General features: G+C 44.9%; 1 protein-coding gene, 1 long non-coding RNA gene and 8 pseudogenes across 2 annotated transcripts; 5 read left to right on the forward strand and 5 right to left on the reverse strand.

Annotated features, from left to right (window-relative positions):
* Window positions 1–5,920: 5,920 nt before the first annotated feature.
* Window positions 5,921–402,075, reverse strand: TAFA1 (TAFA chemokine like family member 1). Its single transcript, XM_066616413.1, has 5 exons — window positions 401,511–402,075; window positions 398,928–399,048; window positions 72,046–72,186; window positions 13,611–13,735; window positions 5,921–6,493 (listed from the first exon to the last, which is right to left on the reverse strand). Exons 2-5 carry the CDS (start codon window positions 399,043–399,045, stop codon window positions 6,476–6,478), a joined length of 402 nt encoding a protein of 133 aa, XP_066472510.1. The 5' UTR covers window positions 399,046–399,048; window positions 401,511–402,075; the 3' UTR covers window positions 5,921–6,475.
* Window positions 99,670–99,786, reverse strand: LOC136642998 (5S ribosomal RNA; annotated as a pseudogene).
* Window positions 152,557–152,673, reverse strand: LOC136642501 (5S ribosomal RNA; annotated as a pseudogene).
* Window positions 165,263–165,382, forward strand: LOC136643246 (5S ribosomal RNA; annotated as a pseudogene).
* On the forward strand, window positions 166,529–166,648 carry LOC136643219 (5S ribosomal RNA; annotated as a pseudogene).
* Window positions 177,155–177,274, reverse strand: LOC136643294 (5S ribosomal RNA; annotated as a pseudogene).
* On the forward strand, window positions 189,726–189,845 carry LOC136643056 (5S ribosomal RNA; annotated as a pseudogene).
* Window positions 235,514–235,629, reverse strand: LOC136642266 (5S ribosomal RNA; annotated as a pseudogene).
* LOC136642121 (uncharacterized) lies at window positions 276,497–345,393 on the forward strand. Its single transcript, XR_010793964.1, has 4 exons — window positions 276,497–276,555; window positions 309,351–309,493; window positions 318,265–318,402; window positions 345,042–345,393. It is a non-coding gene; the product is annotated as an uncharacterized lncRNA (long non-coding RNA).
* LOC136643516 (5S ribosomal RNA) lies at window positions 329,844–329,963 on the forward strand (annotated as a pseudogene).
* Window positions 402,076–576,716: the final 174,641 nt, after the last annotated feature.

Raw genomic sequence — 576,716 nt, forward strand, 5'->3', positions numbered from 1 at the left:
ACCTATAATGACTTGTAACCTGTGATTGACTTTCCTCCAGAAATTTGTCCAATTCCCTCTTTAAGGCATCTAAGCAAGTTGTCATCGCCACTTCCTGTGGCAAGGAGTTCCACAGACTAATTACACACTGGCTAAAGAAATATTTTCTTTTGTCCGTCCTAACTCTCCCAACACTCAATTTTAGTGGATGTCCCCTGGTTCTGGTGTTATGTGAGAGGGAAAAGAACATCTCTCTAGCCATCCTTTGCATAATTTTATATGTCTCAATCATGTCCCCCCCCCCAGGCCTCTGTCTAGTTGCCAGAAGCACCGAGCCGTCTTCCTTCCTGTGCACAAAAAATGTTGCAAAGAGGGCTTCAAATCACCCCCAACTGATGCCAGATTAGATAAAGAGGACAGGTTTGGAAAAAATGCTAGGGGGGGCAAACTGCAGGCTCGGGGGGGGCTTCGCCCCCTGGCCCCCCCTAGCTACGGCCCTGGCCCCATTGCAAGCTGCGCTGCCTGACATGGGCACCTCTGTTCTGCACCTGCTAAATAGAGGAGACCCATTGACACCAGCGGAGTTCTATCTGGAGTAAGGGAATCGGTAAGGGAACCAATATTCCCTTATCCTGAGGAAACTGTTGGCTTCTCTGGTCCTGCAGGATACAGCAGTGGCCATTTCAGCACCACTGTACCTTAGGGCGACAGGGCAGCTTAGGAGTTGGCTGCCCATCTGGTTAAAAAAAGGCATAGCTCAGTATTTGGTAGATGAATGGTGTGATAGATGGGCCAGGGTCTTCTCAGTGCTGTTGCCAAGATTATTGAAAACCTTCCCTAGGAAAAGAAGGTTTGGCCTGCTTCTGGGACATTTTTAGATGCCTTTTAATGATTTTTCTTGTTCCAGTGAACATTTAATATGTGTTGCTGTTCTGAGGTTGCAGTCTGCTGCTGTATTAATGGGTGATTTACTGCTTGATTTTATTGCAGCTGGTCATATTGTGGTGGGGGTGTCGTGATTTTCTTTGTTTTGTAAAATGCACACTGTGTCTTCTTTTACACATAAGCAGGATACAAATAATAAATGAAATAATCTGGTCAGTTCTCTGATCACAGATTATATTTGTGCCATTGGGAAAGCAAAGGGTTTTGTTGGAGCCAGTGCACCATGATGGCAAACTCATCCCACATTCACCCTTGCATGCAGAAATGTCGAATATATCTCAAGCTATTTCCAGTCTTACCTGTTAAGTCTGTCTTCTGGGTGCTCAAAGCAGACCAAAGGTTTGGGAAGGAATTGCTTCCCTACTGAAGTTGAAGGTAGTGGTTAGATTTTCAGTCCACAGCCTGTCCTAACTATGCACATAGACACTCTCACTTAGGTAAACATCAAGGGTGCAGTTCCACCAAATTCTGAGTCCAGAATCAATGGTCATTCTGATTCACAGAAGCAAAGACCATCTATTTTGTCATTCTTCCTTTCACACACGCTGCAAAATTATTTTTAAAAAGACAATACAGACATAGGGACATTTGTATGTTATGAATTATAAAAAGCGTATAGCTGCTGTCTCATTAACATTTTTAAAGTAAGTGTGGAAAATGATTTTGGTTTTAATACAGAGCCTTCCCAAAACCTACACCATCATTTTGAATATTCAATTTCATTTCCCTTCTATCAACAGTCGTCGTCCCCCAAATTTAGATCAATAACCCTTGATTGCTCACAATTTCCTATGGCCTCCTATCTTTGAAGTCATTCCTTACAGATCCATTAAAATGATAAAGTCACTGGGCATCTTCAATGGAAGTGGAAAGTCAGGATATAAACGATTTTAAATATGTGAAATAATAGACAGTAGGTACCTCTTAGACTTTTTAACATACAAAAACCCCTTTTTTTGTAGAAATCATGGATTTTTCAGACTGAAAAGAGCCCCAAAGGTGTACTCAGTGCACAAAGAGAGAACCACCTATACAGATCAGCCTGATTACAGTGTATTAATACACTGTGTACAGTGAGGTACACTACAAAAGGGTAACAAATAATTCCAAAGATGGATCCTGGCGTAGGAAGTTGAATGCTTATAGAAGCCTTACTGTATTATGAGATGTTCTGCAGCTGATCACTAATCCTTCAGTTCAGTTTGGTCACTATAGCAGTACTGGTTTCATTTCACACAATCATCCTGAGAAGACAAAATCACTGCCACGGGTCTAACCCCGACTGAAAGTAATTGCGGTGATATCATCACATCACCACAATTCTGGTGTTATTGCGCCAATCCGAGGGTCTCTAGATGCAAGGGAGGGCACCAGGATGCAGGTCTCTTGCTATCTTGTGTGCTTCCTGAGGCATCTGGTGGGCCACTGTGAGATACAGGAAGCTGGACTAGATGGGCCTTTGACTTTATCCAGCGGGCTCTTCTGATATTCTTATGCCCCTTCTCACCCCCTTTTTTAAAATGGGAAGAAGCGGGCGACCCTAAGATTGGCACAGTCTGGAACTGCACCAGTGTCCGCAAGCTCACTATGCCTCTTTTCTTGAAGGGAAAGAAGGGGTTGGCCCTCAGATTGATGCAAATATGCTTCTTCTTTTTTAAATGAAAGAAGCCATTAGCACCTCCAGCTTCGTTCAGTTTGAAAAAAAAAGCAAAACAAAGGTGGCTGCAGGGGCAGTGGATGCCACCAGTGCTGCCCCCACAAGTGTGCCACCCGGGGCACTTACCCCCCCTTACCCTGTTAGGTACGCCATTAATTGTAAACACATGTGGACTCTTCTTTTACATGTCCTGTTGGGAGAGGGGCTGGTAATTGCATGGATGATGGCAGGAGCCAGCAGCAGAAATGGCCTACATTGCCATCCATACCTTGAATATACCTCATGTGAATGTCAACAAGACATAAAAGTAAATACAACTATAAGTACATAAAACAAGTGTGTATTGATGCCATGCAGATATTGAAGTAAATGAGTGTAGACTGGGATGGGGTCAGATGCCATGTTCTTGCTCCCTTTTCTACATGAATTCATCTATTCTTGATATGTCATGAGAACAGAGTAAAGGTGACGTCTTCCCTTGGTTTTTATGAAATAAATGTACTTATTAGCCCCATTATGAAGCCATGATAGTGGCCTAATTTACTATGTCCTTAAAATTAGTATTTAAAAAAAGCTCAGAAATCACTGGAAATATATAATATTGTTATATTATATACATAAGGCCTGGGGCCGTATGCGGCCCGTGGAAGCTTTTTATCCAGCCCTCAGGCTCTCAGTTGCTGAGCCATGCTGAGGTGTTACTGCTGAAAGTGCAGCCCACTTGAAAATTGAGCCCTCCCATATCTTGAATATGATCCAGACATGTATATTTTCTCTTGTTATTTGCAACTAATGAGTTCCCAAGTGAGAAAAAGTGCTTATTTGTGGTCATGAGCCGTTTAATGACACCACTTCCTGCTTAATGACATCACTTTCGGCCCTCAGCAGGCATCATGAATGCTGTTCGGCCCTCTGTATGAAATGAGTTTGACACCCCTGGGCTAGGGGATAGACTAGATGACCTTGTAGGAACCTTCCAACTCTATGATTCTATGTTTATCTATTATGCAGCAGGCCAGGAGCTTTAGAAAGTTTATTATTATGCAACTCAGCTGTGTGTGAAATAACACATCCTTCTTTAAAGTTTAGCCCTTAAGGTGTTTGCAGTGGACGTTTCTGGGGAATGTGATGCAACACCTGGTGCTGTTGGCTTAATAATATATAGTGTAATGAAAGTGATACAAAAAAAAAAAAAAGTATCTCAAACTATCACAGTGTTGAAGCTGTTACCTTGGAGATGGACAGCAGTCCTCTTTGGCTCCACTTGGGTCAGCCAGTTCAGCCCTAACCCTGCACAATAAAAGCTTAATGAGCATAGCTGACACAGGAGTGGGGGAAGATCCTGAGACGTGATAAGAAAGATGGTTAAGAATATAAAGAATACACACATCTCTTATCCTTTTTAGTTCTGCTGGGTTGGAAGCAGGATCAGGTTGGGGGAGAAGGTAAGGAGGTATAATCTTTCCTGGGTATCAAGTGAACCTCCATGTCCAATTTTAATCAAATGCAAATCACTTTTTGACATTTCAGAGGCGTGGAAGCCACGGCGCAGTGGTTTCCATGCCATGAAAGTAATAAAGAACCCATAATCACTGTTGTCATTGGGGGGGAATCACTTTGGACATGGGACTGACCACCTGCAGTTGAAGGTCCACAAACGGGGGAGCCACCAGAGGTCTCTGCATCATCACTGCTTTTCCCCCTGCTCTTCCCATTGGCTTGGGAGCCCCTGGCCAATGAGCATTGGCTTGGGAACTTCTTTCCTTGCCCTCCCCACTGGCCAATGTGCTTTCTCCCAGACCTCTGTGATAATGTAACTGATAACAAGATTTTTAGAGCAGTGATTCTTCTCCCTTCTGGCCAACAGGCTTTCTTCCTCAAGCCCCTTGTGGAAGAAATCCTGTTGGCCAGAACGGTGACGTCGCTTATCTAAGGTCTTGATAGCAGCAGCAGCCTCCAAGGGCAGGACCCAGGACTCAATGCCACATGTCACTCACACTGCCTATAGTTTATGGGTAAGTATCGTGTGTTCAATACCTTCCTGAATTGCTGCAGCTTTCATTTCTGACCTGGCCCTACAGGATTCTTTAAATGCCTGCTCCCCTGTCAAAAGAAGAGTATAAATATTTGGCATAAGAATTGTTAAAGGGGGGGGGGGGAATTGTACAGGAACATCAGTTGCATTTTCTTTTTAAAATGCTCTCACGTCCAGTGCTCAAACAGCCCCATTGGGGAACTTTATGCACAAAAACCTCCGTACAAAATTCTAAGCTGCCACAACCGTCCTTGTCATCTCCAGGGCTGATAACAACAGAAATTGCAGGGATACGGAGTCCAGCAAAAGTCACATGTTTCAGTGCTCTCCGACCTGCTTTCTCCTCATACCTCCAAACATAAGGTCTCAAGTCAAGATGATTGCATTGTATTCATACGAGCGCAACTGCTCAAATGGATGGAAACAGTCTACAATCCCCAGTAGACAGTGGTGACAGCAGCATCATCAGCTACCTTGGGATGAAAGGCAGGAAATAAATAGTGGAAGGCAGGAAATAAATAAATAAATAGATCAAAATAAAACATAGGAAGAGCAGGGAGACATTTCTCTGATATTTTAGACTGCACAATTACACCGCAAGCCTGCACCTGAACTTGAGTACCACAAAATATCCTTATAATGCATTACTTTTTGGCAATTTAATCTTGAGAAGATCCAAGAGAAGACCTTCCTTCCCCTTCCCCAAAACTCTTTGCTTCATCTATAAATCAGCCATCATGTGGCTGGGTTGCATAGCCTAAATTAGAATTTTTATGACAACTGCAATCATTGTGGCTAGGAAACAACAGGAAAATCCCAATCCAAAGCAAATTTCAATCAGGACTAATCAAACATGATAAAATGGATTTCAGGAGTGTCCAAGCAAACACCACAAACCATTGGAGCTAGCAATCAGTTTTTGTTTTACTAGGGTTGTCTATACCAGCTATACAAAGTCTGTAGACAATTATCTGTACAACATGTCTTTAATCAGGAGGGTGCCTGCAGTCTACTAAAAGTCTGTCAAACAAGTTTCTGAACGTCGCCTGGGTCTTTTAAATGCCGAGAGCCATCTTTCTCATTCTTCTTTGTGGACAGCCAGTTGCCCTAAAAATATGTCCTTGGAAGAGGATAGAACTGGTATTACATATCAATTAAGTATAAAGTATGGTTAATGTAAGCAAAGCCGGCATGCTAGAGTTGCACGAGGAGAGAGAGAGAGAGAGCAAAGAAAAAAAGAAAAAGAAGATTCCAGAACACAAGAAAATGGAATAATGTAATTGATTCCCTTGAATGTCTAATAATCATAAAACGAAGCAACATTCCAGTTCTCTTATCAGTAGTCACCCTCATTTATATTCTCTTTTCACTGTCTCCTTGATCTCCAAAACTTGTAAGGATCTTCCTTGCTATTTATTTGTTTTTAAACGTTACAACACCATTGCATCAAACTGTGGTTCTGCTCAGTTTCTCAGAGTCAGGGTTTATTTCAAAATACCTAATATATTTATATACTTTTAAAGAGTACAAAGACAACTGTAGATCCACACTTTGGGACACCTGTTCACATTGCAGAATCACGAGACTTGAGGATCGGCTGCTTTTCCCCCTCCCTCCTCGTTTTTTTTTGTCTGTTGCTGCATCTTCTCTGTTGTCAAATCTGGTGCATTGTTTTCCTAGGGTGTTTGACTCCACACAAGTAAAGCCGCTGTAGTTTCCTCTGGTACAGAGTTAAAGTGCTAATGAAAAAAAAAATCCCATTTGGCTTGTAAAAGCTGGAGATGGTTTAAACTTTGCAGGTGTTTTGTCCTCTGTCTGTCAGGGGATCCACCACTGGCCTGCTGTCAGAAGACTCTCTGTTAGGTTCTCGGGTGAATCTGTAATGACGAGATTTGGGAGAAGAAATTATGCTTGGTACATGAAGGGGCAAAACAGATGACATTAAACCTGACATTAGCTGAATAGATTTAACACGAGAAGTAAACTGGTAATGTCTCCTTGATTTTCAAAGAGAATTTGGGAATCATCCACTTCAGTTCAACGTGCATTGAGTGGGCATTAGACAACTTTTCCTGAACTTTACAATGTCTGTCGGGAGGCTCTTCCCAAAGGAATGGGGCACAATCGAAACCTGGCCTCTGTTCAACATCATCCCCTGCCCCAGTAAACAGGAGGGCTTGTGATAAAGGTGAACAGGATAACAGCTGCAGAGATTTTTTGTGGGCTGGTGAATGGTGAGACAGCATGTCAATGGGAAACAGAGAAATAGGCCTTTCATTTCAGCTTCCCACTTCTAAGCATAAAAGCCTGAACTGTGACACTGGCCTCTTGCAGTACACCTTGTTCACATGAAAGACTTAAAGTAGGTGAGCTGATGCTTTTTATTGATTCAGCCTTTCCGGTGAGAGTGAGCTCCAAATAGCTCTCCTTTTGTTTAAAAAAAATCATATATATAATAACAATAAAATAGGTCAAGAAATTATTCAGACCTGGAGTCCAGGATGGGGCCTTAGCTTCGTGGTCTCCTTCGTGGTCTCTTTGCTAAATAGGGAGCCTCTGCCTTGCACACTTACCTGGACAGATGCACAAAATGTGTAGCAAAGGTAATGTGTTGTGTTACTAATGTTTCTAACAAAACATTTGTTACCTCCCCCAAAATCCGAGGGCACGGTGGGGTGCCTGATGTGCCGCGATCCAATAATACACTGAATGGAAGTGCAGAAACAGCTGTTTACTGCAGGTTAACCAAGCAAGGCATAAGAAGAATGTTCTCAGATCAGGTGCAAAGTTCAGCTGAATGCAGACTGCCTTTTATACTCGGTTCAAAGCAATGCAATTCAATCAGGCAAAAGTTCAGTAAATTTCCACTCTTGCCCCACCCAAGCACCCCCTTCACCCCTTCTTCTGGTAGTGGTGTCCTCTGGACACATTTTGCTGCTTTTGCAAGATACGTAACAGGGTGTTTACGCAGACCCGCTCCATCTGATCTTCAAGGACCAAGGCACTGGAGAACTGGGACTAAAAGCACTGGGTGAGGGCATGAAGCCATCTCAGGCAAAAGGTTTGTAAGCATTTAGTTTTGCCTCTAAGCAAGGAATTACTGTTGTTAAAGCATACAGCCGCCCACCAACTGATAGGGGAGCCTACGGCATCACATTAGAAACAATAATGTTATCAATAACTGGAATATTTAAGCCTGTCTTTGAGGGGGCAAGTAACAAATTAAGAGTTCAGTTTGTTCAGAGGCTTAGTGAGGGCACCAAAATGGCACCACCAAAGCTTCTCATAACCTCCATGTAGCTCATTTTGCCTTTGAATGAATTCTCCTTGTTCAGGAGAAGAAAATCAGAAAATATGTCCAGGGCTGGTCCAAGCCCCCCACCACACACTTTTAGAGTTTAAAGGTGAGTTACTACTGTTTCTCTTGCATGCATGTAAAGTATGCAACTGTAGCATCTCTCCTCCACTGTCACCTCCCCATCTCCCACAATTTAGGGTGCTCTAGACCAGTGATTCAAAAACCAGAAGTTGTGAACCAAACTAGGGTTTCTTGGAAGTTCCTGAGGGTCACAGGAACTTGCAGCATTCCGTATAAGCTACCTAGCTGTGTGCTCCACAGAATTTCATTCAGAGTTTCATTTGGGATTCCAGAGATCGACAACGACAATGATATCATTGCACGCTCAGGAGAATGTTTACTGTTATTATTATTCACATGAAACAACTCTGTGGGTCACAGGACTGAGAAAAAAACTTATTTAGGAGTCACAGTAAAAAAAAAAAAAGTTTGAGAAGCACCAGTGGCGTCACTAGGGTTCGCGTCACCTGGTGCGGGAGGCCAGCGCGTCACCCCCCCTGCAGTGGGCGAGGTAACACTCTAGATGGTGGGCATGGTGATCTACTGTCGCCCCGCCCCCACCGGTTTTTTGGCTGTACCTTTTGATAGAATAAAGATATTTCAACGTAGTTTGTTTCATTGCATTCTGCATGAAATTACACATTGATTGATATATAACATGATGGTATTATTCCTCCAAACTCTGATTTTAGTGATTTTGGTCACTCCCCCCAGGGTGTCAACTTACTAACACCTGATTGGAGCAGTTCTCAAACTTTTAGCACTGGGACCGACTTCTTCGAATGATAATCTGTCCAGGACCCATCATAAAGCAAATTAAAATAAATAATTATAAATAAATTAAAGTAAAATCAATAAATAAGGGAAAGCCAGCCCTGTTCCACCAAGTGAATTTTCTCTGTAGCCTGCCTGCAATAACACGCCCCCCCCCCAAAAAAGAATCAGTAAGATTTTCACCCCTACCCAGTACCCAGCTCAATCTAAGTTCTTATATTTCAAGAATATCACTATCTGGACCCACCTGGCTTTGCAAGTCTGAGAGCCCAATCCTATGCCTGTCTACTCAAAAGTAAGTCCCATTATAGTCAGTAGGGCTTACTCCCAGGAAAGTGTGGATAGGACTGCAGCCTAAAATAGAAAAAAAATTCACCTTACCCTGTCAAGCCTGTTTCATTCTTTTTATGGAGGGGCTGCCTTCTGGAGCATTTGTTGAGCTCCAGTTGCATCAAATCAGGACCATTCTGGTGGCCTCACATTTTCCTTTGCCTGACCTGCCCAGGAGCCAAGGCACGTTTGCTTACTCGCAAATAAACGTGACCATGTGGCTTAGTTTTGCTTTCCATAGGGCTCAATACATTCGCCAGCTCGGAGGGAGGTACCTCCTTCTCAGGCGTTTTGGGGGGGCTACATTCATTGGATCAGGACCATTCTGGTGTTGTTGGATTCCTCTCAGCCTGCCCTTTCAGATGGACTAAGGCATGTTCACCTACTCATGAGTAAACATGCGATACCCCTTGGTTTCTCTTTCCATTGGGCTCCATGCATTTTTTGTTTTCTGGTTTTTTGCCAATCACTTTTGGTAAAAAGGAGATATTTCACTCCCATTTTTTGCATTGCATTCTGCTCAAAATTCCACATCCAACAGTATATAACATGATGGTATTACTCCTAACCACCACGATTTTAGCGCGTCACCCTGCCAGTGCGCGTCACCCCCCTCTTGCGTGTCACCTGGTGCGGCCTGCACCCCCCGCACTGCCCTAGTGATGCCACTGAGAAGCACTGTTCTAGGCCAGCCACTCTCGACAGGAGCCATATGGCCCACTGGGCAGCCCTGACACATTTGAAGGGGGACACTGTCTTAAAACTATGAGAAAAGGAGTCCTAAGGATTTATGGTACTTGTTTGACAGGGTGGCCTTGGAACCTGAGAAGAGCTCCTAAGGGGCCTCTTTTTTTGTAGCCCCCCCCCCCCAAAGTTTAAGAATGGCTGCTCTAGGCAATCACTCTGCTCTCTCCTCTGCACACTTCCTCTTCTGCTCCCTTCAGCCTTTTTCCAATGTTGGTTACATAAGAGGAGGAAGGAAGGGAAACAGTGGTGTTATCTGTGGCTGGCATGTAGCCCGATTGGTCCAAATCAAGGGGGACAGGTGAGTTGAAGGTGATGGAGGTGGTATGCACAGAACCTTCCCATTGTAGTCCAGGGAAAAGCACTGCAGCGGCTCCACCTGCTTAAACTCGAGGAGGCTTTCCTTACACCTGAGAACCTCCTTGGGTGTAAGCATGCCATTTAAGGCAGTGTTTCTCAGACTGTGGGTCAGGACCCACCAAGTGGGTTGCGAGCCAGTTTCAGGTAGTGTGTCCCCATTTATTTATTGTGTATTTTATTTGTAATAGGTTTGATGCTACCATGGTATGTGACTGCACTTGGGGAAATGTAACAGATCTGTTCTTGTAACATGCTTTAAACAATGATAGTCAATGGGGTTTACTCCCAGGTAAGAGTGGATAGGCTTGCAGCCTTCGGGATGTTTGGAGAATTTTTTTTAAACAGATCAGCAACTGCTTGGGAGGGTTAGGAGGGTTCTTCTATATTTTAAGTAAATTTTTAAACTGATACTTATTGTAAACTTTTAATTAATTTGATTTGATTTTGACATATGGGGATGTTAAAAATTTTCATGCTTGATGATGTCACTTTTGGCCATCATTTCCAGGTTAATGACATCACTTCTGGTGGGCCCTGACAGATTGTCATTCTAAAAAGTGGGTCCCAGTGCTAAAATTTCAAGAACCACTGGTTTAAGGGCAGAGGTTTCAAGGGTCAGCTAGGTAAGCCCCTAATACAGTTTTGGGCCATGTATGACCTGGCTGATCCCTCACACCTTTCCTGGTAGCTGAGACGCTCAGAGAAAGTGCAACACTCTTTGGGATTCTGTTTCATTTCTCTGAACAAAACACAAAATAAATGAAAATCTCTGTTTTGTCGTTTGACAACACCTCCCCAATCCCCTCCAGGTTCTCCAACAGCTGCTTGCACATTTTTGACAAAAACCAAACTCAGCACATAAATTCTGCATAGATGATTGAAGGGACGGCCATTAAGCTCATCTGAGCAGTGTATCTTCACAAGTTGTGTACTGTAATCTTTGCAAGTAACAAAGCAAAACGTTACAGAAAACAGTACCACCAAGGTGCCCCACACAAGCTAATTAAAATTATTCCTGTAGGGCAATGTTAGAAAAATAAGGTGGAGGGAAGGCGGAGCTGTTTCATTTTCTGAAACATTTGCATCCATGGGTATTTAATTGAAATTAATTACAATAATCCATACAGAATAGATTGAGTCATATATCTGAATATTAATGAAGATTCTAAATGCCTCACAACCCTTTCTAGACACTGAATATTAACTCACAGCTGGTACTTAAGATGCTGTGTGGAGCAGAGAAGATGCAAAACTAATGGAAAGTGCCCTACATATTTATTTTTGCGTGCAAAATGCAGTACAGTGCCATGCACAGAGCGTGTGCGTGTGACATGATATGGTCTCATGTTGCAGTCCTGCACAGAGTTACAGGACATGCAGAGTCTTACAAGGAGAAGCAAGGCTGACTTTCTTGCTGCTATCTGCAAAGCTCACTGAACAGGTAATTGCTCTGGGGGTGTTGGGAATGGGCGATGCTGACAGGACATGCTGAGACTCTTGGCAGAAGTGAAAGGACTCAAGACTAGACACACACTTTGTATGCAGAAGGTCCCGGATTTAGCCCCTAGTACCTCCACCTAGAAGTATATTAGGGTACAATGCATCCGATCATTTAGAGCTGCTGTCAGTCGAAAAAGATAATGCCCTGTGATATGGTCAGTATTTTATTTAATTCAAGGCATGCATATGCATCTAAATATATGTACTTGGTACTGGGTGCCTGCCTGGAGAGCAAAGGACCAGACCAGTAACCTGCTCATTTTGCAGGATGTTGACAAAAAGCCACAGATGCTCTGGGCAGGAAGTCTGCACTTTTCATTTTAACCATAATGGAACTCCTTAATCAATCCATGAAGCCTAACACCTCAAAGTTGAATGGAGTCCTGCTTACTCCTTAAATGTCAATAGAGTGTTCACAATGTCAGAATGTAGTTTTCCAGCTCCAAATTGTGCTCAAACAGCACATTTGGTCTCAGCCATCTCCCTGAGTTTGGCAAAACTCAGTATTGGCTTGAATTTCAGGAAGCATGCGGGTTCCATGGGGTGAATAGAACTCTTGGGGCAGAATTGGCCTATGTCTTTCTCATTGGTCCTATGGTTTACTTTGTAGGGGCAACTGCATTTCTGTGGCCCTCCCATAGCCTTGGAGCTTTTTTTTTTTAAAAGAGAAAATACTGCTGGGAATAAGGACACTGTTTTAGACCCTTTGGCCCTGTGTTGCCCATAAATCACCCTAACATCCCTCCTTCAAAGCAAATGGTGCTCTGAAAGTGAAGAGGGGGAATTTTGGCCTAGTACTTGGATCCTCCAGAAATCTTCACTAAGCCAGTGTTTCCCAAACTGTGGGTCTGAACTCACCAGCAGGTCATGAGCTGATTTCTGGTGTGTTGCAAAACGTTTTTGAAACATTAAAACACACACACACACATGTTGCAACCACCCTTGCCAGGTTTATAGAAGAAAATTGTTAGCTGGAATGCTAACCTATGGTATGATATCATCTTCATACCCCCAAATTAAATGTCATTTTTACCAATGTTCTCTAGTCATAATTGGTGTGCCACAGATCATGTGTGAGCCCGGTTTCAGCCTTTTGTCCGGCCTGGAAGTTCCTAACTACATGTCTTGTTTTTCAGTTCAACCTTCTGGGTACCCCGAAATGACTGTAAAGGCATGGGGGCTGGGGGAAACAGTCCTTGAATTCAATTTCTAGGGAGAGTCTAGCAAATGTCTACACAGACACTATATGAAAGGTGCCTTGTAGCCTTAGGAGCAAAGGACCCCGATAATTATTAATAATTTTATTATTATTAACTGTAATCAAAATATGATTTCTTTCTAGATCTCTTTTTTGTCTACTGGATCACGATAGATTGTTGTTTTTAAAAGTGGGTCCCAGTGCACAAAAGTTTAAGAAGTGCTGCTCTAAGCCACATACCTTAATTTGCATGGAATCTCTGGAGAAGTAAAAGTAGGGAAAATCTTCATATAATGAGTGGGGAACACATGGCAGGAGTTTCCTGTTTTTCCATCAAATATTACCCCAGCCAACGGAACACCCTGCACTGTCTGCACCACCAATGGCTTAAATTACTGCTTTAAAATCCAATGATAAGAAATACAGTAGGTGCAATCTTTAACAATCTGAAGTGGTCCTGCTGACAGGTTGTTATTTTATTCCTTGGGGGGAAATTACTTAAAGAAAGTGACATGGTGATTCAGTGCAACTTGGCTGCCTCTTCAGAGTTCAGCTGAGGACTCACCTCTGACACATCCCGGCAGTAGGTAAGGACACTAGTTACTGAGCAAGCAAGGAGCTTGTTAGCCATTCCTAGGGGCTCAAGTTTGGAAAAGGTCACAAGGGAGAAAATAAAAGTACGCATCCCCGTTCCTGCAGACTGAAGAGGCAACACTGCGGAAGAACTTACTCTGGTGGTCTTGACTTTATTGCCAGTCGCACACATCCAGCCTGAATTGTCAGGTAATGTCTTGCATTCCTCACCCTCTAGGCAGGGCTCCATCTCACACCACCATTTCCCGATGACTATTGATGCTGAAAGACAACAGACAAATAATCAATGAAGTTATCTTGCAGAAGCATTATTCATGCCTCCCGAGGGCTTATTTTTTTGGGTGGGTGGGGGCAACATGGCTGTTTCAGCAGATGTTATGTCACAGGGATGGCTTCATTTAGAAGAGCTATAGAGTGGGATCAAACTATTATTATCTAGTACGACTGGAAAGACAGGCCTATCATCCCCAATTATCCACCTCAAACAATATATTTACTTAAGCTCACAGGGTGCTATAAAAGCAGGCCACTGTTAGGGTTACCATCCTGCTAAGATTGGCCTGGAGTCTCCTCTTATCAGCATCGATCAGCAGGTAATTCCAGTGGGCCCTTGGTATCTGTGGGAGATCCATTTCAGGACCCTCTGCGGATAACAATTTCCGCAGATAATTAAACCTTTGAGAAGCCCTGCCAGCAAACTGGAAGTGCCTCTCACAAATCTCCAGGAGGCCTTCAGAGGTGCAGGGACACACAACCTCACCATGCCTCAGAAAGCCTTCCAGTGGCTTCTGAAAGGCACTTTTAGTTTGTCAAAAAATCAGAAGTGCTTCTCAGAAGACCTCCAGGATATGATTGGAAGGCACTTTCGGTTACCGCCTGGAAGTCCTGTGAGGCCCTCCAGCTGTGAGGTTGAATTTGTGTTGAGTCAAATCTTTGAAGCCCACAGATATAGAGGGCCCACTGTACTAAAGACAATTCCAGAGATTTTAACAGCATCCTTGGCTTAATGCCATTGTATCATGCTCAAAAATCAACTGCTCAAAAACTTGGGAGGAAACAATTTTCATGCTTCTAGGTTTGCAAGGGAGGCTCCTGAGAATGCACAGGCATGTCTAGGCTTTCAGAATGACATTCACAAGGCCTTGATAAAGGTTCCTTCTCCTTTGCTGGGGAATAGCAAATTGTAGGGAGAGCTGGGGCCAAGTTACCAGACTTGCTCTTTCTGAACAGATAACACTGGATAGAAAACACTTGGATGTCTTCCAGTTTCTGACAGCTCACTGACAATGCTAAGAAACAAAAAAGAGCGAACTAGGGATGAGCCTGGGAGGGGACAGTTGGCTTCTTACTAATTAAAATGAAGGACAGGAGGTCTGGCTCAGTTGGTAGAGCTGCCCCCTTGTATGGCTGAAGATCTGAGGTTGCCAGTTCGAAACAATCAGAAGTACCCAAGAACTGACGACACGCTGATATACTGATGAGCTGACCCTCAGTGGCAGAGAGGAGTTGCCGTCAAGTGGAGCGTGGGAGGGAAAGGACCAGAGAGAGGCCAGACCAGGAAGGAATCCAGCTGGAACGAGGACTTCTATGAAAGACTAGAACTATTCCATTGTAAAAATCCCTACGGGGGTTTAGAACAGCCTGCCTGTGTAAACCACCTTGGATTAAAGTCTGAGGAAAAATCTGATGACCAAAGAAAGGTGGTATATAAATACCTGTATAAATAAATAAATAAGACCAGAGTATGTGTCCTCTGGCCCAAAGTCCATTCCTATGCACTTGCAACAGCTGTGAACTGCTACACTTTAGAGATTGTCTCTCCCATTATGATCCTCTTTGCCATCCAGGGCCTGTGGTAGGGCTTTGTTCTACAGTATGTGCCTTCCATAGGCAGGTCTACCACCATAGCCCCAAGAATTGAATGACCTTCCAAAGTCATGAAGGGGATATTTGCCCCTTCTCTTCTATGAGAAAGCATTTGTTCTTGAAAAGACCTGACTTCCAATTTCCAAGAATGACTTATTGTTGTCACTGTTTCTCCAGGTTGATTTTAACTATTTCTTTTAATTGCTTTACTGGTTTTAATGAAGACTGTAATCCCCATTAAGCTGAAGAGAAGTGAGATACAATATTTGAAGTACAAAGAAAAAGAGTTTTAAAAATCATCTGATGTTAGCCCGGTGCTTTGTCTCTGTACAAGGGTTCTTGAATTCAAATGTATGGAAAATCCGTCCGCAAGTACAACACAGAAGTACCCATCACATTCATTTATTTGTTTTGATGGCGCATTCTGCCTCTTAGGCAATATAATATTCCTTGTTTTGCTGTGCACATTCTAAATCACTGGGAATGGAAACTCTCTAAGACTGGCTTCAAGGGAGAGACTGCCTTTCCCCCAATGTCATTCCAGTTTGACTGCTTTTTTTGTCAGTGGTGTTCCAGTGAGATATATTAAAAATGGATGACTGCCAAGAGGTTTCGCTTGCAGTAACTCAGCATTCTTTTGAGATCCCCCAACAAAACTCCATCTTCTTATGAATGCTCTTTTTATCACCGTCTCCACTATCCAGCTCTCTGTTATACATACATGCCTCCACAAGCCTCCTATGCTAAACAGGACATAAGATTGAAGGATGAGTATCTTTTTGTTACATTTTGTTATTTGGGTTTTTCTATACCAAACAAAACCTGGCACTCAAGCAGGAGCACCTTGTATCATTAGAGCACACTGGAGCAACTGCGGTATATCCAAAACCAAACCACGGAGTTCTGCCCTCAAAATGAAAGCTTTGATCAGAAAAAGCCATACAGTTAGTTTTGAACAGCACATACAGCATGGTGCAAAGCAGGGCTTTTTTTGTAATGGAACGCACCGGAACGCCTTTTTCCCCCCCTCCTCTCTGCCCCCACCTTTTTTCCCCCCTGCCTGCACTGCCCCGCCCCCTTTTTCCCTCCTCCTTGCCCCCACCTTTTTTCCCCTGCCTGCACCACCCCGCTCCGCACTGCTGGCTAGGGAGGGATTCGAACCTCCAACCTTGTGCTCCACAGCCCAGCACTCTCTCCATTGGGCTATAGGAAAGCCTATTGTTAAATTGTTCAGAACTAATATATAAGGTCTTCAGCCCAGCTGGTGGCTATCAGTGCCTCAAGTATTAGTTCCAAACACTTTGAGCCTAAGAGCTCTGGTGGCTCAATGGCTAAACTGCAGGTCTGTGGAGCCAGAGGCTAGGGGTTCAAATCCCAGTGAGGAATAATATTTTTTTTAAGGTGGGAAGGTGCTCCATGGCTGCAAAATATAAAGGTTGGTTGCTAGTTGCCAAAAGGGGGGGCCAGTTGAGGCTGCAAAACTCCTCAAAGTTCAGTCCCAGGCAGGCTCTTTTTTGAACTTTTTTTTTTTTTAAGTCTCAGGTAGGACTTAACCCACAGCCTCCAGCAGGGGGCTCACTCCAGGAGCTTAACTGTGGGTTAAGTCCTAACTGGAACTTTAAAAAAAAAAAAAGTTCAAAAAAGAGCCTGCCTGGGACTGAACTTTGAGGAGTTTTGCAGCCTCAACTGGCCCCCCTTTTGGCAACTAGCAACCAACCTTTATATTTTGCAGCCATGGAGCACCTTCCCACCTAAAAAAAATTATTCCGCATAGGGATTTGAACCACCTGCATTTTAGCCATTGAGCCACCAGAGCTCTTAGGCTCAAAGTGTTTGGAACTAACACTTGAGGCACTGATGGCCACCAGCTGGGTTCAAGACCTTATATATTTGTTCTGAACACTTTAACTACTGTATAGGCTTTCCTATAGCCCAATGGAGAGAGTTTCCTATAGCCCAATGGAGCACATCAGGGAGCTCACACGGGATGGACGTGTGTGTGTGTGTGTGTGTGTGTGTGTGTGTGTAAAATGGTTTATAAATAAATAAATAAAAAGTTGCAAGTTCCTGCACCTATTTTTTTTTACAAAAAAAGCACTGGTGCAAAGTAAACACAAATCACATAAGAACATAATAACAGCCCCACTGGATCAGGCCATAGGCCCATCTAGTCCAGCTTCCTGTATTTCACAGCGGCCCACCAAATGCCCCAGGGAGCATACCAGATAACAAGACACCTGCATCCTGGTGCCCTCCCTTGCATCTGGCATTCTGACATAACCCATTTCTAAAATCAGGCAGTTGTACATACACATCATGGCTTGTAACCCATAATGGATTTTTCCTCCAGAAACTTGTCCAATCCCCTTTTAAAGGCGTCAAGGCCAGATGCCATCACCACATCCTGTGACAAGGAGTTCCACAGACCAACCACACGCTGAGTAAAGAAATATTTTCTTTTGTCTGTTCTAACTCTCCCAACACTCAATTTTAGTGGATGTCCCCTGGTTCTGGTGTTATGTGAGAGTGTAAAGAGCATCTCTCTATCAACTCTGTCCATCCCCTGCATAATTTTGTATGTCTCAATCATGTCCCCCCTCAGGTGCCTCTTTTCTAGGCTGAAGAGGCCCAAATTCCGTAGCCTTTCCTCGTAAGGAAGGTGCCCCAGCCCCGTAATCATCTTAGTCGCTCTCTTTTGCACCTTTTCCATTTCCACTATGTCCTTTTTGAGATGTGGCAACGAGAACTGGACACAATACTCCAGGTATGGCCTTACCATAGATTTGTACAACGGCATCATAATATTAGCCGTTTTGTTCTCAATACCTTTTCTAAGGATCCCAAGCATAGAATTGGCCTTCTTCACTGCTGCCGCACATTGGGTCGATACTTTCATCGACCTGTCCACCACCACCCCAAGATCTCTCTCCTGATCTGTCACAGACAGCTCAGAACCCATCAGCCTATATCTAAAGTTTTGATTTTTTGCCCCAATGTGCATGACTTTACACTTACTGACATTGAAGCGCATCTGCCATTTTGCTGTCCATTCTGCCAGTCTGGAGAGATCCTTCTGGAGCTCCTCACAATCACTTCTGGTCTTCACCACTCAGAAAAGTTTGGTGTCGTCTGCAAACTTAGCAATTTCACTGCTCAACCCTGTGTCCAGGTCATTTATGAAGAGGTTGAAAAGCACCGGTCCCAGGACAAGATCCTTGGGGCACACTGCTTTTCACTTTTCTCCATTGTGAGAATTGCCCATTGACACCCACTCTCTGTTTCCTGGTCTTCAACCAGTTCTCAATCCAGGAGAGGACCTGTCCTCTAATTCCCTGATTGTGGAGTTTTTTTAGTAGCCTTTGGTGAGGGACCATGTCGAATGCCTTCTGAAAGTCCAGATATATAATGTCTACGGGTTCTCCTGCATCCACATGCCTGTTGACCTTTTCAAAGAATTCTATAAGGTTTGTGAGGTAAGACTTACCCTTACAGAAGCTATGCTGATTCTCCCTCAGCAAGGCCTGTTCGTCTATGTGTTTTGAGATCCTATCTTTGATGAGGTATTCCACCATCTTACCTGGTATGGATGTTAGGCTGACCAGCCTATAGTTTCCCGGGTCCCCCCTCTTTCCCTTTTTAAAAATAGGTGTGACATTTGCTATCCTCCAATCTTCTGGCACTGAAGCCGTTTTGAGGGACAAGTTGCATATTTTAGTCAAGAGATCAGCAACTTCATTCTTCAATTCCTTAGTAACTCTTGGGTGGATGCCATCGGGGCCCGGTGACTTATTGATATTTAATTTATCAATGAGGTCTGAAACATCTTTTAACCTCTATCTGACTTAACTCCTCAGTCAGGAGGGGCCGTTCGGGCAGCGGTATCTGCCCGAGGTCTTCTGCCGTGAAGACAGATGCAAAGAACTCATTTAATTTCTCTGCCATCTCTAGGTCTCCTTCTATCTCCCCTTTCCCTCCCTCCCAACTGCTTCTCTGGCAGGTTTCCTGCTTCTAACATATTTGAAGAAGCTTTTATTATTCCCCTTAATGTTGCTGGCCATGTGTTCCTCATAGTCTCGCTTGGCCTCCCATAGCACCTTCTTACATTTCTTTTGCCACAGTTTATGTTCCTTTTTATTCTCCTCATTAGGGCAAGACTTCCATTTACGGAAGGAAGCTTCCTTGCCCTTTACAGCCTCTCTAACTTGGCTCGTTAGCCATGCGGGCACCCTCCTGAATTTAGTGGAGCCCTTCTTTCTTTGCAGTATACACCTCTGCTGGGCCTCTATTACTGTTGTTTTAAGCAGTCTCCATGCACTCTGGAGAGATTGGACTCTTTTTACCTTCCCTTTCAACCTCCTTCTAACCAGCCTCCTCATTTGAGGTAAGTCCGCTTGTCAGAAGTCAAGGATTTTTGTGAGAGATTTGCCCAGTATTCTTCCCCTGATGTGCATGTCAAAATGGATTGCAGCATGATCACTGTTCCCCAATGGCTCAGTGACATTGACATCTCTAACCAGGTCCTGCGTACCGCACAATATTAAATCCAGAGTCATCTCTGGTGGGCTCCATGACTAGCTGCTCTAAGGCACAGTCATTTAGCATGTCAAGGAATCTGGTCTCCTTTTCGTGACCAGAACACAAATTGATCCAGTCAATATGAGGATCATTGAAGTCCCCCATGATTACAACCCTGTCCCTCCTTGTCACCTCCTTGATCTGTTTCCTCATTTCAAGGTCCTCTTCCGATTTCTGGTCTGGAGGACGATAGTACACCCCCAGTATTACATCGGTCCTCAGGCCTGGTAATTTAACCCACAGAGATTCTACGGTGGAGTTGGACCCACCTTCAATCTCTACTTTGCTGGATTCTATCCCTTCCTTAACATAAACAGCCACCCCACCTCCAACACGCCCCTCCCTGTCCCTCCTATAGAGTTTATAGCCCGGGATTGTGGTATCCCACTGATTCTCTGCATTTCACCAGGTTTCCGTTATGCCTACTATGTCATTGTTTTCCTAGTTCTCTCATTCCAGTTCTCTCATCTTTGCTCAGAAACTTTGGGCATTTGCATAAAAGCATTTGTACATGGAATGCCCCAGGATGGGCTGCTTATTTGCTCCTTTGTCTCTGCATCCTCTCATTGTGCCAAACCGTCTATCACATCCCATCACGCTACCATTCCCAATTTCTTCTCCTACTCTGCCTTTGTCTTGTTGTTCTCTAATCTCCCCATCCACGTCCCATAGGGATGAGGAGTCCCGAACCACTGAATCACCGTATTATGCATGCTAATCCTATGAATGTAAACAGGGGATGGATGGAACCCCATCCGTTTTGATCTAGCATCCTTTCTCCTTGCAAGGGCATACTGTATTCTTCTAGGGTACTAACTATGCTAGACTAAAACTTCAATTCAGTAACTAAGCTTAATTATGTATAAATACAGCAGTCCTGTTTTGACAAAAACTGGAAGTGCCTTTACGGAACCTCTGGAAACCTTTCTGAGGCCCAGAGAGGCTGTGTGTGACCTCTCTGGGTCTCAGAACACCTCTGGACACAAGAGAAGAACCACTCCAGTTGCATTCAGAAGTCCTATGGACTGGACCCATGGATTTTTTTATCTTTGGGTTTCGGTATCCATTGCAGGGTGGGATAACAGAACAGATCCCCTGTGGATACTAAGGTCCAACTGTAGATACAATCATACCTAAGTGGCTTTTATTTCTCCTCCTTGGACATGTTATTCTTTGATACTAGGACTACAATCCTATGCCCACTTTCCTGGCAGTTATTCTCACTGTACACAATAGGACGTACTACTGAGTAAACCTGCATGGTGATCCTGCACTCTAGGTGAATAAAGTGTCACTGGCAAATGTCCTTGTATATTCACCTAAAATCACTTTTGGACATTTTTGTAAAGCATTGCCTCCTGATTCATGGGTTTCTGGTATGCTCGTTAAACTTTGCTCAACAACAGCTGAGTCCATGGGCTTGGGTGTTCCAATGCACAGAGTTTTGGAGCACCCAATGAAAATGGAAAAGACCCAATCCTAATGCAGAGCTTAAGAGGAAATGGAGCTCCTATACTGGAGTGGAATATTATTAACAGTAAAGAAAAGTTAAAGATATTTTTATATACTGCTGACTTTTCTGACACATGGGAAGTAACACTGCTTATAACAACAACAACAACAACAACAACAGTATTTATATACAGCTTTTTAGCTAAAAGTTCACAAAGCGATTTACAGAGAAAAATCAAATAACTAATGGCTCCCTGTCCCAAAAGGGCTCACAATCTAAAAAGATGCAAAACACCAGCAGACAGCCACTAGAAAAGACACTGCTGGGAAATATAGATTTTATTTTATTTATTTTTTGAAATATAGATTTTTATTTAAAAAGTTTCATACTACAATAAAAGACACTGCTGGGGTGAGGTGGGCCAGTTACTCTCCCCCTGCTAAAAAGAGGAGCACCCACTTGAAAAAGTGCCTCTTGCCCAATTAGCAGGGGTTGATGAAAATATCCTCTGGGGGAGAGAGAGAGAATTAGAAATCTAAAGAGTGTGAACATTTGCTTTTTTAATTTTTCTTTTTACAAATATACAAGCAGAAGCAGAGTAGAGGCAAACAAGCACTCTTACAACACAGAAAATCCCTCAAAGTTCAACTCTGTTAGCCCCTCAGACTGCACCCCCAATTTCAGCTATAAACTCCCATCTTTCTTTCTGCCTGTGTCTCTTGTGAACTACCAACTAGACTACCATCTCTCTGTATTTCACACACACACACCCCTCACCAGCACTACCACCATCAGCTGATCATCCTAGACCAGTGTTTCTCAACCAGTGGTATGGGTACCACCAGTGGTACCTGAGATGGTGCCTGGTGGTACTCATGGGACCACTGGACACCTGCCACCTGGCAATGAGACCAGGAACATGACAAAACAAGCAGCAGTAGAAGGTTTGGTGGGTGGAGCTCCAAAGCTCCCTCTCATCCATCCTGAGCCACTTATTGGTGTTTGTCACATCGCCTCTGGCCTCCCAACCCAGAAGTAACTGGTAACTATTTCCAGTGGACCATGTGAAGTGGAACGGTGGAGAGCAAATGTTGAGAAACACTGTCCTAGACCATTAACCAGCAAACTTGCTAACATAGAGATACCTTTGGAACACATCACCAAAGGTTGGATTTTTCATCCTAAGAAAATATGACAAACAATTCTCCTTAATGTATTTTACTTTCTAGGAATAAGAATCACTACTTAATTACTCCTAAGTGCATAAAAATGGAGAAATAGAAGATCTATTCAGGATAAGAGGTACATCATGAAACAATCCAAGTGGTATATATCAACCTTCACTGCTTCAAGTGGAAGGAAGATAACTCTTCCTCCACACAGTGCTTTCTTCTTGTTTATGGGAGCTGTCCCTGGGTGTAACCAAATCCTGTTATCGCTGACCTTGATTGAAAGAACCATTAACTCCCCGACACCACATCAAACCCCCAACCTTTTCTGAAACCTTGCAACATCAATATTAACTTGTGGTAGACAAAGGATGTCACAAGCGTAACAGCACAGCAGATGTGTTTAATGGAAGGCTTAGCAAGGCTTCTGGGAACTGGCGTATGACAATATTAGCAGTAGGGATAAAAACAAAATTAGCCCCTGGAATACAACACAGTCAGGATCTGCCTACATCCTAACAGCCCAATTCGATGCCTGCTGGTGGTCGCTTATTGTCATTACTGGGTTAAAACATAGACAAAGATATAAAGGCAATAGGAACCTCAGCCACCACTGACCAAACACAAAATCCACCATCACGCCTTGTTTTTCTACAACTCAATATAGAAAACAAAATGTCTGGGGTTAGATTGGCCTTTTTATATTTGACTTCTGAAATAACTCTTCTGTACACCAGTCCCTAAAAGTGCTGGCACCTACAGGACAACCCAGGAGCCAAGCAAACAACGATCACCTTTTCTAGATTGTTCAGATTGCCTGAACATTCAGATATAGCATCTAGGATTCTGTTTCTTTAAATATGTTGGAACCATGCATTGACTTTAAGAAGCTCATGTGATCTGCTCTTGGATTAGTGGATTAGTGTAGAAGTCTATCTCAGTAATTGTTATAACCCAGCTTATTTCCATGTCAGTTGGGCGCCACAATTACGGAATTTCCTTCTGGGAGAAGTAAGAACTACTCCCTCCCCCATGGTTTTTTGGCGAGGGTTCAAAAGATTCCTGTTTCATTTAGCATTCGGTTGATGGGTGGGAATTTGCCCCCTGTGCCCCTGCAAGGGTGCTGTGGCTTGACTGTTCCTTCAACCCCCTCCTAACTGGCTTTCCAGGAAATGTGTGTTTTGGGGTTTTCTGTTTTGTTCTGATTTAATGATTTTAGTTATTCTAAAATAACTTTGAATGCCCTTCAGGGAGATAGTGGGGTAGAAATTCAGTAAGTGTTCTGCTGAAAACAGTTTCCCTCCAAAGAATCTTGGGAATCGTAGTTTCATCTGGATTACTGTTTGTCTAACCCAGGGGTGTCAAACATAAGGCCCAGGCCAGATGCAGCCCACAGAAGCTTTTTATGCGGCCCTCAGTCTCAGCGGCTGAGCAGTGCTGAGATGTTACTGCTGTAACAGCAGCCCACATGAAAATTGGCTCTCTCATATCTTGAATAATGACATCACTTTCTGCCTAATGACATCACTTCCGGCCCTCAGCAGGCATCATGAATGCTGTTCAGCCCTTGGTATGAAATGAGTTTGACACCCCTGGTCTAACCCATGAAAACCCAATTTCCAGTACTCTTTCTGTGGGTGGAAAACATGAGACAGTCACTCCTTGTCCTATGCAAGTGTTAGGCTCCAGAGTCAGCATATAAAGCTAAGATCACATATATTCAAAATTACCTTGAAAACTCCTCACATTCAGAATGCACCGCAGACACCCACCTATAAGTCGTTCTTACAGATAAGTTGATGGCAAAATCATGGAATTTTCTACAACCCTAGGATAAGTCGGGGGTTAGGGGGGTGTCTGACTATACTTTTGTCTGTTTTTATCCGAGACCAGATCCTGAAAAATAACCTACCAGTAATTGTTACCTAAGAACTGTACAGTCTCTAATTAATTAAAAATATAGTAAAAGATCCTAAGATACATTTTTATTCTTTAACTTTTTAATTTCTGATATCTACAAACTTTTTGTAAAACTATCCGAGTAAGTGCACTGTAAACAACATATCAGTAGAACAGTGATTCCCAACCTGGGGTACGTGTAACCCCAGGGGCACTCGACAGGACCTTTAGGAGTGCTTGAAAAAGAATTGAGTAATGGCAGAGAAAGGAAAGTAGTACTCCAGAATGCCTTGCAGGACCAGCAAGGCAGGAAGGGAGGTAGCTAGTTGGCTGTGAAAGCCCCACCAATAGCTAATTTTTGTTGATCAATTCATATATGAATCGGTGATTGAAAACCAGCACAGTAAAAAAGCTGAAACATAATATGGAAAGTGATCAATCACCCAGAATTGCTTAGGACACTTCTGGTGCAAAACTGTGCATAGTCTTCTTCAAACAGATAAAAAGAGAAAATACTGTGATGAAGTCTAGGTTTTCATTTGGAGGAGATGAGGGTTTGTACTGATATCAGTTACAAACATTAAGCTAATATGAGAGGTAAAATTTTACGGGCTGCCAAGGGGTATGCAAATGAAAAAGGTTGGAATCCATTACAGGAGAACCATTAATCAAATCTTTCTTTGAAGTGCCTGGTGTGTTAAGCCAGAGACTCAACATATAACTTACAACACATAACTGGGAGTATGCAATCCAATTCACAACAGAGAGACAAGCAATAAGGAATTACTGTAAGTGCAGCTGCACATAGTTGCAACCCTATTTACTCCTAAGCAGACCCACTGCTTTCCATGGGTGTTATTCTTAAGCACCATGATAACTGCGTGTGATCTTGATGCTGGGAAGGCTGGAGCGTCTGGTGAGGATCAGGTCGAGCTGGTGCCAGTGCTTTGATCTTGGATGTCTGCCTGCGACACTGACCACTCCCTGGTGTGCAGCAGAGTGAAACTGCAAACAAAGCGACTGTATCACATGAAAAAGGAAGGAAGACCTCGCATTGATACCAGCAAGACCCGGGATCAGAGAAAAGTGGAGGAATTTGCACAAGCGCTTGAGGAATCTCTTCCAGGCCCGGCCGACGCAAACGCATCCAACAGATGGGAACATTTCAAGAATACCGTTTACAACACCGCCTTGTCCATATTCGGCAAGAAGACCAACAAGGCGGCAGACTGGTTTGAAGCCCACTCTGAGGAGTTGACACCAGTCATTGAGGAAAAGAGGAGAGCTCAAGCAGCATACAAGGCCTGTCCCAGTGAGCGCAACCTGCAGGTCCTCCGAACTGCTCGCAGCAAAGTCCAACAGACTGCCAGGAGATGTGCTAACGACTACTGGCTCCAGCTCTGTTCCGAGATACAGATAGCAGCTGACACGGGCAACATCAAGGGGATGTATGATGGTATCAAGCAGGCCCTAGGTCCAACACAGAAGAAAATTGCCCCTCTGAAGTCTGCCACAGGCGAGGTCATCCAGGATCGGGCGCAGCAGATGGAACGCTGGGTGCAGCACTACTCTGAGCTATATTCCAGAGAAAATGTAGTCACCGAAGAAGCACTGAACAACATTGAGTGCCTGCCTGTGCTGGAAGAGCTTGACAGTGAACCAACCCTAGAAGAACTTCACGTGGCCCTGGACTCCCTTGCCTTTGGCAAGGCACCTGGAAAAGACAGCATCCCTGCTGAAGTCCTAAAATGCTGCAAAGAGATCATCGTCACTGAGCTGCATGAAATCCTCTGTCTCTGCTGGAGAGAAGGTGGAGTACCTCAAGACATGAGGGATGCAAACATCATCACGCTGTACAAGAACAAAGGTGACAGGGGTGACTGCAACAACTACCGCGGCATCTCTCTCCTTAGCGTTGTAGGAAAGCTGTTTGCCCGAGTTGTACTAAAGAGGCTCCAGGTACTTGCAGAGAGCGTCTATCCAGAATCGCAGTGTGGATTCCGAGCCAACAGGTCCACCACTGATATGGTATTCTCCCTTAGACAACTGCAGGAGAAATGCAGGGAACAACGACAGCCACTCTTTATAGCCTTCATAGATCTCACAAAGGCTTTCGACCTGGTCAGCAGAGACGGCCTCTTCAAGATTCTCCCCAAGATTGGATGTCCACCCAGGCTCCTCAGCATCATCAGATCTTTCCACAAGGACATGAAGGGCACTGTTGTCTTCGATGGCTCCACATCAGACCCTTTTGACATCCGAAGCGGAGTGAAGCAGGGCTGTGTTCTTGCACCAACCTTGTTTGGGATTTTCTTCGCTGTCCTGCTGAAGCAGGCCTTTGGAACTGCAACAGAAGGCATCTATCTCCGGACCAGATCAGACGGAAAGCTCTTCAACCTCTCCAGACTGAGAGCAAAATCCAAAGTCCAGCTGAAATGTCTGCGTGACTTCCTCTTTGCCGACGATGCAGCTGTCACTACCCACTCTGCCAAAGATCTCCAGCAGCTCATGGATCATTTTAGCAAGGCCTGCCAAGATTTTGGACTGACAATCAGCCTGAAGAAAACACAGGTCATGGTTCAGGATGTGGACTCACCTCCCTGCATTACAATCTCTGAGCATGAACTGGAGGTTGTCCATGACTTTGTGTACCTTGGCTCAACGATCTCCGACACTCATTCTCTTGATACCGAGCTAAACAAGCGCATCGGTAAAGCAGCTACCACGTTTTCCAGACTCACAAAGAGAGTCTGGTCCAACAAGAAGCTGACGGAACATACCAAGATCCAGGTCTACAGAGCTTGCGTCCTGAGTACACTTCTGTACTGCAGCGAGTCATGGACTCTTCGCTCACAACAGGAGAGGAAACTGAGCGCGTTCCACATGCGCTGCCTCCGACGCATCCTCGGCATCACCTGGCAGGACAAAGCTCCAAACAACACAGTCCTGGAACGTGCTGGAATCCCTAGCATGTATTCACTGCTGAAACAGAGACGCCTGCGTTGGCTTGGTCATGTCGTGAGAATGGATGATGGCCGGATCCCAAAGGATCTCCTCTATGGAGAACTCGTGCAAGGAAAGCGCCCTACAGGTAGACCACAGCTGCGATACAAGGACATCTGCAAGAGGGATCTGAAGGCCTTAGGGATGGACCTCAACAAGTGGGAAACCCTGGCCTCTGAGCGGCCCGCTTGGAGGCAGGCTGTGCAGCATGGCCTTTCCCAGTTTGAAGAGACACTTTGCCAACAGTCTGAGGCTAAGTGGCAAAGAAGGAAGGCCCATAGCCAGGGAGACAGACCAGGGACAGACTGCACTTGCTCCCGGTGTGGAAGGGATTGTCACTCCCGGATTGGCCTTTTCAGCCACACTAGACGCTGTGCCAGAACCACCTTTCAGAGCGCGATACCATAGTCTTTCGAGACTGAAGGTTGCCAATACAAAATATTCTTAAGTAATGATGCACTGAACTGTAGCCTGGGACTTTGTTTCAAATGGAAATGGGGATTACATCCCAGTGTTTAAACAACAGACCTCTGGAAAATGAAAGCATTTGCAAAATGGAAGAAGGCTGCAGCAGGCTCTGCTAAACTTAGAGAAGAAGGCTTGCTTCAATTCAATGGAATTCAATGGAAATCTCAGGAGCCGTGAAAAGGTTAACTTTGGCTGCAGCTCTCCAGGGGTTGCCTTGGAGATTAATGACCTTCTAATTATCTCTGCATTACTTCTCTACTTGAAAAGCAGCTTCTCCAGAGTTGAAAAGCTCTGCCCCCCCCCACCTTAGAGATAAGGTGAAGTGATGATCTAAGCTTGATTTATTGGCAGAAATTTCTCACCTCATAGGTGAGTATATATGTCTCAAATTATGAGAGGTGGGCTGGAATGGACAAAACAGCAGCTGTGTTCTCTGAACACCTGCCACTCTGGGGCATGTATTCAGTATAGGGTATAGGCAGACACCATTTAAACTTTTTTTTGCTTTTTTGCTTACTCTGTGTAGCTGAATTTGTGCAAGCCAACTGCACTGTATGTCAACCTTTTTTTAATGGCTTGCTTTTGTAATCCATTGTAGTCTTATCTTGAGACTTTGCAAGGCTTTCTAAACCTGTTTTTGAATTTTTGGTCACAAAAAAATGGGTGTCATTTTGTTCTGACCATAGATGGTCTGCACTCTTGCCCTGTGTAAGACACACAATATTAAAACCTGACCCATTCTGATGTCTTTTTTTGTGACTATTAAGAAGCAGTAGTGAATGTCACAGGAGAGCTATCTGGGAAAGCCAGTATGGCAATCTCCACAGTAATGAAAAAAGTTGTAGCATTTAGTGTGAGGCATTCTGTTTTAATCTCGTTCCCACTTGAGAAGATTGAAATAAATAAAATTTAAATAGAGAACACATTTTTGATGCCAAAAGTGAAAAAGACTTTGTCAGCCTAATGAAAAGCTATCAATTTTCTTCTCTTCATTCAATAAATTGTGACTCATTTTCTAAATGGATTAGATTAAAGGGAAAGCCAAACTCCCAGTGAGAGAAGCTCAGAACTGATGGATACTTTTTACAAGGAAAACCACACCGCTGTGGAGAAAGCCTTTTGGGTGGCAGTTTCAGATTTACAAAAATTAATACAAACTAGCATAGGTATGTCTGCAACCCAAAGCTCACCTATTTCTTAAAAAACAAGCTTTGAGAGAATTGAATGAGACATACGGTTTCTCTTATTTTTATTACAGTGCCATGGGGGAGTGCAGTGAATTGCAGGACTGGGAATGTGGAAATGTGAGAAGGAAGGACTAGAATGAAAGAATCCAGCAGCCCAAGATACCATTTGCTCTGGGAGCTGTAAAGCCTGATAATGAAAAAGAATAAAAAAGGCGGAAAACAAAAGGATTGGTGGCAAAGGATATCTGCTTTACGGAAACAGGAGCTGTTACCAAGTGGAGACAGTGGGTCTAATTTAATCTGATTCTGTTTGAGGAGCATCAGTTCCCAAATTCACACAGCAGAACACTTTGCAAATTGTGATCATGGAAAATGGCAAGAAAATGGTTTTTCCTTTCCTTGTATCAAACAGAAGCAGGCTGCCACAGACAAGAACCATTTTCAAATTATTAGGCCAGGATTTGCTTGAGAAGAGACTATATTCAATGTGTCTCTTTTTAACTCTTGGTATACTGGTTGTCATAATGCCCCTAACCTAGTAAACCACCCATACAAGCATAGCTCAGACCCCTGTTGACATCAATGTTTTTCTGTAGGGTTAAAGGTATTAAGGTGCAATCCTAACCAACTTTCCAGCACCAAGTTAAGGGCAATGCAGCTCCAAAGTAAGGGAACAAACATTTACCTTGAGGAGGCCTCCATACTACCACCCAACTGCAGGATGCATCACATCCCCATTGGTACAGCTGTGTCAGGGCTGGAAAGCTGGTTAGGATTTGGGCCTTAGGGTGCAATCCTAACCAACGGTCCAGCATTGACCCAGCTGTGCAAATGTGGTGTGCACCGCATCCTGCAGTGGGGAGGCAATCAAGGCGGTCTTCTCAAGGTAAGGGTATGTTTGTTACCTTACCTTGGGCCTGCATTGCGGTTAGGTCAGTGCTGGAATATTGGTTAGGATTATGCCCTTAGTGGAACAATGATTGCAGAGTCAGAGCAGCTAGCAACAAAGAAATAAAAACATCATCAGTTTTAAAAATACAAACACAAAACACACTCAACAAAATCAGAAACCCAAACATTCACCAGCCCAAACCTCAGGCAGAAGTTACCAGTAATGTTAATATCGGTTCCCCAAAGGCACAGTAATAAGATCCATGTTTTACTTGCTAGCTGAAGGAATACAAAGTGGCAACCACATGAGCTTCCAATGGGAAGGTGTTTTATAAAGTTGGCCCCACCACTAAAGAAGCCCTACTCCTGATTGATGCTCAGTGCATCTTAAAGCACAATTCTATGCACTCAGAGGTAAACCCCATTGTATTTAATAGGGCTTATTCTCAGAAATGTGTATATAGGATTGCAGCCTTAGGAGGCAAAGGCAACAGGAGCAGGGTTCAAGATGATGAACAGAGCATATACACAGGCATGTACTTGGTATGGGTTCTGATGGAGGTGTCGCTGAAGTTGGAATACCCACAAATTGGTGCAATCCTACCCTGCACTGGAACAGGCAAGGCAAGAGGTTTGCGCTGTATCCAGCATGGGATAGGGGCCCAAAGCGGCTCAAGGTGCCCTTGCCCTATGGGTCTTCTCTGACTTGTGCCATCTCCTGAGGTGTCACAAGTCCAAGGAGAGTGGAGTGGCATGAAGCCACTCTGAACTCGCTGAGAAAGGGGGTTGAGATCCAGCATAACTGCTGGATCCCAGCCCCGCCTCCTGTTCCCCGCCTGTCTGCCCACCCGCCCCTGGGGCCACCCATCATCCACCCTCCCCCCCACCCAGGAACACCTCCCTTCCACCTCCTCCCTGCCTCCTCCCCACCCACCTTGTGTCAACCCAGCCAGGCTAATGCAGGCTCGCCGCATAGGCCGCCATGGAGGCTGGATTCAGCTTCTGTGTGCTGGCGCACCTCTGTGCGCTGGCACGGCTTACTCCTGAGGAGGTGCAAATGTGCTTTATGGCACGTTTGGGACCCTCCTGGGCCAGCACAAGGGACTTGTGCCAGCCCCTCCTCTGGATTGTGTCCAATGAGGCATAAACCCTTGTCTGCATAGAGAGCAATTACAAGAGGGTGACTGATGCCGTAATCCATAAACTAGTTAAGTCACCATGTTACCATTAAAACAGGCTAGCTTGTTTTCAGTATAAATACCCTGGTGCTAGTGATTTAGTGGACCATGCTGTCAGTCTTTTTTTTTTCCCAAAGACTTGTTACATCTTATTCAGTCCAGAAATAACAGTTGCCACTTTAATGGGAGAAGAAGAATTTGCCATTATTTTCCTGCCACTTCTTGTGTCCCATATGTTGATCAGTGTGAAATGATAGGCTAAAAAGGAATGCTTGAGCTGTGCCAAACAGATTTTCTGTTGTTGGCTATCAACCTTAAAGTGAATGTTTCTGAGATGTGCTTTAGGACAACGATGAAAACTGCATGTTGGTTCATAGAAAAAAAAAATTGATAGGACAAGTAAAAGAGGAAAGGAAGGAAAAGGAACAATTTTTTTAAAAAGCCATTGTAATTTAAGACATGTTTTTCCATGGTCTGGGAGAACCCTACTATAGATTGTGCTATATTAAATAGAACGAGGTAGCTGACATGTAGACCTTCCTGATTGGTGTGCTTACCATTGGGGGGGAGAACAACCAATATCGAAACAAAAGACCCCTTTTAAATTGTAACATGAAGCAAGCTTTAAAATTGGATCAAGTCCAAGCTCCAATCTCAAAAACAATTTCCTCTTTGGTTTTTGAAATTGCTACTTTAAAAATTGCATCCTTGAGTCTTCTTGCAGAATGGGCTGCAGATCACTCAGTGCTTATGGGTTCTACTGTCTCTGGAAAGTCAGCTATCATTTTATACCCCCCAAGCAATAAAACTCAAGCTGAATCAAAACCAAGACAAATAAAACTGAATTTTAAAGTACACCAGCTCTTTGCCTATAATTGAAATGGCATTGCCTTTCAAAAACCAGGATTAAGAATTGGATTTCTGGAAAGGGGAAAACTTGAAGTAATTCTACTGGGAATGATTTAGGTGCATGCTAGGTTTTGAGTTTTAGACAAAATGTTCCAGTTTCTAATATTGAAAGCTGGTTTGGAATTGGTTTCCAAAGTTGGGGCCAAATGCTGAAAATGCTATTTCAGTTTCTGAAACATTAAAAATGGGATGGATTTTAAAGAAGTAGGCTAGAAAGTCTTTCTCAATGACACCGTAGGTAATTTTGAGCCCTATCCTTTCCAACTTTCCAGCATCAATGCAGCTGCAATGTAGCCCCAATGTAAAGGAACAAACATTCCCTTACCTTGAGGAGGCCTCTATGACTGCCTCACAACCACAGAACGCAGTGCGCAACCCATTGGCATGGCTGCGTAAGCGTTGGAAAGTTGGATAGGATTTGGCCCTGAGACTATAGGGGTTTCTTTGGACCAGGGGTATCTAGTGCTGTTATATTTTGCATAGGTGTACACTGTACTCACCTTTAAAACAAGTGGCTAAAACAGGGGGTGCGTACTATTTAGACACCTTATTTATATAAACAACTACCTGTCAACTGTCTCCAGTTCCAGTTTTTCCTTCTTTCACACTACCTTTTAAACTACAAGTTGAGGTGTAGTTCAGACAAATTACCCTCCCACAGAGAAGGTGGGTGCACCCCTTCCCCACATTTTTAGAAGAGCTAGTCAGAGCCCAATCTTGTCCTTCCCCCCATAAATGATTACAGCCACATGTTGTATCCAGCGAGGGGGTGCATGAATTGGGAGGCTTTGGAGGGGAAAGGGGAATTATTTTCCCTTACTCCTCTGTAAGCCTCATGCCCGCCAATGGGTCTCCTCAGACCTGTGCTGACTCTTTAGTTGGTGTTAGCTCAAGGAGGAGAAAGGTGTGGGGAAGTTTTAAAAAGTGGGCACAGAAAGTGTGTGTGGGCTGTTAGAGTATCATCTAAAGTGGTCTAAAGCAGGGGTGTCCAAAGTTTTTGGCAGGAGGGCCACATCATCTCTCTGACACTGTGTCGGGGGCCGGGGGGGGAAGAATTAATTTACATTTAAAATTTGAATAAATTTACATCAGTTTACATAAATGAATATATTAAAGATGAACTTATATGAATGAATGAAGGTCTTGCAATAGCTCAAGGCCTATAAAAGGCCTTGTGCAAAGCAAGGCTGGCCTTTCCTTTTGCTGCCTCTGCTGCATCACAGACGTGAAACTGCAAGCAGTGGCAGGAGACCTCATCCCACAGCTCACGCAAGAGGTCAAACAGTTGCCCTCACAATAAGAGCAGCTGCGTTGGGCCAGTGGGGCCTCCAACAAATCTCTGGAGGGCCAGAGGCTCATTGGAGACTGGGGGCTCCCTGAGGGCCGCATTGAGAGTCCTCGAGGGCCGCAAGTGGCCCCAGGGCCAGGGTTTGGGCACCCCTGGTCTAAAGAGTTGAGTAAAATAGTAATATTCTTCACAACTCAGCACTCATTGGACAGTGGTGAAGGAAAAAAAAATATGGGATGGGAGTTGGGAAACCAATGTGTATTGGAATTTGGTGAACATTGTTCTCCAACATTAGATTTCTGAAAGAGAAATAATGAAACATTTCACATTAATGCTGCTACTTGGAGTGTATTTTCTCTCAAGTTGACTTTCAGAAAAGAATGCTTAATATTGCATGCCTATTTTATGTTCTAGTTCATGGTTCACAATAGGGCAGGGGTGAGCTACCGGTCTAGGGGGGGCGCTTCCTCTCCTCTGGCACAGCCTATATACCATGGCAAGCATGGACTGTTAATGACAAGCAGGAATGTTAATGTAGCACCCAACAGAGAAAATGATTACTATCATTTGCATATTTCCAACCATGGTGCAACTTTGCGGCATGCTTTCTTATGAAAGTTTAAGGCCATTTTAAATTCAGCTCCGCTAATAGTGGCTTTTCATTTGAATTACAAATATTGGGGAGGGGGGAGGTGAAAGCATTTTAAGTGTCATTTATGAAAGTGGCCTCCATGAGGGCAACCTGAACACGGACTTGTACCATGGTTTGCTGCATCCCTCATGCCCTCTGAATCACATCATGGCTAGGTAGCACATGCTCTTTAACATTTAATGAAACTGCAGAGAAATACAGCGTGATTGTGTATTGCAGACAATGGAAACCCCTTATAAATATTCACAGATATATTGTAAAGGAAAGTCGATACACAGGGAGTGAAACCAAAGGAGGAAAAAGCCTATAATGCTAATTTCTCACTAATGAGAATCGTTTATGAACGAAAGGAAAGGCTGGTTTAGGGACAAGCAGGAGAAAAACTGTGTAGGGAAGGGAACATGAGTGTGTGGAGATTTGTGGCTCCCATTGCCTAGAGCTGTTGTTAATTTGGTGTTGTTAATTCCAGTGGCATCACCCGGTAAAGGGTGTGGTAGTAAAGGATAAAGGATAAAGCTAGTAAAGGGTAAAGCTAGTGTGTCACCCCATAATGGACCTCTCTCCATACAGTGGACAGGGAAATGACCTGGGCAGTGGGTGTGGCAATGGTACATTACCCATTGGGTTTTGGCTATAACTTTTATAGAATAGAGATATTTCAATGTGGTTTGTTTCACTGCATGTTTCACTGCATGAAATTTCACATCAAATGATATATAACAGGATGGTATTATTTGAAAGTACCAAGATTTAAAAATTTTTGGCTAGCGATGGTGTCACCACCCTGTGAGTGTCACCTGGTACAGACCGCATCCCCTAGCACTGCCCTGCCACATCCCCTGTCACTGTTCTGATCCAAGCAACAAACCACTCTAGTGAATGGTCTTGGCACTGTTTTGTGTAATTGTTTTATTTGGGCATGCCCAGGGTTGACCACGGGGGCAATCAAACACCATCTCCTTTTGACATGAGCCAAGGATACAAGTCAAGTGAAATAGTAATCTATATTGACCTTACAGCAATGCAAGCAAAAAAAAGTTAAACAATGTATCATTGCATTGTAGGATATATTACTCAAGCCTATTCTACAGGCATACTTCTTCTGGTTTGTTACCATAAAAATACAAAAGCCCTTCTGTATCAAAGGCCCACCTAGTCCAACATCTCCACTTCCCAAAGTGACCAATCAGATGCCTCTGGAGAGTCCACAAGCAGGAGAGAAAAGCAATGGATGTTCTACCCTTCCTTTACTGAAACTGGTATTCAGAAGCAACCAAGACAACAAGTTACTTGCAATGTAAGGTGGAGTGACCTTTGGTGCACTGCCTTAGGTCAGTGACATTGCTAGGGGGCGCGGGAGTGTATGGGCCACACTCAAAGACATGCATGGGGGTGTGTGTGTGTGAGTGACACCACTACTGGCCTAAATTTTTAAGATTTTGTTTTTTTTGAATAATACTATTGGATTATATATATCATTCAATGCAAAATTACATGCAGAATGCAATGAAACAAACCACATTACAATATCTCTATTCTAAAATATCTCTATTCTATAAAAAGTAAAAAAACCAGTGGGGGTGTGTAGTGGAATAGCGGAAGATCTGGCGAGGAGGTAGAATGTGGTGTCTGCAGTGGCCCCCTTAAGAATTAAGGCCTGGGCATTCAGCAAAGGGTGTGCTGCACACTGAAAGCCACTGAAAGCAATAAGGCTCTCAGGTATAAAAGCACCTGCTGAAGGGAGAGTTTGGTGTGGGTAACAGAAGGAGGAAAGCTTGAGGAAGGACAGACTGGATTAGTGGGCTAAGGAATTGATGGTGAATGGACTTTGGAGACTACTGGAGTTTGGTGTGTGGCTGCTGTGCCCAAGACCTGCTGAGGACCCAGAGTCTGCTGTAGTGGCGGGAGGCTGCTGGCAGGAGAGAGGACCTCTGCAGGTTGAACAGGTGAGCTAACCTGGAGGTGGGGTCCAGCAGGACTGCAGGGCAGAACCAGGGTCATTTGTTGGGGGAAAGAAGGAGAGCTAATTTGCTTAAAGTGGGTATAATTCTCCAGGCAGAGCTTGGACTAGGAATCTGGCAGAACAGGGTGGGGCAATGATACTGCACCCTCCCCCCAAGCATTGCCACACCCACTTCATGGAAGGAGGTCCATCAGGGGGGTGATGTGCCACTGCCTCAGGTGATTGTGGGCAGGCCCTAGAGCAGCCATTTTCAAACTTTTTCAGCTCAAGGCACACTGACAAGGCACTAAAGTCATCAAGGCACATTGCTACTTTTTAATTACATTATTATGTTACAATTAATTTAATTAATATAGCTAAGGGCACAAGCCTAACCAGATCTACTCAGAAGTAAGTCCTATTTTGTTCAGTGGGGCTTACACTCAGGAAAATGTGGTTAGGATGGCAGCCTTGGATCATTACATGATAATGAAAGAAATTCCCCAGAAGCTTGGAGAGGGAGGTGTATGTGGTTTCTGGAAAGGTTTTGAAGCAGGTCTGTTCAAACTGTTATCAATTGATGTGTTCTGATATGCCAGGAAGTGGCGAAGAGATGAGACTGAGCACACTGGAGAAACAGAAATGTGCTGTGAGGGACAGTGAGGAGATGTGGCTGAAACAAGTGCAGGATTCACTGGGGTGGGGGGAGAGAGAGAGAAAGGGAATGGGAGGCACCTTCTGAACTTTGGAAGGTGGTGAAGAGGGAGGGGGGCAGAAAGAGAGGGGTTAACTGCAATTATGATGGGGGATGTGTGTGCAGGAGGGGAGGAGGTGGGGTGGGGGCAAGAAAAGCATCACTTGCCTGCTCATTTATTCAAGAAAGAATGCAACCAAGCCTCTGCCAGAACAGGGTGGGGCAATGATACTGCACTCTCCCCCCAAAGCATTGCCATGCCCACTTCATGGGAGGAGCTAAACCTATGCCTGTCTACTCAGAAGTAAGCCCCATTATAGTCAATGAGGCTTACTCCTAGGTAAGTGTGGAGAGGACTGTGGCCCAGTGCCCTTCCTGCCAAAGCCTTGCCAGGGGAGGCAACGAAGGCAGGGTCACTCTGGGGCATTGCAGACAACGAAAAGGGTCTCTCCAGGATCCTTGCCAGCCAGCTGCTTCTGGCTCCTACCTGCTTCCACCTTCAGGCTCGCTCTCGCTCTCACTCCCTCCTTTCTCTCGCTGCTCGCCCTCACTCCCTCCACGTTCTGCCCACTGGAAGCTCTTCGGGGCTTCTCTAGCTGCCTGGCTGGCTGCCCAATCAGCTTGCGGGGCAGGCACCAGCAACAACAGGAGCATTCAAGCCCCTGCATTCAAGCCCCTGCTGCCCCTTTCTCTCTTGCTGCCATGCGAGGCTCCAAGCCGCCGCTTCCCCCCACGCAGCTGCCGCTGCCTGACTCCTTGGACCCGCAGCACACCTGAGGCAGCCTCACGGCACACCAGTGTGCTGCATCACAGCAGTTGAAAACCGCTGCCCTAGAGGGACAATTCAATGTGGGGAAAAAGCTTCAGAAAGCTGAGCCTCCCCTCCTCCCACATTTACTTCATCCTGCTGGCTCTTTGGAAGCTGATCATTACTGTTTCATGGAAGCTGAAGTTATTTGGTTCTTGAACTCATCCCTCACCCTCATAAAAAAGTTCCAGTTCCACTGTTCTTTCTCAGAAAGATACTACTGGTTGCATGTATTAGGAGCACAGGAGAACATTAATGTTTAGAAGCAGCCTTTTTACAAGGTTTGGTCTTTTGTATTCTCCCTCTTTGAGTTAAAGTTGCCCTTGCAATAATCCCATTAAAGTCCCACAGGAGCGAATGCAGGAACCTATATGGTGTGGTTCTCTTATTCACAGACAGCATTTTCCCTAGAAAGGCATTTTTGAACAAGCTGGTTTATAGTTGGCTAACTGTTACACTTAGGTGAACAGGACTCTCACTGGCTGGACAGCTCTGTCAGATTCTTCTGTCCATGGGGGGGGGGGGGGAGGCCTCCAGCCTACCTCCACAGCAGTTAGCCACCCATCTCACAAATGGCTGGGGAAGAAAGCCTTACTGGCCCCCAATGAGGAGAAAGGAAGATGCAAATGAGCAAGTTGCTAAGCAACATTCAGCATACTTCCTTGGTTCAGCATAGGGAAGTGCATGGGAGGTTGGGAGGCCATTGCCCACAGATTTTTGCCAGTTTCACATCATTCATTTATAGTGAGACCTCTCTGAGATCAAACTAGGAGAGACCCTAGCCCAGTGACCCTAGCAGAGCCAGCTAGGCAGGTGGAGATCAGGGATCTCAATGTGTGGGTAAGATGGTGGTGTAGGGGACAAGCGGGGCCTGTACAAGAGGGACGGGCTTCACCTGAACCAGAATGGAACTAGACTGCTGGCGCATAACATTAAAAAGGTGGCAGAGCAGCTTTCAAACTGATCCCTGGGGGAAGGCCGACAGGAGCTGAGGGGCATCCTGCTCGGGACTCCTCCTCCCTATGGGACGAGGATGAGGAGGTTGGAGAACAACAAGGTAAAGACAGAGTAGGAGAAGAAATTGGGAGTGGAAACATGATGGGAAGTGATAGCCTATCCAGCAAAATGAGAGACTGCAAAGATAAAGGAGAGAATAAGCAGCCCATCTTGGGGGACTTCATATACAAATGCTTTTATCCGAATGCCCAAAGTCTCTGAGCAAAGATGGGAGAACTGGAATGTCTGGTGATTAGGGTAAACAGCGATATAGTGGGCATAATGGAAACATGGTGGAATGCGGAGAACCAGTGGGATACTGCAATCCCGGGCTATAAGCTCTATCGGAGGGACAGAGAGGGGTGTGTTAGTGGTGGGGTGGCAATTTATGTTAAAGAAGGGGTGGTATTCAGCAAAGTAGAGTGTGAAGGCAAGTCCAACTCCACCATAGAATCGCTGTGGGTTAAATTACCAGGTTCGAGGAGTGATGTAATACTGGGGGCATGCTATCATCCTCCAGACCAGAAACCTTGAAATGGTTTGAAACAGATCAGGGAGGTGACAAGGAGGGACAGGGTTGTAATCATGGGGGACTTCAATTATCCTCACCTCTACTGGGTCAATTTGTGTTCAGGTCATGAAAAAGATACCAGATTTCTTGACATGCTAAATGACTGTGCCTTAGAGCAGCTAGTCATGGAGCCCACCAGAGAACAGGTGACTCTGGATTTGATATTGTGTGGTAATCAGGACTTAGTTAGAGATGTCAGTGTTACTGAGCCATTGGGGAACAGTGATCATGCTGCGATCCGTTTCGACATGCATGTCGGGGGAAGAATACTGGGCAAATCTCTCACAAAAACCCTTGACTTCCGACGAGTGAACTTCCCTCAAATGAGGAGGCTGGTTAGAAGGAGGTTGAAAGGGAAGGCAAAAAGAGTCCAATCTCTCCAGAGCACAGGGAGACTGCTTAAAACAACAGTAATAGAGGACCAGCAGAAGTGTATACCACAAAGGAAGAAGGGCTTGACTAAGTCCAGAAGGGTGCCTGCATGGCAAACAAGCAAAGTTAGAAAGGCTGTAAAGGGCAAGGAAGCTTCCTTCTGTAAATGGAAATCTTGCCCTAATGAGGAGAATAAAAAGGAACATAAACTGTGGCAAAAGAAATGTAAGAAGGTGATACTTGAGGCCAAGAGAGACTATGAGGAACAGATGGCCAGCAGCATTAAGGGGAATAATAAAAGCTTCTTCAAATATGTTAGAAGCAGGAAACCCACCAGAGAAGTGGTTGGCCCTCTGGATGTTGAGGAAGAGAAAGGGATGGAGATGGACTTAGAGATGGCAGAGAAATTAAATGAGTTCTTTGCATCTGTCTTCACGGCAGAAGACCTCGAGCAGATACCGCTGTCCGAATGGCCCCTCCTGACCAAGGAATTAAGTCAGAGGTTAGAAGAGAAGATGTTTCAGACCTAATTGATAAATTAAAGATCAATGTCACCAGGCCCTGATGGCATCCACCCAAGAGTTAAATTGACCGAATAACCAGACTTCCTTTGAAATTCATTTCCCCTTTAACTCTGCATAATCTTTGTATTTGTTTTTCTCTGAAATATGCTGAGACTGTTCTTAACCAGCGCTCATTCCACCATTGCTCCATGATTCTGGGTCCAACTGAAGTCTAACAAGCTGTCTGCAGAGGTGTAACTCGAAACCCAGGTGCCAGGGCAATGGGGTCACGATGTCACAGTGACATCAGTGGTGTAGCTAACGATCCTGCTGCCTGGTGCAGAGCTCAAGATGATGCCCCGGAAGTGACGTCACTCCTGGGTTTTTATTTCATACCCATTTTTTTAAAACTGCAAAATAAATCTGCCACATCCCCCAAGCTGCTTGCTGCCCCCTCCCAGCACCAGCCCCCTCCTACTCACCCCCGAACCTCAGACACTTCTCCAAATGAAGCAATCCATCACCTTTGGCGCCTGCCCCACCAGCCAGGCATGTTGGATACGTGCAATGGATATGTTGAGGCCAGCCCTGCACCCATGGGAGGGGAGGTTGGGGCATGCCCCCTGCCAGGAGCCGTTTTGTTTGGCGGGCAGAGTTCGGTCCTGCAGCTGCCTCAAGGGGCGGGGAGAGGAGGCTGTGGAGAAGCCCTCCTGCTCATTGGAGAAGCCCATTGGACACAATGGGACTTACTTCTGAGTAGACATGCCTAGTCTTGGGCTCTGAGGCAGCAATGCTCTCCACACTTTCCTGGGAGTAAGCCTCATTGACTATAATGGGTTTACTTCTGTGTAGATGTGCCTAGGATTGGCAGTGAGTGAAAGGCTCGCAGCGGCTGGAAGGAGGAGGACTTGGGGCAGGCAGGCAGGAGGGATCTGTGCCTGACTGAGGCTCCCATCCTCCCCACACTTTCCTGGGAGTAAGCCCCATTGACTATCATGGGGCTTACTTCTGAGTAGATAGGCATAGGTTTAGCTCTGAGTGAGTGAAAGAAAGACTTGCTTGCTTACAGCAGGCTGGGGGAAGGAGGACTTGGGGCAGGCAGCAGGAGGAAACTGTGCCTGATTGAGGCTACCATCCTCTCTACACTTTCCTGGGCGTAAACCCCATTGGACACAATGGGACTTACTTCTGAGCAGACATCCATACAAATGTGGCGGTGGTGACACAGTCCTCCTCCTCCTCCCCTCCAGCTGCTGCCCCTGATGGGGAGTGGAGGTGCTTGGTAATCCCACTGGGGAAGCTCCCTTGCCCCAGTGCCTACAGGCGGCCGTTAGTTCTCAACGGGGGGGCTGCAAAGCTGCCCCGCACCAAGGCACCCCCCATGAAAGTCTCCCACAGTCTCCCCCCCCCCCCAGGTTTCAGGGTCAACGGAGCAGAGCTGCGTCTGCTATCTCAGCCTCAACCCCCTTCTGGGCTTCACCAAGGACAGGCTGCAATCCTCCTCCTCTCATTTTCATGCGCACACAAGGCAACGGGTTGCACTGCAGGCAGGAGGGAGAGGGGAAGCTTCGCCTGAGCTGCCTTTGCTCATGAGCATGTGACTTGTATTCGGCTGCTGGCCAATGTGCCTGGCAGGGCTGCAGCAGCCCAAGGTAACTCGTGTGCGCCCCGATGTTGCCCCTCAGCCCCGATGTTGCACCTCCAGCAGCCATAGCCCAGTGCATTTGCAACCCCCTGCACCCCCTAGCTATGCTACTGACTGACATCATGACATCACATCCAGGTTCTCCCTGGAGCAGGAGGTGTGGCAGCTTTGCACCCGTTCCTTCTCCTTGGAGGCTCCCCTTTTGCTATTATTGGCCACCAAGTATAGTGCAAAAGGGGCAGGTGGACACTCCTATTCCTCAGAACTGCTGAGGGAATAGAGCGCTCATGTGCTTTGCTACTCTTCTTGGCTTCCAAGAATGGGGTGCTAGATGGATGCCCCTTTTCCTTAGCAGCAGTGAGGGAAGAGAGCATCCATCCACCACCCCAGAGATTATGACAGGGCAACTCATTCCTTTCTAGAGAAAGCCCAATAGCCCATGGGAAGGGTAGGATGGAATGACATGCTTATGAAGCTCATTGATCTGTCACTGCCTCACATAAGTTCTGGGAAGCTTCCTGGGCTGGCTAAATGAGCCCTCAAGAGCTCACTGGCCCTCACCCAGTGTCCAATCTGGTCAACTTCTGACACTGCCCATGATGCCATTACATTGCCTAATCATGTCCCAGGCTGCTTAGTGCCCAGATGGGTGACATTGCTTCCTGGAAGCCCCATGAAAGTTGCTCCAGGCTTAAGTTGGACCATAATAAATACATGTGGCTTAATATTATGTCAGTAGAATACCTTTTTTACCAAAATGGGCTAGTGATTCAGGGTGGTGTGGAAGCATGCTTACTCATGAACTACACATTCATGCTCTCTCTACTGGTCTCTCTAGCCCCTGCACATTTTCACTTTTGCCACTGCTGCTATGTAGACAGAGCGAAAGACAGACAACATTCCTATAGTTCCCCATGTTCTTGCCTCTTGTTAGATTGCTATAAGAGTGTAAAGAGGGTAAAAGGGTAAAAATCCCCTTGGTCAATGCTGACCACACCACTGTTACCTGCTGACATTTCAGTGGAGATATTTCTGCACATCTTCTCAGATGTGCCTGCAGATCGATGGATGCGATTACCCAGCCTGGCAAATTACTCAGCTAATGAAGATTTCAACACCAAATGCAACTACAATTACTAATGGCATGGAAGTAATAATTGATTAGGTTTTTTTTTAAAGGCATAGATCAATACTAGCTGTGTTTTCATTTCAAAGCAGTACACATTTAATACAGACAAGCCCTCAGTTGCAAGGGTTTCTTGAAATCACAGAATAACAGGATGGACAGGGCTAGAAAGTCATCTAGTCCAAGCGTTCTCAAGTTCCATCATAGTGAGATTCCTTTAGTTTAAAAACCGAACTTCTAAATATAACTAACAATGAATAACCAATCCAATGCTGCTTTACCAGCGCTGGTGGGGAGGCCTGAGCCACCCCGTTGATGATGCAGTGGGAGCCCCAGTCACTGCTGGAGAGCAGGTAAGTGCCCAGTGGTGAGGGTGGCAGGAGGGCATGGGGGGGAGGCATTCTTGGGTGGAAGGAGGGGAGAGAGATGGCAAAATGGGGGAGGGATAGGCCCAGAATGGGGTGAGACTGGTAGAGGCCTCCTCTGCTTAATCCTATCCCCCAATATAGGGCTTCTCAAGTTTTCACCAGCAAAGTACCTGGCGAAGACTCGAGAAGCTGCATTGAGCAGGCTGTGGCTTTACTCAAGGTAAGGGGACAAATGTCCCTTTTGGCAACAGGGAGTGGCAACAGGGTAAAGGTATCATGTTGTCTTGAGTGCTCCCTGAAACTGAGATGGGCCACTGTGAGATAGAGGAAGCTGGACTAGATGGGTCTTTGGCCTGATCCAGCAAGGCTCTTCTTAAGTTCTTAACTCCAATCAAGCATATGAAAGAGATACACATGGATTTGCATATGTTCATCTGGGGGTCCCTTAACTTGATGGAGCTGCTTGGTGGAAATGGGGGAGGGCATTGTAAATATTCTAAATAATAGTAACACTGAGCTAAAAGGATGAGCAAGCGTGTGTTGTCTGTATTATTGTAAACTGGCTTGAATTGGAGAATATAAATACTTGAAAACAAAAATTAAAAAAAATTAATCTTTCCATAACCGTAAAAGTATTCTTCAGCAGCAGGGGAGGCGAGCACCTTAAACATACGCCTGTGTGGCTCTGTTTAAAAAGAGCTGAATTAGCACTCGAAGTGCAGAAGACTCTGAACCTGTGTGAAATCAATTTTATTTCTGGATTATTCCGTTCACAATATAAACTATGCTCAGCCTCATTACAGATCAAAGGAGAGCCTGTAAATGTCTGCAAAGAGACATTCTGTTCGTATTTAGCAGCGGCGCACCACTAAGATTTGCTCCTGGAGGAGACTGGAAGCAGGCAGACTGTCTAACGCACTGTCTTTCATTTCAGTGACTTTGTGAACCTTTCTGCCCACTTCTCACGCCCATAAGAACAGACATGTCCGCCTGCCATTAAAATTGTAGGACTGGTGCTCCACTTATTCTCATACGCTGTGTTACTCTCTCTTCATTCTGTCAGGAGAGCTCCAACAGGCACTTGTAGTATTTTCTCATCATCTACAACTTCATTCTGAAAAGGCTTTCTTTAGTCGATTCTCACAAGAACAAGGAACTCCAGATGCTCAGATAATCCTTGTCATTCTAAATAAGGTCCAACTACAGTGGTTAGGGGCATAAGGGGCTGACGAATCATTGTGGAACAGCCACAACATAAACAGGGGAAACCTCATAGGTTTAAGACTGCGACCCTACTCATGCTTTCCTGGGGGTAGGCCTTATTGAGCACAATACGATGTATTTCTGATTAAACATGCATAGGACTGTGCTGTAAAAGCACCTAATTGCCGGGCATCTTAATGAGCAATTACTGCCTGCTCCCTTTTCTGAAGGGTTTCAGGGAAGAGTTTTCCCTATTGGGAACTAAAGCGGGGATGTTCTTCAGGCAAAGCACATGCTCCGAATCACTGAGATTCCATCCTGAGAGGCCCAACCTCTCCCACGCTCTAGTCCTCTTCTGAACTCAATTTGAACCAGCTGCTGAAAAGCCGCTCATCAGGGCAGGCTCACAAGTACCAGGTATGGTCAGTGGAATTGCTAGGGGGGTACAGAAGGGGCAGGTCACACTGGGTGATGCACACGGGGGGGGGTGACACCACTATTGGCCACAATTTTCAAAATCTTGGTATTTTCAAATAATACCATCACATAATAGCTCAATCAGTGCATAATTTCATGCAGAATGCAATGGAACAAACCATGTTGAAATATCTCTATCAAAAGTTATAGCCAAAAAACCAGCTGGGGCAGGGCAATGGTACATCACCAAGTCCACCACCTGGGGCATTCCCCCCCCACTACATGGGAGGAGGTCCATCATAGGGCTTACACACCGGCCTCCCTCACTGGGTGACACAAGCCCTAGTGAAGCCACTGGGTATGGTGCAAAACCATATTTCTTGCTAAAAATAATGCCCTTATTTCTGGACCTATTATTATTACTGTGAACATAGTACCATTAATGTCTATGGTACTTTACAGTTTAAAAAGAGACAGATCCCTCCAATCACAAATATACTTGGGAGGGAGGGAGGGAAGTGCTGCCTGGATAAAGCGGAAAAGGTGAGCAATTATTTCCCTTACACATATTTAGGCTTAGTTGCAGGAGGTGAAGTGTTGAAAGGTACCCAATTTGCTATGCTTTGCCTATGACAGAACCACTAGAAACCTGGGCAAGATACAACTGAATTTAATTTGACAGATGCTGAAATCTCTGGGTGCCTTAAGGCCAGAGATGGGAGAGGGAAGAAGGTGCAAGTCAAATTCAAAGTTTTGAATTTGAAATTTTGACAGTGTTCAGGCTCAATTTAGTTCTAACATATAGGCAAGCACATGTGTACATACCAAAGCTTCAAGCATTTTTCCTTTCTATTTTTGGCATTCCAGGAAGATAGGCTTAGGGTACAATCCTATGCCCATTTACATGTAAGTGCACATATACCAGGGAGTAAGTGGGCCACTATGAGATACAGGAAGTTGGACTAGATGGGCCTTTGGCCTGATCCAGTGGGGCTCTTTTTATGTTCTTATGTTCACTGAACTGAATGGGACTTCTGAGTAGACCTGTTTAGGCGCACACTGTTAGTTCTCTTCATGGCCTTGATGGTTGCGAGTCATGATTCTCCACCCTTCCTCCTCCCAGAACAAGGTCTTCATTAGAAAACCCATCTTTAAAATTTGTAATTTCACTTTCAAATGAAATAAAAAGGTAGGGAGTATTAATTTATGGTGACTGCCTCTTGCCTGGACTTCTCAATTATTGATACTGTAATTTAAATGATTAATGCAGCAGTTTTAATAAACAGTTTATATTCACAGAAAGAATATGATCTGCAAGGGAGCTTAAAGAGGGGCTTGATGCTGCTGACAGAGTACATGAATAAAAATCACTGTCACTGTGGCCAAAGTTGAGATGACCTTCTTCCAAGATGTCTGCAATCATCTTCGGGGGGGGGGGAGCAGCTGAACAGCCTGGGTTTGTTGGCATGACTTGTGCAGGCTGTGTCAGGATGAAACATTCTAGTACAAAGAAGGTGACCTCTTAGGTGGCCTCATGACCTGGGTTGGCTCCATCTCAGGGCCCAATCCTATCCAATTTTCTAGTGCCGGTGCATCTGTGCCAATGGGGCATGCACTGCATCTTGTGGTGGGGCAGTGATCACAGAGGCTTCCTTGAGATATGGGAACATTTGTTCCCTTACCTTGGGGCTTCATTGCAGCTGCACCGGTGCTGCAAAATTGGATAGGATTGGGCCATTAGCCATCTTAGGCATGGGAAGGTATTACTACCCATGGTCTGGTCGCCGCATCTCAAAAAAGACATAGTGGAAATGGAAAAGGTGCAAAAGAGAGCGACTAAGATGATTACGGGGCTGGGGCACCTTCCTTATGAGGAAAGGCTACGGCGTTTGGGCCTCTTCAGCCTAGAAAAGAGACGCTTGAGGGGGGACATGATTGAGACATACAAAATTATGCAGGGGATGGACAGAGTGGATAGGGAGATGCTCTTTACACTCTCACATAATACCAGAACCAGGGGACATCCACTAAAATTGAGTGTTGGGCGGGTTAGGACAGACAAAAGAAAATATTTCTTTACTCAGCGCGTGGTCGGTCTGTGGAACTCCTTGCCACAGGATGTGGTGCTGGCGTCTAGCCTAGACGCCTTTAAAAGGGGATTGGACGGGTTTCTGGAGGAAAAATCCATTATGGGGTACAAGCGATGATGTGTATGCGCAACCTCCTGATTTTAGGAATGGGTTAAGTCAGAATGCCAGATGTAGGGGAGAGCACCAGGATGAGGTCTCTTGTTATCTGGTGTGCTCCCTGGGGCATTTGGTGGGCCGCTGTGAGATACAGGAAGCTGGACTAGATGGGCCTATGGCCTGATCCAGTGGGGCTGTTCTTATGTTCTTATGTTCTTATGTACCCTTATGCCTCTTTGATGATAGTGACATATAAGTACAGTGATGCCTCGCAAGACGAAATTAATTCGTTCCGCAAGTCGTTTCATATTGCGAAAATTTTGTCTTGCAAAGTGCGATTTAAAACAAAAAAAAATGCAAAAAAATTCGTCTTGCGAAGCACGGCCATAGAAAAATTCGTCTTGCGAGTCACCAAAAAATCTCAAAACGCTTTCGTCTTGCGCGAGACATTCGTCTTGCGAGGCATCACTGCACATGACTGTAATGCTCAACAAGTAGACATATTATACCATGAAACATGAACATTAATGAAGAGGAATAAAAGATTTCTTGGTACTTCCCATCAAAAACCACAATAACTGGGGGCCCAATCCTATCCAATTTTCTGGTGCTGATGCAGCTGCAATGCAGCCCTGAGGCATGGGAACAAATGCCCCCTTACCTTGAGGAGGCCTCTGTGACTGCCACCCACTGCAGGATGCAGTGCATGCCCCATTGGCACTGGAAAGTTGGATAGGATTGGGCCCTAGGACTGTAGCATGGCTGTTCCACATTATCAGCTGTGTTTGACAGTAGCTTTGGTTTTCTAGGAAACATATGGACTTATAGTGCAAGTCTATGCCTGCCTACTCAGAAGGAAACCTCACCGTGTTCAACTGAACTTACTCTCAGGTAAGCAAATATAGGACTGCAGGCTTGGTAGCCCAAGTTCACATTGAAACATGAGGTTTGGACCTGAACTTGTATAGGTCTTAAGACAGCTTTGTGTATGAATATAAATGACCCAAGACACTTTTTAGAGACATGTCTGTAGGTGTCTTTGTGTGTCACTGTCACAACATGGCAAAGAATAAGTGCCAGGCTGCAATCCTATACACATGTACCTGAGAGTAAGTCCCACTGAACTCAGAGGAACTTACTTCTGAGTAGACATGCATAGGATGGTGCTAACAGTGCACTTTGGTAGCTTTTGCCCATATGTTAATACATTGGCACATGCTAGCTAGATATATCAGCTGTATAACACACCTACTCACAAATGGTCCAAGCACAGGCCCACTCTTACACGGTCTTAGCCAAAGGAACTGGAGCTAATACCAGTGCTCCTCTCCCTGTTAATTGGATGTATTCACAGGCACTGAACAACATTGAGTGCCTGCCTGTGCTGGAAGAGCTTGACAGTGAACCAACCCTAGAAGAACTTCATGTGGCCCTGGACTCCCTTGCCTTTGGCAAGGCACCTGGAAAAGACAGCATCCCTGCTGAAGTCCTAAAATGCTGCAAAGAAATCATCGTCACTGAGCTGCATGAAATCCTCTGTCTCTGCTGGAGAGAAGGTGGAGTACCTCAAGACATGAGGGATGCAAACATCATCACGCTGTACAAGAACAAAGGTGACAGGGGTGACTGCAACAACTACCGCGGCATCTCTCTCCTTAGCGTTGTAGGAAAGCTGTTTGCCCGAGTTGTACTAAAGAGGCTCCAGGTACTTGCAGAGAGCGTCTATCCAGAATCGCAGTGTGGATTCCGAGCCAACAGGTCCACCACTGATATGGTATTCTCCCTTAGACAACTGCAGGAGAAATGCAGGGAACAACGACAGCCACTCTTTATAGCCTTCATAGATCTCACAAAGGCTTTCGACCTGGTCAGCAGAGACGGCCTCTTCAAGATTCTCCCCAAGATTGGATGTCCACCCAGGCTCCTCAGCATCATCAGATCTTTCCACAAGGACATGAAGGGCACTGTTGTCTTCGATGGCTCCACATCAGACCCTTTTGACATCCGAAGCGGAGTGAAGCAGGGCTGTGTTCTTGCACCAACCTTGTTTGGGATTTTCTTCGCTGTCCTGCTGAAGCAGGCCTTTGGAACTGCAACAGAAGGCATCTATCTCCGGACCAGATCAGACGGAAAGCTCTTCAACCTCTCCAGACTGAGAGCAAAATCCAAAGTCCAGCTGAAATGTCTGCGTGACTTCCTCTTTGCCGACGATGCAGCTGTCACTACCCACTCTGCCAAAGATCTCCAGCAGCTCATGGATCGTTTTAGCAAGGCCTGCCAAGATTTTGGACTGACAATCAGCCTGAAGAAAACACAGGTCATGGTTCAGGATGTGGACTCACCTCCCTGCATTACAATCTCTGAGCATGAACTGGAGGTTGTCCATGACTTTGTGTACCTTGGCTCAACGATCTCTGACACTCATTCTCTCGATACCGAGCTAAACAAGCGCATCGGTAAAGCAGCTACCACGTTTTCCAGACTCACAAAGAGAGTCTGGTCCAACAAGAAGCTGACGGAACATACCAAGATCCAGGTCTACAGAGCTTGCGTCCTGAGTACACTTCTGTACTGCAGCGAGTCATGGACTCTTCGCTCACAACAGGAGAGGAAACTGAGCGTTTTCCACATGCGCTGCCTCCGACGCATCCTCGGCATCACCTGGCAGGACAAAGTTCCAAACAACACAGTCCTGGAACGTGCTGGAATCCCTAGCATGTATTCACTGCTGAAACAGAGACGCCTGCGTTGGCTTGGTCATGTCGTGAGAATGGATGATGGCCGGATCCCAAAGGATCTCCTCTATGGAGAACTCGTGCAAGGAAAGCGCCCTACTGGTAGACCACAGCTGCGATACAAGGACATCTGCAAGAGGGATCTGAAGGCCTTAGGGATGGACCTCAACAAGTGGGAGACCCTGGCCTCTGAGCGGCCCGCTTGGAGGCAGGCTGTGCAGCATGGCCTTTCCCAGTTTGAAGAGACACTTTGCCAACAGTCTGAGGCTAAGAGGCAAAGAAGGAAGGCCCATAGCTAGGGAGACAGACCAGGGACAGACTGCACTTGCTCCCGGTGTGGAAGGGATTGTCACTCCCGGATTGGCCTTTTCAGCCACACTAGACGCTGTGCCAGAACCACCTTTCAGAGCGCGATACCATAGTCTTTCGAGACTGAAGGTTGCCAATATATCATTTATGTCTCACTTCAAGAAATCTATACATTTGAAAGTAGAAAGTAAAATACATGCAGTAGTCTGATGCTGTCATGTAATTTCCCACCCCTTTTACCTTTTTTAAAAAATTGTGCCAGTTCTTTTTCCCTGCTAAGATTTTATATCAGTCTCCTTATATTCTGATTTCTCTTTAAATTGAAAGTGCTATAGGGTTACACGCAAAGAGAAATCAATTTCCAAAGGGGGGGGGGAGAGAGAAAAGGAACCAAATATAGATTAAAAAGCTGCCTCTCTAAAGATTTTGAAATATGAGGAGCCTGCCTCTGCATGTGCGATTCATGGCAGGGATGCGCATGCCACGTTTCAGGTTAAATCAGAAGGTGGGCTTTTTGCTTGTATGCTTGCACTGTCCCAAATGTTGAGCTACTAATCAGATAGCAGATACATATTGCTTTCTTCTATTCAAAGGAAAAAAAAATAAAGGGAGAAAGGGAATCCCTCAGAATGCCAGATGCAGGGGAGGGCACCAGGACACAGGTTGTGTCTTGCTGTCTTGTGTGCTCCCTGAAGCATTTGGTGCGCCACTGTGAGATACAGGAAGCTGGACTAGATGGGCCTTTGGCCTTATCCAGTGGGGTTGTTCTTATGTATAAATGGTAGCGACAATCCAGGCCTTTTTTTTTTTCTTAAATAACAAAATGTTGCCTCCTGCAATCTTTGGATATTACATTATGGTGAGCAGCAGAATGCAGATCTGAGAAGTACAGCAGAACAAGCATATGGAACCGTGGAATCTGTCAGTATGTGATGGCATCAAGCATCTGTTTGCAGTTTAAAATGTGGTGTTATCGATGTTGCAATTCTATTTTTACAATATTAGGGCTTTTATGCAGCTGTATTGGAATATTCTCGTTTGAAATGGAAATGGCTTCAGGGGCCTTCTGATAGGCCAAGTGGTGCATTATAAATAGACAAATAAATTAAAAGAAATAAACTATTCCCAATGCAGCTGTCATCACAGGGACCGAGTCGCATGTAACGGATGATGGCCCTGAATGCAGATGTGCACCCCAACCTGCATTTAACCAGTTCAAAGGAGCTCATGTAAGCATCATAATGCAAACTGGAGTGTGCATGTAGATCTCCACTCAGTGCCACATTGTCAGTGCTTCAGGGTGGCTGAAGGCCTAAGGAGTTATCAATACAGATTTCTGTTGCTGAACTGAGAGAACAATCCTAACCAAATTTCCAGCAGTGGCATAGTTGTGCCAGTGGGGCATGTGCTGCATCCTGCAGTTGGGGGACAGTATTGGAGGCCTCCTCAAGGTTAGGCAATGTTTGTTCCCTTACCTTGGAGTTGCATTGCCCTTATGTTGGTGCTGGAAAGTGGGTTAGGATTGCGCCATGAGACACATCTGCCTAAACTGAAACACTGGGCTTCACACCTTACATGTCCAACATACAGATAAGCTCTGTGTAGGAAAGCCTATGCCTTAATTTTGTCTCATGTATGCAATTCCCAAGGCAGCAATATTAAACACAATTAAGCTTAAGTAGCAGGGATGAACAGAGCCACCATGAGATCCCATGAACTGCACTCTAGGGAGTCAGATGACTGCTCCATCTAGCTCAGTGTTTCACAACCAGTGGCACTTGTACCACTGGTGGTACTTGAGGTGGTGTCTGATGGTACACGTGGGACCACCAAACTCCCACCACCTGGCAGCGAGACCAGCAATGCAACACAACAAACAAACAATAGGAGGCTTGGCTTGGCTTAGTGGGCCAAGCATGTGCATTTTGCATGTTCAAAAAAGTCCATCTGCCCTGAGCCTCTTACTGGTGTTTGTCACATTGTGTCGGGCCTCGCAATCCAGAAGTACCTGGTGATGACATCATCACCAGGTACTTCTGGTGGTACTTCCAAACAGGTGGATGATACAAAGCAGTACGGCAAGAGACAAATGTTGAAAAATGCTTATCTCGCTCAGAATTGTCTCCATGGACTTGTAGCAACTCTCTAGTATCTCCGGCTGAGATCTTTTCCGGACCTGCCTGGAGATGTCAGAAATTGAATCTGGGACTCTTTGCAAGAAGAGAATGGGGCTAGTCCCTCCCCAGATGTTACTACAGTAGTCATACCAAAACTCAGTTTGCTCTCCTTACTATTCTTTTGGAAAATTCTTTGCCAAACACACTTGAAATGTTTATCTTAAGGCGAGGCCTGGTGGTAGCTTTAACTCTGCAGCTGCTGCTGATTTCAGATGTTTATGTAGCTTGACCTGGCAAAGAGTTTTGACCTGCCAGCTTGACCTGGCAAAGAGGCAGTTGATGGACCCATAGTTTTCTTTCTTTTCCCCTCCTAAGACTGTGCAGAAAAATGCTAAAGCCAAAGGCTTCCCTCTCCTAGTCACTCAATGTCCTTAAATCGCATTGCACTTGACTTGCTTGCAGCCCAAGTAAAGAATGGTCATAGGGCATAATTTACCTGGAACATCTCATTTGTATGACAACTGTGCTCACAGGCAACTCCCATTCCGGTTTAATGCGATTCCCATGCCCATTATGGTGCCTATTTTGTCCTCTTTGTTAAGCAAAGTGTCATCATGATTCCTGCAAGGCACTACAAATTGATGTGGATTGGGAATTGTCTCTCATTAGAAACTATAAATACTTCTGATTTAACTAACATGATGCAAAGATTTAAAAAAATGTACATTTCAAATCCCCTGAAAAGCAACATTGTTTTAACTAATCTCAGATGTACCTAAATTTTGCAAATTAATAGTAACAATGGAGTTTGTCTAGTTGTGTAATTTATTTAAAAAAACATGGAACTCCAGTTAAGGGCTCACGGGCTATCTAATGCACGCACAGAAATCTATGAGTGTACACATCTATGCTCAGCTATGTGGAAAGTTGCTGGACACGCTGCATCTTGTTTGTTTGGGCAGTGTAAGTTCGTTTTTTCTGAAAATGAAAAGCGGCACAGTGCTACTAATGTCGGCCACTGCCGGAACTAGCATTCCAATGGTGAAACATGCTGTCTGGCACCACAAAAGGAGCTTTGGAACCGCACAGACCCGTGCACTTCCAGACCAGTGCTGGAGAGGCCACAGAGGCCCAGTATGCACCAGTGGACGAAGGAATGCCTTTGGGAATGGGGGAGTGGGGAAGGACTATGGAGGAGTGTTGGGAGGAAGGAGAGGGTGGCACACTGTGTGGGTGACTTGCGCTGGATACTATCCCCTCCTAACTCACAACATGCCCCCCTTTTTTCCTTGGACTTGAACCAGCTAAGGGGCTGATACAGGTTCAAGGAGATACTTTGGTGAGCAAATGGCTTACAGATAATGTTTTCCCTCTCCTTTCCCAAGTCTTCCCCCCTTGGTATCTGCTCCCCACCCCGCTGGCACAAATGCAGCCTGTTTGGAAAATTAAATCAGCCAAAGCAACAGAAGCATATTTAGCTTCCAGGTAGCTTTGACACATGGGGCCTGGCCTGGTTGATACCAGTATGTGGATAAAAAAAAACAACAAATAACAGCAGGATCCTAACTAACATTTATGACAACAAACATCTGTTGCAAACGGCCAATTACAAATGGCCATACAGCAGTGAGCGCAGCAAGCCTTTGTTAGCCATTTTGGAGCCACTGCTGCACACTGTGATGGCATTGGTGGCTGGTTGCCACAGCTGGCTACCTGTGGGAGCACAAGCAAGTCAATGTGGGGTGGGCGGGCAGTGGGAGGATGAGGAGTGGGATGAATGGGTGAATTTCTGGGTGGGAACAGGGGAGGGCAGTAGGCGGATCAGGGAATGGAGGGGGCAGTAGCAAATTGTGCAGGGATCCAATACTATCCTTGTTCTCTTTCCTTCTCCCTTATACTCCTCGGACTTATGCCACCAAAATAGCTGATGTCAAGGAGACCCACTGGAGAAGTGGAGTCTTACCTTGAGGTAAGGGAACAAATTTCAAATGCCCCCCCCCCCCACTACACGTTGCAGTGCTCACACTGTTGGCATGGCTGAATTGGCACTGGAAAGTTAGTTAGGATTGGGCTGTATGAGATCTAAATTGGCAGTTTCTGCTAGCAAGCAACACAATGGCTCTGAAGGTGAGAGTTAAAGACACACTGATAGCTCTTAACCCCATTGAAAATCTGCCCTTTCACAAATCCTGCAACATTCCTTACAAGAAGCTTGGCGGAACAGCTGCAAGCTGTAGCCTTGATGGTATTTTCCTATAAGCAGTACAACAATTAACAACTTCATAAGCATCGGTATACATCTCTGACAGGCCTTTACCAGTGGATATGGTCTAAGAGTCACTCCGACATTCTTAACGCCTTTAGCTGTCCCATATGGCATATATGAGCTGTTATTGGGGGCAGAAGAGTGGCAAACAGATAGGATTGACTAACAGATATATAACATGCTACCCTGCTCTTGGAGAACTACCATTCATTTCAGTGGGGCTTGCACAAGAGAGCATCCTGATAATTTCATTGCATGAATCAGAGAGGGGAAGGGGGAGGGTCATTTGGATTTTAGCCTGTTTTGGCTGGTATTCAGTAAATATTAAAAAAGAAAAAAAGTATAAAAGCACTGCTTTTGATCAAGGGTCATTGGTTTCACTGGATTTTTTATTGGTGTTTTGTGCTAGGAGGAAAGGCACATAAATAGAAATAAAGAAGACCCCAAAGAGATTTCACAAGTATGCCTAACTTTATCTCAGCATCACAAAATAAGAAATGAGGAATCAAAGAAGAAAAAGAGGAATCAAAGTGAGCCTTATGACAAAATGCTTAAGTGGACACACTTGACTGAAAATTATTTCGATGAACAGGATGATAAAACAGTAGATTTCCATTATGCTGCAGGAAACAGATGCTTGCTAAATAACTCCTTTAACTTTCCTCAGGCACCTATTGATTATCGCCAACAGCAATTAAAATTAGAAGACAATTAAGTTTAAACTTTAATGGTGCTCTGCTCCTGTTAATTTACTGTGGTGTCCTAATCAATTCATCGCCCAGGATAACCATCTATTCCCGAAAATTTTCAGTTCCACCAAAGCTCCTTCTGCTGAAAATATAATAATTATTATAGACAGTGAACAAAGTAAGAAAGAGGGATACACCATAATTAAAAATTGGATTGCCCGCTGTGGTGACAAACTCAGTGGCACAGCGCAAAGCATTTCTATTTCACAGGTCACCACAGTAAATTTTGCTTTGATGGGACTTAGCCTGGGATAACTAAGAATGCATAAAAGGAGAAATCAAGAGTGGTGCATGGGAGCGATGAGTGGGATCATGGTGTCAGGGCCTACCTTAAATCTACTTGTGTTCACTTGTACAGTCTCTATGCCCAGGGTTCCCAGTTCCACATATGAGTCCATGCATATGCAGTCTACATATGCCTATAGACTACAATGTGATTACGAATGTGCATAGGTGGAGGGCAGAGGCCGCCATGATCCCACACTCCTCCCCATGCATGGTCATGTACACTGAATGTTGGTGTAATATTGAGAGATCCATTTTATAACTAGCTCTAATGTGACAGAATCTGGAGAAAGTTCAACCCAGGTAACCCAATTCTACCTAAATCTCGTCTCCCGTGGGACATAGCTGTGCCACCAGAACGTGCACTGCTTTCTGCAGAAAGGCTGTCCCAAAAGTCTCTTCTGGATAAGGGGATATTTGTTCCCTTACCTGGAGGTAAGCACTCGCTGCTTAGAACTGGCACATGTCTGAGTGGACCCAGGAAGGCAGATTGAGGTAGGGAAGGGAGAAAGGATATTGATGGTGCTGCTTCTGCTGATACTGCCCCTTTCCCAGCCTTGCTCCATCTTCCATCCCACACTGGTCTCCCCCCAGTTCTGCCCCCTCTCCACCCCAGTCAGCCTACCTTTGCCTCCCTCCTAACCCCACACTGACTGACTACTGACACTGGTATTGTTGTGAGGCTGCTGGTGCACACCCCTGGTTGCAGCAGTGGCCTGGCTGTGCAAAACAGCTTGTTGCCATTTGAGACAGCCATGAAGGACCTTGCACTGCTGGAACACTTGTTCTAGCATCACAAGGTCCCAACTGGGGCACTAGACTCACTAGACACAAGTTTGTAGTGTGATAACCTCTACATAGCCTCACGTCAAGTAACACTTTGCTACCCACATTCTTGCAATATTTCCCTGGTTCTCCCTGGATCACTGCAAAAATCTACAGTTTTCAATCTCTGATTTACGTATTATTCTTTTTTTTTCCCCCCAAGGGAGGAGCCAGATATGGAAGTGAAATGGAGAAAAAAAAAATACAGACACCAGAACCTTGGGCAAAGTCAGGATCTCTAAGTGAGCATCTTTTAAGTGATGGAACTGTGTATTCTTTTCAGAATGAATGAAAATTTGAAACAAATTGGCCCTGTGTGGTTCAATTTTAATTTGTTACTAAATGAATGACAGGAATGTCAAATGAGGCCTGAATGAAACACAGATGGGTTTGTTTTTTGTAATCCAGTGTTAGCACATTTGCTATTTCTTTAGAGGGATCAGCCTCTGTATGCTTATGGCAGCATCTCTCCTAGGTGCATGTAGCCTTTGACAGCTGGAGAATTGGGTGGCTTGTGAGGTGCTCAGTTCCCTGGCTGTCAACAGTCAGTCTTTGCCTCTGGGGAGAGAAGTCTTCTGGGATGCAAAGTGTGCCTTTGCATGCACCCGCACAAAGCCTTTCATGAGCTGGCTTTTACAACCAGGAAACTGACTTTGAGCCAAATTTGACAAGATGTTAAATGAGCCATTGTCCAGTTAGGAGGTTATATTTAAAAGGCTAAAAGATCAACCGTTGGTTGTCTCAGTGTAGGGCAAGATCGCAGCGAAAAGGTGGGGGTGTTGAATTCTTTACCAGTGCACCATTTTCCTGTGGAAAATCCCCCTACCTCCAGCTGCTCTACGCCCCCAAAAGACAAAAGACAGTGACAAAAGACAGTGTGGCATTTTTGAACTGCTCAAAGCTTACAGGAGGCTTAACAAGCACTGTGACTGAATGGGATACAGAGCACGCTTTCTCTGCTTCCATTCTTCTGTCTGGGTTCAGGTGCAGTTTAAATCCATACAAGACAGGTCCTATCAGTGGTTCTCAAACTTTTTAATACCACTCGTTTAGAACAGGGGTGCCCAAACCCCGGCCCGGGGGCCACTTGCGGCCCTCGAGGCCTCTCAATGCGGCCCTCAGGGAGCCCCCAGTCTCCAATGAGCCTCTGGCCCTCTGGAGATTTGTTGAAGTCCGCACTGGCCCAACACAACTTCTCTCAGCGTGAGGGCGACTGTTTGACCTCTCGTGTGAGCTGTGGGATGAGAGCTCCCTCCACTGCTTGCTCTTTCACATCTGTGATGCAACAGCGGCAGCAAAGGAAAGGCCAGCCTTGCTTTGTGCAAGGCCTTTTATAGGCATTGAGCTATTGCAAGACCTTCAATCATTCATATAAGTTCATCTTTAATATATTCATTTATGTAAACTTATGTAAATTTATTCAAATTTTAAATGTAAATTAATTCTTCCCTCCCCCCGGCCCCTGACACAGTGTCAGAGAGCTGATGTGGCCCTCCTGTCAAAAACTTTGGACACCCCTGGTTTAGAATGATAATCTGTTGGGACCCATTGGAAGTGATGTCATTAACCTGGAAGTGATGTCATGGCTGGAAGTGACATCATTAATTTAGGCTTCAAACTTAAGCCGCAGTAAGCCAATAGTCACATTACACAGTGCACTTGTGCTATTACTTTACATAGCTTGGAATTCAAACATTCCAGCTTGGAGGACAAAGCAGAATGCAGGTTTAATCCTTCTCCAACCACACAGCTCTCCCCCCTTTCTAGAGTCCCAGCTTTCCACCTGATTCAGGGCAAAGCACCATACTTCTCTCCACTGGGAGCCTGCCCTGCCCAGCAGCTCTGGGCACTGTATTTTCAGCTCTGTATCTTCTTTTTTTTTAATCTTTTTAAAAATTATATTACAAATACAAACAAAAAAAAATTAAAAATAAAGATATTACAGGTTGTAATATCTGTAATATTACAGATATTTCGTTTGTTCTTTGGGTTGCTATATAGTATTGGCTCTTCGTTCCAGTTTTCACTAGCAGATGTCACTTCTAATTCAAACAATTCAAGAACTCTATGGTTGCACACTCTATGGTTTTGAAATAAAGTTCTTCCGTTCAATAGTTCATATACTCAAATTTCGTAAGCTATGACGTATCACATAAAAATAAAATATAAACACCCTAGGTATCGTAATTATTAAAGTCAATTAAAAGTCGTTTATCAGTAGAAAAACACCCTAATAAAGCACTTGGAGACCATTCGGCCGTTAAAAACTTTCGAAACTCACCCCCTCGTCACCATGCCTGCTGCACACATTCTCAACATTCCATTCCTTCCAACTGATAAGTAAGAGTTTCATCTCATTAAAATTGTTTCAAGATCCTTTAATTAGCAGTCTTATCTTGAATGCCCAAACAACTTCTATCAATCTTGACAATATGTCTCCCCAACTTGACAAAACGAAAGTAATAAATTTTGGGGTAACGGTCAGGCTTTATCTCACCACTGAAGACCTGAGCTAGATGTCTTTCCTCCTCTTCCATTGCTCAAACTAAAGAGGGGTTCCCCAGCCTTCGCCAGAGATACCCCCCCAAAAGGAGCAATCTCTGAAGAGTTGTAGGTAATCACTTGTTATCCCTTTGATCCAGGTATGTCTTCAGCTGCAAGCTGTCAACAGTAGCCGGGTTTAAGTCACCTGGTGCTTTCCCAAGCACGAAAGTTCAGCCCGCCATGTTAACTCCCCCACGTGGACCAAAGGGCAATTCAGGGCAAAGCACCATACTCCTCTCCACTGGGAGCCTGCCCTACCCAGCAGCTCTGGGCACTGTATTTTCAGCTTTGTATTTTCAATGGTGGCTGAGCTAGGTACTATGCAACCCACCTGAAATTGGCTCATGACCCACTGAGGGGGTCCTGACCCACAGTTTGAGAAACACTGAACTAGACTGTTAGTGGCACTTATTGAGGTTCTTCCAATCAGAAATCATATCTAAGGGGTACTCATGCATGAAGCACTGGCAACGGCTCACCTCATTTCCGGCAATGTGGAGAGGGACCTTATATACACTTATTTGGAAGGAAATCCCACTGCATTCTCTCTACAGGTAAGCATCTATAAGAGTTCAGATTTAGGTTTTTAAAAAAATCTAAAAATAAAAATGAATTTCATATTTCAACAGAGAATGTTCCTTCCAAACAAAAATAATAGGTGTTGTCAGATCAAACTGAAATCAACCCTTTTGACTCTGAGACATAAACATTTGATGATATGTGCAGAACTTGCAGTTTTCAGATTGGGCCCTAAAATTATAGGCACCATTAACTGAACACCAAAGGTATTTGTTATGATGAATAATTACTTCACTGAGCAACCATATCCTAGATGAGTAAGTAGAAACTGATATATCGGAGAATAGGACGCTGTAGACCAGGGATGTCAAACTTGTTTCATACAGAGGGCCAAATAGCATTCATCATGCCTACTGAGGGCCGGGAGTGATGTCATTAGGCAGGAAGTGATGTCATTAAACAGGTCATAAACAGGTGATGTCATTAAACAGGTCAAAAATAAGTACTTTTTGTCACTTAGGAACTCATTAACTGCAAATGACAGAAGAGAAAATACACAAATCTTGATCATATTTCAAGATATGGGAGAGCCCAATTTTCATGTGGGCTGCCCTTTAAGCAGTAACACCTCAGCATTGCTCAGCAGCTGAGGGCCAGATAAAAAGCTTCCACGGGCCACATCTGGCCCACGGGCCATATGTTTGACACCCCTGTTGTAGAATTTAAAGGCTATATTTAGCATAGAGAAAAGATAATGGTATGTTGGAAATGTGACAATAAAGAAGGTGTCTCTGAGCCATTGTCCCATTACTGAGTGTCTGTATCCTTACACCATATACATAGGAGTAAAGGAATGTCTTCCTGAGTGGAGACTACAACTTCTAGCAGGCCTGACTATTATTAACTTTTCAGAAGTCAGCTACTCCATATCTATAATTAGAACTAGGAGTTCTAAATTCTACCAAAGCTATGAGAATTCTCAAGTTAGTGTGCTTTCCCCAGCTAATTTATATGCACAACCACTGTAGTGGTTTTCTTTTTCTTTTTTCTTTTAACATTTGGGAATCAAATCAATCTCAAGGGATTTGGTTTAAGCCATAGACTTAGTGAAAACATGAATCCAGTACATAATCAGAACATATTCCACAGATTTTAAGCAGGTAGAGATATGTGCAATTTCAAGTTCGTAAATTAGGAAAGATGGAGAGTCTTTTTCACTGTAGGGTATCTTCAAATTCTTTTGGTCCAATTCTTGAAGTTGCTGGAAGTTTAAGACAAAACAAACCATAATGGAGTTTGATTTTTTTTTTAGGTTGGTTGTTTTTGAAAGAATATCTTGTACTTTGGAACAATCATGTTAAATATGTTAAAAGTCATAAGAAGAGCCCTGCTGGCTCAGGCCCAGGGCTCACCTAGTCCAGTTTCCTGTACCTTACAGTGGCCCACCAGATGCCTCAGGAGGAGGAGGCTCCTCGAGAGAAGGGGACATTGGCTACTCGATTCTGTGGCAGCTCTTTAGCTGGTGCAGAATCAAAGAGTCCCATGCTAGGCTGCGTGGCCTGACACGGGGCTCCAGATCTGGCAGAGCTGAGCTCCACCAGACCCAACCCCCTCCTGTCCCGCTCCCTCACCTGCCATGCCTTTCCCCCACCCTCCACCCACCCTGGAACACCTCCTCCACATCTCCCCCCTCTGTCTTACTACATAATTGCCTGGTGCTTCGATGAAGCACTGGGCAGGCTTATGCTGGGCCAGCTCTGGTGCTGGGCCCATGGTAAGGCTCGTGTGGCAAGTTTGCAATAATATGCACCAGCGGTGAGCCGGTGCGCAAAGATCTGTATCGGGCCTGAAGCCAGTTGTGTAGAAGTGAGTCAGTGGATGCAGCCAATGTTGCTGCTTCCAACTGGGGTTGCTGCTAGACTTTCTCACAAGGTGAACCCCCACATGTCATGGAGGCTTCAGTCATAGAGCAGTGAGTTTCAACCAGTGTGCAGATGTGCCGCAGAAGTTTGGAGCATTGAAAATAGCTGAAAAAACTCTTCCATGTTCTGCAGCTCTATTTCTAAGGCAACTCAGTGGCATATTCGAGGAGGACAAGGAGTGCAAACGTCCTGGGTGCCAGGCTTGGCGGGCGGCACCTTGCCGCCACCCACTCCCCCTAGCAGCACCCCCACGTGGCAATCAGTTGGCATGCGATATCAGTGCGCCAATTTGAGGGCCACCCCCCAGAGGTATTCTTAGGGCTAGGGCCAGTCTCCCTGGCCATCACAAGGTCATGTAAGGCCTTCTGGAGGCTGAAAACCATAACTTTTGGTTTTATGAGGCCTTTTGAGGGCTGGAGAGGCTGTGCGTGGCTTCCCCATCCCTCAGAACACCTCTGGGGGAGAAGGCAGCAGGCATGGGGGCAGCACCTCCAGGTGGTAGGTGTCAACCCTGGGGTGTGCCCCTGGCTGGGGCAGTGGCCAGGAACACCACTGGGGCAACTGAACATAGTATCAAATTGTAGTAATGAATTGGCTCTGTTGGGGGAGGAAGAAGGACAGATACTTCACTATTACAGACAGTTCCCCTAGATACAGAGCCACAGTATCTGGACAAGTCTCCTAGAAGCTGGAAGTGACATCACAAGATGTGAAGACCATAGAAGTCAGTGTGCTGTGAGAAGGAAAACGTTGAAAATGACTGCAATAGAGACTTGAAACATTTTCTTGGAAACTAAGGAAACACCTAAACAATTCTCCCCTAGCCAAGGGTCTGCCTATTTTCCTATATGAATTGCCAGATGCATACAGAACTGAATAAGAATGGTTCTTTTTGATTGCAGAAAGTTTTACCTATATAATGAACTCCTTCCTTAAATTAAAAAAAACAAAAAAAAAACACTTCCCATAAAAGGGTTAGATTTCAAATGAGTTCTTAGAGACTATGTGACAGGCCGAATATTAATTACAAACACTTGGTACTAAACGACCAATATATTCTTTGGTGTCATGAGAATTAAGGATGTTATTAGTAGGCAATGAAGAAGGTAAAAGAAAGAAAATACTTTACGCTATAACTAGAAAGTGGGGGAGGGGGAGTAGCTAATCGCTGCAATTTATTTTCTCCAAAATCGAGTTTTTATCTTATGTTTCTTGCTTATGTTGTGTGCTGATGCATAAGAAAAGTTTCAAGGAGCAGAAGATGAGGACAGCCCAAGCAAAGTTAAGCACTTTCAGGTCTCATTGTTTTCAAAGATAAGCACATGCTTAACTTTTTAAAAAAGAAAGAAAAAACAGCGTTTTTTCCTGATTGCCCAGCAGATTTTTCTACTCAGCAAGGCAACCCAGATAAAAAGTCCCCATGCATGCATGTTGTGGAAGCTAATGGAGGATAATGAATGAAGTGAAGTGGCAAAGTGCCCTCATTAATGCCAGGGAAAGCAGTGGCTTCTTAAGGTGGCTTAAGAGTCACCCTGTTTCTCTACTTTGACTTCTTCTCTCTTCTCTCCCTTCTGCTGAAAAAGGATTTGTTTTAAAGCTATCTACCTTCTGGATTATCCACATGTAAAGTAGTGATGACAGAACCGGTAAGGGCACCTTTGTTGAATCATACATCTTTTGAAAGCCTACTCAAATGGAAGTCCCATTGTGTTCATGAATCTTGCTGTCACTGGCAAAAGAAAAAACATTTAGCAACTGTTACCCTGCACATGCCCAATCTTGTCTGATCTTGGAAGCTAAGCAGGGTCAGGCCTGGTTAGTACTTGGATGGGAGACTGCCTGGGAATACTGGGTGCTGTAGGCTTATACCAGAGTCTTTCGAGACTGAAGGTTGCCAACCATTTTTTTTTATTGACCTCAAAGGAGTAGTAATGATCCTGGCCCTGGTGTTCACCCAGAGCCATGATTGCAAACTGCCAGACCCCACCAACCAAGCTGCCACCCCCCCCCATCAAACCCTCCTGATGCCTCCCTTCCCTTTGTGTGCATCCTCCCTGACCCACTGAAGGCCATGTAATATAAATACTGGTATTATTATTGTGAGACCCTTAGAGGGCCAAAATACATCATTTCCAGTTTCTCGTGGAAACAAAAAGTGACGTTTTTATGCCTTTAGAAGGCCGCCTGATGGCTGGAGAGGCCCTCAAAAAACCTCTGTAAGGGAGGCAGCAGGTGGGACAGGTGGGGGAGTGGCATGGCTAGGGGTGCCATTGCACCCCCAGATGTGCCCTCCAGGGTCAAGGAGAGCCCATGGATCCCTTCATCTATGCCATCTACGCAAACACTAAGGAGGAAGATCTGCCCCTTTTGGCTTGCAAGTGCTTCTGGGATCAGGGCCTCTGAGAGGAATTTTATCAGGGGGTACAAAGTTTCTTTTGGGCCGCTTCCCAAAGGGGGAGGGGCAATGGGGAAGGCAGAATGAGGGGCAAAAATAGGGCAGGGGGAGTGTGATGGCAGCCAGAATAGTTTTTGGAGCCCAGGTCTACCAGGCTTCTGGTTGTGGAGCCCAGGTCTACCCAACCATGTGGGACTGGCAGCCGGATAAAGTAATATGGAAAACCAAACACACTCCTAAGTCTCTTTAAAATCTTTGAAATTTAGAAAATCGTTGCTGAAAATTAGCATCAATGTATTTAGGCGCACACTGTAATCTTTCAGCTGTGCCCCTGAGCCCCTGTGCGCTCCTCCATGGTTATCAGATCCACAAGCCAAAGAGCTACTGTAGCAGGCCAGTTTCCACCCAGATTTGACACTGTGTTAAGGAGGGTCACGGATGCATTTCTGGGCCTGATCGATGCGTATGGCTTGTAGCAGCAGTTGCCATTGCATGCCCTTGGTTGTGCCCCCAGCGTCATGCATAGGCAGTGAGTTTAGGTGAGATCGAAAATGTCAGATCCCAGGAACTTTCTGGGCCCCCTCCTTTGACTCCTGGACCCCCTTTCTGATCCTGGGCCCGGGTACAAATTACCCCCTTTACCCCCCTCTCCTAGGCCCTGTCTGGGATACATATAATTAGTAGCACTGGAGGAGAGTCTAGCAAAGCTACTCCCTTGAAGAAAGCCCTGGACTGCAGTACATGTTAAATCCCATGTTAGTTGAAACCTGCATATGTAGCTCATGGATGTATTTTCCCAATGAATAACTGCAGTTTTGACCTGGGCCTGAGATAATATCTGCCAGCTTTTTTGGACACCTTAAGATGCAGCTCCTCTGGTTCCACAGATGTAAATTCATTTAGAGCAGCTAACTTATCTCAACCCACGTTCTTACCTAGCTTATGCTATAGTTTCTTCACTTCCTCCTATGTTCTCAATAGGTTGGGCACAGTCTCATTTGCAGAAGGCAAAATAGGAGCTGAGCCATTCAGCCTTTTCTCTATCACCCATTCTTGTTGCACTACCTTCTTCACGCAGTGGACTCATGAGTCTGCTACGAGTCTGTGACGTAGATTTATAGGAGACCCGTCACTGTTAGTTCAAAAGAACAGCCATGTCTCTCTTCCTTGGTACTATGCTGCAGTATGAGATATGTTGTGACACCCTCATTTCAGACTTCCTTTAGTTTTTTTTTGTTTTTTTTTGCAGAGGTCAAAGGGGGTTGGCCTGTTGCCTTCTCTGATGGCTTTCTAAGGGCAAAATTTGGCAAAAATAAATGGGAGTTAGAAAGCAGGACTGGTGGGTTTTGTTAAGGGTTCCTGTATTGTTTCCTCTTAATTTGAATCCTGAAACTTGGAAGAACACAATGTCATCATCCCATATATCTTGTTTTATTTTATGTTACACTGAAGTAAGGAGAAGAGGCAGGGCTGATCTTTCTGGAAGCAATTCCATTTTTTTTTCCATAACACCATGTTTCTAGCCTGGGATTTAGGCAGTTTAGAAATTAAACACAGCAAAAAACAAATTCATTAATCTTGGTGGCTTCTACTAAAAGTCAAGTGGGAAATGAAATGAGAGACAGAGAGGGCAACAGCAATGGCTCACTGGTTCCTCATCTGCATTTGTTCTGGGACAAAAGATCTTTGCAAGAGGGCTGCTTTACTGCATGCTAATTAACATAATTAGCATAAGTCACATTAATTAAGGTATGCACAATACATTTTGTAAGTTTAAAGAGCAGAGTCAAAACAATTCCAATTTACGTTTCAGCTCTAAACTAGCATAACGGAATATCTGGGTGGATGGATATTTGTAACACAGATTTAGGAATGATTGAATCCAAACATCTGAAAACTTCATGCAGTCTTTAGAAGCCTGCCTTTTAATATAGCTATGGGGTATAGCTAAGATATGGGGCTCTCTTACACTCAGAGAACAGCCTAAATCAGTGGTCTCCAAACTGCAGACCACTGTGCAGAAAAAGTCATCCAGTTACAGCACTTTTTATTCAATGCCACAGTTGCCTTTCTTATGCCCAATTGTTCCACAGCCTTGTGCCAGGCAGCGACAGCCCCCAGGAAATTGGGACACTGAGGCATGTGAGGTGTTAGGCATTGGAAATGGCTGCCTAGCACAAGGCTGTGAAACGACTGGGCGGTAAGAAAGGCAACTGCAGCAAGGAATGAAAGTGTTGCATTCAGACGTCTTTTCCGCCATTCCAGATCAGGCCCACAGGCTGTGGTTTGGCACCTGTTGGCCTAAACGTTAACAGGTGTGTGTTAGCCACTATGTAAAACCACAGTTTCTCAACAAATACAAAGTTTTGAATCATATCTCTAGATGGAGGCATTTTTTTTTCTGTAGTTCTGAACATTGTGAATTGCACCTCTCCATCTGAGTGCGCTAAATGAGTCTCAGTGTGAATGCTGTTCTTGTCTTCCCCTTCCCGCCCCTCCTCTTTACAAATGAAGTCATCTGAATTTGCCAAATCGAAAAAAAATACAGATCTCCCGCTCAGTTTCCAGTGGTGCTGCAGAAGGACAGAGCTATAGATTTTCCCAAGAGTGAAAAATAATTCACCCCGTCTGCTCGTTATTCATACAGACAGCGCATTAATAATATGGGACCCTGAGATCTCTCCTTATCTAGGCCGGAGCACAGCTAGAGGGATGAGAAGCTGACTCCTTGGATTTAAAATAACATTTTTCCCTCTTTCTGCAGAAATAAGAATTGATTGAAAGTACTTTTAAGGAGTTTAGAGGGAGGGAGAGAGAGAAAACTGTTCTTTGATACCATCTAAAGTACATATTAGATAAATAGAAAACTATTGGCTTTTTGACTGTGAACAATTTTCACTTGATTCAAGTGCTGATAGAGGGGAGCACTGTACGTAATACAAAGTATTTACTACGGAACTATTCAAGGCCCGCTAGAGCCAGCCCGCACTTTCCCATTAACTTCAATGGGCCTCAAATCAGGCGGCTATAACTGCACCAGCATTCCAACACTTGTCAGGAGAAATTAGGCACAGCTATTTAACACTGGGTGAAAAAAAATTCTCTCTCGTAAGTGGATTGTAGAACAAACAGCAAATCAGCGGCTCCTTAGGGACCAACGGCTGGCATATGTCATCAGCAATAGTGTTGTTAGCACCTGAGAACTCCTTACTGCAGGATGTGGAGATGGTGTCTGGTCTAGATACCTTTAAAGGGGATTGTACCGATTTCTGGAGGAAAACTCCATCATAGGTTACAAGCCATGATGGGTATGTAGTCTGAGATTAGCTTGTCACTCATCATGAGGGCCAGGTAAGAATTTTTTTCTGTCATTCAAATTGGCAGTAAAGGACCTGCCCCACTTTGCACCCCGGGGAAAAGTCCACAATGCTGCCCCCCCCTGCACCACGCCGCCCCGCCCCCCCCACGCTGACCCATTTCCACAGAGCTTCGCGCGACATTGACCCTGACTGGGGAAGGATTCTAAGGCTTCCCCGCAGTCTTAAACAGTACTTCCAGGAAACCTGAAGTACTGCTTAAGATTGTGTTGAAAGCCTCAGAGGGCTTCTCGTGGAGTCTGGAGCACCATGCGGACACAGCACTTGGGGCATTTGTCCCCTGCCTCCCCCTCCAGGCCCTCCACTGTGAATTGGCCAGGGATGGCAGTTTTTTGCTTACCCCAGACTGCTTACCCCACACTGGTGAGGGATGATGTGTTTTGCAGGTTTCATGTTTTAGAAACTGGTCTTGTGTTTAATAAAGTGACCCAAGTTAAATCCAAGCTGCAGACTGGTGTCTTCACTGGGGTGTGTGAGGGTAAATAGAATGTCAGGTGCAGGGGTGTGGCAGCAAGATGCAAGTGTCTTGTGTGCTCCCTGAGGCATTTGTGAGATACAGGAAGCCGGACCAGATGGGCCTTGGGCCTGATCCAGCAGGGCTCTTCTTATGTTCTTATGAGAACAAAGGGCTATATATCTCAGTCTCCTCTGCACCCCTTCTAGTCAGCCTCTTCCACCCATCCATCCTCTTCAAGCAACAGGGTAGAATGCCTCAGAAATGGTAGCAGGCAAGTACACTGCGTCTTATACTTCATAGAATAATTGCATTACAGGAGACATCATCTGAGACAAGATGACACCATTCTAGGGCAGTCTTCTGTAGGAAAACCCGTATGTAATATAATCAGTGCTGCACCTTTGGAAATTCTCCCCTCCCTCCTTCCTGCCAAGTCTGGAGTTGTAACAGAGGCACAATAAAGATCAAGGAAATTAATAACTAACACAACTTTCAATACAGCTATGGGGAGTACAGCTAAGAATTTTATATAAAAGACTTACAAAACACCTGTAGAAACAGATGCAAAAAGCTGGAATAGTTATTAATTTCCTTGATCTTTATTGTGCCTCTGTTACAACTCCAAAATTTGGATATATTTGTACATGTTTGTGTGTGTAACTGGACATTTCATAAATCACAAGAACACAACAGACAGAAAAATAAAAGCAGCTTTAAAGGGCATTCACTCAGATCTCCAGGTATATACTTTCAGATAATAAAACTGATATAGAAAATTATTACCAGGACTGGAATTATAGACACCATAACACCCTAATTGAACCATGTTCTGAGGTCTCCAGATGCCTCAGTCATACACGACACATGGTTTCTTTGTCCAGTTGCTTCTGGGCCTCATAGCGGCCAGTCTGTTACTCAAGTTAAAACTCAATAATGGTATTTCGCAAAAAAGTGTTTGTGCATTCAGTACTTACCCTCTGGCAGCTGTACCAAAATCAGCTGTACATTCACCTCTGAATAGCACCAGTTTTCTCTGTTCTTATTATATCAACACCTAATCCAGCAGTTAATCCAGCCTGCTTGTTATCCCATTGGCAACTTTGAAAATAGTGTACCATGTGACCCAAGACACTACCCAGCAATGTAGATTTTCTAAATAATTACCAGGGATGGGAAAACCCAGCGAGGCTTCACTTGAGCTGAATACAGAGTCACCACCCCCTGCGACTCGAAAAAGAGTCATAACAGGGGCACTTTCCAAGTCACCGAGTCACTCGTTAGTGACTCTAACAGACTTGAGTTGAGTCATTCCCCCCTTTAAAAAACCCGCTGCGGCTCTGTGGAGGGAAAAGGGGACTGCTGCTGGGGTGTGTGTGTCAGAGTTTTCTTTAATCACTCCCCTGCTGTCCCTGCCCATCTGTAAACAGGGCAGGAGAGGTGGGAGGGACAGCCAGAGAGCGGGAACAGAAGCAGCAAGAGGGAGGAGGGTGACGCGCAGCAGCTGCAAGGTTTACCAGGACGACCTGATTCTTTGCAGCCCTACTCAGAAGTAGTCCCACTGCAGCTGGTCATTCAGTTAGGCTCTCTCCTCCCAACCTGCTATGCCATGCAAAGCGTGATCGCTATGAACTCTCCCCCCCATTCCCTGCCTCCTCTCTCTCTCCCGGAACTTTTCAAGCCAATTGTAAGGCAAGAACCCCCTTGGCTCCTCCTCCTGCCCTCCCTTAACCAGTGAAAATATAAGAATGCCTATCCGTTGTCCAATGATCATCTGTTCCTTCCTTCTTATCAGAGACAGGAAAAAAGAGCCCATTCCCACTCCCTCCATTACAACATTAACCCTTTCCTGCCTCCTGACTGGAACTTCTCTGCCACTTGTCCCATCGGAATGCTGACACCATGAGATTTTTCATGCTGTGAAAACAGTAAGGAAGCACACCTAGACAAAGGCAGACTCGAGTCAGCACACGTAGGGACGAGTGACGAGTCAGGGGCATCCTGACGCGAGTCTTTTTCAGAATCTTCCATGCTCACGAGTCGTTGAGTCACCCAAAATCATGCATTTTCACAACTCGAGTCTGACTCACTGACTCAAGTCTCTGATAATTACACCTCACTATTTGAAAGTCTTTAAAATGCTTTTCTAACTGTACACAGAGCCTCATTGTAGAATAGTTTACATTTGTTCAAGCTTGGTTGAGGTACTTTGTAGGAGGCTTTCTCCCCATGATGTGTAAAATGTTCAGTTAAGAGTTGTATCAACTGTACAGGAAGCAGGGAGTCTGTTCAATGAATGTGTGTTGACCTCTCCGTTGTCTCAGAGAGGTCTCAAGAGTAGTCATAATAAAATCATGTTCATGCTCCTCTATGAATGATTATACAAAAAAGTTAAAATTCAAAAAGAGACAGTTGGAAAGACTGTATAAAGTCTTTTGTATAAAGACCAGCAAAATCAAATATCAGAATGCTAACCGAGAAAATGATGGCCTGCATGAGCTCCAAAACAGACTGCACTTCTTTCAACCCCTTACTCAAGTATTTACACTACACTCATTGTGCAGTCAGATTTCAGAACTGGTTCCCTGCTGAGTTTCCAAAAAAAATAATTAAATCTCAACCACTGTAACCACCTGAATTATTAATGTAGCAAAACAAATAAGGTAAGTGGAGGCACAAAGGGGCAATTTTGAATTTTTTTTAAACAAATGACCCCTGCATTGCTTGCACACAGATCACTTGACCCTCTGACTCGCTATGTCAAAATTTCAACGCTGTGCTTACCTCTGAATAGTTAAAATGCTATTGCTAAACAGGGACCAGAAAGACAACTCAAAATAACCAGCAAAAATTGACCTGCAACAAACTGATGGCCTGTAGAGGACACATGACATTTACTCTACCTTAGGATTAATTTACCCAAAGATAAATACCCAAGAAGGAGATGATCCAAAATTCTAGTGAGCGGTTGGAGCTCCATGCATGCATCAAAGAACACCCTGTGCACATTAAGAGGAAACTCTGTTGCATGTGTAGGTAATTCATTAACTCACATATCCTCCACATGTACAAAGATTTACATACATATGAAGGCCTTGTGCGTACATCAGTCATCTAGGTTATTGGTTCATTGCACACTCATTCAAAGGGGGGAAAAAACTTAATAATAATAGAACCACTGAGGGAATAAATGGTATCATTTAAAGCAGGGCTTTCCAAAACTTGGCCTGGAGGCCAGATCCGAGGTTTGAGAAAAGCCTTCTGCTCCGTGAGCAGAGCTTACCGTTCCACCTCTGCACTGTGTTTATACTCAGTAGATCTGGGCACCAGGATCCTCTGAGCAGTCATGTATGCCCAGAAATCCTGTGGCACCGCATTCTGGGATGCTGGGCAACAGATGCGACTGCCCAGAGCATCCTGGGCTTGAATGTAGCATGGAGGCAGAATGGTAAGCAGCAGTCTGAACAGGGACTGCGTTTTTGGTGTGCAGCGGTTGCAAGTCTGGTGATGACTGATTTAGAGGTAAAATTGGCAGACTCTAGACTAGAATGAAAAGTAATAGAGATAACTGAACAAGGATTTTTTCTTCTTCTTTTGTGCTCATAGGTCAGACAAACAACAAGGATGCAGACTAAATTTCTTAGTCTAATTAACCTTGGTAATTAACTAACAGCCCAATCCTATGCATATCTACTCAGGAGGGCAGGAGGTCTGGTCTAGAGGGTAGAGCCTCTATTTGCCTGAAGATAACATCCACGAGGTCGCCAGTTCAAGGCCACCGGCACTGTGCGACCTTGAAGCAGTTGACAAGCTGAGCCGACACGTAGACTCCTGGCCTTTGCACTGGGGCAGCTCTGTGGGCACCTACACCCCAGCAGCCTGCAGGATAAATGGCAGTTTGTGAGATCTGCAAATAGGATTGGGCCATAACAATGTTTAGCACTTTTTAAATTATTGTTCTGTATTTTATTCTGCAAGTTTGTTGTTTTCTGCTGAAAACAGGCTATAAATAATTAAAATAGTTAAATAAACTGCTTCTCTCTAGAACAAATGAATGGTCTGTGTGATATGATCAATAAAAATGTCAGCATTGTTCATTGACACTTTCTTCAGTGTCACCCTTCAGCCACAGGCGCTGATTAAAAAAATGGTTCAAATGATGCACAGTCACACCCTCCCACTTGATCAGTATTTTTTTTTCAGAAGACCCAGAAAAAAAGCAATGGTTTTATACTAAAACACTTGTGATTAAAAAAAAATTAAATTGCAATTAAAAAGTTGGCAAAATCAAATGTGAACTATTGCTATTTGCAGAACTCACCAGTTATTATTAATGATCATAAAGTGCTTATGATCTATTCCACAGCATCCATATTGTTTGATCCTAACCACGAATCCATCCTAAACATCCTTACTCTCACTGAAAACCAAGTAAGTACTCGTAGGATTGCAGCCAGAATGTGCAAAATTCTTCCCTAACCTTTATTTGGTTCAACAAAAAAATACGTTATTTGTCAATATGATGGCCTATTCCCCTTATGAGCCATGCTGGTAGCCACATGGAATGGAAGCTCTATGAAAGTATGCCCACATTTATCCAGACCTGATTTTGCAGAATCATGACATGTTCCTCATGCCACTTGGAGAAAAGACACAGTCCAATTAAAGTTGACACAAATCCACATGACGTGGATGAACTACTTGCCATCAACACAAGATGGTCTGTTTCGCGTTGTCCCAGCCACTTTCCCAGGTAAACAGGAACATTTTACTGTCTGTGATCTCTCCTCAATCCGATTCTTATTACAACACCTGTGTGCTGCTATAACTTCGCACGTTCCTCCTTCTGGAAACAAAGAGAGAATATTGACACTGATTAGGAAGCATTGCTTTGGAGAGCATCAACAAACAACCAAGCATGCTATTCTCTATGCTTTGGGGCAGAGAAGAGACAGAATTTATATTGTCACTTAGAATCACCAAAAACTCTAGATCAGGGGTGTCAAACTTAAGGCCCGGGGGCCAGATGCGGCCCGTGGAAGCTTTTTATCTGGCCCTGCTGAGCAATGCTGAAGTGTTAGTGCTGAAAGGGCAGCCCACATGAAAATTGGTCTCTCCCATATCTTGAAACATGATCAAGATTTGTATATTTTCTCTTCTGTCATTTGCAGCTAATGAGTTCCTAAATGAGAAAAAGTACTTATTTTTGACCTGTTTAATGACATCACTTCCTGCCTAATGACATCACTCCTGGCCCTCAGTAGGCATGATGATTGCTACTTGGCCCTCTGTATGAAACAAGTTTGACACCCCTGCTCTAGATCTAAGAAAGTGATAAACCAAGCGTGGGATTTTCTAATTGCTGAGATTATTCATACAAAATCAGCGTGGGCAGAGCTGACCAGAGTCCTTTCTACTTACTTGGGTCTATTCAGAATATACGTCAGAGAGCTTAATTGAGCAGCAGTAGCACCCAACGAAACTCCATGTGTATATGTTAATGCTCTGTCATTTCAGCCCTTCAATACAGTCCTTCATTTTCACTTTCCAAAGCGTCTGCTGTACCCTGCCTTATCCATAATTTGCTTTATTTATAGTTAAGACACTGATTTTTCCCTCCATCCTCATGGATTTTGTCTCCTGCTTATTTTAAGCAATTATTTTTAAGTGAATTGGTGTATATTTAAAAAAACCTGTATGCACATTTTTAAAACTGTAAATGAAAAGTTAAAAGAGGGGGAGAGAAAAGACCGCAATACAGTTTACAGTGCAATGAAGTATGTTGTGACCTAGACCATTGCAACCGAACTATGAGTAGACCATCTGGCTTCCTGGGAATACCCCCAGTTCCTCCCTCTTAATATCAGCTATGGCCCCCACCAGTCCTGCAGGCAAAAAGCACCAGGCGCTTATTTGAAATCTTTATTTTGCACACGTAACCAGTTTTTATTCCCACACATTAGTACATGAAGAATAGGGAGATTAGGTATGTCATGAGGTTAGTGCACTGCCATAAATTTATTGAGACCTAAGTTCAGATTGTATTAAGTGCATAATTGCTAGGTGATTAGAAATCCAAATACGCTCTTTTGCAAGTATTAACCCACATCATTAATTTGCAGCACTCATTTCATCTACAGTGTGTAAGAGAGCATGACATATATACGAGAGGCCACTTACTTTTGCAATCAAAAGGAATTCATCATGTGAGTTGCCAAAAAGAAAGCCAGGGTCTATTACACATTCTATTACACACCTAGGCTGATGGATGCTACATCATGTCACCCTTATCTTGTCCGAGCTTAGCCAATATATGTATATCAGATATGCCATGGAACCACACAAGGATATATGCAAGTTGGGCTCAGAACTCCATCAATTCCTGGCGTGCTAGGTAAACATATAAGAAGTTGTTTGTGTTGGCTTTTGTGTCTCCATAGTGGTCTTCCAACTGCAATGATGGCACATAGTATGTTCCAAGCCATGGCCTCCTTTTCCTCTCTTTGAGTGTAATCTTTGGGGTCCATTGATCAGCAGCTGATTAGTATTTGTTAGAATATGCCATGGTAATTTGGCTCAGAGAACATCTCTGCAGTCCCCAGTATATGCAGCTGTAAAGAAGGTTAACACAATTTTAGCTTGCACTAGTAGAATGGTAGCTTCCAAGTCATGACAAATAGCGGTTCCCCTTTTTCCACACTGGTCAGAGGTCACCTGGAGTACTGTGTCCAATTCTGGGCACAACACTTCAGAAAACATGCTTCCAAACTGAAGTGGGTTTAGAAAAGAGCAAAGAGGATGATCAGAAATCTGGAGAACAAGCCTACAAGGAAAGGTCGATGAAACGAGGTATGTTGAGCCTGGAGAAGAGAAGGATGAGAGGAGACAATGATAGCACTCTTCAAATATCTGAAGGGCTGTCATATAGATCAGGGGTGTCCAAAATTTTTGGCAGAAGGGCCACATTGTCTCTCTGACACTGTGTCAGGGGCTGGGTAAAAAATTTACATTTAAAATTTGAATAAATTTACATAAGTTTACATAAATGTATTAAAGATGAACTTATATGAATGAATGAAGGTCTTGCAATAGCTCAAGGCCTATAAAAGGCCTGGCACAAAGCAAGGCTGGCAGCACTTTGCTGCCACTACTGCATCACAGGCGTGAAATAGCAAGCAGTGGAGGACGCCCTCATCCCACAGCTCACGCGAGAGGTCAAACAGTTGTCCTCACGTTGAGAGCAGTTGCGTCGGGCCAGTGTGGGCTCCAACAAATCTCTGGAGGGCCAGAGGCTCATTGGAGACTGGGGGCTCCCTGAGGGCCGCATTGAGGGGCCTCGAGAGCCACAAGTGGCCCCAGGGCCGGGGTTTGGGCACCCTTGATATAGATGAAGGAACAAATTTGTTCTCAACTGCCACTAAAAGTACAACTAGATTGAATGGGTTCAAACTGCAAGAGAGGAGATTCTGGTTGGAAATCAGGAAGATTCTTAATGGTGAGGGCAGTTCGCTGTGAAACAGACTGGTGAGGGAGGTGGTGGGTTCTCTTTTACTGGAGATTTTCAAGCAGAGCCTTGACATGCATCTACTGGAGATGCTCTAGGAGGATTTCCAGCTACAGGCAAGGGGTTGGACTAGTTGGCCTTATGGATACCTTCCAACTCTAATTCTATTGTTTCTCCCTAAACCCCACTTATATCACAATGATAAAACTGATTTTTCTTTTGTTCCCTATTTGGATTTAATACCCTACTGACACACCAGCCTTTGTTTTTTTTGTTTTAAAAGAACATCTACAATCAATCCAGCCATTTTAAATGTCACACACTGAGACAACCAGCAATGAGTGACCCTTTGATGTGTGGGGAAGCTTTATGTAATTTTAAATATTCAAACCTTCAGCTTGCAGGAATGAGTCAATCAAAGCTGGTTAATGTCTGTTAAGGTAAAAGACCTGAGGTCATGCACTCATGGGGTTCAGTATTGATGAGCTTGCAAGCTGAAGACAAGATGGACCCCATGGTTAATATTTAATTCCTCTCATCAAGAAGAGCTGTTTCCTGTACAGTGCAGAAAAATATTTACTTGTCCCTGACACAGCTCTTTTCTGAGGAAAAATTCAGAGAGCTAGACAAAAGGCCTTGCCCATTATGCTCTGGTACTCCATTCCCATCTCTCGTAGGAAGGGCACATGAAAGGATTCATCTCTCTTGGGATCTGGTCTGAGAATTTTGCTGAAATTTTTACTCCAGTTACAATCATTCCATCCCCAAACAGGCAACTCTGCAGAGGATAGACTGCAGAGAAACCTCTGCAAGAAGTATTGGCAAGCAACACTGACCTGAACGGAAATTGAAAGCACACACGTTGGTAGCCAAATTCTTTCACTTCTTGGGGTGGCAATCTAGGAAGAGCAATACACTATACTTTCCTTTCATGTTGAACCCTAGAAATTCAAAAAGAAATAGGAAAGGTCCCCTGTACCGAGTCATTGGTTGGTTGGCAACCTTCAGTTTCGAAAGACTATGGTATAAGCCTACAGCACCTAGTATTCCCAGGCTGTCTCCCATCCCAGTACTAACCAGGCCTGGCTCTGCTTAGCTTCCGAGATCAGACAAGATCAGGCAAGTGCAGGGTAACAGTTGCTGCACTGAGTCATTACTGACTCTGTATTGCAGCTTCTGTGATGCTTTCGTGGCAGACTATATGCAGGGTGGTTTGCCTTTACCATCCCCAATCATGTTACCTTACCCCCAACAAGCTGGGTACTCAGTTTACCGACCTCGGAAGGATGGAAGGCTGAGTCAACCTGAAGCCAGAGTTCCCAGCTTCCGTTGGGATCAAACTGAGGTCATAGGGGGAGTTCTCGGTTGCAGTACTGTGACCAACCGCTCTGCGCCACATGAGGCATACATTCAAAAACAACCCTATAAATTTCCTGGGATCTCGGAAAATGTTTGCATACATTGTGCGAAGACTAGCATCCTCATGCATGTCATTGGTCTGTGGAACTCCTTGCCACAGGATGTAGTGATGGCACCTGGCCCGAATGACTTCAAAAGGGGATTGAACAAATATCTGGTGGAAAAGTCCACCATGGGTTACAAGTCATGATGTGCATGTGCAACCTTTTGGTTTTAGAAGTAGGCTACTTCAAAATGCCAGATGCAAGGGAGGGCACCAGGTTGCAGGTACCTTGTTGTCTTGTGTGCTCCCTGAGGCATCTGGTGAGCCACTGTAAGATACAGGAAGTTGGACTAGATGGGCCTTTGGCCTGATCCATCGGGGCTCTTCTTATGTTTTATGTGGCGTAAGCCTGCATAGTTTTATATATTGTAATGTGTAGAAATTATGTTCCAGTGATGGTATGAAATTACAACCTAATGGAGAAGGAAAGAGGCTCAAAATATACTTTGTACCTCCTGATAAAACTCCTCACGGAGGCACTGCTGAAGACAGAATGTCTGCCTTGCCCATATAACCATTGTTGCTTTGTACATTTGCATATTATTTCATTTCCTTTTAAATGCCTTTGGCTGTAATACACACCTAGTAGTTGCTTTAACACTGAAGGCCCCTTGTAAAAACTTGGCGACATTGACACAGATGAAGGGGCAAAATAAATATTTTATTAATGTACATTCAGGTTTACAGACTTTTAAAAAATGGATTATTGACTCTGCTCTGCAACCGTTTCCAAAGAACTATTATTGTCTCTGTCATAAATGCATATTTAGGGACTTGTATAAAAATGTGCATTATTGACCTTATAGGCTGTAACCACGCCAAAAGTTTAAATCATGGTCACAGAAGACAGCGAAGGTAACTCTGAACATTTTATGGTCTGCTGAACCCATACAGCCTCTGGTTGTGTTTGCAAGTAAGTTGGAGTCTTTCCATTGACTTTGGAAGGGGAAAAGAAAGGTGGATTGGTCCTTACTAAAGATGCACTTGAAACCTGTTGAAGAGTGTAGTAACTTTTACAGGAGCACTCATTACATTGTACCTCTTAGTCGCTGTAGCCTGAAGTAACCGCTGCATTTAACAGTGGAACAAGAACATTCATTAGAGGTAAGTGAATATCTGCCAGGAGGTAACTGTAGCTTATATCTAACATAATGTAGGCACAGATGGCAACTATTCTGAGGTAATTATTCAGAATAAAATGGTAAAGAGTATGCGCAAGCCCTAATAAAACATTGTCTGTACAAGACACTCAAGGGCATAAGTCAATATTATTGAGCAGACATCTGCCATTTTTATGTTATGAGTTGTGCTCTGTCTTGAGATAGCACAATCATACATCCAAGTAGGACGAGGTGGGAGGAGCAACAAAATCCAAAACAGCCAGGGATACCTCTGCTTTTCTTTTGGTACGTTGACAACTTCTGTGTGCCTTGCATTGATTTTGTATTTTCATTTGGTCTTGACTGCATCAATCACTTTTGTAGTTTCTACAAGTGTAGGAAAACACCTAGTATAAGTGGGGGTTTCTTTATGGCACTCACAGTGGCGAAGGACACAAGGAATGCCACTTTCTGACCATTTTCTGTAAAGATTCATCTGCAATATGAGAACCCAACAAACCAGCTGTTTATGGAAGGAAAAAGGCCATGATATAGAAGCTGAATGGAACCATCAAGTTATTAGGCAACGGTAGTGGAACTCCTTGCCAAAGGATGTGGTTATGGCATCTGGCCTAGATTTCTTTAAAAGGGGATTGGACAGATTTCTAGAAGAAAAGTTCATCACAGGTTACAAGCTGTGAGGGGTGTGTGCATCCTCCTGGTTTTCAGAAGTAGGTTACCTCAGAATGCCAGGTGCAATGGAGTGGCAACAGGAGTGGCAGGCATCTGGCTGCCTTGTCTGCTCTCTGTGATGAGCCACTGTGAGGCTGGACTAGATGGGCCTTTGGTCTGATCCAGAGGAGCTCTCCTTCTGTTCTTATGTAGTTCCTGCAATCAATGGTTGAAGAAGGGCTTGCTGGGGGATGTATGACAGCACAGGAAACAGGACTTAATGTGCAGAAGTGTCATTAATCAATTTAAAACTGGCAATATTGTCCCTGTGAAATATAAAGGTTATTTGCAAATTATATACCTATATAACCCTATATTAGCCATCTGTCTTTAGTCCTTCTTCAGTTCCCTAGCAAAGACAGGTCCAGCTCTCGCTGTTCCACCCAAGAAAACTGGTTTCTCCTTCCCAGTGGCGTCACTAGGATTCACGTCACCCGGTGCGGGAGACCTGCGCATCATCCCATGCAGTGGGTGGGGCAACACTCCAGGTGGGTGTGGTGCTGTACCATCGCCCCACCCCCACTGGTTTTTTAGCTGTACCTTTTGTTAGAACACATATATTTCAAAGTGAATTGTTTCATTGCATTCTGCATGAAATTACACATTGATTGATATATAACATGATGGTATTATTCCTCCAAATTCTGATTTTAGTGATTTTGAAAACTTGTAGAGTCTCTCTCACACACCACACCCCATGTCAACTTACTAACAATTTATTGCAGCAATTCTCAAACTTTTAGCACTGGGACCCACTTTTTAGAATGACAATCTGTCCAGGACCCATTGGAAGTAATGTCATGGCCAGAAGTGACATCATCAAGCAAATAAAATAAATAATTATAAATAATTAAATTAAAATAAAATAATTAAATAAGGGGGAGACAGTCCTGTTCCAGCAAGTGAATCTACTGTAAAGTAAGTCCTATTGTGGTCAATGGGGCTTACTCTCAGGAAAGTGTGGGTAGGATTCTGTGAGCCCAATCCTATGAATGTCTACTCAGAAGTAAGTCCCCTAGTGGTCAATGGGGCTTACTCTATAGTCTGCCTGCAATAACACCCCCCCCCCCAAAAAAAAGAATCAGTAAGATTTCCAGCCCTCCCAGTGCCCAGTTTAAAGTTCTTCTATTTCAGGCACATCAGAATAAAGACCCACCTGGCTTTGCAAGTGCAAAATAGAAAATTTTTCCCTTACCATTCAAGCCTCTTTTTTGTTCTTTTTTTTGGGGGGGGGGGGAGGCTTCCTTCTGGAGCAGCTCCATCGGATCAGGACCCTTCTGGTGTCCTCACATTCCCCTTTGCCTGGCCTGAATACCAGCCAAGGCACGTCTGCCTACTCGCGAGTAAACGCAACTGTGAGGCTGCTTTGCTTTCCATAGGGCTCCATAGACTGGGAGGGAGGCAGCTGGGAGGGAGGAACCACCTTCTTTTTTGGGGGCTGCACTCATTGGATGAGGACCATTCTTTAGAGCCTCTCAGGCTGCCTGGACTAAGTCAAGTCCGCCTACTCACGAGTAAACGCAGCCATGTGGCTTCATTTCCGGCTCAGACTTGCAGCTGGGAGGGGGGAGCTTCTAGGGTGTTTTTGGGGGGCTCAGGACCATACAGGTGTCGTTGGATTCCTCTTAGCCTGCCCTTTCTGAGGGACTATGGCAAGTACGCCTACCTGCGAGTAAATGTGTGATACGGCTCACTTTCACTTTCTATAGGGCTTCATGCATTTTTTTCTTCCGGTTTTTTGGCTATAACTTTTGAATGAAAGGAGCGATTTCAATTTTGTTTTTTGCACTGCACTCCACTGGCCATTCCGCATCCAACGGCATATGGCATGATGCAGTAGGTCCTAACCCCACGATGTTGGCGCATCCTCCCCCAGGGTGTGTTACCCCCCCAGCGTGTCACCTGGTGCAGCCTGCACCCCCCGCACCCTGCTAGCAATGCCAGTTCTTCCCTCAATTACACATTTATTTTTCTTTCTTGCAGTGATTCCAGTATAAATTCGTCCTCCTTTGTACCATATGAGTTCCAAGTGTTTAAACTGTCCATATCAAGAGGTTTACGCTCCTAGGAGTATAAAACGAAAGGATGGACCATTTCCTGACAAAGAGTTCATTTTAATTGGAGGCAAACACCTGAAAATGAGTACAGTTATGTATTAAAAGAGTGAATTATTTTATCCCTAAATGAGAACCTTCTTTGTTCAGCTGTGATATGAAACAGCTAGTCACCCAAAGGTTTGGAACGCATGCCTAAGAGAAGCCACATTTCTTATTCATCTCCATTTTTAATGTCGCCAGTGGAGAGGTAGTAATGAATGAAAGTATATTTTGTACTTCTGAATTATACACATATGTTTGTATTTGAGAAGTTTTGGCTCTGTCTAGTATCCTGGCAGAACCCAGGCTGAACAGTAAACAAACTTTTTTTTTTAAAAAAAACCCTTATTTGGATGATATGCTGTGGAAGTCATTAACTATAGCTCAGGTAGAGTAATGTCTGAGTCCCGTTTTTGACAGTGATGGCAATTTAATGGTGTTTGACTCTGCTCAGTTAACGTGGCGCTTCCTGCAGCAGTAAGGGAGGCTGTTTATCAAAAAGATAAACAAGTTTGCATTTCTCTTTCTTGGCTGCATGGATATGATCAGAAGTCTAAGGCCATCAAGAATTCACTTATTCCAGCCACCAGGCAGACATTAAGCAGACATCGGGACCATCTGTGCTTGCAAAGAGTGCCACTTAATAGAACTTCCTAGGGCAGGTCGCTCATAATGACTGCAGGTGTGCAAGAGTATTGAAATAAAGCAGAGGCCACTTGAAGCTTCTTCAGGTGTGATGCAGAGGCCACTGGGCTCAATTGATAATATATATCTTTCTTTCAGAGGCTCATTAGTATGATTATGATCTTTCTAGATTGTGAGCCCTTTTGGGACAGGGAGCCATTTAATTATTTGATTTGGTCTCTGAACCACTTTTTGAACTTTGTAGAAAAGCGGTATATAAATATTCTTAATAATAATGATAAGCCTCAGTACAGAACCAGATATATACCACATTTAGACATATGTGTTAAACATCCTAGTGCTATATGTATAGAATAATAGCACCTGTGCATTTTTTTTTAATTGGTTTCAGTTACATTGCTAGATGGGGAAAAAAAATCCACAAATGCAGTTGATGGTTGGGCAGAAAGGGAATTATCAAACCTACAAATGAAACCCTGGTCGGATTTGGACAGAGTTTCTGCTGTTCCTGAGATTCTTGCATTTTATTTTGGATCAGGTAACCATAAATGTACTTGCTATGTTCTGAAGCAATGTGCACTCTCAGAATTGCAGGAAGATGCGCGTTTACTCAAAATTAAGACCCACTGTGTTCAGTGAGACTTACTCACTCATTTACAGACTGATCCTATGCAGGATTGGGCTGTAGTACAGGTCTTTTTGTGACAATGAAAGCAGGGTGACCGGATGTGATGGAGGACAGAGTGCCTATACCCTTAACCATTGTATAGAAGAGGGAATTTTGACAGGTGTAGCTTTTTAAACCCTTCCATGTTGGGCTGCACCTGGCAAAATTCTCTCTTCTATATGATGGTTAAAGGTATAGGCACTATGTCCTCCACTGTATCTAGTCACCCTGAGTAGAAGACACATCTGCTGTTGCAAAATGGCTGCTGATGGGTACACAGTGCTCAGTTGGCAGCAATTTGGAAAGCACTGCTGCAAAACTTAAGCCTCATTGTGCTTGTCAGGTAAGGCAGTGGCAGAGGAAGGCAGGGGGTGGGGAGAAATTTGGACAGGAAGGCTGTGGAAGGGGGTGGATCTGGTGGTGATGGTGCACCAGATCCTAGCCTCTCCATCAGCAGCTTTCTGTCCTTGGACTTGTGCCAGATACAGAGCTGGTGCAGGTCAGAGGAGACCCATTGTGGTGTGGGAGGATTTACATCTCTTTTGTGCCCTGAAGTCTCCTGATCTGACCCCCTCTCCCACCCCAGGATACAATGCGCTCCTTTATGGCATGGCTGCACCAGTGGGGGCAGGGTGGTGGTGGGAAAGGTTAGGATTGGACTCGTAGGTGATGTATTTAGGACTGTAACCTCTTTCCATACATTTCAGAATCCCCTCATGATAGCTACCACCCAAACCTTTGTGCTACAAGAAAACTTAGGCTCTATCTTTTTACTCTTTTATGACTGTCAAAGAAATCAGGCTTCACGTATATCACAGTCATCTGGCTCATTAGCTGGGAAGATGTTATTTTGACTAGTATTTCATGTATTAAGAGTGCCTAAAACATCAACTTACACCTCCACAAAAGATTAGCATGCCTCAGACATCAACGGTGTGTTCAAACAGTATGACAGCGACACAGACAGCACTTTATTCTGTTAAAGACATGTTCAGTGTATGCTCACAGGAGGCAATATGCAATAATGCAATTTTATAGACATCTGTTGATCTCATGCCCTTTTGCGAACAAGACGGGATGAGGCGAGGCGAGGCTGAGACGGACATTTTGACAAGATACAAGGCAATGGTGAATGTCTGCAGTTATTTAACAGTATGAACCTGCTTTCTTCAATTTGTGCGCAGCTGCTCTTATGGATCTGGGTTTGTCTGTCGTGGGCACCTTAAGAAAAATCCAGAGCAAATGACAAATGCTGGCAAACTTTCCTTGTGCATGTGGCATAAACAACAGATGCAGGTCATGCTTCCTTATACACTGGGGTTCTGTTTCGGAACCCCTAGTGGATTAAAAACATCAGTGTATACCAAATTCGTGGAAAAATAGCTCTAAAGATGGACTTCCAGGTTTCTTGCTCCGCCACTGTTGCCCCAGAATGCATTGGCATAGACAATATACCGCATTCAGCCACTAGATGGGGTGAATAATGGAATCTAGCGGAATGAAATTATAATTATTTAACAGCTCAAAGGGAAGAAATTGGGTTTTGGTGCTTTTTTTCTTGTTATAAGGCATTTAAAGGTGGATTCTGGTATCAATGGTGAGTCAAATCAGTGGATACCAAGGTCGCTGCAATAGAAGAGATTTCGATTGGACATTAGGAAAAAAAATTCCTGACAGTAAGGGCAGTTCAGCAGTGGAAAAGATTGTTGAGGAAGTGGTGAATTTTCCCTCACTGGGGATCTTCAGGCAGAGACTCAACAGGCACCTATAAGAGATGCTCTAAGAGGATTTCCTGCTACAGGCAGGGGGTTGGACTAGATCAGGGGTGTCCAAAGTTTTTGGCAGGAGGGCCACATCATCTCTCCGACACTGCTTCGGGGAAAGAAAGAATTAATTTACATTTTAAATTTGATAAATTTACATAAGTTTACATAAATGAATATATTAAAGATGAACTTATATGAATGAATGAAGGTCTTGCAATAGCTCAAGGCCTATAAAAGGCCTTGCACAAAGCAAGGCTAGCTTTTCCTTTGCTGCCACTACTGCATCACAGACATGAAACAGCAAGCAGTGGAGGAAGCCCTCATCCCACAGCTCACACAAAAAGGTCAAACAGTTGCCTTCACACTGAGAGCAGTTGTGTCGGGCCAGTGCGGGCTGCAACAAATCTCTGGAGGGCCAGAGGCTCATTGGAGACTGGGGGCTCCCTGAGGGCCGAATTGAGAGGCCTCGAGGGCCACATGTGGCCCCAGGGCTGGGGTTTGGGTACCCCTGGACTAGATGATCTTGTAGGTACCTTCCAACTCTTATCATTCTATGATTCACTTAATTCCAGGAGATGGTGCATAGGACTGCAGTCATCATGTTTATTTAGCACTAGTGAGACAGAACAGTAGACCAATAGAGTGCTTGACACTGTACAAAATACAGCAACAGATGTCAAAATGTCAGAAATGATATGAGGCTATGTGTTCTGTGGATTAATAATAATAATAATAATAATAATAATAATAATAATAATAATAATAATAACAACAGGTATTTATATACCGCCTTTCTTGGTCTTTATTCAAGACTTTATTCAAGGCGGTTTACATAGGCAGGCTTTATTTAAATCCCTTATTAAAATAGGGGTTTTTACAATTGAAAGAAGGTTCTTTCTTTCAAGAACGACTACATTCAGGTGTTTCATTCCGATCTGGCTTCACATTCTGGCCTCCATCCTCCCACGCACAGAGCAGATGGAATAGCTCGGCTTCAGCTTGTCAGCTGCTTCAAGGTCGCACGATGCCGGTGGCCTCGAACTGGCGACCTTGTGGATGTTATCTTCAGGCAGACGGAGGCTCTACCCTCTAGACCAGACCTCCTGCCCATGATAGGCAGAAAAAGGTGAAAGAAGAGGACAGGACTACACAATGGTCTCACAGTGTTAGGGATGAGGAAGAGATAAGCGACAAGAGGCCACATAAGAATGCTGAGATTGTAGTGGACCAAAAAGAAATCAAGACAGGGCATGGATTCTGAGGTGTTAGTTTGCTCAAAATTCCTACCACTGGTCTTTCTCCCAGAAAGGCAAACGACAAATTGAGTTTCAGCCGAATTTGGGAAGGTGCACAGTTAAATGTAACCTGCCTCTCATAGTAGATGCTCAAATCAGTGATATGGAACAGCTTCAGAAGATGTAGCAAGCAAAAGGAAGTAGATAGAACAAAAGATGTGAGAAGATAAGGGTAAAGAATGGAGGATGAAGACTGAAGAACAGATAGACTATTTAAGAAGTACCAGCATCTAGATACAGAGATAGGAAGGTAAATTATAATCATGATTTGTATGATACTGCTATCTATAGCTCTGCTCCATCCTGCCATTTTTCTCCTTTTTTCTTTTTGGCTAGGAACCCACGTAACCAAGTTCCTAATAAATCTGAGAGTGTAATCCTATCTCACTATTGTGCTGGCACAGCCACTGCTTTGCTGGACTGGAGTGTTGCAAACATGCCGTAAAGCACATTTATGACTACTCTAGTGTAGGCAGCACCAGCAAGAAGGCCTGCTCTGACCTGCCAGCACTGCAAGAGGGTGGAATGGAGGTAGTGAGGGGGTGTTTCTAAGTGGGGGGGAGGGTGGAATGGGGATGGATTGGACCTAGGAGAGGGTGGGATTGGCAGAACAGGTCTCTGTCGTATCCTAATGGTATTCCTAGGCCAACCATAAGAAAAGCTCCACTGGATCAGGCCAAAGTCCCATCTAGTCCAGGATCCTGTAACTCACAGTGGCCTCAGGAAGTACACAAGACAACAAGTGGCAACATCCTGTTGCCACTCTCTTGCACCTGGCATTCAACCAGTGTTACACTAGGCTGCTTGAACTTCCACCAGCTGGCAGAGATCTGATTAGTCCCATCAGGCAGGCTGGAATGTTACTTAGGTTAAGGAGAAAAATATCCCCCAGCCTGCTCCAGAGCTGCACTGGATGCAGCAGAGGCTATTTGGCCCCACTGTTCCAGTGCAATTTAGGATTGGGCTGTGAATGAAACAAATAACATTTATTTCACTTGGAGCTGTTTGAAACCTTTTTGTAACTTAAAAGGAATGAAAAGAATGGGCTCCATTTATTTAATTAGTTTCTTTCTCATTTGTTATGAAACAAGTGCACACGATTTTACAAGGTGCCTATAGGACTACCTGGCCTTACATGAACTTCCATGACGGTCCTTCAGCCCAGTCCTATCCACACTTTCCTGGGAGTAAGCCCCATTGACTGTAATTGGGCTTAATTCTGAGTAGACAAGCATAGGCTTGGAGTGTTAATCAGGAGTCTTGGTCTTGTGCCCCAATCACTGGAGATGACTGGGCTTTCTTTGTGGTGACATCTTATGTATGGAACAGCACCACATTGTTTGTCCAGTTCTGCTTTGATTAACTTTAAAGAAAATGCTGAAAATGTTACTGTTTATCTGGGCTTTTGGTAGGATTTGAAGAGATTGAGGGCCCAATCCTATTCAACTTTCCAGTGCCGGTGCAGCTGTGCCCATGGGGCATGCACTGCATCCTATGGTGGGGAGGCAGTCACAGAGACCTCCTCAATGTATGGGAACTCTTGTTCCCTTACCTCATGGCTGTATTGCGATTGCACCAGAGCTGGAAAGTTGGATAGGATTGGGCCCTGAAGCTACAATGCAATACACACTTACCTGGACTAAGCCCCATTGAACTCAATGGGCTTTACATTTGACTAGGCGTGCATAGGATTGCGCTGTAATTTGCTTTTCTTGATCTGTTTATTTTCTTGTTGAATGTATTATTTTGTAGTGCTTTTAAACATGTTCCAAGCTCCCTCAAGAAGTGTTGCTTCGTAGGTTGGGGGTATCAATATTTGATAAACAAATAATAAATAAATAGATTTGTAAATAAATATGAGCTGCTGCATCCACGCTGCAACCCATAGGATTAGACAATAATACGACATCACATTAAAGGGCTCAGCCTTTGTCATAAAACTTAATCCAGTTTATACACAACGTTGTACTGTAGTGACAATGAAGGAAAAATTACCATCTGTGATAAGCTGGGGATTTGCAATTGATAAAAGACTTTCCTTCTTCATATATGGCACATTCTGTAAGGAAAATGATCCACCTAGCAGACCATGCTGTGTTTTTGTGGTTCTTTGGTAAAACACACATTTACTCTTTTTTTATTAGTTGCACCATTATGTGCAGAGAGAGAGAGTGTGTTTCAGCCATAGAATCATTCTGAGCAATACTGCTGTTTAAATGTCTCTTGCTATGGGCCATTAACTTTAACAATAGAAAATTATTTTCTCAGTCATAAGGTAGAATGATTGGGCTGTCTGGATAGGTGGCCTCTTCTCTAATGATAAACCCACTTGACTGCAATAGAGTGCATTAAAGAAAAATCCAAGGAATTCAATTTCGGGCGAGGGGGGAAAGGATGGGGAGGCATGGTGAGCTCAAGCAAAACCAAACAGATTCAGGGAGTGTCTGCATAAATCTCATATTTACTCACAATATCAACAACAACAAAACCCCAAAAAAGCTCCTTGCTCCTGACAAGATATAGTGGCCCCTATAAAAACAAGCTAATTAACACCTGAATGTGTCCTCTGGGGTTGGATCTGCCACCAGGGTATCCTTGGCAGTCAGCATTCATCCTTGTTTAGCCTGTCTAGGTAAATATGCTGTTTGGCGCTCAGGAATATCGGTTGGCTGCTAACCCCATATAGCAACTGTTACCCTGCACATGCCTGATCTTGTCTGATCTCGGAAGCTAAGCAGAGTCAGGCCTGGTTAGGACTTGGATGGGAGACCGCCTGGGAATACTGGGTGCTGTAGGCTTATACCATAGTCCAGGGGTGCTCCATAGGTAGATCACGATCTACCAGTAGATCACGAGGCAAAATGAGTAGATCGCGGAGCCCTGTCTCTCCAAACTGTTAATATGTCAGTTTCGTCTAGTGACTATTTAGCTGACACTAAACTGACACTGAAACTGTCACTTTAGCTGCTCTTTAGGGGGCGGGAGTTCGAGTTGGAGTCGCTCTGATGGCGGTTGCCGCGGGAGGCCCCGAGTGACCCTCCCCTTCCCTTCCAGTCCCTCGGTTGGGGCTGACAGGTGAGACGACCCCCCTGCCGCCTGCATGCGCAGCCCCTCTCCATGGAAACGGGGAAGCCCCCTGCCCCTTCCGAGGAGGACCTGCGACGCCTCCCTCTCCCTGCTGGTCTCGGGGCGTAGCCACAAAGAGTTTGGGGGGCAGGGAGTGGGGAGCTCCCCCCCCCCGTAGTGCAGCAAGGCTGGGCATGTGTCTCTTGGGGGGACCTGTGGCTGCCCCCAGTATGTGGGGTGGGGAGAGAGGAGAGGCCTCCCGTGTGCTTCCTGAAGCATCTGGTGGGCCACTGTGGGGCACAGGAAGCTGGACTTGGTGGGCCTCCTCTGACCTGATCCAGCAGGGGCTCCATACATCAAAGGGGGTGTCTGTCAGACGCTTCCTTCCCCCCTGGTAGATCTCCGGGCCTTGCTGGGTTTCAAAGTAGCTCTCAAGCCAAAAAAGTGTGAGCACCCCTGCCATAGTCTTTCGAGACTGAAGGTCGCCAACCATTTGTCAGCACAACTATCATCTACCTCCCCACCACCGATCTCCAAAGCCATTTTGGTGCCTTCACATCAACGTCTACATTGCGAATCAGCCCTGTTTTGCTTGATGAACAGCTCACACACGTGGTGTATTCGTAAACAACGCAAAGTTGGAAAAGGAGACTCCCACCAGACCAGCTACTACACCCGCTACACTGTGCTGGGGCGAAGACGGACAGATACTCTCACCTTCAGAGGCGTAACACTAGTGACATCATGACATCATGTGACATTGTGACATCATTTCTGTGTTCTCCCCAGAGGAGGGAGTGCTCGCTGCGGCAGCTTCACACCCCCATTCCTTCTACTGTAGATGCTCCTCTTTGAAGGCAAAGGAATGGGGGTGTGAAGCCCCAGCACCTCCTCCATAACTCGGGCAGAGCTTGAGGAGCAGTCATGTGTGTCCCCCCCTTAGCGCAGCACCCAGAGCAGGTGACCCTCAGGCTCTGCCCTAGTTATGCCTCTGCTCACCTTGCTAAATATAAGAAGAGCGCCACTTGAAAATGGGCCTCTTTGCCCAGTTTGTCCAGAGTCCAGGCCTGAGGAAAGGGGAGGCAGGGGAGCAAAATCCCCAGAAACTGGGCAATGACAAAACAAACTATACAGTACAAAACAAATTTATTATAAACTAAATGTGGGTACCTCAATCTCAGCCTATCCATGGCTGCATTTCCACTACTCATGCAAATTAGAACCGTCAATTAAAAACTTGTTTAAAAATATATAGTAACACTTGGCTTGGAGGAACGTTTAGGAAGGGGAGGCCCAATCAGGCATCTTGCCCTGGGTCCTAAATGCCAGCTCTCAGCAGCCCTGCCTGCGTCTACCCAGTCTAGTATTTTAGACTGTGCATGGGCTTATTGTGTGTGAGTTGGCTGAAATTATTAAAACCAAGACATTTATCATCACATGGACACCTGTGGATGCACCTCAGAGACACAGTGCAAGTTTCATTACCTTTTCGCCACAGGGAATATGGAAAGTGAATCGTAATGGGTTACATTAGCATACCAACCGAGCTCAGCTACAAAAGATACGTACATGTATGTTTCTCAGCTAAGGCAGTCAGAAATCCAGCATACCCTAGGCATGAATCTTCCATTGCCAGCAAATTAATATCCATTTCAGTGACGTGGCTTGAGAAATGCATGCGAGAACACATATTAACACATTCAACTGCCTTCAGCTCTTGGTATATCCAGCTCATTGCACTTTAGCTTGGTTACGGCTCTCCAGGCAATGGTCTTCTTGACCAGCTTGCAAACGCAGATCTTTTGGCCTGATTTGCCAGGAACTGAACCCGGGACCTTGTGCATACATGCAGGTGTTCTGTCATTGAACTATAGATCCTCCTAGTGTGTGTTGAAAGAAATAACATTTCAAAAACCAAAACACCTTGCCACTGTAATATTGCATTTATCAGAAGACTTCTAGTGCATAATAAATACAGCCAGTTTTTCTTCATGCTTTACAGGGGACCTGAGACGATTTCTTCAATGTATTTTTTTCTGTTTGACCTTGTCAGCAATGCCTTGAAGTTCCTTGTGTGTTTAGATGGGCAGATCAATCCTACCTAACTCCCCACACCAATGGCTTCTGCTACATCTCCCAGCGGAGTTTTGGCTGCTGAAGGTCTCCTTGGGGTAAGAGAATATTGTCTCCTTGCCGCATGGTAAGCCCCAGTGGCCTCTATGGGTCAACCCGGACCTGTGCTGGTGATACAGTGATATTGCTGGTGCAAGTCTCAGTTGATCCATGCTAGCAGATCATGTCCAGGAAGAGGGTCATATTTGACCTGCACCACTACCACCAATCTCGCTCCCCTCCTGAGCCCCATCCACCCTCCTCTGCCCCTGTCACCATCCCATTCCACCCACTCCCATTCAATTCCCTCCCAGCCCTCCCCCTGCCTTCCCCTATCCCCTGAGCAGGCTTCCCTCTCCTGGTGGGTCTCTGTCAATCTACCCAGTACATGCAGGAAGACTCTGACCTTCCTGCCAGTGCACCAGCAGTTTGCCCTGCCGCAAAGTGCTTTACGGCTGTTTTCCATGTGTGCACATTTTAGATTGGATTGGGCTGTAAGTCATTTACAAGTGTACTTGCCTCTGCTGAGTGTTGACCTGAAGGCAGATCTACTAGGGCCTGGGACTTTGAATGACTACCCTATTCATGGAACCCGCACGCCAAGAGATTATCCTGGCATCTCTATTCAAGTGTCTCCTTTGATACCATCTGACCAGAATTTAATTTGTTCTACCCTGGCTTTAAACTGGGCTTCCTAGAGCCTGTTTTCATTAATGCCAGGACCCAGTGCTAGATAATGTGAATAAGGTTCTATGACATAGAGTTGGATAGGACCTTGGACGTCATCTAGTCCAGCCCCCTGCACCGTGCAGGCAAATGCTACAGCATCATTGTAGCAGTTGCCATACAGCCTCTGCTTGAAAGGGACAGCTTATGGCCTTCACCACTCAGTACACCATGTAGAGTTTAAGAGATATTTTTCAGCCAGAAGGCTATGATACGCAAGCAGGCTTGAATTGCTGCACCTTCCATCCTAGTAATTAAACTCCTATGTCAAGCAAGCTCAAGGTAGGTTTTTAATGGGTTTTAAAACACTTTTTTTTGCCTCGCCCAGAAATGGATAAAGGGGGATGCAGCTGGGTAGTCTCACAGCCTCAACAGAGATCTTCACTATGAGAGGATTGACCGCAATCAACATTTGGCGCGGGAGGGGGGGGGGATGGCTGTGTGAATTGGTGCTAAATCATTGAGGGATCAAAGATTCACAAGTGTAATTCTCAAAGTATTAAAAACAGCAACAAAAGAATGGCAACTGCAACAGAATGTATTAATATCTAGAGTGAAGAAATAAGGGAGGCGAGGATCTTTTATTTAGGTTCATAATGATAATACTAAAGTGACAAAATCCTAAGGGAAGTGTCTTCTTTTGTGAAGAGGAAGACAAGCACAATATTATTATATGCAGATTATGTTTTGATGAGATTGCCAAGAGATAAACACATTCTGTGATAAGATTATGCTGTAAAGCAATTAGCCTGCAAAATGTCTTTGAGCCGCTTACAAAGGAGACTAACAAGGTTTGGGGGAATTTTTCCTGCCACTGCTTGATACTTGCACTAACATGTTTTATGGTAAAGCACTAAGAGAAGGGCAGTAAAAAAATAGCATAGTCCATAAAGAATGCACTGTGACAGTGAGGCCGTGATTGTACAGATACTGAAGACAGACTGATATACAGACTTACTGCCAGTGCACACGTTGGCATTAATCTTCCAAAGAATGTTAAAGAAATAAAATAACAAAAGAAGATGGGGACTGAAAGTCCTTAGTCAGTGGATCAGAGAGACAAGAATACTGGGGACCCAATCCTATGTTGCCCACCTCTGGTGGTACTCTTGTACTGATGGCGCTGGGTGTAATAAAAATGCTATAAAGCACTTTCCCGCAGGTGGTGCGTACATACAGCTAGCATTGGGCCTCCGTGCCAGGAAGACCCAGTGCTGGAGTGGCCAGGAGTAAGTATCACCACAAGGCAGCGGTGAGGCTTTTCGGGGGGGAGGTGGGGGGCGGAACTGAATAGAGGGAGGGCAGAGGTAGGGAAGGATTGGGGGCAGAGAGGGCGGCAGAGTCTGCCACCAAATCCTATGCTCCCTACCTGGCCAGGAAGCCCCACATGGGTTTTTTCGGTTCTGCGCCTGCTGAATAGCAGGCACAGCTCCGAGGAGATCCATTGGGGTTGCAGTGCCATTATCTGGGGTATGGGAGCAAATGCTCCCTTCTCCCCAGGAGTTTCCGGTGGCTGCCTCGGCCTCATTGGATACAGCTGCAGCCATTTCGGCTCCACTGTTCCTCTGGGCAGGGGGGCAGCTTAGGATTGGGCTGTGAATCAGTGGGCTAGTTCATTAAACAGGGTACCAGATGGTTATTAGACTTGCTTTGTGGTTTAATCCCCTGCTAGGACTGGTGACAGAGATTTCAAATAAAGGCACTTACAACATGTTTCAAACCAAAGAAAAGCCATATATGTCACTAATAAGATATTGACCAAAGATGAGGATCTCCATTTGTCCAAAGCAGAGTGCTCCAAAAGGTTGATTTACGCAGCTAGTATATTTTGTTAGAATATGAACATATTTACAGAGTCAGCTCTTTCTTCTTTAACCACTGCTCTAAAGTTATGGGAGACAAGAACAGCATTTATCAACATGGCAATGAGCTCTCTGAATACCAGTCAGAAGAAAAAATGGCAGGAAATGGTCCTTCTCCCCTGAAGCATCACTTTAGTCATTGCAGAGATTCAGAATGCTAGACTCGATGCGCTTTCGACCTGATCCAGCAGGACTCATTTTACATTCTCAAGTTTTATTTACCATGGAGTCTAGTGCAATGGTTTTCAAACTTAGGGAGAATTTTACTCCCTAAGTAAGTCTTTGCAGGGGAGGGGCTAGGGCAGAAACGTGATCCCAGGATTGTGTCGCTAATGGAGGTAAAAGGGGGCTGTTTTTACTTACGGAGGGCTGCCAGCAGCTGCAGGAACTGCGGGGAGCCCCAAGTAGCCCTCCACAGGGCTCCCCAATTCTTAGAATGTTGACTTAGAATGTTGAGAAAAACTGGTTACCAAGCAACAAGCAAGTGCTTAGCTACCAGTTTTTCTCAACATTCTAAGAATTGGGGAGCCCTGTGGAGGGCTACTTGGGGCTCCCCACAACTCCTGCAGCTCAGTAAGTAAAAACAGTCTCCTTTCACGCCTGTTAGCAATTCGATCCTGAGGATTGCATCACTACCTCCCCCTACCCCCACCCCTTAAAGGAACGGGGGAAGCTTTACACAAGCTGGTGGGTCACAACCACCAGTTTGAGAACCACTGGTCTAGTGGAAAGAACATTTGACTCAGACTCAGGACACCCAGGATCAAAGCCCAGTGTAGCCATGCAGATACTTGGACAAGTTAGCTGGCCTCAATTCTCCATATATAAATTGGACACAATAGTTTCCACACATGTTCTTGTAAGGAAAAACTGACTTTTAGTAACTTTGACAGTAAAAGTGAGGCAGAAGTGATAGTGGTGGTATTGGCTGTGCTGAAAAAAAAAAATAGTGCTGATGAGAGGGAACAAAATCTATTTAAGCCATTTCTTCCTGTTGCATGTACGCAACAGGGATCAAATGTGTACACCTGTGGGCTAGGCACAAATGGGTTAAATGTATAAATCAGGGGTGACAAACATAAGGCCCACGGGCCAGATTTGGCCCACAGAAACCCTTTATCCAGCCCATGTGATAAGTAGGCTGTTCAGTGCTGCCTTTTTAGCAGTGCTGTTTCTGCCAGGGCTCTGTGAGGGAGAAATGCAAGGAGGTCTCAGAGGGCAAGGACCAGTACGGCAGACAAAGAGGAGTGAGAAAGTGATATTGTAGAGGATCTGGGAGAGCCCAATTGCCACACGGGCTGCCCTATCAGCAGCGCCACTTCTGCCAAAGCATCACTTCACAGAGCACCTCTCAGCTGCTGATAAAAGTGGCAAAAGTGGCACTGATAAAAGGGCAGCTTGCATGGTAATTGGGCTCTCCCATATCTTGAAAATATTATCAAGTTTTGCATATTTTCTTTTCTGTTGTTTGTAGTTAGTGAGTGCTACGTGAAAACAAAGTGCTTATTTCTGGCCATCATCTCTTAATGACATCGCTTCCTCCTTAATGATGTCACTTCTGGCCCTCAGCAGGCTCCACGAATGCTATATGGCCCAATGCATGAAACAATTTGAAACCCCAGGTATAAACGATTGGATGCTAGTTATGCATATTAAACTTGCGTTTTCTGGTGTATGTAACCTTTCAGTCAAACAGAAGGTTGAGGGCCCAATCCTATCCAATTTTCCAGGACCGGTGTAGCCATGCCAATGGGGCATGTGCTGCATCCTGTCGTAGGGAGGCAGTCACAGGGGCCTCCTCAAAGTACAGAACATTTGTTCCCTTACCTTGGGGCTGCATTTCAGTTGCACCGGTGCTGGAAAATTGGATAGGATTGGGCCCTTAATTGGCTAAAATGACAACTCCTAAAAGTATATTTTACTGATTTGAATAAAAGTCATGGGATCTCATCAGGGATAATCTCATGGAAATGGCAAGTAATTACCTCCGACACAACCTTGGCATCATCTGGCAGGACAAAGTTCCAAACGTCACAGTCCTGGAACGAGCTGGAATCCCTAGCATGTATGCACTGCTGAAACAGAGACGCCTGCGTTGGCTCGGTCATGTCGTGAGAATGGATGATGGCCGGATCCCAAAGGATCTCCTCTATGGAGAACTCGTGCAAGGAAAGCGCCCTACAGGTAGACCACAGCTGCGATACAAGGACATCTGCAAGAGGGATCTGAAGGCCTTAGGAGTGGACCTCAACAGGTGGGAAACCCTGGCCTCTGAGCGGCCCGCTTGGAGGCAGGCTGTGCAGCATGGCCTTTCCCAGTTTGAAGAGACACTTGGCCAACAGGCTGAGGCAAAGAGGCAAAGAAGGAAGGCCCACAGCCAGGGAGACAGACCAGGGACAGACTGCACTTGCTTCCAGTGTGGAAGGGATTGTCACTCCTGAATCGGCCTTTTCAGCCACACTAGACGCTGTTCCAGAACCACCTTTCAGAGCGCGATACCAGAGTCTTTTGAGACTGAAGGTTGCCAACAATTACCCATCAGCACCTTCTGGGAAGGTGTGAAATTATTTATCCAGCATGTACTGGCCAGGATCTACAGCTTATTCAAGCACATTGCTAACAGCTAAGGATCTATTATATCAAAACTTACATGATTATTAGGGCATAGATTATTAATCTTTAGATGTCCTGGCAAGCAAAGCTGTCCTGAAGCTGAAATGACCAAGAGTGCACCAGCCAACAGCAGCTAGATAACCTGACATTCTGGTGTACTGTATTTATATTTCATTAAACGAGGAGAGATGGAAACGGGACAGAGATTAGTGTCAAGGTTAGCAAATCCAGATGCAAGGAAAAGGTGGTGATTTTTTGAAATCACCCCATAAGGATATATACATAAAAAAGTTACATGAGTATAAACTACCAGCATAATTTGTTAAGAAACAAAGGGCACAATCCAAACCTGCAGTTTATCTGGCCCAAGTCCCTTGGACTGGCCTGGGAGGATCGCAAATGTGCCGTAAACCACGTTTGCACCTCCTCGAGGGGAAGTCAGTCTGGCTCTCTGAGAAGCCTGTGGAGGCGGACAGAAGCCTCTGCGCCGGTTTCCCCTCTGCCGCTTGTGTCGGCCCACCTGCGCCGACTCAAGCAGAAAAGATAGGCATGGAGGGTGGGGAGGAGGAGGGAGGGAGGTGTTCCTGGGTGGGGGGAGGGAGGGCGATGGGCGACACCGGGGGCAGGCAAGTAGGGAGCCGGAGGCAGGGCTGGGATCTGGCAGTTATGCCGGATCCCAACCCCCGTCCCCAGGTGTAATGGGAATGTGCAAGATACCTTGAGGAGATAGCATGTGGTGTCAGCAATGAACCCTTTTAGGGTAAGGCTTGGGCATTCAGCAGAGAGTGTGCTGCCCAGCTGCAGCCACTTAAAGGCAATAGTGCCGTCAGGCATAAAAGCACCTGATGAAGGGACAGTGTGGTGTGGGTAGCGGAAGGAGGAAAACTTGAGGAAGGGAGACTGACTGATGTGTGAATGGACTTTGGAGGCTGCTGGAGCAGAAACAAACTGCTGGAGACACTGAGATTGGTGTTTGGCTGCCATGCCCAAGACCTGTGGAGGACCAATGTGCTGCTGTAGTGGTGGAAGGACCTGCTGGCAGAAGAAGGGAAGAAGGAGGACACCTGTAGGTTAAACAGCCAAGCTACCCTGGTAGTGGGGTCCAGCAGTCCTGCAGGGCAAAGGGGAGCTAATTAGCTAAAAGCGGGCATAATTCTCCAGGCAGAGCTTGGCCTTCGAACCTGGCAAAACATCAGGGAGAACGGAGCGACTTCAAGCTGCTCTGCTCTCCTTGGACTTGCGCCACCTCCAGAGGTGGCGCAAGTCCAAGGAGACCCATTGTGGCCAGAAGCCTTTACCCAGGGGTAAGGGGAAGTGATTCCCCTTGCCTCTGGCTAAGCTGCTGCTGGCCACAATCCTGTGTTGGATACAGCACAAGCCTCCTGGCTTGCCTGTTCCAGCGCAAGTTAGGATTGCGCCCAAACTCTGATACAGTAGCCAAGGATAATAAAAAAACGAAAGTGTTTGTGGATCTTCTGGGAAATTTTTCAGCCTTTTTTTGAGTCATTCTTTTTCAGGCCCAAGAAAGTGTGATGGAAAACTCAACTTTGGCTCAGCCCCATCTCTTGCAGCAAGTACCTCGGAGAAATTACTTTCTATCCCCTAAAACAGAGGCTACATTTTTACCTTAAAGCAATTTCTGCCCAACTTTGCATTTGCGCAACAGGGATCAAATGTGTACACCTGTGGGCTGGGCAGAAATGGGTTTTAATCTATGCATAGGACAGTAATCAAAATGTATGCTGACTTGACAGTTGAGATTTTCCTCTGAAGGGAACACATAATGTAGCAACATGAATACCTTTAAGGAAAACATTGTTTTAAAAAGTGTTCTTACTGGTAGACAATTTTCTTATCAATCTGGTTAATGTCTTGCAAAAGTAAGCCGGATCATTCCTGTGACAAATCCAGCCATCTGTGAACAGCAAATGCAACAAGCAGTCTCCCAAGATTCTCTTGATATTAGCTTTATATAACACTGCTTTTGTTCTCTATGTTTTTAGTGCCATCTTAGCCAAATCAGCGTCGGTTACAATATGTATTAAAAATACTGATTAAAATCATTATTTTGAAAGCATTAAACTGGATTGCACCTAGAAACTGGAGACTGAAAACCATAGCCAGATCACTCCCTGATATAGACCAGGGATATGCCAAATACTTTAAAAAAAAAATGCTACAGTATCAAAATTTGTAATTGGTAATGATTAGAAAGATAACTAAATAATCATGTGTCCCCCCTTCCTCTTCTGTCATCTTCCTTATATTAAAATTGAGATTGTAGGCTCCTCGAGGCAGAGATCTGTTTCCTTATTCTTTGTAAATATGCATGGTGAGTGTTCTATATCATTACACTGACTGGTAGTGGCTCTTCCTACTTGGAAATGTCAGGGATTGAACTTGGGGCTACAAAGGTCTATTGCTGAACTTCAGCTCCTCTTCAATAACTGTGTTGGACGCACACCACAAGGGCTGTAAACATTTTGCAGATCACATAAAAAATAGATTCTAAAACAGTTGCTGCTTGCTTTATTGTAATAAATGTTTCAGTGGCTAAAGATGCCTGTATTTGTGGAATACATATATCCACATGTTGATATCCTTGGCTCAGTGAATAGTAAGTGGCTTTTTCTAGCCTTTACCATATTGCTTAACCATATTTTAATATGATTCCTATTTATCTTCTAAACAAAATAAAAACTGTGAGGTGGAATTTGGCTCAAATATATATTCATTTAATTCCAGGTTATCATGTTGGCAACCTTCAGTCTCGAAAGACTATGGTATCGCGCTCTGAAAGGTGGTTCTGGAACAGCGTCTAGTGTGGCTGAAAAGGCCAATTCAGGAGTGACAATCCCTTCCACACTGGAAGCAAGTGCAGTCTGTCCCTGGTCTGTCTCCCTGGCTATGGGCCTTCCTTCTTTGCCTCTTTGCCTCAGCCTGTTGGCCAAGTGTCTCTTCCAACTGGGAAAGGCCATGCTGCACAGCCTGCCCCCAAGCGGGCCACTCAGAGGCCAGGGTTTCCCACTTGTTGAGGTCCACTCCTAAGGCCTTCAGATCCCTCTTGCAGATGTCCTTGTATTGCAGCTGTGGTCTACTTGTAGGGTGATTTCCTTGCACGAGTTCCTTGTAGAGTTGTGGAATACATGTATCCACATGTTGATATCCTTGGCTCAGTGAATAGTAAGTGGCTTTTTCTAGCCTTTACCATATTGCTAAACCATATTTTAATATGATTCCTATTTATCTTCTAAACAAAATAAAAACTGTGAGGTGGAATTTGGCTCAAATATATATTCATTTAATTCCAGGTTATAGTGATGACAAAACTGTAGATTTCCTGGTTCAACCTGGGTGGACTTTTTCACAAAGAACTCAATGTTGAGTCCAATTCTTTCCAATCAGGCTAGAGAAAGAGGCTGAATGGAATAAAAAATGCACTTGCAAAGGTTGCCTGTGGCAGTCACCAGAGACACCAACTCCTAGGTCTGTTGTACAAGATTCCATGTGCACTGAATACATGAGACAACCGCCTGGCACTTCTGGATGAACATTTGCATACACATTTGTTTGCTTTTCAACATAATTAGCTGTTAAAGTCTTCCCTGGGAACAGAACAAATGTACTGTATAGTCCCCAAAACAATGCAAAAGGAATTGTTTGCATTTGAATTAATTGGCTGCCCAGGACTCAGGCTGTATCTGCCCAGCAAAGGCTTAATGTCAAACATTAATTGTACAAACAAAAGAAGTAGTGTACATCCTGTTGTCTTAGTGAGTTTGTTCTCCCTAGATTAAGCCTTGTTTGCATTGGAGGTTCTCCCCACCTGCCCTAAATAAATTACTGAATGTGACTGCTCAGTGAAGGTGATACTTAAGATGACTTAAAATGTGTTCTGATCAATACGTTGAGCAAACAAGCTCCCAACTGCGGCTGTTTACAGCCCACGTCTCAATAAACAATCCTCTAATTGTGGCTTTGAGTTATTTTGGACGTTACAAGTGTTACCACAATGGAGTGATCATCACAACTCTTGGGTCCCTTCTGCCTAGTTGCTGGCCTGCTAATGCTGTATTTTCTGTCAAGTTACTCCATCACTCACCTCCTTTATTGTAGGGCTGGCTAGCAAATTAATGGGCATCATAGCTCTACTGGGTTCTAGAGTTCCCTTCCGATTGTTACATATTCCTACTGGGACTTTTAAAAATGCACATCATAGAGAAGCTGACAGGGGGTTGCCAAAGATGGTGCACCATTGTAATGTCTTGACAGGTCAGATGTAATTACTGAACTCCAGAGAAAGGCCTGTGAACCTCAGAGATATATACACAACAGTTATACAGTTGATAGATACAGTGGGTTCTATTACATTTCCTTTAAAGTGTCTTCTCTTCATTGTTGAATAAACTACTTAGTGCAGCTCTCCGTGCAGTTTCTAGAACTAGTAGTTCAAAGAAGCAGCTCTTTCTGTTGTCCAAGATTTTTTTCTCTTATTCCGAATTAAGGGAATAAGGGCCCAATCCTATCCAATTTTACAGCTCTTGTATAACTGTGCCAACAGGGCATGTGCCTCATCCTGTGGTGGTGGGGGGCAGTCACAGAGGCCTCCTGAAGGTAAGGGAACAAATGTTCCCTTACCTTGGAGCTGGTTGGCAACCTTCAGTCTCGAAAGACTATGGTATAAGCCTACAGCACCCAGTATTCCCAGGCGGTCTCCCATCCAAGTACTAACCAGGCCTGACCCTGCTTAGCTTCCAAGATCAGACGAGATCGGGCATGTGCAGGGTAACAGTTGCATTGCTGCATTGGTGCTGGGAAGTTGAATAGGATTGGGTCCTAAGGCAGCAGGTTGTCTGAAGGATTAGTAACTGGTTGAAGACCAGGAAACAGAGTGGGTGTCAATGGGTAATTTTCACAGTGGGGAGAGGTGAAAAACATTGATAAATGACCTGGAGTTGGGAATAAGCAGCAAGGTGAAATAAGTGAGAAAGAATAAGCAGCAAAACCAAAAAGGATCTCTTCGAGAGAGGTATTTCAAGAGAGATAGAAACTGCAAAAGAGGAGATTCTGGTTGGATATCAGGAAGAAATTCTTGACTGTTAAAAGCAATTCAGCAGTGGAACAGATTGTTGGGGTGGTGATGGATTCTCCCTCACATAAGATCTTCAACCAGAAGTTTGACAGGCACCCGCTGGAGATGCTCTAGGTCTCGGAGGAGTTCCTGCAGGGGGTTGGACTAGATGACCTTCTGGGTGACTTTCAAATCTATGATTCTGAACCTGGGGAATGGACAGCAACATGGCTGGTGAGTGTCAGTGTGTAAAGTGATGCACATTGGGACAAGAAACCAAAAATCCACATATATGCTGATGGCTTCTGAGCTGCCTGCGACAGATCAGTAGAAAGGTCTTTGGATGGTAGTGGATAGCTTGATGACCCAATGTGTGGCAGATGTGAAGAAGTCAATTCCATGCTCAGGATAATTAAAAACGGGATCTGGTGGGGCACTGTGAGATTCAGGAGGCTGGATTTGGGGGCCTTTGGCCTGATACAGCAGGTTTCCCGAATCGGCCTTTTCAGCCACTCTAGACGCTGTTCCAGAACCACCATTCAGAGCGTGATACCATAGTCTTTCGAGACTGAAGGTCGCCAACTACTACTTCTTATGTTTTGATGATTGGTCATATTTCTATTTCATGAAATGCTCGTCCTAGCCAGAAGGAAGGCAGCTAGATAAAGCCACAAGGAAGCAAAATCCAATTGAAGTAAAATGGTCTTGATTCCAGCTCTACATACTTCAGATCACACGGATAGCTTTGTTTTATCATGAGTTAGTTTGGAATCTGCTAACAGCAGCAAAGAGTTTAGCTGCCGAGAAATGGCAGGACCCTGTAGCTCCTTTGTTGAAAGAACTTTTGGTGATGAGAATGTTTGGCTGAAATGCTCAGAGCGCATCTGTCTTTCAGAAGATCAGTGACAGTTACAGACGGGGGAGAAATTGTCCCCTTTTATTAATTTTATGAAGGTGAGATATAATGTGGCCATCAGCATGTCCAAGGTAAGACATTGTTTGGGCATCAAATACATTTTTAGCCTGATATCATCTATGAATGGATATATGGCTCAAAAATGAATGCCAACTGGATTGCTGAAGCAAGGAGTCTTGATTGCACCTCAAAGAGAAACACTTTGTAAGCTTTTGTGGAATACAGTGCTGTTCAGAGTCCACAAAAGTTTATGTTGCAGTAAACTTGTTTGTCTGTAAGGCACAACCAGCCTTTATTGTGCTTGTTTTGCTGCTACAGTGACTCCCCTGTAGTCATTCATGTGTGGTTTTCTATGATGGTGTTGTACACTATTCTATATTTCCCTTTCAGTCCATTCAACACCCGGCATACAACATATGTAATTGACATGCCACTATGATTGCCCTTATGTTCAGCATACAGTATATCTCAGGTTTTTTAAATATGATTACTGCTACATAGGAAGACATGCACATTTAATCTTCACTGTGGCAATCGTTCAGGAACGCTTGCGATTCAGGGCTATTGTTGGAAGGCCGTGTATTATATCTGAAGTGGCAGAGTGTGAATACTTGGCACGGTGCTTTTTTTGTGGAGGAAGCTTGATTCGCGGCAAGCCTGCTGAATACCATCGATGCCTACAAGGTATTGTATGTCAGTAAGGGATATGTCAATGCCTTTCTACAACACTGCTTGATTCGTGATGCCAATCATCACAGAGAAAATGGAAAAGAGGTAAAATGCTATTACCCTTGCAGATTTTTCCCCCAAGATAGGAGATGTCAATCCTATTTCCATAGACCATTGCAAGGTTAAAAAAAAAGTGTTTTCTTCAATACTTTCACTAACCAGTGCTTGCCCTTTTCCTGTTTTCCTCCTGAACCTGGCTGCTTAAATGAGCAACAGCAAAATAGCAAAGTTCAGGTAGTCAGAATGGTGTTTAATGTAGAATAGAGGAGGTGCTCGTGACAGACCATGATCCTCTGGGCCTTGTCTGACACTCTAACCACTACACCATCCTTCTGGTCTTTCAGCTTTGCCTTGAAAGTAGTGATAGTGACAGAGATTAAAAATATTTGCCTTTATAGTCTGCTTTGCCAGGAGCTAAAAAAAAGCTACATTCCCATTCTGCCCAGTGAAGAGTTTTATGCAATTGGACAGCTTGAATGTTTCTTCCCAACATTTGTGGGTTCAGTAAAGGCAGTATCAAACTAAGAGCTCAATCCTATCCCCCCCCCCCCTTCAACTGGTGCACCTGCACCAAAAACAGGCATGCTGTATCCAGGGTGAGGGGGTGAGGCAGATCGGGTGGTTTCAGAGGGGAAAGGGAATTTAAATTCCCATATGCAACCATAAATCTCCACTCTGCAATGGCTCTTTAGCTGGTGCAAGTCCAAGGCAAGAAAGGCAGCAGGAAGGCTTCGAAAAAGACGGTTAGGATTTGATATGTATCATTGCCACTGGTCCATCCTCTCCGTCTTTGGAGGTGTGGTTACTGGTAGGTTGTCATTCACACAGTCACTTGGCATGATGCGCGCAGGGCGGGGTAGGTAGGGCAACTCGGTGTCCATCCAGGGCAGCAAGGTCAAAGGGGCGAGCCAGAACCACCCACATGATGCCTAGCCGGCTCAAAGAGGTAGGCTGGCAAACCCCCTTGACTGGTCTGGCTACACTTGCATGGTTTGCCCAGCGAGCCAGCTGGCCAGCTCCCAAAGGGGGCAGGGGAGCTGGCCAGCTGGCTCACTGGGCAAACCATGCAAGCATAGCCAGACCCCCCAATTTAGGACCCCGCACACTGGGGGGCTAGCTCCCTGGCCCCATCTAGCCCTGCTGCTGTTCTGTGTGTGTGTTGTTGTTGTTAATAAAGTGGCCCTAGTTCAACCCAAAAACCTCAGCCTGGCATCTTATTTGGGGGGGTCAGGAGTAATGAGGTATCCTATTCCCCTTCCTGGGCCAGATCTGCCTACAAAGATGCACTCAGACTTGCACCACCTATTTAGCAGGCACAGGTGTAAGTGGACCAGTGTTTCTCAACCAGTGGTACGGGTACCACCAGTGGAACTTGAGGTAGTGTCTGGTGGTACCCTAGACACCTGCCACCTGGCAGTGAGACCAGGAATGTGACACAACAGCAGTAGGAGGCTCAGCTTGGCAGGCAAAGAAGTCCTCCTGTCCACCCGGAACCTCTTACTGGTGTTTGTAGCATCAAACCTATTGCCATGGTTGGTGCTTTCCCTGGGCAAGGGGACAAATGTCCCCTGAGCTCAAAGAAACTTCCAGACTGCAAAATTCCCTCACAGGATACAATACTGGCCCTGCTGCATCAGAGTAGTGGGATTTCAATAATATTGGGCTGCCTGTATCCCAGTAAACTGCAAAAGTCCAAAATGATATCTTCGCCTTGAAAACCTCCCATCCACTAGCTCTTCTCCTTCCGTTTTTTTGAACCAGTTTGGAATGCCTCTGCTACGTCTGGTGTTAGCAATGTTGTTCTGAAAAACATCTTGATATTCTGTTTGAGTATTTTCAGAGTGCTTTTTTAAAGTCACTCTAAAGATCAAAGTCTATAAAGATAAATCCCTATAGGCATGAGCTCAGAAGCTTGTTCAGAGTGTATCCTGAACAAGCTTCTGTTGAGATGATCCTCTGTTGAAGATTCTCATCTCATGATTCAACAAGGCAAGGTGTCTGTTTTTCAATATGTGTAAATGCTCTATTACAACGTTCAAGGTAGAGAATGGCCAGGCCCCTGTACTTGTTAAGCCAGCCCCTTAGCTACTGTTTTTAGAAGACTAAAGGGGGGCATGGGATGGTAAAAATGGAGGGGGATAATCAGAGGTTGGGGCTTTTTGATTTATTTAAAGGCCCGTGATCAATTTTCTGCATAATTTTGATTGCTGTTCTATTGTCCACAAAGCAAACACTCTTGAGACATTGGAACTGATCTCGTCTTCATCATAAGGCGCTTAGATATGGCATAGTCTCATCCAACGTCAATCTACTCTTACCCTCAAAATATAAACAGTATAAACAAAGAATACTGATTTTTTTAAGAATTCAGAAGAAAATTATAATTGTTGCTGTTCTCTATAAAACATGCAATGTGGTGTTAGGTGTCTGTTGTAATGTGTTGTGTGCATTTGACAAGACTATAAGTAGATTGCTCTAGTGTGGGGCCCCCTTAGGCGTAGAGCCCAACTGGCTCCAATTGGCTTAAGGCCGGCCCTGGAGAAGCTCTGTAGAGAGTGTGTTAGTTGTAGCTGCTCCCCCAGCATGTTATGTGCATGTCCAAACCCCTGCACATGCTTGATCTTGTCTGATCTCGGAAGCTAAGCAGGGTCTGGCCTGGTTAGTACTTGGATGGGAGACCGCCTGGGAATACTGGGTGCTGTAGGCTTATACCATAGTCTTTCGAGACTGAAGGTTGCCAACCAACCAACCAAACCTTGGAATAAGAGGTCAAGCACTCCTTTTGCTGGTTATGAGACCCTCCTTCCAATTCTCCAAGTCTCTGTGTCAGCATAGCAACTCATGATATCTTGCTGTTACTCAATTGGTAGTTTGACTACATTAGTGTCAATCAGCCAAGCTAAAGTCATTCTAAATGACAGATTTTTATTTCCTTATTGGCAAAATGATAAAATGGATGCTATTATATGCTATGAAACCACCACCACAAAAAAAGATGAATGGTATTATGCTGTTATTTCTCAGAATCTTTGAATCTCTTGATTTGAAAGCATTAGATGAGATTGTTCAGAGCCTTACAAATAGTAACCATGGTTAATAAATTGCTGTTTTCATTAGAAGATAATAAAACTTTCTTTCCCCTCTTGCATTTTTGTTGTCAACATGCTAATGCAGAGTACAATGATTTCCTGTTCAGCATAAAATGCTAGGATTTCCATATAAATCAGGTTCTTTTTAACATCTTTGTGTCTTAGCATGATGCCAAGCTGTGAATTTAAATAGTGGCATGTGTCATATTTATTTGTATAGACTGTATTTCAAGTGACTAACTACAACAATATTAGCAATATAAATTTGACGAATTTCAGCCTACTGAGTGAGCTGTTGTGATAAATATTGTATTAAGTGACAACCCTGCTGAGTAGCTAATGAGACGGTTGTGCCCTTTCCTTTCTATTCAAAGACCCCCTTTTTGACTATCAGTATTTACGGGGTGACAGCTGACGTCGGGATCTCTTATTGACGGAAGCCTTGCATTCGCAGTGACAGTGCGACTACTGCAGGAGACTAATGAGTGAGTCAGGGCACTTTTTTTTACAGCTGGAATAAAATCACAAAGCTGAAGCTAAGTTCTGTAGCTCAGATCAGGGCCAGCCTTAGAAATTGCAGGGTTCAATTGGAAACATTTTTTTTTGCGGGGCCTCAGGTTCACAGTCAAGGTCTTTAGAATCTTAGGGTGCAATCCATAGCTTGTCTTTGGCCGGTCCCTTGCACCAGCCCAGGAGTGTCACAAATGTGCCGTAAAGCACATCTGTGCCTCCTTGTGAGCAGGTCCGGCTGGCCTGAAGATGCATGCCAGTCTCCCTGTGCTGGATCAAGACCAGGAAGGGGCCAGCCCAGAGGTTTGTGCCAGCCCAGGCAGGTCAGCGTGGAGGGTGAGAGAGGATTGTGAGTGGGTTGAACGGAGGAAGGGAGGAGGTATATTTGGGTGGGGATGGGTGTAGCGGGAGACACAGCCTGGGAGAGGGGGCCAGATCAACTGTGGCACATTAGGCTGCTTCCTAATGCCCACACCTGGCCAAATCTGCCTTACATGGGTCACTCAGATTTCCATCAATAAATTCACTGATGCAAAACTGAATAGCTCCATGGGGTGGCTGGTAAGGGATAAAATATCTTCTTAACCCGAGTTGTACTCCAGTCAGCATCTATCTTGAGATGGATTCAGAGCAGGCCATTTCACCTGCCTATCCCAGCATAAGTTAGGACTGGGCTGTTAGAGATATAAATAACATTTATTATAGACTTTATATCCCTATGGTAGAATGGATAGCACTCAAAATGTGCGCTTAAAAAGTGCATGTGAGTTAATAGAACAAATGGATGGAAGCACATTTTAATATAAACCAACAAGCAAACAAACAAAATGTTACCTTTGAAAAGTAAATAAGAAAACCACTTGTTTTAAGTAACTGTGAAATGATTTAGTAAAAACATCAATTTTATTTTTTGTTTAGAAAAAAAAAATTCAAAATGTAAGAGAACAGCACTGTTGGGAACAAATTATCTTTTTTTGATTTCTAGAAGACAAGAGTAGATCACCCTAGCATGGGACCCTCTTTAGGCACAGGGCCCAATTGGGAACAATTTGTCCAATTGGCTTAAGCCAGTTCTGATTCAGATGGCATCTTCTGGCTTCCATAGAGGCATAGTTTTCTTAAGGGCATTTACAAGAGTGAATAATGCATGTTAGCAAGCTATCCTGATGGTGCAAATGAGAGGTACGCATCAAGGTGGACAGCGCCAACCACCTGTTCTGTAGGTATCGACTTGCAGATTCTTCTGGTCAGCCTGCTGGTGTGAGAACTCTGAACTGGAAAATGGGGTGTGCATTCTCTATCTAAGAGATGTGCTTATTCAATGTTCTGTAGTCCCCAAGGGAAAAGGTGAGGGACCACTAGTAAAACAAGAAAGCAGAATGCTGAGTTGGGGGCATGCTTTCTGGAATGTAACAATCCATTATTTAAAACTTCAAATGAATTTTAAAAAGTGGTTCACTTCTACCCTGTTGATGGTCTAATATCTAGGATTTAAAAAATTGTCTAGCTCAGTGGCTAATGGGTCTTGATACACTATGTTTTTAGTGTTACCCTCTGGCACTAATATCTGGTTTACTAATTCTTGAACACTCTACATGAAATTTCCCATGAGAGAAGTGATCTTGTCTTACATACATGCCAACCTGTTTTAAGGATTGTCCCTGGGATGTATTGATCGTCATCGTGAAGCATATTCTGAGTTGGAACTGCAGTCAATGGCATCACTAGGGTTTCTATCAGCTGGTGCAGGAGGTGGGAGTGCATCACCTCTATGATGGACCTCCTCCCATGCAGGGCAATGCCCTGGGGTGTGGGTGTGGTGATATACCTTTGCCCCATCCCACTGGGTTTTGGGCTATAACTTTTGATAGAGATATTTCAGTGTGGTTTGTTTCATTGCATTCCGCATGAAATTACACATCAAATGATATATAACATGATGGTGTTATTCGAAAATACCAAGATTGTAAAAATTTGGGCCAGTAGTGATGTCACCCCCCCCTCCGGTACACATCATCTGGTGTGGCCCACACCCCCCTAGCGATTTCACTGACTGCAGTCTCTTAAATGCAAAAGGGTAGTCTGATAGGATGATTGGAATGTGTGGAATAAATTCCATTTCCCCTTCTGCACATCTTGTAAAAACTGTAGCCTCTATGACAGTGTTCTCAAACTTAGGGAGAGTTTCACTTCCTAAGGAAGCCTTTGTGGGGGAGGGACTAGGGCAGCTAACTGGGGTGAAAGGGGGTTATTTTTACTTACTGAGGGCTGCTGGCAGCTGCAGGAATTGCAGGGAGCTGCGACCAACCCTCCGAAGGGCTTCCCGATGCTTAGAATGTTGACGTAGAATGTTAGAATGTTGAGAAAAAAGTTGGCTAAGCACTTCTCCAGCTTCTTCTCCACCTCTGCTCAGGGAAGTGCATGCAGGGCCCATGAGAAGTGGGTGGAGGGGATGAATTGTACCTGGACCCAGGGTCAAAACAAGGGCCCAGGAACCAATGGAAGGTGCCTGAAAATTTCCTAGGATCTGAACATTTTCTGATCTCAGTAGGATCCATGAGAGGGGGTGCAGGAAGTACATCATGCCTGGGGTTAAAAAAGGGGGCCAAGGAGCCAGAGGAGGGGGACTGGAAATTTCCTGGGATCTCAGAGAATGTATGCATATATTGTCTGAAGGCTAGCATTCAAATTTTGCATAAGCCATTGTTTTATATATATTGTAATTCGTGGAAATTATGATCCAATGATTGCATTAAATTATGATCCAATGGAGAAAGGAAAGGGCCCAAAAGAAACTTTGTACCACCTGATGAAATTCCCATCAGAGGCCCTACAGGGAGGGACACAATTCAATTTATGCATCATAAGAACCTGTTTTCTGCTGAGTCAAACTCAGACTATTGGGCCTATCTAGCCCTGCACTGTGCTGCACATGGGCAGCAATACCTCTGCAGCAGAGGATTCATCTGAGACCTAATTCTTCATGATTAGCACATAACTCATATGTGCTTGAATTACAGGTTGGCTGTGGAGGGCCAGATCCCTCAGCTCTTTTTCTTAGAAGCCTGGTAAGGACTGATTTGGCTAAATCCAAGAGCAGGACTTCTGAATGTCATTGAGCTCCTCTACCTCTTCTCCCACAATCTGAGCACTACTGCACTCTACCCATCTCAGAATTCTCTCACCTCACATGTAGTGCAGGTAGTGGCCTATATCACTCAAAGTGCGTTCAATGTACAGAATAATCACCTTATCACAAACTTGGTGAGTTCCAGCCTCTCCTTTCCATTTCAAGTCCACAACTTGCCCACCTCCTGTTGCTTTTAGAGGTCATCCAATTTTCTTCCTGACTAGTACAAAGCAGTATGCCGTCTTGCTGAATGGTGCTTGCTAAGGACAGGGCTGTTTTCCAGTTTTGCAGTTCCCAGCATCCATCTCGGCAGCCGTTGCGTTCAGTAAATTTCCTCTAAATAAGCCATTGTTTGTCTGAATGAAGACAGTTTCCTGCATGGATGGCTTAACAGGACAGCAAAGCATTGATTTATTGTGTGTACAGGAGACTCTCTTCACAAGGAGAGGACTGGAAAATATTTTTTTGCCTGCTATTGGAGAGGCAGAATTAAAGAAAAGACAGAGGCTAAATCACAGCGATTCATGATTCCTCCATGCCTTTGCATCTTTCCTCTGATTATGTTTGGGAATTATGGAGTGAGGTTTCGCCATCTGGATAAATTAAGGCTGATGGGATAAACTGAGATAAATTAGTCTATGTAACTTCTTCACACCTGATATAACAGGCTTGGCAGCCTGAGACACCTGATTGCATTTGCCCATAGATGCAGTGGTGTGTTTCATGAGCTGCTTTATATCTTCTTGGGGCAGAGCTATGTGTTGTGCATGCTGCTCTTTAAGGAATTAGAAATTAGTTATCCACTTAAGCTCCTTTATTTTTATTTGCATGTAGTTTAGGGGGGGGGGGGAGAGAGGAGGGGAAGATGCATGAACATAGAAATTCTCCCAGAACTGTGAATTGATTGAACAGCAGATCTCAGCATTCACATGTGAAACAACTCTCTGATTTGATACATAACCAAGATCAGATCAGATCAAAAGCTCAACGACTTTCAGATTCCCCTTGGATTTAGCCAAATCAGCCCTTATCAGCCAGACCAAGGTTATGTATCAGATCAGAGAGTTGTTTCACACTCATACCTTTTCTATCTATATAACTACAACAACAACAACAACAGTATTTATATACCGCTTTTCAACAAAAGTTCCTAAAGCGGTTTACAGAAAAAAAAATCAAATAACTAATGGCTCCCTGTCCCAAAAGGGCTCACAATCTAAAAAGATGCAACACCAGCAGACAGCCACTAGAAAAGACACCGCTGGGGGGAGGTGGGCCAGTTACTCTCCCCCTGCTGAATAAAAGAGGAGCACCCACTTGAAAAAGTGCCTCTTACCAGTTAGCTTTAACTGGTTACCTGGTTAGCTGGTAACTATATTTTGCTTTCTGGTGTTTTTTTTTTTATAAAGCAGATTCCTGTGGAGTCTTCAAATCTTTTGGACCCCTTATAGGCCTCCATCAATTAGGCCTGAACACTCTTCGAATGGGGACAGTGTGGAAGGCTTGGAGAAGCCATTTGTCCAAATTAGAGAAAATATCTGCACTTAATCTACACACCCTAATTCAGAAACACTAGTTCTCTAAAAGGCAAGAGAAACCCATTTTTAAACCACTAACCAGGAATGATCATTATAGCTTTTGTTCCACAATAGGTTGCATCACATTTGCTCAGCAACATTTGCTCAGGAAAAAAGAGATTATCTACCTTTACATTTAAGAAAGGACATATATGATTTGTACCACTCTCCTCCTTGAAATTCAAAACAGAAGAAAAGAGGAGGAAGTTGACTCAGAAGCGGATCTAGCAAGGCCTGTCCTGCTCTGCAATAGGAGTTAAAGGTTGGAAAAATCATCTGCGGTAATATCTGAAAAAATCATGAATTAAGAAGGAGTAGAATTCATTCAGTGCATGGTCTGAAGGCAATTGGTGCAGCAGCCCCAAATGTGCAGTGGTCATTGAGAAACTTGTCACGGGCTGGCCCTTGGCATCTGCAGACAGCAGTAGGAAACAGCTGTATTTGCATCCCAGGAGAGATGCTGCCAGACAGTGTAGACAATGCAGACCTAGATGAACCAATCCTTTGATGCAGTATAAAGCAAGTTCACATGCTTATCATCAAAGTAGATAGATGTCAGCTACTTTAAGTGTGTCAGTTTCTCTCTTATCAGCTCTCTTGGTGTTTTTTTAAATCATTCTTGGATTCTTTGAGGCATTTATGGAGAACACATTTTTGCCAAAACTGTACACTCCTTTTGTATGAGCAGTCAGGAAAGGTGAAGTGTAGATTCATTTTAAAAGAAAATACATTTAATGTCTACTGTACTGTATGATACAGCTCTGTATGGGTCCATCTTATTTTTATTGTAAATCAAACACACCTTTCCAAACTACTTCTAATATAGTCACAGTGAAATTTGCAGAAAGAATCCAGGGGTGTACATCTGGCTTCTCTCACACTTAGGGCGCAATCCTAACAGGCCTTGGGCTGGCATAGGTCCCTTGCGCTGGCCCAGAGGTGTTGCAAAAGTCCTGTACTTTCACGCCACTGGAAGAGGAGAGAGACCAGAGTGGGTCCCACAGCGATGGCTCCCAGGTACATCTGCACCAGCCGAGTGAAGCCAGCACAGGGGCTTGGGGAGTGGGGGAGGACTGAATGGGGAGGGGTGTTCCAGGGTGGGGGGAAGGGAGGCAGCAGGCAGAGGGTGGAGCCAAGATCTTAACCCCACTCCCAGGCAACCTGACACAGTGTCAGGCTGTTTGGAACTGCACCACCTCTTTAGGTGGCACAGATCTGACTAGACCTATTGGGGCTGCTGCTGCTGCTGTGTTAAAGGGTAAAGGGAATGAATTTCCCTTGTGCCGGGCTGAGCAGCAGACAGCCCCAACCCCTTGTTGGATATGGGACAGGTCAGCTGGCCTCCCTGTTCCAGCGTGGGTTAGGATTGGGCTGTGGACTTCAACTACAACTTGGGCACCTATATAAGTGTCATTAGGTTCAGTATAAAATAAGGAAGACATCATATACAAAAGCGTTGTAGGAAAGTTGTTTGCCCAAGTTGCACTAAAGAGGCTCCAGGTACTTGCAGAGAGCGTCTATCCAGAATCGCAGTGCGAATTCCGAGCCAACAGGTCCACCACTGATATGGTATTCTCCCTTAGACAACTGCAGGAGAAATGCAGGGAACAACGACAGCTACTCTTTATAGCCTTCATGTAATGTTCCTTGGATATCTCAATTTTCTTGAAGAGATATGTAGTTTTTCCCCTTCTATTGTTTTTCTCTATTTCTCGGCATTGAAAAGATGGAGAAGCTCTCTATGCAGTCAGTAAAAATGAGACCTGGAGCTGACTGTGGATAATTATTTTCTTATTGCAAAATTCAGGCTTAAACTGAAGAAAGTAGGGAAAAACATTCATCCATTCAGGCATGACCTAAATCATGACCTAAATCATTATCTGGTGTGCTCCCTGGGACATTTGGTGGGCCGCTGTGAGATACAGCAAGCTGGACTAGATGAGCCTATGGCCTGATCCAGTGGGGCTGTTCTTATGTTCTTATCATATTCCATATGAATACCCAGTGGAAGTGACAAATAGATTTTGGCTGCAATCCTTTCCTGAGAGTAAGCCCCATTGAACAAAATAGGACTTACTTCTGAGTAGACCTGGTTAGGATTGTGCCCTTAAAGGTTTAGATTTGGTAGACAGAGTACCTGAAGAACTATGGACAGAGGCTCGAAACATTGTTTAAGAGGTAGCAACTAGAACCATCCCTAAGCAAAAGAAATGCAAGAAGGCAAAATGGCTGTCTGAGAAGTTTTACAAATTGCTGAGGAGATAAGGAAAGCAAAAGGCAAGGGAGAAAGGAAAGATATACCCAACTGAATGCAGATTTCCAGAGAATAGCTAGGAATGCCTTCTTAAATGAGCAATGCAGAGAGAGGTATCATTATTGTTTTCTGAAAATCTCAACAGATTACAGAACATCCTCAGCACTCAGCAGAAAGTGCAGATTGGATTTTTGCGATGTTTAAATCGCTGAACACAAGGGAAGTGGGTTTCACCGCTAGAAGGATATTTGCCTACAGCATAATTCCAATAATGGAAGTTAATATCAGATCATATAAAGTCGAAGCTTTCACTCTACAGAACTAAGAAACAATGAGAGACTTACTCTGGGAATTTTGCCTTCAAGATTAAATATTTGAGACACAACTATCTGAGACAATCATAATCCTTTGGAAATTACCTTGCTGTCTCAAGAAGTGAAAGCATAAATGACACTTTTCTGTATTACAATTAAGACATGGAAATCTTATTCTCAACAATATTTTATATTTCTAGAGGAAAGTAAGTTGGGGTTTAAATTTCATCCAGGCATAGTCTCAGTTCAGGCATTGTGAAAATTTATCTCTAAGCCATTGGTTCGGGGATTGGAAATGAGTCTCATCTACCCCTTCTTCTCCTCCAATGTACAGATTCTCCCTCTCCCCCCCCCCCCCAGTGTTCTTTGACATAATTTGCTACACATTCAAATCAAACAAACTGTGGAGATATTGCCTCCAAACCATAGTTTGAAGGCAGTCATAGTTAGCCCCGTCCCTAACCACAGTTTACCTGATTTGGATGACATGCCAATTATGACTAGAGGACAGCTGGAAAAGGAGAACTGCATCAGGGCATGAGAGGTGGAACAGGAAGGGCCTCCCCTTCCGCCTGTGGCACATTCCTGATGGTATGGAGATCAGGTTTCATGATAAAGAACGCCCAATCCTATCCTCAAGATGCATCACTGTATCTCTATGTACGCTGACTCAACGACAATCCCACCAGTGTAGAAGCTTGCCTGAAGATGGATGCAACATGGATGCTGGAGCAATGCTAGAAAAGTGTTTCAACAATGTAGCTCAGATGTCACTTGAATGCTAGCAGAACCCCACTGCTGGAGAGGCCAAAACAGGGAAATTGGAGTTTAAAAAGGAAGGGACATAGGAGGGATGGGATGTGGGAAGGACATGAAGGAGTGGACAAAAACAATATCCTAACCCCCTTCAGACGATGGACACACCATTGACACTAGAAAAATGCTAGCAACAGACAAGGTATAGGTAGGAATAACCCCTTAAAGAAAAAATTGTCACTAAAATTGTTAAGGCACCCCATAAGTTGTTTTGTTTTTTTTTAATTGACAAAGCAGACTGCACTGCTGTCTGGAGGCTCACATCTCCCAATGGCCCTCCCTAGCATGTATGCACTACTGAAACAGAGACGCCTGCGTTGGCTCGGTCATGTCGTGAGAATGGATGATGGCCGGATCCCAAAGGATCTCCTCTATGGAGAACTCGTGCAAGGAAAGCGCCCTACAGGTAGACCACAGCTGCGATACAAGGACATCTGCAAGAGGGATCTGAAGGCCTTAGGAGTGAACCTCAACAAGTGGGAAACCCTGACCTCTGAGCGGCCCACTTGGAGGCAGGCTGTGCAACATGGCCTTTCCCAGTTTGAAGAGACACTTGGCCAACAGTCTGAGGCTAAGAGGCAAAGAAGGAAGGCCCATAGCCAGGGAGACAGACCAGGGACAGACTGCACTTGCTCCCAATGTGGAAGGGATTGTCACTCCCGAATCGGCCTTTTCAGCCACACTAGACGCTGTTCCAGAACCACCTTTCAGAGCGCGATACCATCGTCTTTTGAGACTGAAGGTTGCCAACTACTAACTACTACCCAAACTTCCACAGCACACCTGTGGACCATTCACAGCACACCAATGTGCCTTGGCACACCATTTGAAAATTGGTTGGGTATTGGAGGACCAGGGGCTGGCACATTGCCAGGAAAGGGGAGCTGTACTAGACATGCTGCCTCATGCACCAAGAAGTCTTGGGCTGGCCCTGATCCTAGTGCATGTGGTGCATTGTTACTAGATCAGCCATTTTCAACCACTGTGCTATAACACATTGGTGTACAGCATATAGTCCCTGGATATGCCATGGGAATTTGGGAGAGGACCATTTGAAGACAATTTGGTAGGGCCATTGGGTATGTGAGCCTTCCCCCCCCCCCATTGGCAGCACACTTGCCTTGTCAATTGTCAAAAAACCGATGGTGTGCCTTGACAAATTTTAGTGCCTTGCCAGTGTGCTGTGAGATGAAAAAGGTTGAAAATCATTGTACTAGATTATAATATAAGTAGAAGTGTTTCCTTCTGTGGAGTAAACTAAGATTACAGCCTAAGTCTTACCGAACACAATGTGGTTACTTTTGAGTAAAGAAACTAACAGTTTTCAAATACCTTTAAACATAAGCAGCAGTAGCATAGCTGGGGAAGTTGGGGCTGGGTGATGTGGCGATGCCCCCATGTCATCCTGTCACCCATGTGTCTGCATAGACACGCTCTCCCCTGTGCATTTATGGCCATGGCCCAGGAAATGTTGCCATCTGGAGCTGAACAGGACCTAAGGTGCATGGAAAGAGTCATTTTGTGGCACGTCTGTGTGCCGAAAGGTAAGAGCACCCCCCAGCAGAGACTGTGGAAAACACCACCACTGTGTCACAGAGAGAAAATGGCACCCTGGCCTCTATCCAGCTCTGCTACTGAAAAGCAGTCACCTCCAGCTATGATCTGCAATGACTCCTTTTGTACTCGTTTCTGACTAACTGCTAGATTCCTGCCATCTCTCTGCTTTTTGCAAACCTCCTTGGGACAAAAAAGGTACAGCATAAAACATGAATTTCTTTATGCCTGCAGTGTCCCTAGTTACCACACATATTTTTTTCACTAGTGCTTTAAAAAAAAAAAAAAAGCTCATTACATTTCCTTTGCTGGCAACCTTTGGCCCTTTTATAATTATTTCTATTATATTTGCAAAGCGAACTGCCAGACTTGATTACATATATCCTAATATTTGGAATAGGGAAAAATGGGAAGTGTTAGCGAGAGAAAGCCAAAAATAAATCATTTAGAACTCTACATGTGTTCCACAGCCAGAAAACCAATGAAATGCTTTGCCATTCTTTACTATTAAGGGAGAAATAGCAGAGGGGTGTGGGAAATTGAAGGGGGTGTGGGTGGAAAGGATCCATCTGGGTGCCTAACCAAAAACGGCAAAATGACAACATCATCCAAGATCTCCCAGCACCAATTTAATGGTAATGTCACAGGAATCTCCTGCCTTTTCAGATTTGAAGCTGCCACATAGAGCACATTTTGTAGCTTTTTTCCCCTCATCCTTAGACTTGAAATAAATTCAATTTCTTGCCTTATTGCTATGGAAGGAGACAAGATCCTCCTTATAAGAACTTGGTAAAAGGCTCAAAGAAAACATCATGCTAGCATTAAAGACACCTCTTCCCATAGCAACAAACATCTAGGCAACCATATTCCATTTGCCACAATAATGATATGGCTAAAACAAAATATTGCAAAAACAAGTTTGCCCTCCACACATATTTTCCTGAATTGGATAAGTATTAAATGAATTCAGTTGCATTTTGCAGCAAACCTTTTAATGTAAATAAGTCATTCCCCCCCCCCCCCCCAAAAAAAAAAAATCTGTGTCCCTATAATTACAATGATAAAGCTTGTGGCAGTAGCATTCCCAGAGAGGGAGCACAGCGCTACGTTTTGCAGGTGACTAAAATGCATTGTGTAAGTGGCCCCTTCTCATGTTTGGAGCCACTCTGGGTGATGCAGAGGCGTCTGGGAGACATCTATGGGTATATCCATTATGTGGAAGGAGATTCAGGATAGACAAGGAAAAAGACTTCCCACCATCCCCATAATTTAGGTTGCAGTCCTATGAGTAAGATAAGCTGCATTCAACCCCTTTGCGTGGTCTGTGTGATCAATTAAAAAAATAATTACAATACAGGTAGGATTGAGAAAGAGATTAATGGAACTCAAAACCACTTGTATTCTGTGGTGAAAAAAGGCTTCTGCTTTCTACCAGGCAACCTATTGGTTCAAGGTCTGTTCTCTGACACTCTTCCATGCACATCTAAGACAAGCAGGCAATATAGATCTTCAGCCAAAGGAAAAGTAGTACATCCATTTGCAACATCCCTAGAGACCACTAATGGATCCCTCAGCCATACTTGTACATACAAAGTCGCATGCGCTTGGCTAACTGTGCTTAAATAGAGGAACCCTGGACTATAATGAGCAGAATATTGATCAGCTGGGAGGAGACATTTGGGACTGTAAAACAGCTGAGAAAAAAGGCAGCAGCGCTAACTCCCTTCCAAGCCGAGGAAACTAGAATCTAATAGGACTCAAGTAAAGGCTAATCTAGTTTGACAGAAAAATTTTAGGTGATTAGAAAACTAACCAAGTGGTCATTGAGGCCTAATGGTATTCGGGATGGGACTGGAGGGCAGGCAGAGCTGTTCAGTCTCCACTTTTCTAGCAGGAGAGTGTTAAAGAATCAGAAAACATAGAGTAGATCTCTACTGTAGTGGTTCTCAAACTTTTAGCACCAGGACCCACTTTTTAGAATGAGAATCTGTCAGGACCCACTGGAAGTGATGTCATGACCAGAAGTGACATCATCAAGCAGGAAAAATTTTTACAATCCTAGGCTGCAATCCTACCCCCACTTACCCAGGAATAAGTCCCATTGACCATCATTGTAAAAAGCATAGACATAGTAGCCTGTTAAAAGTACAGATCTGTCACATTTCCCCAACCATCCCAGCCTAAAGGCAACTAACAACACAATCATATGCATGTCTCTTCAAAAGTAAGTCCTAGTCATGATACTTCCATGTTTAGGACTGTAGTGTAAGGCTTTGCAAGGTATATTTCGCACCATATTTAGCATCTGTTAAAACAAACAGATGTTTTAAATCTGCACCATAGCGCCTGAATGTTTACCCAGCTCAGCTACTGCTACCTAAGCAGCTTTAAAATAGCTTGGCCTGATTGTGTATGGGCTGGCTAATTGCAGTGCCTACATAGCCAGGTGTGTGTGTTTTAAGCATCTCTGCTGCTGTGTATGTGTTACATTTGCCAACTTCTGTAAATCAGCGTAGCCCAGCTTTCTTCCCTGTGCAGGTGGAAACCCTTGAGCCCTGTTGAAATCAAGCAAGCCCTCAAGTATGTTCTTGCCTTGGATGCTTTTCTGAAAATGGGGCTTATGTATTTTTTTTTAAAGGTGCTGATAGATTTTGAACTTGTCCTTTTTAGAAATGGTTCTGAGCTAGTGTTTCCATACAGCATGCTATTATTTGCTCAGGATGTTGGAAATAGGGATGGTTCATTTTTATCCTCACAACAGCCCTTTGAGGTAGGCTAAACTATGAGAGATAAAAGATTGCCTTACAGTGGCAGGCAAATGAACCCATTAAAAATATATCCATTTTTTTTTTCTATTATAATCTGTCTTATTCAGTCTCTTCCACCCTCGGTCCTTCTGAAAAGTCAATGATCATTTTCCACAGCAGCCATCGTAAACATAGTTTTATTACAATAACTCCTGTGATGTTGTGGTTGGATTGTTGGGTGTGGCCCAGGCAGATGTGGGTTCAAATCCCCACTCAATGATGATTAATGGGTGATCTTGTGCTGGTCAGCATCACCTACCTCCCAGGGTTGTTGTGAAGAGTAAAGGATGGAGAAGACTGATGTACACTGCCAATAGAGAAAGAGCAAGCTATAATGTCCTATCTTTCAGTATTTTACAGATGAAAATAGGGTCCAGCTTGTAATAGCCTTGTCCCCATACTAAGAATCAATGCTGATTTCGACCCACCCTCTTGCACATCAATGAAAATTGCTGCTGAATTAATCTCCTTCTTAATAATCAGGAACAAGACTGCTATGCAATTGATGGAAGAACGATCCAATGGCTAGAGGTGTTTGTTTCCTTCGAATAAGATAGGATTACAGCCTAAGTCTGACTGAACACAATGGAATTACTTCTGAGTAAAATAAATAACATCGTTTTCAAATACCTCTACCAACGGGGATAATTTTCAACAAGGACCTGTGAGCCCAGAGTTAAAGAAAAAAAGAATCACAACTCAGCCCAGCTGGTTTGAAGCATACTGTGCAACCTTCGACAAGTCACAATTGCATGTCTTCAAGCTGGTGAATGCAATTTAAGAAATTAATTTCTCCCAATAAAGTAGCAGTAAGTTCTACTCCAGTAGTTAGAATTTAATCCAAACCGGAGAAAACTCCTCCTCCCACCTACTGGCTTGTCTCCAAGTCTTCTCCTTCCATGCCCCCCTGTGAATCTACAATCCCTTCAATGGAGTAACCAATGGGTTACTAGGGTTGGTGGTTTATCCCAAATGACCATTTTTTAAAAAGCTTTTTTCTTTTTCTCATGGGGATGAGCCAGTCGTTATTTAGAGGCCACCAAGCTTTGCCCTTTAAGTATGGGACTTTACCTTAGTTGATTTTCTCATCCCTCTTTTTCCAAGGGTTGGCAATCTTTTGACATCACCAGTGCCCCCCTCAGAAATCTGAGATTTCTGGAGGCATCTAAGGGCCAAATCCTATCAAACTTTCCAGCACCGATGCAACTGCAATGCAGCTTTGAGGTAAAGGAACAAATGTTCCCATACCTTGAGGAGGCCTCTGTGACTGCCTCCCCACCAAAGGATGCAGTGCACACCTCAATGGCACAGCTACACCGGCTCTGGAAAATTGAATAGGATTGGGTCCTAACCTGGCAAGCCTACTCATTTTATTTATTTGATTTTTGCCCCACCTTTCTCCCCAAAGGTCATCCAAGGTGGCTACTCATTGCTGCTGTTTCTCTTTATCCTCTCTATAGCTTGTTTTCAGTGCTAACCAGTGGTGTTGCTATGGGGTGCAGGGGTGTGGGCTGCTCTGGGTGACACACACTGGGGGGGTGACACCACTACTGGCCAAAATGTTTAAAATCTTGATATTTTTGAATAATTCAATCATATTATATATCAATCGATGTGCAATTTCATGTAGAATGCAATGGAACAAACCCTGTTGAAATATCTCTATTCGATCAAAAGTTATAGCCAAAAAAATCCAGCGGGGAAGGGGCAATGGTACATCACTACATGCACTACCTTGGGCATTACCTCACTCACTGCATAGGAGGAGGTTCATCATGGGGATTACGCACTGGCCTGACACAAATGCCACTGGTGCCAACATTGGGGGGGGGGCCTTTCTTCCACCCTACTTCTCCCATCATCAGAAGCAGAGGAGATTGGTGAGTTAGAAGCAGACTCACAGATGGATGAGAAGGAGGTGGAAGGGGCCTTGGAGCTGAGGTGGAGTTTATTTCCAGATCCAGCTTAGCTCAGGATGGGTTTAAAATAAGCCAAGTTATTGACTGATGTAAGTGGGGAAATGGATGAGGAGTTGGCCTCACCATTTCAGTTCCAATCTTTCTTCCATTGAGTGTAGCGTCCATGGGAGAAGCTCCACTGCAAATTACAGCAAGCTAATTATTCACATTTAAAGCTAGCATGGGGAATATCAAGGCAGACAACAGAGTGTGTGTGTGTGTAAAAAGTGCATTCTGGTGGTTTGTCTACAAATATTCAGCAGTTACACCACAAGGAAATTCGATAATTCTCTGTCACCATGGTAACCTGCAGTTGTTGCATTTGAAAGAGGAGTATCGTTTAATTGAAATGTATGACTTCTTTATCTGTTTCTTTAGAGGACCAGTTTTTACTTATGTTCTTCGTAATGAACCTGTTACATCTATTATTTTCTAACTGCATCAGTGCTGTATTTTTTAAGCCGGCATGTCTGCTATTTATAGATAAGTTCTACATTTTTGCTTACGTGTCTGATGGGCTCAGACGTGCTGGGAGTTTCCTGTGAATGGTGTGAGAAAATGCAGTTATTTCCCCAAACTCCCCAACATTTTGCCTGCCTATTCTATTTAAAATTAGCACATAGCAAGGGTGGATTGCATCAATTTTATATGCAGTGAATGTGATGAGCTGCAGGTCTTCACCAGGTAGATAAAAGAGAGCTTCCTTTATTGCCATTGAGTGCTCATTGCCAAAAAGTGGAATTCAGTTCAAGACTTCTGATTTTATCAAAGCACAACAGAGTCCTCCAGCTACCTGCAGACTTAAATCATTCCTTCCATCCTCTGCAACCAAGATGTCCTCTAGAGAGAAGCATTCTGTATTTTCTCAATATATTTATAGTATTCTCATAATGTATTTTAAACCCTTTGAAACCAATCCACCTCCACTAAGAGTCTCAAAGCCCACAGTAATCTTTCTATAATACAACTTCCATGATGAGGTCCAACTTGAGGCAAAAAATACACACAAACAAGAATTTCTGAAAGTATTCAGATGACTTCAGAGCCTACAAAACTCATGGTGCATAGCAACTAGAAAATTTGGAGTTTCCATAGAGTTTTACCTAAAACTGCAATTGGTGTAAAATGTGGGGTTCCATCAGTATGTACTTGTAAGATTAGAGGAAGACCTGGATAAATCTGTACTATAACAATGCATTCCACAATGCAAGAAGTTGCTGTATAAAGAGGAAACCATCTTATGCACACTTTTCAGAGGGGTTTATTTATGTTCTACTCTACATGCATAGGTGTGTACTGTCAGTGCTGTTGACATACATCTTCATTTCTCTCACTGACTTTTAAATCCATGCAGACACTTGCTGACTTACAACAACAAAACCCATGACATACTATGTCTATGGGAGAAGTGTGCATGCATGTGAACCACAGTATGTTAGGTATCATATAATGTCACAATAGAGCATTAAGAGTTGGAGGTACCCTTGGAGGCTATCTAGTCCAACCCCTGCTCATTATAAGAAACTGCTATGGCCTCTCTAACAGCTGGCCAACCAAAAATAGAATGTTCCTTTCCCAGTTTGGTGGGCCCATTTGGTGGGCTGCTGTAAGATACAGGAAGCTGGACTAGATGGGCCTATGGCCTGATCCAGCTGGGCTGTTCTTATGTTCAGTTTAGCTTTTCTTTTGCAACTTTTACAAATTAATGACGTGGTTGAATGGGACAAACAGAAGCAATAGCTTATATAATTACAGTCTCAATCCTATATACATTTACATGACGGTAAATTCCATTGAATTGAGTAGGGCTTACTTCTGAGTAGAAATTCAAAAGATTGGGCTGTAAGGCTGAAATCCTATGCACATTTTCCAGGGAGTAAGCCCCACTGGAAATAGAATAGACATGCATATAATGTTTCTATAATAATGGCAAGAGGGCAATATGCAAGCTTTGGAGGCCTCCTAAGATCCCACTGGAAACCAAATAGTTAAACAGTTAGGAATCCTGCATTAATGGCTACATCAGTGGTTCTCAAATTGGTGGGTCGTGACCCACTAGCTTGTGTAAAGCTTCCCCATCCCTTTACGGGGCAGGTGAAGGGGAGAGGCAGCGATGCAATCCTCAGGATTGCGCTGCTAATGGGGGCGAGGGGGATGCTTGCACTTACTTTCCAGGGAGTTAGGGCTGCAGCAGGCTCCAGGAGGTTCAGGCAGCCCTGTGCAGGGATCCCCAATACTTAGAATCTTCAAACGGGGCGATCACAGGCACTTCCTGTTTGCAGGAGCTGTTTTTTGATCGCTCCGTTTGAAGATTTCAAGCCTTGGGAGCCCTGCAGAGGGCTGCACAGGTCTCTCTGCACCTCATGGAGCTTGCCGCAGCCCTAACTCTGTGGAAAGTAAGTGAAAACATCCCCCCTTAGCAGTGTGATCCTGAGGGTTGTGTTACTGCCCTCGTGCCCCCCCCAAAGACTTACTTTGGGAGTAAACCTCCCAAAATGTTTGAGAATCACTGGGCTACATGAACAAACTTCTGAGGGTTACAAAACTCGAATGACTTTATGAGAAATGAGCTATCTTTTATTAGCATCTGTAAAGGAAATGCACGTTTTTCCTAAAGTACAAAAGCTGATTTTTTTAAAAAAAAAATAATAACTACAAGCACGTGATTTCTTTCCAATACTAGCAATCTTTTAAAGTCAATGGCTACATGTTAAAGTGAGCCAAAGGGAATGAAAACAATTATCACATTACATTTTGAATTCACTTTCTTCTAGTGACTGGGAAAAAAAAAAAATTGGGGGCTTCTTTATTACTCCGATGAAACGATTTTTGCAATTGTCAGTTATAATAATGAAAACTTAATATTTCTGTCAAATACGTTAACCCTGCTAAATACAAGCAGCCTCATAAAGGCAGGTAACTATAGTTACCACAGTATTCTGGGAATTTTTATTTCCAACTATAAATGTAGTATATTTTGTACATAAACAACTGAACTGCATTTTTCAACTTTAATCTAAGACGCCACAGGAACTGCTTTGATTTTAAATCTGCTGATCAAGCCCAGGACATTAAAGCTCTAAAACATGGGGTGGAAGAGGCACAGTTCTCCAAGATAAAAATGAAAAGGGACAAGAGGATCCCTCTCTTTATAACACTTGGAAAATATTAATTTAGCTTTTCCCCATATACTTTCCTACCGAGTAATGAGAAATGGGTCTTGCATGAGTGTGGGTGAACAAATTGATCTGGATTAGCAGTATAAGATGGAGTATAATGAACTGCACCGAATATCTTCACAGTACCCAGAGCAGTCAGGCCTTTCCAATCTGAAAGTCATATTTGTGGCCTTGTCTTAGGCTGGACTCTCACTTTTCTAAAGTATCCACCCATTGGGATTTCTCTGACTCTTCCTGAATACGGTTCGTTCTTCCTATAATGGTCCACCATTACCCTCATGCAAAGCAATTAAGGAACAGGAGTGATACCTTTCAGATGAATGATGGTCTGAGGGAAGCCCAATACATCAGGCAGGAATAGCCAGAGATCCACTTTCAAACCGAAGCATGTATTTTGGAGACACAATATGTGTCACCCGAACAGATGGCTTAGCTGGAAATGAGAATCTTGGTCCGCATTTCCCTTCATTTTCAAAGCTGAGCCTCCTATTAGAGTTCAGAGCCCCTCTCTCTCTCTCAGAGAGAGAGAGAGAAAGAGAGAGGAAATGGATTCCTTTGGCTGCAAGGATGTGATATGATTTTGGTCTCTGACTATCTTTGGTCTACTCATATTGTCAGACTAGCATGATACCTGTGCTTCCCTATGGTATTTAACGACTTTAAATCCATTTTGACTTCAAATAAACTTTCCTTTGATTGCAATGAACAATCGAAATTTAGTACAACTACCCCATGTCAGGACTGCTGTGCCCAGATCGAGACTCTGCCGCTCTGTGGTCCTCGGGGTAACTTGTTGGTACTTGGCCACCTTTGTTGGTACTTGGCCACTGCAGCACAGTGCACCACAGAATTACTCTGTGCATATTTCCTTGCCACATACCTAAGTTGCTTCCTCCTTTTAGCATTAGTGTATGTGGCATGACGCTTGCCAGGAACTTTCTTGGGGATAGGAAGAGGTGATGGCTGTGAGAGATGTGAGGCAGTCGGGCTGAAGGAGGCATGGCGTGGTGGACATTTCTTCAGGTTCACATGGCAGGAACACCATGTACGCATGGCAAGCATGGATCAAAATGACCCCTAGAAAGGTCCTGAATAAAGCACAGTGTCCTCACAGGGTGACCTTCGGCACTGAGATTCTCATAGAGCTCCCCATTGCAGTAAACCTTGAAGACAAACTCAAATGGTTGACCAGCCACCACCAGTTCAAATAAACCACCATAAGTAAAGGGTTGGGACATGTGAGCAAGGTACTCAGTGGAGCTGATGTATTTATCTCCTTCGATGTCGTGGGACATTGTATGAGTAACCTCTGTAAGCACAAACTAATTTGATATCTCATCAGGCCTAAGAGATACTGACGAAACTGCAAAAACACATTTTACCTCTTCTCACCCCCTTAGGGGTTGAATTTCTAAAAATCCCTTCTCAGTGGGTCCATACATCATGGAAGGAATATACTCCCTGAATTTCATGTTTCTAGATCCAGGGGTTTGACTGGGTGTTAATGAGTCAGTCAGGACAGGGCCTCTGAGAGGAATTTTATCAGGGGGTACAAAATTTCTTTTGGGCCCCTTTGCAAAGAGGGAGGGGTGAAACAGAACTGGGGAGGGTGGGGACGGGCAAGCAGAACAGGGGCAGGGAGGGACAAAACAGGGTAGGGGGAGGGTAAAGACAGCTGGAAAAGTCTTTGGAGCCCAGGTCTACCAACCCATGTGGCATCAGTAGTGTTCCCAGCATCCTGTGCAGGCAACAAGTCTGAGTAGATAGGAAAACATAAGATCCCAGGAAATTTCTGGGCCCCTTCCTTTGGCTCCTGGACCCCCTTTTGGACTCTGGGCCCAGGTACAAATTACCCCCCCCCCCAGGCCCTGAGTCAGGACATTCGTTTATATAGATTGGTGTTCAGCACTGGGGCTTCCCCATCTCTAGAAGATGTCTGTGATGGCCTAGCTAGGGCTTAGGACCCCGGAGAAAGTGTTGCTTACACTATTTGCAGCCGGAGGTTGAGAAATCTATTCATCTCCGAGGAAGGATAAGCATAGGAAGGATAGATATCTCAGGGCCTGAAACATGCACACTCTCCTGTTTCAAGTGGGATTGCTTATGTGTTATTGTGCATTTATTTTGCCTTTCATCTGTATTATGGTCTTGCCTCTTGCATTGCTATTGCTTTGACCCCTCATATGGCACATATTTTTATTTCCTTTCCCATTATTGTAAACAGTGCCTCAATAAACATGTTTGGTGATTGGAACCCTTTGGATTTGCTCTCTTCTTTTCTCTCATCAACACTGATTCTTCTTCAGTACCCCACAACCAGCAGTCCAGGATCCTTCACATCTGGTTGGCAACCTTCAGTCTCAAAAGACTATGGTATAAGCCTACAGCACCCGGTATTCCCAAGCGGTCTCCCATCCAAGTACTAACCAGGCCTGACCCTGCTTAGCTTCCAAGATCAGACGAGATTGTGTGTAGTCCCTCCTGACACGTTCCTGAGCATGTGTGATAATTTCCACCAATGAAGCTACTCCTCCTTGTGCTTTCTCTTATGGCAGTGATGGTTACGTCCCCCTGGATGAACTAGAATCCCTCAGATGCCCCCTCCTTGGTTCCACACTGTGGTATGAAGCAGCAGCAATTCTTCCTCATCTATCATGTGGAAGCAAAGGGCAGCTGGTGGTAACAGTGTCTGATGCTCCTTGCTTCCACTGATACTTGCTTGGCTATGAGAGATAATAGTGGCTAAAAGCAACAGCCAGCCCTAGTGCCTAAGTTCCTCATTTGTAACACAGCTGCTCTGTTGCCTTCCTGTGAGCAGGTGCATGAACAATCTGACCGTGTGCCAGGCAGGGAGAGAGATGGTAGTGGGGAGAACCATTAGAGGGTATTTTGCCAAGGCCCCAACCCAAACTTGGTCAACTATCTCATGAGATCATAAGAGTATTAAACCCACATAGTCTTGAGATTCCTGCCCTGGTCTGTCAAGTAGGTGATCATGGAATACACAGACTGTCATGAGAAAGCACCAAACTCTTGCTTTCTTGTATTGTTCCATCAAAATGGTTAAACATTCTTTTCTCAGAGCAACACAAGCATCTGCTGAAGATTTGTGTCATTCAGCAATACGGTTTCCAATGCCACGAGTTTTCTTTTATGATGGGATAAACTAGATCAGCTACCTCTCCCATCATCTTGAGTGGAAATGATGAGCCTGCCAGTATCAAGCCCAGAATATTACGAAGGACTCAATTTCTGAAGACAGTCAACAGTCCAAAGTAAAACGAAGAATAGAATCTCTGTAACTGCATGTGACAACACTCTCAAAAATACCTGCAACAAAGGGTCAAAACAAAAATGTAACTTGACTGAAATAACTTCTCTGTAGTTCATTGGTGGATTTAGGAAGAATCTCATTGACAATTGAGGAGATCTGGATGTACACCTAAGTTTTTGAAAACAGAAAGATTTTGCCAGTACATGAATTCAGAAATATAAGGAGACCATAATAATCATTTTGTCCACCACTGGAAGGATGATTACCCTTTTCCATGAGCCTCACTACAGACGAATGTTGCTTTGCAATGTTCTGACCAGCGACAGGTTGCATACTTGGCAGCTCGTCACTGATCACTGCCCCCCCAGCCTCCAGAGCCAAGAGGAGCACATCTCCCCTTGCCTCCAGAGGCTTTTCTAAGCTCTGCAGAGGCTGCATGTGTCTGTATGCTGCCTCTGCAAGGCTCAGAATGGCCTTTTCAGTCGAAAAATTGCAACTTCCAGTTTCCTCAGGAAACCGTTTTTTTGTTTGTTTGTTTTTTGTTTTTGCCTTAGACATTCTAAGGCAAGGGTGTCCAAAGTTTTTGGCAGGAGGGCCACATCATCTCTCTGACACTGTGTTGGGGGCCGAGGAAAAAAAGATTTAATTTACATTTAAAATTTGAATAAATTTACATAAGTTTACATAAATGAATATATTAAAGATGAACTTATATGAATGAATGAATGACTTGCAATAGCTCAAGGCCTATAAAACGCCTTGCACAAAGCAAGGCTGGCCTTTCCTTTGCTGCCGCTGCTGCATCACAGGCATGAAACAACAAGCAGTGGAGGGAGCCCTCATTCCACAGCTCATGCAAGAGGTCAAATAGTTGCCCTCCCACTGAGAGAAGTTGCGTCGGGCCATTGAGAGGCCTTGAGGGCCGCAAGTGGCCCGGCCGGGGTTTGGGCACCCCTGTTCTAAGGTCTAGTGAGGCCCTTCAGGGGCATAAAATAGGAGACTTAATAATAATAATAATAATAATAATAATAATAATAATAATAATAATAATAAACTTTATTTATATCCTGCCCTTCTCCCTAAAGGGACCCAGGGCGGCTAACAACATGTAAAAAACACATTTAAAAACATAAATTTAGACAAATAGCAGATAAAAACTTTAAAAACACATTAACAGAGACCATAAAAACAGTAGTCAGATTAAAAGACAGACTAAAATGAGTACAAAAGAGCAAGTCACAGAGGAATCAGGCCTGTAAAAACTACAAAATGTGTAAAAAATGTTAAAAAGGCCAAAGAATCAGAAGGCTTGTGTAAACAGCAGTGTCTTCAGACCTCGCCGGAAACTCTCAAGAGAGGGAGCCATTCTCAAGTCAAGGGGAAGGGAATTCCATAATGTTGGTGCCACTACTGAGAAGGCCCTATTTCTTGCAGCTGCCCCCCGGACCTCCTTGGGTGGCGGCACTTGTAAAAAGGCCTTCTCTGATGACCTGAGAGGGCGAGCCGGATTGTATGGGAGTAGGTGGTCTCTAAGATATCCTGGCCCAGAGCAGTATAGGGCTTTAAAGGTCAAAACCAGCACCTTGAATTGGGCCCGGAAACGAATGGGCAGCCAATGTAGCCCCTGGAGAAGCGAACTGACAGTCAAACCGCCTAGCTCCAGTGACCACATGGGCTGCCGCATTCTGCACTAATTGCAGTTTCTGAACCATCTTCAGGGGCAGCCCCACATAGAGCGCATTACAATAATCTAACCTCGATGTCACCGACTTAAAACAGGTGACATTCAGCGTCACTTGATGACGGGGGTGCAGGAACACATCCCTGTCGTTAAGCAACGCACACCTATATAATTCAATATGTTTAAATTGAGATGGCTTGTACAAATACTGTAACAAATGGTTTACAATCTTCTAAATCAGGGATCTCTCAACCATTCCATATGAAGGCAGCATTGTTTATTTTACACATTTTCATGGGCCAAAAAAAAGTCCAGTTTTATATAGGGTGGAGGCATAGCACACTGTATCTGCCCATTGTGGAAACCAGATTTGTTATGATTTGTTTACACAAATGCAAAAATGATGTTATTTTCGCACCGTGCTAATTTTAGGGTGTTAAAAAGTCAACATGCGAAAATCCAATTTATTTTATTGGCAAAGGTGAGGTTAACATTGAATAATTATTGTTTGAGGGTCTTAAAGCGTATGGCCCAGGTGACTGAAATCAGGGTTAGCCAGGGTGACACCACTATGAAAAGGAGTACGGTGGAGAGAACTGCACATGTTAACTGCATGACTAAAATCTATTTTAACTTGCTGTGGGTCAGATAAAATTTTGCAGCAGCCCAGAAGTGGCCCCTGGGCTGTAGTTTGGAGACGCCTATTCTAAACAGTAAAGTGAAATTGCACTGACATACTTTGTGAGCCAGCAGCTGTTTGTGAGCAGCAGGAAATGTGAGAATGCTCACAAAAAAGGGAGCAGATCCCATAATTCAAAAAGAGACATGGATGAGAGTGATGGCTTGATGGCTGGATGGCTTGAGTTTGGTGTGGGAACATTAAAATTGGGTCTTCTGGATCCACTGAGTGGGAGCACCTGATTCTGCAGCATTGTTGAAACCAATTGAGACTGATCAGTCTCTGGATGAAAGACCACAGGGATCCCCATTTAGGAGCAAGGTGTAACTTGTATGTATGAGTCTGTTTTATTGCAACAGGATGCTGCAGTGATTACCTTGGATAATCAGCTGATGGCAATTCCAATTTCCATTTTGTTGGAAATTAAGACTAATGTCTGCTGAGACATCAGAATATGACCTGTAAGTGTTGTGTATGCTAATTTGTTTGTGTTTGCCTATATTATTGTCACTAAACCAAATGCACTATTTTTCTGTGAAAACATGTGACATCATCATGATTTTAACATAAATTATGGCTCATACACATTCACTCCCTGCCTGCATACCAAATTAAAACAGTGTAGACATATATAGTCGGCCCATATCTTATGTGAGGGTTGTGTTCCCAGGTCAGTGTGTTAAGCAAAAACTGCACACACTGTAGTTGCAGCTTCCTTAAAGCCAACAAATAGGTACTGTCTCTTTAAGAACTAAAGGCACAGTACAAGAGACATGTGGTGACTGAGGGAAACAGCAGTTTCATTGTCCCATTTCAGGTTTGCTCTGGGGCATAGAGGAAGTGGAATGATGGGCAGAATTGCATCCAGAGGTCCTATTGGATTCCACCCGCAGATTCCATTATCTGTGGGTTTCAGTATCCATGGGGGGGGCGTGGTTTGGGAATGGATCCTGCATGGATACCGAAGTCCAACCTGTACTTGAATTTGCATTAATTTATCACATGTAACATGCAGCCTGACTGTATCTGCAAGAAACAGACAATAAGCACTGATAGGTAACAGAGAGATTTGGCCCAGTACTGTTTTGGCCTGGAATCATTACTTCAATACAGATATGGCTGGTTATTTCACAGCACCTAGTAGTAAGATAAGGAAAATGTTGATGTGTTATATGCATGGGGTGGGCCAAAACTGGTAGGATAATATGACCCAATAATGGATTTCACTCCATTGTCTAGAACAGCCGTCTCCAAAGTGGAGACCGCTGTGCAGAGAAAAAAGCCTCCCTGGAAGGACCAGAACTTTCTGTTCCGCCAGGGAGTTTGCTAACTCCGTTCCCAATCTCCCCCAGAGTTTGCACTGCCCAGCTGGAAATCCAGGCACAGAGTCTGCTGGGGTGGCAGAATGAGGAAACAAACTTTGGGGGAGATCAGAAATGGAGTTAGATCCCCTGCAGAACAGTAAATTCCGTTCACATGGGGGAGGAGTTTGCACGGGTGCCAGATCTGCTCAGGTCTAGCCGTATATATTATTTGCCCTTGAACGATGAACCACTGGTTGCTGACATCTTTGTAACATGCTTTCAGCCACCCAGGCACCACAGTCAGCAGTGGAGATGAAGGATTTGCTATAGACAGCTTCCACAGTCTTTATTTCGTAAACCAATTAGGGTTACTAAGAGACCAGTGCGTTGCCCAATGCAAAATCATTTGTCATAGCCTAAGGACTTAAAAGGAAGGAATGAATAATTAAGGTATCTTTCACCCAATCAATGAAATTAAACAATAACAGATTAGCTACTGTTAAACAAAGGAATGTTTGTCTTAATCACAGTCTATAATGGCTTCCTTTGTCCTTGAAGTCTATAACGGCTTCCTTTGTCCTTTGTCCTTCGATTCATGTAAGAAATTTTTATAAATTTACATGAAGTGTAGCATCAACATAGAACATTTGTCAGAGAAAGTTACAGCCTAATTCTATGCAGGTCTACTCAGGAGTAGGTCCTATTGTGTTCAAGGGACCCTACTCCCAGGAAAGTGTACATAAGCCGGTAACCTAAGGGCCTAATCCTATCCAACTTTCCAGCACCGGTGCAGCCACAATGCAGTCCCCAGGTAAGGGAACAAATATTCCCTTATCTTGAAGATGCCTCTGTGACTGCCTCCCCACCACAGGATGCAGCGCATGCCCCATTTGCATGGCTGCACCAGCACTGGAAAATTGGATAGGATCACTGGCATCACTAGTGTGGGCCACACCAGGTGACGCGCTCGGGGGTGACGCGCCCTGGGGGAGGGCACGCTAACATCACAGGGTTAGGAGCTACCGCGTCATGCCATAATGGCCAGTGGAGTGCAGTGCAAAAAACGGAATTGAAATTGCTCCTTTCGCTCAAAAGTTATGGTGAAATAACCGAAAGGAAAAAATGCATGGAGCCCTAAGGAAAGTGAAAGTGAGCCGTATTGTGCGTATTGCACATTTACTTCTAGTCCGTTGGAAAGGGCAGGCTGAGAGGAATCCAATGACACCACAATAGTCAGGATCCAATGAATGCAGCCCCCAAAAAACATCTGAGAAACTCTCCCCTCCCAGCTGCGAGTCTGAGCCCGAAAAGAAGCCATGTGGCTGAGTTTACTCATGAGTAGGCAAACTTGCCTTAGTCAAGGCAGGCTGAGAGGCTCCAAGGACGTCGGAATGGTCCTCATCCAATGAGTGCAGCCCCAAAAAACACCCTAGAAGGAGGTCCCTCCTCCGAGCTGCCTCCCTCCCAGTCTATAGAGCCTTATGGAAAGCAAAGCAGCGTCACAGTTGCGTTTACTCACGAGTATGCAGATGTGCCTTGGCTGGTGGTCAGGCCAGGCAAAGGGGAATGTGAGGACACCAGAATGGTCCTGATCTGATGGAGCTGCTCCAGAAGGCAGCCTCTTCCCCCCACTAAAAAGGACAAAAATAGAGGGTTGAACTGGTAAGGGGAAAGTTTTCTATTTTGAACTTGCAAAGTCAGTTGGGTCTTTATTCTGATGTGCCTGAAATAGAAGAACTTTAAACTGGGCACTGGGAGGGCTGGAAATCTCACTGATTCTTTTTCAGGGGTTGTTATTGCAGGCAGACTACAGAGTAAGCCCCATTGACCACTGTGGGACTTACTTCGGAGTAGACATGCATAGGATCGGGCTCACAGGCTGCAATTCTACCCACACTTTCCTGAGAATAAGCCACAATGACCACTATGGGACTTACTTCTGAGTAGACATGCATAGGATTGGGCTCACAGGCTGCAATCCTAGCCACACTTTCCTGAGAGTAAGCCCCATTGACCACAATAGGACTTACTTCAGAGTAGATTCACTTGGTGGAACAGGACTAGCTCCCCCTTATTTAATTATTTTATTTTAATTTAATTATTTATAATTATTTATTTTAATTACTTGATGATGTCACTTCTGGCCATGACATCACTTCCAATGGGTCCTGGACAGATTGTCATTCTAAAAATGGGTCCCAGTGCTAAACGTTTGAGAACTGCTGCAATAAGTTGTTAGTAAGTTGACATGGGCGGGTGTGTGTGTGTGTGTGTGTGAAGTTTTAAAAATCACTAAAATCAGAATTTGGAGGAATAAGACCATCATGTTATATATCAATCAATGCGTAATTTCATGCAGAATGCAATGAAACAAACCACATTGAAATATCTGTGTTCTAACAAAAGGTACAGCAAAAAAAACCTGTGGGGGCGGGGCGACGGTACATCATCACGCCCACCTGGGGTGATACACAGGCCTCCTGCAATGGGTGATGCGAATCCTAGTGATGCCACTGAATAGGATTGGGCCTTATGGCCGCAATCTGATAGTTTATCTGGGAGTAAGTCCCATTGAACTGAATGGGCCTTACATCTGAGAAGACATGCATAGGATCAGACTATAAAAAGAGGTTTCTCTTCCATTTATCATCCATAAAGTGCTTTACCAGCATATGTGAACTAGCCTCAGGCTACCCAAATCAGATAACTCATTAATTGGAACAACCCTTAAACACGGATGAATGCTTTTAGGTTAGTGGTCTTCATATGGAACACTTGTTGGCCCAGTCCTTCCAGGCTGGGAACGGGCAATAATTTTTTACAGAGTTGAAGAAGGTATGACAAAAGCATGGTTTCTACAGTTGAAACACTCATTTCATACATTCCACAATTGTTGCTGGTCAAAACAGTGGTAGGATTTTCACATCCTACCAAGAATGCAAAATATGTGACCAGATTGTAGTGAGAGAACTGTGAAAACCAAAGATAACGATGGCTCTGTTGTATTGCCATCTGTTAATTAAAAAAAAAATGCCATTGCAGATATTTAGGAGAAATTTGTATGCTCCTTGTTATGAGAGATGCCAGTTTCTCTCTCTACCACAAAGGGCAGTTATGAGATAAAATTGGGGAAGGAAAACCTAGAACCTTAAAATCCATGAAGGCAGGTCAGGTTAAAAATAAATAAGGCATGACATTGACATCATCACCTACCATCCATGGCACGTTGCTGGTTATTGTGGGAAGTAAGAGTCTGGTCAAGATGAATTTCTGGTTTGATTCTTTTATTCCTTAGAGCAGGGGTGCTCACACTTTTTTGGCTCGAGAGCTACTTTGAAACCCAGCAAGGCCCGGAGATCTACCAGAGTTTTTTTTACAATGTTCGCGCCATCATAACATATAACATTTATGTGTACAATGTATGTTGGTGTACCTTGAGCCCCACTGAGTATAACAGGACTTACTCCTGAGTAAACATGCCTAGGATTAGGCTGTGAGGCTGCAATCCTAGCCACACTTACCTGGGAGTAAGCCCCTTTGAGTACAATGGGCCTTACTCCCGGCGTTTCCTCCCAGAGGCACCTGAAGGGGGGGGGGTCGGCACTCCGCGATCTACTCATTTTGCCTCTCGATCTACCGGTAGATCACGATCCACCTATTGAGCACCCCTGCCTTAGAGTTTGCCTTCTACTTGGGAGACACATGGCCCAATCCTAACAAAAGGAAGCACCAGTGTCATGTGTGCTCTGCAGGTGCTGGCTGCCACAAAAGCACTGCAAAGCACTTTCCAGCAGTGCAGGGATCTGGTGTACTGGCAGAAAGGCCAGAACTTTCCGGCACACGCTGTTAGACTGGTAACCCACCAGCAGAAGTAAGCCTGTGCAGGAGGTGGAATGGGACAGGGGATGATGGGGAGGGAGTTGAATGGGAGGAGGGCAGAACAAGGAGGAGATGGGGCAGGGGGTGGGTGGATCAAGCCTGGGAGGTGAGTTCAGTGGCATGCACTGAATCTCGACCCCCTTCTTGGGCCTGATACACCTGCATGGATCAACATGAACTTGCACCAGTGATATCGCAGGTGCAGGTCTGAACTGACCCATTGTGACTGCTGGAACTTACCCAGGGCAAGTGGAAAAATGTCCCCTTTATCCCAAGGAGACCTCAAGCAGCCAAAAATCCCCCATGGGATGCAGCAGAAGCCACACAGGGATTTAGAAAGGATTGGGCTGTCATTCTCTTTATCCAGCCATTTAACTCTCCTTGTTGTCATTTCCATTCCTTTCTGCCAACTCATTTCCTTCAAAAGGGCACTGCTTATTTTAACTAACCCATCTTTAAACATGTGCATTAGCACTGTTTTAGGAATAAAATTGCTTTTGCTCTACAACAATTATGATATCTCCCATTTAATTACGATGGGAAAGGTTTGAAACTTTTATCAGGGACTCATTCACAGGGAATTATCTGAGTCTAAAATATAATTAATCATCTGTTGTCATGCCTTGATTATACACCACTACTCTCTGGAGCCAAGCCTTTTTATTTTGTCTTCATTCATATTCCTCTGACCTTCCTCTTCACTCCGATACCACAGACCTCAGGTGAATTTCAGCTGACTGCTCCAAAACGACTGGATATTGTTAAACTCATTTGTCAACCGCATTATCAGCTCACAAACATGAAATCTCTCTGCAAATGTTTAGCATTTTTCCACATCTATTGCAAGCACAAGTATTACCCATGGATGGCATCTGTCAGTGTTGACAAAAATGAAATTTTTGAAACTACTGTAAATAATAAAGCAGTCCTAGAAAGATTATTTCTCTGGAGCCTAAGCTATCAACAAACATGATTTGCATTTTGTGCTTACAGCTGTTTCAACATGAGCTGTTTGCTGTGGTTCATTAAAATGATTCGATTTGTCAGATTCCAGGAGAGTTGCAAGTTCTCGTATGAAACAGTCAGCGAGTACCATATACCATGTTGCGGTAGATCATATTTTCGAAATTACACGCATGGATTATTCACAGGATCGGAATGAAATCAGAATGCTCAGAAAGAGATCATTAGTGATAAGTGTGTGGAGGAAGGGAAGCAGATGTACTTCAAAAGACAAAGAGTGAAACAAGGTCATATGTTCAGAAAAGCCCTCTTAAAAACCTCGCCATAGTGGTCCTAATTTGCTATGTTTCCGTCAGTCCCCAAATGGGTAGGATAAAATAGGACTGCCCAGATACCCCACCAATTCAATACTCACTTTGAAAGTAGTGCATCTGAAGCAACTTTATACTGAGTCAGTCCACTGATAGATCTTACTCAGTACTGATAAGTAGTAGCTTTCAAGACAGGGGACTGCTCCAGTCCTTCCTGAAGATGCCAGGGATTTGACATGCAAAGTAGATATCCTACAACTAGCTACAGCCCTGAACAAATTATTGGGAAAATAACCATTTTTAGAATATGTCAGCTGCTGCAAAAATAGAAGATAGGGTCTATATCAGGGGTGCCCAAACCCCGGCCCTGGGGCCACTTGCGGCCCTCGAGGCCTCTCGATGCGGCCCTCAGGGAGCCCCCAGTCTCCAATGAGCCTCTGGCCCTCTGGAGATTTGTTGGAGCCTGCACTGGCCCGATGCAACTGCTCTCAGCCTGAGGGCAACTGTTTGACTTCTTGCATGAGCTGTGGGATGAGGGCTTCCTCCATTGCTTACTGTTTCACGTCTGTGATGCAGCAGCAGCAGCAAAGGAAAGGCCAGCCTTGCTTTGTGCAAGGCCTTTTATAGGCCTTGAGCTATTTCAAGACCTTCATTCATTCATATAAGTTCATCTTTAATATATTAGTTTATGTAAACTTATGTAAATTTATTCAAATTTTAAATGTAAATTAATTCTTTTTTTCCCCGGCCCCCGATACAGTGTCAGAGAGATGATATGGCCCTCCTGCCAAAAGCTTTGGACACCCCTGGTCTATATATTTGATTTATTTACCTATGCACTTCACAGTAAAATTAAATAGCAATAATAATCTAAAAAACAAAAATCATAGCAGCAAAAAGTCCAGAGAAACTAATGCCCCAATCCTATTCATTACCATTGGAGGACTGCACCCAATGGTGTGTGTGTGTGTGTGTGTGGGGGGGGGGGTGATCAGGAGGCCTCCTTGTAAGGAATTCCCTTACTTTTGGTTGAGCCCCATGATGTTTGATGGGTCTCCTTGGACCTACACCACCTATAGAGTTGGTGTACATCCAATGAGAAAAAAGAGGAGGGGCTAGGCATAGAAATGAGGATAGGATCCTGGGACGTGCTGGTGCCATAGGGATCTATCCTCTCCCTCCCTTGGTCTTCCCCCTGCCTACCCTTCAATCTGCCCTGAAACTCCTCCTCCCTTCCCTATCCATGGCACATCTTTCCTTGCATCTTACCAGGGCCAGCAGACTTGTGGCAGCCATCTGCGGCAGTAGCTTGGCAGTGTGTGATAGCACATCATGATTTGCAACATTGTAAAGCATGGTGCATTGCTATAGAATGCAAGCAAAATGCTGCCTCGTGTGATGATGTGCTAGCCCCTGTTCCTCCCACTCTCCAATGTTCTCACTCAGCACTCTCCGCTCTTCCACATCCTCTTCCTTTCTGCCTCCCGATTCCTTTTTCAATCCAGGAAGTGGAAAGAGAAGGAAGAGCAGAAGAAATAACCTGACAGCAGGTCTGAGGATGGGAGGTGGGGGGGGGGAATCCCCAGGGCCTGGGCCTCCAGGGGGCCCCAATCATGAGAAAAAAAAACAAAAAACTATACAGTACAAAACAAATTTATCTCAATTTCCACTAAAGTTTTAATCCACTTTCAATGTGCTTCCAGTACCCAATGCATTCTGGAGTTTGTTAAGGGTAGCTCTAACAGCCTTTAGATATCTTAACAAAATCCAGTCCCCCACAATGCATTAGGGGAACAGAAGTGCACGGAAAGTCAATTAAACCTGTAGTGAAAATGCAGCCCAGATCTTCTCCATAAGCACCAACATTTACTGTATTAGTACAATTCAGACATGGGAAAGTAAAACTTACACTTGCACTGTGCACTGGCGTCGCTAGGAAGGTGCAGGGGGTGCGGGCCACACAGGTGATGCGCCAGGGGGGTGACGCGCCCTGGGGGAGAGGACGTGCTAAAATTGCAGCATTAAAAGCTAGCCCATAATGCCATACACCATTGGCTGTGGAATGTCCAGCAGAATGCAATGCAAAAAACAGAATTGAAATAGCTCCTTTCCTTCAAACGTTTTGGCCAAATAACCGGAAAGAAAAAATGAATGGATCCCTATGGAAAGTGAAAGTGAGCTGTATCGCGTGTTTACTCGTGAGTAGGCAAACATGCCTTAGTGCATCAGAAAGGGCAGGCTGAGATGAATCCAACAACACCAGAATGGTCCTGATCCAATGAATGCAGTCCCCAAAAACACAAAAGGGAGAAGGAGGTCCCTCCCTCCCAGCCCTATAGAAAGCAAAGCAGCCTCAGGGTCGAGTTTACTTGTGAGTACACAGATGAGCCTTGGCTGGTGGTCAGGCCAGGCAAAGGGGAATGTGAGGACACCAGAATGGTCCTGATCTGATGGAACTGGAGTGCAACAAATGCTCCAGAATACAGCCTCTTCCCCCCCACTAAAAAGGACAAAAATAGAGGCTTGAACTGGTAAGGGGAAAGTTTTCTATTTTGCACTTGCAAAGCCAGGTGGGTCTTTGTATTGATATGCTTAAAGTAGAAGAACTTTAAACTGGGCACTGGGGAGAGCTGGAAATCTCACTGATTCTTTTTTTGGGGGGGGGGGGTTATTGCAGGCAGGCTACAGAGTAAGCTCCACTGACCACTATGGAACTTACTTCAGAGTAGACATGCATAGGATTGGGCTCACAGGCTGCAATTCTACCCACACTTTCCTGAGAGTAAGCCCCATTGACCACAATAGGACTTACTTCAGAGTAGTTTCACTTGGTGGAACAGGTGAATTTTTCTGCACATGACTGACAGAAAACACCATTCTGTATAGCAGTGTTTTTCAAACTGTGGGTCGGAATGCACTACCTGGGTCACCAGCCAATTTCAGGTGGGTCCCCATTTGTTTCAATATTTAATTTTTAATATATCAGACTTGATGCTACCATGGCATGTGACTGCATTTAATTATTCAAAGGCTCCCCCTAATTTAATTATTTCTTTTATTTTAATTTAATTTTTATAATTATTTATTTTAATTTGCTTGATGGTGTCACTCCTGGTCATGACATCACTTCTGATGCGTCCTGGACAGATTGTCATTCTAAAAAGTGGGTCTGGGTGCTAAAAGTTTGAGAACTGCTGCAATAAGTTGTTAGTAAGTTGTGTGTTTGTGTGTGTGTGTGAGACTCTGCAAGTTTTCAAAATCACTAAAATCAGAGTTTGGAGGAATAATACCATCATGTTATATATCAATCAATGCATAATTTCATGCAGAATGCAATGAAACAAATATCTGTGTTCTAACAAAAGGTACAGCCAAAAAACCAGTGGGGGCAGGGCAATGGTAGATCACCATGCCCACCACCTGGGGTGTTGCCCCGCCCACTGCATGGGGTGATGCGCAGGCCTCCCGCACCAGGTGACGCGAATCGTAGTGACGCCACTGGCACTGTGTCTCTGTGAAAAATTACCCATCTCTAGCTGCATGTTGCTTTGCAAGGAAAAAATACAGGTACCCACCCACGATGTAAGAATGCTGCCCTACCCTGGACTTCTGTGGCTCTATTTTATAAACTGGGAAAAGAAAGAAAAAGAAATGTCAGACCACAAACTACAAGTAACGAAGAATCACTGAGCAAGTCAACAAATCAGGCTGGAAAACTGCCCTGATGTTTGCCAACCAGTGTTGTGTATCAGGCTATTGCATTATAAAGATGACCAAGATTAGCTCTCTCTTTCTCTCTCTTTTTTCCTGGCTGCTTCTTTTCAAGAATCTAAAATGAGCAAGAAGAAAAAAATAAGACTGAAATCCTCCCTGGAACAATGAATGTTTAAATGCCTTTCCTGCTTTTTTGATGCAAAGTGAAAACGTATGAGCATTTGGATTTTAACTAACTCCAGGAGAACAAGTTAATTTACAACAATTAAACAATACCACCTCTGAAACAAAGCAGTCTCTACCTTGGGTGATGTCACAAAGAAGCTGGATAGAAAGGGAAAAAAAACAACAGTTGATCTATTGTTTCTTTTGCACAGAGAGCTGCATGGGTGACATCCAAGTGTCTCCTATTGACTAGCCATCTCCTGTAACTGCTTTTGTCAATAGGGAGTCTATTCCCCATCAACAGCATCTGTCAGAAGTGAGTTGCCAGAAAATATAACTGCCAATTCTGTCTTCCCCAGAAACTCTTTTTAGCCTGTTTGGGATTCCCAGAAATTCAATTTGACAGTCATCTTCAAACCCCCTTCATTTGCTGAAAACTGTGCTGTGTATTTGTATCTGGGTAGGACAAATAAATATTTCATGAACCATGATGCCGTAGTGCCCCAATGCACAGGTCTATTCAAAGAAAGCCACTAGGATCTATGGATGCATTGTGTACCCCTATCTGGCTCTGCCATGATGAAACTAACAGCCCAATCCTATCCTTTCCTAGCACCCGGGGCTACAGCGGTGCCAAAATGGAACCACTGTACCCTATGGGGCCAGGGAAGCAGTGCCAGGTCTCCTCAAGCATTCCCTTACCCATGTAATACCGAGGTGGCCCCAATGGGTCACCTTGGATTTACGCCTGCTATTGAGCAGGCACAGAACCAAGAAGACCTATGTCGGGTTTCCCGGCCTGGGAGGGGGGTTAGGATATGGCGGCAAAGCCTGCCATCATCTCCACCCCCTCCTGGGCTCACTCCTCCCCTCTTCCCATCCTTCCCCACCTGGTTTTGCCCAATTCCAGCCCTCGCCCTACCCCAAAGAGCCCTGCCAGTGACCAGTGACCGTCCTCACTGCCAGCAGCTCTCAGCATCGTCTTTGGGTGCTGAGGCCCAGTGCCAACTGATGCTGGGCTCAGCACTGGTGGCATGTTGGTAGTGCCCGCGCAAATGTGCCTTACAGCACTTTTGTGACAGCCTGGACCGCCGGCGCTGCAGCCCCTAGGATTCGGTCTTAAAATCCTAATCCCAATTTAGCCCCTCGAAAGAAAGTCTTGCTCAGGATTCTGATCACTTTCTTGGGGCTACCTAGGGTCATATATAATAGGATTCACTGTTATCATAGTGCCCACCATGCCACACTAGGGCAGAAAGGCACGTCAAGGCACTAAATCAGTCAGTAATACCAATGGCTGGCACGCTGCCAGTTGTGGGAACAGAGGTGGGATAGAGTACTTGAGCAATGGACCCCCCCCTTCCCTGTAACTCTGTGCTGATGATTCTAACCAGAGCTTTGAAGTGAGCAGTACATGTAACTGCATTTGAATGGAAGCAAACGAGAGCACCACATTTCTATTTTTGTTTTAAAACTACTCTTAAGGGTTATGGTTTCAAATGGAGCTAGGGGAGGTATCTCCTGATTTTTTTTTCCTTTTTTTTTTTTTACTTCAACATAGCTAATAGCAACTTGGGGGGCATGCAACTGAAATCAGGAGACTAGCGTAAGGAAACGGTTAATCCTCTTCTCCCACGATCATAGCTCCAATCAAATTCAGAGCACGCCACAACTGCTTTCAAGAAGCACTTGGGTATGGAGAGGTGTTGAGACAGTTCTTCTAGCTCAGGTGTGGAAATGAGCCTTGAGGGATTGAAAAGTCCTCTCCAAAGGAGGGGTGAATGTCTCAAGCACTCAAAGTTTGCTTCTGGTCTTGAGCTTGGAGTTATGTGTCTCCTTCTCATTGGTACTAAAAACCCCGAAACATGCCCTTTGGTCATCCTTCCAGTAGTGAGGGCTGTAGAGACAGAGACTGGTAAGAGGAGTTCACTTCTTCCTTTTCCTCTGTCGGGCAGAAATTGGATCAGTACTGATGAAGACAAAGTATATATATCTTCATCTCAGGTGATCTGATTGACCCTGCCAGTGTCAAAATGTGGCCCGATTGTCTGATGACTCATGTCTCACCCACATGAAAGCCTTGGTTTTCACTGTGTTCATGCTGTTCATTCATGAGGGTCTAGCACACGGTGCTATGGTGCTGGTTTCTAAATAGCCACCGACATTTCAACATTTTCAAAATTTCAACATTTTGAAATTGTAATTCAGCAGAGAATTTTGACCATGTGTGCGAGTCATACAGGGCCTGACTTTGCCCAGACCCCTCCATTGTGTGAGGCAGTGGCACAGGATTACATGGCATCTGATTGGTTCTTAGCCTGGGGGCTGCACTTAACCAACCATTAGTCAGTGTTCTCAGGGGTTTTTCTCAGTCCTGCTCTGGACTGCAACCTCACTCACCATTCCCTTTGTACAGTCTTGGATTAGCTGGTTGCCCTCTCTGAGGAATTTTTTGCTTGCTTGGCCTTAGTTGGCAGTTTTTTTTTCACATACCTCAGACTGGATCATACAACTTTGTTCTATAAATCTGTGTTTCTCTCCTCTTAGCTCCCATATGGTCACTTTCAACAGGTGTTGTGCAGGCCACAGAGGCAGGATTAGGGATTTTGGTGAGCACACTGAGGAAAACAAAAGTCAGTGGGTGATCCAGTCCTACTCTTCAGAGGTTGCCAGCTCAGGGAGGCCCACTGGTGAGCCCTCTGGCTTGGATTGCAAATCAATGTTAAAGGCTTGGTAGAGTCTGGGTAGTTCAGTTCACTGTGTCTATCAATGCATCAGAGCTTTGAGTCAGATAGGGAATGCCTCCCTCCTGTCTCCTACCTACCCACCCCAGAATCTTGCATTGGCCGAGCTCGGCTTATTCCACTCTCCACAGGCCAGCATTCCTTTGTGTGCCAGCCTTGCCAACTCCCAAGGAGGCATGAACATGCCTTACGGCATGTTTGAACCCTCCTGGGCCAGCGCAAGGGACTTGCACTGGCCCAAGTGCAGCTCAGGATTGCGCTGTTAGTTGCCTACACTCTGGGGGAAGAGTCTTAGGCTTTACCTGTTACAGGCATTTTATCTGTATTCGTTTTAATAAAGTGATCTGGGTTAACCCAAGCCTCTGTCTTGGGTGTTTGGGGGGGAGCGGAAAGCATGGACAATGGGACATCACATAGGAACAGCAGAGAGTTGATGTATATTGAAGTACTTTTCTTGTTAAGCTGGTGTCAGGACCTAGGAACTGAGCACTAATAGGTAAAGTTGGCTTTATCTATGCATGCAGCATAATGATTGAGATGAATTTTGTTGTGGATAAGTAGCCCAAGACCTCCCAGCTGTGAACAAACATATGATCGATTTTTCTCTGGGTAAGGAATATCTGTTCCTTATTTGAATTGGAAAAAGGAGGTGTGCACTCACCTACGGGCCAGGGTGCTGCCATGTATTTCAGCTGGGCTTCCTTTGGAACCAGGGGTTTAATGCAATATTTCCTCATTGGCAGGAGATGAAACATTATGAAATTCAACTGCAACTTTCAACTGAACTACAAAAAGGGTTAATATTATTTTACCATTGTGTGCTCTTTTGGAAACAGTGTAGAAGCTGAACAGAGGTTGTGATGACAGGAACCATGATAAAGAGGGGGGTGGAAAAAATGTTTATAAAACAATTCAGGTGCTTAAAAGAAAATTATATTCATGGTATCTCCCCTTTGTTACAGGTTTCATTATATATAGACAGTCTCATAGGATATTTCCTGGAGATAATCAGCAGCACCTGCTGATTACTTTCATATATTTTGCATTATGTCCAGTTTATGTTGGGCAGAAATACATAGGTTAATTAAATCACAGATAGTCTATACCAGGTGGTCAAAAGGATGGTTTATGTAACTTTAGAAAAGATATTAGAATCATAGATCATAGAATCATAGAGTTGAACAGGTTATGGTTCAGGATGTGGACTCACCTCCCTGCATTACAATCTCTGAGCATGAACTGGAGGTTGTCCATGACTTTGTGTACCTTGGCTCAACGATCTCCCACACTCTTTCTCTCGATACCGAGCTAAACAAACGCATCGGTAAAGCAGCTACCACGTTTTCCAGACTCACAAAGAGAGTCTGGTCCAACAAGAAGCTGACGGAACATACCAAGATCCAGGTCTACAGAGCTTGCGTCCTGAGTACACTTCTGTACTGCAGTGAGTCATGGACTCTTCGCTCACAACAGGAGAGGAAACTGAGCGCTTTCCACATGCGCTGCCTCTGACGCATCCTCGGCATCACCTGGCAGGACAAAGTTCCAAACAACACAGTCCTGGAACGTGCTGGAATCCCTAGCATGTATTCACTGCTGAAACAGAGACGCCTGCGTTGGCTTGGCCATGTCGTGAGAATGGATGATGGCCGGATCCCAAAGGATCTCCTCTATGGAGAACTCGTGCAAAGAAAGCGCCCTACAGGTAGACCACAGCTGCGATACAAGGACATCTGCAAGAGGGATCTGAAGGCCTTAGGGATGGACCTCAACAAGTGGGAAACCCTGGCCTCTGAGCGGCCCGCTTGGAGGCAGGCTGTGCAGCATGGCCTTTCCCAGTTTGAAGAGTCACTTTGCCAACAGTCTGAGGCTAAGAGGCAAAGAAGGAAGGCCCATAGCCAGGGAGACAGACCAGGGACAGACTGCACTTGCTCCCGGTGTGGAAGGGATTGTCACTCCCGGATTGGCCTTTTCAGCCACACTAGACGCTGTGCCAGAACCACCTTTCAGAGCGCGATACCATAGTCTTTCGAGACTGAAGGTTGCCAATACATAGAGTTGAACATTGCCCAACTAGTCCAACCCCCTGCCTATAGCAGGAAATCGTCCTACAGAATCTCCAGCAGGTGCCTGCTTGAAGATCTCCAGTAAAGGAGAATCCACGACCTCTCTTGGCAATCTGTTCCACTGCTGAACTGCCCTTATTGTCAAGAATTTCTTCCTGATGTCCAACTGGAATCTCCACTCTTGCCATTTGAACCCATTTGATCTAGTTCTACTCTCAGATAACAAATTTATCCCTTCTTCCTTATGGCAGCCCTTCAGGTATTTGAAGAGCACTATCATATCCCCTCTCAGCCTTCTCTTCTCCAGGCTAACCATACCAAGTTTTTTCAACCTTTCCTTGTAGGGCTTGTTCTGTAGCCCACTGATCATTCTCGTTGCTCTCCTCTGAACCTGCTCCAGTTTGGCTGCATCTTTCCTAAAGTCCAGAACTGGACACAGTACTCCAGGAGAGGTCTAACCAATGCGGAGTAAAGCAGAATCACTACTTCCTGCAACTCGGAAGCTACATTTAGCCGAATGCAACTGATTTGGACTTCGTATTAAATGTCAAAATTGCAGCCCAAATTTGTAATACTAGGTGTTGGAAAAAGACAATACTAAATTTGAATTATTAAAACAGAAAATAAAAAAAGAATGCAATTTCCATGGCAAAGCTAGGATACAGTCTGCATGGTCTGCTACTGCATCACCTGGTGATAGGGATTTAGTTAGGATTGGTCTGCCAGTCTCGTTCACCTTGAATCATTCACTGTTGCTTCCTTCTCCACCCTCAAGGCTTTGCATGGAGGGGAAACTAAGAGGTGGTAGTATCTATGGAAGTTGGTGCTCTGCATTTGAGTTTTTGGCAACAATTTAATATTGTTGTTGTTCAGTTGTTAAGTCATGTCCAACTCCTCTTGACCCCATGGACCACAGCACACCAGGCCTCCCTGTCTACTGCTAACTTTTGGAGTGTGTCCAAATTCATGTTCATTGCCTCCATGACACTATCTAACCATCTCATCCTCAGCCATCCCCTTCTCCTTTTGCCTTTGATTTTTCCCAGCATTAGGGTCTTTTCTAAAGAGCCCTGCCTTCTCATGAGATGACCAAAATATTTAAGCTTCAGTATCTGTCCTTCCAATGAACAGGCAGGGTTGATTTTTTGTAGGATCTGAACTCCTTGCAGTCCAAGGGATTCTTCAGAGTCATCTCCAATACCATAATTTGAAAGCATCTATTCTTTGGCGCTCAACCCTCCTTATGGTCCACCTCTCACAGCCATACTGGGAAAACCATAGCTTTGACTATATGAACCTTTGTCAATAAGGTGATGTCTCAGCTTTTAATTGTCTAGGCCAGCGATTTTCAACCTTTTTTCATCTCATACCACACTGACAGGGCACTAAAATGGTCAAGGCACACCATCAGATCCCCCATTGGCCATACTAATGAATGATCTTCCCCCAAATTCCTGTGGCACACCTGTGGACCACTTGCAGCACACCAGTGTGCCACAGCACAGTGGTTGAAAATGACTGGTCTAGGCTTTACCATTGCTTTCCTCTCAAGAAGCAAGCATCTTTTAATTTCAAGGCTGCCATCTCTGTCAGGCTCAAGTATTCGCATACACTTCCAAACATACAGATTAACCACTTGCACAGGCTCAAACCCAGTGTTGGCATCAGTGATTGACCAAGTGGGGCGCTGGCTGAAGGCACATCAGAGGCCCACATGACTGGGGTGACTCCTGATCCCTCAACAAAGGGATCAGGCACTGATAGAGCTGAGTGTGCCATCAGGGGGCAAACAGAGGGTACCCATAGGAAAACCAGAGCAGGGCATTTCCCCATGTTCCCCAGCAACCTGGTTCTGGTACTGCTTGTGCTTCTGAGTTGTTACTCGGCATGTACAAATGTTCTAGCCCATTGTGAGTCAAACAATGGAGCGCTTGTACATCCCTAAAACAAAGATTTAAGACAACAACAAATATTTTCAAAGAAATTAGCCACGTACGTGGCTGATTGAAAGAAAAATTACCCAAAAAAGTGATGGGCACAAAAACATACAAAACAGCAGCAATGATAAGAAGACGTATCCCCTGCCACAGGATAGGGAACAAAAGACTTTGACATAAGTAGTGATGGTTAATGTCGGGGAATGACTGCAACCTGTCTTTTGTAATCTCAAACTCCATCACAAAATCCACTTGGAGGCAGCATATGAGCTGAGCTGGCCTGCCATGCATTGCGCACCCTCGCTGGCTCTTATCTGCTAAATTGCTTTGCAGCAACCTCCCTCCTTGCCCTTGACCACATTTGAAAAGTATTTGTCTCCGGCTTCCAAAAATATGACAAGTCTACTTTGTGGCTTCCAAATATCGGAGGGTATAATTTTCTTTTAATAACCCCTTGATGCATTTTTTTCCTTGCTGCTGATGGATGTCGGAAGACTCGAAAATGACTGGGAGACTAGTGCTATGTTCATTAATCAAATGAATCCCTCCACCAAGAATGGTAGAAGATAATGTAAAGAAAAACCACATCACGCGATGGCTGAAATAGAAAAAAGGGTGCGGGAACCAAAAAGGCAAATGAAAATTACACTGCCTGGCATTCTGAGATTCTCCTGTGTTCGAACTCCAGCTCTTCAGCAGCACAAGATAGGAGTGAAGAAGGGCAATTATCTTCAACGTGAAGATGTAGCACTCAGGCGCTGAAGCAATATTCTCAAGCTCTCTCAAAGCACAGCAAAGTCTTAATCCTTTCTGCTCAAGCAGAAGGTTCAAATATTAATCACCTGGCCAGCCTCTGCTTTGTTAAAAATCTCCTTCCTGGCTGGCATTAGTGACACCTTGCTCTCTTTTCAAAAGATGAATTGGATTATTCCCCAGGAGCCAGTCAAGAACATTATGAGATAGTCGACTATCTGGGTACAGCCACAAGTTAAAAAAGATATTACAGCTCAATCCTATCCAACTCCCCTGGCACAGTGTTCACAGCATCCTGCAGAGGTGTTTTGGGTGCTGGAGATCTCCTCAGGGTAATTGTCCCAAGGTAAGCCCCAGCAGCCACTATGGGTCAACTCAGACCTGTGCCAGCTCAATAACTGGTGCAAGTCTGCATTATTGGCCTGGGAGGGTAGATTGGCCTGGGATTCAGCGTGGTCTGCCGTTGACAATCCCACCTCCCTCCTAGGTCTGATCCACCCTCCTTCCTGCTCCTGTCACCTCAACATTCCCCCTATCCCATCCCCCGTTCCACCTACCCACTTCCCTCGTCCTTTCCCCACCCCATTCCACCCCCTGGCCAAGCTTACCTGTTCTGGCTGGCTTCTAATGATCGGCTGGTGTGTGTGCAGGAAGGCTCTAGCCTTCCCACTGGAACTCCAGCAGCACACACTCTTTACAGCAGCCAGTGCCGGTAGAAGGGCAGCCTATTAGGATTGGGATGTTAATTAGTTAAGGATATTAATTTAGGAATCTACGATTTGTAATTCCATGTATACAGATGGCAACGGAAACACTCAGTGAACCATCACAGGCCAGTGAGGGGTACCATGAGAGTCCAACAAGAAGCTGGTCCAACAAGAAGCTGACAGAACATACCAAGATCTAGGTCTACAGAGCTTGCGTCCTGAGTACACTTCTGTACTGCAGCGAGTCATGGACTCTTCGCTCACAACAGGAGAGGAAACCGAACGCTTTCCACCTGCACTGCCTCCGATGCATCCTCGGCATCACCTGGCAGGACAAAGTTCCAAACAACACAGTCCTGGAATGAGCTGGAATCCCTAGCATGTATGCACTGCTGAAACAGAGATGCCTGCGTTGGCTCGGTCATGGAGAACTCGTGCAAGGAAAGCACCCTACAGGTAGACCACAGCTGTGATACAAGGACATCTGCAAGAGGGATCTGAAGGCCTTAGGAGTGGACCTCAACAGGTGGGAAACCCTGGCCTCTGAGCGGCCCGCTTGGAGGCAGGCTGTGCAGCATGGCCTTTCCCAGTTTGGAGAGACACTTGGCCAACAGTCTGAGGCAAAGAGGCAAAGAAGGAAGGCCCATAGCCAGGGAGACAGACCAGGGACAGACTGCACTTGCTCCCGGTGTGGAAGGGATTGTCACTCCCGGATTGGCCTTTTCAGCCACACTAGATGCTGTTCCAGAACCACCATTCAGAGCGCGATACCATAGTCTTTCGAGCCTGAAGGTTGCCAACAGTATACAGATGGCAACGGAAACACTCAGTGAACCATCACAGGCCAGTGAGGGTTACCATGAGGGCCCAGTGCAGATCTCTGCTCCAATACCCCAGCAACCTAATACCAGCACCGAGTTACACCATGGTTCATAGTTGCCTACTTCCTCTATCCCTATATCTACCTTTCAATTCCCCCCTTTCTGTGGCCATCTGCAGTGCTCCATTTATATTCAGACATGCACTATTTATTTATTTATTTATTTATTTATTTATTTATTTATTTATTGGATTTGTATTCCGCCTTTCTCTCCGAAGGGCACCCAAGGCAGCTAACAATGAAGTAAAAAAATACAAGTAGACATTAAAAATACAAAACATTTAAAAACAATTAAAAACATGATAAGATACATAGCAGCATAAGTTATAAATTTATAAAAAACAGCCCTTATGGTGCCTCAAAGGCTTTCCTGAATAAAAAAGTCTTCAGGCCCCGCCGGAACGCTAGTAATGAGGAAGCTGCTCTCACTTCAAAGGGGAGGGAATTCCATAGTGCAGGTGCCACCACCGAAAAGGCCCTGTTTCTGGCTGCCATTCCCTTCACCGCTCTCAATGATGGCACAACCAACGCCCCTTCTGATGACTTGAGAGAACGGACTGGATTATACGGAAGAAGGCGGTCTCTCAAATACGCTGGTCCCAAGCTGTTTAGGGCTTTAAAGGTCATCACCAGCACCTTGAATTCAGCCCAGAAATGAATGGGCAGCCAGTGCAGCCACCGGAGTAGCAGAGTGACAGAGTCAAACTGCTGACCCCCAGCAACCACCCGAGCCGCCGCATTCTGCACTAGTTGTAGCTTCCGGACTGTCTTCAGGGGCAGCCCCACGTAGAGCGTGTTACAATAATCTAATCTTGATGTCACTATGGCATGGACCACCGTGGCCAGATCCACCTGAGACAGGTATGGCCACAACTGGCGCACCAGCCGAAGCTGGGCAAAGGCACCCCTGGCCACAGCTGACACCTGGACATCCAGGAGGAGCTGCGAGTCCAGGAGAACCGCCAAGCTGCAAACCTGCTCTTTCAGGGGGAGTGCAACCCCATTCAGAAACTATTTAGAAACATGTATATCCTGCCTTTACATTTGTGGCACTCAAGGAGGCTAACAACAGGGCAATCTAGTCAGTTAAAAGTATATTTTTAAATGTGCAGGTTGAAGAAGAAGAAGAAAAACACTCTGGTCTCATTTATTATTTGACCAAGAATATTCTTGGACAAGACATTGGGTGTAGCACCTTGATTGTTCCATCCCACCCAGCATGCTTCATAAGATGGTAAGAAGGATGTACAGTATGGTCAGCTTGCTTCTTCTCCCATTTGTTGGCATCCTTCAGTCTCGGAAGACTATGGTATTGCACTCTGAATGGTGGTTCTGGAACAGAGTGTTCTCTCCAGTGCGCGAAGCCTGTATAGAGCAGATATGGAGGATGGACTGTTACCCATGCAGCAAATCCCCCCTCTCCACATTGCTGAAATAGTCCAACGGAAAGGCAGAAGCCAATACGGTTGGTTCCAGTGGCATCGCAGGAGTTGCCAGAACGTGACTGTGTTCAGCCATGAACTGCCTCAGGGACTCCGGCTCCGGATTTTGCCTCGAGGTTGACTCCTGAAGCCTTTTCCATAACTGGATGTAGCCACAAGGCAGTGGAGGTTTGGGATCAGAGTTTTCCTTCTTTCAGGTGAGCTGCCTTCCCAGGCTGACGAGTCCCATCTACCCGGTGGCTGTTTAGTCACCTCTTACGACAAGTGCAGCCAAACTGAGGGCCTATTCTTATCCCCAGCCCATTTGGCTCCCATTTGGCTGCTCAGGAAAAGGAGCCATTGTATTCCTTTTGAATCGTCTTCTCTGAAAGGGATAATGGGATGCTACAACAGAGACTTCATGTATACTGTTCTCTATCATAGCCTTTGATACTTCTTATATTCAAAATACATGTTTTGTAATGTCAGGCTGGCTACAGCCAAAGGTTAATCACCCCATATTTCAGACCTCGCAATCTATATGTATTGAATCCATATTCATTCAGTCTCAGATAGTTCCTCCAAAATACATTAAATGGAAATCGACCTGTACCAGGGAACCGACCTTTCCACTATTACTTATAGCTATGTCTTTGTCCAATTGAGAGGGGAACTAAAGTCCTCTGGATTAGTGCAAATCTGCCTTACTCCAGAAGTTGCTAACTCTGACACTTGGAGTTTTTCCTCTTTGCAGGAGGACATGGTTTTTCCTTGCATGGTCAGCATGCACGGTCATACTTGATTAACGTTCTGCTTTTCAGCTAGAGCCTCAATGAACTGGCTTTTGGCCCATCCCTGGAAAATGCTCAAAAAACCTATTCTTACATTAATATGTGGAAAGGCAACCAAGGAATGTGGAAGGTGTCAGCAGCATGCATTTAATCACCTAACCATTGCCTGGCACAGGTAGACAGCAGAAGGTAGTGATGTGCACTGGTAGGGCTTGTTTCATTCATTATTCACTTGTTCCAAAATGAATGAGCAGGGCTTTGAATGAGTGATGCATAAGAGCAATGGATCAGCAGCAAATCTAGAGCTGGGCAAACGGGACAAATTCCCTGAGCATTGAGCCTGTGTGACTCTAGGACTCACCGGAAGCCACACTAAGGCTCCTGACAAGGACGGAAACTGTATTTCTGGTTTTCCAGAGGTACAGTTTAAGACTGCAGAGAAGGCTTTCCCAGTTAATCTTAATGTTGCTTGAGGATCCATTGCATTTAAAAGGTAAGGCGAGTCATCTCATGGGGGGGGGGAGGGTGGCATCACAGACCTTTGCTCTGGGAGTGGGGAGGGGTGAGTTCACCACTGTAATGAATGGTCATTTTCAACCCATGGGTTATTCACTCACACCTCATTTGGGCTGGGGGGGAGGGGGGATGATTTAAATGCCCAGTACCCATTTTATAAAATTAAGGCTGCAATCTTAGCCACACTTTCCTGGGAGTCAATCTCACTGGACATAATGGGACTTACATCTCAGTAGACATGCAAAGGACTGGGCTTTAACAGTAATAATTTAAAGTGCCTATCTATCTAATGGAACAAAGCCATTCCACTGCAGCGATTTTCAACTGGTGTGCCACAAATGGTCCTCAGGTGTGCTGCGGGAGTTTGGGGAAGGGTAATTTATTAGTAGGGGCCTTTGGAGATGTGAGCCCCCCCCCCAGCAGCATGGTATGCCTTATCAATTGTCAAAAAACTTATGGGGTGCCCTGAAAATTTTAGTGCATTGTCAGTGTCTCTTGAGATGGACATGTTTGAAAACCGCTGCATTAGAATCTATGGGCAATAGGACAGACTAGAATATGACTGCTGGAAAGCAAAAGCATCCCATCTCGGGGAACCTTGGGACACACAGGTTCTCTGCAATGGCTTTTGCTCCATTGCAGGAGGGGCAATTTAATCACACCTGGAAAATGGCTATGAGGGAAGCCCACACACTCTAGCTGACCATCTTGCACCAACAGCCTCATTGCCCAGTAAAAGCATAAACACATGAAATTCATGAAAGTATATAAAATTGCACCATGTGAGTAACATGCCGGATATTAGTTTAATGAATGTGTTAGCAGATGAACAAGTTTTTTAAAATAGTGAACATGACTGGAGTAACAACAATGCTTTTGGTTTTGGTGTTGCACACCTGTACAAGAAGATGACTGAAAAATGTGACTGCCACAGGGTCCAATAGGCAGGTGTGCCTTCATAGACCATTCCACTATCTTGCTAGTCAACCCTTCAGCTGTTTGAATGCCCACTGACCTTTCTCCAAGTAGATCAGTGGGATGTCAGCATTTTGACCTTTAGCTACTTTCTGACCTCAACTGGATACAAGTAACTCATTAGAAGGGATGGGCCACGACTCAGATGAGTTGAACATGTGAAAACACACTCGTACAAATTCGAGTCACTCGTGTCAAAAACTTGGACACTGACTCCGGACTCAGGAGTTTTACCCTAAAAATGAAAAAACTCAATAGACTCAAGACTCGCTTTTCTGCATGCTTGCATCTTTCTTTCTTTCTTTCTTTTTCGCCACTTGCGTGACTCAACTTGTTTCTCAAAAAGACTTGCTCGAGTCAAAATACTTTAAAAATGGCTCAGGACAAGTTGTGACTGCCACCATTACAACTTGTGGAGTCAAGGGGGTGGAGACTCAGGACTCAACTCGGGACTTGGGGAGTTTGGCTCCAGCACATCCCTGCTCATTAGTGAATGCTATAAGTAAACATTAAGGACCATTAGAACATGAAGGAGTGGCATCTTGTATATGTTTGCAAAGCCTGGTGGCATGCAGGTCATGCGCTTTTAGTCCCACCCCATCACAAGGGATAGCGGGAGGGCAAAAGGGTGGGACTTGCAGCTGAAGCCATGTCACCTGCTCATTTAGGCTCCAGCTGTGGTCCCCCCTTCCACTCCCTGATTCTGAGATTAGCTGGCCGCCTGTTAAGGGACTGGATAGGAATTTTTCCATGCAAGTTTCAAGCAAGTTTGGGTAGGTAGGTTAAGACCCTGGTGACCACCTGGGGGCAGTAAGACCTGTTTGAAGTCTCTGTCTGCTCATGCTTGCTTGCCCAGCTTGATGACTGGTTGGTTGGCAACCTTCAGTCTCGAAAGACTATGGTATAAGCCTACAGCACCCGCTATTCCCAGGCAGTCTCCCATCCAAGTACTAACCAGGCCTGACCCTGCTTAGCTTCCAAGATCAGATGAGATCAAGCATGTGCAGGGTAACAGTTGCAGGCGGGAATTCCTTCAGGTGGCGTACTCCAGGTGCATGAGGCTTGACCTGTGGCCAGCATTATCCAGCTGCCTCAACCCCTTGGGTTCACTGAGAAAGGGCTGTTGAGCTCTGCAACCCTGCACGGCCTGGAGTCAAGTGGTTTGCCCATGTACCTTCATGGGCGAGGTGGACGGTTAGGTCTGTTGTCCCCAATTTAGAACCTGCATGGATCTGGGTATAGAGTTAGGACCCTGCTGTAATTATGTAGAGTTAATAAAGTGGCCCTTTCATCCAACGGAACTCTGTCTTTGTCTTCATTGGGGGATGTGGGCATAAATACCATATTTTAAAAAAAAAGTGTGGCTATTTTAATTCTAGGCGTATTTTTCACCTTTCATTGTTTTACATGAAGAATCTTCTATCTTTTCCCCTTTTTTCTACACGCTTGAAGTCACATTTGATTTAAATTGATACCAGATAATGATGATAAAAGCGAGCATGCCCAAGCTTTGGACGCGGGGGTGGGAATCCACAGATTGTTAGGTTAATGAATGTAGTAATTAAGCCTACTTTTATGATCCGCGAGGAAGTTGAAAGAACTGTACAAAATGTGCAAAGTTGATTGGAAATGGGAAATTCACGCCAGACAAGCCGTTAATTACTGAAGACACCATGGCTGTGTTTTTTGCATTAAGACAGAGGCTCCATCCTCTTTGGAAAATGCACGAGCAATGAGAGTAATGTGATGTGAAATTCCCTTCATAGGGAGCATCAGATCACAGGCGTTGGGGGGTTTCTAAGTGTCTCGGCATTCTTTTGATGAATCACCTGCCATCCACCAGGGATTCCATCCACATTCTGACAACCTTGATCTGCAACAGGGAATGAGTAATGCCAGCCAGCCAATCAGGAGAGAGAGGCATGATCAAAGGAGCCGAGTTGTTCAGATTTCTGCCTTTAAAGCCTCAGAGTTGGACAGCCCCGGGTTAAGCCTGCAGAAATTCAGGTTCTTTATCAGCAGGCACGCACAAGTTATCTGAAAGCAGATTTTATTTTCAAATCCCTAATGCCCAGGTATTAATATCTGGATCACAAAAAGCAAACCTGATGTGTTGTGGGAATGAGCTACCAACCAACTTTTTCCACTCCTGTGGTATACGTTGGGAAGAGAACTGTTCCTATGCTATATATTACACAATTTCACTGACACAAGTATTATGAATCTCACCGGTAAGGAAAATAACACAAGAATCAGCCCTGGATATCTGAGTTTAAAGGGCATAAAACATGTGGAATGCATGGAATGATTAGTTTAAGGGGGAAGATGAGAAATTATTAAAGTACAATGAAAATGAACGCTATAAATAAGAACATAAGAACAGCCCCACTGGATCAGGCCATAGGCCCATCTAGTCCAGCTTCCTATATCTCACAGCGGCCCACCAAATGCCCCAGGGAGCACACCAGATAACAAGAGACCTCATCCTGGTGCCCTCCCTTGCATCTGACATTCTGACATAGCCCATTTCTAAAATCAGGAGGTTGCGCATACACATCATGGCTTGTAACCCGTAATGGATTTTTCCTCCAGAAACTTGTCCAATCCCCTTTTAAAGGCGTCCAGGCCAGTCGCCATCACCACATCCTGTGGCAAAGAGTTCCACAGACCAACCACACGCTGAGTAAAGAAATATTTTCTTTTTTCTGTTCTATGTCTCAGCTACAACTGAGAAGGCTCTGACACATGACTCAACAGATCCTCCAAATTTGGGTACTGCAGCTGAGAAGGCTCTGACATGACTCAATGGATCCTGGAGGGAGGGGGAGCAGGGAGTAGAGCCTCAGTTGCTGAATGGATTGGGCAAGCAGATTTAGATAGAAAAATATGGTATCCCAACAGATCAATCATATCCACACTTTCCTGGGCGTAAGCCCCATTGACTCTAATGGGATTTACTTCTGAATAGATATGCATAGGATTGGGCTGCCAGTTTGCAGCTATTAAAGGTTTAAAAGTTATATCCAAGATCTTGAATTAGGCCTGGAATTGCTTTGGTAGCCATCCAATGACAATGATACAAGATAGGAGTTAAGTGCTCCCAAGTGTGCACCACAGCGAGAATCCAGGATTTCACACTTTGTTCCAGCTGAAGTTTCCAAATGTGGTTATGTGATACAACAAATGATGATAGATCAATGATTTTTACAAACAACCTTCTGCTAATTTCCCCCCAGTGCTTGGGGTTGGACTGTTTGGAGACTGCACTTTCTCTTTCTAAAGCCTTGAAACGATGAATAGGACCTAGTTCCAATGTTTACTGGTACAGAAAGGAATGATAATATTCAGTAGTAATTATTTCTGCATCTAAAGCAAAATGGCAACCAAAACCTTTAATTGTAGTTTCCCTGGGGCAGAGATAGTTTTTAACTCTGCTCACAGCCTCCACGCTTAGATGGTTCTTGGTAGCAGGGGCTGAATAAAAAATAGTTTTACTATTTTTGATGATAAATGCAGTTTTACTAGTAGAACCACTTTTATTATTTTTACTTGTACAAAATAGTTGTACTATTAACTGCCAGTGTGAATACAGAAATGGATGTTCCATACTGATATGACAGAGCACACCATGGGTTACGCCAACATAACTGTGTGAGGCAAACAGGGCCTCTGGGAGGAATTTTATCAGTTTCTTTTGGGCCCCTTTGCAAAGGGGGTGGCGTGAAACAGCAGGGGGTGGTGATGGGCAAGCAGAATGGAGGTAGGGAGGGGTAAAACAGCATGGCGGACACTCCTTTATGGCAAGCAGATCCACAAGCCATAAGCTACTATAGCAGGCCAGTTTCGTTCCAGATTTGACACTATGTTAAGGAGTGTCATGAATGCATTCCTTGGCCCAGTTGATATGGCTTGCCAGTAGCTCAGTTGAAAGCTCGTGGTAATGTCCCCAGCATCCTGTGCGGGCAACAAGTCTCAGTAGATAGGAAAATGTAAGATCCCAGGAAATTTCTGGGCCCCTCCTTTGGCTGCTGGGCCCTGTTTTTGAATCTGGGCCTGAGTACAAATCACCCCCCTCTCCTAGGCCCTGGAGGCAGACTAGCCTTCTGTGACATCATTTGCAATACCCCTACTACTACAAAATCTACTATACAAAATATACTACTGATACAAAATCAACGCTGACTACATCTACTGCAACATGTCAAACACATGAATTTGCAACTGGTTCCAAGCTGGCCAAAGACCTTTAGGATGTTTTTAGTTTTAGTTGAACACCTGTAAAATAAGCAACCATGTGCAGTAGCCCTCAAAGAAACTTCACCTCTTATAGAAACTTGATTCGCTTCCCATGAAAAACTTAAGGTGTTTCTTCTCATCTCTAGGGAGGAGTCCTGAAATTTACTTTGAAATTTCATTTGGTATGACATTTCTGTGCCAGCCCTAGCAATCACCTACAAAAGCTCACACTCAAATCTTTCCAGTTACTCTTAGAGCCCAATGCTATAGAAGGTTTATGGCAGTGAACCTCCCGATCTGCTGCCATAAGTCTTCTTACAGCATTGTAAATGTCATGCTGCCGTTGTGCACACTGGAGCCGCTGATTCAAATAATAATAAAAATAATAAAACTTTATTTTTATCCCGCCCTTCTCCCTAACGGGACCCAGGGCGGCTAACAACATATTAAAAAACAATAGAATTTAAAAACATTAATACAAACAGATAAAAACATTTAAAAACACACTACAGGGCCATCAAAACAGTAGTCAGATTAAAAGAGTAAAAGAGCAGATCACCGAGGCATCAAGCCTGTAAAACTAAAAGATGTATAAAAAAAGTTAAGAAGGCCAGAAATCAGAAGGCTTGTTTAAACAACAGTGTTTTCAGGCCTCGCCAAAAGCTCTCAAGAGAGGGAGCCATTCTCAAGTCAAGGGGAAGGGAGTTCCATAATGTTGGTGCCACTACCGAGAAGGCCCTATTTCTTGCAGCCACCCCCCGGACCTCCTTGGGTGGCGGCACTTGCAAGAAGGCCTTCTCTGATGACCTGAGATGGCGAGCCGGATTGTACGGGAGTAGGCGGTCTCTAAGATATCCTGGCCCAGAGCAGTATAGGGCTTTAAAGGTCAAAACCAGCACCTTGAATTGGGCCCGGAAACGAATGGGCAGCCAATGCAGCCCCCGGAGAAGCGGGCTGACAGAGTCAAACCGCCTGGCTCCGGTGACCACACGGGCCGCCGCATTCTGTACTAATTGTAGTTTCCGAACCGTCTTCAGGGGCAGCCCCACATAGAGCGCGTTACAGTAATCTAACCTCGATGTCACCATGGCATGGATCACCGTGGCCAGGTCTGCACGATCCAAGTATGGTCGCAGCTGGCGCACCAGCCGAAGCTGAGCAAAGGCCCCCCTAGCCACAGCCGCCACCTGGGAATCCAGGAGCAGCTGCAAATCCAGGAGGACCCCCAAGCTACGAACCTGCTCCTTCAGAGGGAGTGCAACCCCATTCAGAGCAAGTCGATAATCCAGCACCTGCATCGAGGATTTCCGAACCAGGAGAGCCTCTGTCTTATCCGGATTTAATTTCAACTTGTTAGCCCCCATCCAGATCCTCACTGCTTCCAGACAGCACTCCAGGCCCTCAACCGCCACCATGGAGTCTGGAGGAAAGGAGAGATAGAGCTGGGTGTCATCAGCATATTGATGACACCTCACTCCAAACCCCCGGATGACCTCTCCCAGCGGTTTCATGTAGATATTAAATAGCATGGGGGACAGAATTGAACCCTGCGGCACCCCGCACCTCAAGGGCCAGGGTGTCAAACAGGCATCCCCCAGCACCACCATCTGGGACCGACCCTCCAAGTAGGAGCGGAACCACCGCAAAACAGTGCCTCCAACTCCCAACTCGGCCAATCGGCCCAGAAGGATACCATGGTCGATGGTATCGAAAGCCGCCGAGAGGTCCAGCAGGACCAACAGGGACGCACTCCCCCTGTCCAGTCCCTGGCGTAGGTCATCCACCAAGGCGACCAAGGCAGTTTCCGTCCCAAAGCCCGGTCTGAAACCAGATTGAAAAGGATCCAGATAATCCGCTTCATCCAAGACCCTCTGAAGTTGGGCCGCCACCACCCGCTCAATTACCTTGCCCAGAAACGGGATGTTGGAGACTGGCCGATAGTTATTCAACACAGTGGAATCCAGGGAGGGCTTCTTCAGGAGGGGGCGAACCACTGCCCACTTCAAGGCGAGCGGCAATGTCCCCTCCATCAAAGAAGAGTTGACCACCCTCCCCGTCCACTCAGCCAGTCCCCCCCGGGCCGCTCTAATCAGCCAAGCTGGGCAAGGGTCAAACAGGCAGGCAGACGGCCTCACACTCCAAAGGAGTCTGTCCACATCCTCAGGCTGCACAAGCTGAAAAGAATCCCACAATACTGGACAAGCAGTTGCCAAGGGGACATCAACAGACATTGTCAATGTGGCATCCAAGTCGCGACGAATACGATCGATTTTATCTGCAAAGTGTTGGGCAAGCACGTCACAGCGGCTGACCATGTATTCCTCCTGGACTACCGAAGGGGCCTGATGAAGAAGGCCCCGCACCACACGGAACAGCTCTGCCGGACGGCTATCAGCAGACGCAATGGTAGCAGAGAAGAACGATCTCTTCGCTGCTACCACCGCCACGGAGTAGGCTCTATAATGAGCTCTACTCCGTGTCCGATCGGATTCTACGTGCTTGCCAGAGGCAGACTCAGTCTGTGCCACAGCAAGTAAGGTGATGGTAGGGGAGGCAGGTTGTGGGCATTTTGGAGGAGGTTTGGAGAGAATCAAGGCAGGAGCTGGGAGAGCAAGGAGTGGTTTAGGGGTTGATCTCAGTGATAGCAGTGCACGCTGGATACTTTCCCCATTTTCCCAGTCTGGCACACCCCCTGCCTCTTCTTTGATGTGCACCAGCAAAAGAGCAGGCGTAGGCCTGGAGAGAGCCTTTGATAGTTAGCCAACCAGCCTATGGAGAGGTAAGTAAAAATATTTTTTTCCCAGATGTCTGGTTGCCCATCAGCATAAAATGATGGGAGATAGGATTGGGCTGCCCAACAAACTGAACTCTTCTCAAAAGAATGGTTACCAGTGACTAATCTCCAGTTCCGGCTGTACTTCATTTCTTGTTGTACTGCATACTGATAATGTGGGAGCTGGTAATGGTGTCTCTTTCTTGCATCTCTTGTTCCTATACAGAGTGTTACACGCACACAGTTCACAGATCTGGGCTCTTACTGTCACATACTTTTAAGAAAAGGGAGGGGTTGGTTGGGTGTTTCTTTTTGGGTGGTGTTTTTTTTACCCTTTTTTTGCTGCAGTAATGCATTATTCCTTAGATCATGTGACACTCCACTTCAAAGTGCTTTGAAGGCAACTCCATTTTGCTCTGTACCAAAATATCAAAGCTCAGCTAAAATCATTTGGAAACCTTGTTTCGTCCTATTTGTAAGCCTACGAATTATCTCTCATTTCATTCCTCCACTACAGAAAGGCATGTCTTTGTTAACCAAGCAGTGTACATCACACATTTTGCCTCGGGCTAGCTACTGTAGTGACTACATTTAGTAGCTAATGGGATCTAGAGATGGTTAAATAAAGAACTCTTTTTTAGAAAAAGGAAAAGATTGCTTCTACTAAAATGTCCATCTTATAATTTGTGCAAGTTGCCTGAATAAACACAGAAACATTAAAAGCTATAAACCATAGTAAGAAAAGGGGGAGAACTGTTCAATGAACAAATCTGGCTTTAACAGCATTCCAAAGTATGTACTTAAAGAAAAGAATGAAGATGCATCTATTTAAATTAAATACAAATGATTGCCGTAACACACTGGCGTACCTAGATGGGGGCAAACGGGCAAAAGCCCCAGGCGCTGACCCTCCAGAGGCACCTCCCCTCTTCTGGAAGAGGAGCACCCAGGAGCACTGTGGAGAGGCAGTGGGATGCTGCTTCTCTCTCAGTGCCTCAGTGCCGACTGAGCCTCTCCCTCCCCTCCTCCTTTATAGGAGGATAGGAGACAGGTGCCCTAGAGAGGTAGCATGTTGGGAGATGTGACTCCCGTCATGCTGACGCTCTAGGGCACCCATCTCGTATCCTCCGGAACAGGGGGGAGTATGCCCTCGAGAAGCGTTCTAGGCATGGAAGGCTCCATTGGGACCTCGGCTGCCTCTTCCATTCCCCCTTGTTTTCAAAGGAGGATGGAGGAGGTAGCTGCACAGAAGTAATTGCGGTGACAATGACGTCACCACAATTACTTCCCGGTCAGGTGCGGGGGGGGCGGAGAAGAGGGTGGGGGTGCGATAACCGGGTGTGCAGGGGAACGGGGGGGTTGCCCCAGGTGCGGGGACCCCCAGGAACACCAGTGCCGTAACATCAGGACCCACTTGATTTCCTACACAATGGGCTGTAAGTGCTGTAGATACTGCCACATAAACTTCTGTTCTGACATGCAATGTGGCATCAGTTTCCAAGCCACATCCCTCAACAACTAGCTCCTGAATGTGTGCTGTGTCTTAATCTCTTCATGAGTGAAGGCAATGGGCATGGATAGTTTGTGGCATATGTGCAACTTTGTATGAACTATGTGATTCTGGCATTACTTCCAAATGAATCTTGTTCTCTTGTAAGGTGTGGACAGACTTGTTTCATCACAAGGGCTACTTCCCTTATTCTGCTGCTGGTCTTGCTGGCTTCCTTGGATATTCTGGGAAAATGTCGCCATTTCCCTGACTCCAGGGACATGTTAGTAGGATTATGTAGCCTAGCAGGACATTGCCTCTCTAGGCTGGCTTCTTGACTCCCACTTTCTCCTACTAAATAGTATCTGTTTGCATAGGCATGCACATGTACCTACCAGTACCAGCAACCAACCCTTCTGCCAAGCTCCGCCTACATCCAGTTGGACCGGCCGCAAAGCTGCTGATGAGTCATGCAGCTTCCAACAGGGATAACAACTTAAGAACAGCCCCACTGGATCAGGCCATAGGCCCATCTAGTCCAGCTTCCTGTATCTCACAGCAGCCCACCAAATGCCCCAGGGAGCACACCAGATAACCTCATTCTGGTGCCCTCTCTTGCATCTGGCCTTCTGACGTAGCCCATTTCTAAAATCAGGAGGTTGCACATACACATCATGGCTTGTACCCCGTAATGGATCTGTACTTAAAATCTGTACTTAAAATTACACCTAAGGATCCACCTAGCTGGGACTGCAAAACAGAAAGTTAGCACCAGAATGAAATGATTGCTTTTGGAAAGGTTGGCCAATTTAATTATTTCATACATTTAGATAACAGGGAATGAATTAACAGGGGAATAAACTGGGGGAAGTATATAATCCCCTTTCTTCTTCTTTTTTGGTAGCAGCAATATAGATATCAATTAAAGAGCAAATTAGTTATACCTTTTGACTTATGTGCAAAGGAGATCCTTGCTACCATATTAAAGTGTTTCTTACTATGGGGTTGGCTGGTAATTAGAGAACTGTCAAAGCTTGTTATGTTATCTCCTAGCAGTTGGTGTGCAGTATCCTTTTTGCCACCAGTGATCCAAGAGAGCTGTGATTAATATGCAGCTATAGTCTACAAGAAGTTCAAAGGGTAGAATTTAATTATAAGACGAAATTCATAATTTTCAATTATTATGGCACTAGGGAGCTGCCCTTGAGAAAGGGCAGATGAAAAACAGTTTTGCACTGTTCATAAATGTATGAATAAGTAGCAAGGCAGATAGAAATATTTATGGGTTTAGTTATTTAAACCGGGCACATCCACACCTACCTCTTCAAGCAGTGGCAATTTCCTCCCATGTGCAAACCAGCAGTAAAGGGCTTCACTTTTTTGCACAGGCGTTTTCAATGGGGGATTTCACAGCTGCTGGTCCTTTCTGCCTTGCCTCAGTGCTGAGAAGCAAAATCTTTATTCCCTTTCATGGTGCCCTGTTCCAAAAGGGGCAGACCAGCTCTAAGTAGGAATGGAAGCCCAGATGCAACACTCAGGGCTCAACTATGGAAGGAGATTTCAACCGCCATATCTGGTTAACCACCACTGTAGGTGACCACCTAATGTCTGGAAAAGGGCCACACATGGAGGCTTTGCTATCATGCCAGAGCACACATTATATACCTCTTTCATCTCTTTCTTAGTGCCCAATCCTATGCTTCCCCCTGCCCCGCCAATGCAGGGGTAACAGTTCATGCTACTTCCTCTGGGGGAGCAGTCCTGAAGGCCTCCTCTAGGTCATTTCATCTCTTATCTTGGGATCAGCCTCTGTAGTACGGAGGGGTTTACTAGGACCTGCACCAGTGAAATCACTGGCGCTTTTCCATGTGGATCCTGGCCATAGGATTGGGTCTGGGAAAGGAAGGGTTGGATTCAGCAGCCACCACTCCCACCAAACCCACACCATTCCCAGACCTGATCAGTCCTCCCTCTGCCCCCATCACCACTCTGTTCTGCCCTCTCTTCCCCATTCAGCCTTGCTCCACCCTCCCCTGCCCTGTACCACCTGCCCTGCTGACATAAGATTGTTGGCAATCCTTTGGCAGTCCATTGCCATGTATGGGAATACTTTGGCTTCACAACCGGCCAGTTGACAATGCCTGGTTTCACACACTGCCGGCAGGCTGTTTGTGATGGCCATAAAGCAGTCTCATAAGAACATAAGAAGAGCCCTGCTGGATCAGGTCAACGGCTCATCTAGTTCAGCTTCCTTTATCTCACAGTGGCCCACCAGATGCCTCAGGGAGCACATAAGGCAACAAGACACCTGCATCCTGGTGCCTCTCTCTTGTACCTGGCATCCTGAGGTAGCCTATTTCTGAAGCCAGGAGGTTGCACATACCCATCATAGAGTAACCTGTGATAGAGTTGTCTTCTAGAAATCTGTCCAGTCCCATTTTAAAGGCATCTAGGCCAGATGCCATCACCACATCATGTGGCAAGGAGTTCCACAGACTAATTACACGCTGGGTAAATAAATACTTTCTTTACTCCACTGTTGAAACACTAGTTCTGGTGGTGGCATAGGATTGGGCTCTTATCTTTGTTCTAAATTACTGAAGAGTGAGTCTCTAAGAGTTTCTAAATTTTGTGGCCCTAAGGTCATCTGTAGATTCAAGTGTGCCGGGATCTCCAGAAGGCTTTTAAAGAGCTAATCAATAAAACTCTTTAAAAGCCTTCTGGAGAACCTGGTACACTGGAATCTACAGAGAACCTTATGTCTACAGGACCTAGGCTAGATTGAAGGTACCTTCTTTGTAACAGAAAAGGCTCCTGCTTTTATGATTTGCACATGCCAGTAAAGTTCTGCTTGACCTCTTTCTTTTTATAGCTTGACAAAGGTTCAGTGACCTGAAGTATAAAAGAGGATAAAAGAAGAGAAGGTACCTGCAACTGGGACCTGAGCATGATGCTACCATGTTGGCCCTGTGTTCCTTACACCTTGGTACCGAACCCTGTTTTGCCTCTTTCAGTTCCCCTGTCTGCACACAGCTCCATGTGCATCTTACAAGATTACAAAAATAGCAAAAGAGCCACTGCGTCAGAATTCAGTCCCCTCAGCCATAAACAGGAGATCCTTGAACATCACTAACTGTGCTTCATCCCAATCCCATCCCGATACTTGTACCCAGTCTTGTAACTGTAGGGAAAGACACATTCTTTCTTTAAGTCTGTTCTGAACCCATTTTCCCTTCCTGTTCAACATATCTTTAAATGTAGTTCTCTTATTTCTACATTTTGTGTAAATACTTCTTACATTCATGTTTCCCCTCTGGGATAAGTACTAGCTAAAGACTTTGAAGTGAATCATTGCCTTGGTACATATGATCAGCCAGAATTTGGCACAGAGGTGCCAAATTTGCCCTGGGTCTGTCATTCACCTGGGTCTGTCATTCACCTGTCATCCACCTGGGTCTGTCATTCAAAATAAGTTATTCTTACAGGAGTATTCCTGTGAAACATATTTTACAAAGCCAAACCTGTGGGATCATCGCTTGTGACTGAGGAACCTCAAGCATCAAAATATATGTGCTTTATTGTCTCAACACTGTCAACTGCCACTGCCAACTCAACACTGCCACTTCCAACACTGTTGGAAAAGAACATCTCCTGTGAATGACATGTTACATCCCTTGACAGGATCACAACTGTGCATAGTGACTGACAGAGAAATGTATTTCCATCACATGTTACTACCTTTCTTATCTGCTACAAAAATATGGATTCCTTGATCTACTTGTGATGCTGATTTTCATTGTTCCTAAGCAAAATGCTCAGAGTTGCATTCATACTTTCCTTTTTCCAAAGGAAGAATCCTTTTTTCCAGAGAAAGAGCCCCTTCCTTTCAAGGCGTAACCAAGGGGAGGGGGGGGTCTGTGTTTTAAAAAAAATTGGAAGAGGGAAATGTTATCCTTCCAGTAACATTGGGAGTTTATGCAGCAGGAACAGATAACACACTAACTTTACCAGTGGCACCTCTTCAGAGACACAAATAACACTGGCATGGGGGAATGAATGCATAATCCATTCATACCATGTGGTATCCCTGTTTAAAAATTACCAGAGTGCTGTGGAAAGTGATTACAAGGGAACAGAAATGAGGTTCTTCAAATAACATAAAAATTGGTTCTAAATCAATGACAAAATTCCAAGATGTGAAAGCTCTTGGTTTTAGAGGCAGGCTGCCTCTGATTGCAGATGCAGGGGAAGGCACCAGGACACAGGTTGTGTCTGTTGTCTTGGGTGCTCCCTGGGGCATTTGGTGGGCCACTGTGAGATACAGGAAGCTGGACTAGATGGGCCTTTGGCCTAATCCAGCAGGGCTCCTCTTATGTTCTTCTGAAACATTATGATTAGAGGTGGGATTTTTGGGTGATAACAAAATAAAAACATATAACACCTCTTTCTGCACTTCTCATTTTTGTAAAAAAAAAAAACCAAAACCCTGAAATCTGCAAAATCTGTGAAAAAATAAAACCATTCTCTAATACTAACACCTCTACATATTCTCTAATACCTCTACATGCATGTGGCTGTATCCGCTGACACTGTACCACCTACATCACTTACCTAGCACATATTCTCTCATACCGCTACATGCATGTGGCTATATCTGCTGACACTATACCTACATCACTTACCTAACACATATTCTCTCATACCACTACATGCATGTGGCTGTATCCACTGACACTGTACCACCTACATCACTTACCTAGCACACTTTTAAAGTAATTAAAATTTAAAATTATAATTTATAAAAACGTGCCCTTGGAATAAAAACACTTAACACTGCTTTCTGAACGTCTAACTTCAGAAAACACCAAAATCTGTGAAAAAATAAAACCGTTTGCATCCTCCTCTAATTTTGAGTCAAAACACCAAACTACATAGCTGAACAATTTCATGTCTGAGAAGACGACAAATGAATGTTAGTACTAGGGGACAATAATGCTGATTTACCAAGACAAGGCAAAACAAAGCTTTCTTATGAAGAGATGTATTCTCTGAAGCAGAATCTTTTCAACAGAAGGGCAACAAATAAATGTGATAAACAGTGGACTAACAACTGGACTAGCAGCAACTGTTACCCTGCTCATGCCTGATCTCGTCTGATCTCGGAAGCTAAGCAGGGTCAGGCCTGGTTAGTACTTGGATGGGAGACCGCTTGGGAATACCGGGTGCTGTAGGCATAACATAGTCTTTCGAGACTGAAGGTTGCCAACCAACCAACAACTGGACTAACTGTCCAGTCCTATGGGGTCCTGCCACTGCCAGAACTAATGTTCCAATGGCTGTAGATGCTTTCGGGTATTACAAAACACCTCCTAGAAGAACAGGGATTGCGCTTGATAACAGCAGCAACAAGAAGGCTCAACTGACTTTGGTAAGTCAATGGGGTGGGCAGACTTGGGCGGCGATGGGAGGATTGGGGTGGGATGTGGAGTGCAAAGGAGGTGTTGGAGACGGTAGAGAGTGACACATAGCCTGGGTAGATGCACCCTTTGTTGTTAGCAGGACTTCCATGAGGATGGGAAGATTCCCCAAAGAGTTACCTTTTTTTAGATAGTTTACTGCACTGAGCTCTGTTCTCAGCCCCTGCTCCACTGCTGTTAAAAACAAAACAAATTAGAGTAGAACCACGATTCTTGGGGAATAGAAGATCCCTGCCAATCCACATTCATATAGTCAGCAGGGTGCTGTCTTAAAGCCATCGGATTTGGCTATGTGACAATGTCACCAAGCCAGTTAAGAGCAAGGATGGTTTCTACGCGCCCTCTGAATGCATAATTGCTGCTCTTTGCAGCTTTCCCAAAGTGCTGAAAGGGGCAAAATCTTTGACGAAAAGTGCTACTCTTCCACTTTGGCTCAGCCCTAATGGCCACACAGCAATTAACGGAAGCATTTGATTCCGTATTTCATTGCGTTCCTTTCCAGTTGTAGGCCTCTGTCAAAAGCAGCCATCATTTTTCTAAGTGGCAGAAGCTTCATTCAAGACAGAAATCAAGGCAAAGCTTTTCTCAGCTGCTGTCATGAAATTCTGCCAGAAATAGTATTTTTTGGGTGCAGTGGGGATGAGAGTGTCACATTGCAGCGTGGAATTTTACCATCTTGCAGTCTGATTTACAGCCACAATTTATATTAAATGAATATAAAGGAAGTAGTTAAGGTTGAATGAGGTATAACATGATGGTATTATTCGTAAATTCCAAGGTTTCCACAATTTTGGCCACTAGTGTTATCACACCCCCCCTGAGGGTGTCACCTGGTGTAGTCTGCCTCCCACACTACCCTCTAGCTATGCCACTGAAAGGAGGCAAGGATGTGTTTTGGTGCAATCTGACAGCAACTGTTACCCTGCACATGCCCGATCTCGTCTGATCTCGGAAGCTAAGCAGGGTCAGGCCTGGTTAGTACTTGGATGGGAGACCGCTTGGGAATACATGGTGCTGTAGGCATAACATAGTCTTTCGAGACTGAAGGTTGCCAACCAACCAACAACTGGACTAACTGTCCAGTCCTATGGGGTCCTGCCACTGCCAGAACTAATGTTCCAATGGCTGTAGATGCTTTCGGGTATTACAAAACACCTCCTAGAAGAACAGGGATTGCGCTTGATAACAGCAGCAACAAGAAGGCTCAACTGACTTTGGTAAGTCAATGGGGTGGGCAGACTTGGGCGGCGATGGGAGGATTGGGGTGGGATGTGGAGTGCAAAGGAGGTGTTGGAGACGGTAGAGAGTGACACATAGCCTGGGTGGCTTACAACAGATGCTATCCTCTCCAGAGTGAGCTGGTATGCTCCCTTTATTTCCTCAAACTTGCTCCAGCTAAACAGCTGGTACAGGCCCAAGACCCACTGGTGGTCAAGGTGCTTATGAAGAGGTAAGGGAAAATATTTTCCCTTCCAAGCCTCCTGATTGTATCGCACCATAGCACAACCCCACCATAGCAATTAGTGCAGCCTGTTTTGGCATGGCTGCATGTTATGGTGGGCAAAAGCATAGGTTTGGACTCTTAATCTAGACACACATATATCTTTATATCCTTTGGCTTCAAAAAAAAAGGTTTCTGTTGTTCATAACCTCTGTTGATAATCTTGCTATAGTTCTTACAGAGTTGAATGGCTGCAGAAATTCAAGCAGAGAAAGTTAATCTTCACTGAGTCCCACTATAACTAATGGTGGCTTATTCACAACTGCCTCTAGCTGGATTGGAACCATACGGCTTTTTGCAATATGATATTAAATGTATCCGGGTCCAGTCCTCTGAATTTTGCTGGGCATTAGTTCCCCACACCCATAATCTCTCATCTACAAGGCCAAAATTCAAAATTCCCCTCCTGATGCATTTCTTAGCGGTCATTCAGATTGTAGGACCAAAGTGAATGTTTGTGTGTTGTTGTCTTGAAACCAACCGAGTCAACAGTATGCTGCACAGAAACAAAATAAGTGACGGGATTTTTTGGGGGGCTCTCTTTAGCAAAAATATCTAAGAATTAAAGGTGTCTTTTACAAAAGCTGAATAAACAGCTGTCTTTCACTTTGGCGTGGGAGGAAAAGGGATTTATAGCCCTAATGGAACACTTACCTAGTGTGAGGCTGTGTGCTGGGAAAGTGAGCTATTAAAGCATATTTTTGGGGAGGTATTTTTAAAACATTTAAAATTTATATAAAAACAGCGGGAGACACCTTTAAATTTATTTAGCATGAAAGTCCAATAAAAACCTCCTTAGGTTGGAGCAGCATGAAGTGATCTCTTTCACAGTGTGGGTAGTTAGCCAATTCTTATATTCAGTAGTGTTCAGAACAAAGGCACAGTATTTAATTATCTGTGTCAAATCAAAGAAAAGGGGGGGGGAGAAAAAAGTCACTTTGCCACTTACTGTGATTTACATGTACTGCGAGTTTAGTCCCAAATGCCGTTTACTTCTCCAAGGTTGCACGGCGGGAGTGCACAGAAAGGTCATGGTCAAACCCATGGACTTTTAAATACAAAGCGTCTTGATTAGGCATTCATTGTTATTGGATTATGACTGATGTGCGCGGCATGTACACAATAGGAGCAGTTAGGTTTCCAACTGACATCCAGCAACTCCACTGACATCCAGGGGAACAACTCCACATAATGGGTTCGAGATTGGAGTGCTCAAAGTGGCAAGTGTTTCTTTTTCAGGAGTCCACAAGGAGGTTAGCGTGCCAGTGAATGCCACTGATGGGCCATGAAATGTATTCAACCTGATTTCAAAAGAGGACCGTTTCAAAGAGTGTCTCCAGCATTGAAACGGCTACCACAGGGATGTCAAACATGTTTCATACAGAGGGCCAAAGTTAGTATTCGTGGTGCCTGCTGAAGGCTGGAAGTGACATCATTAAGCAGGAAGTGACATAATTAAGCAGATGATGGCCAGAAATAAGCACTTTGTTCTCACATAGAAACACATTAGCTGCATATGACAGAAGAGAAAATGAACAAATTTTGTTCATATTTTCAAGACATGAGAAAGCCTAGTTATCAAGCTGGGAGAGCCCAATTAAATGGGGGCCGGATAAATTGCTTCTGGGGGCCACATTCGGCCCACGGGCCTTATGTTTGACGCTCCTGAGTTACCATGTCGGTTATAGAATACGTCGGCTGTCTATTGATCTATCAGATAATTTTCCTTTGTCCAAGAAGCTGAGGCATTTTCTCTTGTTCTGCCCCTAACCCATGCCTCATCCCCTCTAAAGAAAATGTTTGAGAAACTCTGATTTGGCCTGTAAATTAATGAAGAATGTTGTCCTTGGTTGAAAGCTTCCTGGGCACTAAAAACTCCTTCTGATTTATCAGTGGTAACTCCCCTTGTGTGATTCTCAGCAAGAGCTGCTGCTCCAATCAATATTATAAAAAGAGTGGGCTTTAGCAAAGTGCAATAGTGATCATCCTAAAGAATGAAAGACAATTATAGCTGTCAGCAGCTCTGTACTGGTATTTCAAAGGTCATTCAGGAGATATATCTGTGCATCTGACTAGCTGATGGAAGACATTTTTTTTTCCTCTTCATCAAATGATTGGGTTCTATTAAAGTAATATTTTCTCTTTCTCTCTGACTAGCTCAGGAGTTTTGACACATGCTCTCTTTCTTCACTGTGGTTTTGACTTTAAGCTGGACAATGGCAAAGCATGTAGCTCTTGCTGTTTGGACTGCTTGTAAAAAATAAATTGAGTTTGCCATGAAGGTGTGTTATGTGAAAATCCCCTTTTTCCTTTTAAGTTGTGATTTTATATCTGGTTATGTTATTATGGAGGGCCAAACTTCCCATACAGGCCACAAAAGGAGTCAAATCAAGTTCATGGTGACAACATCCCCCTCCCGAGGGTAAACAAGTCTGGAAGAGCAAATCATTTGTTTAACCCAATCACTGTGTCTCCTAATCCAAGCACTGGTTATGCAAACACATTAAACTTCTCACAGGCCAAACTTCCAAAAATCCCTGGTCAAGCTACAACACAACTTCTACCTCTCTAGGCTGGAATAGTAAATCGTTGCTTAAGTGTCTCCTATTGTTAACTCAATCACTGCTTATTGTGTAAGTTCCCCTAGCTAGGAAGCCAACCATTAGACACATTGAATTTCGCTGATAAGGGACATCCTGACCCCAAACACCCTGGTGGGTGGCAGTTTTCCCCCAGCTCAAACACCCTGGTGGGCGGCAGTTTTCCCCCAGCTCAATGCCCAGCCCATTTCGGTCACAGCAAAAACCCTTTTAAGAGAGGGCTACGGCCATGTGCTCTCTCTCTCTCTGACTCTTCCCCCAAGGCAGAAGGTCCTCCTCCTAGGACTCTTCCCCCCCCCATCCATCTGCTCCTCAGGACAGGTAACTCTCTTGCGTTCTGGAACTCTTTCCCTTCTTTCTTTCCCACCTATTTCTCCCCTTCTCTCCCCATCTTTAGTTAGCAGTTGGGTTTGGCAGACCAGGGACCCCTAAAAACCTCCCCTACAAATTTCCCTTTTCCTGATTTCCTCGGATGCACCAAATACTGCTCACATGCAACCACCATAAGTTAGGTACACTAGATACAAGTACTAGAAACATATACTTATCATTTTTCCATGTGCATTGTGTTTACCTGCGTGCTTCTGTAATAAAAATATAATTTTTTTTTAAAGTTATCTCTCTCTCAGTCTCCTCCTTAAGCTAAAAGGGAATTTCTCTGCATTACGCCGTCTTGTTATCTAGCCTGCGATCCTGAAGTTCCAAAAAGGGTAGTATACTAATTCCCCTAAACAAAACAGCCCCTATCATAACAGACCTATCATAACAGACCTATCATAAAACTTTGGGTTCATAGCCACCATGACACAGAACAGGGCACAATCCTAACCAGGTCTACTCAGAAGTAAGTCCTACTGTGTTCAATGGGTCTTACTCCCAGGAAAGTGAGGTTAGGATTGTAGCCAACATTTGTTCAGACCAGTGATTTTCAACCTTTTTTTGTCTCATGGCACACTGACAAGGTACTAAAATTGTCAAGGCATACCATCAGTTTATGGACAATTGACAAGGCACACCTTGCTGTTGGTGTGGGGCTCATATCCCCAATGGTCCTATTAATAAATGACTCTCCACCAAACTCCCGCGGCACACCTGGGGACCATTCGCAGCACACCAGTGTGCCACGGCACAGTGGTTGAAAATGGCTGGTTCAGATGGTGCTGTCCAACAAAGATTGGGAGCAGGCAAGTAGGCATGGTGGACCTCTAGCACTGTAAGTAGATTGGATCAATTTCTTCACCATTTTAGGCTCAAAGAGGTTCTTCTGAATGTTTCACAGTCAGTGGCATCACTAGGGTTTGTGTCACCTAGTAGGGAAGGTCCCCTATAATGGACCACCTTCCATGTGGGGGGTGGAGCAAGATCCCAGGTAGTGGGCATCATTATGTACTATCACCCTTCAGCTGCTGGTTTTTTGGCTATAACTTGGTAGAACAGAGTTATTTCAACATGGTTTGCTTCATAAAATTCTGCATGAACTTATGCATTGATTGATATATAACATGGTGGTATTATTCAAAAATACCAAGATTTTAAAAATTTTGGTGAGTAGTGGTGTCACCCCCCCTTGCATGTCAGCTGGTGTTGTCTGCACCCCCTAGCAATGCCACTGAGCTCAGCACAGCTTTTCTCCTAGATATTTTACTGACATGCAAGAACATGTGTTGGTAAACTGTACTTCTCATGCCTTCTTGTGGAACGTTGTAATGTAGACAATCTCTATTATAAATGGTATGGAAAACCCTTTTGGCAGAGCATAAGATTGAACTAGATCATTCTTAGTGCCTTCAGGGGAGGGCACCAGGATACATGTCCCTTGTCATCTGGTGTGCTCCCTGGGGCATTTGGTGGGCCGCTGTGAGATACAGGAAGCTGGACTAGATGGGCCTATGGCCTGATCCAGTGGGGCTGTTCTTATGTTCTTAAACTACAATTCCCAGGAGGCCTTGCAGGTCTCTTGTTATCTGGTGTGCTCCCTGGGGCATTTGGTGGGCCGCTGTGAGATACAAGAAGCTGGACTAGATGGGCCTATGGCCTGATCCAGTGGGGCTGTTCTTATGTTCTTAACTACAATTTCCAGAAAGCCTTGCAGGTCTCTTGTTATCTGGTGTGCTCCCTGGGGCATTTGGTGGGCCGCTGTGAGATACAGGAAGCTGGACTAGATGGGCCTATGGCTTGATCCAGCGAGGCTGTTCTTATGTTCTTAAGCAGTGGCTGCTGATGTAGTTTAGTAGATGAACCTGCTACTCGCTGCTGCATGGTGATCGGGGGGGGGGGGTGTCAGAGGAACTGCTGCCTTTACCTTTAAGGGCTGGAAGGTGGTGGGGGGGCTGGCTGATTTAGTTCTAGAAATGATCAACATGCACACAGTTGGACTGGGACTGGGAATAAGCAAAGCAAGTCCCCCCCCCAAACCAGAACATAGCTTGGCTCCAGTGGCGAGAGGGAGGGTTTGCTTACATGGCACACTGCAGTTCCTGCCATACTTACTGCAAGACCCCCTGTAGCTAAGCCACTACACCCACATAAGCCAGTGCTTCAGACCCACCACTTCTCTCTCCTCCTCACTCCCTTCTTGCTCTACTTCCTTCTTCCTTTTCAAATCTGACCACATCTAATTTTGTGTGTGTGTGTGTGTGTGTGTGTGTGTGTGTTTTGTACAGGTTCCATGGCAGGAGATGGCCGGCATCACCATTTTGTAAGCATTCTTGCTCAAATTTCGATTAACAGATTCCCGTTATAAACAAAAAGATCCATACTTCTATCAGATGACACACAGTAAAACCTCTTCCTCATTTTACCGTATAATGTTTACAACTTGTAATTTCTCTTTCAAATACAAGATAATGGATCTTACGAAAGGAATTTTTCCTCACAACGTGTTTTTCAAACTTCCTTCCATTTCCAAGAAAACCGTTAGCGTGCTATCGGCCACTGGGGCTACTGCCTCACCCCCACCTCATGCACAGGAGACAGACGTCCCTCCTTATTAGCTGGGCAAGCAAAGGGAGGTGAGATGGTGGAACGCTTTGGGGAGAGCCTTGCCCCGAACACTCAGTTCACCTGCAATCAGCATCCCCACCTGCCCACCTGTGTTATTCAGTCTGATGACTAGCTGGTTGTTCCTTAGTGGGCTGGGTAGGAATTTTTTGTTGTCAACTTGATTGGCTTTAGTTGGCAGTTTTTTCACTTACCCAGACTGATGCAGGGCTGAGTGGTTTTTGCTGTTATTGAAGGCTTTCTCTTATAGGTCACTTTGGCAGGTAGCATGCAGGGTGAATAGCCAGGATTTAATTCACAGTGTCCATTCTGAAGCAGCAAGGTCAGGGGGTGACCTAATACCACTCTGGTGATGCTTGACTGGCTCTATGATCCAGGCTGGCAAACCCCACAGGCTGGAAGGTGGTAGGATAACAGATGGCTTGGCCTATGGGTCTTCCCATTCCAGCTGCCCTGATCCTTTGGGTTTGGCAATGACAGGTTTGCTCAGTCCATGATTGAGCACTGTCTCGAGTTAGATGGTACACTCAACCCATTGGGGGTGGGCAGACAGCTAGGCCCATTTCCACTGATTTTACATGTTGGGATGGTAGTTTTTTACCCTGATAAAGGAGAGCCATGCTGTGTTCTGCTTGTGTTCCCTGCGCTGTGTCAATCCAGCTAAACCAGGCAAGACTTACTGGTTTAGAGTGATGAGACAAGAGATGACTGCTGGAGGAAGGGGCCTCTGGACTTTCAAGAGTTCTGCTGTTCTGCTCTGCCAGCAGATGAGACCTTGCACTGACTGGCAGTTGTCCCTCAAAAAGCAAATGCAAATACTTGAACTGTCAAGGTTTGATCAGAAGCAAAATGGCAAACAATGATGTTTCTTCCTTTCCTTTCAAATAAGGAAGTTCTGTTCCTTGCTTTTGAGTTTAAGGGCAAGGAATGCAGGACAAAGTCTCAAGGGGAACAGGGATGAAGAAAGACCCATCAAGCGTGAATACTGCAGCACAATCGCTAAATGGAATTTCGACTTAATTCATTCACATTAAATGAAATAATCATTTCATTCAGCCTTCTTCCAATGTGCAGAGAGAACTCCTGGGTCTTGTCTTCCCCATTTTACCTTCACAACAACCCTGTGGGGTAGATTAGACTGATAGAAGACAACTGGAACAGTCACTGAACAAGCTTCACAGCTTTGGGAATTTGATCTTGGGTCCCCACAGTCCCGGTCCATCACTCTAACGACGACACCAAACTATCAGGCAGCCCAATCTTATGGTTCCCAACGCCTGAAGGAACAGCAGCACCAAAATGGTGATCACTGTATCCCATAGGTGCCGGGAAGCCTCCAGAGGTAATCTCAGGGGAAGCCCCAGACCCCACAATGGGGCTTCTGTGCTGGCTATTTTGCCAGCGCAGACTTGAGAACCTCTATGTTGGGCTTTGCAGTCCAAAGGATAGGATCCAGTGGAACAAGGCTCTGGGGGTCCCATTCCCTTCCTGGTCCTGTTTCTCCCTCCACCCTGCTCCCCCCCCACCCCAGAATGCCTTGCCTTGTCCTGAAAACCTGCACCACCACTGGTGGTGCGACTGTCTGGTGCTCCTGCAGCATCCTCCACCCAGCGCCGGCTTGTTGCCAACACTCCCTACTCTGAGGGTTGCATAAACGTGCTTTATGGCATGTTTACAATACCCAGCACCAGTACTTGAACTCAGCACCGGAGCTCAGATAGAATAGGATTAGGCCCTAATAGACAGTGACAGTAGACTATCAAATACCAGTTGTTGGGAAGTTACGGCCTTTGACTCCTGCTTGTGATTATTCTGCAAACATCTATTTGGTCGTTTTTGAAAGCAGTCTGCTAGACTCGATGAGCCTTTGGTTTGATCCAGCAAGGCTCTTGTGAGATAGAACAAAGGGAAGGATTTAAAGATAGTGACCTCAGTCAGAGCAACTTGTTTACTGCTTTTGTGTTTGTAATGTGCAACATGCCATACAACGCCGCTTGTCGTTGTATAAATGTGTGCAGCACAATCCCGGAGCTCAAGTTAAAAAAAGAAAGAAAGGGGGAGGCGATCATAAAACATCTCAGACCGAATGAAAAGTAGCGGTGTTGGGTTCTCTCATTTACAAAACCGCTATACAGTGCACATATTTGCACATGGGGGGAATTTTAAACATTGTGTGGGAGCTCTGCACACAAATCTTATTAGCAAACCTGTGGGATGCAGGCTGAAAGCCTCTGCCCTCTCGAAATAAAAGAGGCATCAGCACATTTAGCATTAGCATTTATTTGCCATTTTCATTTGTAATGTCAAATGAAACCTTTAAAGAGAAAATGCCACTGAGGCCACTGCTGCCAAAACCAAAATGTCCACGTCACTGCCTTGCCCACACTCTATAAATGTACACTCCAACTTTCCCTGTTGACCAGGGACAGTCCCTGCATTCTTCTACTTGACTCTGGTAAAGCACTGCCCTTTCTCTCTTTTCCCTCTTATGGAGGAACAGTCTTTAAAATGAAATCTAAAAAATGGGGTGAGTGGGTTGACTCTGGTGCAGATGCATGTACATTTGTGGACACAGAAACAACGCACCATTGCGTGTTTCTCCACATCTCCATATAACTGTCTATTTTGTTGTTGTTGAACAGTACATCGCACTTCACAAGGCATGGGTAGACAGATGTCTGCCTAACCTGAGGGACTTATAAAGCCATTGAGTGGTGGAAAGGTCAGTCCTGAGCTACCAGTAGTTTTGATGATAACCAAGTGCCACTCCTTCCTTGTCTCCGTGGCTCACGTTTTTTTATCATGTCCTCCCAGGAACACGTTTGTTGTGCTGCTTGTCTGTCAGAATAACCTCACACTAACCATTATTGTACAAGCAACCATTTTGCAATTGGCTCTGTTTCCCAAAGCTCCCATTTCGAAACACACTCTGCCACCACAAGCCTCCATTTTACACTCGTGGCTTCCAAAGCTCTAGAACAGTAGCTCCCAGAAGTGCACATTGCCTCTGATCTAGAGATTGGCACAAGGGAGGGAAAAGAGTGAACACAGAGACAGAATATGCAGTTGTTTCAGTTTCAAGTATACATGTGTAGTTACAAAGTGGGGTGTGAGGATATGAGAGGGAATGCATTTGAATCTCAGCTTCTCTTGAATAAATATAGCAAGATCTATTGTGATTGCAAGCGCTGTTAAATGTTTCTGTTTTTAACAGTATATTGTTATGGCCAGTTTAAAATACAGTGGGTGGAGAAGAGCCTCTGGCAATGTCCAGAAGAAGGATGCAGTCACAGCAAGACTCTGCACCTGAGGCAACAGGTGCATTATAAGTACATCAGGTCATCCCTGTTCTCAGCGGTGAAATGTTGGACAGAATGGATAGAGCTCTCAGCAATATGCTAGTAGATTCAGCTCCATGGAATTCAGAGTTTAATGACATGCACAAAACAGGCTGAAACATTTGAAGCATAAAGATCCTGGCACCCCAGCGCAATCCAGGTGAAAGCAAAGGGGATAAAAAACATGCTTCAGAAATGAGAAATTTATCTCATTAAAATAATTCCCTATTAGACAGAGACTAGGAGACCTAAGACATACGAGAGAGAGAGAGAGAGAGAGAGAGAGAGAGAGAGAGAAAGAGCACAAGCCTAATACTTAAAAGTTTCCATGGTTGCCTGATGTTGCCATTTATTTGGTCTTTTAAGGAAGTGCTCAAAAGCTGCCCCTCCCATTTAAAAAAATATTGCTTTCCGAAGCAATCAAGAATAATTTCTGGAAGAGCCAAATCAGACTCTATCTTGTCCTTGAGGATATTAGCTCACAAACGATTTTTTGCAAGCAATGCTGTAAGGGGCACATTGATCCTTCCAGCGGCCTCTTTCAAGTCTTGGATGGGGGGGATGTACTTAGGCTTGTTCCTCACATTACGGGCACGTCAGTCTCTCAATCAGTGCATGTCATCTCATTCAGATGGCTCGCAGACACACATACATAAACAGCCCAATCATTCCTAAATCTCCATGCGATGATGGGCTAGACTGCATCCCACATGGAATTTTTGGCAGCTACATTTGTTCCCTTGCGTAAGCCCCATCAGTCGCAATGAGTCAATTTGATTTATGATCAGTGATTTAGCTTGATTTATGGTTAATAAATTAGCTGGTGCAAGGCTGTGAATCTCTGCAGGCTTATTAGGCCCAGGAAGGGGGTTTGGATACGGCGTGTGCTGGTGCCATCAAACCCCGCATGGACCCGATCTGCCCAGCCCCAAATCAGTTCTGGCCTTCCCACCTGCATGTCTGAGTCTTTCGCACTGTCACAAAGCGCTTTCTGGTGCCTTTTGAGAAAGCATGCACCAGTGGACCACATGGTCTGTTGGCGCAGGCCCTTGTTGGTTGGCAACCTTCAGTCTCGAAAGACTATGATATAAGCCTACAGCACCGAGTATTCCCAGGCGGTCTCCCATCCAAGTACTAACCAGGCCTGACCCTGCTTAGCTTCCGAGATCAGATGAGATCGGGCATGTGCAGGGTAACAGTTGCTGTCAGATTGCACCAAAACACATCCTTGCCTCCTTTCAGTGGCATAGCTAGAGGGTAGTGTGGGAGGCAGACTACACCAGGTGACACCCTCGGGGGGGGGTGTGTGACAACACTACTGGCCAAAATTGTGGAAACCTTGGAATTTACGAATAATACCATCATGTTATACCTCATTCAACCTTAACTACCTCCTTTATATTCATTTAATATAAATTGTGGCTGTAAATCAGACTGCAAGATGGTAAAATTCCACGCTGCAATGTGACACTCTCATCCCCACTGCACCCAAAAAATACTATTTCTGGCAGAATTTCATGACAGCAGCTGAGAAAAGCTTTGCCTTGATTTCTGTCTTGAATGAAGCTTCTGCCACTTAGAAAAATGATGGCTGCTTTTGACAGAGGCCTACAACTGGAAAGGAACGCAATGAAATATGGAATCAAATGCTTCCGTTAATTGCTGTGTGGCCATTAGGGCTGAGCCAAAGTGGAAGAGTAGCACTTTTCGTCAAAGATTTTGCCCCTTTCAGCACTTTGGGAAAGCTGCAAAGAGCAGCAATTATGCATTCAGAGGGCGCGTAGAAACCATCCTTGCTCTTAACTGGCTTGGTGACATTGTCACATAGCCAAATCCAATGGCTTTAAGACAGCACCCTGCTGACTATATGAATGTGGATTGGCAGGGATCTTCTATTCCCCAAGAATCGTGGTTCTACTCTAATTTGTTTTGTTTTTAACAGCAGTGGAGCAGGGGCTGAGAACAGAGCTCAGTGCAGTAAACTATCTAAAAAAAGGTAACTCTTTGGGGAATCTTCCCATCCTCATGGAAGTCCTGCTAACAACAAAGGGTGCAATCCTACCCAACTTTCCAGCACTGGCATAGCTGTGCCAGTGGGGCATGAGCTGCATCCTGCAGTCAGAGGGAGTCACGGAGGCCTCCTCAAGGTAAGGCAATGTCTGCTCCCTTACCTTGGAGTTGCATTGCCCTTACCTTGGTGCTGGCAAGTTGGTTAGGATGGTGCCCAAAATAATTTAGCATACAAACTTTCAGCACAGCCCTAGTGACTGGGTTCTGTGTTACGAGCAATAGACGATGGACAAAAAAGATGGCTTTAATCAGACAAGGAATCTCCAAGTTCTTTTACCATCTGCCAAGATTAAGCACTATTTCTGCAAAGCCTCTAGTGCCTTCCATAAAGTTTACAGCTTGCCAGGGGACACTTTTATAAGATAGAGTTGTGTCATGCCATTCTAGCCGGAACTGTCAGTTTCAGGTCCAGAACTTATGCTGGCTATTTCGGTTTTGACACTGTCCGTAGATATGACAATAATATCAGTTCTGGGGCAAAGTATCTGTCTATCCAATAAGCAATTCAGAGCCATTTGCTGAAGCTCCTGTATTTTAAAGGACATCACTGCTATTAGTTGAATGCAGGGACACAACCTGATGGCTCTAACTGTAGAATCGGGTGTGCTTTTTCAACGCTTTGATTCTTGAAGAACGTTTCGGCCTGTGCTGGTCCCTACCGATCAAAAGAGGTAATTGGACATAGAAGGTAAAGGTGGTGATTTTGTGATATGTCCAAATTTTGCTGCTCTTTAAAGTGCCCCACACACAAATATTGAGACCCAACATGCTCCTTCAGTGGCAGATGCGGTGATGCAATGATGCCTCTGAGGTGGAACATGAGCATTGTTTTCGTGCATTCTAAATTACATGCAGTAGTGTCTTCGGCCCAGTCCTATGTGGGTTGGCCGCTGGTGGAACGCATGCTGTGTTAGCGGTGTCTGCTTTACACCAGTCAAAAAGCAGACACAGTTGGTCCATGCTACCAGGCCACCAGCATGAGGGCTGGAGCAGCCTCCAGTGCAACTGTGGATGACCAAAGATCCACTGACAAAGGTAGGCCAGTGGGGAAGGTGGGTGCAGGGGGCAAGGTGCAGGTGGGTGCAGGGAAACGGGGAGGGGGTGGGAGGAATGGGGCAGTGAGGAGGGTGGATCTGGCCCAGGGAGGGGGCAGTGGTACCCACTGAATCCTAAACCGTATCCCAGGCCCCAAACCACCTCCATAGGACAATGTGGACCTGGGCCAGCTAGTACAGTTCTAGGTTTACCCAAGCCAGCAGCTGGGTCTTACCCCAGGGCATGGGAACAAATGTCTCCCCCCCAGAGGCTGAAACCCCCCTGTGGGATACAGCGGAAGCTGCATTTGTGCCACTACTTCACCAAGTGTGGTGTTGCATAGTATTGGGCTGTTAGAGTAGATATTGTCCACCCTCCTCTTAAATCTTGCTGCTTGATGAAGTCAGGCATTTGTGTGTGTTTGTGGGGGGGGAGGGGGTTCATATTCTATCTGATGACTAAGCTACCCCAATTGAATTCTGAATTGGACTAGGCAGGTATTCACTAGTATTCATAGAACTCTAGCATGGTTTCAGAAGAGTCCAAAGACATGGGCCTCCAGATTCCACGATATCTTTGGATCCTTTCTTAGCCAATCAAGAGGAATTTCTTATCATCACATCTCCACTTCAGGAGAAACTGCATGTACCAAAATGCGACTATAGGCACAATCCTAACCAGGTCTACACAGAAGTAAGTCCTATTTTATTCAATGGGGCTTACTCTCAGGAAAGCGTGGTTAGGATTGCAGCCTATGAAAGGCACAGGAGGCCTGCCTGAACCTCAAGCTGACCCTTCCTCCATGAAAACAAGGATAGATGTGCAGTGCAATGCATTGGGAGTGAGTTTTTTTCAAACCTAAACTTTGAGAGCCATGAGTTCCCCAACTTTTTTAGCCTTTTAAGGCTTTTAAAGTTTTTTTAGGCTTTTAAAATGACATTCTATCAGGACCCATCCAGGTTTACCAGCCTTAAAAAAGGGAGATCTAAAAAGAATATTTAATTTATTTCTTTATAAGTAATAATAACCAGAAAAAGACCCACAAACATTTATTTCCCTTTATTTATACATGCTTGCATATTGCAGGAGCTCAGCTCTTTGAATGGTAATTAGCAGTACAGGTATAACCTAATTATCCACAGATTTTTTACTTTCAGTTTTATCTCAAAAGGGCTGAGAAGGGCTCTTTCAATTAAAGGGAAAAAGTCGTTTAACAATTAGCCTTGTTAATGGGAGAGAGGGCAGCCGGCTGACAATCCATCAATCATTCTCTCTCCAGGCACTTAGAATAGTTTCACTCTGAGGAAGCGACCCCCTCCCTTCCCTCTGAGCAAGTGAAAGGAGGCTAAATGGCAGTGATTATCACCTCCTCCATTCTTTCTCCCTTGCTGCAGCTCCTAGTGAAGGAAGGGATTGCTGCCTCAGAGTAAAGCCTTTCTAAGTGCCTGGAAAGAGAATGATTGTCTCTGTGTGCATTACAAAAGGTCAGCAAGGCTGTTTTTAAATCACTAAGCAAAAGGACATTTTTAAAAAATGGATTTGCTTTAATGTGATTTTTGCCATCCACATGAGTTCTGGGAACGGAACTCTCGCGAATAATGAGACTCAACCTGTATCTGATTTTTGAATAATCCCAGGACTTGAGGCAATTAGTTATCTGACCTTTCCATCACCCATTGATGACCCACCAAAAATCAGGTTGTGACCCACTAGTTTGGGACCCACAGTTTGGGAACTGCTGTGCTAGAGCAAACTGTATCATTTCAGGCTACAGGTGGGGAGGATTACATTTTTAAGGATCTTCCATAAACAGCTCCCTGTCAGGAGAAAGGTAGTATATCACGGTTCGACTAGGTTCAAATCCTTCTCTCTCAAGTGCTAATTTTTTTACTTGCAATGAAGTTTTACCTGGAGAATCATTCAGAACTTTCATCCTCCTTCTGCAGCTTACACTGTTACTGTCCACTCTACCACCTCAGGCTTCCCTCACCTCCTTCCTCTGCATGGACAAAGCAGGCTGAATCATACTAATAGGGCTATTTGGATAACTTAGAAAGTAAAAGCCCTTTTCATTTGTGCAAGAGAAACTGCTTTGGAAGAGGAAGACTGTGGCTTTCCAAGATACACCTGCTAGGCGTCTGACAAAGCGCAACAAGCCATCTGAGTCAAAGCATGTCTTAAGTATCAGTACCCTTGGAACACTATGCGCATCTGTCAACTTTTGTGTGGCCCTCAATAGTGTGATGACTGCCGATGCCAGTTTCCTAAAGAGAAGCAGCAGACAACTCTGAAGCTCATATCAGCAAGATATAATGGGATATCGAAATTAACGTTAGCTCAGTCAAGCATGACAGCTCAGTGTAATGAGTAAGTGTCAGCTACTTGGAAAGTTTACATCTTTTTTAATTACCATCATTACCCAGTTGACTGCATTCCTTCTACTAATATGCCTATGGGTGTCTACTGAGGAGTAGTAAAAGGAGACAAGCAGCCATGTCAGCAACCTTGCTCTCACCTAGAATGAGCTGTATGTGACGGGAACAATTGTCATAACTATTCACGCTGCTCCAGTGCAGAATTACTATAACCCTAATCACATGAGCCTGATTTTTTTCTACACATTGTCTTACATATACAGGTGCCTCCTCCTCCCCCATATCCACAGATTCCGTATCCACAGCTTCTCTGATCGGCAGTGAATTACTTATCTATTTTAGATAGGCGGTGGTGGGCATAGAAATGTACCATTGGCCCATCATGCTGGTTTTTTGGCTATATCTTTAGATAGAACATAGATATTTCAACGTGGTTTTTTTTGCATTCTGCTATAATTATGCAACGAATGGTATAGAACATGATGGTATTATTCCTACAAATCTCCATTTTAGCAATTTTGGTCACTAGTGGTGTCACCTCCCCCACCCCCCAGCATCACCTTACTAACACCTTATTGGTTCCATGCTGTGTCATAATAACATCTCATTGACTCTCTGAATAATCAGTTTCCTTGGTCCATTTTGAATTAAGGAAATGTACTTTTTTGTTATATAAGACAGTTGCATTTTTGTCTTCTGGTTTTTTGGCCATACCTTTTGATAGAATTTAGATATTTCACTCCAGTTTTTTTTAATTGGATTCTGCTGTAAATTATGCATCAAATGGTATATGATGGTATTATTCCTACAAACCGCAATTTTAGCAATTTTGGTCACTAGTGCACATCACACACCCCTCCCGTGTGCATCACCCAGTGCGGCCCTCACCCCCCACACCCCGCTAGCAACACCACTGATAGGGTTCCCTTTTATCCACAGTTTCAGTATCCGTGGGGCAAACATAGCAGATACAAGGGGAACACCTGCATGTCTTCTGATATCGGTAAAATTCCCATGCAGCTAAAATGCAGATTGTGCAAATGTTCCACGCATCCCACAGGGAATACCAATGGCTTTGAAATCCACTATCTTCTGAGAATATGTCCATATAATCTTTTCTACCTTGGAGTGTTTGCCACTGAGGTCCAAACTACACATTACTTTAAATGCACCATTTTGCTCTTAAAGGCTTGGCTTCTTTGTCCCTAGGGCTGTGATCCTATACACACTTACCTGGGAGTAAGTGCCATTGAACTCAGTGGGACTTACTTCTGAGTAGACATGCCTACTCAGTCTTGCACTGTGGTTCTCCGTCAGCCTGATTGATATTTGTTATGTCCATCTAAACAAGAAGATCCACCTAGATGATAAGAGACCAAGCATGGAAGGGCTGAACTACAGGTTTAAAGTAATATACAGTCACACGTAGATTGGCCCTCAATCTGTACATGTTAGAGAGGATTCTGGGTCAATGTTTGGACTGTTGGCCCTCTCCTTTGCTTCTCATGTTCTAAGAATATGCCATGGAACACACCGGCCAGTCTCCTACATCTTCCTCTTGCTAGGAAAGATCAGCAGACATAGATAAACCATCTTTTGAGTAATCTTTTTTGTTGTTGCATTCTCCTGATTAACGTGCAAACTCAGGGACTATATGGATAAAACTGACATTTTGGATGCATTTTATAGGCCAGTGATTCCCAGACCCCTACAGGGTAAGAATTTGTGTGGGTGGGGATGGAGGCAGGGAGGGGAGCATCAATGGCGCTGCTACCAAGGGGCTTGTTCCTTACCTGAGAGGCAGTGCTGGCCTCTTTCAGGATCCTGGAGGCTTGCAGCCCCCTCTGATCACAGTGCTGCTACTAACAAGGAGCTTGTTTCTTACCTGGGAGGCAGCAATGGCCTCCTGCGGGATCCCGGAGGCTTGCAGCCCCCTCTGATGTCCTCTGAGGCTTCTGCAAACAGTCCTTCTCTCCGATTAGCAGCTATTTCTGGTTTTTGCATAAAAACGGAAGTAGCTGCTGATCGGAGATAAGGAACATTTACAGAAACCTCAGAGAAAATCAGAGGGGGCTGCAAGCCTCCAGGATCCCACAGGAGGCCAGCGATGCCTCCCAGGTAAGAAACAAGCCCTTTGTTAGTGGCAGCACTGTGATCCCTGCAGAGGTGTCACTGGCATTGGACCAGGCCCACTCCCCTTAAGGGGGACTGCCCTGCTTCCGGTTCCCCTGGTGGGTCATGACTCAACAGTTCAGGAACCACTGTTGTAGCCTATATATAGCCTATAGTGTACTGAACAATTTCAATACGTCCTACTTTTTTTCCCCACCATTTGGGGTAATCTAATGTAGAATTTGCTCATCTATTTGGAATTGGGTGGGGAGACCACCGTGACAGTTGTAGGGTGGGTGGAACGGGATGCCAGGGAGTGGAGGTGGGATGTATTGCACTGTGGGTAGCCTGGTTAGGATGGGGCTGTAAGTTGAAAATTTTCATTTGACATATTGAAAACGTATATTTTTAATGGCTTCTATTTTATTTTCACATGTCTGTTGTCAGCACTGTCTTGACTGAGGAGGAGTCCACAGCAATTATCCAGCTTTCTTTGCCACTGATGATTGTTCGCTATTACCATTTCTTTTCAGGTCCAAGGGGCTCCTGCTCTCTCTCCACAATGCATCATGCGCTCTGCATCCTCTCCCTGTAAACGTCTTGCTGAACAAAGAATTCCCAATTATCACAAAGATGCCTCCTCATAAGGAATGCAATTATTTCAGCGCTTGCCTGGCTTTGAATATGGAACTGGTTGAATTAATCACATTACTTCAGAGTCAGTGTTAACAAACAACAGGTGGCTTTAGCACGAATTATGTTGGTCACATGACCCTCATAGCTGGAAACCAGGCTTTCCTCATGCTAATCGTGAGCTTTGAATTGCAACAAGAAGAAAAAGCCAATCCTCTCAAGTAAGTTACAGCAAGGAATCACTGCCCCTGATAGTTCTTTGTTATGACTTTGTTCTTTGTTATGTCTCTCTACAACTGTAAAAAGCAGTTTTTTATACTGCAATTTTAAAGGCATGCATTTTTCCCCTTCTCCAGGGATCAGCACATTCCTTCTCTTTGCAGTGGCCATTCATGTTGAGCCATTCATGATGTAATACTGGGGGCGTACTATCATCCTCCAGACCAGAAACCGGAAGGGGACCTTGAAATGAGGAAACAGTTCAGGGAGCTGACAAGGAGGGACAGGGTTGTAATCATGGGGGACTTCAATTATCCTCATTTCGACTGGGTCCATTTCATGTTCTGGTCATGAAAAAGAGATCAGATTTCTTGACATGCTAAATGACTGTGCCTTAGAAAAGCTAGTCATGGAGCCCACCAGAGGACAGGTGACTCTGGATTTAATATTGTGCGGTACTCAGGACCTGGTTAGAGATGTAAATGTTACTGAGCCATTGGGGAACAGTGATCATGCTGCGATCCGTTTCGACATGCACATTGGGGGAAGAATACCAGGCAAATCTCTCACAAAAACCCTTGACTTCCGACGGGCGGACTTCCCTCAAATGAGGAGGCTGGTTAGAAGGAGGTTGAAAGGGAAGGTAAAAAGAGTCCAGTCTCTACATGGACAGAGAGCATGGAGGTTGCTCAAATCAACAGTAATAGAGGACCAGCGGAAGTGTATACCGCGAAGGAAGAAGGGCTCGACTAAGTCCAGGAGGGTGCCCGCATGGCTAACCAGCCAAGTTAGAAAGGGCAAGGAAGCTTCCTTCCGTAAATGGAAGTCTTGCCCTAATGAGGAGAATAAAAAGGAACATAAACTGTGGCAAAAGAAATGTAAGAAGGTGGTGCGGGAGGCCAAGAGAGACTATGAGGAACAGATGACCAGCAGTATTAAGGGGAATAATAAAAGCTTCTTCAAATGTTAGAAACAGGAAACCCGACAGAGAAGCGGTTGGCCCTCTGGATGGTGAGGGAGGGAAAGGGGAGATAAAAGGAGACATAGAGATGGCAGAGAAATTGAATGAGTTCTTTGTCTTCACGGCAGAAGACCTCAGGTAGATACCGCTGCCCAAACAGCCCCTCCTGACCAAGGAATTAAGTCAGATAGAGGTTAAACGAGAAGATGTTTCAGATCTCATTGATAAATTAAAGATCAATAAGTCACCAGGCCCTGATGGCATCCACCCAAGGGTTATTAAGGAATTGAAGAATGAAGTTGCTGATTTCTTGACTAAAATATGCAACTTGTCCCTCAAAACGGCCACGGTGCCAGAAGATTGGAGGATAGCAAATGTCACGCCGATCTTTAAAAAGGGAAAGAGGGGGGACCCGGGAAACTATAGGCCGGTCAGCCTAACATCTATGCAGGGTAAGATGGTGGAATGCCTCATCAAAGATAGAATCTCAAAACACATAGACGAACAAAGCTTGCTGAGGGAGAATCAGCATGGCTTCTGTAAGGGTAAGTCTTGCCTCAAAAACCTTATAAAATTCTTTGAAAAGGTCAACAGGCATGTGGATGCAGGAGAACCCGTGGACATTATATATCTGGACTTTCAGAAGGCGTTCGACACAGTCCCTCACCAAAGGCTACTGAAAAAACTCCAGAGTCAGGGAATTAGAGGGCAGGTCCTCTTCTGGATTGAGACCTGGTTGAAGACCAGGAAACAGACAGTGGGTGTCAATGGGCAATTTTCACAATGGAGAGAGGTGAAAAGTGATGTGCCCCAAGGATCTGTCCTGGGACTGGTGCTTTTCAACCTCTTCATAAACGACCTGGAGACAGGGTTGAGCAGTGAGGTAGCTAAGTTTGCTGATGACACCAAATTTTTCCAATGGTGAAGACCAGAAGTTATTGTGAGGAGCTCCAGAAGGATCTCTCCAAACTGGCAGAATGGGCAGCAAAATGGCAGATGTGTTTCAATGTCAGTAACTGTAAGGTCATGCACATTGGGGCAAAAAATTAAAACTTCACATATAGGCTGATGGGTTCTGAGCTGTCTGTGACAGATCAGGAGAGAGATCTTGGGGTGGTGGTGGACAGGTCGATGAAAGTGTCGACCCAATGTGTGGCAACATTAAAGAAGGCCAATTCTATGCTTGGGATCATTAGAAAAGGTATTGAGAACAAAACAGCTAATATTATAATGCCGTTGTACAAATCGATGGTAAGGCCACACCTGGAGTATTGTGTCCAGTTCTGGTTGCCGCATCTCAGAAAGGATATAGTGGAAATGGAAAAGGTGCAAAAGAGAGCAACTAAGATGATTGCTAGGCTGGGGCACCTTCCTTATGAGGAAAGACTACGGCGTTTGGGCCTCTTCAGCCTAGAAAAGAGGCACCTAAGGGGGGACATGATTGAAACATACAAAATTATGCAGGGGAAGGATAAAGTGGATAGAGAGATGTTCTTTACACTCTCACATAACACCAGAACCAGGGACATTCACTGAAATTGAGTGTTGGGAGAGTTAGGACAGACAAAATAAAATATTTCTTTACTCAGCTTGTGGTTGGTCTGTGGAACTCCTTGCCACAGGATGTGGTGACGGCATCTGGCCTGGATGCCTTTAAAAGGGGATTGGACAAGTTTCTGAAGGAAAAATCCATTACGGGTTGCAAGCCATGATGTGTATGTGCAACCTCCTGATTTTAGTAATGGGCTATGTCAGAATGCCAATACAAGGGAGGGCACCAGGATGCAGGTCTCTTGTTATCTGGTGTGCTCCCTGGGGCATTTGGTGGGCCGCTGTGAGATACAGGAAGCTGGACTAGATGTGCCTATGGCCTGATCCAGTAGGGCTGTTCTTATGTTCTTATCCATGTATAAAAAAATCCGCGAATAACAAGATTGAACCTTTATATATTATTACACTTTCAATTAAGTTTGAATTACAAAAAAAATGCTCCTGACAACTGAAAACCCTTTCCTCATGTGCTTATGTTCAGTAGTGTCACAAGGGTTTTCTTCAGTCCAGTGGGTCATCCCTATGATGGAGCTCTTCCCATGCAATGGGCAGGGCAATGCCCCAAACGGTGGGCGTGGTGATGCACCATTGCCCTGCCTACGCCAGTTTTTGGGCTATGACTTTTGAAAGAATAGAGATATTTCAATGCGGTTTGTTTCATTGCATTCTGCATGAAATTACACATTGATTGACGCATAACATGATGGTATTATTCGAAAATACCAAGATTTAAAATTTTTTGATGAGTAGTGATGTCATCCGGTGCAGCCCACACCCCTCACGCCCCCCTAGCAATGCCGCTGCTTGCGTTTTGTAGTGATGAACACATGTGTAGGTGAGTAAGATGCATCCTGTCCAGAGAGCCATTGTGTCTCCGTTTATGAAATAGGCTGTAACCTTTCGGCAACGGACAATGCTTAGGATATGTCCAATCCACTCAAGGCCATGTAAACCAAGAGTATAGGTTAGGAGGGAATTGGGATTTCTGAAGTCATTCAGACTTAATAGATCTTTCTCTGATCTTCTGGGAACTTGAGAAAAAGCAACTTGTCCTTTTTTTTTGGCTTCCTGGCTGGAAAGAATGAGCAATCTCCCAGCCATCCCAATGTGTCAATTAACAGGGCTTATAAAGGAAGGAAAGCAGGAGAGATTGGCAATGTGAGGGTACAGAAGCAAAAGCCAAAGCAGGCCTCTGGACACTTATAAAGGTTGTGCTCCCATTATTGTCTGAGTCTCAGGTGACACCCATTCAAGGAAGGCAGAATATTTTGGGACAGCTTGTGTTATTAATCAGAACCAGCCAAAACTGCAAATAAGGCAGTATCTTAATTAAGGGCACCTCTGAGTGTTTGTTTTAATACCAAACTCCATGCAAACGTCTGTTGGTTTTGCTGTCCTGGGTTCACTATTTCATAATGTTTCCTATTGTGAAGCGGTGGCCATTGCACACATTGTAGCGTACTATGGGTCCAGACCTGCATTTCAGCAAATCGATAAGCCATCTTTTAAAAACAGATGCAGTATTTAAGGCATGCTTTTTGCCACAATTTTACCATGACACATGTTAAGATATGAGATCCCGAATGTCTTAGCAGGAGTGATGTCAGGGATTGGCCAGGTAGCACGCTGGTTGAGGGACATCTATCAAGAGGAAGCAGAAGTCTGGGCCAATCCATAACATCTTGATAACAGTGTTAATAGGATGGAAACTCCCTATAGAGCTCTCAGATGGATTAGCCCTTTGCCCCCATGCTGATCCACAAACTCAAATCCATCCTGCCCCCCTCCCCCCAAACTACTATTAGCAACTGAGTCAAAAACTTATGGGTGTAGGGTTTTTATCCCTGTAAATTTTCCAGGCTGTGGAACTGTCTATCTATCAGCACCTAAGGGAGAAAGGGGATTTGCACTGGAGTTGTGGCTGATGGGTAAAAGGTTATACCCACTTGCTCTGTGTCAAGGCACAGAAAAGAAATAGGCAAGAGGAAGGGAGGTTTCAGTCTCATGACTACTCATGACATGCCATGTTTGGCTGTCTCTTTATTGGAGGGTACTGTTGCCCACCATTCAGAACCTTGTACACTTGGCAGTTTACATTTGTTCTTTGTTTCATTTTAAGGGACTTCTCTAGGGAACAATTCTCACTTTTGTGTTATAGGGGTGCATACTGGACTACAAAATGTACGAGCAGAGCAAGTACAAAGAATATACCATGTATCCTTTGAAAGACTTGGACATGACAATCAGGAAAAACATCAGCACAATCAGGTATCAACTGAGTGGAAGACTCTTACTGTGCAATTTCAAGGAAAACGAGACAGATTTTTATAAGTGTGCTCCTTTTTTAATGTGTGGATCAGGTCCTAGGATGTTTTGTACTTATCGGCAAACGTTAAGTGAATGGGCCCCAGAAGGCTGAACACACCATCAAGAGCTCCATACAGAGAAAATGTTTTCCTTCTAAGCAAACCTTCCAGGTTTCAGGACCTAACAATCCTGCCCAGGGAAGGAGGAGAGGAAGGTTGTGGTATGCCAGTGAGGTGTGGTGAGGTCCAAGGCTGGGGAGACAGACCTTGAAGTATGGTGCGACATGATGACATCACACTGCAAGGCACTCAGGGCTACCCCAGTGCCTGCGCAATCACAGTGGAGGCAAAGCTCTAGTCTCTCAGAGACCCAAGTTATTTTCATTAGAGGTACACGAGGCTCGCAGCAACTGTTACCCTGCACATGCCTGCTCTCATCTGATCTCAGAAGCTAAGCAGGGTCAGGCCTGGTTAGTACTTGGATGGGAGACCACCTGGGAATACCGGGTGCTGTAGGCTTCTACCATAGTCTTTCGAGACTGCAGGTTGCCAACCATTACATGAGGCTCTGAGGCTACATTCATTGGAACAGGACAGGGAAGGGGAGGCCCTGCCTCCCCTGTCTGCACATCCCTGCGGTATGGGTAAGAACACAAACTGGGAAGGGCTGCAGTGGCAAATGTGAGAATCCAGTGAGGGTATGGTTTTTCTCCACAATTATATATGGGGTAAACTGTTTCTGCTACAGTTATGGAAGTGGCTCCCTTACTAGTTGTGCTTGAAATTCAAACAACCCCAATATATTTCACCAAAAAACATGTACAAATAAACCTAGACAATTTGTACGGAGAACTCCCTGGTCAAAACTCTTTTTTCCCTCCATGAAAACCATACTATCTTCAAGCACAGGTCAGTGTGTTAATTTGTAGTGAGGAGCAGAAAGTTCTGCAAAGGAATCAAGAGTATCCATCTTCTCTCCCTCCTTCTCTCGCTTTCTTTTTTTTCCCCCTTTCTGCAAGTACCTTCTATTTAATGCAATCTAATCCATCCTAAAGGCAAAAATTGTTCTCGCTGGAGTATTTCTTTGAGCTCCAGGGAGAAGTAATCTTGGATAGGGATGATTTAACAGTATCCAGAAAAGGGCTGAACTCCATCAGCAGCATAGAAATCATCTCAGGCTTCCCTCCAATTTGCAAGAGGAACTTGATCAAAGGTCTCTCGGGGGAGGCCCCATACAAAATAGCTCTGCTTTAAATTAGAATAAATTGTGAACACTTAGAATTTCCAGCACAGGAAAAAGGAAAAAAAAATGAAACTCTCATGAGCCCACTGTTATGGCTACGCATTGCTTATTAATATAATGTAATATTAGAGAGAGAACTACGCAGACACTTGTAAATATGTCAGCTAACAGGCAAACTTCACACCTTCCTTGGGCTGTTTGTAAGTGCAATTTTCTTTTGTCTCATCAAAGCCTTCGCAAATGCCCTCTGCCAAAAAATTGTGTGTGTGTGTGTGTGTGTCTATATCTGTGTGTTCAACACAGTCAGAAACCTTCTCCGCAATGTTAATATTTGTTTCACTGTGATTGTTCTCTTACCTAACCTGAAAAACTAAAATAAAAGGTACTTTTTCTGGGCACTCTGTCCTCCACTGTATCTGGTCATTGTACATTGTATCTGTACGTTGTATCTGTAATCCTGCTTTGGAAGTTGCAACTAGAATTTCCTTGAGTTTCTTGCTGCTTTGTAAAGAAGACTTGAATTCCTCAGGAAAAAAAAAGCATTAAAATCAAGCACACCCGGCATGAATGAAAAAGGCAATTATAAAGACACAGATCAAGAAAGACACCGATCACTAGCAATGAGCTCTGGGGATGAATTTGGCGAAACCTGTCAGTTAGCAGGAGCCTGCTCCAGGCTGTCAGGTTCTAGGAGCTGAGAAAACTGGAGTTGGAGACAGGAGCATGGAGGGAAGGCAAAGAGCAGAGAAGTGTCATGGCAGGGGAGAGGAGGGAGATGGGTATTTCCTGAAGACTGGGCAAAGCAAAGATTGGGCAAAGATTCCTGAAGACTGGGCAAAGCAACTCCTCCGAAGTCTTCAACTGGATTTGTTTTAACTAGAATCTCTAGCCTCATTACTGTTCAAACAGAGTCTCAAAGGCCTGAATCCAGTGGTCCCCAAACTTAAAAGGGCACTGTGGGATATCTCTGGTGGCCTCTTCTCCCAGCTCTCCTAGGTGCCACCATCTTGGATCACGCAAGATCTCACCAGAATTGTCCAAACTCTGCTGTGTCTTGAACTCAGTTAGGCTGACAAGCCTAACATGGAGTCTCTAACATGGAGCCTAACATGGCAAAACAGCCAGCACAGACTTGAGAAGCCCCATTGTGGGGCTGAGGGATTTTCCCACAGGAAGGGGACAAAAGTCCCCTTCTCCCACAGAGACTCCTGGGGACTTCCTGGCACCTGCTGGATACAGTGGTACAGTGTTCCATCAGGCACAGGAAGTATAGGATTGGGCTGCCCTCCATTTATTGATTTCAAATAATTGTTGGCAGTCTCTCACCCTACAAAAATCTTGAAAAAATATAATGAATACCAAGACTTTTGGGGAGGGGGGGAATACAAACACTAGGGACGCAAAGGGGATGGACAGAGTGGATAGGGAGATGCTCTTTACACTCTCACATAACACCAGAACCAGGGGACAGCCACTAAAATTGAGTGTTGGGAGAGTTAGAACAGACAAGAGGAAATATTTCTTTACTCAGCATGTGGTTGGTCTGTGGAACTCCTTGCCACAGGATGTGGTGACGGCATCTGGCCTGGATGCCTTTAAAAGGGGATTGGACAAGTTTCTGGAAGAAAAATCCATTGCGGGGTACAAGCCATGATGTGTATGCGCAACCTCCTGATTTTAGAAATGGGTTATGTCAGAATGCCAGATGCAAGGGAGGGCACCAGGATGCAGGTCTCTTGTTGTCTTGTGTGCTTCTTGGGGCATTTGGTGGGCCACTGTGGGATACAGGAAGCTGGACTAGATGGGCCTATGGCCTGATCCAGTGGGCCCGTTCTTATGTTCTTATGTAAGTGTGCCCTAGGCTGGTACAAGTCCCCTGTGCCGGCCTCCCAGTGTCCCAAAAGTGCTTTAAGGCACTTCTGAGTCACCAGGTGAGTTGGCAAGCTGGTGCAGGGGATTTGTGCCAGCCTCCGGAGGCCAAATGTTACCCCAGCACTGCCGGCAGAGGGTAAGTTTTCTGCCAGCGGTAGGCTGCCGGTGCGGGGATCTGGGGAGCTAGGCTAGGCATTGTGGGGGCATTCCAGTGCAGGGAGAGGGTGGGCAGTGGGTGAGCTCGTGGACGGACTGGTCCTGGGGGTGTGTGTGGAGCCAGGATCCTACTGCCAGCCTGCTTGGATCTGCACCACCTCTTTAGGTGGCACAGATCCAAACAGCCCCATTTGGGCTACTGCCACATTACCTAGGGGGAGTCGATTCCCCTTGCTCTGGGTTGTATTGCTGTCAGCCGCAATGGTCTGCCTGTTCCATCTCAGGATAGAATTGGGCTGCAAGAGGTATAGTTTCCTCTAAGGGTCAAAATAAGATATAAGATATAAGAAATAATACATATATGTGTGTATTATTGAAATCTGAGAGAAATGTTTCTGAGTCCCTCTCAGCCCTGCCAGTCTTTCTATGATCCTGAGGAAATGTGTTCTGAGATCCCAGTGTTCTCTCATCTTACTTAATTAAGACGATTAATACTTAATTAATAATTTAGCCAGAAGTTTCATTACATTAACTTGTGAATTAACTAGTGAAGAAACAAATGCTAGTTTTGCAGAAGTTATATACTACAGAAACTGTACAGATTTGCATTCATTAGTATTTTCCTGTGTTTTTTACTGTGGAAAAGCACCTTGACATCATGCCAAAAATTCAAATTTCTGCTAGTTAGAAATTATCGCTCAAAATTCCCGAAATAAGACCAGCTTTGAAAACTTTGGTTCTAATGTATGCTACTTAAACACATTGAACTACATATATACCCTGAACTAGATACATAATTATACACCAGGAAGAAACCAGGCATTTCTATCATGATGACTAATTGTGCTATTGGATATGACAAATTTCTATTTAAATGAAGGAAAGCACAGATTCTCAGTAGAAGTAGAGCCCATTTAGGTCATGCAGCATGCAAAAGTTTAAAAAGTGCTTAAGTGACCATGCCAAGAATCCTGAGGATTTTGTGTTCCCAGGTTTAGGTTTACAACCCAATCCTGAGCTGCCCAGCGTGCGGGGCTGCAGTGGCGCCGAAAATGTCTGCCACTGGATCCAGCATGCCCCAGGCAGCTACCACCACCTCTTCGGGAGAAGGAGACTTTCATCCCCTCCCCTGGGTAAAGAGAGTAGTCCTGCAATGGGGCTACTCGGCTCAACAACATGAGGTTCGGCGTAGAATCCAGAGTCTCTGTGTCGGGAAGAAGACCCGAAACAAAGTCTCAAGATATCTCCCTCCTGTCCTGATCCCTTCCCTGGCACACCTCCTCCCTACCCTCCCTCCACCTCCCCCTGCCCTGAAATGCCTCCTCCCCACTTCCCTCCACACCCCCACCTACCTCTCTGCTGCCCAGTGGTCTGCGTGATCGCAGAGCAGCCAAGCTCTGATGCTCTACCGGCACGCACTCTTTAGGATTGGGCCCTTAGTCCATACACTTTATCAACATTCATATTTAGTTTTTCCCATTCTCTTTATAGTGGTGTGATTATCCCCTTGTGTGCATGAACCTGAAGTGAACAGGGAAGCCCATGGCTATGAGTGTGCCAAAACCTATTGGATTGGGAGCACCAAGGGCAAAGTTAGATCTTGATTTCATAAAACTATAGGTTCACAAATGCAGCCAGCAATATGGCAACTACAGGGGAATATATGTGGATAATGCAGCCACATATGGGTCAACAGCATGAATTATTTTTTACCTTATAGAGCACCTAGGTATGGCATGGAAAGCTTTCCTGCAATTGGCACCACCAATGGTTCTTCACAAGGGTACTAAACGATATCTCCATATTTCAACCAGAGATTACATGAAGAGGGATTGAAAATGAAATTGCCAGGGTCATAATGCCCTTATACAAATATTTGGTGCAACAACACTTCAAATCCTGTGTCCAGTTCTGATCACCCCATCTAGACAAGAGACACTGTAGAAAATGTGCAGAAGACGACAACCAGTACAGCAATCTTAGAAATGCCTACGCAGAAGTCTAACTGAGTTCATAGGGACTTACTCCCAGATAAGCACGTAGGATTGTAGCTTAAGGATCAGAGAGCACCTTACATCCGACGAAAGGGTTAATGGTTTGGGGCCAGGATCTCTGATGAACTACCTTCTCTCATATAGACTGGCTCGTCCACTGAGATCTTCAGAAGGCTCTCCTTTTGCGTGCTCCCCCTTGACTGAAGCTAGGAGGGAAGCAGTGAGAGCGAGAGCCTTTTCAGTGGTGGCTCCCCGAATGCAGAACTCCCTCCCAGGTGAATTATGATCAGCCCCTTCCCCGGACACTTTCTGATGGGGCTTGCAAACTTTTTTTAAAATTTCAGACAGTTTTTGGTGGTGGGTAGGATGGGGGCAGGGAATGATTCTGGCACCTGAAGACATTGGAGGGAGGATCTGCTAGACTTTTTATCTGACGTTTTATCTGCTTATTATCTGCTATAAGGCCTTATGGCCTTATATTTTAACCTGCTGTTTTTGACCACTGTGATTTTAAGCATTCTTTTTATGTATGTTTTATTATGTATTTTTAATCTTGTTGTAATCAGGCTTGAGCATCAGGCTTTTAGCCTGGGGATAAGCAGTATAGAAATCAAATAAATAAATAAATAAATAAATAAATAAATAAATAGCTTCAGGCTCTTTGATTTTGAAAACACTCAAGGGGTAACAAAATTGTACATTGTGTAGAAAAAGTGGGCAGAGAAACATTTTTCTCCCTCTTTCATAATACTACAATGTAGTCATTCAATGAAATTGATTGGCAAGTGATACCTGATAGACAGGGAAATACACTATTAATTTATGGAAATGGCTGCCCATTGGATATGGTGACAGGACATAGTGATATCCTAGATGGCCTTAAAAGGATGTCAGAAATCCTGGCTCCTGCTGACATACTATTGTGATTTTATAACTGGATGTTTCTTTAATTATTGATTTTCTACTGTCTGTTTTAAGATGTTCTGATATTTTATGATGACCTGGAATGTGGCAAGGAAGTGGGATATAAATATAAATAAATCTATTAAATAAAGTAAAAACCTGGACAGAAATTAATCTTTCCTATCCCCCTTGTACTTATAAGCCTTGTTATTTCTCTGTGTTGACTTTTGAATTTTGCCCAGTAGTGAGTTCCATGATTCATCTTGAAATGTCTTAGTTCTTTACCCCCTCCATCAGCCTGGGACTCACTTATAGCAAGATCTGTCAGCAGAAGGCTTTGCTAGGTTTGGGTCATAAAAGAAGTGGGAAGAACACATTCAATCATTTTTTGTTACTATAGGAAGGACCAAGCATGCAGTAAATACCACAATATACAGTTATAATTTGATACAGACATAAGAGTGAAAAGACCACTGAAGGCTTATATGTCTAAGAGCAAAGTGTGTCTTGACAATACTAAGGTAGATAGACTGATGGTCTGACTTGGTATAAGGCAGTCTCATATGCTCACTGCTAATGAATCTGGCATGGCCATAAATACAGTGTTGCTTATGCTTTTATGCTTGGTTTCAATGGCTGTGTTCTTTTTTTAACCTAGGAAAAATGTGGAAGTGACGTTTCCAGCCTGCTGCTAGCATGCTTCTGGCATGGTTATTTAAAAAAAAAAAAGACAAAATTATATCTCCTCATTGAAATCAACTGTATGGAGGTCACCAGTTATCTGCATACATTCCATACACTAGGGGGGCCGCCATGCTTTTGACAGGCTCCTCTTTAGATAAGAACATAAGAACAGCCCCACTGGATCAGGCCATAGGCCCATCTAGTCCAGCTTCCCGTATCTCACAGCGGCCCACCAAATGCCCCAGGGAGCACAACTGATAACAAGAGGCCTCATTCTGGTGCCCTCCCTTGCATCTGGCATAGCCCATTTCTAAAATCAGGAGGCTGCACACACACATCATGGATTGTAACCCGAAATGGATTTTTCCTCCAGAAACTTGTCCCTTTTAAAGGCATCCAGGCCAGATGCCTGGATCTGTCACCACATCCTTTGGCAAGAAGTTCCACAGACCAACACACACTGAGTAAAGAAATATTTTCTTTTGTCTGTCCTAACTCCCCCAACACTCAATTTTAGTGGATGTCCCCTGGTTCTGGTGTTATGTGAGAGTGTAAAGAGCATCTCTCTATCCACTTTATCCTTCCCCTGCATAATTTTGTATGTCTCAATCATGTCCCCCCCTCAGGTGCCTCTTTTCTAGGCTGAAGAGGCCCAAACGCCGTAGCCTTTCCTCATAAGGAAGGTGCCCCAGCCTAGCAATCATCTTAGTTGCTCTCTTTTGCACCTTTTCCATTTCCACTATATCCTTTTTGAGATGCGGTGACCAGAACTGGACACAATACTTCAGGTGTGGCCTTACCAAATATTTGTACAACGGCATTATAATATTAGCCGTTTTGTTCTCAATACCTTTTCTAATTATCCCAAGCATAGAATTGGCCTTCTTTACTGCCACTGCACATTGAGTTGACACTTTCATCGACCTGTCCACCACCACCCCAAGATCTCTCTCCTGATCTGTCACAGACAGCTCAGAACCCATCAACCTATATATTAAGTTTTAATTTTTTGCCCCAATGTGCATGACTTTACACTTACTGACATTGAAACGCATCTGCCATTTTGCTGCCCATTCTGCCAGTTTGGAGAGATCCTTCTGGAGCTCCTCACAATCACTTCTGGTCTTCACCACACGGAAAAGTTTGGTGTCGTCTGCAGACTTAGCCACCTCACTGCTCAACCCTGTCTCCAGGTCATTTATGAAGAGGTTGAAGAGCACCGGTCCCAGGACAGATCCTTGGGGCACTCCGCTTTTCACCTTCTCCATTGTGAAAATTGCCCATTGACACCCACTTTCTGTTTCCTGGTCTTCAACCAGGTCTCAATCCAGGAGAGGACCTGCTCTCTAATTCCCTGACTGTGGGGTTTTTTCAGTAGCCTTTGGTGAGGGACCGTGTTGAACGCCTTCTGAAAGTCCAGACATATAATGTCCACAGGTTCTCCCGCATCCACATGCCTGTTGACCTTTTCAGAGAATTCTATAAGGTTTATGAGGCAAGACTTACCCTTACAGAAGCCATGCTGATTCTCCCTCAGCAAGGCCTGTTCGTCTATGTGTTTTGAGATTCTATCTTTGATGAGGCATTCCACCATCTTACCCAGTATAGATGTTAGCCTGATTGGCCTAACGTTTCCTGGGTCCCTCCTCTTTCCCTTTTTAAAGATCGGCGCGCCATTTGCTATGCTCCAATCCTCTGGCACTGTGGCCGTTTTGAGGGGAGGGCGGGAGGGAGGGAGGGAGGGATGGATGGATGGATAGATAGATAGATATTCCTGTTCTTTAGATAGGAAAATAGGTGGCAATGATGTAAATATGTTGGCAGTCATCTTTCCTAGCTCTGAGCTAGTTTGGAGAGAAATTCTAGCTTGGCTAGCATGCTGGAATCTTTAAAAAAGAAAAGAAAAAGAATGTGACCTGAGTGTGCTGGAACCTTACAAAAAAAAAAACAGCTCTCTAGCACTAGAAGCTAATAAAATATTGCAAACCCAAACAGATCTACAGCCATATCCAGCCATGACTGCCTCTTTTCTCGTATGGATATTGAAATATTAGTATACAATATTCTTCAGTATTGCCATTCCACATGTAATCATGCTCCAAGGAGTACCTCCAAGCTCAGCTTCCTTGGTGATGAAATTTAAAAAGAAAACTTCATTTAAGAATTTACAGAAGATTTACAACCCAATCTTATGCTGGGTCGGCATACTGTGTTTTTCGCCAGCAGAGGCTCCTTTATAGCAGTCACAAAGCAGCTTCTGTCAATGTGCACTGCTAGACCACTGGCAGGGAGGCCACAGCAGCCTTCCATGCGTCAGTGGATAGCTGAAGACATACCGGAGCAGGTAAGGTCATTCAGGGGGTTGAATAGGCAGGGGAAGGGCAGGGGAGGCTGGAAAGGGGCAGTGACAGGGGGCAGGGAGAAGGGCCCATCAGGCCTGGAAGGAGGATAGGTTTGACAGTGGCACACACTGAATTCTGACCCCCTTCCTGGGCCTGATCTGCCTTCATGCAGCAGGACCAAGTTGAGCCATAGTGGCTGCTGGGGTTACCCTGGGGATTAACTAATGTTCCCTTGCCACAAGAAGGCTGAAAAAAACCCCCGTGGAATACAGCAGGAGCCACCACTGCATTGCCTCATGGGAATTTAGTTAGGATAGGGCTGTGGACTGTATTTTTCCTTCCCTCTTTACCATTTTTAAATAGCTAGCCTGCCTTCACATTTTGGCTCCTTGATTTTAATCTACAAGGCTAGGAGGTTGTAAGGTTGCTTAAAGGTAAATGAATGTTCTTCGTTGCCACAGCTCACAATGTCTCTGATATATTGTTTCCCTTTTGGCACAGCCAGGAAAACTTAGCCAGAGTTTTCATCTCTGGTTGTAAAACCAAATTTGTTTTGAGTGACAAGCAATTCATTACAGGATTCAATGTTTGCTTTTTTAAACTCTCCCTCCTCCCCTGCCCAGGTTATCTTTTCCACTAGTGCTTTAGTATTGTTCTGCCCAAAGAGTCACATCCACTTTTCTATTTATTACAGCATGCAGTTTTGGTTTTTGCTTTGGCAAGCTGCCAGTTGAATTAATTTGACATTCACAGTTCAATCAAACTGTCTCATTACTCCCTTCTGCCTGCCTTGTCATCATGGTCCAGTGTTGACAAGTGTAAGGAATGAGCAGCTACTAGGTCACCTTCAAAAAAGAACTCTGTAGGAGACCTGCAGCGAAGCCCTAGAGCGATCTACACTTTTCCCACACTCCTCTCTTTCTTTTACACAGATAGTGAATTCTAGTCCACAGACTCATGCTGGTCACTGACGGGAGAGTTTAATAATTACACTACGTTAGCATAAGGAAGTTTGTCCTACTTCCAAACTCACATGAATAATAGTTACAAATGGATGATGGGGAGCCCATTCCTAAAGCTGGCGATTCAGCCTGCTGCAGCACTGCCAAAACTGTGACCAGTGAATCCAGTGGTACTGCCAAGGCCACTGGAGGTCTCCTCGGGAAAGGGTCTTCTATCCCCTTCCCCCAGGCAAAGCCCCATGTCTGCTATTTTGCAGGCACAGACTTGAGAGACTCCTGCCCTGGTTCCTTCCCCCTCCCCCTGTCCCAGAACACCTCCCCCTGCCCCCAAGGCCCAAACCACCGCCCAGAGCTGTTACCTAGCTCTGGGCAACATCTGGCTGGCCCTGGGCTCAACGCCGACTGGCACTGGGCCAGTACACGCGCTGACTCCTCGCAGGGGTTATGCACATACCTTACGGCACATTTATGACACCCAGCGCTGGTGTTGGAGGTCAGTGCTGGCACTGGTTCTGTTAGGACTGGGCCCTAATTCCCCAATGCTATCCAGGGCTTATGAAGGCAGATCTCACTAAGTGCCACCATAAGTCTTGGTCTGGCAGCATGAGGGCTGTGCGGTTGTCATGCACTTTGGGGGTGCTGGTGTAAATGACTGGAATCCAATGCATGCAGCATCAGCTCCTAGACACCCTGCCAAAGCACATAAGGTGGCAATGGGGCCATTTGGGGGAGGTTTATGGGTGAAAAGGGGCAGGGAGTGGACAGGAAAGGGCAGAGTGGGAAGGGGAGGATTTTGGTGGTAGAGGTACAGCTCAAGGTCCTATTCCTTTTTCCCAGCCTGACACACCCCCAGAGGCTCCTTGGCCTATACCAGCTATTTTACCTCTCCCAGGCTACCTGATCACACACATCCCACCACCACTACAGAACGTCGGCGGTGCTGCATGCTATGGACTGGTGGGGTATAAGATCAGGCTGTAACGGGGGGGGGGGGAAGGTCTAAGAAAGACTAGACCAGAAAATTGGGCAGAGTGAAATTACTTGCTTGTCTATGAGGGTCCAAGAATGAAAAGGCTTTGATGCGGAATAATCAATTATTATTTATTATGATACCCAGGAAATAAGGTGCAAAGGATTATTAGGTGAACCATACAAAGAAATGTCAAAGTGTGAGTCACACTTTGGTGTCAAAGAACAACGGACAAAGAACTACTTGTACCACCTAGCTTACTGAACAGGGGATACAAGCTCTGAACTGATACAGAACTCTTTTTCAGACTGGATGCCATCAAATTTGAGATGCAATGTTTAGTCACTTCAATTGGCAGGCCAATCAGCTGAAACTTTAGTTGTTTAATCATTGGAAGAAAATGTGATGCTGTTTGATACTGGGCATGCTTGGAGTGCCATCTTGCTTGCTCCTGCTGAGATAGGTATACACTGTGGTATCAGCCAGGCCCATTGCAATCTGAGGTCCTCTCATTCTTCTGTCTAGCAATCCAGACCCTGTGCAGATATGCAATACCTGATATGGGAAGGAGTAAAATGTGCTCATGAATGGGCCTGGGTCCCTCATGACAACTGTAAGCCCAAAAGCTGGGCACTGGGGGAGTGGGAGCAGGAGGAGACAGTAGACTGAACAAGGCTTACTTTTCCTTCTTTCCTGTCTCTCCTGATTTGCCATTCATGTGTACATGAATCAGGCGCAGTCTTCAAGGGTGGAACCTTCAAAATCTGCATAGGTGGAGACCCTGGCCTCTGAGCGGCCCGCTTGGAGGCAGGCTGTGCAGCATGGCCTTTCCCAGTTTGAAGAGACACTTGGCCAACAGACTGAGGCAAAGAGGCAAAGAAGGAAGGCCCATTGGCCCCTGCTAATTGGGTAAGAGGCACTTTTTCAAGTGGGTGCTCCTTTTTTTAGCAGGGGGAGAGTAACTGGCCCACCTCACCCCAGCACTGTCTGTTCTAGTGGCAGTCTGCTGGTATTCATTTGCATCTTTTTAGATTGTGAGCCCTTTCGGGACAGGGAGCCATTTAGTTATTTGATTTTTCTCTGTAAACCGCTTTGTGAACTTTTAGTTGAAAAGCGGTATATAAATACTGTTGATTGATTGATTGATAGCCAGGGAGATAGACCAGGAACAGACTGCACTTGCTCCCAGTGTGGAAGGGATTGTCACTCCCGAATTGGCCTTTTCAGCCACGCTAGACGCTGGTCCAGAACCACCATTCAGAGCATGATACCAGAGTCTTTCAAGACTGAAGGTTGCCAAGATGATGAGGAGTAGACAAGGTCACTAGCCTCTTTCCTTATCTCCCTTCCACTGACTGCAGCTTATATGAAAAGGAGGTGGAACCTCATGTTCTGCCCCCAGCGGGGTTTAAGAAGAATTGCAACTTTTCTTTTTTTAAGCTATTTTGGCTTATTACTAATATATCTTCAAGAGGCTCTAAAAATGGACCTTTCTTCTAAAAAAGAATGGTCGCTTTTATGACATTAGAAATTATCTCACAATTCCCTTCAGAATCGTCAAAAAGACACTTACATTGGGGTCCTGATAATATGCAAATGTACTTTAAATGAATTGATTAATTAATTGATAAATTGGTGAAAAGGGAGATTATTAATGCATTAAAATTTGTCAGTGGCAGACAGCCATACACAGAAATCACTGTGCCCCCTATAAGAAAGTAAATGAATCATTATACCTGAAATCACTACAAATTGTTTCAGAAACTAACATTTGATTCATAGAATGTTTACTGCCATTCTCTAGAAAATGGAAAAGAAACTACTGGAGAAAGGGAGAATGAGAATCACTTTGCAGAGTGGAGATATGTAGTTATGGGGGGAGGGAACTCCTCAGGAATATTGTAAAGTTTCCATTTGGAATTTTTATAGTTGGATTACAATGACCAAAGATATGCCACAGTCAAACCAGATCTCTAAGTATAATACAGTTATTGTTGGGAGAATCGCTAGGATGCAATTTATTCAGCAGATCAGATAAGCTAATCATCATTTCTCCTCAGCTTTATTATTATGCACTGAAAGACTAATGAAAATTCATGGAAACGGGTGTGTATTGGGGTTACTTTTTTTTTTTTTTTGGTGATAGAATCTCTATGCTTGTTCCCCCTTCACATACACACACCATTAGCCCCATTGTCTCTCCCCATATTATTGTTAGCTGCAAAATGAAGAAACACAAAATGATGGGTGATGCGATCATTTGACATTTTTGACATTTGATGCAAAAGCACAGGCCACATTCTCCTCCGTGGGGGGAGACAGCATTCAGCACCAGTATAGCAGCAACAGGTGCACCAACTGACAGTGGAAGTCTATACGTGTTTACTCAGAAGTAAGTCCCATTCTGTCTAATGGCACTTACTCCCAGAAACATGTGGATAGGATTGCAGGCTCAGTCTCTCACATTTACTCTGGTCTGTCCAATGAATTTTTTTCTCTCAACACAGACAGAAGAACTCTCTCTCTCTCTCTCTCTCTCTCTCTCTCTCTCTCACACACACACACACACACACACACACACACACACACACACACACACCCTTGTTCTCCTCACTTTCCCCCAAAACAGTCGTTTGCTTCACATCTCTGAGAATGGTAAATTCATCCTCCACTTCTGTATAGAGCACAGTTTGTCTACGTACTCTCCTAGGAGCCCTGAAGTTCCCTGTGACCACTACAATAGCTCCACAAGCACATCATAAGTGACCACCTTCTGCTTGGCATTGTGCCTCTTTGTGCATGCAAAGAGGTCTTCTGGGGATCTCTGAGACTCCATTTAGAACTGTAAAAGGTGCCAGAGATCAAAAAGTTTTAGAACCACTGGTACAGAGGTATACTTGGAAGACCTGCACACCCACATCTATGCACTTCCACAGAGGAAGCTGACCTGAAACTGGCAGAAAAGGACGTCCTTCAATGTCAATTTCCAGAGTTCCTACAATTTTTGCTAACTATAGGACTGAAACATCCCACTGTTTCCTTTCTCAAACAAGACAAACCTTTGGAAAATGGCATGTTTATCAGGGACTGAACTGGGGGCCTTCTCTATACAAAGCATGCACTTTCCTACTGAGCTATGGTTCCTGTTGGCTGAACTTCTGCAGATCAAATGTAATGAGATTAATCACTGTGGCATATATGAGGTGAAACAAAACTCACAGATGCAGGACCAAGAAATAGAATTACCCTACAGATTTCAAAAGACTGCAGTCATATCGGTCCATAAAATGACTCCCAGAACTGTTAACATCATGGCCGTGTGTCGAAATCACTGTTTCTGGATTGAGTTGTGAACCAGCATGTCATCCCATAATCACAAGAGAACCTTGCCACACAATGACATCTGTAGAGATCTATTCAACCCACAGTCTCCTGGTGCCAATTTGGTTACGTGGATTAGCCCTTAATCTGCTGCAAATGAGTTTTTAAAAACAAAAGAAAAAACCCACTGGGATCATTAAGACGTCTGTGCCGGTTATGTTGAGAGAAAGCATTGATAATTCTGACTCTCAGTCAAGCATGGCTGTTTGCTAAAAGGTTTAGAATGAGTTGTAAGCAAACACATTGAACTCCTTTGTTTCAATGAAATGCAGTCGATAAACATTTGAAGAGAGTGGAGATTGTCAATCAAAACTTACAGCAAACAAAAAACGGGCACAGATGTGAAAGACCCTTTAAGGTGTCTGTTTAAGGTGACATTGACCACAGGCTTACTGTGGGAAGTCTTCTACAGAGCCGCTAAGTGGTTCATTGAAATGCTCTTGCCATGGACACCAGTTTGCACCGCATGTAGTTCTCAAACAAGATCCTCGTGTTCAGCTGGACCAAAGGTACTGCGTAAGTATTGGCCAGTGCATGCCATGAGAGTATGTAAATAAAATGATAGCAGAGTAAAATGCTTTCATGGGTAAGTTCTCTGGGCACGGCCAGGCCATATTTAAATCAGATCTTAGACCTGAATGTCTGAATCTGCTGACAACCTGGAACTGCTTAAGCCTAGACCAGCATTTCTCAACATTTTTCCCCCTCCGACCACTCCGCCTGGTCCACCTATTGGGAGTACCACTGGAAGTAACTGGTGATGATGTCATTGCTCATTACTTCTGGATTGAGAGGTCAGACACAAACAAACAAACCCTGGGAAGAGACTCAGAGTAGAGAGGAGGGCTTTTCCAAGTGTGCAGATAAGCCCTGGAGCTCTGCCCGCTGAGCCAAGCCTCCTACTGGTGTTTGCTGTGTTACATTACTGGTCTCACTGACAGACGGTGACGGCCTGGGAGTCCCATGTGTACCATCAGACACCACCTCAAGTACCAAGTAGAAATGCTGGCCTAGGACCAATCTTGTTCTTTACAAATCATGGAACCAATCTGACCTTCTTTAATCACCAGTCCCTGTGCCTGCAGCCCGTCCTACCTGAACCCTGGATTTCTCCACATATATCCTGTTCTCAAGCAGATAAACAAGCCATTGACAATATGCATTGCTCTTGCTGAAGACTAATTAGGGGCATGCAGGAGAAGATCTAGCTATGGCTCTGTATCATGTATTGCTCCATCAGAAGCAGCAGGCACATGGTATTTTAATTAAGTCAAATACAACAGAGGGAAAGGGTTTGGATTGCTGCATTATGAAGCTTGATAGACTCTTTCCAAAATGTGTTGGAATTCAGAGACTGCTTTGTTACTTCATCCTTCCAAGTGGATGTTTATGGTACGTCTGTGAAGAATCCCAGAAGCCATATGTTTACACCACTTGGGATGTTCACATCGCCACTTAACGTAGATTAGTTCTGCCTTGACAATCTTCAAACATGTTTTTGTTCATAAAATCAATTTAGGTTAAATGTAGTAAAGGGTGATTTCCTTTTCTCCTTGTTCTCCCTAACGCATTTAGTGGTGAGAGTAATTCAGTCATGCTCATGAATTCATTGATACAGGAGAAAGTACTTATGACTGGTATACCATATTTGAATTGGCTTATTATTTAGTCATCATCCTTTTATACTCGTTTGTGGTTGATCTTCTTAGTTACCACCTCCAACTTTGAGGTTCCCTAGAATGCTCTCCTGATTACTTCCCTGCTTTAATCCTCAGTGATGCCTGGCCTCACCCTGTAGCAGCTCAAGATGCTGCTTTGGGAAACAACCAAGGCTTCTGGGGCCTTGTTGTTTGGTGGGAGTGCAGAGGCACTGAGAAAGTTTAGACCTAAACAGGAGGCGCAGAACAATGAATGAGCCAGGAGACAGATTTCAGAGGGATGCAGAGAGGCTGAGGCTGGAGCAGATCTGAGAGAGTCCCTTGCTCCGCCTCTACCAAGCTCTATTTTTTCTTAAACATGTGTCGCAATCCCTTGCAATACAAAGAGAGTTACTGAAGGTTATACTGTTTGGGAATTGGCTGTCTCTAGCCGGCTTTCTAGCTAACCACAAATTCCATTGACATTGATAAGAAGCGCTTCTTCATAACATCCTCTTGTTGACAGGCTACTGGGCTTCAAACTCAGCATGTTATCCAAGGTTGCAGCTTCTTACTTAACAAGAACAGGGCAGGGGCTTTCCGATGTGTCAGAATGCCAACGCAGGTGTGCCTGCACTGTTGCCAAGTTCACTAAAAGCCTAATATTCTATGCATTTTCCTACATCACCCTATGACTTACCAAATAATATAGACTTATTAGCTACAATTACCTCTTCCAATACTAATTTCCTGATGGGTCCCAGACCCCCATCACCGCTGTCGCTCTCCTGATCCCTGATAGCTTCATGCAACTTTTCTTGTCAGGGCCAGCCTTAGGGTCTGTGGGGCGCAACCCAAAACATTTGTGCAGGGCTCCTCACGCTGTCAGGACCCCTGTACTCAACAGGATGAGCGGCAGTGGTGAGGCACCCAGCAGTGATGCCACTGGGAACCGCTTCCAGGGGTTGGGGAGATTTCAAGCCGATAAGACCCAGGGGCAGGCAGGAGGAGGGTTCATCCAGTGGCAATGCTCCACTCACCATGCTGTCCTTGGGACGCTCTCCTCAGCACAGAAGATTTAAGGCCAGAGCATCTGCTACAGAGTGAGGTGCCAGCTGCTGTTGGGGGCATTCCACCTACCATCCCAGTGTGGGCCCCCTCCAGGAGCATGTCCCAATTTGGTCAAATTGTTCAAATTGCCCTAAGTCCGGCCCTGCTTCTTGTATCGACTGAAAGTCCTCTTTGAAATGTATTGGTTCAGGCAAAAACAATGAACCAATCTACCCAGACTGCTTGCAAGCCAAGGCAACAAAAACTCAGACCCAAAAGTTAAGACCAAAGGCAGTTTACTTACAATCTGATGCAGGCTTATACAAACATTTCTCTCAGCAAGGTTCTTAAAACTAGAAGACCAGGAGCCCTAAAAAGCTGCCCCTGGATGCATGCAAGTATGCTAAAACAGAGATTAAAATACACTCTCCTGTTCTACTAAAGTCAGCAAACAAGAAGCTATATATACATATATATATATATGGAATCAGCAAGGGGGACACACCCTTTAAAAAGACCATTAAAGGGACCACATAGAATTTCAATTTTAAAGAACCAGATACTCAACTAATAACCACTACTCAGTGTTGTTATTCCCCAACAAAATGTTCTCCTAGCCAACAACAAATGATGTTGCCAAATGCCTGTTAATGTTTTCTTACTCGAGCCGGTTTAGGTTTTTCAGAACCATGAGAGTTTTCTGAGGTTTCCACCTGCCATAATATGTGAAGTCATTTTGACCTCTGTGGGACCCATGATTTCCAAAAATGATTTCTTTTTGACTCTCATTTTAAATATTACAAGTGGAGTGGAGAAGGGACGTTCACCAGTCCCTGCTCCTTCTGTAATGTTCAAATCAACTTTATGGGCTGGTTCAGAACCTTCCATCGCCACATGAGCGTTCCTGAAAAATATCTTTTCTCTTGCTGCGCTCCTCACAAAAGCAGTGATGTTTCTTACCCATATGGTCCCTAACTGCACACAGGACCTACAGACCAGATAGGTATATACCTCCTCTCACGTATAAACTCTGTGCACTTCAGCAATGCTCAAAGGAATGAGTGTTTTCACGAGAACACTTCCATTTGCAGTGCAACCATCAGAAATCTAAACAAGCCTTAAGACTCCTCCCATAGTGATCATGACGCTTGTGTGAACCTCTCATAGCATCACAGTAGTTCAGCCAAAGCTGCGCAAAAAGCTCACAAATGATCAAAAATAGACATTGCTGGGGGGAGGGGGGGCTGAGCAAGGTTTACCCAGTTTGATTTTCAGGCCAAAAATATTGCCTTGAGGTATGTGCGAAATATTTTCCCCTCATCCTTTAATGTTTATCTTTTCTCAAAACAACGACTTACATTCTCTACCATAATTTCCCTTCTTTCCTGTTGCTTTGAAGTCTTTTCTTTCTCCCCCAAAATGTTAATTGCCTTGTTATGTGGGTGATTCCCCCTCCCTCCAACATTATGCGAACTGGGGATAACATCATGACCTGGATGACTTCACAACGCCGCATCCTTTTCACCATTTGGTCCAATCCTATTGATAGCTCTGCCAGCACGTGGCGCCCTTTGTGACAGCAGAAAGCAGGAAACAGTTCTGCTACTTCACAAAAAAACAGCACCTGTCCCAACTGCTATGTCAGGGGGCACACGACTACCCTTCAGGCTCTGCCCAAATTATGGAGGAGACACGGCAGCTTCATGCCCCCATTACTTCTCCTGCAAAGGGGAGCCTCCACAGTAGAACGAATGGGGGGTGTGAAGCCACCGCTGCAAGCGTCCCGTCCTTCAGGGAGAACTTGGAAGTGACTTCACATGTCACATGACATCATTGATGTCACTGCCTTGGGCGCCTGGGCAATGCGTTACGCCTCTGCTTATCCTTACTAACAATAAAAATAAGTTCACTCACAGATTTTCTCTCTGACCCTTCTCCCCTCTGCCCCCCACACTGATTCATGGGTTCATGCCGGTGATGCTTCATCACCACAAGCGCGTTACAATATAAGATGTATTCAGTGTCCCAAGGCAAGCGGTAGTTGCCTAGATTCCTTGGAAGTCCTTGCAGTTTCTTTTTGCATCTTCGTAAGATTTTGGGAAGAAAAAAAAAAGTGTTGCATTGCTTGCTGTGATAGAAATGTCTGAAAAACCCAGGCATTGCTCCCTGAAGTGATCCCCCAGCAGATATTTAACAAACATGGCAAGAGAGCTGGTGGTGACACCTTGTAGGAAAAAAAGAGAATTCTCTCATATTCCCTTTAGGCCCATATCTTATTATCGAGGCTCTCCAGCAGGCTCCTTCAGTGTCAATTGCCTTTTGAGTGTCTCTAATGCCATCTCTCATTATTAGCAGTTTCTTGGGCTCCGTCTTGGCAACATCATAATATGCAGCACCTCCAGACAAGACACCAAATTGACACATAAGCTCCGTCTCTCAGGACAATGCAATTAAGCCCCAACCGCAATCCAAGAACGATGACATATTTCGCTTAAATCCAGGGGATGTTTTCAAGGCTTTAAAATATATTCATAGCAGGGTTCTGCTGCGCTGAGGTTTCAATAACTCCAATATTCCATTCATATTAGAGAAAGGGTAGTCGTCTGGTTTAAATACAACAGATATAGGGCATACAAAAGGAGGTGGAGGGCTGGATCAGAAATGACAATGAAGCAGAGAGAGAGAGAGAGAGAGAGAGAGAGAGAGAGAGAGAGACTGAATCCTGCATGCAAGGTCTTGTGCCTCTTCATCTCATCCCAAATTGATCTAGTGCATCCATCTCTAACAACAGGATATAGGTTTTGGAGGCAACCAAAAGAACAATGAAAAAGCCATGGGAGTAAATTGTACATCCTGTACATTTCTATTTCTCAAACTCAAAAATGGCTTTAAGTAGGGAATAAAGTGTCAGGTACTTCTTGTGGCCCAATCCTATCCATGAGATATGCCATAAGGTCCGCCAGCAATTCCTGCAGGTTGCATCACAGCAGCCTGCCATACTGAGGACACAATCCTAACCAGGTCCTGTTTTGCTCACTGGGGCTTACTCTCAGGAAAGTGTGGTTAGGATTGCAGCCAGTGGAGCACTACTGCCAGTGCAAAGGCCAGGAAGCCATGCACCAGACAGGCACCCCTCAGAACTGTCTTCAATGGAGGTGTGCTGGCAGCGGGGGCAGAGCAGTGAGCGGATTGGAGCAGGCTAGGGGTGGATTGGGGGCAAGGTGAGGGTGGTTCGAAGCAGCAATGACATCTACCAGATCCGGAACCCCTGTCCTGCGCCTGACATGCTTCATGCATTGGAACAGACCTACAGTATCAAAAGACCTAGCATATATCTGAGTAGGCCCATAGGGGACCAGACAGTGGCAGAGCAGGTAAGTAAAACTTTACTTACCTGTCCTGGTTGGGTTGGTCCCCTGCTGACACGCAGGATGTAGTGGAGGCTACACTGGCAGCCCTAAATCCTGCCTGCCAGATGGGGAAAGGATTGGGCTGATAATTTATCGAACTACCTTCCAGAAGATGTGGTGATGGCCACTAATTTAGATAGCGGTAAAAAGAAGATTAGCTCCAATTCATGGAGAACAAATCCATCAATGGGTACTAGACAAGTCACATGACTGGCCATGGTGCTGGATTTGATGTGACTTTGACCTGATCCAGGAGGGCTACTCTGACGCTCTTTAGCAAAAAGGAGCTCAAGCCTATACCCCAATGCAAGCCAGTGCAGTGGAAGTGGTAGCTTGAGCTACAGCCATTTCATGATCCAGTACTCAAGAAGCAGAGCAGAGCCACAATGAAGCTCATTCACTCTTCCAGTCATCACTTGCTTGAAGAGGAAAAAGCCTACCAGCTTCCCAAAGCAGTCTAGAAAGTTACCTCCCAGCATGCCCAGGACATTTACGCAAATAAGTTGTGACTCCGTCCTTCTGCTTTCAGAGGCAGCCACACATACAGTGGCATCACACATTATGATGCACGCATGATGGGCACATACAATGGTTCGTGCTTTCCAACTGTGGTGAAAGAGGCCCAGTTAAGTCAATGTTTGAAACAGGCCACAAAATCAGTGCCAAATCTGTCACAATGGTGACAGAGAAATGCTCAGCTATTCAGCACTAGGAACAGCTTCACCAGATAGCACATCACAGATGTTTTGGCTGTACAAAATCATCTTTTTAAAACTCTGCAGTCAGTTGCCCTTGGCACTTTGGATTCTTATAATAATATCAACCTGACAGTTCATATTGCTTTACTGCCCTTTTCTTTCCCATTTCCATCTGCTTTTCCAGACAGTAGATTTGGCTGCTGTAGTCATATCTAAGAGAAGTCCCCCCCCACACACACACACTCACTTCTAATTTTAATTGCACCCAAACAGCCATACCGCCCTACCTGGCAATTGTAACCTATGCGGTGTGAACAACAAAGCAACGTGGATCGTTGTGATAAACAAAATTTACATCATAAAAAGTGAAGGGAACAATTCATCAGATCCAAAATGGCATTTGAGTTATCTCCTTCATGACATGCTGTTTTTATAATAGCTGAAGGCTGGACCCAAATCAGAAGTGGCACTGTTACTGTCTCTACAAGTGCAGATTCGGTTTGGTCTACAAAACTATTATGATGCCATTGGCAGGAAACAATAAATTGTAAAGCTGTCAATTCTGCTAGACCCGAAAGCAAACACGTGTGAGTCTATTAGAAGAGAGGGCAAGGCAGCTTGGGGATCTTAACATGGCTGTGCAGATAACTAGTGGGCAGTACTGGCTTTGTTCTGATATAGCCTTAGGAAACTTTGTGACTGATTGGTGCCATTATAACCCGTAAAGAGCAGCATGAAGAAACAACAACTGATTAGTGCGGTCATCATTATAGCAAAAGCAAATATAGTCCATTTGCCACAGATTGGGGGGTTCCATGTGGATTCCTTCCCTTTGTAATCTGTACATAGTTTTAAAAAATCTGCCATTATTATTCATCATCAACTTCTGTCACTGAGAATGGTCACTGGGCTTATCCTGTGCACACTGAGCTTTGTGTAGAACAGCCATTTTCAACCACTGTGCCGTGGCACACTGGTGTGCCGCAAATGGTCCCCAGGTGTGCCGTGGGAATTTGGGAGAGAGTCATTTATTAGTAGGGCCATTGGGGGATGTGAGCCTCCCATTGTCAACACAGTGTGCCTTGTCAATTGTCAAAAAAACTGATGGTCTGTGCCTTGACCATTTTAGTGTCTTGCCAGTGTGCCCTGAGATGAAAAAGGTTGAAAATCACCGGTGTAGAAACTTGCGGGATAGCCACTGGTTTTAAATGGAAAGAAAAAACTTCTGGTCCTAAGAGTGGAATCACTAGGACTTGGGTTACCTGGTGCAGGGGGCTAGCACATGCCCCCCATAATGGACCTCCTCCCAAGCAGTGGGCAGGGCAATGCCCTGGGTACTGGACGTGGTGATGCACAGTTGCCCTGCCCCCACTGGTGTAGCTCCCTTTGGAGCCATGTAGGCGGGGGGGGGGGAAGAGAGAGGTGAATGGCTCCCAAGGGGAGGGGGAGGAGCTGCTTGCACACTGCAAGGAGGCTCCCTGCAAAACTTAGTGCACCGCTCCCCCTCTAGCTATGCCAGTGCCTTCCCCGGTGGTTTTTTTGGCTATAAACTTTGATGGAATAGAGATATTCCAATGTGGTTTGTTTCACAAAAGTATGCATCAAATGATGTTTATTATCATTATTTATATACTGCTTTTCAACAAAAAGTACACAAAGCGGTTTACAAAGAAAAATCAAATATGATGGTGTTCAATCAAAAATACCAAGATTTAAAAAATTTTGGCCAGTAGTGGTGTCACCCCCCCCGTGCACGTCACCTGGTGCTGCCCACACTCCTCGCACCCTCCGCACTCCCTTAGCGACACCACTGGGTCTTAAGTGATTGGATGATAAGCCAGGAGTTCTCAAACTTCTTGGGAGTAAAACTCCGGAGTTGCGTTTGTGTTACGTTTGAGGAAAAAGGCAGCAACGGGATCCCCAGAACTGAGCCACTGCGGGGCTGCTTTTCCCTTAACCTGCTTTATCTTCTGCCAGCCTGTCTGGGGTGCGGGGAGCCCCGCTGAGCACTCTGCAAAAAGTGAAAATAGCAATCGTGACCCACTTCCAGGTTGCAATCGCAAAACCGGAAGTGGGCCGCAATAGCTATTTTCACTTTCTACAAAGACGCAGGGAGCCCTGCAGAGCGCTCCATGGGGCTCCCCACACCCCAGGAAGGCCGGCAGAAGGTAAGGCAGGTTAAGAAAAAAGTCGCCCCCCCCCACAGCAGTGCAATCCTGGGGTTCGTGTTGCTGCCTTCCCCCTTCCCCCACCCTTTTAAGGGTTCTCTGTCTAGGGCACTGTGACGCCCTAGTTTGAGAACCGCTGTGATAAGCTGTTGCATGGTTTCAAAGTTATTGAAAGTGGCTTTGAAATGGTGTTCCAGAGAACGCTGGGTCTTTTTTTCCTGGAAACTCACCATTAGGTTCATCACCAAGAAAATCAGTAATCGCAGTCAATTTTCCCTGGAAGACAACTTGTCCACCAGTCTCTATGCTTTGCAGTGAGCACCTCTTAATGTCCTGCTTGAGAAATACCAGTAGTGGGATATGATATGGAGGTAATGAGGTGCCAGCACATACAAATTATCTGTGAACTTATACATTGTAATGCTTGTACACTGTGAGTATGGTCTTGCTTAATTTAAAACTTCACAGATTAGTAACATAGGAAGCTGCCTTATACTGAATCACAGCATTGGTCGATCTGGATCCCTGACGTCAACAGAGACTGGCAGTGGCTCTCCAGAGTTTCAGACAGGAATTTTTTTCTTCCCTACCTGGATGTACCAGGGATTGAACAGAGAACTTTCTGTACATTAGGTGTGTGATAAGCCCTTCATTGCATGCAAGCTTCATTGAGTATCAAATAAGAAATACTTGAGATCTCAGTTCAAGTTTCAAATGTCTTTCCAGACAGACAGACAGAGGTCAAACAGCAGAGGTTTTAACAAGTGAGACTGTGAATGCTATCACCAAATGTCACAAGGACTGGCTTATGTCATTTGTCCATAAAAATCAAAGTAGTTCAAATAAGGCAAGTAGTTCAAATAAGAACTTGTGTTGAGTCATTTTGGGGGCATGTACGAGATCTCGTATATGATCTCGTATATGATCGTATATGATCTCGTATATGAGATCAATGTATGTCTGTAAGAAGGGGGTGACTTGATAAAACTGCGGACAGAGCCGGTCATCACAGGATCTCAGAGGGCATTTTGATGTGATACGGATCACGATATTTGAGTGTGAGATTTGACGTGTTTCCTGGGATATCTTCCAGGCTCTGTGGCTTTCATATTACCCATAGGCCAAGTGAGGCAGACAGTGACAATCTCTCCCAGGGATTTGTGTCCTGATTAGGATGAACAACTGGCTTGGAGCCCTGGACCTGGGCTCACTTAGGCATGGATTTTCTCAAGCTCATTAATTCACAGTTTTGCAAGAATGCAATTGTGTTTTTGAAAGGAGTCAGAGGAGGTATTTGTCAGCAGCAGGGAAACACTGCAGTTTTGCTTCCTACAGTTAAAGCTTCAATAAAATTAGTATCCCTTTATTTCCTCTCTTATTTACAGGATTAAGTGGCAAGGCAGATGGCTAGGTTTTCCTAAATATGAAAAGTGGATTTTTAATTGGCAGTTTTGTTAAAAGGATTAACAGCCCAATCCTGAGCTGCCCGTTGTGCCGGGACTGCGGTGGTGCCGAAACGGCTGCCATGACATCCTGTATGTAACAGGGCAGCCGCCGGTGGCTCCTCAGAGGAAGGGGACTTTTGTCCTCTTCCCCTGGGTAAGGGGCTATGCAATGGGGCCACTCGATTCTGTGACAGCCCTTGGCGGCTGAGCTCCACTGGGACCATGCGACTACTGAGCTCCATGCGACCACTGAGTGGTGGAACACTGGTGTTCAACCTGCGCTAGTCCAGCACCAGCTGGCGCTGGGCTAGCTCTGGTTCTGGGCCAGCAACGAGGGCTGCAGACATGCCTTACAGCAGGTTTACAACACTAAGCGCCAGTGGAGGATCAGTGGCAAGAGCTCAGGATTGGACTCTAACAGCCCAATCTTATTACCCTTTCCTGGGAGTAAGCCCTGTTGACACTAATGGGACTGTAGCATGGACGCATTCTCTAGCATGGATGTAGCAAAATCCTGATGGCTACTTCTATTCGGACAAAAAATCTTCAGGAGCAGGTACTTTGGATGAAAGAGGCAGTCAGTGGGGAAGCATGAAGAACCGCTTTACCTGTGCAACTTCTTCACTCCAAATTGTCCCCTCCAAAAGCCCTAATAGAAGTGGCTGTGGTAGCTTAATTACATGACTTTGCATGCCACAAGTAGTTCAGTCTTTGCACAAATGGGAAGGGTTTGGAAAGAAATCTCACTGGTGAATCTAGTGGGATCACAGACCCTGCCCATGCTCCCCTTGGCTACACATTCAAAATTGTAGAGAAATTGGCCCTACACACATGGAGATATATGCACGTAGGGCTCTTTCATGCAACCAGAAACCCAGACTGGTGAGCCGGAGGGCCCTTTATACTGAATGTGTGGCTACTGGGGGAGTTATCAGCAGGGACACCTGCTGTGATGTCAAGTTGCATGGCCAACAATTGGTACAATCCCAATCACCCCACATAGGCACTGAGGAGGCAGGCAGGGTTTTAGAGAGCAATGGAGGAAAAGCCATTAGGCACCTGTGCAGCTGAACTAGTGGGAAAGACTCTTTAAGAGTTTTCAAATTTCACATTTTCTCATACGACATTTAGAATATCTTATATACATATTAGAGGCAGCACACTGTTGGGATTTATTGCATATGCTCCTTGAAGCAGCGCAAAATGAAACCCAGGTCACTCATGTTCCGCAGCACCGACCACATGCCAAGATGCCTGATGTTTTGGAATTGTACATTTATGGTCGTTTTGTAGTGTCCCGCAGTCACGTGGAGGTCCTATTGCAACCCCAGATGCTGCAGCTTCTCCATCTAGCTTCTCTGGTAGAATTTCTTTTTTGTAAGTTCACAGCACGTTGTCCAAATGCAAAATGGTAATGTGACAATGGAACTGCCACCTGGAGTCAGAAAATGAAGCGAAGCTGATTAATCCTGGCCTGGAGCAGGCAGCTTGCAATCCACTAGCTTGGATGGTTTTCCATAATGCTAGCTAGAAGCATTATAGAAATAGTCAGTGCCTGAAAACTGTCAAAATGGAACAGGTCCTGATGTCAAAAATATCATCGGTTGTGTCACTAAGCCATGTCTTCTCTCGACATCTTATCCAGAGTGCTGGAGGGTTTTGATTCTATTTCAGCAATCAAGTTATAAGATCCATCAGGAGGAGACCATTCCCAAAGAACAGAAACGCAATGCTTAGATCTCACCCTCTGAGCATTAATGGAAAAGATGGAGAAAATATGTTTATGTTAATATAGCTTTAGATATCTGATGATCACAAGAGGCATGAAAGCCTGCGAGAGAGATCTTTTTTTTTTTTTTTTCAGTTGGCCTACAAGGAACCAGCATTAGTAAGTGGCATAAAATCATTTCATTTTGAGCAGTAACCTGACCTTCTGTTTTTAATTGTGTCAGATCAGAAAACTCAAAGGGACAATGGAAAAAGATGGCTCTCTAGAGACCAGTAGATCACACATCAATCAAACAGATTTTCTGCTTCAGCGAGTTGAACACTCAAGCATGTTTTGAATGAGAATCTTTGTTATATAGTTGCCTACAGTAATTTTGCTCCAGAGTTCTAGATTTTAATAATGGCATTTGTGAAGATAATTGAGAGTGAAGATGTGAGAATCACCCTGAGAAATTTCACAAATGTAACAACAGTCTGTGTCCTGGAAACCCCAGGGAACCATCTACTCCCCTATGAACCTCTACATGATTTAAAAACAGCTGACGATGCCCTACTTCAAATGCCAACATATTTGGAGATCAGACTGGTCCATTTCAAAAGCAGGGCCTACTCAATCACTGCCCCAAAGCTGTGAAACACCCTTGAGTAGGCTGTATTTTTAGGACTTGCTTTTCTGATGCTCCACAAAAAGTTTAAAAGCCATTTTTGTCTCAATATATTTTTCCACTGCTATTTATATTTAGTTATTATTATTATATTTAGTTATTATTATTATATTTATATTTAGTTATATATTATATAGTTATTTATATTTTGTAGCTGTTATTTAGTTGCTGGTTCCTCTCCTCCCCCCATCATTTTCTGGGTTTTGTTTTGATCAGCTTTAATCGCATTTACATTTATACTGTAAATTTTGTGAAAGGCAGTATGCATTTTTTTTAAGTAAACACTGACAGTCATTTCAGATTGACATTTGGTGGCCACCCTAATTAGGAATTTGAGTGTAGTTTATGAGAATTGTGACAATGAAGTCATCACTTCCAAGGCTGCTAGCACCACTGATCCATCTAATAAGAGAAGTGGAGTAAAAATGTTCTAAATTGAATGAATGGAGTAGGACATGACTTAAGTCCCATTGAGAGAAATTCTGTCTTAAGTTAGCCATAACTTATGTCTTCTACTGCTTTCAGCAGAACAATCATGATTAATCGGATGTGTGAGACAAACAGCATACAACAGATCTCTTATGATAGTCAACTATTGCTAATAATCCATTGGACGAGCCCAGTGCATAAAAGAGATTGGTGGGGTCAAAACAACCACAACTTATCTGAGGGCTGTCTCTAGTTCTTAGTCCAAGGCTTGCTCAGGCCCTTGAATCATATAGGCCAGAGGTGGGCAAACCGTGAACTTTAGTGATCCTGGACCTTTAATAATAATAATAATAATAATAATAATAATAATAATAATAATAATAATAATAATAATAATACTTTATTTTTTATCCCGCCCTTCTCCCTAACGGGACCCAGGGCAGCTAACAACATATTTAAAAAAAAAAAGATTTTAAAAACATTAATACATAGCAGATAAAAACATTTAAAAACACACTACAGAGGCCATAAAAACAGTAGTCAGATTAAAAGACAGAGTAAAAGTGCAGATCCCCGAGGAATCAAGCCTGTAAAACTAAAAGATGTATAAAAAAGTTAAGAAGGCCAGAAATCAGAAGGCTTGTTTAAACAACAGTGTTTTCAGGCCTCGCCGAAAACGCTCAAGAGAGTTTAACTACAGGTGGAGCCTATTTATCCGCGTTAGTTCCGTTCCGTGACTTGGCGCGATTAACAAAAAACGTATTGTGCTGAGTTCCATAGAGTTACGCAAATTTGCTGCAGCCTGACACTTCCGAATGAAAGGAAACTAAGGCAGCAGTTCTCAGTGCCCTCCCCTCCGCTCTGCCCTCAACCCTCCCTGTTGCCAGCTGTCCTGCTTCTTTCACGTAAGCCCCACTGTAGTCAATGGGGCTTACTCCCAGGAAAGTGTGGAGAGGATTGTAGCCTTGCTGGGCTGTTTTATTTCCATAGGCTGGAGCAGAAGAGCCTGCACCATCGGGGGGGGGGGGGGGTTGGGCAAACACTCCCTGGGTTTTTAAAAGCAATCCCCTCTGTTGCTGCCACACCTGCCCCAGTGTGTGTGTGTGAGTGAGAGAGAGAGCGCTCCACCTTGCTGCACATGCTCGGGCTACAGAGGTTTTCCAACCCCCCTTCCCCTCTTCAGCCTCTTTGCTGGCTCAGGGGCAGAGACATCACTATGGGAGGGGCGGTGCACTAACTTTTGCAGAGAGCCTTCCTGCAGCGTGCAAGAGCTCCTGCCTCTCCCGTTGGGAGCCATATGGGCAGGGGTGAGGTGAATGGAGAGGGAGGAGCCGCTTGCAATCTGCAGGATAGCTCTCTGCAAAACTTAGTGCACAGCCCCACCTGTAGCCATGCCTCTGCTCAGGGGCTCCAGGAGTCTTCACAAGAGGATCCTCTTCCAGGGCTATTTCCCTGTTTTGAGACTTTTGGCAGTGTTTTGGGCTGCCAGCACAGGGCAAAGGAGGTAAAGGTGTGTGTGACTTTCAGTTCCCCCCGCCGCATTCACGTTGAGACAAATCTGTAGATAAAAAATCCGTGGATAAATAGACTGCACCTGTATTGTGTAGGAGAGAGAATTTCAGTAGGTGCAGCTTCTATACAATTGAAAAAGGTCCAGCAAGTTGATATGTGCAGAACTTGGGCTCAGTCGACTGCTGTAACTTGGCCTGGTAGGATCGTAGCTGTGCCTTTCATGAGCCAATAGACAGCCTGTCTGAGTTTGTCTGAGCCAATAGTAAGAAGTTTTGCTGAGCCAATAGGCTCACTTGCTGAGTACCTTGTAACAAGCCCTTGAGAGTTGAAGGACCAAATGGAAAACTGCTGCATTGAAGAGACAGAAAGAGGACTGGGAGGGGCTGAGCAGGAGACTTGAGTGCCGTGTGCAAAAAGGCTGCAGCATCATCAAAAGAAAGCTAGAGGGCTGCCGTGTGCAGAGCCATTGAGGCTATAAAAGGGGTTGCACCAGCACAGAGAGCTCTGAGACCCACAGGGAAGAGCTGCCGAGAGGAGCTTCAAGAGCGGGCTGTGTAGAACGAGAGACCAAGCCACAGAGCTGCTGTGAGGAGCTTTGGGGAGCGTCTGCAGAGAAGGAGCTGGAAGAGCAAGCTGCAGAGACCTCCCGGAAGAGAAGCTGCGAAGAGCGAGCTGGGAGAGACCAAGCTGCAGAGCAGAGCAGAGCGGAGCTGGAACCTGAGCTCTGAGGGAGAGCTGAGGAGAGTGCTGCTGGAAGGAGCCCCTGGGAGAGCCTCTGAGAACCAGAGAAGGGAACGACCACCCAGCCTTTGTCTGGCTTGCCTTAAGTCCTGCTGCCTTGTGCCTGCCTGCCTCAAGGAATTTGGGACAAGGTCATTTTGATTTGTTTGGTTCAGGTTCCATTCCTCCTAATAAAAAGCCTTAAACTTAGCTTGGTGTCAGTGGTCTCTTTCGATCCTGTACAACAAAGTCTTCCCATCCCTGATAAAGACCCAACTAGTCACACAGATTGCTGCTTCAAAACAGAAAGTAGTTCTGTCATCTGGTCTTTTCCCCCCAGAAGATTTCTGGACTCCCTTAAGGGGCAATCCACAATGGACTTGCTTCAACTATATCAGAGCCTCAGTGAGAAAAGCGCTCTGCAGACTTAACACAGGCATCATCAAAATGACACTTCATTGTAGGCCCAGAGCTATATCTAGGGTACAGCCTAAGGGGCACCTGCCCCAGGTGCTATACCAAGGGAGGGTCATGATTGTCCCTCACGCTCCACCCTAGTTATGGTGTTGGCGCTGGTGACTTTGCACCCCCGTTCTTTCTCCTGTGGATGCTCCCTTGAAGGACAGCTGCCACAGGAGAAGGAACGGGGAACATAAAGCCGCTGCAGGGAGTGCCCCTCCTCCTGGGGGAATCCAAAAGTGACATCATGTGACACAATGTCATGTGGCGTCACTTCTCCGGCTCATGGGGCAGTGTGTTATGGCTCTGTGTAGGTCACTATTAGTGCATGACACACACTGAAAAAACAGCAAAAATCCTGAAAGATCATTCACAGAGACGTGTTGAATGTATTGTGATGACGACTTTGTCAGCCACTCGGAATGGCAGGGGTTTCTAATCTTGGCCCCTGATTCATCCATACGCAGGAACCATCACACCGGCAATGTCCCCTTGCATCAACAAAAGGCAGCAAAGAAGTCATGTAAGCTCTATGCCCTCTTAAGAAAGCTATGGGAACAAGCAGTCAAGCCCACACAAAGTGCTTTTGAAAATCAAAACGCAAGTGTTTTCCTGGGTGGGAGTTTTCGGGACTGATCTGTTATAATCAAGGCCTAATTGTGTTTGAAGTGGTTAAGAGCCAGTGAATTCTGCCCGCACCTCTACATGGCAATACCAAAGAAGGAAAACTAAGGCATTGTTAGTTCAGAATGCTTTTCAGAAACATCAAGACCGATTTTAATAGCTGTTGCCAAAATCCATTGAGCACTAACGCAGTAGTTATGTTTTGCATTGTAGGAATATTGTTGTAGTGGTTCATATATTGCAAGCTGCCTTAAGAAATGGCAGGACCTACAGCGTTCAAGCAGGGAAACGCACAAACAACACCTTCCAATTTAAGTACTTTGAAGGCTGCCGTCCATTGCACGATTACTCTTAAGGATCAACATGAAATTCCCCTTTTGTCAATCTGCTTTTCACTTCCAACAAACCTTTTAGGGGATGAGTTCATCAGAAGGAACATTTGTGGAAACTGCCAGATGAAGCAGTATTTCAGAGAGGTGGTGAAAAGATTCCCACCAGCGTCAAGTATCTTAAAGATTGCCTGACTCAGAACAGGATTATATTGTGATTACTCATTTCAAGTACTTTCAGCAGGAACTCTACACAACTAGAGATGGCTGTTAGTCCCAGTTCACATTGGACTGCATCAGTCACAAACAGATAGTTCTCCCCAGAATATGGGAAATAGCTCATTTCCAATGTAAGTATGACAACCTTTCCTTTCGAGCAAAACTCACATAGCGGGGCACAGGTGGAGTCAGGGTTTGGTCACTGTAGACAGTGCCTAAGGGCCCACCTGGCTGGGCTAACTCCTGGACCCTCAGGACTGGTGGCAGTGGTAACAAACAATTTGCCATCTGGAATGATGAGAGAGCATCAGTGAAGGCCCCCCCAGTCTCCAGAAACCTTGCACCAGCACTGAGTTGAGGATAGAGCACCAGTGTGCCTGCTAAGGGGATTCTGATTCCCCCCCCCATCCTTCTCTTGCAGGTTTTAGGGCTTTCATGAAGCCTCTGGTTAGCTACTGTGGGAAGCAGAATGCTGCACTAGAAAGGCTCTGATCAGATCCAGCATGGATCTTCATAGGTTTTTATGACCAGCCAGATGCTAAAGAGTATCTGTACAGGTGCAGAGGGTGAAAATGGAGTACAGATATATACCATATAACAATATTCCAGCCAATGACAGACCACATATGTGATGGTGATCCTGCTGAACTCAGCAGGCTGCTTCCTTCCTTCCTTGCCAATTTAACCAGCTAACCCACACCTCACATGTTTTCCTTTCACGCATTTGCCAGCTAGCTGCCTTCCTGGCTTTGCAAGGCATTCTGGGGTGGTACCTGGCTGACGTAAGGCATTCTGGGGCACTAACCAGCTGCTGATTGGACAACAATGAATGCACTTAAAAGGGTTTTAGAGAACATAACCTCGTTGTTAAGCGATGCATACCTGTAATGTTTAACATCCCTTTCATTATCATTTCTGTTTCTTTATATACAACACCTTGATGGTTGAATGTTGAAACCTAAAGAATGGCCAACAGACAGGTATGATTCTTTGAAGAGGATGCAAAATGGAGCAGAATGCTGTTGGGGTAGACACACACAGACGCTACAGTGACTCACAAACACAAGCATAGGCTGGAGCACCATAAGAAACCTTACTGTAGAACAATAGTAGTAGCTTAGATTCCTAAATGGTCTGGGCCCCAATCCTACTATTATCACTTACCACTGCCTGCTGGTTAGCCTTAACTGGTGTGACAAAAGTTCTTCACCCACCTAGAGGAAAAATCCTTCTCATTCATTCATATTGTGATTCCCCAAAAGTCAGCACCAAGAAGAGTTAAACCTTTCTATTTGTGTAGGAAAGAATTAATCAGAATAAGACTGCTTCTACAGTACTAATGCTGTTTATTTTGGTCTAACACAATCTGTTTTTATTAAATATCAGAAAATGATATTTACAACTTGGTATGGCTCCCACAGACCAGGTGCAAGGTTTCAGTTTAAAGCAGAGAGATTTAAATAGGATTTCAATGACAAATTCACACGTACCACTCACTCAGCAGGCGTTTGGCGCATGTTAGCCTGAAAGGACCCCTCCAGTTTAAGACTCGCTACAGATGGACTCATGTAAGTGAGGTTCCTGCCAAATGGTTCTGAGGAGTTTGCTCTCATGTCACTGGGCTGGTGTGTGCTTCCACTGCCCTGCTCATATCTATTTCCTATCTCATGTGCAAATCCCACAGCTGTTGATCCTTGCATCTTTTCAGTTTAGTCACATCAGCCATCTGGAGGAGCCTCACAGTGTGCTTCCACTTAAATAGCTCTTCATCTGTTTTCAAATCTCATCCACAAGCATCTTCCCCTCTCTCGCCCGCAACACTTAATTTCTCTACCCATCTGCATTTGTGTCTTCAATGTGAAAGTAGCAATTATTAGACTCGAGCACGAGCTGGAACATTTCGACCAGCTTGAAACTTCTAACTAGACAAAAGTTCTCAAATTTAGTAATAGAGCACTTTCAGTGTATGTGGTGCTTAATGCACATACATGTAGCAACACCCCAAGACAGTGGCGTAGCTAACAGGGAGCCGGGGGGTCAACTGCCCAGGGTGCCATGCCTAGAGGGTGTCAGGAGATGCCTTTCTGAAGCCTTCTGAAGCCTGGCATGGCATTCCTGGGTCTCAGAAGGGTTCAGAAGACCTGGCAGAGACTTTAGAGCAGTACTTCTGGTTTTAGCAAAAATTGGAAGTACTGTACCTTTCTAAGGCATTCTGAGCCTCAGGAAGGCTGTGCATGGCCTCCCTGGGGCTTGTTGGCGACCTTAGAAAGGAACTTCTGGGTTTTGCTAAAACCAGAAGTGTCTTTCTAAGGCCTCTGGCAGGTCTTCTGATGCCTTCTGAGGCTTGGGAGGTTGTGCACAGCCTTACTGACTCTCAGAAGGCCTGCTGGAGGCCTTAGAAAGACACTTCTAGTTTTTGCCAAAAATCAGAAATGCCTTGGGGGGGGGTGTTAAAAAAATTGTCCTTCAGTACCAGATTGCGGAGCTACACCATTTCCCCAAGACCTTATGTTTCATAAGAAAAGCCACTTTGGGAGGAAAGATTTAGAGGCAAGGTGGTGGTGGTACTGATGGTATGGGGTCAGGGAAAGGCTGTGGGCAGCCACTGTGAGAGAGTCTGGAATCAAGATTGGGAAGGAAATCAGCAACCAGGATTGAGGAGTCTGGTTTGGTCCTCTCTGTTTGGCTTGCATAAGAATTTGTAAATAGATTAACTATTTCCCCTTATATATAGAATATTGGACAGAAGTGGACAGAAGAAAGATTGGTGAGTGGTGAATGGTCCAACAATGTCCACATCCGAAACATGTTCCAGTGGATTTCAATGGTATCACTAGATAATATTTTGGTTTCCTTCCTTTTGCCTATGAAGGCAGAACACATGCGGTCATTAAGAAGCCTCCTATCCAGACACTCACCAGATTCAATCCCAGACCACTCAGTTCAAGCAAGGCACCTGCCTTATGTGCCTTCAGATCACAATGGTTGGCAACCTTCAGTCTCGAAAGACTATGGTATAAACCTAAAGCACCCAGTATTCCCAGGCAGTCTCCCATCCAAGAACTAACCAGGCCTGACCCTGCTTAGCTTCCGAGATCAGACGAGATCGGGCATGTGCAGGGTAACAAGTACAAGTTCAAGATATGAGTTAACTGCATATATCCTAAGCCTTCCTAAAAACGTTGTGTTGCAGAAAGGGAGTGTCAGAAGAACAGAAAAGCCAGGAAATCACAGACCAAGTTAAACGATATAATGAAACTTGCAGGCATCGCAGAGACTTGGTGGCATGTAGAATACCAGTGAGTTATAGCTGGACCTACTCTATGTAAAAGATTTAATTCTCATTAGCTGCATTCCAGACTTTAAGCAGTGGATTAAAGTTAATTTAAATAAATATATTCAATAATGAGAAATGAAAGCATAGTCGTCAGTATAATCTCAGGCAATTTTTTTTAAATCTTTTTTTTTCTTCTTTACTTTTTGCTTCTCCCTAAGACAGTAGTTTGCAAACTCTGGGGTGAGTTTCTTTGGGGGAAGAAGGGAGAATGGAACACATGGAAGAGTGAACGTGTGCAGTTCCAGAATTGTAGCCCCACCACCATGAGGGGCTTCTCTTTCAGACCAATCCCATGGTCTGTACTGGGGAAACGTGTGTTCTACCAGAGCAGGCTGCCATCAAGCAATCATAAAGCACTTTGGGACAGCACAAGCTACCAGCACATTGGCAGGAAGGATGGAGTCTTCTGGCATGTGTTGGCGGACATTGGGAGGCCTGCTGGAGCAAGTAAACCCAATGCAGGGGGTGGAACAGTGGTGGAAGGGGGCAGGGGGTAGGTGGTATGGAAAGGAGATGGGGCAGGGGATGAGCAGATCGAGCCGGGGAGAAAGGTAGTTTCAGAGGTGGTGCCCTACAAATCCAAATCATTGGAAACATTGAATTTGCAAGAGTGACCATTCTCTCACTTGCCTTGTATCCCAATATAATTGGGGAAGATTTGTTGTTGGTTCTGTTTCCTTGGATGTGGTTTCAGAGAGGTTATGTTGTAGTCCCCTTCTGACAGGCAGTGTTAAAGCAATGTCTGAGATGCCTACACACATCAACCAGCTGTATGAAACTTGAATTTAAGGGTCAAGGGTCAACGCGTAACACTCAGATGGCTCCCTTCCAGCAGTTTTACATGCACCAAAGTCTTACATCAGCTCACTAAATGTAAAATCCGTTCTATGTTTTTCATAATAATATTGCATTGATTCTAGCCATCCATAATTTCCAGCACCAAGGGATCTGTAGTCCTCCATTTCAAAATTAAATAATTTGACATTTTCTTCAAGCAAACCTTCATTTTGGCTACGGTTGAACAAATTGTCACCAATCAGATGGTGTGTATCCAAAGCACTGCTCAGAAAATCATGAATCTCATGATTCATCTCCATCGCAAACAGCAGATCCGTCTCTTTTAAAGAAGCTATCAGAATCTGGTTTGTCTGTTCCATCCCATCTGGATGGGATGGAACAGACTAACCACCATTTGGGTTTTTCACTTATTCTTAGAACTTGTATAATTGTTTATATAAGTTGACAGCACCGATCCAGAAAAGCTCTCAGGAATGAGATCAGAGAAAAAGCTTCCAGGAAGCCTGGCAAATTGCCAGCCATAAAATAGTTAGTGGCTATATTTGTTTGATTGAATACTGTGTTGCTACGGTTTCAAAATGTTCTAGGAAAAAAAATAGTTTAAAGATCACTTAAGCCATTTCTGCCCTAAGTTGCAAATATGCAACAGGGATTAAATGTGTACAACTGTGGGCTGGGCAGAAATGGGTTAAATAATTGTGTTTGATGTGTCATTAAGGCAGATGTGATAGTTCATCCCCAGTTATATGATTGTTTGAAAATGTAAAAAATTCTTTTAAAAATGTAAGGCGAGGATCATGCAATACAAATACTAAATAAAGCTCCAAAAGAATTTGATGCAACCTCTGCAGGGTCATGCACTTTATCCAGTTTAATCAGCATCAATCAGGTGGTGGCATGGTCAGATATAGCTGACTGATTACAGGGAAGAAAAGGTCGGAGCAACTTTTGGCTTAGCAAAGGCACAAATAAGTTGAATTTTCCTACAGAAAACATCCTGTCTTTTCACCAAATTCGATTCTATGAAATCTAGCATTACAGCCAACCCTTTAGATAAGAAAAGATAAACTTGCACTGGTATGCTGATGTTTGGGCCTATAGAAGGAGACTGCCTTTGGTTGGAGTTCCTGAGATGTAATTTGGTGTTTGACCATTGTAGGATGCTAGATTAGATGGATTTTTGGTTTGGTCCAGTAAGACTCTTCTTTTGTTACCCAGTTTCATGCTCACCGCAATGGTAGGGTCAGCACCAAGTAAAGGGACATTTTTAAAAAATGGATTTCATTTAATGTGATTTTTGACACCTGCAGGGGTTCTGGGAACAGAACCCTCATGGATGCCGAGACACAACCTGTACTAAAATGGGTCAGTCTAGACATGGAATTAGTCAGTCTAGACATGTAGTGTGTCTCTGGGTTTCCTTTTTTTTGTATCTAGCATGCTAGCAGTTTTTGAAATTAGGGAAAAAATGTGGTGGGGGGAAGCTTTAGGACTTCGTCCCCAATGCAGATCTGATTGGCCAAGTTAAACCACTGAGAGAGGTTTATTCCCCATTTAAAACAGCATGTGGGAGAGGCAATCAGGATTGGAACTGCAGCAAGGGCAAATAAAGCCCCCCAACCTATAGTGTTACCCTATTTCATCTCTCAGAGGCAAGCTATCAACCAAAGAAAGAAAGAAAGAAAATACAGGGTCATATGCACTTTGTTGCAGTATGTCATTTGACCCCGTCAATTCATGCAGATTGTTTTTTCTGCCTCCGACACATTCTCGGCATCACCTGGCAGGACAAAGTTCCTAACAACACAGTCCTGGAATGTGCTGGAATCCCTAGCATGTATGCACTGCTGAAACAGAGATGCCTGCGTTGGCTTGGTCATGTCGTGAGAATGGATGATGGCCAGATCCCAAAGGATCTCCTCTATGGAGAACTCGTGCAGGGAAAGCGCCCTACAGGTAGACCACAGCTGCGATTCAAGGACATCTGCAAGAGGGATCTGAAGGCCTTAGGAGTGGACCTCAACAAGTGGGAAACCCTGGCCTCTGAGCGGCCTGCTTGGAGGCAGGCTGTGCAGCATGGCCTTTCCCAGTTTGAAGAGACACTTGGCCAACAGTCTGAGGCTAAGAGGCAAAGAAGGAAGGCCCATAGCCAGGGAGACAGACCAGGGACAGACTGCACTTACTCCTGGTGTGGAAGGGATTGTCACTCCCGGATTGGCCTTTTCAGCCACACTAGACGCTGTGCCAGAACCACCTTTCAGAGCGCGATACCATAGTCTTTCGAGACTGAAGGTTGCCAATAATATATATTTTATTAAATAATTTATAACACAAAAACATATAAAAAGAAATGTATGCACACACATGAAACAGAATAACAAATTCACAGGGATTTCTGATCAGGACGTAAAGAAATGATATTTTAAAAAAGAGGACTACAGTTACAATTAAGCTTTAGAACTATGAATTTGAGAAACACAAGTTGATTAATTACCCCACAATTTTGATTGAAAGTTACCTTCACACGCAAGACATTGGTGCTGTTATTGAGAGGTCATTTTCTGAATGAGGCCCAATTCACAGCTCTTATTATAATCCATAATGACTTCCAAACTCTTCAACATAACAATCCTTATTTCATTCATCCTCATAACATGAAGAGATCAGTCATAAATAATATAGCACATTTGCCAACAGGCCAATAGGAATGTTGCTCCAGAGAGATTTGAATGGGGGGGGGGAAGGAGAGGAGACCTCGAGGGTGCGCAAAGGATGATTCATTAGTCCAACCTGTTACCGAGTTGCAAAGTAGAAGACAGTTTTCTTTTGTTCGCCTTTGAATGAATTAAATCAGTTGCTCCTGAGGGAGAGTTGTGAGACTTGAAACGGGTTGGTCTAATCAATCTTCCTTTGTGCAGCTCTCTTCATTTTTGCATTTGATGTACTACCATCTTTCCTCTTCCACAGAGATTTGAAGCCAGTTTCCGCAGGTCCACATCTGTGTCTCTGTTCCATGAGTATATTGTTTCATATAACATTCTATCACAACAGTTCATTCTCATGATCATGCCTGGCCCAAGACCTGATACCTTTGGCAGCATGCCAAATGCTGCCCTTCCTCACCTGATGATGTGCCAGCCTCTGCTCCTCCTCCTCCTCTCTAATGTCTTGGCTCAGCACTATCAACATCTCCATATTTCCTCCACCTCAGCATTTCTCAACGTTTCCTCCACCTCAGCATTTCCTCCACCTCAGCATTTCTCAACGTTTATTCCCTGCCATACCACATCATATGATCCACCTACTGGAAGTACCACCAGAAGTAAATGGTGATGACATCGTCGCCAGTTAGATCTGGATTGAGAGGCCAAATGCACCAGTACAAGCACCAGTAACAAGCACCAGTAACAAGCACCAGTAAGCAGCTCAGGGTGACAGGAGGGCTCTTTAGAGCACATGAAAAGCATGCTTTGGAGCTTTGGGGCTATGCCCACTGAGCCAACCCTCCTACCTATCACATCATGCTGCTGCTGGGCGGCAGATGTCCAGGTGTCCCACAAGTACCACCAGAAACCACCTCAAGTACCACTGGTAGTACCTGTACCACGGGTTGAGAAACACTGCCCTACCTCTTCCCCCCTTCCTTCTCCAATACAGGGAGTGGAAGGAGAATAAAGAACAGTGGAGTAAAGTAGGTGGACAGAGAAAAGCACCCCTACCAATCCACTGTCTGATGTGAAAGTCTCAGTTGGCTTCACGGATAGGCCGCCCTGTTTCTGTTTCAATCCCTTTGCATCCCTTTCTTTGGCAATAAGATGGTAAGATAAGAAATAATAATCCGCAACAGCAGATCCAAATAACACTGCATAATCATACTACACATTATCAAATTATTGTTTAAATAAATCCATCCAGAGGGATGCTGTGAATGTTCTAGATTTTGAGAGACGGCAGAATCACAGACTTCTTCAGCTACTGGAGCCACGAGTATTGTGTTGAATGGAAAGAACTTTCAGCAACTATTTCAGAAAAGTTCACAACACTGGGACACTATAATACTTTTGATTAAATTCCTGACTCTTTAACGCCTCCATTAATCATACACTCGTATTACTGGTATTCGAAGACAGACGGCTGCTAAATCCATCCTCCATGAATGGGTCCAATTCCCTTTTAAAGTCATCCAAGTTAGTGACTGCCACCATATGTTTTGAAAATAAATGGCACAGGCTAATTATGTGCTGTGTGGAGAAGGATCTCCTTTTGTTCATCCTAAATGTTCCGCCAATCTCTTTCATTGGATGTCCCCTGGTTCTAGTATCATGAGAGCAGTGGCGTCAGTAGGGTTTATGTCACCCAGTGTGGGAGGCCAGTGAATCACCCCTATATTGGACTCCCTCCCATGCAGTGAGTGGGGCAATGTCCTTGGCGGTGGGCTTGATGATGTACCATCACCCTGCCCCTGCTGGTTTTTTGGCAATAACTTTTGATAGAATAGAGATATTTCCACGCAGTTTGTTTCACTGCATTCTGCATGAAATTACACATCAATTGATATATAACATGATGGTATTCAAAAATACCAAGATTTAAAAAAATATTGGCAAATAGAGGTGTCACCCCCCCCCCAGTGTGCGTCATCCAGTGCGGCCAGCACCCCTCTAAGGACGCCACTGCAGGAAAGATCAAGAAAAACATCCTTCCCTGAACAGTGTGGTGTTATCAACAATTGTGGCCATCTTACTTTTTGCCCCTAGCTCCAGTGAAGTCCACAGACTCGGTTTGGCTCACACAAGGACACTATGCACAAGTGCAACACTGCTGCTATTCTCAAACAGAGCTTCATTTCATGGGGACTGTTCTACTATTCACATCAACCTTACTGTGGACACTTTTGTCTGTAATTATGCTTTCCAACAGTTTCCCCAGAAGAAACACTGAGAGCCCAATCCTGTCCAACTTTCCAGCTCTGATGCAGCCACAATGCAGCCCCAAGGTAAGGGAACAAACACTCCCTTATCTCGAGGAGGCCTCTGTGACTGCCCCTACACCACATGATGCAGCACTCACCCTGCTAGCATGGCTGCACCAGTGCTGGAAAGTTGGATAGGATTGGGCCCTAAGCTGACTGGTCGGTAATTTCCTGGATCCTCTCCAGTTCCCTTTTTAAACTTGGCAAAACAATGAGTTGACGTGCAGGTGTGTACAAATGATAATGGAAGGAACAAGACCGGGGGGGGGGGGAGCCAAGGAGAACAAGCTTGGTTATCAAAACGTATTGTATGAACTTTCCCTTAGAGTGGTGGAGGTCATGGATTGAGCCGTGGTACAATTGAATTATTTTTTCGTTACAAGAAGAGGAACCCAGAAAATTTGACTCTGCCAAGCGCAGGAAGAGAAGCAGATGAAGAAACACCTAAGTGCAAATATGTCACTTAGTTTAAGCATACTCAGTTGTGAATGTTGGCCTTCATGACAATGGCATAGGGAACTATCTGCAGAAAGTTGTTAATGAAACCTATTCAAATCTGGTTGATTGCACCATCAAATACAAAATGGCATGCTATCTTCTGTCCACAGGTATTTATCCTTGAGCCACACTTTTGTTCCAGCTCAGGTATAAAATTAAAATGCTTCCCTATAATGTCTCCTGCCTTCCAAGGAACAATATCTGGGGGGAATAAAAATGTGTTGCTTGCTTGGTTGACAGGCTATGCTTAAGATTTTTTTTTTTTAAGATATAATAGCCAAAGTCATATTTCCCTAGTGATAAAAAATCCCTTTCGTAATCCCTTTGAAATCCTACAGGGCTAAAAAGCAATGAAGAGGATTTCTAATGGTAAGTTATAAATCCTGTTAGAGAACATCTTGCTTTAAAATAATTCAAGGAGGAGAGGGGGAAGAAACATGAAGTGGCATTATTTAGAAATCCTTCAGCAGGTGCAAAGGGACTCCTTGAGATCAGCCAATTCAAAGTTGGAAAATTGAACATGAGATCTCAGCATGAGTCTCAACTTAAAAAAAAAAAAAATGAAGGCAATTTTTACATCTACTGCACATAATCACCAATATCATTACCACTTTAAAGAACAGGCCAGTAAGTCAAAATCATGGAGCCACTGGGATTCACCAGGCACTAAACAGAGAAATGAAATGGAAATCAAAGACCATGGATTCTCTCTGGTAGACTCTAACCTTCCTCACTTCTTTCAGGTATATAAATGTATCTTTGAAATCCACTCCCTTTACTCCATTTTATTTGCTGTTTTATATAGTTTAAAGGGACTCAAAGTCAAACATTTTTGTATTTTTAATTAGGACTTCAGGACATTTCTATCTGTGAAGAAAACAGCTTTCTTCCTTTTAAATGTCTGCTGAAAGTAGGTAGCAAATCCATCAAATAAATTGAATCACTGTTAGCAAAATTATCTCATCCTTTCTGTGTTCCAAGTTTTTTTTTTAACTAATATTTATTCATCCAATCTAGATCATGGTCACTAACAGCTACAGACACATTCAGAGGACTACTAGGCACTGGCTACCTGTGGCCTCAGAATAGTGGTTTGGGTAAGAGAATTCCAGACACTGTGAGCCAGTCAGAAATTCCATAAATCAGCATTCAGTTCAGCAGGGAAGCCAGGCATCTACGACTAACTAATCACAATTCACTTCCTGCTGTCTTCAGGACCTGTTGCAGTTTGCATGAATTACTGGCTGACCTGCTTGCTGAACTTCTGCCTGTCTTTTGTGAATCAACAATACATCATCCTTCATTTCTACTCCCTAATACTGAGCTGTTTGCACCAATGTTCTTCTGTATCTTCTCTATTTCTAGGGCCAAATCTGGCAAAAGGCTTGAAACCACATGCCTGACAGGTGAGTAGTGGGTCTGGAGGGGGAGTCAAATGCCCCAGGCGCTGCAGCTGTGGGCCTTTTGCAGGACCAGCACCACTTGGGAGAGCCAGGGTGGTGTAGTGGTTTGGGAGGTGGACTTAGACCTGGAAGATCCAGGTTCAAATCCCCCCTCAGCCACAAAGCTTCCTGGGTGACCTTGGGCCAGTCACTTTCTCTCAGCCTCATGGTATAAAAATGTGAAAATAATAAATAAAATAAATACGTGGTCACCGCCTCTGCCCACTGAGCTCCCTCTGCCTGCCCTCTGGAGCCATTCTGGGGGCAGACGAAGATCCGTGAGGCATTCAGGACTGCTCAGAAAGCCTTCAACATTATCTGTGGAAAGCAACTTGTTGCAGTTACGGTCCTACCTCCTCTGGCGTCCTGGGGCTCAGGTCTGCTATGCCACTCCCCTGCATCACACCACCACCCCCGCCCGGATACTTACCCAGCGTAACAGAGCCTCACTCAGCATTCATGGTCGCTTGGAAAGCCTTCTAAGGCTTCTGACGTGGCCTTAAGCGGTACTTCCGGTTTCCTGGAAGTACTACTGAAGACCGCGTTGAAAGCCTCAGAAGGCTTTCCGAGAGGCCATGAATGCTGCGTGAGCCTCCGTTACACTGGATAAGTATCTGGGCAGGGGGGTGTGATGCAGAAGGGGGCGGCATAGCGAACCTGAGCCCCAGGACACCACAGGGGGCAGGTCCATAACTGTGATAGGTTGCTTTCTACAGATACCGTTGACCCAGAAGACCACCAAGTCAATGTGGGTAATTAATTAAATATTTCACTCACCTGTACCACTTGTCTTTGCACAGCACCTGCCTTGAGAGCGGAACTCATTTCTCTTAAAATATTAGCTTTATTCATCAATTGATTGCAATGTGCCATGTCAGATTTTTTATTAGCTGTACTGAACGCTTTAGTGGTTAATGCAGTAATTGCATAGTGCATATTAAGAGCGTTTCAGAAATGAATGGATTTTTTGGGTATGCATAATATTTTATCATATCAGTAATAAGCTATTTCTGGAGCCTGAAACAAGTTTAATGTGACATGGCACTAATGTGCTATTAATGCACCGTGCCATTACATTTCTTAAACTGAATTAGTGCAGGTATGCCTGAAAATGGTTTCTAAAATAACATCCCACCAGATGGTACAAGCTGAGAAATGTGATCGGAAAGAGTTGATACAGTTAGGATCATGATGGATGGCATCTTATTTTTAGTAAACATCCTATATATGATATATTGTGTTCATCTGTGATTCAAAAGGAAGCTCCGGAGATTATACTTATAGGCCAGGTGGTGCAGTGAGTTGTGGCACTGACACTGGGAAAAACCTAATCTCTTATTAGTTATAATAAGACTATCACCCTATTGGCCTAGGAACATGGCCAAAGAACCAAGAAGTGCTTTCCATTTTGAGGAAAAATAGAGGGGGAGAAACAGCAAGTATTGAGCCTGACTTCGGGAGCAATCCTGCCCTTCACTTGGGCTGACATAAGTCCCTTGTGCCGGCCCAGGAGGGTTGCAAACGTGCCGTAAAGCATGTTTGTGCCTCCTTGAGCGTAAGCCGCATCGGCATACAGAGGTGCACCGGCACATGGAGGCTGAATCTAGCCTCCATGGTGGCTTCTGTGGTGAGCTGATGCAAGGCTCTGGGGTGGGCAGGGAGGAAGTGGGAGGGAGGTGTTCCAGGGCAGGGGGAGGGCGGGCAGGTGGGGAGCGGGAGGTGGGGCTGGGATCCAGCACTTATCAGGGATCCCAACCCCCGATCCCGAGGGGTTCAGAGCGGCTTGAAGCTGCTCCGCTCTCCCTGAACTTGTGCCACCTCAGGAGGTGGCACAAGTCTGAGGAGACCCATAGGGGCAAAGGTGCCTTACCCGGAGGAAAGGGGAAAAGTTTCCCCTTGCCTCTGGCTGAGCTGCTTTGGGCCCCTATCCTGCGCTGAATATAGTGCAAGCCTCTTGGCCTGCCTGCTCCAGTGCAGGGTAGGATTGCGCCCTTAGTTTTCTTAACAATGATGAGATATTTGCAAAGATTCCTGAGATGCGTAGCTCAAACAATCCAAGGGACACATGTACAACACCACTGACTGTTAGTTATCACTTCAAACTTGAGTACTGCCTCCGGAGTGGTGCAAAAGTTCTTTAAGGCACTTTTGCAACACTCCTGGGCCAGCACAAGGGACTTAGGTTAGGCTTGTGCCCTTAGACTGTCAGGTTTGTGACTTAAGAACATAAGAACAGCCCCACTGGATCAGGCCGTAGGCCAATCTAGTTCAGCTTCCTGTATCTCACAGCAGCCCACCAAATGCCCCAGGGAGCACACCAGATAGCAAGAGACCTCATTCTGGTGCCCTCCCTTGCATCTGGCCTTTTGACAAAGCCCATTTCTAAAATCAGGAGGTTGCACACGCACATCATGGCTTGTAACCCGTAATGGATTTTTCCTCCAGAAACTTGTCCAATCCCCTTTTAAAGGCATCCAGGCCAGACGCCATCACCACATCCTGTGGCAAGGAGTTTCACAGACCAACTACATGCTGAGTAAAGAAATATTTTCTTTTGTCTGTTCTAACTCATATAGTCCCTAGAGTTGTCCACTCTCATTCAACCCTCATAAACCCAATATGGACTCCCATATAAGCCAGTCTTTGTGTGGAGATGGACACCTTCTTTTGGTGCTATAGACGAGTGAGCCTCAAACGCAGAGTCTTTTTTGATATTGCTCTCCAGATCCCTCACTAGGCACTCGCTAAGCAGTTTCTCTTCTTGTTTTTAGATTACTGGCTGACATGTTTCGGCTTTTCTCAGAAAGCACCTGAAAGTTTTATTACCCTTGTGATCTGTTTAGTACATCTGTTCGACTGGGTTTTATCTGCTTGATTTATTGATATGGGGTTTATGCTTATTTTACTGTTATATATGCAACTGGTAAGCTGCCTTGAGGACTCCTTTGGTGCCAAAAGTTGGAATAAAAACCAACAAGCAAATAAAGACTGTTCCAGTAATCAGATGTGTTCAGCTAAATTTGGTTCTTATCTAGGTTGTTGCTGTCGACATGACTTTTCAGTTCCTTTCAGTATTTGATGAAGGCCTGAAACCTTTTGCTACAGTCACAATGGCAGTCAGCGTGTAGATTCACTAGGCATGTTGGTTTGAAAATTTTCTAAGAATGCATGCTGTAACCCAAGGCCATATCCTGATGTGTAACCCGTGTAGACCTATCCCTAAGTCCATCCCATTTCCTTGTCCTGTATCCGTAATAAATAAATAAACATTTATAGATTCACTAGGCAAAGCTGCGGACCGTTGTTGCATATCCAGTGAGATGGGAAAGAAATTTTGGTGCTGGGAAGTGATAAAAGAACATGGAAAGAGCCTTATACTGAGTAAGATTCTTGGCCCATCCACCATGAAGATGCTGGGGATCAGTGGTGTTGCAAGAAGGGTGCAATGGCTGCAGGCCGCCCAGGATGATGAGCATGGTGAGAGCATGGGACCACTTCTGGCCTGGTTGGCAACCTTCAGTCTCGAAAGACTATGGTATAAGCCTACAGCATCCGGTATTCCCAGGCGGTCTCCCATCCAAGTACTAACCAGGCCTGACCCTGCTTAGCTTCCGAGATCAGACGAGATCAGGCATCTGCAGGGTAACACTACTGGCCAAAATTTTTAAAATCTTGTTATTTTCAAATAATACCATCACGTTACATATCTTTCGATGTGTAATTTCACGCAGAGTGCAATGAAAGAAACTGTGTTGAAATATCTCTAATCTATCAAATGCTGTAGCCCAAATACCTTTGGGGTAGGTCAATGGTGCATTACCACACCCACTGCTCAGGGTGTTGCCCCACCCACTGCATGGAAGGAGGTCAGTCATGGGGGTAGATGCACTGGCCTTCTGCGCACAATGCTGGGGTTCACTGCTGGGGGTCACTCCTGAAACCTTTGGCATGTAAAACAGATACTCTAGCCCTGAGCTATAGCCTCACATCCACAGCCAGTAGAGGCAGGGAGTCTCCTCAGCTAGCACTCTGAAAGTGACTTAGTAGTGGACACTGCCCACCCATAAATTCCCGCAGGCACTCGCCTATAAGTCGACTATAAGGACTGAGGATGCTGCATACCCTGAAAACGAACCCCCTCCCGGTAAAGTCCCCAACATTATGGGGTTTTTCCCTTGGGAGAGGGGACTGGCAGAGAGAGCCCAGTATCAGTCCAGGCAAAGCGTGAGCTCCAGTTTAAGTCACTGTGTCTTTAGTATAAAACTCATTTCTTCTTATTCTGTCTTGTTCGTATCACTTTCATCATCCCACATTGATACTATGCCCATACAGGGCATAAAATTATACAAAAGATGTCTCCTTTCCTCAGACCTGATGTTTCGGGCAAGCTCCCCATTTATTCCTTCCTCCCAAATATTGTCAATGACTTATTGACAATCTAAAATGCTGAATCATGTGGTTGCACAGACAATACCGTTGCACAGTTCTACAATAAGACTCTATTAATGGAGTCTCTGGTTCTCATGGGTTGAACATACGGATCACAAAATGGCAGTCTATGGAGGTTTGCCCTGTTGCTGTAATCAGCTTCAAGAAAGGAGTCCGGTCACATCTGCAATAATTGAAATGTGACCTCCAGTAAGAAGAGGTTCACTCAACTAGAAATGCTGCAGTTTTGAAGCTGCAGATCACAATGTGCTTATGGTCTTATGAAATATTGTGCATCCAGGGGTAGCGAGCCTGTTGTGCACAGAAAACGTGTGTGCGTCGTTCTTGTATGCAGAAAGCAGGGTGGGGGAGCGAAAAAATAAGTGATTATTTATCAGATATGTAATAGCCAATGCTGTTACAACCTCCATAGAAATCCGTAGGACAATGAAGCCTTCCTTCCGCGTAATAGGAGTTAGATTCTAAGAAACAGAATAACACTGTTGTTGGTTGAGTCGCTTGTGAGATGGAGCAAGTATTTATTGAATGTTAACGGAAGCAGAACCGTATTGCCAAAACTCCACTCATCGTGGAGTGAAGGAGGCCCTCATTTAAATTATAATTATCTTCTCGAAAGCTGTTTTACCTTTTGTTGCTACTTGCTCCATCTACTTTGAATCATAGAAAGCTCACAGCTTTAACGGCAGTAATGTTTCATTACGGGAGTTGTTAAGACCGTCTTAATAGGGCAATTTCAGACTCCTTCTACTGTATCCTGAGCAAATGTCTTTTGTTTGATAAATGACCTGTTTTTGAGCATAACGGCATTTTCCAGTGGGAAAAGTATTTATAGCACTGCAGATCTTTACACTAGTATTATGAAGATGAGGTCAGAATAACTACTGGATGACTAAAAACTTCAGTACAATTCTGCACCTTTTATGTCGTTTATAGCAAATATGGGCTCCTTCTGTGGCTGGACTGGATGTCACTGCTGTTCCAAGGCAGTCCTCCACTCTGCCAGCCTATTGTGGAAACAGGAGATGACGTGATCCTGAGACATACCAAGAACGGTAAGCTCTCATCCCCCCCGGGGTGGTTTCAGGTGTCAGCCAGATGTGGGAACTGGCTGGGGAGTGGGGACGTGCACCCACTTCCTGAGGCATCTGGTGAGCCACTGTGAGACTCAGGAAGCTGGACTAGATGGCCCTTTGGTCTGATCCAGCAGGGCTCTTCTTATGTTCTTACCCATGAAAGAACCTACCAGGCTTAAACCTTTAGTAACAATGACAGTGCACAATGTGCTATCATGTGCTGAGTGGGGATGGCATAGGGGCCCCCTCCCAGCAACCAGGCTTTAGCACTGATGCCCCCCATACTCTCTCCTCATCTCATGTCAACATCTGTATGAACAGGAAGTCACTCAGTATTGAGAATGTGAAGGAAGAACTGTCAATGCATAGACTAGAACAGAATCAGCCCTTGCATTGATAGCACTCCATTGGCAGTAAAACTTTGTGACACAGCTCTGCACATATATTTGACATTGTGTGCTTAAAAAAGTGTTCTTTTATGTGTGAAATCTATCCATGCCCCCCACGGCTGCCTTGTACAGTAGATCATATCTCAGGGATGTCAAACATAAGGCCCAGGGGACGGACGTGGCCTACAGACGTTCTTTATCTGGCCCTTGGGCTCTCTCAGCACCCGCATCAGCTACTCTCAGCTGCTGAGCTGTACTGAGGTGTCAGAGCCGAAAGGGCAGCCTGCTTGAAAATTGGGCTCTCCTATATCTTGAAAATATGATCAAGATTTGAATATTTTCTCTTCTGTCTTTGCAGCTAATGAGTTCCTAAGTGAGAAAAAAAAGTGCTTATTTCTGGCTGTGATAATATCACTTCCTGCTTAGGGACACGCAGTATGAAATGAGTTTGACACCCCTGGTCTATCTGGTGAGTTAACCATCCTTCTGTCATAGGGTGAATAGGTCACTTTTATTAGGAATGCTTTGCAGTGTTGGGTATCCTAAGTCAATGCATCACAATAACCACAGCCCATATGGAACAGTAGTGAAGCCAGTGCTAAGTAGTAAACACTGCTAAAATGATAGCAGGTGAGCAATGATTGGTGTTAGGATGGGGGGAGGTGGTCACAAACTGTCACGGCAAAGTCCACAAGTGGAAGCCATCTTCCCAGGGCTTCTGTTTCCTCTGCTTCTGATTTGGGTACTACAGCAGCTCCAATGCATATTGAGGAAAGTCCCTTCATGCGAGAAGATTCTACTGGGTTTCCTGATTCAAACAGGTGTTAAAATGCTGCCTTCCTTGTTTAAACCTATTTATTTTCCTACATAGGGTCCCAGGAAACTGGAAAACAACAAATTTACAAACATACATGCCAAGAATCTGGGAATCTGGCCAAGAAGCTTGCAAATTAGGTACTGTTGAGGACAAATTAGTAGTGTGGTAAAATACAGTAGAGGTTGCTTAAGGGGAAAAAAAATGCCCGTCGAGGCATCAAACACCACAGAAATAACATAAACTATCCTAGTTAAAATGGTCAACAAACTCGTTGGTTTTTTGTTTTTTTTTTACTTTAGAAAAGAAAGCAACATGGAGAAGTAAGAAAAGCCCATGAATATTGTGCTTGATTATGAATTGTCACAATCCAGGAACTCTCTGACTAATCTTATACACTCCTGGTTCGCTAGCCAAACACCCCCAGTGAGTCAAAAATGCATGTTCCCAATTTGTTCTTGGGTATTTTACCATCTCAAGGGCCTTAACACTCCATGAGAGAGCAGGGCACAGTTCCCAGGCAAATAAGCCAAACACAGAGTACAAGTTCTTGTGCATGTTCACCTGACTGACCAAATAGGTGGGAGTGCTCAGGGCAAACTGCCTTCCGGTAGGTGCCACCACACCTTAAGAGGGGTGTCCTTCAATCCAAGGGGGAGCTGAAGCTCATCATGGGTTACAAGCCATGATGTGCATGTGCAACCTCCTGATTTTAGAAGTGGGTTACCTCAGAATGCCAGCTGCAAGGGATGGCACCAGAATACGGGTCTCTTGTTGTCTTGCATGCTCCCTGAGGCGTTTGGGGGGCTACTGTGAAATACAGGAAGCTGGGCTAGATGGGCCTATGGCCTGATCCAGCAGAGCTGTTCTTATGTTCTTACGTCCTACGGGCTAACTCTTCACCTCTTGCAACCACTGAGTTCCCCAAACTCCAAGGACTCAGGCTGCAATCCTAACCACACTTTCCTGAGAGTAAGCCCTATTGAACAAAATAGGACTTACTTCTGAGTAGACCTGGTTAGGATTGTGCCCTCAAGCTTCAAGAGTCTGGTTTTGTTCCACACAGAGTGGCCTAGGTCAAACTTAGATGAACCCAGTTCCTTTGTACTGACACTGACACAAGCCCATAGAATGGCTTATTTAAAGAACAAAATTAAGGTTACATGTTACTTTGAATGTCATTCAGGTACTTCAGAGAATAAATACATTACACACACCATGCTAAGACAATAAGCTATGCTCCTAAGCCTACTTATTCCTAATGCTCACCTAGATCTTTCCAACTTCTGAGCACAAGTACGGGGTAGCTCTTCTACCTGTCGTACCACGACTGTTATGAACAAGATATCCATGACGGAATGGCAATGAACAGCTCTCCCCTCCCAACTGCAGGGTTTTTTGTACCTTAAACTTAGCTCTAAGCTAATTCGGACCAGCTGAAGCTTCTGGAAAAGGACCTCCTCCCCTATGGCTACTGTTGGTCACTCATCTTGATCCCTCCCAACCACAGAATCACAGCTGCAGTCAATTAGCAAGAACTTGAGGGTTTTCTGAGAACTGCACCAGCAATTTCTCTGGGGCAAGTCTGCAAGAATACAACGTATTATAAAAACGCAAATGTTTGTTACTCATTGTGCTCACTCATTATGACAGTTTCCTTTCACGACAGAGAACAACACTAACTATTCTAAAACCAGAACCATTCATTTTCAAGGTTATTTGGGAGAGGACAGTTCTGTGGCTGCAATGGCACAAGGAGGTATAAAACCCACTCCCTGGAGAATGGGATAAATGGAACAACCAAGTCACACAAAAAAAAAGAAGTCAAAAATTAACTGGATCACAATTTCTTCTTCCCAGTATGGCTGGCATTTAATTCCAATTGCATATAAATGTGGATGTCCAAAACATAAGGCATAATGGAACGATAGAATACTGAAGCGTCCCTGTACCCATGAATCCCAAAATGCAGTTTCAGTTATGCACGGATCAGATCCGTAGGACCCCTGCGCACACACACCCCACATGCGCTGCTCTCCAAAGGCGTCCTCTGAGCCCAGCAGAGCTGAAAAACATCACTTCTGGTTTCTCTATGAAACCAGAAATGACATTTTTAATGCCTTATAAGGTATTTAAAAGTTACTTCTGGTTTCACGGAGAAACTGGATGTGACTTTTTTCAGCTCTAGGACTCAGTCTGAGCCCGGCAGAGGCTGAGGATGGAAGTCTGCGGCCTCTGTTGAGCTCAGAGGACCCTCTGGAGATGAGGTGATCAGAGCTCCCCTCAGCTCTGGAGGTTGGGGGGGAGGCATTCGCCTGTATCCGCGGTTTCAGATACCCCCTCGGATACGGGGGCACGTCTATATTCTTCTACTGAAAGCAGAAAATACTTCAAATTCTTGGATTAGTCATTGTTTTTGAGCACTTGAACATGAATTGGAGTGTTTAGAGCAATCTGTTGTCAATGTTCATTTTGTTCTTGCTTCTAAATAGAACATATATTTATGTGACATATTTTAATCAGTATCAGTCTGTGTTCATTAAAAACATTGCATGAACAACCGCATATTCTGGATTGGTAGGCAAAAGGGATTTTATTAGCTTGAGAAAGGCCAGTTGTTCCAATGGTAAATGTGTAATGAGCTATCCCACCCAATCCCAATGTAGCTATGTTTGTGAAATTGCTTATGTTAGGACTATTTTGCCAAACACCCCTGAGGAAATTTGCAGTCTGAGCAGGGCAAGGCCTTGATGTCTGGGCCTAAACTTAAGCTCATGTAAATGTGTGTATGTATCTCTCTGTGACTCCATGTGACTCCATGTAACCAATCAAAATGTATGAAAAGTGCTGAGTCATAGTGACAAGGTACCTGTGATACAAGTGAATGGAAGGGTAGTGCACCACGGGAGATGATGCAATCAATCATAAGACTATGAGGTTATGCAATGAGGTAATGCAATGAGGTCATCACCACTGTGATTGGTGCACAGCACTATATAAGCAAGGCAGGTATACCTGTGAGGTGTCGATATATGGAGTAGAAGAGAGCAGGAGTCTATGTCAGAGAGTGGGCAATTGTGGCTGTAAATACTTTTGCTGTTTTGCTGCGAAAGGACTGCTTATCTGTAAATATTTTGGAAATACAGACTGGTGGTGGACATCTGCCTTGTCTGTGTTGCCTTCTTTCTGGGATACTTTGGCCGTCCTTGGAGCTAGCACTCTGCTAAGAACTGGCACTACACTAAGGGCGCAATCCTAACCCATTTTCCAGTACCAACATAAGGGTAATGCAGCTCTGAGGTCAGGGAACAAACATTCCCTTACTTTGAGGAGGCTTCCGTGAGTGACACCCAATTGCAGGATGCAGCACATGTCCCATTGGCACCGCTATGCCAATGCTGGAAAGCACTGACATATAAGGGGTTAGGATTGCGCCCTAAATTCCTCAACAGCTTATGGCCCAATCATATCCTTCAAAAATGCCAGCATACCATGAGGTATACTGGCACTACAAGGGCAAAGCTATCATGGCAGTCCCTCCACCATGAGCTGCCAGCAATGCGGTGCAGACCAGCCGCTGGTGGGGTTCTTCTGGTGGAAGGGGAGAAGGGGCAGGGATGGGGCTGGGATTGAGGCAGGATGAGGCTGAGCTAGCAGTCATCCAAACCCCATCTTAGTCTGGACACCCCCAACAGCCTCCTCAGGGCTATAGTAGCAACAGAGCTGGTGTAGATTTGAGGAGTCCCATTGGAGACCATGCAGTAGCCAACACCTGGGTAAGAATTTCCCCTCCCCACCCTCTTGCCTGGCCTCTTCCCTGGGTTAGCACATAGGATGGAGGAGACACTGCACTGGTAGCCCTGTATCCCTTGCGCAGATGCCAGATAGGATTGGGCTGCTGGTGTTAGTACTGGCTTCCTTTGTTGATAACAATGTATTCTCCTGCTGTCTGCTAGCACATTTCTGCAGGAGATAAATCTGAGCAGTCGTTGTCAAATAAAGTTAGATTTTGTCTGGGCACCGTCCAATGAACACTCGAGACAACACACATGGGAGAAAGGGCCGCTTTATTAGCATTTTAATACGGAAAAAGGAGGCTCAGACCTGCAGTTGCAGGGGCCGCGAAACCCCTGTGTAGTGCGGAGGCGGGACCATTGGGCGGCCCCAGAACCAACTCTGTCCCCCAGGCAGGATGTGCATCCAACTCCAAGCTGTGCCCCGTTCTTGGGCGACGCAGCTCATCCAGGTCTGTCCCATAAGGGGAAGGCAGCCGGACTGCAGGCTGTGCTGCCTTGAGCCGCTGAATCTCTGAGGAGGACCCCCGCGGTCCTGGCCAGGGCCCCAGTCAATGTCCTCATATCGCTGAGCCACTGAGGACTGCTGTTGGGTTCTGCCCTGCCTATGCTGTCTGAAGGTGCACTCCAAAGTCCCAAGCATGCCTCTACCACACCACCTGCCAGCATAAAGTAAGTAATGTTGGCAACCTTCAGTCTCGAGAGACTATGGTATCGCGCTCTGAATGGTGGTTCTGGAACAGCGTCTAGTGTGGCTGAAAAGGCCAATCCGGGAATGAAAATCCCTTCCACACCGGGAGCAAGTGCAGTCTGTCCCTGGTCTGCCTCCCTGGCTATGGGCCTTCCTTCTTTGCCTCTTAGCCTCAGACTGTTGGCCAAGTGTCTCTTCAAACTGGGAAAGGCCATGCTGCACAGCCTGCCTCCAAGCGGGCCGCTCAGAGGCCAGGGTTTCCCACTTGTTGAGGTCCACTCCTAAGGCCTTCAGATCCCTCTTGCAGATGTCTTTGTATCGCAGCTGTGGTCTACCTGTAGGGTGCTTTCCTTGCACGAGTTCTCCATAGAGGAGATCCTTTGGGATCCGGCCATCATCCATTCTCACAACATGACCGAGCCAATGCAGGCGTCTGTGTTTCAGCAGTGAATACATGCTAGGAATTCCAGCACATTCCAGGACTGTGTTGTTTGGAACTTTGTCCTGCCAGGTGATGCCGAGGATGCGTCGGAGGCAGCGCATGTGGAAAGCGCTCAGTTTCCTCTCCTGTTGTGAGCGAAGAGTCCATGACTTGCTGCAGTACAGAAGTGTACTCAGGACACAAGCTCTGTAGACCTGGAACTTGGTATATTCCATCAGCTTCTTGTTGGACCAGACTCTCTTTGTGAGTCTGGAAAACGTGGTAGCTGCTTTACCGATGCGCTTGTTTAGCTCGGTATGGAGAGAAAGAGTGTCGGAGATTGTTGAGCCAAGGTACACAAAGTCATGGACAACCTCCAGTTCATGCGCAGAGACTGTAATGCAGGGAGGTGAGTCCACATCCTGAACCATGACCTGTGTTTTCACATGACCATGACCTGAACCATGACCTGTGTTCACATGACCATGACCTGAACCATGACCTGTGTTTTCACATGACCATGACCTGAACCATGACCTGTGTTCACATGACCATGACCTGAACCATGACCTGTGTTCACATGACCATGACCTGAACCATGACCTGTGTTTTCACATGACCATGACCTGAACCATGACCTGTGTTCACATGACCATGACCTGAACCATGACCTGTGTTTTCACATGACCATGACCTGAACCATGACCTGTGTTCACATGACCATGACCTGAACCATGACCTGTGTTTTCACATGACCATGACCTGAACCATGACCTGTGTTTTCAGCATAAAGTGACCGATTGTATAATAGGGGCGCAGCCCAGTACCCCACAGCAGTCAGGGGTAGGCAAAAAAACTGCCTGTCACCGTCCAATCTTGACAGGCAGCAAAAAATTCCTACCCAGCCCCAAATGGCGACCAGTACAACTCAGACTGCGTAATGGGTGGGTGGGTGGGTATCCACCCATGAGCAAAGAAGCAAGGGGGGGCTGTGTCCTTAAATTACCTCTGCTCCCCCCAGCCACAGCCCTCCGCCAATCCCCTCAGGGGAAGGAGCTCATGTGTTCCGGCCAGGCCAGGCCCGCTGTAATTGGGTGATCGGGATAATGCAAGCACACTGTTAGTCATAAAGGAACAGTGAGAAGTGATTGTTGCCCGGAATAGCTGCTGCATTCCCTGAAATTTGTCTTGTACCTGTGGGTTCAGAGCGTACACCAGAGAGTCCTGTACTACTGATTGAACTGCCATAAATCTATCAGCTAAAAAACGTGATAGAACATTTATATATCCCTCGCTGCCTCTGGTAGTATGTATCACATTTCACAGTTTAAAAGAAACTGTAATGTGATACTCTGGAAAGTGTCTTTAACATTACAAATAAATAGGGCTGACTCTCTCTCTCTCTCTCTCTCTCTCACACACACACACACACACACACACACACACACATGCACACGCACACACACACACCAGAAATAAGCAACCTTGTATATTGTTCTTGTTTGATAAAACATGAGATTTCTCTTCTCAGTTGAAGCATCAATTAAACAAGAAACCTATAGGACTGAGGGCCCAATCCGATCCAATTTTCCAGTGCCGGTGTAGCTGTGACCATGGGACACGCACTGCATCCTGTGGTGGGAAGGCAGACACAGAGGCCTCCTTAAGGTATGGGAACATTTGTTCCCTTACTTTGAGTCTGCACTGTAGCTGCACCAATGCTGGAAAGTTAAGAACATAAGAACAGCCCCACTGGATCAGGCCATAGACCCATCTAGTCCAGCATCCTGTATCTCACAGCGGCCCACCAAACGCCCCAGGGAGCACACAAGACGAGAAGAGACCTGCATCCTGGTGCCCTCCCTTGCATCTGGCATTCTGACGTAGCCATTTCTAAAATCAGGAGGTTGCACATACATATCATGGCTTGTAACCTGTGACGGATTTTTCCTCCAGAAATTTGTCCAATTCTCTTTTAAAGGCATCTAGGCCCGAAGTTGGATAGGATTGGGCCTTGAGGCAAAAGAAGGGGCTTTTCATTAACTTTTAAAGTCACATCTAAAAAGTACTCCCTTTTTAAGTATTTTTTAAGGGTCATGGGGAAAAGAGCCACAGTGCTCACAGAGTGAGGAGAAACTGTGACCCACAGGACTTGAATCACCCATGGAGATGAAGAAGGAATATTGCCCCCATTCTTGTGGCTTTGTTTACTTGCCATTACATCATCACTTAGCCATGTCTGATTGGCTGTGTAGCACCATAATGTCATTCCCATCTACTACATGATCCCTGACTGGCTGGGATCATCCATGAAAAACGAGTTTGGAAAGAAAATAGGAAGGAAAATGGTGCTGAAGAAACAATAGCAGTGAAAAGGCTTAAAGCAAAATTGAACATTAAGAGAATATTAAGGGTTTGGAGGAAAGGTACAAAATGAAAATGGGTGGACATTCAGTACAGCCCTAATCTGTAGCCAAATTAAAATGTATGCCTGAATATTTCAGTTTCATCAACTCCCCCCCCCCCCTTTAAAAGGCTATATTCTTATGATAATTTTGCAGTTGGAATTCTATGGGCCTTTATGTCAGCTTATAACCCAATTTGGACCAAATGATGAAGCAAAAATGTCAGCAGTTCTCTACAGAACTTAAACTCCATTTCGATACCAGTACTGCCCAGAAGGCCTATTGGAATAAGAGTTCATTGTGTGTTGTGCATATACATAAAGAAATATAGTCCATGATGTGAAGCCTATTTTCCGAAATACAATGTTAATCATTCCAGCAGAGCTCCCTGTGTGGCGCTGATTTAAGAGAAGTGACAATACAAGAGAGGCACTTATTGCAATTACAGGCAATTACAGACGGCAGCTTAGCTGGCCAGTTTCACTTTGGCTGGTGTCGCATGCATTGTGGCTGTAATTGAATAGGAGCTCTAATTGCCTTTCACACTCTGTGGGAGGGTGGCCTTGTTCTGGAGGGGCTTACACAAGAATGGGGCACCTGAACAAACAAATCCAATTGGTACAAATCTTTGGCTCTGCCAAAAGGAAGTCTGAACTTTCATCTTAAGAGGTCTCATCTAGAAGCGTGCCATCCAAAGACCAATAATCTAGAAGTGCTCCTTAGATATCTATTCACGCATGCCTTACATCTCACAGGCTGATGTGAAGTGGGTATATCTGAAGAGGTAAAAGACTCATGTCATGCACAGTGTCTCTGCTCAATCAACACATCCTTGGCCATCTGCATTGGCCAAGATTTTGTTGCCATGTTGCGCGTGTATTTATTTAGGGTCAAATCCTAGTGAGCCCAGTGCTGGCTCTACACTTATACCACTGGTGTATGGTGTTGAAAAAGTGCCATAAGGCAGCACTGCCTTATGACTGAGGCCAACCCAAGTCAGCGTTGGGCCTCTGTGCAGGAATGACCCACTGCAGGAGCAACCGGCAGTAAGTTTCTCTGCTGGTTGGTGGATCAGCTTGTTGGGGGAGGGGGAAGGTGGAGGGAGGGCAGAACTGGGTGACAAAGGCAAGTCAAAGGGAGGATTGGGCATGCAAGAGTGGTGGAGACAGTGCCATACACTGCTGCCAAATTCTATGCTCCCTCCCTGCTCAGAAAGCCCGACACAGGCCTCTTAGGCTCTGAGCCACCAAAACAGCTGGCGTAGCTCTGAGGAGACCCATTTGGGCTGCAGTGTATTTACCTGGGGTAGGGCAACAAGCGTCCCCTACCGCAGATGTACCCCCTATAGAGGTAGAGGTACCTACCCCAGAGGTACCCCCTGCAACAAGAGGCTGCAGGGGCTTGGCGCTTGGCTGCATGGGCTCCTTTTTTGTGGAGGTGGAGCACGATCGCCCCACTCTCACTTTCCCTGACCCAGGGAGCCCTGCAGGCGCTCGTGTCTGGCTCCCCACAGCCAGTGACGGCTGCTGTAGGGACTGGAGGGTGCACCCCAGTCCCTGCAGCCCAGTCCCTGCACCTCAGTCCCTGCAGCCTGGTCAAAAGGGGAAGTGGGGCGATTGCACACCATTTCCAGATTAGCGGAGCAGGACATGATCGCTCCGCTGTCACTTTCCCTGACCTGGGGAGCCCTGCCGAAGGTCACACAGGGCTCCCCGCACCCCCGGGGGGCTGCAGGGGGCTTGGGCAAGTGCAAGTGCAAGAAGCATGAGTAAGAAAGAGTAGCTCAAAAGATCCAGAGATCTACTTCATGTTTAATGTTTTGTTTTGCTTTCTCTTTTTAACCGTGGTGCTTTTCTTGGTTAACTACCCCTTCCCTATTTTGCATCTTCTGGTTGCCATTTGCACCATGTGTATTTTTCCCTGCTGTGTTTTTAAAAGGTTCTTCTAGACCAGTGTTTCTCAAACCTAGGTGGGTTGCGAGCCAGTTTCAGGTGGGTCCCCATTCATTTCAATATTTTATTTTTAATATATTAGACTTGATGCTACCATATGTGACTGCATTTGGGGAAACATTACAGACCTTTTAACAAGCTACTATGTATATTCTTTTAACAATGATAGTCAATGGGACTTACTCCTGGGTAAGTGTGGGTAGGAGTGCAGCCTAGAATTGTTAAAAACGTTCCTGCTTGATGATGTCACTTCCAGTCATGACATCACTTCTGGTGGGTCCTGACAGATTCTCATTCTAAAAAGTGGGTCCCAGTGCTAAATGTGAGAACCACTGTTCTAGATAGTTTAATATGCTCCAATTTTCCACGGATTACATGCCAGACCTCAGTTCATTGGGGAGGGAGTGGGTTGCCATGCTGACCAAGACTGCTCAACTTCTGCTACTGTTTTGTTTCAAGTAAAACTCCTGAGATTCAGAGAGGTCTTTGCTAACCTGGTGGAGAGGCTTGCCTATGACGGCCTCTCCCTATCTTGCTGTCTAGACTCACATTGGTGCCAGTGAAAGAATTTGTTTTCCCAGTTAAACCCCAATCTGATCAGTGGAAAGGAATAAGGGGAAGTGCAAGAGAAAAAAGACAATTGCTCGACATGAAGCACTGTGTCCAGTCTGGGCCCCACCCCTCCCATATCTGTCCTATTTTCATCACACAGGGTCTTCTTTCCCAACCCTACCTAAAGAGGCCAAGGACTGAATCCAGAACTCTCTGCATTCACAAGCATCTGTACAATTTCTCAAAATTATAGTCAGTTTAAACATACACTGTATATTTTTATACATTTAGAAGTAGCGATGTCAAAAAGATTTTTTAAGATCTAGAAATGTAAAGGATTCAAAATTACAACTGTATAAATGGGGTGCTTTAGAATCAGACTGTCTTCATTCTGTCCCAGACACACAGCGATAGTGAAATTTTTTTTATTCTTAGCCAAGAAGACAGATTGATGCTCATTTTATTTCCTGAACTTGATTATTTGATTTCACTCTGATAGCATGCAAGCCTCTTGGATATCATTCCAACCCACTCCCAGATGCCTACAAGGTAACGAACAATATTGGCCAAGCCATGCTATTTGAGAGTTGAAACTAATTTTGTGCCCGTATCAAATTCTCCCCCAGAAACCACACCTGTAGTTTCTGAATACACTCAGCATTCACCATGTAATATTTGAACCAGACATCTGACAATTTTGCTATTTGATATGTCACATTTGATTAGAGTTTACAGTACTTTTCAGTATTGACTGCTGAACATTTGAGAACTTTCACTGAGGATTGGTAGCTTGCACAAAAAATGAAAACAGCCAGGCAAGACACAGGCAAAGTCCATGCTTTCTCCAGGCTACAACCTGGTATTATTCCAGCTAATAAAGTATGAACATAAGAAGAAAACCCTCACTAAGTCAAATTAACAAACTAGGGCAGCTAATTAAACAACTAGTCAAATGCCCTTTGAGATTGCTGAAAACACCTACACCTGTCGACTGGATTTCAGTTCATGCACCCATGAAATAACTCACTATGTATACTCTCAGCCCACAAGCTCACATTTGTGTGAGGAGCCTCCCACACAGGTCGGATTGTACAGCGCACGATTTGCGAACTGTAGACAAAGACACTTTGTGACGGCAAAGTAAAAACAGCCAGCTCTTCACAGGCAGCCAGTTTACATGAATAGCTTAGCTGACCATGTGAAGCAGCCTTCAAGTGGCTGCATTTTTGAATTGCAGATTGTGTGTTTGAATCACAAACAAGCACACACCATGGAAGCGACCTGTAGGAATTTATGAAATCAAAGATAAGAATGCGATGCACACAAACCCTGAAACCGTTGTTCTGCCTAAGCTTCCTAAGCTCCTTTGAAGATACAATGTGTGAGCCATGCAGGCCTAGGTTTCATGGTCAGCTATGTTGGAGCCCACCTGACCAGTCTCTTGGCTGACCCAGTTACAATACTAACGCATAATACTCCATCAGAGAGTGCCATGACAGGTCTGTACAACCTGATAGCAATGCCAATGCGGCTGCCAGTGTCATCCTACCCAGAAGTCTTGTCCAATACATTTACCAAATTGTATTATTTTACTAAACAATTTTTCTCTGGAATTGATAGACCTGGTTGTAATACTGCAGCGATTTTCAACCTTTTTCATCACATGGCACACTGACAAGGCATTAAAATGGTCATGACACAGCATCAATTTTTGGGCAATGACAAGGCAGCCCATGCTGCCGGCAGAGAGTTTGCATTCTCCAATAGCCCTACTGATAAATGACCCTCCCCCAAGATTCCACGGCACACCAATGGACCATTTGTGGCCTACCTATTTGCCATAGCATAGTGGTTAAAAATGGCTGGAATATTGGAATTAGGATTCAGCTTTGAGATCAACTACAGTCTCCCCCATCCCTCCCCTCTTTGTGCAAAGTAATTTCCCCATTTTAGTGATTTGGAGTTAGTAAGTGAAAAAGGTTGGGAACCACTGCAGGAGATCCATGAATCAAATCCACCTTTAAGGTGGACATGAGGAGAACCATGAATCAAAGACACCTTTAAGGTGTCTGGTGTGTTAAGCCAGAAGCTCTACATACAGCATACAACCCATAACACATAACTGAGAGTGTGCAATTCAATTCACAGCAGAGAGATCAGATATTTGCAACCCTTTTTACTCAGAAGTAGATCCACTGCTTTCCGTGGGTGTTATTCTTAAGTAACGGTACACTGAATTGTAGTCTGGGAAGGAGGGTCCCATCCTGGAGATTCAAAAACAGACCTGCCTTGCAAACATTTGCCAAGCAGAACCAGAACCAGGCTGCAGCAGAAGGAAGGAGAAGAAAAGGTTAACTTTGGCTGGAATGTCCCTGGAAAGTAACTAGAGCAACTCAGGAGGTGCCTGCCTGAGCTGAGCAAGAGCTCAGCTGAGAAAGGAAACTGTTCAGAGTGGAAAGGCTCTGCCCTCTGATTGACCCGGAGATCAGGCGAAGTGAGAATTGGAGCTGGACTACTTGGACTACTTGGAAAAAATTGCACATACTATACGTGAGTATCTACGATAAATTTTTTAGAGTGTACTCAGGTTCATGTTAATACAGGGTGGGTACAACCACGCATATTACTGAAACCAAGCAGTAAAAGTTTGGAGGAATTTGTATGTGCGCTGAGAGCAGGGAACAAAAGTGAAACTTATTTCTTGAATTGGGCCACTGAGAAGTATGAAACTGCACAAGACAATCAAGTACTGCTTATTGCTTACTTCCATCCTTGCAAGGACACAGGCCCAGTATTTCTTCTACAGTGCTACCCAGAACGACAGTTTGGACAGTCTGCTTTTGGTTTATTAACTTTTGGATGCAATTAAATTGAAGTGTAATTGAGATGTAATATTCTGTCTATGCATTTTTGCATTATAAAACTGCAAGCTTGCTTCATTGTTATCTCCTGTGCACACAGCTCTAAACATTTTCTCTCACCATCCAACTTCCTGTTATTCTACTCAGAAACGCTTCTCCGCATTTGAACAAACACTGGAAATAACTTTGCAGTACGCAGCCACTCTGCAGCTATGGAGGGGGCGTCCTTTGCTTGACCCCACCTCACAGGAGGCAAGGTGGGTTGGGCTGCATCTGACTGATGCACTCAATCAATGCCCATCTGAAATACGTTTTATTACCAAAATACACTATCATTAATGTTTACTTCTACATTTAATCTGTGTCCAAATGCAACTTCAAACACTATGTTGGCTTTATTTTTAGCACACAGTTCAAAGACAGGGCAGAATACGATTGACGGACAGTTTGGATAATACAGTTCACGCTGGTCCTCTACTGCGCAATCAGGGACATGCGCAAGTAGGTGCCATGATTCAGAGGAACAGCATATGCTCTGAATGCAGAAAGTCCCAAGTTCAATTTCCAGGTAGATAGTGAACAAATTCCTCTCTGAACCCCCAAAGCACCACCAGCCAGTATTAATAATATTCAGCTACATAGGCCAATGGCTTGATTTGGTATAAGGCAGTCTCCCATGATCCACCAGGCTTATGGTGGGGTCATCCAAATCTCTTCCTAGTACACAGCCTAAATATCAGTATTGTCAAAATTCAGTTCTGAGCATAAATCATGTTTATAATATTTCTAAAATTACAATTGTATGCACTCACTAGGATCAAGTACCACTAAATTAATTCTGACATGAATATATTTACTGCTACTACTACTACTACTACTACTACTACTACTACTACAAACAACTGCAGCTAGCGCTGAAGTGAAGAGGAGGTATTTGCTCTCCCACATTTTAATATGCGATCATAGTTATCTTAAACATGGCCACAAAATCCATTGTTGGATTTTATGTTCTGAGTAAATCTTAATCTGTCCTGGAGGGATTTTTGCTGTTGACTGCTTAGATTATCACTATAAATGATTTATACTCCAACTTTCTACAAAAGTATCATAGTAAAGTGGCTTTACAATGATAAAATTAACAAAATGCACCATAATACAAAAAGAGCACTTTAAAGAAAACGATGAACATGCCTTAAAATTAGTACTAGTACTTAAACCGGTTAGAACAGCTGATTATAGAATCATAGAGTTGGCAGGGGCTTAACAGGTCATCTAGTCCAATCCCTTGCCTTAGGCAGGAAATCCTTTTATAGCATCTCCAACAGGTGCTTGTCGAGCTTCTGTTTGAAGATCTCTAATGAGGGAGAGTCCACCACCTCTCTTGGCACTGCTGAACCGCCCTAACCATCAGGAATTTTTTCCTGATGTCTAATCAAAATCTCCTCTCTTGCAGTTTTTACCCATTGGCTCTAGTTCTGCTTTCAGAGACTGTTGAGAATAAATTATTCCCTTCTTCCACATGACAGCCCTTTAGGTATTTGAAGAGAGCTATCATATCCTCTCTCAGCCTTCTCTTCTCCAGGCCGAACGTGGCAATTTCCCTCAACCTTTCCTCGTAGAGCTTGTCCTCCAGCCCCCTGATCATCCTCATCGCTCTCCTCCGAACCTGCTCCAGTTTGGCTGCATCTTTCTTAAAGTGGGGTGCCCAGAACTGGACACAATATTCCAGGTGAGGTCTAACCAGTGCAGAGTAAAGCGGAACCACAACTTCTTGTGACTTGGAAGCCACGGTTCTGTTAATGCAGGCTAAAATTGCATTCACCTTCTTTGCAGCCACATCACACTGCTGACTCATGTTCATCCTGTGATCCAAGATCCTGCTCACATGTAGGGCTGCCAAGCCATGTATCTCCCATTTAATACTTGCATCTTTGGTTTTTTTGCCCAAGTGCAGAACTTTGCATTTATCCCTGTTGAACTTCAACTTATTCATTTCAGCCCAGTACTCCATTTTGTCTCGGTCTTCCTGAAGGCTTCTACTGTCTTCTATTGTGTTTACTACTCCTCTCAGTTTGGTGTCATCTGCAAATTTGATGAGGCTCCCTTGTATCCCCTCATCCAAGTCACTGATGAAAATATTAAAGAGAACAGGGTCCAAGACAGAGCCCTGGGGTACCCCACTCAAAAATGCCCTCCAGGTTGATGCGAAGCCATTGACAAACACCCTCTGTGTACGGCCGTCCAACTAGTTTCGAATCTATCTAACGATTGTATCATTGAACCCGTATTTTACCAACTTGCTGATTAAGATATCATGTGAGACCTTGTCAAATGCGTTGCTGAAGTCAAGATATATTACATCTACCACATTCCCACAGTCCAGTAAGCTAGCAACCCGATCAAAAAAGGAGATGAGATTTGTCTGGCAAGATTTATATTTGACAAATCCATGTTGTAGAATATATAAAAATTAAATCAGCAAGATTTTTTTTGTTTCATTATAGTTGACACTTAAAAAAGTGACTTCTGTGGCCATCCAAATGCAGACAGTGACAGTTGATGGGAAGAAGTGTACCTCTCTTGGGTGACTATCTGGGATATTCCCCCCAGATACGTATTTAATGGAGAGAGGCTGGAAATAAAGCCTCTGATATGGAGTGAGTTCCCAGGTAGACCTCACTGGTGGGGAAGGAGATTATTGAGCAGGGTGACCAGATACAAGGGGAGACAGAATACTTCTACCTTTAGCCATTATATAGATGAGGGGATTTTGGCAGGTGTAACTTTTTAAACCATTCCATGTTGAGCTGCACCTGCCAAAATCTCCTCCTCTATACAATGGTTAAAGGAACAGGAACTCTGACCCCCTTTGAATCTGGTCACCCCATTCTTGAGACAATTCCCACATATTTGTTTCAGGTGGAAAAAGTTATTTTTTAACATATAAATGACAATTCAATTTCTATCTAGTTAGCCATGCATGACCTCACCATGCCACTGAACACGTCCTAGACACAAGCGAAAGGCACTTCTGGTCGCAAGCAGAAGGTCCTTGAGGCCCTCCAAACATGAGTTCGGCACCTGTGTTGAGTCAAATCCATGGGTGTCAAACCTGTGGAGGGTCCACTGTCCATTTGTTTTAATATTATTATGACCCACTTCAAGAGTCTGAGATCAAACAGGCGAGATCTTTCGTTGAAGTAGAATAAGTTCCAAAGTAGGAATACAACTGCCTGGAGAAGAAAACACTCTGACAAAGAAATAAAAAGTTGACTGAGCCCACAAGTCTATGAGAAAGGTGACATATAAATACTCAAATAATAATAAATAAAATTGATTTGCTTTGGTATAGCTTCAATGGGGGTGTGGCTACCAGGGCAACATTCCAAGCTCCTGCAAATCAAAAGTTGCCACTATGCCACTGTTTGATTGTTCTGGGTGGGGATTACTGAAACAACATCTTTGTTACTCCACCACCCTTCCTCCTGCACATGAGATGTGATTTTTTTGTGTGCTTTGTTTGAGTGCTCCAACATTTCAGCAGTACACATTCTCTAACACTGAATTTTTAAAATGCATTCATGTTTGGGTTAAAAAAAAAGAAAAGAAAACTCTTCCTAGCTGTTATCTAAATTTGTACAAGTGGCAACCAATTTGAAATGATAAACCCTTTGGAGATTATCCATTCACTCGCAAAACGTTTATTGGGCATTTAAAGGACGTGCTTAAGATACTTTTAACCAAGGCATCCTTCGTCTGTTCAGTTTCTACGCAACACACTTTATGCCTCACTTGAGACGGTATGGAGAACCATAGCAAGTCATGGAGTGTGACCGTGCATGTGAATGCCATGACTACTAGTTCATTACCGCCTGGTGTTATGACTTTGCTGTTCAATACGTGGGCATAATTAGGGGGCTCAAGGTGCAGCATTATCTCTTAATGAAGCCCAATTAAGAATTGTTAACTTATGACCTACTTCCCCGTCATTGATGGACAGTGAGCAGTCCGGGGAGAAGGCATTGTGCAAAGGTGAACTTGGAGAAGTGGACTGAACAGATGCCGTTTCGAAGGAGTTAAAGACTGTTTCTGACAATAGTTTTAATTCAATCTCATGCAACAGGGTATCTTGACATATTGATTGATAAACGAGAACAATATATGAGCTGTCACACTGGCTGAGCATTTATAGTGATTTATGCTGAAACATTTGTTTTTCTGCATGTGCAGCTATTGTTTTATGGTATCAATACAGCATATTGATGTGAAACATTGCATTCTTAATAAAATATGCATTAACCATGCATTACATTGGCCTTCTTTGCAGTATGGTCATACATACACAGGCACGCAGACCAACCAAGGTGAGTGGAGAACATTTAAAAAAAACCCAACAACATAGACATAGAAAGAACCTGGTCAGATTGATAGGCACTCAGCTTCCTAAGGTATCAGCTTTCAGGCAAATGATCAAATTAGAAACCAAATAGCTACAGAACTGAGCACTCAGCGCGCTTATGGTATGTTAGGATTTCGATTGTGTTTCCAAAAAGCTTCTTGAGTTATATTCAAGAGCAGAAATGCTCAGATTCCCTGGAGAGCTCACATGCACCCAGTTCTAAATGAAAGCTGGAAATATTATTGACTTGCTTAGGAAGATCTAAATTTATTTCCTTGGCTACCTCTACATGACACAGATGACCTTGTGTAATGGGTAATTTTTCAGGCCTCCAAAGGCAGAAATTAAATGCAAGCATATCTCTTCTGTCTCTACTGCCAGCAGCTTTCTTTGCAGAACAGAGAAGAGAATCTTTCTAGAATTCAAGCCCCACAGGATAAAAACAAGAAGGATTATCCATTCAGCAGCTCCTATTCAGCTGGCACAGAACCAAGAAGACCCATGTTGGGCTCTAAGACCTGGGAAGAAGGGATAGGATTTGGCAGCAGCCAAGGTTGCCACCGTCACTCCCCTTCTGGGCCTAAACCACCCCCGGCCCACCCTCCCTTGCTCAGTTTCCCCCCTCCCTGCTTTCCTCCAGCCATCCTCCCATCCTGGAATATCCCTCTCCCTGGCTGCCCAGCAGGGACCTTACTGTTGCATGCTGCTGCTGGATCTCCCACTGGCCTGGAGGCTTAGCTCCTACTGGTGTTGGCCTTCCCACAGGAACAGAGTAGCTAAAGGTTGGGCCACAATGGTATATTTTGCAGATGCCTCAATGTGCCGTGTAAGCTGCCCCTCCCCCTCACTGTGGGCATGATCCTGAATGTTTAGGAGATGCCGTTGCATTGCTCTCAATGCTGCAAATGGTTCCAATGGTGAGGAAGAGGGGCTGCTTCCTTGGCGCATCGAGGCACCTGCAAAACGTACCAGCGTGAGCCCCCTCTAGCTACACTCACGGCTGGCACCTCTCTCCCAGCCATCGCTGGGCACCACTGTTGCTGGGGTAGCATGCCCTGGCATTGGACTAAACAGCCCATTGCCTTCTTCTCACTCCCCAGATCAAATATTTATTCATTCATCATGTGAATTAAAGCTATCAACTCATGTACCCATTCTTGACCTCATTCTGCTTGGTAGAATGTCAAAAAGGTCTCTGCTCACATATAATTCCTTTCTATGAATACATGTACTGTTGTGTGTATGCAGTACTTTTTTTTTACATTCCACCCAATGGGGTAGATGAGGACAGGGCCAATCCCACAGGCTGGGGGGCTGAAGCCAGTGGGTACAGTCATGCTGTGGTTCACAAACTGACCGAACATAAAGACCAGAATGTGAGAAGACAGCTAATACTTCACTTGATTCAGTATGTTCCAACTTCCATTAAAGCTCCGTTCCAAGTGTTGATCTATTTCATCTTAATTGATTTATGTTTTCCAGAAAAATACAGGTAAGTCTCTTTTTTCTAGAACCTGGCTTTAACAGGAAACCTATAAGCAATACACACACTCTGGGAAAAAAATGCACTTGAAATTAAAGAGGTAACAAAGTAATTATATAGTAATAAATAGATGACCTAAGAAAGAACTGCAATCTCACCCCCCACCAATTAAAAACTGGCCACTCACTTCACACTAATTAATCAATGAACATTCATTAATCAGTGGGAGGCAATTTTTTAATTAATTAATGGGGTTGGGAATGAACAGCACATTTGCATACTATATTGTAAAAGGGAACAAACTCAAAAATAACTAAAGATGGTCTTTCTCACTGAGCAACGAATGCTACTTTTGGACCCAATCCTAACTCCCCCAGTGCTGAAGCAGCACTGTACTAACCAAGCCTGACCCTGCTTAGCTTCCGAGATCAGACAAGATTAGGCATGTGCAGGGTAACAGTTGCTGCTTGACAGTTGCTGCTTGACAAACTGGACAAGTTTCTGGAGGAAAAATCCATTACGGGTTACAAGCCGTGTTGTGTAAGTGCAACCTCCTGATTTTAGAAATGGGCTATGTCAGAATGCCAGATGCAAGGGAGGGCACCAGGATGAGGTCTCTTGTTATCTGGTGTGCTCCCTGGGGCATTTGGTGGGCCGCTGTGAGATACAGGAAGCTGGACTAGGTGGGCCTATGGCCTGATCCAGTGGGGCTGTTCTTATGTTCTTATGCTTGCTGGGGTAAGTCCAAGGAGATTAAAGAAGAGGGGTGGGGAGAAGGCAAGGGGTAGGATCCTGGCACAAGTTGCTGCTTGGTCCACCTCCACTCACCCCATTCCTCCAGCTCACCTCACCCTCCCAGACACCCCACCGCATTCCTCCCACCACCTGTCCCCTGTGCCAGCTTTTCTGCACTCCACAGTAGGGGGTAGGGGTGGTTGGCCACCGACACACCTGCCATTTGTTGAGCCAGCTTCAAATTGGCCACTGGCAGCACGCTGCTGTAGGGCCACTTCTGATTGCAGAGCCGGTGTTCTTCTGTCGCAAACGTCAGCTTGGATTGGGCTGTTTAAGCTCAAATACGTCTCACCCTTGAATTTTGTTAGAAAGGAACATTAGAAATGTGGATGGGGAATATGCAACTTCTAAAAAAATTTAATTGATAGATTACAATTAGCGTTTATTGAAAATTGTTTTATTTTTTCACAAATTTTGTGATTTTTAAATAATAATAATAATAATAATAATAATAATAATAATAATAATAATAATACAGGTATTTCTATACCGCCTTTCTTGGTCCTCAGATTTCTCCTTAGACTTTATTCAAGGCGGTTTACATAGGCAGGCAATTTTTAAATCCCCGTAGGGATTTTTACAATTTGAAAGAAGGTTTCTATCTTTCAAGAAACCACAACATTCAGGTGTTTCTTTCTTGATCTGGTCGCACATTCTGGCCTCCATCCTCGCACGCTCAGAGCAGATGGAATAGCTCGGCTCAGCTTGTCAGCTGCTTCAAGGTCGCACGGTGCTGGCGACCTTTGGATGAACTGGCGACCTTCGGATGTTATCTTCAGGCAAACGGAGGCTCTACCCTCTAGACCAGACCTCCTGCCCCCCCTTGTGCATTAAAAAAATGCATAAGGCAAAAAGCTGTGTTGTGTGGTTTTGTTCTGCGTTTTCGTTTCACGTCCTTATTTTTATTATTCATAAATACTTTAAAAGTGTACTATGTAGGTGATATAAGTGTCAGCAGATACAGCCACTATATTATTTCTAACTGGAAAAGTAATCTATTTTAGAGTGCAGTCCCGAGATGGTGTCCATAAGACACTCTTGCCGGCCTGGGAGTGTCACAGATGTGCAGTAAAGCATGTATACGCCTCCTCTGAAGTTGCCTGGGCCAGCGCATGGAGGTGCATGGGCCCACAGAGGGCCGATCCAGCCTTCACGCCAATGAGAAGTGGTGAGTTTGCGCCAGGAGAACGTCTCCCATACTGTAGGCTACTGTTGTTTTGCAATGCAGTGTACAAGGGCACCAGACAGAGAACAGGGAAGGACAAGCCTCTCTCCTTTCTTTTCTCTGTACTGAGCTGCTGCTTCCTCCTCCACCACCATTTGAGAAAGTAAAGAGGGAGTACGGGGCTGGGACATGCCTTTCTCTTCCTTTCTACCAAATACTGCCAGCTGTTTTTCCATGATCACTGGCAGAAGCAGAGGTCATCACCACGTAAAGGGAATGGAGGCTGGTGCTGGTGGAGCGTATCAGACTAGGACCTGAGAGATCTTTGTTCAACTCCTCTACACTCCCACGAAACTTCTTGTGTTATCTTGAACCAACCACCATCCCTCAGACCAACCTACCTCACAGGATTGTTGTGAAGATAAATGGGGGAAGAACATTGTGCACTATCCTGAACTCAGTGGAGGATTTTCCCCAGGGCTGGAAATGCAATATACTATATGTTTAGCACCACCATGTAGATGAAAGGTAAAACGTGAAGCAGTTGGCACTTTGATGACTTTCAATTCCAATCAAAATATTGACAAACATTACTGGAAAGGGCACACTGTTTTTCTGGTGTGAGAATAATTCATCAAAAGTAGACTGAAGGAATGTCGACCGCTTCAGCTGTTTGGGAGGAAAGACAGGCAGTAAACTGTACAATTCATAAAACTAAACAGCTTGCAGTTCCCGTGGATTTCTATTATCTCTTGTTGAACTCTCCCTATGAGCTCCTTTAAGCACATGGAGATTGGATGGATCACTCAGGGCCCATTGCTAATCATTTCTTCAAGCCAGGTAAAGAATCTGGATTCAGAATATGAAAAGCAGCCCAGATCCGGGGCTATTCTACAATTGTTCAGAAATAATCAGCGCTCAATATACTGAACACAAAGCTTTAGATTTAATGCAGCTCATCTGCAAGATATACATTACTTTAAGAACAGGTGTGAAGTTGGGTCTGGGGAAGATCCAGCCAGAAGACATTATCTGGACAGTATTACTTGGAATAGCTGGGGAGATTGGCACACTTATGAGGCACTCATTCACATTCTAAGCGGATAGAAATCAAGACTTCTATAAAAGGCAGAAATGAGGGCAAGGACTCTGCTACCAGGCCATGTGGTCAAGTTTAGTCAATGTGTGGCTAGAAGGCAGATGGGGTAGGAAACCTGCTGATGCTAAGTAGATGGGGGGCCCAATCCAAACCTGACTTGTGCTGGCGCAGGCTCCCTGTGCCGGCTCCCAAGTCTTTCAAGCATGGCGTAAAGCATGTTTGCGCCAACTTGGGAGCAGGCTGCACCAGCAAATGTATGTGCGCCAACCTGCTGCTGCCAGATCCTATACCTGCATTGGCCAATCAAGGTAGGTTGGTGCAGGGCTTGGGAGATGGTGGTGGGAGGGCATTCTGGGAGTGTGGAGGGGCATTTTTGGGTGGAGGAAGGGTGGAATGGCTGGAGGATTGAGCCTGAGAGTGGATAGGATTGATAGCGGTAGCTCAAGCCATATCCTAAACCCCGGCCTGGGCAGCCTTCCACAGCTGGCCCAGATCCAAATAGCCCCACGGGGCAGGCTGTGGCTCGACATGCTGAGCTCCAGCAGACTCCCAAACTGCATTTGATACAGTGCAGGCCATGTGGCCTGGCTGTCCCACACAGGTTAGGATTGTGCCCTTAGACTTGATCAGTGCCTAGATGGGTAACCACCTAAGAATCATAGGCTTGGAAGGAGCCTTGCCTGACTCTTGCTCCTTGGAAAATTCCACGGGTAACCAAAATTTCCTTGCACAGGGCATATGACACTACGAACAAACTCATCTCAAAGAAGTTTCCTGACTTGGAGGAAACAAGTTGTTAGCAACACATGTGAAGGATCCCCAATCCTACCTGTCCTCACCAAGTCCACAGCCAAATTAAATCAAAGAACCAAGTTAGTGAAGTGGTTGGCTTCCTGAGGTAGCTTCTGCCCACTCAGAAATGTGTCAGAACAATGGAAGAATCCATTTAGAACTGGAGATACACTGAGAGCCATCAAGTCACTAAAGAAATTTCCTTGAAGAGTTCACCCCATAAAAAGTTGGGTCACAGGACCTCATATGGCCTCATCCTTCATCCCTACTGTTGCTGCCTTGCAGTTTCTTCACATGTGAAGTGAAGAATCAAATTTCTTCCCATACAATTCTTCACATCTATTTCTTCAGTCTTTTGTTTGCTCGGGAACAGCTATAGTTCCAGTTTGTTGACCTACAGGTGCTGTGCTAAGCCACCCCTTTCCAGCTGCCAGGGATGTGCTTGAATCAGTGAGCCCACATCATGAGTCAAGTCAACCTTGATGCGCAGGCCAGAGGCTTGCAGGGGACCAGTGGTTTGCTGCGGGCCAGATAGAGGCCTGCCATGGGCCGCATCTGGCCCCGGGGTCGGGATTTGGAGATACTGTTACCCTGCACATGCCCGATCTCTGATCTTGGAAGCTAAGCAGGGTCAGGCCTGGTTAGTACTTGGATGGGAGACCGCCTGGGAATACCGGGTGCTGTAGGCTTATATGATAGTCTTTCGAGACTGAAGGTCGCCAACCATGAACTACAAGATTAAGCACATAAAGGTGAATCACTATCTCAGTAATCACATTTGCAGATAACAACAAGGCAGCCTTAACAAACTTCAGTGGACTCTCTCCAAACTGGGGTGATTTCTCTATTCTGCATGGTTGAAATGTGTGGCTTGAGCAGCTAAATTGCTTCATTTGCTGCTTGTTGCATTTCTCCCTCTTATGCGATTGTATTGTACTGTATTTTGTCTTATTGTTTGGCTTTATAATAATAATTATTAATTGTAATTATACTAATTATCATGGAAAGTAATTTTGACAGAAATTAGGCTATTGTTCCAATTCTGCGCCAGCCAGCCAGCCAGCCAGCCAGCCAGCCCCCCCCCCCCACCCATCCTGTTTGCCAGATTTGATCTAACTTTCTAACTTTCCCTTAGATAGTGGTAGTGGAGCCAACACAACTGCTTTCTCATTTATCTCAGCTCGGATATAAATCTCCAATAACATCCACTCCTTTGAAGTAAATATTGAAATTATGTTGATAGAAAATATAATGCAGCTTCCTGAGTTGCAATGAAATAGAATCCGGGAATTCAGTTCCTACAAACTACTTTCTATCCGCAGCCACCCGCATGAGCAGACCTGCATAGCTCCTCCCGTGAACCATCAATTATAGCGCGTCATAAATCTCCTTAACACACTATTTCCCTACTTTGGTGAAAGGAACAAATCAAAGTTAAGGTCAAACAAAAGTGCTAAACACTTTGGATCCATCATCAAAAGCACCCCAGTTCCATCTGTGAAAGTGAATGTTCACCAAAACCGCCTCAAAGACATTCTGCGGCAGAGTAAGGGGGTCTTTTTGCCAGAAATGACAGCGGGCAAGGAAAATAGAGGATCTTTCCAGCCATCTTTCTCTCCGAATAGTTCAGTTCAGAAGGATGAACTGTCTGAAAAATCTGAAGTAGTAACTGAGTAATCAATATTCCAACATTGTGCTGTAGGAGTTTTGAGGTGAGAGTGCCATTGGGTATGTTACAGTGGTCACAAATAATTGGCTGGGCAAAAAAAATCAGTCTCCATAAAACATTTCCAAAAACAGACCCATTAAAGTGAGTGATGGAAAAAGAGGGTGCGATGCCACTCAGCAGTGTTAGGTGAGGTTAGAAACATTTGGTTTTCAGTTGTAATTGCTGATACACTGAGTTCTCATTCTTTTTTTTTAATTATTTAGGGGAAAAATGTGTTTTGTATGGGAACTAATTATCTTGGTATATTTCTTCACAGTCTTTGTTCATTTATTGGCACTCTGCACATTCAGGAACAGCCGTCGTTCCAATCTCGATACATTTTGTGTTTCAGTCACAGATGCCAGGATTGTAAAAGGATTGAGCCAGGATGGTGTAGTGGACTTGGAGTTGGACTTAGTCCTGGAGGATCCAGGCTCAAATTCCTGCTCAGCCATGAAGCTACTTGGGTGACCTTGGGCCAGGCATTATTTCTCATCCTCAACTAACGCACAAGATTGTCGTCAGAAGGAGAAAAGGAGCTATAGGTCGTGCCTCGTTATCCACTAGGGTTCTGTTCCAGAAGCCCCAGTGGATTTTTAAAAATCAGTGGAAAAATAGCTTTAACGACCCATTTCCAGGTGTCTTGCTTCTCCGTTGCACCTAATGGAAGAATTTCAATCCATTACTCACCCCATCTAGTGGCTGATTGAGGTATAGCGTCTATACCCATGCATTTGGGGTGACAATGGAGGAGCAAGAAACCCAGAAGTGGTTTCTTTAAAGCTATCCTGAACTCTGAGACGCTTGCAACCAGTGTGGTTTAACAGCATGAAGGTAAGAAACTGGATTTTGATGTATTTTTTCCTTGTTACGAGGCATTTAAAGGTGGACCCTGGTATCAGTGGTGAGTCAAATCAGTGAATACCAAATCAGTGAATACCAAATCAATAGATACCAAGCTCCCACCTATGTACACTATTCTGAGCTCCTTGGAGGAAGGGCAGCATAAAAATATAAAAAACAAATAAAATAAAAATATGTAAGTGATCTTGTGATGATGGTTTCTTATGAGTAGCATTAGTTGAAATTTCAGGCGCATTTGAGAATTCCACAGATACAGCCCTGAACTAAAATGCTACTATTTCAGAATTAAGAATCCAGAAAAGAAAGGAACCTAATGCAGCAGTGTAGCATTTAATTGGCAGAGTAGGGGGTGGTTGAGGGTAGGGTATATATCTTCTACACCTTACCTTGGATACCAAGTAGATGGCACAATGAAGTTGTACACTGTCCTGTTGTAGGCATAAGTGGACAGTGTGGCTACAACAGGACAGTGTTACAACCTCATTGTGTCATCATTATGAATGGGTTTTGAAAGGAGCTTGTCTTACACACGCGAATTGGTTGCAAATCCACACTGCCATGAAGATGACTTGATTTCATTCCTCTTGCCTCCTTTTTGTGGGGGCATCTCCAGTGAGGTATGAACTTTGAAAATGTCACAAATCTAAATCTGTTAAAGGAGAAAATAAGATCCGAGGCTGCTAACATTCCCCACAGCCTTTCAAGAAATCCTGCTGGAGAGAGAGGTCCTGAATTTCTCTGTTGCAGTGAAACACAAGGTTCCAGACTCCTCCTGACTGATCAGATTTTTGTGACAGAGACAGCCATGGATGCTATGCATTCTGTATCCTTGTGGGAAAATTCACATGTTTAAATATGTCTGTTGCAATGTATGATCACACCTGCTATTTGGGGAGGAAATATGTGAAAAATACCTTAAGAAAATGCTTAAAACATGTTCTTTGGGATGACAGAAAAACAAACTAGAGATTTAAGCCAGGGTTGGCCTTAGGCTTATCTTAGGCCTTAGGCTTATCTTAGGCCTTATCTGAGGGAGCTCTGCACTGGGGTGGAGAGTGAATAATCAACACCTGGCACCTCCCGCTGTAGCTGACAATCCGGCATGGAATCCTCTAGCATCAGGAAGCATCACAAGGTCAGTGCGGCAAGCAGAGCTTCACCGCTGGAAGGTTCTCCTGCTGCTGGCATCATGTGGCCCAAAATCTGGGAGAGGAGCCCAGAAGCAGTTGGTGGTGATAACATCACATCACCACCACCTACTTCCAGGTCACTAGGAAGTGCACCTTCATGCCACGCACCATTGGCCCCAGGCCAGTGGGGGATCCATTGTTTTTGTTTGGGGTGGGCCACAATCACTACAAACTCTAGAGCCCATGCCAGGCAGATAAATCTGGGCTTCTGATTTAATTTATGACCTCCTCATAGGTTTACTGTGTGGGTAGACCTGGGCTCCTCATGGACTTGGAGCCATTGGCAGGAATGGGAGCCAAGGTCTACCTGATAGTTCTGGGCTCCAAGTTCAGGCGGGAGCCCAGGTTTACCCACCCACCAAACCTTGGTCACAGAGGCTGTAAGTTAAATCAGGTCTACCCAGTAGGTAGATCTGGGCTTCCATTCAAGCCAATCTTGCTGGCGCCCTGTCCAGTGGGCATTCCTCTGTCACCCGATTTTGCTCCCCAGCCCAGCAGGTGCCCTTCCTTGCAGGCGGACAGTTTGGGGGGGGCACACACCCATGGCCCCTCCTGAATTTGCCCCTGCCCCAGGCCCACTGTTGCTGCTCATCCTAGTGAATAAGGGAGCCCACAGCGGTGGGGCCCCTGCAAAAATGTTTCAAATTGGACCCTGCAGCTCCTATGTCTGGCCCTGATTTTAGCAGAAGACAATTGGACAGAAATCAAAACAAATCATACAAAGGTCAGATAGAACAGAAACTTCTATCTGGCCCTTAAAGCACAGTTGGCCCTTAAAGCACAGTGAATTGAAAAGTGTTCCCCCCCTTTCCACAGTTTATTCTGAAGTGAGTGACTTTTGGATCACTCACTACAATCAAATCATTTATAATTTATCATGTGGTAAAAGCAAAAATAACTCCACAGGCCGAAAATGTAGCCATAATCATTTGATTAGAAAGGAGAAGTTTGGCAAAGTTACAGGTCAGATTGATAATAAAGGCACTGAAGTTCTAAAGGACGACTTTGGAGAGTTAGGATTAAAAGAAGAAGGCAGCTCTGTGGCTTGCAAAAATCATTACGGTCCTCTTAAAAATCCATGCTGTTCTGTTTCATTTATTTTACTCATCACAGAAGATGTCAATCAATTCTCCAAGTGTGCATTAAATCCTCAGCTATGCCTGTTTTCAAAAGCAATAATACAAATGAGAAGCTTCATTTTTCCCTTTTTAATGGACCCCTTAGGAGCTCTTGTAACTTGGATTCCATGTTTTTTCCCCCAATTTAATGAATCTTTATAAGTTAAGAAAGAGGCAAGTAATTGAAAATGCCAGGAAAGACATACAGAGGGCTATACAATGGCTTATTAGATGCTCAGGGATTGATTCCTGAAAGCCTTGCCAAATTCATCTTTATGTATTCATGGGGTCTCTGCCTTTAGGCTCCATTTGTTCTGCCATCTTCCTATGAGATACAGCCAATACACTCTGTTCAAGACACGAGCACCTCTGGTCCTTGAATTAATAACAAGGTGCCTGCCCTGCCCTTCTCAGGGTTGTGGGGAATGGAATATTGGACAGTGATTGAAACAGTGGCCTGCCTGGCTTTGGAGGCACATCAAGAAACAACTTCCTCAAGATGTAATATGTACAATGTCCAGGGCTGATTTAAAACCATTGCCTGCATAATTGGGATGGCAGGGCTCTGAGACCGCCTTTCCTTATTACATGAGTCTGGAATATCTAACAAGCCGAGGGGTCATTACAGTTTGTCACCCAGTGCAAGAGCTCATTGCATCACTCCCATGATGGATCTCCTCCCACATCAGACCGTACAGAATAAATGACAATATCATAGGCACTAAATGCAGTGGCATCACTAGGGCTGATTGTTGGCATCCTTCAGTCTCGGAAGACTATGGTGTCACGCTCTGAATGGTGGTTCTGGAACAGAGTGTCCTCTCCAGTGCGCGAAGCCTGGGTAAAGTAGGTATGGAGGATAGGCTGTTACCCATGCAGCAAATCCCCCCTCTCCACATCGCTGGAATGGTCCAATGGAAAGGCAGAGGCCAATAAGGCTGGTTCCAGCGGCGTCGCAGGAGTTGCCAGAATGTGACTGTGTTCAGCCGTGAACTGCCTCAGGGACTCCAGCTCCGGATTTTGCCTCAAGGTTGACTCCTCAAGCCTTTTCCATAAGTGAATGTAGCCACAAGGCAGTGGAGGTTTGGGATCAGAGTTTTCCTTCTCTCAGATGAGCTGCCTTCCCAGGCTGACGAGTCCCATCTACCCGGTGGCTGTTTAGTCGCCTCTTACGACAAGTAGGGTTGATATCACCCCCATTAACTTTATTTTTTTTTAAATATAGAACAGGTCACCCAGCAAATCAGTAACCAAGAAAAAACCAGTGGCCAACTTGATAGCGCTCACACAACTGAGGGTCCAATTCTGAACCTCATGCGCCGGCTCGCTGCCAGTGCACACTGTTGCAAACGCACCGTAAGGCATGTTTGCGAGTCATACTGTGGGCCCCGTGCCAGAGCTAGCCCAGTGTAAGCCTGCGTTGGGCCAGCTCCGGCACAGGGCATGCGGTCTGCCACCTGGTGGCTTGCCTAGACCACCAAGGGGTGGAGACATGGAAGGAGGGGGGAGGAGGTGTGGCAGGGGAGGGAGCAGGATGAAAGGGGGCAGGACTGGCAGAGCTCAGCTCCACTGGATCCATATTCTGTTTCTTAAAATAAGATTAAAGCCATTTCTCCCTGTGATTTCTTGTTTTTAAAAGTATATCATTGCTAGTTACTATGTTCTCAATCAAAATGTTTATAAACTGAGTTTTGAGCTGATTCTAGATGGCCCGATACACAATTCAACCTCTTCAAATCCCCTCCATAACCAATAAAAAATTGATCATGAACATCCCAAATGAGAGCAACGTGCAACTATTATAAACAGGGGCAATTGTCTTTGAAATGAGTTGTTGGATTAGGTCCATTCCAGAAGAGCCCTTTTACATGCAGAAGGAGTCATCAGGTCAAGAAAGAGCTGTTGGAGCATTGCATTAAAAAAGTGAAATGGGAATCCAAAGACGTCTTTCCATTTCTGCAAGAGGTTGCGTCGTCTGTCACGCATGTCAATGCATAAAGACTGCTAGAAGACCTGCTGAACTCTATGTGAACTCTTGCACAAACCCTTGCACAGGGCTTGCAGATGCTCTAGGGCAGGGGTCTCAAACTTGTTTCATACAGAGGGCCGAAGTTAGAATTCAGGGCTCCAGCTGAGGGCCGGAAGTGATCTCATTAAGCAGAAAGTGACATCATTAAGCAGCTAATGGCCAGAAATCAGACCCTGTTCTTGTATAGAAACTCATTAACTGCAAATGACAGAAGAAAAAGTACACAAATCTTGATCATATTTCAAGATTTGGGAAAGCCCAATTTTCATGTGGGCTGCCATTTCAGCTATAACACCTCAGCAGCGGAATGCCTGAGGGTCGGATAAAAAACTTCCGGGGGCTGCATCCGGCCCCCGGGCCTTATGTTTGACACCCCTGCCCTAGGGTCTATTTACCCTCCTCTCTTGGTTGTATAATGATCAGGAGTGGCCAGAGTATGCCAACCCAGCCAGTACTTTCTGCCTCCTGGACCCGAACCCTGAGGAGGTAGAATTAATGGAGGTTCAAAAATCCAACCTGTCTGGCGCACACCAAATGGTGCAACAGATGGAAACGGCACAGAGATAAGTAAATTGGACACATCAGACGTCGCCGAAGCCATAACAGTCAAATATTTGATTTGAGTAGGATTTTTAGTATTAATTTTTCATTGGAATTCTGTTATTTTATTATATTCTATATCAATGGCTCAGTTAAAATTAAAGAAATATTAACATGGAATGTGAGGGGTCTGAGACAACAAGAAAGGAGAGAAGAAATTCTTGATGCCATGAATCATCTGAACCACGACCTCGTGATCCTGGAGGAGCTAAATTGTAAGGGTGAAGAGGACAGGAACAATGCTCAGAGGTTCTGGATGTGGGGTCCATCCATTTGGCCCTATAAGACCAAGGGGACGGGAGGAGTGGCTATTCTAGCGCGAAACTGAGATGACCTGCAAATTCAGCGGTTGGTGGAAGTGGTCCCAGGCCACCTGGTCATCCTCGATTTAAACATCGTCAGGATACAGAGGGACGGGAAGGAATATCAGAAGCGCTATAGACTTTGTGCGACCTACGCCCCGATCCAGGCTGGACCTAGGAAAGAACTGTGGGCCAAACTCAAGGATTACGCAATCACCAACAGGTCCCTCATAGTTGCCGGAGACTAATCTGAGAGATATGACGACGGGACACCCAGCTAAAGATTGTCCTCTTTAGAAAGGAAGAGGAAGCTTCCTTTCCTCTTTAGGAACTTTAGAAGAAAGGAACCTAAATGCCCTTTTGCTTAATTTAGATTTAGAAGATAAAGCGCTTTTAATTGATAATGGGTTAGATTTTTTTTTCCTTTAAGTTGCAGGAAGGTTTATATGAGTAATATTCCATAGATGGCAGGCGGACGTTTTACTTACTATCACCCGATGGTGGCCAGCGGAATAGACAGGGTGTGGGCGGAGAAGGACTGGACAGTGCAATCTTGCAGGATAGGACTGACCCCTTGGTCAGATCACAGGTACCTTTCCACAGAGCTGTACGACAATCCCCTGACCCTTCGTGGCAAACCAAGGTGGAGACTGCACCCCTCTATGCTGCGTGAACAGGAATATAAAGAATTAATAGAGAAGTGTATTATCACTTGGAGAGAATTAACTGAGGTCAGAAGGAACAACCCGATCAGATAGTGGGAGGAGCTAAAGAGGGAAATTAAGCAGAAGAGCATCGTGATGTCATTGCACATGTACAGGAAAGAACTGGCCCAGTACCACAGAGGCCTTTTTGGCTTTCTGAAGGGCCACCAGAGGATCAACAAAGGACTAGCATGGAATAAGAAGAAATTAGAGAGGGATGGGAAGATTATCCAAGAATATCACTGGAGGAGGAGGGAGGCCAGAATACAAAAGCAGAAATACAGCTCAAAGGGCAAAGGAGTGGCAAATCCGTGGTTGCAAGAAGATCAGAAGAGGTGCAAGAGGCCGACCTGTTTGGGGTTGGGACCCTCTATATCAGTAGGCACCCTGCTGCTGATAGAAACGGTAGCCCATTTTGTTCAAGAGTGTATGCTGGCGAAAGAGTTGTGGAGGGGCGTAGTGGGTCCAAACTGGCCCAACAGGCCTGGGAGACTATTGTCTCTGGGAAGGAGCTGGAGGGAGGTATGAGGGGACCCAAGAGGACAAGTAATGCGGGACAACGGAGGGGAGGAGACGATAAGTGGGAGGTGCCGTGTTCTACGGTAAGACTGATAAATCTGTATGTCCTTTTTGCGCTGGGCATCCAAAGGGACAAAGAAATAAAGGAGAAAAAGTCCACCAACATGCAGTGATGGGTCCGCTTTGTGGTCTCCAGAGTATATGGCGTCGCGGCTTACAAAAGGGTGAGAACCGGTAGAGACAGGTGGAAAAAACGGTGGAAGTTGTTAGATGGGGTGAATCCACCTATAACGTGATGTATCTGTGTTCTAGTTAAACAGTTGATGTAATGTGACTGTAGCTGAAAATGTAAAATGTGATTTCTTTCCTTTGTATTATTTATTGTAGTATGAAACTTTTTAAATAAAAATCTATATTTCCCCCCAAAATCTATATTTCCCAGCTTGGCCCTATAGGCTGTGGCACCCAGGTTGGTGATGTAGTGACATCATAACTTTGCATGATGGCAATGTCACTTCCGGGCTCTTCTCTCTGAGAAGTGAAAGAACATCACTTTCTCTTTGGGAAAGTCTCCTGTCCCGAAGAGGAGCTGACGGTGGCAGCCTTGAGATCCAGCCTTGTGATCCTTCTCAGGATTGCAGCCTTGTGGTCTGCCTGACGCCCCCCCCTTCCTGCTTCTTTTGTGGTTCAATGAGAGCCTCCACTTGCTCAACTTTAATAGAAACTGCTCAGTGGCATCCCCCCTTCAAGTGGCGCCCAGGGCATATGCCGTAACAGCCACTTCCCCCATGGATTCTTTTCTCCCATAAGTTGGTCTGGTATAGAGGCTGATGTAAAGGAATATTCTGCTGCTATCTGATCTATGCCTCAAAATCTGGACTGAATCCTTGCTATCAATGTATTATTCCCGAAAGCCGGGGGGGGGGCAGGGAACTGACCTGAAGTTGTGGTATGCGGCTTACGTCTGTGGACAAGGGTGTTTTTGAGCTGACAAACCAATTTTATAAAGGTGTAATCAGCCATCAAAAAAATCTTCTTGCTGACTAATTGGCCAAAATACATGCTGCACTCCGGAGTACAGCGTGTCCTACTTTGATCAAACATGCTACCATTCAATCCTAATTAGAAACGCTCATTTGCTTTTCTGATTGCATACCTTTGTATATTTGCAGCAATTAATATATTGCAGAAGTGGAACAGCAGTTCAGAATGCTTTTCTGATGGCAAGGCATATTGAAGCATCACGTACACATTAGCTCATTACGTTTAAAGTGGGGAACACCTGATGCCCCAGCCCAGCTCTGTAATCATTTTTTTCCATCGTCCAATCAATGACCAAAGCAATGTTTGCTCCCTAAAGTTGGTAAAGATAAAAGAAAATATTTCTTTACCCAGTGTTACCCAGGCATTATTCTGTGGAACTCTTTGCCACCGGATGTGTTAATGATATCTGCCTTTAAAAGGGGATTGAACAGATTTCCAGAAGAAAAGTCAATCACAGGTTATACACCCTGATGGGTATGTGCAACCTTCTGGCTGTAGAATAGGCTATGCCAGAATGCCTGGTACAAGGGAGTGGCACCAGGATACAAGTATCTTGTTGTCTTGCGTGCTCCCTGAGGCAACTGGGGACCACTGTGAGATACTGGAAGTTGGACTAGACAGACCTCTGGCCTGATCCAACAGTGCTTTTCTTATGTTGTATGAAACTAGTGCTAGGAGTTTGAAGCACATCCATACATCCAAGGCTCCAGAATGTCAACATGATCCTGGTTAATTCAGAACAGTTGACACAACCCTACAGCAAACTGCTTTATATATTCTGCACCCAAACCACATTCCGCTGAAGTAGCCTTTTGCCGCTGACTGCATGGAACACAAATTCATTTCTAAGAATTCAGAAGTCTAGAGCAGTGGTTCTCAATCTTATTAGCCCAGGACCTACTTTTTAGAATGACAATCTGTCTGGGACCCAACAGAAATGATGCCATTAACTTTGAAGTGATGTCATGGTTGGAAGTGACATCATCAAGCAGGAAAAATTTTTAGACCCACAGTTTGAGAAACAATGGTCTAGAGCAGGGGTGCCAAAACCCTTGTCCAGAGGCCACTTGAGGCCTTCGAGGACTCCTAATTTGGCCCATGGGAAGCCCCCAGTCTCTAATGAGCCTCTGGCCCTCCGGAGACTTGCTGGAGTCCATGCTGGCCCGATGCAACTGCTTTCAGCATGTGGGTGACTATTCAACTGCTCACGTGAGCATCCACTGTGTTGCAGCAGCAGCGATGAAAAGGCCAACCTTGCATTGTGCAAGGCCTTTTACAGGCCTTGAGCTATTGCAAGACCTTCATTCATTCATATAAGTCTAATATAGTCATCTCTAATATAGTCATTTATGTAAATTTATGCAAATGTAAATTAATTCTTTTACATTTTGAGCATTTAAAAAAAACAAAACAACAATGGCAGCCCTTTCTCAAAAATCTTTAAATGAACTTGAAAGATACTGATATGTCAAAAGCACTTGCACAAAGCCAGAGGAAGTCAGCAGATTAGCAGGAATTTAAAGCCACATTTCCCATACCTTAATCCAATAGCTCATCAGATGGACCACCCTGGATCTTGCTACCATCATGTAGCTGTTCCGGTTCTCACTTCTGGCATGTAGAACAAAATTCTTAAGGAAACCGTAAGCCCTCATGAGAATTTCAACAAAGATTTAAATTTGGCATCACTGAAAGAGGCACTCAATCGGACATGTTTAGCAGATTAAAGTCTTGCATGGATTATAGCTGTAATCTTTCTGTGATGTGTTCCTTTCACATTTGGCAAGAGACCCCTATCCGGAAGCCTGAGAAAATGAGTTTAACCTAAGTGGGTAGCCAAGCAAGCAATTGTTTCCTCTCTTATAAAGCACCCACACAATAATACAAATACACTCCTGGTGACATCACAACGTATGAGGAATATATGTTGATGGGGAAACAGGATCACTTAGGCTGTCCACACCTGAACGGATCCAACATGGTCACCTGAACAGATCCCACATGTATATAGACTGAGCCCAACTTGTCATGGTCAATAGCCCTGCTATGACATCGTATACAGGCTACGGTTTCCAAAGACCCTTCAAGGGAAGCCGTCTGCATAAAACACTTAACAATCACATTGCAGAGTTACTAAGGCATTTTTGACAGTGCCAAGTTGGCATGGCAGTGACTTGGAAGAAAGCATAAAGGCAGGCAAATTCACAGCATTATCAGCACCCAGTGTCCAAAATCTGCTTTCTCAGATAAGACTGCTCTTGCTGAGTTCACCCTGATGTGACAGTTTCCAGCAAGAAGGTGAAACAGGGAGCTAGTGTAGTGTAGTGGTTAAGGGTGCAATCTCCTAACCCACTTCCCAGCACTAAGGGCAATGCAGTTCCAAGGTAAGGGAACAAAGTGCCTTACCTTGAGGAGGCCTCCGTGACTGTCCCCCAACTGCAGGATGCAGCACATGCCCCACTGACACAGCTATGCCAGTGCTGGAAAGTTGGTTAGGACTGCGCCCTAAGGCTGTGATCCTAGAAGCTTTTCCATTGAACACAATAGGACTAGAGTAGGCCTGCAGAGGACTGTGTTGTAGGCAACTCACGATTTGCCTGGTTCAGATCTTGCCTCTGCCACCAACTCACTAGAGGGCCTTTGGCAAGCCACTCCTGCGCAGCTTCATTGTCCCAACCACAGTTCAGGGATGGCAACAGTCACTTAACTTACAAGATTATTGTAGGAACAACATGAAGGCAATACATGCAAAGTACTTTTTCAGGCTCAGAAACCATGCTATAAATGTTAAATATCATTAAGTCTGACCGACCCAAAGAACATCCAAAGTGACCAGGCAAAATACTTCTGATGATCTGCACCATCTGCTGATGGTACATCAGTAACCTTCCACTGCTAGTGACCAACAAAAGCAATCTGTTAGATGGAGACTATAATAATGTTCAAGATTTTTACATGACATTTTATCCACCTTTGGAGCAAGTCCTGCCCATTTTCAGATGGTGAGATTGCCAGTGGGGATTGCTGTCATTTGCAGTGGCATAGCCAGAGGGGGTGCAAAGCACAAAGTTTGCAGGGAGCCTCACTGTGGTGTGCAGGTGGCCCCTTCTCCTCCCCTTCAGAGTCATTCCAGGAGGTGGGAGTAAAACGGAAGCATACACCTCTGGAATGGCCATCCAAATGGCTCCAAAGGGGCGGGGAGGGGCCACTTGCACACCTCGGTGAGGCTCCCTGCAAAACTTAGTGCTTTGCACCCCCTCTAGCTAAGCCACTGGTCACTTGATAGTTTGCCTGAGTGTGGCCTTCGTGAAGCTACTTTTACCATATGAAAAGTGAGAAAAGGCTGCACCATGGTGATTTGGCTGCCTCGAAAATGGTAATGTGAATGAATTGTTTCATCAAGTTGCATATCATGATTTTGGATAGGGGTGTTTTTTTTGGGGGGGGGAAGGATGATCCTTTTTTCTAAAACTTCTTGATTAAAATAACAAATTGTGGGGTCAGTTATGTGCTTTTATCCAAAGCTTTACTTAAAGTTGTACAAACAGTTCAATAAAGCACAATAAGCATTTCAATTGTGAACTCTGTACCATTTTAGAACATTGTTGTTGTTGGCAACCTTCAGTCTTGAAAGACTATGGTATCGCGCTCTGAAAGGTGGTTCTGAATGGTGGTTTTAGAACATTACAAACATAAATACATACATATTTATTGGTTTTCCAAACTTCCCAAAAGTGCAGCACCACACAGACAAGCAGATTGCTTTTTCCACAGAATCCCCCCTTTGCATTCCAGAATGGCATAAAATGTGCAGAAAAGTCACAGAAAGTGATCAGGTCAACAAACGCATCGGTAAAGCAGCTACCACGTTTTCCAGACTCACAAAGAGAGTCTGGTCCAACAAGAAGCTGATGGAACATACCAAGATCCAGGTCTACAGAGCTTGCGTCCTGAGTACACTTCTGTACTGCAGCGAGTCATGGACTCTTCACTCACAACAGGAGAGGAAACTGAACGCTTTCCACATGCGCTGCCTCCAACGCATCCTCGGCATCACCTGGCAGGACAAAGTACCTAACAACACAGTCCTGGAACATGCCGGAATCCCTAGCATGTATGCACTGCTGAAACAGAGACGCCTGCGTTGGCTCGGTCATGTTGTGAGAATGGATGATGGCCGGATCCCAAAGGATCTCCTCTATGGAGAACTCGTGCAAGGAAAGCGCCCTACAGGCAGACCACAGCTGCGATACAAGGACATCTGCAAGAGGGATCTGAAGGCCTTAGGAGTGGACCTCAACAAGTGGGAAACCCTGGCCTCTGAGCGGCCCGCTTGGAGGCAGGCTGTGCAGCATGGCCTTTCCCAGTTTGAAGAGACACTTGGCCAACAGTCTGAGGCAAAGAGGCAAAGAAGGAAGGCCCATAGCCAGGGAGACAGACCAGGGACAGACTGCACTTGCTCCCGGTGTGGAAGAGATTGTCACTCCCGGATTGGCCTTTTCAGCCACACTAGACGCTGTGCCAGAACCACCTTTCAGAGCGCGATACCATAGTCTTTCGAGACTGAAGGTTGCCAACTAACTAACTAACAGGGTGCAGTATAACATAGGGGAAAAAAATCAGAGAAAGGCTTCACTGAGCCTTTCTTGGTTTGCCAAGCTTCTCAAAAGTGCAGCACCACACGGACAAGCTCCAGAAAAGGCATGTACAGAATGTGGCTTGGGGCAGAGGGGAGACCCAGATTGACCTGATCACAGATCACATGCAGATCACAGAACTCAATTGCTTCACCACCAGATTACAATACAGTTCTGGAGGAGCAATGACACAGGGCCCAATCCTAGCCAATTTTCCAGCATCGGTGCAGTGGCAATGCAGCCCCGAGGCAAGGGAACAAATGTCCCCATACTGTCAGGAGGCCTCTGTGACTGCCTCCCCATCACAGGATGCAGTGCACACCCCACCAGCACAGCTACACTGGCACTGGAAAACTGGCACCCTCAGAACCCAAGCCTATGCATGTCTACTCAGAAGTCAGCCCTATTATAGTCAATGGGGCTTACTCCCAGGAAAGTGTGGATAGGATTGTGGATAGGATTGTAGCCCTGAGGAGCATCTAGAGAGCAATTACAGACAAGTGAGGAAAAGCAAAGAGAGAGTAAGGCAGTTCGGAACTGCTGGCTTATCTCTTCCTTCTCAGTGTCTCAGCTCAGGCATCTGCTTTCTCCCCACCCACTCTTGTCTCTTCCCTTCCCCCCCCCAGCCGCTGCACATGCTCACACCCTCCAGCAGATACTTTTACTCAGCCACTCCACCATCGGAAATGCTTCTGGGGCTCATTAGTGAAAACTACTTCTGGATTCCTCAAAAGTAAGCAAAATTGGTGTTATTTTGTGAAACGAGTGGTTTTCTTGTTTTGATCTTAATATCGTTTTATGGCATGATTTGAGCAGAAATTCTCATTATTTCACGTTCTGTGTTGGTCACTGAAAAAACACTCCTATATCTGGTGCATGTCTGGCGCATGGCCGTCTGATGGTCTCTCAACTCTTCTGGAAAAGCCAAGGGCTTCCTGGTGAAGTGTGGTGCTATGGCAAGAATCTGATACCTGGGATTGCTAGGTAGTATTACTGCTTGATCCACAAAAAACAATTTTAGAGATCAATTGAAGGAAGCTACACAGATACTAGGTCTCCATCAACCTTTTACACGCTCAGGATCACAAGCACAAAATGCACATGCACAAAATCCATGAGTACCACACAGATTTCCATGGATGTTCATGCATATGAATCACTGTTTTTCTTTTTAAATACTCACAAGCCAAGCTGTTCAGGTTTGCTGCTTCTGTATATGCTAAAAGACAATGCAGTTCTTTCTAAATAACTACACCCTTCCAAACTGATAAAGGATTTTCAATTTTGGATACATTTTGTTGCAAGCAAAACATACTGTAAGTACGATAAAGGTGAATAGGACAAGCCCTTGGGTTCCCACTGGCCTCAGTCAGAGGGAAGGGGGTTATTCACATTCTGGTCCTTTCTCTCTAGCTTGAGGTTTGTTCCCTGGAGAGAGCCACAAAGCTTTCACATGGGCCTCTCCCTACTTTCAGCATTAATATCCAGGTTTTCACCCATGCCTGCTTCCTGTATCCCATGAGAAGGCTGTCACTGCGAAGCAGGCTATTGCTCATAGCAGGCTCCCCCCCCCAACCACCTCAGGGGAATTGGAAATGGGGGGGGGGAGCGGTTCTCATGCAGCTCTCTTCCAGCTCAGTTTTCTTTCATTTTTCATCACTCCTATTCCAGTACCATATTTCTTGACCCAGTGTGTATTTAGTCTGTGGAACTCCTTGCCACAAGATGTAGTGATGGCATTTGGCCTAGATGTCTTTTGAAGGGGATTGGACAGATTTCTAGAAGAAAAGTCCATCATAGGTTACAGGTTACAAGGTTGCATAAGCCTCATGCAAACTCCTGATTTTAAAAGTAGGCTACCTCAGAATGCCAGATGCAAAGGAGTGGCAACAGGATGAAGGTCTCTTGTTATCTTGTGTGCTTCCTGAGGCATCTGGTGGGCCACTGTGAGATACAGGAAGCTGGACTATATGGGCCTTTGGCCTGATCCAGCGGGGCTCTTCTTATGCTCTTACCCGAGAACTCTGGCAAACTGGCTGTCTCATACGTTGCCCTCAGTCACAATAAGTTCTTTGCCAGAGTACAGAGATCTACCCTTTAGAGATCATCTATTCAAAACTCATACTTTCTGGCTGATTCCGGTGCCAAAAGAAAGCTGCTTATTTCAGGAAGCCAACTTTACATTCCCAGTTTGCTTTTTGTTTTTTCCCCAGAAGCCACCCAAGGCAGGGTTTGGGTGCAGTCTTGACAAGTGCCATCCCTGCCTGGGGAAATCTCCCTCACATTTTGAGAAGTGCCACTCTTCTACTGTCGGTCTCGCAGATGCTTCTTTCCGCAAGATTTGCTCGCTGACAAAAATAGCTTTCCGGTGCCGAAGCTTTGTGAGCACAACTTAAAAGGCTTCAGTGGCGGAAACCAGGAGTACAATGTACAGGGCTGTGTTGAAAAGAACTTGAGAGGACGGCTCTGAGCTCTCAAGTGGTGAAGGAGAGAGGCAGCCCAGGCGCAGCTGTGCTTCTGGAGGGCTTATCCAACTTTTGAAATGCTCAGCAGTGTGTCCCACTCATCAGCAGGAGAAAACAGTGTGAGGAAGTGTAATCTATGGCTGGGGTCCAATACCAACCAAGTGCTCCCTGAAATTCAAAGGCAGCCAGGCTTTTCCATAAGACATGCAAAGAGATTATCTAGAGATTATTCTAGTAATTAACTTGGGAAACGGAAAGTTGTTCTACATTCTGCCGATCTTTCTCAAAGTGACATTGTTATTTTCATTCACAAAGAGAAAGCAGCAGGCAGGCACACACACTTGAAACACACTCCAGGTTTGAACCAATATAGGGAATCATGATCAATCACCTTTGCCTGGGTCTTCTCCACCATTTCTCGCATCAATTGATATGGTCTGTAAGTTATCCTTTTTTGAAAGTTTACTGTGGTATTTTGGAGGGTGTCTTACTGTTTCCAAGTCCTTGACATGTCTTAAGATCATTTTGTTTCTATCTGTTGATCTAGATCAGCATTTTTCAACATTTGTTCTCCATTGTACCACTTTGCATTGGTATTGGAAGTACCGTATTTTTCGCTCCATAAGACGCACCTGACCATAAGACGCACCTAGTTTTTAGAGGAGGAAAACTTACTTTTAAAGTAAGCCTGCCCTTCCCCTGTGGCGCCTGCGCAAATGAGGACCTTGCCCCCAGTGCGGACCTTGCCCCCCAGTATTCGCTCCATAAGACGCACACACTTTTCCCCACACTTTTTTGGGGGGAAAAGTGTGTCTTATGGAGCAAAAAATACGGTACTTGGTTGGTTGGCAACCTTCAGTCTTGAAAGACTATGGTATAAGCCTGCAGCACCTGGTATTACCAGCCAGTCTCCCATCCAAGTACTAAACAGGCCTGACCCTGCTTAGCTTCCAAGATCAGACAAGATTAGGCATGTGCAGGGTAACACCACTGGAAGTAACTGGTGATGATATAATCACCAGTTAGCTCTGGGTTGGAAGCTCGGGCTAGATTCAATGTGACAAATACGAGTAGGCAGCTCAGGATGGAAGGGAAGGCTTTTTTCGAGGATGCGAAAAGCATGCTTTGTAGCTCTGCCCACTAAGCCAAGCCTCCTACCACTGTTTGTCATGCTGTCATGCTGGTCCCACAGCGGGGAGGCAGGTCCCGTGTTCACCACCAGACACCACCTCAAGTACCACCAGTGATACCCATACCACTGGTTGAGAAACACTGATCAGGATGTAAATAGATATAACCAATATCAATCTCAGTAGGTAAAAAAATAAATGTGTACTCACTAAAGCTCTGGCTCATTCAGTTATTCTGACTGACCAGATAAGAATTTATGACTTGACTCCCAGAATCATCCACGTAAAGATCTTCCATGGGTAATGATGCCAACGTGAAAACGATGACAAATAGCATATGGATGATTTTTGGAAAGCATACACTTATTCAGCAGCTTTTTGGGTCTCACTAATGAAAAAGCATTTTTTCCCCCTACAAAACATTATAATACTATAATGGCCAGGCTGGCAAGTGCAGCATAGGAAGACTCAAGTTCAGATCGCTGCTTAGCCATGAAGCTCATTGAGTGCTAATAAGGGGATCAGTTGAAGATGCCTGATACTTGCTGGAGAGGTACTGCAATGGGAGCTAGATAAGTGTTTCTCAACCAGTGGTACTCATACCACCAGTAGTACCTGAGTTGGTGTCCTGTGGTACTCACAGGACCCCCAGATGCCCACCACCCGCCCCTTGGCAGCATGCCCAGCAATTCAACATGACAAGCAGCATGAAGGAATCAGCAATAAGCTCGGCAGGCAGAGTTTCAGTGTGTGCTTTTTGCATGCTGCAAAAAGCCCTCCGGTCTACCCTGAGCCCCTTACTAGTGTTTGTTGTGTTGTGACTGGCCTCTCAATCATTGTCAGTTACTTCTGGTGGTACTTCCAATAGGTGGACCATACAAAGTGGTACAGCAGGAGACAACACTGAGCCAGATAAATGTACACATAGCAATGTATACTAACCAAGGTATACCTTCAAACCTTCAAAAGCATATAGCGCTGTAATGTATCTTGTTAGAGGGCTTGCACTTGTCGATTGCTTTTTCCCCCCTGTATTGGCAACCTTCAGTCTAACCGGGTAGATGGGACTCGTCAGCCTAGGAAGGCAGCTCATCTAAGAGAAGGAAACTCTGATCCCAAACCTCCACTGCCTTGTGGCTACATCCAGTTCTGGAAAAGGCTTCAGGAGTCAACCTCGAGGCAAAATCAGGAGCCGGAGTCCCTTAGGCAGTTCATGGCTGAACACAGTCACGTTCTGGCAACTCCTGCGACGCCGCTAGAACCAACCGTATTGGCTTCTGCCTTTCCATTGGACCATTCCAGCGACGTGGAGAGGGGGGATTTGCTGCATGGGTAACAGCCTATCCTCCATACCTTCTTTACCCAGGCTTCGCGCACTGGAGAGGACACTCCAACTTCGCCATACGGCGTCGGCACAACACGGGAAGCAGCAGTTTACCGGTTATAAGTCTTTGCTCGATTGGCGTAGAGCATGACGCCAGGGGCTGCTTCCGACGGTGGGAGAGATCATTGCATCTCATTGGGCAGCTACCGCCCGCCTTAAGCTGGGCAGTCCCCAGCCAGTAAGGTGTTGCCTCGCCACGGTCCGTTAACCTCATGGGGTGCGTGGGGTTTAGGGTGAAAACCGACAAGCGGATCGACAACTCTGCACCATGCAACAGAAAACAGAAAACTACTGCCCTAAAGCTGGGCACCTGGAACGTTAGGACAATGACACCTGGCTTCTCTGATGACCTGCAAGAAATAGACGACGCACGCAAAACAGCTGTCATCGACATGGAGCTGAGCAGACTGCAGATGGACATCGTCGCCCTTCAAGAGACTAGGCTGCCAGATTCCGGATCTGTCAAGGAGAGAAATTTCTCATTTTTCTGGCAGGGAAAACCACCAAACGAAACCAGGGAACATGGCGTTGGCTTTGCGGTCAGAAATACCCTGCTGAAATCCATCATCCCACCTACTGTGGGAAGTGAAAGAATTTTGTCCCTGCAGCTCCAGTCATCAGCAGGACCTATCACTCTCATCAGTGCTTATGCACCGACTCTGTCGTCTCCAGCAGAAGCCAAAGACAAATTCTATGATGACCTGGCCACCACTGTCAAGAAAATCCCTGTAAAAGAGCCATTGTTCATCCTCGGCGATTTCAATGCTAGAGTTGGTGCTGATAACAGTTCATGGCCCACTTGCTTAGGTCAGTTTGGCACTGGGAGGATGAACGAAAATGGCCAACGCCTGCTAGAGTTTTGCTGTCATCACGGTCTCTGTGTCAGCAACACATTCTTCAACACAAAGCCCCAACATAGAGTCTCTTGGAGACATCCAAGATCAAAGCACTGGCACCAGCTCGACCTGATCCTCACCAGACGCTCCAGCCTTCCCAGCATCAAGATCACACGCAGTTATCATGGTGCTGCCTGCGACACTGACCACTCCCTGGTGTGCAGCAGAGTGAAACTGCAAACAAAGCGACTGTATCACACGAAAAAGGAAGGAAGACCTTGCATTGATACCAGCAAGACCCGGGATCAGAGAAAAGTGGAGGAATTTGCACAAGCGCTTGAGGAATCTCTTCCAGGCCCGGCCGACGCAAACGCATCCAACAGATGGGAACATTTCAAGAATACCGTTTACAACACCGCCTTGTCCATATTCGGCAAGAAGACCAACAAGGCGGCAGACTGGTTTGAAGCCCACTCTGAGGAGTTGACACCAGTCATTGAGGAAAAGAGGAGAGCTCAAGCAGCATACAAGGTCTGTCCCAGTGAGTGCAACCTGCAGGTCCTCCGAACTGCTCGCAGCAAAGTCCAACAGACTGCCAGGAGATGTGCTAACGACTACTGGCTCCAGCTCTGTTCCGAGATACAGATAGCAGCTGACACGGGCAACATCAAGGGGATGTATGATGGTATCAAGCAGGCCCTAGGTCCAACACAGAAGAAAATTGCCCCTCTGAAGTCTGCCACAGGCGAGGTCATCCAGGATCGGGCGCAGCAGATGGAACGCTGGGTGCAGCACTACTCTGAGCTATATTCCAGAGAAAATGTAGTCACCGAAGAAGCACTGAACAACATTGAGTGCCTGCCTGTGCTGGAAGAGCTTGACAGTGAACCAACCCTAGAAGAACTTCACGTGGCCCTGGACTCCCTTGCCTTTGGCAAGGCACCTGGAAAAGACAGCATCCCTGCTGAAGTCCTAAAATGCTGCAAAGAGATCATCGTCACTGAGCTGCATGAAATCCTCTGTCTCTGCTGGAGAGAAGGTGGAGTACCTCAAGACATGAGGGATGCAAACATCATCACGCTGTACAAGAACAAAGGTGACAGGGGTGACTGCAACAACTACCGCGGCATCTCTCTCCTTAGCGTTGTAGGAAAGCTGTTTGCCCGAGTTGTACTAAAGAGGCTCCAGGTACTTGCAGAGAGCGTCTATCCAGAATCGCAGTGTGGATTCCGAGCCAACAGGTCCACCACTGATATGGTATTCTCCCTTAGACAACTGCAGGAGAAATGCAGGGAACAACGACAGCCACTCTTTATAGCGTTCATAGATCTCACAAAGGCTTTCGACCTGGTCAGCAGAGACGGCCTCTTCAAGATTCTCCCCAAGATTGGATGTCCACCCAGGCTCCTCAGCATCATCAGATCTTTCCACAAGGACATGAAGGGCACTGTTGTCTTCGATGGCTCCACATCAGACCCTTTTGACATCCGAAGCGGAGTGAAGCAGGGCTGTGTTCTTGCACCAACCTTGTTTGGGATTTTCTTCGCTGTCCTGCTGAAGCAGGCCTTTGGAACTGCAACAGAAGGCATCTATCTCCGGACCAGATCAGACGGAAAGCTCTTCAACCTCTCCAGACTGAGAGCAAAATCCAAAGTCCAGCTGAAATGTCTGCGTGACTTCCTCTTTGCCGACGATGCAGCTGTCACTACCCACTCTGCCAAAGATCTCCAGCAGCTCATGGATCGTTTTAGCAAGGCCTGCCAAGATTTTGGACTGACAATCAGCCTGAAGAAAACACAGGTCATGGTTCAGGATGTGGACTCACCTCCCTGCATTACAATCTCTGAGCATGAACTGGAGGTTGTCCATGACTTTGTGTACCTTGGCTCAACGATCTCCGACACTCATTCTCTCGATGCCGAGCTAAACAGGCGCATCGGTAAAGCAGCTACCACGTTTTCCAGACTCACAAAGAGAGTCTGGTCCAACAAGAAGCTGACGGAACATACCAAGATCCAGGTCTACAGAGCTTGCGTCCTGAGTACACTTCTGTACTGCAGCGAGTCATGGACTCTTCGCCCACAACAGGAGAGGAAACTGAGCGCTTTCCACATGCGCTGCCTCCGACGCATCCTCGGCATCACCTGGCAGGACAAAGTTCCAAACAACACAGTCCTGGAACGTGCTGGAATCCCTAGCATGTATTCACTGCTGAAACAGAGACGCCTGCGTTGGCTTGGTCATGTCGTGAGAATGGATGATGGCCGGATCCCAAAGGATCTCCTCTATGGAGAACTCGTGCAAGGAAAGCGCCCTACAGGTAGACCACAGCTGCGATACAAGGACATCTGCAAGAGGGATCTGAAGGCCTTAGGGATGGACCTCAACAAGTGGGAAACCCTGGCCTCTGAGCGGCCCGCTTGGAGGCAGGCTGTGCAGCATGGCCTTTCCCAGTTTGAAGAGACACTTTGCCAACAGTCTGAGGATAAGAGGCAAAGAAGGAAGGCCCATAGCCAGGGAGACAGACCAGGGACAGACTGCACTTGCTCCCGGTGTGGAAGGGATTGTCACTCCCGGATTGGCCTTTTCAGCCACACTAGACGCTGTGCCAGAACCACCTTTCAGAGCGCGATACCATAGTCTTTCGAGACTGAAGGTTGCCAATATACAGTCTCAAAAGACTATGGTATCGCGCTCTGAAAGGTGGTTCCCCCCTGACCTGAGTAATATTCTGAATTCCTGTGCCTTCCTGGACTCTTGCTGCTATAACATTGGTTACAACACAATGTTGTTGTATTACTGTTGTTACAATACAACAGTAATTGTAACTGTTGTTACAACACAAGTCTTACAAAATGCAACTGTACTGTGTATGGGACTGAGTGATTCCCTCAACGCTGCTATCAATTGGGTGATTGGTCGGGGTGATTGAAAATGGTGTCATTTATTTTACTCAGCAGTAAGCCCATTGTGCTCAGGAAGACTGGCAGCCCAATCCTATGCGTGCCTACTCAGAAGAAAGTCCCATTAGAGTCAATGGGGCTTACTCTCAGGAAAGTGTGGATAGGATTGGGCTGTTAGGCCAGTGATTCCCAATCTTTGGCATCTCTTGACACCCCTGCGCACTCCCAGAAGTGACTGGTGATGACATCATTGCCAGTTATTTCTGAGTTTTCTGGCCAGGCACAACGCTACAGAGGATGGCAAGAGGCTTGTGGTGGGCAGGCTTTTCCAAGCACATGAAAACCATGCACAGGAGCTCAGCTCGCTTTTGAAGCATCCTGTCACGTCCTTGCCACAGACCAGCAGGCGTCCCACAGCTCCCCAGGGAGTGCCCCAAGACTCCCCAGGGAGCCCCATGCCACACTTGGGGGGACCTCTGTAGGTGAGTAGGCTCTGTAAGTGTAGGCTGAAGGTGAGTAAGTTTAGGCTTACTCACTGGAAACAAACGCCTCTCGTTATTGATCTATGTAGTCCATGCACTCTGACGTCTTTTAGCCTAAGCTACTGGAGATTGCATTTGGGAGCTTGCACTCTTACCACTGAAGCTACAGACCTTCCCAATCACTGTCTCAGAATCCTACCCTACTTCATAGCATGACTATGAGAATAAAGAAAAAAAACCCACACGCATTGCCCACCGCTCTGTGTAGAAAGGGTAGAATGCAGAGGCGTTCAATAATAATGAAAGCACTAAATCACTGTTTGCATGCATTTAAAGCATGTGCATTGTGATTTGTGCATTCATTAATACATGCTAGGGGAGTGGGCCTGTATGGAAATGACCACTCACGATGGGGAAGGACAGCAAGAAAGATGGTTTGCAAAAATGCTGCATTGATGGTGGCAAACCTGACATGTACTACCAGAAAATTCCATTGGTCATTGTGGGAGCACTGAGAAGGAGTGAATGTTGTTTCCCAACCCTTGGCCTCTCCCACCCCACTCACTCATTACAATCAGTTTTTCCACCATCCCTTGCTTCCTAAAAGCAGAGCCTTTCAGGATTTTATTGCTTACTGCACAGTGTTAATTTTTAATGGCAGAGGCTGGACGTTGCCGCAGCTTCTTACCGCCGCAAGCTCTCAGCCAATCAGAAGCCAACGACTTTGCCACTACAGCAGTTTCGATGAGGAGCCTTTAGAGCTGGGAGCATCCTTGAGGGCTAAAGATGTCAAGCAGGATAAATACCAATAAAACCAGAAGTCACACGGTTCAGCTGTATAAAGTGGAAGGGTTGGGGAGGGGGGGAATCCAAGCAAGAACACGTGGGAGGCTGCTATTATGAAAGTTGGTTTCATCTGTATTTAAACGACTGAGCACTTCTTGCATTTCAGACCATGGTAAGAGGTTCCAAGACAGCAGGTGCAGCCTATATGCATAACAGTTATAAAGACATATTTGTGAAGAAGAGTGCTGGTGCAACAGCTCATTTTCCTAAGCATTAGATGTGTAAGGAATTTGGCTGCCTAATATAAACATTTTCTACCTAACAGACAACTTGTATTGAGCAGAGGAGGTTACTAACTCCATCTCATCAATAGACCATTGGCTACTGAAACCCCATCAAGTATGTGCAGAAAAAGTACCAAAAAAAGCTGCCTCTGAACAGGTCTTGTGTAACATGGTGGTTAGGAATATAGTGTGACCTGTCACCAATGGAGATTGGGGTAGGTAAGCTGATGGGGTCCGTGGACCTGCGCAGACGCCTTAGATAGTAATTTATTGGTCAGGAGGATGCCCAGTGCTCAAAATCCCATTCTTTATCCAGTGGGTAGCGGAAAGATCTGATTGGGTTTCTGAGGATGTTTGGGAAAGGAAACATAACTAGTGACCCACTTTGCAGCAGCACCCACTGGACAGAGTATGTGGAGGAGTGTTAACACAACTATCTCCTTTTCACCCTCACTATATATGCATATATACAATATAACTAGAGTTCTCAAACTCCTTAACTTGGTGACCCACCATGTCATCCACGGTGGATTTCGGACCCATGAAGAACAAGAAACTGCAAGGTAAAATAGCACATGACCCAGAAGTGACTTCCTGGCTGTGATGGTATATGGCCAACTTCACTGGCCTCATTGTGCTTTGGTTCTCAAACTGCAACCTGATTCTTGAACCAGGAAGCAGTGCGATGCAGTCAACAAAACAGGTCACAGGCCATTTTATCTTGCTGCTTCCTGGTTACGGCGGGCCTGCAACTCACCAAAAATCAAGTCACGGCCCACCAGTGGGTCACGACCCACAGTTTGAGAAATGTGGCTATGTATTGTACTATATATACACCCTGTTACCTATTACTATGTATATTTATTGTACTGTATATACCCTATTATATATACCCTATTACGTCTTAAAAGGCACACATTTCTAACATAACAAATGGTGCTTCAGAATGCAAATTGAAATGTTCACGATGTCATCCTGACTGTAAGGTACTCTATAATTGGACTCCATTTCCAGCCCCCGCAAGTTAAGCATGAGTCTCTGAGCATTATACCGGATCCCAGTCATCTATTCAACAGCTCAGGTACATCTCTGGAAGCAGTACAATAGATCCAAGTCAGGTTGGAAAGGGCTTTATATTAGTGCTCATCTAGTTCTCTAATAAGTTGACAAGGCTTTAAATTGGGCAGTATGCACCATTAAGCTATATATCTCCCCTCCTCTGGCTCCAGAACAATCTCTCTCTCTCTCTCTCTCTCTCTCTCTCTCTCTCTCTCTCAAAAACATGTGATCAGAGGAGATACGGCTCCTTCCTAAAAAGAAGTTAAAAATATATAAAGTTTGGTTGGGTGTTTTTTTTATGTTTTTTTTAAATATATGACTGTACATAAATGTTTGCACTAACATGTGAAATATCAAGTTGGGACTTTTCCATGTAAATTTTGGCGCTTGGAATCACATGCTGGAAAGAACCCCTTCCCCTCTCCCACTGCCCTATGCTTTAATACCCACCATTCCTCATACGTGAGCGCAGTTTTTGTTTCCCTAAATAGAAACAAAAATCCCAAGGATGAAAGGAACAGAAAGGTGTGATGATCAATATCAAATTATGGATTGAATCCTAACTATGTGATGGAGGTTCTCAGGAGTGAATTTGGGAGGGGGGGTGCTAGAAGCTTCAGCAGGAAGGGAGACTGGCAAAAATCACTCCACCTTCCTTGTGCAATGAAACGTCTGTTGATACATATCATTTTGAAGATCAACCCCGTATATGTGCCATTATCATGTCTTAAAATTATAGAAATTATCCATGTAGATACAAAGACAGAAGGAATGGAATACGAGACAGAATGGACCCAGGAGAGAACTGCAAAGCAATAGGACCAAATTCGTCCCTCTAAACTAGAGTTTCACAATTTAGGTAAGCAAAGGTCGCATTTATTTCTGACGCAGCATTTTCCCCATTTTTGTTAGCTATTAAATTTGAAGCTTGGGTGATTTAAAAGGTAGGCTATGACAGCAGGGTAATATACTAGATTTTACCGCTTCAGACAGAGTTGCTTAACAGCAATGGGAAGCAGTATTGATTTTTTAAACAAGGAGGTTGTGCCCTTCACCTCCGCATCAGATCCGTTAGTGAGGGCTTCAGGGACTAAGGAAGTCTTTTGGCATGTCAACACCAACTTGTGGTTTGTTGTAACACCATGTACTCTACAAAGATGCTCGAGTAGTAGAAGCTGAAGTAAATAAATGAGCTAATAAAACTTGGAAGAAGGGGTGGGAGAATCACTAACGTGTGATCAACAGAATTGAAGGAAGTTACAAGGGGGGGGGAAGCTCAATATTAGGGGCCAAAAAGCTGAAGGCTGTTTCTCACAGATTATTTTACATGTGAATATTTTAGCAAATATGCATGCTGTCAGATTTGTCACACACACACTCGCACTTGCTTTCTCTGCAGTCAGTTGTATCTGCTTAATATGTGCTTCCTAACCCAAATGTGGGCAGGAGTGGGAGAGGAGGGCCAGACAGCTGAGTAGTAGCTGGTGGTGGCTCTCTTCCCCTTGGTCAGCATCCAGTAATGGCAATCACTAAGAGTGCTGTTGTTCTCTTGTACTTCAGTGCTTGCAGGGCTGCCCCAAGACTTCTTGGCACCCGAGGCGGCATGCCAAATGCGATCTCCCCTTACACAAAAATGTGCCAGCCTCCCACTCGCCAATGTTCTGGCTCAATACTCCCTTCCCCTTCACATTTCCTCTTCCTCTTTTCCCCCCCTCTTCCTTTACCAATCCAGGAAACTGAAGCAGAAAGAGGAATCGCCGCATCTCAAAAAAGACATAGTGGAAATGGAAATGGTGCAAAAGAGAACAACTAAGCTGATTACGGGGCTGGGGCACCTTCCTTATGAGGAAAGGCTACGGCGTTTGGGCCTCCTCAGCCTAGAAAAGAGACGCTTGAGGGGGGACATGATTGAGACATACAAAATTATGCAGGGGATGGACAGAGTGGATAGGGAGATGCTCTTTACACTCTCACATAATACCAGAACCAGGGGACATCCACTAAAATTGAGTGTTGGGCGGGTTAGGACAGACAAAAGAAAATATTTCTTTACTCAGCACGTGGTCGGTCTGTGGAACTCCTTGCCACAGGATGTGGTGCTGGCGTCTAGCCTAGACGCCTTTAAAAGGGGATTGGACGAGTTTCTGGAGGAAAAATCCATTATGGGGTACAAGCCATGATGTGTATGCGCAACCTCCTGATTTTAGGAATGGGTTAAGTCAGAATGCCAGATGTAGGGGAGGGCACCAGGATGAGGTCTCTTGTTATCTGGTGAGCTCCCTGGGGCATTTGGTGGGCCGCTGTGAGATACAGGAAGCTGGACTAGATGGGCCTATGGCCTGATCCAGTGGGGCTGTTCTTATGTTCTTAGGAGTAGTGGAGGCAAATAGGCAGACAGAGATGGGTGCTCCCCTCCATCAATCTGCAGCCTGATGCAACCACTTCATGGGTGGGCTGGCCCTGCCTGCTGACTACGAATAAGGATTGCCAATAAGGACTGGACGTTTCAGTCTCAGGTCTCCAGGGGAAGGAGTTAAACCTCCTTCCTCTGGAGCAATGAGTGGGGGCAATGAGCCGGGGCAATGAGTAGAGGACCTACAAACAGCCTTTGCCACTGTTCTAATGTTTAAACCAGGGGTGCCCAAGCCCTGGCCCTGGGGCCACTTGTGGCCCTCAAGACCTCTCTATGCGGCCCTCAGGGAGCCCCTAGTCTCCAATGAGCCTACATAAGAACAGCCCCACTGGATCAGGCCATAGGCCCATCTAGTCCAGCTTCCTGTATCTCACAGCGGCCCACCAAATGCCCCAGGGAGCACACCTGATAACAAGAGACCTGCATCCTGGTGCCCTCCCTTGCATCTGGCATTCTGACATAGCCCATTTCTAAAATCAGGAGGTTGCACATACACATCAAGGCTTGTAACTCATAATGGATTTTTCCACCAGAAACTTGTCCAAATCCCTTTTAAAGAGCCTCTGGCCCTCCGAAGATTTGTTGGAGCCCACACTGGCCCGACGCAACTGCTCTCAGCGTGAAGGCAACTGTTTGAGCGAGCTGTGGGATGAGGGCTCCCTCCACTGCTTGTTGTTTCACGTCTGTGATGCAGTAGCAGCAGCAAAGGAAAAGCCAGCCTTGCTTTGTGCAAGGCCTTTTATAGGCCTTGAGCTATTACAAGATCTTCATTCATTCATATAAGTTCATCTTTAATATATTCATTTTTGTACATTTATTCAAATTTGAAATGTAAATTAATTCGGCCCCTGACACGGTGTCAGAGACATAATGTGGCCCTCCTGCCAAAAACTTTGGACACCCTTGGTTTAAACCATTAAACATTTTTTCCAAGGATATTCTTCTAGTTTCAGTATCTTCTCTTCTGAAAGAAGCCCTCATATAGTTGCAATCGTTATAACCTGTAAATACAGCAGAGAGATGGCAGTAATCCTTCACTGATGATTAAGAAGAGGTTTGAGAGGTCTTTAAAAAACAACAAGGCACCAAATGCTGCCAGACATCATCTCTGCCGCCAACAAGCACCAGCCATGAGCCTGCAGGTTCTGACTCCTGCCTCAAGGGAGCCGGGAGGCAACCCAGGACATGGGGAGAAATGGGGGCTGCAAAGCTGTAAGAACTGATGTAGTGAAGTTGCTAAAAGACAGCACCGCCAATCCCCAGTCTGAATCTTGCCATAAACTCACTAGGTCATTGGTTCCTAACTCAGGAGTGGGGACCCCCAAGAGGTTTGTGAGCCAACTTTTAGGGGGCAGTGAAGAGCTCAGCAGAGCTCTGAAAGGTAGAGCTTAACATGGAACACACACTTGTCCATCCATCCCTTTTCTGTCCATCCATTTCTGCAATTCGGGCTGTTTATGAGTACAATCTTCAAAATGTGATTTATTCAAAAAGTGTGATTAAAAACAATGACTTCACTTCCTGCTTAATGTCATCATTTCTGGCCCTGCCAGTACAATGACATCATTTCCTGATTCCTGCTTAATGACATCACTTCCACCTTAACGACATAACTTCCCAACAGGTTGTTGTGCCAAAAAGGGACTCCTGATGCCAAAAAGGTTGGGAAACCACTGAACTAGGTGGCCTGAGGCTAGTCACTCCCTCTCACACTCAGGTGCAATATGGGGAGAATACCACTTTGCAGGGTTGTTGTACAGACTGTATCATGATAATGTTTAATTCAGTTAATAGACATGTGGAGCACTTCAAAGTACAATAAAAACATCACGTATTGTTGTGGGGGGTTGGCCACTGGTTGAAACGGATAGCTTGGACTCAAGGAATTACAAACCACTGTAAAGGTATGCATTGTCATTGCTGCCTCAATGGCTCTGACGGCAGGTGGAAGGGGCGTTGCAGCACTTACTGCATCCCTTCCACAGTGAACACTGTGGGGCAGTAGCGTAGCAAGAGGGGAGTGATGCATTGAGGATACTGAGCGATGAACATTTAGTCAGTGATGATAATGATTTTCACACAAAATGTGGATGGATCACACAGAGATGCACACAAGGTTTTCCTTGAAAGAAAAATTCTTTTTTTTCTCCTGAGCAAGTTAAAAACTCTAATCAGTGAAAAAAACCAAAAAGAAAATATCCCACAAGGAAACAACCTTTTTTGTCAAGGCAGCTGACTAATCTGTATAATAACCACTTTGTTTAGATGGTTTAGGGCAGGGGTGCTCAATAGGTGGATCGCGATCTACCGGTAGATCACAAGGCAAAATGAGTAGATCGTGGAGTGCCGACCCCCCCCTTCAGGTGCCTCTGGGAGGAAACGCCGGGAGTAAGGCCCATTGTACTCAATGGGGCTTACTCCCAGGTAAGTATGGCTAGGATTGCAGCCTCACAGCCTAATCCTAGGCATGTCTACTCAGGAGTAAGTCCTGTTATACTCAGTGGGGCTCAAGGTACACCAACATACATTGTACACATAAATGCTATATGTTATGATGGCGCGAACATTGTAAAAAAAACTCTGGTAGATCTCCGGGCCTTGCTGGGTTTCAAAGTAGCTCTCGAGCCAAAAAAGTGTGAGCACCCCTGGTTTAGGGATAATTGTCATTGATATGTATAGCAGGACATTATGTGCCAGTAGCTTGCATGAGACTCTTCTAAAGCCTAGTTTAAAAAAAAAAAATAGCCTCATGGAAGTCTGCACAAAGGAGACTAATCAATGAAAAATAAGAGAGTTTGCTCAGAGAAGTAAGGATTCTGATGCAAAGAATCGGAAGTAAATCCCAAATGTAGAGGTGTTAAGATTTTAAGCTAAAGCTCATTACCATCATGCTGTAAATGTTATCAGTGAGTTGATAATCAGCCTTGCTGTATAACTCTTCTCTTTAACAATTTCACTTGCCAGAAAAAAGACATACATACACTACTTCCTGACCTACAGAGAATTTCAGAGCCTGAGCTCCTGTTTCAGCAACATTGGTCGATAACAACAGCATTGCCCGTGTTGCAACCCCCTTCCCATTGCGGATGATTTGTTATTCAGTAATCTGTATCGAAAATCTGCTGCTAACCCACCAGCCCTGCCTGACTCACCATCCTCCCAGAATTCCCCTGCTGCTCAATTGGGAGTTCACTCTCAAAATGGTTAAAAAAACCAGAAGGGCAGCCACAAGTACAGCTGTTGCAGACCCGTCTGTGAAACGGGGTACAGTGCAACTGCTTGGACTGGGGGGCATCTGGAGTCAGCCCATCTGGACAGGCCAACCACTGGACTCTCGGTACTGTACCAGCAGTAGTGGTAGCAACTAACGTACCATCAAGGGGTCCAGTGCAAGGCTTTGTCTCAGGGTCTCCAGCAACCTGGTGCCAACCCTCAATGATGGGGGACATGAATGCCATGACCACCAGACCCGGAAGTCTTCCAAAAAGAGAGATTGGATGGGATCCCTGTCATACCTATTGGCCAACTAAGTACAGGCCTGGGGGAATATGCCTTGCAGGTCTCCAGGTCACCCAAAAGAGATACCGCATCCCACCTGATGCGGGCAGCCTGCAGGTGTTGCATCCCATCTGATGTCTGCCAGGTCATGTGAGTGTTGTGCTGAGTGGCAGAGAGGCAGGGGGAGGGCAGTGGGAGCACATTCCAGCAGTGGAGAGTGGGTGTTTCTAGGTGGGAAGAGGGCAGAACGGAAGGGTGTATTGGCCCCGGAAGGGGGGCAGGGATGGCGGAGCAGCTAAATAGCTGGTGCAGATCCAAGTAGCTCCATTGAGCAAGTTGGTGCATTACACAGGATAAGGAAACAAATGTTTCCTTACGCCAAGGAGACTTCCCACCTGCTCAACTCCTACGCTGGATATAGCACAGGCCCAGCAGCCTCGCTGTGCCCGCATTGGATAGGACCGGGCTGTAGCAGATGTTCTGCTGTAAAATTTGAGAGTCTGAGACTGAGAACCATCAAGGCTCAGTTGTAGTCCCTCTGCTGCTGATTATGGGCTTGTAGCATTGAAAAAAAAAACAACCCTAATGAAAAATTAAGCCTGTGGTTATTGCCCTGAGAGCACAAACCTGTGCTTGTCTACTCAAAAGTAAATCCCATTGTCATCAATGGGACTTACGCTAAGGTAACTGCATGGACTTGCAGTCTGAGGATTACTGGTGTGGCAAAAAAAATATATTGTCAAGAAAAATCTACAAATATTTACTGATCTACTTCGATGAAATGATTTATCACTAAAATAACTTTCTACATTATTGTTATTATTTGATTTATTACTACGATAAGCTCAGTATTACTGAACAAACAATATTCTTTACTCCTTTGGCTGTTTAATAGACTTCTCACACTCTTTGATTCCTAGATCCTAGTTTCCCAATTCTTTCTCTCCTCCCAATTCCTTGCAACCTTCATTTCCCCTTCAAAATGTTGCAGTCAAGTTGGACAATTTCAAGCATCCCCATAAAATTACTGTCATTTTTCTTCATTAGTAATACTTTAATACCTTACAGCACCCAAACCATGCAGGGAGGCAATCACTGTTTTGAAAACAAAATCAGAAATAGTTTTCCATCATAAATGGTGTAAAGAAAGGAGCTGAACTTTTACTTCATATTGATACCTAGATGGCCATTTTTTAAGAAGAACATGTATTCAAATCCTACTCATTCTGAACAGTGGTTTCCAGTTCACACATAACACAGGCCTACAAAACTGAGGGTCAGAAAAGTTTTTCCCAAACTTTATGGTGGTTTGATATGAATTTGGGGTGCCGATTCCAAAAATGGCATTCGTTTTGCCCTATCACGTCTTGTTTTGGAGATATAGTATAGCTTCATTAGTGAATGGTTCAAGCAGCTTCCTCATGAGGAAGCCATGGTGTAGGCTTGAAGGAAGCTGCTTGAACCATTCACTAAAGAGACTATGCTGTGTCTCCAAAACCAGACATGATAGGGCAAAACGGATAGCATTTTTTGAATTGGCACCCCAAATATACCCAGGCATTGGTGTAATGTTTAAGGAAGCAAAATGTGTGTTGGCCTGTGTAAGTATATGATCATCCACTCAATTAAGTTGGGGCAGTTAAATGTGTTGCAGATCACTGCATTTTTCCATAACGAAACAATCCAGTAAGCCGAGAATGTTTGCAGGCAAATATTACCCATTGTTGGCTATGGAAGGGAAAACTATTTTTATGTGAACAATGAGAGCTCTTGATTACAGTGAACCCTCAATTTAACAAACTTTGGAAATAATGGATGTCTGCTTAATTAAAATCCATAATATATGTTCTGCACGTGTATGTCTGCATTGCCATAAATGCAATCAGATTTAACAAACTTTCAGCATGAACAGACAACACTTTCCTCCAGTAGTCTGTTAAACTGAGGGTTCACTGTACACCGATAGCTATAAACAAGCTGTGACTCACAGCACAAGCCTAAGCATGTCTACTCAGGAGTAAGTCCTGTTGAATCCAATGGGACTTACTCCCAGGTAAGTGTAGATTGGATTGCAGCCCTGATCATGTCACCAGCCACACACTCTCCAAACGTCATAAATGAAAAAGGGACATATAACACCTAGGATAAGTGACAGACCCCTGCCCTCCTTGAACTCTGCATGTGCAACCTCCACCAAAAAACTAAGCAGGGTATATGGCGTGGTGGTGATTGGATGCATCCAAAGATGTAACTGTCCTACAAATTGGCTAACAATGGCTGCAATTAAGTGGGATCAGGAATAAAATGCTAAAGCAGCGATTTTCAATCAGTGTGCTATGGCACATTAGTGTGCCGCAAATGGTGCATAGCTGTGCCATGGGAATTTGGGGGAAGATAATTTATTAGTAGAGCCATTGGGGGAATGTGAGCTTCCCACCGACAGAGCAGTGCCTTATCAATTGTCAAAATTTTTCAAAAATTTTTCAGTGAGCCATGGAAAAGGTTGAAAATCTCTGTGCTAAAGTTTCAAGAAGACTGGTTTTTCTCCCACCTGTCTTCTGCTTTTGCATTCCCCTCCACAATTCTCATCTCAACATTCTTTGGTTCCTGCAGGTCACTGAGCACACACAGTCTACGTTAGGCTGTTGTGAGGTTTTTTTTTTTGTACCTGTTGTCTTCCTTTTCACTTACAAATATACTGTACGTACTTCTGTATACCTAAGGGGTCCCCTGAGTATGTAGCAATCATTTCCTGATTTTGGGGCGTCATCTTTTGCTAGCAATTTAACAGGCGAGTTTGCTATTTGCATATATTATTATTCAGAATAGTTCTATACTGCTTCACAGCACGAGAAGTTCTCAGAGCAGTTTATGCAGCGATCAATAACCATCAGAAAAGATGCAGAAGAAATACTCTCAAACAGCCACTGGAGAAGATGCAACATTGGGGTGCACAGAGACAGTTTCTCTCCCCCTGCAACATATATGAGGGAGCACTGCTTTAAAAAGTGCCAATTAGGCAAAGATGTCTGGCAAAAAGTTGCATCAAAATGTTCCCAGTCATAAATTGCTTGCCTCCAGCTGTTAATGAAACTAATTCCTTTGCCTGCTCCATGTTCTACCACTAGTCGTTGTCCCCCCATTACACCTCCTCAATTTGTGGCTACTGGGCTACTGAAATGCTATTTTGGTAGTGGCCTGCTTTGATTTTTTGACATCTGTCATGGAGTACATTTCACTGGAGTCTGTGGGGTTCACTTTAGAGACCTCCATTTTTCTTTGTGGGCAGTCCCATTTTCCACCACTATCTGATTGGCTCTCAAGCCTGAATTTTGATTTTATAGGGAGAGTTGAGTCTCAGTAGCTGCCCTGTGTCAAACAGCCTGTGCACCATATGTTATCTACATGCATTGACAAGCCAGGTGACGCCCATTCCCCACTGTAGGATTTAACTTCCAGAGACCTTTAGTGAGAGAAACGAACCTGGAAATGAAACAATTTTAGCAACTCGCATTAAAGCACAGGTTCCAGGTAAGACTGTGCTCAAGGCTCAGAGATAGCTGGTGCATATGTTCCCACATGGCATGTGGGAAATGGCAAAATGACATGCTGCCATTTCCCAGCACCCCCCCCCCAGTGGAGAAGAGAGGAGCCGTGCACCCTGTCCCTACACCTGCATCAAGGTGTACCAGAAGCAGGTAAACCAGAGCCCATGTACCAGTGCAGCCATACTTGATATAATCTGTATGAAAATGGTCTGCCATTGAGCATGGAATAAATGTAGGCCTGGAATAAATATAGGCCCAGCGCAGAGGTGGCCCTTGTCACCATAAACAGCGGCTACAAGAACCCATCCTAGGCATCGCTGCTCAGAAGTAAGTCCTATTGTAGTCAGGTAAGTGTTACACTACTAAACAGAACCCCAACAGCTGCACTGGAAGCCACAATGGACTTGTGAAATAACAAGGACAGCTGTTACTTTGAATAAAAGCGGTTGAAACTGATATGATCAGAATCAGAGAGATATGCTTGATATCAAAAGTAAAGGAAGGCTTATGTAAATTGCATGCTGTATACATTTTTGACTTTGAGAGTTTTATCCATAGCAGCTGCAACGGACCACTAACAGAGAAGTTTCTTCTAATAGGGAAATTTCATTTTCAATCATGTACTGAACCCCTGGCCTCAGACTCCTATGTTCTAAGCCCACATTTGCATGGATTATGTTAAAGCTTCTGGGGCAGGATGGCCTGCACTGATGGTCGAGTCAGAATCACCCAGCAGTAACAAATTAAAATATACGTCGGCCCTTGACATTCACAGGGGATCGGTTCCCAGAACCCCTGTGGATACCAAACCTGCAGATATTGAGATCTGCAGGGGGTGGGCTCAGAGACCTCCCGACCCAACTGGTGGTGCCTTCCGGTTGTGTCTGGGAAGTGTGAGGTGCAGGGAGGACATGTGTGGCTCCTGCATGCCTCAAAAGGCCTCCCAGAGGCTGCCTCTCAGAGGCCTCTAGGAGCCCTTCTGAGGCACGGAGAGTCTACTAACGGTCTCCCTGCACCTCCGAATACCTCCCAGGTGCAACCAGAAGGCACCTCCAGTCACATCCAAAAGATGTGGTGAGGCTCTCCAGACAACCATGGTAAGTCAAATTCATGGGTCCCGAATCTGTGGATAAAGGAGGGCCAACCTATAGTCTGGTTTGGTGGGTTTCTTACATGAAATAAGAAAATGTTTAGAAAATGAACTGTAATTATAAAAAGGGCAGCAAAAGTAAACATGCCCATTGCCGACTGAAGAGCTCATGATTGCATTTTTTTTCTCCTCCTCTGGCCTTTTTTCCCCCCATAGAACTTGCTCCTTTTATAAGGCTTGGGCTGCAGCCCGATACAAATTACCTGATAGTAAGTCCCATTAAACTCAACGGGCCTTTCTTTTGAGTAGGCATACATAGGTATGCACCCAAAATCCTATGCATTCTACTCAGAAGTAAGTCCCACTGTGTTCAGTGAAGCTTACTCCCAGGAAAGTGTCTATAGGATTTCAGCATTAGGACCCAATCCTACCCAACTTTCCAGCACTGATACAGCCACAATGCAGCCCTAAGATAAGGGAACAAACACTGCCTTACCTTGAGGAGGTGTCCATGACTGGCTCCCCACCACAGGATGCAGTGCACGCCCCATTGGCACAGCTACATCAGCACTGAACAGAATTGGGACCTTAGGTTCCTACCCTCACCAGCTGTTTCATCCAGAGAGGAAGTTGGACCATACTCACTTCCCATATTATATAAAGCTGGGATTCAGCAGCCAGCCATTTCAAAGGCTCTTGTCTCTTACAAGACAAGGCTGGCTTTGCTATGTCCCAGAACTTCGTTACTTAAGGTAAGGCGAATGAAACCTGCACATAATCAGAGACACTCTATATCAGTGTTTCTCAAACTGTGGGTTGGGACCTACTAGGTGGGTTGTGAGCCAATTTCAGGTGGATCCCCATTCATTTCAATATTTTATTTTTAATATATTAGACTTGATGATGCCATGGTATGTGACTGCTTTTGGGGAAATGTGACAGACCTGTACTTTTAACAAGCTACTATGCATTTTCTTTTAACAATGATAGTAAATGGGACTTACTCCTAGATAAGCGTGGATAGGATTGCAACCTAGCATTGTTAAAAATTTTCCTGTCTGATGATGTCTATTTTGGTCATGACATCACTTTGGGTGGGTCCTGACAGATTGTCATTCTAAAAGGTGGGTCCTGGTGCTAAATGTGTGAGAACCACTGCTTTATATGAATTCACCTGTTTCATGTCTGAGCCCATCCGGAATGCTGAGTGGCGTGTGTGTGGTGACTGAATGACTGAGCAATGAGGAGCAGATTTGGTTCCTATTTGAGCACTGCCAAGTTCAGCCGCTCATATCTTTGGAATTGGTTTTCTAATGATTCATCTCAGCCCCCATAACATTCTGTTAAGTCCTGTACATAGCAAAGGAATTATTTAAATTAATGATTTAGCAGGCATCTACCGGAATTTGAGTCGAGAGCAGTTAGGTTGCTGGACTCTCGGAGGGAATGATTTTAGCTCTTTCATTCTTCCGAACTGCCGTCACCCAGACAGATGCACACGATTTTTGATTAAACGCTAACACTTGTGAGAATCGTCGATATCAAGAATGAAGAATGCAAGCCAGCTTTGCAGAAATTCATTAAGCGCTGTTCCGTAGACGATTGCAGGTGCAGCGTTAATGAATTACATGACTATCGAAATGCAATTAAATGCAGCTGCATATGTTTACAAAACTGCAGAACCAAATTACAGGTATCGCTGGCACCCATAATTCATCCATAATTGACAATTTTCATATTACCAGAATAAGGAATCAAGTCATGCAGATGATTACTGTATTTGCCTTTGAGCACTGGAGACGTGGAGGTTCATTTCTTATGCAGCACCATAAATGAAACAAATTGCAGGCTTCTAGGTTAGGATAGATGGCAAAGCAATGTGCCACTTGAAGATAGACACCTTCCCCCAAACACACACACACACGCCTCTCCTCCATCCCTTCTCCAAAGCAGCCGTATCATTCCATTCTATGAAATGGACCACACCAATCCATAAATGGAATAATCACTGGCCTAACTTGAAGCTATTTTCATGCAGCCAATGACCAGTCAGAGATGCAAAGATGAGAACCTTTGCCCACCTCCTGCCCTACTCCCACGCCTTCTCTGTTTTTTCCTGATTCACAAGTGCCCTGTGTGGATCAATACACAGGGACTTTCATTTCTTTATTAAAACAATAAAGCACATTATTATTTCCTGTCTTTCCATAAACAGGGACAACAAAAAAATCTGCAAGGCAGTTAACAATCATTAAAATCCAACGCAAATGTCAAATTAAAAGAAACCCACAACACAATCAGAACAAAAGAAGAAAACTCCATAGCACTCCATCAAGTCACCCAGAAGCCATTACCAGACGCACATAAATATCCAAGACAGTGCTATCAAGCCCAGTGAACCCACACACTGGTTGAAAGAAAATGAGAGAAAGAACAAAAAACAGGGAGGTAGTGAGGTACATGTCATTAGGGAGGGAGGGTCTTCCTTCTTAGTGGAGACATCACTGAGAAGGCCCTCTCCCATGTAGCTACCTGCTAGACCTCAGGCAGGGTGGATAAATACAGGAGTCCCTCCAAGAAAGATCGCAACATTTTATTGTTATTGGCTTCTCAATTTAAATGGTTGGCAACCTTCAGTCTCGAAAGACTATGGTATAAGCCTACAGCACCCGGTATTCCCAGGCGGTCTCCCATCCAAGTGCTAACCAGGCCTGACCCTGCTTAGCTTCCGGGATCAGACAAGATTGGGCACGTGCAGGGTAACAGTTGCTGTCTAACACTTGTGAAAATGAGACTGTAATCCTATCCACACTTTCCTGACAGTAAGCCCCATTGAACACAATAGGACTTACTTCTGAGTAGACATGCATAGGCTTGTGCCCTAAGTTGTGTAAATAACCTCCCTGTCTGTTTCTTTTCCCACTGTTATGGGGGTTATTTGCCTTTCCTCACTCCCTTTCTGCTTCTGGCTTCTGCTGCCCAGCACTGCACCCAACCATCCCAGCAGCTGCTTTTGGGATCCAATTGTCCTGTGACTGAAATGCACACACGGGTGAGTGATATTATTTCCCAGTAGCCACCACCAAAACAGCCAGCATGATCATCAGTGCGGAAGTGGGTGAGTTGCAGCAGGGTTGTACATTCCTGGTGAAATCCCAGTCGCATGCATGCTGCATTTCAACTCACTTGCTGTATTAGCTTGAAAAGACCGATGGCATTGCCAGCAGAGCCTGCCCTGCCCTGCAGCAAGGCAAATCAACCTGCTTTGGGTGACAGGTTTGGCACTGTCCCCCCTTCTTCCCACTCACCAACCTGCTAGTTCTTGCCCCTACTGACAGTACCACGAAGAAGAGATCTTTCTAGACCAATTCTATGGGCAGCACTCTCTTCTCCTCTCCCTTCTCTTTTTCAAAAGTGATTGCGCAAAGAGGGATTTGGTCCTTTGCTAGCCTGGTGGCTGAGTGTACTTTGGTTGCTTATTGCTGCTGCCACCGCTGCAAAAAGTGCCTATGAGCCCAATCTTATGCATACCTACTCAGCAGTAAGTTCCTTTATAATCAATGGGGCTTACTCCCAGGTAAGTGTGGGTAGGATTGCAGCCTGTGACATTTGCAGCCCAGTGCTGTCATCTGGGCTTCCATCTGGTCTGGGAGGGAAAAACAGAGGTGGCATGGCTAGGGCAGCAGCTGGCCATGTTTTAGACCTAGCCCCGTGTAGGACTTTGAGACCTGGGATAGGGATTAGGGATGGGGATGGGCAGAGGTCTCCTTCCCCCTCCCAGGCCAGATCCACTCTATTTCACCTTTCCCCACCCTGTCTCACCCCCTCCCTGCCTCCGTTCTGCCCTCCCCTGCCCCTGCACTGTATGGAGCAGCTCTTACCTGCTCCGGCAGCTGTAGCTCTGGATTTGGTGCTGGTGGGATGGTACAGGCATTCCTGCCAGCTTTGCTTACCCTCCAGGTACTGAAAAGTGCTTTGCGGCACTTTTACAACACCTAGCGCTGGTGCAGCCTTTGTCTCTTAACTACAGGATCGGTGAAGGATGCCTGACCTAAGAATTCCCACTTATTTTATTTCCTCTGGAAACACTCAGACACAAGGATGTAAGTTCATGTGTGGGTGTTTGGCTAGCAGATGATTGACAATAGCCAGCCCATACCTGCAGCCATCGAAGAGGAAAAGACAAGACAGGCCATGCCCTGTCCTTTTGCAAAAGCTCATCTATCCTGTATTTGGGAGGCTTTGCTGTTTGCGGCATGTCCCTAAACAACAAAACACAAATCTGTCGATGCAGATGGCATACATCTATGGCAGCTGTGGCTGTGCTGCTGAGGAAGGAAGCCATATCTCTCGCCAGTGTATAAAAAGCCAAGTCTCCGGCAGTCATATTTCTCTGCTGACAGGCTTAGTGTCCTGGTTTAAAAAAGGAAGCACTCATGGTGCCCTAATATTCTGTCCTTAGTGAATAATCAAATCAATCTTTTATCATCTATATGGAGATTGTCGATATTCCCTCTCCACCCCCACAAAGATAACTTGTATTTTCTCCTTTTCCATTATCATCTTTAATAGGACAACAAACATAGTACCTGTAAGCGTCTCCCCCTTGCTATCGTGTTTCAGGGGCACCTTTACCTTCCATATGTAAGAGAAAGAGGCTCTGTGTACTCACTGCTTCCACTTCTCAAGTCTGAGTTCATACTACTATTTTTGCAATCAAATATTTATTGGCACACAACACATGAAGCTGCCTGGTATTGAGCCAGACCAGTGATACATCTCACTGTTGTCTACACTACATTGTGAGGCAGGTTCTCTCCTCTTCCCCAGGTGCAGGTCTTTCCCAGCCTTACCAAGACACACCAGGGATCAAATTAGTCCTTCATGCATGCAAAACAGGTGTTATGTTATTAAAATATGGCTCCCCCCAATCCCTGCTGCAAGTGAGGCCAACCGATAACTTGTTGCTTCTGTTTAGGATCCATGGATTGATTTGGGATTAAGGATGGCTAAAGAAAATAGGGGCAACGTCTATAGTGCCTTTTAAGGTTGACCTTGTTAAGCACATCTAGATATGCACCTCTAGATGTGCCCTCTAGGTCTCATTGTCATGTTGTCTGTGCGTGTGTGAAGCCATTTCTGCCCAACATTGCGTATACACAACAGGGATAAATGTGTACACCTGTGGGCTGGGCAGAAATGGGTTTTAATATTCATACTCAACACACCAAAATCCCCAAGGGGATTTTCAAGGGGTACAAACACTCCAAAAACACAGTTTAGACCCCTTCCCCTCAAGCCAAGAAAATCTTACCTTGGGGAAAAAGGGGGAAAGATAGTCAGGGAAAAGAGGCCCCACGGGGTGTAATTTTCCACTGGGGACTCTCCTGTGTCAATGGGAACTCTCCACTGCCTGCTACCCTATCCTTTTTTGAACTTGGAGATGGGGGCAATTGTTGCCTGACAAGCTTTGCGTATACATATAAATGCTGCTGGGTGCATGTCAGGCATGCATGACCCAGTCCAGTCTCATGGCATTGCTCTGGGACAAGGAGGGCTGGGGACTCTACCCCTGGTGAAGGAGGAATCCTCATGGTGTGCAGGTCCAGTGGAACCCCCAAGGTTTATCTCATGGGGTAGGCAGTGGTAACAGCTCCTCCCATCACCCAACAGCTCTCTCTCTCTCTCTCTCTCTCTCTCTCTCTCTCTCTCTCTCTCTGCAAGAGAGTCCATAGGCTGGCGTTGAAGGCAAGACAAGGAGCTGTTGTGAATGACTTATATAGAGCAAAGAAAATACAGAGCCACGTGGCTATCCAATAGTTTCTGTCTTTTTGTTTTTTGTTTTTATATGCAACTCATATGGCAGCTCCTCTACTACAAAGGGATCAGATTGTGCAAATGGGTCTGAGGATCTACCCAGTCGCATCACTAGGACTGGTGTCACCCAGTGTGATCCTGGCCCCTTAAACCCTTTGAGATGAGGAAGGGCCATTCCTCTGAGATGAACTCGCTGGACCTGGGGTGCAGTAAGCCATCCACCTGCCTGATATTCTTTAAGGTGCTTTTTTCATATTCTTAGACAGGAGAGAAGCAGTGACTTGGTTGAACCCTGAAACACTGCACAAAAATTTATAGACAGTCATTTTTGTGTCAACCCTGACGGTGATGCCCAGTGTGGCCTGCACCCCATAGTGATGTCACTGGATCTACCCTCAACCACCAGAGACAACATGAGTTCTTGACTCTATGTGCAATCTGGCGGGATTAAATGGAAGCAGGCATTAAGTCATTGTATAAAAGAAGTATAGGAAGTTATATAGTGAATAAAACCCAATTCAAATTAAACTCTCAATGCTCAAATTTAGCTCTTTGACAAATAAACATCCCTCTTTCACTACCAAAAATTATAGGCTGCATTAACAAAAACTTCAAAACATATGTAGATAACAGACTCAGTCATTACATTGCAATGGGGATTAAACAAACAAGCCTTGAGAGAGGGGAAAAAAATTAGGAAGCTAATCTGTTCATATATTTCACATAGCCAAAAATGAAATCTGACAGCGGCATGTGTTAAGCATATCATATTTAATAAGCATTCTGGTTTAAAGAATATTGACAGCCATAAGCTTTCTTCGTAACTATTTCCCCCTCAAAATTTTAATGCAGGTTTCAAGATGAACACAAGTTCCTACATTTCACTAAATATCCTACTAAAGTTAAATTGTTGCCTCCTATGAGGAGTTCAGAAGAGAACAGAAATCTGGTTTATGGGGCCATCACTTCCAAAATATTCTGTGGCAGGGATTCTCAAACACCATCATCACAGCAAATATCCCCTTTCAAAATGAAGCATGTGTACAAATACTGACAGATTTACAATTGGCCTAGTAATGCATAAAATCTGGAACCCACGGTTTTTGGAAGCAACCTAAAATATTTTAACAATGCATCCTTAACACCTTCAGAAAACAACAGTTACCGGTGAGATGTTTTGGAGCAATCGGGGAGCGGTAGGGCATCTGAGAAGAATTTGATCAGGATTTTATTTAGTTAAGCCTGCATCCAGCCATGGGCCACAGAGCAAATTGAAAATGCATACACAAAACATCAGTTGCATATCCAGATACAGAATGTGATGACTTTTCTGCCGGGGAACTGAAGGGGATCTAGGGAACTATGACCTCTGTTACTGCATAAGCAGTATTATTACACGTATTATGAAGTCAGTCCTTAATAATAATAATTTGGCTTTTCAACGTAAAAGTTCACAAAGCAGTTTGCAGAGAAAATCAAATTCCTAGATAGCTCCCTGTGCAAAAAGGACAGCAAACAGCCACTAGAAATGACACTGTGCATGTTATCAAATGCCATTCTTTTTTCTTCTGCTGCATTTCCTAGCCATGCTTAATTTACTGTGTTGAACTCATCAGAGTCATTGAAGAGTGAGGGCTCATTATGCTATGCATTCTGATTATAGGCCAATCTCTCATGCCTGTCATTCTATGAAATCCCCTGAAAAATCCAACAACCTCGATGAAATGTCTACTCTTCACAAAGCCAAAATTCCAACTCAGTTGCATTTGCTGCACACTGATGCCTCATTTGCCATCCACCCAGCAGGAAAAAAAAATGAGACAGGTGTCCCACCAAAAAAATAAAAATAAAAATTGCACAATTAGGATGAAATGGAATTATTCCTGCGAAAGAAATGGGAAGAACAGCTCTGCATCAAGTCAGGATGCATTTGCAGAGTGTCAGTGCTAAAGAGCTGGGGCTTCCAAGAGGCTGGCTCTATCAAAGACTGAATTTTCCCCGTTTTAAATGTCCTGACTGAACACGTTATTCTGTTACATAACCCTTGTGCCCAAAGTATACACTGATAACCATTTCCTTAGCAGAACCTTTTTTTCTTTGATTTAGCAGATTCCAGGGGCAATCGCTACTCAATATGCTAGAACTGATTAAGAATGGACCCCCAAAAGATTAAGCACAAAACACAATGGGATTTGTTGTAAAGAAATGTGGCTGAGAAAGCTGTGCTTGCAAGAAATGGGAAGCAAATACAGCAGCCCCCCTGTATCCACGGTTTCTGCGGTTTTAGTTATCCACAGTTCACAATTGCCCCGTCATGCTCATGACTCATCTCTCTTTATGAGACAGCCAAAAATGCATTTCTTTCTTGATCATCTCTCTTTGATTGCAGCCCTCCAACCCACTTCCTGTTAGCATTCTCACTGTTTCCTGTGCTGCCTGCTTCCTCTTGCTGTCCACTTCTTGTGAGCATCACATTCATATCTCTTGCTTACTTGAATACTAAGGCTATGAAGGCTCCCCTCTGACTGTACCGGGTAGCATCCCAGAATGCCTTGCAGTTTCACAGTAAGTATAGTGTTCACTACTAGCTGTAGTTTTGTGTATCCATGAAAGTGGTAGGAATGTATTCCCGGAGGATGCAGGGGAGCTACTGTACTACAGTTTGGTTCAATTCTTCCTCTTCAGTTTTCGCTCCACTCTGGGGGGAGTATAAAGGTGGGGCCTCAGTATGCACGGGGGATCCATTCTTGGATCCCCTGTGGATACTAAAAACAGCAGATAATGAAATCCGTGGTTTTGACCCCTTTAAGTCCTCTGGAGCTGAGCCTCAACTTGCAGCAATATAAATGCAATGTTCATGCACGGCGGTGTTCGTGGTGATGAGCGTGGCAACTGTTCTAGTAAGAGGCAATTGACAAGAATCACATGGTCCTTATATATGTGTATGTTACTATTGAGAGGCACCTTCAATCAGAAGAGTCCACACCTGCATTCAGGTATCGGCTGGGCACAGCTTATAGCTCACCAGTAAGACCAAACAGGCTGAGAGAAGACAAAGAAGGATTGTATCCCAATTAAAGTTGTTCGATTTTGCACAGAGCTTACCAAGATTGCTTAGTACATAGCTTTTGTTCTTTCTTTCTTTTTTTTAATTTTGCACTTTCGAGTGGCCTCAATCATATGCAGCAGGAGGTCAGAGGAAATGTATCTTTCAAGATAGCACTTTGGAATTGATTATCGTGTAACACAGAAGTGACAATAATACCACAGCAGGGAAGCAATGGGGACAAAGGAAATTCTATCTCAAAGCACTGAGTGCTGGGAAGTTAGGATTGCTTGCATTAATAGGATTGTCAGCCCAATATTTAAAACTTATTATAAGGGGAAAACATGAACAAAATTATTGAGTTTATTCCTATTTGCGTGACTCAAAATGCTAGCTAAATACAACATAATTTATGTTTCCTCTATTTGATTCTCTAATACCCAGCACTCAACAGTAGTGCTGATGAAGAAGTCTGTCTTATACACCAGAACTTGGTGGAAAATGTCCCATGCCCAACTAAGGTTGCAGAGAAGACAAAATGACTTCAGTTGAAAAAGGCCTTTTTACACGATGGGCTTGGGAATAGGATGATGATGATGATGATGATGGTTCTTATATGCAGCCCATCAGATTTTGGTGGCTGGATTTGGCCTGTTGAATATCTAGTCCTTCCCAAGGACCTCAGATATTCACAGATATTTCCATAATGTGCGTGCGTATTATTGTACAATTAATATTTATATACCACTTTTCAACAAAAAGTTCACAAAGTGGTTTACAGAGACAATCAAATAACTAAATGGATTCCTGTCCCAAAAGGGCTTACAATCTAAAAAGACACGGGAGAAACATCAGCAAATAACCACTAGAAAAGACACTGTGCTGGGGTAAAGAAGGACAGATACTGCTCCCCTGCTAAATAGAAGAGGAAAAAGTACCACTTGAAAAAGTGCCTCTTTGCCCAGTTAGGAGGGTTGGGAAGTATCAGAAGAGATTTCATTTGAATGTCAAAAGTTGCACGGAGGTGGATTTTTAGGGTGTGGGATATGGTTTCCAGCCTGGCTTGACCTAGTCAACTTTTTACAAGTTAAGTTCATAACCTCAGGTGAAATATCTTAGTTGTGTATACATCAAAGATCCATGTTTCAGCCTGCAACACTTGCCTCCTTTAAAAAATTAAAATCTTAATTTAAATTTAAATAATTTAATACACACATACGCTTTTATTCCATCACTCTTTTATTCATTTTCTTTACCTCTGTCTCTCCTTCTTATGAGAATGATGAGTGTGATCCACTTTAGAATGTGAATAATAAAATGGTAGATTGAACTGCAACACTTCAGATGGGAGATATGACTTTGAATGCCTGTTCCAAAAGGTCTCTGCCACCAGAAAAGCAGAAAACAAGGGATAAAAGTTCTTGTTCATAATTCTGCCTGCTGTGCTAGCTTTCTATTTGTGGAGAGTTTTATTGTAGTAGAGCATTCAAAAATTGGATCTCCCACCTGGACATCCTACTCTGTCCCCTCAATATTCTACCACATCATTCAGCTGCATGATCCAGGCCCCAGCTGTGGGTCATAAAGTTGAAATATGACAGGATAACCAATGCCTACTTCTGATATCTGTCGCAATTCTGGTCCTGCCACACTATGCCAAGGAATGAACAAATTATCCAGTTTTCAGACAAAGGCAGTGTTCATGTAGAACCAAACAAAGCAAAGATTGGGAAAAAGTATTCTCTATGAATTAGAGGATTAGGTGAGCGACAATTGTTTCCTTGTAAAATTAAGTGGTTTGTGGTTTTTAATTCTCCTGGCTATTCCATTGTAGAGGTATAAAATGTGTTTCCATGGATTGTGGAAATCAACAGTGTGCCACCTGCATGTGCGACTTTATCTTCATGCCAGAGGTATTCCACATAACGAACAACAGGACTCCCAAGGAGGCAGAAGACTTGGCAGAGGAACACGTCACCTGCTTTCGTCATTGCATGCAAGGTGCAACAGTGGAAAATGCACCTTCACCAGGCCTGACTTTCATTACGTTCACCTGAAGGGAAACATATTTGCTAAAAATGAGAGCATTAGCAAAATTATAGCAGCTGAGATTCAAAAGATGCCAACTTTGGTTCTGACGGTTTCATGAGCTGGGTGCAAATTAACTCTACTCCCCCCAATATGCATTGAGTGTTGTAAGTAGCATGCACTGAGAACCAAAAGAGAGAGTTTTTCAGAAAGAGTCATTTACTTCTTCAACCAATGACCCCACTATACATGACTAGGACATTCTAGTATGTTTCAACTATATGCACTAGCTGGCTACCTTAATATTATTATATTAGAATTCAGGGTAATGTTATGTTAGAATTCTGACAGAGCACATGCTCAATCCAGTGGCTGGGGGTAGCAATCGGACAGCCAGCAGGAGGTAAGTCAAAATATTTTTTTACTTACCCCCCAGTAGGCTGCCTGTGGTCTTCTTGGACCTATGGCAGCCATTTTGCTGGCATAGGTCTGAAGAGAGAAAAAGGACAGGGTGGGCTCGGAAAGAGGGAGTAGGATCTGGTGCATATCGGTGCTGCCATGATCCACCCCTTCACCCCTCCCTATCCCTGCCAGTCCCCCTCCCTGCCCCAAACTCCCCCTGCCCTCCTCCTCCCTGCTCAAGACATTGCCTCTGCTGCCAACTTACCAGCAATGATGGAGGCTTCAGGAGCCACCTCTTTATGTGCCCCACCATTCCCATTTGCAGCCACCACTACTTTTCCCCATTTCTTTTCACAGGTGGAAATGAGTCAGGAGCCTCTGAGGATTCCCCTTCATGGAAGGTGGGAGAGGAGAGATGACAACAGAATAACTAATTTTGTCATTACCTCTCTGTGTCACTGAAGAGCTAAGACATGAGCGGACACAGAAATTGCTGAAAGGTAAGGATAGCAATCTCTGGCTGTTTCTCAGCAATGGGAGGTGAAAAGGAGGGAGGTAAAAAGACTGAGAGGGTTAATTAAAGGAGAGAGGTTGGATTACTCCTCTCTCGACACCACTCCTCTGTTAGGGAGACCCCTGCTAGCCGTGGTGAGAAAGGGGCACAATAATAATAATAATAATAATAATAATTAATAGCTTCTGCAGGGGGCAGCAGCATGTCTGTGAAAACTGCACAAGCACACATGCCCCAAACCACCATGGAAGATCCAGCACAGAGCTTTGCCCATGGGCCTCCTAGAACCTGCCGCTGACACTGGTCAAGTGCCATAACAGAGGTTGCCGCCTCTTGTTTCACGATTACGGCATCCATATTGCACAAAAAATTCAAAAGCAAGATACAGTGTTAAATATCTCAATGTTTTATAACTTGAATAAACTGTTTTTCCTTACAAGTGAACTGGTGAGCAAACATTTAACCTCACCTTGATGAACATTTGAGAAGGATATTAGGGACCAGACAGAATTGCTTCTGGGATTGAATCTGGTCACAGGGTCACAGTCTGGCATCGCTTTCACACAATCATTTACCATGATGGCAGAGAAAAGTGCCATCCTGGTTGATTCTCTTAACTCACTTTGTCCTCAGACTCACCCTTTCAGTTTCTAAACCAATCATGTACACCATCCCCAGAAGGTTTCAGCAGACTCTGTTTGGTGATCAAAGGGATGCTGATGACTCCAAGGTCATCAAAAGATCGTCACTTGTAATCCGGGCTAAACAGAGTTCTGGAATTTTTACTCAAATACGTGATTTGTTAAGAATGCTGGGCCTCTCTCATATTAAGCTTGATATTTCAGATTCTTACTTTGCTGTGCCATTGGGTACATTTCATTATACTCATTTCTCAGTTAGATACATGGGCCCTCCTCCTTATGGTATCTGTGAATTTAAACAACCGCTGATACTTCCCCACACCTCAGAAGGGCTCCAGGATGTGACCAAAAGCCACTTCCAGTTTGCTACTGTGACTTCTGGTCAAGTCCGGGAGGTGTTCTGAGGGATAGGAGGCCTGCGCTCTACTCCTTTGGCCTCCCGATACCTCTAAATGCCACCGGAAGCAGACCAGAATTCACTTATATGAACCAGAAGTCTCTTCGGCTTGCAACTTGGAGGCCATCTGAGGACGTGGGGATGCAAGTGGAATGGGTTACAGGTCCAGCATGAACTTCAGTGGTCCTGGTATGATGTCCAAGTCAGTTATCGTAGTGTCATGACCCTGTCCCCACCTTGGGACTCTAGAATCAATGGATTTTGGTATCCTGGAACCAATCCCCCATGGATACCAAGGGCCCACTGTATATTTGAGACTGCCACTCACCCACAGAAATGCACATGGGCTGGAAAGCAAAGCAACTTTTGTCTAGGATGTGGCACAACTTTCCTTGGTTTGATGGACACATGAAGATGCCCCTACACCTTCCTTCTTTGGGGGACTTTTAGCAAGGGTATGAGTTCTAGTGCAGGTGTAGAATTCCTAGTTAATTTTTAAGGGGAATTATCAAGGGAGTGAAGGAATGCAATCTCCAACTGCACATGGATGGAGCCTCTTTCTTGAAATGAATGAACCAACAGGCAAACTGAATAGATCCACATGTTCAGATATCTGAATTGAGACAACTGTATTAAAATAACAAATTCAGTACAGGTTTATGTAAAACAGGGTATACTAAAACATATTTAGAAAAAAGAAAAAAAAACCCACTATTTAAAATTAGATTCTTTGTTTTCTGCTCATTGTCTAGCATCAGATGGGTTTGTTCTTGCTAAAAGGATCAAAAGGAGCTAACTGGCAATTAGAGAAATAAAAATAATTATTTAAAGGTATTATAGAAAACACATTAAGCTTTTCTCACCAGTGAATATCAGGGATATGAGCAAAATGTAGTCATGAAGCCAAACGCTTCACCCGTTTTTATTTGTTTAAACAAAAGCAATAATTACGAAGCCAGAAAGAAGTGTTTCTGACAATGAGTGGCAGAAAAAAATTGAAAATGTTGGGTGTCAAATAGAACCAACATTTAAAAACAGATCAGACAACAGATAATACATGACTGAAACTGGCTGATTTTTTGCAACTGTAGTTTGCAAGGGATAAAAAAAAAATACAGTGAATCAATGATCTCCTCTTAGTAGTAGTGCTTTCCATGTTGAGTTCTGAATTTTGAAGAAATGGGCATGCCTAGAGGTAAGCACTGTTTTAATTTTGAAGACTGTTCAGATGTGGACATGTCTAGAGGTAAGCACTGTTTTGTTGTGTTTTTTTCTAGGATACATGCAACCAATTCTAGGTCCCAACTGCAATCCATGTTGAGAAAAGACAAGGCAGAGGCTGTGATGTAGTATAATATAGTATAATTCTTTGGGGTCAGGTTGCCAGGTGTCAAGTTCAGACCCAAAGACTAGAAGGTGATGAAGAGGCTAAAAGGTGGTGTCCATTCCACCCACTGTCCATATGTAGAGATTATGGTAGAGAGGCATAGTGAGGGCAGATGGCAGAACATGTCGGGTCAGGAAAAAGCTTGACATTTTGGGTGTCAAAAAGGGGTAGCATGACATGAGGGGGAAGTTAATAGCAAAGTATCTCAAGTCAAGCATAAAATACAGGTTGGCCCTCGGTATCCGCAGAGGATCTGTTCCCTGAATCCCTCCCCCATGGATACCAAATCCGTGGATATTGAGGTCAATGGGAGGACCTCAGAGGACCCCTGGACAAGACTAGAATTGCTTTCTGGTTGTATCTGAAAGTGCCTGTCAGAAGCCTCTGGGAGGCTTGAGGCACGGGGAGGTTGTGCATGGCTTCCGCTGCTTCAGAACACCTCTGGGATGTGACCAAAAGGTACTTCCTGTTGCGTCCAGGAGCTCTCTTGAAGCTCTCCAGCTGCAGGTCAGCATCCGCAGTGAGTCAAATCCGCAGGTGCCAGACCCACTGATAAGGTGGGCCAACCAGTACTCAGTCCTTTGATTCTGTTCTCTCCCTGAAATTTCCTTCCCCTGAAGACCCTGAGTAGGAGGCTGAAACCATAAAACGTCAGGTCACGCCCTGAGACTTGGAGGCCCTAGTGTGTGGTAAGGAGAATTTCATTTGTACATGCATGTTCTCCAGCCCCTCCACATACTATTAAACAAGTGAACTGGGCTATACTACACTTAGAGCCCAACTATCCTTTCCCCTTCTGTCGGTGCAGCTGTGCCAATAGTGAGCATGCTGCATCCCGTGGAAGGGATTTGGAGGCTTAGGTGAGGAAAGTTATTTCCCTTACTGCTCTTAAGCCTCCCACTCCACAAAGAGTCTCCTTGGACCTGTATCAGCTCTATAGCCAGTGGAGGTTCAAGGAGAAGGAGTGAGGAGGCTCGAATAGAGGGAACAGAATACGGTGTGTACCAGTGCTGCTGGATCCACCCCCTCCTGCTTCCTCTTCAGCCTTGTTCCTCCCCCTCCCACACCCACTGCTGCCTTACCTGGTCCAGCAGGCATGGTGGGAACCAGTGAAAGATGTGGAGCACTGTCACTCTTGTGGAGGTGGTCCCAAAATGGTCACTGATAGAGCACTTGGACACACACGCCCAAAGATGAGGAGGGGGCAGGCAGGCAAATGAGCATTCTCAGCATACAGTGCTTCTGTTCATTTCAGACAGAAGTGGTGTGGAGCAGGGAGCCTGTATGCTCCACTCTAAGTGGAAGGGAAGGAGGCAGGCTCCAAATCACCTCTCTATGCCTACTCGGTGCTTTGAGAGCCCTGGATCTGTGGGGAGAAGCGATGTAGAGCTGCTGCAGCTTTTCTCTTCTTTTTTTCTTCCCCCTTCTCCCTACAGCACTGGCGCACCATTTCAGCTCACTTTATGGCATATCCCCCCCCCCCCCCACACACACATTGCCACAAACTTTGTTGGGGATCATTTCATCGGGGGAAGAAGAATGGTTACTCTGTGCACTTTACAAATTCAGGTCCACAGCTGTAAGTCCACAGCGGAGCAGCGAAAGCCATTTAGTAAGGAAGAGGGGCGAAAAGGAAAACTTTCTTGCAACAACAACCAGCAAAAAAAAACCCCTTCTGCTCTTACTGAAGCTTTGAAATTAAACACCATTTTCTACCTAATATAGCAGCCAAGAGCCAGCACAATTACAAAATTTAATTAATTAAGCTGAAGGCAACTTATTTAAAAAGCCTTGCTACAACTAGATCTGTAAAGAAGCTCAGTCAAGCAGGAAATATAACTGAAATCCCAGCTCGGAAGTACCCTGGGTAGCAATTCCTGACTTTGTCCAAGTCATTATTAAATGAAGTAATAACCACTGAAACAGCAAACAGGCCATGTGCACGGAAGACTAGGATTGAGAATCATTTCCTCATCAAAGTTTATTTGCGTGTTTCTCTCCCATAATGTTCTAATACCCACTGAAGTACAAATCACATTGATTCAAGAACATTGATTTCCATGTTGTCACAGAACAGTCAATATAATGTGTGAAATGGTAATACAGATTGAGCCTACATGTCCGCAGATTCTCTGTCTGTGGATCTGACTCAACGCAGGTTCCCCCAGACCTGCGTTGAGCTAGACTTGGCCCAACCTGGATCCTCCGAAGGTAACCGGAGCTGCCTTTGGAACTTCCTCTGAAAACTGGAAGTAGTGCTTGTCAAGGTTTGTGCCCAATCCCTTGCCTGGGAGTTGCGGGAGGATGCTCCTGGGTTCAACACAGTAGGCCTGTGTAAAGTTTGGCCCCAGCAGAGGCCTGCTACAGGCAGGAAGTGCTGAGACACTCAGCAGGTGCTAGTTGATTGCCTGCAGAGTGACAGTGTCACTCTGATTGGCAGGAGCTCTCCAGGGGCAGAGGCTTTTCCCAGTCCGCTCACTCTTTTTCACAAGGGATCTCTAAACCTGGTGTGTTATACATACAAAGCACACTGAGCGATGGGCTGTTTCCCAAATGAACTGCCAAGTGGCAAACTAGATCTCACTGTTAACTCATGTGTGCAGATGTGGGAATGACTCCCAGGTTGGCTTGAATGCAACATTCCAACTGATTCTTAATTACCACCGTTATCGTCGTCATTACATTTTGAAGGCGAGCTGCCTGTAGTATCAAAGGCAGATTGGAGTAAAAGTAAAACTTTCTAATAATAGTAGGAAAAAATTACCCAAGGACATCACATAATCCAATGAACAGCCAGAGAATGATCTGATCACATAGGATACAGTCCCATGGCTGTGGCCAAGCAGGTGAGGCCCCTGTAATTATTTGGATTTTTAAAGGATTTACAGTATACTTTTCCTGGGATGGCTTACAACAGAACACATTTAAAAAGGAATACTAAACAACAAAGTAGTATATAACAGTACCACTGCCACTACTAGGATGCTTGAGGTCTTGGATTCAAGCCCTGTACTGAGCCCCCCAAATGTATCAACTATGGGAAATGTGTAAAAGCAGAAGGCAAAAGTTCATTTCTCTCTTCCCATCTGCTATGGGGGATCTCTGATTCATTATTGGTACCAAGGGGCTGCGCTGCAGCTGCATCAGCCCTGGAAAGTTGGTTAGGATCAGGCCCTTTCTCTGTTAATTTCTGTCTTATCATACAGTTGATGCAGGAACACCATATACTTATTAAATAGACAGGAAGTTCAAGCATAGAGAGTTTTTTTTCAATGTGAGCTCAGTTGCACACATCATTTGTTACTTCCATCAATCAGGCAGTCAAGCATGAGGGACCATCCTCCTTCTCTGCCACTGTTGTGGCTGTCCTAACAAAATTGGAAGATGAATGACTAAGAGTGCAATCCTAACCAACTTTCGAGCACTGAGGTACGGGCAATGCAGCTCTGAAGTAAGGGAACAAACATTCCCTTACCTTAAGGAGGCCTTTATGACTACCACCCACCTGCAGGATGCAGCACATGCCCCATTGGCACAGATATGTCACTGCTGGAAAGTTAGTTAGGATTTGGGCCTAAGTCATATCCCTATGTGTGAGTTTCTTTCACAGTAATAACCCTTTGTGTGAGTTTCATGCTAGTATGAACAGACCACCCTATTAAATAAATTGAAAGGTGGATACAGTGTTTGTGGAGACAGTGACCTACTAAAGTGTTCTGCTTATTTAATAAGGTGGTCTGTCCATACTAACATGAAATAATACTAGAATACCTGATACATGAAACACATGAAACAACGAAAACATGAAATAATACATGAAACATACTAGTAAGTCTTCTGCTTACTAGGCAATTCTGTGACTTCATTAAACTAAAATAATCTTCTAAATGATTTTGTACAAGACTGGGGCATATTTGTTGCAAAAACAATAATACTATTTTGTTTTTTTACTACCCGTTGAACTTGAACCTAGAGCGGGATTCTCACACTTTTCCATGATTCCAACATCTGGAGCTTCCCAAAATGAATCAAGAATGCTCAGATCAAATGGCTAGCATTCAATGTGAGGGTGTTTCTTCCAGACAGCAAACCTGATGCTCATGTTTTCAATATTCTTATCAGAAACAAAAGGTTTGCACACAAAGCTGCAGTTTCTTTGAGTCAAATAGACTTGTAAATATCCCTTTACGTGTACAATTAAATACAGGCATGACCCAATATCCATAGGGTTTCTATTCCACCCCCCCCCAAAAACTGCGGATAACCAGGGACACCCCCCCAGCCAGGCTGAACCCAACCAGAATTGTGCTCTGGTCAGGTCCAGAGGCTTGTCTGAGGCCTACAGAGGCCACATGCATCTGCCCGTGGATTCAGAATGGCCTGGAGGGCTTCCCAGGCCACAGAATGCCTTATAAGGTTAAAAAAATTCACTGACAATTTCCCCAAGCAAACCGGAAGTTAAGTTTTTTTGGCTGCAACAGCCATTCTGAAGCCCACAGCGGCCATGGGTAGATGCGAATGGCCTCTGCAGGGCTCATAACACCTCCCAGAGGTTATGAGAGCAGCGCTCCCATTGCCTCTGGAGGGGGTGCATGCAGGGAGCCCCGCAGACCCGATCCACGGATACTTGAAACTGTGGATACGAGATTTATATGGAATCCCCTGTATTCATTTTTGGGCAGAATGCGAAAGACAAAAAGCCACCCGTGGCTGAAGATATTTTATTCCAACAAAAGCAGTGAAAATCTATTAAAACAAACTGATTTGTAAATAAGTAGTTTGTTAACGCCTTTAACATTAAAAGAGATAATAAATGTGAAGGACATTGCAAAAAAAAAAAAAAGCAGCAGCAGCAGTGGAATGCAATTAAAATTGTGATGGGAAAGAGGGAATAAACTGAAGCAAATGCCAAACAATTTATTCTTCTCAGACATCCTGACACATTAATGGACACCTGCTATTCAAAAGACAAGAGAGGCTGCTAACAAATGGAAAGCTTAAGGAGAGACGGGGGAATATCTTACTTAATCATTAATTTGAAAAGTCACCTAATGAGTGTGTGCTTAAAAAATAGTGTTGACTGATGCAGTCCTCAGAGTTTGTTTTTAATCTAAAGGCAAACAAGCATTGATTTCAACCAAATTCTAACTATGCTTCTTTTTTAATGTGCATTTATAAACATCTTTCCCTTGTACAAAGTGGTTTGTAATTCTAATTTCATTTAAATGTGTTTAGGTTTAGGGATATTCATTTGAAAGACCACCGAAGAAGCAATTGAACAGTTCTGCCTTCTCGGTATTTAAAATATTGATACCCTGCCTACTAATTGAAGGTTTAAGGCACTTTAAAGAAATCTGCAAGTACAGTACAACAGACAATGAGGTTGCATAAACAGTGGTAGCCCATAGTAGCTCGGGGGGGGGGGGTGATGGAGCTGCCCAGAGCTGCCACATAAGGCAGCGGACTGCCACAACATCTGGTGATGACATCATCATCAGGCATCATCAACAGTTGCAGAGGTGCTTTCAGCAACACAGCTGATAGTGATCCCTATCATGGGGAATTAGGGTCCAATCCTATCCAACTTTCCAGTGCCGGTGCAGTGGCAATGCAGCCCCAAGGCAAGGGGACAAACATTCCCTTACCTTGTGGAGGCCTCTGTAACTAGCCTCCCAACATAGGATGCAGTGCACATTCCATTGGCATGACTACACCAGAGCTGGAAAATCTGATAAGATTAGGTAGCTGGAATCTGTCCTTTAAAAAGACGATTACCAGGAGAACAGGGGGGAGGGAGTTCGGAGAAAGAGAGGCAAACGAAAAAGAAGGAAAGAAGGAATAAAAGAGATATTGGAAACAAGGGCATGGAGGTAGGTTGAAATTACCCTATTTAACCCCAGCAGCCCAGATGGGGCCAGGCAAGGCTGAAGATGACCTTTCCTCTGCAACTCACCCAGGAATCCCGAAGGATTCCCACTGACACCGATGCTGGGCTGAGGTCAACCTGACAAGTTAGCTCGGGTTTAAGAGACACCTACAGACCAAAGAGAAGCTGGGGGTGTCAGGCATCTACATAAGGGAAAGCTGCCTTGCAAGTGCCAGTCCAAGACTCTGTGGGAATCCCTTTGGTGAAGAAAAAGTGTTGTGGTGTCCCCCTTCTCTGGTCATTCCCCCAGTAAAAGCCTCTTGAAGCAGCAGAAAGAGTTGTACTGTTGTTTCCCCAGATATCACACCTCTACCCCCTGAAGCTAGAGAGTCCCCCATGGAATAAGGTAGAAGAGGATGCAGCACAAACAGGATGAGTCTCTCATAGAGCACGACTTCCTCACCAGGGCTACTTCTGCTGTGAATCCTGGTTTCCAGTGGTGAAAGCTTGAGGCCATGAGGTCAAGATGGAGAGGAAACCACATGGGTAATAGAATTCTCCAGCTTCAGAGAGGGCTTGGAATTGTGCTTCTGCTTCTGAAGAGGTGAGCAAAAAAATGACTATAAAGTGTAGCTTGATGTCAGGAGCAAGCCCCTGTAACTTGGAAGGAGTCCTAATGACCCCAAAGTTTGGATTTGCTACCAACAACCGCCATAATATGTGGGTCCCTGCCGCTAGTCCAGAGATAAATTCTGACAAATATTACCATTGCAAATGGCACCCCCAAATTTCTTTTCTTATTTTAGAACAATGCATTATCAGGTACTGGCAAATGCATGCTTAATAAGTACTTAAGAAAATCGAGATTCTTAATTAGACCGGCTGAACTGTCCAAACAGCACGATAAAGCCATGAAAACATATGAACAAATTGAAACAGGCTCTGAACGATGCGCTTCAAAATTATTTCTTTTCCTTTCTAATTTGTGCTTTGAAAGCTTGTTCGGTTAATTAGTGGTATCACAAAAACCCCTCTCCTGGCCTTGGATTTTTGCCAAGTACAGAAATCTTATCTCTTTTTGCCAAATGAAATGGCCAAGATGAAGTTTCGTAGGGAGGGAGTGCCAACCATTAAGCAGCTGAAAAAAAGAGCTCTGACCTTCCCCCCCCCCCCCAATTTGGATGCCATTTGTTGGTATGGACAGAATTTGAAATGGTTAGGAACATGGGGTACTTCTATAACAATCCCTCAGTTATTCATTGTTGGAAGATATCCTAGTCTACCAATTACTGTACCCAGTGCCTTAAGTACATCCTTCTCCATTTACAAAGAACATGATGTATTAAAAATAACCTTTTTCATTCTTTTTCATACCAATGGCAGAATTAAAGCATCAATGACTACAACAGGAAATGTCTTTTAAAATGGGCTTTTAAAAATGTCTTTAAAAATGGGCTTTTGTTAATGCCTCAATGGCAGGTCTGAAGGGGGGCAAGGGGACAAAAGCCTTGGGTGCAGCGCCAGCTGCTGCTGCCTCCGGCCACCACGCTGCCTCAGCCTGTCCTCCAGAGCCCTTCCGGGGGCAGGCAAAGCCCCATGAAGCATTCAATACCGGAAATGCTGCTTAAGACAATGTTGGAAGCCTCAGAAGGCTTTCCAAGCGGTCCTGAACGCTGCGCAAGGTTCCATTGAGCTGGGGGAGGGCAGGGGGCAATGTGATGCGGGGGGTGGTATCGCAGACCTGTGCCCCAGGGCACAACAGGGCAGGTCTAACTGCTGCCCTTGGCTCATTCTTACTGAAGGAAGAATGGCATTGCTACTGTTGTCCTTCTGCTTTCAACCTATGTCCCATCCAAGCAATGCCCATCATTGCCTCCCTCTCTTTCTCCTTGGTGCAGATGGGAGTTTGGCAGGCAGCGTCATCATCCCATCCCCCTTTCTGAGTCAAGTGAACACAGGCAGAAGCATCCCTAGGCAGCTGTGGACAGAGATACTGAATGTCATCATATAGATGCCCCCACCCCCAACTTTTGCACTTGCTCAAGAGATACAAGCACTACACTGCCAAGCACTCTACAACCATTTGACGTGAAGACCTATATCAGGAAGCTGCAACCTGGCACATGAGAGATCCAAAAAGGAAGCTGAGTTTTGACTCACTGCCACTTAGCAGCCACAGTTTCTCTTTATAAAGGCCGATGTTGCGGTCCCATTATACAAGCAAGCTACCAAAGAGGAGACAAGTTGCACAAAGAGGAATATGGAATCAGAGAAGAACATGCAATCCAGGGCAGGCATCATGACTGTGTCTTTTTAACATTGGTGTGGCATGTGAAGAGGTTTGGGCTGTTTTCTGGGCATAAGAAAATGTAGAGTGAGGCCTATGAGACTACTGTATTGCTGTCCACACTGGCCAAATTCATGGAAAGAGAATGAGCCATACGTAAACCCAAACGGGAAACTACTTCAGATTCTGTTAATCATGGAATGTAGTTCTAGACAGTGGCATAGCTAAAGGGGTGCAGGGCTAGCACTTGCACTGGGCATCAAGCTTTAGGGGGGCAACAAGCTGAGCTTGACACAAGTGACCACAATTGTGAAAATCTTGGTATGCATGAATAATACCATCATGTTATGTATCATTGGAAAGGTAATTTAATGTAGAATGCAATGAAACAAACCCCATTGGAATATCTGTATTCTATCAAACGTTATGGCTAATTAACCAGAAAATGAAAACACAATTGCCTTATAGAAGAAAAAGTGAATTTTCTAAACTCAAAACTGACTTATGAGACTGATTGTTGTGCACCTCTTATATTTAGCATGAGAAGAATAACCATCCCTCTTCACCCCAATACAGTGTCTTGAGCCTATCAGGGGCACACTTTTTAATTTACTTAATTAATTTGATTTTGTCTGGGGGGGGCTACAAATCTTATTTGACCCCAGATAGCAGATAGATAATAATAATAATAATAATAATAATAATAATAATAATAATAATAAAACATTATTTCTATCCCGCCCTTCTCCTCAAAGGGACCCAGGGCAGCTAACAACATATAAAACAGATTAAAACATAATTTCACAAACAGATAAAAACACATTAAAAAAACACATTAGCAGAACCCATAAAAACAGTAGTCAGATAAAAGTCAGAATAAAAGAGCATAAAACAGCAGTACTTAGAGGAATCAAGCCTGTAAAAAGCAAATAGAGATGAATAAAAGATGTTAAAAAGGCCATGAAGTCAGAAGGCTTGATTAAACAACAAGGTCTTCAGGCCTCACCAAAAAGTCTCCAAAGAGGGAGCCTTTCTCAAGTCAAGGGGAAGGGAGTTCCACAACGTTGGTGCCACTACTGAGAAGGCCCTATTTCTTGCCGCCGCCCCACGTACCTCCTTAGGCGGCGGCACTTGTAAAAAGGCCTTCTCTGGTGACCTGAGAGGACGAGCCGGATTGTACGGGAGTAGGCGATCTCTAAGATAGCCTGGCCCAGAGCAGTATAGGGCTTTAAAGGTCAAAACCAGCACCTTGAATTGGGCCTGGAAACGAATGGGCAGCCAATGTAGCCCCCAGAGAAGTGGACTGACAAGAGTCAAACCGCCTAGCTCCAGTGACCACACGGGCCGCCGCATTCTGCACTAATTGCAGTTTCTGAACCGTCTTCAGGGGCAGCCCCACATAAAAAGCGTTACAATAATCTAACCTCGATGTCACCGTAGCATGGATCACCGTGGCCAGGTCTGCACGATCCAAGTATGGACGCAGCTGGCGCACCAGCCGAAGTTGAGCGAAGGCCCCCCTAGCCACAGCCGCCACCTGGGAATCCAGGAGCAGCTGCGAGTCCAGGTGGACCCCCAAGCCGCGGACCTGCTCCTTCAGAGGGAGTGCAACCCCATTCAGAGCAAGCCGATAATCCAGCACCTGCATCAAGGATTTCCGAACCAGGAGAGCCTCTGTCTTGTCCGGATTTAATTTCAGCTTGTTAGCCCCCATCCAGATCCTCACTGCTTCCAGACAGCGCTCCAGGCCCTTAACCGCCACCCTGGAGTCTGGAGGAAAGGAGAGATAAAGCTGGGTGTCATCAGCATATTGATGACACCCCACTCCAAACCCTCGGATGACCTCTCCCAGCGGTTTCATGTAGATATTAAATAGCATGGGGGACAGAATTGAACCCTGCGGCACCCCGCACTTCAAGGGCCAGGGTGTCGAACAGGCATCCCCCAGCACCACCATCTGGGACCGACCTTCCAAGTAGGAGCGGAACCACCACAAAACAGTGCCTCCAACTCCCAGCTCGGCCAATCGACCCAGAAGGATACCATGGTCGATGGCATCGAAAGCCGCCGAGAGGTCCAGCAGGACCAACAGGGACGCACTCCCCCTGTCCAGTCCCCGGCGTAGGTCATCCACCAAGGCGACCAAGGCGGTTTCCGTCCCAAAGCCCGGCCTGAAACCAGATTGAAAAGGATCCAGATAATCCGCTTCATCCAAGACCCTCTGGAGTTGGGCCGTCACCACTCGCTCAATTACCTTGCGCAGAAAGATGGATTGAGATACCTTTTCACATTTGAAAAAGCCCAGACGTGACGTTACTTCCAGTTGTGACATCACTTCCGGGGCAACATTTTGAGCTTGGCACCGGGTTACACGCTCATTAGCTATGCCACTGGTTCTAGACATGACACTCTCTCCCCGTCCCCTTTGTTTAAAGAAGTATTGAATTTTCTGGTTCAGTTTAAGACTAAGTAACCCAGTACATCAAGCACATCCTTGGCCATTGTTCACATGGTTTTACTTAAACAGCAACTGGAGTGGGTCTGTGTGTGAGTGCCTGTGCTCTGGATTGAGACCATGACCATGCAGATAAGCTTTAAACCTCTTCTCCACCTTGGTCCTAATCTAGATCCACCACACACCTGACCATTGGCCAAGAGAAGAAGCTTGCCATTGGTGCCAATTGTAGTTTTCCTTTTTGGACAAACAGCAGCTGTGAGGGACTGGTGAGGCTGGGACATGATGGAAAAAGGGTTAAAACTCCCTCCCCACTGTTCACCAAATCCAGGTCCCCCTCCTTTAGCTGCTGTTTACAAAAACCCAACAAACAAGTAAACAAACATGCAATGGATTGATTTCACATGTAGTTTCAGCCTTAGATACAGTTCTACGATCTAACTTTAAAGCTAGGCTTGGAAGTTTGTACCCATAATGAAGCATTTTTGAACTCCTGTTGTTCCAGCAGGATACCCCTAGAACAGTGTTTTTCAACCAGTGGTACTTGAGGTGGCATCTGGTGGTACTCAAGGGCCCCCTGGATACCTGCAGCCTGGCAGCAAGGCCTGGAATGTGAAACAACAGACAGCGGTAGGAGGCTCGGCTTGGCAGGCAGACACTTTTCCGCACTCGATAAAGCCCTCCCGTCTATCCTGAGCCTCTTACTGGTGCTTGTTGTGTCACATCTGGTCTCCCAACCCAGAATTAGCTGGCATTGATATCATCACAAGTTACTTCTGGTGGTCCACTTTGCTGGACCATGCAAAGTGGTGTGGCAGAGGACAAATGTTGAGAAACACTGCCCTAGAACAGTCTTTGCTAGAGGCACTATCTACAGCAGGGGTGCTCACACTTTTTTTGGCTCGAGAGCTACTTTGAAACCCAGCAAGGCCCGGAGATCTACCAGAGTTTTTTTTACAATGTTTGCGCCATCATAACATATAACATTTATGTGTACAATGTATGTTGGTGTACCTTGAGCCCCACTGAGTATAACAGAACTTACTCCTGAGTAGACATGCCTAGGATTAGGCTGTGAGGCTGCAATCCTAGCCACACTTACCTGGGAGTAAGCCCCATTGAGTACAATGGGCCTTACTCCCAGCGTTTCCTCTCAGAGGCACCTGAAGGGGGGGGGTCGGCACTCCGCGATCTACTCATTTTGCCTCGCGATCTACTGGTAGATCGCGATCCACCTATTGAGCACCCCTGATCTACAGTATAACCAGCTAGTCCACAACTTTCATGAACTATCTTAAGAAGCCATCTTCACATCAGACTTTGGACTGACCTGTTATTCGTATATGCATCCTCTCACGCTGACCCATGGCCAAACATTATGATTGTTGACAGTGTAAGATTCGTATCAATTTCAAGGCCAAGTGCAACATAGCAGTGACAGTGCATGGTGTTTTTGCAATACTTGAAACAGCACAGCAGTTCACAAATGCTTTTTTCCCTTGCCTGCACAATAAGCCTTTGTGTTTATTATTATGATGATCATCGTCATCACCATTATTATTAGTCAGTTGTATGGCACAGTAGATTATTGTAACCATTCAAGGTAATTCCTTATGTTATACACCCACAAATAATAATGAAACAGTGTCAAGGCACACAGGGCAGGGAAGAGAGAATATTTTCCAAACCTGTGAAGTGCAGTTGTACTAATGGTGCATAACAGAGACACAATAGAAACCGGAGCAGGTTCTAACAAAGATTATTTGACTTGCAAGGCATTCGTTTGACAGTTTGGAAAACCTTTATCAGAATGGGAAATTATATATATATATATATATATATATATATATATATATATATATATATATATATATATATATATAATTCTTTTCCTCCTCCCCTTCTCTAAAAAAAAAACACTTTGCAAATGGAATTGGAACTTACCATGACCTCTGGATAAAGGGCGCACGTAAAACCTAGCTTTTAAATTTGTTAACCACCATGCAATTATTTGACAAAGAAAAAAATCAATTTGATTTTGTGGCACAGGAGAGATGGGCAGCCCAATCCTATTCAGTGCTAGGGCAGCGGGGCAGCACAGCCCACACCATATGCAGCGCTGAAATTGGGCAGGTTGTTCCCTTACTCCATGTCACACCCCAACATGCCCAATGGGGCTACTTGGATCTGTGACAGCAAAATCGCTGGTGAAAATCTGAGAAGCCCCATATAGGGCCCAGGAGGGGGTTAGGATACGTCAGGGTATCCTCCAGAGATGCATTCTCCTCCCGAGCCTGAACCACACCCTCCCTGCATCCCCCACCCCAAAATACCCCCTACTAGCCTCAATTCTGTGCTCTCCCCACCCCTCTGCTGCCCAGTGCATCACTTACCTGCCCGGTTGACCGTCAGACTGGATTCAGCGTACAGATCTTCCTGCCAGTGCTGCCTACTCGTAAGTCATAGTAAACGTCAAATCAAATGTCAAAACCTCTGGTGCACAGAGGTCATAGTAAATGTTTATGTCATGTTTGCGCCAGCTAGTGCCAATGTAGCAGCCGCTGCACCTGCACAGTGTCATGATAATATTGGGCCATAATAAACATTATAAACGTTTTTGAACTCCATGAAAGCTTCCACTGCAATAAATTGTTAGTCTTTTAGAAGCCACAAAAACTCTTTTCTTGACTTTGCAGTAACAGACTGACATGACTTCCCTCTGTCCTTGGAACAGTACACCATCACATTCCAAATCAGACAGCCAAGGGCAAGTGATCTGGTGCAAAAAAAAGGCAGTCCTGATAAGCAATAGCCATGAGCATCTTAGAACTTCTGTGATTCAAGCAGCTTCTAGAAGAAGGCTCAGGTTCCCTGGTTTGGCGGGTTGTAACAGGGGTCCTATTTTAAGCAAGGGCCTAAGGTCCAAGACCACTGAAGTCACCAATAGCTTCAGTCTCACACGACAAGGCCTTTCTCCAGCAACATGATCAGAAAGAGCAACTTGGGCAAAGCCCTTCCTTTAGCATTATCACCTGCTCACTCTCACTTCCTATGCCTTCCTGGGATGGTGCAACTGAGGTATAGAAGAGGAAAGCTCTGCCAAAGCTCCTCTTGCTCTTCATACAGCAGAAGACTCTTAAAGTGCCTGATGTTCCCTTTGGCAAAAAGTGGTTAACGTATATAAAAGTGAGTGGGGAGAGGAGGTTCTTTCAGGGTCACATAAAGTAATTGAATGGACCTTCCGTTTGTCCAAGTCTTCCTGGGAATTGTAGTTCTGGGAGGAGTGACTACAGGGCTTCCTCCAGAGACCAAAGCTATGACTGACATCACCCTGGTGCCTTTTTGACATCTGTGTGGCATCCAAATAGGTTTGGGCTGTTCAATTCTGAGAAATAAGGACTAATCACACACTCAGTGTGATGTTAAAAAAAAAAATTCCAAACACAGAAACAGAACTACCAAGTTTGACAGTCACCTGCAGCTGCTGGGAGAATACCTTTGTGGTTCCAGCACCCAGAAAATACACCTGTTTGATCATGACTGCATACCCTTAAGTATATGATTTCTTTGAGAAAATTGGGTTGTCATTCTTTGCCGGCAAACCTGCTGCACTTACATCTGCCAGAAAAGAACTTGTCCTTCCACTACTAAAAGAAGTTCATGTTCAATTAAAAACTGGTCCTCTCGGGGAGTTTTTTAATCAGAGTTTGAACTTTATTTTATATCTCAGGCAGAGACTAAGCGGATTGAGAACAACTCGTTTTCGATTCCGTACCAGTCCCCTCTTCTCAGCATTCGTGCAGTTCGGCATTTCTCTAATGAGGAGGAAAGCCTATGCTAATTTTCAGATACATGATCCTGCCCAGCTTTGAGATTAAGACTTCAGAGTCATAATAGATGTTTCACCATCAGGGTTGCTTTAATGTGTAAGAGAAAGGCTAATTATATATCCCAGTTTGGCCTTGTTAAAAAAGCCAGAGGCTGTTATTTCTTCCTTTCCTCTTCATAAATTGTAATACACATAAAAACCACTAGACTGAAAGTCCTCAAAAATGGGGGGGGAGCCTTCCTAAAAGCATTTCCAAGTCCTTTAGGAAGGTGGTTCACACTGACAAAAAAAGGGTGAAATTGTCAGGGTATTTAAGGCTTTATCACAGGGGTGCCCAAACCCCGGCCCTGGGGCCACTTGTGGCCCTCGAGGACTCCCAATGCGGCCCTCATGGAGCCCCCAGTCTCCAATGAGCCTCTGGCCCTCTGAAGACCTGCTGGAGCCCACACTGGCCTGACGCAACTGCTCTCAGCATGAGGGCAACTGTTTGACCTCTCGCGTGAGCTATGGAATGAGGGCTCCCTCCACTGCTTTTTGTTTCACCTCTGTGATGCAGTAGCAGCAGCAAAGGAAAGGCCAGCCTTGCTTTATGCAAAGCCTTTTATAGGCCTTGAGCTATGGCAAGACCTTCATTCATTCATATAAGTTCATCTTTAATATATTCATTTATGTAAACTTATGTAAATTTATCCAAATTTTAAATGTAAATTAATTATTTTCTTCCCCAGCCCCCGACACAATGTCAGAGAGATGATGTGGCCCTCCTGCCAAAAACTTTGGACACCCCTGCTTTATCAGAAAGCACAAATTCTGAGCCCTGGACCTCCCTAGGCCAGTAAAGCTATCAAGGAATGTATGTTCGCAGGTCCTAGAGCCTTCTTCTGGCACAGAAGACAAAATTAGGGTTGTCAGTTTGCTCCCAAATGATGCAGTTGAGACAGCTTTTTTCTTAAATGGATAGGTTGCAGGACAGTTTGGGGTCTCTGCTAAACTCTGCCCCAGGACTTGATTTTTCCCCATTTTTCAAAGTTGGCAATTTTTTCAAAGGTTGGCAACAACAAAGGCTGTGATCAAGGCTGGCCTTTGGGCAATATGGCCAATTTGGTCAAATCAGGCCCTACAGTGCTGCCACTGCCCCAGCATAGAATTGCCGATGCTGAGGAGTGGTGACCAGAGCACTGTGTCAACCCTCCCTCCCTTCCTTGCTTCCGTATGACATGAAATGAGCCTCCCGGAAGCTGTTGGTGGTGATGTCATCCCACCACTGCCAACTATTTCTGGGTGCCATGCTTCACACACACGGAACCATCAGTGCTTGACTGGCCATGACTGCAGTTGCCATGGCTGCATGGCGAGTGGGGGGCCTGCAGGGAGGGTGTGGGACATATGCTAATGCTCCACATTGGCCCTGCCGCTTCTGGGTTCAACCCTAACTGTGACAGCACCAGGCCCAGACTCGGGTTTTGAGATGAATCTGTCCTGGCAAGCCTAAGCAAAGGGTTCACAACATCAGCTTCTGTGAGTGGCTAACAGAATGAAGAATCTGAACTGGCCAGTCTAGGTACTAGAATCCTGGCTTTATGTGCTTTTCTTGACAAAAAGTAGAGCCAGCGCCAGCCCAAAGCCTTCTGACACCTGTGGTGGCATGGCAAATGCTGCTCCCTTACCTGATTATGTGCCAGCCTCTGTTCTCCAACTCTCCAATGTTCTAGCTTAGCACTCTCTTCCCTTCACATTTCCTTTTTGTCTTTGGTCCCCTCTTCCTTTTCCAATACAGAGAATGGACGGAGAAGGAGGTGCAGTGGAATCCAATAGACTAACAGAGATGGGTGCACTCAGGGCTTTTTTTCTAATGGAACACGGGGGGACGGAGTTCCGGCACCTTTTTGCAGGGGCCCCTCCCCTTTGGAGGCATTCTAGGAGGGGGGAGCAAAATAGAGGCATTCACTGGGTGGGTGCTGGGGTGCAGGGTGGGCGGATGCCTGACCCCTGCCTGACCGCACAACGACCCCCTCCTGCCCCCATCCCCAAGCTCTTGCCTGAGCCCAGCCTGCCTCCCCTCCCCCTGCGCTCTGCTTCCCAGTGCAGCTTCCAAGCCGGTGGAGGGCACGGGTGACACGCGCTGACACCGAGGAGGAGGACGGACAGCCAGCCAGCCAGCCAGCCAGGGAGATGGGCTGCGGCACCCACAGAACACCCAGGTACTGGCTTGGCAGAGGAGAAGGGGAAGGAAGCTGGCTGGTGCAGCCCCCCTGCCAATCTGCAGCACGAGCCTAGGCATGTCTACTCAGAAGTAAGTTCCATTGTGTTCAATGGGGCTTACTCCCAGAAAAGTGTCATAGCCTTGCAGCCTGAGTAGACAGGCAGAGGAAGGGCTCTGTGGCTGCAGTCCTCTCCACACTTTCCTGGGAGGAAGCCCCACTGCCTCTAGTGGGACTGACTTCTGAGTAGACAGGCACAGGAGGGGCTCTGTGGCTGCAGTCCTCTCCACATTTTCCTGAGAGGAAGCCCCACTGCCTCTAGTGGGACTGACTTCTAAGGAGACCGGCACAGGATTAGGCCCTGAGGCTGCCATCCTATCCACAGTAAGCCCCATTCACTAAAGTGGACTTCTGAGTAGACATGCATAGGATTGGGCTCTTAGGCTGCAATCCTAGGCACTTTCCTGGGAGTAAGCTCCATTGACTAGAACAAGACTTACTTCAGAGTAGACATACCTAGGATTGGGCTCTTAATCCTGGCAGAGATATATATCTGCACCCGTTTTCACATGCCAAGGGCAGGTGAAAAGGGATTCTACGTCTGTACAACGTGCTGTCCAGCCTTGCCAGAGATCCTCCTCATCCTTCCCCCACAAGCATGCCCTCCGCCAGCCAGCGTTTGCAGCTCCTCTCCAGCAATGCACAGCAGCTGCTCAGGGCAGCAGAGAACATGCAATTGCATGCCAAGCGCCTTCCCAAAGACACAGAGTATTCTGATACCTGAATTAAACCATATTTAATTGCTTGTTTGCAAATGTAGCTGTTTCTGTGTGCACCTCAGGACCCCTCTCGTGTAAGAATTCTTTTTTTGTTCTTACTCCCACAGTTGCTTAGAGTAATTTTATTACATGGAACTCATGTAAGCCATTTTTCCGGAATCCATTCACTGCTTCCTCTCCACACTACATACTACACGCTACAAGTGCACCTGTACAGTATTTTTCCCCATGTGTAGAAAAAATAGCTAGGGGGAAGGGGATGTGGAGATTGGCAGCCCAATGCTATGCATGTCTACTCAGAAGTAAGTTCATCTTTAGGGGGGAAGCACATAAAAAATATTTTATTTCTCCAATAAAAAAATGGTTTAAAAATAAATAAATAAAAGATTAACAAGTTGTGAGTTCCTGCACCTTTTTATTTACAAAAAAAGCACTGGGTGCACTCCATCAATCTGCTGCCTGAGGTGACCACCACAACAGTTGGTGACCACAACAGTTGCAGCAACTGTTACCCTGCACATGCCTGATCTCATCTGATCTCGGAAGCTAAGCAGGGTCAGGCCTGGTTAGTACTTGGATGGGAGACCGCTTGGAAATACCGGGTGCTGTAGGCTTATACCATAGTCTTTCGAGACTGAAGGTTGCCAACCAACAGTTGGCTGAATGGGTGGGCCAGCTCTAAATAGAACTGCTTGCATCCTGTAGTCCTGCCTCTGACTTCAGGCCCCTTGTGTGGGAGAAAAAGACATTCAAGCCTCTTGCTCACCCCTGTCCCTTGCAAATTATTATACACCAAAAATTTTTGTGCATACCCTGAAGCCTACTTAGTGCTTGTACTGCTAATTGCTTACTAAATCTAATTGCTAAATCTAAATCTAATTGCTTCCTAACAGATTTACTGCAGCAACCAGCAGTGTAGCTATTTGCATCTTCCCAAGACCGTGCTGTTACCTTACGGATTCCAGCTTAGTCAAACTGTCTGCTTAGAGCTATCAAAGCATTCACAATCCACTAATTATTCTGGCATGTTCTTTCCTGGAACCTCTTCTTGGTAACACTAAGGGGAAAAGGCTGTTTCCCTCAGGGGAGAAAAATCAATGAAAAGGGTGGATTACATAAGTTGCTTACAATGAATAGAAGAAGCTATCGTATACTGAATCAGTCCATTGAACCATCTAGGTCAGTACAGTTGACACAGACTGGCAATCATTCCTTCAAGGTTTCAGCCAGGATTTTTTTCTCTGCCCAACCAAGGTACTAGGGATTCAATCTGATACAGTACCTTCCATATTTTTTTTTCCTACATTTTTATACCACCTTTCCTTCAAGGTGCTCAGGGTGGTGTACATAGTTTCCTCCTTTTGTTCTCACAACAACCCTGTAAGGTAGGTGAGGATGAGAGAGAGTTACTGGCCCAAGGTCACCCAGGAAGCTTCATGGCTGAGCAAAGATTTGAACCTGGATCTCCCAGGCCAAGTCCAACTCCTGGACCACTACATACTATCTCTCAACCTGAGGGGATCATGACTAGTAGACACCAATAGACTTGCCTTCCATGAAATGTTTGTTCATGAGGCTGTCCAAGTATTTCATTTCATTTCAAGTATTTATGCCCCACCTTTCTACTTCCAACAAATAAGAAGGCACAAGGCCACAAATGTGCATATCAAATGCTAGCTTTGAAATGTAGTGCCCACAGAGGGGTGACAGGGAGTTACATCATCTTTCTACAAGAGCAGAAGGTCTTCACCAACAGCAGAGGTAACTAATAGAAGTCCTGTTGCTGTGCATGTTTGCGCACTGACAAATTTGCCCCAGCTCTAGCCTAGTGCAGCCAGGCACAGGCTTTCAGCTCAGCTGAGTTCCAGACAGCATCTCCTTTATTTAGTCCAAGACTAGCTGGCCGCTCTCTGAAAACCAAGTAGGAATTTTTTGCTTCCATGCAGATTGCCCTAAGTAAGTGTGAGTGTTTTTCCACCTACCCTAGACTGAAGCTAGGTTATGCAGAGTTGCGATAGGTTAATTGGTCACTTTGGCAGGTGTCGTGCAGGGTGGATAGGTAGCCCACAGGCTTCTTTGTACAATCTGAGGTAAGCAAAAGCAAGGGTTGAGCCAGTACCACTTCCATGATGCTTGTCTGGCTCAAAGAGGCTGGCTGGCAAGCCCTTGGCCTGGAATAGACAGAACCGCACAGGGTTTGCCTGCGGGCTGAGTCATCCAGCTGCCTTGAACCTCCAAGCTTAGTCAAGGACTAAGCATTGCCAGGAGTCAAACTGTATGCCCAAATACATCTTGGCGACCAGTTTCCCCCAGCTAGCTCCCTGCGCCACTATTGGGGTTAGTTAGTGCCCTGCTGTATTTTATGTATTAATAGTTAATAAAGTGGCCCAGATTAATTCCAAGTCTGTGTCTGATGTGATTATTGGCAGTGTGGAGTAATAAGGACCTGACAAGCAGAGATTTGATTATTGTAAAAAAGAAAAAAGAAAAAAAAAGAGCTAGTTTATCGCTGGTCTGATATCCCAGCACAATGGAAGTTTCTGTAATAATTGAATGGAAGAAAAGAGCAATAATTGAAATGCTCAGCATATACTTTTTGATGTGCACCTTTCCAATATGAGGGACAAATGCTTGCCTTTTGTATCTAGTTAACCATTATCTTACTTCTTTCCCTTCAACCCTGAATTCACATGCTCATTTTCCAGGGAATGCCACCCAAATTCAAGCTATTTATATATATAAGCTCTGCTGTCCTCTCCATCCAATTATATTTATTTTATTAGTAACGCAATCATTTTTTGAACATGTGTCAGGTACCCTCCCGCTACTCCAAGTGCCTGATGAGCCAGAAAAAAAATGGTATAAGAACTAATTAAATATTTAAACAAACATATTTAAACATCAGTCCTTCAGAACAGCTATAAAACACGTTTGCCTTCTGTTCTCTTGCACAGCCATTTACTCTCTTGCACACCCGTCGACTCGGATTTGGAAAACCATCCAGTATTTACTATCATCAATTTCCTTCTGTCTTGATGGTATAAGAAGCACATGTTGTGACTGTGGGCAAAGGATATGACGCACAAGCAGAAGGTGTGAAGATACTGACCAAGAAAGTGACAGTTTCACGTGTTACATTGGGAGAAATGAAACTGTGTTTGTGAATCAAGACTCATGTGCAGCATCTCTTGGATGCCATGACCTGAATCCAAAAAACTGTGAGCAGAAGGGGCTAGTTGAATCACTAGTGCAGGAGGCCAGGCTCATTATGGACCTCCTCCCATGCAGTGAGCAGCAGGCATGGGAGCTGAGCAGCGGGCATGGTGATGCATAATTGCCCTGTCCTCACTGGGATTCTTTGGCTATAATTTTTGATAGAATAGAGATATTTTAATGCTGTTTGTTTCATTGCATTCTGAATGAAATTACGCATCAAATGATATATAACATGATATGATTATTCAAAAATACCAAAATTTTGGCTAGTAGTGGTGTCACCCCCCCGCCCGTGCATGTGACCCAGTGTTGCCTGCACCTCTGCACCCCCCTAGCGATGCCACGGCTTGTGGCCCAGTCCAATTGATAGGAAGCACATCAGAATGCATGTTCAGCCAGCCCTGGCTGCCACAAAAGTGTTGTAACATACCGTAGATACTCGCCTATAAGGCAGAAAATTCATGCCTTGAAATCCAGCGTGGATTGCCTCTTCGTCTTATCTCTGGGTCATTAATGAGCTTGGGTGGTTTAAGGGTATCGCAACAGCTATCAGAAGCCCAGAGGAGCTTCCATCTGGCTTGCAACGCCCCTCCATTTGCTGCTGTGCTTCTTTGGCTGCTAGAGACTGCAGCCGGTACTTGTGGGCATGATGGGAGCAAGTCATGGAGCCCGGAGCTCTCCCGTGTCCTGCAAAACAAACAGGCTGCAGCCCCAGCATGGACACAAGCTGCAAAGGCTTGCTTTGCCAGACTTTGCGGGAGCGCGGGACTCGGAGCACCACATGGACAGGCTTGAGGAAGGAGACAGTGAGGAGCTACACATGGTAGCAGCGGTGGCTGCATTAGAAAACTCTCCAATTTGTGCTTTCAGCTTGGAAGGTAGGATATGGCAATCCCTTTTCCTTCCACTCAGTGTTCCTCCCTTGTGCTTTTGTTCTGGTTATTTGCACTGTAAAGATAAGATAAAGTCTATCCGCATTTTAAAGAGGTGCATACCCACAATTTCCTGGGAGTAAGCCCCATTGACTATAATGGGACTTACTTCTGAGTAGACATGCATAGGATTAGGCTCCAAGGGCTTATGCACTGGTGTTGCTGTGATGTCTATATAGAGATCTTCCCTCCCTCACACCTTCCCCCTGTTTTTGCACTGGTCTGTATGGAGATCTGCCCCTCCCCCCCACACTTCCATCTGTTGGTTCTGTGTGCAAGGGCTTATGCACTGGTGTTGCTGTGATATCTATATAGAGATCTTCCCTCCCTCACACCTTCCCCCTGTTTTTGCACTGGTCTGTATGGAGATCTGCCCCCACACTTCCATTTGTTGGTTCTGAGTGTGCAATGTCTTTTGCACTGGTGTTGCTTTGATATCTATATAGAGAACTTCGCTCCCCCACACCTTTCCCCTGTTTTTGCACTGGTCTGTATGGAGATCTGCCCCTCCCCCCCCACACTTCCATCTGTTGGTTCTGTGTGCAAGGGCTTATGCACTGGTGTTGCTGTGATGTCTATATAGAGATCTTCCCTCCCTCACACCTTCCCCGTTTTTGCACTGGTCTGTATGGAGATCTGCCCCCCTTCCATCTGTTGGTTCTGAGTGTGCAAGGGGTTTTGCACAGGTGTTGCTGTGATGTCTATATAGAGAACTTCCCTCCCCCACACCTTTCCCCTGTTTTTGCACTGGTCTGTATGGAGATCTGCCCCTCCCCCCCACACTTCCATCTGTTGGTTCTGTGTGCAAGGGCTTATGCACTGGTGTTGCTGTGATGTCTATATAGAGATCTTCCCTCCCTCACACCTTCCCCGTTTTTGCACTGGTCTGTATGGAGATCTGCCCCCACACTTCCATTTGTTGGTTCTGAGTGTGCAATGTCTTTTGCACTGGTGTTGCTTTGATATCTATATAGAGAACTTCGCTCCCCCACACCTTTCCCCTGTTTTTGCACTGGTCTGTATGGAGATCTGCCCCTCCCCCCCACACTTCCATCTGTTGGTTCTGTGTGCAAGGGCTTATGCACTGGTGTTGCTGTGATGTCTATATAGAGATCTTCCCTCCCTCACACCTTCCCCGTTTTTGCACTGGTCTGTATGGAGATCTGCCCCCCTTCCATCTGTTGGTTCTGAGTGTGCAAGGGGTTTTGCACAGGTGTTGCTGTGATGTCTATATAGAGAACTTCCCTCCCCCACACCTTTCCCCTGTTTTTGCACTGGTCTGTATGGAGATCTGCCCCTCCCCCCCACACTTCCATCTGTTGGTTCTGTGTGCAAGGGCTTATGCACTGGTGTTGCTGTGATGTCTATATAGAGATCTTCCCTCCCCCACACCTTCTCCCTGTTTTTGCACTGGTCTGTATAGAGATCTCCCCCCCCCCCCACTTCCATGTACACAAATGTATTTTATGATCTTTTACTTTATTTTTAATAAATTAGATGGTACAGTTCTTAGATAACAATTACTGGGACATTTTTCAGGATTCGGCCTCGGGTAGAATCAGACAAAATTATAGTCAGACACCTCCCTAAGTTAAACCCCTGACTTATCCGAGGGTCATAACAAATTCCATGATTTTGGGCTCAAAACCTGCCCTCATCTTATCTGTGAGATCGACTTATGGGCAAGTATCTGTGGTGCTTTGCGACGGCACAGAGAGCTGGTGCACCAGCAGAAAGGCCAGAGTATTCCAGCATGTGCCAGCAGAGTGAAGGAGGCCCACTGGATCAGGTAAGCCTGTGAGCTGGGTAGGGTTGAGGATAGCGGGGGGAAATCAGGCCTGTGATGGGGTGCTTTTGGTGGCACCAGTGAATGGTGAATCTCAAGGCCCTTCCCAGGTCTGATCCCCCTGCACAGATCAATGTGCCATTAATATCACTGATGCAGGTCTGAGTTGACCCCTTGCAGCTACTGGGCTTACCCCGGGGCAAGAGAGAAAATGTTCCATTACCAAGAGGAGACCAAATCCCCTACAGAATGCTGTATCACTGTGCAGGAATTTACAGTGGATTGGGCTGTCAGTCTTGTCCCTTGAACTCTTAAGCAAGAGCTAATGGAAGACTTCTCACAGTGCAGAGCCAGAATGCACTGAAGGTTGTATTCTGCAATGACTGGTAGGTGGTGAATAAGACTGTAGCAAATAAACTCTAATGGACCATAACAGAGTTTTCAGGAGCTGCTCTCAATGTGTGACAAAAACGGGATTTTGGTTTTTTTAAAGAAGCCCCACAACCTCATTCTGCTTAAAAAGCAAGAGTACTGATGGATACATATTTTGTATATGTACAAAATGCGAATGCCAGTGATCAGTGTTCTAACCTGATATTTGAAAGTTTCCAAGATGTTTAGTTTTGACATGAGATACTTCAAAGAGGAGCTGTGTTTTATTAAGCTGCATCGCTTAAGCAGTGGAATCATAGCAACATAAACGATGCATCTTTTTCATTCACAAGCACTGACCTGAAATTTGCATTTAACTCTTTGATCTGTTTTTAATTCTGAAATGAGAAAATGCTAAAGATATGTTACTTATCAAATTAACAGGTAGTTTTTTTTCTCTCTCTCTTTCAGTTATTTTAAAATCTTGTTAACCACACACAAACATACACACACACCCTTAGAAAGCAATTTTGGCATCAGTGGCACTGCATTTCACAAGCTGGCAAAGTTTGGGCTGTTAGGTTATGGAGCTACTTTTTGGCTTCCAATTTCATAAGCACAGTGAAACCTGTAATCTGAGAATTGGTAGCACTAGAATTAGGCAGAATTAGGCACTAGATTTTCCTCATGGATTCTTGCTCTTTTACATATTCATGATTCAATTGCAAAGAACAGCAGTGTTTTAAAGAGCATTTGTTATAGTGACTTTTTTCTGGTGCGTAATAGCTCTAGCACTTGTATCAATGAGATAAATGTCTCTAAGGCTTGAAGAAGTGCAGTGCTAACTGCACAGTTACAAGTACCTGATTTCTATGGACCAATATGCTTTTTGTACTAGGTTTACCTGTAGCAGGTAACTTATGAGGCAGAGAGAACAAACAAAGCTGAGATGTGTGGTCCTGCACTCTCAGAAAAGTAGCAACAATTGCATAAAAAGGCCACAAAAGCAAATAGAAATGTATGCATGTATTACACTAATCACATTCATTCATTCGTTCATTCATTTTTATCATATGTTTAACATGTATTTCCAATAAAATCTAAAAACATAAAAACACAGTTTATCATAAAATCAGTTTTAAAACAGTAATCTGACGATTCCCAAGATGGTGGCACCCAAATCTTGTGGTATCATGTGATATCCAAGATGGTGGCACTCACGAGAACTGGTAGAAAGGGCCATTTTATGGCTCACCTGTAAGTGCGCTGTGACACCCTAAGGTGACACCCACACTTTGGGAACTTCTGCTATATAGGATTCCCAGTTGAAAGGTTTGTGACTTGCCTTTTCCCTCCCTCTTAGTCTGAAATACATTATATCCTGACACTAGGCCACAAATATCTATTTATTTTTCATATTTTTAGACCACCCTTCCTCCAAGAAGCTCGGGGCAGTGTACATGGTTCCTTCCTTCCATTTGTTCTACACACAAGGCAACTGCACATTAAACCACAATTGCAATCAACATATAATAGCCATAAACAAAACTCTCTGTAATGTTAAAAAAAAACTTGCAGAAATTCACTAACGGCCTTTGTTTTTCATCTTCCAGAATAATGGCTTTGATGCTTGACAACAGGGGATCTGAAAGAGCAGATGTGAAGGAGACGTTCTCCACATTTTAAATATCCGAGAGCACAAAATGCTAAAATGACCACAATTAAACAAGCATTGAGAAGCTTTTTAGGCAACTCTTCACTGAGTATGTGAAACATTAAAACCTGACATTATGGCCTGTTTATCATGATTAGGGTCCCTTCACCCTTGGATAAGCAAACCAACTTCCTTTTAATGATGGTGACACATCCATCCATTAGGAGAGAATGGATCCATTTGGTCTTGCCTAATTCTGGACAAACAAAAACAAAATCACACCAGGAACGCCACTGAGCAACAATTTAAATAAATGTCTCAGACAATGCTCCAGCTAGAATAGCAAATGGAAAACAAACAATGCAGTGGGCAGATCTGATGTCTTAATGTTTAAGGTGAAATGGCTTGGACTGTTTATTCAACTGTGCATAATTCTGATGGCCTAGATATGGCATATGAAAAATTAGTACGTTTCAAGCAAATGACATGAATATGAAAGCAAATTCAAATTTGTATAGTGCTTTGGAGTGTTCAAAGCTTCATTTACATGCATTGCCAAAATAGATACTAATGCTCCTTTTTTAACAGAGGGAAAAACTGGGGGTTGTTTTCGTGACTTCTGTCTTTGGTTCTGTACCCACCTACTGAAAGAAAGAAAGAAAGAAAGAAAGAAAGAAAGAAAGAAAGAAAGAAAGAAAGAAAGAAAGTTGAGAAGGAATAGAGCAACAAAGGCTCTGTGCTACCAAAACAAACAAAAACAAAACCTTAGGGCGCAATCCTACCCTGCACTGGAACAGGCAAGCCAAGAGGCTTGCACTGTAACCAGTGTGGGATAGGGGCCCAAAGTGGCTCAGCCAGATGTAAGGGGAAACTTTTTCCCATATCTCTGGATAATGCACCCTGGACCCTATGGGTTTCCTTGGACTTGTGCCACCTCTGGAGAGCAGGAGAGCGGAGAGCAGAGCAGCTTGAAGCTGAGCATGTGAAAGAAAGATGATTGCTTTCTTTCTCAGTACTGTGCTCTGGGTGAAGGGAGGGGTTGCTGGCTCCAGGTAGTGCCTGGAGAGAGACGGATGAATTGTCTGCCAAGGACTCTGTCTTGCATCACACAGGCAAGCAAGGCTGTTTCTAAATCGCCTAGCAAAAGGACATTGTTTTTTAATGGATTTGCTTTAATACAATTTTTGCCATCTGTTCTGTTCTGGGAACAGAACCCTTGCGAAGGACAAGACTCAACCTGTACATCTAAGTCTGTGGTTGCATTCTAAATCTGTCCATAAATTGTGGATTAAAGAGAGCTACTTTAGCCATGCAGGGGCACTGACAGTCTACAACCCTGTACCTGAAGATGGAATGCAGGCCTGTTGGACTCTTCTCTTATTAAAGTGGTTTGGAAATCCTGGAAGCTATCAGTGTTTGCCAAATCAAGTTCTTTGCTATGATATGAAGACAAAGGAAGATTGAGCCTACAATTTTACCATGCCATGTATATTAAAATCCCAGAGGAAGGCTCTTTGGGGAAGCAAAGTGCTAGAAATAACAGAACACTACAGCTCAGTTCTGAGCTGCCTGGAGCGCTGGGCTACTGTGGCGCCAAAATGGCTGTCACCGTGCCAAAATGACTGCCACTGCATCCAACGTGTCCCAGGTAGCCACCACCATCTCCTCAGTAGAAGGGGACTTTTGTCCCCTTCCCCTGAGTAAGGGCAGTAGCCCCACAATGGGGGCTACTCAATTCTGTGGTGGCTCTTGAGCTGCCTCAGAATCAAATAGTCCCATGTCAGGTCACGCAGCCCAACATGGGGCTAAGTATCCAGTGGAGCTCAGCTTCACAATTCCCATCCCACGCCCTCCCCACCAAGCGCCCCACGCCCTCCCTCTTCTCCCCATACCAGAACGCCTCTCTCCGCCTCCCCCTACACTCCCATTCACCTTTCCATTGCCCAGAGGTCTGGGTGACCATCGGGCAGCAGAACATGGGCCCAGTGCTGACGCTGGTCCAGCGTGGGCTCACATAGGGCTAGCTCCAGAGTTAGGCCCGAGGTAAGGGCTCGCAAACGGGCCTTATGGCACGTTTGCAACAGTGTGCGTCAGTAGTGAGCTGGTGCGCACTGTTCAGGATCGGGCCCTCATTCAGTAGCTCAGGTACAACACAAAGAAAGCAGATATCTATGTTATACTGAATGGTAAGAGTCTGTTCTTAAATGTGCTGCCTCCCACCTTATATTTCCAAGTAATATTTATTTTTAAGAACATAAGCCCTGTTGGATCAGGTCACAGACCCATCTAGTCCAGCTTCCTGTATCTCACAGATCACAAACAATGTGAATCTATCTATCTATCTATCTATCTATCTATCTATCTATCTATCTATCTATCTATCTATCTATCTATCTATCTATCTAGATGCACATACTCACTGCTACTACTCCATTTGTCATCCGCCAATGTGGAGGACAGAGTCACCAAGTGGTGTGTGCAATCACATCCTAAGTTCGCATGCAGAAAATCAAAAACCTGCACAGAATCTGCATGATCTTTGGCAAGCAGCATTTGCTTGGTACAGTCACTGCACAATCCACCTCTTCTCCCCATCAATCATGTGGAAATGACATTGCAATGAAAACTAAAAGGATTATGCATTCCCCTTAGAGGATCTGACTTTCCCACTAAAAAGTTTACACACTAGAATCTGCTTTTGTCTTCCCAGCGTGGGGAGAGCACTTCTTAAAAAAATCATTAGGAATCTGCATGACTCAGATTACAGGATAAGACTCTTGAACAAGTGCAAAAGGAGATTATGTATTTTGCAAATCAGACTCAGCATAATTCTATATTCAAGCCTTGTAGCGCAGTAGGCAGCCAATGGTAACTAAGCAGCGCCATTTGAACAACACATAAATATTGCATGCCGCTCTAAAAGCCACAAATGCCAAACTCTAAGTGTGTGAAAACATCCAAAGCTTCCATCTCCAGAATGTAATTGCAGCCTTGGGATTTGTGCAGGGGGAGGGGGCAGTGAGATCTTGTTGAAAAGACCCCTTTCATTCCAGATGTTAGTGATAGTATCCTTGTCAACTATATAAGCAGACTAACATTCAAACATTTTCCATACCAGACCCTATTTTGCTGATTAGAAAAGGTGGATCTTATTTATATCTTACATGCTTTTTATTTAAAGAAAAGGGTCAGTACAGCACGTAGAGAATGGGGATCTATAAGCAGTGTCGCAGCTTCAGGTGTAACCAGATACTCCGCAAATACTGTGACAACCTGTGCTGGTTTTATACTACTGAATACATCATAGATTGATTTTTGCTGGTAGAAACTGAATGCTACATGACTCTTGACTTACTTATTTATGGTATCATATATCCAAGCATTTTGCCATTCCCTGTTTGTTCTGGTGCAACATTTTTCCATCATCCTGGCTGCTGTATCATAGGCCTATCGTTAGACCACTAAGGCACAGCTATGTAGTTGCTGGAATGCAGAGATGTGAAAAGAGCAGCATGAAAAAGCATCAAGTCATTCAACAAGAGCACATTCTGCAGGAAGAACTGGTCACCTCTCCAGTCTATTTGTACAATGATTTTGCGGTCTAGAACGTTGTCCAAAAACACAGCTGTAATATTAGCACCTGGTCTGTAGCTGCAGTTGAATGAGTGGGCGATGAGGTGAAAGATACTGAGGCTACAGTCCTATCCATACTTTCCTGAGAGTAGTCTCCATTGAACACAATGGGACTTACTTCTGAGAAGATATGCATAGGAAATGGCCTGTACCATTTCCAACTTTTAAAATGGTCCTATATATTTAAGAAAAACAAAAACAAAAAATATACCACCCAGCACATCCCTGCAAGCAGAAAACTAACATAGCAGGGATAAGGCATGGGTTTGAAATTTTCTCTCTGTGTATTCAGGATCTTAAAAACAATTTTTTAAAAAACCCTTGGAGGGAGATCTTAACATGGAGGAACATCCAATAAAGAATACCATAAGAACATAAGAAGAGCCTCGCTGGATCAGGTCAAAAGCACATCAAGTCCAGTTTCCTGTATCTCGCAATGGCCCACCAAATGCCTCAGAGAGCACATGAGACAACAAGAGAACTTCCCTTCAGGCTGGAGTTGGTTCTGCTCAATATGTGTAGACCATATCCAGAAAATCATTATTCTCTTTACTGTACACCATCCCTTTGCTCAGGCCCCAATCTACCATCCAATGCAGAGAGGCTCACTCCCATCATGGATGGTTTGGCCCTATCTAGGGTACTTTTCCTCTTCTCCAAGATTTTTTTTCTAGTCACCTACATGCCATAGCGCTAAAACAATGGCCACCCATTATGCATTTCTTAATTCCATTGCAAAAAGAGCACTAAGAGATTTTGAACCAAGTCATATAGGCTATGATTTATTATAACTGTATGCATTTGTAGCATATGAACCTGCCTTATGGCAAGTTAGACCACTGATCAGGGGTGACATATTCGTTTCGTGCAGAGGGCCGAATAGCATCCATGATGCCTGATAAGGACCGGAAGTGATGTCATTAGACAGTAAGCAATGTCATTAAACAGGTCATAACCAGAAATAAGCACTTTTTATCACTTAGGAACTCATTAACTGCAAATGACAGAAGAGAAAATACACAAATCTTGATAATATTTTCAAGGTACGGGAAAGCCCAATTATCCTGTGGGCTGCCCTTTCAGCAGTGTCACCGCAGACCTGCTCAGCAGCTGAGAGCCTGAGGGCCAGATAAAAAGCTTCCGTGGACCACATCTGGCTCCCCGGTCCTTAAGTTTGACACCCATGGACTATCTTATCTACTGAGAGTCAGCACCTTGCCAGCCACCTTTCCAGGTTTCTGCTATACAGTTTAAGAATCTAACCAGGATTGCCAAAACTTTATTGTGCTTTCCCCAATATGTGCTTTCCCCAATATGACAAACCCTAACCATTGTGGCAAAATGTGGATTTTCCAAATGTGTGAATGGTTAGTAGAACGTAATGTAGGTTTAAAAATGGACCTCATTTCTCAATATTTCAATCAATTCATGAATTTATCCGCTCTTTTATCTACCTGATCTATGCAAACCAGATGGGGGTTGAAAAGTGGGCAGTTAATATAACTAATTAAATTAATTTTAAAATGTTGTAAAGGCTACAGGCAACCTCTCTGAGGTTCAAAATGGCACCTGGAGTCATTTTAATGCAACTTTTGGTTTTTGCCACAAACCAGAAGTTGTGTTCTAAAGGAACTGGGAAGAATTCTGAGCCTTGGAGAGGATGTGCGAGGTGGTGTGCAGCTTCTCCACGGCTCAGAAGGGCTCTGGACATGACCAGATGTGACCAGGAAGAAAATTGTGGATTTGATTATCCACAATTTTTGGTATTTTCAGTGCGGGGGGGGGGGGGTCTGAGAATAGATCTCCCATGATACGAAGGCCCCACCTGTACTCTGTAATCATGGTCAAGGGACTAAAAAATAGAATAAAACCTAAGCTAGCACCCAAGAAATACTAAAACTAACTTGGAGCAGGAATGTTAAAGCTCTACTAAGTACAGACAAAAAACTGAAACCAACCCTGCCAGAAGTTCAATAGAACCTTAAACCTGGCCAATTGTGATCTGACTTCTGCAAAGCCCACTCCCATCTGAGTGTCAGGACAAGACAAGTGTATTTAAAGCCAGGCTTTTCTGATCCAAGAAATCACAGCTAATCAGCTCCATAAATGATCTGTTTCCACCCCTAATCACCTCATCACCCACAGGATCACCACTTGTTCTTTGAGGTCACCTGATCCATGAGAGTCCTCCAAGCTTGGAACCAGTGCTGGATCAGGATTTCCTCCATGAAACCAGTCTCAACTTCTTGTAATTTTATGAGAAGGCAGCTCATAGTTTTCTTAACTTTCTTGGAAATTCTCTTGTTAAAAGTAGCTGTGAAAATGCGTCACCTAATAATGTTGTATGGAATTTGTTCCAGATATTGCATAAGGCATGACCTTCCCCTGGTCCTAGCTACTAACACACGCTTTTGAAGAGGACAGTGTCCCAAATGTGTGTCATGGCCTGACTACTCCTTCCAACATATGTGAATCCTCCCATTACAGCACAATCATCAAGTATTTTTTTTCTAGCCATAGGGCAGTGTTATTCAAACTGTGAGGTGCGGCTCTTTAGGGAGGCGCCAGGAACTCAAAGGGGAGGCGCAGGATGTCCTCTCACAGCGATACAGTCATACCCCTGGGCAGAATACGAGCCCGTCTTCTGCGCTTTTTTTTAAAGCAGAAGAAATGGGAGTTGCTCAGCTGCGAGAGTGGCTGCTACTGCCCTGCCCTCTTCTCCCTCCACTCCGAGGCTGCCGCCTTCTGTGTTCACTGCATGTTGTTTCCAAAGCTCTTGGACTCCAACACCCATCTGGCAAGTACCGAGCATGCTCAGCTTGCAGTCCTTAACCCTCGCTGATCCTTGTCTGGTTTGGTCCTAGTTCCCAGCCTAGGATCGCTTCTCATCAAACTGTAATCTCTCTTTTCAACCCCCTCCCTCTTCCACTCCCTCTTCCCCCCCTTTCGATCTCCAAACCTTCCCGCTTTCCTCCCCCTCCCCAAATAAAACACTTCCTATTTTACCAGTCATCAGTTGCTTCCATGCAGTTGGCAAAGGGCCACACTTTACTTGGCCAGGAGCAGAAAAAGGGTACTGTTTTTAAAGTGATTTATTAATCTTGTTGTTTGACTGAAGAGGAGAGGCTGTATTTTTAAAGTGATGAATCTTGCTATTTGAAGGGAATACTTATCAGCCATTGATGAAGTGGTTGCCAGCCCAATCCTATCCACACTTTCCTGGGAGTAAGCCCCATTGACTCTAATGGGACTTACTTCTGTGTAGACATGCATAGGCTTGAGCTGTGCATATCCTAGTATAGGAGACAAATCAGCTTCCTAACCAAACCCTTATCAGCTCTGATATATTTTCATGATCTATTTTTGTTTTCCCCACCAGCTGCTGAAAAAATTTAATTTCATTAAATTAATAAAGGGTTCAATCCTATCCAAGGAGAATGGGAGAAATGACTAGTTGGACTGGGGTCCACAGGGGTGTGTGTGTGTGTGTGTGTGTGTGTGTGTGTGTAATGTTGGTCAGACTGGTTGTTCACAAAGTTCATTTGATAAAACAATTCTATTGATATGCTTACAAAGTTTTAAAAAATGAGTCCTCCTGGACCAGACAAAATCTACCAACTCCAGCATCCTGTCTCCAACAATGATCAGCAGCTGATCATTTATAAAGCATGTATATTGCTGTGTATTAATAATATATTTTAAGACCTGCATTTAATTAATGATATGATTAATATAATTAATATAGTTAATATATATTTAATATTTAATATTATATTTTAATATAATATTATATTTAATATATTTGATATAGTTAATATTTCTGGCCACTCTCTGTTTAATGATGTCACTTCCAGCCCTCAGGAACATGATGGGGAGTCATGGCCAACAGCCACGGGGGTCAAGGGAGCCACTGGCCAGAAAAGTTTGAGTACCACTGCCATAGGGGATCGCAATGAATCAGTCAGAAAGAAAGCTACAGATTAACAAGACAGACCTAATGCACAGTATAAATGATAAGAGAACTGTGAGATCTAAAATTCTGGCATTTTTAAATTATTAAGTGAGAGCAACAATTACAGGTAGATCTTGTCTCATTCAGTTCCCAGGAGCTGTATGACTGTCTTACTGGCACCACGGATACACCGATATGCTTCATATCTCTGGCAGATGAAAATCAGGATAAGCAAAAACAACTGGTCTACACATCACTCTTTAGAATTTAGAGAGCAATTTATTTCATTCCTTTCTGAGGATGGAGCAACTGTTCATAGAACTATACACATTTGTACTTGGGGAAAGCTATCTATTTTGATCTGACGTATTTTATTTATCTTTGGACATTTGCATAGACAAAAAAAGTCCCCTAAAATGTAATGCAATTGATTACAGCTTCTGCCATAAATTAAAGTTCTGCTCATTTTCAGTCAACATTGGAATGATCTGCCATTAAAAGAGGAGACAGATGGGTGAACTGAACTGAGTTTCTATTTGTGTTTCTTACTTTTTGTTCAGTCCAAACTCTGAATGCAAATAAGAAAATTGTTGACTGAACAGTTCTGAAGATGTTATACTTTAGTAGTTTCACAGCTAGAACCGCGAACACATCCATGAAGACCCCAATGCAAGAGCAACAAAGCATAAGAACTATGTGAGCCATAAATTCTTAACCTTGTCCCAGTGTACAAAAAGACAAGGGGGAAAAGAGTTTAACTTTCTTTAAGGTCAACAAAACAAGGTGAAGACATGAAGCTAGCACTTTCATAACAGGTTGGAATAAGGAAAGCAAAGAGTTTTCAGATGCTCCTGCCGAGATTCACAACCAACAGTGACCATGGAAGGCGAGAACATAACAGACATTCCCAGGACATCACCACCACTTACTTGTTGGATAAACCAGAGCAGAAATAATTAAACACTGGCCGTTTCAGACAGCCTGCCTGAATATGAGATGCTGTGACATTTAAAGTAGTATTGAAACAATAAGAACATAAGAAGAACCCTGCTGGATCAGGCCATAGGCCTATCTAGTCCAGCTTCCTGTATCTCACAGCAGTCCCACCAGATGTCATAGGGAGCACACAAGACAATAAGAGACCTGCTTCCTGGAGCCCTCTCTTGCATGTGGTAAGGGGCAGTTCAAACATTCTGTCCTCCAAGATTATGCAGTGATTGGATGGAATGCTGAATGGGGGAGGGAGGTGAGATCTGTATAAACACAATCCACCTCATATAATTTGGTGGTCTGGTCAGGTGGTATCATATGAACCAGTTTTCTTTTTGGAGGCTGTTCAAGGGAAGTGGATGCTGTTCTTGGTGGAAGAAAGGGGGGGCCAAAATGCTGATAAAAAAAGGCTGTCTCCCATTGAGTTCTAAGACCAGTCAAAAGGGTTTGTAGCCTCTGAGATGTTCTAATCAACAAACACTGACACTGAGTTGATTGCAAAATGCAGGGATGTCACGAAACTCTAGATCTAGTAGTTATTGGAGAACGATGGAAATAGGCTATCCCCTCGTTTGGGTGGTCCTGAAGATACACACAGAACAAACTTGTTAGGGTGTCACTGGCTACTAGCAAATGAGGACTTGTCTAATGAACTTGTAATGGCCCAACTACCTCTGCCATAAGGCAGGCTCTCAATCAGCTTTATTAAGCATCTAAAATGGGGAGAAACTGAAAGCTCTGTGAGACAATCACTAATTCTCTCACCACCAGGGCTGTTGGTTGGACAAAGGAAGTCCATAAAGTTCAAGCCAAGATATGAAAACCACGGATCAGCATTATTCTGATTTCCTCATCCAGGGAAATGGTTGGCAACCTTCAGCCTCGAAAGACTATGATATAAGCCTACAGCACCCGGTATTCCCAGGTGGTCTCCCATCCAAGTACTAACCAGGCCTGACCCTGCTTAGCTTCCAAGATTAGAGGAGATCAGGCATCTGCAGGGTAACAGTTGCTGCTCATCCAGGGAATTGGGATATCTTATTTACCTAATTCTGCTCCTGTTTTATACCGTAAGCCTCATACATCTATTACCCCTGGGGGCTGGGCTAAGAACAGGCCCTCAGTTTGGCTGTACTCGTCGTAAGAGGCGACTAAACAGCCACCGAGTAGATGGGACTTGTCAGCCTGGGAAGGCAGCTCATCTGAGAGAAGGAAAACTCTGATCTCAAACCTCCACTGCATTGTGGCTACATCCAGTTATGGAAAAGGCTTCAGGAGTCAACCTCGAGGCAAAATCCGGAGCCGGAGTCCCTGAGGCAGTTTGTGGCTATATACAGTCACGCTCTGGCAACTCCTGCAACGCCGCTGGTACCAACCGTATTGGCTTCTGCCTTTCCATTGGACCATTTCAGCGACGTGGAGAGGGAGGATTTGCTGCATGGGTAACAGTCTATCCTCCATATCCGCATTACCCAGGCTTCACACACTGGAGAGGACACTCTGTTCCAGAACCACCATTCAGAGTGCGATACCATAGTCTTCCGAGACTGAAGGATGCCAACAACATACATCTATTCAAACCCTTCACTTCCTGCTCAGGGCAACAAGTCCATGATCAATGTTCATAGTTCTGGAAAACAACTTAAATACACTACACTTGATTTTACTTTCCTTTTATTGAATTGTGCTGGCTTCAATCCCTGAGAAGCAAGTTAACCGTCTTCTGTGCCTTATTGATCATGGTAATGTACACCTTTCTTATCCTGGTTGCATGGTTTATTTCTAATGAGCATTTCATTATTAATTATCTACAGGCGACGGTACGTCAGATGCATTTAAGTATATCTGAGTAACTTCTATGCCTCTTAGAGAGTCTTCCCAACTGCTAAATTAGCTGCTCACTTCTGATACTGGTTCTTTGGTCAGTCAAAATTGGTCCTATCTGCTCACCAATTATCATCAGTTAGTTATGTTGACAAATTCTATCAAGAGCAGGGTGATCAGATATAACGGAGGACACCATGCCTATACCTTTAAGAAATGTTTAGAAGAGTGTGAATGTGGCACACTCACAAGGCACTCCAGCATTCTAAATGAATGGCGCAATCCTGTGCTGGCCTCTGCCAATGGGATGGGTGTGCATGCTGTAGCATATAAGCATTCTGCTCCACCACTCCCCACTGGGTACAGCATGCACCTTTTTGTCATGGCTGTACCAGTGGGGGGAGGAGGTGATGGTGGTGGTGAAGGATAGGATTGGGCCATAAAACCCATATTATGAATCAACAGGCAACCCAATCCTGACGTGCCCTGGAACAGGCAGGCCAGCAGGCCTGTGGTGTATCCAGCGCAAGTTTCAGGCAGCAAGAGGCTCAGCCAGCGACAAGGAGGAACTTTTCCCCTTACGATGGTGAGAGCCACAGATGGGGCTACTCAGATCTGAGCCAGGTGGTGCAAATCTGAGCAGCCCAGGACTGCCATGGGCTACTCGGGAAGGAGATTAGGGATCTGGTATAAGTGTCAGATTCTAGCCCTGCCTCTCACTCCCCACCAGCCTGCCCCGGGAATGCCCACCACCCATTCTTCCCTGCCTCTAAACACCTTCCTCCCACCTCCTCCCCGCCCTTTCCACAACCCCCCAGACCCCTATGTCGGCCGAGCTCAGCCGGTGCAAACTTACCTCTTCCCCAGGCCCACAGAACTCCCCTCAGAGTGGTGCAAAAGTGCTTTACGATAAGGGCAAAGGGCACAGTTTGGATTGCGCCCTTAAATTTTTCAATTGCTCTAAAGCAGTGGTTCCCAAACTTTAGGAGCCTGTCGACCACTGAGGCAAAAATTGGAATAGTCATGGACCACGTGCAACCCCCCCATCACACACAACTGAACACAAAAAATCACAATTAAATTTGTAATTAGAAAATATTAAATATTATTTAGATTTATTCTTAGGGATAATTCTATAGGGATGATTTGAGGGTGGCTGTTTTTGTGGCCAGTTGTGACTGTGGGAAGTCCGTTAGCTGCCCTCTCTGGTGGTCAGTGGGGAAGCATCTCCTGAATAAATGCTCCCCCACGTACTACCAGAGAATGTGGAGAACAGTCTGCCCACAGCTGTAACCGACACTTCAGGTAGAAATGATAGAAGACAATCTTTTCTTTCCCCCTAAGACCTCGTGGACCACTTTTCAGAGTCTCACAGACCACGTGTGGGAGCCAGTGCTCTAAAGTCACACATCTGGGTATATACTTAATGAAGTGTTTCTCAAGTAGTGCTACTTGTATCACCAGAGGTACTTGAGGTGGTGTCCTAACTTGTGGGATCCCCAGAACCCCACGAACTGGCAGCAAGATCAGCAATGCAATGTTGGACAAGCACTAGCGCTCAGTAAGAGGTTCAGCAAGCAGAGCTCCAGTATGCACTTTTCAGAAAACTCAAAAAAGTCCCCGTTCACCCTGAGCCTCTTATCAGTGTTTGTTGCATTGCACCAACAGTGGTACAGGTACCACCAGTGGTACTTCAGGTGGTGTCTGGTAGTACGCACGGGACCCCTGGGCACCTGCCGCCTGACAGCGAGACCAGGAACGTGACACAACAGACAGCAGCAGGAGGCTCGGCTTGGTGGGCAGAGCTCCAAAGCATGCTTTTCCGCACTTGAAAAAGCCCTCCCATCCACCCTGAGCCTCTTAATGGTGCTTGCTGTGTTACATTTGGTCTCCCAACCCAGAAGTAACTGGCGATGACATCATCACCAGTTACTCCTGGTGGTATTTTGAATAGCTGGAGCATGCGAAGTGGTATGGCAGAGGAGAAATACTGAGAAACACTGCCCTAGAAATGCTGACCTTATGCCCTGATAGGCTAAACAAGTCTGAAGAGAGACAAAACAGATCAAGAGAGAAAGAGGCTGTTGCACGGCACGAGTTCCTAGTGATGGCAGTGACTGTGTTTCATTGTTCAAAGCACAGCATCTGAACAACACCTAGGACTCCAAATTCTCATTACCTGAGGAGTTCATTCCCCGACATTTATTAATATATTATTAAACAGACCTGCGGGGGGGGGGGAGGGTTGAAAATCCATTCGGAAACGCCTGCAAGCTTTCTTGCCCATTAGTCTGATTTTTTTATAATGGGAAATACTTTTAGAGACTTAAAATTTACATAATGTTTCTAATCATAACAAAACACTTTTCCGATATAAAAATATAAGGGGAATGGAAGCGTTCACCACATTAACAGGCGTTCTCGGACAAGTTATGTTGCAATGAAATATTAATGCCTGATCATTTGTCATGTGTTAATTAGCAGAATAAGCTGTAGGAAGTCTGGATTGCCATGCAAATGTTAATTAGGTCATAATTTATGTTAAGCATTTCTAAGCAAAGGAGTCTAACATCTCATTTAGCAGCAGCTGAACTTTGGAAATAATTTCCATTTTGTAATAGCCATTTTTTTTTCCTGTTTGAAACTGACAGTTGCTACAGGTTAATAAATACCGGCATCCATATTAAAAGAAAAAGAAGAAAAAAAAGTCATCTTCTGGATTAAACACCCACATGTTTTATACACGGATGCTTCTATCTGGCCTTTTATTCGTTTCTATTATTCATATAAGATAGGTGCTGATCATTAGGGTTTGACATTCTCTCAGACAAAGTTTCTTCTGAAGTTACCAACTTCCATGTCTGTGCTGTCCTGCAAATCACCCATTTTAATTTACAGACTCCACCAAAATCTTGGTTTCCAATGGAAGAAAGACCTCCTGTTACCTTCCCCATAACTTTGCAGTTTTCCAGCCAATCCAGGTGAAATGTTTAGGTATGAGGAAGATGTGATGTCCAGTATATTATGATGGACATATACATTATAATACAATCATACTTAACATCTGTATATTAACTTTTGAGCACATCTACATGTTTTATTTGATGTAAATCCAACTATGTTAGGTACATACTACTATCTACCTATGGCAGATCAAAGAAGGGACATAGAGTTGGAAGGACAGAGTTGGAAGGGACCCACAAGTTCATCCAACCCCCTGCCTGTAGCAGAAAATTCTTCTTGGGTAGTGTTTCTCAAACAGTGGTACAGGAACCACCAGTGGTACTTGAGGTGGTATCAGTGGTACATGGACATCCCGGCAGCGAGATGAGCAATGTGATGTGACAAACATCGGTAGGAGGCTTGGCTTGGTGGGCACAGCTCCAAATCATGATTTTCATGCACTCTTAAAAAACCCTCCTGTCCACCCTGAGCCTCTTACTGGTGACCTCTCAACCCAGAAGTAACTATTGATGACATCATCACCAGTTACTTCCAGTGGTTCTTCCAAAAGATGGATCATGCAAAGTGGGACGGCGAGCTATAAACATTTAGAAACACTGTTCTATAGATGGACTGAGAGGGAGTAGCTTATCTAAGACAACCTACAGCACAATTCCATGCATGTCTACTCAGAAGTATGCTCTACTGTGTTCAATGGGGATTACTCCCAGGAAAGTATGTACAGGATTGTGCCCTAAGGAGTTCATGGCAGTATCCTGATTACTGCTCAGGCTTATCCACTACATACACCAGCTCTGTACTAGCATAAAATGCTCAAAATCTGGCAGAATCAGATAAATTAAGCTAGAAATTCTGCAATCTTAACTGGAAGCTAACATACTGGTTTCAAGGCAAAAATCCACAAAGACCAATGGACTAGATGGGGCTGAACATGAAGCTAATCCACGTAAAGATTATGACACAGGGCAGATGCATTAATTCTGAGGCTGCCACCATTGATCCTCTTGTCATGTAGGTGTTGTCACCATAGTACAACATCAACTGGGAGGCCTTACCCTTACATGCAATGTGCAAGATGGTAGCCATTTGCAGTTGTGGACCTACCATAAGGTCTGATGGGGCAAAAGATCCAGGCACGAGGTGCAAGAACCCCACAGAAGCCTCTCTGAGGCTCCCAACCAGAGGAGAGTCTCACAGAGGTTTCTCCAAAGCAGGTGGAGGTCATGTGAGGCTCTGTGAGCCTCAGGTGAGTTGGGGGCAGGGGCAGTAGTAGCCTGCAGGGGGCGCCATCGTGGACCTTTGCCCTGGGCGTGGGGCTGGGGAGGTGCACTGCTGGCCATTTGTTCATTTAGGCAGTGCATTAAGGTATCTCATACAAAGAGTGGTTCCCATAAACAGACTGTTGAGATTTCTCACTGCTTACACCATCATCCGCAGCTCCTCATGCACAGAGTCTGCCTTCAGCACAATCTTATTCATGTCTACTCAGAGGTTAGCTCCACTGAATCAAATAGGACTTAGTCCCAGGTAAGTATGTATAGGACTGTAGCCAAAGCCTTTGACCCAAAAAGGGAAAAAAGAAGTGTGTGTTTCAGGGTTGTAGTAATCTGTTTTGCAATGCTTCATCTTAATTTGCTTGCACAGCGATAAGAAAGCAGGGATGTGCTCTCATGGCTGAAATAGATGTGTTATGTGCTGCCTATTGGTTCTGTTAAGGTGAAGAGATAATCAATACGCAAGAGGGAGTTGGAGAGGCACCTTAATAGTACTGGAATAGTTTGTGTAGGACTGATGTGTCCATTAGCCCCAACTCACTAATTAGGAGATTAAAAGTGTCTGATTTCCCTGGTATTTTCCTCACTTGAAGTTCACCCTGGAGGCTTTATCTGATTGGGGGGACGGGGGGGGGGCACAACTCAGTGCTAATTAAATTCGAGCTGATTGCTGCCAAGGTGTGCGGTTGGCCTGCCAGTGGAAATTGCAGTCTAATGGATAAGATGTTTCTTACCCACTACCAGCAAATGCACCCATGGATAAGGAAGCAAGGCAAACCCACAGGCCCGTGAACAGGTAGCTGCACAAAAGAGCCCTGTTCTGCCTAGTCCAGCATTGCTTGCTCTGATGCACCAAAGCTCTGCAGGGTCTCAAGAGGAAGTCTTTCCAGCACCTGCTACTTGAGAGGCCTGGGATTAAACCAGGCACCATCTGAAAGCATACATTCTGCCACTGAATTAGGGCTTCTTCCCTCAATCAAGGTCAGTCTGAAAGGAGGATCAACAGCTGGGGGCTCCAATGGCTCTAACAGTGAATGGGATGTGCCACCTACATGGTGCGTTGTGGTGCCTGCAGTGCTTATGGTTTTGCTCATTGTTCTTGCTTGGGAACTGCGATTTAGAAACAACACGCTGCCCTTCGCAGCAATTTTTCATTGCTCTGCAGCCAGGGTGACCAGATACAATGGAGGACGGAGTGCCTATACTTTTAACCAATGTATAGAAGAGGGAATTTGGCAGAAGCAGCTCAACATGGAAGGGTTTAAAAAGCTGCACCTGCCAAAATTCCCACTTCTATACAATGGTTAAAGGTAGAGGCACTCTGTCCTCCATTGTATCTGGTCACCCTGCCGTCAGCATACAAAATTCAGAATGCATAGAAACCAACCCCATGATAGAGCACTGGTATAGCATTAGAGGCCAAGTTGAAAGGTCAGGACATCCCTGGCAGCTGTATACAGTAGGAGTGATCTCTGAGAAAAACCAGCGGGATGGTTTGGACGATATTCTCCTGCCAGATCAATTATGTTACACCTGCTCTTCCTTGAGACATCCTCACCATTATCAGATAGGCATAACAAACAAACAAACAAACAAAAACCAATCTCCATACACCATATTTGGGGACTAGGGACTGTGAGCCAGTTCCCAAGATTCTTTAAGCCAGTGATTTTCAGTGTTTTTCTTCTCATGGTACACTGACCTCTATAGTCTTCTCAATGTCTTCACCTCTTGTGATGTCACTTCTGGCTTCTGGGATACTTGTCTGGGTTCTGTAGCTCTGTTTCTAGAGCAACTGCAGCAGAGGAAGAGGGACAGACTATTTGTTACTACAGACGGTTGTCCTAGAAACAGAGCCGCAGAATCCGGATGAGTTTTTCAGTTATTTTCAATGCTCCAAACTCCCGTAGCACATCTGGTGCCCTTTCATGGCACACCAAATATGTTGTGGCCCACTGGTTGAAAATCACTGCTTTAAGCACTGTCCGAGCTCCATGTGATCAAAGCAGGGCCCACTCATGGTGTGTGTACATAACGGCAACTCTCCTTGCCATAGGAGATGCTCTCAAGTGCATGTCTCTAATTGCTCTGCTAATTTGACTTTTAAACCAAGACTATAAGCACATACGTCTGTATGATGCGGGCACGCACTGTGATAATAATTAGGACATGAAATAATTAGTGCATTTAGGAACAGCACTCTATTAATGGTACAATGTTTTTAAGCAATCAACTCCCGGTCGATTTCAGTTGCCACAAGGTACGTTTTTTAGCAACTGGGAGGGGGGGTCCTTCTCAGTTACCCGAGTTCAACCTAAGGCAGAGCTCTTCATCTCCATCCTGTTTGGCACCTGTTTGGCACCATCCAGGGTTTGAACGGAGGCAGCTAAAGCCAATTCACACATTTATTTGCAAGTGATGTAGCAATGCGAGAGGACTGGGTGCATGACAGAGATAAAAGGCAGTGAGCCAAAATTGCTTTCTCAAGACATGATATAAGCTATCTGTTTTTAGTAATCAAATAGCCAAAGATGAATGCGATATTTTACAGTACCTTCTCATTTGTTTTTAATTTAAATTATCTTGCTCCACAAAGCCAACAATACATGGGAGCCTCAGAAATGATAATTAGTCTTAATTTAACTGATTGTACATTCAGATAAGTTGCACATAAATGACTCCAGTTTCTCTTGGGAAAATAACAAAAGTATGCAATCAGCTGTACACACCAATTACTTTTAAACAAAAATTAAAGGACCTGCGGATAAGTAATTAATTAGCTGAGGCCACACAGAGAAGAGATACCAGCGCAAGTCATCTAGAAGTTTCACAGAGAAACTCTGAACCATTTGTTTCACATGGGTGGTATTTAGTAGCAGGATGTGGCTATCAGATGTGGACGAGTATTTCATGTGCTTTTGGTAAACTGCTTTGGATTCTATAGGAGAAAAATTGTATAAGAGCCCTTAAAATAAAATACTCCACATTTTAATGCAATCATACTTTGAATTTTGCTTACTTTATACCATAAAGTATATAGACATTAATTCCATGTCTTACTGTGCCAAGTCACTGAGTCCTTCTGAGCTTACCAGAAATGGACCATAGGTGGCAGAAGCGGTGGTAGTGGCATGTTTCACTGTACCATCACTCAATGGAGGGAATCTGCAGTGTCTGACTGGTACTAGCGGTTTGCAGGATTGGCCCTGCTATATGGATCCTCAAATGGACATGGACCCTTGGCCCGTGGCCAACCTCTGATCTCTTCTGTGGCGGCTGCTAGAAGTGTATACATGTTATTCAATTGCAGTTGGCCCCCTTGCCTGTTACTATAAGAGACTAGAGCTTGTGGCAACAAGAGCTCAGCCTCCAGTGTGATTGTACAATCCCTCAAAAAAAATGGTTGGATTGCATGTGAAATAACGGGAGGCTGAGGCTATTTTCATTGCAATGTGACAGTTGAAGCTTTGCCTCTCCTTCCTGCCTTGACCACACATCCCAGGCCATGAGTTCAAGATCTGCATCAGAGACCCTTCTCTAAATGCCTGCTAGGTAAAAGAAATGACTGGCAAACAGTTATCCTTCTCAGAGATGACTCCCTGTTTATGGAATCCCCTTCCTTGACAAGTACGGGAGACACCCCTTTTTAACATTCAGGGGATGTTAAAACCTACTTGTTTACCAAAGTTTTTAATACATTTTGCAATTTTATTATGTTTTAAATTTGTATGTTACTATTTTACTCTCTGCTTTTCTGAAAGATCATACGGCGCTACCCCCAAAAAGACTCACCAAAAAAGTGTATGCTGCATCCTATGGGGGAGGAGGCTATTAGACAGCCTGCAGGACGTAAGTGAAAAAGTACTTACCTCCTGGTAAGCTGCCTGATCACCAATCTCCTTGGTATATCTCCTTGGTGTATATCTCCTTGGATATACACCACATATATCCAAGGAGATAAAAGGGGAGGAGAGGTTTAAAAAGAGGGGATAAGGTTCGGTGTGTGCCATTTCCAATATATCTACCACTCCCACCTCCTTCTTGCCCCCGGTTCCTCCCCTCTCAACTCAAAGACATCGCTGGTCCTGCCACTCCTTCCTCCACCCAGCCCATGGCTCACCCCCACTGCTGACTTTCCGGCATTAGGGGATCCAGGGAAGTCACTACTCCATGTGGCAAACACTGCTCACAATTTCTAGCAGTGGCCCAGTCACATGCTACAGTGTGTCGTGTTTTGCGAAGTCATAAGTCAAGCTGCACTGCCGGAATGCTTGTTCCGGCAGCACAGTCCAGTGATAGGATTGGGCTATTAATTACACAAGTCAACACACATTTTGTTGTCTTAAAAATGAGACCTATTTTTGGTTGTATTTCCGGTGCTGAACCCAAAAATATAATCCATTTTGCCGAGTTGGCTCTAATATAGGGAGTGTGACATAGCCACCTTATATGCTGATTCAAGCAGCTTTCTCGTGAGGAAGCCATGGCATTGGTTTCCTCATGAAGAAGCTGCGTAATCAGCATACAAGGTGGCTATGCCGTGCCCCCCCCCCCAAACTAGAGCCAATCAGGCAAAACCAAAGCCATTTTTGAATTCAGCACCCCAAAAATATCCTACATTTGGTCAAACATCCTTGGTAACTAAAAAAAATATGGTTTCTTTTTTTGCAGGCGTGTGTTATTTATTCTTCTCTTGCTCTGTTTGTTTTCCTGTTGATTTGCTGGTTTTGCAGGCTGTTTTGAATACCCCTTATAGAGAAGCAGCTTATACTTTTTTTAATTAAAATGAATAAATATGAATGGTGTCAAACTTCCTTTTGGAAGAACATTGTCTGCTAAGCAAACCCTCACACATTTTCTACTTTTAGATGAAGTTACTTTGAATGCTAGCAAGTAGCATGTAATTGATGTATTTGCGACGTGAAAAGAGACCAAATCCTGGCAATAAAAGTCATCATCGGTCTCTAAACAGACTGATTTAATAATGCAGATAAGTAAACCAATAAACAGAAAAGTACATCAAAAGAACAAATGTCACAAATGTTACAGCTCCTTTACAAATGTAGTTAACATTTTGACATATTCAGGATATAGACATTATCTCTTGAGGAAAAGAGCAGAACTCATTTACTGAAGCCCCAAATGTCTCATGAAACCCAAAGAAAGGATAAGAAGGTGCAGCTTTTTAAAAATAAATACTGGTTCCTAGGCTGATTCACTGGTGAGATCAACAACATCCACATATTGTTTGCCTTCATACCCTGAATAAGGTACAAGACAAGGTAAAATGGGCTATAACTGGGCCATGACTTTATTCATTGTGATAGACTCTGCAGCAAAATCTAACAGTTCTAACACACTACCTTTCAGTGTGGGCTCTTTCCTTGGAGGAGACAACTGCTGCGGTCTGTTCTCCCTTGTGGAACAGGCATGGAATCCAAGCTAATGAAAATCTAAGCTTCCTACTTCTAGCACTGTAAAGAGGGTCAAGGAATTTCTAATTCCCTCATTTGCCCCAAGTAGCTATGTCTTTAGAGTTGACCTTGCAATCACTGTTTGAAACAGACCCAGCCATGAATTCCTCTAGGATGAGAGCCAGGATGATATAGTGGCTCCGGAGTTGGACTTAGACCTGGAAGAGTCAGGTTTTAAGCCATGAAATTACCTGGGTGACCACTATCTCTCAGCCTCATGTACCTCACAGGATTGTTGTGAGGACAAAAGGAGAGGAAGAACTATGTATATCACCCTGAGTACTTCAGAGGATGGGTATAAATATGCAATGAATGAATGGGTGTTGAGCCTCCTTTGACCAATCTGCTAGCCTTACAATACACACCAATCCCTATACTTATTTCACACTACAGGTCCAGCCTATTTATACACGGATTTTTTTATACACGGATTTGACTCAACACGATTGGCCCCTGCAAATGAGAAGGAATGTGCTGATCCCTGGAGAAGGGGAAAAATACATCCCTTTAAAATCAGTTTAAAAAACTGCAGTCCTTTAGCAATAGCCTCCTTAATGAGAGAGAGAGAGAGAGAGAGAGGGCAGCTAGCTGACAATCCATCAATCATTCTCTGTCCAGGCAACCCCTCCCTTCCCCCTGAGCACAGAAAGAAAGACACTGATGAAGGGAGGGGTCAGAGTGAATCATTTCTAAGCACCTTGAGAGAGGCTAATTGTTGGATTGTCCTCTTAATGACTCTATCTTAACATTACAAAGGTCAGCAAGGCTGTTTTTAAATCACCTGAGCAAAGAAACTTGGTTTTTTAAATTGATTTCCTATAGTGTGTTTTTTTGCCATCCACCTGAGTGCTTGGAATGGAACCCACGGGAATAATTAGTCTCAACCTATATACTTGCCTGTTGAAACACAACTAAGCCAAGTGACACAATACCTATTCTAACACTCAGGAAGAGGTGAAGAAAAACCCCACCAGTCAGGTGGAGAAAAAAATTTTCTACTCAGCTCCATTAGGCAGTCAGCTGGTCCCAGAGGCTTATCCTGAGTGGATGGGAAAGGACCACTCTGTTGTCTGATAGCTTTAATTTCTTTTACACATGCATGTGCATGTGTGTGCATGATGCTTGCCAAGAAAATGCGACCAATGCAACTAACACAATGCTTGTTCATTGGCACAGAGCCTCACATCCATAGGCCAAGAGGAAGGCCACATATTAAAAGATCTGAGCAATTAACCCCCTCAGGCTGGCTTGGATGAAGTGTTGCCTACTCCAAAATTCTATGGGTGACTGCACTTTGGTGGCACAGCAAGTTTGATCTTGTGGAAAAAGCCATCTCCTAGGAGCTTCCTGACTTGGGAAAAATAAGTAACAAAACAAAGAAGGACCTCCAATTCTAGGTGCCCTCACCAGGTCCATGGCTAAACCCAGTCAAGGAGCATGTCAATGAACCAATGGACCTCCTAAGCTAGCTACTGCACCCTCAGTTAACTGCAGCAACAAAGGCAGCACCCATCAAGGGCCAAGGAGGAGCCAACAAGGGCCATCAACTAATGAAGGAAGGTCCTTTGATGGGTTCCCCCCATAAAACAGCCCATAGGATTCTATTGCTGAAAAACACACAAAAACCTGGGTCACTAGGCCAGAAGGATCTCTCCAAACTGGCAGAATGGGCAGCAAAATGGCAGGTGCGTAAGTAAGTGTAAAGACATGCACATTGGGGCAAAAAAAATCAAAACTTCACATAATGGGTTCTGAGCTGTCTGTGACAGATCAGGAGAGAGATCTTGGGGTGGTGATGGACAGGTCGATGAAAGTGTCGACCCAGTGTGCGGTGGCAGTAAAGAAGGTCAATTCTATGCTTGGGATCATTAGAAAAGGTATTGAGAACAAAACGGCTAATATTATAATGCTGTTGTACAAATCAATGGTAAGGCCACACCTGGAGTATTGTGTTCCGTTCTGGTCGCTGCATCTCAAAAAGGACATAATGGAAATGGAAAAGGTGCAAAAGAGAGCAACTAGGGGCACAATCCTAACCAGGTCTATTCAGAAGTAAGTCCTATTGTGTTCAATGGGACTTGCTCCCAGGAAAGTGAGGTTAGGATTGCAGCCTAAGATGATTACTGGACTACGGCACCATCCTTATGAGGAAAGGCTATGGTGTTTGGGCCTCTTCAGCCTAGAAAAGAGGCACCTGAGGGGGGACAAGATTGAGACATACAAAATTATGCATGCGAAGGATAGAGTGGATAGAGAGATGTTCTTTACACTCTCACATAACACCAGAACCAGGGGACATCCACTAAAATTGAGTGTTGGGAGAGTTAGGACAGACAAAAGAAAATATTTCTTTACTCAGCATGTGGTTGGTCTGTGGAACTCCTTGCCACAGGATGTGGTGATGGCGTCTGGCCTCGACGCCTTTAAAAGGGGATTGGACAAGTTTCTGGAGGAAAAATCCATTACGGGTTACAAGCCATGATGTGTATGTGCAACCTCCTGATTTTAGAAATGGGCTGTGTCAGAATGCCAGGTGCAAGGGAGGGCACCAGGATGAGGTCTCTTGTTATCTGGTGTTCTCCCTGGTGGGCTCACAGCAGCATTTGGTGGGCTGCTGTGAGATACAGGAAGCTGGAGTAGATGGGCCTATGGCCTGATCCAGTAGGGTTGTTCTTATGTATCTTTGCTCCTCACCTTCATCCTGCCTTGCTATCAGTTTGTGTGTTGATCTGCTGGGGCTGCATGGAACCACTGCTTTCATTCAGGAGATTTGCCTGGTCATGGCATGTGTGCCCGGTGGCTCCTGCAATGTGTTGTACTCTGTGCAGCTGATATGAGCTGGTAAAGTTGGCCCTTGGATCAGCCTCACTGTAAGCCCCCAAATTCCACCACCATTATCTGTAGTCAAATTGATGACACACTTAATGACGGCTTTCTGATACAGTGTGAGAACAGTCTGACCCTGAAATCTGCAGGGGTTCCATTCCTAGAACCCCTGCGGATTCCAAAATCTGCAGATAATGGGATCTGTAGATGGGTCCACACAGGACCTCTGGACACGTCCAGTGGTGCTCCGAGGTCTACTGAGGCCACATGTGGCCTCTGCAGGCCTCAGAAATACCTCTAGATGTGACTAGAGAATTTCTTCAGGAGCTTCAGGAGTTTAGGTCTGATTCCCCACTGCGTGTGCAGAACCCATGGTGTGCTAAATCCACTGGTACCAAATCCATGGGTATGGGTGACAGACCTGTAGAATGCATGTGTAAACAACTCTGTTTTTGAAAGTCCTTTGCAGGTTTTCCTTCATGCCTGAGATATGCTGAATTTTCCGCCAATATCTAAAACATGCAGAGCAAATGATGGTTAACTGCCATTTTTTGCACACCACGCCTCCTCTGTTTAATAGGGCTGCAGACATTGTAAAGTAACCAAGAGTTTAGTCTGTAATGAATATGCATACAGCATATATGGCCATATATACAGCACAGATATATCCAATCTGCTAGCTAAGCATCATTTTTGTTTACAGCAGGAGTTTCACATCCATTGGAATTAAGTATTTTCATCATAAACTATCACGTTGCAGCGGTATAATATTTTTGGAATGGGTCTTAATTTTGCCACTTTATTTTGATAGATTGCTTAGATTCCAGTTCAGCTCTTGCGCTTAAAATATTTGACCAAATCATCCAATTAGGAGAAACATTTATAACACAGGAGCCGCAAACAGAATGCTACCCTGCCGTCTTTCATATGCTTCGAAACCATTTCTTGTGATTATAAGTACCTCACTAAAACTGGAGGACAATCCACTTAATCTTTATTTGCGTTCAGCTATGCAAATGGATCTTAAAATGAGGAATTTACAAGGGGGAAAAAAACTCATTTGGATGGCAAAAATCAAACAGTACTTTCCTTTTAAAAAAAATAAAAGGAAATGTATTACAACTTAGGGCAAAGGAACCTCTGGTTGAAGGGGATCAATGTTTGGGTCATGTATGTGTTACTCTCACATATTAATATAGTAGTCCTCAAGTTAAATCACTTTACTCCACAGAGGGGGGTATTGCATCCTCCCGTCACCCTGCCACCAATACAGCTGTGCTAGAAAGGCAAATTTTTATTTTTATTTACCTCCACGTAAGTCCCAGGACTGCCTATGGGTTTCGTTGAACATATGCCACCTATTTCGGCGGTGTAGGTCTGATGAGGGAAAAGGTGGGGAGATTTACAAAAGAGGGGTAAGACATGCTATGCTCCATTATCCTGCCTCCTCCCAGCCCTAGTCCCTTCCAGTGTTTGTGTAGCCTGTGTGGCTGGGACAGTGATACTGAAATGTTTGCAAGGTCTAACTCAAAACATTATCATTTTTGATATCTCAGAACCGACTAGTCAGAACAACACAATGAGTTCATCATCCTTTGCAGATTGTAAGCAACTAGATACGCCACTGTTTGGCGTTAATACAATGCTCTACTTAACTTGCAAGGGTGACTGACCCTGATTCAAGTTAAACAGACCTTCCTCCAACACTGCTAAACTGGGACATTCAACCTTCTCCAGTTTAGAACAGGTTTGGGGGGTTTTTTGGTCTGTTTTTATGGCATCTCCAAGTTCTATTACACCTACATGGACATCTACAAGAGGGATGTAGGACATCTACAAGGACATCTGCAAGAGGGATCTGAAGGCCTTAGGGATGAACCTCAACAAGTGGGAAACCCTGGCCTCTGAGCGGCCCGCTTGGAGGCAGGCTGTGCAGCATGGCCTTTCCCAGTTTGAAGAGACACTTTGCCAACAGTCTGAGGCAAAGAGGCAGGGAAGGAAGGCCCATGGCCAGGGAGACGGACCAGGGACAGACTGCACTTGCTCCCGGTGTGGAAGGGATTGTCACTCCCGGATTGGCCTTTTCAGCCACACTAGACGCTGTGCCAGAACCACCTTTCAGAGCGCGATACCATAGTCTTTCGAGACTGAAGGTTGCCAATACAATACATATTACACCTACAATGGTTTTCATATGTTGTCACTGTATGTGGCACAAACTCAGTGCACATAAAGCTGTCAACACCCAATCAGTTTTTTGGGGGGATTCATTTGTTCATTGCCTGTGTTGTAATTCCCCCATGTCATCCACACCACAGTGTGGCTCTTTGCCAAAGGCACAATGGGGCCATTTCTTTGATCACTGAAAAAAATGATATGGAGTCATTTTACACTCCATCTTTCCTTGTTGGGAAAGCATCAAAACACATCATTCTTCTCTTTCTCTGTTGTGACCGAGCAGCAGAAGCAGCCAGTAAAGATGGGCTGTAAAGTGTACTAACTCAGACTCAAAACATGGACAAAGAGAGAGATAATAATCCATACCAGGAAGGGAGTGGAGGACACAGGGCGCCATCCCATTTCTGCAGCACCCTCTATGAAGCAGGGAATCACTCAGCAGAATCTCCTTTACTCATTAAACAACAGATGACAATCTATTTTCAGTACACATCATCCAATTTCAGAGTCTGTCTGGACTCTAAGACAGGGGTGCCCAAACCCCAGCCCTGGGGCCACTTGCAGCCCTCAAGGACTCCCAATCCAGCCCTCAGGGAACCCCCAGTCTCCAAAGAGCCTCTAGCCCTCCAGAGACTTGCCAGAGCCTGCGCTAGACTGATGAACTACTCTCAGTGCGACAGTTAACTGTTTGACCTCTCACGTGAGATATGGGACAAGGGCTTCCTCCACTGCTTGCTGTTTCACGTCTGTGATGCAGCAGTGGCAGCAAAGGAAAGGCTGGCCTTGCTTTTTGCAAGGACTTGAGCTATTGCAAGACCTTCATTCATTCATATAAGTTCCATCTCTAATATATTCATTTATGTAAATTTATTCAAATTTGAAATGTGAATTAATTTTTTTTTTTCTCAGACCCCAACACAGTGTCATAGAGATGATGTGGCCCTCCTGCCAAAAAGTTTGGACACCCCTGCTCTATGATCTTTGAGATGTCATATACAGCTGAATTAAAAACAAGGAAAGGGGTCAGAGATCCATGATATAATCCATGCTGAGCAGGCGGAAGGTTAGGGTTCAGTCCCCAAGTTCAAAACTCAAGTTCAATCTCTGGCCTCTGCTGTGAAACTCTGCAGAGCCACTGTCAGTCAGCATCTATGATATTGAGCCAGATGGACCAATGGCCTGAATTAGCATAAGCCAGCTTCATATATTCACCATGCAAAAGCTCCCAGGCAGAAGTGGAGGTCCACAGTATTCCAAGAATCAAGCTGTACAGAATATATGGACAACTTTTGTTGTCACCCTTGTAGGTGACCAATGTCAGCATATGGGGCCGACACAGCACCTCTTTTCAGAGTGGCACTCAGTGCAACAAGAGGAGACATCCTTAGCTGCAGGCAAACTTTTAACTTTTCACCTTTCATCAAGACCTAGCAAGGTTATGGACAGCCTAATAAAGCTTGTGACTATTCCAATAACGCTGCCATCAGTGGTCACTGGGCACAAAATGTGCACTGCTTATTGGCAACCAATTAGACTAATCCTCGCTCCCTTGCTACAAAGAAACATGACTAATCACTTTGAACTAACAGGAGTCAGCACAGATTAACCAATCCAGCGAAGCCAAATGAAGAAAGGGTTTGATTTTCTGATCCAATTGACTTTATTTTTATCATCAAGGACCAGGGATGGGAAAACCCAGCACGGCATGACTCAAGTTGAGTCTAGAGTCTCTTCCCCCCATGACTCAACTCAGAAACAAGTCCTAACAGGGGCACTTTCTGAGTCACTGAGTCACTTTTTCGTGACTCTAAAGGACTTGAGTTGAGTCACCCCCACTTTAAAAAGCCCACTGAAGCTTTATGGAAGCTGCCGAGGTGTATACATGTGTTGGAGTTCATTTTAAATATTCCCCTGATGTCCCCACCCATCTGTAAGCAGGGCAGGAGGGGGTGGGAGTGACTGTGAGAGAGCTGGGACAGAAGTTGCAAGAGTTAGGAGGGTCACAAGCAGCAGCTGCAAAGCTTACCAGGATGACCTGATCCTTGGCAGCTCTACTCAGAAGTAGTCCCACTGTAGCTTGTCATTCAGTGAGGCTTCCTCTGTCCAAGGAACAATGGAGTGCCTCACAATAGCCATGCAGTGAAAAGCATGATCACTATGAACCGCCTCCCCCCCCCCCCCCAGAAGCAGTCTGGGCTTCTGCAGCCAATCGTAAGGCAAGAACCCCCTTGGCTCCTTCTTCTGCCCTACCTCAGCCAAAGAAAATGCCAGACTACCCATCTTTTGTCCAATGATCATTGAAGGGAAAAAGGGGCTGGTTCCGCCTCCTGCCCTCCCCCCATGCAAAAGCAAATACTAACCCTTCCCTGCCTCGTGGCTGGAACTTCTCTGCTGCTCAACCAGTCTGAATGCTGGCCCCACGAGGTCTTTCAAGCCGAGAAAACAGTAAGCAAGCACACCTAGACACAGGCAGGCTCAAGTCTGCTCACATGGGGATAAGCACCAAGTCAGGGAGGCCCTGGCTCAAGTGCTTTTCCGAGACTTCCACGTGCGTGACTCATGAGTCAATGAGTCTTTTTTGTGACTTGAGTCCGAGTCATCCAAGTTGAATTCCAAACCCTGCCAAAGACAGTATAATCAGTGTGTGGCAAGGTGCTTTTTTGTTCATGTAGGCATTGCTCTCTCATAGACTGTGTCTCCATGGGGTTTTCACAGACTTGCAGGATGCATTAATTTAGTTCTCCCTCTTTGCATGGAATAAATACTCGAGGCAAGACAGATATCCACACAGAGTAATTCAGATTACTCCTTATTTTACTCTCTTCTCTTTCCAGCACTGCTTCCCCTTTCCTGACTATATGAGAAGCCACCTTGCCATCTACATAGTCCTCCTCACAATCTTGAGTCCCTCCACAACCTTGTTTCTTGGCCATGCTAAGTATGACCAAAGAACTTAGAGCTTTTCTAAATATGGAACTGATTTACATGGGCTCAAACCATTGTTCCATCTCGCCCAGCATTTTGATTAGGAGTTTTTTAAAGCAAGACAAATACTGAATCCATATACTCTATATATGCAAAGCATTGGACCAGTCTACTATGCAGATAGGACGAATTGTGAGCTATTCTCGTGTGGCACAAGCCAGACCAATGAGTTACTAAAATCAAAATGGAAAATCCTGTTACCACATTTTAACACAATGTTCTCCAGGCTTTCAATTTAACGGTCAAGTCCCACATCAGGATCACAAATGCACCTTGAGAAGACTTTCCCACAAAAGAATCAGCAAAAGTAACTGGAGATGAGGTCAGCAGGATGAAGTTCATGCTGTGCCAGATTGGTGGGCCATTGTGAGATACAGGAAGCTGGACTAGAGGGCCTATGGCCTGATCCAGCAGGGCTGTTATTATGTTCTTAGATTCTAGAACTGCAGCTGACCCAGGCTTCTTCCAGGTTAAACAAAAAGTTGCATTTCCCCGACAGCTACATTCAGCCTGGTTTAGTCTGCACTTTTGATCCACAAATGAGTCTGGTTAAAAGCCAAATGTAAAATTCATAAGCATCAGGAGAATTAAGAGCCTTACAAAAAAAATAAATCTTAGAACCAACAATATACACGATATTAGCAGAGATCCTGCATAATGAAACAGGACCATTGGGAGTCTTAATGTCACCATCGCTTTATTCCTTATTTAGGCATGAGTACATGTGTGAGCTTCAATTCTCTGGCATGTTTAAGCACGCTTGATTCATGGATCGCACATCACCTTCTGTTATTTAGGGGAAAATTCCTGTGCAAAATCATGGCCCACCTCCAAATCCATTTCAATGAATATGTGTGCATTTCATAATTTCGGGCGCAATCCTATTCTGCGCTGGAACAGGCAAGCCAGGAGGCTTGCGCTATATCCAGCGCAGGATAGTGGCCATAAGCAGCTCAGCCAGATGTAAGGAGAAACATTTCCACTTATCTCTGGGTAACTGATAGCAAGGCAAGATGAAGGTGAGGAGCAAAGATACATAAGAACAGCCCCACTGGATCAGGCCATAGGCCCATCTACTCCAGCTTCCTGTATCTCACAGCGGCCCACCAAATGCTCCAGGGAGCACACCAGATAACAAGAGACCTCATCCTGGTGCCCTCCCTTGCACCTGGCATTCTGACATAGCCCATTTCTAAAATCAGGAGGTTGCACATACACATCATGGAATGTAACCCGTAATGGATTTTTCCTCCAGAAACTTGTCCAATCCCCTTTTAAAGGCATCCAGGCCAGATGCCATCACCACATCCTGTGGCAAAGAGTTCCACAGACCAACCACACGCTGAGTAAAGAAATATTTTCTTTTGTCTGTCCTAACTCTCCCAACACTCAATTTTAGTGGATGTCCCCTGGTTCTGGTGTTGTGTTAGAGGCGGTAAAGAGCATCTCTCTTCCAGCAGCCCACAGTCAAATACCAATGTAGTGTTCTCCTTTGTCCCATTGTAATAACCTTGCTGAATATTTGGTTTGGCACTAACTGCACATGAGACAGGAAACATGCATGCACGTTAATGCAATGGCTTATGCCATCTGCCTTTTCACCATGCAATAGCTGTTTGTTGCAATTTATCTGTGGGAAGCCAAGGGTGTTCTTTCAAACATTGATGCTCTGTGATTATTAGACGGCTACTGTCATCTCTTTCTATATTTTATTTCCACTCTTCTTCCAAAGAGGTGGTATAAATGCTTCCTCTCCCCCTCATATTATCCTCACAATAATACTGTGAGGTAAGCTGCTCTGAGGTAAACTTCTTTCTGAGAGTGACTGGTACAAGTTAACCCATTGCTGCTCAGCCCTCAGGTGTACACATTTGATCCCTGCTGTGTATATACAACATTGGGCTTAAATGGCTTACCTGAGAAAGTTCATAGCTGAGCAGGGAATTGAACCCACATCTTCCCAGTTCTGGTCCAACCACTACATTACAATGGTTCTCAGTATAGCACTGGCATACCTACGGGGATCAGTGGATGTTAATATTCCCAGGTGGCATGACTGTGAGGGCAGCAATGCCCCCCCAGCTTCGCTGTGCTATCCTGAGGGTTATCCTCATCTGTTACCTTCCTGTTCAGAGGCATTTGGAGGGCCAGAGAGGCCACAAGCAGCCTCCCCGACCCTCAGAAGGCCTTCTAAGGCCCCGGAGGGCCTAAAAATGTCACTTCCAATTTTCCTCAGAAGGCCTCTGTAAGTCAAATGATGGGAGGGAGCACTGACACGCTCACCCCGGGGTGGCGCACAGTGACCAGGACCACCACTGCAGTATAGACATGTAAAATAATATATGGGCTAAAAGCATATAACTGCTGAAAGACATGTAAAATAATCTAATCGCTAACAGCTAGCATTAACTCAAGAAGAAGCCAGTAATGACTGACACTGAATAACAGCTTGTTCCATGGCAAAAATCAGTTCTTTTCAGTCAGTGTGAGCTTCTGTTAAGCTGCGTGTGAAGAAGCAGAATCCCATTATTTTCTGAAAATAAGGTGAGATTCACTCTAGTCTGCCTACTTCAAACCAGTTAAACTAGAATCTCTACACGTTAAGAAGGGCTTCCATTGGGTTTCTGACACTGGTAACTGCATTCTTTTGAAGAATGCATTTGCTCCCCAAAATTAGAGAAGATATTAAGATGTCTGTAAAGCAAGCTAAATACCACAACACTCAGCTTCGCAAAAATCAAACCTCCATTTACGGGAGCATCATTTTGCATGTGACCAAAAGATGTGCAAATGCTTTTCGAATGAACAAGTACAAAAGGACACCTGACAGGGGGGCATATAGTAAAATGCTGGACACCGCTAATGAAATTCAGACTCCAACTAGTAGTGAAGCCGACACGCACCCTTTGTCTTCTTTTTAAACTCACAGGGGGGGGGGGAAATGTCACGGTGAAGAAATATATTCCAACTCTCAAGAAAGGCCAACAAGAATTGATAGAAAATTTAATGCATAATGTACACTGTTTTATATTTTTCATGCAATGGTTCAGCTGTTTCTTCTGTAGCAGGCGCAGAAACATCAAAAGAAATATTCCCAAAGGATAAAACTGTTTCAAAATATTGTGCTCCTCTTTTTTTTTTTTTTTTTTTGGGCAGGACTTTTTAAGGCGCAAGAATGCAAGCTGCCTGCTCTAGCCACTCCTTTCTGTTTGTTAATTAGTGACACCAGCAGCAGTCCAGCCTGCCCCTCTGGCTGAGAGAACATGGTGAGCTCCTTTATAAGATCCTGGAGCGCACAGGGAAGCACGTTGCAGATAAGTGGGGTCTGACACCTGCAAGATCACCTTCTCCAAAGTGAGCCAGACTGACGAGGCTCCTCTGAGCCGAGGTGGGTGACAATAAGGAAAAGTGCCCTGTTGGTAGCAGTGTCATGTTGTTCGGAATTTTCTTCCCAAGAAGGATCACTTGGCACCTGTTTTAAGATCATTTTGCTGCCAGTTGAAACAGTGGTGTCACTAGGGTTTTGTGTCACCTGGTGCAGGAGACCAGCGTGTCACCCCCATTATGGATATTCTCCCATGCAGTAGGCAGGGCAACGCTCCAGGCGGCGGGCATGGTCATGCACCATTGCCCTGTACCACTTTTTTGGCTATAACTTTTTACAGAATAGAAACATTTCAATGTGGTTTGTCTCATTGCATTCTGCATGGCATTCCACACTGAATGATATATAACATGATGGCATTATTTGAAAATACCAAGATTTTATTTTGGCCAGTAGCGGTGTCACCTCTCCTGTGCGCATCACCCAGTGCAGCCCACACATCCCTACCAATGCCACTGAAATGAAGACGTGTTTTATTTTCCCATGTTATTTAATATCGGAGATATGGTCTGCAGTGTAGCAGGGCCAGCTGGCACCAAAGGCAGGGGTGATGTGCTTATGCTGTCATGTCACCCCTGGGTAATTGGGTCACCTCCCTACGTTAGCATGTCAACCCTCCCCCCATATCCAGAATGGCTCCAAATTGGAACCAAATGGACATAGGGACAGGCTGGAGGGCTGATCTACACTTCGCTTGCTGCTGCAAGCACTTGAGCGGCAAGCAAGACACACTGGTGAAGAGTGCAGCAAACCCACAGAGTGCTGTAGGGGGCCACCCCTCCACACACCAGACTTGCTACACTAATGAGTATGGTTGTTTCAATGCCACTCTTATCCCTTGATGGTATTTATTTATTTAAAATATTTATGCCCCGCCTTTCCACCCCACTTAAGGTACCTCAAGGTGGCTACATCCCTTGATTTTATTGTTATCCCTTGATTTTATTGTTATTTTTGATTGTTTAATTCATAACCCACTCTGGAATTTTTATTCTTGAAGAGCACTAAATGCACCTTGCAAATAAGTCCATATAATAGCAGGGTGTTCCCTGGAAGGGCATCACCACTTCAAGGTACAACATCACCAAGGTACAACAACTGAGAACTGGGTGAAATTAATACACTTCACACCTGCAAACTCAGTGACTCTGCACATACACAAAGGCCTGTATGTTATAGCTTGTTACTTGGCACCCAATCTTTGTAAGTGCACAGAACACAATGGACATTGCTTTGTGGATGCAGTGATTGCTTTGTGGAGCAATGGTACTTGCATGCCATAAAACAGGTCCCATTGCTTCAAAGAAGACTGTTGGCCAGTGGAAGAGGAAAAGCGGCTGGCTGCTGCCACCACCATTTGAGATAAGCCATGGGAGGTGGGATTTGCATGGTACACACAGCATATGCACCACTTCCTTTGCAATAGAGATTGCTGAGATTGCTCTTCTAGCTGGTTAGGATCTGCGTGTCCTAATGGAAGCGACTGCATCTTCCTACACTAATTGGAAAAGTAATTGGAGAAGACCCAGAAAACATTTGAAAGGAAGCAAAGAAATCGTACTGTTTGATTTCCCTCCCCCTCTTGATTTATAAAGGTCACAATTTATAACACATGATTGCAAGTGGCTGAAACTGGCCTCAGAGCACATCTGAGATAATAGATTCCTGTTAACAAGATTCTGCAAGTCAGGAGCATTATTAAGCCATGCTTTGAGTTATGCAAAAGCCAGCGCTCTGTTGTCCATCAATGCATTTGTGGATTAGGGCATACAGGCAGATCGTGAAGCCTGGAGAGTGGGAAAGCATACTTATAAAGAAAAGAGCCTCATTGCAAGGAACAAGCCAGATGTTCCCTCTAGACGAAACCAATTAGGCAGATAAAGGCCGCTTTGGTAAGCCTGATGACCTCTAAAGAGCTCTTCACATAATGAGACGGAATTCATTTAAATTCTGCATGCCACCTCACTAGGAAGTTAACATCCACATAAATTAGGACATCACCGCCTTGCAACTGTTCATGAAGAATGGCAACGTAGGTAGCAATCTGAAGGCTCAGATACATGAAACATAAATGCCTACTGGAGAACTCAAGCTGCTCCTTTGCCTAATTATCCTTGTGGTTTCTTTTCCCTGCATCATGTGGCACAGCTTGTTTACTTGAGTCAATTATACAGATTTATCTGCACTGTGGAGGGTACATGTAAAGGCCTCTGCCCTCTGCTTGTGGCACATTCTAGTCTTTGATGCACTGGCTGATCCATCACTGAGTAAATCCTGAACTAGGAGTAGAGAACCTGTTGCTGTCTTCCAACTCAACAACCATCCGAACAGCAGTCACTCCAGAAATATTGGTTTGGTGGAAGATTAGATGAGTGATGTTCTATAAGCAGTGGCATTGCTTCGGGGTGCAGGGGATGCGGAACGCACCAGATGACGCGCACAGGGGGGGGGCACCACTACTGGCCAAAATTTTTTAAATCTTTGCATTTTAGAATAATACCATCATGTTATATATCAATTGATGTGTAATTTCATGTAGAATGCAATGAAGCAAACCGCATTGAAATGGGTCAATGTTACCCATTTAGCATAGCATGTAGTTTAAGACTGACGGGCTCGAGTCAACAGGATAACTGCAATCATATCTTGATGGTTCAAAGTCGAAGGTGGGCTTGGAGCATGTCTGAATAACATCCTCTAACTGCCCATTATTCTTCTATTAGATAAGCTGTTTTAAACCCGTTGGTTTAAAACATTGGTGTGCCACAAATGGTCCACAGGTGTGCCGCAGGAGATTGGAGCACAGCAGTTGAAAACTGCTAAAAAAACTCTTCTAGGTTCTGCGGCTCTGTTTTTAGGTCCACTGCTTGTAATAATGAATTGTTCACCCCTCTTTCCTCTACCTCAAGCCAACACTGCCCTTGAGCTGCAGCTAAATACAGAAGAAACCCTCCTGTTTTGGTAATTCCAGGCAGGCAGTGAAACCAGGAAGCTTATCAGTTCCTTAGTGGACCACCAGTACCTTACTGGCAGGCTGCCTTTGGCTTGGGAGGTTAAAAAATTGTGCAGGCCTCAGTAATCCATTCCCTGCCCACTTGTTTTCACTATTCTTTTGGTGTTTGCTAAGATTGAAACCAGTTTTCTATATTCCAAGGGATGCAGTTTCTGCAGCCACCTCATCACATTTGAATCCTGTAACAAAGAAGGAGCACCAAATGGTCCCTCCCTGCTCAGGACAAACCAATTTCTAGGGCTGGTAATAACATTTCCCTTACATCATTAAAATCTCACAGCAGGATCAAAGCGACAGAGGCGCTGAAAGAATGTACTTATTCGAGCGCAACTTGATAATTGAAAAGGTTAATCCAATAGTGATAGAAGGATAATTACTTTTGTATACAGTGAAAATTCTCAAATGGGGTTCAACTCCCGTTTGTTACAAAGTGTTGTCACCTTGCAAAAATGCGGACATACGTAATGGAACTATTGGATGGTTCTCTGCATTGGAGATTGGTTTTCTGGGTGCTTAAATGGGTGGTGAACTTATTGAAATACTTGGTTCTTGGGGATGCAAATTGCCCAAACGTACAAGTGTGCAAAGGTGTGCTTGGAGTCCACACAGCTTTTTAGAAAAGTGAATGTAAGGAATAAAAGTTGCTGAGATGCAACAACTGATAGGGAACAGATCACTTGCTTGTGGTTTCTCCTATACTTCCTTATGGTTAAAGCTTTTGGGACTACATGGCCATTAACCTAACCTCAGCATGCCATGGTCCTTTTAGAAGACATATGGCTTTTGCAATAAACGTGGGCCTCTTAACATCACTCAGAAAAAGCAGCAGCTTGATACCTTTGAAGAAGTGGATTAATAATGACAATCTGCTCCTTACCTGGGAAGCTTTCCTGTATTAAGAAGCTATTGTGTTTGCAGAGACCCTACTGACAGCAGCCTAACCATTCACATGACCGTGTTTGCAGTGTGAAATAGTCAACCTGTGCAAGTTTCTAGCCTTTCTGGTTGTACTGGAAAAAATAAAATAAAAGATAAAAAACCTCCACTTGAGAACATGCTAGCAATTTCGGATGAAAGCTGAGCAACCTGAAGTGGCCTGCGCTTTTTAATATTTAGAAAATTAGAATATGTGGTTTAGCACAGATGGCATTCTGCTGAATGGTGAGCAGCCAGCAGCAGCAACAGCCAATCTGTGGCAAATCTAGGTGAGGCATTTTGGCTTTCACTATATACACCTATGTCTTCTTTTATAAGTGTTTGATCTCTAAGTTTTTGGAAGAACACACTTGTTTAAATTAATACCAACATTTAATTTATGCTTGCAAATTTTGGGGTAAATGTCCTGGGTGCTGCCACACATTTGCCAGGCAGCATAGACATGTAATAATAATAATAACAACAACACATTCTTCAACACAAAGCCCCAACATAGAGTCTCTTGGAGACATCCAAGATCAAAGCACTGGCACCAGCTCGACCTGATCCTCACCAGACGCTCCAGCCTTCCCAGCATCAAGACCACACGCAGTTATCATGGTGCTGCCTGCGACACTGACCACTCCCTGGTGTGCAGCAGAGTGAAACTGCAAACAAAGCGACTGTATCACACGAAAAAGGAAGGAAGACCTCGCATTGATACCAGCAAGACCCGGGATCAGAGAAAAGTGGAGGAATTTGCACAAGCGCTTGAGGAATCTCTTCCAGGCCCGGCCGACGCAAACGCATCCAGCAGATGGGAACATTTCAAGAATACCGTTTACAACACCGCCTTGTCCATATTCGGCAAGAAGACCAACAAGGCGGCAGACTGGTTTGAAGCCCACTCTGAGGAGTTGACACCAGTCATTGAGGAAAAGAGGAGAGCTCAAGCAGCATACAAGGTCTGTCCCAGTGAGCGCAACCTGCAGGTCCTCCGAACTGCTCGCAGCAAAGTCCAACAGACTGCCAGGAGATGTGCTAACGACTACTGGCTCCAGCTCTGTTCCGAGATACAGATAGCAGCTGACACGGGCAACATCAAGGGGATGTATGATGGTATCAAGCAGGCCCTAGGTCCAACACAGAAGAAAATTGCCCCTCTGAAGTCTGCCACAGGCGAGGTCATCCAGGATCGGGCGCAGCAGATGGAACGCTGGGTGCAGCACTACTCTGAGCTATATTCCAGAGAAAATGTAGTCACCGAAGAAGCACTGAACAACATTGAGTGCCTGCCTGTGCTGGAAGAGCTTGACAGTGAACCAACCCTAGAAGAACTTCACGTGGCCCTGGACTCCCTTGCCTTTGGCAAGGCACCTGGAAAAGACAGCATCCCTGCTGAAGTCCTAAAATGCTGCAAAGAGATCATCGTCACTGAGCTGCATGAAATCCTCTGTCTCTGCTGGAGAGAAGGTGGAGTACCTCAAGACATGAGGGATGCAAACATCATCACGCTGTACAAGAACAAAGGTGACAGGGGTGACTGCAACAACTACCGCGGCATCTCTCTCCTTAGCGTTGTAGGAAAGCTGTTTGCCCGAGTTGTACTAAAGAGGCTCCAGGTACTTGCAGAGAGCGTCTATCCAGAATCGCAGTGTGGATTCCGAGCCAACAGGTCCACCACTGATATGGTATTCTCCCTTAGACAACTGCAGGAGAAATGCAGGGAACAACGACAGCCACTCTTTATAGCCTTCATAGATCTCACAAAGGCTTTCGACCTGGTCAGCAGAGACGGCCTCTTCAAGATTCTCCCCAAGATTGGATGTCCACCCAGGCTCCTCAGCATCATCAGATCCTTCCACAAGGACATGAAGGGCACTGTTGTCTTCGATGGCTCCACATCAGACCCTTTTGACATCCGAAGCGGAGTGAAGCAGGGCTGTGTTCTTGCACCAACCTTGTTTGGGATTTTCTTCGCTGTCCTGCTAAAGCAGGCCTTTGGAACTGCAACAGAAGGCATCTATCTCCGGACCAGATCAGACGGAAAGCTCTTCAACCTCTCCAGACTGAGAGCAAAATCCAAAGTCCAGCTGAAATGTCTGCGTGACTTCCTCTTTGCCGACGATGCAGCTGTCACTACCCACTCTGCCAAAGATCTCCAGCAGCTCATGGATCGTTTTAGCAAGGCCTGCCAAGATTTTGGACTGACAATCAGCCTGAAGAAAACACAGGTCATGGTTCAGGATGTGGACTCACCTCCCTGCATTACAATCTCTGAGCATGAACTGGAGGTTGTCCATGACTTTGTGTACCTTGGCTCAACGATCTCCGACACTCATTCTCTCGATGCCGAGCTAAACAGGCGCATCGGTAAAGCAGCTACCACGTTTTCCAGACTCACAAAGAGAGTCTGGTCCAACAAGAAGCTGACGGAACATACCAAGATCCAGGTCTACAGAGCTTGCGTCCTGAGTACACTTCTGTACTGCAGCGAGTCATGGACTCTTCGCCCACAACAGGAGAGGAAACTGAGCGCTTTCCACATGCGCTGCCTCCGACGCATCCTCGGCATCACCTGGCAGGACAAAGTTCCAAACAACACAGTCCTGGAACGTGCTGGAATCCCTAGCATGTATTCACTGCTGAAACAGAGACGCCTGCGTTGGCTTGGTCATGTCGTGAGAATGGATGATGGCCGGATCCCAAAGGATCTCCTCTATGGAGAACTCGTGCAAGGAAAGCGCCCTACAGGTAGACCACAGCTGCGATACAAGGACATCTGCAAGAGGGATCTGAAGGCCTTAGGGATGGACCTCAACAAGTGGGAAACCCTGGCCTCTGAGCGGCCCGCTTGGAGGCAGGCTGTGCAGCATGGCCTTTCCCAGTTTGAAGAGACACTTTGCCAACAGTCTGAGGCAAAGAGGCAAAGAAGGAAGGCCCATAGCCAGGGAGACAGACCAGGGACAGACTGCACTTGCTCCCGGTGTGGAAGGGATTGTCACTCCCGGATTGGCCTTTTCAGCCACACTAGACGCTGTGCCAGAACCACCTTTCAGAGCGCGATACCATAGTCTTTCGAGACTGAAGGTTGCCAATACTGAAATAACAACAACAACAACAACAGGTATTTATATACCGCCTTTCTTGGTCTTTATTCAAGACTTTATTCAAGGCGGTTTACATAGGCAGGCTTTTTATTTAAATCCCTTATTAAACAGGGATTTTTACAATTTGAAAGAAGGTTCTTTCTTTCAAGAACCACTACATTCAGGTGTTTCATTCCGATCTGGCTTCACATTCTGGCCTCCATCCTCCCACGCTCAGAGCAGATGGAATAGCTCAGCTTCAGCTTGTCAGCTGCTTCAAGGTCGCACGGTGCCGGTGGCCTCGAACTGGCGACCTTGTGGATGTTATCTTCAGGCAGACGGAGGCTCTACCCTCTAGACCAGACCTCCTGCCCATGTGTGATGTTGCTGGTGGCCATCAGGATGTCCTGATGCAGAGTTGTCAGGAAGTCCAATGTCAGGAAGTCCAATACAGGGTGGGGGAGGGTGGAATGAGGCAGCAATGGGGTGGGAGTTGGGTGGATTGGGCCCAGCAAGGAGGTGGAATCAGCAGTGCCAGTGCATGCGGTATTCAAGCCCCCTACCTGGGCCTGATCCACCTGCATGCATCAATATGGACCTGTGCCAGTGATATCACTAGTGCAGGTGCAAATTGACCCATTGAGGCTGCTGAGTCTTACCTTTGGGAAAGGCGACCAATGTCCCCTTCCCCTGAAGAGACCTTCCAGCAGCCAAAAACCTTCACAGGAGGCAGCATAACCCACACCAGTGCTGTTGCATCACCATACGGGGATTTATGTTGGATTGTTTGTAATTGTATCTTCAGCATGTTGCGATTGAGGGAAACCTTCCCTATATGTTTTGACACAAACAGGATCTTCAAGAGGTAGCTTTCATCAATGAAGAGGGTGCCTGGAGCTGACACAAATTGCCCCCTTCCCACACATCCAAAACTGAGGTCACTCGTCATTATACTACGTTCTGATTAAACAAAAAAAAAAAAAGGAGTGCAGGTTTTTTTGTTTGTTTCAATTACTCCCTTATCCTGAATACCATTCCTTACAGGAAAACATAACTCTGGGGTTTTGCGGGGAGAGCGTCCCCCACCCTCACCCTGAAGTTCATTAATTTCTCTTTTATTCCCAAATAAGCATCCAGCTCCTTACGTAACTTTTGTCTCCTGCTGCTGTCAAGACATTTACATGCCTTAATCCATGACAAATGGTTTCATTTGATCCATGACTGATTTCTCTGCCTGCCAACTGGAAACAGAAAACAAAAAGGAGGAAAAGCAGGAGAGAACAAACGGGATTATCAGTTGGGTATTAAAAAGGAAAGAAAGACACCGGGAACGGCATAAACCTTAACTGGAACAGGAACTGTTTGAGAACGACTTCTCAAAGAAATTGACAGCTTTTAACCCAAGGGAAAGCAATTTCCAACACACCAGGGAGAGAAACCTCAGTCTAAAAACCAGCACTGTTCATGTGATACAACTGTAGAGACTTGGGTATTACAAAGGGGGGTGATTTGACAGAAATAATTCTAAAGTCAGACCTCGACTCCCCTCGGCACCTGAATATCGACCATCCAGATAGCAAACACAATCTTTTACATTATACATAAACTGAGATGCAAGGGGGAGCCATGTCTGTGGATCCACTCGCAGATTCACTTATCACAGATCGGGTTCACCCCCCCCCCCAGCACGTACACTCCTGCATGCATCAACCTCTTGGAGAGCTTCCCCAGGTCTCCCAATGCCTTATAAGGCATTAAAAATGTTACTTCCAGTTTCTCAGTGAAACTGGAAGTTGCAGGTTTTGTTTTGTATTGTTTTGTTTGCCTCAGAGCTCAGTTTGAGCTCGGCAGAGGCTGGAGATGGATGTCCTTGGCCTCTGTTGTGCTCGGAGGCCCCTATGGAAGCAAGAGGAGCATAGTTCGCCTTCTGGAGGGAGGTGGCCTCCTCGGACTGCAAGGATGGGCATTCACCTGTATCTGCAGTTTCAGCTATCCACAGGGGCTTCCCGAATGGAACCCATGCAGATATGGGGCACACCTGTATTGGTAGCAAATCCTTTTAAAGTCTGAGATAATGGTGTACCTCATGTCTTATTAAGCCATGAATTTGGGGAGCCTCTGTCCCCAGTGACTCAGTGAAGACATAAACTCCTGAGAAACAAGCCTATCAATTAAGGCTTATGTTAGACTCAGAACTGGATTCACTGTTTTTATGTGGATTCAACATGATGGTCGCAGTTACTCTTTGGCTCCAGCAGGGCCCCATTACTTCAGAATTTATTGGCAGCCTAATCCTATCCAGGGTTTATGGCGTTCTTGCAATCTGCCAACACCCTGGATTAGAGGCAGCTCCCAGAAACCCAGCCAGAGCAGGTAGGTTGGGGTAGTTCGTGGAAGGATTGAGGGTGGTTTGAGGGTGGGAGAGGGAGGATCTTAGTTCCCCAAACTGAGTCTCCTCAGACTTACTCCAGCTAAATAGTAGGCATAAGTCCAAGGAAACTATAGGAGGCCAGGCAGCCTATGTGGAGGTAAGACAAAGCTTTACTTATTTTACAAAGCTCCTTGGGATGTCTGGTTGCACTCCCATAGCATGCAGCACATGCTCCATCAGCTGTGATGCATGCTACAAGCTGGCAGGGGATAGCACTGGGCCCTAAGATGATGATTGTGTCCTTCCTGCATCCAGCACTGTGTGTCTTGTCACAAAGTACCAAAACACCAGCATGTCTCCAAAGAACCATGAACACAACGAAGTGCATGGAAAGAAAGCTTGCCCCTACCACAGCTCCCTACAGTCCCCTTCAAATACTCTTTTTAGGGTTGAGAGATCCTCGAGAAGGGGGAGTGATGGGAAACCAGAAGCTGTAAGTGGGAGGACGGAATTTCTGATAATATAGTGGAAACTCCCCAGGAGCCCATCCTGTTCCCTTAGGTGGTTTCGCTGACCCTTAGGAGAGGCTTTAGAAGGTGAAACGGGTGCAGGGGGCTGCTGTGGGGAGAAGGAGAAGAAAACAGTGAAGTTGCCTCTCATAAGCTCCCCTGCAGTTCCATAAGCACTTGCACTTCTTTGGATACAAGAAAATATGCCATACACTCAGTGGTGTCACTAGGGTTTGCATCACCCAGTACTGGAGGTGAACGCAGCACCCCCATGATGGACCTCCTCCCATGCAATTGGGGGGCAACACCCTGAGCGGTGAGTATGGTGATACACGATTGCCCCATCCCCAGTGGTTTTGTTGCTATAACGTTTGATAGAATAGAGATATTTCAGTGTGGCTTGTTTCATTGCATTCTGCATGAAATAATGCATCGAATGATATAACATGATTTTATTGTTCAGAAGAATCAAGATTTAAAAAATTTTGGCCGGTAATGGTATCACCCACACCACACGCGTCACCCGGTGTGGCCGGCAGCCTCCGAACGCCGCCACTGCATAGACTGCATTGTTTTTTTCCGTGAGTCGGGGCAGGAGTTTTTTTTATGTATGAACATAAAATCTTCTTTTGACTTTCAATACTTAGGAAACTGGCAGAGCAACAAAAATAAGAACTATAATTAGATTGATCTATTATATTGTCATGCGGAGAGCCCCTGTTGGGCAGGGTAACACGACTTAAGAATGTCATAAATAATAATATGAACATCCATTTCTCATACAATGAAACATGATGTTGAAACACGACCAGAAAGATTCCTGTTTCAACATTTTTGTTCTTATGTTTAGCATTGCAAATAGTTTTATTTTTATTTTTTTATAGGCAAACCATATTGGGAACTCTGAGTCAAAAGATGGGAGAAACTTGGAGAAACCATGGCATGAATTACTACTAATTGTACTAAACAGACATTTTTATTCCAGAAAACCTTTGATGTCCTCTAGGGACACATTGGTGTGTGTCTCTAAGGGCTCAACCCTAACCAGCAGTTATGCCGGGATAAGAGACCCTGGAGGGTCGCAAATGTGCTGAAAAGCACATTTGCGCCTCTGTGGGAGGAAGCTGCATCAGTGCATCCAGATGCGCCGACGCATGGAGGCCGGCGGAGGCCTCCGCGGCAGCTTCCTCCCCGCCACTTGTGCCGGCGCACCCGCGCTGACACAAGTGGCAAAGGTAGGTGTGGGGGGGCGGGAAGGAGGTGGGAGGGAGCATTTCTGGGCGGGGGAGGGCGGGCCATGGGTGGCCCCAGCGATGGGTGCATGGGGAGCTGGGGGCAGGGTGTGGCTAGGACCGGCGGTTATGCTGGATCCCAACCCCAGTCCCCGGGTAGAACAGAGTGGCTTTGAGCCGCTCCGCTCTCCTCAGACTTGCGCCACCTCCAGAAATGGCGCAGGTCCGGAGAGACCCATTGGGGTGTGTAGCCCTTACCCAGGGGTAAGGGGAAGAGCTTCCCCTTGCCCCTGGCTGAGCCGCTGCACCAAACGAACCTGCGTTGGATGCAGCGCAAGCCTCCTGGCTTGCCTGCTCCAGTGCAGGTTTGGATTGCACCTTAAGTTGACTCATACCAATGCTGCTACCACTCCAGGGAAGGTCATGGATCAAATTGGCTGGGGCGGGTGCTTTGGTGACCATGGACCCTTTCCCATACCCAGTTGGCCAACTGCTGGTGCCACCTTTTCTGCTACTCAATCTGGACACATACACTCATGCTCTACTGTACTTATGAATTATAGTTGAAAGGACATAAGAACATAAGAACAGCCCCACTGGATCAGGCCATAGGCCCATCTGGTCCAGCTTCCTGTATCTCACAGTGGCCCACCAAATGCCCCAGGGAGCACACAAGACAACAGACACAACCTGCACAATCCTGGTGTCTTCCCCTGCATCTGGCAATCAGAGGCAGCCTGCCTCTAAAACCAAGAGCTTGCACATACCTACTATGACTTGTAACCCGTAATGACCTTTTCCTCTAGAAATTTGTCCAGTCCCCTCTTAAAGGCATCTAGGCAAGAGGCCATCACTACTTCCTGAGGCAGGGAGCTCCACAGACTAATTACACACTGGATAAAGAAATATTGGATTCAATTTATGTTGAGCAGTTCAGGTTTAGTCTATGGGTTTCTGGCATGACTTTTACAAATTTGTATTTCAGAAGTCTACAAATGTCTCTTATGACAAAGGAGCCACACCTATTTTGATGCTAAATGCATAACTGCCCTCAGTTATGACCAATCTCTCACCTGCAGCTCGCTTTGAAATTGTATGAAAAGTTCACATTCCACAATTCAATCATCTTTAGAGCCTCCATTGCATTATCTTTGGACAGACCCTGCATAGAAAAAAGCTTGTTCGCATTCCCCGGCAAGCATTTCTCCTCTGGCTTCTGTGTTACCCCCTACGGTAGCTTACAAAATGGTTTGCTATCCAGGGCTTTTCCAGATTATGTTATCGGGAGCCTTTCTGAACACACGGTGTGGCACTTAAATAGACGAAACACATCTCAAGACACAAGCCTTCAGGAGGAGCACATTTTTGAAAGATAATGTCAGAAACAGCCTCCAAGCATCACTGTTTTAAAGAGCGTAAAATCTGCCATAAAAAAGCAATCTGCATAGGCGAGCATCTACAGTGTTGTCAAATGCTGAAGATCCAAAAACAAAGACCAACCAAGAGGCAAAATCTTCTACACGCCTGTTACACGCACACTGGGGCTTTGCAAGATAAGGCATGATATTAGTTATTACAGTTGGAATAGTGCCATCAATACAGGATGGTGCTTTCCAGGGTAACATGAGCAGAAAAAGTCAGGTGTCAGCCCCAGGAGTTGCTATGTCAATTTTGATAGTAAAAGAGGGATGAGTGGCTAAAGAGTGATGGAGTTCACACTTTGTATGCAGGAGATCCCAAGATCAATCCCTGGCACCTCCAAGCAGAGCCAGTCTACCAGTGAGCATAGACTAAACTGAGCCAAGTGGCCCAATGGTGTGACTCAGGATCAGGTAACTTTGTATGGATACAATCAAAGGAGGGATATTGAGGCAGGATTTTGTGATCAGAATTCTCAAGGATAGTCCACAATTCCCAGAGGAAGGGCAAAGACAATCTACCTGGACTGAACCCAGCTGTCAATACGAGAACCTCACCCTAGCAAGTTTCTCAAGATCTGTACAGAAGCTGAAAGCATTTTTTTTTTTCATATGCCAAAAGAACATTGCAACCATCCACCTGCTTCAGACTGCCTGAATGCCTCTTGGGAAGGATACGCTTACTAGCATGACTATGTATGCATTGCTGCACAAGATGTTTCATCCAGAAGGGATAAAGTGATAAAGATAAATCCCCCACACTGCTTTTACACTGTGACTGGGAAGAAGGAAGGAAGGAAGGATTAGATCAGCGGTCTCCAAATCACGGGACCACCACATCACGAAAATGTCTTCCCCATGCAGTTTACTGTTCTGTCCTGCAGCCGCTTAGCTTTGCAGACGATCACCCCAGAAACTCAAGCGGAGAAGCACTTCTGCCACCCCAGCAGGCTATGCACCCATATTTCCAGGTGAAATTGACTGCCTGATGTTTCTAGGGTGATTGGCTGCAAAGATAAGCAGCTGCAGCATGAAACAGTAAGTGCTGTGCCATGCAGGAAAGATGCTTTTAGGGCACTGAATCCAGCCTGCGGGCTGGCGTTTAGTGCCTGCTGGTTTAGATAATACCCCATTTGACTGGCCCCTCTCATTTAACCTTACACTTGTGCTCTCTTTGCATATCCTGCTCCCCTGCTTTCCCCACTTCCCTACGGATCTTCATGACTGCATGGAGGACAGATCAGGTGAACTGTGCACTATGTGCACTGCTAAACAAGTAGGTTTAGTAGCATGTGTAGGGGAGGCATTCAGATGGCTCCGGCCAATGCGCTTAGGAAGATGTAAGATGAAAGCAAGTGGAGGGATCAGAATGTATGAGAACCCATGCCATTAAACCATGATGAAACCAGTTGGCTGGGGGTGAATATCATCCAAACTGGATCAAAGAAAGAAAGAAAGAAAGAAAGAAAGAAAGAAAGAAAGAAAGAAAGAAAGAAAGAAAGAAAGAAAGAAAGAAAGAAAGAAAGAAAGAAAGAAAGAAAGATCAGTTTACAGTTTTTTCTCAAAGTTGGGGAAAGGCCATGGCTCAGTGACAGAGAACATGCCTTGCGTTCAGACAGGAGGAAGACATAGATGACTTTTGCTTGTAGAAGAATCGGGGACCTTTTTGGTAATCTATATTATAAATGCTTCTGTATTTCATAGCATGTTCAGAAAAAGGCCTGCATACAACTGAATCCATGTCGGACTCAGAAACTCCACAAAAGGAAGGCTCTTGATCGCATGATGAGAATTAAATGTGCACATCCTCTATGCAACTGAGTACATTGAGATTTGCATATCCACTACCACCAGCTCCCCTGTGCATTATCGTAATGCATGAACACAGATTGTATGGCATGTAATCAATGCACAGACATAGTGACAAAAAAGTAGATGACCAAATATTTAATGTCTATTTAAAAACCCAAAACATTACAATAAGAGGAGACCAAATTTTAAAAACAAGGGGCAGTCTCCATACTGTGTTGTTTTCTTTTGTTTTTAATTAAAAGCAATTTCGCATGTTAGAAAGTATAATATGAGACATTTCATGGCACTAAATGTGTCAGGCAGATCTAGAAAATATAATACGAGGCATTTCATGGCTGACTAAATTTGTCAGGCAGATCTTCTTAAAACTATACTCCACAGTGCTGAGCAATTTAAGTGTACAGTCCTCCAGTTTGCTCATTTTGGACCAACAGACTGTTCAGTCATATAATATTGGTGCTGTTCAATCCATTTTAATAGGGCATTTGTAAAAAAATTTTCTTCCAACCATGGATCTTATCCTTAGCTCAAATCAAGCAGAGTCACTCCACTGTCAATCACTGTAGCTACATGTAAGTAAAATTACTTGCTCGTGTTTTTATTCAGTAGTACACCCGCTTTTCCAAAAGGTTTAAATATCAGAAAAATTAAAACAACGGGGAAAGATGCTGATCTCATTTAATCCACAGTAACTTCAAAAGAGGGTCTACAGATCGTTGCTTCCATTTAGGCTTAAGACGCATGAGACAAATATTGAAACCAAAGACATCAGTAACTAAAACTTACACTGAAGTCGAGAGGGAAAAGATATCACACGTTTTGAAAGAACTAACACTGTGTGTGTGCGTGCGTGTTGTGTCTAGATCAGTGGTTCTCAAACATTTAGCACCAGGACCCACTTTTTAGATTGCGAATCTGTCAGGAGCCACCAGAAGTGATGCCATGACCAGAAGTGACATCATCAAGCAGGAAAATGTTTAACAATCCTAGGCTGCAATCCTACCCACACTTACCCAGGAGTAAGTCCCATTTACTATTATTGTTAAAAGTATATACAGAATAGTTTGTTAAAAATATAGATTTGTAACATTTCCCCAAATGCAGTCATATACCATAGTAGCATCAAGTCTAACATATTAAAAATAAAATGTTGAAATGAATGGAGACCCACCTAAAATTGGTTTGTGACCTACCTAGTGGGTCCCAACCCACTGTTTGAGAAACATTGGTCTAGATCAGGGGTGCCCAAACCCTGGCCCTGGGGCCACTTGCAGCCCTCAAGGCTTCTCAATGCAACCCTCAGGGAGCCCCCAGTCTCCAATGAGCCTCTGGTCCTCCAGAGATTTGTTGGAGCCCACACTGGACTGACGCAACTGCTCTCAGCATGAGGGCGACTGTTTGACCTCTCATGTGAACTGTGGGATGAGGGCTCCCTCCACTGCTTGTTGTTTCACATCTGTGATGCAGTAGTGGCAGCAAAGGAAAGGTTAGCCTTGGTTTGTGCAAGGCCATTTACATTTAAATGTAAATTAATTCTTTTTTTTTCCCCCGGCCCCCGACAGAGTATCAGAGAGACAGTGTGGCCCTCCTGCCAAAAACTGTGGACACCCCTGGTCTAGATAGATAGTGAGTTGGCCCCACTCACCTCCTTTGTTGCCACATTCATGCTGCTCTGGGACATACAAGAAGGCTCCGGCCTTTCCACTGGCACTCCAGCAACACATGGATTTCTGTGCTGTCAGAGCACCTTTTACAACTGCTACTGATTGCTTTATGGCAGTCACTACCAGCAGAAGAAATGCACCATCATCACACACTCTTTAGTTATTGAGCCATTAGTTATTGTTTTCCAATTTTTTGCTCCTACTCATTTCCTTCTGTAATAGTTCTGCAGGGGTACCTCCTTCCTGCCGGAATACCCCAATAATCCAGCACACAGTAAAAATTTGAAGAACACATCTCTCTCTCTCTCTCTCTCTCTCTCTCTCTCTCTCTCTCTCTCTCACACACACACACACACACACACACACACACACACACACACACACTCTTTTGGAAGATTTTTGTTGTTGTTCCTTTAAGGTTCATTTTTTGAAAGTATTCAAAAAAATAAATACTTGTTTCTTCCCAGTAAGAGACATTAAAAACAAACAAACAAACATACCCATCCTGGGGGAATTTGCTCATCTTACCATCTTTGATCAACTCGGTTTCAACAGAGGTAACTCTATAATTTGTTCTGGCAACTCACTAGTACAGTCTTGTACAGTAGTGTACAGACTGTTCACTAGTACAGTCAATCTTTTTCATCTCACGGCACACTGACAAGTCACTAAACTGGTCAAGGCACACCACCAGGTTTTTGACAATTGACACCAAGGCACACCATGCTGCCAGTGGGGGCTCACATCTCCCATTGGCCTTATTAATAAATGACCTTCCCCCAAATTCCTGTGGCACAGCTGTGAACCACTCACGGCACACCAGTGTGCCACATCAGTGGTTGAAAATGGCTGCACTAGTATCAGGTTCAACTATAAATAGATGCTGTGTGAAAGACACTATAATTAATGGATCCTATACAATAGTATAGAAAAACATGCATGCTGGGGGTGCCAGAAACAGTTTAGACTTACCATATATACTTGCCTACAGGTTGAAAAATTTATGCCTAAAAATGGAGCCTGAGATCCTGGGTCAACTTATACCCAGGTCAATGCAGTAGATGAAACAGAGTCCTCTGGGAGCTTCTGGGAAGCTTATGGAGGCTCAGCAGCTGTCTGGTGAAGTTGGAAAGGGCCTGGAAATGGGCTGAGAAGCAGGAAGCAGGTGGAGAAAAAGGAGAATTTTAACCACTAATTACAGTATTCAGAGGCAGCCACTTTAGCCTCTTCTCCAGACAGGAAGAGAAGTGAAGGCACTTCTGGGAACTGTAGTCTGTATGGGCTGCTGCTATGGAATGCAGCACATGCTCCCACAAAGCCTCCCCACAACTCCCAGAAGCCCCTTTGCCTCCCTTCCAGTTTGGAGAAGAAGGGAAATGCCTCCTTCTTTTGCTACTGCCTCTGAACATTCCTGGCAAGTCATTTGCAAAGAATTACACACACACACACACACACCCAAGTTTAGGGGTCTGGTTTTTAAAACCTCAGGATGTGATCCTCATTTCCATCTGAAACAAGGTCCCAGGCTGCAATGCACCAGTACTTAAGAGTAACACCCATGGAAAGCACGGGGTCCGCTTCTTAGTAAAGAGGGCTGCAACTGTGCGCAGCTCAGTCCTTGTTGCTCGTCTCCCTACTGTGAACTGATCTGCACACTCCCAATTGCATGTTTTATGTTGCATGTCATACGCAGAGCCTCTGGCTTCACACTCCAGGCACCTTAAAGAAGGATTTGACTGATGGTTCTACTGGTATGTTGCTTACATACAAAGACCAGAATTTTAAAAGTTAATGAACAAAAATGCATCTTATGATCTTATGATCATCTTATCATCTTGATCATCTTAAGATCTTATGATCTTAAGTTAATGATGTCCAGATATCAAGTTAATGATGTCCAGATATAAAGTTAATGAACAAAAATGCATCTTATGATCTTATGATCATCTTATGATCTTTTATTGTATTTTTAATAAATTAGAAACTGTACAGTTTTTAGGTAACAATTACTGGAAGGTTATTTTTCAGGATCTGGCTTCAGGGACAATCAGACAAAATTATAGTCAGACCTGCCCCCCAAGTTTAACCCCCGACTTATCCTAGGGTCATAGAAAATTCCATGATTTGGGGCCCGAAACCTGCCCTCGACTGCCCTTGTATAGGCGAGTATCTGCGGTAATTCAGCTGGTGGGAATGCCAAAGGCAATTGTTTTATCAAGAGTATTTTGCTAGATGGCTAAAGGGTTCTTTCTCTCCCTTTTCCACACCCAGTGACTCTGTAATAGTCCTAATCAGAAGTTTTTCAGTGTTTTTTTTAAATACAGGTGTCACCTCAGTACCACGAGGGATTCGTTCTCGGACCCCCCGCAGATACTGAAAAACTTAGATTGCCAAATCTGCTGTTATGGCGCCTTTAAACCTTCCAAAGGCAACCAAAGCTGCACTCCCATCACCTCTGAAGGGCTTTCCAAAGCCAGCAGAGGCCATGTGCATCCACTCTTGGCGTCTACAGACTTCAGTTTGAAGCCTGGAGACAAAAAAAAAAAAAAAAAAAAAAGGCGCAACTTCTGGTTTCCCTTGAAAATTGGAAGTGACGTTTTCTTTAGGGCATTCTGAGGCCCAGATAGGGTTTCCCTGGGCCTCAGAATGCCTTGAAAGGCATTAGAACATCACTTGAAAGGCATTAGAACAAACCAGAAGTTGCTTTTTTTTTGCCTCTGGGCTTCATTCTGACACCTGCAGAGCCTGCAGGTGGACGCATGTGATCTCTGCAGTCTTCAGAAAGCCCTCCAAAGTTGACCAGAGTACAGCTCTAGTCACCTTTGGAGGGTTCAGGTTGAGCGAAGTCTGGCTCAGTGCAGGTCCGGGGGATCTGCATTGAGCCAGATCCATGAAAGGAAAATCTGCAGATAAATTGGCTCAACGGTCTGCCTCCCCAAAATTCTGAGTTTCTTATATGAACAGGAGTGTACTTGAAGGAGGGGACCAAAGCACTGGGCTTCTCCTAAAGCAGGAGTTGTGATATCATCAGCAGGCTCTCCCTTTGAAACTTTTTTCAAAGGACTTTAGCTGAGAAGAAGTATTCGGCTCAGCAGCTGGCAAACTGGGAATCTGCCTATGGGCATATGCTAATGTCCTTCCCAGCAGCAAACCTAGCACTGGGCGAATGGGGCAAATGCCCGAGGCGCTGTGCCAGTGCACCTCTAGAACCTGTGGCTCCCAACATGGTCAGAAACTGCAATTCCAGTTTTCATAAGGCTTCCCCAGTCGATTTTCAGGTTGCGTAAGGCTCCGACGCACTTCTAAGGTGGGGGTGGCGGCTTCGTACATGGGGATCAGCATCTTTCAGGGGGCAGCCTCGCGGACCTTTGCCCTGGGAGGGGGGAGGGGAGAGTCCGGCACTGTTCTTTCCCAAGAACTATCTGAGAGTCACTATGTAGCACATGTTACAATCCTATGCAAATTTACCTGGAACTAAAACCTATTAAACACAGTGAGTCAATATGCATAGGTTAGCACTGTAATATAGCTTTTATATTTTTAATCTCATTTTCCAGTTCCTACATATTTGTTTTAAAAGGCTTGCGATCCATTGCAAGAGTGAGCTAGATTGTTATGCAAACTATAAGAAGTTTCAAAGCAGAAGTAAGTGGCAAGAGAAGAAAACACTCTAAAGAAGAAATGAAAAGGTGATTTTCTTTGGGGTTGCGCCGTTTTAGTGGCCTGTGGAGTATGTATCATGACAAGTTCCTGCACTTCAAAACGTCACAATACTACCACCAGGAGAACATTAAGAGCAGCTCTAATCTATAAATACCTTTATCCAACTAAAGGTGCATACAAGCAGAAATATCCCAGGTGCCACCATCCCCTCTGGCAGGGAAGACATCCTAGATCCCAAATCACATCCCCCCCCCCCCCGAAATTCTAGGTTATGAATTGTTAGAAACTAAAAAAATGACCTGATTTGCCACAGGTGCATGTTGAAAATTCCAGCCCTCCTGCCTTTATCAGTAAAACTTCAATTGGATCATTCTCTCACTCTGTCCCACCTCCATTTCATTTTCTTTCTCCTTGGTCAATTTAATCTCATACGGGACTACCCTTCAACAATGAACTTTCCTAAAGACTCAGAGCACAATCCTCAAGGAGTGCTCCGCCAGCACAGCTGGCCTAGTGTTGCAAACATATCGTAAGGCATGTTCGCAATGACTCAAGAGTCAGCAGTGCTGGCAGGGAGACCTGTGCCATCCCTCTGATGCTGCATCCTAATCCAGGACCACTGGCAGAGGTAGGATTTGAGCAGACCGGTGCAGGGGCATGAGGAGGGTAGTGGGGAGGGGGCATTTCTGGGTGGTAGGAACAGGGTGGACTGGGTCCAGGAGAGGGTGGGATCAGTGGAGGCCTACTCTGCTGTATCCTATCCTCCTTTTCGATCTAGGCAGGCAGATTTCCGCTAGCTATATAGCTGGTGGTGATCCGAGTAGTCCCATGGGGCAAACTGGGGAATTACTTGGGATAAGGGGAAAAATAGCCCCTAACTCCACAGAGAACTTCAGCCGCCTCCTAACCTGCATTGGATACAGCGCAGGCCATACAGCCTGGCTGTGCTTAAGATTGGGCTGCCAGTTGTTTTGGAGGAGCTGAGCAATTCCTAGATAAATTCAAAGTTCCTTTCGACCTTAACAGGCTTGCACCTAGCATTGCCGCAATCCCTTGTTTGCCTGCCCCAGACCGTGACCACTAGGTCCAACTACATGCTCCACATATGGCTCAAATTTGCCTATGGGGAACTTGATATCTGGACTGCTTGACAGTACTGCTCAACCAGGATGCCTAACAGATGCACAAGCAACCACTTCATTGCCATCTTTGAAGCCATTTTGGATTGTTAACTGGGCACAAATATTCCTTTGTGCCCAGTTAACGGTCTTCCATGCCTCCTCATTTATGGTCCTCAAATGGGTATGCCATGCTCTGTAACTTCATTTACTCCCTAGGTTCACTCCAGCTGAGACTAATGCACCAAGATCCAAGGCGCACTTAAGCCCCGTTACCTGCCCCGAACACCAGAGGAAAGACTCTTCAGCACTATTTGAATGGAAAAATAAGCTTAGCTCCAGAGAATGACTCTCTTTATAGCATTTGAAGCTGGTGAAAAATGTGAAATCCCAGAAGGAGGCAAATCCTTGCTCCTAGCAAATCTCAGTTTCATGACAGAGTGTTTTCGACAAAATGAAACAACAGCAACCCCAGCCATAACACTCACATCGCAGGAGGAGAAATGGCTAAGACAGTATGATAATAGAATGGAGGCCTTGTTCCTGTCTTAAGAAGGAACGCTAAGCAAACCCTTTTAACATCCAACAAAACGTCATATTTAAGGAAATGGTAATTTAATGCAAGCATCTGAAACAACAGAGCAGACAGTGAATATGTATCTTGCCCCTAGGGGACAAATGTGTAGGTGTCTCTTGGCCTCAGCCTTCAAAACACGCTCTCCACAGCATTATGACGGCTGTGTTCAAACAGCTGGGAGTGCCGAGAGATTCAGGTTGACACACACAGGCTTCCACGCTTGTACTTGCAAAAAGCACGGCTTGCTATGAGAATGTGGACGAGGTTAACCACTAGGGATTTCAGCCCACACTGCTAAGGAGAGGCAAAGTCAGAGCAGGTCAGATTTTTCATAGTTCTCTGTTCAGGGGAAGGAGACCTCGACAATGTGAGACCCATCCAACCAAAAGCAACTCCCACACAGGTTGAAGCAACTTTGAATCCTACTGCATTTAAGAACCTGATATTTTTGAGGCAGGGACTCAAAATAGTGATGTCATAAGGTGCAGCCTGGTGATGTCACAAGACTGGCAGCTCTTGAAAAATGGCAGGGGCATCTGGTGCTGGGGCAGAGCATAGCAGCTGCTCCAAGATGGCCTGAGATTAACCTTTGCTACCTCCTATCTGCCTGAGGAAAAACAAGAAAAACTGGGAAAGCAGTCATTGTTGTAAACAACAGCAAACCCCCCTCCTGCCCCAAACCTGAATGGTCTAAGCTTAACAATTTGCAATGAACTAATTCAGTGGTTCTCATACTTTTAAGTGCCACAACACTGTGAGATACAGGAAGCTGGACTAGATGGGCCTATGGCCAGATCCAGTGGGGCTGTTCTTATGTTCTTATGTTCACAACCCACCTCATCTTCTATGGTGGGTTGCGATGCAACACTCCTTTTAGCACCTCAAGGCCTTCTTGAGAGGCTCTGAAGGCCTCTTCTGGGTTGCACTGGGTCAGCAACCCACTCTATATTGGCCTCTGCAGGCCTCCAAATAGCCCGCAGAAGCAACCAGAAATGATGTTCATTTAAACTGGAAGTCTACAAACATGAAGTTGCTTCTGGTCACTTTGTGGGCTATTCTGAGGCCCGCGGCGGAAAATAGAGTGCGTAACCAGTGTGGTGCAACTCAGAAAAAGACTCTGGGGTCTCCTAAGAAGGCCTTGCGATGCTAGAAGGAACATCGCTTTGTGACCCTGCACATGGAATCACAACCCACAGTTTGAGAAACGCTGAGAATGAAAGCAACTTACATTATATAACTTTACATACAAGGCCAATTTGGATTATACTGACTGCACTGGCCCTTCTTTGTGTGACTGTGCTGTGCTTGCTCCTTGAACATACATGCTCCTCTCATTTCCCAGAATGCCAAGGATCTGAAGCGTAAGTGCACAAGAGAGCAGTTCTTCCAAACATGTCTTATAATCATGGTGCTTATACTACTTTCAATGTGTAAAGAAAAGTCTGAATCAACAACCACCCACATGATCCAGACTCCTAGCATTTCGGTAACTGAGAGGAGCATCACACTGACAAAACACACACAGCACTAATGTATAAACAGGGGTAGGTGAGGCAATTATCATGCAAACACCCCTAGTAGCAAAGCCTAGATTTTGTTCTCAAATTTTAAAACTTATACCCTGCTTCTGTCCAGAAGGAGTTGAACTGGCTAATGATAAGATCAATCAAATCAGTAAAACACAATGATCGTAAAGACAAGAGAAATAAAGTAACATAAAACACCTACAAGATACAATCAAGCAGCAGTGTTCAGCTGGCAGCCTAAAAGGAAAGAACATTAAACACTGTCTGAAAATGGAAGATTTTCAAATACTCTTTACAAAATAGGGGCCTGTCTAGCCTCCATAAAGGGGGCGTGCCAAAGAAAGGCACCACTGAAATGCCCTTCTCCTACTAGATACCTCTCAAATGAAGGTTGCATAGAAAACCTTTATCTCGTAACCCTGTGCTGCTTGAGTTTCTTATCTCAAATGGGACCCAATAGTCAAGTCCTATAGATTAATAGAAGGGGCCTAAAAGGTCATCTAGTCTAACCCCCTGCCTATAACAGGAAATCCTCCTAGAGCATCTCTTGCAGGTGCTTGTCGAGCCTCTATTTGAAGATCTCCAGTGAAGGAGAATCCACCACCACCCTCGGCCTAGGATTCATGGTGAAAAAAGAGTTGCCAATATTTGACTGGTCCAACCGGTAAAACCATGCAAGCCACTTTTGAGCATGGAAGGCAAGTAAGACCAGATTGAGGCAGCATCTGCCCATGAGTTATCAAAATATGCCTTGGGCTTACCCCAGCCTGCTGTATTTTGGTCTTGCTCTTGTCTTTGTCCCTGCCCACAGGGTTGATATTTTTGAAATCCAAAGTTGGCAGCTTAAGGTAATTGAAAAGTACCATTTGAATGGTGGGTTGCGATGCCTGTGGCCCTTTGTGAAACATTACCTTGCTCTAGTTAGGGCTGCCGCAGAGACATTAAATCCATTTGTCCTTCTAGCTTCTCCATTGTAGCGAGTTGCAGGCCCACATTTTTCCTTCATGTTCCTTGCCTTTGTTTCTAACATCCCTTGGTAGTTGTCGCTCCTTTGTAGATTTGACTTTGCCTTTCTGATACTGGCTTTACACGCTTGTTCTGTTGCTTTACATAGATCTTCAGTGACATCATTCTCATTTCCATTCCCTCTCTTTTCCCCTCTGTATATTAAGAGGTCTTTGTACAATCACATTGGTTTCATGTTTGTTTTGTAACACAATTTCTTGCCGTTTTGATACCTGCGTTGTTTAGCATCTGTCCTATTCACTTCTAGAGAGCTGGGGGGGGGGGGGTTTGAAAAGACTAGGAGAATGGCAAATTTGCACATTCATATATTCATGTATTTTTTAAGGAATTACTCAGACCCTACCTGAAAGGCAAAATACAGACAGTGATTTCTCCAGGGGAAGAGATGTCAGAAAATCTGGACCAGCCCTTTTAAATTGACCAGTGGAATGTATTTGGTTGTAAGTTGATGTGCAAATGTTTTGAACTTGATCATGGTGGCAGGTTTGCTAATCTAGTTGCAGCATCTGTGCACAAGGGGAGAGGACAGAACATGCATTCTCAGAGCGCATGCAAGTCTTTAACTACATGGAGTTGGTCCAGGCAGCAAAAAATTGACTGAACTTGCCTCTGGGACCATGGTGGCTCATGTACTGGAATATTTGCTTACATTAATCAACCTCTTTTCAACTTGCCCATGATAGCACTTTGAACTATGCGCTATCCCACAGACCTTGACATGCCCTCAAGGAAAGATAAGTAGGACTTCATTCCAACCAATACAGTTCTTATTTTCTTCTGTGCGGCAAAAGCTGATGCAAATTTTATGTGAAACAAAATGATAGCAATACCACTGATAGGAGGCTTACATTTAAAAAAAAACAACACAAAACTATCACCCTGAGGCCCCAATCCTATCCTCTACCCCAGGGGTGCTCACACTTTTTTTGGCTCGAGAGCTACTTTGAAACCCAGTAAGGCCCGGAGATCTACCAGAGTTTTTTTTTACAATGTTCGCGCCATCATAACATATAACATTTATGTGTTCAATGTATGTTGGTGTACCTTGAGCCCCACTGAGTATAACAGGACTTACTCCTAAGTAGACATGCCTAGGATTAGGCTGTGAGGCTGCAATCCTAGCCACACTTACCTGGGAGTAAGCCCCATTGAGTACAATGGGCCTTACTCGCGGCGTTTCCTCCCAGAGGCACCTGAAGGGGGGGGTCGGCACTCCGCAATCTACTCATTTTGCCTCGCGATCTACCGGTAGATCACGATCCACCTATTGAGCACCCCTGCTCTACCCCTCTCCCTGCTGATGCAGCCACGCTAAAAAGGCGTGTGTTGCACACAGCAGAGGGTCATCCTGAAGGCAATCAGGAGGTAAGTATTAAACATTTATCCTCACTTCCTGGTGAGCCCTGGGCCCACTCATGGGTCTCCTTGGACATACCTCACTTTTGGTGTCATATATCCAAGGAGCGGAAAGGGGCAGGTTGCTCCTCAATGGAGGGGATAGGATCTACCATGCCCCACTGCTGCTGGATCAACCCCCTCCCACTGCCCCCTGCCCCCATTCCTCCATCCTCCTCACCCAGTTTTCCCCCAGTTTTATGCTGCTTACACCACATCTGCAAAGAACCAGTTTCTGTCACTCCCCATGATCCTATATAATATATATAATTATTAGTGGTTGGGATGCATGGATGGAGTTCGCACTGAACAAATAATAAAGGTCAGTTTTGGAGGGTGAAATATCTCTCAGTGTTTACATTTTCAGGGATATGAAAAGAGCATAGCTGAGCAGTGAGGAACAGTAAGCAACAGAAAGCAGGTAAGAGAACAACACTACAGCAAACTGAATGAAGAAGGCCCAAGGACAAAACTAGCAGATTTTCATCCAAAGACATCTCACTCTTTTCCGTTGAGTATAGTATTAATTCCTAGATATACATACTGCAGATTATGTACTTGAAATATACATTATTAACACCTGAGACCAACAAAGCTAAATGGTAAATAATTAGTGCAAATAATAATAATAGCTGTGGTACCATAATTCTACCCCCAGGGCCAAACATGAACCAGGTTAAAAAGCTGGGAAGTCAGCATGGCATCCCACACTGGAGTATATGATGGAACAGCACATGAAACCAGCATCCCAGCCTGTCTTGTGAAACTTTAGGGGCTATGGTGACCACAGGGCCAGCTGAAGACCTCCTGACGCCTGAGGTGACATCCCAAATGTTGCCCCCTTACCTGAGGATATGGCAGCCTCTGCTTCTCCCACACTCCAATGTTTAGCTCAGCACTCCCCCACCCCAGTGGCCTAGCTAAGAGGGTGCAAGGGGTAGCAGTTGCACCGGGCATCAAGCTTTAGGAGGTAACAAGTGAGCTTGACACTAGTGACCAAAATTGTGAAAATCTTGGTATGTATGAATAATACCATCATGTTATTAAGTGGATTTGCTTAACTGCAAACTGACCTATGAGACTGTTTGTTCTGAGTGCCAATGAGATGTTATTATGACACAGCATGGAACCAGTAACTTTTTATTTATTTACTTAATTAAATTTGATTTTGTCATGCGGGGGGGGGGGGGCTACAAAATGTTCTTTGACCCCAGGTTGTAGATAGATGCCTTAGGTATGCCACTGACTGGGGGGAGGCAGCAGAGCAAGTGGGTGGTAAGCTGCTGGGAGGAGGTGGTGGGATCCTCCCAACTTCCACTTTTTTTAAAAAAAAACCCTGGGTGTGATGTCACTTCCGGTTGTGACATCACTTCTGGGGCAACATTTTGAGCTTTGCACCGGGCTACATGATCATTAGCTACGCCAATGCCTCACCCTCCACATTTATTCTTCATTCCCTTCTTCCTTAGCAGAAATTCAAAGAAAGCAGTGGAGGCAGACAGAGCAGGGCAGACCAATCTGCTGCCTGAGGTGACTGCTTCTGATGGCCTTGTGGATGGGTAGGTCCAGGATGGTCATGCACCATTTTGCATTGCCTTGAGTTTTCTGGATAGGGGTGTACTCTGGATTCGCATCAGTGGTTGGCCAAGCTAGGCACTTACTAAGACCAACCCCTATATTCTCAATACCAGTGGCAGTAGTAGTAACTACTACTCCAGAGACAGATGGGGGTGCTGTGAGGCAAAGCTTTGCCCCATAACTCCACGCAACCTTGTGCTGACCCTGGATGCACATGTGTTCACATTGTCCTTAGTTTGAAAATCATCACATTAAACATTCACCTGGAGTTTCTCCATACAACTCTATTTGAAGTGCAATTCAACAACTGCAGATGAAATCCATTAAATCATAGAAGGTTAACATGCTATGTATTGGTCCTTAAAGAAGATTTTTCATCTTTCAAGCCAAGAAGGTAGATGACAGAGTGGAACCTGTCTTATCCTACACTACAGTAGTTCCACTACTGAGGTTTTTTTTTTTTTTTTTTTAATTATTTGGAAATCCTCTTGCCTCTTACAAATTAAGAACCCTATAAATTATTGTGGGCTGCTATAAATGTCTGGGAGTGGGACACTGTGATGGTTAGGGTGGAGGTATGTTAGATGGACCATTAATTATAATGGTTTTCACCTGATTAAAAATAGATTTTAAACAGCCTTTTAAAGCAACAGTGGTACGTTACAAAATTATGCACTGGTTCGTCTGCAATTCTTTATTCACTTTTTCCCTTGACATCGTGTTTTAATCTTCCTTAAACAGTGGCTAACTCAAACTGGCTAACTCAAAGTAAATGACGCATTCCTAATAATATAAATATGAAAAATAGCAATCACTTAGCAACTCCAGCTGCATCTATTAAAATCTGTTCGTTTCCATCAACACATTTTCATTTATTTTATGAGCAAGTGCCACTTGCGTGATCAACTCGGATCACAAACTCGGGGCTACAAACACTCACAGGTGATGTCCTTTTTCTCCATGACAGCACCCATCTCCTAAATATCTTTAACTGTGTCATCCTAAAGAAGGCAAGACCTCTGTGTCTTGTCCTATCCAACTGTGTAGTAACCTGAATCCACAGTGAGCCTTCCCATCAAATTCCACTCATCTGTCAACGTACTGGATTATTTTTTGAGAGATTGAAATTGGCTGCCTGGGATCAGAAAACCATCAATCTTACTCATGTAGGGTGCAGGGCTGGCTGACTCAGAAAGTCTCACCAGAGAAAAATGTCTGCTGTTCCTAAGCAGGTGATGAGGCAGCTGTAAAACTTTCACTCTGTCTGTATCACAGCCCCTGTGAAAGATCCGTCATATTCCCCATTTCCCCAATACTTGGTATGCACCCCATATCATGCTCTTCCAGCTTCATAAAAGAGGTGATTTTTCAAGCTTAGGCAAATGCAGCACAGCACCAGAATGTCTATCCCTCATTTTTTCTCATCATGTCACTTGTTTCAAGTGATTGTGTCAAAATGAGATTACATTTTCCTTTTGACTATTTATTTATTTTGCAGGTTCTTTATTCTTTGCGCTGTCGTCGATATCATATCACCGACGGTGGTTCTAGTACCTTTCCGTTTCTATAGGTGCTTCCTTTTATGACTCATGATGACTTCCAAAGGAAAACATTCAACCTGGCTGACAGATCTCTCAGCCAGGTTCTAAAATGAGAGTAGTTCAAGCAATAGGATGCCTTGTTCGCCAAAGTTTGAGACTCAAAATATGGGGCACAGGGTGCAATTCAGTGGGATCTCCATTAGTATTTATGTAAATACAACTATAAGAGCATAACTATGCTCTTACTCAAGAGCAATTGAAAAGCTTTATCTAGAGAAGGTTCTCAGTTAAACACTTCTTCTTGGTCCTTTTAGACTGCCATTCCATACACTTCATAGTAAAACATTTTTGGAATCGCTAAATTCCTAGGCTGTTACCTTCTGGCCTGGATCACAGCTAAAAAGAAAACAGAAGCTTTTTCGTTATTCATACCTGATCCACCAAAAACTTAATGCTGAACCCTACATCTCTTGCAATCACAGCAGCATTCCAATAACCTTCAGTACATAATTGCTCATTTTACCCATCCATGGTCACAAATTTAAATAACTTGTTTTTAGAGTTTAAACATCCATCACCACTACTTTTCACACTGGAAATGCTGAGAAAAACATGCATATCCTTTCCTGAAAAAAGTCGCTCGTACAGCAAGCCATCTCTGGTTTTTCCATGTACACAAATGGATCACTTCCTTGACAGTGAACTCATGAGGCATGTTCCAAATGAATAGCCAGACTTGAAATATGACAGTGTTGATTTCCACTGGAGGAACAGCAATGCAATGAAATGTCTTCAACTCAGTTTTACCTTAATCAATTTCTATTAGCGACACTAAGAATCAGTTTGCTCCTTCAACCATTGAGCATCATTGAAAATATTGCACACCTTATCATTGAAAATACTGTTCCCCTTATCAGCCCCAGTGGCCACAAACAACGATCTCTGACAAATTAAAAACAATATATATGTACGTACAACACAATAATACTGGGAAGAATAAAATAGGTATCTAAGAAGGCAGTTCTATTAGATAGGTATCTAAGAAGCAGAGACAGTTATATTGAAAATCACATCTGTAAATGAATTCTAAATATTTGTTGTTTCCCCTCTGAAGATATTACATAAAATATTCTTGTGTAAAACATGCTGTTGTCTCAACTTTTCCCTCACTTCCCATCAGATAAGGACTAGATATTGTTGTATATTCTATTTGGGTCTTTGACATTTTGTGCTTGGAACTTGTGCCTCAGTTTGCACATATACAGCAAAGAAAAGTGATCTGTGTTATAGAATAGATAGCAATCTTAAGATTTCACCACAGGAGAAAGGACACTTATTTGCCCATCAATCATGCAAAAACAACAGAGTAATACATAAAAGACTAAATTATGATTCAACTGAGTCTCCCATGGTGATCCTGCTGTGTGATTTGAGAGCAGCGATAGAAAGAGGAAGGGAAAACAAACCCATATGTAAATAAGTTGTATACTTCCATGCCAGAGCAGCAAATATTAAGTTGATTACACCGCCATGCAGGTAAGCAACTCACAGAACTTTAGATGCAAACAAGGTTGTGTCGAATACAGACATACATATACATGAGTTTATGCACCTCGGTTCCAAAGTAGGTGAGATGAAAAAGGAATTGAGTTTTTACAGTATCCACCATGTGATACCTGGTCCTACCTGGTCTGTGCAGATGATGCTGCTGAAAAGTGTGGTGAAGAGATCCCTGACAGAGCAGCATGGCACAGGCACTTATCCACAAATACAGGACCCAGGACATTGCAGAGACCATGGCCATTCTCTAAAGGAAAGGTTAGACAAGAATTAACAGGGATAGCATGCAAATCCACTCTCTGCTTTCGTTTGGGAGCTATTGTCCTGTAAACCACAGTTGGAAAGCTAAGGGTTTGATTTTTCCTTCCCACCTCTTCCTTCAAGGCAGAGGAACCGAAGAAAGATGTCTGCATCTAGATTAACTTTTAATAATTCAGGGGCACAAATGAAACTTGTTACTAAAAGCAGCCCAAGGTTAACAGAAGCCAGGATGCATCTGATGAGGCAGGTCTGGGCCGACAAAAGCTCACATCACAGTATATTTCTTTGTCTTTCAGGATTCTCTGCGATCGAAAGCAATCCATATTCCTGTCTGTTCCCTTGTTACGCCCTTTTATTTTTGTCACATAGTCAAAGCATGTGGAAAACACAAGCGTTATACCCAAGTGTACCTTGCATATACAGGGGATGCTTTCTGGAATATCTGATTGACCACGAATCACACAGATACAGAAGCCAGCTGGCAACTATTTTTCTCAAGGGTTCTTTCACAAAATGACCTCAACAGGGGGCACTGTGGGTGCCTCGCAGGCCCTGTTCTTGCCCGGAACTCCAGCACCAGAGCTGCAAAGTGTCCTTTCCTGCTTGTGGTCTCAGCTCACAGCCAAAAGGTGCCCACATACTTGCAAGCCCAGGGGGACCCATCTGTAAGGGCAACATGCAAAATGGATCAAGCACATTGTAAACAGGAACTTAGCACCAAGCTGTTGTTTTTTTTAAAACACAATCCCTTACAGCCAGGCTCATACTGATCTAGTAGGGACTGTATCATTTTTAACTTGGGAGGTCATTAAATTTTCATCATTGTGTTGTCTGCTAAGTAATTGTTTCTCAGAATTGACTTTTATTAAACATAAAGCTTCCTTTTCTTCCATTCAATCTTGTCTTCAAACACTACTGTAAGGCTTGATTGACTGCCATGGGAGGTTGATTTTATTTTATTGGGAGATTGCATCAAAAAATGGAAAGCATTCTCACTACAAAAGCGAGAGGTTTCTTTCTTACTGTGACAGGGGTGTGCATTTTTTCTCCTTATGATGGTTCGCATGGCTTTTATACACACACACCCAGACACACACGCATTCCTCCCCTTGCGGACTTTACAAGTTTCACAGAGTCTCCTCCTAGCCTTCAAGGGCTGCCAGATTCCCCGGGCTTGGCTACGCTACACCTTCTGCTGTAGTTCCCACTGCCAAATTAAGCAAACTTCAGGCACACTCTTAGTCAGCCAATGATAGGAGGGCATTTTTTTAAATCTAACAACCCAAACAGCTGAACATCTTTCATTCCCCCCCCCTTTTTTTTTTTAAGAAAGAGAGACTGGCAGGCTTCAAATAAACCTCTTTTCTAGATTGGGCTGGAGAGAAAAATAATACCCCTCTCTGCTTTCTGGGGGGTGGGGTTTAGGCTACCCCCAAAGCAAGCAAAACAGAAGTGAGGCCCCCCTTAAGGCTTGTTAAGAATGAGATCAGAACCACTGTCAGCTCAGTGGCAGTGTGTGAGCGTCAAGGCAAAAAATAAAAAAATCCCCATTTTTACTGGAAACCTGGTCTTTGTAAGCGAATCTTGGGAAACAGCTGAATGGATCAAATGCAACTTTTTCCCACTCAGTGGAGAGACATAATTAGCTGCGAAATAGCAAAACAGTTCCCTGCTCTGTACATCTGATGTACTTACCTGGTATATAAATAGTTGATCACCCTGCTGTTTACTTTTGCTCTCTCTCTCTCTCTCTCTCTCCTTATCCTTTTGTGTATGTGTCCCCCCACCAATCCCCAGGAATAAAGCACTACAAAGGAAGGGAAACTCTCTCCTTCCAGACATCTCACCATGCAGTTCCAGGTGTATTTAGAAACTGATACCTGGATGTGTGAGCAAGTCAGTGGCAAAAGGGGGGGGAGGTTCATTTCTGGCATGCTCCTGCAACCAGCCCAGGGATGGGGCGGGGGGGGGGTGGAGGACGACACACGCTGGTCTTTCCAGCGGAGAAGCTGGTCGATCGAAGCTCAACTTTGAACAAGCACCACCCCAGAGCCAGGCGCAAACTTCAGCAGCCTCTGGGGCAGACCTCTCCCAGGGTGAAAAGAGGGGACTTTTCCATCCTGCCCCTCTCCCAGCCTCTAACCCCCCCTTCCCACTCCCCGGCCCGCACCCCTCTTCAAACAGGCTGATTCCCGTCAACTTTTCACGCTAAGCCCCCCCCCCTTCTTCCCGGCCAGGCAGCTACTGCCTTCCGCGGATCGTTCTCCCTTTTCCGCGGGTGCGCACAGATCCGCGGGACCCGGGCGCGCCCCAGACGCGACCCCTGGCGCAGATTCCCAGCACTGAAGATGATCCAGAGGGCGCCTCCTTCCCCCCACCCCATCCACTCCCGCAGCCAGACTCTCCCCCCCCCCCACACACACACACCACCACCCAAGCGCGCCTTACCTGAGTAATCCAACGCGGAGCAGAGCGCACGATGGGCTTTCATTGGAGAAGCTTTAGCACTTTCTCAAATCCATCGGCACCAAGATCGGGGGTGGTGGTGGTGGGGGGGAGATTCCGACCAAAGCAGCGCCTCCCCGTCAGCTCCTTTCTCCGGCTTGCTTGGGTCGAGGCTGGGGGGAAATAAAAGAGCCCAAACGCGGAGCCACCCCCAAAAAGGATCCCCCCTCCAGTGTCTCTCTGCGATTCTAGTCCAAGAGTCAGGAAGACATCCAGGCTTGGTTCGATCTCTGGGGCTGTCAGAAAAGTGGTCCAGCTTGGGAAGGGGGCAGCACCAGCAGCGGCAGCAGCCCAGCCATGGTCACCTTTAAAGCATCCCCTTCTGCTGGCTGGGGAGACCTCTGGAGTGATCTGGAGATGATGTGCCACTCCAAAGCGGAGGAGATGAACCGGGCAGGGCAGCCTCTCCAAGGCGGGGAGTCCAAGCGGGGGAGGGGGGCAGAGAGCAAGAAACAGGAAAGCCCCGATCGCCTCTATACACCGTGCTGGAAGTACCCAGAGTCTATTTCAATACATCCCAGGCACACACAAGAAAAGCCTCCCTTCTCTTAAAGTGACACGACCCCCCTTTCTCCCCATCGGCACCCACCCAATTGCCTCGCCTCCCGGGTCTCCCCCACACCCAGCGGAAGCTGGCTTTTAAATACCAGCGCGGATGCCACACGTTCTGTATGTGCAAGTCAACCTGGATCTCTCGGGCTCTTCCTCCTCCTCCTCCTCCTCCTCCTCTCCCCGCCCTAGCAAACAGAAGGAGGAGGGGAAGCGCTGGGCGATCAGCTGGGAGATTGAAGGAGGGAGGAAGAGGCCGGAGGCCGAGGGGGCAAGGCAACTTTTTTTCTCTCGCAAGGACAGGGCATCGGTCGGTCCCCAGAGGACGGGGGTGTCCAGGTTTCCTAAGGAAGCCTTGAGGGGGGGGCGGCGTTTCCACGCGCAGGCCGGCCGGCCCGGAGAAGGGGGAGAGCACCCCCACGCTGCTGGGGGTGTCTGAAAACTTGGTGCCTGCTTATTTATTGATGGCGTTTTTTAAAATGTCTGGGCCGTCTCTGTGGAGGTCTGCAAGACGCCTGCCCAGAACGATCAAACAAACCAACACAAAGATTCATAAGTGCCAGGACTGGGGGATGCTTTACTGGTATTCATAGGTGGATACACACCGGATAGGTCTCGAGGATAGGATGAGATCCAAGCCTCAGTCACCTACATGTGCCTCTCTCTCTCTCTCTCTCTCTCTCTCACACACACACACACACACACACACACACACAGAGGATAGATCTGGATAGGATGCCTCAAGCCACCTGCCATTAATGTGACTCTCTCTCTCTCTCTCTCTCTCTCTCTCTCTCTCTCTCACACACACACACACACACACATACACACACTCACACACACACACACTTTTTTATCTGGGGTTGCTGTCAGCATTGCCATGTCAATAGGCCCCAAACTATGGACATCTAACAGATTGCCCCCTACAATACATATCAGCTATGGTGAATGCCCACAATGTGTTGAATGCCAGCACTCAGGTGGTGGCTGGAGCAGTCCCAGGTGAATGTTTTGAACATCCCAAAATGGAAATAGATTTGGTCACTGTAGAGCAGTGACTTTCAACCTTTTTTATCTCACGACACACTCACAAGGTACTAAAATTGTCAAGGCACACCATCAGTTTTTTGACAATTGACAAGGCACACTGTGCTGTTGGTGGGGAGCTCACATCCCCATTGGCCATACTAACAAATGACCCTCCCTCAAACTCTCATGGCACACCTACAGACCATTTGCGGTACACCAGTGTGTCGCGGCACAGTGGTTGAAAATGGCTGCTGTAGAGACACACACCACTGGACGCAGACAATCTCCTCCAGGAAAATGTCAGCATTCACTGGTATGTCTTGGACTCTGTAGGCATTCAAAAAAAATCATCTGGGATTAGCAGCGTTCAAAAGCGAATGCTGACAGTCCTCAGGCCCTCAAAACCGGCTCAGAAAAATCTTGAGAAGAATTTTCCTGGTGCAGCCATTTTGATCTGTTGTAGCAAAAGCAACTGTCGTGTTGCATCTCAAGACCAGCATTTGACAGGCTGGAAAATGGAGACCATTTGGGCAAGGGAGAAGGTATTGGGAGAGTGCGGGAGATCTCAGGTTGGGCGTACATTCAAAATGCTTCTCTCCTCAATCAGGAGCAAAACATGATGGGCAGAGTCCAGCCAACCTTAGCCACCCTAATTTCACTATGATGAAACCATCCATTTCAATGCTGTTTAAGATGTTGGATGTTCCATCTGTCCAGATGGAAGCAATTTGCTTAAACATGGTCAGCATTGGCCGGTTTGTGCCTTGTGCCATCTAACTCTGGAAAAGGATGTGATGGTAAATTGTCATCAGCATCTTACCCTACCATGCAGGCTTGACATGAAGAGACAATCGATTCTAGTCAACAACTGAAGTGGTTATTTACAAGTGTGTACTGGTCCCATTGCTCCCCCCCCCCAATTACCCTGACAGTAATGATCTTAGGGCTGCTATTCTGTACACACCAACTTTGGAGGAAGTCCCGTTACATGTAGCAGGACATCTTCCACATAAGTATGTGTGAGCCACAACATTTTGATCCAAAGGATATGTACTGGACCCAATGGTAATTTACTCTCATAGCTTAGAATTGGGGTGTATCATTCCCTTGTTACACAAGGCAGGACAGCATGTCACAGTCACTGTAACACTCAAGTCACAGTGGGCTCAAGTCACAGTGGGCTCAAGTCACAGATGCTTTCCATCCATAGATGTGCTTGCAGAAATCTCACTCCACCAGTGGAATGGCTCTGGAATAAGTGGTTTATAAATGGCAGGTTTTAGCAGTCTGTTCTATATCTGTTACAAGATGTACACTTCTTGCCAGATCAAAAAACAAGCAAGAGTTCTGTAATTACGCTTGTGCCAGTAACCTTCTTTGCTAAGTTTCAGAGATGTTAGCGAGCACAGAGTGTATAAAGAGAACATACTGCAGTCTCTTGAACAACTTTTAATGTCTCCTTTGGCACCATTATGTTTTATTGTGCAATATATATATAAAGAGGTTGAATCTGGGCTGGGTTCCCTCCACCTTTTTTTTTTTGTTCTCTCCCAAGACTGACATTGATCTCTCATGCGCTGCTTCGTAAAATGTTCCATCGTAAAGCCATGGATTCCACAAAGTTATGCAGTGAGCATGTGGCACACCTATCCCAGAGCAAAAATGTGAACCAGAGGCCTGCTGTGTACCCTCCGTGATGCATCATTTTCTGTGACATCAAAGAGTGTACTATAGAGGTGCCTCCAGCAATATTTATCTATTCCGTTAAAATATTTTTTAACTGACCGGTTTGATTTGTGATTTTAATCTCTCTGCTGTTTCGTTTCAGGGTATGGTTTCTGCCCCTGCTCCCTGAGCAAAGAGGCACCTTTTAAAGCTCCCTGAGCAAACCTCTATTTAGCAGTGGAGAAGAGCAGCTGTTCCTATTCACCCCAGCATAGCATCCCCCCAGTGTCTGTTTACTGGTGTCTCCCTTCTGTCTTTTTGCCATCATGAGTCCCTTGGGGCACTGAAACAACTTTTCATTTGTTTTGTCACATAAACAGCTTTGTGAACTTCTTTTCTGCTGAAAAAAATGATATAAAGAGCTCATATTACTATCACTGTTGTGGTTGTTATATACCTTATTTATCCTAGTTTGCTTTGTGAGCAGCCCTCCAAGGACCTGGTCTGAATGGGTGAGATACAGGTTCTTTATATGCACAAGTTCTTTAAATAAAGGAGGTACGTACCACCTTTTCGGAGCACAACATGATCATACTTCAAACAATACCATGAAAATCTAGATCAACCCCCCCCCCCAAATGATTAACACCTTCAAACAAAATAATATGTCTCCACAATTGTCACAACTGAATGAGGGTTCTGCATGTCTCCCCCCCCCCATCTGCTTCCACTCAAACTGCCCCAAGTTTAAGCTAAAGCTGTGACTGTCAACATTATTGTGAAGGCCACCATTCTTCGTAGCAAAAAGAGGGCTGCTACAGAGGAGGACTTCATGGAGCTGATAAGGGATTTTGGGTTGATGGCTAGGGATACCACTGCTGGGTGCCTTGCTGCCAAATTGGGCCTTGTGCCTGCAGGGGCTGCACACAAGGGCGATGAACAGAGCGCCATAGCTATAGTCAGCAAATTGCTCTGTAGTTGGCACTGCGGCATGGAATCCCCCAAGGGCAGCATGGCTAGTGGAGCATTGCCGCTGGGCAGCTCTCCCTTCCACCCACCCTGTGTCCAATTGGCTTGAAATTATCCTCCTGAAAGCAGTTGGCGTTAACGTCACTGCTCCATGCCTTGCTGCTGCCACTCATCCTGGTGATTAGGGGGGGGGCCTGTGGGGGTGGAGGGCCCTGCAACAATGTTTTGCATTGGGCCCCACAGCTCCTAAGGCTGACCCTGAGAACATCTCAGAGCATGGGGTGGTAAAGAAACTCAGGAAGGGAATGGTGGTGGGTGGTTGGTTGGGTGGTACACTTGGTTGGTTGGGTGGTTGGTTGGGTGGTACACTTGGTTGGTTGGGTGGTTGGTTGGTTGGGTGGTACACTTGGGTGGTTCAGTATTTGGGCAATACAGCCAAATTTCAGTCAATTACAAGTTCCTGCAAGGTACACTGTTGAGCAAAGTCCTGCTCCGGCAACATACATGGTAGACATGACTTCGCTGTAATCTTCGACAGATGCTGCCATTACACAAGACAGCTTCTACAGAAATATGGGACATGTTGCTTTGAGCGATAGGGAGGGCATATTCAGTAGACAGGTTGTGTTTAATCTCTTCATTGCCCTGGCTCTTGACCTTATTGAGAGGAGCTGAAGAATCTCTGACTAATTCTGCCACGCTTGCCTTACACACCTGCTTGAATGTGTCTTCTGCCAATTTTAACTTCCAATGGCGAAAGTGGAGAAAAGCTTCATCTTTCCAGGATCCCACTAGAGATGAATGCCTGGCAGTTATCTGCAGCTGCAGACAAGCTCTCCGCAGCCCCTGGGTGGGCTCCATGAGTCTTCCCACCTTATATATGTCAACTGTTTCTGCAAACAGTAAAGACAAGCTGGTATATTGCAGACTGAGCCCTTGTGCCAAATTCTGGGCTCCGAAAACTGGAAGGGATTTGAATAAGGTAGAATTCAAGCTGGGGGAGTGGTGGGGGTGGGGGTGGGAGGAGAGTCTCTGTAGGACTCTCTGAATCCTTTGTTGCATGACTGAGAGTCTGGAAAAAAAAATAATATAAACTGATTTTCAAAATGCAGAGACAGTTCTCCTGGAGGAGATTCAAGAAGTACTCCAGGAGTTAAGTCAGGCCAATGATGGGTGTGTGTGTGTGTGTGTGCGTGTGTGTGTGGATGGTCATGGCCTTCAAAAGGACTATGGAAGAATACGTTTGTGTCCCCTGATGCCTGCTGTGTGCCTGTATGTCTGCACGGGAGTGTCAAACACTTCTTTGGTATCTAAGTACAGCTGGCTCTATTGCTCTCTGGGGATATCCTCGGGCTACCTTCATGCTGCCAGGCATGTCAGGGCAAGTTTCTCTCTCTTGTTTTAGATCTATGCCACTGAGTCAGGGCAATGGGGAGAAGGAAGAACGCATTAAAAAAAAAAAAACAGCATGGGTGACTTAAATATCTCAACAGGGCATATTTAAGGCAAAAGCCTGGGAAATGGCTACTCCATTCTAATGGGGGGGGGGGAAGAGTCCTCAGGTCATAGCTCAGACGTGGAGCTCAGATGTGGAGCATTGCCAGCGTGTTATACACTCAGGGCGGGTGTCACCCCCCTGTTGCGCAACACACACACCCAGTGCTGGACTGGATGGCGCCTTGCACACAGGTGTGTAACACGGCACCTGGAAGTAATTTGGCAGTGAAATATGACATTGGTGCATTATTGTGCCGCTGTTAGTTGCTTTTGGAGTGCCATGATTTGTGGCCAATTGGGCACAAGGGTAGGTAGGAGGGACCTTTCACTGCCAAATGTAGCACAGAGCTCTGCGCACTAGAGGCTCGGATGATGCATCCATCAACCTTTTGCTCCACCCTGGAGCATGGCACCTGGGGTAGTCCACCCCAGTTGCCACCCCTAGCAGTGGCAGCACACACCTTGCATCCAGGAGGTTCCAGGTTCAATCACTGGCATCTCAAGGATGGTCAGAGGAAGATTCCTATCCAAAACCTTGGAGATGTGCTGCCAGTTCTGTGTCAACACTACTGAAAGAAATGGAGCAAGGGTCTGACTCGGTAACAAGCAGCTCCCTCTGTGTTCCCTGTGGACTGATTCAGAATTGACTCAGTATTTATGAGTTACTTTTTCAGCAAACAGAAAACATTTGTCTGTTTTCAGGGAGTTCTCTTCCAGCCCACTCCGTTGGCGCGTGTGTGCTGATGGCACGTGCCTGCCAGGTTTGAGATCCACTTAGAAATGCAACAGCTCCCTTACTCCCTTATTCACCCACCTGCATCTCTCCCAAAATAAACAAAACAGGGGTTTTAGATCAAGATGGGGGAACAGCAACTACATCAGACATTTGCAAAGCATTTGCAGTCGAGGAGAACTGACTGAAATAGATAAGATATGGTTAAAATAAAGGCCTGCTTAGGCGGGTGGCCTGATCACAGACTTCATAGCACTCAGTGACAGTTCTGTTGACAGCATGGCTTTAACGTTAAAGAACTTTTGCACATGCCCCTATGGAGCAGCTGGCCTTGTAACCCACACAGTTTTGACAGCGATCAGCAAGACTTTCAGTGAGAGGAAAGGGCTCAAGACTTCTGCAACTTCCAGAAGATTTTGGCCTCCATGTGCAAAGCAGGAAGATCAACCTGACTGCAGATCATGTGCATGCATAATCCACTTCTAAAGTGAACTTCTGGGGAAGTCATGCTTCCTTCATAATACATGCAAGCATTACAGTCTGGTTAAAGTTGTAGTTCAAACCAGGTAATTATCCACTTCTGCCCCATCACTCTTCCGCCGGCAGGTCAGGAAATCATGAGAGAAAGGTGAAGAAGTATTAACAAAGTTAGCACTGTTAGTTCCTGGAATGGTCAACCTTTCCAGGTCAGGGGTAGAGATTTTAAAATGTAAGTAAAAAGGGCATAATCCAACATATTGAAGTCCCTTTGATTTCAATGGGAGAGTTAAGCACGTGTTTCACTCTTACAAATTTATTTCTTTATTTTACTTTCCACATGTTTATAACACCCTCCAAGGAGCTCAGGGCAGTAGCAGGGGCAAATCCAGTGTGTGTGTGGGGGGGGGGGGCATGAGCACTACCTTAAGCCCAGAGCCCAGTTCAATCAGGCAAGTAGACCTGGACTTCCACTCAGTCCTAGGCAAAGCCTAGACGTGGAGCCTAGATCTACTGGCCCGGTAGACTTGGGCTCCTGATTAAGCTTATGGCCTTTGTGGCCTTTTGCTGGGTGGGTAGACCTGGGCATCCATTCAAAGTCCACTACATCAGCCACCAATGCTATACCCAGTGGGCATTCTCCTGCCACCCAACTTTGCTCCTGCTGGCACAAGAGTTTGGGGGGCCATGCACCCATGCTCCCCCCTTCGGAGCTTCCCATGGGTGGTATAGATAGTCCTTTCTCTCCTTTTGTCTTCACAATATCACTGTCAGATGGGTGAGGCTGAGAGAGAGAGAGAGAGAGAGAGAGAGAGAGAGAGAGAGAGAGAGAGAGACTGGCCCAAGGTCACCCAGGAAGCTTCATGGCTGAGCAGGGATTTGAACTGGGATCTTCCAGACCCAAGTCCAACTCCAGCACCATCATTCTGGTAAACTGAAATTGGTGTTACTTAAAAAAACAACCACTTGGGCTGAATCATATCCAATATCAAAGTGCTTTTCTGCATCAAAATTTCTTGGTGCTCCCTCCTTTAGAACTGTTATGTGAAACTGTTATCTTAGTGATCTTCCATTTCCATAGCCTGTACTGCATAGACATTTGTCCTTGAATATCTACTGCCATATAAATAAAAGGGGGGGGGGGAAGAAATCTAAATGTCTTGTCCTTGACCTAGCTGAAACTTTATTTTTTAAAAAAACAACACCACCAAAATCCAGCATGAGTCATATCCAGGTACAAAAATATTCTTTCTTGAGAACCTTGAGAAATAAAAATGTTAAAAAAAATTGCTTGATTTATTTGTCAAGTACATTGATACCTAAAGTTTATTTTTAAACAATAAACAGAGTATACAGCACAAGCCATCAATAACTTGCATGGAGACAGCCATGATGTACAGCCATGGCCTGACAAAAGCGAGAGAGAATGACTAACTGAAGTGACCAGTCTTAAGGGCTTGGGGGGGAAAAAAAGCAGTACAGTACCTAGGGGATCTGCCTCAGAGTCTCCTCAGTCCCCTTGATGGGTCAATTAATGGGGCACAGAACAGTGAATAGTTGACCTCCAATATTTCATAATCCATATTCATTATTTTGTCAGCCTTTCAGAAGGCAGTGGAGGCTGGAACCACTCCAAACAGCAAGGAGATACAGCTTAGGATCGTGTTTCTCAAACTGTGGGTCATGACCCACTTGGTGGGTTGTGATCCAATTTCTGGTGGATCTTGCAGAGCCTCCAATGAAAACATGGGTGATGGAAAGATCAGATAACTAAGTGCTTCAAGCACTTAGCCCTGAGATTATTTAAAAACCAGATAGTTGCTAACTGCCCTGCAACGAGCTGAGCTCTTTCAGTTTGCAAGATGCCTGCGATTTGCCCTGCCCTGTTGAGCTCTTGCAGTTTGCAAGGAGCTGTACTCCTGCAATTTGCAAGCCTGTGTAAAACAGAGGGAGGTAAAAGTTTGAGTGTCATTTTCTGGTGTGTTGTTTTTTCCCCCCAGGTCTGTCAATGGCAAGTATTGGGGGCAGGTGAAGGCAGGGTCACAGAACTAAGCCCCTCAAGCCTTGAGTCTATTCATTGGGGCTGCCTCATGACAAGAAGTGGATCACAGTTTTTGCAAATAAGTAAGTAAGTAAGTAAGTAAGTAAGTAAGTAAGTAAAGATTATTTCTTTCCAAATCACTTTTTTTAAAGTCTTGTAAAGCTAGGTGGGTTCCAGAAGAGTGTCATTTTAAAAAGTGGGTCCTGGTGCTAAAACATTTGAGAACCACTGACTTTGGGCACTTTGTCCTGGTAGATTTTTTTTAGGGTTTGGGGCACATTACTGGAGCATGCATGGCTCACTCTGCTTCCCAGCTGATCACATGTTAAACAGAAGAAACCATGAGCTGAACACACTCTATACCTAGAGGGGAAAAAATGTGGATGGAGGCAAAGTAATCTCATGTCACACTATGTTTTCCTCCAGTGGTACAACTGATACTATTTCTGGTGCTGCTGATTCTGCTAATGCTCACACTGGGACTGGGGGAACCATCTGGTGTGACTTCACCTTTGCGTCGGATTGCCATAAACACCGGATTACGTATTGCTGTTATTAATTGATAGTTCGGTCTTTCGACATTGCTTGTGCTTGCTGTTTTTCCCCTATGAGTCTTTCTGTCCTTTGGAGGTCCCCTGGCTGGCAACTGCATTTATATGTCAATTTTTTCTGTCCTCCATATCAACACTTTGCTATCCATTGTGCACTGAAATCTTCATGAACTGCCATGTCTGGAGGAATTGGGGTCATCATCAGTTATTTTTCCTGGCAGAGCTCCTCTGACTTTATGACTTGCAGGAGGAGCAGATGTTCAGGAGAAACCTCTTTCTGAGGAGGGGCAGTGATTGGAAAAGTAGCTCTGGTTGAATTTCTGTCTGTGGTGCTACTTGAATGATGCAGGGTTACTGTAAAAAAGCTGGCAACTCTGGAAGAAATACTGTACCACACAACACCTCCTAAAATGTTCCCTTACCCTGAGGAGGCCTCCAGCAGCCAAAAATTCCCTCCCCCACGGGATGCAGTGGAAGCCGCCCTGGTGCTGCTGCATCGCCGCATGGGGATTTAGGTAGCATTGGTTTGTTAGTTTATGCATGGACGGGGCATCTACAAAAGTCCTAGATCAGCAATTTTCAATCACTGTGCCATGGCACACTGGTGTGTCACGGATGGTCTGCAGGCGTGCCGCAGGAGTTTGGGGAGGGTTATTTATTAGTAGGGCAGTTGGGGAATGTGAGCCCCCTACCAGCAGCATGGTGTGCCTTGTCAATGGTCAAAACACTGATGGTGGGCCTTGACTATTTTAGTGCCTTGTCAGCATGCCATGAGATGAAAAAGATTGAAAATTGCTGTCCTAGATTATAGCACAACCTGGAATTCTTTAGGACAATCTTATAGCCCAATTCTATCCCACACCAGTCCAAATGCAGCCATGCCAATGACTCAATGGTAAGGTACAATTAGACAACCAGCAAGAGGTAAGTAAAAATATTTTTACGTACCACCAAGTAGGTCACCTACTCACCAAGGGTCTCCTTGGACCTATGTCAGTTATTTTGCTGGTGTAAGAGGAGAAACAGGGCAGGTCTGGGCTGGGAAAGGGAGACAGGATATGGCATGTGAGACTGCAGATGAGATCCTCTCCCTCCTGCCTTCAAATCTGCCACCCTTGTTTGACTGACTCCCTGCTCTGAACCTCCCATTCTACCCCTATGCCACCTTACCTGGACCAGTGGAGGATCCAGGCAGTTCTGGTATATGCATGGAACCTCTGGCTATTTCCGCCAATGGCTCCATTGTGTGTGACAGCAACATAATGTTTGCACCATTGCTAGGTCACTTACAATAGTGAGACTCAAGATCCAGTGCTGTAAAAGTTCCATAGGACTGGGCCACTAGACACAGAACATTCACACCTGAACAGCTATCTCCCTATTGCACCATTGAAGTCAGTGCTATAACTGAACAGGGTTTCAGCTATTATTTTTTATCTTTCCAATTTACCTACCTCACACTGTAATCCTATAAGACACAGCTGCTGTGCTGGCCCAGGGTGTCACAAACATCCCCATAAAGCTTGTTCGCAATGACTTGTGAGTAGGGAGAGCCAGCAGGAGGGCTGGCGCCATCCCACCAGTGCCGTATTCAAAGCTGTGGCCGCTGGTGCAGATAAGTTCTGCATCAAGCCGTGCAGAGGTGGAGGGAGGGAGGGGGAGGTCAGGATAGGGGGTGGAGAAGATGCAGAAGGGATGACAGATCAGCACTCTGCCTCTCCTGAGCCTTTTCCCCCAACTTGGGTCCTCTCAGACTTGCACCACCAATTTTGCTGATGCAGATCCATGTGGCCCCATTGAGCAGGCTGGGGCTTTACCCAGGGTAGGAAAACAAATGTTCCCTTACCCCAAATAGACCTCCAGCCTGCCCCTTACCAGTACAGGTCACAGCATGGGCCACTGTGCCAGCACTATTTAGGATTGGGCTATCAACGTGTTTGTCCCCATCATGTCTGCACATTTAGCACTGAATATAAGAAAAGCAAAAAACAATCTATTGTGTGCTTAGAACACAGAATTCACAACAAAAATGGCTGGTAGCCATATTGGTTCACTAGAAAATTTCAAAAATAATAAGAGTAATACTTTTATTAGGCTCAAACTGGCTGGCTGGTTGGCAACCTTCAGTCTCAAAAGATTATGGTATAAGCCAGGGGTGCTCACACTTTTTTGGCTCGAGAGCTACTTTGAAACCCAGCAAGGCCCGGAGATCTACCAGAGCTTTTTTTACAATGTTCGCGCCATCATAACATATAACATTTATGTGTACAATGTATGTTGGTGTACCTTGAGCCCCACTGAGCATAACAGGACTTACTCCTGAGTAGACATGCCTAGGATTAGGCTGTGATCCTGCAATCCTAGCCACACTTACCTGGGAGTAAGCCCCATTGAGTACAATGGGCTTTACTCCCGGCGTTTCCTCCCAGAGGCACCTGAAGGGGGGCGTCAGCACTCCGCGATCTACTCATTTTGCCTCGCGATCTACCGATAGATCGCGATCCACCTATTGAGCACCCCTGGTATAAGCCTACAGCACCCAGTATTCCCATGCAGTCTCCCATCCAAGTACTAACCAGGCCTGATTTTGCTTAGCTTCCAAGATCAGGCATGTGCAAGCTAACAGCTGCTCAAACAGCACATCACAAAGTAGAGTGCAATCTCTGAAGTTTCCCGGAACTCTTCCTAAGACTCTGCTTTAAGACAAAAAACAACAACAACACCCAAAACTGCGTTTTGGCAAAGAATGAGATGTAATTCAGAATGCAATCTCATCCACAATAATTTGGTACAATCAGCCCACAGGCCTAGCAACAAATATATTACTTCTAAATGCAATATCTGCTAAGACTGAAGATGCTGGCGAGAAGGGGGTGTGGGACTCAAGAGGCAAAGTAAACATTTACGCAAATGGCAGGTGGAGTGCTTATTTTAAAACATACAAAATAGATCTGAGATTGTCAATTTTCCATCAGCAGGTCATAAATTCACTAGTTTCTTGAAGAGCGGTTTGAGATCACACAAAGTGGTGGGATGCGCTTGCCTTAACTGAAATTATCCCCTGCAAAACACCGAGGAGAGGGGATAAAACCAACAGTAGAATTAAATCAGCATCACCTCATACATATGCCAAATAAATTCAAAATACTGAAACAGAGTTGGCAGAAGACATGAACGGAGAATTTCAGCAAAAAGCCCAATGAGTTAGATACAATGGAGAAGGTCCCATATTTACTGGAGCACTCAGGCCCCCATACTTTGTGCAACAGGAGGGACCTGGCAGTTGCTTTGCACAGACTGCTAACAATGTTTCTGTCCTTGATATAAATCTTGTTTATTTACCATACTGAAAGCCTATCAAGTCCTTCAAAGCTCAATAATCAGATGTTGCTTAGCCTGCCCTTCAGAGTGGCATCATGTTTCTCTCCCTGGTTCTCTAAAAGAGTGTGGCCGTCTGCTCTTGCTGAGGGCCCTACTGGAAACCTACCATAACGAACTGAATTTCGACAGCCAATTTGCATTTCATTAGCGGATCATTTATATAATCAACATAAAAGTTGCATGAGCATGGTGGATGCCAGCCACACTTGATGGGGAGATTGCCTTGTGTACCATTTCCATTACGAGAAGTGGCTGTTGAAAGGATGTTTTGGAGATGATCAGACATCAATTGAGGCTCCAAGTTGTACTCGTGATGGCTCAGCAAATAAAACTGTTTGCCTTTGAATGGCCACTGGCCATGCTACCAGACGCTGAGAACGAGACGCTGAGCAAGTTTGCAAATTATCAGGCTGGTAATATGAATTTGAACTGGTGGCAATGCCTGTTATTATTAGTCAGGCGCTCCTGCCATGAAATGTTGCTTCCGTTAATAAGAAGATGTCATTGGAGTTGAGATGCTGCTTTTGTGACTGAATGAATAATTCTCATCAGACTAGACCAGTGGCTGCTTTTGATACATGCTTGGAACTTGATCACTTGAACTTAGAACTTGGAACTTGAACCCCTGTAATGGAAAATGCACAAGATCCCTCGAGGAGACAGGGTATGGTGTCAACAGTGGCCCTTTGCTCTGACAGGTCTGGGAAACTTGGGTTTACCTCTAGGGCCTAAGGTTGCAGTGAGTGTGCTACACACCCACACAACCACTTAGAGGCAACAAGGCTCTCAGGGGTAAAAGCAGCATCTGGAGGAGGGACAGTTTGTGGGTAGCAGAAAGAAGAAAGGTTGGAGGACGGACAGACCCGCAGACTGACTGGTTGACGGATGACAGATGGGCAAATGGACTACTGAGGATTGTGGGAATGGGGACAGCTTGAGACTGTGGGTGGTGGAGAGCTGAGAGGGTGCTGCTATACCCAGAAGAGCTGTTGCTTTGAGAACCAGGAGGAGGGACCCTGTAGCTCCACAAGCAAGCTACCTACTGGTTACCTTCCTGTTAGTGCTGAGGATCAATAATACTATTATATGATGCTAGCGCAAGCTGGGTTTGAGCCAGGGAAACTAATTAGCTTAAAGTGGACATCTCTAGGTAAAGCTTGGAACAGGATTTTGACAAAACAACCCCTTATGCGATCACAGTGAGAAGCTAGTCTTTGCTCTTAATAGCAGCATGTAATCTGGTGAAAGTTTCTTTCCCAGTTCCAATTTTCATATCACCAAATCCTGCTGCTTGCTCCCAGGCTGTTCCTGCCAGGAGCCCATGCTGTCTTCATATCATCACTGAGCACCCTTTCAACAGGGAGATGAAAACCAAGACACTGTTGAGTCAGGGCTGGAGTGCCCTTGTGCCACCTGAATCCTCCTCTGCATGCGCTCATGTACCATCCCCCCCCCATAGATGAAGGGGAAGGGCAGGCAGGCAAATGGGAGCAACCTTCTCTCAGAATGAGTGGTAGGGAAGCAAAATTTGTTCCACAGGCAGCCAAAGAAGCCCCACCAGGAATGAGAGCAGGACAAGAAGCAAGCCTCGGATAGAGAAGGCCTGGTTCACTTGGGAGTAGATTGGCTTCTTCCTGCCCCTTCCTTGGACAGAAAGGGTGGGAAGCAGCAGGGAGGAAGACTGCACATTAGTGTGCTGGTGGGAGGAGGCAGTGGTGGCTGTAGTGGCTGCCACAGCTGTGGTTATAAATCACACAGTGCAGTTGGCTCACAAATGTGGTGGCTCAGTGATGAGGATGACAGTGCAATCCTATGTATGTCTACTCCAAAGTAAGGCTCATAAGACTTACTCCCAGGCAGAGGTGTAACACACTGCCCTGGCACCCTGGACAGTGATGTCACGATGTCATATGACATTGTGACATCACTTTTGGGTTCTCCCTGGAGGATGGAGTGTTCACTGCGATAGCTTTGTGCCCCCCCCTTCCTTCTGTGAAGGCTCCCCTTGAAGGAGAAGGAACGGAAGCACAAAGTTGCCAGTGCCTCCTCTGTAATTAAGGCAGAGTTTGAGGGGCAGTCATGCACCCCCCCCCCGGGTGTAGTGCCCAGGGCAAGTGCCCCTCAGGCTTCACCCAAGTTGTGCCTCTGCTCCCGGGTAAGTATCCAGTCTTTCAGTGTCAGCACAGCTGTGCCAATGGGGCATGCACTGTGTCCTGTGGGGGGAGGCAATCACTGAGGCCTCCTCAAGGTATGGGAACATGGGGAGACTAAATAGTCTCCTATGGTCACAGCCTCATCCCCTCTCAATAAGTCTGAGGCACTACTGGAGGAGGGGCTATTCCAGGCCTTGTGGCCACAAAAGGCAGAAACCCTCTTTGCTTTACCCTGTTTAGTTAGAAGGGACCCCTGGGTTATTGAGACCGATTAAAAGAGTGAAGGCATGGAAAGTGGAGACCCCTCCATGCCGCAACATTACAAGGTAATTCGAACGCTAGAAAAAAAAAGGCAATTGCTTTTGGATTGTTCAGTGAGAAAGCTCAAAATACATTGCCCATTACTAGAGAAAAGTGTTTGCTTGGAAACAGTTGGGTTGAAAATACTGACCAGTACATGAATTAGTTGCATCGCCAGAGTTTCATATTCCGGCCATCTTGGAGAATTAAGAAGATTGTTATGGTTGAAATCTATGACATAGAGCGGGATGACCAACCTTTCATCTGAGTAGCTATGCACAAGATTTCGCTGTTAGTGTGCTCTGATTATATATTGCTTTTCTACCCCCAAAAATACTGATCAAGCGGTTTGCCCAGCAAAATTACATTGTTTACCATGGTTCTGCTTTTTCCCAATTTTTTTTTTTTTACCACTGACAAATATTCCAAGTAACAGATTGCCCAATTGTATCATAATTCCTTCTCTCCCAGCAAATATTTGGGACCAGATTTACCATTACACTAGAAAAGTTTCAGAACAAGATCCTCATCAAATTGGGAACCCAGCTGTGGTGCAATATGAACATCTGGGATGTTCACAGCGTGAAAAAAAGTGTGTCCTGATTCCCTGTGTTTGATTCCTTTGAAAACTCACTCCGACTGGAACACAACAACTGCTGCCTCTTGATTGATGAGGGACTCATGCCAAGTACCCAGCTGCACAGAAAGTCAGAGTAGTCGCAACTCAATTAGGTGGAGGAGCAAGAGACCCTGTGGCTGCAAAAGATGTAGGGACAGAACAGGTTAGGGTTCCTGGGAATGAAGGAGTGGGAAGGGCTATTACGAGTTAATATGACTCGGCAAAGAAGATGTGGCAGAAAAAGAAAGATTGGTAAGTTTCCAGATTCAGTTTCTGGATTCAGAATTATGTAGACAGAATTTCCGTCTTCACCCATGTATGGGAACATCCTGATCATTCAAGCACGCTTTAGCAAAGTGTAGAAATGTCCTAGAAATGCACTTGTCTTCCCTTGAAAACTCTTCAGTGTTTCTCCCTTGGACGAACCCTGACATTTGCTTTAACATAAATTTACAGTGCAACTCTATGCATGTCCGCTCAGAAGTAAGTTCCATTGTGTTCAATGGGACTTACTCTCGGAAAGTCTATATGGGATTGCAGTCTAAGGTTCAAATTTTGGTGCTAGTGACTAAGGATCTGAAATATTTACTCTGCACTATATACTAGACACCAGAAAGATGGGTACCTTCGAGCCAAAGTCCTTTTGATTTCAACTGGGGAGTTTTATGAAACCCCGATCAGTGAAACCAATGCAACTCACAACTGCTTAACTTAGGGTTATACCCCATCTTTCCACCCTTACTTCTGTCCTTATAAAAGCTCTGAGAAAGACAGAAGACCTACAGGTGGCAGACCACCATCACACCACTTACAGTGATAGGAAAAATAAAACTGCACCTAATGAATCAATGTTATCTGTTCCTTCTCTCTCAAAAGGGAATGGTATGGTCCCACAGTTACCCTCATTATAGATGTCACCAGTCTTTTTAAACCAGGCTATTTAAACCAGCCTTGCGGATGGTCTAATTTTGTTTTTCGTCATTGAAAATCAAAAATGATTGTCAGAGAAAGGGACTCCTCAGAGGATGTTGGCTGACCAAAGGAAATAATGCCTAATAATTAGCGTGCATGCAAACGTTCCTGCTTTCCTTTTACTGGACTAGCAGCTGAATGGAGAAAAACCTTGATAGTTTATATCTGTTGACACCATCCCAGCCTACAGAGATTAAACAGAGGGAGACTGCAGGGGGTGGGGGGGAACCATCTCAGGAAGACTAAACTCCATGGGTTCTTACTAAATCAATACCACAATATTGTGGTATATTGTGGGCAGGAGGTCTGGTCTAGAGGGTAGAGCCTCCATTTGCCTGAAGATTAACATCCACAAGGTCGGCAGTTCGAGGCCACCGGCACCATGCGACCTTGAAGCAGCTGGCAAGCTGCAGCTGAGCTGTTCCATCTGCTCGGAGCGTGGGAGGATGGAGGCCAGAATGTTAAACCAGATAGGAGTGTAACATCTTGAATGTGGTGGTTCTTGAAAGAGAGAACCTTCTTTCAATTTGTAAAAATCCCTGCGTGGATTTAATAAGCCTGCCTGTGTAAACCGCCTTGAATAAAGTCTTGAATAAAGACCAAGAAAGGCGGTATATAAATACTGTATATTATTATTATTATTATATTATTATTAATAGCATCTGCAGGGCTAAGAGATGTGAGAATCCACTGAATTACCAATGAGCATGAACCAGGCAGACAAAGGGTCAATACATGACTAGTTTATGAATGGTCTAAATCAGGGGTGTCCAAAGTTTTTGGCAGGAGGGCCACACTGTCTCTCGGATACTGTATTGAGGGCCGGGGGGGGAGAATTAATTTACATTTAAAATTTGAATAAATTTACATGAGTTTACATAAATGAATATATTAAAGATGAACTTATATGAATGAATGAAGGTCTTGCAATAGCTCAAGGACTATAAAAGGCCTTGCACAAAGCAAGGCTGGCCTTTCCTTTGCTGCCGCTACTGCATCACAGACGTGAAACAACAAGCAGTGGAGGGAGCCCTCATCCCACAGTTCATGTGAGAGGTCAAACAGTCACCCTCATGCTGAGAGCAGTTGCATTGGGCCAGTGTGGGCTCCAACAAATCTCCAGAGGGCCAGAGGCTCATTGGAGACTGGGGGCTCCCTGAGGGCCTCATTGAGAAGCCTTGAGGGCTGCAAGTGGCCCCAGGGCTGGGGTTTGGGCACCCCTGGTCTAAATAAAAGGTGGAATTAACATGAGAAAAGAAAGGGAGGTAGTGAAAGTACAAGCAGGCTAAGAGCAAATGCCTGTGCTGAGCTAGAAAGCACAAAGCAACTGTTTTACCATATGGATGCAGACAACAATAAAGCCCAGCAAATGGAGATGGGGTGCTACTCAAAACTCTCAGCCCAGCAGCTGCCACCCAGGCCTTGCTGCGGTAAACCCGAGGAAACATACACACTGACTTGGGTCACATAGCTGACAAAGCAAACAACATCCTTGATGTAATATAGCTAGATGGTCCCTCCTAGCTTAAGCTGATTTCAATGCTCAAAGAAGTCCCAATCCTTGAACTTGTGAGTGAGCAAATGGGTGCTCTTCTTCCCCAAATTCCCAATGAATGGGCCACTTGAGCGACTGGCACAGAACAAAGAATAGAACCAGCAGTACCTGTGTGTGCTAAGAAATATATAACTTTGCTTTAATGATGTGATTGTTATCCAGTTGGAGGAGCGGAATGCAACTGGTCACTCCATCTCAATATTCCAAATAGGAATATCCTATTCCTAGTTGGATAGGTTTGGCTGCTCAATTGCTAAGCACATGCCAATCATGGAGGGGAGGTATCCATTCCAGACAGGAAGAGAAGCTGAAAAGGCAAAAAAAAAAAAAAAAAAAGGGGGGGGGGATTCATCATAATTATATAAATAGTCTTACAGCTTGAGATGCCGCCATATTTTACCTAACACAAAATCTTGAAGCAAATGTGGAGCTTCTTGTTTGGGCAAAACATCTGAAGGATTTTGAGGGAAGCTAAAACAGTTTCAAAACATTTCAGCTGGGGGGGGGGCATTGCACATCCCTATTTACATCCTTTCCTGCCAAGATTCTGCAAATGTCTCATGCAGAGTCTTGGAATGTAAAACCTCCCTAAAGGTCTGGAAGTCGAAAAGCAGAATGAGTTCTGTAGCACACCACATCTTTCTTCAGGTGGCAGTACACAGTAGCAGATGGCAGCTGAGGAAAGACAAGATGGCAGCTGAGGAAAGACAAAGTTGAGAAGCAAAAATCCGGACACCTATGCCAATGCTCAACGTCTGTCAGAAACTGCTTGGGAACAAATCATTTCCCTTTTGTGTCAGCTGCTCCAAGTATTACCTACACTTAGCTGGTTTATCACACATTACAAGTAAATTCCAGGTCCATTTTGACACTGTGACTCAAGGGAATGAAGAATCATATCATTTATCACACCCCCTCCCTTTTAGAAGTGGGTTCACTCCCACCATAGCCTAAAGGATCAAATACTTTTTTAAAAAAATCAGATCCACAGTGGATACATTGCAAAACATTTTTTAAAAATTATCTGTCTAATGCTGTGGGCTAGGAACAGCATTACCCCGAGGGCTGGGAGATAAGAATAGGCCCTCAGTTTGGCTGTACTTGTCGTAAAAGGCGACTAAACAGCCACCGGGTAGATGGGACTCGTCAGCCTGGGAAGGCAGCTCACCTGAAAGAAGGAAAACTCTGATCCCAAACTTCCACTGCCTTGTGGCTACATCCAGTTATGGAAAAGGCTTCAGGAGTCAACCTCGAGGCAAAATCCGGAGCCGGAGTCCCTGAGGCAGTTCATGGCTGAACACAGTCACGTTCTGGCAACTCCTGCGACGCTGCTAGAACCAACTGCATTGGCTTCTGCCTTTCCATTGGACCATTCCAGCGACGTGGAGAGGGGGGATTTGCTGCATGGGTAACAGTCTATCCTCCATATCTACTTTACCCAGGCTTCGCGCACTGGAGAACTATTCAGAGCGCGATACCATAGTCTTCCAAGACTGAAGGATGCCAATGAGAGAAACAGCATTTCTTGATGTGATTTCTCTACACACGAGCATTGAAAGGTAAGCTAATTAAGAGCTTTTCTCACTCATTATAGATTAGCATAACATGTCTATCCAGTTTGAAACGTAATGCAGTACAGGGATACATAGTACAGTGGTGTCTTGCATAACGAAATTAATCCGTTCCGCGAGTCCTTTTGTTATGCGAGTTTTTCGTTTTGCGAAGCGCGTTTTCCCATAGGAATGCATTGAAATTTAATTAATGCGTTCCTATGGGCAAGAAAAGTCAGAACAAAGTCAAATTTGGTTTACAAAGTGTTTATTAAGTGCTCTTTAAAGGCATGCATACTGTACAGAGGATTTCAAAAATGGGGAGGATGCTGAGTGGGGAGCTTGAAGGCTGTAATCCTGTGCACACTTTCCTGGGAGTAAGCACAATGGGACTTACTTCTGAGGAGACACACAGAGGATTGTGCTCTAAGCTGGGGAGGACAGAGCAGCTGCACTCAATTGCTTGCTTTTGCCATGATCATGGGGGGAAACGTGAAGGAAATGGGGCAGTGAGAGGGTGAATGAGTGATGGGGGGATGCTGAGTGGGGAGTTTGAAGGCTGTAATCCTATGCACACTTTCCTGGGAGTAAGCACAATGGGATTTACTTACACAGACATGAAGATCCTCCCCTTACTAGGGTGGACGGGATCATAAAGTGACATGAAGATCCGCCCCTTACTAGGGTGGACGGGATCATAAAGTGACATGAAGATCCTCCCCTTACTAGGGTGGACGGGATCATAAAGTGACATGAAGATCCGCCCCTTACTAGGGTGGACGGGATCATAAAGTGACATGAAGATCCGCCCCTTACTAGGGTGAATGGGATCATAAAGTGACATGAAGATCCGCCCTTTACTAGGGTGAACGGGATCATAAAAGGACATGAAGATCCCCCCCTTAAGACAAAACAAAACAAAACAAAAATTTGTTATGCGAAGCATAAGTCATAAAAATTCGTTGTGCGAGTTACCAAACTTTGCACAACTCTTTCGTTCTGCGGGTTTTTCGCTGCGCGGGGCATTCGTTATGCGAGGTACCACTGTAGATTGGGGTATATGGCATATTAGGGCACAGCTGCCCGGATTCCTCTTTACTGCCACCACATTTTAGGAATCAGAGCCAGGGACCACAGCAGTTGTGCATAAGACTGGGCATGGATCAGGCCAAAGGCCCATCTAGTCCAGCTTCCTGTATCTCACAGTGGCCTACCGAATGCTTCAGGGAGCACACAATCTGTGTCCTGGTGCCCTCACCTGCATCTGGCAATCTGAGGTAGCCTGCCTCTAAAACCAGGAGCTTGCACATACGTATCATGACCTGTAGGCAAGATGCCATTGCTACTTCCTGCGGCAAGGAGTTCCACAGACTAATTACACGCTGGGTAAAGAAATATTCTCTTTTGTTTGACCTAACTCTCCCAACACTCAATTTTAGTGGATGTCCTCTGGTTCTGCCAACCCCTGCTAATTGGGTAAGAGGCACTTTTTCAAGTGGGTGCTTCTCTTTTTAGCAAGGGGAGAGTAACTTGACCACCTCACCCCAGCAGTGTCTTTTCTGGTGGCTGTCTGCTGGTGTTCTTTTGCATCTTTTTAGATTGTGAGCCCTTTTGGCACAGGGAGCCATTCATTATTTGATTTTTCTCTGTAAACAGCTTTGTGAACTTTTTGGTTGAAAAGCAGTATATAAATACTGCTGCTGCTGCTGTTGTTCTGATGTTATGTGAGAGGGAAAGGAGCGTCTCTCTATCCATCCCCTGCATAATTTTGTATGTCTCAATCATGTCCCCCCTCAGGCATCTTTTTTCTAGACTGAACAGCTCCAAACACTGTAGCCTTTCCTCATAAGGGAAGTGCCCCAGTCCAGTAATCATTTTGGTTGCTTTCGTTTGCACCTTTTCCATTTCCAATATATCCTTTCTGACACGTGACGAACAGAACTGGACACAAACCCAATTCAGTTCAATTTTCTATTTTGCTTTCCTTTTCTTTTTTTCCATGGAAGAGACCCTTTTTCTGCCTGGCAAAGCCTGGTTTATACTTCTAGGCCTTTGAAGGTTGTATGTGTACAAAGCTGCTGGTTTTACAGCTGATTGAATTTGTACCATTGTGACTCATCGGGTGTTTTTATGACAGTGCATTTTTATAATATTTTGTTAAACGGCTCTGGAAACACAGTTGATGCTGTGGGGTGGACAAGCAAGGAATACATATTCAGTGGGACTGCTTTCCCTCTTGGATACAATCACAGCCTTAAGGGAAGAGAGGAGGTATCATGACCATGGGAGAAGAATATGGAGCAGAGATGTCTGGAATCAACTGAAGTCATTGACAAGAGAGGAGGTCAGACAGGAAATGACTTTTCCATGTGAAAATTAGGTCTGAGATAAGCAATTATTTGCAGAGGACCAACACATGGCTTGAAGGCCATTTATGCACCCCACTGACCTTGCATGGATTAGTTTGTCTTCAAGATATTACCATATATACTTATATTCAGAGTATTGGGTTTGCTTGTTTTGTTTAAATATAGTATGTATGCAGGCCACTGCTAGGAAATGAGGACTCTGCAGCCATCCATTTGCCTAAGGAAAGATGAAGGATGTGGAATGGACTATCTGTTCAGTTAAATTCATGGAACACTTTAATCTGGGGACAACTAGACGTTGAGGAACAGTAAAATCATTTCTTCTCATAATGTTTTTGGGCCCGGAGGCATATGTAAATGGTCTGTAGTGATCAAGTGAGGATTTATTGCCCAAGCTTAACAGAGTGTGGGCTGATTTGTTTGGAATTTGGCTGGATTTTTCAGGGAGATTTATGAAATTGTTTACAGAATTTCCGTCACCAAAGTTAATAGCAACTTCGAACGAACAGGGTTATTTGCGCCAAAACGTGCCTTATACATCAAGCCACAGAGTGGGGCGAGGGGAAAATGAAGCCAAGTGAAATAAATAAACAGGATTGTAAACATGAGGAATGACTACTTAACATGCTCTGTTCTGCCCAACCAGTGAAGGAAACTGCAGAAGGAAAACTGGAAAACAAACTTGGCTGGCAAACTATTCTGTCAAAAGAAACCCCTTCCCTCAAATGAGAGTGGCTTGGATAATACTTAAAATCCCATTAGTCATCATATCATAAAAGATGGGCACGTCCATGAAGCATGCGCATACTAGCTTCTCCCAGTAGTGTCGCTAGGGGTGTGTAACTGGTGTGTGCCTACCTGGGTGCAACAGTCCAGGGTGGGTTTACATCTGGGGCACCCGGCCTTCCTGCCCTTGCCACATTGCTGTACTGGAAGGGCCTTTGTGTCAGAGATCGCAGCTGGTTTTGCCATTAAATATAGTATTTTGATTATCTTGGTGTTTGGAGAGAAAGAGAGAGGGCTTCCCAACATTGGAAGTGCACAGAATAAAAAATTCTAGCATTTAAAAATATAATTTTCACAAACAAAAGTGTGATGCTCTTATAAATACAAACTAGTTTTTAAGTGTATCTTATGAAAATGGCAAAAGACAATGTGTCCCAAAATGAGTACCCCAAAGTCCAGTTTCACATCTTTACTTTCTTACAACCATATGGCAGTAAAGAATAGACCGGTTCAAATTATATATTTCTTATATAGGGTTAGTGCCCATAAAGCATCAGATAAATTGGATGCACTTCTCTGACCTCATCAAAGTGACTAGGGTTGAAATCTTATGCTCACTTTCCTGGGAGTAAGCCCCAATAAACACAATGGGGCTTGCTTCTGAGAAGACATGCATAGGATTGTGCTGTAAACACAAACATCCCCTTACTTTGAGGAGACCTCCGTGAGTGCCACCCAACTGCAGGATGCAGCACATGTCCCATTGGCACCGCTATGCCAATGCTGGAAAGCACCGACATAAGGGGTTAGGATTGCATCTGTGTGAATAAAGCCTTGATGAGCCAGATATAGTCTCCTATACATTACTTATCCCTAGCCTCAGAGCTGGCCCATTCATGAGGCGAACTGGTTGCCTGAGGTAGCAAGTTGGTGGGGAGGGGAAAGCATCTCTACCTGCCTATTTGCATCTGCTGCTGCTCTTCCCACTACCTGGATTGGAAAAGGTAGAAAGAGTACAGCAGAAGAGGAATATCTTCTACACTTCATCTTCTGCTCTGTCTCCTCCCCCCCCCCAGGTTACCAGATTCAAAAGGGGACAGAGTGCCTCTACTTTTAACCATTGTATAGAAGAGGGAATTTTGGCAGGTGCTGCTCAACAGGGAAGGGTTTAAAAAGCTGCACCCGCCCAAATTCCCTCTTCCATACAGTGGTTAAAGGTAGAGACACTGTCTCCCTTTATATTTGATATATCATCTGGTAAGGAGAGGCAGCAGCTGGCATGCCACCTCAGGCACCAAGAGGCTTTAGGGCACTTCTGCCTATCCTGGAATGATGTCCAAAAAGATATAAATGATAGAATATTTGCTGTATGCAATACTGTCACTGTGACAAAGGTGAAGAGTAAAAACTAAGGCCAAAATTATATGACACTTTCCTGGGAGCAAGCCCTATTGAACACAATGGGACTTGCTTCTGAGCAGATATGTTTGTGGTGAAAGGGCTTGGAGGTAACAGTAACTACTCAAGCCTGAGATAAGCAAGTAATTCTCACAGGCAAAACAGAACCATACAAGAAAGTCTGTGGAAGCCATGATGAAGCGCAGCTATGAATGAAAAAGGCATGTACCTAAACCATCTGTTGCATTTAATTAAAATAATACTAAATGGAGAGATCTGCAGTTATAAGTACTCCAAACTCAGATTGTCAGTGGAAATCTACATACCAGGAAAACAAACTGAAAATGTCTGTTTGGCCTATGACTGGTGGAATTTAAAGAAATCTGCTCAAATGGCCAAGGCCAAGGCCCAGAAACCCAAACAGTAAGAGGCTGTTATTTAGGATAGTTAAAGCTATGCATTCTCTAGGAAAGATGATGACAAACAGAAAAGGCTGAGCAGATTTTCTCATTCTTCTTTTGTCTGAACAGGAGAGAAGTGCCTTGACACAATCTGCAATGCTCCACCGCCCTTAAAGTACTTGTCAAACATGCTGTGGGGGAATTGGACCCAGAAGGGCGCGAACAGATTCCCATGTGAGAGTGACGAGGAACAACACGAACCTGTGAAAGGACCCTGTTGGAATAAGAGAAGCAAGTTTGCTGGTGAAGAGAACACACTTTCCTAGTGGCATTTAAAGTGTGTTACATGAGGTTTCATTCAGCCTGTGTATCTACCATGCCAGCTGCTACACCAGAAGCCTTTTTCGGTTGGCATCAAACCATCAGGTTCCCCCTAGCAATGAAGGAAGAGGAAGAAACATCCATTCCACCACACTGCTGCAGGGATAAATGGCTTCGGAGCAAGGAGGACAGGAGCCCGGGTCAGTCTGTACCTTCCTAATGCAGATGCTGCAGTTTTTTTTCCCTAGCCCATTTTCTCTCCATTTTCCTGGTTTTCAGGAACAAGCCCCTGTCCTTTCCAAACAAGTGCTTTAGGAACAGACTCATCACAGAGTACGGAACATCATGTTGGCTGTGGAGCAATGGGAGTAGGTCCTGCCAAAAATGGAGTTACACTACTGGATGGCGTATCAGTGATTGTCAACACTCCAGATATATAAAAAACAGAATATCAACTTCATGTGCCAATTGTAGTATGAGAACCAGATGCCACATCACTGCAGAAAATTCAACAAATGTGCACAGAGGACAATTTCTTCCAAAGCAACCACTTTTTCCAAAGCAACCTCAGTACAGATTGCTCTTGTCTTGGGTTGGCTTTGATGTTGGCAAATCTCCAAATTTCTGGCTGTATCATGAAATATCACTTATCATGTGAGTCATCATTGTGCATATTTCTACTCATCTATATTGGGGAAGGGTGATGTCTCTATGATAGAGCATCTATTTTGCATGCAGGAGGTCACACTGCTAAGCCTGGCATTCCCCTGATAGCGTTGGGGAAACTTGCTCTCCAGAGTCTCAAGAGTCTCTACTGATCATGTGGACAATATTGAACTAAAACAGAGGTTGCCAAAATACGTGTCATGGAACACTCAAAAGGCCACTGTGGTATGTCCCCAGTGGCTCCACCTACCAGCTCTCCCAGGAGTTGCAATATTGAATTGTGCCAGATCTCACACAATTCAAGATGGAGATGCCCAAATCTCTTGAGACTTGGGCACTACCACCTTGCATCACATGAAATCTCATGAGATTTGGGCACTACCATCTCAAATCGTGTGAGATTCTGTGTGATTCAAGATGGTGACATTCAGCTAAGCCAGGAAGAAGAGCCTGTGGGAGCACCATAAACTCAGTAAATTTGGAAACCACTGAACTAGAAGAACTGGTCTGTCTTAGTATAATCCAGCTTCATATGTTCACATATATACACCAATGATAGTCTGGTTAGGGGTAGGGCTGGGAACCACAGTTGTGCGACAGTGGCACCTGCTTTATATTCTACAGTGGTGAAGATTCTGTTGGACCAAAGTATGATCCATTCTCTGTTGGAATCTAAAACTAAACCTTTAAATACTGTTCAACATTTCATGAAAATATAAAAAGAAACCTAGCCCAATTCATAACACTGTATAACTCTTCCCCAATCCACAAAACACCTCTTGAGTTCGGATAATACAGTAAATATGTATTATACAAGCATTTCCCAGACTTTTTCAACTGGCAGCTCCCTTGACCTGGTCACTGCTCCCCATTACGACTACAATCCTATACATTGTAGACAGTGGCAAGTTTTTTGCAAGGATCCCACAGCTCCCCTGGTTGGTTTCCATGGCTCTCTGGGAAGCCACAGCTCACAGTCTAGGAACCACTGCAATGTACTATTACATGTGTACACTGTTACCTGAATTATTAAAATGCTTACAATTGCAACATGCAAGACATATATTGCTGGTGTCAAGCACAAACATGCTTCAGTCCAATAGGATGCCTACCCACTCAGAGGTAAGCTCTACTGCACTCAATGGGACTTACTCCAAGGCAAGTGTGTTTATGATTGGACCAAAACTGCTGCTGTTTTGCAGTATTTCCATTCACCAACTGAGACTGTATAACAGCAGAAGGCATTTTCACCCCTGGCTTTTCATCACCGGCTTGCACATATCAAATCCCTTTCTGTTTCTAGAACACTCTTGAAAGCCAGCTTGACACAAACGAGCAGCCAAAGTGCTTCCAAGGCTTCAGGAAAAGTTCTCCATAGCCCTTAATTATATTCTCACTCAGACTGAATTCCAGAGCTAAATGTGACCATGTCTCTCCCATAAGCAATATAAAAATCAACCTTATTGTACAAAACTATTTTTTGGTTTTGCAAATGAGTAGTGGGTAAAGCAGTGGTACTCAAACTTTTCCGGCCAGTGGCTCCCTTGACCCCCGTGGCTGTTGGCCATGACTCCCCATCATGTTCCTGAGGGCTGGAAGTGACATCATTAAACAGGATGTGGCCAGAAATATTAACTATATTAAATATATTAAATATAATATAATATTATATTAATTATAATATAATATTAAATATTAAATATAATATTAATCATATCATTAATTAAATGCAGGTGTTAAAAATATATTATTAATACACAGCAATATACATGCTTTATAAATGATCAGCTGCTGAACACTGTTGGAGACAGGATGCTGGAGTAGGTAGATTTTGTCTGGTCCAGGAAGACTTATTTTTTTTAACTTTGCAAGCATACCAATAGAATTGTTTTATCAAATGAACTTTGTGAACAACCAGTCTGGCCAACATTACACACACACACACCCCTGTGGACCCCAGTCCAACTAGTCATTTCTCCCATTCTCCTTGGATAGGATTGAACCCTTTATTAATTTAATGAAATTAAATTTTTCCAGCAGCTGGTGGGGAAAACAAAAATAAACCATAAAAATATATCAGAGCTGATAAGGGTTTGGTTAGGAAGCTGATTTGTCTCCTATACCAGGATATGCACAGCTCAAGCCTATGCATGTCTACACAGAAGTAAGTCCCATTAGAGTCAATGGGGCTTACTCCCAGGAAAGTGTGGATAGGATTGGGCTGGCAATCATTTCATCAATGGCTGGTAAGTATTCCCTTCAAATAGCAAGATTCATCACTTTAAAAATACAGCCTTTCCTCTTCAGTCAAACAAGATTGATAAATCACTTTTAAAACAGTACCCTTTTCTTGCTCCTGGTCAAGTAAAGTGTGTGCTTGTCTCTCCCCTGCCCCTTTGCCAACTGCATGGAAACAACTTTAAGGGGAGGGGGAGGGAAGTGGGAAGGTTTGGAGATCGAAAGGGGGGAGTGGAAGAGGGAGGGGTTGAAAAGAGAGATTTCACTTTGATGAGAATCGATCCCAGGTCGGGAACTAGGAATCAACCAGACAAGGATCAAGGAGGGTTAAGGACTGCAAGCAGAGCACGCTCGGAAGAGGGCAGGGCGGTGGCAGCAGCAGCCACTCTCGCAGCTGAGAAACTCCCGTTTCTTCTGCTTTAAAAAAAAAGCACAGGTGATGGGCTCATATTCTGCCCAGGGGTATGACTGTATCACTGTGAGAGGACATCCGGCACCTCCCCTTTGAGTTCCTGGTGCCACGCTAAAGAGCCATGCCTCACAGTTTGAATAACACTGGGGTAAAGAATCCACAACACCCCCTCTTACCTCACAATCCTTGGTAGAATTACCAGATACAAAGTGGGACAGAGTTTCCTCCTAAACCTGTAACCATTACATAGAAGAGGGAATTTGGACAGGCGCAGCTCAACAGGGGTTTAAAAAGCTGCACCTGCCCAAATACCCTCTTCTATACAATGGTTAAAGGTATAGGTACTCTGGTAACCCTAATCCTAGGCATGTCTGTGCAGAACTTAGTTTCACTGAATTTAATGAAACTTGCTCCCAGTAAGTGTGCATTGGATTGTAACCTTACAGAGCAAACCTATGCATGCCTATTCTGGGCAGGATGTCTGGTCTAGAGCAGGGGTGCCCAATAAGTCAATCCTGATCTACCAGTAGATCGCCAGGCAAAATGCATTCTTGGGAGTGAGCCCCGCCCTGGGAGTGAGTAGTCCTGGAGTGAGTAGTCTACTGGGGCTGACTCGTGAGTAGTCCTGGAGAGGAGCTGCTGGCAGGCTTCTCTCCCATCCACGCATCCCTGGGAGTGAGCCCAGTTGACTCTCCTGGGGATGACTTACCTTTCCCCTGTTTTTGCACTGGTATGTATGGAGATCTGCCCCCCCCCACTTCCATCTGTTGGTTCTGTGTGCAAGGGGTTTTGCACTGGTCTTGCTGTGATGCCTATATAGAGATCTTACCTCCCCCACACCTTTCCCTTGTTTTTGCACTGGTCTGTATAGAGATCTGCTCAGCCCCCCACTTGTATTGGAATCCAGGAAGATCTGGTGGGGAGGTAGATGTGGTGTCAGCAGTGGCCCCTTTAAGGGTAAGGCCTGGGCATCCAGCAGAGTGTGCTGCATAGCTGCAGCCACTTGAAGGCAATAGGGCCCTTAGGGATATAAGAGCACCTGAGGCAGGAAGGGCTCCACTTATTTATGTGAGTCAGCCTTTTCCTACATGAAGACCTTTAAGTCCAAGTTCATCAGTTCCACCATGACTGATGAACATTTGGAAGTGTGCTTGAAGCTGGCTGTCAGCAGCTACTGTCTGGGCTATGCATCCTTGGCTGATTCACTTCAGTGCAAGTCATCAAAGTAAACTCAAGTAATTACAAAAAATGTTTATAGTTAATTATGTTGTGTTGTGCAATATTGGCTCATGAGGTTATGCAAGGTACACCAACATACATTGTACACATAAATGTTATATGTTATGATGGCGTGAATATTGTAAAAAAAACTCTGGTAGATCTCCGGGCCTTGCTGGGTTTCAAAGTAGCTCTCGAGCCAAAAAAGTGTGAGCACCCCTGGTCTAGAGAGTAGAGCCTCCATTTGCCTGAAGATAACATCCACAAGGTTGCCAGTTCAAGGCCACCGGCACCGTGCAACCTTGAAGCAGCTGACAAGCTGAAGCTGACCTATTCCATCTGCTCTGAGCGTGGGAGGATGGAGGCCAGAATGTGAAACCAGATCAGAGTGAAACACCTGAATGTTGTGGTTCTTGAAAGAAAGAACCTTCTTTCAATTGTAAAAATCCCTATGGAGATTTAAATAAGCCTGCCTATGTAAACCGCCTTGAATAAAGTCTTGAATAAAGACCAAGAAAGGTGGTATATAAATACCTGTATTATTATTATTATTATTATTATTATTATTATTATTATTATTATAAGTAAGCTCTATTGCAGTAGTTCCCAAACTGCCACCAGCCACGGAAGCACTTATCCCTGCCCTTTAAAGGAGTGGGAAGGCAGCGATGCAATCCCCAGGACTGCTGCTGGGGACAGGGTTTTATTTTTACCTACCTCCAGCCAGCGCCAGAGTCTGAGGGGGTCAAGGGAGCCCTTCACAGGGCTCCCCAAGCCTCTGAGTGTAAAAAACAAAGAGTTTTCATCATGAAAATGGAAGTGCCCATTTTTTTTACACTTAATTCAGGCTTTGGAAGCACTGCAGAGAGCTCTCCAGACCCCCAGACCCCCAGGACTCCATGCTGCCATAGCTTCTCCCATGCATGCACTTGTGCTCCTAATACCCTTTTAGGAATTTGAGAAGCACTGCTCTCTAGAGTTCAGTGGGACTTCAAAGTAAGCATGTATAAGATTGCAGCCCTAGATATGTAGCTTTTGTGTGCAAATGTGAAGCTGCTCCCTGTGAAATAAGGTGAGGACATAAGAAGAGCCCTGCTGGATTGGGCCAAAGCCCATCTAGTCCAGCGTCTCACAGTAGCCCATCAGATGTCTCATGGAGCACACAAAATAACAAGAGAGCTGCATTCTGGTGCCTGTTCCTTGCTTCCGGCATTCTGAGGTAGCCAACTTCCAAAACCAGGAGGTTGCACATCATAGCTTGTAACCTGTGGTGATTTTTTTCCTCCAGAAATCTGTCCAATCCCCTTTTAAAGGCATCTAGGCCAGATGCCATCACCACATCCTGTGGCAAGGAGTTCCACAGACTAATTGCACACTGGATCAAGAAATGTTTTCTTTTGTCTGTTCTAACTCTCCTGACACTCAATTTTAGTGGAGGTTCCCTGGTTCTAGTGTTGTGCGAGAGGGAAAAGAACATCCTTCTGTCAATCCCCTGCATAATTTTGTATGTATCAGTCATGTCCCATTGGTTCATTGAGCCAAGCTCTACCCTTGCTAACTGCTCGCTAAGGTTTCAGAGCAGGTGTGCACAATTTCTTTTTCTTTTTTCATTTTGCTCTTTGATTTATTTTCATTATTAAAAACTTCACTTTATTATTTTTATTAAAAATATTTATGTACTGTTTACATAGTAAAATCAATAAATAGTTCCATTTGATCAGTTATTCATTCATTAGGGTTTGTTTTTTTTTTTTTTAACATGTATGCTGTTGTTCCCTTTATTATCATTTCCCATTGGTTTCAGTTGGAGACTTGGTTGCTCTTAAAAGGATGGATATAGAAAAAAATTGGTAGGGTAAAAAAAGTAAGCTGGGTCATTCCATGTCAAATCACTACACCATTTCAAACTGACCTCCTTAGATTTTTATGAAATTTGGGGCGCATGTTTGTCCTGTGCTGTGATGCAAAAATACCAATTTTTAGCAGCCTATGTTCATTATGTGAAATTTATAGCTATGTAAGAGGCCAATCCTATCCAACTTTCCAGTGCTGATGGAGCTGCAATGCAGCTTTGAGGTAAGGGAACAAACATTTCCTTACCTTGAGAAAGCCTCCATGACTGCTCTCCCACTGCAGGATGTACCATATACCCCATTGGCATAGCTGGATCAGTGCTAGAAAGTTTGATAGGACTGGGCCTTACATTTTCAAAATTTTATCAAAAAAATGGTATACTGGTGATATTTTAACTAGCTGTAACAACTGGCATACCTGCGGGGGGTCAGGAGAGCAAATGTCCTTGGGCACCACCCAGTAGGGGGCACCACTGCAACTCCCTCCCCCTGCAGCCCTTTCGTTTGTTTCTTTATATCCTTTTACCCACTCTTAGAAGGTCTTACAGCTGGGGAGGCCGCCCATGGCCTCTCCGCCCCCTAGAAGGCCTTCTGAGGCCTCCAAAAGGCCTAAAAACATCACTTCTGGCTTTTGGCAAAACCCAGAAGAGACATTTTTATGCAGGGGGTGGCATTTTGTGGTCCTGGCCGTGGGTGACACAGGGCAAGGACTGCCAGGTGTGAGGAGCTCTTCTTCCTGCTGGTGGAAGAACTCTAAGGATGGTTTCCAGATTCTTGGAAAGACTGAGAGAGACAGAGAGCCAATGTTCTGGTTCTGCCCACTGAGGTTTTTAAGGTCAACTGCAGTGCCTTGACCTGAGCAGCACATGCAGTGTACCTGATGCTCAGTTCTGAGTTGATGTGTCCTCTTTTTTCTCAGGAAACATTTGCAGACCATTTTTTACATTCACTTGGTTATTGATGGAATGTCTCCAAGTGCTTATCGCAATTATTGTTAACATCATGAAGCTGTCATTACAATCAAGTTGGGCTGCATCAATTCACCAAACTTGCTATTGTGAGTCTGGTTTTGTATTCCAGTGCATGTCAGTTTAGCACTGATACTTAATTATGAGCCATATATCTTCCGCCACTTACCAGTCCTTTCCTTCACCCATGCTGTCATTATATGCAAAGAAAAAAGGATACACAAAGTTTAGATCCTAGATCAAATCAGTGTTTCAGCAACTGTCTCACAATTGTGGAGTGGTTAACTTTGTGCATTTACATTCACAATTTAATATTTTTCCTGGAGATTCGAGCCTTTCATACTGTCAAATTGTGCTTCCCTAATCAATAATAAAATCATTTGAGCCTCCCCAAGTATAAATAAGACAAAGCAAGACCTTTAAACTAATTAAATCTGAATAATTCCTTCAGTAAATATCGCTGAATGCATGCAATACATTGCAAGATCATTGCACGCGATACATTGCAAGAACCACATATGCTTAGATAGGGGTGCCATTTTCCATCACTCTCTCTCTCTCTCTCCCTTTGATCTTACCCTGCTTTCCTTTCTTTCTTCTGGTATTTTGCACCAAATATGTACTACCACATTCTCTACCCACTCACTGTATTGGCAACCTTCAGTCTCGAAAGACTATGGTATCGCGCTCTGAAAGGTGGTTCTGGCACAGCGTCTAGTGTGGCTGAAAAGGCCAATCCGGGAGTGACAATCCCTTCCACACCGGGAGCAAGTGCAGTCTGTCCCTGGTCTGTCTCCCTGGCTATGGGCCTTCCTTCTTTGCCTCTTAGCCTCAGACTGTTGGCAAAGTGTCTCTTCAAACTGGGAAAGGCCATGCTGCACAGCCTGCCTCCAAGCGGGCCGCTCAGAGGCCAGGGTCTCCCACTTGTTGAGGTCCATCCCTAAGGCCTTCAGATCCCTCTTGCAGATGTCCTTGTATCGCAGCTGTGGTCTACCTGTAGGGCGCTTTCCTTGCACGAGTTCTCCATAGAGGAGATCCTTTGGGATCCGGCCATCATCCATTCTCACGACATGACCAAGCCAACGCAGGCGTCTCTGTTTCAGCAGTGAATACATGCTAGGGATTCCAGCACGTTCCAGGACTGTGTTGTTTGGAACTTTGTCCTGCCAGGTGATGCCGAGGATGCGTCGGAGGCAGCGCATGTGGAAAGCGCTCAGTTTCCTCTCCTGTTGTGAGCGAAGAGTCCATGACTCGCTGCAGTACAGAAGTGTACTCAGGACGCAAGCTCTGTAGACCTGGATCTTGGTATGTTCCGTCAGCTTCTTGTTGGACCAGACTCTCTTTGTGAGTCTGGAAAACGTGGTAGCTGCTTTACCGATGCGCTTGTTTAGCTCGGTATTGAGAGAATGAGTGTCAGAGATCGTTGAGCCAAGGTACACAAAGTCATGGACAACCTCCAGTTCATGCTCAGAGATTGTAATGCAGGGAGGTGAGTCCGCATCCTGAACCATGACCTGTGTTTTCTTCAGGCTGATTGTCAGTCCAAAATCTTGGCAGGCCTTGCTAAAACGATCCATGAGCTGCTGGAGATCTTTGGCAGAGTGGGTAGTGACAGCTGCATCGTCGGCAAAGAGGAAGTCACACAGACATTTCAGCTGGACTTTGGATTTTGCTCTCAGTCTGGAGAGGTTGAAGAGCTTTCCATCTGATCTGGTCTGGAGATAGATGCCTTCTGTTGCAGTTCCAAAGGCCTGCTTCAGCAGGACAGCGAAGAAAATCCCAAACAAGGTTGGTGCAAGAACACAGCCCTGCTTCACTCCGCTTCGGATGTCAAAAGGGTCTGATGTGGAGCCATCGAAGACAACAGTGCCCTTCATGTCCTTGTGGAAAGATCTGATGATGCTGAGGAGCATCCTGGTGGACATCCAATCTTGGGGAGAATCTTGAAGAGGCCGTCTCTGCTGACCAGGTCGAAAGCCTTTGTGAGATCTATGAAGGCTATAAACAGTGGCTGTCGTTGTTCCCTGCATTTCTCCTGCAGTTGTCTAAGGGAGAATACCATATCAGTGGTGGACCTGTTGGCTCTGAATCCACACTGCGATTCTGGATAGACGCTCTCTGCAAGTACCTGGAGCCTCTTTAGTACAACTTGGGCAAACAGCTTTCCTACAACGCTAAGGAGAGAGATGCCGCGGTAGTTGTTGCAGTCACCCCTGTCACCTTTGTTCTTGTACAGCGTGATGATGTTTGCATCCCTCATGTCTTGAGGTACTCCACCTTCTCTCCAGCAGAGACAGAGGATTTCATGCAGCTCAGTGACGATGATCTCTTTGCAGCATTTTAGGACTTCAGCAGGGATGCTGTCTTTTCCAGGTGCCTTGCCAAAGGCAAGGGAGTCCAGGGCCACGTGAAGTTCTTCTAGGGTTGGTTCACTGTCAAGCTCTTCCAGCACAGGCAGGCACTCAATGTTGTTCAGTGCTTCTTCGGTGACTACATTTTCTCTGGAATATAGCTCAGAGTAGTGCTGCACCCAGCACTACTGGGGTAAGTAGTGACCCTGGGGGCTGGGGGCTAAGAATAGGCCCTCAGTTTGGCTGTACTTGTCGTAAGAGGCGACTAAACAGCCACCGGGTAGATGGGACTCGTCAGCCTAGGAAGGCAGCTCACCTAAGAGAAGGAAACTCTGACCTCAAACCTCCACTGCCTTGTGGCTACATCCAGTTCTGGAAAAGGCTTCAGGAGTCAACCTCGAGGCAAAATCAGGAGCCGGAGTCCCTTAGGCAGTTCATGGCTGAACACAGTCACGTTCTGGCAACTCCTGCGACGCCGCTGGAACCAACCGTATTGGCTTCTGCCTTTCCATTGGACCATTCCAGCGACGTGGAGAGGGGGGATTTGCTGCATGGGTAACAGCCTATCCTCCATACCTTCTTTACCCAGGCTTCGCGCACTGGAGAGGACACTCCAACTTCGCCATACGGCGTCGGCACAACACGGGAAGCAGCAGTTTACCGGTTATAAGTCTTTGCTCGATTGGCGTAGAGCATGACGCCAGGGGCTGCTTCCGACGGTGGGAGAGATCATTGCATCTCATTGGGCAGCTACCGCCCGCCTTAAGCTGGGCAGTCCCCAGCCAGTAAGGTGTTGCCTCGCCACGGTCCGTTAACCACATGGGGTGCGTGGGGTTTAGGGTGAAAACCGACAAGCGGATCGACAACTCTGCACCATGCAACAGAAAACAGAAAACTACTGCCCTAAAGCTGGGCACCTGGAACGTTAGGACAATGACACCTGGCTTCTCTGATGACCTGCAAGAAATAGACGACGCACGCAAAACAGCTGTCATCGACATGGAGCTGAGCAGACTGCAGATGGACATCGTCGCCCTTCAAGAGACTAGGCTGCCAGATTCCGGATCTGTCAAGGAGAGAAGTTTCTCATTTTTCTGGCAGGGAAAACCACCAAACGAAACCAGGGAACATGGCGTTGGCTTTGCGGTCAGAAATACCCTGCTGAAATCCATCATCCTACCTACTGTGGGAAGTGAAAGAATTTTGTCCCTGCAGCTCCAGTCATCAGCAGGACCTATCACTCTCATCAGTGCTTATGCACCGACTCTGTCGTCTCCAGCAGAAGCCAAAGACAAATTCTATGATGACCTGGCCACCACTGTCAAGAAAATCCCTGTAAAAGAGCCATTGTTCATCCTCGGCGATTTCAATGCTAGAGTTGGTGCTGATAACAGTTCATGGCCCACTTGCTTAGGTCAGTTTGGCACTGGGAGGATGAACGAAAATGGCCAACGCCTGCTAGAGTTTTGCTGTCATCACGGTCTCTGTGTCAGCAACACGTTCTTCAACACAAAGCCCCAACATAGAGTCTCTTGGAGACATCCAAGATCAAAGCACTGGCACCAGCTCGACCTGATCCTCACCAGACGCTCCAGCCTTCCCAGCATCAAGATCACACACAGTTATCATGGTGCTGCCTGCGACACTGACCACTCCCTGGTGTGCAGCAGAGTGAAACTGCAAACAAAGCGACTGTATCACACGAAAAAGGAAGGAAGACCTCGCATTGATACCAGCAAGACCCGGGATCAGAGAAAAGTGGAGGAATTTGCACAAGCGCTTGAGAAATCTCTTCCAGGCCTGGCCGACGCAAACGCATCCAACAGATGGGAACATTTCAAGAATACCGTTTACAACACCGCCTTGTCCATATTCGGCAAGAAGACCAACAAGGCGGCAGACTGGTTTGAAGCCCACTCTGAGGAGTTGACACCAGTCATTGAGGAAAAGAGGAGAGCTCAAGCAGCATACAAGGCCTGTCCCAGTGAGTGCAACCTGCAGGTCCTCCGAACTGCTCGCAGCAAAGTCCAACAGACTGCCAGGAGATGTGCTAACGACTACTGGCTCCAGCTCTGTTCCGAGATACAGATAGCAGCTGACACTGGCAACATCAAGGGGATGTATGACGGTATCAAGCAGGCCCTAGGTCCAACACAGAAGAAAATTGCCCCTCTGAAGTCTGCCACAGGCGAGGTCATCCAGGATCGGGCGCAGCAGATGGAACGCTGGGTGCAGCACTACTCTGAGCTACCCACTCACTGTATACATATTTATATATTGGCAGCCAGTGTAGTATACAAGCTAAAGTGTCAGATCCCCCCATGTTGCCCTGAAGCTAGGTCCTTGGGCCAGGCACTACATCTCTCAGTACTGTATAACCTATCTCACTGAGTTGTTGTGAAAACAAAATTAGGAGAGAAAGAACCATGCGCAAGATCCTGAGCTTCTTGGAGAAGGGCCAAAATAAAAATATAGAAAATAAATGTGTATATTATGTCTTCTATAAACATTAAAATACACATCAAAGATGTACATGTGTTATTTGCACAGTTAAATGTGCTGCATTTCCTACAACAAGTCAACCCTACTTTCCTTTTGGGTCAGTCCGTGCAGAAGGCCAGTTTGATATGTCTGTGCATTCTAGGGTGGGTTTTTGATGGTCAGAAAAAATGGTGGATCAGTCAACTATTGTCAAATAATAGTCAGATATTTAAAGCATCAATGTATTAGAACAGTAACGTATCTTACATAAGAACATAAGAACAGCCCCACTGGATCAGGCCATAGGCCCATCTAGTCCAGCTTCCTGTATCTCACAGCGGCCCACCAAATGCCCCAGGGAGCACACCAGATAACAAGAGACCTCATCCTGGTGCCCTCCCCTACATCTGGCATTCTGACTTAACCCATTCCTAAAATCAGGAGGTTGCGCATACACATCATGGCTTGTACCCCATAATGGATTTTTCATCCAGAAACTCGTCCAATCCCCTTTTAAAGGCGTCTAGGCTAAACGCCAGCACCACATCCTGTGGCAAGGAGTTCCACAGACCGACCACACGCTGAGTAAAGAAATATTTTCTTTTGTCTGTCCTAACCCGCCCAACACTCAATTTTAGTGGATGTCCCCTGGTTCTGGTATTATGTGAGAGTGTAAAGAGCATCTCCCTACCCACTCTGTCCATCCCCTGCATAATTTTGTATGTCTCAATCATGTCCCCCCTCAAGCGTCTCTTTTCTAGGCTGAAGAGGCCCAAACGCCGTAGCCTTTCCTCATAAGGAAGGTGCCCCAGCCCCGTAATCATCTTAGTCGCTCTCTTTTGCACCTTTTCCATTTCCACGATGTCTTTTTTGAGATGCGGTGACCAGAACTGGATACAATACTCCAGGTGTGGCCTTACCATCGATTTGTACAACGGCATTATAATACTAGCCGTTTTGTTCTCAATACCCTTCCTAATGATCCCAAGCATAGAATTGGCCTTCTTCACTGCCGCCGCACATTGGGTCGACACTTTCATCGACCTGTCCACCACCACCCCAAGATCTCTCTCCTGATCTGTCACAGACAGCTCAGAACCCATCAGCCTATATGTGAAGTTTTGATTTTTTGCCCCAATGTGCATGACTTTACACTTACTGACATTGAAGCGCATCTGCCATTTTGCTGCCCATTCTGCCAGTCTGGAGAGATCCTTCTGGAGCTCCTCACAATCACTTCTGGTTTTCACCACTCGGAAAAGTTTGGTGTCGTCTGCAAACTTAGCCACTTCCCTGCTCAACCCTGTCTCCAGGTCATTTATGAAGAGGTTGAAAAGCACTGGTCCCAGGACAGATCCTTGGGGCACACCGCTTTTCACCTCTCTCCATTGTGAAAATTGCCCATTGATACCCACTCTCTGCTTCCTGGCCTCCAACCAGTTCTCAATCCACGAGAGGACCTGTCCTCTAATTCCCTGACTGTGGAGTTTTTTCAGTAGCCTTTGGTGAGGGACCGTGTCAAACGCCTTCTGAAAGTCCAGATATATAATGCCCACGGGTTCTCCCGCATCCACATGCCTGTTGACCTTTTCAAAGAATTCTATAAGGTTTTTGAGGCAAGACTTACCCTTACAGAAGCCATGCTGACTCTCCCTCAGCAAGGCCTGTTCGTCTATGTGTTTTGAGATCCTATCTTTGACGAGGCATTCCACCATCTTACCCGGTATGGATGTTAGGCTGACCGGCCTATAGTTTCCCGGGTCCCCCCTCTTTCCCTTTTTAAAAATAGGCGTGACATTTGCTATCCTCCAATCTTCTGGCACCGTGGCCGTTTTGAGGGACAAGTTGCATACCTTAGTCAAGAGATCTGCAACTTCATTCTTCAATTCCTAGTTCAAGATACGTTGATAGGAGGCAGGAGGTCTGGTCTAGAGAGTAGAGCCTCCGTCTGCCTGAAGATAACATCCACAAGGTCGCCAGTTCGAGGCCAGTTCGAGAGTAGAGCCTCCGTCTGCCTGAAGATAACATCCACAAGGTCGCCAGTTCGAGGCCACCGGCACCGTGCGACCTTGAAGCAGCTGACAAGCTGAAGCCGAGCCATTCCATCTGCTCTGAGCGTGGGAGGATGGAGGCCAGAATGTGAACCAGATCAGAATGAAACACCTGATTGTAGTGGTTCTTGAAAGAAAGAACCTTCTTTCAATTGTAAAAATCCCTATTTAATAAGGGATTTAAATAAAGCCTGCCTATGTAAACCGCCTTGAATAAAGTCTTGAATAAAGACCAAGAAAGATGGTATATAAATACCTGTTGTTACTACTACTACTACTACTACTACTACTACTACTACTACTACTACTACTACTATTATTATTATTATTATTATTATTATTATTATTATTATTATTGATAGTTGCAGTTCCTCCTTTATTTGATCTCCATAACTTTGTCCACCGAGGTCCTTGGTAGACAGAAGAGGGAAGGAGGAGGGGGAGTCCATGGGAGAAGGAAAAAGAGAAAAGGAAGAAAACTTGTGTCAGAATCTGTAACATAAGAAACATAAGAACAGCCCCACTGGATCAGGCCATAGTCCCTTCTAGTCCAGTTTCCTTTATCTCACAGCGGCCCACCAAATGCCCCAAGGAGCACACCAGATAACAAGAGACCTGCATCCTGGTGCCCTCCCTTGCATCTGACATTCTGACATAGCCCATTTCTAAAATCAGGAGGTTGCACATACACCTCCTTACACCTCCTCCATGCACATATACACATAAACGCATATAAAAAATAAAAGATTGAAATTAATGGGGACCCACCGGTTTGAGAAACACTGGTGTATAGGATTGCAAAGAATTTTTTTGTTGAAAGGCAGAGCCAGAGGCTTCCTGCTTCTGCGGTTGCTGCACTGGCTGTCTGCCAGAGAAGGTAAACCAGCATGGGAGGTGGGAGGGTGGAATGGGGGCACGGAGAGAGTGAAATTGGGTGGAGAGATGTATATAAAGAACAACTTTGGATGTTTAAAACTTGCTTGCTACCTCTTGCTACATACTACTTCCAAAAAGTAAAATGAACCCAAAGGGAATAAACATCTATGGATCAGAAGCATTAAATATTATTATCAAATTATGCATTCTGATCACTCTAGTTCAATTAATTGTAAAACTGTGTATATATGAGCCTTGCTTTTTTAAGTGTTCTGGACCATGCTGGCTCTGAAGCCAGTTTTAGAAATATTCTTGCTTTGATGTTTAAATGCCATGTGACCTCTGGTAGCTTAGCTATAGACATATTCATTATTTTCATTGGCTCATTGTGACAGCAACTCTTACCCTGCACATGCCTGATTTTGTCTGATTTCGGAAGCTAAGCTAGGTCAGGCCTGGTTAGTACTTGGATGGGAGACCACCTGGGAATCTTGGGTGCTGTAGGCTTATACCAGAGTCTTTCGAGACTGAAGGTTGCCAACCCATGTGCTGGAATTTACCCTTTTTATGTTTTCCAATATCGCCTTCTTTGCTGAGGTAATGTGAATGTTCAAGAATTTGGAAGAGGAGGGTAAAAAAAAAGTTGAGAAATTACTCAGCTCTATTACTTTATTGGATGCTCCATCTGGAAACATGGCAGCTCTACCTTAAAAGGGTGGCTGGCACTAGCTCTACATCTAGTGGTCATCAGCATTAATGGTAATGAATTCCAAGTTGATTATGTACTACGTGGAAAGTATGTCTTTGGGGAATTGGGAGGGAGGAGGAGGTCCCTGACCTCTCACTTTCATTGGGTGACCCCAGTGGGAATCAGTAGCAGATGAGCTTCAGCACAGTGAGTGAGAGTGAAAGAAAAGAGATAAGGTGGGAGTATAGAGTTGCTCTAATAGGAAGGAGGACTATGATAAATGAATGCAGAAAATGAGGTGGGACCAGGGCAGAGAGCTTAAAAATGGAATGAGGCAGGAAAAGAGTTTTAAGAGGAATTGTGAACTGACTAAAGTGGAGAGATACCAGGAAGGTCAGCACAAGCTAGTCAGTTGGACCAGACAGGACCAAAGCCTGGAGGAGAGTTTTAGCAAAGAAGGGCAGGAAATGAGGAGGAGGAAGAAAGACAGGCCAGTAGAATCTTGGAAATGCTTGCTTGTTTGGTTATTGAAGACTGCTTTTCACCCAAGCCCCAAAGCATTGTTCAACATAACTTAGAATAAATGTAACAGTGGTGTAGCTAGAGGCGGGCAAAACAATAAATACTGCAGGAAGGCATGGAAGGCTTTAAAAAGCTTCACCTGCCAAAATTCCCTCTTCTCTACAATGGTTAAAGGTACAGGTACTCTGTCCCACTTTGTATCTGGTCACCCTAAGTTTGTTAGCCAAAGTCTGGCCAATTGCTGACTCCAGAGACTGGTTCAGATTTGTCACTGCCCTCTCGGGTCAAATGTCTACTCAGAAGTATGCCCCATGAGTGCTCTGGGACTTGCTCCCAGGTAAGTATTTATAAGATTGTAGGCGAAGGAACTGGTGGCAACAAACAGCCCAAACTTTACAGTGCAGAAGAGAAGGGCGGAATCTGGGAGATCATGCAAATAATAGAACTAAGAAAGATTTACTGAAGGCACATTTTTCTTGACAACCAATAGGTATTATTAAACCTATTTAAAGTATGTCAGTTTAGCCTCCTTCTTTTAGAAGAAGAAGAAGAAGAAGCAGCAGCAGCAGCAGCTTCCTTTTTTTATTTTTGCAACTATCAATGGCAACACTCCATACTGGCATTGCACAATACTGCTGATTCATTCTTACTTCTAATGCAGAATCCCCTTCATGGGGGGGAAAAAAAAACTAAATTCAGTGATGAGCCATTAAACTCAAAATAGCAGGGAGACACTGGAAACGTAAGTCACAGCAATTTGGAGGGGGGAGTCAAGAATGGTTTCTAAAACTCCACTTTTTCCACAATCATGTTGCAGTTCTATAATTCCAAGATAAATCTCTTGCCAAAATCACCAGCGGGGTCTACATCAGCAACAATCAATCCTTCACTTTGGGAGAAATGTGATACAGAGAGGCAACAAAATGAGGCTAATTAATGAAAACCTGGGATTTTTTGCTGCAGTGATTTAAGGTTTTGCTGAATTTGAGGTTCTCTCCCAGTGCTCTATGGGGTGGAGATTTATATAAATTAAAGGCATAAATCAGCAGGAAGCTGGGTTTATAAATGCACTCTTGTTCTTCCCTTGTACTTTATGGCCTTGGCTATCATTATGTTAAGACAATGCCTTCCTTGGGATTCCCGTCTGCCAACTTGGCTCTTCCGAGAATTCACAGCTCCTCAGCACAGCAGATCACAGTGTGGGGGGGAACCCAGGTTATGTATCTGCTCCTTGCCTGTAGCGCCAACCTGCTGATATACCACCCAGCCTGCCGATAGAGTTCTCCTTGAGAAGGTTTCTCCCGTCACCAGAAACATTTCTTTCCCAAGAGATTCAAGTAGTCATTGCTACTGTTGTTGATGGTAGAGAAACAGCTGATGCAGAGCTGCGTTGCTGTTAAATACACCGGCTTATTTTGTAAACTGCTGAAATGCTTCGACATATAAAATCTCAGACTAAAATGCCTTGATTGATAAGGTTTTCAGGAAACATCTGGGAGAAATGAGTCAGTTTATTCAGAGCTCTCCAGGGAGACCATAAGCTACCCCATCAAATGAGCTCACGTCGCGTGCCAGACTTGCCAACAGTGCTAGGTCTGGCAGAGTTGTACTGTAAATGTCTCTTTCCACTGGGGGGGCTGTTGTGCACTGGTCATTACAGCTGACAGGCTGGTTGAAGGAGGCATAAAATTAAATCCTGGAAGCCCACAGATGTGACTAACAACCTTCTTAAAGCATTTCACCAGCACTGAGGCTGGGTGAAGAAGCACACCCTGTCGCCAATGCATCTGCCCCTCGTCATCTGTTTGTTAAATAGGAATGCCAACATCAATCGCAATGGCCTCGACCGGATGGGATGCTTGTACACAGAGTTCATTCAGAACAGCAATAACCCATGAAGCAGCCCATAAGAGCAACTGCAGTTGGAGTGTCCCATTTTGCTTTAAGACAGTTCTGGCTGGGGAAGTGACTTCAAACATTACCTTTGGGGAGCCCTTGCCATTTTGCTTTTTCTGTCAAGGATCCCCTGTGTCTTGCAAAGGATCCTAGGGAATATTCTACAGCATCTACTCGGTTCCTTCAGGTGCACTAACCAGTCTTGCTGAGCCTCACCACTGTCCCTCGTGAATTGAAAGGATGCCCTAGAATACACCCAAAACTCCCTGGGAGAGAATGGTAGTGATGGACAAGATGCCTTAAAGTAAATGTGTTCACGGCTAGTGATTTTCTCATTGAGGAACCTTGATAAATGTCACTGGATTAGAGAGTGGCTCGGGGGGGGGGGCTGTAGAATGGAAGGCGTGGTGTAAACAAGGAAGGCTTCATTTTCCTGTTGTTTTCATCATCTGCCCAAGCTGGCCTGAATAAGTGTTGCAAAAAATGAATGAAGGTATGAATGGGATTGGTTTTCCTATATATCTAAGGATTACATATAACAATCTATCAGGATGTTCTCTTGCAAAAGCCCCATCTGAGATATGGCCCTTGACTTGTCATCTGGTTCATTCTTTGTTCTCAGAATAACCAGATCACAAACGGCAAAATACCCCTCAGATATATTCATTTTGTTTCATTTCAGAGCTTTTATCCATCTCTTCTCCACACTATTCATCTTTGGTTTGTACCAGCACTAGAGCTGGCACGGGTCCAAGTTGACACATGGCTTCTGCTGGCGCTTACCTCAGTGCAAGAGAATAAATGCATTTTCTTATCCTGAGAAAGCCTCAACATTCCAGACCTCCCCTGCAGGTATAGTGGAAGATACCTTGGTACTGCTACATCACTGTGTGAGGAGTTACATAGGACTGGGCTGTTAAACTGCTCTTGGATCTTTTTTGTTGGCCAGCCCATAGAAATTTGTTTTTTTTTTTTTTTTTGGGGGGGGGGGGAGATGTGCTAGTAATGGAACATTAGCAATGAAGCAAAGGGTGAAAGCCAGTTGTTTGAGTTGGTTCACGTGGATGGTACAAACAGTGCCTTTCTAGAAGCAACTTCATATGTTCCCAGTTCTGGCTTCAGGGTAGTACTGAAGCCCAAGTACTGCTGGGCAGCCCTATTCTTTTTAATTTTTTAAATGCATTATATATATATATATATATATACACACACACTGTATTGGCAACCTTCAGTCTCGAAAGACTCTGGTATCGCGCTCTGAAAGGTGGTTCTGGCACAGTGTCTAGTGTGGCTGAAAAGCCCAATCCGGGAGTGACAATCCCTTCCACACCGGGAGCAAGTGCAGTCTGTCCCTGGTCTGTCTCCCTGGCTATGGGCCTTCCTTCTTTCTGGCTATGGTCTGTCTCGATGGCTGTCTCCCTGGTCTGTCTCCTGGCTGGTCTGTCCCTGGCTGTCTCCCTGGTCTGTCTCCCTGGCTATGGGCCTTCTATATATATATATATTTTTGTTTTGTTTTGTTTTATATGTTTTTAATTGTGAGCCGCCTTGAATGTCCTTCATTGGACAAAAAGGTGGGATATAGTTCTCTAAAATAAATAATTCTGAGCTGCCTGGAGCGTGGGGCTGCAGTGGTGCCAAAAATGGCTGCCGCTTCATCCAGTGTGCCTCAGGCAGCCGCCACTGCCTCCTTGGGAGAAGGGGACTTTTGTCCCCTTCCCCTGGGTAAAGCAAGTAGCCCTGCAATGGGGCTACTCGATCCTACGATGATCCGACAGTCGGCATAGAATTTAGAGCCTCCATGTTGGGCAGATGGCCCAACACGGAGGCTCAGGATCTGGTGGAGCTTTGCTCCACTGGTCCCGCCTCCCTCTCGCCCTGCTCCCTCCCCCCAGCACACCTCCTCCCCGCCCTCTTTCTGCCTCCCTTCACCCTGGAACGCTTCTTTCCCCCCACGCCCCCACCTACCTCTCTGCTGCCCAGCAGTCCATGTAACTGCTGAGTGGCAGAGTTCCGGTGCTCCACTGGCACTAGCCCAGCACCGGCCAGTGCTGGGCTAGCAATAGTGCTCCACTGGCACTAAGGTCTGCAAATGTGCCTTATGGCACATTTGCGACAGTGCACACCGGCAATAAGCCGGCACGCACTCTTTAGGATTGGGTCCTAAGTCTGCTGCTGAGCAGGCCTATGAGAGGAGGTAAAGTGAGTAATTTGTACCCAAGCACAGGGTTAAAAATGAGGCCAACCTCAACTTCTTCTTGTTTCCTTCTTGTCCAAATATTGATGAAAGTGATTCCCTGTTGCACTGATGCTTTATGAAATGGGGTCCACAGAAACTTCTGGTCAATGTATGCACCATTGCAACTGTCCAGTGACCCTTCAATGTATTTTATTGATCTTATGGTAGAGCATCGGAGAGTTAACATATGCATTTTTTTTCTTCTTTTCTAGAAAACCCAATTAAAGCCTGGTTTCCCAGATTTCACCATGAAGCCTGTTTCTCAAACATGTTTGGTGATTAATTTTTAATCCTTTGCTGACAGAGTCCTGCACATACAATAATGTTAACATTAAGATTCTACTCATTTTAAGCCACTAATCTGAAGCTTCCTGTTTGAACTAGTGGGGGTTTATTGTGTTTATGCAAAGAACAGTGAACAATAACTTAAAAGTCTGCCCAAACTAGACTAATACAGAAAAGGAGAATTCCTCTCTCTCTCTCTCTCTCTCTCTCTCTCTCTCTCTCTCTCTCTCTCTCTCTGTGTGTGTGTGTGCGTGCGCGCGCGTGTGCTTAATGGAATGCACATGACTTTTCTTTTTTCCTTTTGCTAATAATAAAGACACTTTGGTGTTAGTCTCCTATCTAAGAGAAGTGCATTCACTTTAGCCACAAAGTAGGCATTAGTTCTGTTGCATAAAAGCAAATCTTTGTTTTCCACTTTGTGTTTATTAAGAGGTTTTAAAAAGCAATTGCAAGACTTAAGGCTTTTTCCATAGTTTGGATCAGGCAGGAAAGTGATAAAAAGAAGCCATTTTTATTAATAATTTACAATAGGGTGCTATTTATAGCTGCCCAGTGAGCAAGCAAACTGAAGGAGCACAGCAACAAACAAAATCCTTAGGAGCCACGGGATTCTGAAGAAGTTCAATTTACAGTTAACTATGTGGAAATAATATGTACATCTTTTTTATTTCCAAAAGAATGCATAGCTCCTAGACTGGCACCCTGATCCTGAGATTTGGGCATGTTTCCCTGTATACACAGGCGTGAGTCTTCATGAGCTACACTGGTGCTTCTGTATCACATGTGCCATGTTTTAAAACCTGTTTTGACTTTCCTTTCCCATAAGGAGGCCCCGGTACTGAATCAGCATCCTATAAAGGCTGCTGGGTCACTTTGGAATAACAACCATTCTGGTTTTGTTGTTATTGTTACGGTCCTTCCTCTTCTCCCCCCCCTCCAACCTTCTCCCTCCCCCTTCTCCCCCAACAAGTTGTTTGGCATACAACTTGGCTTACTTACTTCATTTTTCATGACCTTTGGGCATTAACAAGATTTACCTGTTTGATTGATTACTTGGCTTTATCTGACCTTTTGTAGGTAGCCCATTTATCACTAGTTGCAGTGGGTGAAAGCAGGGGGAGGGGTAGATGTTTATGGTGGAGGGCATGATGGCCACTTCTAACAATTGTGTTTACTGCTGATTTTGTTGCTGCTGGCTGTTTTATTATCTATTTTATTGCTGTATTTGATGTATTTTATGACCATGTGCCTGATCTCGTCTGATCTCGGAAGCTAAGCAGGGTCAGGCCTGGTTAGTACTTGGATGGGAGACCACCTTGGAATACCGGGTGCTGTAGGCTTATACAATAGTTTCAAGACTGAAGGTTGCCAACCAAATATTGTTAGCCACCTTGGGTGTCCTCCAGGGAGAAAGGTGGATTACAAATCCAATAAATAAATAAATAAATAAACAAACAAATCTTTATCGATCAATATTGATCAAACTGTTTTATGACAAATTGTAGAAATGCAGAGACTTTGGAGGAAGCCTGGTTGAGTGGTTAAAAGCACAATCAAGCACCAGCCCAGGCGCTGTAAAGCACATTTGCGACCACTGTGGAGTCAGCTGAGCCAGTGCACGGACACCAGATCTAGCCTCCCCACTCAGCAACCTGCAGCTTAGGCTTACACTGGATAAAGATCTTGGAGAGTTTTATATATCCTAGCACTATGTGTTTAGTGCTAACTAGGTGGCTACATTTAAACGATGTTTATATTTCATTAGCTGGAGAAGCCATACTCATTTATTTCTCGGGTCCCAAAGTATCTACCCTTGAAATGGTGCCCAATGCTTTTCAAAATGAGTTAAAAGCAGGGGCAAACACTTGCAGCTATGCTGTCCAGGCCTAACCCTAACACAGCTTAGAAGACGCACCCAATTAGGGGATAGACAGTGCTCTTCAAAGGTTTCTACAAATGAATGAAAATATACTCCAGCAGGCTGTCACAGCAGGCTTTTAATCCTTGGAGGGTGCAAAAGGATTGAAAGGGCATGTGGTACACCATTAACTCCTTAAGATACTATGGTCTTCCGCAACATGCCAATAAACAATTGAGCTAGATTAAAATTGGACGTATGGCTGCCTATGTGGAAAGGCATGACTTCTTCACCCTGTTGTTGGAGAACAACCCTGTTGTTGGAGAAGTCTTGCCCTAATGAGGAGAATAAAAAGGAACATAAACTGTGGCAAAAGAAATGTAAGAAGGTGATATGGGAGGCCAAGAGAGATTATGAGGAACGCATGGCCAGCAACATCAAGGGGAATAATAAAAGCTTCTTCAAATATGTTAGAAGCAGGAAACCCGCCAGAGAAGCGGTTGGCCCTCTGGATGGTGAGGGAGGGAAAGGGGAGATAAAAGGAGACTTAGAGATGGTGGTGGTGGACAGGTCGATGAAAGTGTCGACCCAATGTGCGGCGGCAGTGAAGAAGGCCAATTCTATGCTTGGGATCATTAGGAAGGGTATTGAGAACAAAACGGTTAGTATTATAATGCCGTTGTACAAATCGATGGTAAGGCCACACCTGGAGTATTGTGTCCAGTTCTGGTCGCCGCATCTCAAAAAAGACATCGTGGAAATGGAAAAGGTGCAAAAGAGAGCGACTAAGATGATTACGGGGCTGGGGCACCTTCCTTATGAGGAAAGGCTACGGCGTTTGGGCTCTTCAGCCTAGAAAAGAGACGCTTGAGGGGGGACATGATTGAGACATACAAAGTTATGCAGGGAATGGACAGAGTGGATAGGGAGATGCTCTTTACACTCTCACATAATACCAGAACCAGGGGACATCCACTAAAATTGAGTGTTGGACGGGTTAGGACAGACAAAAGAAAATATTTCTTTACTCAGCGTGTGGTCGGTCTGTGGAACTCCTTGCCACAGGATGTGGTGCTGGCGTCTAGCCTAGAGGCCTTTAAAAGGGGATTGGACAAGTTTCTAGAGGAAAAATCCATTATGGGGTACAAGCCATGATGTGTATGCGCAACCTCCTGATTTTAGGAATGGGTTAAGTCAGAATGCCAGATGTAGGGGAGGGCACCAGGATGAGGTCTCTTGTTATCTGGTGTGCTCCCTGGGGCATTTGGTGGGCCACTGTGAGATACAGGAAGCTGGACTAGATGGGCCTATGGCCTGATCCAGTGGGGCTGTTCTTATGTTCTTATGAGAGTGAGAAGAGTCTGAGAACTGAGCAGACAAGTTCAACCCAATAAGAGGCTGTAGTTTCAGCCCAGGGTAAGCCAATCCCCTCTTTCCTCCATGTCTTCCAGAAAGTAACCTCTGCATTCTCTAGGAAGCTGGTTCACATTCCAAACATCCCAAGGGTATTTTTCTAAAACAAAGATGACAAGCAACTTCAAAGCAGGCTTATTGCTCTCGAACCCAATACTCCTGAGGCTGGTTCACACGCAGTAGCAATGCTTCCCACTCTGTAGTTGGCTACTAATCAGACTGTTCCTTCCCTCAAAGGCCTACATCTGTCAGCTCCCAGCCTGGTGTAAAGCGTGGGGTATGTACGTATCTTTTAATAAATAAATCAACATTTGAGGATGCTAATTGCAGCGGTGTGTTTTTTCAACCTTCACCTGGTATCGTTCAACCTTTGAACGTATCTTTTATGTATGTACGTATCTTTTAATAAATAAATCAACATTTGAGGATGCTAATTGCAGCGGTGTGTTTTTCAACCTTCACCTGGTATGGTTCAACCTTTTTGAACCTTCTTTTGTTCAGTGACTTCTGTTCCTTGTAATGTATTGATAAGATTTCTGAGAATGGCATTACCCAGAAAGCAGCTTGGCAACCTAATAGGATATTTGCTGTCTTTTAAAGAGCAAAGCTGGAAGAAAGCAGGGAAAGCTGAGTTTTCAGTAGGCACTGAATGTGGTGTTTAGCATGTGGTTAATACTGACTTCCTGTTGAGTTGGAGAGAAGTACAGTGAACGTGGACATAATTATAGTAATCCCATAATTGTATTAATTCTTGCTTTCGACTCTTAGGTTTTATAAAGGTTTTGGATAATATAGACAGAGGGTGGGACTAGCTGTATGCGCTTTAGTGAGCTGTGGGCACCACTAATATCATTGCTAGCCATAAAACTCACAATATCTAAAGTATGGCAATCCCATCACTTTTCCTATCCATAATGGACAATGATTACACAGGTTACAAGCCATGATGGGTATGTGCAACCTCCTGATTTTAGAAGTAGGCTACCTCAGAATGCCAGATACAAGGGAGGGCACCAGGATGCAGGTCTCTTGTTGTTTTGTGTGCTCCCTGGGGCATCTGGTGGGCCACTAAGATACCAGAAGCTGGAATAGATGGGCCTCTGGCCTGATCCAGCAGGGCTCTTCTTATGTTCTTATGTTCATAACGTAGCAATGGAAACTGAGATGGTTTGACCAGCAGCTTGCATTGTAGCATATTGGCACACCTAAAAACATAAAGCATACCTGCCTATTACTGCACATCTGTATATTTATCTTCATATTATGTTGAGGTGAGCATGTTTATCTACTTATTAATCTTGGGAATAACGTAATACTGAGGGGACCCGGCATTTGGAAATGAATTGAGGAGCACTGAGAATAGTTTCCTTCCAATAAGCTTCAATAAACGTGTTGGGCTGTAAATCTAAAGCCTTTCCCTGGCAGAATCTCTTTGAGAGAGCTGCTACTGAATTATAAAGAACGGTGTGAAACAGCCATTTCAGTACAGAAATATAACTCCGAGCTGTGCCGTGGAAGAAAAGCAAGCCCACCAATCAGAAACGGCATCTTTCTTTTCGACTTTTACATATTAATTCCTCAAACCTGTTACATTAGCTAAATGGCTACTCCAAGCAGCAGATAGCAATTTTCTCATAAATTGCATGGTGTTTTATTGCGAATACAATAAAAAAAGCCAGCACGGAACACTTGTGTTAGCATTAGAACCTTTGTTTAACCAAATGTTTGAGATTACTTAAAGGAGGCACGGCCAAGGAGAAAGGGATTGCATGCTTCTATTATGGGGTGTATTATTTCCAGGAGATAAGGCCAGCTATAGATGCCACTAATGCAGTCTTCCATCAATGCCTACTCGGCTAAAACAGTGAATGAAAATGAAGGATCTACAATTTGCATCCGCCTCTCAGTCCATCAACAGAACATTATTAAAACCAGTGAGCCAAAAGCCCATTAGAACCTCTCTCACGTCAGAAACAATGCCTGGGTCTGCCTGCTCCCCATTTTTATGCACTGCTCTTGGACTATAAATATTCATTGTAATGTAACTGAAAATTATTGAAGTGAGAAAAAGAGAAACAGGGAAGCCATTTGCTTCAATTCATAAACAGCATCTGTTGGGGAAGTTATTCATAGATTGCTTCAGGGCCTGCTGAGCAGTCAGCCCATGGAAAAAGGCTGCCATTGCAGGCAAATTGGCCCAAACTGCAATGGAGATGCTATTAAACATGATTCACTGACAGCCAGGGAGAATGATCAGGCAGGGGGTTGTTTTATGTCTTCTTTTATCACTGGGACACAGAAGTAGCCTCCAGCCAAAGTCTCACACAGATCAAATTAGAAGAGCAACCTTCTGAGTCTATTACGGCCTAACTAGCGGTTAGAGAAAGTTGCATGAAGTGATATTACGGATGACTACCGTTGTTTATTTGCCTCTACCTGAGGCACATGCAATCATATACCTTGTGAAGCAGATCTGACTCTCCTCCTCTTCCCCTCCACCCCGCTGCCGACTTCTCTGTCAGAGGATGCTGGGAAGCCTGCATGCAGAAAAGCCAAAATCAAATCTGGAATAGCGAGGGAGAGATAATTGATAAGCTGCTAATCAAGACTGGTGCTGAGCCATGACAGGGCATATAATAATAATAATAATAACTAGGTATTTATATACCGCCTTTCTGGTCATTGGATTACTCCTCTGACTTTGTTCAAGGCGGTTTACATAGGCAGGCGTTTCAAAATCCCTCAAGGGGATTTTTACAATCATAGAGGTTCTCTCTTTCAAGAACCAACAACATTTCAGAATGGATCTTCCTGGTTTGGTCTCACTTCTGGCCTCCGGTTCTCAAGCAGCTCCATCTCTCACATGGAGGGCAGCCAAGGCGCTTCTTGCTCACACCAAAAGCAGGTGGAATCACTCAGCTCGGCTTGTCAGCTGCTTCAAGGTCTCGCCATTCTCAGCCATTCAGGGAGCTGCTGGTGTCCTCGAACTGGTGACCTTCTGATGTTATCTTCGGGCTAACGGAGGCTCTACCCTCTAGACCAGATCTCCTGCCCCAACATATGTGCAACAGGAGAAGGCTGTGGGTGCTGGATTGTTGGCCAAAGACAGGGAGAAGGTTAAGAGCTAGATTGGCTCTGACACTTTGCATACCACTTGACTACAAGCAACATAATTCTGCCCGTAAGGTTTTATTCCGCTATTTTTACCAGGGGTGCCACAGCACATTGGTGCGCTGTGTGCAGCACATTGATGTGCCACAGGCATGTCATGGGAGTTTGGAGCAAAGTTGAAAATTGCTGAAAAACTTTTCAGGGTTCTGAGGCTGTTTCTAGGGCAACTGTCTGTAGTAATGAATTGTCTGTCCCTCTTTCTCCTCCTGCTCTGCCAACTTCTTCCACCAGCTTTGTTACTACAGACAGTTTCCCCTAGAAACAAACCATAGAACCTTCCAGAATTTGGAAGTGACATCACAAGAGGCAAAGACCATAGAGTCAGAGTACTATAAGAAATGTTGAAAATCATTGTTCTATTCAACATTTTGACAACTCATGTGGAAAATGAAAGGGGATGGGATAAAAGAAACTAATGAGGGAAGGAGGTCTCTGAATTAGAAATGCTGCAGCTGGAAAAGACATCTGAAAGGATGATCTCTCCCTGGTTTTCTACAGTTGTGTAGGGTTTGGCATATCACAAAAATCTTTGAGGAAACACACATCAACATGCAAGCAAATGATACTCCACAGATAAATGCTCCTCTCGCTTATGCAGAAGTTATTTACACTTTTTTTTAAATACTTTATTTATTTATTACAGATACAGGTAAGGAAGATTGGATAAACTTAGGGCTGGGACTACACAGGTTACACATGAGGATATCAGCCATCAATTACAACATACATTGGTCCAAAGTAAATTATTCATTAATACAAAAATTATCCTATTTATTAATCTACCGATTAATAGTTTAACTAAACAATCAATACTTTCTCTAAAATTATCTATCCAATCATAAAAAGACTTCAAACTTTTACTTATACAGTCTTCTTGCCACTAAGCTAATATTTAAAATAAGGTTTTTCTTATCTGATTCTTAGTTTCTAATATCACATTTAAGAGGAATGTCTCCAACTGAAATGGTAATGCAGACTTCAATATCTCTTATATATCACTTTCCAAAATTTCTTTACTTTTTCGCCATTCCACCACACATACTAAAAAATTCGCTCAATTCTTTACTGATCCAACATGTTTGATGATCCAGGGTACACTTTTACTATTTCCTCTAGAATAAAATACCATCTGTAGATTATCTTATATAACTTCTCTTTTAAAAAAATAACCCTTATTTATCTTAATACCACTTAATTTTCGCAATATTTATATTTCAAATTTTCATTTACATCTATTTTAATTTAATATGGTTAAAAAAATTTCTGCTTGTTGTTCAGCCATTTGAACTTTCTGTCTTAGTGCTTACTTTGTTCTCTGTCTTATCAGTGTTCCTTCTTACTCCTCCCACGGCTTCTTCCACTTCCTCTTTTTCTTCTTAAATCTCTTAGATTTCTTGGTCCCTCTCTGTTTTTCTTTCTTCTTCTTCATTCTGTTGTTTTTGGATTTAATCCATAAATTCTTCCTCTTCTTGAGACAGCTTGCTCCCTGAACGTTTCCTCTTTTTTCTTCCTTAAGATTCTTAATTGTTATAGTGACAACTGCTTCTTCTGTCTCCGACATTTGATCCATTTTTTCCCCCTTGTCTATTGTTTGTAATCTGTTCCTGCGTGCTTATGAGGGAGGAGCTTGTTTGCTTCATTTGTTCAGATAATTTTCTGACCTGTTGTTCCATTTCTCTTCTAAAATTCATCAAGAAATCCATTAATAAGGTCTGGCTTTTACTAACATCCTTTACATTTTTAAATGCCATTTTTATCAAAATCAAATCCAGCCACTACTTGTAGGGCTACTTTCCAATTTTTGTATCCAAAAAGTATAAGTCAATATTCCACGTCCAGTCAATATCGATGTCAAATCAGTCAAACCATTAAAGAGTCATCCAAATCTTTATCTTGCATCCCTTCTTCCAAAAAGGGTATATCAATCCAGGTCAATAACACAGTCAAATTAGGTTAGTATGCCTTTAAATGAGCAGGGCAGATTTCAAGCCTCTTGCTAGGAAAACGAAAGTAACCTTTTTTTTCAGCCGTTGAATATTAATTAGTCATGTCTTTTCCTTGCACACCATTAAACAAAATAATGTTATGTTTACTCCAGCAGGGGTTTCTTTAGATCCAGATTTGATCACTTCCCCTCTGGGTGGCTACCGGCCAACATAAATAATCTTAAAGTTATCTTTTCCTCCTTCCAAACTCTTGATTACACTTTTTGTTATTGCCTTTTAATGATCCAAGGTTACTTACAATTTTAAAACTTTTTTCACTATCATATTGTTGTATCTAGGCCGTGGGAGGGTGAGTTCTCAGCTTTCCGAATCTCCAGAGATGGCGACCAGGATACGATGTGATTCAGCACAGAGCAAACGGGGAAAAATCCTTGAAACTGCCTGTTTCAAAAGACTCCCCCGTTCAAGCTCTCAGCTCTTCGTACCATCTTCTTGGCAACGAAGCGTGCCTCAGTTGTTGAGGAACATGAAAAACACATGTATTTAGCAATCCCCCGGGAGCCCTCCGAGGTTCACTGCTACTTCGCTGCATGTTGGCTCCCAGTTATTTACACTTTTAATTAACTTTAGCAAAGCATTTATTCCAAGTATGACTGAAACAGCAATCAAGTTAACAAATTTCTGGAGGGTTGTGTGCACACTAGTACAAGAAAAGTGTGCCAAGCCACCTGCGTGCCTGGTGCTGCACTATTGTATGTCGTTTTTGTTGGAGAGCCAGGACAGCCTTCTCTCCTCTATGCATTGCTCTTCTTGCTAAAGCAAGTGCAATAAACCCCAAAGACTGATTGCAAGGGTATTCATTCTTTTGCAGTTCCTTCTTACTTCTACAGCAGGGGCTTTCTCTTCCTGATAAGTTCATTTATTTACAGTGCAATCCTCAGAATGACTTAGGCTGGCGCAAGTCCCTAGGAGGATTGCAAATGTGCCGTAAGGCATGTTTGTACCTCCTCTAAAGCAAACCGTGCCAGCACAAGGAGGTTGCATCCAGCCTCTGTGGTGGCTTGTGGGGTAAGTCTTGGAGCGCAAGTGTATTAAAAGCAATACACCTATGAATCTTTCTCTTCTTGTAAAATTTCCACTCAATGGGTTTTAGTTCACTGAAATGCTGATGGAATATATCAGGTTAATTGTATGTTCTTTTTGTTATTTTTGCATTAGTTTCTTGATTGGTTGCTAACTGTCAGTGTGTGATCTGTTGCTTATTTGAGACTGATGTGATAAGCCAGATGGTATTAATTCCATCTGTGTCTTGCTTAGGAACTTACCATTCAGTTTTGAGACATGTCTCTTACAGAGAACTGTGCCAAAAAAATACAAAATTTATTGTGAACACAAATCTCAGTCAGGAATTTTCCCTCGCAACCACAACCTGGGTGCCCAACAGCATCAAATATTCAGACACCTAAGACACAGAATTGACTCTGTCCACTGAAACAGAGCATTCTGTAGTCTCATGAACTCTGCCTCAACTACTCCAAAGACCCAAGAGCACTCTGCCATCAGAAGCAACAGTCATGCAAACTGTAACGTGTAGAAACGTATTCCGTATATTGTAGCAATTTTGACGTGTTTGCTCCAGGAGTGGACAGAAAGTCAGTATAGGGAATTAAGGAAGAACGTGATGCAATCGGTTGAATGAGAGAGAGTCTTCCTGTTGGAAAATGGCTGCCGTCCAAGCACACACAGCGCTCTGTCAGCTGTCATTTTGTGAAGTGGCAGCACTCCAACCCTGACACTGAAGCCCACCAACCCCACCAGACCAGGTAAAGCAGCAGCGGGAATTAGGGTGGGCAAAATGGGCAGGGAAGGGGGTGGACTGGGAGCGGGGAGAGGGGGTGTATCTGGCAACAATGGCCCTCTTTTTCAATCCTCCTCACTCCTTTCTGCAACTCGGGTTTCACATAAGAACATAAGAAGAACACCCCCCCCCAGCCCATCTAGTCCAGCTTCCTGTATCTCACTGTGGCCCACCATATGCCTCAGGGAGCACACGAGGCAACAAGAATCCTGCATCCTGGTTCCACTCCTTGCATCTGGCCTTCTGAGGTAGCCTAAAACCAGGATGTTGCACACATCATCACAGCTTGTAACCTGTAATGGACTTTTCCTGCAGAAATCTGTACAATCCCATTTAAAGACGCCATCACCACATCCTGTGGCAAGGAGGTGACTTGCACAAAGTTGGCACTGGCCCATGCAGGCGCTCTGTAAGTGGGAGGCTTATGGAGGGGAAATAATTCCGGTTTCCAGCTCCAAAGCCTCCCAATATGCCTCCCCCGCCGTTGGATACAGCACACACTTTTTTGGTGTGGCTGCATTGGTGGAGGGGGGGGTAAGGATATGATTGGACTCTGAAGACATGGCTTCTTAAGGAGACTGACTGGGATGTTTTAGTGCTGCAATGGATTTTATATTCCTGACTGATGCTTTTATAATGTTGTTTAGATTGATGTTTTATTCTTATTCTGATTGTTTCCATTTTTGTGCTGTTAGCTGCTTTGAATTTTCTAACTGAAGAAAGGCAATCTAAATAAACCAATAAAACATAAGTAAAACATCTGTCCCCAAGAGCATGCGGAAAAGCTCGTCTCGATCTCTTCTGGTAGTCAGCATCTGAATGCCAAGCACACCATGAGAATTGGCCCTAACTAGAGATGTCGCAAGCATTCAACCAAGGAAGCTTGAAATATTGAACACCCCTGCACAAATGTTTGCAAAACAGAAGCAAGGCAATCATGAGTGTGCCCACTAAAAAGTTTGAATCTTTGGGAGCGAATCAGCCATGGCCTGATTTCAAGTCAAATGCCAGGATGCTCATGCATCCCTGGTCCTACCCCTTGACATGAAGAATCTCACTCTTCCTTATTTGCAGGCCAATCACAGTCTTTTTAAACTAACTCAAGATAGTTGCAGAATCATTGTGTGTGCACTATGAATGCATTTCTAATTTAGCCAGTGAAAACATGCCACTTGTGGTGTCACATTTTGGACCTGAAGTAAGAGTTAAAATGTAAAGGCTCCAAGAACTATAACAGTGAGGATGTTATGAAAGTCTCCTACGTACTTGGGCAGTGGCATAGCTAAGACAACCTGCACCCAGCAGTATAAAAATTTTTAACACCACCCCATACATTTGTTAAATCAGATTTAACCCCCAACTGCTCCTGGGAGGTGATCTGAGGTCCGAGGCCTCCCCACACCTCAGAAGGCCACTTTTTTTTTGCCTCAGATCGGCCATCAGGGGTACATGTTGGCACCCCCTCAAGGTGTGGTGTTCGGTACCCCCCATCCCTCTTAGCTACGCTACTGTACTGGGGAACTTTGGACACACAATGGCAGCTATTCCATTTCAGACGTAACTTCCATTCAGGGCAGCTAACTTTGACTGAAGTTGTTCCTGGGGATTTCTTCTCCACCTGCAAAACATGACATAATATTATGGGCAGCACAATCCTAACTTGCACTGGGAGGCTGGCAGGCCTGCCCCATATCCAGCACTTTGGGCTGCAAGCAGATCAGCTCAGGGCAAGGGGATACGCTTCCCCTTACCCCGGGGAGAGCCACAGCAGCCCCAATGGTTCTATCCAGATCTGTGTCACCTAAAGAGGTGGCGCAGATCCGAGCAGTCCAGAGATGGGCCACATTGCCCGGGAACGGAATCAGGATCAAGCACAAGTGCTGGGTCCTGGCCCTACCCCGCGCGCTCCCTACATTTTCTCACATGTAAATCACATGTAAGGGTGAACTCAAACATATCATTCAAATTTTAGCTTCGAAGGGTTATTTGCTTAAGAAAGGAAAACAGCAATTCTAAAATGCCAGTGCCTTCATTAAAAGTGTGTGAAGGGAACTTTTATTTCTGCTTACCCCTCTTTGCAAGGTCTCATTCCTTGACATATTTTCCTCCTTAATACCTATGAATAAGCTCTATAGCAACCCCTTGATCACTAATTCCACATTAATACATTTCTGGCACGTTAACCAGTCTTCTTTGTCTTTCATTTCGCTGGCCTTCTTCCCACAGAGAAATCTAAATATGGATAAATGAACAAAATACCCACTGAGCTTAGCAGCTTCATATCAGAGTCGTCATCTTCCTCCAGATTTGATTTAACTAAGTTCCATGTTTTTTCTAAAATTGAAATGTTTAGGGTGCGATCTCAACGTTCTGTTGGGCTGGTGCAAGTCCCTTGTGCCAACCTGGGAATGTCGCAAACATGCCATAAGGCACACTTGTGCCTCTTTTAGAGTTGGGGAGGCCGGCACAAGGACAAGTGCTGGCTTCCCCGCACCAGGTCTCCGCCAGCCAAGGGTGAATATGCACCGGCCAATCTTATATGCACCAGCATATCTGGGTAGTTCTGGAGCAGGAGAGGATGGGCAGGCTTGTGGGTGAGGCAAGCGGGCCCGGGAGGAGGGCGGAGCCAGGATCCAGCACTTGGGCAGTGACCCAGCACAGTGCCAGGCTGCTGGATCTGCGCCACCTCTTTAGGTGGTTCAGATCCAAGTAGCCCCATTGGGGCTGCTGCTGTGTTACCCGGGGTAAGGGGAATCAATTCCCTTTCTGAGGGCTGAGCCGCAGCCATCTCCGAAGCTGCGCTCCAAAGCGCAGGCTTCCCAGCCTACCTGTTCCAATGCAGGTTAGAACTGGGCTATTCATCTGTTTCAGACATATATCAGGTATGAACAGAGATATGGCAAATTAAATCTGCTGCTAAGTAGTGTAGCTAATCTTATAGAAATGCTTTAAGGCTGCAATCCTATACCCACTTACCTGGGAGCGAGTCCCACTGAATTCAGTGGGACTTACTTTTGAGTAGATGTGCATAGGACTGCATTGTAACTTCCTTCAAAAATCCTTAGCCTTCAGTTTTCACTTTTGATGAAATCTGGTGGCACCAATTTGAAGGTGTGGGATTCCTAATTTTCCCCAACATTGAAATATTTCACTAATTTTTACAAAAACAGTTTTATCTCCTCGCTCCCAGTTCTTATAGATTCTCTTAGATTCTATCAGACTTAGCACCTTAAACTTTTAGATTCTTTACAGCCTGATCGTACCTCAGTTCCCCCATGCTGATGCTGCAGGGCTGGCATGACTTCTGTTGCATTCCTTGGGGAATTTCAGTGGCTAGAAGTCTCCTCAAGGAAAGGGGGCTTTTGTCCCCTGGCCTTGGGTTAAGCCCCATTCCAGCAGCTGGAATATAGCTGGAATATATATTCCAGCAAACAGATATATAGCTGGCGCGAGTCCACATTGATTTGTGTCAGCTGATCAGGCTCACGAAGGGGAATAGGATTCAGCGTGTGCTAACACAGCCCCCTCCCAGTCCTGATCTGCCCACCTCCACCTCCATTCCTGCTCTCCCCCACTCCATCAAACTCTTCCTCATTCTTTCACTTCCCTCACCCCTGCCTTGCACTCACCTGCTTTGGTGAGCATTTCCCCATGCGCTGGCACTGCCAGTAGGTATGTGGTTGCAAAGTGCTTTCCAGTGCTCTGCTGGTGCTAGCAAGTGTTAGGATTGGGCCATCAGTTTGTTAAAGAAACTTTTCAACAGATAGAGATCATCCACCAATCAGTTATGCCTAGAGGTGATTGAAAACGGTATTATTTACCGTACTCAGAAGTAAGCCCATTGTGTTCAGTAAGACTTAGGTAGCAATCCTATCTGATTCACTGGAAACAACTCTAGTTATGCCACTGATGATGTGGTTCATAATGCACATTTGTCTAGCGCACAATGCTCAGATATACCACGAAGTGGACATAGAGCAGCGTATTATGAATTCCCTCCAAAGTTTGTCTCTGCCTCCAAATGCAAAACAAGATTTATCATATGCATGGTCAATGAGTTTTCAGCTTGGCCCCTAAAGTTCAGAAATACATCAGTTTGGGACCAACCCGTTTATGAAAGCTGTTGGTTCCCCTGCTCTCTGGTGAAGCAGAGTGCACCATTCCCGTCTCCTCCACTTCCCACTCCATTCCTCCCTTCCTTTTGGAATTCGGGGGAGCATGAGAAGGAGGAAGAACTGTGTTGATGGTGTTTGGTGCACTGCCAGGTAAAGGGACATATATTTGGTACACCTCCTCAAGTGCTTTGAAGTCTGGGTTGACCGTGTATCTGACAAAATGATTTCTATTGACAGGGGCTTCCAAATATCTTCCTACAGTACTGTACTGCATGATATAAAATTACAGCTGCAATTACAGTACTGTGGTTTTGTGCGAAAGACTTCATGTGGGTTCTGAAGAGGGGTTTGAAACTGTCTTTTTCTTTTTTCTAGTTTCCCTGGTTTGACACGCAAACTGGAAGTGGCTTTCTGAGGCTTCTGGCAGGCCTTCTGAAGCCTACAGAAGCCTCCACGGGCCCCCATGGGTCTCAGAAGGCCTCCTGGTGGTTTGCTCATCAAACAGGAAATGGCCACAGATTCGCATTGGGCTTGCCTTTCAATATTTGGGCCACTAAAGAGGGTAACATTACCTGTGGCATAGCACAAAAGGAGCAGCCCACCTTAACATTCGCTTTCACAGTACTGCTCATTCTAAAATGGCATGCTCTGTGGGGGGAAAAAAACCATGAGGTGTTATACAGCAATGTGTCACTGTATGCTTCAAGGCAACTGTCAAGATAATAGTGCACACAGGAGATGCAATGAACTTCTCTTTCATTGATTTCCCAGATGCCACCTTGCCACATAGAAAATATGTACTGCACCACTGGAACAATAGGAAACCTGAATATATACCGAGTTCATTGCAACGCTCACAAGTTCAAGTGACCCATGTATTCAGGAGAGCCACACATTTTCTCACTGTGTTCTCCAACGCCCCACACCATATGGCCAAGTGCACAAAAAGGAAAAACTGGGTCTTGATTTTCCTTTTTTTAATAGAAATCTCAATTCTGAGATCCCTGCTTTGGCACTGATGAAAGAGTGTTGTGTCAGTGGAGGCTAAATCGTGTGCAACAAATAGTTCACCGTGCTTCTGTAATGTAGCATGTGGTTTACTAGCCCAGAGCAAATGTCACATCAAGCTAAAGATTAAAGAAAGGGTGTGAAGAATGATAAATCCCGCTGTCATGTATTCCCAACCCACCATAGCTCATCAGATTGTGGATACAGTCTATACCCTGATCTCCACCTAATCTTTGGCTCTGGGTTGTCTGTCTTTGTGCCAACCAAAGGCTTCTCTGCACAACTTGTTTTCCCTTAATTAGTGCCAATTAGAGGCAGCAGTTGTGTCCATCTAAGCTACCTTGCCTGCAGAGTGACCTGACCTGCTTGCCTGCAGGGTTTCCAATGATAACATTTGGGAATGGATGTAAATCAGTATTTCTCAAACTGTGACTTGGGACCCACTAGGTGGGTTGTGAGCCAATTTCAGGTGGGTCCCCATTCATTTCAATGTGTTTTTTACTTTTAATATATTAGACTTGATGCTACCATGGTATGTGACTGTATCTGGGGAAATATTACAGATCTGCACTTTTAACAGGCTACGGTGTATATGCTTTTAACAATGATAGTCAATGGGGCTTACTCCTGGGTAAATGTGGAAAGGATTGTAGCCTTTGGGATGTTTGGGGAATTTTTTTTTTAAACAGACCAGCAGCTGCTTGAGAGAGTTCTTTATTTTAAATAAACATTTAAACTTATCTTTATTGTAAATTTTTAATTTATTTACTTACTTGATTGATTTGCTTTTGTCATATTGGGGGGCGTTAAAATTTTTCCTGCTTGGTGAAGTCACTTCTGGCCATGACATCACTTTCAAGTTAACCCATTTTTGCCCAGGCCACAGATGTACACATTTGGTCCCTGTTGCGTCTATGCAACATTGGACAGAAATGTTAATGACACCACTTCTGGTGGGTTCTGACAAATTGTCATTCTAAAAAGTGGGACCCGGTGCTAAAATGTTTGAGAACCACAGATATAAACGCAATGCTTGAAAATGTGTTAGTTCGAAGAGGGGCAAATTTCTTCCATTCATCATGTATGATGGTATGGGCAAGGGTCTCTATGATGTGTGATATCATACTGGCAGACATGGAAGGACTTTAACCCAGACATCCCAAAACAGATAGGCAGTAAATTTATTTATTTAGTTAGTTAGATTAATACCACTTTTCTAAAAACTCAAAGTGGTGTACAATAAATGCATAAAGATAAAGCATTAAAATAAACTATAAAAATCAAAACCATAAAAACCAATTAAAACAATTTAAAGATAACAATAAAAGAGCAGATAAAAATTTCAGCAACATGAAAGCGTTCAGCAGCATAAAAGTTAAGAAGGGGTCCCTGCCTCCGTCCCCAAAGGCCAGGCGAAACAGATGGGTCTTCAAACCCCGCCAGAAACCGTATACTGAAGTGGCTGCCGTCAGCTCTTCTGGCAACTGATTCCAAATTTGATCAGAGTTTGTCTTTTGGCACAAGGCAAGAGGTAGGAGTGGGAATGTCTCATCACCTTGCTAATACGGCTAAGGGAGGATGCCGCAGAGAGTAGACAAACCTAATAGAGCCAAGTGACAGCTTTGTGCTGAAGCAACAACTCATTGAGTATGGGAAAAGGCTAAAAAGGTATTGCGGGTGGTGCTGGAAGGACTGGAGGCTGCTGAGAGGAGGCATTGAAGTGGGTGCACATACACACATTCATGGCATCTGCATCACATTATAGCCCCGTTGCCCATCTGAAAGCCAGCACTGCGCCTCCAGTAAATAGAGGTGATGTAGTTAGAAGTTAGTAGAAGTAGGGCAGGAGGTCTGGTCTAGAGGGTAGAGCCTCCATTTGCCTGAAGATAACATCCACAAGGTCACCAGTTCGAGGCCACCGGCACCGTGTGACCTTGAAGCAGCTGACAAGCTGAGCCGAGCTATTTCCATCTGCTCTGAGCATGGGAGGATGGAGGCCAGGATGGAGGCCAGATCAGAACAAAACATCTGAATTTGTTGTGGCTCTTGAAAGATAGAGCCTTCTTTCAATTGTAAAAATCCCTAAGGGGATTTAATCAGCCTGCCTATGTAAACTGCCTTGAATAAAGTCTTGAATAAAGACCAAGAAAGGCGGTATATAAATACCTGTATTATTATTATTATTATTAGTTTCCTCAGGCTTTTACCCTGCCTGCCCCGTGCTGCCACCCGTCCTCTTTCCACCTCCTCAGTGGTGCATCTAAGGTGTGGCAGGTAGGGCATATCCTCTGGGTACCACCTGAAGTGGGGCACCACTGAGAAGCAGCTTCCTGGCCACTTTTGGCTTCTGCCAAGCCACTGCAAACCTCCAAGCACAGTGCTAGGCTCAGGGGACTGCAGCGAATGGGCCGAAGACAAAAGTTGACTGGGAAGCTGCTGGAGAGGGAATGGGAAGTGGCAGCCATATTGTAAAGCTGCCACTGCCCTCCTCTGAACCCGGAACATGATGCCACAATGTCACAGGATGTCACAACGTCACTGCCCCAGGTGGCACTGAACCTGGCTATACTGCTGCAAAAACCCTCTCCCACCAGCCAGCCATCTCAGCAATCGCTGCTTCAAAGGCAAACCACCATTTCAGGGGATGATTTTTGTTTTTAACGTGGCATGGGGGAAAAGTGAGCTTTTCTCTCCCTACGTGTTCCCATCCCAACCAGAATCAACATCCCTTCCTGGGTGGCTGCTGAGGTCAAGCAAGAAGAGCTTGTGGTTGGAAGTGTGTTTAAGTAGCATGTGTTTGCACCGACATTGAATTTGGGCCTTAGCTGCATTAATGTTCCAATTTAAATGCAACATTTTCTGGCCTAGCTGCTGAGCATTGTTCCGCAAGTCCATCTGCTATGTTACAGTAAAGACATCAGATATGTCACAGACACATATAACATCCTGCCATAATCACCCAGGAGGTGCTTGTTTATGGTGGGTAAGATAGGATTACAGTCTGAAGCTGCAATCCTATGCACACTTTCCTGGGAGCAAGTCCCACTGAACACAGTGGGGCATACTTCTATATAGACATAGGATTGTGCTTTGAGTCTTACTGAACACAGTGGGCTTACTTCTAAGTAAAATAAAAAACACCGTTTTCAAACATCTCTGTACATGAGTGCACACAAGGATGCTATGGAAATGTAAACAAAAATGGGGATAAGGAAGGGAGATCAAAGGTCCGGGCCAGTGATGTCACTACGGTTTGCATCACCCTGTGCAAGAGGCCAGCATATCCTCTCTATGATGGACCTCCTCCCATACAGTGGGTGAGGCAATGCCCTGTGTGTTGGTGGTGGTGGTGGTGGGTGATGTACCATTGCCCATGCCCCACTGCTTTTTTGGCTATAACTTTTGATATAGAGATATTTCAATGTGGTTTGTTCCATTGAATTCTACATGACATTATACATCGATTGATATCTAACGTGATAGTATTTGAAAATACCAAGATCTTAAACATTTTGGTGAGTAGTTGTGTCACCCCTCCCCTGTGCACGTCACCCAGTGTAACCAGCACCTGTTAGCAACGCCACTGGTCCTGGCACATGGTCTGACGGCACATGATGCAATTTGCTGGTGCTAACTAAGTCTAGGTTTGGCCAGTGCCTGCATGGGAAACTACCTGATAATTCCACGTACACTGTCTTGAGTTCCACCTGGAAAAAAAGAGAGGATCTAAATGAAATAAATACATGATACACAGCAAATGATCAAATTTCATGCAGCTCAGTTGTGCCACCATCTTTGTGCATCCCCATCTTATTCCTGGTTGTGGGCACATAACCATAAAATACAGTTACCAGGAATGTCAGCAAAGGATGTGGGAAGCAATTTCAAGTGACAAAGCTTCTGAAAGAAAAGTAGCTGGGGAGGGGGAACCTCATCCAATTGACCTCTTTTTCAAAGTGAAGCTTTTTCTTTCTTGTGGTTAAACAGTTTTCTTGTTCCCTGGGACAACTTGATTCACAATACGGCAGGCCAGTAGTTAAGCGATGAATCATTTATCTCTAACCCACTATGCTCTGCATGCATTGGCTTTTTATATATATTTTTGCCCTGGCATAATCAGAGCTTTCGACATGTGAAAACATGCGGGGCCCTTTGTTAACACGTTCAAATGTGAAAAGTTGACACTAGGTGGTTAAACATAAAATTGCTTGGCCTTATTCTTTCCACCCAGTAGATTGGGGGGGGGGGCGAAACAAAGGGTGGAGGGAATGCTTTTTTGCTACACAGGAGAAACTGCCTCCTTAAGAACTGCAGCAGAACAAATGTAAGGATTTCCTAAACAAAGGGGCTGACAATTACTAATCATTAGAAGCACTGGCAATGGCATGGATTTGAACAAAAGCCATTGAAGAGCCTTCTGCTGCTTGTGGAGCTTTACAAGAGACCAAGGAAACACACTTTAACAATGTTTTATTTCCTTTGGAGACACACTGCAGACAGACTGATTTCAATTCCATCCCAGAAGTGTATGAAAACCTTTGTGTTCCCCTGTGTCACAAAGCAAAGCATACAGCCGTTGCCATTTCTAGTCTTGCTCCCCATGTGAAAGAGGGCTGGAACACCTGTTTTGTCAGATTCCCAGTCCAAGCTTCACTTAGAGAACTTATGCCCATTTTAAGCTAATCAGCTCCCCTTTGTTCCCCAACAATGGCCCTAGTTCTGCTCTGCAGCACTGCTGGACCCCACCACCTGGGTAGCTCACCTGTTCATCCTGCAGAGGCCCTCCCCTCTCCTGCCAGCAGCTTCTCCAGTCACTACAGCAACATCTTGGTCCTCAGTAGGTCCTGCGCATGGCAGCCACACACCAGTCTCCATTGTCTCCAGCAGTCCTGTTCCAACAATCCTCAGAAGTCCATTCATCCATCTGTCCATTAGTTAGTCAGCAATCCTGAAGCGCCCATAAGAGCGCCCAGCGCTCATGAGATTTGGGTGCCGCCATCTTGGGACTTGCGAAATTCTGCAAATCCAAGATGGTGGAACTGGGGAGAAACAAGTAAAGAGAGCACTGGGGATATCTTGCAGCATCCCTGTGATTGCACCACAATGCCCAAAGGTGCGGTGACTTTGGAAATCCCTGTCCTAATCTGTGCAAACTGGTGAAATTGTCTGACATAATTCTCTTTTCTGTAAGGCATAATAGTTGTTTGCTTGCTTGCTTGCTTGCTACATTTCTATCCCATCATGCTTCCATTCTGGCTCCCAAAGTAGCATAAAGGGCAGGATGCCCAGAGGTCTTCCAGACAGACGCTGCCTCAGGCAGTCTTGCTTAACTTCCATAAGATGATTGTATTACGTGCCTTCAGACGGTGCCTGAGTAAACAAATTATAGCTGGTTGCCAGAATTTGAACTCTTGTTGATGTTTCCATAGGATCCTTGTGTACACTTGTGCAAGTTTCTGTGGGCAATTGTGACAGGATATCATGTATACCTGGGACAAATGTGACATCTTTATTGTAATGGAGCAGATGGACTCCTGGAAGAACATTCAGCAGCTGGGCCAGACAAAATGGCAATGAGGCCACAGAGATCAATCAGCTGAGTTAATTTAGGAATCAGTGAGAATCAATTCACTGTAGAAGCCACATGACATGTTCTGTTCAGAACATTGGAAAGCTGAATTTCTAAGAGTAGCCAAGTCTCTTTCCTAAGAAAAAGCAGTTGTGTGGGGCCCTTGTTTGGGCTGGGATCATGACTAAGGTGACCAGATGTCATAACAGCAAAAGAGGACAAGGCACCCCAAAATGTGGGACATCCAAGAAAAATGTAGGACACGACAAAATAAAAGTTAAAAACATGCGTATATTGATTTCATGTGGTTGATTAAAACACAATATTACTTATTATTAAATTTAAAGCTATATTACATTACATATAATTTATTAATTACAAGAAGGCTATACGCTGCCTGCACAGAATGTTTAACCCTTTCTCCCAGTCCCCTTTCCCAATCAAATTTTTCCCCCAAAGATATTTGTCCTGGAAGTTGCTACTTGCATCAAAGTCAGGAAGAAGGGGCTAAGGGGAAGGCAGAAGCCAGTGAAGTATAAGCCCTCTTCACAGTGGTGTCACAATGAGGGTGTGGCTGGTGCAGGCTGCACTGGGTGACATCCTCAGAAGGGGATGACACCACACTGCCTAAGCCTTCATTTGGCAATCTTTGGCCCACTCCGGGCCCAGCGGCCTCACAATCTTGCCTGTATGATCACGTTTTCACTGCTCATCTGTGAGAACATGAAGTGACTGGGCCCAGAGCAAACCAAAATTGCCAAACAGAGGTGGTCCGGAGATGGCCATTCACATTTAAAGCAATGTGATAGACCAGAAGGTTGGGGGGGGAGGGGAGAGATATGACTGCATAATTACATAACCCCCAAACTCCTAGAATGCAAAGCTACCGAAGATAAGCGCCGCACTGGGTGAAAGCTTGCTCTCAGGATGCCTCTGCCTCTTGAGATGTTTTTTTTTTAAGTTTTCAGACATTTCTATAGAAAAGATCCACAGTAACAGAAAGTCTGGAAGTATACCAGCAAACCCTGCTGCAGATCCACTGTGGCTCCAACTCTCTCCCTAGAGTCACGATCAGACATTTGTCTAAAGTGGCAAATGTCCCTTAGGAGAGAAGATCTTCATTATTGGTATCCACCATTCCACATCACAAAGTCAATATGACCAGACAGAGTATTTGTATCTTCAAACATTGTCCGCGGAGAACAGGGAGGTGAAGCGACAAAGTGCTGTGATGGGGGACAGAGCTTGCCAGCATCCTGGTGACCCTTCTAAAACTATGGCTTGAAACATCTAAGAATGCTGGAGGGTTGTAGGAAAAATAAATGGTTTGTGATCTTCCAAAAACAGAAAGGAAGTCCTACTCTCTCCTTCTCTTTTTGGAATCTAGGGGTGCAATCCTATGCACACTTTCTTTGGAAGTAAGCTCCACTGAAGAAAATGGGACTTACTTCTGAGTTACTACTACCTTGTGCTGTAGGAAGCACAGTGCACATTTAAGTGGAGCCAGATACTAAGTGTAAAGCTTTTAAACCTTTGTTAAGATGTGCCAAACATACATGGTATCCAATAAACTCAGTGGCGATGTGATGAGATAGTTAACAGCTGTATTTCATTGTGAAGGATTTTCCCTCCAATTCTGAGGTGCTTTGGGTTCCAGAGGGGACTAGCCAACTAGGGCAGCAGGGCCAGAAAGAAGGTCACCAGGCCGGCCTGAGGAGATTTTTGCTCTTTCTTCTGCACACTTCTGACTGGGCGAGGCAGGGATTGTCCACACTCTGGGGAAGGCTTCTGGGGAGAGGCCAGGCACATAGCCAGGGACCAAGTATCAGCCAGGAATGTTAGATTCTGTTTTCTTGTCCTGTCCTCCTTCTCCAGACATGGGGAGCTGTTGTCCCCTCAACTCAGGCTAGGCTGAGTTGGGATCCAGGCTCTCGGCCTAGTTTAGCAGGGCCTGCACGTGTGAGGCTTCCCTGCAGAGCCAGCACCATTCAGGGAACTTTAACCTGGGAGGAAGCAAGCCTGTCTACATGGTTTTTTTCCTCATCTCTTAATACGTACAACCTTTTTGCTTAAAACCTCTGTCATGTTCTGGGATCAGTGGATTTGCCAGCCTCCCCGCTCTGCAGACGCTACTGTCAGAGTGAGAGCATTTGAACAACCATGATTAGCATTCTTGGGGAGGTGTTTTGCCCAGGGAACCCCTCTTGGGCTGGCAGCAGCAAACTAGGGGCCCAATCCTATCCTATTTTCCAGTGCCAGTGCAGTCGTGCGAATGGGGCATGCACTGCATCCTGTGGTGGAGAGGTAATCACAGAAGCCTCCTTCAGGTATGGGAACATTTGTTCCCTTACCTTGGGATTGCATTGCACATGTACCGGTGCTGAAAAATTGGATAGGATTGGGCCCTAGATCTACAAAGTCTTGTCCCATCAAGCTGCATGTTAAACTAATTGGAAGAGTGGGGGATGGGAAGGGAGCAAGCACTTGGCACTAAGCACCACTACCCTGGATCAGTGGGTAGTTGCTAGTTCCCCCCCTTTCATGACAGCAGATAAAACAAATTTAGATAAATTGAACATGGTTTTTACAGATAAAGCAAAATTGTTGACGCCTGAATTTTTCCAATAAAAAAATAATTTGGCTTTGAAGGGTTTCACATAGCAGTCCTGAGAAATATTTAAATAGTCTTGAAAATTAAATCACAGCTGAGGCTGAAAGCTGTAATGAACATTATGAGATGGTTGAAACCTTCCCTGCAAGTAAAAAATAGCACTCGACTAGGGAAACTTAAAAGATATGTAAGTATTGTCTCAACGCATCTCAGATATTGCAGTGTCATCATAACCAGCTGTGCCTTGCATTGCAAATCCAGGCTCGAGTCGGATTTCTCAAAGCGATGAGGCCAGGAACTTTCAGAGAGGTGTTGTCACTTCCGAAACGTGTCATTCCATTGATGGGAAACTATAAAGGGAGCTTGTTTTTTTCTCAATAATGCCAGAAGGCAAAGCTTTCAAGGTATCCGGATACAGAATTCATGAAGCCATCGACTCTGATGGATCCACGTCTGTGACGTCGTTTGATCAAAACTTTGAAAAGAAAGTCCAGATTCTCTCTGCTAACGATGCAGTCAGTGAGAAGCAGGTGGACCATTTGGAATGAATAATAGTGGCACCCCCATTTTATTTATCAGTCTTTGTGCTTAGATGACTGAAGTCCCCTCCCTCTCTTAAAGTAATGTACACAGGTTTAAAAGTGAACTTCACAAACACTTCAGCTACAGTTTCCTTCAGATGATGGGGACACACACACAGCCCACCACCACCACCACCACAATTGAAATGCAGTTGTGATTTAACAAAAATTACTGTACAAAAAGGTGATATATTCAGCTTGTTAAATCCTCTTGATCAGTGGTTCTCAAAATTTTAGCGTCAGGACCCACTTTTTAGAATGAAGTGATGACCCACGGGAAGTGATGTCATGACCAGAAGTGACATCATCAAGCAGGAAAATTTTTAACAATCCTAGGCTGCAATCCTATCTACACTTATCCAGGAGTAAGCCCCATTGACTATCTTTGTTAAAAGAATATACATAGTAGCCTGTTAAAAGTACAGATCTGTCACTTTTCCCCAAATGCAGTCACATCAAGTTTGATATATTAAAAATAAAATATTGAAATGGATGGGGACCCACCTGAAATTGGCTCGTGACCCACCTAGTGGGTCCTGACCCACAGTTTGAGAAACACTGCTCTTGATATTTTTTTTAAAAGCTAGTTGAAATAAATGTTTTTAATTTTTATTCTTTATTTTATTTTATTTTTTTTTTAAGATAGCAAACAGTTCCCATGTGCTTTGCAAGGTTAAAAAAACGGAACTGCCTTATGCCTGATTACAGTAAAGGAAGTAAAGACCTATGAAGAAAAGTAGCAGAGTTTTAAGTAACATGAAAGGAGAGGAGCAAGCCAGTTCACATAAAGTGCTGGACATTCTGGTGGGAAGGCCAGAGCCTTCCTGTGTACACTGGCAGACCTCAGAAGGCCGTCCCGAGCAGGTAAGTGGGTGCTGCTGCAGTGGTTGGATTGGACAGGAGGAGAGTGGAAAGAAAAGGTGATGGGGTGGGCAGACTGGGCCAGGGATGGGGGGGATGGCAGTGCATGCTGAATCCAAACCCCGTTCCTGGGCCTGAGCTGCCTTCATGGATCAACTTCAACTTGCCCCAGCAATAGAGCTGGCACAGATCTGAGTTGACCCATAGTGGCCACTGGGGCTTACTCTGGGGCAAGGAGACAAATGTTCCCTTACCCCGAGGAGACCCCCAGCAGCCAAAACCTCCCTGCAGATACAACAGAGGCTGCTCCTTCACTGATGCATCACCATGCAGGGGGTTAGGTAGGATTGGGCTGTAAATTAGTTAACACTCCGCTTCTCGCCTTCTTTTCGTTAACTGACCCTCTATTTTTCATCCAAAAGTTTGGAGTACTGAATTCTGCACCTTCGTTTTGTGCTTAAAGTATGGGACAAAAAATAAAACTGATTAAAATATTGGCCAATGTACTGTAACTGACATTTCATCAATGTGTGCCCATTGTGTTTGCTCACATTTGTATCACTGTGAACCTGAAAGCTATTTTCAACTCATGCACAACTCCTACACTTTCAGCTGAAAAAAAAAAAAAGTCAAATTGACTTTCTCCACGGAGAGATCCCTTTGTTTGGGATCCAGCAGCAAAGTGCTAATGTGTTACTACTCTTGTCAAACATGAAAGAATGAACTTAAAGACAACTAAACACTGCAGGGATTTTTGGTTCTCCAGTCCACAGAAATAAATTTCTGGAAGCTGATCAAATGTCAGAATCTCCACTGGTGACAAAGTTCTTACCTTTCCTTTGTCTTTATGGTGCGGCAGAAGCGTAGCTAGGTCATTTGATACCCAGGGCCCATAAATTTTTGTCACCCCATATGACTTAATTCACTTTTTATACCACCCTTCCTCTAAGCAGCTCAGGGTGGTGTGCATGGTTCCTCCCCTTATTTTGTCGTCACAACAACCCTGTGAGGTAGGTGAGACAGAGATAGTAATAGTCATGACATGGAATGAATAATATAATAATGGCCAGAAAAATAAATGCAGTGAATATTTACCCAGAAGCAATGGATGAAATTCTGCATCAAACAGTATATAACATGATGGTATTATTCCTAAAAGCCACAATTTCCAGAATGTTTGCTGTTCCAGAATGTTCCAGAACCGCTGCTAATTGGGTAAGAGGCACTTTTTCAAGTGGGTGCTCCTTTTTTTAGCAGGGGGAGAGTAACTGGCCCATCTCACCCCAGCAGTGTCTGTTCTAGTGGCAGTCAGCTGGTATTCTTTGCATCTTTTTAGATTGTGAGCCCTTTTGGGACAGGGAGCCATTTAGTTACTTGATTTTTCTCTGTGAACTTTTATTTGAAAAGTGGTATATAAATACTGTTAATAATAATAATAATAATAATAATAATAATAATAATAATAATAATAATAATAATAATAAACTTTTCCGAGTGGTGAAGAACAGAAGTGATTGTGAGGAGCTCCAGAAGGATCTCTCCAGACTGGCAGAATGGGCAGCAAAATGGCAGATGCGCTTCAATGTCAGTAAGTGTAAAGTCATGCACATTGGGGCAAAAAATCAAAACTTTAGATATAGGCTGATGGGTTCTGAGCTGTCTGTGACAGATCAGGAGAGAGATCTTGGGGTGGTGGTGGACAGGTCGATGAAAGTGTCGACCCAATGTGCGGCGGCAGTGAAGAAGGCCAATTCTATGCTTGGAATCATTAGGAAGGGTATTGAGAACAAAACGGCTAGTATTATAATGCCGTTGTACAAATCGATGGTAAGGCCACACCTGGAGTATTGTGTCCAGTTCTGGTCGCCGCATCTCAAAAAAGACATAGTGGAAATGGAAAAGGTGCAAAAGAGAGCGACTAAGATGATTACGGGGCTGGGGCACCTTCCTTATGAGGAAAGGCTACGGCGTTTGGGCCTCTTCAGCCTAGAAAAGAGACGCCTGAGGGGGGACATGATTGAGACATACAAAATTATGCAGGGGATGGACAGAGTGGATAGGGAGATGCTCTTTACACTCTCACATAACACCAGAACCAGGGGACATCCACTAAAATTGAGTGTTGGGCGGGTTAGGACAGACAAAAGAAAATATTTCTTTACTCAGCGTGTGGTCAGTCTGTGGAACTCCTTGCCACAGGATGTGGTGATGGTGTCTAGCCTGGATGCCTTTAAAAGGGGATTGGACAAGTTTCTGGAGGAAAAATCCATTACGGGTTACAAGCCGTGTTGTGTAAGTGCAACCTCCTGATTTTAGAAATGGGCTATGTCAGAAGGCCAGATGCAAGGGAGGGCACCAGGATGAGGTCTCTTGTTATCTGATGTGCTCCCTGGGGCATTTGGTGGGCCGCTGTGAGATACAGGAAGCTTGACTAGATCGGCCTACGGCCTGATCCAGTGGGGCTGCTCTTATGTTCTTATGTTATGTAATAATAATAATAATAATAATAATAATAATAATAATAATAATGTTGGTCACTAGGTTGTCACCCCCCCCCGGATGTCTCATTGGCCTGTTTTGAGTTAAGGCAGTGATTCTCAAACTTTTGACACTGGGACCCACTTTTAGGAATGACAATCTGTCCAGGACCCACCGGAAGTGATGTCATGGCTGGAAGTGACGTCATCAAGAAAAATAAAATAATTATAAATAATTAAATTAAAGAAAAACAGATAAATAAGGGGAAGCCGGCCCTGTTTTACCAAGTGAGATTTTCAGGCTTCCCCAGTGCCCACCTTACCAGCTCAAGCCTCTGTTTTATTCTTTTGGGGGGGTTGCTGTTTGCAATAACACCCCCCACAAATAAATCAGTGAGATTTTCAGCCCTCCCTAGTGCTCACCTTACCAGCTCAAGCCTCTGGTTTATTCTTTGGGGGTGCTGTCTTCTGGAGCAGTTGTTGAGCTCCACTTTCATTAGATTGGGACCATGCAGCTGGCCTTGCATTCCCCTTTGCCTGACGTGACCAGCAACCAAGGCATGTCTGCTTACTTTCGAGTAAACGCGACCGTGTGGCTTACTTTCACTTTCCATAGAGCTCAATACATTTGTCTGCTTGGAGGGAGGGACTTCCTTCTTGGGTGTTTTGGGGGGGACTGCATTCATTGGATCAGGACCATTCTGGTGTCATTGGATTCCTCTCAGCCTGCCCTTTCTGACAAATTATGGCAGGTTTGCCTACTCACAAGGAAATGCGCGATATGGCTCAGTTTCATTTTCAATAGGGTTCAATGCATTTTTTTGTTTCTGGTTTTTTGGCTATAACTTTTGATGGAAAAGAGATATTTCAATCTGGTTTTTTGCATTGCATTCTGTTGGAAATTCCTCATCCAACGGTATATAGCATGATGGGGTTATTCCTAACCTTCACGATGTTAGCGATGTTGGGGCATTTGTGGTGTTACACCCCCCCAGGGTGGTACCCGGGGCGGACTGCCCCCGCCCCTGCTAGCTACGCCACTGTGGTGTGGTGGCACTACTGACACCACATGCTCTTGCTTCTCAACTCCCATCACCCTCTGCTCTTCTGTTGAACAACAGTATCAGATTGAGCTAAGATCCAAAAGAGGAAGCCGAGGAGTAGTAGTAGTGGTGGCCAATCTAGCTAGAACGGTCACCACTGTACTCCTCCCAGTGCTTCCTTTTTCCTGGCTGGCTTAGAGAGAAGGCACATAATTGGGGTGCTAATGGCAGCAGCTGCAGGTGCCGATGGACACTTAGCTGTGGCTTTGCTGGTGGAAGCATGGGGGCATTGCGCTCTCCCCCTTATGTGCTTCCTGGAATATGGGGTCACTGGGTTCTTTAGTGGAGTGACCTTGATCTCACTGCATCATCAGCTTAGGGATAAACAATAAAGAAGTAATTTTTTTTTCCTTATTTTGGAATAAATTGTGTACTTCCATATTATTGATATTTATTTATTTATAGAATTTATATCCCACCTTTCTATCCCAGCAAAGGGCACTCAAGGCAGCTCACAAATAAAATCATATTATTTGGTTCCCATGATTTCAAATATTCTAGGCAAACTGGGCATAGTTTTGCACATAATCATCATAAAGGAACTGGCCCCATTTGACTCTCCAGTACAATAACCCAAGGATGTAGTGGCTGGTATCACATTCAGAACCAGGTTTCATGATCTCATTCTGGGTTGAGAACTGCAAGTTAAAAAGATTCTGCCAGTTGAACAGATTCTTTCTGAGGAGTTCCTATCACCTCATCCCTGTGTTTGCTTTGGAAGGCTGGGACAGAATGTTCAGCACTGAAGACTGTAGCAGCCCAGCATCAGTTACTTGTCAGGGGAGACTGAATCCAAGCTGTCCTTCAAACTGGTGATCAGTGCTGTGAAAGCGTAACGTGCCAATTCATGGTAGACATGTCTGTCATATGGTAGATGTCTCATGTTAAAATCATCACTGATTCTGCAAAAGACTGTTAGAAAGGTGTGATTTGATTTAATTTTTTTTATACAGAGCTTTGCACACGATGTCTGCAGTAAATTAATGAGCATCTATTCTCCCTGCTTTACAGTTGGCCAGATAAAAGATTTAAGGCGCAATCCTAACCCCTTATGTCGGTGCTTTCCAGCACCGACATAAGGGCAATGCAGCTCTGAGGTAAGGGAACAAACATTCCCTTACTTTGTGGAAGACTCCGTGAGTGACACCCAACTGCAGGATGCAGCACATGTCCCATTGGCACCGCTATGCCAGTGCTGGAAAGCACTGACATAAGGGGTTAGGATTGAGCCCTTAGCTGCTGCTGCTTGCTTGACATATTGATAGGAGAGGTTTCCAGGTTTTCTGGATTGCAGAGAAATTGAACTTATGAAATTCTAGTTCTTCATAAAAAACATATATAGGGAAGCCTTGCTGGTGTCTGTAGGGGAAGAGGTAGAGTTGGGGCAAGTAAGGAAACATATGGTCAGAGAGGGAGGTGGAAGAGGGAGAGAGCAAGATGGAGGATGGGGAGACTGAAAAGGGTGAGAAAGAGCATGAGGCTGCAATCCTATCCCAAACTTTCCTGAAAGTAAGCCCCATTGAACAAAATAGGGCTTATTTCTGAGTAGACCTGCTTAGGATTGTGCCCTGAGAGAGATATCTGGAGTGAGGGGAACGCGTTGCACCCAGGCAGAACCAAGCATTTGTAAGATTCACTGATTTCAGTAGAACAGTGCTGAAGTCATATCAGCTGCACTCCCCAAGGACACAGTGTGACTCTGAAATGCTGAGCTTAGGTTGAACCTTCCTGGCCTGTCCTCTTTTTCTACCTAATAATAGAGACAATCATCTCAGGCTGCTAGAATACAAAATGTCCTGCTCTGGCACTGGACGAACAACTGAAAATAGAGTGCTCTGGGACCCATTCTAGATTTGGGGTTGAATTACAGACAGAAAGAAGGCATGTGCCGTGCATTTAAGATTTCCAAATGCTACCAGTTAGTGGCCGGTCATGGGACCTACAGCAACAAGTGTACCTATTTTCATCTGATCAGTGTCAATGGTCAGGGTAGCTCTGATCTCAGCATAAGGTCTCCTGAAGGACACTGACATTTCCAAGATCTATTATTGGCTCTGGTGATACAGTCCTATGCAAGCACAGCTCCCTTGTGGTTGGCTATGGAGGAAGGATAAACCTCAGGTGTTTGCAAAATTGCATCTGCAAGAACTGGCCATTGGGGGCCAGAAGTTCCCCCAACATCACAGGGGATTTTCTTCTCTGACAAACGGAGATGTATACCTATTGAAAATGACTGTGGCTGCAGTTCGGAATGACTGCAGTCTTGTAGTTTCAGCTCACGTACTTTAACCTTTTTTTAAATAGATCCATGTATCACCTGGTGTTATTGTCAGCCAGGCACTAATATCTGAAATCTAGTACTATCACCAGAACATTTCTCATAGTGTGTTTTATGCTCTGTACCACTTCTAGTCTTGTTCTTATTCATTCTATTTACATACTGTTTTTCATCTAAAAGTTCACAAACTGGTTTACAAAGCAACAGAAATGGTTAAAGAAAAATCTTAATTACTTCTGGATGTTCAAGAATTTCCTGCTACTGGCAGGGGGTTCACTTTTGTGGGTCTTTGACTTTGTGGGTCCTTTCCAAGTTTATGATTCTATGATTCTGTATCAATGGCCTCTATGGATCAATGAAACTTACAACAGAATCCTATACATGTCAACTCAGTAGTAAGCCACACTGAGTTCAATGGGAGTTATTCACTAGTAAATTTGAATAGAATTGCAGCCTTAACTAGATTTAAGGACCAAATTGGATGTAAATATCAACCATGCCTCTCCCAAACCTGGACTTGGGGGCAGGGACATTAACCTTTAGGTCCACAGTGGTCCCAGTCTGAATTACAGCCTAATCTTGAACTTCCCATGTCCCACTGGAGCAGTGGAGCAAAAGCAACTACTGCTGTAACAGTGGGTGCCAGGAAGCAGCTGGAGGTCTCCCTGGGGCAAGAGAACTTTTGTTCCCTTGCCCCAGGGAAAGCCCCAAGCACCACAATGGGGTTTTTCAGGTCTACGCCGGTTATTTTGCCTGTGCAGATTTGAGAGACTCCATGTCTGGCCCAACATGGAATTCAGGATACGGTGGAGCAGAGATTGAAAAATGCAAGCCAAAGCCATTTAGCATTGGAAACTGTTATAGTACCAATAAGATGAATAAACCCTTGATTAAAAACCAGCAGTGGTTTCTGATCATTCTTTTCCACTTTTCTAAGGCTTGGGAAACCCTACAGAGGTTTCTATGGGGCTCCTTGCACCCTCCCAGAGGGCAGCACAGGAGGAGGCAAGTACAAAAACCCCTCCTCTGTTCCCGATAGCGGTGCAATCCTGGAGACTGTGTTGTTGCCTTCTTCCACCCCCGAAAAGACTTAGTGCTTCTCAAACTTTCAAGGAGATGTATGGGAACCACTGTCTTATAGGTTCTCCCAGTTCTATGATTTTATGAGTTTATGATCATTCTGCAGTCCATTTCCTGTTTGCTCTAGAGTGGCTCTGTTTCACTGGGTTAACTCTGAAAAATAAAGACAATACAAAGAAAGTTATACTTTAGACTGCTTTATTGCACTGTTAAAAGTTTTCTAAATTAATATGTAAGGCTCCTGGTGCCCCAAGCCATGCCATTAATATGTTTAAAAACACAATAATCTTGCTAAGTGGTCATGGCTATCAACTAAGAAATACCTTGGTAGTTAACAGTCAAATGGAACACATAAAATACAATGCTCTGATAAAAGGCACATCTAAAGGTGCTTTTATTTGGCACAGTTGCATGGCTTAGGGACCAAAAATTAAGTGTTTTTCATCATTTAATATTAGAGGAGAAAAAAGTTTGCAACACAATCTGAGAAATCAGAATTTATGGAAGAGCATTTGGGTATGCAAATAGAGTAGTGGTTCCCAGTTCCTAATGTGTTAGGAAAAAAAAATAGATAAAAAGTGCAGCCTTTTCGGTTCTTTTAACAGCAGCTTCATCTGCAAGAATCAGTAGTGAAGTTTTTCATGGCATAGAGATAAACATGATCCTGTTGATGTTTACAGATCAAGCTACTTAATAGCAAACTCAAACTTAGCCCTAGGATTGTCAAATGTTTGACCAGCCCTTTTTCCTGTGTCTTAAAAAAAGACACATGAACAAGGACAGGTCAAAAAGCTGAGAACCCCAGAGCTAAGTTTGACTTTCTTCTCCTCTACATGAATTATTTGAAGGGAAATCAATAATTAGGGGGATAGCGAAGCCTTCATATGAAATTTTACTTGCTGTTTAGAAATTCATTTGGCTCCCCTTCAAAGTTTTAGATGCTTCTTTTTGATCACTGAAATTTCATGTTCTCAAAATTTCAGTGCTAGCTCTAAATCAGATAGCCTGTGCTTGTCCTCTGCCGCTCTCTATGGCTGATGCATTTATAGCCAGTTGCATAGCTATGGGGGGAGAGACACAGCACTAAGTTTTGCAGAGCACCTCGACTTGCCATGTAAGCTGCTCCTCGTCCTTGCCTTCAGAGGCATTCCTGGCAGTGAGAGCAAAGCAGATCATACCATTGAGCTAGGGCAGGGGTGTCAAACATAAAGCCTGTAGGCCGAATGCAACCTCTGGAAGCAATTTATCCAGCCTCCATTATAATTGGGTTCTCCCAGAAAGATAACTGGGCTCTTTCATATTTTGGAAATATGAACAAAATTTGTACATTTTCTCTTCAGTTGTTTGCAGTTAATGAGTTCCTAATGTGAGAACAAAGTCGTGGCCATCATTTTAATGATGTCACTTCTTGCTTAATGATGTCACTTCCAGCCCTCAGCAAGTATCATGAATGCTAACTTCGTCCCTCTGTATGAAATGGATTTGACATGTCTGAACTAGGGTATCAGGCACACCATTGGTTAGCGATAGAGAGCACATAATTTGTATGCAGGGGGCAGCTCAGTTAAATCCCTAGCATCTTCAACCGAAAACAAACAAAAACAAAAACCACCAAACATTGTGGTGGTTTTTGTGAATTGAAGATGAATGAAGTTGAATTGAATTCAAGTTGAATTCAATTCAATTGAATTCAAGTTGAATTGAAGCTCAGTGAAGCTTACTTCTGAGTAGACATGCTTAGCATTGCACTGTAAGGCAGCTTCATATATTCGTGGAGTTAATAATGTGAGTGAATGCAAAATGACAGCAATTTTCAACTTTTTCATCTCACAGCATACTGACAACGTGCTACAATTGTCAGGGCCCACCATCAATTGTTTTGACAATTGACAAGGCACACTACACTGCCAGGGGGGGCTCGCATCCCCCAACTGGCCTAACAAATGACCCTGCCCCAAACCCCCAAGGCATACCTGCGGAATATTCATGGTTGAAAACTGATGCAATATGGTGTCAGGGGTATGGGAGAAGGAACAAACTGTAGGCTGCAGTGGCTAAGAGGGTGAGCTGGGAGAGCTCCAGCTCATCACTACCTTTCTGGTACTAAGAGTTGGCTTTTGGGGAAAGCCAATGAAGACTCTGTTAATTACATTCTCCAACTCAGACTTTATTTTTTTTAATGTCATTTTGTTTTCTGTTGATTGCTTTTTTCAGATTCAGTCCTTGTGAGCCTCTTGAAGCTTTTCTCATGGAAAGGAAAGCATCACTATTTGTACTACATAAATAAATGGTGTGGACAGTATCATCTTTGTCAGCTTCCACCCTGGAAGTTCTCAAGATGGGTTAACTTGGTGAAAGGGACTTCGCTGACCACACCTTAGACCTGAAAGGGATATTACTTAGTACGCTGCAGCAGGAAGACCTGTCTGTACATTGTACCTTCTTTTGAATATATGATTGTTAACCACAGCGAACAAAGATACCTGAGTGGCATGTTTCTGGACTGATGCTTGAAAGCCTAAGAGCTAAAGCAGGCCCTGTTGCCTGCCTGGTTCTGGAGGGCAGGTTTCCATGGCAATGTAACTGGAAGGGCCGAGAAACAGGGGAACAAAAAAGCTTTCTCAGATTCCTTCCGTGTACCTAGTGATGCTACTGAATTCATGTTCAGTATTGGGGGCATGGCTTTAAAATGTATTTGCTAGGCATGGTAACATAGTCATGTTCTTGTTTGATTGCCCAATTGATCAATTTTGCTACTATATTCTGAGTCTGGAAAGGGTAATATGAAATATTAGCACTTCCCTGTGTGGTCCAGAGTTTCTGACTGGGGCTGTTCTACCACCACATTGCCTAGGGGGACCTGATTTGTCCCTTTAATAGTATTAAAGGCATTGAGAGCTGTTTTGGATGAACTCCCCTCCTCCTGGTTGCATGATTAGGCAGTGGCAGAACAGCACACTAGAGGGGGCAAGAGAAATGTGCAGGCTCATGCTCCACCTGCAACATGGTTAGGATGCCCAGTGATTTAATCAACAGAATTGGTCCACAGTATATCATATATTCTATCCAGTTACAGCAACATTGCATAGCTCCAGCTGAAGCTCTTTTCTCACTATCATCACATTTCCCAAAGTGTGGGTCACGAGCCCGTTTGCACTGGACCACAACCCCATGTGTGCTGGGCTCAATGTAATGCTTCCTGTAGCACTGGAATGCCTTATTGTGAGGCCCTAGAGACCACTTCTGGGTTGTGCCAGGCCCACAGCCCACTTTATTGGCCTCTGTGGAACTCAGAATGCCCCATGGAAGCATCTGGAAGTGGCTTCTGGTTTGCCTTCATAACTTCTGGTTTGACTGGAGTCACCATGGGGCATTCTGAAGCCCACAGAGCACAAAAGCATGGACTGTGGCCCAATGCAACCTGAAAGCAGCCTCTGGGCTTCCAACAAAGCATTCTGGTGCTACAGGGAGCATGGTGTCATGATTCACCTCAAAGGACAAGGTGGGTTGCAGCACCAAAACGTTTGGGAACCACCACACTATCAGTTTCCAGAGAAATGCCTTAAATCTGTAGTGAATACTAGAATTTACCTCCCAGCCAGAGCTACCTGACTTGGAAAATATGATCAATTTCTGCTAGTGGCCTCAAACATTGTGATTATGACCTGATCTTGACATTCTTAAGAGTTTAGTATTTGGAGAGTGAAATGTTGGGGAGTGAAATGACAGCAAATATGTGCAAATGTGTGACATCTGTTCCTTCTGCGTGGCAGGGAGATGCATATTTAAAGAATGTTACTATTTTAACATTGTTTGAAATAGGCCATGTCATCAAACTCCATGGAAGCAGCTCTGTGGTTTAGATTGCTCCCAATAATACTTGTTCACAAAACATGAAAAGTGTACTTTAAAAAAAAACAAAAACCAAACACCCGAGGGTATGACAAGCATCCCTAGCCTCACGGCTTTCTCTCTCTCGAGTTCTCAGGCAGTGTTGCTTCTAAATAGTCCCCTCCAGGACAAAATATATGACTTGAAAGTGTCTGCTAACACTTTCATATTGTTTCAGCTGTGACTCTCAGTGGGTGAAGGAGGAACTGGCAACCCAGGCTCCCAGAGCTAGATAGGAGCCCCGGGCAAGTGTAAGGATCAGGAAAAGAAAGCAGCTGAGCCCAGCGAAACTCCAGATCCACTGGGGAAACGGGAGCTTGCTCAACATGAGCACTTCCTTAAGTCATTTGCTCAAACCCTGTCCTTCTGGGAAATGGAAATAATTTCAAATTTTGCCCAGGGCCCTGCAAAACATGAAGCTGTCACATGGATGTCATGTTCATGACACTGATGGATGTTAACACATTTACTCATGATAACATTGCCATCACTTTCTGACTTTTTTTTCTAGAATTACTAACTCCCACTCCTTAGGACAAACCTTCACTAACCCCACTATCTGCCCCATTCCATGCATTATGTGGTCAGTGGAGTTGACTCCCAGGAAAGGGTGCATGGGTTTGCAAATTCAGGGCCTCATCATATCCAACTGTCCAGTGCTGATGCAGCCATACCAATGGGGTGTGTGCTGCATCCTGCAGTGGGAGGGCAGCCACACAGCCCACAGAGTCCAAGGTAAGGGAACATTTGTTCCTTTACTTTGGAGCTACATTGCAGCTGCATCAGTGCTGGAAAGTTGGAGAGGTTTGGGCCCTAAGTGAAGTTAAAAGGCCCTGAAGCACTGAGCTCTCATTGCATCCTCTGCTCACCCCACGATGGCACTACCATTGGGCACTGCTAACTGTTAATACCACTTTAATATCAATACTAAGGGTTCAGTCTGACCTTCTGATGGGTGCGGACCTTCAACCAGTACCCAATCTGGCCACCCCATGACACTATTCCGAGAATCCTTAATACACCACATTCATGACTTTGGCCTTCTGCATGCTTACCCACTTGGTTACTACATCAGAACATATTCCTAGGTTGTGTAGGATCGCATCGCTTAGAAGTCCATCTGTACCACTACTGCATCTTCATATGTGTGTGAAGAGACTTCAGAAGTTGTTCGTCTTAGACTGAAGTTGACCCCAGCTTGATTCTGCACCCATTATTCTCATGAATCCCTCCTGAATATGCCGACAGGTAGCTAGCTGCCACATTCTCTCTTCTCACCTCCTTTCCCATCTACGTGATACTCTCTAAAAATGGAAGTACAATTACTGAAAAAGCAAGGTTGGACACTTTCGGTAATTGTTTTTATGTACTTCAGTGCCTGCTAGGCTTGTCATCAATACTCTCTTTTCATTCATGCGTAACAAATAACTCCGGGGAAAACTGCAGCGTCTTAATTTTTGCGTGTAGGTTGTCTCTAATTCAAGGAACATACACCTTAGTTTTGCACCAAGACTTTGAAAACCTCTTCCAGATTGGCCTGTAGAATGCTTTCCCAAAGCACGAGACCTCTAGAATGTCCAATCAATGGTGCAGAATTGGGTGGAAGGGCTGAGAGGGAGTTGAAAGGAATATATTTTTTAAGTTTGTGTTGCTGTCATAAGTCACTAGCAGTGAGTTGGGCAAAGTTGCACTCAAATTAGAATGTACGCAACTTATTGGCATTGCTGCAGGTAATTGTCCTGTTTCTGTTTCCCCTTGCCTTCACAGACATCTCCCTCCTCTATCATTCCCCCCAAATCATCCTAAATCTTTAGCTTTCAACTAGCCAATCTGTGCAGGAAAGTCCACTTTTGAAACAGTGTCTTATTGCATGTAAGAAGGGCCATGAAAAATAGGTTTGGTCTGACAAAAATCTGATGAAAACACAATTCCCAACCCTGAAAAGTAATAAGTTACCTCCCTGCCCTGAGGTTCACATTGAATGATTACAATATGTACTTTTCCGCAGGCAACAGACAGACGCCCCAACTGACTTGCAGTGCACTGACAAATTCTAAGCCCAGACCACGGGAGACTCATTGGAACTGTTTGCTTGCAGGATAGAAGAACAAAACCATATTTTTCTTTCAGAAATGTCCATTTAAAAGAACATATCCCAATCACACATATTAGAATTTCCCACCCACCTCCCTCCATTGGTCTTACTTTCTCACCTCCCTGGGTTCACAACCTATGACAAAGTTGTTTGCCTCCAGCAGGTCATCAAATCTGAGCCAAATTGAAGTGTCATGTTGAGTTGTTGAAATGTGTGTCCTAAAGCATTATGTGAGAATCTGCATGTGAGAAACAGGATGGGAAAAGATGAGACCAGGCAGCTTTTCTGAAGAGTGAGAGTGCTCTGCCTTTTATCCTTCTTAACATACACAAGTTATGCTTTACATACTCAATTTTTATGACTGAGCCAGGCAGCTCCTTCCTTGGGGATCCGTCCTCTGGTTCTTGGTGAGGGTGTGGGTCAACCTTCTAAACGGAGGGGCGATTCCTGCCCTTCCAAGACTAGACTCCCGTACTGGTAAGGCAATGGGTTCGCCTGAGCATTCCCAGGCCACCCTTGTGGAGCCTAAGCCCCAGGAAAAACCTCTCCTTCTGCCTGCTGGGCCCCTTATGAACCCAGCAGCCAGCCTGGGTCCTGTCTGGGTCCATCCCTTCTGGCCATGTGATGTTGGAGCCTACTCCTGAGGAGGTGTCCTGCCTGGGGGCTGTATCCCGGTAGTACTCCCACAGCTTCCCTCCTCCTGAGGAGTCCCTTACTCCCAAGGAGCCCTTTAGCCTTGAGGAGCCCCTTGTTCTCAAGTAGGCCTGTGTCACCTGGCCCTGGCCCATTCAGGTCACTATTGGAAGCCTTGATTGATTCATATCCTCTCAGAGACTAAAATATGGACATACAAGACAGCCTTTTTGATGGGGGCACTTCAGTTGTGGAATGCTCTCCCTATGAAGGGCTGCTTGCCCATCTCTCTTTGGATGGCTAAAAACATGACGCTTCCAGAAGGCTATTGGAAACAAAGGTGAAGAGTAGGGCTGTGTTACTATACTTTCTACTGCCGTTTAACTTATTGAACTATTGTATTTCTTATTTTATTTGTTTCTTTGAGGATGTTTTTGTTCATCAGTGATCATATATCACCTTGGATATCTTCTGTAGCAGAGGGACAGGATACAATTACCTAAATGAATAAATAAGTGGCCCCCTTGTCAGATGGGCGTATTATAAGGCAGCTTTACACATTCCATTCTTCCAAACCGTGCTCAGGAGTTTGCCACCTTGGCTGCATATTGCAAATCTCAACGTAAGGAGGATTTCAGAAGAGACTGTGAAGGATAGCAAAGTAGTGTATAAAAAGCTCAAGCATAGAGCCACATCCATCACTGGAGGCAAGAATTCCTGTAAATTCAATCAGTGAAGGAACAGCAGAAAGCAAGCGCAGTGACACCTGGTCCCATCCCCCATGACAACTGCAACCAAAAGTTGAAATGAATTTTCAAGGCAAAGTTGGCATGTTTTTGTTAGTGTTGTTGCTTTTCAACCCTAAGTCCAATGTCACTCAGACATGAAGGATTTCACGACTGAAACTGTCATCGTACTTACCGCAGAATAATCCTCTGGACTGCTCAGTAGGATTTCCCTAGACTAAGTGGCTTGAGAATGATCATCTAGTTCTGAAATGCATTTTTTAATATTTATCTAGAAATGAATAACCCGCCTTTTGGCCTCCACACTGAATGCTGAACGAAATCCATGTTGTCTCTTATAAAGAAAGGAGAAATGCTGTTCCCTAAATAATACAGGCGTAAGCTCAGTGATGGGAAAGCAATTAGCTGAAAACAGTTTACTGCCATGCTGTTCCAAGTGGATACCTACATCCGTAGACATACGGTTTCCTGTGCCGGAGACAGGCTCTTTTGACACATTGGCAGTCGTCGAGGCATGCGGTCTAGTTTGCAGCCCACTTAGTGTGTCTCCTTCTTGAATAAATGAGTCACATACGAAGGGATAGGGCACGGGCTGGCTTCATTTTTTATTTTAAATATCAAACCTTGCAACTTTGGAATACCTTATTTTTAATTGCATTTGTAGCCCCTGGCACGACTCCGATGCTCTGCCTGCGTGCATGATACCTCCCCATTGCGGAAGATGATGTAATTAGGGAGGGGACGGCTCAGTGGTAGAACGTTTTCTTTGCATGCAGAGAGTCTCACATTCTATCCCTGGACGGACTGTGAAAGACCCCCTGCCTGAAACCGTGGAGAGCCACTGCTAGTCTGTGTGGACTAGAGCTGAAACAATTCCCCCCCCTCCACACGCATATTTTTGCACCCCTTTTTCAGGAAGCAAAAATTGCGAGTTCACAGCCACTAACTGTGTGGTTCCAGACCATACCTATCTGAGGAGGGCCGCCTCTTCTTCCCCTTTAAAAAAAAATGTGGGAAGGACAGGGCAACCCAGAGAGGCGTGCAGTCTCTTTTGTTTTTAAGAGAAAGAAGCTGCTGGCACTGCTGCTGGCTTCTTTTGCTTTGAAAAACAGGTGGCTGGGGGGCATGGATGGCACCATCACCACCGCAGGCATGGCGCCCTGGGGTATTTGCCCCCCTTTGACCCCCCCCTAGGTACACCAGTGGGGTGAAGCTAAAAAGGGCAGAGAGGCTTTGAGCCCCCTGATAACGCTGTGCCCTCCTCCCTGTGAATGCTACTGGTTCCTTACCACTTTGCACATTTCAAGTTTGCGTGTTTCACCACCATTAGGCGTGGTGCTTCGGAAGTACCATGAGATTTTTCCACCTTAAATGCCATCTTCCTTCTTCAGGTGTCCATAGGTTGGGAATATCATGCTCTAATTATTCCAGTCTGTTCATTACATTTCCTGCCACTGCCTCTTTCTACCATGGAGGTGTGTTCAAAAATGGAAGCTAAAGCAGGGTGGGATTCTTTGAGGCCGGGGGCTCAATGATGTGTTTTTTCCCCACCTGGTGGCAGCTGGTTGACACCATTGGGAATACTTCTTTGCAGAAGGTTCTCAATTTGGGATTCATGGGAGAGTGTATAGACCATTGTGCGCATGGGGATGGGGGATCCCAAACCCCTTGGAATGCCCACTTTTGCCTCCAGTTTAGTGGGAGATGTGGCTTGGCCAGTGGGTTGGTCCAGACGTGTGCATTGCTGAACCCGATATTACAATGACATGAGATTTTCTTTTCAACATGGTCCCCATCCCCGGGTTTTAGTGATTTATTGAGCCTTGCATCAGAGGGAAAATTGTTCTAAAGGTAGCAGGTATTGGAGACCTTGCTGTTCTCCATGAGATGATCGCTAGGGTTAGCAGACTCTGGTCATGTCTATTACAGCAGAGGTTTCATTGTGAAACCAGGTCGTGATTGCATCAGGAAGCTGAGGTGCAGGGAGGCCTGCAGAGAGTGCCATGCCCCTGGCATCCTCCAGAGGGCTGGCACAACCCCCAGGTAAGAGGGAGTTCCCCCTTTTTTCTCAGCAGCAGTATAATCCTGGATGTGCCATTGCAACGTTGCCACTTCCCTTAAGGGGGAAGCGACCGGTTCCCACTGGTTAGGACATTTGGGAATGTCCGCCCCAGTTTGGGAACCTGTGCCATAAGAGGAAGAGGCATTATTTGCGGTTTCCTCTCAGTTAGATCTCTACACTGACGGGGGTTGAGTTGGAGGCAGGACCTTCTGCTGAGTTCTTTTCAGGTTTATGATGGGCTTTTATTTAATAAATGTGGGCCAAGACCTAAGCCAAGCAACTTGTCTTGTGTGCTTATTGAGGAATCTGCGGGCAACGCTTTGATCATCTGCCTAGCTGCATGTAACTTTTAAAAGACAAGAGATGTAGGGTGCAATCCTAAATGCGCCTTATGCCAGCCCAAGTCCCTTGGGCCGGCATAGGAGGGTCGCAAACATGCCGTAAAGCATGTTTGTGCCTCCGTGGGAGGAAGCCACGTCGGCACATGTAGATGCGCCGAAGCGCAGAAGCTGGCAGAAGCCTCCGCAGTGGCTTCCTTGCCGCCGCTTGTGTCGGCGGACCTGCGCCAACACAAGCGGCAATGGTAGGCATGGGGGGTGGGGAGGAGGCAGGAGGGGGCATTTTCGGGTGAGGGCGGAAGATTGGTGGCCCCGGGGGCGGGTGTGCAGGGAGCCGGGGGCAGGGCTGGAACCCGGCAATTATGCCTGATCCCAATCCCTGTCCCCACAGAGAACGGAGCGGCTTCAAGTTGCTCCACTCTCCTTGGACTTGCGCCACCTCCATTGGTGGTGCAGGTCCGAGGAGACCCATTGGGGCAAGCAGCCCTTACTCAGGGGTAAGGGGAAGAGCTTCCCCCTGCCCCTGGCTGAGCCGCTGCAGCCAACGAACCTGCCTCCTGGCTTGACTGCTCCAGCGCAGGTTTGGATTGCGCCCTAAGCAGCCTAACTAAATTCCTGAATGCTGTGAGTTCAAATCTCACCTATCCAGACACAGAAAGGACTCTGATCAGTTAGGTACCCAGGTCAGATGACATTTTCCATCATCATCTGCCTCAGTGTGGAAGCCTGTGATGTTGTCATAGAATGTTTCAAGCTCAAGAGGGATATAGAGATGGGGGGGGCTTACAAAGCAGCATGATAGAGCCGAAGGGCGCAATCCTAACCCATTTTCCACCACTGCAACTTATGGGTAAGGGAACAAACATTGCTATACCTTGAGCAGGCCTCTGTGACTGCCCCCCAACTGCAGGATGCAGCACATGCCCCACTGGCACAGCTATGCCAGTGCTGGAAAGTTGGTTAGGATTGCGCCCTAAATTTGGTGCAGAATTAAGCTATTTTTTTTTTTACCCAATATAATGGCAGGGGTGGTGGTTGAGGTTGGTTTGGCAACATGCCAATTTCCATACTGAACGGAGGCAAGATTTGCCCATCGCGACCAAGCAAGGCATTCACTTACTGAAGAATCATGCAATCAGCAACTCTCCCAAAATAGATTTGCCAGCTTTTAAGCTACTGAGGAAATAGTGTGACAGTGTGTGTGTGGGGGGGGGGGAGTGGGGAACCATTAACCACAGGGACCCAATCAGCCAAATGCTTCAGACTAGACCTGTGCCTTCTCACTTCAGTTCTTTCCTAGGTTCAGATCATTTCTTTTGTGACTTTGCTGAGACTCTGGAACCTCCCATATTGTTGAAGAAATCAACAACCAATGACATGCAAAAAATACCAGAGGGAGGGGTGCATTTATTTCATTATTCGTCTCTTCCCATCTGCATGCAGTGCAAACAACACACATTGCCAGTATCAAAGCCGGCGTTTCCCCCGCTCACCACGGCATTACTTTAATTTCACATCTCAGCAGTCCAGGCATCTCCTGAATTCCTAAAAAGAATTGAATAATTGATCCACAATAATTAATGGATGCGCTGCGCTAGATAAGGACGGTAACATGATACTAGTTAATACACCAGTCAACTACGGGGAATGGGGCTGTGTGCCACGCACGCTGCATGTAATTATTTTTCATTAGCTCTCCTCACATCAACGCAGACACATTCGGAAAGACACTTCTCAGGACAAAAGGCGACACAGTTTAAAGTTAAACCCTGACATGTTGCAGTCTTGTTGAAGTGCGTGTTTCACTTCACTGGAGACAGAGGGTTCAGGAATGCACACATTTCTTTACCCGGTACATAGTTAATCTGTGGAACTCCTTGCCACAGGATGTTTGATGGCACCTGGCATAGATGCCTTTAAAAGGGGATTGGACAGATTTATGGAGGATTTATGGACAGATTTTTTTGGACAGATTTATGGATTCTATTACATCTTACAAGCATGATGACTACATAGAACGTCAGGGTTGTAGTGGTAGCCTATCTCTGAATGCCAGATGCAAGGAATAGTAAAAGGATACAGGTCTCTTGTCTTGTGTGCTCCCTGAGGCATTTTATGGTCCACTGTGGGATACAGGAAGCTGGACTAAATGGGCCCTTGGCCTGATCCAGCAGGGCTCTTCTTATGTTCTTACGTTTGCCTACCTGGCGGTTTAAAGAAACAGCTGGCTAGGCAAGGGAGAGAGGAGAGGAGCACAGTAGAAAAACCCAGAATCCCCCCTGTGTCTGCCTTCCCCTTCCCTGTTGTTTCCTCCTGCTTATTCTCACCTGTGTTCAAACAAACAGGCTGAACAGGACATCATGGGAAGCCCCAGAAAACTGGGGGGGGTGGGGGGGTTGAGGTGGAGTGATTCTGTTTTGATCACTCCTGGCAATGGTACTGGTGGAAGAGCTGTGTTTCTGGTGCCCAATCGTCCTCTCATTTGCTGTCAGTGAGCAGGAAGAGGATCAAAGTGCCAATTGAATGGATCAGTTTGCTGCCTCCTCCAACCTGTCATTCAAAGCTCCTGCTTCAGTCAGCCTCATGGCTGGGTCAGCCCTGGCTCAGACCAAAATATCTAAAAAAATACCTGCTCCCATACAAACCTGCCTAGATGTTTGATTAACTACAGTGTACCTTCAACCATGTGTCCTTGCATTACGTAAAGTGGGTACCAATAGACAATAGGGATTTTTCTGTGGTGGCACCCTGTTCATGGAATGGTCTCTATAGACATTCTTTTGGGTCTAGCTCTATCTTGTATTATGCACAAGATCAAAACAATGACAACGAACACTTGAAATGCACATGTTACTCTACCCTTTTGAAAAGTCTGTTCTTGTTTGCTTATTTTGCAGTTCCCGATTTAGACTCTATCATACAATCATTTTTTGGAGATGGCAAAGATTGTTGTCTCCTACCATCAGATGTTTTTTTTAATGTCAAAGCTTTGCTGCTACAGTGCTCTGTCTATCTGAGAGACTCCAGGACCATATGGCTCTGCCATGTTCCCTATTTCAAATGGTACTTAAATATGGTAAACCGAAAATATTTGCACTCGGCTGTTGCTATACACACAAGTCACTGCACTGGTAGATTTTCCTAAATGACATTTTTTGGCGTGCCGCTTGCTTTCTGAACTGTTCCTGGCTGGTCAATGTCAACGTTTTCATGGGCAGTAGACAAATCTTTTAATCCAAATTAGAATAATGCTCTGTGTAGCTAATGCAACTAATTATCACAACTTTTTCCCCTGTTTAATCTGCCTCAACTCCCCTCCATATTGGGGTTTTTACATATTTTTTTTTAAACTGTAAAATGTGGATATGGCGGATAGTCTGAAAAACATGTAGTTTGGGTAGGTAGACATTGGGATGGCCCCAGGTGAAATTAATACCCACACAACAGCTGTAGCTGTAGCTATATAGCCTTGTTAAATGAGGGCAATCAATCTAGGAATCTCAGGCTGCAGTATACTTCTTTAAGGTTATAAACTAAACAGCCCAATCCTATCAGCATGTTATGTTGGCAGAATACCTACTCTGCTAGCATAATGCGCTTTGCAGCTGTTGCAAACGCCACACTGCCAAATCATGTGGTCTGGCAGCTGCTGCAAGTGGCAAGGGGCTGGGTCAATGCAAAGATGGACTGAAGATGCCTGCCAGTGCATGTAAGGCTGCACAGGGGGTGGCAGGGACGCAAGGTGGCATGGAACAGGGAGGAGATGAGGTGGGATGGAGTGGAGGGAAGATCAGGCCTGGGAAGGGGGTGGGTTTGGTGACAGTAGCACCTGCCAAATCATAACCCCCTTCCCGTGCCTAATCCACCTTCATAGCTCAGTGTGAATTTGTGACAGCTATATCACTGGCACAGATTCAAGTTGACCCATGGCAGCAGCTGGCCCTGGCCCTGGGGTAAGGGAATATATTCCTTTATCCTGAGAAGATCCCAACACGCCAAAACTCTCCTATGGGATACAGCAGACACTGTGTTGGCTCCACTTATGGTGGATTGGGATGTTCAAGACCTAAATGGTCTGGGAGCAAAATAAATTGTATTAAGGGCTATCTCCTCCCATTTAAACCTGCCTAGAAACTCAGATCAACACCGGTGGAAGGGAGCGGGAGGAACAAGACAGGGAGGTAGCGGGAAGGGGTGAATTCAGGCACTCACTGGATCCTTTTCAAGCTTCCCTGCCCCTTTTTTCTCTTCAGACTTGCACCGGCTAAAGAGCTGGTGCAGGTCCAAGGAGACCTATTGCGGAGCAGAAGGTTAATGGAGGAGTAATAGGAAATATCCCTTCAACTCTGCTCTCACTGGATATTGTGCACACCTTTTTGGAGCGACTGCATAAGTGGGGAGGCAAAGGATAGGATTGAGCTGTAAGTCCTGTTGAACAAAGTGGGACTTATTTCTAAGCATGCATAGGAAATACTTGGATATACCTTTTATGTATATTGGGGTATTTTTAATTCCATTTTTCAATTTTTATGCATTTGTTTCAAATTTTATGCTATTGCAGCCCACTCCAAGAGTTTAGGTTCACATGATCTAGATCAGGGTGTCAAACTCATTTCATACAGTGGGCCAAATTGCATTCATAATGCCTGCTGAGGGCCGGAAGTGATGTCATAAAGCAGGAAGTGATGTCATTGAGCTGGTCATGACTGGAGGTAAGCACTTTTTTCTCACTTAGGAATTCATTAGCTGCAAATGACAAAAAAATATACAAATCTTGGCCATATTTTCAAGATATGGGAGAGCCCAATTATCACACAGGTCATCCTTTCAGTAGTGATACCTCAGCACTGCTCAGCAGCTAAGAACAGCTGATGGTGGTGCTGAGAGAGCCCAAAGGCCAGATAAAGAGCTTTCGGGGGGGTGCATCCAGCCCCCGAACCATATGTTTGACACCCCTAATCTAGATCTTGATGCTCAGTAGAAATATGTTATATGAGAAGAAAACACTCTAGTGAAGAAATTGACAGTAGATTTTTGCACTCCAGCACTTCAGCATTGACCACTGCACCACTGTACAGAACAGAAGATAGCACACGTCTCTTCTTTGTGGTGACAGGCTCACATAGCACACTGTTCTGGGATCTCTGCCGAGGAATGGAGGTCCACAGTGTTAGAATCGGAACTGACTTTTTTGCCTGCTTTTTTTTTTTCTTCAATCTGGTACGTAGATGGCATACTCAGGATGGGATACAGATAATAGGAAACCCCTCAGATACTCACTCTCCGAAGATGGATATTAATTTCAGGCTTTTGCCAGAACTGTTAATTCTGGGTTCAAAGAAACAATAAAATGGAGAAGGGTATAAAATATGACAGAATAGACTGTATTCACATTAGATTTCTGAGCAGAACTGGGCTTCCAGCTTCTAGCTTGCTGAAGTGTCCAAGTTGCTTCTTTATTCTGTTTCTTCTTGAACAGATGGTGATTTTGCAGTCCCCATAAAACACTGAAGGCATTCTGGAAAATGCAAAGGATAAAAATATTCATTTACTAGCAACATTATATTTTGATTGTACGAATCCCCTCTTTGTTCTCTTTCTGATTCTGTCTGAAGAGGACTGTTATCTCCCTATCATTAAATGCATAAATCCTGGATAGTGTATATATTTTAGAAGGCTTAATAAGCCATGGCTTTCTGAGTCATGGCAGCTAGTTAATGGTAAAAAAAAAAATCCCTTCATGTTGATCATTTATACAAATTGGCTGCCCAGGCTGCCTTCCTTCCTCAAGTATTTGGCTCTGGTTGGCATTCCTGATGTCACAAGAAATTAGCATCCGGTTTTGTTTAGGATTTTTCTCTCTCTCTCTCTTTGGAGACTGGACTGCAAGCGGTCCTTTTTTTGTCATGAAGGCACAGAAGCGATGTAATAAAGTCACACCAGCGAGATAAAATATTCGAGAAGCGCTGGATTTATAGCCTTTCACTTCAAAAAGCAGGAATCATGCTGCTTCTGGGTTTTGTGTGGTGCTTAATGGCATACTTTTGAAGTTAAAGTAATGCTGAACAAGGTATGAAGGGGAAGGGGAGGAAGGGGTACATTGCTGCAATCAGTGGTGTTGCTGGGCCGGCCGGTACCCAGTGCAGAGCTTACCTCACAGATGCTCTGTGTTCTGGAAATTCAGAGATTATATGATTGGGTGCTTCTGGAGTGCCCCAAATTGGTGCCAACTGGAGGTAGGCATGGGTGAGAGGCCCTTTCCGCACAGAGAAAGATCTGAGCACAGAGTTCTGCTCACTGCTCTGGGGCTCATCACTGACAATGCAGTGAGGGTCAAAGACTCAGGCAGCGATTGTGTGGCCCCCCAGGCCAAGTTGTGCTCCCCCCCGGAGTGCCCCACCGGCGGCACCAACCTTGAGATAGCACTGGCTGCAATCTGCCCCTTGCGCCATTCCCATTCATTTCAGTTGGGTTTATGCCAGTGGGTTTTAGAAAGTTAGGGCGCAATCCTAACCCCTTAAGTCAGTGCTTTCCAGCACTGACATAAAGGCAATGCAGCTCCAAGGTAAGGGAACAAACATTCCCTTACTTTGAGGAGGCCTCCACAAGTGACACCCAACTACAGGATGCAGCACATGTCCCATTGGCACTGCTATGCCAGTGCTAGAAAGCACTGACATCAGGGGTTAGGATTGCGCCCTTCGTATCACTTCTCCAAGGTAAACTGGTTACTAATTCCATGCAGAAAGTAAAATCTTGACTTAATGGATGCCAGCTGTAACACTTTCATGGTTTCAAAAACCATGGTAGCTGCTTCATGGCAAGATGGACCACTTGATCAGTCATACTGAACTCATAAGAAGTGTCAAACGTCTACACCAGAGGTGTCAAACCTGTTTCATACAGTGGACCAAATAGCATTCATGGTGGCTGCTGAGGACCGGAAGTGAGTTCATTAAGTAGGAAGTGATGCCAGATGATGGCCAGAACCAAGCATTTGGTTCTTACATAGGAACTCATTATATGGTTGCAAATGACAGAAGAGAAAATAAGCCAATCTTGATCATATTTTCAAGATAAGGGAGAGCCTAATTATCATGTGGGCCTTCCTGTCAGTCATGCTGCTTCTGCTGAGACATCACTTCACAGCTCAGGCGCTCTGTGAAGTTACAACTCCGCAGTAGCAGTGCTACAGAAAAGGTGGCACACAATTTGGACTCTCCCAGCATCTCCGCAGTGTCTCACCCCTTGTCTGCCCCTTCGCCTGTAGCATTTCTTGCTTTCTAGGCCTCCTTCTAGGCAGGTGAGGAAAAATGAAAGAACCACGAAGATGCTTGCGAAGGATGTAGATGAACTCATCCCAAGAGGCAGCACTTCACAGGAGGGGAAAAAGAGGACTGGAACTTTCAAGTCGCCATGCAGGAGTGGATACTGCCTGTTCTGGAAGTGACAGAAGTGTGTACCAGGAGTCGAAGAGCTCTTTTTGGTTTCTGTTTCCTGGTGTCCACCAGTTGTACCCCACAATAATGTAGTTCCAGGATATACTGGGGGGAAAAATGAAGGCTGCTGGCAAGGGACCGCAGTTTTCCCCACAATGCCCTAGAATGATGCTATGCTTGGGGCATTGTGGGAAAATGACCATCAAGAAACAGCCTGTTACTAAACAATTGATAAGGAAAGTATTGAAAATAGACAACACTCACTATAAAACAAAAGCAATATTGACTAATAGCAACTAAACAAATGAGGGTTTTAGTAATGAACGAATAAAATGAAACAAAATTCTTGAAAATCTACGGAAAAGAACAAAGCTGCACCTGAAAACTTAAAATACATATAACAGTATCAATGGATTGTAATTAATGAAGATGGATATATGCAAAAAAAAAACTTGATGACAAAAAACAATGGCAGCGGACAAGAGCTTAAACCAGCAGTATTCAGACTGGGGCGTCACAATGCCCCAGCCTGAGGGCCCCGGCCTCTGCCCCCTTAAGGCGTGGGGGCAGGGGGGAAGGCAGCAACGCGATCCCCAGGACTTGGGGATCCCCCCAGGACATCCCAGTCCCTACAGCCCCCCTGAGAGGTGCGATCCTGGGGATTGTGTCACTGCTTTCCCCCCGCCCCTGCTAACTCCCCCTACGCCCCTGCTACCCCGGAAAGACTTAGTGGCTCTCAAACTCTCCCAGAGAGTTTGAGAACCACTGGCTTGAACTATTGTACTGCCACCTTTTTTGGGCTCCTGTGCTTGATCTAGGCTGGGTAGCATTGCCGTCCTTGTTTAACGTTTGCCTGCCACACAGATAATAAAAGCATAGGAAACCTCTGAAGGAAAAAAAAAAATGGTGACAATTTTAGTAGAGTACCAGTAAAAATAAAATAAAATCAAATAAAGGATCCCCAGGCAAAATGCAATTACGAATATAAATAGACAAACTATCAGAGAACCAGAAGATGAAAATATAGCACAATAAAGGAATATTGGTAAAAAATAAACTTGCTGTTATTAACCACTCTATCAACCTATACCATCTTATCAGCTTTCCTGTACGGAGTTTTATATTTTATTTATAAGCACATATAAAAATGCATCAGAGGCTGGTCACATGAGTCCTAACTTTGCAAGGACTCCCCCCCCCCCGCCCTTTATTGTTCATTTCAATGCATGGAGGGAAGAGACAAATCATAAATAAATATAAATCCACCAGTTCTAGTCCTCTGGGATTAATAGCAATAAAAGTGGCGCTCAGACAACTGGAGCTGATATTCAACCTTGACAAACATGGCTGGAACACTTGCATGCTAATGCCTGAAGATGCATCTCAGAATTGTCGCCCGTGGAGGTCATGAGAACAGAGCTTCCACCAACTTGCCGGTGGTCTTGGGACAAAGCCCTGCACTGGGCTCCCGTGGCACCTACCATCTGCCGATGGTGCTTTGGAGCAGTGCTCTGGGGTTTTATCACCGCCTTCAGTGGCGCAGGAAATCATGCCCAGCAATATGGGAATGGATGCACTCTGCAGGGTTGTAATATACTGCAGAATTAGGTTGCAATCCTATCCATGCTTTCCTGGGAGTAAATCTCACTGAACACAGTGGGACTTCTGAGTAGAGATGCATAGGATTGGGCTGTTAGTCTGGTCGAGGAAGAGTTCTCCTCCAGGACACTGATGGGGATGTGTTGCGTGAGTTCCTGCATAGTGCTTCACCGAGATTCAACTCACGTTCAGCCTCCATCACGTCTGCCATTACAGCACTTCCCACCGTGTCATCCTTCAGGGATGAGTCATCAAACCACCCCATTTCTGCTCCGCCGTCTTCTTTTCGCTCCTCTGCTCGGCAGAAAGTCATTTCTATTGTAGGTCTTCAATTTTGTCATTAGAGTCATCGTCTCTGTCTTCAGATCTCAAAGCGGTGTCAGAGAGCATTGCTCCCTTGCCTGATCTTTTGCAGTTGGCTTCTGTCACATCTTGCCGCCTCCTACCTCAAGTCATCCATCTTGATAAGTGAAAATTTCCCCCACTCCTCACGGCCCTTCCTCTCTGCTTTGCTGCTCTCCACTCTTTTCCCCACTTTCATCAAGCACTTCCACTCCTACTCGCTGTAAGCTCACGCCAAGAGTCTTAACAATGCCTCTGTAGAGATCTGGGCAGCTTAAAGGGAAAAAGAGGCCAGGGCACAGTTACAGTCAGAATGGGAAATTGGATGCATGCTCAGTCATCTCCGTTAAGGCCCACATTTTCCCTTCTGTTAGTTCTGGATTTTCCCTTCTAGTTAGTTCTTAGTTCCCTGGGGTCTGGGGCTAAGAATAGGCCCTCAGTTTGGCTGTACTTGTCGTAAGAGGTGACTAAACAGCCACCGGGTAGATGGGACTCGTCAGCCTAGGAAGGCAGCTCATCTAAGAGAAGGAAACTCTGACCTCAAACCTCCACTGCCTTGTGGCTACATCCAGTTCTGGAAAAGGCTTCAGGAGTCAACCTCGAGGCAAAATCAGGAGCCGGAGTCCCTTAGGCAGTTCATGGCTGAACACAGTCACGTTCTGGCAACTCCTGCGACGCCGCTGGAACCAACCATATTGGCTTCTGCCTTTCCATTGGACCATTCCAGCGATGTGGAGAGGGGGGATTTGCTGCATGGGTAACAGCCTATCCTCCATACCTTCTTTACCCAGGCTTCGCGCACTGGAGAGGACACTCCAACTTCGCCATACGGCATCGGCACAACACGGGAAGCAGCAGTTTACCGGTTATAAGTCTTTGCTCGATTGGCGTAGAGCATGACGCCAGGGGCTGCTTCCGACGGTGGGAGAGATCATTGCATCTCATTGGGCAGCTACCGCCCGCCTTAAGCTGGGCAGTCCCCAGCCAGTAAGGTGTTGCCTCGCCACGGTCCGTTAACCTCATGGGGTGCGTGGGGTTTAGGGTGAAAACCGACAAGCGGATCGACAACTCTGCACTATGCAACAGAAAACAGAAAACTACTGCCCTAAAGCTGGGCACCTGGAACGTTAGGACAATGACACCTGGCTTCTCTGATGACCTGCAAGAAATAGACGACGCACGCAAAACAGCTGTCATCGACACGGAGCTGAGCAGACTGCAGATGGACATCGTCGCCCTTCAAGAGACTAGGCTGCCAGATTCCGGATCTGTCAAGGAGAGAAATTTCTCATTTTTCTGGCAGGGAAAACCACCAAACGAAACCAGGGAACATGGCGTTGGCTTTGCGGTCAGAAATACCCTGCTGAAATCCATCATCCCACCTACTGTGGGAAGTGAAAGAATTTTGTCCCTGCAGCTCCAGTCATCAGCAGGACCTATCACTCTCATCAGTGCTTATGCACTGACTCTGTCGTCTCCAGCAGAAGCCAAAGACAAATTCTATGATGACCTGGCCACCACTGTCAAGAAAATCCCTGTAAAAGAGCCATTGTTCATCCTCGGCGATTTCAATGCTAGAGTTGGTGCTGATAACAGTTCATGGCCCACTTGCTTAGGTCAGTTTGGCACTGGGAGGATGAACGAAAATGGCCAACGCCTGCTAGAGTTTTGCTGTCATCACGGTCTCTGTGTCAGCAACAGGTTCTTCAACACAAAGCCCCAACATAGAGTCTCTTGGAGACATCCAAGATCAAAGCACTGGCACCATCTTGACCTGATCCTCACCAGACGCTCCAGCCTTCCCAGCATCAAGATCACACACAGTTATCATGGTGCTGCCTGCGACACTGACCACTCCCTGGTGTGCAGCAGAGTGAAACTGCAAACAAAGCGACTGTATCACACGAAAAAGGAAGGAAGACCTCGCATTGATACCAGCAAGACCCGGGATCAGAGAAAAGTGGAGGAATTTGCACAAACGCTTGAGGAATCTCTTCCAGGCCCGGCCGACGCAAACGCATCCAACAGATGGGAACATTTCAAGAATACCGTTTACAACACCGCCTTGTCCATATTCGGCAAGAAGACCAACAAGGCGGCAGACTGGTTTGAAGCCCACTCTGAGGAGTTGACACCAGTCATTGAGGAAAAGAGGGGAGCTCAAGCAGCATACAAGGCCTGTCCCAGTGAGCGCAACCTACAGGTCCTCCGAACTGCTCGCAGCAAAGTCCAACAGACTGCCAGGAGATGTGCTAACGACTACTGGCTCCAGCTCTGTTCCGAGATACAGATAGCAGCTGACACGGGCAACATCAAGGGGATGTATGATGGTATCAAGCAGGCCCTAGGTCCGACACAGAAGAAAATTGCCCCTCTGAAGTCTGCCACAGGCGAGGTCATCCAGGATCAGGCGCAGCAGATGGAACGCTGGGTGCAGCACTACTCTGAGCTATATTCCAGAGAAAATGTAGTCACCGAAGAAGCACTGAACAACATTGAGTGCCTGCCTGTGCTGGAAGAGCTTGACAGTGAACCAACCCTAGAAGAACTTCACGTGGCCCTGGACTCCCTTGCCTTTGGCAAGGCACCTGGAAAAGACAGCATCCCTGCTGAAGTCCTAAAATGCTGCAAAGAGATCATCGTCACTGAGCTGCATGAAATCCTCTGTCTCTGCTGGAGAGAAGGTGGAGTACCTCAAGACATGAGGGATGCAAACATCATCACGCTGTACAAGAACAAAGGTGACAGGGGTGACTGCAACAACTACCGCGGCATCTCTCTCCTTAGCGTTGTAGGAAAGCTGTTTGCCCGAGTTGTACTAAAGAGGCTCCAGGTACTTGCAGAGAGCGTCTATCCAGAATCGCAGTGTGGATTCCGAGCCAACAGGTCCACCACTGATATGGTATTCTCCCTTAGACAACTGCAGGAGAAATGCAGGGAACAACGACAGCCACTCTTTATAGCCTTCATAGATCTCACAAAGGCTTTCGACCTGGTCAGCAGAGACAGCCTCTTCAAAATTCTCCCCAAGATTGGACCTCAACAAGTGGGAAACCCTGGCCTCTGAGCGGCCCACTTGGAGGCAGGCTGTGCAGCATGGCCTTTCCCAGTTTGAAGAGACACTTTGCCAACAGTCTGAGGCTAAGAGGCAAAGAAGGAAGGCCCATAGCCAGGGAGACAGACCAGGGACAGACTGCACTTGCTCCCGGTGTGGAAGGGATTGTCACTCCCGGATTGGCCTTTTCAGCCACACTAGACGCTGTGCCAGAACCACCTTTCAGAGTGCGATACCATAGTCTTTCGAGACTGAAGGTTGCCAATACTAGTTCTGGATGTACTTCTCTACAAGATGGAACTGTGATTCACATCGGCATTAATGCTGTCCCAGTGTTCAAATGCTATGAAAAATGTACAATTGCAGCACAAGCCATGGAAGAGGTGAATGTATATATTGGCATTAGGTGTGCACCCACACATGTGCATGATGAATATTTTTATGCTCATGTTTAGATCAACTCCAGATGGCTGGAGGGGATCAAGTGGACATCTACCTCTTCAAACCAGGGTTGAAAACCAAGGTGCTGTAGTGGATAGAGCAGCGGTTCCCAAAGTCCTACTCAGACTTTGGGAACCCTCTAACTATATACAGGTGAAGGGAGGGGGCGGCAACACAATTGAGACAATCATGCTGCTGCTGGGGAGGGAAAGATTTTTAAAACTTACCTGGGTGTGGCTATGGCTCACCAGAGGTTCTGGGGAGCTGCAACCTCTTCTGCAGCTCCAAATGGTTAGAAAAAGGAAAAAAAAATGCTTCCTGTGTTCATCACAGCCATATGTCCCTCCAAAGGCAAAGCCATTTCACTGTAAGACAGTTGCCATGCCACAGTCTTGGTGTCTTGGTGCCTGCCCCATGGACAGAGTGGCAACAAGTCCAACCTGCAAATAAAGTTCACCAGCATACACGTCTTATCCTTACAATGTTCAAATATACCGATGGCCTATCCTTCTTTGCATTTGTTTACTCTGATGGTGCTTGATCCCTTTTCCCACAACCCTAGGCACTGGTACTGCTTTCATCTAGGCCAGTGATTTACAACCTTTTTCATCTCAGGGCACTCTGACAAGGCACTAAAATGGTCAAGGCACACCACCAGGTTTTTGACAATTGACAAGGCACACCGTGCTGCCAGTGGGGGCTCACATCTCCCATTGGCCCTATTAATAAATGACCTTCCCCCAAATTCCTGTGGCACACCTGAGGACCACTTGCGCAGTGGTTGAAAATGGCTGATCTAGGCAGATCAAAGCATCATGTTAGCACTGCCGAGGAGGGAGGGGGGAAGGACTGTTTCCCCCAGGTGATCTGATACTGGGGCATCACAAGTCACTGTTGGAGTCTGAGAAGGCTGTGGTCAGGCTCCCTTCAGTCTCCCAAGGGATCTAGTAGTCTCAGAGATAGACAGGGAGAGGGGGTTCTGTCACCCACTGGTCCTCCTTCCTGCCAGCAGTCTTGTTCAGGATTACTCACCCTGCACATGCCCAACCTCATCTGATCTCAGAAGCTAAGCAGGGTTAGGCCTGGTTCATACTTGGATGGGAGACCGCCTGGGTATACTGGGTGCTGTAGGCTTATACCATAGTCTTTCGAGACTGAAGGTTGCCAACCAGCTTGTCTTATCCTTCCTACCTGCCTATCAGCTTCTTCCAGACTACCCTCAACACCAGCTAGCCTGAGGTTGGCATCTCTACCCCCTTGCTCCACCCCTTCCTCTTGGCTGGACTGCATAAGCCCAGCCTGTCAGACTCTCAAGCCCCCGATCCTGTGAGTTCTCTCTGCCTCTGTAGCCCTCTGATAACAGCTCTACGCCCCTTGCCCCAGTCATCAGTCGCCCAACTGGACTTCTCCCTTGATAGCAGCAAGACCAACCCAACTGCAATGAAGGAGAAAGCGGAAGGGCTCCCACTTCTCTTTCCTCCGTTGGGGAGGCCCTGCTGGCAAGCCAGGGAAGCCCTGTGTCACTGCTACTGCCTCCATGGAAAAGCCCACTTCCCAGGAACTTTACTGTGTCAGGTGACCCAGGTGAGTGGGATCCCACACCATATCCCAGACACAGTTCTTTTTTCGGAAGAATTTGTGACCAAACTGATTTGGGGGAAGAAAAGTATGCAAATTTGCTATGTATGCCAGGGCTTTCCTTATGGCTCCCTGCCCCTTCTAAAATGACTGCTTTAAATCCAGTGGCATACCAACCTAGAAAGGCCAACCTGGTAAGGTCCAAAATATGTCAGTTAGCAAAGATGCCTTATGCGATAACATAGATTTTTGTGCAATGTGCTATTTTTCAGTGCAAACATTGCCAGCCTTTCTGCCCCAGCTAGCAGGTCCTATAGCACAATTCTATGCACATCTACTCAGAAGTAAGCCCCATTCAGATCAATGGAACTTACTTTCAAGTGAGCATAGGATTACAGTTCTCTAAAAGGGATCTAAATTATTTAAAATATACTGATGGACAACAAGGAGAGTTTAACAAAGATCTCTAGCAAAACTAGGTATTTTGCTGCTCTGTTCACTGAGGAATAGAACTGAGCACTGTCTGTGCAGGAAGACTGTGCTCAGTGCACCCTGGTCACTTGGTGACAGCTTTGGATTCTGCTCAAAGGAGCAGACATGGCATCTGTCTCGGAAAGTGCAAACAAATTTTAACTTTCTCTTGGTTTACCTGGCCATTTTCTTCCCTTGTCATATTGACTAAGTGACTACCTCCCGCAGATGGAAAAAAAATAATGTCATATTCTGATGCTTCTTTGAGGATTGCTATTATAAAAATGCAGGGCTAATGTCAAACTTAAAACTGCAAAGTAAGCTTGGAATGGGAAATACAACTGGAAAAGCCCACAGGTCAGTCATTTGCTTCAAGGTAGAATCACCTTCTCAATTGTTACGTGAAAATCCCCTTTTCCCTTCCAAGTTGTGATTTTGTATGTATTATGGACTAAAAACTCATGCAGGTCAAACCTCAGAATACAGGGCACCCTTCCCCCCAGTCCAAGGCCCTGGTAGAAGTCACAAGTTTGCAAAGTAGTGATTACATCCCCTCCTCCAGTCAAGGAATGTCTCCTGATTATGCAAAACAAGCATGCACCTCCGGAGGGAAAGGTCTATTGTTCTTTTGTTGTAGCTTTAACACTCTTAAGCACCTTATGCAAATTGCCTCCCTCCCCCAGAAGGTCAGCCTGGCTGGTAAGCTGACTTCCTTCCAGTTCATCACATACTCCACGTGTACCATTGTATGTACTGAACATGCGCACAGCGATGGGATCCGGTCATTCTAGATCAGCTTCCAGGTTAAACACAACCCTTTTAAGAGAGAAGTCAGAGCACATGTCTCTGGCTGCCCTCCCACGGGAGTGGTCCTTCCTAGGACTTTTTCCCATCCAACTGCTCCCCGGACAGGTAAATATATCTTGCGTCTAAAACTCTTTCCCTTCTTCCCTATCTATTCCTCCCTTCTTCCCCCATCTTTAGTTAGCAAACTGGGTTTAGCAGATTAAGGAACCCCTAAAATACTTCCCTACAACCTATCCATTTCTGATTCCTTTTTGGATGCACCCAAATACATAGCACATGCAGCCACCATAAGCTAGGTACACTAGACACAAGTACTAGAAATCTATACTTATCAATTCTCCATGTGTATTATGTTTACCTTTGTGTGTTTTTGCAATAAAATATAATCCTTTGATTGAAAGTTACCTTTCTCCCAGTCTCCTCTTTAAGCTAAACAAGGGATTTCTTTGCTCTACACTGTCTTGTTATCCAGCCTGTGATCCTAAAAGTTTCCAAAAGGCTAATATACTAATTCCCCTAAACAAAGCAGCCTTTTTGGTAACACAATGACCCTCCAAAGATTTCTCTCAGAGAGCTGTGGGCACACTGTAGAATTAGCCAGTGCTCATAACATATCGAGGGTGAGTGAACACCCATAGAGATCTATGTAGCTCTCTTCTCAAGGTATATTTTCTGCATTCAGTAAATGTAGGGGAGGGGAGGGGGACTGACCACATATTTTAATGCCAACATGATTGCTGGCTATGCCTTTCCATGAAAGGCCGTCATTTCTCCTCCAGAATGCTCTTGGAATGATGCAATGTCATGATGTAGCATGATGTCATGATGTAGCCTCTGAGGAGGCTTCTGGGGGGAAATGGCAGCTAGCTAGAAGTGCAATGCTGCCGCTGCCACCCCCAGAGACACAGCATAAACTGGCATCTGCCCAGCCCTCACCAGACATGATAAGCTGCTTGTCCACCTTGAAACGTTCAAAGAATTTTGAGCTCCCCACCACCATGAAAATGCTAATCTACTACTATTTTGGCTACTAGGGAGTAGAATGGTGAAAGTGGGGCAGGAGGAGGGTGTGTTTAAAATCATCATAAACATCCCCTGTGTAGAAAAGTAGAAAAGAATGTTGAAAAGTCTAGCGTTACCATCTTAGCAAGTGGGGAGTGGGGGGCAGTCTGCCCTGGGTGCCCAGCCAGAAGGGGGCATATGCACAGATGCTCAAGCTGCTTCTCGAGTCAGAACATTGCGTAGAGTATGTGTGTATTCACAGCAGCAACTTCAGTGGTTTTTGGATATCACCAAAGCCACTGCTGTGAGTGCACCCACACTCTACCCTCTGTTCCAGGAGAAACTGGAAGTGATGTCATGTGACTCATGATGTCACCATCCCTGGCATCGTGGCCCCTGGTGAAGCTGCTGAAATGAACACAGTGTGATAGCTTGGAATACATTTGAAATCTGCCTTCTGAGCTTACAGGAGAGAAGACCAAGACATATATATCTACATCTATAAATAGAAGAGTTTACTGGGAAGGCTCACTGCAGTACAATTGGGGAATCCTTAATTCAATTGAGGGTTTACCATTTTTCCCTTTTAATTAGTAAAACTTCAATGGAGTGCAAATGTGGTGGTTGTGACTTCTTGCAAATTAGTTTGTTTGTTTAACGAAACTAAATTCTACTGCTTCTATTAGCCTGATTAGTTTTCTAGAATTGCAATTAGCGTGTTTAAAATCAATCTAATTGAAGTCAAATTTTGACAGTGTTCAAATAAGCACCTTAAGTGAATTATACAAAGTGAGAGCAGATCGTTCCTTTCAACCACTGCACTTTTACTGAAGGTCCCAAGGAGGTTATTCATGCTTACCTAATGCTGCCAGTTAGTTACACCAGAGCTAATCAAACTAAAAAGAACTTGAGATTGTCTAAACAATACATAAACGTAATATCAGACTGAGAACCATTAATATCACAGTCCTGTGAAACTGAGAAATCTCCAGAAAATCTTAATATGAATTTGGGTTGCTGATTCCAAAAATGGCATCAGTTTTGCCCTAGTTTTGGAGATACTTCATAACCTCGTTAGTGAATGGTTCAAGCAGCTTCCTCGTTGGAGTTTCTCCAAAATTAGACGTGATAGGGAAAAACTGATGACATTTTTGGAGTCAGCATCCCAAATATACCCAGGGTTAGGTCTAACTTTTACGACAGCAAAATGTGTGTTGGCCTGTGTAATATACTGTATATAGTGCAAAGACATGAAACTATGACACATTGAAGGTCCAAAGTGTGACCAAAATGATTAATGAGTTTGCACCTCCCTTAAAAGGAAAGGCTAAGATGTTTGGGGCTCTTCTGGCTAGAAAGGAGGCTTCTGAGTGGAGACGTGATTGACCCCTACAAAATTATGCATAGAATGCATAGAGTGGAAAGAGGGAAGTTCTTTTCCCTCTCGCACAACACCAGGAAAAACCACTAAAATTGACTGGCGGGAGAATCAGAACAGACAAAAGGAAATATTTATTTACCCAGCAAGTAATTAATCTGTGCAACTCCTTGCCATAGGATGCTGTGATGGCACAGGGCCTAGCTGTCTTTAAAAGGGGTTCAGACAGAATTTATGGCATAAAAGTCCAATCACAGGTTGCAAGCCATGGTGAGTATATACAGTCTCCAGGTTTGAGAGGTGGCCTATCTCTGAATGTCAGATACAAGGAAGTGGCAACAGGATTCAAGTATCCTGTTACCTTGAGTCCTCCTTCTCTCATCTGGTGGGCCACTGTGAGAGACCAGAGACTAGATGGGCCCTTGGTCTGATCCAGCAGGCTTCTTCCTATGTTCTTATGACCAAGCTATATGTAAAGGGGACATCTGGGTTTGGAGCTCCCCACATCTTTTCATTTATTTTTAAGCAATAATGGGGACCAATTTGTATTGAGGTCACATTGCGAGGGCCAAAGGAATTTAACTTTGTGCTGTCCCACAAAATAATTTATTAAATTATTTGTAAAATTCTTTCTTTGGTTCCAGACCCTACACCTTTGGATCCAGACCCTACAATTCAGTGAGATATGAGATTCTGAAAAGTATCATCTTTGGCACCAGATCCACATGTTGTTAGAAAATATTCAGGTTTGTCATATCTACATGGCAGGGAAAAAAATGTGTTCACTAAGCCAATGACAGTCTGGAATCTTTCTAACTGCCTGGCCTGTCTGTATGTTAAGGTACAAATTCTACATTGCTGATCTTGGATAGCAGGAAGACTTTGCTGCATTTTGCAATATACATTGTTTAATGTTTCCTTTCAAAACATTGAGGAAAATGTGCTATTAAGTGTTTCAATGCCATTTATTTGGAACTTTTTGTTCAAAGATTTGCTATTGTCTGAATTAGATTTTTTTTTTGTTCTTGCATAAATAATAAATTTTAAAAAAGCTGTAAAGAAGAGCATTGCGTGCATTGGTTGGGAACCTGCCACAGTCAAAACATAGATTAAATTGCCACGGCGCAGATATGCTGCTTCAAGAGGTAACATGTCACATAGTCAAGAGATACATTGAGGTTTTGTGAAGAAAAAAAATAAGATTAATGCAAAGGAGGAGCACAGGTTCATCCGGCATGCTGGCATTTGCAAGCACCTTTGAAGTTCAAAGGTCAGTGCTGGCTGTTCAAGCTGTCGGGCTGCACTGTAATTTGCACCTTAAGAGCAGAGCATCTTCCTGAAGAGGCTGCTAATAAGACACCCCAGATCTTCCAAGAGTCAATCAATATGACAACTGTGGGCTTGATAAAATGGTTGGAACGGAACTCGGCTTCAAAGGAGCATCCCGTACAAAGAACAGCACTATCTGGCTCAAATGTGTACGCTCGTATGCCACGGGAGACGCCGTCTCCACAGCAGGCTATTTTAATTTCATTAGTCTGAATTTATCTTTCTCTCCATTTCCATTCTGCAACTGCAGAAGGCATCTTTCTTTTTTTTTAAGGTGACTTTTTGAAAAGTGCAGAGCGGCTTAATATGACAAGAGGGGGAAAAATGATCGCGAGGCATTTATGGTAAAGGAAAAAAAGAAGCAGAAGATTCCCCCCCCCCCATACCCAGCAAATGATGGATGGCAGGGAGAAAGTATTCCGTTTGATGAATGTGCTCAGCTGTTTATTTGCTGTAAAGCGGACCCTCGTGATGCAGTTTGCCCAGCCTAAGTCTATATTTCCAAGGGAAATTGCACGCACTTTGCCAGGCAAATTCACAGCAGCCATGGACGTGAAGCATAATGCAACCATAATGCAACCATTGTTACACCCGTCAATCAAAGGCAGCAGCTTTGGTCTTCCTCTTTTGGGTTTGAGGGAGAGCTCTTTCTTTTGTGCACTTGGATGTTTTCTCTCAAGAGAAGCGGGTGGGGGAATGCTTCTCTATGCACTTGAACTCTGTGGAGATATTCACCAGATCACATGGCGGACGTGATGGTCCATTCAAAGAAAAGTCCATAGTCCCAAGTAGTCCCAAGTAAAACAGGGTGCAATCCTTTCCAGCACTGGCATAGCGGTGCCAATGGGACATGTGCTACATCCTGCAGTTGGGTGTCACTCACAGAGGCCTCCTCAAAGTAAGGGAATGTTTGTTCCCTTACCTCAGAGCTACATTGCCCTTAAGAGATGCCTGAGGGGGGACATGATTGAGACATACAAAATTATGCATGGGAAGGATAAAGTGGATAAAGAGATACTCTTTACACTCTCACATAACACCAGAACCAGGGCACATCCACTAAAATTGAGTGTTGGGAGAGTTAGGACAGACAAGAGAAAATATTTCTTTACTCAGCGTGTGGTTGGTCTGCGGAACTCCTTGCCACAGGATGTGGTGATGGCATCTGGCCTGGACGCCTTTAAAAGGGGATTGGACAAGTTCCTGGAGGAAAAATCCATTACGGGTTACAAGCCACGATGTGTATGTGCAATCTCCTGATTTTAGAAATGGGCTATGTCAGATGCAAGGGAGGTCACCAGGATGCAGGACTCTTGTTATCAGGTGTGCTCCCAGGGGCATTTGGTGGGGCCGCTGTGAGATACAGGAAGCTGGACTAGATGGGCTTATGGCCTGATCCAGTGGGGCTGTTCTTATGTTCTTAAGTCAGAGCTGGAAAGCACTGATTTAAGGGGTTAGGATTGCACCCACAGTGACTTTATTTGGATCAACTACTAGGTAATAAGGGATCAAGCATTTATTTTATTTTATTTATTTTTCACATATTTATACCACCCTTCCTCTCCAAGGAGCTCAGGGTGGCACACATAGTTCCTTCCCTCCTTTTGACCTCACAACAACCCTGTGAGGTAGGCGATACTGAGAGATACTGACCTGCCTAAGGTCACCCAGGAAGCTTTGTGACCGATTAGGGATTTGAACCTGGATCTTCCAGGTCTAAGTCCAACTTCCAAACCACTGCACCATCCTTGCTCTCAATTAAATCTTTAGGATTCTTTACTGAACTTGATGATAAGCAAAGGAGTGAAGGATTGGCCTCAGGTTTGGAAGAGTGCTCCTCTTGTTCCTCCAATCCCAATAGGCTTGCTCCACAAGAACCTTCTGGGTAGGGGGATGGGAGAAGGGTGACACACCAGCATAAGCACAGAATGTCTAAGGGTGCAATTCTAATCAACTTTCCAGCACTGCCTTAGCCACAATGCAGCCCCCAAAGTAAGGCAACAGACATGTCCTTAGCTTGAGGAGGCCCACTTGACTACCTTCCCACTGCAGGATGCAGTGCACACCACATTGGCACGGCTATGTCAGTGCTGGAAAAGTTGGTTAGGATTGCACCCTAAATAAAGTAAATGTGATTGACTGGGAGTGAAGGAAGGGCTCCATGCAAGATTTGTGAAACTTCTTTTTCCCTCCATCCCTTGGAGAAAGTAGTTACTCTTGTGGACACTCCAGCCACAGCGGGTCCCTGGAAATAAACCCCAGGCTCACCGGCAAGCCCACTAGCCTAGCTGGTAGCCAACTGGCCAAGTTGGCAGTGAGTGGAGTGTGTGTGTGTGTGGGGGGGGGGGTTCTTTGAGGTTGTACACAAGCAGAGGCCATCCACTGCTGTTTGTGCCATAGCCCAGCCCAATCTGACACCACTACTGAGGCTACAGACTGACTGTGGGTCATTTTATGCAATGGTTGGCAACCTTCAGTCTCGAAAGACTATGGTATGCAAGCCTGAGCTGTAAAAACAGCATTGTGAAAGAACCAAATATATGCATTTCATTGGAATGAAAGTATTTCTCACACACACACACACACACACACACACACACACACAAAATCCACTGAGCATAACTATTGCAATAAGACAACCAAAATGAGTTCTTTATAGCGAATCCGTTACGTCTTTCATTTGTTGATTTGAAATGTCTTCCTGTGAAATGAATTAGGAGGAAGATTAGGGGGGGGGGGAAATTATAAAAGCCTATTTCAAATGCTTTTGTTGGCCATTTCGTATCAAGCAAGGTGATGAATGTCGCAATCGCACTTCTACCTCTAGTGCAAAAGATATTATCCACAGTTAAATTTGCAGCATAAAATAAAATTGTTCTTACTGCTAGTCACAATGATGTGGCATTCCTGAAGATTTTTCTGTGTGCCAGTATCCCTTCATGCTTATTATCAAGTTACTAATAGATTCAAACCGTTTTGTCTGGCTACCATTTTTGGAGCATCATTGCCTCCCCAATGACAGAAAAGGAAGATGTTCTTAAATGTCCCATTTTTCTCTTTTTCCCCCAAGTGAGCGACTAATGACTAAGAAGAATATCTTTTATTCATGTTGTCAAGGTGACAAAATCTTGCAGAGTGATGAATATGAAATACTGATATTTTCATTTAACAAAATGGTCCAAAAGTCAACACCAATTTTTGGGACCTTAAACAAAAGAGGTTGGTTTTGTTTTGTTGTAGGAAGGGACAATCAGCACCCCACAGATTCACCATTGCCATATCCTATACCAGCGGTCACCAAACTCACGACCACTGCCAACAGAAAACCGGTCCAGACTGGAGCTTGCCATTCAGCCTCTGAGCGACTCTTATCCCAAGTAGATCTTGGGCTCTTGAAGGCTCTGGGCAATCATGTCTGTTGCTGGATGTCCTAGAAGGCTGTGCAATGGGACATCTGGCCCAGATCTACTTGGGATAAGAGCCATGCAGAAGCAGAACAGTAAATTCTACTCATGAAGCGGAAGGCTTTCACCAAACCTGGATCCGGCCCCAAGGCTGAGGTTTGGAGGAGCCTGTCCTATACTGCATTCATGGCACCTCTGCATGGAGTCATAAATGTTTTGTGGATGTGGATTGCTTCCCCCTCAATTCACAAGCTCCTCTGTTAGATACAGTGACAAGCTTGGACAACCCATCTATGTCTCCTGGGATTGTATTCATATGAACAGAGGCAAGTCACATTAGGTTATCATAGAAAACCAAAGTTCTTATTCTGTACTGCACCTGCTTTCTTCAGGTGCACACACATAATCACTGCTTTTTATTGGATCATGTTCAATGAAGACGTGTGAAGGCACCACATTGCTTTTAAGAGAGAAAATTATCAATGTCTTGCGGCCCAATCCTATTGGCCACTTATGCCAGAAGCATATGTGTTCCAGCAGCATAAACAGATTTACAGCTGTTGCAAGAAGGACAGTGCTGGTGCGTGCAACCTGGCTGCCGTCGCAAGCGGTGAGGTCTGTGTGAAGACAGATGCTGGACACCTGACCAAATAGGTACAGGAGCATAGTGGTCAGAAGGGAGGTCGAGAAGATGATGGGGCAGGAAGTGAACAGAAGAGGGAGGAAATGGGGTGGAGAGAAGGGTGGATTGGGCTCAGGAAGAAAATGGGTTCCCACTGAATTCTAACCCCCATTCCTGGGCATGATCTTCCTTCAACGATCAATGTGGACTTGCACCAGCTATAGAGCTGGTGCAGGCTCAGGCTGAACCATGGTAGCTACTGGGGCTTAGCCCAGGCAAGAAAACAAATATTCCCTTATACCGAGGAGGCTTCAACATGCTAAAACATTCCCATGGGATACAGTGGAAGCCACGTTGGCACTGCTGCATTGTCACACAGGGAGTTAATTAGAATTGGACTGTCCATGATGGACAGAGGCAAGTATAAAGAGCCATTCTATGGTAACCATACCTTTAACCAACAGTACAGGAGTATGTAAACCTCTCTTTCATGGTGAGTTTACGTGCTGCTTAGGTTGTCACCCGGCTGCATAGAATCTCGTCCTTAGCAATTGGCATCTCATGGACCAGTGCCATTTAATCCATTCCCACCCACACAGTCTTTAAATGTTCTTCCAGCTATGTGGAATCTACTCATCGATCAGTGACAGCCACGGCTGAAAGACTGTATGCAACCTCTGGGTTTTAAATGTAGCCTGTCTCTGAATGCCAGGTGCAAGGCAGGGGCAACAAGATGCGGGTATCTTGTTGTCTCAAGTGCTCCCTGAGGTGTCTGGTGGGCCACTGTCCAGGAAGCTGGACAAGATAAGACCTTGGCCTGATCCATTAGGGCTCTTCTTGTGTTCTTATGTAATGTCTAAGGGGAACCTTACAAAATGTATGTCTAAGGAGGACTTTATACTGAGCTATAGAATAATTATATGCTTTAAATTACACCTCAAAATGTAATACGTGAGACAATCCTGTTTAGAAACAAGTATATCGCATACAAACATTTGGGTCAGGGATCTAAATATCCATCTTGGATCCCTGACCCAAAAATTTGTGTTACCCCCTTTCAGGTTCAACTCAGTAGCAAATCCACTGTCACCACCGCAGAATATGTGGCAAGACTATAATATTGAATGAAACATCTTCTCTGGACCTGACCAAATGGCTGTTTCCTGGCTGTTTTTTGAGAACAGTTATAATTTTTGTAATGCCTTTAATTTACCACTAGGGGTAGCTATAGTGCTTAAGGCACTATAGAAACACTTCTTTAAACGTTAAAGCAGTATCTCAAAGGAAGAAACAAGGAAGCACTTCCCTGAAAATAACCCTTCCTTCCTTCCTTGTCTATGGTAGGAGGGAGAAATTGTTCTACTTTGTTTTGTTTCATTTGAATGAGACAGTACTATATTTATGCAAGCAAAGAGCTCTGATGGAAAGCTAGGACACATTATCAGATGAGAGGAACTTCCATGGTAAAATAGTATCTCCAAGTGTGCCAAGAGAGATATTTTTCAACCACCTGGTTTTACCTGTACCAAAAGAACGATGTGAAATGCAGAGAAGGGAACAAACCCATATGACCCACATATGTCTTTGATTTCTACTCAATCTCCATGGAAAAACATGACAGCAACTAAAGTATGCTACAATGAAGAAGCTAACCTGAAGAAGCTGTTCATAGCATCATATGCTGAATGATACGGAGTTATTTCTTTGACCTTGTTTGTTTCGAGAGTTGGTCTAGGTTGCAGGGTTGGCTCTGTTACACAGGCAGTCTAGGCAACTGTGTGGGTCGGGAACCACTAGGTGGGTCACGAGCTGATTTCAGGTGGGTCCCCATTCATTTCAATATTTTATTTTTAATATATTAGACTTGATGCTACCATGGTATGTGACTGCATTTGGGGAAATGTTGCAGACCTGTAGTTTTAACAAGCTACTATGCATATTTTTTTAACAATGATAGTCAATGGGACTTACTCCTAGGTAAGTGTGGGTAGGACTGTAGCCTAGGATTGTTAAAAATTTCCTGCTTGATGACGTCACTTCCGGTCATGACATCACTTCTGGTGGGTCCTGACAGATACTCATTCTAAAAAGTGGGTCCCAGTGCTAAATGTGTGAGAAACACTGATATAAAATATGCCATTCATCCCAGAAGGAGCATGAACTGTACCTCTGGCACAGCTAAGTCTTCATGCAAATGGAGATCATGGACCAAAGGTGCCCTCTGGCAGTGTCAGAGATTATGGATGCAATCCTAACCAACTTTCCAGCACTGACATAGTTGTGCTGATGTGGCGTGCACTGCATTCTGCAGTGGAGAGGCAGTCAAGGAGCCCTCCTCAAGGTCAGGACATGTTTGTTACCTTACCTTGGAGCTGCATTGCAGCAAGGTCAGTGCTGGAAAGTTGGTTAGGATTGTGCCCTATATCAGGGCAGCATGTGGTTATTTCTCTAGCTACAAGGGATCTCAGAATCATGTGGCCCAAACTTGCACTACTTAGGATAGCACAAAATCTTGATCCTGCCCTGGGCCAATGATATTGAAATCCAACTAGAGAAATCATCATTTCTGATCATGATCCAGTCAAGTGCTACATTCTGATCTATGTCTCTCAGTAAGGGCTTTCAACTAGAAAGGAACAAGCAATAGACAACAGGCAAATGGCAAAATCATAAGGTAGTGTACCGGCTTTTTCTAGCTTTTAAGAATGGAAGCCATTCCACTTGAAGGTACCTCAGTGTCAAAAATGCCGCACACAAGCAACGATAAGTGATTCTTTAGCAAACGCAGTGAAGCTACGAAGAAAGATGTTCCATTTCATCATTTAGAGGGAATGCAAAGCACTCTCTCTGCTGTGGTTGGATGGCAGGTTTTGTAATATAAACTCCAGCAAATAAACATCCCTAGCTATTTTCCTACTTTCTAGTTGCACTGCTAGAAATGCAGGATAACATTCGACATGTTTAGGAAAACAGCAGATGTCAGTCCAACTTTCTTTCCTAACTGTTCCCTTTTGGATTTTCAGCTTCTTGCCACACCTGACTCACTTGTGACGCATCTCTTATCGGTTCTGGGAATGTGTGGCTGTATGATGCTAAGAAATATGGCTAAGCAATTTGAAAAACTGTGACACATGAAAGAGAAAATAGCTGCGCTTGAAAGACAGAGTAAGTTATGTCTTGAATCCAATTGGTAAGCCACGAGAATGGGCAAACTCTCTATCACTCAGAGGAAGTGCTAAGGCAGTGGTTCCCAAACTGTGAGCTGTGGCTCCCCGGACAGACATGGAAACCAGCCAGGGGAGCTATAGAATCCCTGTGAAAAATCTGCCATCTTACACGACAGGAATTGTGTACAGATTGTAGCCCTAATGGGGAGCCACGGCCAGTGGCCGAGTAGGTCAAGGGAACTGTCAGTCAAAAATGTTTGGGAACTACTGTGCTAACATGATTTCTTTCCATTCTAAAACCAAGTCTATTGCAATGATGTGAGTGTTATTTATGTTGGTACATCATGTATGCCATTCCAACAGTCTCTGTCTGTCTGTCTGTCTGTCTGTCTAGTTATTTGACCAAAGGTGATTCACAATTAGTTAAGATTTCAAAATAAAAAAGAGCCAACCGATTTTAATATGTGAGAGCCAGGTTGGTGTAGTGTTCTGCAGTTGGTCTTGGGCCTGGAAGATTTCTGTTCAGCCATGAAGCTTCCTGATAGCCATGAAGCTGTCCCTCAGCCTCATCTACCTCACAGAATTGCTGTGAGGACAGAAGGAGGTAAAGAACAATGTACACCACCCTGCGCTCCTTGGAGGAAGGGCAATATAAAATGTAGAAAAATAAATAAATAAATAATAACCATTAATCGAATAACAACCAAAAATAAACTAACGGGCAGCCCAATCCTGAGCCGCCCCGGGCAGGTGGCTGCAGCGGCACTGAGAATGGCTGCCGCCGCATCCTGCACACCTCAGCCTGCCACGGGCAGCACCTCAGGAGAAGGAGACCTTCGTCCGCTTCCCCCGGGTAAGGGAAGCAGCCCCGCAATGGGGCTACTCACTTTACGGCCAAACAAAAGGTCAGCGGAAAAGTAAAGGCGGTCATGTAGGGAACCAAGCTCTGCATGAACGGACAGGATCCGGTGGAGCGGAACTCTAACGGACCGGCCTCCTGCCTCCCCACTCCCTCCCCCGGCACGCCTCCTGCTCACCCTCTCTCTGCCCCATCTCCCCATCACACCTCCTGCCCACAGGATGCGCTGACGGCACAGTAGCCCGGTTGTAAGTGCCTTATGGCACGTTTGCGACAGTGCGCGGCGGCACGAAGCCGCTGTGCGGAGCTCAGGATTGGACTTTGAATCAGCTTTAAAAATCCAAATTCATGGATTTTCACATGAAAATCAATCCCATCGCTAAATGATTGGTGAAACAAAAATGTCTTTGTCTGCTGGTGAAATGTCAGCGGCAGGGGGGCCATGAGAGCCTTAAGGAGCAATGCATTTCAAAAACAGGATGGTTTTGTTAGAAAATGTTGTCCTACAGGACTTCCAGTAGCTGAAGAACACAGGGCAGGGGCTCTGATGTTGATCGTACCACTTGGGCAGGCTCATTCAGGAAAAGATGATGCTGCAGGTAATTTATTTAAGAATTTTTTTTTCACTCAATTGAGTATACTGCTAAAATTACCTACTACTCTAAAGTACAGAACATGGAATCCAAAATGTACAAGCTTATATACTGTAGAACAGTGGTTCTCACACATTTAGCACCAGGACCCACTTTTTAGAATCTGTCAGGACCCACCAGAAATGATGTCCTGACAAGAAGTGACATCATCAAGCGGAACAATTTTTAACACTCCTAGGCTGCAATCCTACCCACACTTACTCAGGAGTAAGTTCCATTTACTATCATTGTTAAAAGAACATACAGGTTGAGTCTCATTATTCGGAGGATTCAATTCCCAGAACTCATGTGTACTGCAAATACACTAAAGCACATCAATTTAAGAAACAAAGTCCCTTTGCTCCATGATCTAAAAACAGCCTTACTGACCTTTGTGATGTTAAGACAGAGTCATTAAGCAGACAATCCTTCAATCACTCTTACGAGGCACTTAGAAAGGCCATCTGAGTGAGCCCCTCCCTTCAACAAGAGCAAAGAGTATCTTTCTTTGATGTGCTCAGGGGGAAGGGAGTTGTTGTTTCCTTGAGTGAAACAAAGTGAGTACCTGGAGAGAGAATGATTGATGGATTGACAACCAGCTGCCCTCTCTCACATTAGGAGGCTACTGTTAAATGACTGTTTTCCTTTAATTTAAAGGGCCCTTCACATTGTCTTGAGATGAAAAAATCCGTGGACTTTTCCACAGGTGAAAAATACCTGTAATCCCTTGCATGACTGTTTCTCTACAAAAGTAAAAAAAACAGTTTGTTTTTTTAACTTTTGATATTAAAGGGATGCATTTTTCCCCTTCTCCAGGGATTTCCCCTTCTCCAGGGATTCCCATTTGCAATGGCCATTCATGTTGAGTCAAATCCGTGTATAAAAAATCCGTATATAACAAGGTTGGACCAGTACATATTAGCTTGTTAAAAGTACAGGTTTGTAACATTTCCCCAAATGCAGTCACATACCATGGTAGCATCAAGTCTAATATATTAAAAAATAAAAAATTGAACTGAATGGGGACCCACCTGAAATTGGCTTGTGACCTAGCTAGTGGGTCCTGACCCACAGTTTGAGAAACACTGCTGTAGAATAAAAACTTGCAAGCAGTGTGGTTCTACACAAATCTGATTTCTACATCCCTGCTCAACTGTGAATAATCTTGAGTCAGTTACTGTCTTGCATTCTAACCTACCACACAAGATTGTTGTGAGGATAAAAGGAGAGGAGTCGTGTACACTGCCCCAAGCTCCTTAGAAGAGGAGTGAAAGTTAAGCATACAGGTACAGGTCCAGCCTTGTTATACATGGATTTTTTATACACGGATTTGACTCAACAGGAATGGCCCCTGCAAATGAGAAGGAATGCGCTGATCCCTGGAGAAGGGAAAAAATGCAACCCTTTAAAATCTGTTTAAAAAACTGAACAGTCCTTTAACAACAGCCTCTTTAATTAAAGAGAGAGGGCAACCAGCTGACAATCCATCAGTCCTTCTCTCTCCAGGCGACCCCTCCCTTCCCCCCCCCCCAGCATGTAAAAGAAAGGTGATCACTTTGCATTGGTGAAGGGAGGGGCTGAGTGAAGCGCCTTTGTAAGCCCTTGGAGGATGATTGGTTGATGGATTGTCTTCTTAATGACTCTTATCTTACATCACAAAGGTCAGCAAGGCTGTTTTTAAATCACCCGAGCAAAGCAACTTTATTTTTTAAATTCATTTGCTATAGTGCATTTTTTGCCATCCCTGTGAGTGCTTGGAACCCACACGAATAATGAGGCTCAACATGTATAACCTAATTATCCACAGATTTTGGACCTGCAGTTTTATCTCAATGCAATGAGAAGGGCCCTTTCAATTAAAGGAAAAAGTTATTTAACAATAGCCTCGTTAATGCAAGAGAGGGCAGCTGGATGGCAATCCATCAATCACTCTCTCTCCAGACACTTAGAACAGCTTTACTCCAAGGCAAGCGACCCCTCCCTTCCCCTTGAGCATGAAAAAGAATGATAACCACTTTGTATTCCTTTGCAGTGCTGCTCTCTGGGTGAAGAGAGAGGTCCTGGGCTTGGAGTGAAGCCTTTCTAAGCACCTGCTGGGAGACTGATTAATGGATTGTCTGCCTAATGACTCTGTCTTACATCATAAAGGTCAGCAAGGCTGTTTTTAAATTGCCTAGCAAAGGGACATTATTTTTGAAATTGATTTACTTTAATGTGACTTTTGCCATCCACTCATCCAATAATGAGACTCAACCAGTATCTGATGTTTGCATCAGTGATCCTCCTACCTAGCTAGGGCCTGTGGACATGGAAGCTTCTCTCTCTTCGGGTGCAATCCTAGCCTGCGCTGGAACAGGAAAGCCAAGAGGCTTGTGCTGTATCTAGCACAGGATAGCGGCCAAAAGCGGCTCAGCCAGAGGCAAGGAAAAATATTTCCCCTTCCTCCGGGTAAGGACCACTGGCCCCTCTGGGTCTCCTTGTACTTGCTCCACCCCTTTAGGTGTCGGAGGAGAGCAGAGTGGCTTGGAGCTGCTCTGTTCTCCCCAGGAACAGGGGTTGGGATCTGGCATAACTGCTGGATCCCAGCCCCACCTCCCACTCCCTGTCCACCCACCCGCCCCTGGGGCCACCCATTGCCTGCCCTCCCCGTTCAGGAACGCCCCCTCCTGCCTCCTCCCCGCCCCCTGCCTACCTGAGAGCCTTGCGTCGGCACAACCAGGCTGACACAAGGTGCTTGGCGGAAGCCAGCGCGGAGGCTTCCGTCAGCCTCCACAGGCCTCTGAGCGCTGGCCCGGCTTCCTCCTGAGGAGGCGCAAATGTGCCTTATGGCATGTTTGCAACCCTCCTTGGCTGGCACAAGGGTCTTGCACCAGCCCAAGTCAAGGGCTGAATTGCACCTGTAGGTAGTTTGGGGTGTGATTGTCCCTTCCTAAGGATTCAAATATTGAGAAGAACAGACTTCCAGTAGAGCTCAGGAGGAAGACTGCAGAAATAAAACCATTCCAAGCAGAAACATGCACCAGCCTTTGTTAGTGAGTCACGCATTTGTGGCCTTCCTTAATTGAGAATGATGATCAGCATCTATTTTCTGCCTAGCAGACAGAGTTGGTAAGCACAGTTCATTGAACACACCAGTAGAAGGTCACTTCATCACCATCCCTGCTTATATGACTGTATCCACATCTCCTTTGGTTGCATGCCTGTGCAACTCTGCCTCAAGCAGCCTGGACACTGGCTATTCAGGGGACAATCAGTTGCTACATGGAAATTGTCAGTGTGTTTGCAAATCATCTTTGACATTAAAATAGAGTGGCTTAAGAAGTAGCATGCATGATTGAAAAAACAATTGTGCCTTTTCAGTCCATCGTACCAATCAGGATAAGTAATGAGCCAATCCAATGGGGGACTTACGGCAGTGGATTTAGTGATCCACTGCCATAAGTGGCCTTTCAATAGTGTGCATATTGTGCCACCATTGTGTACTACACAGCTGTCAGTGGAAATGGTCAGAGGTTCCATGCGTATGCCAGAACTCCACAGGTGCAGGTAAGGTGGTGGAGGAGGTAGTTTGGGAGAGGGTCAGGGCAGGGAATGGGTTGAACCAGGAGCTGATCAAGGGCAGGAGTGGGTGGATCTCAGCAGTAGTCACACGTGCCAGATCTTATCCCCCTTTCCTGGCGTGGACACACCCCCAGGGGCCTCAGTCTTATGCCAGCAGAATGTCTAGCATTCAACCGAGAAGACCCACTGGCAATCAGGCAGCCTATTGGGAGATAAGTAAAATGTATTTTTATTTATGTCTCACAGGCTATCTGGTCATCCCCCCCCCCCCAATTATTGCATGCAGCATGAACTCCATTGGTACAGCTCCATGATGTAGGATGGTGGGGGATAAGATTGGGCTATAAGCGACCTAAATAGAAGGCATGATTTTTTGGTAACAAAAATGCTATTAACATTTGTAAGACAGATTGACATTCAAATTCGTCTGCAACAAAGTGTTTTAAAAAATAATAATAATAAACAACACTCAAAGCAAGGACATTAAAATGCTTGTTGAAAATTATTCTGAATTTTTATCAGAAGACTGAATGGCTCTTAAAGATTCCATTGCAGAACTTGGTGACTGTTTTCACTTTGCTGGAATATTTTTGCATTATATTTTAATTAAAGTTATAATTACAGAAATATAATTAGCTCCTTTCTTCAAAAGAAATCGGAAGCCAACTTACTTTATTAAATTTTCAATTTGTTTCCCGCAGTGTTACATAGTTTATTTTAATTAATTGAAGGCGATCTCATAAATATTTGATCAACATGGGGATGTGATTAAAAGCGGAAGGTCTTTCTTTTTCCACCCACTTTTCAAACGCTCCACTCTTTCCCTTTGCTTTGTCCACATTCTCCCTTACTTTTTACTATTAATAATCGTTAAAAGAATGCGGTGACCAAGTTCACCACTTTATTAGATAAACAGACGACATTTGAGCAAGTCCAGGATCCTATCAGTCCTTCTTACTTTTCCTCTGGGAATGGCTGTGAAATGGAGACACTCCGAGCTCAGTACAGAGGTTGTCATTGCCAGCCTGGTTTTCAAATTGAGTGACTTTTGATAGCGTGTCAGGTTAACATTTATATATCTAAAAGACAGCTCTTATTCAACTCACACCCAGAGGATTGCAACCTCCCCAGCTCACTGGTTCATCTTGGCTTGGATCCACAGATGGGAAGGAGGAAATGGTTTCTTTTTCTTCCATGAACTCTTGTTCAAGTGCTCAAGTGGAAGGCTTCTCACAACACAGAGATTCGTGGTAGTAGGGGCTGCACTGCAGTATGAAATCATGAGGAATTTAACACATCAGCTCTAGTGGGCCATTTAAAGGTTTTAATTAAGAAAAAATTAAGATAAAAATAATTAATTTAATTAATTACCATGTGGGCAACATTCAGTCTTGAAAGACTATGGTATCACGCTCTGAAAGGTGGTTCTGGAACAGTGCCTAGTGTGGCTGAAAAGGCCAATTCGGGAGTGACAATCCCTTCCACACTGGGAGCAAGTGCAGTCTGTCCCTGGCCTGTCTCCCTGGCTATGGGCCTTCCTTCTTTGCCTCTTTGCCTCAGACTGTTGGCCAAGTGTCTCTTCAAACTGGGAAAGGCCATGTTGCACAGCCTGCCTCCAAGCGGGCCGCTCAGAGGCCAGGGTTTCCCACTTGTTGAGGTCCACTCCTAAGGCCTTCAGATCCCTCTTGCAGATGTCCTTGTATCGCAGCTGTGGTCTACCTGTAGGGTGCTTTCCTTGCACGAGTTCTCCATAGAGGAGATCCTTTGGGATCCGGCCATCAACCATTCTCACAACATGACTGACCCAACGTAGACGTCTCTGTTTCAGCAGTGCATACATGCTAGGGATTCCAGCACGTTCCAGGACTGTGTTGTTTGGAACTTTGTCCTGCCAGGTGATGCCGAGAATGCGTCGGAGGCAGCGCATGTGGAAAGCGTTCAGTTTCCTAACATCTATACCGGGTAAGATGGTGGAATGCCTCATCAAAGATAGGATCTCAAAACACATAGACGAACAGGCCTTGCTGAGGGAGAGTCAGCATGGCTTCTGTAAGGGTAAGTCTTGCCTCACAAACCTTATAGAATTCTTTGAAAAGGTCAACAGGCATGTGGATGCGGGAGAACCCGTGGACATTATATATCTGGACTTTCAGAAGGCGTTTGACACGGTCCCTCACCAAAGGCTACTGAAAAAACTCCACAGTCAGGGAATTAGAGGACAGGTCCTCTCGTGGATTGAGAACTGGTTGGAGGCCAGGAAGCAGAGAGTGGGTGTCAATGGGCAATTTTCACAATGGAGAGAGGTGAAAAGCGGTGTGCCCCAGGGATCTGTCCTGGGACCGGTGCTTTTCAACCTCTTCATAAATGACCTGGAGACAGGGTTGAGCAGTGAAGTGGCTAAGTTTGCAGACGACACCAAACTTTTCCGAGTGGTAAAGACCAGAAGTGATTGTGAGGAGCTCCAGAAGGATCTCTCCAGACTGGCAGAATGGGCAGCAAAATGGCAGATGCGTTTCAATGTCAGTAAGTGTAAAGTCATGCACATTGGGGCAAAAAATCAAAACTTTAGATATAGGCTGATGGGTTCTGAGCTGTCTGTGACAGATCAGGAGAGAGATCTTGGGGTGGTGGTGGACAGGTCGATGAAAGTGTCGACCCAATGTGCGGCGGCAGTGAAGAAGGCCAATTCTATGCTTGGGATCATTAGGAAGGGTATTGAGAACAAAACGGTTAGTATTATAATGCCGTTGTACAAATCTATGGTAAGGCCACACCTGGAGTATTGTGTCCAGTTCTGGTCGCCGCATCTCAAAAAAGACATAGTGGAAATGGAAAAGGTGCAAAAGAGAGCGACTAAGATGATTACGGGGCTGGGGCACCTTCCTTATGAGGAAAGGCTACGGCGTTTGGGCCTCTTCAGCCTAGAGAAGAGACGCTTGAGGGGGGACATGATTGAGACATACAAAATTATGCAGGGGATGGACAGAGTGGATAGGGAGATGCTCTTTACACTCTCACATAATACCAGAACCAGGGGACATCCACTAAAATTGAGTGTTGGGCGGGTTAGGACAGACAAAAGAAAATATTTCTTTACTCAGCGCGTGGTCGGTCTGTGGAACTCCTTGCCACAGGATGTGGTGCTGGCGTCTAGCCTAGACGCCTTTAAAAGGGGATTGGACGAGTTTCTGGAGGAAAAATCCATTATGGGGTACAAGCCATGATGTGTATGTGCAACCTCCTGATTTTAGGAATGGGTTAAGTCAGAATGCCAGATGTAGGGGAGAGCACCAGGATGAGGTCTCTTGTTATCTGGTGTGCTCCCTGGGGCATTTGGTGGGCCGCTGTGAGATACAGGAAGCTGGACTAGATGGGCCTATGGCCTGATCCAGTGGGGCTGTTCTTATGTTCTTATGTTCTTATGTTCTTATGTTCCTCTCCTGTTGTGAGCGAAGAGTCCATGGCTCGCTGCAGTACAGAAGTGTACTCAGGACGCAAGCTCTGTAGACCTGGATCTTGGTATGTTCCGTCAGCTTCTTGTTGGACCAGACTCTCTTTGTGAGTCTGGAAAACATGGTAGCTGCTTTACCGATGCGTTTGTTTAGCTCGGTATCGAGAGAAAGAGTGTCAGAGATCGTTGAGCCAAGGTACACAAAGTCATGGACAACCTCCAGTTCATGTGCAGAGATTGTAATGCAGGGAGGTGAGTCCACATCCTGAACCATGACCTGTGTTTTCTTCAGGCTGATCGTCAGTCCAAAATCTTGGCAGGCCTTGCTAAAACGATCCATGAGCTGCTGGAGATCTTTGGCAGAGTGGGTAGTGACAGCTGCAACGTCGGCAAAGAGGAAGTCACGCAGACATTTCAGCTGGACTTTGGACTTTGCTCTCAGTCTGGAGAGGTTGAAGTGCTTTCCATCTGATATGGTCCGGATTAATTAATTAATTAATTAATTAATTAATTAATTAAGGTTTTAATTATTAAGAAAATTATTATTCTTTATTGAGAAAATTAAGAAAATATTCTTTATTAAGAAAATAATTCTTCTAGAAGAAGAATTCTTCTTCTTCTAGAAGAACTCTTCCAGATTTGGGCACCTATTCTAATGCACCCATTTTCTGCTCAGTCAGAAACAGACTGTCCAGGAGTGGAAGAGGCATTCTGCTAGCAGGACACCTACTGGTTGGAACCCCCAACTTCTCCTGTGCTGTGGCCCTAACCCAAATGGTGTCCCCTGTGTTTGTTTTTCAGTCCCTCTAAGTGAGGTTTGGAAATACGTAATAATTCTGAAACACTGAGAGTTCAATCAAGACATCTTGATTGTTGATCTTTATTTCAAACTCCAGTGTAAGTTGTAAAATACCATAGATACTCGCCTATAGGGTGAAAAATCTGCCCCAACAGGTCGCTCATGAATCAACCCTTCGCCTTATCTGTAGGGCCACTCAGGGTCAGGGCTGTTTCAGACACACTGCAGACACACAGCTGCACTTTGTCACAGTCATTTGCTGTTGCTTATCTCTGCTGTGAATTGAATTGCACACTCCCAGTTGTGTTCTATGTTGTATGTAGAGCTTCTGGCTTAACACACCAGAGACCTTAAAGGTGGATTTGATTCATGGTTCTCCTGCAGGGGTTCCCAACCTTTTTCACTTGCATATCCCTTGGCAACCCATTTCCATAAATTGTACCCTTCATATTAGCAAAATGTTTGTAATAATACAAGCCCTCATCTCCTCTCTATGAAAGCCCAGACTTCATGTATTCATCACAGTATTTTTTCTCTTTATCTGTTTATAGAACAAAAGACTCTGCCTTTGCACTGTTTTGCACCAGAAGTGTCCTGAGAAATTCTGAGTGATAGATCACTGAGTTATAAGATCACTTTTTTATGTTTAAGTTTTTTTCCCCTGTGCTGGTTTTCAATCACTGGTTCATACATGAATTGATCACCAAAAATTAGCTATTGGTGGGGTTTTCACAGTCAACTAGCTACTTCCCTTCCTGCCTTGCTGGCCCTGCAAGGCATTCTGGAGCACTGCCATTATTCCATTCTCTTTCAAGTACCCCTAAAGGTCCTGTTGAGTGCCCATGAGGGTACATGAACCCCAGGTTGGGAACCACAGTTCTATTAGTATGGTGTTTACAGTGCATTTACTCTCTGACAGAGTTTACAAAAAGATGGTGAAGACCAGAATTTAAAAGTTTATGAATAAAAATGAATCTTATGATCTTTTACTAAATTTTTAATAAATTAGAGACTATCAGGTAACAATTACTGGCAGGTTATTTTTCAGGGTCTGGCCTAGGGTAAAATCAGACAACATTTTAATCAGACCACCCCTAAGTTTATGACCCTGACTTATCCGAGGGTCATAGAAAATTCTATGATTCTTGCCTCAAAACCTGCCCTCGACTTATCTGTGAGATCAACTTATAGGCGGGTGTCTGCGGTACTTCTGGGAGAACTGTGATAGATACATAGAGCATATGCACAGTTAAGCTATATTTGCCATTTGTTTATATTTTTTAAATTGTCAGTAAACTGTTTCCAAGAATATCTGGAAACAGATCTCTGGAAAATATCTGGCACAAAACAATTTTGAGAGATATTTGAAATCCAGTCAATAACAGCCCAATCCTGAACTGCCTGATGTGTGGGGCTGCAGTGATGCCAAAAATGGCTGCCACCGCATCCTGCGTGCTCCAGACCGCCACTGGCAGCTCCTCAGGAGAAGCAAGTAGCCCCGCAATGGGGCTACTCAATTCTACAGTGACACAAAGTTCAGCATAGAATCAAGAGCCTCCATGTCAGATGTCCAGCCTGACACGGAGACTCTGGATCCAGTGAAGCAAAGCAGTCCCACCTCCCTCCTCCCTGCCCTCTTCCCACTCTCCCTCTGCCTCCCCCCTCCCTGGAATGTCCCCATCCTCTCCCCACACCTCCAACTACTGCTCTGCTGCTTGGTGATCCATGCAGCCACCGAGTGGCGGAGCCCCAGCACTCCCCCTGCACTAGCTCAGCACTGGACAGCGCTGGGCTAGCACTGGAGGAGCACTGGCGCTAGGGTCCGCAAACATGCCTTATGGCATGGCTTAGGATTGGGCTCTGAATCTTTCCAGTAATCCTGACCTGGTGACAGTAGTGCCTTGAGGATGAGGAAAGAAGTTATAGATAATTGGGAATCATAGATCACTGAAGGAACATCTGCCTTTCCTTTAAAGATCCCAGATTCAACCCTGATAGCTCCAGGCATAGCAGGGAAATATATATATGTCTGAAAACCTGGAAACCAACCACTGGTTATTGTAAACAGGTGTTTCTCAACTAGTGGTATGGATACCACCAGTGGTACTTGAGGTGTTAGCTAGTGGTCCTCTCGGGATTCCACCTGCTGCCAGGCAGATAGACCAGGAACCAACAGCAGTAGGAAGCTCAGCTTGACAGGCAGCACTCCAAAGCATGCTTTTCTGTGCTCAAAAAAAGTCCTCCCATCCACCCTGAGCCTCTTACAGGTGTCTGTCACATCACATCACATCTGGCCTCCAATCCAGAAGTAACTGGTGAATGTGTCATCGCCAGTTACTTCCGGTAGTGCTTCAGATAGGAGTACCATGTGAAGTGGTACAGCAGAGGACAAACATTGAGAAACGCTGATGTAGATAGTGCTGAAGTAGATGGACCAATCATTTGACTCTAAAGAAGACAGCTTCCTAGGTCCCTTGTGATTTGTCAGTGTTCGATTTTAAGGTATGGCATTGGCTTTTCCTACATGTCAAATGTACTATTGTGAGGATCTGAATTGATAAGGGCCACTCAGAATACGTTTCAGAGTAAGTTCTGAAATTATCGCCCATTTTCACCACAATCCAAATTTTGAAACACAAGGGTGATAGAGCCTAGTAATAATTTTTATTTTCTGCCGATGCTTAACAATATGCAAGCATTACATGTTGGCAACCTTCAGTCTCGAAAGACTATGGTATCGCGCTCTGTGGTATGCAAGCATACCACAGCTAGTTATTAGGGTTTTTCACCACACCATGGACCTGCCCTCTCTTAATTCACTTTCTTCATCCCAGATCAAATACACTGTTACTTGTATGGCATCAACAGCAATCCTACTGGTAAACATGATTTTCAAGAAGTTTCCCCTTAGCAGATTTTTTTTTTTTCATTCCTTGTATGCTGAGAATGATGAAAATGAACAGGAAAGTTTGCTGCCATTAAACTGACAAGATTATGGAGTTTCTTCTGAACTCATTACGAGAAAGTCCACGGAATCGTATGTAATATTTAAGACAGAGCCTAAATTGTTTAGGCGTTTACATTATTTATCATGAATGCAGTATATTTCCTGAATATTTATTGAAAATGCTTCAAATATTGCTCTTGGAATAAAGTGACTTTTAGAAAACACAGAGTGGTAAGCCCTCCATCTTATCAGAATAGTCAATATACATGATGATACCATCCTTTTGTACAGGGCAATGTAGCTAGCATATTATCCTAAGCTTTTGCAGAGATGAAACACCAGAATTTTCCTTTCCAGATTGTTCAAACATAGGGCATTTTGTGCAAATTTTCAGTACTCTAGAAGGTACTATAATGTGTGAGGATATAAATCAGCAGTAGTGTAATATTCACTTAAGTTAACAAACACTGAAGAACAAATGTCAGTGTCAGACTGTGCCAGGACCTGGGGGAAAAAATTGGGATGGAGTAGTAGAATACCAGAAATTGGAATTGCCAGGGATCTTCAAGATCATCAAGCCCAACCCCCTGCAGATGCACACTGCCCACAATGATAAGGGTTGACCACCATTGAAGTGTTTGTACCCAGTTGCAGACCTACCATAAGGTCCAATGGGGCAAAAGCCCCAGGCGCGAGGCACCAGGACACCACGGAAGCTTGTATTGGTCAGTGACCGTAATAAAAGATTCTTCTTCTTCTTCACCACGGAAGCCTCTCTGAGGCTCCAGACGGGAGCGGACACTGTGCTTCTGGTTTTCTGGAAGCACAGTTTAAAGCATCGGGGAACCTCAGAGAGATTTCTCCGACGCATTCCTGGGACGCACAAGGCTCTGTGAGCCTCAGGTGAGGAGGGGAGTGGATTTCTGCAGTGGTAGCCTGCAGAGGGCACCATTGAGGACCTTTGGCCTGGGCCCGGGGCTGGGGAGGTCCACTGCTGATTGTACCATCAGAAAGTTCCAGTGGTGTTTCTAGAGGAGTATGGGAGGGTGCAGACCACACTGGGTGATAACCTCAGGGAGGTGACACTACTACTACTTCTACTAAAATGTGAAAATATTGTTATTTTAGAATAATACTATTATGTTATATATCAGTGTATATCAGTACGTCTTTGCAGGGGCGGGGAGAAGGCAGCGGCGCAATCCCCAGGATCACGCTGCTCAGGGGGCTGCAGGGGCTTGGGTGCACTTACCCAAGCCTCCCGCAGCCTCCCCGGGGTGCGGGGAGCCCGGCGCGACTTCTGGTAGGGCTCCCTGCAGCAGGGAAAGTGGATGCAGAGGGATCATGCCCTGCCCTGCTAAAGCCTTCCCCCCGCCTCTAGGCTGCCCCTGCCCCTTAAGGGGGCAGAGGCCAGGGCCCTCAGGCTGGGGCGTCGTGATGCCCCAGTTTGAATAGCACTGTTCTATATCATTCAGTGGGCAATTTTGACCAATGAAACAAACCTCTGAAGCAACTGAAACCAAATTCACTCCCTTTTCCACCTGACAGCACCTCAGATATGTAATATCTAATATGTAATTATTATGCCCTCTCTTAATCGTCACTTCTCCAAAAGAAACATGTCTAACTCCTTAAAGACACACCTTCTGTGAATCAACCTGCACTCTACAGATTGTCCTTATGTATGGCTGCAGGCCTCACATCTTCTCTCTGTAAATAACCTTAATAAAAGTGGCCCTTTTACCCATATCTGTCTCTTGTGTGTTATTGAGGAGTGCATGGGAAAACGCATTGAAATTCTCATGTGTGTGGTAATTTAGTCCCAAATTCCCATGGTCAATATCCAACACTCTATCCAACAATATCCAACATGATAAAGATTTTAAAATAATATAATGGCAGCATTTCAGAGCCATGATCAGACACTGCAGGCAAGTACTAGAATGGGGTGGCTCCCTCGTTCTACTTTACGAGCTTGCATGACTTTGCAAGCCCTGCAGGGCAGAACGAGCTACATTATGTCTACATAATGTCTACAGTAAGGAAGGAATAAGTTATCTCTGCTAAAGGTACTGAAGGATACAGCACAGGAACTTCCCTAGGCCCTAAAGGATGACGAATTATGCGTGGGAGAATGGCTGGCACAATGCATCTCGATGACCATTTGTCCAGAATCATTTTACGACAAACCTCCATCTTCCTGGCAGCAAAATTCTTCCACCATATAAATATTATTAGCTTGGATGCATCAAGCTGGCATACTTAATAAGGCAGAACTCCTGTGAATGATCACAGTGGGATTTCAAAAGGAGATGGGAGAAAAGGTGGTGGTGAATTTTTTCCCTGTTGGATCCTCACCTACTCGGAAAGGACGGCTGAATTCATTACCGTGACGCTTGTGATGCTTCCACTTTGATTAAATATGTATTTTGGCTATGTCCTCAGGAGCAAAAAAAAATCCCCCAGCATAACCTTGATGGTGCTGCGTTCATCTGGCATATTGGATCCCATTGTGACTTGCGTGGATGTGAGCAGGGGCTGGAGCTGACGTGCATTTTGCTTTCTGTAGCCTGGCAGAAGTTTGTGTAAGAGCAGGTAATAGAAAAAGTTCGTCTATATGTTTTGAGATTCTATCTTTGATGAGGCATTCCACCATCTTACCCGGTATAGATGTTAGGCTGACAAGCCTATAGTTTCCTGGGTCCCCCCTCTTTCCCTTTTTAAAGATTGGTATGACATTTACGAACAGACCTTGCTGAGGGAGAATCAGCATGGCTTCTGTAAGGGTAAGTCTTGCCTCACAAACCTTATAGAATTCTTTGAAAAGGTCAACAGGCATGTGGATGTGGGAGAACCCATGGATATTATATATCTTGACTTTCAGAAGGCGTTCGACACGGTCCATCACCAAAGGCTACTGAAAAAACTCCACAGTCAGGGAATTAGAGGACAGGTCCTCTCATGGATTGAGACCTGGTTGAAGACCAGGAAACAGAGAGTGGGTGTCAATGGACAATTTTCACAATGGAGAGAGGTGAAAAGCGTTGTGCCCCAAGGATCTGTCCTGGGACTGGTGCTTTTCAACCTCTTCATAAATGACCTGGAGACAGGGGTGAGCAGTGAGGTGGCTAAGTTTGCAGACAACACCAAACATTTACTATCCTCCAATCCTCTGGCACGGCGGCTGTTTTGAGGGACAAGTTGCATATTTTAGTCAAGAGATCAGCAACTTCATTCTTTAATTCCTTAATAACTCTTGGGTGGATGCCATCAGGGCCCGGTAACTTATTGATCTTTAATTTATCAATGAGGTCTGAAACATCTTCTCTTTCAACCTCTATCTGACTTAATTCCTTGGTCAGGAGGGGCCGTTCGGGCAGCAGTATTTGCCCGAGGTCTTCTGCCATTAAGATAGATACAAAGAACTCATTTAATTTATCTACCATCTCTAAGTCTCCTCTTATCTCCCCTTTCCCTCCCTCACCATCAGTTTCCTCTCCTGTTGTGAGTGAAGAGTCCATGACTCGCTGCAGTACAGAAGTGTACTCAGGACAAAAGCTCTGTAGACTTGGATCTTGGTATGTTGGTGGTCCAACAAGAAGCTGACGGAACATACCTCCCTCACCATCCAGAGGGCCAATCGCTTCTCTGGCGGGTTTCCTGCTTCTAACATATTTGAAGAAGCTTTTATTATTCCCCTTAATGTTGCTGGCCATGTGTTCCTCATAGTCTCGCTTGGCCTCCTGTATCACCTTCTTACATTTCTTTTGCCACAGTTTATGTTCCTTTTTATTCTCTTCATTAGGGCAAGACTTCCATTTACGGAAGGAAGCTTCCTTGCCCTTTACAGCCTCTCTAACTAGGCTCTTTAGCCATACCGGCACCCTCCTGGATTTAGTGGAACCCTTCTTCCTTTGCGGTATACACTTCCGCTGGGCCTCTATTACTGTTATTTTAAGCAGCCTCCATGCACTCTGGAGAGATTGGACTCTTTTTACCTTCCCTTTCAACCTCTTTCTAACCAGCCTCCTCATTTGAGGGAAGTCCGCTCGTCAGAAGTCAAGGGTTTTTGTGAGAGATTTGCCCGGTATTCTTCCCTCGACGTGCATGTCGAAACATATCACAGCATGCTCACTGTTCCCCAATGGCTCAGTAACATTGACATCTCTATCCAGGTCCTGAGTACTGCACAATATTAAATCCAGAGTCACCTGTCCTCTGGTGGGCTCCATGACAAGCTGCTCTAAGGCACAGTCATTTAACATGTCAAGAAATCCGGTCTCCTTTTTGTGACCAGAACACAAATTGACCCAGTAGATGTGAGGATAATTGAAGTCCCCCATGATTACAACCCTGTCCCTCCTTGTCACCTCCCTGAACTGTTTCCTCATTTCAAGGTCCCCTTCCGGTTTCTGGTCTGGAGGACAACAGTACGCCTCCAGTATTACATCGCTCCTCAGGCTTGGTAATTTAACCCACAGAGATTCTACGGTGGAGTCGGACCCGCCTTCAATCTCTACTTTGCTGGATTCTATCCCTTCCTTAACGGCCACCCCACCTCCAACATGCCCCTGCCTGTCCCTCCTGTAGAGTTTATAGCCCGGGACTGTGGTATCCCACTGATTTTCTGCATTCCACCTGGTTTCCATTATGCTCACTATGTCAATGTTTTCCCTTGTCACCAGACATTCCAGTTCTCCCATCTTTGCTCGGAGACTTCGGGCATTTGCATAAAAGCATTTGTACATGGAATGTCCCAGGGTGGGCTGCTTATTAGCTCCTTTGTCCCCACATCCTCTCACTGTGCCAAACCCATCATGCTACCATTCCCAATTTCTTCTCCTACTCTGCCTTTACCTTGTTGTTCTCTAACCTCCCCATCCTTGTCCCATAGGGATGAGGGGTTCCGAACTGGATGTCCCTAGGCTCCTGTTGGCTTTCTCCCGGGGATCAGTTTAAAAGAATTTTAAACAATTTTAAACAATTAGAATTTCACACAGTCATTTTCATACATTGAGTTATATGGATGGGAGAAAGTGAGATTGTGCCCACTGGCCCCTCTGCCAGCCTCCATCCTGCAAGAAAAATGTCCCTTTCGATGTGTGTCCAGCTCTACATGCAGGAGATCTTGTATAAGCATGAATCTGAACTGACTGTACAGGTTTCACAAAACACCAGAGAGTCTATATGTGTGCAGGTACATACACAGGGGAGTACTTGTCTCCAATCCTAGCCTGCACCTAGATCCTATCCTCAAACCCATCTAAAGAATGTCCCTTGACTGTCCTTGGATTTATGCCAGCAAAACGGCTGGCATAGGAGAAGACCCATAGGTAATCAGGCTGCCTATCAGGAGATAAGTTAAAAAAAAAATTACTTACCTCCTGCAGGCTTTTGGATCATACACCGCCCAGTAGTTGGCAACCTTCAGTCTCGAAAGACTCTGGTATCGCGCTCTGAAAGGTGGTTCTGGAACAGCGTCTAGTGTGGCTGAAAAGGCCAATTCGGGAGTGACAATCCCTTCCACACTGGGAGTAAGTGCAGTCTGCCCCTGGTCTGTCTCCCTGGCTATGGGCCTTCCTTCTTTGCCTCTTAGCCTCAGACTGTTGGCCAAGTGTCTCTTCAAACTGGGAAAGGCCATGTTGCACAGCCTGCCTCCAAGCGGGCCGCTCAGAGGCCAGGGTTTCCCACTTGTTGAGGTCCACTCCTAAGGCCTTCAGATCCCTCTTGCAGATGTCCTTGTATCGCAGCTGTGGTCTACCTGTAGGGCGCTTTCCTTGCACGAGTTCTCCATAGAGGAGATCCTTTGGGATCCGGCCATCATCCATTCTCACAACATGACTGAGCCAACACAGGCGTCTCTGTTTCAGTAGTGCATACATGCTAGGGATTCCAGCATGTTCCAGGACTGTGTTGTTTGGAACTTTGTCCTGCCAGGTGATGCCGAGAATATGTCGGAGGCAGCGCATGTGGAAAGCGTTCAGTTTCCTCTCCTGTTGTGAGCAAAGAGTCCATGACTCGCTGCAGTACAGAAGTGTACTCAGGACGCAAGCTCTGTAGACCTGGATCTTGGTATGTTCCGTCAGCTTCTTGTTGGACCACCACCCATCATAGCACATATGCTCTGTTGGCACAGCTACACGCTATAATGTGATGTGGGATAGCAATGGGCAGAGAGTCTCTCCATGCAAAAGACTATCTGAAAAGGAGAAGCAAGGAAAAGATCAAAGGGTGATCCACTCCAATTCTCGTGTATGGATGGAATCATTGTCTGCCACCGTCATAGAGGAAGTGCACTGCAGAAATAGCACTGTAGTTGTTAGACTTCCAAAGCAAATACTCCAGATCAGTCATGGACATATGAAATTGACTTGCAACAAATTAGAGAGTTGGCCAATCTAATTCAGTGACTGGTAGCTGTCTCAGAGTTCGTTTGTTTTGTTTTTCACTGCTTGCTCCTACTTGGAGATGACAAAGATTGACTCTGGGGCATTTTGTGTGCAGTGCAGATTCTCTACCAGCAAACGCCATGCAAGGAAACCAAGTCAAGCGCTACAGTCAAAATCTGTCTGTTGGTTTGACCTGGAGGGAGATTCCTCCTTTGCCCCAAAGATGACAACATTCAAACTTTTCTTTGTGTCCCAATTAACTGTAATTCATATACATCTAAAGCTTCTAAAAGAGTTCAAAGACTACTGAGAAAATAAAGCATGAGCAAGAATTCTTGCTCTAACTCAAAGGAAATGTTTCAAAAAATGTCTTATGTTTCAGCAGAGGAGAAGAAAAGCAACCAGGCAATTGTGGGTAATTTAAATCAAGATATGCACCAGGTTTTTGAACATTGGTATTCTCATTTGATAAAGTGCAGTTTTCCTTTAATAAAGGGTTCTTTAATAAAGGCAAAAGTGAAATATTAAGGCAAACTGCATGTGAACATTTGATCAAGGAGAAGTTGGCTCCTGTTTTCAATTCTACATGCTGGCGATGGCTAACAGTTTCATCCGATTCTAGGCTCATTCCACAGAAAGGGGATTGTATCTATTGATGTCAGCGCTAAATACCAGGCCCCATACATTCAAAGGAGGCAAGTATGACTCACCCGGCTACATGTACGCAGCCATGTTACAAGTTATGCTCTTCGGATGCTCCTAATGTTGCAAGAGATGTTTGTTATTAGCCTGGTTGAGACAATGTGTCCCAATCTGTACTATCATCAGTAGAGTCCTGGATGTCCTGGGTCACTGTCTATGTTACAGCCATTGGTATAGTTAAGGCATCCATCTGCTAACTGGGGCCAAAGAAGATTTTGCAGCCCCCTCTGACAATATTATTATTATTATTATTATTATTATTATTATTATTATTATTATTATTATTATTATTATTATTATTATTGTATTGGCAACCTTCAGTCTCGAAAGACTATGGTATCGCGCTCTGAAAGGTGGTTCTGGCACAGCGTCTAGTGTGGCTGAAAAGGCCAATCCGGGAGTGAAAATCCCTTCCACACCGGGAGCAAGTGCAGTCTGTCCCTGGTCTGTCTCCCTGGCTATGGGCCTTCCTTCTTTGCCTCTTAGCCTCAGACTGTTGGCAAAGTGTCTCTTCAAACCGGGAAAGGCCATGTTGCACAGCCTGCCTCCAAGCGGGCCGCTCAGAGGCCAGGGTTTCCCACTTGTTGAGGTCCATCCCTAAGGCCTTCAGATCCCTCTTGCAGATGTCCTTGTATCGCAGCTGTGGTCTACCTGTAGGGCGCTTTCCTTGCACGAGTTCTCCATAGAGGAGATCCTTTGGGATCCGGCCATCATCCATTCTCACGACATGACCAAGCCAACGCAGGCGTCTCTGTTTCAGCAGTGAATACATGCTAGGGATTCCAGCATGTTCCAGGACTGTGTTGTTTGGAACTTGGTCCTGCCAGGTGATGCCGAGGATGCGTCAGAGGCAGCGCATGTGGAAAGCGCTCAGTTTCCTCTCCTGTTGTGAGCGAAGAGTCCATGACTCGCTGCAGTACAGAAGTGTACTCAGGACGCAAGCTCTGTAGACCTGGATCTTGGTATGTTCCGTCAGCTTCTTGTTGGACCAGACTCTCTTTGTGAGTCTGGAAAACATGGTGGCTGCTTTACCGATGCGCTTGTTTAGCTCGGTATTGAGAGAAAGAGTGTCGGAGATCGTTGAGCCAAGGTACACAAAGTCATGGACAACCTCCAGTTCATGCTCAGAGATTGTAATGCAGGGAGGTGAGTCCGCATCCTGAACCATGACCTGTGTTTTCTTCAGGCTGATTGTCAGTCCAAAATCTTGGCAGGCCTTGCTAAAACGATCCATGAGCTGCTGGAGATCTTTGGCAGAGTGGGTAGTGACAGCTGCATCGTCAGCAAAGAGGAAGTCACGCAGACATTTCAGCTGGACTTTGGATTTTGCTCTCAGTCTGGAGAGGTTGAAGAGCTTTCCGTCTGATCTGGTCCGGAGATAGATGCCTTCTGTTGCAGTTCCAAAGGCCTGCTTCAGCAGGACAGCGAAGAAAATCCCAAACAAGGTTGGTGCAAGAACACAGCCCTGCTTCACTCCGCTTCGGATGTCAAAAGGGTCTGATGTGGAGCCATCGAAGACAACAGTGCCCTTCATGTCCTTGTGGAAAGATCTGGTGATGCTGAGGAGCCTGGGTGGACATCCAATCTTGGGGAGAATCTTGAAGAGGCCGTCTCTGCTGACCAGGTCGAAAGCCTTTGTGAGATCTATGAAGGCTATAAAGAGTGGCTGTCGTTGTTCCCTGCATTTCTCCTGCAGTTGTCTAAGGGAGAATACCATATCAGTGGTGGACCTGTTGGCTCGGAATCCACACTGCGATTCTGGATAGACGCTCTCTGCAAGTACCTGGAGCCTCTTTAGTACAACTCGGGCAAACAGCTTTCCTACAACGCTAAGGAGAGAGATGCCGCGGTAGTTGTTGCAGTCACCCCTGTCACCTTTGTTCTTGTACAGCGTGATGATGTTTGCATCCCTCATGTCTTGAGGTACTCCACCTTCTCTCCAGCAGAGACAGAGGATTTCATGCAGCTCAGTGACGATGATCTCTTTGCAGCATTTTAGGACTTCAGCAGGGATGCTGTCTTTTCCAGGTGCCTTGCCAAAGGCAAGGGAGTCCAGGGCCACGTGAAGTTCTTCTAGGGTTGGTTCACTGTCAAGCTCTTCCAGCACAGGTAGGCACTCAATGTTGTTCAGTGCTTCTTTGGTGACTACATTTTCTCTGGAATATAGCTCAGAGTAGTGCTGCACCCAGCGTTCCATCTGCTGCGCCCGATCCTGGATGACCTCCAGGATCACCTCCTGGATGACCACCAGGACCTCCAGGAATATTATTATTATTATTATTATTATTATTATTATTATTATTAACAGTATTTATATACCGCTTTTCAACAAAAAGTTCACAAAGTGGTTTACAGAGAAAAATCAAATAACTAATGGCTCCCTGTCCCATAAGGGCTCACAATCTAAAAAAAAAAAAATCAAATTTAATTAAGTAAATAAATTAAAAGTGTGCCCCTTATTGCTTAGAGACACTGTGCTGGGGTGAAGAGGGACGGTTATTCTCCCCCGCTAAATATAGAAGAAATAACTCTTTAAAAAGTGCCTCTTTATCTAGTTAGCAGGGTTAACTGTATTATGATACAGGAAAATGAGAGCTGACTCATATTAACACCTTGTTGGTTCCATGCTGTATCATAATAACATTTCATTGGCTCTCAGAACAATCAGTCTCATAGGTCAGTTTTGAGTTAGGAAAATCCACTTTTTGTTCCACAAGGTAGTTGTGTTTTTATTTTCTGGTTAATTGCCTATAACTTTTGATAGAATACTGATATTCCAATGTAGTTTGTTTCATTGCATTCTGCATTAAATTACCTTTCCAATGATATATAACATGATGGTATTATTCATACATACCAAGATTTTCACAATTTTGGCTACTAGTTGACAAGCTCAGCTTGTTGCCCGGTGCAACTGCTACCCCCTGCACCCCCTTAGCTATGCCACTGAGTGTTGGAAACACAAAGGCCCATTTGAATTTTGGAGCTGTGAAAACTCTTTTGTCTGTAAGGAGTAAACAAGACTCAATTCAAATTTTGTCAAATTTGCTGCTGATGCTGTTTTTATTGTATCAGTGTCCAACTGCTGTTTTTAAAGATGTTTTTAATTGTGATGGTTTTAATGATTTAATTTTGTGTTGTGATCTATGTTTTTTGTATTTAAGCCATGGTGTAAGCCGCCTTGGGTTCCTTCAGGGAGAGAGTCGGGATAGAAATATAGTAAATGAATGAATGAATGAATGAATGAATGAATAAATAAATAAATAAATAAATAAATAAATAATTTGTGGCATTGAATAATAATAATAATAACAACAGGTATTTATATACCGCCTTTCTTGGTCTTTATTCAAGACTTTATTCAAGGCGGTTTACATAGGCAGGCTGATTAAATCCCCTTAGGGATTTTTACAATTGAAAGAAGGTTCTATCTTTCAAGAACCACAACAGTCCAGGTGTTTCACTCTGATCTGGTTTCACATTCTGGCCTCCATCCTCCCACGCTCAGAGCAGATGGAATCGCTCGACTTCAGCTTGTCAGCTGCTTCAAGGTCGCACGGTGCCGGTGGCCTCGAACTGGCGACCTTGTGGATGTTATCTTCAGGCAGACGGAGGCTCTACCCTCTAGACCAGACCTCCTGCCCATTGAACTGCCCATTCAATGGGGCAGGAGCAATGGGGCAGGAGGTCTGGTCTAGAGGGTAGAGCCTCCATTTGCCTGAAGATTAACATCCACAAGGTCGCCAGTTCGAGGCCACCGGCACCGTGCGACCTTGAAGCAGCTGGCAAGCTGCAGCTGAGCTGTTCCATCTGCTCGGAGCGTGGGAGGATGGAGGCCAGAATGTTAAACCAGATTGGAGTGTAACAGCTTGAATGTGGTGGTTCTTGAAAGAGAGAACCTTCTTTCAATTTGTAAAAATCCCTGCGTGGATTTAATAAGCCTGCCTGTGTAAACCGCCTTGAATAAAGTCTTGAATAAAGACCAAGAAAGGCGGTATATAAATACTGTATATTATTATATATATTAACTCCCTTGGCCAGCTAAGGGGGAGGGGTGATTACATGGCTCAATCAAAAGTGTGACCTTCCTAGCCTGTAGATCTGTGGCTCCAACATACAGCCATGTTCTTGCTCTATCCCATGCTCTCCTGGCAGGTGTGCATATCATTCTGGCCTCAGTGCACCAAGTACATGTGCATAAATTTGTGTCTCCTGCACCAGGGCCTCTGAGAGGAATTTGATCAGGGGGTACAAAGTTTCTTTCGGGCCCCTTTGCAAAGGGGGAGTGGTGAAAGCGAGTGGGTGATGGGCAAGCAGAACAGGGGCAGGGAGGGGTGAAACAGGGTGAGGGGAGGGTAGAGACAGCTGGAAAAGTCTTTGGAGCCCAGGTCTCCCCACCCATGTGGCATCAGTAGTGTCCCCAGCATCCCATAAGGGCAAAAAGTCTGAGTAGATAGGAAAATGTCCGATCCCAGGAAATTTCTGGGCCCCCTCTTTGGTTCCTGGACCCCCCTTTAGACCCTGGGCCCATGTACAAATTACCCCCTTTACCCCTCTTTCCTAGGCCCTGCCCTGCACACCTTCAAAGAAACAATAATATATTGACCATGCAACAATGGCTACTGGTCCTGATGCACTTGCTCTGAGTTCACTGGCAATATGCCTCTGAATGCCACTTGCAAGAGACCAATAACTGGAGAAAAGTCTGCCTTTCTCTCCTGCTTATGCGCTTCCCAGAAACAGCTGGTGGGCAGCTATGGGAAGTAGAATTCTAGTCTTGATAGGCCTTTTCCCAGATCCATCAGGGCTCTTCTTGTGTTCTTCTTATGAATAAGCTGATGAGTCTGAGTAAAATAGATTTCTAATTAAAGGGTACCCAAGAGGTAAGCATGATTGATTGCCAGCTTTCTGCATGGAGATAATGTGGATCTGAGTGAACTTTCAAAGAAGCAATCCCTACATGCATCCTGGGGGCATAAAGTCCAGTGAGAGCTGTACAGTATGAATGTAAGAAGAATAGAGACCATTTTCCTAGTCCAGCAGCCTGCTTCCCAGTGCGGCCAAACAGATGCTTCTAAGATACCCACAGGCAGAGATGAAGGCGATATCTCTCTCCTGCACTTGCTCCCCTACAACAATGGCTATTCAGAGGCACGCTGAATTCAGAAGTAGCGTTGAATCATCACAACTTTTGAAAACGTTATTAGATACGGAAATCCATATGTGACTGGGCTTCCAATGCCAGGCCGCAGTCCTAGGACGTAGAAAGGGATGAAGAGGGCGTTTTTAGGCATGTGTGAAAGGCTTGTCTATCAAAAACTCCAGCCAATTGATGCATACACTGGATAAATAGAAAGAATTTCCCAGTCAAAAGGAAGGGAGACATAAGCATCACTTCTGAGCTTCTGTATTCAGTGCCAATTAAATGGTGATTGAGATAATGATAACAGAGCTTATTTTTCTGCTTACATTCAGCTTTTTTTCTTCTTCTGTATTTGATTTCTTGTCTTCCTAGGCCCCATCTCTTCTGCCTTCTATTTATGTCTGAGGGAATATTATGTATGTATTTCATCATACTGTTATTTCAGCACTTTATGTTAATTGCCTGTCTTTTTTGGAACAGAATGTAGCCGAGCAGACAACTTTTCCTCCTAAAAGCATTCTGTTTATTTGAATCACAGTTGTCATTGCGAAGCCCACTTATTACCCTAACAATATTGTCCCAAAGGCTATTTTCATTAAGGGATGGGGGAGGGGAGGAGGGAATGTAAGGATAATCCAAAGAACTACATGCAGAAGAAGCCATAAAACCACAAAAAAGAGGAGAAAAATCGACTGAAATTTAACATGAGAAAAGGAGAGATACCCCCCTTTTTCCCTAAAATAATCACAGGCATAGAAAGACATTCAGATTAAATTTTCATGGCTGTAGGGCTTTTGCTAGCTATGCACAACAAGAGCTACAGAATTCATATCCACTTGACATCAGAAATGCAGATTCAGGGAATTCATTTAAGGCAAAATTGAAAACTTATCTTTTGAGTCTGTCTTTGCCAGCCTTAAATGCAGTTAAATTTTCAAGCTGCTGGATATTATTTTATGTAAAGCCCTCGGAGAGCCTTTGTATAAGCAGCGCTATAGACATTTACTTAGGCTTGTATTTAGTGTGTGCGCATTTGAAAATAGTGGAGAGGTAGCCAGAAGAGTTTAATGGGAGAAGCACTGGAGTCATTTGCACACTCACAAGAGCAAGTGTGGAGAAAAAGGAAAGCCCCCCCCCCCCACACCTTGAATGTATGAATTGATATACAGAGGGAAATTTAGTGACTTCATTATGCCTTCATATATTTTGACTGTGTTGTGCCTGAATTGTGATCTTCAAAGTTACCCGGGCAATGGTTTCTATTCACCGCACAATGATACATCTTTTGCAGAGCAGCAATATAACCACTTTCTTCACATGAACATACAAAACGGCTTCAGAGCAGGTCAGGCCATAGGTTCATCTAGACCAGGGGTGTCAAATGTAAGGCCTGGAGGCTGGAAGCTCTTTATCCAGCTCTTGGCCTCTCCCAGCACCACCATCAATTGCTCTCAGCTGCTGAGCTGTTTGGAGGTGTCACTGCTGAAAGGGCAGCCTGCATGATAATTGGGCTCTCCCATATCTTGAAAATATAGTCAAGATTTGAATATTTTCTGTTCCGTCATTTGCAGCTAATGATTTCTAAGTGAGGAAAAAAAGTGCTTATTTCTGGTCATGACCAGCTTAATGACATCACTTCCTGCTTAATGACATAATTTCCAGCCCTTAGCAAGCATCATGAATGCTATTCGGCCCGCTGTATGAAATGAATTTGACCCCTGATCTAGCCCATTATTGTCTGACCTGCATCCATTCTCTAGGGGGTTTTGGACAGGGGTATATTCCATACCAAGATCCAGGTCTACAGAGCATGCGTCCTGAGTACACTTCTGTACTGCAGCGAGTCATGGACTCTTCGCCCACAACAGGAGAGGAAACTGAGCGCTTTCCACATGCGCTGCCTCCGACGCATCCTCGGCATCACCTGGCAGGACAAAGTTCCAAACAACACAGTCCTGGAACGTGCTGGAATCCCTAGCATGTATTCACTGCTGAAACAGAGACGCCTGCGTTGGCTTGGTCATGTCGTGAGAATGGATGATGGCCGGATCCCAAAGGATCTCCTCTATGGAGAACTCGTGCAAGGAAAGCGCCCTACAGGCAGACCACAGCTGCGATACAAGGACATCTGCAAGAGGGATCTGAAGGCCTTAGGGATGGACCTCAACAAGTGGGAAACCCTGGCCTCTGAGCGGCCCGCTTGGAGGCAGGCTGTGCAGCATGGCCTTTCCCAGTTTGAAGAGACACTTTGCCAACAGTCTGAGGCTAAGAGGCAAAGAAGGAAGGCCCATAGCCAGGGAGACAGACCAGGGACAGACTGCACTTGCTCCCGGTGTGGAAGGGATTGTCACTCCCGGATTGGCCTTTTCAGCCACACTAGACGCTGTGCCAGAACCACCTTTCAGAGCGCGATACCATAGTCTTTCGAGACTGAAGGTTGCCAATATATTCCAGACCTAACTGCAGAGGTCTCTCCAATCATGAGTAATTGTGTTGTATCACATGTCCATTTTTGCCAGCTCCAAATCCAAATTACCATAGGAAAAAAATTGGTTCATTTTCAACGTTATCATTCCTTTAAAAAAAACAAAAACAAAAAAAACCCACTGCAGTTTCATTGTGGATCTGCCTCCTATTTCCCAGGTTTTACCAACTGCAAACACTGTGATCTGGCATGGTCATTTTTTGGAAGGAAACACCCAGAATTCTGAGTAGACATGGTTCTCCCCCCATTTACCTTTACAATCATTCTGCTTGGAGATATTTGGTGGCGTCTTCAAAATGTCAATCCTATTGTTGAAGTTGAACAACCATCATGATCTGAATGCATACAAGCCAAATAAAGAAAAATGAGAAGAATCAAATGGAAGGCATTTACTTAAAAAGTAAATGTACAAACACTCTAGTACACTGTTTCTCAAACTGTGGGTCAGGACCCACTAGGTGTCAATTTCAGGTGGTTTCCCATTCATTTCAATATTTTATTTTGGGTATTTTAGACTTGATGCCAACATAGTATGTGACTTTCCCCTGGGGGCTGGGGATAAGAACAGGCCCTCAGTTTGGCTGTTCTTGTCGTAAGAGGCTACTGAACAGCCACCGGGTAGATGGTGTCAGGTCTATGTTCTGGATAAGGCAGAAACACAGCCAACAAGGTGGTTCAGGAACAGGTGCAGATTGCTGGAGTCAGCAGGATCAGCAAACACCTGTGACTGCCTCACCCTGGGTGTGGCTTAGCCTACACTGATTGGCCACTCCAAATACTTAATGTTTGGTCTGTGGAGCTTCCAGTGCAGCAGTAGGAGTGTAGTAGGAGACTACTGAACTGCTGCCAGTAACTTGGGAGGCTGGATGTGAGTATATACATGTTGTTACTGACCATGAAATGAACTTTGACTGTGTATCTTGGAAAACTGATTTGGATTTGTTGTTTATGGACTGACTGCTCATTGTGCTGACTAGGACTGATTACTCTACCTGTGATAACCCTTGCTCTGAAATATAACCACTGCATTCAAAGAACTCTGCTGGTGTATGCTGTTTTGTGTGCCTGCTCATCCAAGGTTCCATACAACTCTTTACCAGACAAAGGGTTGCAACTCTAACAGATGGGACTTGTCCGCCTGGGAAGGCAGCTCATCTGAGAGAAGGAAAACTCTGATCCCAAACCTCCACTGCATTGCGGCTACATCCAGTTATGGAAGAGGCTTCAGGAGTCAACCTCGAGGCAAAAGCCGGAGTCCCTGAGGCAGTTCATGGCTGAACACAGTCATGTTCTGGCAACTCCTGCGATGCCGCTGGAACCAACCGTATTGGCCTCTGCCTTTCCATTGGACCATTTCAGCAACGTGGAGAGGGGGGATTTGCTACATGGGTAGCAGTCTCCTCCATATCTACTTTACCCAGGCTTTGCGCACTGGAGAGGTCACTCTGTTCCAGAACACTATTCAGAGAGTGATACCATAGTCTTCTGAGACTGAAGGATGCCAACAAGTGACTGCATTGGAGAGATCTGTACTTTTAATAGACTACAATGTATGTGTTTTTAACAATGATAGTCAATGGGGCTTACTCCTGGGTAAGTGTGGATAGGATTGCAGCCTAGGATTGTGAAAAATGTTCCTGCTTGATGATGTCACTTCCAGGCAGGACATCACCTCCAGGTTAATGACATCACTTCTGGTAGGTCCTGACAGATTATCATTTTAAAAAATGGGTCCTGAGTTAAAAAGTTTGAGAATTACTGCCTAGCAAGCAGTTTTGCAACAGTAAGTGTATCCCATACATACAATATGTTATCAACAAGTCATCCACGGTACACTTACCATATTTTCCTTCATGGAGTCTTCTCAGATTTTTGTTTCAGAGGCTGCAAAGCCTGTAATCCTCTGGGTAGCAAACACATTTCAACAGGAAAAAAGATGCCTCTTCAAGTATATGAGATCCTCCAGTTTGGTGAGTATTACACTTCAAAAGCCCCATCTTGTTGAGCCTGTGGTTCCTTCACTTCTCTAGCCAAAATTGCAGGACTGGAGTCCCAGTTTCGACTATATCCCAACTATATTCACAGTTGCTCTTTGCGGCTCTCCCACACGTTCAAGCCTGCTTCACCACTTACTGGAGTGGACCTTTGCAGTTGAGACACCACCACCCACTCAATCACCTTGCTCAAAAATTGGGTGACCAGCAGTTCTCCAATCTAGAGGAGTCCAAGGGGCGTTTCTTCGGGAAGGGGGAAATCACAGCTTGCTTCAAAGCAATTGACTACATCTGCTCCATCAAAGATGAATTAACAACCCACCCTATCTACTCAGTCAATCCCCCCTCCCCCCGTGAATTTCTCTGTTCATGCTTTGCTGTTTCTGAAGTGTTGTATAGTACAAGCTTCTGCCTCACAGCTTACACTGCTCATGTGACCAGATTACTCCCAGGAAGTGTTAAATGTTCAAATTAACACCCTGTTGTAATATGAAGAACCAGAAGTGCTGCTGTGAAAGTGAATGGATGACATCATCACAGTAGTAACTTGATTTTAATTGATTCTGGGGAAACAAGTGTTGCAACGGGTAATATTTTGTCAGTTCTGTAAGAGGATGATACAACTCTGTGAAACAGGATCTCATCTTTTAATTCATAATCAGTCCTTATCTGCCACTTGAGCCCTTTCCAGGGATTATTTGTGGGAAACCATGTTTTGAAGGATTAAAGAAAACAAAGCAAATATGTTCTGGCTATCCAACCACACATGCACATGGATACCCACTTTTTAGTTTTGTGTTGTCAGGTTGGTCATATTTTTTTCTGTGCCTCACAAAAAAGACTTAGCAGAACTTTGTCTAAATCCATAAATATGGAAATTTACATACGTTTATGCGGCTATAATTTCCGCAGTGATTAGAATGCCTAACCACATTATACAGCAAGATTGGCTGGAGAGGACATCATCATCATCATCATCATAATACAGGTATTTCTATACTGCCTTTCTTGGTCCTCAGATTTCTCCTTAGACTTTATTCAAGGCGGTTTACATAGGCAGGCAATTTTTAAATCCCCGTAGGGATTTTTACAATTTGAAAGAAGGTTTCTATCTTTCAAGAAACCACCACATTCAGGTGTTTCTTTCTTGGTCTGGTTGCATATTCTGGCCTCCATCCTCCCATGCTCAGAGCAGATGGAGTAGCTCGGCTCAGCTTGTCAGCTGCTTCAAGGTTGCACGGTGCCGGTGGTCTCGAACTGGCGACCTCCAGATGTTATCTTCAGGCAAATGGAGGCTCAACCCTCTAGACCAGACCTCCTGTCCACTCTGGTCTGATCTATGAAGTTGTCTTTCCAAGCAGAGAGTTGACACATTATGTTATTCTGTCATCCCACATTTCAAGGGCAAGCATTGCCAATTAGTTTAGCATTTGCTGTCACATACCAGGTTTGTATCAGCCTTTTCTTTTCTGAGGATAACTAGGGTTATAGAGGAAGGGTCAATACCTTTTCCACTCTGTCCCTCTATACACCCACATGACAACGATTACAGCTTCAAAAAAAATAGGTAGTGTATGAAGGATCATAGGAAGATGTCTTATACTGAATCAGATCTTTATATTGTCAACAGTGAGTGGCAATAATTCTCCAAGATTTCAGACTGGAATTTTTCTCTATCTTACCTGTTGATGCCACGGACAGAACCTTCCAACAGGCCAAGCAGGTGTTCTTCCACTGAGCTATGGCTCCTTCTCTTCTTTGTAATCTACATAGGCTTCCACAAAAACAAATCTGGTTAAAAGAATATCTGGTCAACAACATCTGGTTACAGATTGCATACAGATAATGTTCATAATCCAAGTCAGTGGCATTTGTCTGCTGGATTTTCATTGTATTTTCATGCCATTTTTCAGCCCTCCCAGTTCACAAGTTCAAATTAAAAAAATACAAAAGTAGTTAAAATCAAAATGCATTGGTCTACAGCAGGGGTGACCAAACACCGGCCAAAGGGCCCATTTGCAGTCCTCGGGGACTCTCAATTTGGCCCATGGGGAGCATCCAGTCTCCAATGATAGTGCAGCGATGTAATACTGGGGGCGTGCTATCGTCCTCCAGACCAGAAATCTGATGGGAACCTTGAAATGAGGAAACAGATCAGGGAGGTGACAAGGAGGGACAGGGTTGTAATCATGGGGGACTTCAATTATCCTCATATTGACTGGGTCAATTTGTGTTCTGGTCACGATAAGGAAATCGGATTTCTTGACGTGCTAAATGACTGTGGCTTAGATCAGCTAGTCACGGAGCCCACCAGAGGACAGGTGACTCTGGATTTAATATTGTGTGGTACGCAGGACCTGGTTAGAGATGTAAACGTTACTGAGCCATTGGGGAACAGTGATCATGCTGCGATCCGTTTTGACGTGCACGTTGGGGGAAGAATACCAGGCAAATCTCTAACAAAAACCCTTGACTTCCGACGGGCGGACTTCCCTCAAATGAGGAGGCTGGTTAGAAGGAGGTTGAAAGGGAAGGTAAAAAGAGTCCAATCTCTCCAGAGTGCATGGAGGCTGCTTAAAACAACAGTAATAGAGGCCCAGCAGAGGTGTATACCGCAAAGAAAGAAGGGTTCCACTAAATCCAAGAGGGTGCCCGCATGGCTAACCAGCCAAGTTAGAGAGGCTGTGAAGGGCAAGGAAGCTTCCTTCCATAAATGGAAGTCTTGCCCTAATGAGGAGAATAAAAAGGAACATAAACTGTGGCAAAAAAAATGTAAGAAGGTGATACTGGAGGCCAAGCGAGACTATGAGGAACGCATGGCCAGCAACATTAAGGGGAATAATAAAAGCTTCTTCAAATATGTTAGAAGCAGGAAACCCGCCAGAGAAGTGGTTGGCCCTCTGCATGGTGAGGGAAGGAAAGGGGAGATAAAAGGAGACTTAGAGATGGCAGAGAAATTAAATGAGTTCTTTGCATCTGTCTTCACAGCAGAAGACCTCGGGCAGATACCGCTGCCCGAACGGCCCCTCCTAACCGAGGAGTTAAGTCAGATAGAGGTTAAAAGAGAAGATGTTTCAGACCTCATTGATAAATTAAAGATCAATAAGTCACCGGGCCCTGATGGCATCCACCCAAGGGTTATTAAGGAATTGAAGAATGAAGTTGCAGATCTCTTGACTAAGGTATGCAACTTGTCCCTCAAAACGGCCATGGTGCCAGAAGATTGGAGGATAGCAAATGTCACGCCTATTTTTAAAAAGGGAAAGAGGGGGGACCCGGGAAACTATAGGCCGGTCAGCCTAACATCCATACCAGGTAAGATGGTGGAATGCCTCATCAAAGATAGGATCTCAAAACACATAGACGAACAGGCCTTGCTGAGGGAGAGTCAGCATGGCTTCTGTAAGGGTAAGTCTTGCCTCACAAACCTTTTAGAATTCTTTGAAAAGGTCAACAGGCATGTGGATGCGGGAGAACCCGTGGACATTATATATCTGGACTTTCAGAAGGCGTTTGACATGGTCCCTCACCAAAGGCTACTGAAAAAACTCCACAGTCAGGGAATTAGAGGACAGGTCCTCTCGTGGACTGAGAACTGGTTGGAGGCCAGGAAGCAGAGAGTGGGTGTCAATGGGCAATTTTCACAATGGAGAGAGGTGAAAAGTGGTGTGCCCCAAGGATCTGTCCTGGGACCGGTGCTTTTCAACCTCTTCATAAATGACCTGGAGACAGGGTTGAGCAGTGAAGTGGCTAAGTTTGCAGACGATACCAAACTTTTCCGAGTGGTAAAGACCAGAAGTGATTGTGAGGAGCTCCAGAAGGATCTCTCTAGACTGGCAGAATGGGCAGCAAAATGGCAGATGCACTTCAATGTCAGTAAGTGTAAAGTCATGCACATTGGGGCAAAAAATCAAAACTTTAGATATAGGCTGATGGGTTCTGAGCTGTCTGTGACAGATCAGGAGAGAGATCTTGGGGTGGTGGTGGACAGGTCGATGAAAGTGTCGACCCAATGTGTGGCGGCAGTGAAGAAGGCCAATTCTATGCTTGGGATCATTAGGAAGGGTATTGAGAACAAAACGGCTAGTATTATAATGCCGTTGTACAAATCTGTCCATGACCATGACATCTGTCCATGACATCTGTCCATGACCATGACATCTGTCCATGACCATGACTGTCCATGACCGGGTAGATGGGACTCGTCAGCCTAGGAAGGCAGCTCATCTAAGAGAAGGAAACTCTGATCCCAAACCTCCACTGCCTTGTGGCTACATCCAGTTCTGGAAAAGGCTTCAGGAGTCAACCTCGAGGCAAAATCAGGAGCCGGAGTCCCTTAGGCAGTTCATGGCTGAACACAGTCACGTTCTGGCAACTCCTGCGACGCCGCTGGAACCAACCGTATTGGCTTCTGCCTTTCCATTGGACCATTCCAGCGACGTGGAGAGGGGGGATTTGCTGCATGGGTAACAGCCTATCCTCCATACCTTCTTTACCCAGGCTTCGCGCACTGGAGAGGACACTCCAACTTCGCCATACGGCGTCGGCACAACACGGGAAGCAGCAGTTTACCGGTTATAAGTCTTTGCTCGATTGGCGTAGAGCATGACGCCAGGGGCTGCTTCCGACGGTGGGAGAGATCATTGCATCTCATTGGGCAGCTACCGCCCGCCTTAAGCTGGGCAGTCCCCAGCCAGTAAGGTGTTGCCTCGCCACGGTCCGTTAACCTCATGGGGTGCGTGGGGTTTAGGGTGAAAACCGACAAGCGGATCGACAACTCTGCACCCCCAAAGGATCTCCTCTATGGAGAACTCATGCAAGGAAAGCGCCCTACAGGTAGACCACAGCTGCGATACAAGGACATCTGCAAGAGGGATCTGAAGGCCTTAGGGATGGACCTCAACAAGTGGGAAACCCTGGCCTCTGAGCGGCCCGCTTGGAGGCAGGCTGTGCAGCATGGCCTTTCCCAGTTTGAAGAGACACTTTGCCAACAGTCTGAGGCTAAGAGGCAAAGAAGGAAGGCCCATAGCCAGGGAGACAGACCAGGGACAGACTGCACTTGCTCCCGGTGTGGAAGGGATTGTCACTCCCGGATTGGCCTTTTCAGCCACACTAGACGCTGTGCCAGAACCACCTTTCAGAGCGCGATACCATAGTCTTTCGAGACTGAAGGTTGCCAATATGTACAAATCTATGGTAAGGCCACACCTGGAGTATTGTGTCCAGTTCTGGTCACCGCTTCTCAAAAAAGACATAGTGGAAATGGAAAAGGTGCAAAAGAGAGCGACTAAGATGATTACGGGGCTGGGGCACCTTCCTTATGAGGAAAGGCTATGGCGTTTGGGCCTCTTCAGCCTAGAAAAGAGACGCTTGAGGGGGGACATGATTGAGACATACAAAATTATGCAGGGAATGGACAGAGTGGATAGGGAGATGCTCTTTACACTCTCACATAATACCAGAACCAGGGGACATCCACTAAAATTGAGTGTTGGGCGGGTTAGGACAGACAGAAGAAAATATTTCTTTACTCAGCGTGTGGTTGGTCTGTGGAACTCCTTGCCACAGGATGTGGTGCTGGCGTCTAGCCTAGACGCCTTTAAAAAGGGATTGGACAAGTTTCTGGAGGAAAAATCCATTATGGGGTACAAGCCATGATGTGTATGCGGAACCTCCTGATTTTAGAAATGGGTTATGTCAGAATGCCAGATGCAGGGGAGGGCACCAGGATGAGGTCTCTTGTTATCTGGCGTGCTCCCTGGGGCATTTGTTGGGCCGCTGTGAGATACAGGAAGCTGGATTAGATGGGCCTGTGGCCTGATCCAGTGGGGCTGTTCTTATGTTCTTATGTTCTAATGAGCCTCTGGCCGCCTTGCTGGCCTGACACAACTGCTCTCAGTGTGAGGGTAATTGTTTGACCTCTCACGTGAGCTGTGGGATGAAGGCTCCCTCCACTGCTTGCTATTTCATGTTTGTGATGCAGCAGCGGCAGTGAAGGAAAGGCCGGCCTTGCTTTTTGCAAGGCCTTTTATAGGCCTTGCGCTATTCCAAGACTTTCATTCATTCATATGAGTTCCATCTCTAATATATTTGTGTATGTAAATTTATGTAAATTTATTCAATTTTGAATATAAATTAATTCTTTTTTTCCCCTGGCCCCCAACACAGTGTCGGAGAGATGGTGTGGCCTTCCTGCCAAAAAGTTTGGACATCCCTGGTCTAGAGCAGCATTTGTGAAAGTGTGCTCCTAGTTGCTTTGGGGCTCCCTGTCCACTTAGCACTAGCGCTCTGGGGCTCCCTGCCCATGTGATGGCAGGATTCCCCAAGACTCCTCCAGAGTATAAAGGGTTGGTCTAGAGAATGGAATTTCAGGAGTTTCAGAATTTCTAACCAAGACCAGGTAAAGCCACACATTTCCGATATCACAGCAGAGACATCTTTAGGTGGTGTATGTAATACTTAGGAGAACAATGTGCTGTACTTCTGCTTTGAGCCCAGGTTTCCAGTGGACATCAACCTGTGTTTATCGACCTGTGTTTCTCATTGGCATATGTATGCGCCAAACTTAAAGCCACATCGTTGCTAACACAGAGCATTAAGAATATGGGATCCACTGAATGAAACTCTGCTCTTTCACACATCTTGTAACAAAATTGCCTGATATTGATATAGCGCCAAAACAGAGGCAGGATTCTGATTTTGAAAGCACGGCGCTGGGTGCACAGAAACATCTAAATGGAAACAGCCTCCCGAGGAACGTATGGGGAAGTCATTGCCCAGAATATTAGAGACTTGCGCTGTGTCACTTTGAAGCCATCTTTCTCCGATGGCAAAGAAGAACTTCAATATCCTTGCATGAATTATAGATGAAGCCTGATTCTCTTGTTAAGGGAGATGCAGTCTGATTTCATTCTTTCTTTCTTTTTTTTCTACCAGAGACCCTGCAGCTTTTGGAATGCTATTTTGCATGTGCAAACACAAACAATTTGCTTTCTGGACACCTTTCAACCACCAGAGATGCTTTCAGTAAACAGCACACCTTTCTTTGTCTTTGGCACTCATTTTAGTATTTTCTTTCTTCGGTCTTGCTAATTCAGTGTGTTACAGAGATCTCTCCTAAATCTGGAAACAGAGTCATGCCTTTTAAACAATTAGTTTAAAAATGGAATTGATTAGAAGGGAATAAAATGCCTATAGCGGCCTGGGAGACAAAACCAAAAATTGATTCCAAGGGACAGTTCCTAAACAGTTCAGACATTTTGGTGCCTCAAGTTAAGCATCCTGTCAGTACAGAAGCATAATGATATGTGGCGAGGCAGATCAAAGACTCAGAATCATCGCATTGTGATGGGAGCAGCACAAGTGATTTCATTTCTCTTCTTTTCATTTTGCTTTGAGATTCAAACAATGTGCTTGTTATGACTTTGTCTGATGGTTATAGAGTGATGCACAGCCCAGTCCTATCCAGCCACTTGTAAATGTGCCACATCTCTGGCCATTTCTGCCAGTGGCCCAGAAGTGCACAATGGCATCTTGGCTGTCATGCTATTGCAATGTGCCTTGCACTGCCAGAGCACAAATTCCAGCAGCACAAGGCCCAGATATGATTGGGCCGTAAGTTCCTTTTAAGTATGTGCTGGGAAGACAGAGATAACATGCAACAAAACAGACAGCTTGCAATTTTAGCACCTCTCTCTCTCTCTCTCTCTCTCTCCCCCCCCCACACACACACAAATTTGCCTTTGATCCCTGCCCCTTCCCCAATTAACTGTGCTGATGGTCTCTGGACTGGGTTCTCAGAAGCAAGTTCCAGGAACCTTAGCAAATAGCTGGTTGTCTCTGAGACCAGAGAACACTCTTCTCGCCCGATGGAGGAGGGAGCAGGATGAGAAAGTAAGGGCCAAATCACTGGGCTCCCATGATCAGGACACAGTGCAGGATCAGAACACAGCTTCTTGCTTTGTGTGGGCTCTCTTAACAAAACATGAATTACAGAGCATGCTGGGAGCAATTCCACCATTCTCCACATTTCCGGCAGTGTTTATAGAGCCTGCATGGAGGAAGGGGCAGGTAAAGAGACTTGCTCCACGGGCAACAGACTGGAAGGAGGCAATGCGGGTCTGTTTCCTTTGCTTCATCTACTGCCAATGTGAACATAACTGTTTGTTTCATGTTGGGACAGGGATGGTTAGAGGAGCTCAGCTCTTGCAAAGAGCTCTGTTTTGACCTGGCCGTTCAGCTCTTGCAAACCATCAGCTTTGCTTATCTGAAATGCCAATAATTTGACAAAGGAAAGATGCATTGTGACAATGAACGCCTTGTGGTTCTTTCGATAAAACAACCAGAGCAAAAAGAGATAAGTCAAGGCACCGATAAGACTCAAAAGTAATATGAAAGCAGATCACCCATGATATCAGAGTTGGCAGCTCTGCCTCAATATCCATGTGCTGCATGCTTCTGCTCTCAACTGTGTAGTCGGCTGCAAGACCAAGACAATAAAATTACAAAAATCTCATTGTAATAGATTATTATGGTGTGTAAGAGTTGCTTACTACCTGTTTATTTCAGGGGGGGGGGGTTTCAAAAAACCTTTAGCTTTCATAATTGTAGCACAGGTTTAATGCAGTGAATAGGTCTGATGGGTCTGTAGATTAGAGAAAGAAATGAAGGCTGGGTGCAAAAGAAAAGACAAACAAAACTGGCTTCACTTACAACTCTTTAGACAGCAGCTACTTAAAACCAACACAGAAAAGGGCTTGATGGAACTTCCATTGCATTGCCTGCCTCAGCAACATGACAAGGATGAGCTAAACACAGGGATTAGTTCTTCTCTGGATAGAAGTTGGTCTGAAACATGCCAAAGAAGTAGCGATTCCAAATGACACAATTACAGGAGCACCAGACTTTGACCAGGAAATCAGAAGTGGGGTGAGCTGTGCAAAGGGGGAACGGCTTTGGGGCCTTAAAAGGCTTTTCCACACAATCTCTCCCCAGGCACATTTTCTTCATTCTGTGATTGAATACATTAGAGCAGTGGTTCCCAAATGTTTGAGCATGGGGACCCACTTTTTAAAACGGCACTCTTTCAGGACCCACCTAACTTTACAAGACTAGAGAAAAAGTTTCATTTCACTGGCTGCTCAAACTTCCGTTTTTATAGTGGGAGGAACTGCTTTCTAGAGCAGGGGTGTCAAACTCGTTTCATACAGCAGGACGAATAGCATTAATGATGCCTGCTGAGGGCTGGAAATGATGTCATTAGGAAGTGATGTCATTAAACAGGTCATAACCAAAAATGAGCACTTTTTCTCACTTAGGAACTCATTAGCTGCAAATGTCAGAAGAGAAAATATGGAAATCTTGATCATATTTCAAGATATGGGATAGCCCAATTTTCATGTGGTCTGCTCTTTCAGCAGTAACGCCTCAGCACTGCTCAGCAGCTGAGAGCCTGAGGGCTGGATAAAAAACTTCTGTGGGCTGCATTTGGCCCCCGGGCCTTATGTCTGACACTCTGGTTCTGGAGCATTTGTTGAACACCACGTTCATCAGATCAGGACCATTCAGGTGGCTTTGTGTTCCCCTTTGCCTGTCCTTCAAGTTGGAGCAAGGAATGATTGCCTACTAGTGAGTAAATGCACATGTGTGGCTCAGTTTCTCTTTCCATGGGGCTCAAGACATTTTCCTTGTCAGGCTTACTTCTTGAGAGTTTGTTGGGGCCTGCCATTGTTGAATCGGGACCATTCTGATGGTGTTGCATTTCCCTCAGACTACCCTTCGAACAGGACTGGGGAACTGTTGCCTACTCATGAGTAAGCTCACACATGCTGCTCATTTCAGTTTCCATAGGGCTCAAAACATATTCCTTGTGAGCTATATCAGCTTGTAAGTTTCACGGCCCACCAAAATCGGGCCATGACTCACTGGTGGGTTGCGACCCACATTTGGGAGTCATTGCATTAAAGAAATTATTGTTTGAAAGAGGGAAATTAAATTGTGGTTTCTCCATCCATGCCAATGCTCTGAGTCAAGCCTCCAACAAGAGTATCAGGTTTTGTTTCACACTCTACACAAGGAGTATTTCTCACTGTACGAGCAGGATGCATGCTCACAAACTTACACATCTCTGTACATCAAAACATCAGTTCCCCACAGTTCTGTCAGACTTGATCAGGATCAAGAAACAGAACTGAGAAACTAGACTGGGTGTGAATGACGACCCAAGAACCTTATCTACTGATGAGGCTTGAATTCCCATTGTAATTTCAAGTAAATACTTGGGAGTGTCTGTTATCTCAAGGGCATATTAAATATGTACCTTTAAATTTAGAATAGAAAAAAATATTAAGATTGGATCTGGAATTATTTCCTATACACATCTCGCCAGGACTATTCCTAGGAGGGCCCGAGAAATGGCTCTCTGCAAATATCAAGGCCACCTTTCTGCTTCGCTTGTCAACACACTGTGTATCTTGCTTATTTACTAATCATTCCCCAGATAATTTGAGCAAAGTCAGCCAAGTAGCTGTAACACATATTCTAAGCTTACCATCTGTGTTTTGCCCAGGACTCCCTTGTACGCAACCAGAGCTGACCTAGAATTTGAGGGAATATTTTTTAAAGTGTGGGGTGTTTTTTTTCCATAAAAAATAAGTGAGAGAGGGAGAACCTTAAAAGTTAGAAAAAGCAAATGCATCTTTTCTTGTAAAAATGTACTATAAAATATTTTATTGCTGGTTATTTAAATACTTTTTAATTTAGAAACCAAGTCCACTGCAAAGAGGCAGTGCATCATGAGGTAAGTGGTCCACCAAAAATGTACTCTATTGGCACCCCAAGATTACCATCCATCAGAATTTTGGTTCCTCCTCTCCCAGAACAGTTTTAATTAAGAACCATTCCATCTGCATGCTTCAAATGGAGATTGGGACAGCCAGACCCTCTCTTTTGTCTGGTGACAACCAAGTGCCCCTTGGTCCCTTGTCTCTCCAAGCAGTCTCATGCAGTTCCTCTTGGTCATTTGTTTGCATTGATTATTTAATAATAGCAGCTTTCATTTCATAGCTGAGTGTGACAAAAGGAGAGATGGAAAACCCAGGCTTCTGGAATCTAAGCAGGTGACTTTAATGTTTAACATATCAAACCAGCAGCATGTCAAATTACTGATGCAAAGCATTTTGGTGATTGTCTGTAGGAAACAGAGACATAGGCTGCCTAGACCTGATCAGAAATCAAAGTCGATGAGTTTTGCAATCTGATTGTTTTGTTTTTCTTTTGTTGGAGGTAAAGAGGCACCTGTCAGGATCTGACAGGCTGCAGACACTGTGATTATAACAACAATCACAATAACTGCTTGAGGTAGTACTAGCTGCCTTAGAATAAATTTGTCTCTAGTACTCTGTTGTTACTTATAACATTTCTTTGTCCCATTTAGAGGACTGGTATGAACTTAGTGACCTTTGCTTGCTAGTTGCAACAGATTCCAGATACATTGGCAATGGATTTTTTTTAAAAAAAAAACTGAAAACATATAGTTTCAAATTTCATAATAAATGAAACTTCCAAATAAGTACTAAAGGTCTTTCAAATACTTCTGGGAGACATATACCATCTCTCTATATGCATGTGAAGGCCCCCCTGTGGGGCCCTCATCCCATGGGGGAGTTCCATATCTATAGACGAGGCGTAAGGAGGAGGTGCGTTCAAAGGCTTTATTGCAACAACAGAACAAAGTCCTGATGTCCAACACAAACAATGGTTGCTTCACCATTTCAACCTGTTATACAATTCCAAAATAATCAAACTTTTTTCTTTGGGCTAACCTGCTCCCCAGCTTGTTATAGGGAAGCCCTGTGTATCCAGTATGATATGGGGGAGGGTTTCCCAAAGCCCACCCAACTTGTTTGGCCAGATGTGCTCTAGGGTCCTCTTCTGAAGGTGTTCTTGTCTCCCTGGCATGTGCCCTTATAAATTGGGGTTGCTAACTTCACCTACATGGGGTGCGACCCTTCCTCTGTGATGTGAATCTCTGCCGGGACCATTTGGGATGCAAATAATGGCTAGTCTGTGACTCTGCTTCATAAGTGCTCAGTGATCAGGTAAACCCCCAAAGTCTCGAGGGTTGTTTAGCGCGAGCAGCACCATGGATAGATCAACCATTCAGTACTAATAGGAGACTGCAAGGAATGGGGCTAATGTCATATTCTTGAACTTATCACAATGAAAACACATCTATGCACATAATAAATTAGCATGCTAGGCGTTGGATTAAACTTTTCACCATGATATGTTAGACACTGGTTTGTGGGAGCAATCCCCCACAATCTTTCTCTCTGAACAATCTGCAGTGGTGCAATCTAAGGACTCTGATAAGCACTTGCTATCTCATTCTTCAAAACATGTGGATCTATAAAATTGTATATGATTTATACATTTTTATTTTCCTTTTATATTATAGACATGATAGGAATGCATGCAAATACACCCGATGATGATGATGATGATGATAACAACAACAACAACAACAACAACAACAACAACTAGGTATTTATATACAGCCTTTCTGGTCATCGGATTAATTCTCTGACTTTATTCAAGGCGGTTTACATAGGCAGGCGTTTCTAAATCCCTCAAGGGGATTTTTACAAACATAGAGGTTCTCTCTTTCAAGAACCAACAACATTTCAGAATGGATCTTCCTGGTTTGGTCTCACTTCTGGCCTCTGGTTCTCCCATGCAGGCTGATAAGCAGCTCCATCTCTCACATGGAGGGCAGCCAAGACTCTTCTTGCTCACACCAAGAGCAGGTGGAATCACTCAGCTGGACTTGTCAGCTGCTTCAAGGTCTCGCCATTCTCAGCTATTCAGGGAGCTGCCAGTGTCCTCGAACTGGCGACCTTCTGATGTTATCTTCGGGCTAATGGAGGCTCTACCCTCTAGACCAGACCTCCTGCCCAATTAACAAATCTTCAATTGATTTTACACTGCTGACAGTGAGTAGCAATATCCATAGAAGTTGCATTGCCCTAAATTATAGCTCAAGCTCATTTTTCCCCTCGATATATTGTTGTGAAGACAGTCAAATTTAACTGAGTGAAATCAGCCCTATTGCTTCTGAAGTTAACATCTTATTTATTTGTCTCTAACATCTAATTTTCTGGAAGATGAAGTTGCATGGAGAATATGATAATAATATAGACTTCCTAGCAGCCATTATATTTTATCTTGATAGTAGCTTTGAGTTCAGAGGGCACCTAGGGGTCCTTGTCTCTACAAGTGGCATTTAAATGAAATCTAAGATTGTAAGATAACTGCTATGAAGCTTGCTTGCATGGGTGAAGTTCCTGGTGTTCTGTGCCAACAGATGTTAAGCCACTTCTGCCCAACATTGCATATATGCAACAGGGACCAAAGGTGTACACCTCTGGGCTGGGCAAGTGGGTTAAAATGGGTCCCATCTGAATAGGGCCAGACTTTGGAATTCACACTGAATTGCTATTTTATACAGGTGCGCACAACTTAACGATGGGGATACGTTCTCTGATCCCGTTGTTATGCAATTATGTTGTTAAGCGAACATTCCACTCAATCTAGTGCCTTTGATTTGTAAATAGACACTCCCTGCCAGACATGTGCTGGCTGCACAGGATACTGGAGACAGACTGCCTCTTCCTTACATTAAGAGCCTCCTTGTTGTGTAAGCTGCAGGCTATGGGAGACTTGATTGCCTCATTAAAAACCTCTTTGTTGTGCTTTGACCACCATCATATATGCAATGTGCCATTATGTGGTTTGTTGTTAAGTAGTGCATGTCTGTATTTGCAGCTTACCAAGTTACTCAGGGTGCAGTCCTAACCCCTTATGTCAGTGCTGGGAAGCACTGACATAAGGGGAACACAGCTCTGAGCTAAGGGAACAAACATTCCCTTACTCTAAGGAGACCTTTGTGGGTGACACCCAACTGCAGGATGCAGCACATGTCCCATTGGCACCGCTATGCCAGTGCTGGAAAGCACTGATATAAGGAGTTAGGATTGCACCCTCAGTTATTCTTCTGTTCCATAAGTTATGGCTCTGTTTGTCTGTGTCTCCTTTCCTTAGGGATTGAGGATTGGAATTAGGAGTAGGATTAGGAAAATTAGAATTGGAAGGAAAACTAGCAGAAAAATTGAGGGAAGAAAAAAGGGTGAAGAGGAGACACCTACAGGATGAAGCTCTGTTACTACATGCCTGACAAGAAGGGCTTCATTTGTGTCCTGGGTGGGATTAAGAAGGATTAGCAGTAAACCAACCTGAAGAGTTTGTTGTAAGCGTTGCTTTATAAAATCCTGTTTGGGATGTTTCATACATAAACATTTTTATTCAAGTTAAGAACAATCACAGCGATAACTGGAGAAGAGGTAAGAAAACACAAATAAAAATCACAGTATCTCTGGTACTGCCCGCAAAAGTCGGGCCCCAACCAGAGGCCTAGCATCATCGCAGGTATCGACGGATAATTGACGCAGTTCCAATAACAGCAGCTCTTTGCAGCTCAGCGAGTGTAATTGCTGGTGCATTCAGTTGTTGCAAATAGTTGTAAAAATTTGCGGAGATGGTTCCTAGTGCGCCTATGGTTATTGGCAGCACTTTAGTGTGTTTCATCCACAATCGGGTGGTTTCTAGACACAGTTCGTGGTACTTGTCTATTTTTCCTTGTTCCTTTTCTACCACCCTGTGGTCACTAGGGATGGCAATGTTGATGAATGTCACAAGTCGGGAATTGTGGTCAATTAACGTGATATCGGGTGAGTTGGCCTCAATGCGTTGATCCGTTTGGATTCTAAAGTCCCATAAGATTTTGACCTTCTCGTTTTCCGGGACTTTCTCCGGCTGATGTTGCCAAGCTTTTTCGGACGTGTCAAAGCCATATTTTCGGCATAAGGCCCAGTGTATAAGTCATGCGACATCATCGTGTCTTCGTTTATAGTTGGTATTGGCAATTTTGGGAGATTCACAAATCAGGTGGTTTACAGTCTCATCCCATCTTTTGCAGTCGGCATAGGCTGTTGTTACTGGTACCCTGAATTCTGGCTTTCATCACATTCATCTGAAGGGCCTATTCTTGGGCTGCAAACAGGATATCTTCCGTCTCTGTGTGTAAAAATCCATCCCTAAGCCAGGTCCAGGTGGTCTGTTTGTCACAGATTCGGTCAATGTTTTTGAAAAACTGTCCATGTAAAGGTTTGTTGATCCAGCTATTAAGCCGGCGGGTGAGTGTCTCTTTTTTTGTAGTCCACTTTTGTCTCTGATCCATATCCTTATATATATATATAGGGATATAGCTTGTGTCTGAAAAAGTAAGGTGCTCATAGGGGCAGGTTGAGGGTGGTTTGGGGCAGGGAGCAGGAAAGGCAGGGACAGTTTGGGGGAGGGAAGGAATGAATCCTGATAGCGGCAGCACTGACTCAGATGGAATCCCCATATGGCAGATACCGACAACTTGTGCCAATATCCTTGTCCTGTTTTTCCTTTGTTCTCTCTCCCTTACCTTGGACCTGTGCTAGGAAAGTATATGGAACATATACAAGGTGACCCATTGGGGTAATGCAGGCTCATTCCCAGGTAAAGAAATAAATGTTACCTTACCTGGAGGAAACCTCTGTAACTCCTCACCCCCCAGGATGCAGTGCATGGGTATGGCTGCATTGGTTGGGGTGGGGTGGGGGGGTTAGTTCGGATTTGGCAGTAAGTTCTTTTCTTCTTAAATTAGTGAAGTTTTCTGAAAGATAATATAAATCTGAGAGGAATCAGGGGTAATTCCCCCCCAGCCAAAAGAGACTTTCTAAGGAGAATTTCCTTTCAGAATATTAATGTTATTAATATTTATATAATGTTTTTCAACCAAAAGTAGTTCACAATGTGATTTGCATAGCAAAATAAATCATTAATGTAAATATATACATTCAGACTATGCTGTTCATGTCACTTGAGTACATACCTGTTCACAAAATTAGATAACGTTATTGTATTCAAGAGATGCAGTGATCAGATGTGGCATTTCACTATGGTATCGTAAAGAAGTGGCAAAAATCAGTTTAGGATTTCCAGAAAATGAACAAAAAGGGCACTCTCATTTCACTCTACACTGACTTCTACGCCACTGCTAGCAGGTCTTACTTGGCTTTAAAATAACAACATGGTCTAGCGATGCCTTTGGGTGAGCTAATACTCAATGGACGTGATATTATCTCTGCTGACCTGCTTTTACAAAGCCTAGCTAGAAACTAGCCACATGGGATACATGAGCCAAGGATAGCTCAGCCCAAGGTACAATTACGGCTGAAAGTATGTTTTCAACGATTGTTGAGATATTCCTCTTTACAATTCTCCATACAAAACAGGGTGCATTTGCTGTGTCATTTTATTCATGCCTTAATATCTAGAAAGAGAGTTGTCCCAGAGTCACCTCCAATAGTGATCTTTGCCCTAGGAGCCCTTAGGCCTCATTTCACTCAGGTTTCAACTGATACCTGTAACTGACACCTGGTTTCAGTGGCATAATATACCTTATGGCTGCTGCCAGAAGTGGTGAGTGGCCAGGCCTGCATGACGATAGACCATGGATGTTCCCCCCCTCAAGAAAAACTGTACAGGGGCCAGAAGGGAGGTGGGGAGGGAGCAGAATAGGATGGAGTGGGCAGAAAGGGGAGGAGATGGGGCAGGGAGTTGAGATCAGATTCATGAAAGGGGCAGGTTCAGCAGCAGCAGTGCATGAAGAATCCTACACCCTTTCCTGGGCCTGATCCACCTTCATGGGTCAATGTGGATTTGTGCCAGTGATATCATTGGTACAGGTCTAAGCTGCACCAGACCAGCGGAGGCTTACCCTGGGAAGGGAACAAATGTTCCCCCTTATCCCAAAGAGGTCTCCCAAGGTAAGGTGGTAGAGGAAGAGGGTCTGGGCAGGAAAAGGAAGGAAGGGGGATGTAGCAGGGAATGGCTGAAGAGGTGGATCTCAGTGGCAAAAGCACACACTGAATCCTATCCTGGATTTTCTCACCCTCCCTGCACACTTCTTCTGCTTGGACTAACACTAGCAAAATAACTGACATGGGTCCAAGGAGACCCGCGGGAGATTAGCTCACCCATCAGGAGTTAAGTAAAACTTTTTATCACTCACTTTCTGTCTGACCACCTACCCCACAGTGTGCAGCACACGCTCTACTGCAGTGGTTCTCGAACTTTTCCAGCTGGTGCCTCCCCTGATCCTTGTGGCCATTGGCCACGGCTCCCTGTTACAACACCTCACCTCAGTTACCCCCAGAATGGGGGTGAAGGTGTTATAATTATACACTAGAAACAAAAAAACAGCTGCCAGCACTCTGAGGCTGCAATCCTAACCACTCTCACCTAAGAATAAGCCCCATTGAACAAAACAGGACTTACTTCTGAGTAGACCAGGTTAGGATTGTGCCCTGAGTTTGTTAGCAGCACACCTGGAGGGTTTGGGAAAGGGAGGGGGTAAGTGATGGATTTGCTGAGGGAGGGGAAGACTCTGTTTTGTGTGTATCTGCTAATTGCAAACTGATGCAAACTGAGACAGAGAGACTGTTTGGCTGCAATCCTAACCTCACTTTCCTGGGAGTAAGTCCCATTGAACACAATAGGACTTACTTCTGAGTAGACCTAGCGAGGAGTGTGCCTTTTGTCTTACAATAGCAGCCAACAGAGTACCCCCGCACCCAAAAGGAGGCAGGAGGAAAAAGGGAATGGCTAAAAAGGAATGGGGATTTTTTATTTTTAATCAATTTTTGGAGACAAAGCCATCAAGAGTGGCTTTTTTATTTTTTGAAGAGGGAGGAAAAAAGAGAATTCGCTGAGCTTACTCTTCCCTCCCAGTTTGAAGCCTGTCAGGAGTGCACCCTGTGCTAATGAGATGCAGCACCTCCGCACTCTTCTCCTCTCCTCCAGTCTTGACCAATCCCAGGATGACCAGGGCGAGGGGCACACTGGGAAATGTAGTCCCTGGGGCGAGGTTGCACATGGAGAGAGTTCCATGATGAGATGCGGCACCTTTGCTGATGCCCAGCCAGCCTTCTCTCCCACCTCCCCCCACCATGTTTCACACACCCTCCCACCCACCTCTTTCACAGCTGAAGAAAAGCAGCAAGTCAGCAGGCAGCAGGTGCAGCTGAGAAGAGCAGAGCTCTGCAGAATCAGCTGCAGCCACCTCTCTCTCCAGATGCCTCAATACGCCCCTATCAGCTAGCCACGCCCCAGCTCTACTGGCATGACTACATGAGATGGAGATGTGCAGGGTAGGGTTGGGCTATAAGACTCCAGTTGTTACTCATACTGAGCTATACATCTTTTTATTTTAATTTATTTAAAAAAAACTAGAGCCACAATCCTATATACCATTTCCTGGGAGTAAGTCTCAGTGGATTCAATGGGTCTTACTTCTGAATAGACATGCCTAGGCCTGAACGTTACTAGTAATGTAAAGAAACCATGCAGCAGCAATGCCAACTTTCTCCCAGGCTTGTTTGATCAGGCATTTTGCTCTCCAGTTGCTTTCATTAACCAGTGTCAGAAAGTAGCTTGACATCAGCACCCTCCTCTCCAATTTTCAGTGCTGCCTCTCCAAAGGTTTACAGCGTCCTCCAAACTCTTGACATAAGCAGGATTGTTCTGTATTACGAGTAACGGTGGCGAAGCAATCATGGGGAACATTAAAAAGATGCCCTTCCATCCATCTTCAGAAATGAGCAAACATTTGTCAGGAGATATCATCATTTTGCCGATGTACGTGGAATTGCTTAATGGACCAAGAAAACTTTCCATTTTTTATTATTATTTTTTTTATTTTTACACACATTACTGTAAAACATTTTATATCAAGGAAGCATGCTTATCCTAACACCAAGGTCTTACAGCCTTTTTTAGGCTCAAAAAAAGAATATATATGGTTAATTGAATAACAGACAGCTGATCAGAAACTGGGGGGACAGACCCACCCTGTCATTTATTAACTTTTATGCCTCTGGCTTGGGGCCACACACATCTCAGCCTTTATTTTTGGACGGCAATTCCAGCATTCTAATTGAGCTGCCTGGACATAGAGGAATTGCTTTGCGCGGAAGGAAAATGGCTGGCAGAATTACAAAAAAATAGTGTTATCAGGGGGAGAAAAGTGCAGTGTACTTTCCTGCTTTTGAAATGTCATACTCTTGGGCACCAATTTATCTGACTTACATTATATTGCTACAAATAGTCAGTGAGTGTAACCGGGTCATTTTTCACAATAAAAGTACTTTCAGAACTGCTATTTTAGTTCCGTAATGATTGTACAGATCTATTTATTATGCATTTATGTGTGTGTGTTTTTTGCTTTGGCTCTAACTAATACCTTGATTTTGGCAGCGGAAAGGCATAGCGTGTGCTATATTAATCAGGGCAGGCTGCTTATTTCATGAAACGCATGGATTTTGGAAGAGAGAGGCGGAGAGAGTTAATGTACAGAAAAGAGCGCAGGGGGGAACAATCCATACCGAAAATTAAGAAATCTTCTGTTGTCCTTCTAATTTCATATTGTTTCAACTTCTTTGGGGGATTTAACACACGTATTGATGGTGGCAGTGGGATCACTCTGATTGCTGAACGCAACGCAAAATGAATACTATATCTGAAAGGTCAATAAGGAAAAATGGCAATATCCCTGTCTTGGCCTCTGTGTTAGTGTGCTGCCTGGCTTTTTATTATAAGCACTGGCACAGGTAGCACTGTCACATTCTGGAGTACAAAAGCCAGTCTGCTTTCAGTTGGCCCAGATCAATGAAATGGAAATTCTCTTCTAACCTGTGTTTGACATTAGAAACGTCAGCCAAACACAGACAAACAGGTGTAAGGGGTTCTGCTGCAATATTGCTGGCCTGGTAGCGTGTTCGTGCTCCAGCTGCAGCTCAGAGAGGTAGCTCATGAGAAATAACACCTTTGTGAGCAGGGATGGTGTGGCGCAAGACAATGCTAGTTGCTGCCATTATTGCTAGCGCTAATGTAGCATAGCAGCAAATAGATTAAGCTACAAATCAGAAGTTCCTGGTTTGAATCTCACTTGTGTGAGACCACACAAACTAGCTTCTCTCTCTCTCTCTCTCTCTCTCTCTCTCTCTCTCACTCACTCACTCACTCACTCACTGTTTCCCAACCCCTGCCTTCCTCCATATGTATCCACCCATTAAGATCTAGGAAGGAGCTCTCTTGTGACCCTCTGAGACCAGGACTGTGGTGAGACAGCCTTCTTAGTGGTGACCCCCACTCTTTCAAACTTCCTACCACTTAATGCTTGCCTGGCTTCCTCCCTGCTGGATTTTCATGCAGGACAAAAGACATGGTTCTTTCAGAAGTCTGTGATGTCCAATTTGCTTTCGCAGACTTTCAGGTGCCTACAGAGGCCATTGGAATGAGTCATGGGCCTGGTACATGAGACTCCCAGTAATGTGTTGTGTGTGATGGAGACGCATCGGTAAAGCAGCTACCACGTTTTCCAGACTCACAAAGAGAGTCTGGTCCAACAAGAAGCTGACGGAACATACCAAGATCCAGATCTACAGAGCTTGCGTCCTAAGTACACTTCTGTACTGCAGCGAGTCATGGACTCTCCGCTCACAACAGGAGAGGAAACTGAACGCTTTCCACATGCGCTGCCTCCGACGCATCCTCGGCATCACCTGGCAGGACAAAGTTCCTAACAACACAGTCCTGGAACGTGCTGGAATCCCTAACATGTATGCACTGCTGAAACAGAGACGCCTGCGTTGGCTCGGTCATGTCGTGAGAATGGATGATGGCCGGATCCCAAAGGATCTCCTCTATGGAGAACTCGTGCAAGGAAAGCGCCCTACAGGTAGACCACAGCTGCGATACAAGGACATCTGCAAGAGGGATCTGAAGGCCTTAGGGATGGACCTCAACAAGTGGGAAACCCTGGCCTCTGAGCGGTCCGCTTGGAGACAGGCTGTGCAGCATGGCCTTTCCCAGTTTGAAGAGACACTTTGCCAGCAGTCTGAGGCAAAGAGGCAAAGAAGGAAGGCCCATAGCCAGGGAGACAGACCAGGGACAGACTGCACTTGCTCCCGGTGTGGAAGGGATTGTCACTCCCAGATTGGCCTTTTCAGCCACACTAGACACTGTGCCAGAACCACCTTTCAAAGCGCGATACCATAGTCTTTCGAGACTGAAGGTTGCCAATGTTCTGATGGAGAGAATCATGTAGTGACAAACCACAGAAGACAAGGTGGGTCACGGCACTAAAAAGTTTGGGAACCACTGATGTGGTTATTAATTCACTTTAAGAATGAATTAATTCATTAATATTCAGAATATTAACTCATTTTAAAACTTGTCAGATGCATTTTCAACTTGCTGATCTTTTTCAAGGCCTTATAATACAAAAAAATGCATGCTACCCGTAAAAATGATGGGTTATCATGTATCCAGTGTATGTAAAATCAATATATCTTTGCTATCAAATCACATTCTATAACAGGTATTTTCAAACTGTGTCATGACACTGACAAGATGCTAAGATAGCCAATTCACACCATCGGTTTTTGACAATTGAAAAGGCACACCACACTGACAGCTGGGGGCTCACATCCTCCAATGACCCTACTAATAGATGACCTTTCCCCAAATTCCAGTGGCACACCTGCAGATCATTCATAGCACACCAATGGATACTTTCATCACAGTGTAGAAATTTGCCCAGATGTGTACTTAAAAGAGCAAATATTACAAGGGGCTGTAGTAGAGCACATGCCTAGATTCCATCCTTCATATTTCCATATAGGAATAGGATAGACCTTTCTCTACAGAGCCACCACTGGTCAGTGTGGGTAAATCTGAGCTAGATGTATTCATGATCTAACTCATTGTATTACAGTTTTGTACAATATGTTCATAAGAACATAAGAAGAGTCCCGCTGGATCAGGCCAAAGGCCCATCTAGTCCAGCTTCCTGTATCTCACAGTGACCACCAAATGCCCCAGGGAGCACACAAGACAACAGACACAACCTGCACAATCCTGGTGTCTTCCCCTGCATCTGGCAATCAGAGGCAGCCTGCCTCTAAAACCAAGAGCTTGCACATACCTACTATGACTTGTAACAATTAAATAGCAAATTGTTCTTGTTTGATGTTGAAATTTCATCTTATGTAGCCTCTGAAGCACAATCTATAGGATCTATAGAAAACAGAAGCTGAAAACATCTCTGTATACAGGTGTGCCCAGGTATCCATGTGGATTCCGTTCCGCTCCTGCAGATACCGGGGATCTGTGGATATGGGGGAAGCTGTTTTAAAAGAGAGGAAACCTCAAAGAGAATATTAAAAATTGCTTTTTTACCTTAGTGCAGTGAAACCAATTCATTTTCAGGGCTGCATGAAGCCTTCTGAGCTGCCTGCAGCCTCTTCTTGGAAGCTAGAGGTTCCTCCGTTCTCTAATGTCACCCCAAAATGCCTCACAACCAGGGAGAGAATGCATCATGATTCTGGGACAACATGTTCCCTCTCTTTTAAGAGGTCTCCCTGGTACTTGCAGATAATTGAAACCATGGATACCGAATCCACGGATACTGGGGTACGCCTGTGTATGTTTGTGTGTGTGTGTGAGAGAGAGAGAGAAAGGATATTGCTCTCCAACTTTCTTCTGATTATGAGGACTTCCTTAAGGGCCTTGCACAGATACCAACATCCTTTCTGATCCACTGGAGTTAGCACTTTGCCTTTCAGCTCAAATCTTTGCTGGGACAACATCTGAGCCTTTCAGGTCATAAGATGCAAAGTGTTTCTGCTGGAACTGCCTAAGGTCCTGACCAGGTTCCAGGGCTCTACTTCTGTTTGAACTCCTGACTCAGATAGATCACTGGCCTAGATCACTATTAAGCCTGGAAAAGCAGTTAGTTGTTGGGGGACGACAACGACATTACACTGGGACCTCCCTGGTATCCCCCATTCATTCCCTATCACATTGGAGCATTATCACTGCACTAGTACTAAATGTTCCGGGGTTGTCCTAACTAGGTAACTCCTCTGATGAGTGCAAACTCTCAGCCATTACCTGACATACCTGACCCCTGACATCACCTTTGATTCACTTTGTGAGGCACCTTGAGAGGGGTGTGCACCAAACTGGGGTGGATCCGGTGGATCTGGACCCAGGGGTTCCACTTATACAGGAGGTTCAGGTGTGCTGGATGGGATCAGAACCATGGAAGCCCAATTCCAAGGGAATTGCTCTTCCCAATCTGTTCTCCCATGGGGTCTTCTACTTTGTCCTCAGATCAAGATAGGTCTGGACCCAGGATCATGCTAACCAATGTTAGTACTGATCAGAATCAAACCTAGTGAAAATCACCTCATAAAATAACAGAACCATCAAAACCATAGTCATACCACATAAAAGGAGGGTAAACAAGCCAACAGTGTTAAAAAGCCTGGTGAATAAATCATGTCTGATTAGTGCTGGAAGACCAGGAGGGATGAAGCAGCTCACACTGCCTGGGAAGGAAGTTCCAAGACACTGCAACAGAGAAGGTCCTGTCCTGAGGACTTGATAACAGCACCTCTGCTATCAGGATGTAAAGGAACACCTCTCTTAAGGATCACAATGGGCAGTTCTTCATTGCGCTTGGATGAAATGGGGAAGCCACTATAATCCAGCCTCGATTGTAGACCCGATCCCATGTACCCTACTCCATTGTCACTTCTGTAGTGTTCCAAATCTGCATCCTGGGCACCCTTCTCTTGCAAAGATGCACTTATATGTCTGCCCCACAGGTGCTCTGAGCACATCATTTTGTAGGCCAGCCACTCTGCATTCAGACCCCAAATATGAATGGAAAGCAATTCCGTGCCTGCACGGTAAACATATGCCGTATACACAGAGCTACTCTGCTCCATGCGCAAGTGTGTGTCTGTAAATTAGACTCTTTAAAATAAACTCTGGGAAGATGCCACAAATTAATTAGCAAATAAAACAAGTGGAAAAGAGCTCAGCTTGTGGTTTTGTATGTGAGTAACATCCTCGTTAGGCATTAATGTTGCATATGTTACTAAAATATTTTTGGGGAGGGCCTATGGGCTCAGACATTCAGCAAGTGCCATAAAAATCTGACAGGAGGAAATGAGGGAGGGATGGGCAGTCAGCAAAAGCTGGCAAGAAGCCATCGGTAAAGAGGCTCTCTCTTTCTGAGGGAGCTCTGCTTATGGTTCACGAAACACAGAGAATACCATACTGCTAGTAATACCTCTATTGGGGAATGCTGAACTCACTTTGGTAGAAGAGAAGCACACTGATCTGATAGCTCTGATTCCAACAGCCTTATGAAGAAGGATGGGTTTGTCTTGGACTGTAAGAAGAGAGGGGGTGTGCAGTCAGTCATACTATAAAATCTGTGGCAGATCTAGTAGGAATATGGAATTTTGCTGAACCTCAGAAGAAGCAGTACTTTATAAGTGGACCAAGTGTTTGCCAGGTGGCCTGTATTTAGTTAATTAATTTCTTTACTTGATTTATATAATTTCAAGGAAGTAGTTCCTGTGGATTAAAGTCACTAACAGTACAATCCTATACATGTCTCTTAAGAAGTAAGTCTCACTGGGTTCAATTGAGCTTACTTCCGGGTCAATGTGCATAGGATTTCAGCCTTCATCTAGATCTCCAAACTGCAAGCCACTGTGTCCCAAAAAAGCCCCCTCCATTCTGAGTGGTGCTTACTGTTCTGCCGCTGCACTGCATGTCTTTCAAACTGATCTGGGCATAAGAATGCAGAATGGTAAGCACTACCTACGGGGTGGGGTGGGGGTGGGCTTTTTCCAAACCCTGGATCTGGCCCACGGGCCGGGGTTAGGAGAGCCTGGAAGAAAACAACAGTAACATGACTGGAGTGCCCTGTAACTGTGCATTATATGCCTCACCTCTTTTCCAGGCAGACTGAAAACTTTCACATTTCTATGTATCTCACATAAGCCTATTAAGGGGAAAAGTAAATCACAATAGGGAGGGTTCTTTGTAACTAGCTCTTGATGGGAATGACAGCCCTATTTGTGTTGTTAAACAGTGCATAATTAAAAGTCAATACACCCAGATCGTAATGAAATCTGTGTAACTAGTCCACCCCTCCTTCTGAATACTGGTGAGAATACCTCATTTACAACCTAGCTACATGTAAATTTTCCTTCAAAAATACCTCAAACCCCCCTGGAATAGAAAGTTTCACTGTTATATCAAAGTTGTAGATTAACATCCATAGGCAAAGTTCAGTTTAGGTTATCCGGCTTGTGTGCTAAGCTGGGGTGTTCTATGTAGAAGAGATAAATGGCTGTTTGCTTCCACAGGTTGTCTGTGGTGTACTGTGCAAAAATGAGCTTAGATCCTTTGAGGATATCTGTCATATCCAAACAGGAAAGAATACCTTATTAGGCTGTGCCCATTTCATAATGAACAGAAGCTGTGAATCCCCAGAGAGAAGAGCCTTTCACTTACAAGTTCCGGGAACACATTTTTAAAAGAAGGCAACTATTTTCAGAGAACGCCTATGCCATCAATGAATCGTTCATCTTGCTTAATGTGAACATACTTTCCTGAAACCATTTCATTAACTCTAAATGTGCCATTCGAACAAGAAAAGATTGTACATGTTTACACAAGCAAAGTCTTTCTTGCGCAAGCCACAAATGCTTTGGGGATATTACAGAGGTGGAGCACATGTTTTATATGCAGAAACTTCCCAGTTCAAACCTTGGCTAGGTTCAGTAAAGGCCCCAGGAGAGAAGTGGCATAACTAAAGGGGGACAGAGTGGTACATTACCCCAGGCACCACACTTGTGCTAATGTCTTAGAGGCCTTCCAAAGGCACCTCCTGTTTTCAATGAAAACTGGAACAGCCTTTCAAAGTCCTCTAAGACACTTCCTTGAGGCATGGTACCAGGGCCTCAGAAGGTATGCAGTGGCCTGTGGCCTCAGAAGGCCTCCTGAAGGCTGAAAACTGGCCTTTCAAAGACCTCTAAGATGTCATAGGGGGGTATTGAAAAAATGGGCGTATAGGGTATGGGGGTATTAAAAAATTTGTGCCCCCAGGTATCAAGTGCCTTAGGTACACCACTGCGGGAGAGACAATGCCAGTCTGTGTAGATAGCACCGAATTTGATGGCCTGACTCTGCCCATAGTAATTTTATATGTTGAAGAAGAGCTGGGCTTCATTCTGTCCCTACCACATTATGAAGTTTTGCTGCAGATGAAGTTTTGCTTTCAGACTCCATTTTCTCATCTGAAAAATGGGAGAAACAACCTCACTGAGGACTGGTCCATATGTGTAGCAGATTGAGATGGAAGAGATCTGAGATTGTAGAATGGACTCTACCAAGACTGCAAGTGATAGTTGCCCTTACAATGTTTCCCCAGAAAATAAATGTCCTATAAAACAGCAAACCAGTGTATGGGGGCATGATTCTATCTCAGCCCTTTGCTTGCTATGCTAGTGGTCCATTTGCAGGGAATTTGTAGCATTTGTTAAAATGTTAAGGGGTAGGTGACCAGATACAATTGGGGACAGAGTGCCTATACCTTTAACCACTGTATAGAAGAGGGAATGCTGGCAGGTACAGCTTTTTAAACCCTTCCCTGTTGAGCTGCACCTACCAAAATTCCCTCTTCTATACAATGCTTAAAGGTATAGGCACTCTGTTCCCATTTGTAACTGGTACATTAAGGGGAACATTTTAAGATGTGTCTACCTGCAGACTGAAGTGATGCAGTCAATTCTACTGCCTCAGAAGTCTACCTCAGTCTGCTTGTATGTGTAGCAGGCCTTGCTGTAAGGCTGACCAGCACAATTGGTTTAGGCCTGGCCAACCTGTCGAATAATGGCATAGTGTCTTTGCCACAGGACAATGATACGAAGGACATGAACAAGCAAGTGGGTGTAGAACATCTGTTTATTAAAGTGAGACATGAATAACTTCAGGTTATCAACACAAGCTATCAGTAGATGAGCAATGTTTGGTTTTTTGTTTGTTTTTTTCATTTTAATACCACCCTTCCTCCAAGGAGCTCAGGATAGTGTACATAGTTTCTCCACACCTTTTGTCCTCACAACAACCCTGTGAGATAGGTGAGAATGAGAGATAGTGACTGGCCCAAGGTCACCCAGGAAGCTTCATGGCTGAGCAGGGTTTCGAACCTAGATCTTCCAGGTCTCTGTCCAACTCCCAAACCACTACACCTGCCTAGGCTAGGTCCATTCTGTTGCCCTGAGACACCCTCTGTGTGTTTCCTGACTCCTCTCTGGAAACAGCCACACTCCAATTGCCAATCAAACATGTAACGCTGGTTTACACCAAGGTGTCCACCTTATATCAGAGGTTTGTAAATACTCTGAAACTACATGTTTACTGCTAATCAGGAGGGCAGGAGGTCTGGTCTAGAGGGTAGAGCCTCCGTTTGCCTGAAGATAACATCTGAAGGTCGCCAGTTCGAGGCCACCGGCACTGTGAACGGCGAGACCTTGAAGCAGCTGACAAGCCTATCTGAGTTATGCCGAGTTATTCCACCTGCTCTTTGGCCGCTGTCAGCCTGTGCGGGAGGAAAATGGAGGCCAGAATGTGATACCAGATCATAAAAAGATCCATCTGAAATGTTGTGGTTCTTGAAAGACAGAACCACTTCAATTGTAAAAATCCCTATTGGGATTTAGTATAGCCTGCCTATGTAAACCGCCTTGAATAAAGTCTGAGGAGAAATCTGACGACCAAGAAAGGCGGTATATAAATACCTGTATTATTATTATTGTTGTTATTATTGTTGTTGTTGTTATTGTTATTAAACCACTGAGAAAGGCAGGTGAGGTGCCTCCCTATATTTCACATCAATCTGAATCTAGGCTGGCAGGTACATGGGACAGAGTTTTCTCTGTCGTGCATTCCCTCAGCTCTGCATTTCCTCCCCAAAAAAACCTCTTTGGCCTTTCAGTGTCTAAAAGGATTGTAAAGACATGATTTTGGGATGTTTTTTTTAAGTATAACTTGAGTGTTCCTTGATTAGATTGCTTTTGATGCTACTCAAGGGAATGATAACTCTGTGTGGGTTAAAGAAATTGTTTCAAAAACCATGAATCAACAGGAGTCAACTATAATGTGTTTTGAGCCAGGTATTTCACAGAACTTTTGCAGAACCTTTTGACTTCCACAGAACTTCTGCAACACAGAGAATAGAGGACATCAAATCAAAATGACAGTTGTGTTGCTAAGTCGGAGAGTAATTTGAACAGCAGTATGTGACGGCATGCCAGGGCTGGAAGGAGCCCTCTCCCAGCCAAAGTTCATTGCCTCTCAGCTGAAGATCAGCTGAAGATCAGCACAATAACCCTAGTTTCTCTGGTTTTCCTCATGATCGTGCTGGAAGTTCCTACTGAGAAGCAAAATAAGAATCCTGAGCAAAAGGTGGGGTATGCAAAATATCAATGAAGCTGGAACATCAACAGGGCATGACACAAAGATGAAGAAGTGAAAGACCAGGCTGGATGTCTTCGAATACCTTGAATCCTTCTCACCCACTCACAGGAACCCGCATTCTCTGCCAGGGCATTCTTGGTTTCTGATGTCCTCTGACCTGCTATCTCTAACATGCTGTGAAACAAATCAGCCCCCGCCCTCATTCCAGTACAAAACAAACCATCTGGGCTTAGCCACAAAATCATATTGAATGGGCCTTTCCTGTGTGGTACTTTTCATACCATTCACTTTGCATCTCTGTAAAATTCACAGCCGTGAGGGCGACCTGCTTTTAGGCCTGTATATTTCTGTGACATATGATAGATTTTAAAGCGCCAGGTAATTACAAGTGGTACATTTTCAGGGACAGTCTTGTTATCTGTGAGTGGGAAACTATTTTTTTAAAAATCTATTTTCCCCCATGTGCCCAGCAATTAGTTGGCATCTTTATTGTCAAATGAACTGGTTTTATGGGGCTACCTTCTGGTTCCCATTTATGGCAATTTAAAGTCTGCCATTATAGTGTATCACCAAATGAAAAAGAAAAAAAAGAGGGCTGCTGGTACTCTGATGTTCTAACAGCCTATTTAGGAGCTTTAAAGCAAATGCTGTACACAGATTTAAATTCAGGTGCAGTACAAGGTCAGTCTTGAATTGTATGTGTAATATGTTTGTCAAGCACCCATGTGTACAACTGACAGCTCTTAACTTCCTTGCCACAGGCTGTTTTGTACTGCTGGGAATAGTCTATCTTTTGGACCTGGGCGATGTACACATAAAAAGAAAATTCTTCTACATTGAGAAATCTCACAGAGGCAGATCAGATCTAGGAAATAATTGCAACACCAGGGTACATAACAGAAGGAACTGGGTTCTAGAATTAGTGTAGCCGAGACAAGCCGGCACATACTGATGATACATGTCTTTCTCTGGGTGTCATGGATGAAGGTGATATCAGTGAGGATATACCTATGTCATAGGTCAAAACATGGAAGGGTGGCCCAAGGGACTGGGGTTCAGATTTGGATTGGTGGACAAAAAAAAACCCTCCTTTCCAGTGGTCACACCCCTAAAGAAGTGCTTGATGTTGTCAGTGGTGTCACTGGCATGCCAGGATCTGGAGGTATCTGGGCAAAGCCAGAGGCATTGCTAGGAAAAGTGCCATCTGGGGTAGTGATGTCATGACATTGCAACATCACGTGACATTGTGACGTCACTTCTGGGTTCTCCTGAATGAAGAGGTGATACTTTTGTGATCTTGTGGCCACCCCTTTCTTCTCTTTTGGAGGATCTCATTGAACCTCCAAAGGAACAGAGACGGCAGTTAGATTGCAAAGCTGCCAAAACACAAAGAGACGGCGGCAGAGGTTGTGCTGCTGCTGCTTCTCCTGCTGCCACCATCGTGGCTGGGCCTGACGTGGCACCCGGAAAGACCTACCCCAGCCCGCCTGACACATGAACTGCCATAATTGAGGCTTAATTCATACACAGACTCCCTCCATTCCAAAAGACTGGGGTGCAAAAGTGCATTAACAGAACACATGGTTTGCCTGTAAAACAGCCATTTTCAACCACTGGGCCGTGGCACACTGGTGTGCCACGCATGATCCCGTGGTGTGCCGCGGGTATTTGGGAGTGGGTCATTTATCAATAGGACCATTAGGGGATGTGAGCCCCCATTGACAGCACAGTGTTCCTTGCCAATTGTCAAAAAGCTAATGGTGTGCCTTGACCATTTTAGTGCCTTGCCAGTGTGCCGTGAGATGAAAAAGGTTGAAAATCACTGCTGTAAAATGTCCTGCCCGTGACATCTCCAGTTAAAATGTTCTTAGGAAGTAGGACAGGAATTGTTGCCAGAGATTTTGAGCATCATTGCAGAGAGAATAAACATTTCTGGTCAAGATGGACCATCGCTCTGACTCAACATAAGAAACTCCTTAGTTATTTGATTACCTACCTACCCACTCACCGCCTCTATTATAGCACAATCCTATTCATGTCTATTCAGAAATAAGTCTCATTGAGTTCAATAGCCCTGACTCCCATGTAGGTGTGTATAGAATTGCAGCCCAAAGGATCTGGCAGCATGCTTAGGAGTGATGGGAATCCATCAAACATCACTCAGCGGCAGAAGGAAGTGCATTAGCATCCATTAAGGTTCTCTCCTAATATTTCTATTGTCCTTAAATATGTTCTCAATGTCTTCTAAGTACCTTTTAATTAAAAAATGGAGAACATCTTATCATCCGCCTGTATTCTTTTCCATAGAGGGAACAGGGAATACATTCTCTATGGATAGCAATCAATTTCTACAGTAAACATTACTTCATTGTGCTGTATAGTAGTTATCTCTGTTGTTTTTAATTAAATCCACAGCATGATCTGTCAGTTGTCTTTAAGAAAAAACCTTCTCAAAAGTTAACTTACCTCCATATCAGTTTGAACACCTTTGCCTTCCCAAAAGCCCACTTCTAGCTTGTCAGGGTGATTAGATTGCTACCGTAAAAGAACAAATGATGTTTTGTTGCAGGCAAACTACACCACAGTCAATCTACCCATTGGGCAGTGTCAGTTCAGGATATCTAGAAACTTTTCACTATCTAGAACTTCTTAGTTAGAGGTACAGAAATTGAACTTGAGACCTTAAGTGCACATGGCATGTGTTCTGCCTGTGATCTATTGTCTCCTTCCCTTTCCCAGCAAGCCCTTTTCCAATTACCACAATGCTCATGGGCCAACTAGGTCAGGACCCAATCCTACCCAATTTTCCAGTGCCTGCGCAGCTGTGCCAATGCGGCAAGCACTGCATCCTGTGGTGGGGCAGCAGTCACAGAGGCCTCCTTAAGGTATGGGAACATTTGTTCCTTTACCTTGGGGCTGCATTGCGACTACACCGGTGCTGGAAAATTGGATAGGATTGGGCCCTCATTTGACACCTAGGGTCCATAAATTTTTGACACCCCCCACATATGACAACATTAATTTATATTTTTCACACTTTTATATCACCCTTCCGCTAAGAAGCTCAGGGTGGTAGGTGAGGCTGAGAGATAGCAATAATCTTGACATGAAATGAATACTAATAATGGCCAGAAAATAAATGCAGTGAATATTTCCCCACAAGCAATGGATAAACATCAGTGCCCTCCCCGTGCTATTGCTCCCCTGCACATAGTATGCAGTGACGTACTGTCCTTGCATCATTCGAGATTCAATATAGCCATCATGGTTAATAACCACTATTAGACTATGCTCCACCATGGATGTTTAGAATCCACGTTAAATCATCTAAGCCAGTGACCAGGGTTGGGAACTTGACTAAGATG

Source organism: Tiliqua scincoides, chromosome 2, assembly GCF_035046505.1.
Source record: "Tiliqua scincoides isolate rTilSci1 chromosome 2, rTilSci1.hap2, whole genome shotgun sequence".
Lineage (NCBI taxonomy): Eukaryota > Metazoa > Chordata > Lepidosauria > Squamata > Scincidae > Tiliqua > Tiliqua scincoides.

Bases quoted from the DNA above. Each gene is read 5' to 3' on its own strand.
- TAFA1 (XM_066616413.1), bottom strand. From the start codon at position 399,045: ATGGCCATGGTCTCTGCAATGTCCTGGGTCCTGTATTTGTGGATAAGT. The intron at 72,187-398,927 runs GTAGGACCAGGT...CTTTGTTTCCAG, and splicing joins GCATCATCTGCACAGACCAG to AAGGAGGAACGTGCGAAGTT. The intron at 13,736-72,045 runs GCAAGTAGTTCA...GTTGTCTTTCAG, and splicing joins CAGACCATCTTGTGTTGATG to CATCAATAGTCATCGGGAAA.